This window comes from Melospiza melodia, chromosome 19, assembly GCF_035770615.1.
Source record: "Melospiza melodia melodia isolate bMelMel2 chromosome 19, bMelMel2.pri, whole genome shotgun sequence".
NCBI lineage: Eukaryota > Metazoa > Chordata > Aves > Passeriformes > Passerellidae > Melospiza > Melospiza melodia.
Genome location: NC_086212.1, coordinates 8,428,581 through 8,969,832, shown reverse-complemented (window position 1 = coordinate 8,969,832; position 541,252 = coordinate 8,428,581). Strand labels below are relative to the sequence as shown.

Here is a 541,252-nt window from a genome sequence, read left to right as displayed (position 1 = left end):
TCTCCCAGACTCCTTCACCCTCTCCTCTTTCCTTTTCTTTCCAAGTCGTCTGTCTCTCCCCTCCAGCACTCCTGCAGTTTCATTGTGAATTTTGGCAGTGCTCCCTCTGACCTTGGCTGTCTCTCTCCTCTCTTTGCTCCTGCACTGGCAGCATAGATCTTGGCTGTCTCAGCCTCTCCTCTCCTTCTCTTAGTGCCAGCACCTTGGGGATGGCGTGGCCTTTGCCAGTCTCCATCCTCAGGATCAGGAAGGATTTTGGGCTACCCTGAGGCCCCTTCAAAGGTCTGGGGTCCCCTCCAGCTCCCATCCAGCAATGGCACTGGGATCCTGGGGCAGCAGCAATGCCAGCAGGATGCATCCCTCCACCTCATCCCCTCACAGGTGGCCTCTCGAGCATTGCTGTGGGATTGGGGTGCAGGAGCAGCCCCCAGGCAGCACGGAGCCCTGACCCCATGGCAGGCTCAGCCTGTCCCTGTATGAAGGCAGGTGGGAGCCACAGCAGGAGTACCTCTGCTTCTGCCTCACAAATCCCCATCCTGGCCAGGCTCCTGGCCTTGGCATCCCTGGGTGCACGGGCAGCCCCAGGGCTTGGGTGCTCCAGGACAGAGGGCTTGACCACAGCTCTGCTCAGGAGCAAACTGGTGGCAGTTCTATCTTCCCAGGGAATTTGGCAATGGTGAGGCAGCAGATCTGCTCCTGCCCATCTGTTCACTGAGACATGCCTGCCTGCTCCAAATCCATCTTTTCCTGCTGATTTGGGACAATCTGTGTCCCATGACCTACTTGTCTCCAAGCATTTCTTGCCTTCCTGCGGAGTGGGTTGGTACTAAAGACTCTCTAAATGTAGTTAACGTGTCAGGATGCACTTACATTTATTTTTAATTCTGCTTCTTTCTTGGCCCACTTCTGGCTACATCTCCGGGGACACTGTGCTGGGAAGCCTCTGTGTTCCACAGAGTCACAAAGTCACGGAATGGTTTGGGTTGGAAGACACCTTAGAGATCATCTCATTCCAAGCCCCCTGCCATGGCAGCTCCATGCCCCTGCTGCAGCTCAGAGACTGAGAAGGTGCCATGTGTTGGTTTAGGGTGTTCCAGTCAGCCTCATGGATAGACACTGTGCCTGGATAGGTGCTGAGCCTGGATCGTGTTGCACCTGTCCAGCCCTCAGAAAACACCTCTTTATTTGTGTGGCATGCTCTAAAACTCTCTGACCTTTTTTAATCCATTTTAGCTGTACCTGACAGAGACTTCAGAGAAAATCCCTGCCCTGTCATGACACAGGTGGCAAGAAACTCCCATCTGATATCTTCACACAGAGCAGGGGCCAGACACTATGGGTAACACAGAGCCCAGTGTAGCTGCAGAGGAACACGCTGTGTGCAGGGACAGGGTTCAGGACACGATGGGGACAGGGTGCAGGGCACAAACATCATCCCTGCAGCCCCAGCACTGAGCTCACCCAGCACCTGCAGCACTGGGTGTGCTTTTGGATATACTGGAAACATGTGAAGGTGTTGAAGGGACTGGCAAAGTGATGGACAAACCTTCCCAGCAGCTGTCAGCAGCCCACCCGCTATTGCTGGGATTTATATCCACATCTCCAGGCACTGCTCCAAATGTGGAAATAGACCGCGTCGTACTAACAAACGAGGGAAAGTGTGTGGCTGCCAGCAGGTCGCTGCTGGGGCACGTGCCTGGCTCTGGTGCCAGGTCAGGGAGAAGAAAAGTGCAGGCACTGACATGAATGGTCTAGGAAAAATGGAATAAATAACGTGTGTGTGTGTATGTGTGTGTGTGTGTGTGTGTGTGCGTGTGTGTGTCTATAGGGGGGGCATTAAGCCCAGTGGGACTGTGGTGGGACCGCAGGGGTCAGGAGCTCCTCTGTCCCAGGCTGGGGCATGTCATACCTGGCCCAAACCCAGGTCAACCCCCACTTTCCCTGAGAATTTGGGGGCAGCCTGGGCAACGTCCATATGGGACCTCTCCCTGCTGTCTTTGGGGCTGGGGATGCTCGTGCTGCAAGCCCAGTGTCGCCAGCCCAGCTCCACCTCATGTCCCACAGGGGACTGCTGGTTGTGGAGGGCACGTCTTCCAGGCACACCCCACACAAAACCCACCGTGCTGCTCTGTGCTCTCCAGAGCCCCTCCCCACGCAGCCCCCGGGGTGCCCACGGAGGGTCCCGGCGCTGCCGAGGGGTGCGCAGAGGGGTCCCTGTCGCAGAGGGTCCGTGCACAGCGGGTACCGGTGTGCACCCGGGCGTGTGCATGCGAGTGCATGTGTGTGCCCCCCGTACGTGTGTGTGTGTGCGTGTGCGTGTGCGTGCGGCGGCCGTGCGCGACCGCAGCTCAGGGCACCCACCGCCCGCCCCGCGGCGGCACCGGCACCTGCCCGGGGAGCCGGGGAGGCGGCGGGGGTAGGCAGCCCGACGCGGGGGACCGGGAGGGGAAGCGGGGCAGCTCGGTGCGGGCATCGGCGGGGAGGGCAGACCGAGCGGAGAAGCGGGAGCGGAGCCCGGTGCGCGGAGCGGGGCCACAGCCCGGTGCGCGAGCGGGGAACGGGAGGGCAGACCCCGGCGGGAGAAGAGGGTCCGGTGAGGGGCAATTTAGTGGAGTCACAGGGACACAGGTCCCCACAGGGGGTTTCAGACGGATTCGGGAAGGTGGGTCGCGCGGTGGGAGCCTGGTTTGGGAAGGAGGAGAGCCAGGTGGGACGACCCGGTCCGGAGAGGCAGGTGAGGGTTCAGGGAAGGGGAGCACCCCGGTCCGGGGGTCGGTTCCGCGGAAGGGGGACAGTCCGGGCGGGGTCGCCGCTCCGAAGGTTGCCCGGTTCGGCTGAGCGGGATCCCAGGAGGAGGAGCAGCCCGGCTCGGAGACCTGCGGGGTGGGGCTGGTAGCCCGGCCACGGAAAGAGACTCCGGGGAGGGGAAGCATCCCGCCCTCGGGGTTCAACTCTGCTTTGGGGAAGCATCCCGGTTCGGGGACCCGCCTCCGACCCAGCGGAGCATCCCGTCCCGCTTCCACCGCTCACCTTCGGCCGCGCAGGCCGGCGGCGGTTCCATGGCGTCCCCGCGGGCGGCGGAGCTGCGGAGCCCGGACGAGGCGGCGGCGGCGGGTGCGGGGGCCGGTGCGGGCGCGGGGGGGCCGGTGCCGGCGGGCCCGGGGCTGGCTCTGGCGCTGGGCTGCGCTCTGGGCGGCGCGGCGCTGGTGGTGCTGGCGGGGGCCGTTCCGCGGGCGGCGCGGCCCGACCCCGCCGTGCCGGCGCGGCAGATGGAGCGGCTGGAGGCTCGGGCAGCCCGGCTCCGCGCCCGCCTCGACCGCTGCACCGTGGCCGGGCTGGCGCTGCTGGCCCTGGGCGGGCTCCTGCTCGCCGCCCTGCTGCTGGCCGCCGCCGCCGCCCGCCGCCGCGCCCGGGCCGCCCGCCGCACCGGGGGCACCTATGGCTCGGTGCGGCTGCGACTGCGGAGGCTGTCAGCTGAGGGGACGCGGGCGCTGCTCGAGAGCCAGCTGAGCCCCCCAGCCCAGCCCCCCGAGGGGCCCGGCTCCTAGCTGTGCGCACCCCAGGGACCCCCCGCCACTGGCAGAAACGGGGTCCCCCTGCTGCACTCCCGACACCGATACCATTGGGTGAAACTTTGCCTCCACCAGCCTTCAGCCACCGTTCCCACCTCCTTGAACCCTTCTTGAACGGTGCTCTGGCCCAACTGCACCGGACTGATGAGGCTTTGGGGTATTCCACCAGACTGCATGGCCCTGGCCCGGGTTGTTCCCCGCCACCAGCACTGGGACAGCATGGCCTTGGGACCTCCTGTCGCCTCCCCAGCACCTTCCTGGATGGGATTCTGCCACCAGCATCATGGCAGTGGCACAACCAAGGCAGCCATGGGATTTCTGTGCCATGGTCGGTTGCAGCCTGGGCTGGATGTGAGGCTGAGCTCCTTCCCACAGCCAGGACCTGACTGCTCTTCCCTACAGACCTGTTTCTGCCATCAGTGACCATTTTTAGCAATAGTTTCCTGTAAAACTCTGGCACAGCGCTGGTGCTTGCACTGCTCCGGGCAGAAGAGGAGGCAGCAAGCATGCCCACCACCTGTGGGGTGGGGTCCAGCCCTCTGCCCCCCCCAGCCCTCACAGCCCACCAGCTCCATTCCACACAGCAGGATGAAGGCCAGGACATGCCTGCACCGTGCCAAGCATCCCACTACCACCAGCAGCCCTGGAATGGCCTCTTCCAAACCCATGGTGCTCTGTACGGAGGAGAGTGGATGATTCTCAGTGCCTCGTGGTGGCTGTGTCCCACACTGAGCTGGCAGTGCTGCTGCTGGGATGTCCCCAGGCTGGCCTTTCTGCTGATTCAAGGCCATTGTCTGTGGTGTGAAGGCAAAATTGCATCTCGGGAATTAAACATGAAGCGTCATTAAAGCACAATGTTCTGTGGAAAGAGAAATGGGTATGAGCAGTGTGCTGGGAAAGGGAAATAATTATCCCACTGGAAAATGCAGACCCACAAAAGGTGCTGTTTATCATGAACTGCCACCAGTTTTCAATCCATCCCATAAGCTACTCACTTCAGACATTCTCAGGCAGGGACAAGTCCCTCCAGACAGCCTGACACAAAGAAAAGGGATTTTTACATTCACCAGTCACGCTCTGTACTTATTGTAAGATCTCAGGGAACAACTTTAAATCACCTCACACCTGCAATCCTGGCACCCAGGCACCTTTCCCTGGGATGAAACCACACTTGGAGTGAAATGGGTGGCTGTGCCCCACTGTCCCCAGAAAAACACTGCCTGTCCCCAACAGCCTTGGGACAAATGGCTTTAATTTGAGGGGCCAGATGAAGGGTCCAGGGAGAACACAGAGGGGTAAATGTCATTGTGGCTGTCACTGAGGAACTCTAGGGTGGAGGAGGGGGTGATGCTGTGGGAGGGAGGGAAGAGAGGGAAGAAAAAGGAAGAAGAGAAAAAAGGGAGAAAGGGGGAGCTCTGAGTCTTCCCAAGCAAGGCTCTGCCCTGAGAAGGCAGATGTCCCTCCTGCAACTCAGCACTGGCCCTGCATTTCTGGATTAGTAAAATAAACCCGTTAGATGGAGAAATCATCCTCATCCCTTTTTTGTTGCTTCAAATAAGATGGAAAGAGTGTTTTCAGGATGAAAAGCTGAGCCTGGTGAAGGTTACAGCTGTTAAGCACCTGCTGTATATGAGGACAAGGAATACTCCCATGGATTAGGCCATGAGGCTGCTCAAGAAACTGCAGGAAGGGGCTGTTATTGCTTTGTCAGCACATTGCTGGACTCTGCCTTGAGTCCCTGCAGGACTAGGGGAAGCCTCGACATATATAGAGATATATTTACATTGAACAAACCGTGAAGGAACAGCACCATTAAAGTAGATTCTGCACTGAGACCTCCACGGCTGGGATGTGATCTCGTACACAACCTCCCCCAGCCTGAGATGTAGGGTGGCTGTGGCAGAGAGACATGGAGCTGTCTGACCTGGCTGTCCCTTCATCACTCTGGCAGGCACTGGGAAAGAGGCACTAGCATGCGGTGCTTAATGTGCAGGGGAGTAGTAGGAAGCATTCCAAAATATTTCACAGTGCTGAGAAAAATCTGGCTGGGAAAGGCTGATGCTGTGCAGCCTGAGTGGAAGGAGGGTCAATGGCTCTCCAGTCCCACAGTGCTGGTGTTTTGGGGGTGTCTTTCTTTGTGCCAGGAGTTGAGCAAAGCAAGCAGGGAGGGTCCAGAGTGCCTTTCCCAGTTCCATATCATGGGGGCTGCTTTGTTTTCCTGCTGGGCCACACACACACACACGGCTTCCCTGTACCCAGGATCCAAGGATGCAGCACCGGCTGCAGGGTAATTAGCGACGCCGGGGGTTCTGCCATCCCATCGGGAGCAGGCAGGCAGGTGCTGTGGGCTGGGCGGGCTGGCAGATGGCCTGAAGGACTCTCTGGGGATCCTGAGCCATTACCAATAATCCAGTGCCTCTCTTCAAACGTGTAGTGGAAGTGCTGCGGCTGGAGGAGGGAGCTGAGCCTGTGCCAAGACCGCACACCCAGCCCCAGCCACTCCTCGCAGCCTCCCCATAAAAATTAACGCGGGGTGTGTTACTGTGCTCCCGTGCATGCTAATGTTTCCTGTGGCTGGGGGCACAAACAGCAGTGCTGGGGACAGGGACACGTGGCTCAGGGCCTGAACTGTCCCTCCTGCTGAAGGGAGACCTGGCCCTTGCATCCCCTGTGGAACAAACCCACAATGGGGGCAGCTGTCCCCCAGCCATTCTCAGGGAATGGGGTTTGTGCTGGCCACAAGCCCTACGGATGGAATACGGAATGTGCTTGGGATCACTGGTCCTCAGGAGCCACCTCTGCCACGCTCCAGCTCCTTTAGTGGCAACTGTGGGGACACTCTCCTGTTCCCACTGTCCTGTGACATGGAGAGGAGGATCCTTGTCTCGTTTTACTCATCCTTTCTGGAGAGTGGATGGCTCAGCCCTGGGAGCCCAGAGGCTCAGGCAAAGGCCTGCAGCAGACACTTGTCCCCTTTGGAACCCACTCCCCTCCTCTGCCACCTGTTTCCCAGCTGCACAACACCACGGAGCCGCCGGGGCCGGGCGCTGCAGACAAAAGCCGGTTCCTCGCCCTGCCGCAGCCTCTCCCCGCGCTGACTCGCTTTAATTAGCCCCATCAAAGCCGGCTGCGCCTCTCCCTCCTGGTAGGTCGCAGAACGTGATTAATTCAGGCACAGAAAACAGCCGCCCCCTGCAGAGAGGGCCTCTCGATGAGGCCAAAGCTGTTTCCTCTCCCCCATCCAGTCTTTCAACACCAGCAGCATCCCTCATTCAGTCTTTCTACCCCAGAAGCTCCCCAGTTGAGAGCTTCTTTCTCCTGGAAGGAAGCTGTGGATAGAGGGGACAAGAAAGAGCAGTGGCCTCACTGAGCCTGGGTCTCTCTCCATCCCTCCATGCTGCTCTGGTCATGGGCATTGCCCACAGCCCACCCGTGCGTCTGCAGCTGGGACTTCCCCCCAAAAACCTCTGGGTAATGCAGTGGGTCTGGGCTCAGAACCAGCCCCTCCACGAATGGGGATCCATGCATGAGCCCTGGGGAGATGCAGGAGTTGCTCCAATTCCTCCCAGCACCAGATTTCTCCAGCTGGTCTTCCTTGCTCCCACGTGTGCAGGGCCCAGGGTGGCACACACACCATAACACAGCTTTATTAACTGCATTTGTAGGCAAAGAGGTTTTAAAAGGAAAAAGCCTTTTGGGAAAAGAGATAGATGGGGGGATCCCTTCCCCCTTTATATTTCTGCCAACGCAGCTGTGTGCAGTGTTCCAACAGCACTCAATGCCCCGGAGAGGCAATTACTGCAGGAGCAGGGCTGGGCTGCTCTCCACTTCATTTTCCTAATACAGTTACATCCTCTTGGAAAAGCGCTGCTGCTCAGGGGAAGGTACAAAGCAAATTCCCAATGTGAATCCTCTGCCTTGGGGAGGGCTCTGGGGCTTCCCTTTGCACAGTAGGGAACAGAGGGGCCACCCCAGTATGCACCAGCACAACACTGTTGTCAGGTTTTTATTTCAGTCTTATGAACATTCTTCCAAGAGATCAGACATGAGAAGAAAAACAGTTTGAGCCCCTGACGGGAAAGATGAGCTGCAGGCCCAAATCAACTGAGCTGGGGAATCTCTGGGGAAGGGAGGCTTCTAGAGAGCTCAGGAGCCTAAGCCAAGCAGATCTCACCCATCCACCCCAATCCAGGCAGAGCCACACAAAACAACACTGGCAGTAGGAAAACATGTTTGAGAAACCTCTTTTGCACAGCTCCCTCCCTCTTACTCCAGATCCATGTAGTGCACAGTGGGCACCCCTCACCACACTGCCTGCAGGGCTTCACAGACACCCCAGGGATGAAAAACACCATGGCTTCAGGGAAGAGAGGGGGCAAGGTGAGCCAGGAATTCAATCTATGTCTCTTCTCATGCACATCAAAGGCTTTTCTGGTGCTGCTCTTCAAAGCCAGCAAGCACAGCTGTAATCCCAGCTGCTGCTGGGGGTCTGCCCATGGAGACCCTGTGGGTTGGGCTTTCCAGCCCTTCAATAAGTGCCTTGCTCAGATTCAGAGTAAGAGAGAACCCTACTCTGTGGGGAGCCTACTCCAACTGTCCCCTTCAGGAGGTTGCTGTGGTTTCCTGCAGAGGAGCAGCAAGGAGCCAAGCTCCCTTCTCACACCCACCACTTGTGGGACCCCAGCAGCAAGCTCTGCCACCCCACAGAAGCAGAGAAATCCCACAGCACCCAGGCTGTTCCCAGAGAGCCACACCCCACACTCCCACCTTGCTGGGTGCAAACAGCTCCCTCAGAGGAGCAGAGAAAGAAATGACCTACTACTGCCTCCTCTTCCATTCTGCAAACAGGGAAGCCTTTATAGCTGATGGGACACAAGGCAATGTGGCCCAAAACGGAGGAAAGGAAAACGCTGCTGGAAAGATCACAGGAGTGACGAGGCAAAGTGCCCCTGCTTCCCAGAAAACTTGTGCATGAGCAGCCACGTGGGGACTCCTCACATGAACATGTCATCGTAGCCTGGAGGAGGAAGGTGGTCAGGATCCGGCCTGGAAAGAAATTCAGAGCAAACAGAAGTGAGCGCTCAGGCCTGCAGCAACAGGGATGAGCTGGGCTCCAGCGGCAGGCTGGGAGCAGGCTGGAATACCAGCAGGGCCAAGGACCTACCCGGATCGCCCAACTCCTACGGGGCCAAAGGGGTCAAATCTGGCGCCTGGTGGAACAGCTCCTGGGGGAAGCCGCCCTGGGATGCCCGAGGATGGGTCAATGCCAGGATGCGGGATGCCAGAGCGGAGAGGATCCACAATCATTCCCCCACCCCGACCTCTGGAGAGAGAAAAGGCAGAGAATGAGATGAGATGGGCACTGGAGAGAACTGAAGAAATGCTGAGCATGGGAACATGGGTTAACCTGACACATGGCATGTGGGAAGGAAAGCTCCCAAGACCAGCCAGTGAAGCAGCCCATGGCAGGAAGACAGAGAGCCCTGCAGAGAATCCCAGAATTGTTTGGGTAGGAGGGGACCTCAAAACTAATTTAATTCCAGCTCCCAGCCACAGGCAGGGATATCTTCCACTAGACCAAGTTGTCCCAGGCCCCATCCAATCTTGAATACCCCTAGTGCTGGGGCAGCTACAGCTTCTCTGGATAACCAGAGGTCTGGGGTCTCATCATCCTCAAAGCGAAGAATTTCTTCCCAAAATCCAATCTAATTTGGCCTATTGTCAGTGGGAACCATTCTCCTTTGTTCTGTCACTTCAAGAGCTTGTCTAAAGTCCCTCTCTAGCTCTCTTGGGACTCCCTCTGGGCACTGTAAGGGCTCTAAGGTGTCCCTGAAGCCTTCTCATCTCCAGGCTGAACAGCCTCAGCTCTCTCAGCCCATCTCCACAACAGAGGTGCTGGCTGTTCCCTCAAGAAGCAGCAGACCTGCCTGCCCTCTCTGCAGACCCACATTCCATCCCTGCTTCCCATCCTGCCCTGGCAGTGTTGCAAGAGCCAGCTGGCTTCCCACAAGCCTTTCCAGAGAACTGCCTGGAAGTCATTTGCTGGCCACGGCGGCTCCTCGGAGCTGCCCCATGCTGCGAGCGCCATTCCACACGGTCGGCTTTGTGCAAATGCGGCTGCAGCCTCCGGACACCGCTGCTGCCATCGTACAAGTCATTAACAACCGTGCTAATGAGTTCCATTAGGCCAGAACAGCTGCCCAAAGTGCCCCGGGACAGCCAGGTCCCATGAGCATATTCCAAGGAGTCTGGGTCTCCAGTCCCGGCACTGGCAGGTGTCAGCACGCAAATCTGCTTCCATTTACCATCTTTTTTTGTCATTTACAGAGAAAATCTCTGATGAAGCGCTGGAGGCAGCAAGAGAAACAGGGACACCCTTCCCTCAAAATGAATCCCCTCTCCTGGTGCAATCAGGTTTCCTTCCAGTTCCCCCAGCTCCAGGCTTCTCTTTCCAGCTGAGCAGGGACATTTTTAGCTGTCCCTTTCTAGCCAAACCCATGGAGAAACAAGTCTTGCAAGAGGGGAAAAAATGCCATCCCCACAGGAGAGTGGTTCCAAAGAGGAGTCTCCTCTGGGCTGCAGGACACTCCACAACGACACCACAAGCTGGTTATTGTCTGACTCTGTGCTTTTAACTAGAGTGGAAGATGACAGGTTCTCCTTGCCTCACCAAACCAAATATCAAGGATATATCTATGAAGCTCAGTCTCCCAGACAGCCCTGCCTCTGCCCAGGCTTTCTCCAAGTGCCTCAGACAGCCGGAGGGAGGCTTGAAACAGGACTTGAGAATCTGTGAACTCGGCTTTCAGCCTCCCCTTCTGCAGACTGCTGGGCTGGAGACACAGCAGCTGGTAACGGTTTAAATTAGAGGCTTACATTCACTTAACGACGTATTCAGCTTTGATTTACTGCAGGAATTACTGTGTGTTAAATGAATACAAGCTGATTATTAAACAGACACAGATTGCAACCTATCATCTATGCAAGAGACGGGATCTTATTACGACATTAGAACCATATTGAGCTTTAGCAACTGTCAATTGGTCCCTCACAATTTGCACTGAGCAACTGCCCCCACTCAGAGACACTTGGCTGGATATGTTTTGGTGGTCTCCAACTACCCCACATCCCCCAAAGGCAGACCAGGGTGTGCTTCAAGAGCCATACTCACCCAAAAGGGTCCAGGTCTTCTCCACCAACAGCAAAGGGACTCAAGGGGGAAGGCCTGAAACGTGGGACACAGAAAAATGTTCACGAAGAGCAGAGAGGCTGCATGCAGCTGTGCCCACGGGTGCTCTCCCATGGCAAACAGTGCAATACCTGGAGGGCCCTGGGATCTGTGGGGCCCTACAGTACGGGGCTGCCATTGGGAGCATTCCCTGCTCCAGGGTGCTGCTGGATGAGGACACTGATGTGTGTGGCAGCAGCTTGCTGAGATAAAGGGAGCCCTGTTGTTCCCCCTGCTGTTCCCACTGCTTGGAGCAGGAGCTGTCCACGTATATCAGGAGTTTTCATCTCAGGGAATCCCTAAGCAGTGCTGGGCTAGGCCCGGCTCTCCAGCATGTCCCAGACAGAGACATAATCCCACTTCAAGAGTGTGGGGACACTGGTGCTGGGTGCACCTCTGGTGTCCCTCCCAGAAGCTGCTCCGCCACACAATGGCACTGTCCTTCCCACTGGTGTCCTTGCTCTGCCAGCCCCAATGGTCCCTCAGCCAGCAGGAGCAGAGCCACTGTCCTTCACCCCACACCTCACCTCCCAGCCCCTGCCTGTTCCTTCCTGGGTCTGTCAGTCCAACACGCAGCTGCAGAGCAGCCCATCCCTCTCCAACAACCAAATCAAACCCAAGTGTCCAGGCTGATCCAGCTGGGGAAGGTCTGGATCCTTTTCACTCCCCATCCCACATGTGCAAGATAGGGACCTGATGTGTAGTTTGGGGAGCAGTGCCAGGGCCACATCCCCTCTATCAGGGGGCTCTCAGCAGGCACACTCTCTCCTCACCTGTGTGGGGCCCTTGCGCCCATGGGCTGCCGGGGAGGGAGCCGGAGCGGGTTCTCATCCCAGGGCACATCCTCTTTGGGCTCAGGCTCCTTTCTGCCCTTTCCTGCAGGGGGCCCGAGGGGAACAATGATGCCTGAAGTGATTCTTGTCCTCAGCTCCTCGGTGTTCTTGTACACCCTGCAGCAAGGAGAGGGAAGGCAGTGGGGTGGGGTGGCCATGGCACCAGCACATGGGGTGCTGAACAAACTGCAACAGGCACGGGGAGGGGACAGACAAACCCAAAGTGTCCCCGGCACAAAACATGTCCCCCACTGGCAGCACAGAGGGTAACAACACACAAGGGTACCATTTACCATTTACCCCATTTCAGTGCCACCCAGCCACTCCCTTCTGCTCCAACCCAACCAGTCTGCTCTGCAGGAAAGCACATGACACTGCGAATGTGGCTGAAGCTGTCACATTCCTGGGCAGTGTCCACCCAGCACAATGCTCTGGAAATAAATGTGCTGGCCTGGCCTGTTCCCAGGTGGGGTGGCCTTCCCCTGGGCTCCAACCCATGATCCCACTGTCCTCTACATCTCTCGTGCCAGTGCAGAGGAAGGCAGGGAACAGAGTTCTGGCTGCATTTCAGGGCTGGCCTGGTTATGAACTGGGGAGTAAGTCCTCCAGCTCGTCCCAACCTGATTTCTGCCCCCATCTCCATGCCAGTAAGAAATCTGCTCCTGCAGAAAACACCAGGAAACTGAAATTACTTGTGGAAATCGTCCAGGTGCTCTGAGTTGATGTAGTCAGCCACTGCCAAGGTCACATCTGCGACCTTCTGAGATCTGCGATCCTGGAAAAGCACAGGTAAAGCAGAGTGAGCAGCCTGGCAGAGCTGGGAATGAGGGACACAGAAGGTACAACAACAGCCCCAGGCTTGGGATACAAGGAATGGGGGTCTACCTGCTTTCCACCATATCCCTGTGCTGTGCCTGAATCCCCAGGAGCAAACCCCAATGTACAGCAAGATTTTCCCTGCTCCCCCTCCCCAGTTCAGGCTGCAAAGGGGGGAACACTGAGCAAAGCCATCCAGAGCAGCTGCTTGTTGGGGGCTGCAGAGAAGTCCTGAGCTGGGAAAGGGACAGAAGCAGGGCAGCTCCTGCGCTGGACTGTTCAAGGCCAACTGTCCCACTGCCCTGACACAGCCAGGGTTTGACCAGCTTCATGCTGGGCCACATCTGACACAAAAACACCCCCTGGGTCTGCCCTATCCTGAGGAACAAACACACTTTCCAGGCAGAATAAGCAAAAGCCAACATTTATTAAACTGTCCCTGGTGCTCTTTTCAGCCAAAGGACTTCAAACCCACAGGGACCACATATGTGCTCACCATGACATTGAGGATCATGCTGTCCTCCACCATGATGGCCTTCAGCAGCAGCTCATAGGCATCATCCATGGACTTGTAGCGCAGTGTGTACACCTCCTTGTTGGCTTCCCAGCCAGCAGGCAACAGCTCTGACTTCCTTTCATCAGGACCTGGCTGCAATGGAACAGATGGGCTGCTGAGACCCTGCCCAGGAGCCCAGCACGACCTCCTAGGGCTGGGAGTCTTGTCTTGGCTGCACAGGGAAATACAGGAGGGAAATGAGGTCTCTGGGAGGGGATCCCTCAATGCCTTCCAGGTTTTGACAGGACAAACAGGGATTTCCTACAGGCTGGCCCTGTATGATTGCCAGCCTCCCACAGCATCCCTGCACTGGAAGAGGAGGACATGACCAGCAGGAGGAGGTCACAAATACCCACACAGGAGACAATGTTCTTTGCTGTCAGACACCTTTCACCTCCGCAGCATGATACAGAGCTGTCTGGGGCATGAGGGAAGGCTGTCATTATGTCTGTCCCAGTCCCATATCAGTGTTTCTCAGGGGCCCTGCCCTACACAGTCCCCTCCTATGGTACTGGGGAGAGTACTCTGCTGTGACAGTGCCCTGCACTCCCCATTACCCTCCAACGCCACATCAGGCACTCTCCCAACACCCATCAGGATCCCAATTCACTAAACCCCCATCTTAGCACTGGGTCCAGAATTAGACTGCCCCACCCTTTGATATTGCCCCAGTACATTTCCTCCTCAGCACTGGACTGGACACCTCCCTTTTCTTACAGACTTCTGCCTCACCACTAAGCTCCATCTTAGCACTATACTAACTCGCTTCCCGGAGTTATCAACACCAACATCAGGATCTCCTGTCCTGCGACATCCCCCAGCATCAGGACCCTCGGTGCCCCCAGTACTGGGATCCTCTCAACACCACCACTATCCCAAGAGTGGGCCCCCCCTACAGCACCGGGACCCCCCAACACCAGGACACCCCCGCCCCGCAGCCCTCCAGAGGCAGTACTGAGGCCCCTCGACTCCGCACCGGCCCGGGTGCCCCCAACACAGCCGGCGCCGCCCAGTTCCCCTGGCCCAGGCAGCGGTCGCCCGGCTCGACCGCACGGCGCCGGCGAGCGGCGCTAGGAAAGGCCGAGGCTTCACCGCGGCCTACTAGGCCCCTGCGGCGGCGCACCGCGGCTCGGGCCGTACCTGGTCGCCGGCACCCAGGCAGCGGTAGCCGTGCCGAATCAGCTCCCAGTGGATGCCGCAGACCAGAGCGTCCTGCGGACGGGAGATGGCGGGCCTTGCCCAGGCGTACAGCGGCTCCAAACCGGCCATGGCTGCGGCGGCCGGGGCGGAGCCGGGCCCGCACCGCCCCTCGCTAGAGGGCCCCCGTCCGCTGCGCTGGGCCCGAGCCGCCGCCTGCGGCCGCGGGGCTGCTGCCTGTGCTGTTGTGCTCGGCTCTGCTGACGCTCTTCGAGTTCTGGAGTCGGTTTCGGGCCCCCCAGGACAAGAAGGACATTGAGGGGTTGGAGCAGAGAAAGGAATGGAGCTGGGGAAGGGGCTGGAGCACCAGGAGCACATGGGGAGCTGGGGGGACTCAACCTGGAGAAAGGGAGGTTCAGGGGGGTTCCCTCTACAGCTCCCTGACCGGAGGGTGCAGCCTGGTGGAGGTCAGGCTCTGCTCCCAGGGAACAGAGATACGACAAGAGGAAACGGCCTCACGTTGTACCAGCGGAGGTTTACGTTGGATATTAGGGAAAAATTCTTTGCCAGAAGGGTTATTGGTGGGCTTGGTTGTGCTGGGGCAATAGTTGGACTCAGTGATCTAACTGGGCTTTTCTACCCTAAAGGATTCCATGATCCTGTGAAGGATGTCTGCCCAGCACCATCCAGCAACCTCCAGGTTAGTCACTCTGAGCCTCCTTCCCTGCTCCTGGCTCTTTCTTGTCATCAGAAAAGCATTTAAGCATTTGAGTTCATGCTGGGTCTGCTTGTTCTGCTGTAGCAAGCCTTCATGCTGACACCAAAGGGATCAAAGCACCAAAAAGCCATTGATGGGTTTATTTCATCCCTTCCATAACTCCTTGTCTGGGTCACAGTGCTTATGACACCTAAATTCTATTAAATTTGCCATTGAAAGGCATTCAGGGGCTTTTTTTTCCTTGCCCCTGGGCCAGAGCCAGTGTCCTCAGTGTGGCTGGCAGGAGGCTGGGGCTCGGGACAAAGCCAGGGAACACCATCATCTGCTGCTTTCCTAATCTGAGCTTCAGGTCCTTGGGGGATGCTCATCTTGACTTCATTATGCGTCAATTAATTAACTCGCACTGCTCGCTCTTTCCATTTCCCTCTCAAGAAGTCACTGAGGCTGAACAACCGACCACAGCCTGGCAGGTCCCATGGGAATCACTACCAGGAGACACCACACCTCCTGCCATACTTTGTCACTCCTTTCATCAGGGAAGACAGCTGGACTCATCAGGAAAGCTGCTGTGGATTTTCCACCGGGCCGGGATTTCAGCACAGGAGCTCCCTGAGAGAGGCATTGGATGGGGATGAGTTGGGAGCAGCAGGAAATGCCTCAGCCACAGCTTCTTCATCACTCAGATGTGATTCAGAGCAGCAACAGCAGCATTTCCACCCCGTGGCTCGGCTCACTCCTGGGCAGCAGCCGCGGTTTCAGGCTTTGATGACATCCACATTTCACTTTCCCAGCACAGCCCGGCCCTGGGTGGGCCAGGAGCTACCAGTGACTCCATTTAAATGCCTAGTTCTGAGGCAGAGTTTGAAATCATAGATCTCCCTCCAGAAACCTGATCTGGAGTCCTGTATCTCACTGCTGCTATTGGACTCCCTCTATGTTCCTGCAGGGCTGCAGCACAGGTTCCTGCAGGTGCAGGAGCACAGGGTATTTAGGATCAGTCGGTCTCAGCAGGATCACACCAAAGCTCTGCTGAGTGCTTGCTGAGCTTTTCATTTCCCATCCAAATTTCTGCCATCCCTGTTCACCCACCATCCACTCCCCACCCTCTCACCCCTCACTAACTGCTCCCGCCCAGCCCTCAGCTTGTCCTCCTGTGGTCTCGCCTCCATGTTCATCCTTGATTTATTTTCCCTCACTGTGTTGTATCAGCTGCCCCGGACACTCTTGGAAAGAGACTTTTGGTGCCAAGTCTCCCTCAGCCCGATTAGCCTCTCCATGGGCACAGCAGTGAGGAATGCAGGATGGCTCCATGCATCCCCTCACCACGGGACCCTCCTGGGAGCCAGGGCCCTGCCATACCTGAGCTGTGGCCCTGGGGCTGACTGCTGGTACATCAAAGCTGTTATTCCAGCACTCACGGTGCCATGCTGGCCCACATTGCCTGACTCCCCGTTGTCTCCTTCCTCTGCTCCCGTGCTTCACTCACGCCATGGCACAGTGATGATGAAAACCACTGGCCACATGAAAGCAGCCCCCTAATGTGAGTTAGGGGCCTGCAAACTGCGTGGGAGGTACCGAGAGCCCGGCCCCGGCTGGAATCAACAGCCAAGTCACTGAGGAGGTGATGAGGATTGCAGAGCTGGCAGAGTTGTGCTGCAAGGCGAGTGTGTCAGGCCGGCTGCTGGGCACGCTGGTGCCATTGTCAGAGCAGCCATGTCCTTTTTGTGACTGCTGGAGCCTGGCTGGGAGCAGGAGCAATCCTGTGAGAGCTGAGCAAAGCACTCAGAGCAGCCCGTGCCCCGATGCCTCGCACGTGTTCATGACGATTCACGCCCAGCTCTTGCACCAAGGAAGCTGCCCTTGGCCATTTTCCTCCCTCTTTCACCCAGGAACACGATCTGTGGAGATGTTGCTCCCTGACAGAGCGTGGCTAGGGGTGATGTCCCAGGGGAGGCAGTAGCTGGAGCTGTCCCAGCTGGATGGCGGTGCTTGGAGCAGGTAAAAGGCTACATCAGCCGGGGTCACCTCCGTCACACAAACCGCAGCCTCCCCTGACCTTCATACTTTCCCACTGCCTCACTGCTCCCTTTGCATGCGCCCACTGTGGTGTCGTAACGAGCAGAAGAGGAAACAGATTTCCCAACCGCCCGCCCCGCTGGCAGCCCATGAGCCCTCTGTGCTGGGAAGGGCAGCCAGCACGGCCAGGGCAGCTGGCTCACCCCTGGGCTGTGCTCTGCGTGCCGGGTATGACCCAGAGTCTCACAGGAGAAGGCAGGCAGGGGCCGTGGATAATCCCTAACTGATGTTCAGGTGTTGCAGGCTGCTGCTTCCCTCGAGGTCAGCTTCCTGCTGCTCCTCTCCCATGGATGGGAAAGCCCCCCATTCATCACTCAGGGTGATGGATGGCACTGCCATGTTTTCTGTCAGAATCCCTGTCCTGGTCCATGCAGGCAGCAGTTTCCTAGCACACGGTGGGAGGGAAAGGTTGGATCCTCTGCTGCATAGCAGAGAGAGCCAGCAGCACTGGAGTAGCTCCTCCACAATCTGCTCAGTGCCTCAGGGCTTACTGGCTCAGAAGGAGGCACCTGATTGTGACTAAAATTACCAGTGCCAAGGGATGTGGACCGGGGCAGGGGTTCCTGGAACGGGCTTTTCCCCTCACTGCCATCACTGCCTTGAGAGGGGAGGTAGTCACTCCGTGAAAATTTGGCCTCTCCTTCATTTCTCCTAAATTGAATTCCAGGGAAAGATGACACTGAGGCAGGAGAAAGGGGTTTTTTCTCCGGGGAAGAAATGCAAACCACATGCAGGCAGGCTCGGGCAGGAGGAGGGACTGGGGCTGCGAGAGCCGGCGCTCAGCAGCGAGGCCGAGCTAAAGTCAGTCAGTGCTTCAGGACTCTGAACACGCCTGAGTGCTGCGCTTCGAGCAGGCATGATCCCTGTCAGAGAGAGGCTGCCAGTAGGGTTTGAAAATAATTAGGAAACCCAGAACCCCAGTGCTTCCCAGAAAAGCCTGTTAGCTCTGCGGTGGAAACCTTGCTTGCAGGGAGTGCATCGCACAAACAGAGTCATGACTCATCAACTGGATGGAGCTAAACTCCATTTTTCGAAGGTCAACATGCTCAAGTCCTAATGAGCTTTACCCTTGATAGGGCTCCTATGCTCCTGTTGTTGACCTGAATTACTGGGATGCCCAGTAATGGATGATGGTTTCAGGGGATGTATTTCATCCAGAGACACCAAGATCTTCCAAGAGGGCAGTGATGATGGGGAAACTGAGGCACAGAGAGTTCAGACCACCAGTCCACTGCCTCCAGCCAGAGCCTGCACCCCACCAGCCCCATCCCTGCAGCCTGGGTGGACACTGCCAGCCCCCGCTCTTGGGGGATCTCAGCTGTGAATCCGAGCGGTCCAGGACAGCCTTGAAGGAACAAAACAAGACAATCAATCACCCTTGCTTCATCCCGCCCCAGTCTGCATTGTGCGGAGCCTCAGGGACTCCACATCAAAGCAGGAGCAGCTGGCTGCCGGGGTGTCCCAAGCTGGCTGCCGGGGTGTCCCAGCCCCAGACGGGCAGCGCCCTGCCCACGGGCTGCCTGTCTGCACTGCCCACGCGGGCTTGGCCTCTGCTCGCTGCCTGAGCCCCGGCAGCACAGCCGGGATGCAGCGCTGCTCCCTGCTCCGAGTGCCGGGGGAGATGTCCGAGGTCACGGCGGCCGCAGGGAGCGCCAAAGGTGGGGGTGCACGGATGCGGGGACACCGCTGTAGCATTCCAGGGCTGGCAGCGCCTTCCCTCTGCAGGGGCGAGCAGGAGGTGGCATTGCATATGGGGGAAGAGCCAGCCCCATGCCAAGCTTATCCTGGAGCTGCGGGAAGGCTGCAGAGCAAAGGCTGCTCCTGCCGCGCAGCTCCCGCTATCCTCACAAGACCCTTTCCTCTGCAGTTCCTTCCATGCCACACGGCGGGCGCTTCCCCCGGGCTGCAGCCCCAGCGCTGCTGCAGACAGTACATTAATTTTTGGATGCCTTTTGCAGCTCCCCAGCGTTTCTCCCCATCCCAGGCACGCACGGCTGGGATGAGGCAATGTTCTCGGGGAGTATTGGCTTCCCGGCTGGTGGGGAATATTCCTTGGTGAAACTGGTCCAAGATGCTGCCCAGTGGGGCTGGGGATGGTGAGGGGGTGCAAGGGGTTCAGTCGTAGTGGGCTGGGCTGCACCATGGTAAACCAGCAGCATTGACCATCTGGGATGGGGCATATGGGCAAAGGAGATCCCCCTGAAGCAGTGCCATGTGTGGATGCAGCAGTGGAGCAGCAATTTGGGTATAACCCTCCAGATATTTCCCTATTTTCCCTCTGGCAAAGGGCAGAGTGGCTCTGCCCTGTGACCACAGCATGGGACAGAGCAAGGAGGACCTGTCTCTGGCAGCCTGCAGGACACACGTGCCCGTGGTGGGTAACAATTGACATTTTTTTCCAGTTCGTTAATTAAAACACGGAACAAAAGTCACTAAAGTGTGAGGCTGGGTGTTTACAGGGAAAATTCCTCTTCAGGTGCCAGGTTTATTAATAGAAGAGGAAAAAAACAAGGGGGAGAAGCAGAGGCACAGCTGGACAAGGAACATCTGGGAAGGATAAGCTTTTTGGGGGTGGATGGTGTTGAGTGTGTGTGTGGGATGGGGGTGTGAGGACGGGGGTGCAGTAAGCACCCGTGTCCCCCCACCACCAAGCCCCCAGGGTGCAGAGTGGCCATGGGGAAGTCATGGTGTGGGCATTGCTGTAAGGCAGGAGGTTCCCGGCTCACCCTGTGGGACCCTGGCAGAGCTGATTCAGATCCTTTGAAGTTTTCCCCACTAACTGCCACAAACTGGTCAGGATCCAGGCTGATGAAGCAGGACATGCTGTCAGTATTGCCACCAGAGCTGAAGCTGCTGGGACAGAAGAAAGACACGCTCAGCCAGGGTTCATAATGTGAAGTTTGGGGCAGCAAAACCCCCCTGGCTCCTTCAAGCTGCCCCCAGGAGTGCAGGGACTCCCAGCAGTGTTAGGGGGTGGCAGAGCTGTGCCCCCCAGACCCACATGCCACCCACCTCTGCCAAGTGCCTGCACACAGGCTGGCATTTGCACTTCCATATGTGACACATTAGGACTTGTTTAGAAGCCCTTTATTGTCATATTTTGTTCTTTATTTCCTACAAATTCAATTTGCTGAGGGATGTGTGCGGATTGTGAAATTATTTTGAGAATAGTTCCTCTGGGTTTTTTAATTTCCTTTGTATTAAATTTTACAGTGTTTAAAAGGCTATGAAAAAATTTATGTTACAAAAAAAAAAAGTTAAAAAAAAAAAAAAAAAGAAAAGAAAAAACAACCAGGAGGGCAAAATTCCAGGGAGGAAAGGAGAAGAGCCCAAGAAGGGGATGAGCTGTGGGGTGGTGCTGTCATGGCAGGCGCTGGGGATGGTCTGGCACTGATGCCCCCTCCTGCTCCCACTTCATCCTGGATGGAAAACCAGGCTGGCAGAGATGTGGCCACTGCCTCAGAATGGGTGCCTGAGTGGGACCTGCCATTTGCTGAGGCCTGGATGATTGTGGTTTTTGCCACCACTCAGCCTTTCCCTTTCCTTTGCTCTCCATATGGGAGCAGGACACGGATGCTTTGCACAAGGCCGTGGGGCTTCACTGAACCCCTGCCTGCCTTTCCAACCCCTCACAGTCATTTGGTGCAGACATAAAAGCCCACAGCCACTCCCAGCAAGAAATTCCCGACAAGAAAATCTTTGAATTATTCCCAAGCTGTGACTGTGGAAAGCCAGGCTGCTCTCCATGAAGGGCTGCACAGCTTGGAGGCATTAGGGACCCCTTTCGCTGCCGGGGCAATGGCCAGTCAGGAGCCACCCTCCTGCCCTCTGTCCCCTGTGCTGGATGTTTCCAGCTTCTTCAAATCACAGACACATTTTTCATCTCTTTATTTCTACCATTGTCATTGTCATTGTTCTAGGCTGGTGCAAATTGGGAACTGGCCGTGCACTGACACTGCTGCTCCCTTCGCCCGCAGCCGCTCTTGTCCCCAGAACCAGCAGGAGGGCCCATTCCAGGGATGGAGATGGTGCTGCATCCTGCTGCCAGTCCCCCAGGGACTTTTGCACCTTGGTCCACGTCCCTGCCTGGCACAGGACCCCTGGCATGCTGCATCCTGCCTCTCTCCAGCATCATTTCCCCTTTGCAGCCTGCCTGAGGGGTGGTGGAGGATGCAGGGGCTGTGCCGGTGTCTGGTGAAGGTCTGGCTGAGACCCCCCCAGTGTTTTGAGAGCTCCTGGGGCCTCAGCAGCACTGAGGAGGGGACTGGAAGCTTTGGGAATGATAGAATCATCCAGTTCCAACTCTCTTGGCATGGGCAGGAACACCTTCCATCAGACCATTCTACCTGGCCTCGAACACATCCAGGGACTGGGAAACTCAAACCCAGCAGCATCTCCAGCCTCAAGGGACCAGGGACAAGGACTCCCCCTTGTAGCACCAGGGTGCCCAACCCTTACCACAGCTATGCAGGGATCTGTAGGGTGGTTGGTGCCTCTCAGCACCAGGCAAGAGAGATGATGTGGAAAATAATTATGCAACAGGATTTATCCATTATTAATATGGAAACAGAAGAATTCAGTGAATGTGTAACTTTGATCGAGAGCAAGATGCCAGGGCTGCAGAATTGTCCAGTGCAGTAGGATGTGCTGGACAAGCAGCAGCACCAAGTGTCTGGGAAGAATGACAGGATGTTTGAATAAGCTGAGAACAGAACAGCCTTCCAGGGCTGTGGGCAGGCAGGGGTGCAGGGATATGGGAATAGAGGGATGTATGGATGCAGGAATGTGGGGATTTGGGGGAAGCAGACATGCAGGGTCCCAGAGATGGAGGGATGCCAAGATTCAGGGTTGTGGGGATGCAGGGATGCAAGTTTTGACCTGATGGTCCCTCTGCCCATCACATCCCTCTGCCCATGCAGATCCTCTCCCTAACCCTAGGGTGCTGAGGCCTTCTCAGATCAGCCTCACTCTGCTCCTCTGACCCCTCCAGGCAATTTGGCAAAACGCTGGAGGAGGATTGCTGAGCAGATCCCAGCTTTTGATCTGGAAAAAGAGAGGCCACACCAAGCCCTTTCTGAAATTCCTTCCTGAAGCCTTGGCTGGGCACTGCTGCTGCTTTGCTGAGACATTCAGACCCTGGCAGCACTGGGCCTTGAGCCTGACCTGGCCATGCCATCCTGCCTCTTCCCAGCACCCTGTGTTAGGAGCTGCAGCCTTGGCACGAGCTCCCTGCTCTGGCCTGTGCCCCTGTGCAGGTGTTGGGTGTGGAGCCTCCATGCCAGCCACCTCCTGGCTCCTCTTTGCCCCTAGAGTCACGAGGTGGTGACTTTTCCAGGCCACCAGCATTGCTTTCCCTGCCACACGCTGGCAAATTCATTTCACAAGAACAGGAAATATGAATTCTCCTCTTCTCTTTGTTTTTTCAGGAGAAAAGAAATGTAAAAAAACAAAGTAATCTAATCAAATGCTGTTTGTTTGTGGTCTCAGCGATCTCCCATTGTTTGGTTGAGGCTCAGTGAGATGCCATTGGGATGGCCAAGGACAGGGACACTCCAAACCTGCTGCAAGCCCAGGTGCTCCCAGCCCTTGTCAGCAGAGCTGGGGCTCATCCCCATGAGGGGATAGACAGACATCCCCATCCCAGGGGCTCCACTGGAACTGGGAGCACTGGAGCCAGAACTGGTTTGGCTGATGGAACCATTGCTGGCCCTGCTTCTGTCAGGCTGGCTGGGGGAGTGTGGGAGCACAGGGATTCTTGTGTGGTGTTCCAGGAGGGCTCAAATTAACAAACCAGCATTGTTAAACAGCTCAAAACATCAGTACCCTTTAATTATCCCCTTTTCCTAAGGGAGGAGGCATTTTGCACCTGGGGAGGCCATGCCACACATTGCTCTTTCGCCACAGTATGATGAGATTTTTCCTCAGTGCTGATGTCTGGAATCAGCCCTGCTCCAGGCCCACAGTGGGAAAGCACTGCTGTGCCAGGACCCTGGAAATCCCCATCGATGGGGTGCACTGCTGTGATCCTCACAGGACCCCTCTTCCTGCACAGGAATATCCTCCAGCAAAGAACTGATGCAGGTTTATTCCCTGTCTCCAGGGCACTCTGAGCAGCATCAGTTCCCTTGGGACTGGAATCACCCTTTGCACCCCAGAGCACCCCTAGGCCAGGGCTGGGACCTCAGCAGGAGGAACTCTGCCTGCAGGAAGGTGCTGGAACATCCCTACTGCAATGGATGGCCGGGTTGGTTCTGTTGGGAGCCTCCCAGACAGCCAGGGAAGAGGGGGGATGGATGGAAAGAGATGAGGGCACCAGGCCATGATGTCTCTCCATGTTGTGATTGCCTCAGAGCTGAGACAGAGCTCTCCCCTGTGGTGGGGAGCCATGAACCCCAAAATGCCGTGGGAAGGAGAGGAGGCAGCTGAGAGCGCCTGGAGTGCGTGCGGGGTGCGGAGGAGGCTGGGGATGTTTGGAAACGTTCTTTTTCTGCTTTCATAGTGTGACATGCATTTTTTACTTCATTTAATCTTTTTTTGCTCAAATTCCCAAGTGAAGAATTCTTTCCATGAGCCAGAGGCTGCTGCCACGGCTTTGTGCCCGGCCGTGGCACTGGGGACCAGTTGGAGACCGTGCCCTGTATCCCTCCTCCAACTGCAGCAGAAGTGGGCATGGGATGCTCAGAAGTGGGCATGAGGCTCAGGGCACCCAATTGGCGCCTCTGCATCGCTGCTTCAGCTCCTCTATCCCACTCCAACCCCCTTTTCTCCTCACTCCTGCAATTTGGTGCTTTTTGGGGTGATGAACCTTCTCTGTGTGCTTCGAGTGGGAGCTACCCACAACCCATTTTAAACAGCTCAGGCTTTGTCTTTATTCCAGCTCCTGAAAATTGAATTTGTTTGTGGCATAAACAGGATATAAAAGACTGAAAAAATAAAAAGAAGAGGGGAACATTTTTCTCCATGCCTTTTCCTTCAACCTCTGAGGACCATATCTGCTGACACTCCTGAGTGTTAGGCAAACTCCTGATGACAAACAGGCCCTGGGGACCTGCTCTGTCCAGCATCCCAGGACACTCCTGATCCTGGATTTTTTAATACAAAGGTCACCATTTCTGCTCTTTTCCTTTTTTTTCCCCTGGTGTTCTCCAAACTAACGGTGGTTTATGGTGTTCTTTGACGTCAGCCACAAATGGGGCTGCCAGGTGGTAATAATTTTCCTGAATGTCGGCTAAATACAATTATCACTCCATTTTCACTTCAGAAATATTAAAGTTTGTGTTTCTTCTGTTATTAATTTTGAAAAAAAGCCTTTATAAGTCACCATGGCACACGGCCGCCGGCCCTGGCGTGCTGGCAGCCACAGCAGGGCTGGTGACCAAAGTCCAGGCTGGCCCTGCTGTGCCACGTTCCTGGATTGTTCTGGAGGGGAGGGAGGGGAGGCAGTGCCCTAGAGACCCAGGGACAGAGCCAGGAGCTGGGATGTCAGCAGGACTGACGATGGATCCTGAGGCTGGGAGGGTGAGGAGGGACCCATGTCCCTGTGGAAGACCCAAATTCCATTTCCTGTGGACCGTGAACTGAAATTGGGTGTTTCCCAACCCCGTGCCAGCACAGCGGGGTCCATCAAAGGACAAAGCTCCTAGACACGCTGTTTCCTCCTGGCTTGGTGTCCAAAGCATGAGCACATCGCTGCAGCTTTGGCCAGGGCAGGCGGGAGCTGAGGAGCCGCTGGCTTTTGTCACGGAATGATCACATCCTGCTGCCAAGAAGGGTCCGTGAGGGTTGGGATGCTGCGAAAGCCCACGTTCAACTGCAGCCAGAGGATCCAGGGCAGTTCACAGAGCTGAGACACTGGGATTGGATTATCAGCAAAATGGCTTAAAAGTAAACTTTGAGACAGAGACACCATCACAGCCTTCGGTGGCCAAGTCCCAGCTGAGTGAGGCCTGCAACAACATCAGGCTCTCAGCCCTGGCACAAGCTGAGGTGCAGGTGCAGCCACATATCCCAAGTTTTGCTTCCCTGAGGGCACACAGATGGGCACCTTGCTTGCCTTCCACTGCCCAGGATCACCTCAGCCTCTCACCACATCTCCTGAGTGAGAGCACATGCTCTGGGAGCTGCAGCTGTGGCAGGGCATGGGCAGCGCTGGCCTTGGGCACCCGAGCCACGACTGCAGTGGCTGCTTCCACAGCCCTCCCTGGGCTCTGTGGCTGCAGGGGGGAATTTCCCCATCCCCAACCAGCAGCCTGCTCAAAGCCTTTGTCTTCTGCTGAATTCCAGCTAGTGAGAGTCATCCACCAGAGTCAGAGGATTTACCCTCCTGGGGAATGATGTGCAAGAGGGAACCATGTAGTCACATTAAAATTATTTGAAAAAGAATGGGACTTCTGAGAGCTGTCTCACGTGGAGCCAGGAACATCCATCTGACTGATGCTTCCATCTGTCTTTCTCAATAGTTTCCTTAAATAGTCCAAATATTAAAAAAAATAAAAAATCTATTGGAATTTGGCATACATGGTTCTTAGGAGAATAGAAGAGGGCCAGATACTAAAATACTGCTGCCTCGCTCCCTTCCAGTAACAAACACATGATTTTCATTGCAGAGAAGGCAGAGGCACATCTGGCCCAGAGGAGGATGCTCCATGGTCACTGATGCTTTGGCTTTGCGGGGAGAGCAGGCTTTGCCCAGGCTGAGGGTCCTGTTGAGCACAGTAGCAGCACCCAACCCATCTGGGGAATTCCAGCTCCCTGCAGCAAAGGAATCTGCAGTCCAGCTGCCCCAAACCCCAGGCTCCCTGTCCCACACTGCAAGCCCCATCTCCTGCCTTTCCTTGGAGAAACCTTCCCTGAGCCCCCACTGTGCGCAGCCAGAGTGGCTGCAATGGCGGGAGGAGATTCTGGAGCACTTTTCACCCCATGTTGCAGTTCCTCGAAGACCTTGCCTGCTGTTGCTCTCACTATCACCTCCTGCCAGCTTTTCCCTGGAACCCTGCAGTGCCCACAAATGGGAATTGGTTTGCTGGCTCAATGTTGGTGACTCTCACCACCATGTTTGCTCGTTTCATCCCTTCAGCTCCACTCAAGGAGCGATGACGGATTTTCAGTGACAGATTTTCAGTGACAGAGTTTCAGTGGCTCACGTGGGATGGAGATTGATGTTGGCTTCAAGGATGGTGCTTGCTGCAAGTGCTTTCCCACAGGGATGCTGGGGGCCTTTTGCTGCCCCAACATCACCCACTGCTGGGGCGGAGTTGGGTAAAACCTTCAACAACCCCCAGCCTTCACATTCACCTCCTCCTTTCGCCTCCTCCAGCGAATTGAAGATCCCAGTTCAACAGGTCAACACCCTCCATCCTCCCAAGCTTCTCCACGTTCCACAATCCTCACCTGGCTACCTGAGACCGCTGCCCCAACACCGCCTCCATTTGGGATAACCGCCAGCCCCACGGAGCGGAGATCCCAACGCGGGGACGCCGTCCTTCCCCGCGCCCGTCGGTGCTGCCTCCATTTGGGATAACCACCAGCCCCACGGAGCAGAGATCCCAACGCGGGGACGCCGTCCTTCCCCGCGCCCGTCGGTGCTGCCAGCGCCGAGCCCGCCCCGCGCCAGCCGCGGCCGTTCTCCCCGCTCTGACAGCTGGACGGAAATTGGAAGGCGACGCTGACATGTGTCAACAATAACCAGCGAACAAGCACTGCCGGCGGCTGTCCCCACCACCCCGAGCAGGCTGGCCACTCTTGGCTGAAATCACGGCGCGTTGCGGCTGGAAGCGGGAGTATTGTTTCAATTATTTCCATTATATAAAGTCAGGCCATTTAATATATTCTGCCTCAAAGGGGCTCAAGTAAAGAGATAAAATAAACACTGGAAATGTGCTCTGCTGACATGGACCAGGAATTCAGTTTCCACACCAAGCCCTTCCCTCCCGTCTCACCGCTCGTCTTCCCTTTCCTCCCGGCTCTCTCTCCTACTCTCACTGCCCCTTGGCCTTCCGTGCCACTCGATGCCAATTCCCTCTTTGGGCTTTGCTCCTGTTTTGGCAGCTGGAGCACTTGAAGGCTGTGCAGCCACGCTGGCGTCCAGGACTGGAGCAAGCCAGAGGAGCCAAGAAGAGAGATGGAGCTCCAGAGCTCGCTCTGGGATGAAGGATGTGATTTATGGCAAATCTTGAGCCTCTTGGGATGCCACATTCCCTGAGAACAGCAGGAATGGCGGGTGGCACAAATCCAGGAATGGTTGAAGGAGGAGGAGGAGAAGGAGGAAAAGGAGAAGGAAAAGGAGGAAGAGGAGGAGGAAGAGGAGGAGGGAAGAGCAAATGTGCCATGAGCATGCTGTGGGCTGCACTTGGCAATGTCAGCACTAAAATCAGCCACCTTCATGCCCTCCTTCTCATCTGGGAGAGCTGATGGCACCCCAGCACTGAGGGACCTCACTGGCTCTGTGCTGGCATGGGAGGTGGTGAGTTGGGCTGCCAGGAGGCTGGAATCGCTCCCACCAGCTCTGACCAGACAGGAGCTGCTTCCTATTAATGCTTCCCACGGCATCAGCAGGGCTGTGCTAGTCCAGGTATTCCCAACATGTTGGCATGTGGCAAGGAGCACCAGCCACAGCAGCAGCAAATCCATACTTGGCCTTTCCCACCACATTTCCCTGCTCCAAGCTCTCCTGGAGCGGGGTCACGGGCAGTGCCACCCCCAGGGACCCGGCTGATGGAGGGAGCGGTGTCACGGGGTGCCAGCGAGGGCTGTGGTGCAGCGTGAGGTGGAGCTGGCTTTCCTTCAGCGCAGGGAAAGGGCCTCTGCCGAACTGGCGCGAGAGCAGCTGTGACTTTCCATTCCTGTGGGAAGTGGGCTGCCACCGTCCAAGCATCTGGGCTTGTTATGATGGGAGAGGAATGCCAAGTATTTTTCTTCCTTATCCACTACCATCCGCTCAAACCCTCCCCTGATCAAACCCACATTCATCGCCTGGGATGCACTGGGGAAGATCCCTCGTGGCTGCTGGGGGCTCGTGGCACCTGTGGAGAAAACCCCGCCCTCACCCGGGGGCTCCCTCCATCCCCTGCCCCTTCCTGTTCCCTGCTGCAAGCCAGCTCCAGACGTTTGATTTTCACTTTATTACCTTTCCTAGGAGCATCCCTGCACCTGCATCGCTTTGCCTGCATCCCTTTGCCTGCATCCCTGTGCCACCACCCCTGTGACTGCATCCCTGCTGACCTGTGGGCCCGGGGGGACCACGCTGTCCCCTCCAGAGCCCAGAGCATCCCGAAAGCAGCCCCTGGGATGGTGCCACGGGCGTGTGCCCTGGGGCGCCTGCCGTGCCGGGAAGCAGGCGGTGCAGCTTTGGAAGGTCACCAAGATTTTTCCGAAGATGAAAGTGTGCTCAAGTGTCAAACAAACTTTCCAAATTATCTTTCTGGACACTTTCTCCCTTCTGCTTTGGAAGACGGAGGAGGAACATTTCATTCCCTTCGTGCTGGCGCGGAGCGGGGCTGCGTGAGGAGCCGGGAGCTGCCGGCGGCACCCGCGGCTCAGCCTCGCTTCTCCCCGGCATCATCCCCGAGTCAGCCCCGGCACCATCGGCTGAGCTGGCCCCTCCCGCAGCCCCCAGACCCCTCCCAGCACAACCCCCAGGGCTGCCAGGTGCCCGGTTAAACAGCAGACACCACCTCTCCTCCCGCCGACAGCAGGATTTGTCATAAATAGACAAATTAAAGGAAACGCGTGGGTTTCTCGGCTCTCTCAGGGATGCCTGGCACACAGCAGCAGGGGCATGGGGACTGCCACCCTTGGCAAATCCTCCATGACCCCAAACAGCTGGGGATGAGCTGAGCAATGGCCACGTGGTGCCCCCAGGATGCAGCACTAACAAGAGATGCCTAATTAGCGCGTCCTCCTGTGACAGGTCACCCTGGCACGGCTTGTGCCACATCCGCTCACCCGTGCCAGCAGCCAGAGAGTGTGACCTGCAATGAGGCGCTTCCCTGGCCCTTGCCCAGTGTTTGCCTTCCAGGTCTGCACAAGGAAATTCCCTATGGGCTCCAGGGCAGCTGTGCTGGCACCCAACAGGGCTTGTGGAAGCTCCTTGTGGAAGCTCGCTGCCCTGTGGCATCCACTGCCATCCACACCGATGCAGCTGCCTGCAGCCAGGGTTTGGAGACACTCAGATATCCCCAGTGCCATTGCCATGTCCCTGTTCTTCTGTGCTGGGATGGCAGCACCATCCCCATGTCCACATGGGCCCCAGCCCTTGCAAACTCCTGATGGTGATGCCATACTGCAGGTTTTGTTGTTTATGGAAATTTCGTCTGAGCCAGATGCTGCAATTTATGAATTTTACGTGTAATTTTTCAATTTATTTCATAATTAGAAAAAAAAAAAAAAAAACACCTGAAGTGATCCCAACCATTATTCCTCCTGGTTTCCTCAGTTATTACTCCTGGTTTCCTACACTGAGGCCAAAGGGGTCTGAAATGGCTCCTTTGTTGTCTGATCATTAACCCTTCAGGAATGAAATGCAGCAGTGCTGGATGGGAGGGAGGTTCAGTGGGGCTGGGGGAGAGAAGGGAATCAGGAGGGAGAAATAAGAGGGTAGAGAGGAGATTAACCCCAGTGTACTGTCCCAGGCATGGCTGGACACCCCAGGACACAGATGGACACAACCTCTGCAGCCCCATGGGTGGTTCCCTCTGGTGCAATGAGTTTGGTGGCTCTCAGCACCCCCAGCCCAGGCAGTGCAGACCCAGAGCATCCCCGGTGGAAAGGAGCCCTGCAGCTCCCTGGCGTGCGGGATGAGCAGGTGGATGATGATCTGCCCCAGGGTGCTCAGGGGGATCCTGTGTGCCCAGAAAGTCTCTCTGTGCCCCCTCTGGGGGCAGGAGAGGGGCACCATGTGCTGGTTTGCACGTGGTGATGACAGGAGTGAATGTGCTGTCCCTGGGGCTGTCACTGGTGGCCGGTGGCCTTGGAGCCCTGGCTGGGAGGTCCCCAGGCTGTTCCAGGGTGCAGCTCCTGGCACAGGGTTGGGATGATGGGACGAGCATGTGGGGCTCCCACAATGGGGACCTGTGCTTGTAGGGTCACCTGGGTACCTGGCCAGTGAGGTGTCCCCCTCCTGTCCTGCACCCCACTTCAAGCACAGCCCCTAGGGTGGGTTTTGGGGAGCACAGCCTGCAACAAGGGGTGTGGACAGCCACATGGGAGCCCAAAACAGCGCAGTGAGCCCGTCTTGGCTTGGAACAGCTTGGCACAGCTCGGCTCGGCTCAGCTTCGCTCCCGCAGCTCGGAGGGAGGTGAGTTAAGAAGCGCTCGGAAAATCAGAGTCAGCTGCGATCCTGGGCACAGCCGGGGCAGAGCCGCGGCCGCCGCCGGAGCTGCCGGAGACCAACCAGGGCTCCCGGGCACCGGGGGGCTCAGCCCTGCCCGGGGGTGGCACTGGCCCCGCAGCCCCGCGGGGGCTCGGAGCGGGGGCTGAGCCGGGGGACTGAGCTGGGGGGATGAGTCGGGGGGGCTGAGCCAGGGGGCTGGTTGGGGGGCTGAGCCATGGGGATGAGCTGGGGGGCTGAACTGGGGGGCTCGGAGCGGGGTGCTAAGCCGGAGGGACTGAGCTGGGGGATGAGTTGGGGGGCTGATCCGGGGGGAGCTGAGCTGGGGGGATGAGCTGGGGGGGCTGAGCAGGGGGGGCCGGCACAGGCAGCGTCACCCTCGTGGCTCCACCCCCCCAAAATCGCAGGGGGCTCCGCTGTGACCCCGGCGCTGGGATGGCAGCGGGACAGTCGGACCGCGGCGGGACGGCGGGACGGTTCCCAGCCGAGGTGGTGGCTGGAGCGCTCCGGGGGGATCCAGCCAGGGCGTTTGCCAGTCGCTTTGTTGCTGCTGGGGGATTTTTTACTTTTTTTTTTTTTTTTTTTTTTTTTAGGATTATTATTATTTTGAAAGGGAGGGTGAGGAGAGGGGGCTGACACTGACTATAAAGGCAGAGCTCCCTGGAGCAGCCAGCACTTCCCCGTCACCATGAGCACTCCCCGGGCCTGACAGCCCCAGCCTGTCCCACTGTCGCCGGCTGAAGCTGCCCTGGAGCGTGGCTGTGTGTCCGAAGCTCGGGTTGGGATGGTGTGAGCCCGGAGCCGCTCCTCGCCCTCCCAGCACCCTCACCGGCTCTGGCAGGAGCCGAGCCCTCCAGCCGCTTGGATGATTTGATTCCTCCCCTGTCCGACACCACTCCTGCCCAGATGCAGTGGATAATATTCATGTTGCTGTTATTCATCAGCTCCATGGAAATGCTCACGCAGAACCGGTGGAAGAAGCAAGGTACGGTGTGCGCAGCGCGCTCGGCTCCTGCGGGGTGGCTTTGGGACACAGGGCTGCCTGTCCTGCCAGGAAGGAGCTGTGAACCAGGGCTGGAGGTGCCAGCCGCCAGCCTGCCCCCAACCCTTCACCTTGAGCCCTTTGGGGACGTCTGTGCTCCCCGCTGGGTGCGTGGCACGGCGCTGGCTTGGCAGGGCAGGAAGATGCAGAGCGCAGCCCCATAGCCCTGCCTGCCCGGTGCCAGCCCTGCCTTTGGGGACAAGGGACACTGGCTGGCACTGGGACCAGCTCTGCAAACCCCAGCAGAGCCAGACACAGTGGGGATAGTGCAAAATGGGCTGATTTCCTGATAATTCATTTCTCTGCATGGCACACTAAGTGCCTTAGGAGTAAAACCCCCTGGAGGGATGCTCAGAGGCACGGCAGGCACTGCCTGTCCCCTGTCCCCTGCCCCATCCTTTCCCCAGGAAGAGGCACCAGCTGAGCCCCTGCTCAGTGCCTGGGCAAGGGCAGGGTGTGCTGGGGCTGTGCCAAGGCATGTGCCCCCTCCATTGGGCACTGGCTCATGTCCCCTCACCGGGCAGTGCCAGGCAGTGCCAGCTGGCTGTGTGCAGTGGGTCCAGGGCTGGTTCTCAGCTCTGTTCCAGGAATGCCTTGGTTTTGGGGCCAACATGTGCCAGGGTAGGGGCAGGACCTGCCAGGACCAACTTCCCTTGAAGTTGTTCCATGTTAAAGGCACGCGGAGGCAGTAGGTGTGGGTGATGATGTGGGTGGCCAGGCTGGGGGCCAAAACACCCCTGATGGGAAACAGCCAAGCACCACGAGGGGCTCCAGCTACCACTGCTTGATGCTGGGCAGCACAATGCTCCAAAGGCCTCAGGTCTTGGCAGCCTGGGGGTCTGGATGAGGCTTCACACCCCAGACATGTTATATACCCTGGGATAACCTGCACAGAAAAGCCAGCACAGGGTCCAGGAGCCACGAAAGATGCTGGAACACCCCACAGCCTCCCTACTGCCACTGGGAGCTCTGGTCTGGGCAGTCCAGTGCCCCAGGGACTCGTGGTTCCCAGCAGGACTGGGCACAGGGTGGGCAGAGATGGGGGATGTCACACCCATGCCCAGCAAACTCAGGTACCCACTGTGCCCCATGCCCAGTGCCCATCCCAGCTCAGCCCTGCCCTCTGCCATCACCTCTGCACAGGAGGAGATGAGCCCCTCTTGTTCCAAATCCCCAAGCCCATGGTTTTGGAGTGAGCCACATTCTGGTGTTCTCTGTGCTGGCTCCCAGTGTCACCCTTGGTGGCAGAGACGTGTGTGCCATGCCAGCAGCACTGTGGAGTGGAGGAGGATCGCCCACTTCTCCCAGCTCCATACCATGGGAGTATTTCCAAAGCCAGTGAGAGGAAGGAGATCCCGGAGCCCATCCAGGGCTCCCCACCTTCTTTGGCCTGGCTGGAGGTGGAAGGAGAGCAGCAAAAACCCCCTAAATATCAAAAAGAATTAGGGAAGGGAAAGAGGCTCGTAAATCCACGGGTCTCCAGGGAAGCCACTCCAGCTGCAGCCAGGAACACAAATGTTGTCAGCGTTTGGTAAATATGTAACGGAGACCATAACAACTTAATGGATCCAAGGTGCTTCGTTAGTGCTCCCAGCAGATGCAGCTCTAATGAGGGCTCCTGGCAGTGCTACCATCCAGACAGGGTGTCCCAGAGAAGGGACTGGCATGAGCCAGCTTGGGGACAGCTGATGGCACCACAGCACCGTGGACTGGCTCGTGCCAGGGACCAGCACAGGGGCTGTGAGGCATTGCCCACCATCATCGTCTGACAGAATCCTCTGCCAGCATTCCCCCGGCCTCCCAGCACCTCTGCCCCAGCCCCACAGCTGTGGGACCCGTCTGGTGCAGCTTCTGGGGTCAGAGGGACCAGTGCCAGGCAGTGCTCCCAGGGCTGAGTCTCTGTCTGTGCTGGGCAGCACCCGGCAGGTGGCTCGGGTTTGTAGCAACCTTGTGTAGTGGAAGGGGTCCCTGCCCATGGCAGGGGGCTTGAGATGGTCATGAAGGTCTCTTCCAACCCAAACCATTCTGTGGTTCTGTGGTTCTGTAGAGCCCAGGTCCCAAGCATGCTGTACCAGGGCTTCTGGCACCGTCACTGCTACTCAGGCTGTGGTGCCAGAGCCAAGCAAACAGCTCCCAGCAGAGGGGCATGGTGAAGGTGTTGGATGCCTGCATGCAGGAGTTCAGTGCTCCCTTTCGTGGCTTTTCTGTCAGAAAAAGAGAGCAGGAGCAGCTGGCGGTGTCTCTGAGGCCTGGTGGATGTTGGCACCCTGTCCTTGTCCCTGGGAACAGAGGTCACCCACGCTGGGGTCAGTCACCCTCCCACAGCCTGGGAGTGCAGCACAGGCAGCCAGGGAGGCAGCAGAGCCTCTTGAGCAAACATACAGATTCTTTTCTCAGCTCCTCTTGAGTGCATCCAAAATGCCCTTTGTCCTCTGACACTCAAGAGGCATCAACTGATTAATCCAGGTCAGATCATGTTTCTACCCGCTGACCCAGTGGTTGTTCCACTTCCCACGGGACGGGCAAGGCTGGCTTGGGGTATGGCTCAGGCTGTCACCCATGGGCAGTGCTGGGCACGGGCAAACCCTCAGTCTGGATCTTGGAGTGCTGGAGGCCATCAGTGCTGGCCCAGCTGGGAGCGATGGTTCCATGTGTCCCTTGGCTGCAGCGTGGACAGAGGTGGGGATTTGAGGAGCAGAGAGAGGTGGGGTGGCATTTGCAGGGAGACAGGACACACCCCTGGTGTGTCAGAGAGAGGCCACGGGTCTGGGGCCCCCCTCAGCGCCTGTGTCACAGCCCCTCTCCTCCGTTTGTCCCCGCAGCGAGTGCTGGCCTGCTGGAGAACTGCACGGGCTGCGTCCTGTGCTCTGAGGACAATGGCTGCATCACCTGCCACCACCGCCTCTTCCTGCTCATCTGGAGGGACGGCATCCGCCAGTACGGGATGTGCGTCCACACCTGTCCCCCGGGCTACTTCGGTGTGCGGGGTCTGGAGGTCAACAGATGCACAAGTACGTCCCGATCCAGCCGGGGCTCCCCTGCTCCCCTCGGCACCCTGCGGGTCCCAGTGCCGCGGGAAGGGCAGTGGCTTCGTTTCCCACGGCATTCCTGGTGCCGCTGGATCCAGGGGGTCCGGGTTGGGGGGTTCGTCCCCTTTTCCCTCGCCCAGAGCCGCAGCCCGGAGCCCGCAGCTTTGGGGTACCCGGTGGGTGCCGGGGTGCCCCGGGCGGTCCCGCTGACCGCCGTCCCTCCCGGCAGAGTGCAGGTCGCCCAGCTGCGAGAGCTGCTTCAGCAGAGACTTCTGCATGAAGTGCAAGGACAAGTTTTACCTGTACAAGGGCCAGTGCTTCCGGCAGTGTCCCCCCGGCACCGCGGCACAGCCCGGCACCCGCGAGTGCCAAGGTAAGCAGCCTTGCCCGCCGTGCCCGGGGATGTGCCGGGCTCCGAGGGGTCACCGATCCATCCCTGCCGTGCCTGTCCCTGCAGAGACGTGCGAGCCGGGCCCGTGGAGCGAGTGGAGCGCCTGCACCCACGAGAGCCGCACCTGCGGCTGCAAGTGGGGAGTGGAGACGCGGGTGCGGGAGGTGCCCGAGGCTGCCCGGGAGGAGGGGACCGCCTGCCCCGCGCTGCTGGAGACCAGGAGGTGCCGCATGAAGAAGCACTGCCCCGGAGGTGAGCACCGCGCCGCCGGGGCTGGGGACAGCTCCGCGTCCCTCCAAAGCGAGGGCGCTGCAGGAGGACGGTGGCAGCAGGGGTCTGGCCGTGGCCGGCGAACCATGCTGTCATCTCCCAAGCATTCTGAAACTCTGGGTAAAGCCGTCATCTCAGGCACATGTGCTGAGCAGCCCTAGGGCTGGCTGCTCCCACCTGGCAGTCCCCGGGACTGCCTGGGACGAGCCATTGTCCCCTTCCATGCTGGACTGGGCTGGGCTGGGCACTGGCACGAACCGCCGTGGCGGGATGAGGCTGCCAAGCTCCAGCTCCCATCCTGCCACGACGTGAAGGGAGGCGTTCTGTACTGCAGCTGTGGGTAAGGAGGGCTGAGACACACAGGGGAGGTTCCTGCAAAAACCTCTGAGCTCCCTAAAACCTGGAACGCTCGTGGAGCAGGAGGGCATCACCCAGGGGATTTCTGATGGCCAAAGATTTGGGAGACACCCCAGGGCACAGTGCCCCTCCATGGCTCATCTGGCCAGATGTTCACTCATGCTCCTGCACTTCCCCCACCTCATTGCCAGGCTGGGGGCTCCCTGGCTCAGGGATCCCCCCACCTTTCCCACACCAGACGGGCTGCAGGGTCTGTCCGGGCGGTGCGTGCACGGGTGCAGGGCTGGCGCTGGGAACCAGGACGGGGCTGATGTCATTTTTGGATGCAGGCGCCTGGACTGGAGCTACCCTAATAAATCTCCACTTAATAACTGGCAGAAAGGGGATGCATGAGATACCGAAGTGAAGTGCCTGGCAGCAGATCTGAGCCAGCCGGGGTTGCGGTTCCGAGCTGCGGGATCGCTGAGCCCTGGGAGGAGCTGGCCGGCACCGCCAGCGTGGCGGGATCAGGGAGGACAGCACTGGGGGGGGAGAGAAAAAGGATCAAGAAGGGGGGACAGCAGCAGAGGACGTGCGTGCTGGGCGAGGGCCACAGAGCCAGGAGAGAGGTTTCATCCCAGCAGCATCAATCATAAGTAATATTTTCCTGCTGACAGTGCAGAGGAGCTGATTCCCTTCCCCACCCAGGTCTCAGCTCACGTCTTTGGGGTGCCAGGTGGCTTCGATTTTGAGGATGTTCTCCTCCCTGCTGGTGTGTGGCAGCTCCAGACCCGCAGAGCTGGTGACAGTTTGATGCAAAAAATTTAGTGTGGGAGGACAGGCTGCTCCGGAGCACTGTGTCCTGGAGCACCATGCCCGCGCCCTGCCCTGCCTGGCACAGAGTGCATCCCACTGGCAGGAACTGCTGTGCCTGTCTTTCAGGGACACCTCGTCTTGTGAAGTTACTGGGAAGGCACTGGCACCTCAGAAAAATGCTTGGCCTTCTGCCTCTGCCTGTGCTCCTGCAAGCTGGAAGCCGTGGGGCTACAGTAGTGGGCCAGGAACTGGCAGGACTCTAGTGTTGAGGCTGCTGTCTGGGATCAGCTTCAGAGACAGGCCTGTGCCCTGCCCAGCAGAAGGAATCCCATGAGTGCCCCCCAGGCAACCCCGTCAGGAGGGAGCAGCCCCTCCATGTCCCCCCTCTCCTGAGCAGGCTGTTTGCAGTCTCTGCCCTCGCTCCCAGGCTCCTGCCCGCCTGGCCAAGTGCTGGGTTATGGGATCCAGATGCTGGAGGAGGACGAGGAGTTCACTTGATGCATCTGAGGCACCCCCAGCCCAGGCGAGCCAGGGCAGGCGGCCGAACCCGACCGTGTGATGAGAGATTTGTGCCACCACTTCTGAGCCATCCAGGCGGCTGGAAGGGAAAAGCCGCCGCGCTTGGCCGTGGCACAAACCCCTCGCGCTGCTGTAAATCTGCCTTGGGTGTCTGTCCCGCTCTCCAGACGCTTGGCGTGCGTGCCGTGCCCTCTCCTTTGTGGGTGGCAGCTGTCTGGAGATCAGAGCTGAGAAACAGGGCTTCAGAGCCAGCCAGGACAAGAACTGGAGCCCTCAGAAGGGATGGGGACAGCAGGGCTGGCACAAGCAGCACCAGGGACAGTCGTGGTCCCTTGTGCCCCTCACAACACTGAGCTGGAGTGGGAGCAGGGGGCAAGGACCCACAAAGCTGCCCAGTTTTTGGGGCAACCATTCTGATCCATGGGGCCCATGGCAGAGCAGGTTTTATCCCGAATCCCTGGTTTTTTGGTGTCTCAGCCAGCTGGAGGGTGTGTGGCAGCTTCTTGGGGTGAGCAAAGGTTTGTGCCCCAACAGCCTGACCCTGGAAAGCTGGCACAGGGTTGACCTGGGATGCAGCCAGGCTCCACCTGGTTGCGCCACTGGGATGGGGACCATCCACACATGGAGGGCATCCACACAGAGAGAGAATTAGCAGCTGTGCAAGGATGCACCCCAAAGCCACCTTGCTCCCCAGCATGCCCAAACCCCCCCAGGGGTGACTGGGTCCCGTGGTGGAGGGCAGGTTCCCCATCAGGGCAGAGCTGGGCACAGCTGTGCCATGGCTGTGGGGTGTGGGTGCAGCCACTGCCCCTCTCCAGCACCCACAGTCCTTGCTCAGGGAGGAGCAGGGCTTTCTCCAGGCAGCTTCCACTTGGGCTGAGCTGCCCCAGCCCATTCCTGGGGATTTGGGGGTACCAGGAGTGAGAGTCCAGCCATGGCAGATGTGGGGACAACACGCCAGTGTCCCTGTGCCCATGCCATCAGCACACACAGACCCACACTGCTGTTTCATGCCTGGGAGGGGGCTCTGGAGTCCCCAAAATCAGAACCTGGGTGCAGCACTAACACCTTGAGGGAGGATATGGGATCAGCATCCCATGGATGAGGTTCAGGTCAGATCATGTTGCCTGGCCAACAAGCGAGTGCTCCTTTTCTTCTCCTTTTTCTGTTACAGAGAAAACCGAACCCAAAAATAAAGGCAAAAAGCGACAGAAGAAGCCGAAGACAGAGAGGCACACGGGCACCTAGCGGGCACCAGCACGGGAGCTGGGGCACCATGGCAGGAGCTCCCAGCCAACTCCTGCCACGGTGCTGCAGCCACATCACCCCTGGTTTTCCATCCACAGAAAAAAAAAGGAAAAAAAATTGCATAATTTTCTCTGCCCCCCCCATCCCCCTTTTCTTTCGAGACAATTTATGGCCTGTAAAACATTTCCTTTTCAGAAAATCTAATTTGCAATGTCCAAAGCAAAGCCCTAGGGCTTGGGGAGGGGGTGGCTCCTTTATTCCTCTGGTCTTCCCTCTGCCCTAGCCTGCTCCATCCCTTCCTCCAGACGGGTGGGATGGGGTTAGACTGGGGTTGGACCCTGCTAATGAAGCTGTTGCCTGGCTGGGTAGTGTTCCCCAGGGCTGGGAGATGCCCTGGCTCCACGGGGCCCTGATTTTATGGGAGTGCTGGGGGGCACAGTGCAGCACTGAGCTGCTCCAGGTGCTGGATAGTGTCCCCCATCCTCAGCCACAGGCATGGGAAGCAGCAGCATGGGAAGCAGCAGCACTCCTGGGTTGGGGCCCCACTGGGGATTGTGCCATTGCTCACAGCAGCCCAGCCTGGTGCTCAGTGTCCCCACTGGCACAACCAAGGGACAAATCCTGCTCTCCTGGGGCTCCGAGGGCAGCTGGACCTCCAGACTGACAACCCTTCTTGGGACCATGCCATCCCAGCACCCAGCACCCTCAAGGGCCAAATCCTGCCATCCTCAGGCTCACAGAGAGGCTCAAAGAGCTTCTCTCCCAGCTGGATGTGGGCACAGAAATTTGGGGGGACCGTGTCTGTATTCAGACAGGGAGAGGCACAGTGTGAGTGCAGTCCCCAGACTGGGATGTGCTGGAAGCAGCTCTGCAAATCCCTCCCAGCCATCAGCAGGGCGTGACCGTGGGGTGCTGAGCCCCCTCCCAGCCATCACCGTGGGGTGCTGAGCCCCCTCCCTGCCATCACCAGGGCGTGACCGTGGGGTGCTGAGCGCAGTCTATCCGTCGCTGTCACGCTGTGTGTGTCCCAGGCACAGAGGGCTCTGTCGGGATATGTACCGTGTGAGTGCTCCAATCGCTGTCCAGCCGCAGGCAGCTCTGCCATTGGGGATTGCCGGGGTGCGAACTCGCCGTCCCCGTCCTGAGCGGGAGCGGGGGGAGGCCGGGGCTGGCCGGGGGTGTCGGGGCTGCGGGGGCTGCTCAGACCCTTCAGCACGGGAGCGCTGGGTGTCAGCACCGAGCCAGCCCCGGGGCCGGCACAAAGCTGCCGGAGCATCGCCTCCGATCGCTTCATGACAATAAATGGATTAAACCCCCGGCATCTCTCCTGCGTCCCCGTTTTCCCCGTTCCCACGAGTTGCTGCCCCCGGGGGCTGGGGATGCTGGCCACGATGCAATCCCGTATTCCACAGCTCTGCAGCTCGGGTCCCTGTGGGGGGACACCCTGCCCTGGCCCCCCAGCACTGGGGTACTGGGGAAAAATTTGAGTTCAAGTTTTTAATGAGCATTGCACATTGACTGAGCCAGCTGTGGGGGAAGCGGCAAGTGTGACACTGGGACTGCCATTCCACAGGATTGGGAACCACCAGGGGGTTTTTTTCTGGGTGTTGGAGAAAATCCCCTTCTGCTAAGATGCTTGGACATCCCCTTGGCAGCCTGTTCCCACCACCGGGATTGTCTCCTCCTGGGGACACAGCCTAGATCCCCTCCCAGTCCCTGGGCTGCCAGAGGTGGTGGCCCCCAGTTGTGGTTGGGGTCATCAGCCTCCGACAGACCCGGCCGGGATGGGGCACGCCGAGCCCCGTGCACAGTCCGGCTGTGTCTGTGTCCTGCCAAGCCCTGCCTGGGACAGCCCTCCCTCCTCCTGGTCCCCACGGGCTCATCCCACGGCCAGAGCAGCGAAATGCAGGCCTGGCTCCCGCTGGCATTATAAATAGCCGGGGCTCGGGAGGGAGCCTGGGATGGGGTGCCGGGGTTGGTGATCGGGGGCACTCGCGGGGTGCAGGGCCGGGGCTGGGAGCGCTCGGTGCTGCCCTGGCGCTGTCCATCCATCCATCCATCCATCCATCCATCCATCCATCCATCCATCCATCCATCCATCCATCCATCCATCCACCCCGGGACGTGCGATGAGTTGTGCAGAGAACGCCCGGGGGAGGGACGGGGCTGCGTGTGCGACTGAGTGTGTGTGTATATGTGTGTGTGTGTGAGAGAGACATTTATAGATCACGTGTGAAACTTGATCTCCCCGCAGTGGACCCAGAGGAAAGAAAAAAGATAGAAGTATTGTTTTTAAACAGATTTTTTCCTTTGTTTTTCTTTTTCTTTTTTTTTTTTTTTTTTTTTTTCCCTCCCCTCTCCCCCTGCGAGGGCTGCCGATAAAAGGCCGGGGCGGCCAGCGCTGGCTCAGAGGGAGGAAATGCCGAAATCGCCGCGGTCGGAGGCGGCGGCCAGCGCCCACTGACCCACCCGGCACGGAGCGAGCATCCCCGGCCGTGTCACCCGGGCCCGGGGGGACCTCCGTGAGGGCCATGCGGGCGCTCAGCCTCGGCCTGGTGGCGCTGACCTGTGCCACCACGGCTCTGTGCGCGGCCGGAGCGCAGCGCCGGGCTCTGGAGGGCGGCGGCCGCCGGCGCTACCACCGCGTGCAGCACGGCCACTGCAGCTACACCTTCGTGCTGCCCGAGGCCGAGCCCCCGCCGTGCCCCGCCGCCCCCGGGGCCGCCAGCGGGCTGCTCCAGCGCGACTCGCCCGCCGGCACCGCCGGGGCTGCGCAGCGCCTGCGGCACCTGGAGAGGATCCTGGAGAACAGCACGCAGTGGCTGCTGAAGGTACGGGGCAGGATGGGGGTGCGGGGGGACAAGCAGAGGGGCGGTGTGGGCAGGGATGTGTGTGCAGCGCCCGCTCGTGCAGCATCCCTGGGGCACAGCTTGGGCACTGGGGCCTGTGCCCACCTGAGCATCCAGGTCAGCTTTTCTCGGCAGGTGTGCAGCTGGAGCAGCACGGAGGGGATGCTTGCTGTGGGTTCTGAAGGAGCTGCAGGTCACTCACCCAGAGCACTCCCCCCCCGCATTGAGGCTGTATTCCCTGTCCATCCTTGCCATAGGGCTCCTCATGGTCCTGGCTGGGTTAGCTGTGCCAAGCATCCCTCAGGGATCAGCATTCCACGTTCTGGGCGAGCAGACTGGGAAGGGCTTTGGCCAGTGGCAGGGAGAGGGTCCCAAGTGCAGGGGCCACCAAAATCTCTCCAGCTTCATCGTTTTCCCTCCTACAGGCTTTGCAGAAGCTCCCAGCACTTGGTGAGACTTTGTGTGGGAGCAGTGGGGTGCCACCCCAGAGGGGCTGTGTACCCACAGGGTTGCCACCCCCAGCCCCCACTGGCTCACCCCGTCCCCAGTGCCTGAGGCAGGAAGCAGCATTTCCTTCCTGGAGCCCCCACCAGCTGAGTGTGGCTGCCTGCGTCAGACCCAGGAATAGCTCATCCCAAGGGACACATCCCCGGGGGCCCTGAGCCCCACAGCCCGTGCCAGGAACACTGGGTACCTGCACTGATAAGAGGGGAAGCAGCTTGTCCCCAGCTGTCACTGACCCAGCAGAGCCACATGCCTGTCCTGTGCTGTGCCACCAGGCTGCGATGGGACCTGTGTGCCTCTGCAGTCCCATTTCCTGGGTGATGTCCCCATGCAGCACTCAGGGATCAGGATGGGGCCAACACACTGAGTGGGGGTCCCGGGGATGGCCTGTGCCAGCCACACTGCTTGGGGAGCCACCCTGGCTGTGCGGGACAGTGCAGGCAGTGGGGACGTGCAGGACGTTCTCCCTCGTCCCCTCAGCCATCCTAGAGAACAAATTCCTCAAGAGCTGGGAAAACGCTGAACCGTGGCTCTGCTGGAAGCCAGCCCAGAGTGCTGCAGAGGGGTCAGCAGGGCCAGTGACAACCTGGCTGGTGGCACCGAATCTCTGTCACTGTGGAACCTGCTGGGTCTGCTGGGTGCACACGAGCCCTGGGGTCCCTGTGCCCTGGGGTCCCTGTGCTCTGGGGTCCCTGTGCCCTGGGGTCCTTGTGCCCTCTCGGGATGAGGGCAGCTTTTCTATGGCCAAGCAAGGCAGGGGATCAGGGTCCCACCACAGCTGCACATGGCCCTGTCCAGAGCAGACAGCCACAGGCAAAGTGGGACTGCACATCTGGACAGCTGTGGGCAGCAATGTCCCTCACCACAGCCCCAAGGAGCACAGAGCAGTGGAGCACTGGGCAGCCAGTACCCCATTCCTTCCCTGTCCCCATCCTTTTCTATCCATCCCATCCCATCCCATCCCATCCCATCCCATCCCATCCCATCCCATCCCATCCCATCCCATCCCATCCCATCCCACAGCATGGCTCTCTCCTTTTAGAGGCAGTTTGCAGCTCTGTTTTTTGCTGTTGTTCCTTAGCTTCCCAAATTTCAGCAGAGCTGCCCAAGAACGCTTGTTTTGGTCAGACTCCAGTCCTGAACAAACAAACGAGGGCTCAAAAGAGGCACTGGGTTCAGGGACAGCTCGTAAACAACGTTGCATCCCTGCCTGCTCTGCCCTGGCATGGGGAGCCCTGCAGGGTGCTGAGAAATTGGGAGATCTCCTGGTACCCAAGAGGTTCTCCAGGTCCCCTCAGGCATCTCCTGGGCCTCCCTCAGGAGCCCCATCCATGGCACTGGGGCTGGCCCACCCTCCCCACTACGCACCCCGTGGTGGGGACATGGCCAGGACCCAGCACACAAGGACACTTGTGTCTCAGGAGGAATTAATTTTAGTTCAAACACAAACACTTGATGGTGCCGCTGGGTCTAGGGGGGAACTCGGGGTGGGATGGGGTCTCCAGTAGGGTGGGGGCATTTTGGCAGCTCTAAAGTGCCTGAGGGGCTGGTGCTGCTCACCCTGGGATGTGTGCAGCAGTGTGGGGAGCAGGTGAGGGGTTTTCCACCCACCTGTGACTTGAGGATTCCTGAGCTGGTGCTTGTGAAATGTTTAGAAATGCCGGGGCAGGATAGGAACTGGGGCACAGGGGAGGGATGTGGCTGCAAGAAGGCAGCACAGGATGATCCAGCTGTGGGCAGTGGGATCCCAGCATGGGCACAGAGAGTGGCTGAGTTTCCTCCTGGGGTGGCCAAAACAGCACCACAGCTTTTCCCACAGCACCTCTGCCCTTATGGTGCAGAAATGAGTCTGAGGCCAGGAGAGCCCAGCTCACAGCAGCACCCATGAGATGAAGGAGGGGGGTTCCCAGATTCCCTGTCCTTGGCTCAGAGACTGCCCCACTTGTGTCCCCTATGCCAGACATGCCTGGAGACACTGTGCCCCACTCCAGCTCCCAGGGAGCTGCTGGGGCCAGGATCCAGGGCTCCATCTCCAGGGCTCTCAGCTTCCCCATGCCAGCTTGACCTTTTCTCTGGGTATGTTCTGCCCTCAGCTCACAGATATGTTTATTTAAAAAAAAAAAAAAAAAAAAAAGAAAAAAAAAAAAAAAAAAAAAAAAAAAGAAGCAAGATTGAGAGGGAGAAAAGGCCTCCCCAAGCCCTGTGAAGCAACAAGATTAACGACGTGGTTAAAGGGAAACTCTCCAGCAATCCCTCAGCTCGGGGAAATGTTTTCCAGACGCGGCTTCCCGACCTTTCCCTGCTTCCTCCCTGAGAGCACGTTCCTGCGAGGGAAAATCCCCAGGGAAACGGGTGCAGGCAGGGCTGGGATGGTCAGCCCTGGGACCTTCCTGCCCCAAGACCCTCCTGCCCCACACGGATGCTCAGCGTGGGGTGATGGTTTTGCCACTGCCTGGTGTGGAGGAGGAGGAGGGAGCAGTGAGATTTCATCATGCCAGACAAGTGCAGAGCCCTGTGCCCTGGCCCACTGCCGGCCCCACTCCCACGCTGAGCATCCCAACACTGCTGCCTGCTTGCCTGGTGTTCCATGGTGCCAAACATCCCAGCACTGCTGCCTGCCTGGTATTCCATGGTGCCAAACATCCCAGCACTGCTGCCTGCCTGCCACCATGCCAAACATCCCAGCAGCACTGCATTCCCACCATGCTGCAGAACATCCCAGCACCCCTGCCTGCTTTCCACACTGCCCAGAGAGCAGCATCCCAGCCCTGCTGATTCTGCTCCTCAACCCCACAAGATGCAGGGGGATAGAGCAGCATCCCAGCCCTGCTGATTCTGCTCCTCAACCCCACAAGATGCAGGGGGATAGAGCAGCATCCCAACCGTGCTGATTCTGCTCCTCAACCCCACAAGATGCAGGGGGATAGAGCAGCATCCCAACCGTGCTGATTCTGCTCCTCAACCCCACAAGATGCAGGGGGATAGAGCAGCATCCCAACCGTGCTGATTCTGCTCCACAACCCCACAAGATGCAGGGGGATAGAGCAGCATCCCAACACTGCTGATTCTGCTCCACAACCCCACAAGATGCAGGGGGATAGAGCAGCATCCCAACCGTGCTGATTCTGCTCCACAACCCCACAAGATGCAGGGGGATAGAGCAGCATCCCAACACTGCTGATTCTGCTCCTCAGCCCCACAAGATGCCGGGGGAAGAGGGGCTCTGCCTGCACCGCGGGGAGCTCAGGCAGGGAGCAGGATCTGCGGGATGCAGGGAGCGGGGCAGCCCCGGTCCCCCCTGCTCTCCGGGGCTGCTTTCCCAGCGTGGGCGGCCCCTTCCGCTGCCCGCGGCCCCGCCGAGGGACCGTGCCCCCAGCGAGGCCATCGCCCTGGGGAGGGGCTCAATGGGAACCTCATGGCGGGGCTGCCAGAAATAGCAAAGCCTTTGGGAAAGGCGGCTCCCCCGCGGGCTGGGAAAGCGGAAGCGTCATCTCAGCTGTGTCCGAGCCGTGTTCGAAGCCGCAGCTCCTTCCCAGCCCCGAGCGCTCACACGCCGTGGGGCAGCACGGGGTGCCGGACACTGACCTTCCCTGGCTGACCGTGTCCCCTCGCCCTCTGTATCCCAGTGGTTGGGGCTGGCAGCTGGTGCTGATGGCAGTGCCAGCCACTCCCTGCCCGGCTGCTTGGCACAGGCAACCCTGGCTGGGCATCAGGCCCCGCTAGCCAGCACACCTGGGCACACAGAAGCCCATGCCAGGCTCCAGCTGGTACCACAGCCCAGGAATCTTGGCAGCCGGTGCCTGAGGAGCCTCCCCTGCAGCAGCTCAGCTCGCTCTGTCCTCTGATAAGGTTCCAAGGGCCCCGAGGTGGGTCAAGCCTTGTGGAGACACAGGGCTGTGCCTGAGGGCTGTGCCCAGCGGTGCCAGGCTCAGCTGGGACGCTGAGACAGAACCCAAAGAGGTGCCCAAATGACCCCTGCACCCTCCCTTCCCTGCACAGCTGGAGAGCTACATCCAGAGCAGCATGAAGCCGGAGGTGGCCGAGCTGCAGCAGGCGGCGGTGCAGAACCAGACGGCGGCCATGCTGGAGATGGGCAGCTCCCTCCTGAACCGCAGCGCCGAGCAGAGCCGCAAGCTCACCGACGTGGAGGCACAGGTACGGCTCGGGTGTCACCATGTCCTGCCACCCTGAGAGGTACAGCATGTGTGTCCCCATGTCCCACCACCCTGAGAGGTACAGCACGTGTGTCCCCATGTCCCCGCCACCCTGAGAGGTACAGCACGTGTGTCCCCATGTCCCACCACCCTGAGAGGTATGGTTTGTGTGTCCCCATGTCCCCACCACCCTGAGAGGTATGGCATGTGTGTCCCCATGTCCCCGCCACCCTGAGAGGTATGGCATGTGTGTCCCCATGTCCCACCACCCTGAGAGGTATGGTTTGTGTGTCCCCATGTCCCTGCCACCCTGAGAGGTACAGCACGTGTGTCCCCATGTCCCACCACCCTGAGAGGTATGGTTTGTGTGTCCCCATGTCCCCACCACCCTGAGAGGTACAGCATGTGTGTCCCCATGTCCCCGCCACCCTGAGAGCTATGGTTTGTGTGTCCCCATGTCCCACCACCCTGAGAGCTATGGTTTGTGTGTCCCCATGTCCCCGCCACTTTGAGAGGTACAGCACGTGTGTCACCATGTCCCACCACCTTGAGAGGTACAGCACATGTGCCCCCATGTCCCTGCCACCCTGAGAGGTATGGTTTGTGTGTCCCCATGTCCCACCACCCTGAGAGGTATGGTTTGTGTGTCCCCATGTCCCACCACCCTGAGAGGTATGGTTTGTGTGTCCCCATGTCCCACCACCCTGAGAGGTACAGCTCGTGTGCCCCCATGTCCCTGCCACGATGAGACGTGGTGGGTGGCACGGTTTGTCTGCACATAAAAGCGATGCCCTGAGGTGACCAGGGTTTAATGCACCACTGGTGTGGTGCAGGGCTGTGTGCCCGAGACTGGCCAGCCTGGTGACACCTCGGGTGTGGTGTGGCCCTGGTGCCGCTGCCAAGGGTCCCCTCTGCTCCCGAGGCAGGTGCTGAATCAGACGTGGCGCATCGAGATGCAGCTCCAGGAGAATTTCCTGTCCACCACCAAGCTGGAGAAGCAGCTGCTGCTGCAGACCAATGAGATCCACAAGCTGCAGAACAGAAACAAGTAGGGGCTGGGGCGGCTCAGGGACCCCCACAGCCCTTGGACCCCACAGGGAGGCTGGTCTCTCCCACCTCACACTGCACTTTGAGGGGCTTGAACCCCTCCAGGTGCTGGCTGTGGTCGCTGGGGGGTTGCACAGCCCCAGCACGGCCACCGGGCTTTGGGTTCCCCTGGCTGGGCACGTCCCAGAAGTGAGGGTGCAATTCAGGGGGTGCAGCAGGGGATGGGGACAGCAGCGGGTCCCTGCAGACACCCCGGGACCGCTCTGCCACCCCATCACCGCTGCATCCCACTCCCAGCATCCTGGAGGGGCGGGTGCTGGAGATGGAAACGAAGCAGCAGGCGGAGCTGGCGGGGGCCCACTCGGAGAAGGAGAAGCTGCAGCGGCTGCTGAGCCGGCAGAGCGGCGCCATCGAGGAGATGGAAAAGACGCTGCTGGCTGCCAGTGCCAACACCAGCCTGCTCCAGCGGCAGCAGCTCCAGCTCCTCCAGTCCGTCCAGAGCCTGGTGCGCCTCGTGTCGCAGGGCAGAGGTGAGCGGGGTGTGCGGGCACAGCGGGGGCACTGGGAAAGCTCCGTGTCCTCGCAGCAGCGAGCCAGGGTGCCCCCTGTGGTCTGCTCAGCTTGAGTGACTTCACCTCAAAATCACAGAATCACTCAGTGGTGGAATGGTTTGGGTTTGGAAGGGATCTTAAAGCTCATCTCATTCCAACACCCTGCCATGGGCAGGAGCACCTTCCTCTAGAAAATGATCCACTCGTCACAACCGAGGAGCCGCTTGGAGCCCCAGGGGCTGGGTCCATAGCCTGATGCCATTCCCAGCCATGGCAAACCCCCAGGGGTGAGGCTGGCACAGCTGCCTTGCTCAGCCCTCAGGAGATGGCACAGAAGATAAAAAAATAATCCGTGAGCACAAAGGGAAAGGGAAGAGCAGCAAAATCAGTCAGGGCTGCAGGGCCGTCACGGTTTCTGCCTTCTCACTGTGCCCCCCGTCACAGCCACGTCACCTGGGCAGGAGCAGCAATTCCAGGACTGTGCCGAGGTGCGCCGGGCGGGCATCCATGCCAGTGGCATCTACACCCTGCACATTGCCAACCTCAGCGAGCCCAAAAAGGTGAGCACAGCCCAGAGAGGGCTCCCTTGCTGCACCCTGGCGTGTTGCCCACCCAGCACACCAGCCCCACACCAATCCCTCTGTTGCTTGGCACATCCTGGGGCACTTTCCCCACCCCATCCCCTTCCAGCATTGGGGGCTGCACAGGGGTGAAGGCAGCACCCACAGGATGAAAGCAGGGCTGGCACAGCCTTCCAAATGAGGGCAGAAAACTGATTTTAGGCAGTTTTATAAGCACCAGACCCCAGCCCCTGCCCACGGCCATGGAGGGAGGAGAGACCCCTCAGCCAGGCACTGGGCACAGCACGCCCTGGTCAACCCCTCAGGCAGCTCTAGCACCCACAGAGCACCCACACTGAGCTGCCCAGCCTGTCAGGGATGCACCTGGACCCCACTCCAAGCCACCCCCAGCTGTCCCTCTCTCCCTTGCAGGCATTCTGTGACATGGACACGGATCGAGGGGGCTGGACCATCATCCAGCTCCGTGCCAATGGCAGCCTCAGCTTCCAGAGGAGCTGGAGGGAGTACAAGCAGGTGTGTGTCTAACTGGGGATTGGGGACACCGTGGGGGCACCCCAGGCACCCTGAACTCACCCACCCCGCTGCTCCACAGGGCTTTGGGGACGCGTCGGGGGAGTACTGGCTGGGGAATGAGGCCGTGCACCTGCTGACCAGCCGGGTGCCCTACGCCCTGCGGGTGGAGCTGCAGGACTGGGAGGGCGGCCAGGTGTATGCCCACTACGGGAAATTCCAGCTGGGCAGCGAGCGGCAGTTCTACAGGTAGGGGAGAGGCACTGTGGAACAGCCACCCAGCACTGCCCATCTCTGACTGTCCCCAAACCTGTGGGATCAGCCACCCAGCACTGCCCATCTCTGACTGTCCCCAAACCTGTGGGATCAGCCACCCAGCACTGCCCATCTCTGACTGTCCCCAAACCTGTGGGATCAGCCACCCAGCACTGCCCATCTCTGACTGTCCCCAAACCTGTGGGATCAGCCACCCAGCACTGCCCATCTCTGACTGTCCCCAAACCCTGCAGGAACGGGCACCCAGCACTGCCCATCTCTGACTGTCCCCAAACCTGTGGGATCAGCCACCCAGCACTGCCCATCTCTGACTGTCCCCAAACCCTGCAGGAACGGGCACCCAGCACTGCCCATCTCTGACTGTCCCCAAACCCTGTGGGAACGGCCACCCAGCACTGCCCATCTCTGACTGTCCCCAAGCCCTGCAGACAGCAGTGCCCAGGGGGCAGGGCTGGGTGTGGGAGGTGCAGGATCACCTGGGGCTTCACTGGGTTGTCCTGGTGTAGTTATGGTGCCAGGTGCCAGGCACACTGCTGTGACAATTTCATCTCTCCCTGGGCCTCTGAGAAGTAGATTTTTAATGTATAAAATTGCATCAAGGCTGTGGGATTTGCCATCCCAGTGGGAGCAACTTGGGCACTTGCACTGAGGGAGGTGACAAAGCTGTGGCCACCAGGCATTCCCAGGGTGTTGGGCATCCCCAGGCTGTCCATGTCCACAAAGAGATGCTGTGCTCCTAATGCTTATCTTGCCATGACCATGTGCTCCTGGCCATGGGCAGGAGGGTGGAAAGCAGCTGGGGGCCTTCACTGCTGGGCTGGAGGTGGAAGCAGCCCCCAGACATGCCCTGCACCATCCATGCCCTGCACCATCCATGCCCTGCACCATCCATGCCATGCATGCATCGAGCTGACCCCCAGCATAAGGACTGGAGGAGACTTGGGGGGCCCTCTCTGCCCCAGCATTCCACAACCCCACTCTCGGGGGCCAAGGACAGGAGGCCAGGCTGGCACTGCAGGATCTCTGCCCATCCCTCTGTGCTGTGTCCAGCTCATGGCAGCCCCTGAGCAGTGCTGGGCTCTGCGACCCCCTGGCAGCCGGCAGTGACAGTGGCTGTGTCCCATGGGCACAGGCTGTCACTGCAGGACTACAGTGGCACAGCTGGGCAGCAGAGTGGGCTGGCACTGCAGGGCGCCCAGTTCAGCACCCGTGATGCCGACAATGACAACTGCCTGTGCAAGTGTGCCCAGATGCTCTCGGGAGGTGAGTGGAGCAGGGGGACGCCCCCGCGCAGCACCCGTGGGTGCCAGCCTGCGGTGCCACCTCCCTGCCCTTGTCCCTTCCCACAGGATGGTGGTTTGATGCCTGTGGCCTCTCCAACCTCAATGGCATCTACTACCCGGCCCGGAACAACATCCGCAAGCTGAACGGCATCCGCTGGCACCACTTCCAGGGGCCCAGCTACTCCCTGAAGGGCACCCGCATGATGATCCGACCCTCCAGCTTCTGACGTGCCCACGGCAGTGCCACACTGACAGACAAGTCCGGGACAAGGGATGGTTGGGGCTGAGATGTCCCAGCTGCTGCAGGAAACCTTTGCCATGAGTTTATTTTTTACTCTTGTTTATCCCATTTTTCAGAAGTCTGCGGTGTCACCATGGCCATGCTGGAGGAGCCATGGGCAGGGGTGAAGGAGCTGGAGCTGGAGCTGCAGGAGCTGCAGGAGTGGGACAAGGCCAGACCTGCCAAAGTGGGCTCCAGCATATGGAAACCCCCTGATCTCACCTCAGCTTCTCTCCACGAATTTCTGCTGGGCCTCAGGGTTTGATCTTGGGGACAGGGCTCCAAGACCCTCCCCAGTGAAGGGGCTCTGAGAACCCCTGGGACCATGTGCATTCAAAGGGACCCCGGACATGATGGGGGCTTTGCCTTTTCACTGGTTTTGGATATTGTAAATCCCCCACCATCCCACTTTCCTGCAGGATTAGAGGAGCTGGATGGGACAGGAATCCTGATGAGCATTGAGGCTGGTGGTTCCTCCTTCCCTTTTGTCCAGACACAGCCATGCAGAGGGCCACAGGCTGTCCCCTTCCAAGCATGGCCCGAGCCACTGTCCCCATGTATGGCAGGACAGGCACTGCTCCTCACGGGATGGAGCTGGGCTTCTCCAGCTCTAGAGAGGACAGGAAGAGCAGGAGGTGCCCTTGGGGACCTCCATGGGGACCTGGGGTGGCCAATGGCCCAGTTGGGGAAGGCCCTGCTGGGAGCAGACACTGCAGTGGCAGGGGCTGGCAGGGCCCCAGGACTGGCAGGAAGGGGCTGGGGGGTCGTGGGTGGGGAGGGGGCAGTGGGTTAGAGGGGTGGGAGGTGCTGGGTGCTGGGTGCTGGCACTGACACCGGCTGTGCACGCAGCGGGGGGGGGGCTCCTGCTGCCTGCCCTCATCACTGTCCCGAGGCACCCGCTAATTAACGCTGATTAAAGCACGTGACGCTGTTGGCGCTTCCAGAAGATGCTCATCAGTGGGGAATAATTAAAAAATGGAAAACACGGGGGGTGGTGCTGCCAGTTTTCCTTCTGTGCTGGCTGCCTGCCTGCACCTCCTGCCTGCTCATGGGGCACCCGTGGGGAATCTCAGCGCACAGGGTGAGGGTGATGGACGTTTCCCCGGCTGTCCCTCCTCCCTGGAAATAATATAATATAAATAACTGATGGCCTCAGCTGTGCTCCCCACGAAACCTGAGCCACCGGGAAGCAGCTGCCAGGGAAAGTGATAGGGAGAGTGGGGCTGTCCTGCTGTCCCCAGTGGGGACATGCAACGGGGGGGCATTCTGGGGGGGACACGTGTGTCTGAACATGTCTGTGCCAGGGTTTCATGCTAGCAGTCCCATGGGTGGGGGTCAGATGGAGACTCCTGGTTCAGCAACAAGGCTGCTGTGTGTGCATCTGTGTGTGCACATCGAAATGCTGCTCACAAACACGTGTGCACATGGACGGACACACAGACATCCTGCATGCACACGTGAGCACACAGGGCTTTGGATGGCCATGGCAGGTCCCAGTCATGCAGAGCATGGGACACCAGAGCCACACCAAGGACTGGCAGCACCTGAGGAACATGTGGCAGCTCAGTCCTTGCCTGGCTGGGGACTGGTGCCCCCCCCCCCTCACCTTCTCCTTAGCAATAGCAACAAATTTAGACCAAGCCCTGGGACACACCACGCTGAGGAATCCGGCAGCACAGCCGGTCCCAGCCACCAGTGAGGATCTGGTTCCCTCAGAGATTTCCCCAAGGGCAAAGCCTGTCCCCAGGCTTTGCCCAGGGTCCCTGTCACCCTCTGGTTTCCGGGGTGTTTTCCCTGAGGAGGCACCCAGTGCCCCATGTGCCGTCATTAAGGATCCCCTGGGTGTGCGTGTCACTTCATCAGCCTGACTCACAGCCAGATGCCATCCTCGTGTCCTGTCACCACGTCCTGACACCACATCCTGCCCTCCACATTCCCAGCAGCAGGACCTGGCAATAACCCAGCAGGAGTCACGTGGATCCTGCACCCTAAGCAGGGGATCTGTGTGGACACACAACAGCACAGAAATCAAGCTGGGGTGGTAAATTCTTCTTTATGGCAGCTTTTTTGGGGACCCCCAGTGCTGGATAGAAGCCCCAGTCAAGGGGCCCATGGTGCTGCCCTGGCCTGCAGCTGCTGGGGGCTGTCACTGAAGGGACGCAGTGGCAGGTCCAGCTCCAGGTGGAGTCCCTGGGTGCAGGTGCTTTGGTGGCTTTGATGTCACCTTCCCCAGCAGACACCTGGCTGCATGGGACATCAGGAGCACGGTGACTGCAGGGCACACGTGCCATGAGAGCTGTGATGCCCTGTGAGGCTGCCCTGGGAGAACCACGGGTGCTTTTCATCTTCAAAGCTCTCCCTGCTCCCGCTTTCATCCCAGCCCACCTGGGAGCTCTCTGCTACTGCCGCCCCCATCTCCAGTTCTTGGAGAGCCGGGACCAGGCCAAGCTTTGCAGCAGGGAGGGAAGGAGGCAGGGGAGGGTGCGTGGCACAGAGGGGAATCCCAGCAGCTGGGGCTCTGCCGGGACCTGCCAGACCCAACCTCCGCCCTGCCGTGCCCGCCGGGCCCCGCGCTGGCACGCTGCACCATGGAACCCGTGACTGCCTCCCAGCACCCATCCCCTCTGCACCCACAGCCCTGCAGAGCACCCCAGGAATCCCTGTCCCACCCCAAAATCCACCACCACTCAGCACCCACAGCCCTGCAGAGCACCCCAGCAGTCCCTGTCCCATCCCAACCTCCACGACCACTCAGCACCCACAGCCCCACACAGCTACAGGCACCCCAAGAGTCCCTGTACCATCCCAACCTCCACTGTCCCAAGAGACAACACACAGCCTCCAAAACACAGGCATTTAATAAAACTGGCTGCATTATAATTATTATTATTATTATTTACAGATCAAACATAAGGAAAAGAGTAGAAAAGAGGAACTGTTGTCTTCATAAATACCAGGCCCAGCATGGTGGGGGCTTCTTGCCCACTGGCAGCCGGGAAGGGGAACACAGGGACCTGCAGACACTGACACAGACACACAGCCCTGGGCAGCTTGAAGCAGGGGGTCAGGTTTGCCCCTCACCCCTCAAAGCACCAGGCTTTTCTTCAGCAATAAGATGGGACCACCAGGATGTGGCCACCACCCCAGGCAGTGGGACTCCTTCCGTGGAGGCTGCAAGGGGCAGCTCCTTCACGGGTACAGTGTCCCTGCTCCGTGCAGGGGGACCCAGCCCCTTGCACCCCACCCTGGGATGTTGGTGAGGAGCAGGACAGGCAGGAGCTGCCAGCAGGACAGGCAGGGCAGCCACACTTGAGGCCCTGTGGGTGTTGAGGACCAGCCACACACCCAGGGACACGTGTCCTCTGCCTTCCCATGGGCTTGGGGGACCTGGTTCTCCAGTGCTGGCACAGGGGTCTGACCATGGATCCCTGGCCACATCAGGCCAGTGATGCTGTGGCACAGCAGGGTCCTGTCACCACCAAGAGGTCCCTGCTCCTCCCAGGGCACAGCCAGCGCTTTGTCCCCAGCAGCGCCCACTTATGGGTGACCCATCCCTGGTGCCCACCACGGCACTGCTACACATCGGAGACCTGCTGGGGCTCCCTGGCCTGGCGCAGCCCGTAGAGCCACTTGATGACGCGGGCGTTGCGCTCGATGATGGAGATGCCGTAGGGCACCCGCTCGGCCGGCCGCCCCTCCGGCGTGGCGGCGCTGGGCGGCGAGCGGCCGCCCTCCGAGCTGGCCGTGCTCACGCTGTGGAACTTGAGCGACACGATGTCAGAGCTGGCGCGGGCGAAGCGCTCGGCCCCCATGTCCTGCATCTCCTCGGGGTCGAGGCCGCAGTAGTTGAAGAAGCGCTCCAGGTCGGCGGTGGCCCGCGAGAGGCGATCGCTCAGGTCCGACTTGGAGCGGTGCAGCAGCGGCTGCCGGCGGGCGCTCTCCGGGCGGGCGGGCGAGCTCCGGGACGGGGTCACGGGCAGCCCACCGGGGATGGGGGATGCGGGCAGCGGTGTCACCGGGCTCCGCGGAGCTCCGCAGGGACGGACGTCCACCCTGCGCACGGCCACGTTGCCGGGGGGCTTGGGGGTGGCCGGGCTCTCCGGTGGCTTCACAGCCCCCTCCACCGCTGGAGCTTCCGCCCGCCACCGGCACTCCCTGCCCAGCGGGCTCTCCGCCTTAGGGAAGGGGCTGTCACAGAGGTTGATGAGGTTGTTGAGGATCTCCAGGTCAAGGGAGGTCTTCGGGCTGGCGGCATCGGCGCGGCGCGGCCCCGGGGGTGCCCTGCGGCTGGGGGTGAGCACGGCCCGGCGCACCCCGGGGGTGAAGAGAGGCTGCTTGAGCAGCAGTGGCCTCACCGGCTCCTGCCTGGTGCTGACGACCTTCTGGCTCTTCACGTACTTGGCCTTGTCGGCCTCCAGCCTCTCCACCGCGCTGGGCTTCCCGGCCCCCGGCTCGGCGTGCCGGCGGAAATACGCGGGCCCTTTGCGGAGGATACGGACGGGCATGGCCGAGGTGAAAGGAGCCGTCACCGTCACCCCTTTCATGGTGTCACCGGCTTGCAGCGCCTCGACGGGCATCCTCCGTGCCGGCACCGGGACACGGCGGAGCGGCCGCCACGGGCAGCGAGGGGCTCAGGGCTGCGGAAAGGGGCCGGAGTGAGAGCGGGGCCGGAGTGAGAACGGCGGCGATGCTGCCCCTGCCCGCGCCCCGGCCCCACGGCAGACAAAGGCAGCCCCGGCTGTGCGGTACCGCACTCGCTGCGCCCCCGGCTCCGGGCTGCCTATTTGAAGGCGGTCACCACGCCTCCGCCGCCGCCGAGCCTCCCCGACAATGCCCCGGCCAATCCGCGCCGCACGCCTGCTTCAAACCGCACCGGGGCCAATGGCGCCGCCGGGGAGGGCGCCCCGGTCGCGGCGAGGGGCGCCCTGCGGAGAGAGGGGGGCGGAGAGAGCCGAGCACCCCTCACCGATGCTCTGCCCGAGCCGCAGGTGCCGGGGGTGCATCTCCCCCTTCAAGGGGGGCATTGAATGTGCCCCTCGTCCGTGCTCAGGGGTGCACTGCCCACATCCAGGGGGGCATTTCCTTCACCCAGGCGTGCATGTCCCACTCCCAGGGGAGCACTGATTGCTCCCAGGGGTGCCTCATCTACATCCTTGCATCCCCCATGCCCGAGGGTGCATTGCCTGCCCCCAGGAGTGCATCCCCCATGCCCAGGGTTCCATCACCCACCACCCTGCCGGGCCGGTGGATTCCGCGCTCCGCTCCCTCTGCTGTTCCCTCAGCTCTCGCAAGCTCCGAGGCTGCTCGCAGGCTCCCTGCTCTCACCCTGGAGCTCCTTGGAAAGTAAGTGGAGCACACGGGGGTTTCCACTCGTGCTTCCCCGGCTGCTCGGGGCAGCGTGAGGCCCTGTGCACCCGTGTCCTTGGGTCCCTGCCAACCCCAACAAGCGCAGCCGCCACAACGGTCGCACCAGCCCGCCCACAGCGAAAAGGGGGGGGAGGGCACCCAAACCAGCCCTACACCCTTCTGCAGCCCCCTGACCAGAGGTGGACACCCCCAGAGTAGCCCCAATACCCAGAGGGGCTCAGCAGCGGCAGGGCACACAGGAGCATACGTGGGTCAGACCCTCTCCCCCAACCCCTTTCCTAATCTGCTCCGAGATTCCTCCTGAGGGTCCCGATTCGGGGCACTGGTGAGCCCGAGGATGTGACAGCAAGCCCCAGCACTCACCGGCTGCAGAGGTGGGCAGGGCAGGGCCGGTGTGCTGCGGCCTCACTCGCTCCCGTGGCAGCCCCGAGCCGGCAGCTGCCACCGTCACCCGCTCACCTGCGTGTACAAACTTCCTGGGAGCAGCCCAGCGCCTGTCCCAGCGGCAGCAGCCAGCCCTGGCACCCAGAGCCCCGCCGAGCCGTGGCTGAGACACAGCTGAGCCACGTCTGCACCCCCTACCAGCCCACGGGTGCCGGATTCCCCAGAATCTGCACCCCAGCAGGATCGGGATCCCTGCACAGCTCACGGTGCATCCCCCTGACACGCTGTGACAGACGAGTGGCCATGGAGGAGGCTGGCTGCCCCTCTCCCCGTCCTCATCCCCTGCCTGGGGGGACATGCTGCCTCCTGACCTGGAAAATGTCTGCAGGGGGGCGGCCAGGCGTGGTGACAGCTGGGAACGGTCCCAGCACTGTCACAGATCCTCCTGCCTCCTTCCTGGGGCAGCTTTCTGCACCCCTCTGCCCAACCCCTCGGGTCCAGTGCTGCCCAGCCCCTGTGCCAATGGCCAGCTTCGCTGCCCTTGTACCTGTGCCCAGCACAGGGAGGGCTCCCCGGTTCAGCACAGGGGTGCAAAACTGTCCCCCAGGAAAGGCAAAGTGATAAAATGTCCCCACGTCAGGCACTGGAGCTCAGCCTTGTACCAGACGCTCAGCCAAGCCACAGAGGAGATGGCTGTGAAATCCAGGGACAAGGACACGGGAGCCACAGCACAGCCACCGGTGGCTGGAGTGGGGACCCCTCCCCGGCACGGACAGCCCGGCCGGGCACAACCTGCTGCTCCACATTCCTGCAGAGCTGAGCCACGGCGCTGGCACGGCCACACCGAGCTGGGCTGCACCGAGCCAAGCAGAGAGAGCGGAGCCGCCCTCCAAACAGCCCCAAAAACTCGGCAATACAATCCCCTACCCCAAACCCAGCTGGAGTTCAGCGATCCAAGCTCTGGGCATTGCCCAGCGTGGCCCCAGCTCCTCTCCCTCCTGGGGTGGGCAGTCCAGCCAGGCTCACATGGCACACCAGGCCACCTCCAGCCTGGAGGAGCTGCTCCAGAGGTACGTGGGGTACACGGTTGTGACCCCTTCACCCAGCCCCGCTCTGCTGGCACTGGACCAGCACGGGACCAGCACCACCTCTGCCACCCACCTGGATTGGCCCTGCGGCGTGGGAGCCTCGTCGGCCGGATCAGCTGCCACCTCCTTCTCCGTGCTGCCTTCCCGAGGGTGTCCCGATGGTGTCCTGCTGTTCCCACCCTCCTGCTCCCCAGCCCCGTCCTCCCCGTCTCCCCGCTGACGGCGGCTGGAGGGTGCTGGAGCGGTTCTGCTGAGGCTGAGTCAGCGCCGGGCGAGGACGCCCTCCGAGGCAAATCAGCGCTCCCATGGGATGGAAAGCACAGGGCATTCCTCCTCCGTGCCAGGCTGCGTCACGCAGCGCGCCGGTGCCCGGTGACGTCCCGGGTGCCGGTTCAGCCCGCGGTGCCGGCTGGGCAGCCTGGGTGCACATACGGCCTGAGGTGCTCACAGTGACAAATCCAAAACTCTTCTGGATGTCGCTGCTCGCTGTGGGCAGAGGGTGCTAGTGCTGGGTTAGGGCTTCAGGGATACAGGGGAAATTCCCAGCGTTGCTGTGGGCGCCCAGATTTCCTCATATCACTGGTATGGTCAGTTGGCAGGGCCTGGTCTCATTTGGAAATCTCATCTTGTTTCCCCATTCACCCAGCAGCAACAAACTCCAAAACACAGGAAAATAAACTGGATAGCAGGAGAGGTGACAGACTGAAACAGGGTCACCAAGCCTGCAGCCACCTGGACCTGCTGGCCTGAACCCAGCCCCAGGGTGACTCCTGCCCCATGGTCCAGGCATCTCTGTTCAGCTCTGCACAGAGGGAACGAGCATTTGGCTCATGTTGTGGAGCTCAGTTACACCCCTGCATTGTTCAAACGGCTCCTGGAGCAAGACAAGGAGCTGGTGGAGGGAGAAGGGCCAGGGAAAGCACACAGTCTGGGAGCCAGAGGGCTGCCCTGAGCCCAGATTCACACAACGGGCTCGGCTAGAAAATCCCAGCTGGTGGGCGAGGGCAGAGCCCCAGGCTGCGTCCCCCCACGGGTGCCGAGGCGCAGGCAGGAGCTGCAGGAGCTGCTCGGGCACGTCTGGCCCGTTGGAGCGGGGCGTTGGATGCAGGCAGCGCCCCAAGCCTCGCCCTCCCCGGGAGCATCCCGGGACATGCCCTGGGAGGGCAGCCTCCTGCAGGAATGCTCCCCCAGCACCCGGTGCAGCATCCCCACTCTGCCCCAGCAACATGTGGACTGTGTTTGTGAACACAGGGACAAGGAGGTGCTGGCAGTGCCTTTGCTCTCACCTTCTACAGACACCCTCGTGCCGCTGCCAGGACCTCCTGGATGCTAAATTAAGCTGCCAGCGAGCAGAAAACACATTCAGCAGCCAATTCCCCCCTGGAAGTGCTGGGTGGAGGCAGCTACGGGTGCCTGGCAACACCTGCCAAGCCGCAGGGCTGGGGCTCGGCAGTGTGGGCACCCCCACACACACAGGCACCCCCAGAGCTGAGAGATCCCCAACCCCTTCATCTTGGGTGTTAACTCCCAGTGTTTTATTCCAGCCTGTCGCCATGCTCAGACCCAGGATAAGCCACTACCTGCTCCTGACTCAGTTTCCCCAGCAAGACCTCTACAGAGCTGCTCCAGAAGGGACATGGGGACAGAATGGGGAGGCACCCACTGCACCCAGCATTCCCCCATTCCTTGTGGGCAGAGGGAAGGATGCTGCCTGCACCCGGATGTTCACACTCGGTCTGTGTTCAGGGATCCGGGAGCCAAGGAGGTGACAGATGGGGACATGCTGGGCACGAGGCCTTTGTCTGGCCGGTGGTGGCGGCAGCACAGACCCGCAGATGGCGGCTGCTGTGGGGCCGTGGCCGCAGCCCATGGCCAGGCAAGCGCTGGGCCCTGGGGATCCGGCCCTTTTGTTGGGGTCTCACCTCCGGCAGAGGCCCCTTCCCCGCTGCCCCCCACCAGCCTTTCCACTTTCAACTTGACCTGCTCCTTTCACATGGAAATGGAATGCAAATAAGGTTGGGGCTGCCGGAGTCCAGGCTGAGAGCTGCCAGCAGGTCCCCAAGTCTGGGGGTCACACCCTGTCAAATACGGTGGCCAGCAGTCCCTGGAGTGAGGGGGTCCCCTTGTCCTTCAGCAATGGAGCAGCAGCCACCTTCTGCCCTGGCAGTCCATCCCCACTGCTCACACATGGAAGAAGATATTAGGGGATGGGTCTCGCTAGGGCTGAGCTTAAGTACAGACCCCTGCTTTGCTGAGCTGCTGATCTTTCCATGCCACCCTGTTACCCCCATGGCATGGGCAGTGTGCCCACCCTGGGATCCCCTCTGCACCCCCTGGCATTGCAGTTGGGATGGGCTCCCCAGCCCTGGCTGGGTGAGGAGGGGGCTTCCTGGAGGGGTGGTCATCACAGCCCAGCAAAGTCCCGCAGGCAGGGACCGCTCGGCTACCAAATGTTGCCATCTGCTCCGGGGCCTTGGCTCGCATCTGCCGGGGCTGCGGAGGGGCGAGGAGCCCGGGGCCGGGAGTTCAGCTGCGGGGCGGGCAGGGGGCGGAGAAGGCACAGCCGGGGCGGGCAGCACGCGTCCGGTGCATTTGGGCGAGCGGCGTGAAGGGGCAGCACGGGGGTCCCGCTGCCTCTGCCCCGTAGCCCTTGGGAAGGGTCTCACTGCCGGCTGAGCCGCCTCTTTGTGCCGACAAATTTAACACAGGACAATTGCCGTCCCCTCCCTGTCCCCATACCCATGGACACATCATGACCTCAGCTGCCCACCTCAAGCTCCCTGTGCCTGCTTTCCCCAGTACCTTGCACTGTTCCTCACCTTCCAGGTTCCCTGGAGTCCTGTACTGGTTTGACTGGGATAGAGGTCATTCTGCCCATAGGAGCCAGGGCGGGACTGTTTTGGAGTTGTGCTGAAAGCAGTGCTGATGACCCAGGAGTGTCTGACCTTGGCTGAGCCCTGCACACAGACACTGCTCCTCCCGCTGCCTCATCAGTGAGTAAGAGCGCTGGGGGGACATAGAAATTGCGAGGGGACGTGGATGGGACAGCTCTGCCACTCCCCCTTCCCCCCCTGCCCCGGGATACCCCAGACTATAGGACATCCTTGATTTTCCTATTAAGCTGCTCCCTGAGTTCAGTCCCTTTTACCATTTTATCTTTCCCCATTTTGTACCCCATCCCACCGGGTGTGTGTGAGTGAGCAGCTGAGGGGGTCTGAGCCACCTGCTGGGATTAAATCGCAGCAGCACCTCAAACTGTGACCATCCCCCCTCCACTGTCACCCAGTGTCCCTGCAGCCCCGGGGACAAGACTTGTCCCCGCTACACCCAACGGTCCTGGCTGCCATGGGTGCTCCCACAGGCGCAGGGCAGGGTGGAGGAGAAAACCGCAGTCCCAGGGAGGGACAGGGACAGTAAGAGCGCTGCAGACAGGTAGGGCAGGGCAGCAGGCGGGGAAGGCGGCGGGAGAAGGCAGCCCCGGGTTTTGCAGGGCTGCAGCCCGCTCTCCCAGCGACACCCGGTGGGTGCTGGGGGAAGAGCCGCCATGAGGCATCCCGGGGCGGTGGGTCCGGGCTGGGAGAGGGGGGCTGGCTGCTGGGGGTGACCTGGGGTCCGTGCCCTCACCCGTTTCACCTCCCGGCCGGTGCAAATGGCTCATCCGCTGGCTCGCGGCTTGGTCCCCGCAGTGTCCCGAGGTGGGACGACTCCCACATTCGGAGGTTCCCAGCGCCCCATGCCAAGCCCGTGACCCCGCAGAGATCCTGATGGGGACAGGAACCGTCATCGGCTGACACTTGCACCTGCAAGAAGAGTCTGTGATAGGTGGGATGCAGTTCAGGCAGGGACAAGGACAAAGTCCAGGACACCGCCAAGAATAATAACCCCCCTGAGCTGGGGACTCTGCCAGCCGGGACCAAGACGAGGAGCAGAGCAGGGCCAGGCTGTCACCGGTCCGCATCCGGAGGTGGTGACGCGCCCGCCTCACGTCACTGCTCGGGCAGCCGGGACTGGCTGCCGCCCGCGTGGTGCTGCCGGTTCCCCAGAGCGCAGTGAGTTTCCCTTGGGACATGGCCGAGGGACCGGCCCGACCGGAGCCCGTTTCCTTCCTGGCTCCCGCCGCAGCCCCGCTGCCTCCCGCGGGGCCGGGGCCATGGCGGGGTCGGTGCTCCCGCCAGGCTCAGCCCCGTGAGTTTCCTCTGGCGGCCTCAGCGCCCCGGGGCAGGGCTGGACTCGGCTCCGCGGCACCGGGGGGGCACGGAAGCGTAGGGACATGTTCGGAACGTGAGAGTTGCTGCCAGGAGCGGGATGGGAGCGGGTGAGGGATGAGTCCGGAGCCCGGCTGACTCAGCTGATCGGTACGGGCAGAGCCTGGGCTGCAGGTTGGGCTGCTGGGCCTGGCGCCCGCGGCCACCGGAGCGTGTGGGAATCGCGCGGGTCCTGACTGGAAGGGGACGGGCGCGGTGTCGTCCTGCCCTGCAGATGCAGTGGGAGGTACGAGGCGTCCATTCCCTGCAGAGCAGCTGCCCAGGCCACTCAGCCCCCAGGTGAGAGCCCCTTTCCCCCTGCACCCGGCCGTGCCGAGCCCTCGCAGGCTGCACGGAGCTGCTACGTGAGCTGGCACAGGTTCAATGCCCTCCTGGGTAGCGCACCTGCTGCTGCCAAGCCCCAGTGCTCGGGGATGAGACCAGGTGAAGCTCATCAGGATCCACACCCAGGGCAGGAGGACACAGTGTCATCACTTCAAGGGGGCAGAGGGGTCCACAGGGCCTGCAGAGGGCAAAGGGGGCTGGGCTGGGCTGGGCTGGGTGCCCCACACCCCCACGGCACGTAGAGGGAAGCTGTTCTGCCAACGCAGGCAGCGGTCATGGGAGGACAGGGCCAGGATCTGGAAGGGTCAGATCTCTCCTCAGCACTCATCAAAGTCTCTCCCCACAGCACAGCAGCGTCGCTCGCAGGCCCAGGCACCCAGCCCTGAGCCATGGCACTGCTCACCCACCTTCTGGCCTGTGCCTTCGGCATGGGCTCCTGGGTGGCCATCAACGGGCTGTGGGTGGAGGTGCCACTGCTGGTGACGGTGCTGCCGGAGCAGTGGTACCTCCCCTCCTACATCACCATCATCATCCAGATGGCCAACGTGGGACCACTCTTCGTCACCCTCATGAATCGCTTTCGGCCTGGCTTGCTGAAGGAGGTGGCTGTCATCTATGTGATCGTGTCCGTGGGTGTCATGGCCTGCTTGCTCCTGGCTTTCCTCTGGAACCACACGTCTGTCATTGCTGGGACATCCCACAGCATCTCCTTCCTAATCCTTACCTTCTTCCTGGCCCTGGTGGACTGCACCTCCTCTGTCACCTTCCTGCCCTTCATGATGCAGCTGCAGCCCCAGTACACGAACACCTTCTTCATAGGTGAAGGGCTAAGTGGGCTGATCCCTTCTCTCATTGCCCTGGGCCAGGGCTCTGGTATCTCCACCTGCACCAATGTCAGCTACGAAGTCAACAGAACTACTGGCAACGAGACCGTGGAGAGCACCATCTTCCATATGGAGACACACTACCTCCCACCCAACTTCTCCACCCTCATCTTTTTCCTGCTCATGACTGCGATGATGCTGACCTGCTTGCTGGCCTTCTTCTTCCTCACCCGGCAGCCCAAGGTGTGGGAGCTCTCCCAGCAGCACCTCTTTCCCAGCCATATTGTGCTGAGCTCATTTGACCAGATCCTTGATGAGGGAGCTGACTCGCACCTCAGCAGAGGCTGCTCATGCCCAAAGGATCCCAAGGGACCTGGGGACATCCTGCCACAGAAGGTCTCCTACTCCCTAACCCAGCTCACCCTCATCTACCTCCTCATCGCCTGGGTGAGCGCCCTGACAAACGGGGTCCTGCCATCCGTGCAGTCCTACTCCTGCCTCCCCTACGGGCACACCACCTACCACCTGGCAGCCACGCTCAGCTCCATGGCCAACCCCCTGGCCTGCATCGTGGCCATGTTCCTGCCCAGCAGGTGAGTTGCAGGGCCCTGGGGGTTGCAGCAGGGTGCACACCCTGCAGGGGCTTCTGCCCCAAGAGGGACCCCTACTTTGCAAGGGTTGGGAGTGTAGGCTGGGAGAGGGCCTGTGGGGTGACCATGCCCTGGCATCACAGACACCTCAGGAAAGGAAGATGGAGCCTCTTTCCTTTCATGCATCTTCTCAGTGCTTATCTTTTATATCAAACTTCAAGAAATAGAGCTGCAACATTTCTGTGTGGAGGATAAGTAGAAGCAGTATAAAGCTAATAGCTGCATCTATATCTTTAACTGAGATAACAAGGAGCCGGAATGTGCTGCATGTCTGTGCTGCTCACCAGGGAAAGGTAGTGCTCTCCAGTGACACTCACATGTCCCTTGCAGGTCCCTGACCCTGATGGTCCTCCTCACTATGGCAGGGACAGGCTTTGGTGCCTACAACATGGCCATTGCAGTGATGAGTCCCTGCCCGCTCCTCCAGCAGTCCCAGTGGGGCGATGTCATCATCGTAAGTCACAGTGTCCCCCTCTCACTCAGGGAGGTCTTTGACACCACACCTGGACCTGACCTCACCATGGTGTCCCCACCGTGGGAAACCCCTGGCCCTGACCACTTTTCCACCTGTGCCACCAGGTCCTCTCCTGGGTGCTGTTCACGGGGACGCTCTCCTACATGAAGGTGATGGCCGGGGTGATCCTGCGGAGCCGCAGCCGCAGCGCGCTGGTGTGGTACGGGGTGCTGGAGCAGCTGGGCTCCCTCCTGGGGGCGCTGCTCATGTTCCCCCTTGTCAACGTCTATGGCCTTTTCAAATCTGCTGACTACTGCAACCTGCCGTGCCCAGCATGAGTGGGGTGGACGCTCCAAGACCGCTGCTCTTGCCAGCATGAACCCCCAGAACCAGCAAGGCTGGCTGGCTGGGAAGCAGCGCTGGGACCAGGACGGCTGCAGACACAGTTCCCTGATGGACTCTGCCAGGGCGCAGCATCTCCAGGGCTTTGTTCCCAGCCGGGCCACGGGGTGTTCCCATCCTGTGAAAACAATAGAAGGTGTTTTGCTTTATTTTATTTAGCCCTCCGCCTCCCTGCTGCCTGCACCCCCCATGCTGAGGGGGCTGTCTGTGCCAGTGCCCCCCACCTTGGTACCTCTCAACTGGGGCCATGCCCAGCCCCTTCCCCTGGGGGGTCTGGCACCGTTTGGCATCGTGCCCTAAAGCCCCCCTGGACTCTGTGGGTGGGCACAGCCCCAGCTGCACCGGTGGCGTTCCTGGCCCTGTGCTGTGGCAGCTGCCCCCAGACAAGGGGTTTGCAGCCAGCTGGGGGGACTGGGGACAAAGGCGGCCATGGGGAGGGGGATGGTGGGGCAACACGGAACATTCACAAGACCCCCAATAGCAGCTGGGGAAACTGAGGCACGGTGGGACTGAAGCAACATGTGATATTTGCCACCCTCTGCTGTGTTCCCATCCCCATAGCCCTGTGCCCCCCTGCACCCCATTTCAGCCCTGCTGCACCTTGAGATGGGCAGAGCTGGAGGGGAGCCGCAGCAGAGCCTCGCACCAGAGCAGTGCAGGCAGAGTGCCCATGGCAGGGCTGGCACAGCCCCGGTGCCAGGGCTGGCCCACCTGGTACTTCGCTGTGCCCCAGCCCTGCCAGCAGGGTGGCACTGGGACGTGGCGGGCACGGGAGGTCAGGGCAGCACAGCCCCGGGCTGGGACAGCGCCCGTGCCCTGCACGCGCCTGCGCCCCTTCCCCGGGGCACGAGGCAGCCGGGCCTTTGTCCCCGGCCCTTTGTCTGGCATCTGCTCCACAGCACGGATTGGAGCCACCTCGGGGCTCCGGCTGCGACCCGGACGCCTCTGGGAGGAACGAGACTGGAATTCCTAATGGCCAGCAGCCCCCCAGGCTGGCACTGGGGGGGTCCTGCAGCTGAGGCGGCAGGGAGGGCAGGGGTGGGGGCTCTGCCTCCTGGCACTAGTGGGCATCCTCGGGCAGATCCTGGCTGACCCCAGAGCCCGTGTCCAGGATCCAAGGAGGATGGGGGAGCTGAGGACCAGTGGGAGATGTGGGGGCAGCACGGGGCAGCTTGTCTCATTCCAGTAGCAGGATATGTCCCTTGTGGGTAGACTGGGAGCTGGAGTAGGGACCTGACCTCTCTCCTCCTGCCCCTCAAGAGGATGATCCTGCCCTTGGGAGCCCCCAAAACCCCTCACCCACAGTACCCCCGCAGCCCCCTCCCTCTTGTCGGGGAAACAATTGCCTCCGATGGGAATTATTTCCATACAGCTGCTCAGGAAGGCACAAACCCGGTGGAGGAAGGCTGAGCCTTTCTTCTGGCGCTGCTCCCCCTCCCCACAGTGGCGGGGGCAGGTTTGGGGGGGCCCAGGCGCTGCCGTCAGCGCTATCAGCTCGGCAGGGCTGGCTGCGGTTATTACCATACATTATCGCAGTCCCCTGCCTCCGAAAGGAGCCGGGGCTGCTCCCCCCTCCCAGCCCTCCCTCCTCCTGCCTTTTACACTTAATTACCTCCCTTATTACACCGCAGCCTGGAGAGAGACAAAATCCCAGGGCAGCGGGCAGGCAGGCAGCAGGCAGCGGGCGGGCAGCGGGCGGGCAGCGGGCAGGCAGGCCCAACTAGGGCGTAAGTAATGCCCGTTCTGCAAGCGTGCCTTCCAGGAGAGAGCAGGCACACGCACGGATAGATAAATCAGGGAGCAGGGAGAGGCCGGGAGCCCGGGGTGTGTGCGGGGGACGCCGCGAGCAGCCCGGCAGGCAGGCGATGTCCCCTCGGGGCCGCAGCCCTGCGGGAGAGGTGACCTTGAACTTGGCAGAGCCTTGACGTCAGGGCAGCGCTGCAGGGACAGATGGGACTCGTGGTGCTGCCGGCAGTCCCTGGCCAAGGGCAGCGGGAGCAAGGGGAGAGACCCCAGCCCACGTGGGGAGCAGCCCTGGGATCCTGTGGGATGTATGGGGTGCTGTGGATATGGGATGCTTTGGGATGGGGGGTGCTGTGAGCTATGGGATGCACTTAGCTGTGGAATGCTGTCAGATGCTGTAGGATACTGTGGGATATCAGATGCTGTGGGATGCTGTGGTCTGTGGGATGCTCTAGGATGTGGGCTGTGAGGTGCCCTGGGCTACAAGATCCTGTGGGATGCTGTGGGATGCCCTGGGCTGTGCAGTACCACACAAAGCAGTGAGCAGGGGCACTGCCATGCAGACTCCAGATGTGGCTCTAGGCACAACTGAAGGAGCAGACATGGCTGTGAGCAGGCAGGCCCGTGGTGCTGCCTGTGGGGATGCTGCTTTTGATCCCCAAACCCAGTGCCACATCCCTGGCCAAAGGGGCTGGTGTGCCCAGGGCTGCCCCGTGCCAGCCGTGCCCGCACTCTGCCTGCGGTGACAGCAGAGGGACCATCCTTATTAAGTGCTGCAACACTCTGGGCATTGCACAAGGCTCAGAGAGAGCACAGCCAGCTGCCTGCCAGGTCCCCGTGTCACCCACTGTCCCTCAGATGGCACAACTCGGCCTTCAGCTGGCACCACTGCAGGAGAGGCAGCCCCGGAGCAGCAGCTGCCTGCAGCGGAGCGCAGAGAGGAGGGGGAGCGCGAGTGGGGGCTCCAGTGAGACGAGGGGGGAGCAGGAGTGGGGGCTCTGGCCGGGAACAATGAACTGCCACGAGCCCGGCTATTGTTGTGGCTGCGAAGGTCACGGTGCTTCCTGGGGACTGGGACTGGGACAGGGACAGGGGAAGGGGAGAGAAGGTGGGAAAAGAGGGATGGGAAAAGCGAACAGGGATGGGGACAAGAGAGAGGTGGGACAGAGATGAGAGGAGGGAAGAGGGGAAAGGGTTGAGGACAGAGAAGAAGGTACAGGGGAAAGAGAAGGGAAAGAGAAAGGGGTCAGTGGAAAGGGTCTGTGGACAGAGATGAGAGCAGGGAAGATGGATGGGAATGGGAACCGGGAACAGGGAGCAAGGACAAGGAAAGGAGAAAGGGACAAGAAGCAGGAACAGGGACAGGGATGGAGACAAGACAAGGGACAGGGGACAGGAATGGGGCAGGGGACAGGGATGGGGATGAGGACTCCCGCCCGGCAGACCCGTCCTTCCCTGGCCCCGGGGACTGACGGCAGGGAGACAAAGGCGGTGGGAGGCAGAGGCATGTGCCCCCCCCTCCCGTCTCCCCCGTCCCCCTGTGTCCCCATTGTCCGTGGCCGGGGTGGGGGGAGGAACCAGGGGGAGGGACCAGGGACCCCACAGTGCCGTGATGCCAGGGGCACCCCGCGCTACCGGCGGCTCGGGGGGCTCTGGGGGGGCTCCGGGCGCGGCCGGGCGAAGCGGCCCCCTCCCCCCCCGACCGCCTGCCTTCCTCCTCCTCCTCCTCCCCCTCTTCCCCACCTCCTTCTCTTCCTCCTCCTCCTCCTCCTCCTCGCCGCCCTGCCGCCTCCCCGCCCCTCGCACTCGCCTCCCCGCGCCTCTCCGTGCGCACCGCCGGGGCCGAGCGCCGGGGCCGGGGCGGGGGGGGCCGGCGCCGGTGCGGGGGCCGGGGCCGGTGGCGGTGCCGGTACCGGAGGTGTCCAGCGCTGCCCGGCCCCGCCATGCCCCGCTCCTTCCTGGTGAAGAAGCTGAAAGCGGAGGCGTTCCCGGCCGCCGGGGCCCCTGCGCCCCCCTACGCCCCCCTGGAGCCCCCCTACACGCTGCCCGGCCCCGCCGCCGGCGATGGTGAGTGCGGGGCCGGGGGTCCGGAGGGGCCCCCCCGCCTCTATTGTCTGTGCGCCCGGCGGGGCACCGGGAGGGGGACACGGGGGGACGCGGGGCAGGACGGGGAGGGGTCCCCGCGTTGTGTCCCGCGGGCGGGCGAGGGGTGCGGGGTGGGGTGTGTCATCCCTCGCTGTCGCCTTGTCCCCGGGGCCACCGGCCGCTGCCGAAGTTGGTCCTTGGGGAAACATCCCCTGCGTGACAGCATCAGCCCCGTGGGCAGCCCCGAGTGCCCCCCGCCCGTGGGACACCGGGATGGGCTCCTTCCCACGGCAAGTTGGGGGGGTGAGGAGCAAGCGGTCTGCGGGGGCGGCGGGGGGCGGCGGGGGCGGCAGCCTCGCCGTGCCGGAGGGTTTCATTGTTCGCAGCGGTGCCCCGAGCCCCCCTGGGAGCGCGGGGGGGCCGGCGCCGTCCGGGACACGGGGAGCGGGGGGGAGACTGGGGGGTACCCCAGCAGCGGGAGGGGTGCAAAAGGCTGGACTTGGGGTGCCCGTGGTCCTTGGAATCCCGTCCTCCTGCGGGGGAACGCTGGGGTGGGCTCGGAGTTCCCCGGGCTTGGCACAGCCCCACAACGGGGCAGCCCAGACAGAGGGGCTGGCCGTGGGTCGGGGGCTCTGTTGCATAGGATGGGGAGTCCTGGCTGCTCGTGGGTTGGGAAACGGAGCAGGATGCGGGAATGGGCCTGATCCATGCACAAGCTAACAGTGCCCAGCCGCTGCGGTGCTTGTCCCCCCTTTTCTAGTGCTCCCCGGCCCTCGGGGGGCATTCCCTGCCAGGGACCGGGGTACCAAGCCTGTCTGGTCTGGGGGTCCTCTGCTCCCCCCATCAGCCAGGAGCCGGTGGGGGAGGGATGTGCTGCAGCTGGGCAGAAGCTGCCGACGCTGCTCTCCTGGAAATAACCTTGCTGCATGCTCGGAGGCAGCGTGAGAAATTGCTGAGCAGAGCGCTTTCTGCACAGCCCGCGCTGTCAGCACGGCGCAGGGGACGGGGGGGCCCGGCTCTGCCCCTGCCCCACAGCCCCCTCCCCACAATGGGCACCCCTGGCCACCCCGGGACAAACGGCAGCACTGCTTGCCAAGGGGTCCGTGGGCGCTGCCAGGGGCTGTGTGGATTAAGGGGATGCTCAGCTGCAGCTGTGGTGGGATGTCCCTGTGCCCCACGGTGTGCATGGGTCAGCCCAGCTGTGCAGACCCCAGGCCCCCAATAGCCCCTCTGCCACTATCAGTGGGGATGAGCCCTCTTGAAGCAGCTTGCAAGGACCAGTGTGCACAAGGCAGGGGATGGCTGGGACCAGTTTGGGGGATGCCAGTACATCCCCAGGACTGCTGGCCTGGTGGGAAGGGGGGCTGCACTGCTGCTCCTGCTGTGACCTTTGTGTGACAGCTCAGAGGGAGCGGGATGCCAGCGCAGTGCCCGCTCTGACACAGGTTGAGAGACCCACATACGGAGCAAGTCATGAGCTGACTTGCACCAATGTCACATGCGTGTGACGCCAGTGGAGTGGTACCCGAGCCTGGCTCCACATCTGGGGTGCTGTGCGTCGCTCAGTTTGGCAGGAGGCCAGGGACCCGGTGCTGCTGCCCTCCTGGTGCTGTCCCATCTGCAAGGAATAGGCCCTGTGGGGACAGCAGAGAGGTGGGGGGCTTTCCCAGCCCCTTTGCTGAGGAAGGGGAACCTGGAGCAGCCTCATCCCCCTCATCCCGGCTGCCCACGGAGCGTAGCTCATTACCGGCCCCGGTGAACAATGAGCTCCCGGCACCGACAGCTGTCTGGCAGCTAATAGCCCCTGGGGGCTGCCCGCAGCCCGGGTAGGCGCAGCTGGACCATCCGCAGCTCCATCCCCAGTTCCCATCTCAGGCAGCCCTGCGGGATGGGACTCATCCTGCTGACAGATGCAGGCAGGAGCCAGGGCAGGACAATGCAGCTCTGGTGCTCAGTGGCTCAGCACGGACAGGAACCAGTTTGTGGGGGGACAACCCTGGTTTTGCACCTTCTATGGGAAATTTTATCTTGTGACTTTTTCCTGTCCCTGGTGTGACTGCTCTGCAGGGACAGTGACCCCACCGTGTTGTCCCCACAGGGTACCTCCAGCACTGCCTGGCGCCAGCCGGCTATGACACTGACAAGAAGCAAGGCCTGCCACCACCGCCAGCAGACCCGGCCTACGCACCCGGCCACGAGGAGTACAGCGACCCCGAGAGCCCCCAGTCCAGCTTTTCCGCCCGCTACTTCAACGGGGAGGCGGCAGTGACAGACAGCTATTCCATGGATGCCTTCTTCATCACGGACGGGCGCTCGCGCCGGCGCAGCGAGAGCCAGCGCCGTGGCAGCCACCGCCACTCCTGCCCCGAGTGCGGCAAGACCTACGCCACCTCCTCCAACCTGAGCCGGCACAAGCAGACCCACCGCAGCCTGGACAGCAAGATGGCGAGGAAATGCCCCACCTGCGGCAAGGCCTACGTCTCCATGCCCGCCCTGGCCATGCACGTCCTCACCCACAACCTCAAGCACAAGTGCGACGTGTGCGGCAAAGCCTTCAGCCGGCCCTGGCTGCTGCAGGGCCACATGCGCTCGCACACCGGCGAGAAGCCCTTCGGCTGCTCGCACTGCGGCAAAGCCTTCGCCGACCGCTCCAACCTGCGCGCCCACATGCAGACCCACTCCGCCTTCAAGCACTACAAGTGCAAGCAGTGCGAGAAGACCTTCGCCCTCAAGTCGTACCTCAACAAGCACTACGAGTCCGCCTGCTTCAAGGGCTCCGAACACAGCTGTGCAATAGGGAATTAGCCCCCCGAGCCCTGTGGCACATCCCCTTTCCCAACCTCATCCTCCTATCCAACCCCCATCCCCGCTCCCATCTCATCCCGTGCCCATCCCTATTCCCCTATACAACCCATCCTGTCCCCATCCTGATCCCAGTCCCTGTGCCAGCACTCCTGCAGCTGCAGCCAGCTGGTTTGTTGCTGTGCTCAGTCTGGAGGACACATCCCCACAGACTCACTCCCCATCTGCTCCCTGGGAAGGGGGTCCCCCCCACATTGGGACCCAGCTCCTTTCCCCTGGGTCCCAGAGCCCCCCCGCAGCCAGGCAGGTCTCTCTGCGGGGGACTCACCTGGGGACCTCTTCCCGACCCAGGAGAGACTTTCCTCCCCTAGCTTGTGACTTTCACCTCTATTTATTTAATTTATTACTATTATTTATTTAGAGCTGCTGCTTCTCTTCCCGGGGGATTCTGGGGGAGAAAAGACACTTTTCTGCTCCCCGCTAGGAGCAAACCCTCTCCTTGACCCTAATCTTGATGAGACCACGGGCTGGTGTTCCTGCCAGCTCAGCAGGACTGATGGCCACTGAGGCCGACAGAGGGCAGGGCTGCCAGTCACCCTTGAAGCCCCGGGTCCCTACAGCCCACCACAGAGGGCACCCGGCTGCCCCTCTGCCCCGTGGCACAGCGTTCACCCTGGCACTGCAAATCCGCAGCCCTGGAGTCAGGGGAAGAGCCAAGGGAGGAGCCAGGGGCTTCCAGCAGAGATCCACAGGACACGACCTCCGTTGGCTCCCAGCTCCCAGCTTGGCCAGGCACAACTGGCCCCTGCCACGGTGATGGGGAATAGCCCCCCCAGGCAGGTGCAGCCCCCTCACCATGCAAAGGGCTGGGCTGGCAGCTGGGCTGGAGACCCAGCCCTGGGCAGGTAGTACCCAAACTCCCAACCACCCCCCCATGTGTCCCCAGCCCCTTCTCCAGCCGGCTCCCGGCTCCCTCGCCATTGCCCCCCACCTGCACTCAGGAGGAGGGGGTCAGAGTAGCTGTAAAGTTTGGGTGAGTCTATTTAAATGTTCTTATTTATATTATTTATAACTTATGCTTTTCACTATTTATTTGTCAAGACTGGCCGGGCCATGCCAGCGCTGGCTCGCAGGAGGTGGCAGAGCTGCAGCAGAACTGCCGTGCCCAGGACACAGCCACGGTGACACGGACGGGGACAGGACCCCCAGAGCGGCGGGCACGGAGGCAGGAGGGCGCAAGCTGGCCCGGCAACTCAGGCTGCATGTCCTGCAAGCCACCCACAAAGGCAAAGCCCTTCTCTTTTGTCTTCCTTGCTTCCACGGGCTCCTGCTTTGCTCCGTGCCCCGCGCCAGCCCAGCGGGGACACACCAGCCACTCTATGCAACCTCCCGGCGGAGCGCCCCCGCCCCGGAGCAAGCTCCGCGCACGGCATCCCGGAGCGGGGCCCGACCCACGCCTCCGCTTCCTACCTCGGGCCGCGAGTTGCCACAGCCCCATCGGCCCGTGCCGGTCCCCAGCACTCGGGGACTCAGCCCGGCACCCGCGGGGCCGCACTCGCGCACCCCCACACCGTCTTCCTGCGCCGTCTTCCTCCCTTGCACCGTCTTCCTCCCGCTGCCTCGGTGCCTGTGTTGGTCACGGGTTGAGTGGGGATGTCCCTGTCATGGTCCTCTCGCTGCCATGGCACGGTGACCACACATCCGCACCCCACGGAGGGGATGAGCATCGCCCTGGCCACGCAGGCACCCGCCGGGTTTTGCCCGCGATGCCGGCGCCGTTCCGCGGGGCGCGGTGTCCTGAGGCCGGCAGGCTTGGAGCGCTGCGCTGCTGCCCCTCTCTCCTGTAAATAGCAGATACTACAGCAATAATTTTCCGTGCATGATAGATTTTTTCTGCCAGGTTTTGTACTCGCCAGCCCCAGTATGACAAGTCTACTGAGATCCGGCCACCCGCAGTATTACTTGTAATGCAATTCAGGGATATAAAAGGGATTTCTGCCACTAACCATGTGTCTTGTGGGATTTGTGTCGGCGGTGGCGGGTGGTGGCACGCGAGCTGCCACCCTGCCCATCGACGGTGCCCTGTGCCCACTCCTGGGCTGGGGCGTCCTGGACAGAATTGCCCCAAATAGAGGGGTGATGTCCTGGCAGAGCATTCCACGGTGCCCACATGGCCCTGCCAGCCCCTCAGCCGGTGGGCAGCAGCCAGACAGCCCCTGCTGTGACAAGGAGGGGTTGCGGTGCCACCCTGCTGGTGAGAGCGGCGGGGCGCTGACCTGGAAGTAAATCCCGTGTGAAATCCCGGCAGCGGCGCGGAGCCCGGCGGGCAGCCCGGGAAGGGCGCCGGTGATGCTCACACACCCCGGATGGGGAGGATTCTGTGAGCACATTTTATTTGAACTCGTCAGTGATGACAACCCCGTAGAGCCCCCGCTCCCAGGGGCAGACTGGCTTTCCTGCTCGCCACCCCTCTCTCCTCATCCTTTCCCAGATGTGGGTGCCAGTGGAGAAAGGCAAATTATTTCTAGCATGCAGCTTGTCAGCACAGACCTAGCTGAGCCCCGGGTTCCCAGTGACATCAGTGCAATCCTTCACCCACAAAGTCATTGCCAGGTTCACCTTGCAATAAACTAATTCCAGAGCCATCCCTGCCCATCATCTGCATGCTTCTGAGTCAGCTCTGGGGCTGAGGACCCTCCATGCCACCAGGGAGCCAGGATGAGGGCACTGGGAGCAGCCATCCCCTGTCATCGTGTCCCTGCTGAGGATTCAGGGTGTCCCCTGCAGCAGCCAGAGGGGTGGGAGACCCTGATCCTCCCGAGAGCCTCTCCCCGTTTGGAGCACTGGTCTGAAGAAACGACCTAGAAAGACTCAGTGTGCTGGTGTTCACAGGGGTCTGAGGATGAGGGAAGAGACAAGGATCTGACTTTTCAGAAGGCTTGATTCATTATTTTATGATATATATTATATTAAAACTATACTAAAAGAATAGAAGAAAGGATTTAATCAGAAGGCTAGCTAGGAATAGAAAAAGAAAGAATGATAACACAGGGTTGTGTTTTGGACAGAGAGTCCAAGCTGGCTCACTGTGATTGGCCATTAATTATAAACAACTCTATGAGGCTAATCACAGATGCACCTGTTGCATTCTATAGCAGCAGATAACCATTGTTTACATTTTGTTCCTGAGGCCTCTCAGCTTCTCAGGAGGAAAAATCCTAAGGAAAGGATTTTTCAGAAAATATCATGGCTACAGACTCAGGGCTGAAGTGCTTCCATGCCTGCCCAGCTGTGGAGCATCCCAGCATCACCGCTCAGCTCTGCAGTTATTTCATGCCTCATCTTCCTTGCTGTGGACACCATAGGTGTCAGCGCAGCAGGGAGGGGGCTCTGGGTTGGGGACGTGTTCCTGGTACAGCCAGGCAGGTGGGGGGCACATCCCAGCTCTCAGCTGCAGGATGATCCTCAGTGCCCCGGCCCGGCCAGGCGGGACCCTCAGGGGGCAGGACAGGGACCCCCAGCACACCGGGGGGGCTCAGCTGCCGCATGCCCATGGGTGTCCCAGGGGAGGGAGGAGCCGAGGGCAGCCCTGGCCGCGGGCTCTCCGGAGCAGGCAGCGGGCCAGCCGGCTCTGGCACCCGGCCCGGAACTCTGTCCTGCCCCTTCACTGTGACTCTGCAAAACACCGGGGCGGAGGCCGTGACGATGACGATGGCCGGGCAAGGAGGAAGTAGAGGGGTACGGCTGGGCGCTGCACTGCTCGGGGCAGAGCGCAGGGCTCGGCTGAGCACGACGAAGGAAAGCCAAGGCCGACCGGCAGCCGCAGCCATGGCAGAGGCCGAGGACAGGAGCATCCACACCCAGCACATCTCGGCCGTGCACAACGTGCCCATGCGGGTCCTCATCCGGCCCATCCCGTCAGAGCTGGAGCCGGGAAAGGTGCAGAGCCTGATGGAGACCCTGCAGGTGAGCACAGCCCCTCCTGCACCCGTTCAGAGGGCGCTGCTGGGGAGCCGTCGGCACCCAAGCCCTGGCACAGTCGGGGGGTGTCAGGGCAGGATGGGGGTGCCGGGGTGTGTTGCTCTTGGATGTCTCTTCCCCTTCCCAGGAGGATCCCGAGCGGGTGCCCCCCATCGACGTGCTCTGGATCAAAGGCAGTGAGGGCGGCGATTACTTCTACTCCTTCGGGGGCTGCCACCGCTATGCTGCCCACCAGGCACTCCGCCGGGAGACCATCCCCGCCAAGATCATCCCCTCCACCCTCAGCGACCTCCGTACCTACCTCGGCTCCTCCACGCCTCACCTGCGCTAGCCCAGCACCCCGAGGATGCCCAGCAGCCCCTTCTATCCCTGTTGGTTCCGAGCCGTGAGCCCTTTATGAGGATGTGGTCGGCGTCCCCAGCCCTGGGGAATCACCATGGTCTCTCCAGCCGGGATGGGTCAGGGTCCCCAGACTCGGAGGGTCCCCGGGCAGCCGGGATGGGTCGGGCTCTCGCCGGTACCGGGAGGCGCCCGGCGGGGCCGGCAGGTGGCGCTGTTGTGCCGCGCTGCGCCGCCCGGAGCCACCGCGCGAACCGGGACGGGACGAACCGGGACGGGACGGACTGGTTGGGGTGGGATAAACGGGAGCACGGCGCAATCGGGAATAGCTGAACCATGATGGAACAGGCTAAACCGGGGCACGGCTCAACCGGGAATAGCTGAACCGGGATGGAATGGGTTTAACCGGGGCATGGCTCAAGCGGGAATGGCGGAACCGGAGCACACTGGAACTGGGACGAGTCACCGCTCATTCGGGGCACAGCTGAACCGGGAAGGGGTACAGGCGAACTGGGACACGACAGAATCAGGACACAGGGAAGAGACCTGGCATGGCCAGTCCCCAGCCCTCCCTCAGTGACTCTGGGCTCACCAGTGTCCCAGTCTCCATGGGGCACATCTCCAAAATCCTGTGGTGGGAACAGCCGCTGCTGCACCTGGAATAAAGATTATCAAAACTTCTGCAGCTCCTTGGTGTGGTGCTAGAGGGTGCGGGGGTTGGGAGCAGGGATGCAGTGGCCCAACATAGCACAGCATGGTGGCCTGGCACCTGTGGGCACAGAGTACAAGGACAGAGGCCTTGCAAGGGGATGAATAATCTGTGAGGGGATGGATGCTGGGCTGGGGGATGGATGCTGTGACAGGACAATGTTCTGCCATGGAGCTGAATTCAGGGTCAGCTCTGGCCCAGCTGCGGGGACTCATGTGGTCCTGCCATGCAAGCACCACGTCCTCACCCCACGTGCAGCCTGGAAAAACGCCTCGAGCATCCCCTGGGCATCCCAGCATCCCTCTTCAGTCGAGAGCCTCCATCCAGGGAGGGGAAAGGCCACTGACTCACTCAGCACGCCGTGAGTCAGCAGAAGGATGGGAACTGCGGCCGGACGCTTCTGCCCCATCAGCCACGCTCCTTCCTGAAGGGATCCAGCTCCCCTAGGGATGGGAGGGGAGGGCACGGCTGATTCCTCTGCATGGCAGGAGCTGCCAGTTCTGGCATGGGACAGGGCACAACTTCCTGCTGCCTCCACGTTTCCCGCTGGGGAGGAGGAGCAGGGTGGGCTGGGGGCGCTGGGCGAGGGGAAGGGCCGGGAGGGAGATTCCAGAGCTGCATGTGCCGCATGAAGGCAGCTGTGTGCCGGGAGGAAGCCCTGCAAGCACTCACCGAGAGCAGCCCTGGCCCGCGGCTCCCTGATGGGCCATAAATTTCTCCTCAGAATTGTGGCGTGCTAAAAAGTTTCCTCTTGTTAGAGAGCCGGGGGGGAAGGGGGGGGAGGCAGGAGGTAGCAGCTCCTGCGGCAGCTCCTGGGGCAATGTGGGCATTTCCAGAGTGCTCCCAAATGGAAGTCCCATGGCAGGGACTGATGTCTGCCCATATCCTGTGTGCCCCCACTGCTGGGCACCTCACATGAGAGCTGTTTGCCCCACTCTCCCAGGCTTGTGTCCCTCATCCCTTGGATAAGAGGCAGCTCAGCAGAACTGGGAATTCCAAAGTGGGAATGAACTGAGGCTGCCCAGATCCTGCAGCTCGTTTTCCTGCAAGCCATGGAGGCTTCTTCCATCTGAGAAGCCTGCTGCAGGATCTGCTTTTCCAGCTTGCCATCCCCTGCACACAGTGCCAAAGGTGCCAGTCCCAGGGTGTCCTGACATCCCTCCCAGAGCTCCCTGGCACCAGAACTGTGTCTGAGGTGCTGTGTGAGCACCTCCAGGGCTGACTGCTGCATCCATGGGGCTGGCATGGTGTGGGCAGGGGCTGCTGGTGCCACAAGCCCCTGGCTGGCACAGGAACGGGTCCCTGCATTGCCTCCATCTATCCGTGCTCCACCTGTCCCCCTTCCCTCTGCCTGACCCGCGGGGTCTCAGGTGTCGCCGGCTGACAGCCGATCCGGCTGCCTCCAATCCATTCGTTCCAGGGCAGGAACAAAGGAGCTTTGTGGGCTCCCCCCAGCCCGGGCTGAGTGGGGAGGGGTCCCAGCTCCGGAACTGGGACAGACTTCCCCGCGCGACAGGCGTGTAATGCCTTCCAGACCAGCAGCCCCCGCCCTCAGGTACAGCCCGGGGGCAGGGGGGGCTGGTGCTTCCCACACTGCCTGGGGACCTACCAGGTCACCCTGACACAGCCCTGATCCAGGAAAATGGGGGAACTCTCCTGTTCCCCAAATGTTCCACAGTGCCCAGTCCCCATGGCACTCACTGCTGCTCCCCACCCAGGGGGCCCCGGGGGCTCCCCAATTTGCCATCTCTGGTCTGCCAGTGTTGGGGAGCAGGGATAGACTCCCCTGGGATGAGACCCCTGCCTCACTGGGCTCAGCTGGACTCGGATGCTGTGTGTGCCCAGCTGGACAGGATTGTGCATTTGGGATTGGGCATCTCCCAGGCCTGTGGCCTCACTGGCCTGAGCACCCTGAAACTGGGGAGCCACAGGCAGAGGGGGCAGTCCTGGACACCCCCCAGAGCCAAGGTATGGTCAGGGGCTGTGGATTCGGGGCACTGAGTGGGATGAGATGGGGCAGGATGGTGTGGATGGGTTGTGGTGGGATAGGAGGGGACAGGATAGGACAGGGTGGGATGGGATGGGGTGGGGTGGAGTTGAATGGATCAGTCCAGCACTGCTCCACCAGGGCTCAGCAGGGTCAGGCCCAGTGTCCTGGTGGCCACATGTTCCAGCTCTGCCCTGGGTCTGGAATCCATTTGCCTCGCTGGCCGTGGTGTTTTCCCAGCAGGGCTGGAGCGTTCCCGCGGGGCCGGGGGCAGCCCTGGCCCCTGCCCCATCTGCTCCCTGTTTATTTTCTTACACTTAAGTATCACCTCCAAGATAAACACTCCCTGGTGTGGGGGGCAGGGGCATTTCCCTGGCAGCAGAGGCAGAACCCAGCCCTCAGTGTGCCCAGCACCCTGACCCCACGATGCCCAGCAAGCAGGAGATGCCTGGCTGGATGGAGTCAGGGCTGCAGCCCCGTGCTCAGGCCATGTCCCCTCCATGCTCTGTGTCCCATGCAGGGTCCCGTGAATGCCTGAGCCACTGCCTGGTGCTGCTCTCTGCCCGGGGGTTGGTTAGTTGGCTGGGTCAGCTGTGGTGCCAAACCACACCGTGTCCTGGCAGAAGGTTTGTGATGCCTCAGCTGCACCTCGCACTGCCCAGCTGAGTCAGGGCCCAGGCCACAGTGCTGGGGGAGCTGGGGGGGCCCGGGCACAAGGACTCATGGCCTGTACCAGATGCCTGCCAGGCAGCACAGGAAAACCTGGCTGCTGCCACACGTCCTCCTGCCCCACAGCCACAGCCTGCACAGCATTCCCTGCTTCCCATGGCTCCCGCTGCTCTCCCAGCCAGGCATGACAGCTCCTGTCCATCCATCCTTCTGCCTGCAGCATCTGGTCACACGTACACACGTCTGTGCCAGCACGGAGGTGTCACTGCAGCAGGAGGTGGTGGCATTTGGGGTTTATGTGGCACCCACAGGCACACAGCCATGTGCAACTGCACAAACACGTGCACACAGCCCCATACTCACACATATCCCTGTGCACACGTCCATGCATGCTGGGATGCACAGATGTGTGCAGCTGCACACCCCCACACACCCTCATGGGCACACACTCATGCTGTCCCCACCCCACACTGAGCCATCTCCTGTCTGCTGCTCCTTCCCTGCCTGTGCCCTGCTATGTTCCACAGGCCACCAGCACCCCACACATGGCCGTGCCCCCCAGAAAAGCCCTGGGGCAGTTTGGCTGGGTGTGGGGACTGGGTGACCCCCCCAGCCTGTCCCTGCCAGCTGGTGGCCATGTGTGGGACGTGCAGCTGAGTACACAGCCCCTGCCATCCGTCTTAGCACCTGTCAGGGCCAGGGGCTGCCGTGGCCCCCCAGCCATGGCTCAGCAAGGCTCTGGGGTGACAGGGGGGCAGAGTGGGGGTTCCCCTCTCTGTACGGCCACCTGCCTGAGCCCTGCCTGCCATGCCAAGCTGGCCCATCCCCAGCTTTGCCCCTGGCACTGCTGCACGTCCCCTTCTGTGGGGTTCTGCACTTGGGCAGCTGCTACAGGAGAAGGTTGGGGTCCCTCATGGAGGCTGATGCATGGTGGAGCTGCCACTGCAGCCACAGTGCAGACCCCTGCCCATCCTCATCCCCAGGAGGATCCCTGCCCTCTTGCTCAGCCCTGCACGTGCCCAGCCCCTGGTGTGGCCCTGCATGTCCCCTGCTCCAGTGGGACTCCTGGCCCTTGGTGCAGCCCCAGAAGTCCCCAGCCCCAGCCAGACCACCAGCCCCCAGCCCCTCTCTCTGCCCCCCACTGCGTGATTTACAGGCTCTGCACAGGCAGACAAATGGTGAAGGAAAACAGGGCAGGGGGTCCCGCCAGCCAGGGCTGCCTGTGCCCTGCGGGGGGCAGAGGGGCCGTTTGCTCACAGCCAGCAGGGTGGGAGGCAGTGAAGTGGCTCCTGTGCCAGCCAGCACAGCTGCCCCTGTCATGGCCCAGCAGCCACAAGCCCTGGAAGCAGTAGGAGAGCCCGTGGAGGGACCCAGACCCCAGGAGCCATACCCCAAGCTGCAGTCCTGCAATCTGCTTTTGCCCAGGGAACACTGAGGAACATGATGCCACCCCATCCCGTGGCCCCCAGGGCACCCCACTGGGGTGTTTGTGATATCCCATGGCCACTCTCTCAGCCCTGGCAAGCCTCCAAGACTTCCCCCAGCATCCCTCTCTGGCTGTGGAGCTGCTGGGCAGTGGGGGCTGCAGCTGGCACTGCCAAGTCTCCCAGCCACATCCCCAGCAGCCCTGGGCCATCTGCCCGGAGCCAGGTCCTGCCCTCCACGTGTTTTTGCCGCTTGACCTTCATCGTGCCTGGAGTACCGCAGAGGAGGAGGAAGGGGAGGAAGGCGGGCAGGAAGCCTCCTGCCTGCTCGGTTCAGCTGGCTGCCCCCCTGCCTGCTCCTGGGAGGGCTGGGCTCAGGGCTGGAGGGTTGAGGGCAGAGTGGGACCCGCACAGACCCCTCTGGTGAGGAGGAGCAGGGCCATAGTCTGTGGTACTGAGTGCCAAGGAAGGACAAGGAGCGATAGTGAGGCCGGGGGCACCCCCAGCCCTTCCCAGGACACCGGTGATTCCCGCTGCTGCCAGCTCATCGCTCCCCGCTCAGGAAAAGACTCCGTGTTTCCACTGCCGGCACACACCTTCCTCCTGGGCGGGAGGAAATGCTCCTGGCAGCGCTGCCGGCAGTGCTGCCCCTGCCTCTCCGTGTGTCCCTGTCACCTCCCAGGCACGGAACAGAGGAGCAAGGAGTGCATCTCTGCGGGGCTGCCTGCCTTTGCTGCTCCCTGACTGCTCCGGGCATCCTCCCAGGCACAGCCCCTGTCCCAGGGGGCATGGCAGGGTGTGGGCAGCAGCATGTCCCCCTCTGGCATTCCTCTGATAAACACCCTGGCACTGCACCAGTGCCACCTGTCCTGAATGCCTTCCCCATCCCAGCCCCTGTGCCCCAGGTTCTTCTCATGCCACCCTGTGTGGGACCCAGGGCTGGCAAGGGACAGCCAGGCAGGGGCTGGGGACACGCTGCCTGTGTGTGACATTGCTCTGCAGGTGCCAGAGGCCACGGCACGGGGAGCACTCGTCGGACAGTGCCCCGGGCACTGCCGCGGCTCAGTTACACCGCGGGCATGACCCGGGGTCAAGTGCCCGCAGCCAGGCCAGCGTGCCGGAGCGGGGCCAGGCCAGCGGCCAGAGCCAGGGCTGGGGTGAGGACGCGGGCCGGAGCTCGGGGGGCCGGCTGGGGGTGGGCTCCGGAGCCAGCCCCTCCCCGGCCGTATAAATCCCGATTCCCCCTGCAGACAGCCGTCCCAGCCCTGCTCAGCCGCGGCGGAGCAGCCCCGGGAAGGCGCCCGGAGCCGCCGTCGCAGCTGTGCCGGCGGGGGAAGGCTCCCCGCAGCCCGGGGGGTGCCCGCAGCGGGGCCGGGGGTGCGGGCGGGCGCCCCAACATGGCCTTCACCATGCTGCGCCCCGTGGCCGCCCGCGTGCTCTACCCCGACCTCAGCATGCTCTCGGAGGACGAGGAGAACCGCAGCGAGAGCGACACGTCGGACCAGTCGTTCGGCTGCTGCGAGGGCCCCGAGGCTCGCCGCAAGCTGCCGCGGAAGCCGGGCCCCATGGTGATGGTGAAGCAGAGGCAGGCGGCGAACGCGCGGGAGCGGGACCGGACCCAGAGCGTCAACACGGCCTTCACCGCCCTGCGGACCCTCATCCCCACCGAGCCCGTGGATCGCAAGCTGTCCAAGATCGAGACGCTCCGCCTGGCCTCCAGCTACATCTCCCACCTGGCCAACGTGCTGCTGCTGGGCGAGGGCTGCGAGGACGGGCAGCCCTGTTTCAGTGCCATCTATGGCGCCAAGGGCGACCTGGACAGCAAACAGCCCCGCAGCATCTGCACCTTCTGCCTCAGCAACCAGCGGAAAGGGGTGAGCGGGGCTCCGGGATGGGTTAGGGTTATTCCTCCCCTTGCTGGCCTGAGCGGGGCAGGAGGCTCAGCATGTGCCCAGGGGATGGGGGGCAGCAGACCCTGTCTGGGCTGAGTGGGGCAGGAGACTTGGCATGGCTCAGTGAGAACCACAGCTTCTGGCTCCAGCTCCCACTGGAGGTTTTGGCTGCTCCTGGCCAAATCCTGCTCGTAGCCACACGCCTACAGCTCCTGCTCACGTCAGAGGGCTGGGCTGCTCCCCCACATCCATCCGGGCTGGGAGGTCTCAGGGGTTAAACAGTCACCCCGGAGCTGGCGGCACTGGTTGTCCCAGGGGGGATTGAGTTCGCTGGCTGACCTCTTCTCCATCCTCATCCCCATCCCCATCTCCATACCCAGCCCTGCCAGCCCACCAGCACTGCAGCAGGGCTGCTCCAGCAGCTGCCTGATGTGATGAGGACGGGAAGAGCCCAGCAGACACCCCCGAGGGGACCCAGAGTTCCCCATCCAGTGTTCCCATGCAGGGTCTGCTGGCAGCACTGGCACAGCTCCCACACGGCTGAGCTGGGCCATGGCAGAGCACCCCTGTCCTGTCCTGCTCACCCAGCTGATTCCCCCCAGCACCCTGTGGCTCAAGGGACACCTTTGCTGTGGTGAGCCCACGCTGCTGCCCATGCCAGGGTGCTTGACCCAGGAACATCTGTGCAGGATTGGGGTGCAGGGTGAGGGGCTGGAAGCTGCCCAACCTCTTGGACATCCCTTGGCAGGGCTGTGAACAGGGGCTGCTGTACTTGCTGCTGTCCCCTGTCCCATGTGTGACCCCAAGCAGTACAGCCATGGGTCACACTCCAGCCCTCAGAGCTTTTTCACATTTTGCTGCTCTGTTTTTAATTGCTCCCCTGCTCCTGCTGCCCCCTCAGCAGCCTCTCCAGCCCTCCTGGGGTCCTGCAGCCCTGGTCCCTGGCAGAGCTGGGATCCCCTGAGCTGCTTCCTGGGGCAGGATCCAGGGGTCTGGCACAGTGCTGGATCCCCTGGGGACCCTGTGGAGGCACTGGGGCTGGGAAGCTCCTGCTGGAGGGCAATGGGAGAGCTGGGTTGGGATCTGACTGTGCATCCCAGCCCTGAGATTGGAAAGGGGCTGAACAGGGCTGGAAATGGGCAGGGCTGGAAATGGGTTGTGCTGTGCTGGAAATGGCCTGGAAATGGGCTGTACTGGACCATGCTTGGCTGTGCAAGGCTGGAAATAGGCTGGGTTGGAACTGGGCTCTGTTGGGCTCTGCTGATCCGTGCTGAGTTATACTGGAATGTTCTGGGCTAAATCTGGACCATGCTGGTCTGTGCTGGGTCATACTGGGCAGTACTGGGCTGATGTTCTTTTCATAAACTGCAAGGTAGAGCTGAGTCTCCCCATCCCAGTTTGGACTCTGTCTGTCAGGGCTGTGGATCTGTCTAGGGCTGTGTGTCTGTCCTGGGGTGCTACTGGCTCTTGCCACAGGTCTGAGCCCTGCGGTGCTGAGCGGCTGTGGGGGCTGTGTCCTGCAGGGTGACAAGGCCAAGGGGGACCCACCTTGAAGGGCTCCACCACAGCACCCACCTCAGCCACACACTCCACCACTTGTCAGGCGTAGCCCCATCTGTCTGTCTGTCCACTCCAGGCAGCGCAGAGCCACCCCAGGACTGAGCCATCTCACAGTGGGTCCCCACGGAGGGGTCGGTGTGGTGGGCAGCGGGCAGGAGCGGGGCGCCCCCACCCAGACACCCCACAGTACCTGCAGCTCTCCCTCCTCCTCTCTCCGCAGGGCAGTCGGAGGGACCTCGGGGGCAACTGCCTGAAGGTGCGAGGGGTGACGCCCCTGCGAGTGTCGCGGAGATGAGCCGGGCTCCGGCAGCGCCCACCTGACACAGCGGCGGAGGCAGACGGAGCCCGCGCACGCCAGCCCAGAGACCGCAGCGGGGAGGGAGGGAGCTGCTCACCTGAGGTGGCAGCGGCCGAGCCCAGGCTGGCCCCACACCGACATTGGCCCTGGAGCCGCCAGGGGGGCGGGAGGACGCGCCCGTGGCCGAGGCTGCCCACGCGGGGCAGGCCCGGGGAGGGGTCCCCGCGCCCCGGGGCTGGACTGGAAGGGGCCGGTGTGCGGCCGGCGTCGAGGCGCTCCGGGGGGACGGCGGCCCTGGGGGTGCTGGTTGTGCACGTGCAGCCGCTTGGAAAATAAAGCCTTATTTTTCTGATGGGCCAGTGCCTGCCTGTCACCCCCGTGTGGGGTGAGGTGGGGTCCCCCAAGATGGCTCTGGAACCCCAGCCCTGCACTGCTGCTCTGTGCTGCTGGAACCAGTGTGATCATCTCAGCCCTACCCACATGGGTAAGACCCCTGGGTGAGCTGTCCCTGTGTCCCCAGGCCCTGATGACAGCTTTAGCCCCACAAAGGCTGCAGAAGTCCCAAGGGGGTCAGTGCCGTGCCATGGGATGGGGATGGCAGTGCCAGCCCCGTGCTGCAGCCATGAGTGCCCAAGTGGTGGGTCAGGGTTGGTGTAACTGCTTTGGTGCCCTGCCCTCCACCTGGTACATCATGACTGGCACGATGTCACTGCCACCATCACCACTGCTGCCACCAGCACAATGACTGTCCCCACTGTGACTGCCACTGCCACCACGATGACCATGCAGAGCCTTGCACAGTGGGGCTGCAGGCAGCAGCAGCTTCTGCACGGGGTCAGATGGGGACATGGGGGGTTCCCAGGCCAGATCCTCACATGGGATTCTGTTTGAGGGGCTGGACTGGCTGGCCAGTGCAGATAGCTGAGCCTGGGAATGGTGCAGTGCTGGGGCTGGCGGCTCCCAGGGGCCGCCGTGTCCCACGGAGCAGAGGCAGCTGTGGATGGGGCAGCTGGGGGCTCCCCCAAGGGCTGCAGAACTGGAGCTGCCCTGTCTCCCTAGGTCCTGGAGCCAGCATGGAGCAGGGTGAGCACGCTGGGGGTCCCACTGGAGCCTGCCCCAGGCAGGGGCTCTGTTGAGAGCCCACAGCACCTCTTGGCCCCCGGCTCACCGAGGTGAGCCTGCCCCGGGCTCCCTCCCCCGGGTTTGATTTATGGAGCTGACAGCGCGGTGCAGCTGTGAGAGCTGGTCCCAAGCAGGGACCGGGGTGGGTGGGAGAGGTTTGTTCTCAGCGTGGCTAATGTGTCCCAGACCCCAATAAACAGCCGTGAGATTCTCCAAACAGCCCGGGACACAGAGACCCTGCCCCCGGGTTTATCGGGGGGCAGGGGCCGTGGGGGATGCTGTGCTCTGCAAACAACCCGACCCGCACATAAAAGGGACTGTGCTCATGAAGTAGCAGCTCTGGAGCCCCCAGGGGGTCAGCAAGGGCTGGTGGTCCCAGTGCTGGAGGCACAGCAGGTCCCAGCAGTGAGCGTAGAGGTCCCAGTATGTCCCAGGGCTGAGCACCAGTGTTCCAGGATGTCCCAGTGCCTGCAATTGGAGCCTCAGCAAGCTCCAATATGAAGACCATGAGCCCCAGTGAATCCCTGCACAGGAGCTGTGCATCCAGTATGTCCCAGTGCCAGAGACTGGGGCCCTAGAAAGCTCCAATAAAAAGGCAATGCATCCCAGTACATCCCAGTGCCGAGGCTGTGGGATCCAGCATGTCCCAGTGCTAGGGCCATGGATGTCACCACACCCCAGTGCCAAGGATGGCACAGTGACCCCAGGACAAGCTCCAGTGTAACAGCCCTGGGTCCCAGCATGTGCTGGTCCAGAAGTTGGGCACCCAAACACATCCAGTGCTGGGGCTGTGGATTCCAGCACATCCCACTGATAGCTGAGGCTATGGATCCCAGCATGTCCCAGCACTGGGGCCACTGCTCCCAGCGTGTCCCAGTGACAAGCCTGTGGGTCCCAGTACATTCCAGCCCCTCCCAGCACCACGAGAGGGGAAGCAGTGACTCAGAGCTGCCGGGCCGATGGGAGCCGGGTGCCCCTTTGCCCCGTGAGGGGTGAGTGCTGTGGCCACCGCCGGCTCCCCGGCAGCCCCGGCCGAGCCCAGCCACGCTCCCCTCCCATCCTCTCCCCTTCCTGTGTGCAGACACCCTTGGAAAGGCTCTTGGCTGCTTTCTCTGAGACAGGAAGGTGTCCCCGAGTCTCAGGAAGGAAAAACACTCAGTGCTGAACCCACAAAGACCGTCTCTGAGGGGCCAGGGCTGGAGAGGCTCCAGGCCTGACATCACCTGGGAACTGGAACCAGAACCGCAGCTGCACTCCGCGCCTGGTATTTTTTTTTTTTTTTTTAAACTTGTGTTTTTAAACTTTCTTTTTATAGATTTTTATTTTATTATTTTTTTCCCCTTTCCCTTCTCCACTCCCCTCCCAAATATTTCAGCCTCCCCGCAGGCTGGCCAGCCAGGCTGGAATGCAGCAGGGCTGCACCCGCGGGTGCCGGGAGCTGCCCTGTGGTGGGACGGATGAGGCTGGGTCTGGTCTGACAGGAGCTGTGGGCAGGGGTCAGCCTGGGGCTCACCCCCAGTGACAGGGGCCAGGAGCTGAGAGCCCCTGGTGCTGCTGTGCTGCTGGGAAGGGATCCATGGGCAAGCAGGGACACAGGAGGGTCAGTCTGGCCATGGGGTGTGGGAGGACAGAGGGCACAGGCGTCAGGCAGAGCCGGCAGTCCGTGGGCAGCGCTGCTAACCCTGACCCACCGCCCCCAGGATGGGGAGTCAAACCATGTCTGAGTCTGAGTCAGCAGAGCAAGAGGAGACAGACAGGGATAGAGAACACAAAGACACATTTTGGGGCCAGGATTCAGCCCCACTCATTCCTTGTCCTTTGGCAACACCTTTGGGTGCTGCCTGACCCTCCCTGGGCTTCCCCCAGAGTGGAGGCTCATGATAAAGCCCCCAGTGTTTCCTGGAGCAAAGCTCAGTTGCTTGTTGCTTGGGGAATCCTCCCTGTGACAGTGACAGCCATCAACTGTGTGTCACAGGTCACTCTGAGCCCTGTCAGACCTGGGGGCGAAGGACTGAGAAGGGACTCCCAAGGTCCAGATGGCACTGAGTGAGGACAGGGTGACACATCTCTGCTGCCCAGGGCAGGGTGGAGAGAAAGATCATGGAGGGATGGGGTGGGATGGGATGGGATGGGATGGGATGGGATGGGATGGGATGGGATGGGATGGGATGGGATGGGATGGGATGGGATGGGATGGGATGGGATGGGATGGGACGACCAAGGGGCAGCACGATGATCCTCCAGGTGGGGGTGCTGGGCAGTCCCAGCTTCCCTGTGCCAGCAGACACAGACTGTACTGACCCTCCAGCATCCTGCAAGAATCCCTGGGAAGAAAATGGGCAAAGGGTCTGCCTGAGACCCCCAAGACACCTGCCAGCTCCTCCCCACCACAAGGGATGCACAGCAAGAATGCCCCAAGGTCTCACACGTCCCAGGGGTGCAGTGGGCACTGCTGCAGGGCTGCCACCACCCCGCCACGTCCCCCCCATGCACAGGAGCCCTCGGAGCTGCTCTCCCTGCTGGGACCTCGTGCCAGGTGGGCTCCCTGGGGACACGGGCCCCGCAGCAGGGACAGGGTGTGAGGCCGTGGCGCGGGGTGAACGCCAGGTTAATCTCCCGCTGGAGCTTCCCTCTGCAAACAATAAGACAATGCCTGGCCGGGGCCGCCTGCGTAACCAGCGGCGCGGAGGGGAAGTTGTAATATTTGGATTTAGCCCTCAGTAAATTAAGGAAGAAAAAGGAAAAAACGCTGGGGGTAATCAGAGCAGGGCTGGCCCCGTGCCCTGCCCCATGGCCAGCGGCCCTGGGGGCTCAGCTCGGCCCGTGGGCAGCAGGTGAGCAGGGCCAGAGGCTCTGAGTCAGTAAGGCCAGGCATGGATGGGAGAGGGACACGTCCCTGAAGGGCAGGCAGAGGACAGGCATGTCCCCACCATGGGGACAGCAGCCTGGAGGGTCAAGGCTTGGATACCCAGCAGGGCTGTGGGCAAACATCTCCAGCCACATCAGAAAAAAGGGATCTGGGCCAGGAGGTTATTTTAATCCAAACCTCTTCATGGGAAATAAAATCCTATTTCTGCAGCTGGGGTGGCTGGGCAGGAGAGGGCCCGGGGGGGTCATCACCTTCAGCTGGCAGTGGGTGGCAGGGGATGACAAGGGAGGGGCTGTCCCAGGATGTCTCCATTGCACAGCCCCTTTCTTTCCCAGCACGAGCCCTGCAGTGGTGCTGCCTCCCTGGGATCCCACGGCAGGGCCCACACTCAATCAAACAGGCACCGTGGCTGGACATGGGGCTCTGAGAGGGGCTGGGAAAAGGTCTCACTGCAGGGAATGCCTGCACATGCTCAGGTCAGGAACAGTGCTGCAGGGACAGCCTTGAACCCTCCAAAATGTGGCCATCCCATACACCAACATCCCCACTCCCCCAGGGCTGCTCCTGCCTGCCCTGGCCCCAATGGGGTGAACAGGACAGGGACACCCCAGGGAGCTGGTTTGAAGGGATCAGGGCTGGACCTCAGAGAGCTGGTTTGGGGGGGGTCAGGGCTTGACTCCATGGAGCTGGTTTGAAGGGATCAGGGCTTGACCTCAGAGAGCTGGTTTGGGGGGGTCAGGGCTTGACCCCATGGAGCTGGTTTGGGGGGGAACAGGGCTGGACACAAGGGAGCCAGCTTGGGTGGGTCAGGGCTTGACCCCACACTGCAGGATTGAGCTGGGGTCTTGGGAGGGCTCCATCCCCCCCATGCCCTGGGGAGACCCTTCCCCTGCTTGGTGCCCCAGAGCGGTGTGGGGCTGGCAGGAGGCTGGGGCAGCTGGGGCAGAGGTGACCAGCAGGCAGCAGCGGCTCGGGAAGGCCTTCGGCACCGTGCCTCGCGCCGGGAGCCCATTTCCCCACAACAGGGGCCCTTATCAGCGGCAAATCCTCCGAGTGCTCCCAGGGGGGACCTCCAGCCCTTCCCCTCCACCTACCCCACCGCTCTCCCGCTCCGGCCCACGTCAATGCCGCCGCGAAGGTGTCGGAACAATCGCCTGACAAAGAGCTATTTTTAGGGGCCGGGGCTCGGAGCGAGGATACGGCCCGGCCGCTGACAATGGGGGGAAGGGGGCCGGGCTTCCCCCGTGACCACTCGGCAGCAGAAGGACCTGTAAGATTTCCTCGATGACCCAGGCCCGTACAATACAAGGAAAGCGCGAGAGGGAGATACCCCCGCCAGGACGAGCTGCTCCTTTACCTAATGGGAGTGACCCGGGGTGAGGGGCTGCGAGCCTTGGGCCAGCGGCCTCCCCTGGGGGAGACTCCCACACCGGGAGGGAAGTGGGGTGAAGCTTGGCCGTGCTCGGCTTTCCCTGAGGTCGAGGTGAGGGGGGGCCTGGCTGGCTCCCTTCTGCTGAAGGGCATGGGGAGATATGGGGGGGTCAAAGGGGTGCAGACATAGCTCAGCACAACCCCTTCCCCTCCAGGCTGGCTGGACATGGTGGGAGGACGGTGACCAGCCCAGAGCTGCATGTCCCCATGGTCTGAGTGTGCCATGAGCCCAGGCTCCTGCTCATCCTCAGGCTGAACCTGGATGCTTTTCCTCCCACCTCGGGGTCTCCCCCAGCTCAGCCTGTGCCAGATGGCTCGGTGGACCATTCTCTTGCACTTTGGGGAAAAATTGATGTCCTGAGCTGCACGGCAAGAAATTGGGCTAAAAAGGTGAAAGGCAGGGAGAGAAGGTCACAGGGCGCTGGACTAGGTCAAGGCTTGGCCTGGTTGCTGGCCCGGCTGCGGGCTCAGCAGAGGGATGAGCCCCTTCCATGAACAGCGTCCGAGACCCCGCAGGCCGGCGGGACCCCAGCGCTCTGCGGCGGCCGCGGGGTCTGGGAGGGCCGGGGCCGGGCCGGTGGAAGGGCTGGGAAAGGGCTGATAGAAGGGCCAGAGAAGGGCTGAAGAACGGCGGGGACAGGGCTGTGGAAGGGCCAGGACAGGACCGTGGAATGGCGTGGGAAAGACCGGGGCAAAGATCGGTACCGGGCCCGATGGAGGGGCCGGGGCAGCGCCGGTACCGGGGCACCTCCGCAGGCCACAGTCGCCCCCTGGCGGCGGGTCCCGCGCACAGCCCCGCAGAGGGACTGGGCCCAAGCGGCCACCGCTCACGGTCGGGCCTCTCGCCGGCGCTGCGGAGGCCGACACGGACCCCGCCACCTTCCCGCGGTTCACGGGGACACACCTGGACGCGGAACGGGAACAAACCCGCGCCCTTCGCCCACTGCCGCCACCACCGTGGACTACAACTCCCATAGCACCCCGCGGCGCGCTCCACCCTTCCCTGCGCACGCCCCCGCGGCGCGTGGCGGGGCCCGCGCGGTTTCCGTTTCCGGCGCGCCTCGCTCTGGTCCCTGCGGCGGCGGCCGAGCCTTGTGCCTCCGCCATATTGTCTGTGTGCGGCGGCGGCGGCGGCGGTAGCGGCCGCGCCAGGTACCGGCGGCTCCGGCGCCCGAGCGGGGCCCCGCGGCGGTGGCGGGCGGAGCGGGCGGCGGGGGGGAGGCGCCGCTGCGCCTCCCGAGCTCCTCCGCCCCCCCGCCGCGGGCGCGGTGTGGGCCGGGGGGCCGCGGCTGCCCCTCAGGAGAGTGGGGCCGCGGCGGCGCTGAGGGGGAGCGGGCAGAGCGGGCGGGTCCGGTGCGGCGGAAAGGGCACGGCCCGCCGCCCTCTGCCCTCGGAGGGGCTCCGAGTGCCCGGGGGGAGCGGGCAGGGGCTGTGCAGGGGCCGCCCCGCTGCCCCCAGCCCGGTGCGGGGCCGCCCTGGGCCGCGCAGGAAGGGCAGAGCCCCGCGGAACGGGAGCCGTCCCCTCCCCCAGCTCTCCCGGCTCCCACCTTCGGGCCGTGGAGGTGTTATTGACTTCAATTGCTCGATCTTGCCTCTTCCCCGCCCTGCCCGGAGAAGCGGGGAGATGCGGAGGGGCACGGAAAGGCCCGTTCGTGCTCGGTGCCTCCCCCGGCTGCGCAGGGACTCCGTTCTGGGCCTTTCTGGGTGGAGGGAAGGTCGTTCTCACGGCTGTGCACACCAGTCTGTGGAAGCAGCGCTGGTCAGCCTTGCCCCCGCTGTAATTTAGTTAATTGTGCCTTGGGACCGAGAGCAGCGTGTCTGTTGGTAAAATGTGGTTTGTAAGAGAGGAGTAAGATAAGATTATGGAACCCTATGTGTGTGAGATCGCTTAATTTTTTCTTACTGAGGTTTTTGGGTTAAACCAATAAAGTTTGGATTGTGAATATTCAGGCAAAGTGGAGGGGCAGGCTGTGATCTGTGGTCTCTGGTGATCGCTTGCAGGACCTGGGGGGCTCCATGGAGCTGTGGGCAGGTGGTTTAGGTTGGATATTAGGAAAAGGTTTTTCACCCAGAGGGTGGATGGAAACTGAAACAGGCTCCCCAGGGCAGTGGTAATGGCCCCAAGCCTGACAGAGTTCAAGGAGCTTGGAGAAGGTTCTCAGGCACAGGGTGGGATTTCTGGGCTGTCCTGTGCAGGGCCAGGAGTTGCCTCCATGTTCTTTGTGGGTCACTTGCAGCCCTGGTACCCCTGAGAGGGGTCTCTCCTGGTTTGGGATTTGTGTTGCTCAAACCTGACCCTGGGTTGGAGCTTTGGGCAGCTGCTCTTGCACTGACCCTGGTGCCAGGCTTTGAGGCTGGGCACTGTCCCTGGAGAGGGCTGTGCCATGTGCTCACCTGGCTCCTCATGGGTGCCCTCCACAAAGGGCTTGGGAAGAGCCCCTGCCAGAGGGGACTGGGCACAGTGGCAGCTGTTCAGAGGAAAGCAAGTGGACACCCAGCATTTCTGCTTGGGGCTGGCAGTGATTTCTTTGTTCTTTGTGCACACTCTCTTTTTCTGAAACAGAATTACTCAAATTATTCAGACTCAGTTGGGGCTTGTGCCATCCTGCCAGCCAGCCTGGGTGTTGGATGTGAATCCAGGGTGGATTCTGGGTGCATCATCAGCTGGGGCAGAGCAGTCACTCATCCTGTGGTTGCTGGTTTGGTGTGGTGTAGAAAAGGGCAAAGTTTCTGCTAGGAGAGGAGGGAGTGAGCTTGGGAAGACTCAAGGCAAGATTTGGGGAGAGTGTGAAGCTTTATCAGTTCCTTAGTTATCCCTAAAACTGGGATTAGGGTAATGTTGCATTTCCTAGAGCACAGGCACTGTGTCTGTAACTGGAGGGTGGAAATTGGGATTGGGATGTGTGATCCCAGGATCAGGGCAGGCTCTGCCCTCAGCAGATCTGCCTGTGCCTTGTGGCTGCAATCCCTGTTCTCTTTGGATGGCTCCAGACAGGGGAGGGAAATTGCAACTGTAAAGGGCCAGACATTGTACAATTGTGATTGGAAAGGGCCTGAGCATGAAGAGTGTCCATCTTTGGTGGTAGGCAGTGATCCTTTCCCTTCATCTTGCCAATGGGGAGAAATTTCCATTATTTCACCTTTCTCCAGTGATTTCTGTCAATACCTGGTAACATAATTTCTGTTGTTAGTGAAATTTCCTGTCTTGTTCCCAGTGTGTGTGGTGGCAGAGCTGGGTGTGCGTGTCCTGCACTCAGAGCTTGGCCTGTTCAGCTGCTGCCTACAGAGGGTTGAGGAAGGGAACATAATCTTGGCTTTGGCTCCTGCAAAGAAGCAAAAACTGATGCAGCTGAAGATCTGGGTGAGGGGATGAGGCACAGAGCATGGGCAGATGTGGTGAGAGGGAGAGGCTGGAGGAGAAAGCAGACACTTGCAAGTGGGAGGGTCAGAGCAGGTTTTCTTTGTTTGGCAGGGCTCTTGGCTTCATAGATGGAGGGAAAGTGAGGCATGTTGGGTGTTGGGAATGTGGCTCTTTGGAAAAGTGATGCTAAAATTGGCAGTAGGTTCTAGCAAATGTGGAGGAAATTGGATCGTGGGATGTTGCATGGCATTAAGGTTGTTGAGGTTTGTGCAGGGGCAGTTAATGGAATTTGTTTGCTTGAAAAAGGCTGGTGAGATGTGAGAATGAAGATGCAAACCTGGGATTGGGAATTGATGTGGTAAAATTCCATTTCCTCACAGTGAGACATGGAAAGACTTAGAGTTTGGTATTTGGGGCATTTTCAAGTCATGCAGATTGGGTTCATCAGCATGGAATGTGTTGGAAGTAGGAATCTCAGGGTATAAAGGATGCTGAAAGGTGGTTACAGATTTGTGGAGTTGTAGAGAAAGAAACTTTCTGCTCTGATGAAAGGGACATGTACCCAGCTTTTCCCAATTTTGGTAAATGGTGGGTGTCCTTACACTTCCATTTCAGTTCTTCTCCATTTTCTCCTTACAGAACTCATTTTCTCTTTGTCTTTCCTCATGTCCTCTGAGGATAAGGGAAAGGAAGACAGGAGAAGCAAATGGGTGACATTGTGGTGGTGTGATTAATTTAGTGTCACATTTCTGAAGAGGCAGGGATTTATTTCTGGGCTACCAGACCTGTCACCTCCACTGTTCCTCCATTATGGAATTGCTTACATTAAAATATCTGTTTAGAACTCTTTGCATGAGATTGTTGCCATCTTATTGTCCCATAAGGGTCTTGTGAGGTAAAAAAAAATAAGATTTTAAGATCGGGAAACATTGCCTTGACTTAGTCTGGCTACAAACATTTGTTGCAAGACAGCTCTTGGATAATTTTTCTAAGCTTGGATATCTCCTTCCAGGGGCTTCCAAGAGCTGACTTCCCTGGAATTTACAGAATGTAATTGGAGAAAGGGAGTTCTCCTTTGAACCTGAAAAAAACTGTTTGGAAGAGGAGGCTGCAGCTTTTTGAGCTGCTGTTAGTGCTCTGCTGAATGTAGAGTTTTTCCAAGCTGGTTTTTGGGCCCTTTTTCCATCAAGGTGCCAAACTTACATATTGGTGGGGAAGATTGATGAGGAGTGGGATTGTTGATGTGGTTCATGGATATTTTCTGGTTGGGAGTCCAGTAGAGAAACAGCAACGTGAGCCTGGCCCAAGTCTCATCTGCTCCTGTTTTCACACTGTTCTGGACAAATGGTTTTATTATTACCCATTTCTTGCTGCTGCTTTGGGAGGCTGAAGAGCAGAAGGGAAGCTTGGAGTTCTTTGTGGACTTGGTACCACCACAGACTCACATTTGGAACGTTACAGCTTCAATAATTTTAATTTTCCTTGGAGTTGAGTTCTGAGATTTAGGTTATGTCCTCCTTACTGAGTTCTATTTTTTAATTAATATTACCATGTACAGGGAGGTGGTTTCTAAAGCAGGCTGCCCAGCTCCTGCCTGTGTAATGGCTGCTTCATATTATGGCAGTTTATTTATTTCTTGTGAGTGCTGAATAAATTGTGTGCTAGATGGAAAACAGCTTTGAGTCAAGGCAAGAGTTTGGCTGCAGCTTTCCCACTGGATGGTCTGAAGTGTTAACAGCAGACCTAGAAAATTGAAGTTACTCACTCTGTTTTGCAGAGAAGAAGGTTCTGCCCTTGCACCTTCTGGAACAACTAAAGGCTAAATTAGTCCTCTTTTAATTAAGCCAAGTTCAGGGAGAATCCTGCGTGCTAATACAGCATTACATGCCAGAACTTGCTTTCCCTGGGTGGGAAAGGTCTTCCTGTGGTGGGAGAAGTGGCCCCAAATCCTCTTGTGTGTCCAGGGAGCTGCAAAGGTGCCTCTCCCTGTTGTTAGCAAAGCCTTTGGAGAAGGCATTTTCTCAGAGCATATTTGCACATGTGCGTGTGAGTTGTCAGAAAATCTTTATTTTTAGTGTTCAGAAAATGGATGAGCGTGGACGCGCACAACAAATTAATTTCCAGTCTAGAAAAGCAAGAGCTCCTGCAGTGTTCCTTCTCTTGCAGCCTTTTTCACAGGTTTCTCTGTCTGTTACCAATGTGCTGTTGAATTCCAGCCTTTCTTCCACGCTTGGTTGTACTCCAGAAGGAAAAAGAGGGCTTTTTAGAGGGCTTTTTCCTCGCTCTGCAGCATCTAGATTAATTTCATCTGAACTTACAAATGAAGTTACAAGTTTTGGCACAATGGCTTTACTGGGGGCTTGTAAGGTGTGAAGGAGAGTGCTGATTGCTGGAGTTTAATAGCTGGGGTTTTTTTCCATTTGATTCTTGGAATGGTGGTAGCTAGTTTCATCTTGTGTTAATAAAGATAAATTTTTACAGAATTATGTCAGAGCTTCACTTGCTGGCAGGGGTTTGCACTGGGTGCCTCTTGCTGAGCCTGCTCGATGCTGGCTGAGGGTTGGACATGGTTTGTAGTGCATTGCCTGCTCCATGGAACAGCTGATCACAGGGATTTCCTGAAGAAATAGTTACAGGCAGTGCCCTTTGGCTCTGGTAATTCCTCCTGCCTCTAGGAGTTGCTTGATTGGGTCAATTAAAACTGTGTAACTTTTACAGATGGTTGGTACGGGTCAGTTTTCTGAGTTCTGCCTAAATCCCTCTCTGTACATGACCCATAAGAGTCAAATCAGCTGAATGATTGTCCTGGCAGTACTCTGTGCCTACTAATTAATGAGGAAAACAACTGTGTCACTTAGCAGCAATTAGGGAGGTAGAACTTTCCAGAGGATGCTGCCAGTGGAACCTGATGTCAGGCCATAGTGCTGCTGAAACATTCCCCTTTGTGAGCCTCCAGAAGAGTTCCCTGGTGTTGCTGGGCTCTCAGAAACTGTACTTTTGGGAACTGGAATCCTGTCCAAAGCTCCAGCAGTAGGAGATTTAGTTTTGTTAGTGCTCTTGGAAGAAAAAGGAACTGCTTCCTGTTGAGGTATTGCTCTGGCTTTAGGGCAGACCTGGAGGGATACTCCTCCAAAGAAAATCCCCCTGCCTTTCCTGCACTCCCTGCTCAGCCTGACCTGGCACTTTGGGGAAGAGGTGCAGGCAGAGTTTTGTCGTTGGTTTCTGTTTGGTGTGTGCACAGACGAGGTGATTTGGCGGTGCCTGGTTATATTGCAGCCATTTTTATCAGGCTGTGTCAGGAGTCCTTGGCACTGGCACTGAGGACATCCTCTGGGTTTATGGGTGCTGGGAGTGGTGGCAGAAGCTGCAGGCATGGGAAGGAGGCAGAGCCTGCCCTCAGCTGCTGGGGCTTGGGTGTCTTGCTGCCCTCTGTGGCTACATGGCCCTGTCCAAGGTCAGCTTTGGCCTCTTTGTGTTTTGGGGTCTTTCCCTTTGCTCCATGGGCTGCTGACTGACTTAGCTCTGAAAATAATAGTGTTGATCTTGGGGAATTGCCTGCATAGAATGCCTGTCACTGCTGCTGGAGGTGAGCCCAGTGCTCTGCCCCAGTCCATGTGCTGTTGCCAGCACTGATATTTGGCAAAGGACAGGTGCCCAACCAGGCTGAGATGCTGGACACCCATAGAGGCTTCATGTGAGCTCTGCTAAAATTCAGCTGTTAGAGATGTGAATGAAAAGGAAGACAAAGCATGACAGACCTTCTGCCAGGAGAGTGTGTGCACCAGAGCCACTGCCAGGGCACCCTGGAGGGTGACAGACATGTTACACTCTGCTTCCCGAGGTGGGAAAGTGGGACAGTGAAGTTTTCCCCAAGACTGTGAAGAGTATCATCAAACATGGGAGTTACAGCAAAACCATTCCTGTGGCTTCCATATAGATTGTGATCCTCATTACAGAGGATGACTTCTTCATTGGCAAAATCGTGAGGAATTCAGAGAGGAATCAGTGGAGCTGATGTAGGAAGAGCCAATCTAAATTTAGGATGTTTCTAATGCAGAATTACTCCAAGATGTTGCTTCCAGTATAACTAAACCTGTCAACTGCTTTCTCTGCAGACTGGCCATGTCTTGTTTTGAATTAATCACAACAGTTCATGTTTCTTTCTTAAGGGAATGTTGAGGTCATTACATTATCATTTGTTATTTCTCTACAGTCGGACACAACCAGCTATTTAAAAGAAATCTGGAAAATAATTTTAGTGGAAACTGCAGTTAAATCACACTGTGCTGTTCCAAAACAATACCCAGAGAAAAGTTTGATTTCAAACCTAAGCTTTTTTTTTTCAACTCAAATTTTAAAATCTGCTTTTCTGTTGATGTTGTCCCTTTAGTAGGGAAATGATCTTCAGGAAAGGATATAAAATGTCAATTTTGTTAATCCAGGCTTGTTTCTATTTTAGTTGTAAAATCATAGAAAAATATAGGTTGCAAGGGACTTCTGGAGGTCATTTGTTCTGTACTTGTATTGCTGAAGTTTCAGCATCATGAGAATATAGAAATCAGGTTTCTTTTGTGAGATAGAGCATATTTTTAATGGAGATGATTACTATTTCTTTCTTATTATTTCTTTTAAAAGTAAGCTGAGTGTTGATTGATGTTGACTGCCAGCAGGCAGTACTGTAACATTTAGGCATGCCTTGATTTTTTAATTTCAGTGTTTCTCTGGTATTAGATATTCTCCAAACTCTGAAGGAGCAGTGCATTTCCCTGGGAGGATTACAGGGCTATGTGAAGGAAATCATCAACAATTTTATCTGATAATTGTAATTCTTGCTCACCCTACCAAATCACATTTTACACTCATGATTTTAGAGGCTGGCTTTAAGCTTTCTGCTATGAAAGGTAACATCTTGCTTGCAGTTGGAGATAAAAGGAGGGGAATAACCTTTATATTGCAGGCTCTGTGCTGTAATTCTGCTCTTCTCCACTGACAGAGCTTTTCTTCTCTCCCAACAAACCTGCTGCTGTCTCAGCCTGTTTACAGTCTTAGGCTGGCACAGTCACACTGTAATGAGCTTACGTGGGGAAAGTAGAAGTGAGAGGAAAGTCTCTAGACCTGTTTGGTCAATCTGTCCACTTTGCTTTCTCCTCCAGAGGAAGGTGAGCTTCTCTGGCATTCATAAAGCTGCAGAAATGTTTTGTTGGCTCTTTGAGTTCAGCTCGCTGCAGTTCAGGGCCTGTTTTGCTCCCTTGGAACTGCTGTGGGCTCACTGAAGCAGAGTTCAGGTGGGTCATTGGGAATAACCAGGTTTATGTGGTGTTGAACAAGGTTTTCTGGGTTCACTCCACTCTCTCTGGATGAACTTGGATCTTCCTGGCAGTAGAGTGTTCACACTGAGGGCAAGGCATGCTGTTAACAGCAGTCCACAGGGAAGCCAGTGTCAAGCAGTGTTTGTGTTCTTGGGTACATTATTTATACTCCAAACCTTATCCACAAAGGTCATCACTTGGACAGCACTTGTGAGTTCCTTGGGACACCAGTCTTCTGGGAAGCTTGGCTTTCAGCTCACTGGGAGCCTCTATAAATGCTGCATCATACTGGGGCAACTTCACAGGTTTTAAGTTCTGAATGAGTAACTGCTTGAGAGAGGTTCCATGCCAAGAACATTTCCATTTAAAAGGAGAAAAAAAATCATTCCGGTATCTCAGTTATTCTGGACTAAAAAAGGCAAATTTTACTAGGGGCAAAGTAGGTGTGTTTCTCAGAAACTAATCTGCATGGATTTCTTAACTCTGTTTTGTTGCTACTTGCTCTAAGTGCATGCATCTGGAAGGACAGAGGTGTAGGAAATTCCTGTACTAATTAGAGTAGGTGCTGGAAGTATGGATCCATCACAAAATATCAAATTCTTTATGGGGACATGGTTGCCCTTAGAATTAGAGTGCATTGTAAGGATGATAACATCCCTTTTTAAAAATAAGGGGGTTTGTAACTAGCTTAGATTTAAATGTTGTAAAAGAGTCAAAGAGAGAACACTGAGAGGCTTTTTACCATTTTATTGAACTTTAGGCACAAAATGTCTAAGCTTGCCAAGCTGTTTAGACAACAGGCTACTGTTAAAAGAATTCAAACTTTTAAGAACTGATCTTTTTTAATTAGTAGGCCTTCCAATTAAAAAATTCCTATATGGTGGCAGCACAATTATTTATGTCTGGGCTGGGGCTCTGGGTACTCCCCTGGAGTCTGTCAGCAGGACAGGAGCTGTGTTTGGCTCTGTTCTTGCCTGGGATGAGCAGGGTTCCTCTTGATAAGGCTGCTGTGTAAGAAATCAGCTCATTATCAGTTTGTTAATGCTCCAATGGCATTTCTGAGGCCAGGCCTGTGTGGGAGAAGGCAGCAGTGAGACTTTGGGGTGTTCCTTTGCTGTAGCTGTCATGTGAGCCCTTCTGGGTGCTACCTGTCCAAGGGATGCCACCACAGGGGCTGATTGAGAAGCCCTGCTCTGTGTCCTTGCACAGTGAACAGCCTGTCAGACTGTGGTTGGGAGCTTTGTCTTCCTCTCCTTGTGACCTCTGGTACATTGCCTAAAAGCTCATGGTTGTTTCCCAGTTAAACACTTCTCTACCACAGAAATTAAAATTTTAATGTTGTTTCTGGAGATGCTCAAGGCTACACTGGACCCTGATCTCCCCACATCTACTTTGATTAGGTGATGTTGAGCAGACTCTCCCAATATAAATTATTCTATGATTCTGTCATCAATGCAGGAATTAACAAATGAAAAAAAATGGTTTGGATTCTGCAGAAATAGAACTCCTCTTTTATAACAGGCTCAGGTCTGTTCTCTTGGTGCAATCGCTGCTCTTGCTGTAGATTTTTCTGCTTTAAAACTGCAGCCTCAACTGATGCCTGCATGTCAACACCTGTCCCCATTATCTGTCCTTATTTGTGTCATTCCCTTCTGCCAAAGAGCTTGGATCCACTGCAAAATAATCCCCCTCCAGGGGCACTGAAGGCAAAAATCTATACAAATTCCTTGGCAGTTTTGAGCAGAGAGTGAGCAGCTTTCAGGCAGGGTAAGTTTGTGTATGTCTGTAACTCTGTTTGCTTTAAAATTTAGTTATCTGCAGATTCTCTCCCCTTCCTGTGTAAAGAATAGTAGACAATAATACCTACCCTTGTAAATAGACATTGTGTGCCATTCTTAGAAGCTGCAGTTGATGATTTCCTGAAAAAGCCTTTCTCTGAGCAGCCTGCTACAATGTGCTGCTTGAGCTAGGCTAGAGCTACGTGACAAAAAATAGCCACTATGAAATTTGATCTATCTTTAGATAATGTGATTGATTTTTCTTCTTTTTTTTTTGTGCTGAAACTGATCTTGCTGAGCTGGGTGAGGGGAGCAGTCACGTGTGCTTTATTTATACTGGATTGTGCTTAAAAATTAAAATTGCTAAGTCATCTGAGACATGTATAAGTTCAGTTAATTCCTTCACAAGGAGGATTGGGCAGAGGAAATGGGCCACTGCATCTCCTGCCAGAAGGACGGGGAGTGAGAAGAAACACAAACACAGTGATTGAACTTTGAAATCTAATAAATTTCACTGTACTAAACTGTTCTAGTAAACTTGCATGCTCTAGTAATGCCTGGGGACATCTAATTTTTAAGTGTCTGAGTCATGCCACATAAATGCTTTGAGGTCTTAGATGATTGCTGCCTCATCTTCTGAAATTGTATTTTGTGATAGGACTAGCATTTTATCTAGGAATAGACTTATTATATTTTGAGGAATGCTTCATATTCTTCCATTAGCTGGACACTGAAGTGCCTCATCATCCTTTTGTGGGTCTGAGGCCTCAGTCACCCTTCCATAGTGGATTTTGGGATAATGCTTGTCCCTGTTTACCCTTTGGACTGGATCACTGCACCCCTGTCTACCTGAAGCTGCCACCAACACCATTTGTGTGTCAGTAGGTCAAAAAATGTCCCAGTGCTGATCTCTGTCCCACCCAAGGAGGCTTTGCCCATGTCAGAGAGCCCTTGCACGCTCTCCTGCCTCTGGAAGCAGGACCAGCTGCTGGTCAGCTTGTGTGACACAGTGAGGGACATCAGACCTGTGTCCCCCAGGTCCTCCACAGCCAGTGGGTCCTCACAGGAGCTGAAGTGCTGCAGACCTCAAATAAACAACAGGACTGTGCCTGTAGAGCAGGATTTTGCTTCTGGAGTTTTCTCTATTGTGATGTGCCTTAGTAGCTTAAGCCAACTGCTCTGAGCAGATTTCTTGGTCTTTCTCATTAATGTGTGATTAATGGGGCTGTTACTTCCTTCTGCAGACTGGCAGTTGCCCATTTTCTCTGAAGGGATAAGATTGGCACAACAAATAATTGTATTAGTTTAGATAACAGTGTTGCCCACTGTGGGGGCACAAACCCAGGGCTGGATGGCCCTGCCACGTGCTGCTACACCAAACAGTGCTGGTCCCTGCTCCAGTACAGCTCCCTTTCTTGTAAGTTATTTTGAAAGCTAACAAGGGGATTCTTGTATTTAAACATCTTCCCCTTGTGAAGGATTTGAGACATGTAAAGGCTCCACATTTGTCTTAGGTAGGACAATATTGATACAGAACTGTAGTGAGTTACTGCTGTCCTAAATATTCAGATGTGGATGATAAAGTATTCAGACATATAGGATAAAGATACAGTGTTTGTCTCTGACATACAGTAACTTTCTTTTGAGTGGTTTTGACCAGTCTCAATACTGATAAAACTAATCAGAAGATTTGCAAAAATTGCCTTGGAAGGAGGAAGGATTGAAGGTACTTTGGGCAAGCACAATGCAAAGGAATATCTTCGGACCCTTGCAGCAGTGCATTTCTTTCATGTTTGAATAAAGCATAATCCAACACAGATGCTGCTGTCTTTTGGACAGTCAGATTTAATGCTTTGACTGTAGGAAGTTGTGACTAAAGCTGGTTTCCATCGCAGCAGAATTGATTTTGTTACAGTGGATGGCCCAAGACTTGTGATAGGGGTGAGACTGTAGCTGTTGCTTTCAGTCTGCAGATACAGAGCATGTGGCATTCTTTCCTTTTGGAAAGTTACCTCTACAACCAGCAGCTGGAAACAAGGTGCCAAAAATTACCAGGTCAGCACATTGATTTGCTATGGGCCAGTCCTGAGTGAGGGAGAGCAGACAAATGGCTTTCAAGAAATCCCAGGCCTATGGCTGGGCAGGCTCCAGCTTTTGCAGCAGCTTTTAATGATTAACTTAAATACTTTTGAAGTACCTTGAGAATTTAACCTCTGGTTTCTGTTCTGTCTGCAGGTGGAGGAATCTGAGGCCTTTCTCCTCTGTCAGCACTGCAGAGCAGGTCGCCTCTGGTTTCACATCGCGCTTCCGCCTGCCAAGCTGTCTGATATGTCGGGACCCGTGCCGAGCAGGGCCAGAGTTTACACGGATGTGAACACACACAGACCCCGGGAGTACTGGGACTATGAGTCTCACGTGGTTGAGTGGGGGTAAGTCTGGGCTGCCTCTGCATGTCCCTGCACCAGGATCAGTCCCTGTGGATCCTGCATAGTGGTACTTGGGGAGTTCAGGCAACTGCGCTGCGTGATGGCAGCTTCTTGGCAGATGGCAAGGGAAAGGATCACAACTTCTCTTCAGAAAAATGTTTCTTATCAAACTTTTAAATTCCCAGTTGTGGAAGAACATTTATAGCAGCTTCCTTAAAAGTTTGAAGAAGTTTTGCCAGGTAGTCGAGAAACATCCCCTTTCAGAGGGAAGAAAATGTATTTCTGAAACAATCCAAACAGTCCTTGAGTGCAGGGCTGAAAAGAAATGAAAAGACTTTCAAACTGAAGTTGCTGCTGACTTGGATAAGTGAAGAAACTCCACGGACTTAAATGAGTACATGCTATTTTATGACCTGTTGCTCAGCTCTCTCCAAGTGCCCGGAAAAGACATGGCTGCCTCTCTTTGAAGGAAGGAGATGTCTAAATTGAGCTCATGACTAAAGTGTCCCAGAATCAGACAGCAGTGGTGGCAGCTTCATAGCTCTGCGTTCCTGCTGGGATATGGAGGGCCCAGACAGAGTTCTGCCCTCAGCTGTGCAGTTCCCAGTTTCTGGAATGTACACAGTCGTCTGAGCCTAAGTGCTGCTTTGTGCCCAGACTGTTTTTAAACAGCCTTGCACTTAGATTTTTTCCTCCTACTGGCTTTGTTGAATTTTACCAGCATTATACAAGGAAAAATGGAGCTTCCAAATATAGAGAGAAGGGATAGTTCAAGTTTGCTAATGCTGAAATACATAGTTAGGCTTTCAGTCCATACTTTTGGATTGAATCTTGGGCAAATGGAAGTTCCCTGTTTCTCTCCCAGTTCTTAAATCATCTGGTTCAGGAGAGGTAAGGCACTAGTTAATCCCCTTTGTCTGTGAAGTTAGGCAGTGATTGAGTGTTAAGGAGCAGTTTATAAATTGTGATGGAAATGACTGAGCCCTTTGGAACTCTAACCTTTTCTCTCCACAGAAATCAAGATGACTACCAGCTAGTTCGAAAATTAGGCCGAGGCAAATACAGTGAAGTATTTGAAGCCATCAACATTACAAATAACGAAAAAGTAGTTGTTAAAATTCTCAAGGTGAGCTGGGGATTGAGCAAAAGATAAAATCTGTCTTGAGGTGATCAGGAGGCCAGAAAGGGCTTTTTGATGTTCTAAAACTGAAATCCTTAAAGCCTAGCTTTGGAGTGTCACTCAGTGAAACAGGGCATGGGTTTGAGCCTGCTGATATAAGCCCTGCAGTTAAGTCAGATCTCTGCCTGTAAGGAATTAGGCTCTGTCTTAAAGAAGCCCTGATGTGCAACACCTTTTTACTTGGAACTAAACAACATTTCAGCTGGTGACTACAAAATTCTCAGCTTCTGTAAGGGCTGGTGTCCTGGCAGGCTGTCATGGCCTTGGCCTTCATTTAGTGACCCTCCAATAGCCCATAGACTTCTCATAGTTAAACATTTGCCACATGCCGGTTAAGAAGTCTTGGAGTATCACAGAGCTGTTTGGTTGGAAAAGCACTCAAAGATCATCAAGTCCAGGCAACACCCCAGCATTCATGTCCCCAGGTGCCACATCTTTTAAATCTATTCCAGGATGGTGTCCTCACCACTGGAGCAGCCTGTTCAAGGTATTGACAGCCCTTTCTGTGAAGAAATTTTTTCCTGGCATTAGTTGAGGCCATTTCCTCTTGGCCTATCAGATTATGTTCAGAGAGCTTTTTTAAAAAAATGCCATCTTCCAGCCTCTCCTTCACTTGGAATTATTGTCTGTAGCTGTCAGGGTTGTGTGGTTAGAAAGGAGACAGCAGATATTTGAGCCCTTACTGGTGTGATGCATCCTCAGGTTAAATTTCAAATGTTTCAATATATTTTGCTGATCTGCAGTCACCTGGGTGTTGTCATCTGGCTGTTGAGCTGTTAGCCTCACTTTACTGCAGGGCTTTATCTTACACTTTGGGTTTTTCTTCTTCAGCCTGTTAAAAAGAAGAAAATCAAGCGTGAAATCAAGATCTTAGAGAACTTGCGAGGCGGTCCCAATATAATCACCCTTGCAGATATAGTAAAAGATCCTGTGGTGAGTAAGGGAGAAACTCAAGGGGTACACTGGGGTTAAGGGTGAAGTTGCTCCGTTTGATTTCAGCTCTGACCTGGCTTTTTGTTTTCCCCTGCTCTTAAATCCTGCTTTTGAATTGACTGATCAGATCAGCTCTTAATCTGATAAACTTCTTTTAGAGGGCCCTTCCCCCACAGGTCCCTCCAGCCCCTCACTCTGTGAGGAAGAGATACCAGCAAGCTGAGTCAAGTTAATTCACTCTGCAAACAGTGCTGCTGGAGGCTGTGGGCTCAGGCTCTGCTCTCTCTGTCTGAGGGGAATCATAAATATGTCCAAGGCAGAGGGATTTTGTGCAGTTTTAGTAGAAAAAAAAAAAGATGCAATTCATTATTCTAAGTGGAAACATAACTTTACATGGCTGAATACTTTTTTTTCTGTTTCAGTCTCGAACACCCGCTCTGGTTTTTGAACATGTAAACAACACAGACTTTAAGGTACAGTGTGAGATGTGACTTCTCTTTTTTTTGTGTTTGAACACCACTCCTACTTTCTGGGGAAGGGCAAGTACATAGGACAGGTATTTCCTTCCAGCAGAGGAAATGCTTTTAAATGTAAATGCAGTTGGGACAAAAGTTTGTAATTAGCCCATCAGTACCATTTTGCCACAAAAGTTACAAGATGAGAATGCAGATTCCAAGAGGCATTTAACCTTGAGAGCAAATGAATCTGTTACCTTGTGGTCCATCAGTGCCTGTGTTTTTGAGGCATTTGGCTTTTATGTGTACAACTATTTATTGAAACCACTTTAAATGTGGACAGCTGTTTCTGTGGCCTTCCATGCTTCTGGGAATGGGGATTTAAATGTTTCTTTGTCCATTCATACTGACCTGCCTCAGAAGAAGAAAAGCTGTGCAATGCCATCCATCATGCTTGTGCTGGGTGGGTACAACCAGAGGGAGAAAGTGACAGGAACCAGGATGTGCTGTCTGAGCAGAGCTGGAAGTAAACTATGTATGGGATTTGCAAAGGGAGAGGAACAGACTGATCAGAGTAACTTGAGAAACTTTGACTGTACCTTCAGATGGGTTTGGAGAATGCCAGCAGCCCTGAACAGGGTTTTTTTTGGATGTTGAACACTGACATGATGTGTTTGTGTCCCACAGCAATTATACCAGACATTAACAGATTATGATATTCGATTCTACATGTATGAGATTTTGAAGGTAAGTTGGCGCTCTGCTGTTTTGTTGGTTTATTTGCTCTCAGCTAATCACTGATGATAGTGACATCATATCACTAAGGGAAGGAGAGTCCATGGAAGAATTGGGCAGAAAAATACCAAGTCAGTATCTGTTTTTCAGCATTTTGGTACATTGAGGTACCTTAAAATCCTAAATCAGGAGTACATGTAGCCTCTGAAAAAAGAAAACTGAGCTGTTACTGGCTGGGTTTGTGCTCAGGTATAATGTGAGTCAAATGTCTTCATCCATTCTTCTGAACTAAGTAATTTCTCCTTAGGAGTCTGGAGAAAGGGGGCTTGTGTGATCATTAGTGCCTAGTAACTATTCTCTTAGAGACTCTGAAATTCCAATTTTTATGAGGAAGCACATTAAATAAAGTCTAGAGACTTGTGTTGCTGGGGCCTCCCTTTGGGAGGGGGCTCTAGAAGCATTTTCTGTGATCAGTGAGTCTAGTCCAGGATCTAACACTGGACAGTCCTGTCATCTAGTTAGACTTGATATGTGTGGAAATACTTTGGAATATGGTTAACTTGACCCATGCTTGTGACTCCAGCATCTGTTTCCTTTCACCTGCAGGCTCTAGATTACTGCCATAGCATGGGAATCATGCACAGAGATGTCAAACCTCACAATGTCATGATTGACCATGAGCACAGAAAGGTAGTGTGGGGTGGCTGGGGGGCAGGGAGGGGTTCTGCTTTTCTTTTGGCAAACTGGGATCCCTTTTGGGTACTCCTGTGTAGTGGTACTAGCAGACCTCTTTGAGGGGAACTCTGCTCTAATGGTGTGGACAAATGTAAAATGAGAATATTGTGCTGCTTTCTGAGGCTTTACTTGGTCACATGTAACCCTCAGGCAGGGTTGTAAGGAGAGATATTTTATTTAGTCTGCTTGGTGATACGGGTTTGGGGAGAATATGTAACCAGACACTCTGATCAAATTAATTGAAAATGGAAGACTTATAAATTAACTTCATGCTAAATTCACCAGTGTCATTCAGCCAGTGGTAAGCTGGAGCATCCCTTGAGCCTTTTTTCTTTGTTTTCTACCATTTTTAGCTTAGACTAATAGACTGGGGTTTGGCTGAATTCTATCACCCTGGCCAGGAGTACAATGTCAGAGTGGCTTCCAGATATTTCAAAGGACCTGAACTTCTTGTAGATTATCAGGTAAGAGTTACCAGGACTTCTTACTGACTTTGATATGGAAAGTCAGTGCCATTTCAAGGTAATAAACCCAAAATTCAGATGTCTAGAGAGTTGAAGCTAAACACAGTCTGTTCCAAAATGTGTGGCAGAAAGCAGTGGCCATAAAGCCACTGAATGAAAGAAACAAATGAGTAGTCTCAGGACCTGAGGAGGAGCTGCAGAACTGTCATTATGGATCTTGGAATACAAATGTTGAATATTTTTTTAGCAAGGCTGTGTTTGCAGTAAGGTACAGGAATGAAACAAAGCCCCTGTGGGAACAGCAAGTACTGCATCAACTTCTAAATTAAGCCATAAAAGCATCCCCTTATCTGATGGCAGTTTGCATTATGGAAATCACAGTGTTCCTGGTGACTTTCAGACCATGCTGGTTCTGGAAAAAAAACACATCCTCACCTGTCCATGGACCCTGGGGAGTCCACACCTTTAGTTGTTTGTTCCAATGCTTCCTTTCCCAGCACACATTTCTCTGTGGTTTATAACATTGGAGTCTGCAGTGAAAATAGAAGAAAGCTCTGGTTTTTAATATCCTGGCAGACAGGGATGGAATTAGGATACCTGCTGTCCTGCTAATTGCTGTATCCCAGTTTGAGTAACTGGAACACTGAGCTGAACACTGGTTTGGGATGAAGATACATGAAGATAGTTCAATTTGTTTCCAACATGACATGGCTGTGTTCATATCACCTTGGTGGGGTGGGGGAACCCTGTTAGTTTTGGAGGTCTGTTCTGCTTAATTCATTAGAAATTGAATTGTCCTTCTGGTTTTGTACAGATGTATGATTACAGTCTGGATATGTGGAGCTTGGGTTGCATGTTGGCTAGTATGATATTCCGAAAGGAGCCATTTTTCCATGGCCATGACAACTATGATCAGGTGAGAGCTGGTCATGTACAATGTCTGTTCTCTTAGCACCATGAAGGTCTCCTGCTTAGGCTTCTATCAAGTCATCCAGAGAATTTTTAAGCCTTTCTCTAATGGCTTCTTAGCTCAGTTTGAAGCCACATTCCTTTTCTCAAGTGTGCAAGATTATGTAACCAATTAAATAGAAATGGATTTATAGAGCTTTGTACTTAGGAGCTCTTCAGTAGGTGTCTGGGAAAAGCTGTGGAAATAGTTATATTAAGGCTGGTGTGTTCTAGTACATAGTTTGACTGTTCCTGAGGTTATGTTATGTGGAAAGCCCCTGCCACTACTCACTCTCCCCCCTGTATAGAAACTGTGAATTAGGTACAGGTTTATACAGATTCTAGAATCTTTGATATGTTGCCTTTGGGCCAAAATTTTTATTTTTAAACTTTTATCACATGCGCAGCATGTGACTGCCATGCAAATATTCTGGAACAGGGACCTTCTGTTCTCAAACCTTTATTCTGGAGCTCTCTGGGGTGGTGCTTCACCTTTCACATGCAAGATCCAGAGTTTCTGCTTTTTTGACCAGTTATTCTTGCCTTCCCCTCTGTTGGTTTTGAATATTTTCGTGCTGCTAAGGGAGGTTGTGGTGTGAGGTCTCATGTTTAGAGATTTTAGGGTCTGTGGCTCCCTCCTGGCTGCCTTGGGGTACTGAGCTCCAGCTGTGAGTTCAATCATGTTCCTGGTGCCTGGGACTGTGTGGCTGGGGAAGCCAGAGCCACAGGCTGACCCTGTGGCCTCTGATTCATACTGCTGGGATCAGGTTCCAGCTCCCATGGGAATGTGCTGCTGTATCTTCATGCAGGCTCTGGTATTATCATCCCTTCACAGCAGTGACTTGTTTTTGTGTTTGTTCCCAGCTGGTGAGGATAGCCAAGGTTCTGGGGACAGAAGATCTGTATGACTACATTGACAAATACAACATTGAGCTGGATCCACGTTTCAATGACATTTTGGGCAGGTGAGCCAAGGTCTGGAGTCTCTTTGGTAGATCCAGACAGTTAAAGCTTTGTCAACAGACCTTGAAATGAACAAAAATTTGTGGGAGAAATCAGAGCCAGGATTCTGGAGAACTGACACTTTGTGCCTTTGGTTCCTTTTGCCAGTGCTTTCCATAGTCCTTTATATGGAAATGGACCTGAGGAAAGATTTTTAAATGTCATTCAGGCAATAAAGGAGCTACTGGAGCAGAAAGCATGAAGGGCAAATGCTCTCTTCAGTCTGGAGGGGAAAAAACAAAATTGTGTTTCTCAGCATTAGAGTGCAGAAAGTCAGGTGCTGCTAAAAATGGCATTTATATGTTTTTTTTCCCCTCGTAGTGGGACTAAAATTAAAGGAACTCACATTGGGTGCAGAAGAGATGACAGAACCTGCAATTCTAGGCCTGTAATCCATTCTGAGCATTAGTCCTGGGGTCATGGCAGGGCCGTGCAGGGGCTGAGGTGGCTGTGCTGGGGCTGTGCCTGCTGTGCCACCGCGTGGAGACACAGTGACACTGCTTCATCTTCTGGAATGTCTCAGTGCTGTGCCTCCCTCAGGGCTGGACATCTGTCACAGCTCTTGCTCCTTAAGAGAGTGAGTTTTGGCATTGCTGTCCCCTGGCTGGCCTGATCTGGGTCTGTTTCCCTGCAGACACTCCCGTAAGCGATGGGAGCGCTTTGTCCACAGTGAGAACCAACACCTGGTGAGTCCAGAAGCTCTGGATTTCTTAGACAAGCTGCTGCGATATGATCACCAGTCACGACTCACAGCAAGAGAAGCCATGGAACACCCCTACTTCTGTAAGTATCAGCTGCTGTCCTGAGAGTTCTGCCTCTGGGAAATCTCTGTTCCCATGCCTTGTGTGGATGGGAGCTGAGAATGGCAACAATGATAAGCCTGGTCTGCAAATAATTTGTGCTGGAGCTCAGGCTGCTGCTCTCTGTGTGCCACCTCCACCAGCCAAGGAATCAGTGTTGGGTGCCTGTGTCAGGCCCATGAATCAGCACGTGATATCAAGGAAAGTCACCTAACTCATGTGATTTGGGGTTGATTTCTGCAGGTGTGCATGGATTCCTCTGTTTGGATAAACCCAGAGAATTCTGGTTTGTTGATAAACAGATGTTTTCACTCCTTCTGTTGCTAAATTGCTTAGCTACTGCTATATTAAGGTCTTGATTTTGCCAGCAAAAATGTTATTTTCACTAGTAAATGCTTTTAAGTGCTTGCTGTTCTTCACAGATATTGATATCTGGGGGTTTGAAGCAGCTGCAACAATGCATAATGTCAATATTTGATCAGGTGGTTTGGTTTTGGGGTTGTTTTAGCTGCTGCTGAGGGGACCTCTGTAATTAACAGACTGTTGATCTGTGTTACACCTGTTGGAAAAATCCCAGGGGAATGTTTTGCAAGTATGAGCATTAGAAAAGCCAACAGCTTGGAATGTGAGAGCTGGACAAACAGTTCATTAACTTGTGTTCACAAAAAGATACACATAGTGCTGAGCTCAGCAAAGTTTGGGATTCCCTTGTCTGACACAGAAGGCCTGGGAGTCAGGAAGGGATTGTCCCTGTTCAGATGAGAGCCTTATTTACATGCAGCTGAAAATCAAGAGTTAGTAAGTTGTGATCATCTCATGGATGACAGGTTCTAGTGACACACCTGACAGCTCACAGAGATGTAAGATGTGTACAGAGACATGACACACGATTGTAATCAGTGATAATCTTTCTGCTTGCTGCACCCATATTCTGGGTTTGGCTTTCTGCAATTACACAGTTGCTTAGCACAGGAAGATCAACTTTGCCATAATAACCTTTGTCTTTTCCTATCAGACAGTCCTGCTGAACCCCAAATCACATCATTTAGCTGATTTTCCCTGATACAATGTGACCTTGGTACCTTCTTGAGTGCTTCCCGCTGGCATTGGTGGAAATGTCTGTATTTCAATAGATGGTGGTTGATGTTGTTTGGCACAGGCAGAGTGCCAGGACTGGCTGAGCACAGAGGCCACAGGCAGTGTGTGTGCCTCAGCAGCTCTCTGGCAGCACAGCACTCACTGGTAGTGTGCTCTTCCTAGACCCCATTGTGAAAGACCAGGCTCGGATGGGCTCGTCCAACATGGCGGGTGGCAGCACTCCTGTCAGCAGTGCGAGCATGATGTCAGGTCAGTTCTGCCAACTCTCTCGGTGCTTGGGCTGCTGAAGCTTTTCTGTGTGTGGGGTGGGTGGGTGGGAGGACCCAGGAGGGAGAGTTCAGCAGGCAGGGAGGGCGGTGTTGGGTCATCTCCCAGGATTGGGGACAAGGGCAAAGAGAGCTGCAAAGTGGGTGGGAGAGTCTGATAAGTAAGGCCTTGGGCAGCCTGACCTGTTTTTCTGGTCTCATTTTAAGAAGTTCTTTGCAGTTGATTTTCTGGCAGCAGCTTGAAGGACAGTCCACTTGCACAGGCTGCCCAGAGAAGCTGTGGCTGTCAGATCCCTGGAATTGTTTAAGGGCCAGGTTGAACGGGGCTTGGGGCAACATGGTTTAGTGGAAGGTCTCTGCCCATGGCAGAGGGGTTGGAACAAGAGGATATTTAAGGTTACCTTTTCAACCCAAAGCATTCTGTGATTCTGCCCATCAGTGACACTCAGGGGTGTGCAAATCTGTGCCCTTCCCAGAGCTGCAGAGAACAGTGACAGATCTTTTCTCTCTTTAATTATTTTGGCAGCTCTGAAAACATAACTGACCCACAAAGCTCCCGCTTGACTTCAGAAGCTGTCCTGGATAGCAGTGTGCTGTTTTTACTCTAATTCCTGCTTACCTGTCTCTCTTCCAGGGATTTCTTCAGTGCCAACACCTTCACCCCTTGGACCTCTAGCAGGCTCCCCCGTCATCTCTGCCACCACCACCCTGGGGATGCCGGTTCCAGCTGCTGCGGGCGCCCAGCAGTAGTGACGGGCTCTGTCTCCTGCTGCCTGAGCTGAGTCAGGTGGGGAAGAGGTTTCCCCCTCCACCTCTCCTCAGGACGCAGCTCGTGCCTGGCAGGGGAAGGGAGGGGATGAACGCTTTGGAGACACCGTGTCTGAACTGTTGCTTGTGGATTTATAGTAGTTCAGTCATTATATACAAAATTATTATAGGCTGATTTTTCTTTTTTTACTTGAACTTTTCGTAACTCAGGGGATTCCCTGAAAATACCTACAGATGGAATACTTCTTGGACAGTTTTTCTTCCCACCCCCCCCCACCCCTCCCAAAAAAAAAAACAAAAAAAACACCAACAAAACAACTCTTCATGTAATAACAAAGATGAATCAACAGCATTTCCAAGCTCTTGCATCCTGCTGGAAATCTCTTCTCTTCATGTTCCCACCATTATTCCTCCACAAGCCTTGGGGGATTGTGCTGTTCTCCAGAGACTACCAAACCAAGTCTTCATAAGGCAGGGGAGGGGATTCTTAAAGTACCACTCACTTGAACCCCATGTCCTGCATATGTCCCAGCCAGGGTACACTGAGGAGACAATTCCAGTAGGGAGAGGTGGGATAAGCTTAAAAGGAATAAGTGCAGATAGCGTCCAAAACCCTAATTGGATTGGATAATGTCTCCTTAGGAGTCAACCAGAATGCTAACTCACCCCTTGCATGTAATTTTAGTCTTAAAAATGAAGTTACTGATCCAGTTGGAGTCCTTGGCACCTCCTGAGACAGGTGCTCCTGTAGAGTAAGCCCTGCTCTCATCAGCCCCTTTCTCGTGGAGGGTTCTTCCAGCCATTGCTTGGCTTGGATCTCTGGAATTAATTTGTTATTGGGTATATTGTTTTTAAATTGTTTCTATAGGTTTCGAGCTGGTGGCTACTTAAAGCTGGAAAAATCAGACTGCGCCAAGTCCGATCCCACATCTTCACCCACCATCCCCTCCCTCACGTGCCATGTGGTGAGAATACCAGTTACCTCACAGTCTTGTAAATATGCACTGAGAGGAAGGAGCCAGGAGACGTTAACTTAAACTGAAATGGTAGATCAGTAATTGTGGACAAATATTATCATTGACAACGGAAAAGCACCCTTGTTACAGCCCTGCTACCCCTTGCTGTGTATATATACTTTGTCCTTCATATGTGAAAGATCCAGTGTTGGAATTCTTTGGTGTAAATAAACATTTGGTTTTATTTATCGAGGTTAGATTTAAGTTCCCTGTGTAGAGGCCTCCCTGGGGTGGTCATACACTGACACAGGAGTGGTGACAGCCACATGTGCCCTGGGCAGGCCATGTCTCTGTCACACCCATGGGGAGCAGTGCAGAGAAGCCTTACACAGATGTCACAAAGCCAAAGTATCTCCTGGGAGAAGGATCTTTTGCCATAACAAAAAACCCTCTTCTGTCTCAGCCATGATGGTGGGGAATTGAGATGATGAACCAATTATTAGTTGTTTGCCTGTTGCAACTCACTGGATTTCTGTGACTTGTTTTCAGTCACCTAACGCTAGGCTGGCTCAGCTGGTGTGGCTGCAGGCACAGTGGCACCTGTCCCTTTCAGTGACCCCTCATCCCAAAGCCATTGCAGCAGTTGTTCCCGTGGACATTGAGTGATCTTCGCGTTCCTCAGTGGGTGCTGACGCCTTGGCCTGCAGCTGCTGCCTGTCCCAGGCACCCATCCCTCATCTGTTCTTTGGAGAGGATGGACATGTGCTTCCACGTTGCTTAGTTCATTTTAGGATGGGGCGTGTGGGCTGGATTAAACTGATTTGTGGGACATGGAACACTGCCCCTTGCTGTGAGGATTGCCAGCAGGGAGATGAGGTTTTTCACATACACCAGGATAGCTTTCTCCTCCATGCCTTCATCCAGTGGAAATCCATTGTACTTAATCTTTTATATCCTAAAGTGATGTGAAAGTTGGACTGTGTTGACTGTTACCTCAATGTGCTGTACCGTAAAAGCACCCAGTATGACAAAATACAGCTTGTTTGCACTGGTTCTGAGCTATGCAGGACATTTCACCCAGTTCTTTCGTTATTCCAAGCGAGGGAGGTTTGCATAAGGATAAGAATGGAAAAGGAAGCTGGGAGTGGTGGATGGCCCCAGTGCCTGCCAGCCCCTGCACGGACCCTGTGCATGGAAGGAGCTTTGTGGCCTGGATAAGCCCTCACAGCAGTGCCCTGCAAGCACTGACGAGGGAGTTCGGAGGGTTTTCGGGGTTTTTTGCGTGGTGGCAGCAGCCCCTGTGTGCAGCACCATTGTGGGTGCGTTACCCGCCCCCGGCACCCTGGGAATGGCCCGTCCGGCGGCCATCGGGGAGGGTTCGTGGTTGGTTTTTGTGGGTTTTAAGCAGCCCCTGAAGCGCGCTCGGGGCGGGCACAGCTGGGCCGCGCGCCCCCTTTCGCGCATGCGCGGCTGCCTCCGCCCGTGTGACTCGCCTAGCGGCGCCGCGCCTGCGCACTGCGGCGCCGTGACGTCCCGCCCGCGCGCCGGCGGGCGGGGGGCGGGGGGAGCGGGCGGGGGCGGGACGGGACCGGACGGCGCGGGGAGCGCGGAGCCCCGGCCCGGTCCGGTCCGGTGTCCGGCCCGGAATGCGCCGCAGCGCCCGGGAACATGGGCCGGCAGAGCCCGCCGCGCAACGGCGTCGGCGGCCACGGTACGGGCTGGGCCGGGCCCGGCGGGCGGGGGGCGGTGGTTCCGCTGAGGGGGCGGGGGCTGGAGCGCCCCCTGCGGGCGCGGCGGCGCCCCCTGGCGGCGGGGCGGGGCCGGCGCTGCGCTCGAAGGCGCCCCGCGGGAGCGGCCGGGGGCGCTGAGGGTCCCGGGGGTCCCGGCACCGAGCGAAAGGCCCGGCCCACCCTGCGGCTGTGCGGCCGCCGCGGGCTCGGGCGGACAGGAACCAGCCGGGCCCGGTTGATACCCCAGGGCGGTCCCCGGCAGTGACCGGGGGCTCTGCGGCAGCGCCGGGCTGGCCAGAGCTGGCGAGACCGTGTGTCGGTGCCCGGTGCCTGCAGAACCCCCCACGGACTCGTGTGGGTTTTATACCGCCCTCACCTTGCGTTTGTGTCTCTTCTTCCTAGGGTGAACCTGCGAGTTAAGTCTTGTGGTTGCATAAAACATTTTTTACAATGCACTGGTTTTGGTAATACTCGCAGCTATTGTCCCCTGTGTGTTTGAAAAGTGTAAATATTGCGGTCTTTATTAGTAAGTTTGAGAGGAGGAGCCCGCAAGATTTGCTTCTTCCTTGCCACTAGTCCTTAAGTTCTTTGTGTTGAACAGTTCTTCCTCCCGTAGGCTTTGTCTCCTCCTTCCCCAGGCATCGGTATGTGACAGCCCAGTGTGTGCGTGTGGCAGGGGATCAGGAACAGCTGGGGGTAGGGAACTGGCTGGGCACAGGGAACCGGCTGAGCAGAGCTGCCTTCTGTTGTGCAAATAACTCTGCTTGCACAAGGGGCCGGAAAGGAAATAAAAGAAACTGTAGTCACTGTGTGAGCGATAGGAGATTTAATGTTACCAGGATCTTGGAATTCGGAGGGAGGTGGAGCTCTTTCCTAGGCTGTTACAGCGTGTTTTGATCCAAGAAGTGTTTTAAAAGTGTCTTTGAGGAGGAACAGCATCCACTGCTCGACCTACTTAGCGTCCATGCGTGTGAACAGCCTGCCGACCTGCCGGCTGCCTTCAGACCTCGCTGAGAGCAGCACTTCCAGCCAGGAGCTCGCAGGATCAGGGCCGGGGCAGTGGCTGAGGTGCCACGTGGGCAGAGGAACGAGCTCCCCTATCTGCCGGGAGGGCAGGGCCTTGGGAAACAGCTGTTTCTCCATCGGAATCCTTTGAATTCCTCCCACCCCAAATCCTATTTGGACGCGTCCCTTGTAGAACGAATCCTGTTTGGATCCCAAGAGTTGTTGCATCTATGGGAAAAGCCTTTAGGGAAAGGCAGTGTTTGTGGCCTCATCCTGCACTCCGGTCCCACAGCTGCTCAGCAAAGCCTCCTTACTGGGAACTCCTCCAGTGTGGGATATCGAGTGGCTCTCGGCTGCTTCTCTCTTTCCTCACATGAGGCAGCGGTGACAAATTCCACCATGTGGTGTGAAGTAGTGTCCCTTCTCCGCTCCCTGGGAAGCTCTCTGGTGTCCTGTAAGTGTGTCTAACCCGAGCACTGTGTGCTTTTTGTGTTACCCCTTCCCTCCCTGCCCTGAGTTCCTGTCCTCCTCAAAACAGTGGGAATTATTTCCGACTGGCTGAGCTGAGTGTGTACTGATGGCTGGCAGGTATGTGTTTGTTGTAGGACAAGTCAATGTGCTTATGATTCTTTAACTCTGGTATAATTATGTCCTTTCTTGTGTCTGTTGCTGTCAGTGGAAATACTCAGGCTTCTTCCTAGGACGGCTGCACCTGGGAGTCGGTAGGAACACAGTTTTGGGAACACTTTTTCTGAACACTTTCCTAAGTGCTGATCTTAGGAAACACTTGACATCTGAGCTGGCAGTTGCATCAGAGAGCAAAGAGTTTCAGGATGGGTTTGCAGGGCTGTCTTGATCCTGTGTGGAGCCGTGAGCCGTTGGGAAGGACAGGAGCCAAGGGCTCTGTCTGGGCACTGGTGGTGGCTCCAGTGTCAGGAGGAGCAGCATGTGCCCCCCACAGTGGGACCCCCAGGATAGGGAAGTAGTGACAGTGCCCTTTGAGGTGCTCCCAATGCTGAGCCTGCAGAAATGGGGACACTCAGCTGGAGGGGTCCCCACCAGAGTCATCCCTGTCCTGGCAGTGCGGTGACTGTCCTGTGTCATCTCCCGTGTGTGTTTGTGTGATATCACTGTGAGTGCCTATTGCTAGCCCCCACTGTGTGCTGCCCCTGCCTGTCAGCTCATGTCTCTGTGACCTTTTGCAGACTTTGATGCTAAGAAGAAAAGAAAAGTGGCAGAGATTTACCAGGCTCTGAACAGCGACCCCATCAACGTGGCAAAGCTGAGGCGCATGGCGATCAGCGAGGGCGGGCTGCTCACCGACGAGATCCGGCGCAAAGTGTGGCCAAAGCTGCTCAGTGTTAACACAGATGACCTGCCCCCTCTTCCAGGTATGGAACAGCCTGGGCTCACCTGCTTGGGAGGAACAGCTCAGTGAACTTTGTCCCTGGAGGAGGGACGTGCTTTCTGACCTGTCTTTTCCCTGTGTGTGTTGTATTTCCCACTAAACTCGTGTACAAAGGGGACTCACTGCAGCACCAATACTGGGTTGTATGTAAACAATACATGACTTCTAAACACAACATTTGTTATTTTCTTTAGTGATAGTCATGGAATCAGTTCATTGTGGATGCAGTCGGTGTGGCCCTGGGCATTAGTAAGTTCACGTGCAGCAGAAAGGATCAGACTTGATTTGTTTTGCTCCCATGAAGAGGTGGCTGTGCTGAGCCCTGGTGTGGCCAAAATTCTCCCGATGTGTCTGTCCTAGGCAGCAGTTTGTTGTGTGAAGCACATGTGGTGTTTTGGTCAGAACAGGCACAGGGACAACAACCTTCCTGGTGAAGTCCCCACATGGTTGTTAAACCTTAGCAATGCAGGAGCTCTAGGTCCTGTAGCTTTTAGAGTCACCCAGGACAGATTTTGTTGTTCTTGATTGTGTGGTTGTTTGGAAATGTGCATCCCCCCACCTCAGTCCAGAGCTGGGTGGCATTAGGGTGATGTGAGTTTACCAGAGCTGCTGGAAGACAAGGTTTAACTTTGCATGATCACATAGAAGGAATTTGCTGGCCCACTGAACTTTTCTATTTTAACTGCCTTAGCTAACCCTGGGTGAGATTTTCCTCTGAATTGTTTCTATTTTATAAAGGATTCTTTATGATCTCCACAGCACTCCTCCAGTGCTGCTGCTGAGTACACTTTGAATTGCACAGCAAAACTGTGGAGCAGAGATGTTTCTAGGAGTACTGGGAGTGCTGCTGTCAGTTTAAGCATTTTAGCATGTGTTGTCTAAAGAAATAATTGTCTCATTTGCTGTTAGTGTCAGTGTGTGGCAATGAAAGTGCAGGAACAGGGCTGAGGTGTGACATGAAAAAGGGGATATGCAATGGAGTAGGGGGTGTGTGCAGCTTCATGTCCACACTGAGCAGGGATCTTCCCAGCTCCCTCACCTCACTCTTTCCCCAGGACCATTGCAGTGCTTCATGTTAATCCTGTTCCTCTTTTCCTCAGCCAGGAAGGAGCTGCGAGAGGACAACAAGGATTACCAGCAGGTGCTACTGGATGTGCGGCGATCCCTGCGCCGCTTCCCGCCAGGTGAGGGGGGTTCTGCTCTTCCCTCTCTGCCATGGGGCTCTCCTGGCCCACACCTCCCTGGGACACTGCACAAGGTGACACTCCATTATTACTCCAAGGGCCTGACCTCTAGAAAACATTTTCCATGTGAGCTCCCAGCAGCTGCTTCTTGCAGTGAAGCCCTTCTGCAGCCATCAGTTTCCTTCAGCTGTCTCTGCACAGATGGTTTTTGATGTGGCTTTTCCAACGTTCCACTTCCCCTGCCCCACTGTGCCCCTCTGCCAGGAGGCTGCTATTGGCAGGCAGTTGCAGCAGAGAGAGGATGGATCCTGCATGGATCTGGTGCACCATGACCTGTTGAGATTAGGACAGATGGAAAGCTTGAGAAACATACCATTTGTTTCAGTTTATTTTAGTCCATGGTCTTGCTCAGGAGCAGGGAAGGTGGGTTTGTCTGTGCTTAGAACAACCTCTGGTATAAAAGTCTCAAAATCAGGTTCTTGCACCAAATTTAACAGAACTTAAAACATTTAGAAGCAAAATGGTTTTGCAGTTGTTTAGTTCTAATGGGAGGCTGGTGCCTTGTGTTATTTATAAAATGCTAAATCCAGCAGCTCTCTGTGCAGAGCAGTCGTTATTTCTGGCCAGAATCTGCCTCCCCCTTCTGCCACTTTTATTTTGTATAAACACTTGATTCACTCTGATTCTTGCAGGCATGGATGCTGTGTGCAGGCCTGATTCCTGGAGGCTCTGCTCCTACGGATTTTTTTGCCCTTGAATGGCAGCCTCCTGCCTATTTTTAGCCACATTAGAGAAGCAGAGGAAAAGGAGAAGTTTGTCATTGCAGGATCTCTGCTGGGACTCTCTGCTTGGCCTTTGGTTGTTTTATCTGTTGACAAGGGCTGCCAGAAACTGGCTGCAGCTGTGCAAGGCAGGAACAACGTTCCCTGTGACATCCTGTCCCTAAACACGTGCTGTTAGCAGGGGACTGATAGAAAGTTGTGCTGGTGGAGGCCTCGCAGTCTGATGCAGTTGGCATAGTTTCTGTGAAAATGGGTCCTGTTGAATTTTTTTCCAGAACTCCTGGGAAATTAAAAATTACTAAAACATCCTCATCTGTGCTGGATGTGTAGGACAATTCTCTCTTCACAGCAGCACTGTGCAAACATCTGTAAACCCTGCTCCTGTCCTCCACAGTGGCTTCCTTGCAGATAAGGATTCTGCAGATCTAAATATTAAACCTCTCAGCAACTGGCCAGATTCCCCTGGCCCTGCAGAGTTTTGGGGGACAATTAGGGCTTTGGATAGTTTTTTCTGCCAGTTTTACCACCCTCCCCTTATGCAGCACATCCCTTGGGATCAGGCAGGTTAGTAAATGCACAGGTGCTCTCCTTGCACAGCACAGCAGGCACTGGTAGGTGCCACAGCTGTGCCACCTCTGCTGTTCCTCCCACAGGGATGCCAGATGACCAGAGGGAAGGATTGCAGGAGGAGCTCATCGATATCATCCTGCACGTCCTGCAGCGCAACCCCCAGCTGCACTACTACCAGGGCTACCATGACATCGTGGTCACCTTCCTGCTGGTGGTGGGGGACAGGCTGGCCACAGCACTGGTGGAGAAGCTCTCAACACATCATCTCAGGTACTCAGTGGGAGGAGAGGAGCTCTGTGTCCTCAGGCTGTGGGGACACCTGTGCAGGTAGAGGAAGGGGAGCTGGGAAGGCAGAGCCTTGGGTTAAAGCAGCTGCCTGTCATGCCTGTACCCAGAGGGTGACTGAGAGCAGCCTGACCACACAACAGCACGTGGCTTTGCAGGGAGATGTGCCCTGGGGAAGGGATAATTGAAGGCTGTCAGTTAATTTGTAGCATCTCTTGGAGTTGGAAAAGCCAACTCACATGCATTATCCATGGTTGTGTGGCTGTCAGGGCCTCTCCAGTCCTCTGGGCTGGCTCAGCTCCTGCCTCTCTCTTGTCCTTGCATAGCCGTGGGCAGCATGGTCTGTACTACCAGTGTCCTGTACCCCACACGAAGAGTCTTTCCTGTTTGTGCACTGAAATAAGAGCAAGCTTCCAGCTTGTGTGGTTTGAAGGGATTATCTCTCCTCTCCCAGGCAGGAGGCAGATTTTGGGTACTGGAAAGGCTTTACAGTTCTTGTGTGCACTGCAGCAAAATAAGAAGTGTCAGCTGACAGCAGTGTGATGGTCTGGGCCTGGGTTCTGTGTGCAGGTCAGCCCTGTGTGTCCCAGACAAGCTGGCAGGAGGCTGCTCCAAAGGGACAGAATTCCTGGGGGCTGGGGCCACCCTGCCAGCAAGGCTGTTTATTGCATGTGCTTCACCTCTGCTGTCTCCCTAGAGGGGGAGCTCGCTGATGTTGACAAAGCTTCTTTTAAATCTTTCCTCAGGGATTTTATGGACTCAACAATGGATAATACCAAGCACATTTTAAATTACCTGATGCCCATCATAGACCAGGTGAACCCTGAGGTGCACGACTTCATGCAGAGGTATGCAAATGTTCCCTTTGAGCCTCCTGGCTCTCCTGGTTACTGTTCACAGGGCCATTTTCACCCACACATCCCCAGCACCACAGTGGCTTCCTCAGGGAGTTAACAGCTGTCCCACAGCTGATGGTGGCACCCCAAAGGCATGTGGCACTCATTTCTGAGCAGGCTCAACCCTGTGATGCCTGTCTGGAGGGGTGTTACATGGTGCCATCTTCAGCCCATTTGTCTGCAGTCTGTGTTGGGAGGGCTGGGGATTTGGGGACAGTGTTGTACAAATGCTACAACTGCTTCATGTGACCACTTGTGTGGCTGGTGGGACCTTGCTAGTTCTGGGGATAATTCCCAGGTTTTGCATTAGGGACACACAGGTGTGGGAAGATCAAACCAGAAACAGGAAGGTGAATGGGAAGAGTCAGTTCAGAGCCCTTTTTCGGGCAGGTGTGTGGTTTTTTTCACAGCCAGAATGTCCTTGGGTACCAACCCTGATTGCAAACTCCCAGAATTAGTAAGCCCTCAGGGTAGGAAGGAACCCACACATCAGTCTGTGCTGCAGGACTTTGGTTGCCCTCAGGCCAGCAAGCCAGACAGTGCCATGATACATGACAAATTCAGGGTCTCCTGAAAGCAGCATTTGGCTTCTGCTGTGGCCCCACTGGATGTGACACAAATAGTGGCAGCACTTTGCCACATGGGTGGCACAGGGGATAAACAATTTTTTCTGTCAGAGGTGCAGTTCCTGCTCTGGGGGGATTCAGTGCTCCACTGACAGCCAGCTCTATTTCCCCAGGCATGGCTGTGCAGCACAGGGCTGGCTTGGGAGCATTTCATCTCTGTTTCCAGGCTGACCTAATGGCTCTTTCTGTGTGTAGTGCGGAGGTGGGAACCATCTTTGCTCTCAGCTGGCTGATCACCTGGTTTGGCCACGTTTTGTCTGACTTCAGGCACGTTGTGCGATTATATGACTTCTTCCTGGCCTGCCACCCACTGATGCCCATTTATTTTGCAGCTGTGGTAGGTATTGATGGAATGGTCAGGGATTAAATGAGCTGTTCTGAGGTGGTAGGAGTTTGGGGCTGCAGAGGGAGGCTGGCAAACCCAGTGCTGGTGCACTGATGTCCTTGGTGATGGTGAAGGGCAGGTGGGATCAAGGGGAACTCAGGGCAGCCTGAGGGTGTCCAAATGTGCAGGCTTTACCAGTTCAGTGCTGTGGAGGCAGCAGGACACAGTGGTTTTGTTTCCTCTCATGCCTCCATCCTGCCCGTTCTGCTATAGCAGAGGGCAAGTCATGAAGTCAAACCCTGTTGAGCTTCTGCCCCCATCTCCAACCTGCCAATAGCAGGCTCTGCTCAGCAGACAGACCTAAGTGCCCTGAAAGAGGCTTCCATGGCCTCAGAGTCTCAGAAGGGGTTTGGCATTTGTCTTCCCACTGAATGCTTCACTGCAGTGTGTCCTCCTGAAGAAGGTCTTTCAGCTGGAAGTAAAGTGGTTTTTTTTTCTTCTGGCTCTGAAACAAGTGCCAGCATCTGCCAAGGAGTTGTCCCCACTTCCTTGTCTGTCCTCCTCTCACTCCTCTGCAGATCGTGCTGCACCGGGAGCAGGAAGTCCTGGACTGTGAGTGTGACATGGCCTCTGTGCACCACCTCCTGTCCCAGATCCCACAGGACCTTCCCTACGAGTCTCTGATCAGCAAAGCCGGGGACCTTTTTGTCCAGTTCCCACCATCCGAGCTGGCCAAGGAGGCAGCTCAGGCAGCTCAGGCGGAACGGTGAGTGCTGGGCAGCCGTGTGCTCCCTGCATCCCCTTGTCAGGCCTGGCCTCCCTGTGGGGATCTTCCTTGGCAGAGGTTGCTCCCGGGGTGAGCAAGGGACACTCCTTGACCTGTTCCTTCTCTTGCAGAACTGCGGCTTCCACTTTTAAGGACTTTGAGTTGGCATCAGTGCAGCAGAGACCAGACACTGTGTTGAGGCAACGCTTCAGAGAGCGGCTCCGAGGGGAGGAGCGGCTCCGGGGCGAGGAGAGGACAAAATCCTTCTTGACAAAGCCCCGGACCAACCGCTTTGTCAAGCTGGCAGTGATGGGGCTGACGGTGGCCCTGGGAGCAGCTGCCCTGGCCATGGTGAAGAGTGCACTGGAGTGGGCACCCAAGTTTCAGCTGCAGATTTTCCCCTGAAGCCGGAGGAAGGGCCTCTGCTGTCACTGCATCCACCCCCAACAGGAAGGGCTGATGTGTGATGAAGGACGTGCCCAGAAACGACCTGTCTGAAGATTATTTTTTATTCTTACTGCATCCAGTAACGCTTTTGGCCTTTGTGACAGAGGCTGAGGGAACCAGCCCAGCAGGACGGTTCCCCACACCGTGCTCACCTTGTTCCCCTTTCCCTGTGCAAGGGTGAGCAGACAGGCACTCCTGCTGTCTCCTGAGGAACCAGAGGTATGGACAAGTTTGGCTGTTCAGGCTGTGCTCAGGTGACTGTACAGAGGGAGAGCTGTGTGTGGGCTGTGCCCAAATGATCCTGTGTACTCCACTGGGGAAAACTAGTGGGAGTGAGAGCAGATCTTTGCCTGGAGGAGTGTCCAACAGGGTTTGTTCTGGGTGCTTGCGTGTGTGAGGATAGAGGGCACTGCACTCCTGAGGAACAGGGCAGCCCTTTGGCTCTTCATTGCTCCAGTGTGCCCCACGATCTGCCTTCAGCTTTGCCGGTGCTCCAGCTCTTCCCTGTCCTCTGAGCACCCTCTGAGCAGAGCCAAACCTTTCCCACACCCTGGCCAGCACAATGCTCTCAGCTTCTCTTCAGTGTGTAACACTCCCTGGCTCTTTTTGCTCCCACATTTTTGCAGCCTGATCTGTTTGTAGGGGCCAGGAGCAGACCTTAGTTCCCCCCAGCTCTCAGGCACTGCCACTGCTGTGCTGGCAGTGCTGTGACCATATCTGGGGTCAGTGAAGTGAGCACGAGTGTGGTCACCCTGCCAAAGGTGTGCACTGTCATGTGCCAGGTTATGCTACCACAAGCCTTAGTGGCACTGTAAACACCCTTTGCAGACTTCTTTAATAGCTCTGGAAGTGGACATTACCCGTGCCCATGGGGAGAAAGGCTTTCTCCACCTTGTGAAACACTTTACACAGGATAGAAGTTGTTGCACTAGGAAATGTGACAAAAACCTCCCCCACGCGCTGATCAGGCTTCAGCATGACCTCTGGAAATAACATGAGGGGTTTCCCAAAAAGGGCACCCTGACCCCTGCATAGCTCCCATCTCCCCACCAGTTCCATTGGCAGTCCCAGCGCTCCCTGCCCTCCAAGCTAAGCAGCAAATCCTTCTAGACACCTGAGTGTCCCACTGAGACAGAGCCAATAGACACTCTATGCCTCTACCTCTCCCCCAAGCTGCTAAATCTCCCTCAAGTGTCCTTACCTGTCCCTCACAGCTCCCTCCCGCTGCCCCATCATTGCTCTGTTGTGCCCAAAGCCATCTGTGCCATGCCCAGGGGCTGCACACCTGAAAAGGAGGTGTTGGTGGAAGGGATTTTGGGATAGAGAAGAAAACTCATGCCCTGCAAAGCTCAGCACCCCCCACTCCCACCCATCTTGGTCCATAACCGCCCTGGGTGTGTTCTGGTTTGCCCCCAGGCCCTTGCTCATGGAAGGGATGTGCCTTTCTGGCCAGAGGGCAGGTGGGCAGTTTTCATTCCTGACTTGTGTTCCCAGGAAGCTCTGAGCAGGAGTTCCCTTTGCCTCTGCAGGTGAAATGTGCAGTGGGTGAAACTGCCTCGTCCAGGCAGGCAGCAAGACCTGTTCCCTCCTCTCCTCAGTGGTGCCAGTGGCCTTGGAGAGACCTGGGGCTGCTCAGGGGCTCCTCCCAGTGTGGCTGAAGGCAGAGCCCATTCCTGGCCCCTTGGCATCCCCAGAGCAGCAGAACAGGACTGGGGGCTGGGCCACTTAGCACTTTAGAAACCATTGGTGCAGGAGAATGTGGTGACCTGGGAATGCTGCTGGAGGGCCCAGGACTGCTCTGTACACTACACTGAAGGATGGGATGGCTGGAGCCCCCCAGAGGAGCCCCTGCATTCCCTGGCCATGATGCACTTTAGTTCTTGTGTTGTCCCCAGTGGGGGGAGAAAGGCCTGGGAGGAGACCAGGGTGCTTCAGTTACTCTGTACAAAGACTTATACACCCCCTGTAAATGCAGATTTCTACAAGCCCTAAAACTGTAAAATAAACAGTTACTAAACACACTTCCTGCCCTCCACAGACCAGGGCTGCCAGATCTGCTCTTGTGGCACCCTGGGGCCCAGAACTGGCACCTTCCCTGCAGTGGCCAGGCCAGCTCAGTGTGGCCTCACACCCAGCAGCCCCGTGGGAAGAGGAGCAGGAGCAGAGCCAAAGGGTGTGTGCGTGCCCCGGTCACTGCTCTCCATCCATCTGCCTCCCTCTGGGCCAGTGCCAGGCCTTGTGTGTGCTCTGGCTCTCCGGGGTGTCCCCCCCATCAGCAGCGTGGGGCTGGAAATAGCCTGACCTGCCAGGCTGCCCTGTACCCCAGGCTGGGTGCCCGGCTCAGGAGGAGATCCCGGGCACGGTGCCCGACTCCCAGGGCACGCTCTGCTGAGCTGGGGTGGTGCAGCCGTCTTGGCCAGGCTGGAAGTGGTTTTGTCTGGATGGCTCAAGGCTGGCAGCCCTGCTGGCTGATTTTAATTGCCTGTGGCTTCTCCAGGAACCATTTTCTCAACAGTGCTTGAATCCCTTTGGGAGGAACGCCCTTTGGAAGAGTGGTGGCAGGAGGTATGTGGCACCTTTGGGGTAGCCAAGAAGCCACTGCCTCGTGTGACTCAGAAGCAGGCCAGTGGCAATGGGTGCATGTGCCTGTGTGGGCCGTGTTGGACATTAGACAAGAGCTCCATTTGGCCCTGACCTTACCAGAGTGATGGGGGCAGTGGTGATGGCCAGTGAGCTCTGACTGTGGCTGTCCCATGGTCCTCCCTGCTCCCAGCCGTGCCCCTGCACAGAGAGGAATCCCATTACCGGGGGCTGCAGTGACACCACACTGGAACATTGCTGCCCCCGTGGTACCACCCAGGTCCCGGGTGGTGCTGGGGGCAGCCTGCAGCCTTGGGGGGTCACCGTGGCATGGGCAGCCCCTGCACTTCTCCCTCCCTCGGGGACAGCCCGGTCCCCAGCAGCGCCAGGGCAGCGGGAGGGGCTGGCGGTACCCGGGGATGCTCTGGGCTCCTCTTGTTGCCGTGGCAACAGCTGCGGTGAGACTGGGGGCGGGGGTCTGCGTGTGATGCAAGTGGCGCGTGACCCCGGCCCCCCCCGGGCCCTCCTGTGGGTCTGGATTAGCACCCCCGGTTCCCTCCCTCTCCAGTTCCCCCTCCCCGATTGCCCTCGCTCCCCTCCCCCGGCTGAACGGAACCGGGGGCGGCGCCGGGATTGCCCACACACACTCGGGTGGGGCGAGGGGCTGCATGTGCACGGCACATACGTGCACATACGTGCACATGCTCACACTGCTCCCGGGGACGCCCAGCCCACACTGACTGATGAGAGTGAACCTCCCGGCTGCAGGAGAGCCCGTAGGAACCGGGCTCAGGGTGGGAACTGATATGCCTGGAAGCTGGATGCTGGCCATTGGGAATCCCACATCTCCCTGGATACCTCACATAGCCCAAATTCCCCTGCGAGGAGTGAGGCAGCACAGAAGGAGCCAGAGCCGTGGAGAGCAGACCAACACACTTTATTCCATAATCACAACGGTCAGGATCATTGTTAGCCGAGGTTCTGCAGAGCAAGGGCCAGCCATGTCACACACCCCCAAGACAGACCCTGATGGGGTCGTCGCTGCCCCTCGGCTAAAATCCTGTTTCTCCAAGATAACAGACACAGGGACCCTTCACTAACACAACACTACAAAGGTGACCCCGAGCGCTGGCGCCCGTCCGCAGGCTGCGCCGGGGCCCCGCCAGCTCCGGGTACCCCCGGCCCACTCGGCCGCCGCCAGGGCAGCTGCTTCCTGAGAGAGGTTTGGTTTATTTTTATTATTTATTATTACTATCATTATTATTATTATTATTATTATTATTCGCTTTGTCTGGAGTGATGACGGGATGCCGCACGCACACACGCTCGCACACGCACGCCAGCCAGCACCGGGCAGCGGGGGCGCAGCGGGAGGGGCCGCACGCTGGGGGGGTCTCTAAGCACTACAACCACACGGCACAGAAAATCCACCACTGTCCACGACGGTTCTCCCTGACAAACACACCCGGCGAGACTCGAGGAGGGGGACAGGGGTGAGGACGGGGACAAAGCGGATGATGTTGTGCTTGCGGCCAGGGCAGGAGACCCCGGCACTGGCTCCGGTTCTGGCAGCGACCCAGAACCTGCTCCTGAGGAAATATTTCGCCTGACAGTCTGTGGAGGGATCACCCTGGCTCCAGGGTGATGCACAGCACGTAGGGGACCACTGGGACCCGTGTCCCCCCTAGGAACGGAAGCTGAGCCCTGAGCTGCAGGGTCAGCAAAGCACACGTGTGATGCGAGACCCTCAGTGTGGCCTCAGGCCTTGCTGGTACCTGGGGGCTTTGGCTTCCCCATGGACAGGGATGGAGGGCAGGTGACTGTCAGCCTCAGCGCCCTCCCTGAGAAGCCCTGGCCACAGCACGGGGTGGCTGTGCACCCCAAGAAGGCACCGAGGTGCTGGGTGAGATCCGTGTGTGTTAGAGAGCTCTGGGGCCGCCGGACCCCACGGGAACCCCAAACCCGGCTCACACATGGGAGGCGGCTTCAGATGCTCCTGGAGCGGGGCTGCCCAGGGGGTGGGAAGGCAAAGTCCCCCCGAGGCGGCGGTGAGGCGGGAGCAGGCTGCCAGAATCACGGCTGTCCCGGCGCTTTTTTGGCTTTTCCACCTTTGGGGGCGGGACTGGATCCGGTGGGGGACGGCCGGGGAGGGAGGGGACGCAGAGAAGAGGACGCGCTCTATCCAGGGAACACGTGTCTGATGCGTGATGCCCGCCTGGCTCCGCAGGCTGGCACCCGCACGGGGCTACCGAAACACCGTGGCTAATGCCAACACACACGCACAGCTACCGCTACACACCGACACATCTACACTGCTGATGGCTGACCATCGCGGGGGGCCTCGAGGGGTCCCCAGGGACTGGGCTGGGGGCATCAAACATCCCTGCAAAGGGCCCAGGGACACACCTCTCCCTGCGCTGCAGGGCCCATCCCCACGGCTGAGCCAGGGCCAGCAGCAGCTCCAGCAGCAGGGCCAGGCACCTACTCCGAGGCACCCTCGGGGGATGCCAGGACAAGGGAGGGAGGGATGTCCTTCCCCTGGTCACGGCTCGGTCCAGCCTGCCAGCAAGGGGCAGGCACGGGGTGGCCTGTGACTGGGGGAACCGGCAGCCCCAAAACAGGGAGGCAGAGCCCCAAGCAGCGGGTGCTCTGCTGCTGCCAGCACCCCACTGGCAGGGAAGGATCCGAGGGGCCCCCACAAATCCAGAGTCCCTGGGGAATCGAGGTCGTGGGGGACTGCAGGGGCTGCTTCAAGCAGCGATTGCTGCCGAGCCCAGTCCAGCTCTTGCAGACGCTGCCAGCCCAAACCATGACCGCGTCCCCGGGGATGTGTGGGGTCCCCACCCAGCACAGCTGTACCAGAGCGCAGCCCCTGCCCCCCAAGCACAGCCTGCGGCAGCTGCCGAGCCAGCACTGCAGCCACGTGCTCCCGGCAGTGGGAGGAGGCGGCTGGCGCAGGAAGGAGCCATTAGGAAAAGCAAAGAAAATCCCAGCTGGAGGAGCCGCTGCAGCAGCATCTTCCCTGCCAGCATCTCCCTGCTCTTGGCGTGGCTGGCAGCGGAGCCCAGCGCGGTGCCGTGTGGAGGAGCTCTGTGCCAGAGCATCACCCACACGCCCACCAGCACCGGCTGCAGCTGCTCTTGGACCGCTTTGGGTGGTTTCTTAAGGCAGATTTCCCACAGCTGCCCTTCGCTGCCACCCAGCCCCTCCACGCTGCTCCCTGCCATCCCGGCAGCACCAGGTGCCACGGCTGGGCACAGTGACACCCGGCTGGGCACGGTGACACCCGGCTCTGCCGTTCAAGGTCAGCCAGCCCACAGCAGCAGGTCCTGCACGGGCTCCAAGGTTAAAATGAGGGCTGGCTGCTTAGTGAAGGGCTGGTCCCCACACAATTTTGGGGTGACTTCGGACAGGGGTTCTCCTCGGTGGCACAGCTTTCCCTGCACAACTGCCTGGCGAGAGAAACAACACAGCCTCCCGCGCCCACGTGCTCGTCACGTGTGCGCAACTTCACTCTTCCCAAAGCGAGTGGCGCGGAGCACACGCCACCGGGAACGAGTCACTGCTGTGGGACACTGCACCCCCAAACCAGGGACCCCTCACAAAACAGGGAGTTGGGAAGGGACAGTTTGGCATGGCTCGGCATCCCTCCCCAAGGGCTGCAAAGAGGAAGAGGAGAAAATTGAAGCCATGCGTTCAATGCAGTCAAAAAGCAAACGGAATCAGCCATTCTCCGAGGGATGGGGAAGGTGGGGCGGGCACCGAGAGCTGGGGCGGCGTGGATGCTCCTGCTTCCTGGAGAGCGGGAGGGCACACGGTGCTGGCACAGACGGGAGCGGCCGTGGCTGTCAGCGCCGGGGCCGTGGGGGAAAGCGGCCGGGTGTGACAATGAAAACCCGATGAGATGCATTTCACGGGCAAGTAACCGCAGCGGGCGGCCATGCGTCCTGCGGGCACGAGGCGAGAGCCGGACAGACAGACGGATGGAGAATGGGTGTGTGCCAGGGGATGGGGGGAGCAGGGGCTCTGCCTTCCAGCAGCTTCAAGGCAAAATACCTGATTCCTGCATGTAAACAGCTGGTTTCGGTTTGTTTGTTTGTTTTTCCTGGGTTGTTTTTTTTTGATATGACCTGATTGTGGGTGAAAATAAAAATGAGTGTTACCTGCAGAGCGTGGGACTCAGTAGGTAAAGACCAAGTCTGAGATGCTGGACATGAGCCAGTCCCCTGCTATCATCTCCGTCACCTCGGGCGTGCAATAGTCCGGGAACTCGAAGTGCGAGGAGCCTCCCCGCGGGTAGAGGTCGTGGTCCTTGTCGAAGACGGACCAGTCCAGGGCACCACAGGTGGCACTGGCAGGCGCCCGCCCGGGCATGATCCCCAGCAGCTCCTCCTCCAGCTCCTCGTCAGAAGAGCTGAAGGAAGAGGGAGGGGACCCAGCCGACATGGGAGAGGGTGACCCGCTCTCTGGGGACCGCCCTGGCTCCGGGCAGGGTGTGGTAGGGCTCAGGGGTGCAGGGGGCTCCTGGGGGCTCTGCTCCCCGTCGGGTGCCGGGTGCCAGGCAGCCGTGCCAGGCACCACAGGGCTGTCCTCAGCGGGCACCTCTGCCGCGGGCTCCTGCGGGGTGTCGGGGCCGGCGGGCAGCTTGGCGGGCTGCCTGCGGCTGCCAGAGACACGGCCCAACACCGAGGGCTTGATCTTCACTGGGAGCCGCGGGCGGGCTGCTCCGGTGCCCACCTTGCCCTTTTTCCGAGGCCGGTACTTGTAGTCGGGGTAGTCAGCCATGTGCTTGAGGCGCAGGCGCTCGGCCTCCCTGACAAAGGGGATCTTCTCGGAGTCGTGGAGGAGCTGCCAGCGCCGGCCCAGGCGCTTGGAGATCTCGGCGTTGTGCATGTCGGGCCACTGGTCCATGATCTTGCGGCGCTCGTGCTGGGACCACACCATGAAGGCGTTCATGGGCCGCTTGATGTGCCCGCTCGGCGTCTTGCACCAGGCGGGCTCGGTGTCACGGGCGGGCAGCGGGGCGCAGGGCTCCCGCCGAGCCTCCGCGCCCCGGCCCCGCGGGCCGCGCTGCACCATCCCGGAGCCGGGTATCCCGCCGCCGCCTCCGCCTCTTCCTCCTCCCCTCCCGCCGTCGCCTCCCTGCCCGCCGCCGCCGCCTCCCCGCCCGCCGCTACGCGCCGCGCCGCGCCGCCCCCATTGTGCGGAGCGGGCGGCGGCGGGGCGGGGCGCAGGCGGCCGCGACGGGGCCCGGGGGCGCACGGCGGGGCCGGCTCCGCCGGGGCGGCGGCCGCGGAGATGCTCCGGAAGGACCCCGGGATGGCCCGGTGGTCTCCGGCTCGGAGATGCTCTGCAGCGGTTCTGTCCCGGAATGTTCTGCGCCGGTCCGAGGATGCTCCGGAATGCTCTGTAGCACCTCGAGGATGCTCGGTACCGGTCTGAGGATGCTCTGTAGCACCTCGAAGATGCTCGGTACCGGTCTGAGGATGCTGCGGGATGCTCTGTACCGTCTCGGGGATGCTCCACACCAACCCGGGGATGTTCGCCGCCGGCTCGAGGATGTTCCGGGATGCTCTGTAGCGGCTCGGGGATGCTGCACGCCGTGAGGGCTCCGCCCCGGGGTCGCTCCTCTCCCCGCCGCCCCGGTGATGCCTCCCCGGTTAAGTCGGCAGATGCTTCGGTCGGGAATGGTGTAGGGTGGTTGCGGCAGGTCCAAGTGCGGGTCGGGGGTGCGCGGGGGCGGTGCGGGCAGCCCAGGAGCCGCACGCCCCCCGGTGCCGCTCTTATAGACACGGGCGCCCCGCCCCCGCCGCCCCCGGTAAACACCGCCGCGCCGGGTCTGTCAATGGGCGGCCCCGCCCCCCGCCGCCCATTGGCTGCAGGGCGGGGGGGCAGATCCCGCTCAGCCAATGGGCGCCCGCCGAGAGGGGTTGCTGGAGAGAATGGCAGCGCGGCACGCCCCGGTACCCCCGGTACCGCCCGGCTACCCGGCACGCCCCGGTACCCCGGTACTCCCCGGTACCCCCCGCTAGACACGGCACGCCCCGCTACCCCCCGGTAACCGGGCACACCGATCCCGGATACCGCCCAAAGGCAACCCGGCGGTCCCCAGTACCCCGACCCGAGCAGTCACCCACGGTGACACCCGGTACCTTCAGACAAGCATCCCGGTACGCCGGTACCGCTCTGCGCCCTCAGGCACGCACCCGAGGATGCTCCAGCTCCTGCCAGTAACCCGCCGCTCCCCCGGTTTAGGCACCCCGATGTCCCCGGTGACCCTGACATCCACACCCTCGGGAGCACCCCCGCCCCTCGCGGTTCGCCGGAAGCCTGTGCACGGGTGTGACCGGCCGGAGCACCGCGTATCACCCCGGAATATGCGCTTGAACCCTGCCCTGCCGGCCCACCGGGCTCCCGGGACACCCACTGCTCCCGGTCATCCGGGCAGAGCCCCGGCCCGGAACAGTCCCCGGGCGCTCGCTAGGGCTGGCAGCGCTCGGCGCCACGCGTTGTGGCAACACCGACGCCTTCGTGTCCCCGCCACTCATTGCAGCGCGTTATCTCCCCGGGGGCGCCGGGCGGGGAACGCGCAGCCCACGAGGCGGACACGCGGCTCCCCGGTGCCGTGGGTGGGGCCACGCCCCTCCCGGTCACGCCCCGCCCCCTCCGCTGGGCGGCACCAATGGGGCAGCGGCGGCGGGGCTGTTGCTCCGGAGACCGCGGGCTGCCCGCCGGGGGCCGCGCCCATTGGCTGTCGCTGCCGCGCGCGGGCCCGCCGGGGGCCGCGGCCATTGGCTGCGCCGCCGCCGGCAGTTGCTGTGGTGACAGGGGACGGCGAGGGCCGCGCCCGACCCTCACCGGGCACCGCCGCTCACCGGGCACCACCGGGCACCGCCGCTCACCGGGCACCGCGGCTCACCGGGCACCGCGGCTCACCGGGCACTGCCGCTCACCGGGCACCGCCCCTCACCGGGCACCGCCGCTCACCGGGCACCGCGGGCTCTCCGGGCACCGCGGCTCACCGGGCACTGCCGCTCACCGGGCACCGCCGCTCGCCGGGCACCGCGGGCTCTCCCCGTCTCTCACTCTGAGCGGGAACTGTGGCCTGTCCCGACCCTGCCGGCCGCCCCGGCATTGCGGCCAGCCGGGACACCGGGGCCTTCCCTCCCGCCGTCCCGGCCCGCAGCCCCGGGCGCTGCCCACGCCGTCCCGGAGCCGCACTGCGCGGAGAACACCGCACAGTTCTCCACCGCGGCTTTGCCTGCGGGCGGCGCCTCCCGAGCCGCTCCCGCTCGGTATAGCCGGAGGTCATGCCCGGCACGGGTCACCCACATGGCCCTGGCAGGGACAACCTGCTCGGCCGCTCCCAAACACCTCCGTTCTTAGCTGCCATCGCGCCGGCAGAACCGGCTGGGTGCGCATTACCACGGAACGCCCCTGCCGTCGAGCAACTCTGTCCATCCCCGTTGGTCCCGTTGGTCCCGTGCACCGGGCCCGCCTCTACCCGGGCTCCCCGCGACAGCCGTTCCTCTGCTCCCTCCCGGCCCCGGCCTCTCCTCAGGCAGCCCAGGGCCAGTCCTGCCGGGCTGCTCGGGCTGCCACAGCTGCTTCCATCCCGGACACGCAGATGGAAGCACCGGTGGATGGTGGATCCCGGCCCGGTGATCCCGGCCCGGTGCGGTGGCGGGGCGGAGCCGGCAGGGGGCGTCCCTTCTGCCCGTTGCCGGGAGCCCGGGCCCCGCCCGGCCCCGAGCCCGGCCGCTGTCACCGCGGGCACGGGCTCGGATCACGGGGATCACGGGCATCCCCAGACACTCAGCGAAGAGGGGTTCCTGGAGGGCGATGGGGCCCGGAGGGCAGAGGGTTGGATGGTGAGGATCAATGGGATGTAGAGGTGTCCCGCGAGGCACAGAATCTGCCAAAAGGACAAAAGAGCGAGCCGGGAGGGGTTTCCATAGACCAGCAGCGGTATCACCCCTGCAACAGCCTACTAAATCCATTCCTCCATGCTGCCCCTGGCTCCAGCTGGCTGCTGGAACACCACTCAGCTTCGCAGAGCCACTCCTGTGAGGAATGGCACCAGGCACGGTGACAGATTCCTCCGTGCTGCCAGTGCAAGCAGCAGCGCCTAAGGGTAAGGTCAGGGTTGGTGCAAGGGGACATCTCCCAGCTCTGAGGAATCAGCAGTGACTGTGTTTCTCCCTGAGCAGAGGGTGAAGGCAGTGGTGCAGACCTGCTGTCAGAACCAGCTGGACACAGTGAGGGCAGAACTCCAGGAAATAGAAAAAACAATGGAAAATAATCTGGGAAGCTGGTTGCACACATCCCTGTGAAATGAGTCTATACAGTCATGTTACCTTTGCTTTCCATCCTCGGCTAAAGACACTGTGTTGATCTTATAAATGTCAAACAATTCCATTTCTGAGAATGAATCCCATTTGCTCTGTGGGGAGGATCTTCCCACCAGCCTGCCAGGAGGGAGAGAGCCCTGTGACACACGGCAACCTGTGCTCGGGGGGGTCTGCTCATGGCATCATTCCTTCCTGGTGTATCCCAGGTCCACACAGGGCTTCTTTTTCATTAAAATCTCACCCTGTTGGGCAGACACTCACCCAGCAGAGCAGCAGTGGTGTGGGTGTCAAGGGGGCTCCATCTCCTGCACCAGGGTCTGGGTTTTAGCTGCAAGACAGGTATGGCTGTAGCTATGGAGGCACAAGCTGAAGGAGGAGAAAAGCCTGGAACATGTCAGGAGGGAGGAGGCGAGTGGCTGCATGATAGATTAGTGGAACTTCATTTTTTTCTGTTTTAAAAAAAAATGATAAAAAAGGGGAATTAATTAGCCTCGGCAGCTGGTGGGGCTGGGGTTACTGAGGGTGGATGGGAGAAGAGTTAAAAATAGCAGGAAGGCCCAAGTGGAAAGTTTCTGTAACATCACAAGTCAGGCATTTGGTGCTTACCCGCCCTGACAGGCGGGAGCCTGTGCCAGAGCCCTCTCCACCATCCTCAGCCCTTTCCCACTGACCTCCCGGCAACTTTTCACACGACATCACCAGCCCTTCGTTTTGCTAATTAACCCTTTGCTTCCAGACACTGGACTTGCATCCTGAAAGAGCAAATCCAGCCACGAGTTGCTCATCCTGGGAACGTGAGGATGCAGAGGAGCACAGTGCTCCTGCTGGCCCTCCCTGGGTCCCTGCGTGTCGCTGGAGCCCAGAAGAGCTGTGACCCCCTTGTATCCATTCCCATCTGCTTTTCAGCTTCCCCTCCTTAAAAACCCTCCTGTTTGCAGAGGCCCTGGGTGGATTTTGCTGGTAGGTCTGAGCCCTATGCTGGGACACTCGGGATGCACAGTTTGTCCTCAGCTGAGACGGAGATGGATGAGGCAGCTCTGAGCAAGCCCAGCTTGCTGCACTTGTCCCGGGTGCGAGAAAGCAGATGTACCTGGCTGCTCCAGCGGGCTTGCTCTGCTTCTGTTTGTCTTTCAGGATTGACAATAAGAGCAGCTGAAGTCATTCCTTCTCCCTCTCAGAGGCCCAGGAGTTGTGTCTGGCTCTGCTGCTCCGGGAAGGCTGGCGAGGCTGAGCCTGCCATACAGAGGGTGGTGGAGCAGGGCTTGGGCTGGAATCGATTTTGGTGGTTGGCAGAGGGGTCAGTGACTGTGGCAGACCATGAGGCATGAGAAAATACTGCTGGGTTTACTAGGGATCAGGTTTGGCTCTTGTTTACCCTAAACAGGAGCTGGGCACTACCCTCACCTGGTTTAAAAGGGTTTCTCTCTTCCCCTAACTGCTTGCATGGTCCTGGATCCCAGAACAAGCATTTGGGCTGACCCCACTGACAGCCAGTGCAGGACCCTGGGGACATAGAGAGGGTGGCACAGCTGACACAAGGCAGGCTTCCCTCCAGCCACATTGTGCCCCCTGATGACAGGACTGCCACGCAGGGAACGGGACAGCTCTGAGCACAGTCCATCTGAGCAGTCACCCTGCTCCTGTTTCTGCTCCTCCTGTACCCAAACAGCCAAAGCAGAGTGGCTTATTCCCCTCTGTGCTTTCCTCTCCTACCTCTCCTCTCTCTCATGTAGTGCTGGGCACCGAGGTGGTCCTCAGCACTCCCACCAAGGAGGGACACTCATCTCATGCCAGCCCAGAGCCTGGAGCAGCCAGGCATGGATGAGGTGCCAAGCTGACTCCATTGCCTTCAGCCGTTCTTCCTCCCCCTAGTCTTGCTCAGCACCTTGGGCATTTGCAGATGTGGTTTTATGGCACAATAAAAAGGTGTTACTGTCACTCCTGCCCTCCCCATCGCCGTGCTCTGATCATGAGGGGTGTCCTGGGGCCAGCCCTGGTGCCATGAGGCTCTGCCAGCATATCCCACTGTGGGTGGACTGGTGATCCAGTGTGGGTCAGAACAGTGCCCACACTGGGACAGTGCTGCCAGTGTCTGGGATCTACAGACAGGTTCAAAGAAAAACAGCTCCTGCTATTGCCTGTGCCAGGAGACCCCCAGCCTTGTATTCCACCACTGCATCTTGGAGACAGAGCTGCACAGCCGGGGCTTCTAGGTCCTGAAAAAGCACATCTTCCCCTGGGCAGGGCAGAGCAGGACCGAGCCAGGCTCGGCTCGCTCCTTTCTTGGCAGAACTGAGCCTGGGGTGGTGAGACCAGGGCCGGGAACCGGGCTGATGCAGCTCCACACGGGCCCGGAGCGTGGTGCAGCCCCCGCCCGCGGAGGCGCATCCCGCAGCATCCCGATGTAACCCTTCTCCCCGTGACCGAGGCGCGGCTCCCGGGGGAATTCGCCGTTCCCCGGCACCGCAAGCCCCGAGGGGACCTCGGGGACCGGGCCAGGGCGGCTGGGCCGGACCGAGGCCAGGGCGGGCGGGGATGTGCCCGGCGGGGGAGGGATCGGAGCGGCGAGGGGCTCCACCTCCCGGGGCTTAAAGCCCGGGGCGGACGGCGGGGCGGGTGTCCCGGGAAAGTTGTGCCCGCGTTGCCGTCGGCTCGGAGCGGCTCCAGGAGCGGCAGCGGCGCGCTCGGGGCTGCCGGGTGCGGGTGCCCTTCGGGGCGACACCCCCTCCCCTGCCCGCCCTGCAGCCCCGTGCCCTCGGTGCCGGTGATGACCCTGAACACGCAGCCCGGGAGCAGGAGCCCGCTGCGGCGGAGGGCCAGCACCCCGCTCCCGCGGCCGGGCGGCTCCGGGGCCGCTTCGCCCTTCCACCCGCAGCTCGGCCACACCGCCTCCGAGCCGGGCGGCAGGGCCCCCCGCGGCAGCGGCTGCCCCGGCTCCGCGGGCTCCCCCCGCCTCAGGGAGCCCCGGTACCGGGTGGTGCTGCTGGGGGACCCCGGCGTGGGCAAGACCAGCCTGGTCAACCTCTTCGCCGGCGTCCAGGAGAGGGACCCGCTGGACCAGCACGGAGGTGGGTGTCTGCTGGGGGGATCTGCTGCAGGGTCACCTGCGGGGCATCCCGTGGTGGGACAAAGCCATGTGCGAGGCGGAGGAGCCCGGGACCCGGCGGGGAAAGGTGGCACTGACCGAGCTCTCCCTCCCGGTGTCCCGCAGGGGTCGCGTACGAGCGCAGGCTGACCGTGGATGGCGAGGAGACCACGCTGCTGGTGCTGGACACCTGGGAGTCAGAGCAGCGGGTACGGCGGGGCTGGGTGTTGGGGAGAGCTGGGATGTGCTCGGGGGACATTGCATGGGCACAAATGCTGTCTTGGGGCCTCTGAGCGCTTTGAGGGGCAACTTGGTGCCCCCCTGTTCATTTCTGGGGCTCACCACCTTGGAGCACAGGGTACACACTGGGCAAGACAGGCTGGGGTCACATCTCTGCACAGCTCTGTGCCCACCCTCCTGAGGCATGGGAGGCTGCCCCCCATGTTCTCACTGGTGTGGGCTCCTATATGATAACCAACTTCAAAATGCATGGAAATGTTTGGGAATGGGGCTGAAGGATCCAACTGGGTAAATCCACGAGTCAGTATTGCCAGCCAGAACACTTTAATGGACAGAACAGTGCCTGGCATAGGGCATTCCTCATGCCCAGAACATGAGGTATCTCCTGGGCAGAAATACCAGTGCTGCTGTCACTGCCTCCCTCCTTTCCTTCCTGCCAGGGCCCTGCATTCCTGTAGGTGCCGCCAGGCAGTGAGGACAGAGTCAGTGCCCAAGCTGTGCACAGGGGTGCAGCACCCACATGGACTGAGCTGTGTTTGGCACTTACCTGCAATGCCCAGAGGTGCCCCAGCACTGTGACACCCCAACCAAGCCCCCTTTTTTTCCACCATGGCTTATTCCCACACTGCCCAGCAGTGCCAGGGCACAGCACCCACCACACTCTCCCAGGGCATTCCCAGGGGATTCAGCCTCACCTCCTCCCACCAGGCTAAGCCCACAGCTCCAGTTTGTTGGTGATAGAGAGGAAAACTCCCAAACACTCCCCTCAAAATCAAGAGCTTTTAATCTGCATTTAATTAATAGGGTAACACACTTGTTTACCACGGGGTGGGGGCTATGGGATGCACTGACAGTTCCCATCAGTGCCGGGGTGCTCTGCTGTCCCCTGGAAGTGGCCGTGGCCACGGATTGGTGACATCTCGTTCCCCGTGTGGTGACAGGATGAGGAGAGCCAGCGCCGCAGCCACTGCCTGCAGATAGGGAACGCCTACATCATCGTTTACTCTGTCACTGACCGGGACAGCTTCGAGAGCGCCTCGGAGCTGCGCATCCACCTGCGCCGGGCGCGCCAGGCCGAGGACATCCCCATCATCCTGGTGGGCAACAAAACTGACCTGGTGCGCTGCCGGGAGGTGTCTGAGGAAGGTGAGTAAGGGTGAAGGCTCTGGTGGAGACCCCTGAGGGGGCTCCGTGCCCAGCTGCTTCCCCTTCATCTGTCTCCTTGTCCCTGGACGTGCAGCTGCTGTCGTGCGTGTGGCAGTGCCCGTCCCACAGCACCTGAGGTGCCAGCAGGGCCATGCCCTCTCTCTGCCCTTCCCTTTCAGAGGGCCAGGCCTGTGCTGCTGTCTTTGACTGCAAGTTCATTGAGACGTCAGCGGTTCTGCAGCACAACGTGGACGAGCTCTTCGAGGGCGTGGTGCGGCAGATCCGCCTGCGCCAAGGGGGCAAAAAGTCCCACCTGCACCCCCCGCCCGGCCAGAAGCACAAGGAGAGCCTCGCCAGCAGAGCCCGGCACTTCCTCGACAGGCTGGTGACCAGGAACAGCAGCAAAGTGGCCCTCAAAGTCCGCTCCAAGTCCTGCCATGACCTGTCTGTGCTCTGAGAGCCGCGCTCCTGTCCCACCCCGCGCGCCGCCTGGGACTCTGCTCTCTGCCAGCAGCGTGGCCAGTGGCCAGTGCAGAGCTCAGACTGGCCTGCAGTGATGCTGAGCACGTGGAGCTGTTTTCACTGGTGCTGAGGGATGAGAAGGTGCTCTGGATCCAGCCATTCCCCGCCAGGAGAGGGGATAAGTGGGATCAGGTCCGTGGAGTGGAGGATGGGATGGGTACCTGCACTTGGAGTGGTGAGGTTTTGGATCACAGCTGCTCCTGCAGAGCCGGAGGTGAGGGGTGGCTGTGCCCCAGAGCTGGGCTGGAGGCTGCCAGGAGTGTGGCAGGTCCCACTCACAGTGCTGTCCTTCACAGGGCAGCAGGGACTGACAGGGGCACCGTGGCATTGTCCACCTTGGACAGCCTGGAGCCTGGCTGGGAAGAGGGGGCAGGGGAGCACCAGCGGCATCACCTGGCACCCTGACCCTGCTGTGCCAGGGCTCTGTGCTATGTCTCACTGGCACCAGTGTGTTTCTGTGCTCTCTCTGTACTGGTGTGATGGGGAAACCCTTGATCTGCAGAATAAACCACATCAGGGAGGTGCTGTTCTCTGCTGGGTCCCTGCCCTGGGGAGCCACATGGTCAGATTGAAGCTCTGTTCCTCACCTATGCCAGGGCTGAGGATCTGCTTCCTGCTCTGGCCAGGCCTTGGCTGGCTCCTTCATTAGCTGGACCGTCTTGGGGCAAGGAGAACCTCTGTCCAGGGCTTCCTTTGGCCACCCTTGGTGGAGGTCCCCGTTCCTCACCCACTGGTCCAGCATTGTCCCCTGTGAAGCCCCCTGCATTTCCCAGCTCTGGAAAAGCCTGTGGGAAGGGCTGAGCTGTGCTGAGCTGCAAGTTTAAAGCCCTGGGCACCGTGGGAGCCGCAGCCTGGGCAGGGAGGTGGGTGCTTGGTGGCTCCAGGAAGGGGCAGGGGGCAGGATGGCACAGCAGGAAGGGACGTGCCTGGCTGCAGCCAGCAGGGAATGACCCCGGGCACGCAGGGAGGCAATGCTGGAGCCGTGTGGGCTTTGCCTGTTGTTTTTAGGCTGTGCTGCCATCCAGCAGCTGGGATGCCATGGGGGAACCTGCTCAGCATCCCGGGCCCGATGCCAGGGAGGATCAGCTGTGCCTCCTACTCGGGTCGGGAATTTCCACTCGCTCTGTGGGCAGACCGTGGGGAACCACTGGCAGTGCCTGGCACAGATGGGACACTGGAATGTGCCCTGTCCCTATGGGAAACTAATCTCTCCAGAGGTGCAAATCCCAAGTTTTGCCCTCATAAATGGGGACGTGGGTGCTCAGATTTTTTTTTTTTTTTTTTTTTTTTTTTTTTTTTTTTTGCCATGCTGCTTAGCCCATGGCATTGCTGCTGCTCTGCTCCTGCTGCTCTGCCCTGGAGCTCCCGGTTCCTGGCGCTGCTGGAGGCGATGCCGAGGGTCACACAGCGTCGGGGCTGGGGGCTGCACCCCGGGGACGGGGGCTCCTGGCTGCTGTGCTTCTTCCCGCAGCTGCAGCCGGTGTTTCCCTGTGGCGGGAGGCGGGGGAGCGGGGCCACGGCATGGAAAGTTGGCAGCCGGCGGAGAGGGGAGTGGAAAGAATGAGCTCAAACCCAGAAAAATGCGGCCGAGCTGGAGGATGGGAGGAGTGGGAGGAGAGGCCAAGGGGGGCCACGGTGAGCGCTGGGAAAGGAGAGAGGGTGGGAGGAGAAGGAGGGAGGAGGTGCTGGCAGGGGGCGCGGGGCTGCCTGTGCTGGGCCCGCTCCTGGGGAAGGTGGTGCCAGTCTCGGCGGTGCCAGCTGCTCCAGCGAGCGCTCCGGGGCTGTCCCAGTGCCATCAGCCTCTGGGCGGCCCCTGTGTGCTATCTATCTATCCCTGGGTGGCCATCGCTCCCAATGCCGTCCATCCCTGGGTGCCCACCAGCCCTAGCACAGTCTTCTGCCATCCCAAGGGCTCCCTGGTGGCCACCGTGGGAGAGCAGCCCCTGACTCCCCCATCTCGCTCTGCACAGCAACGCTGCCCTTTGTGAGGACTCCCAAGCCAGGCTGGGATTCAGAAAGGGGCAGAAAGCTGTGCTGTGCCAGGCTGGGATGCAGGGGGCTGTGTGGGCACACTGCCTTGCGCTGCCCATCGTGCCTGCTCTGGGAACAGCATCCCGGGCAGGAGGCCAAGCCCGCAGAGAGGGGCTCCCAGGAGGCTTTTCCCATCTGAAACACGGAACTATGAATCACCCCGCTCCTGAAATAGATTTCTTTTAGTTAAAATATAAAATTTAAAAGACATTTTAAAAAAATAATTTAAAGGCTTGTGTTTTAATCCCTGCTGTGCTCCTGTCTCCTGCTCATGGCTCAGATCTAAACGGGGGGCAGCACCACTTCACTGTGCTCAAATCTTCACCAATTTTTGCCCCTCAGCAGACTCTCATCCTGGCGAGGATGAGGAGGAGGAGAAGGCTTGGTGGCACAGCCGAGCTGCCAGTGCCTCGGAGTATTTGTGAGGAAAACACACAAAATTTCGGCCAATTTCCCAGCAGAGCCTGGTCCCAGTCCAGCGCGTGGGGAGAATTTGCTGCCATTTATAGGGAATTTTACAGAAGGGCTGTTTGCTCACGGCTGGGCTGGGAGCAGTCAGGGGGAGCCTCAAGAACAGGGGTGCAGATCCTTGGAAAAGGGTGAAGGGCAGGAAAACCCTGGGCGGCGCAGGACCCGCTCGGGGCGATGGCACCGGGAGCCGCCGCCTCCCCGCTGATGCTCCGGGGGGTTGCGGCAAACCGGGGGCTTTTCCCTCCTCGGGCGTTGGTTCCCTGCCCGTGACCCAGCGAGGGCCGGGCCCAGCCGGGGCGGCGGCGCGGGGCTGCGCCCTTCTCCGGGCACCGGGGAGCTCTGCCCTTCTCCGGGCACCGGGGCACCGGGGCGGGGCCGGCTTCAGCGCCGCTACGCGTGACGCACATCCGCTCGGTAAGGGGACGTGTCGGTGCGGACCGCGGTGGGAGCCGCCGCCATGGAGGAGCCCGCGGCGCACAACGGCAGCGCCGCCGGGGCCGCGCCCGGGGCCGGGACCCCCGCCCGCCCGCCCGCCACCCCCGAGGGCATGGCGCTGGCCTACGGCAGCCTCGTCCTCATGGCGCTGCTGCCCATCTTCTTCGGGGCGCTGCGCTCCGTCAGCTGCGCCAAGAGCAAGGTACCCCCGCGGCTCGGGGCAGCCGGGCCTATGGGCCGAGCCCCTCCCCAAGGGTCCCCTCCGGGCGCCCCGGTCACTGCCCCGTTCAGCTGCCCCGCACCGGCAGCTGCATGTGCCCGGCTCCGGCCCTGGGTCTGGAGACGCAGGGAGCCCCGGGGAGAGAGTTGGCTTCCCCCGGGGCTTCTCCAGCCGCTCCTCAGCGCCCCGATAAATTCACGTGCTGCAAAACACAAGCGTCCCTTGTCCCTCCTCAGGAGGAGCTGTGCGGGGGGACTCGTGTACGGCTGTGCCCCGCGGCCCTGGGGCTGGTCCCGGGGTGCCCTCCTGCCTGTACACCCTGTTCTGTCCCGGTATTCCTCTCGCCGTTCTCTGCATTTCATACCAGGGACTTCTATGCCAACAGTTGGGCTGCTGTAGCTCAGGAGGAAGGACTGGTTTACACGGTCTGATCTATTACTATTTTTAAAATCTCCTTGTGTGCCCTTAAGCCTCATATCAGAGGTTTCAGGTGATCTTGGGGGGCTTCTGGCAGCCCAGGCAATGGGGGGGCTGTGAGCAAAGCCCAGCCATGGTTCAGGGTGGGGGCTCTCATCGCTCACTCTGCAGGGAGCAGCAGGAATTTGGGCACAGCGTGACAATTGCCGTGGCCAGGATAAGCTGCACGAGGGCTTTTGAGGTGCCCTGGATCTGTGCTGGCCGCAGGTGTCTGCCTGAGTGAGATTAGATCTGTGAGCAGCAGCCAGCTGGGCCTGGAGCGGGCAGGGAACAGGCAGAAAACAGGCACCCCTCTGCCTCCTCTGAAAGCTGAAGGTCTCCCATGGGAAATGGCTTGAAAGGGGCTGGTTGACATGGTGCAAAGATGCCTTGGAAGGCATTTATAAATTTGGGGCTTTTGAGCACGAGAAGTGTCCCAAGAGCAAGATGAGGATGAGAAGGTGGCTGGAGAGAGCCTCGTGCACGGGGTGATCACAGATGGTGGCACAGATGGGGCTGGCTGGGCGTGAGCGGTGAGGGAGCCCAGCTTCCCTCTGGGCAGGGGAGAGCAGAACAACGCCAGAACAGGATTTTTTTCCTTCTCCAGGAGGAGAAAAGCAGTAAAATTTGGCTGCCCTGGGAAGGACAAGTGCAAGGTTTGTGTTTTCCAGCTCAGGCTCTGCCTCTGACACAGCCTCACCTCCAGATATAGCAGGGGCCAGTGGGTGTTTTGTCCCTCCCAAAATCACTGTGGAGTGTTGTGTCTGTTCCCCCCTGCTCAGGTGTGAAACCAGGGCAGGGCTGATCCATTCCTGTTCTGTCCTTCTCTCCCCAGAACTCCTCGGAGATGCCAGAGACCATTACCAGCCGAGACGCTGCTCGCTTTCCCATCGTTGCCAGTTGCACCCTCCTGGGGCTCTACCTCTTCTTTAAAGTGAGTGAAGGGCACTGGAGCTGGGGCAGGACATCCTCCTGCCTGGCAGGAGCTCCCATAATGGGGTGACTCTGGTTTTGGCCCTTAGTGTTGGGACAGAAGGTGTGAGGCTGCACAGATCGAGCTCTTCGGTGTCACCGTGCCGAGGACGTCAGTTCTTGCCTGAATTGTCACAGCTTGGGGGAAATCAGAGCCTGTTTGTGCACAGGTTGTTTCTGGAGAGCTGCCGAAGAGCAAATAGCCCTGAGCTCTTCCTGCCTCTGTGGGCCAGGCTGGCAGGGCACAGGCTGGAGCCAGAGGGTGCCAGGGTCTCTGAGGGGCAGATGCTGCTGGCTCTGTGTTGTGTTCCATGCTGTGCTCCTGGAGCCATCTCAGCTGCAGGCCTGGGGGAGCCCCTGTGTGATCAGGTGAAGACTTCTAGATGTTCAGAGCAGTCAGATGACCTGAAAAAATGGATGGGAGCTCTCAGCAGCTCGTGCTTTTGGTGGTGTGGAGAAGATGTCTTGGCCTCAAGCACCTTGGGCTGCCCATGCAGGTCTGGCACATGGCTGAGCTCCCAGAGGGGTCCTGTGGGCATGGCAGCTTCCAAGCTGCGCTGTTTTGAGATCCCTGCAAGGTGCCAGGGTGCTCCTGCCTGGCCAGGAGGTGAGCGTTAAGGTGCAGAGGGTTTAGGTGCAGTTCAGTCCCTTCTCTGTCAGTAGCTGTGTGCCATGTGCTCTCCAATTCCAGCATCCCCCTTCCAGGAGGGCACAGAGGACCCCAGGATCCCTCCACACTGGTTTATAGGGGTGTGATTCAGCAGGGGAGTGCGTCACTTGGAGGGCAGGAGTTTTAGTAATGCCCTGTTTAATTAGGGCAGGGGATGCTGCTGCTCCCCTGGGCCTGGCCAGCCCCTGGGAGCAGTGCCTCTCTCCCTGCTCTGCAGGGGAAGCTCTGGCCTCCTTTCTGCAGCACTGGAGTTATTTTTTGACCTGAGCAGCTCACAGATGCGCTACAGCTCACGGGCCCATTGTGCTTGTTCTTTGAGCACATGGCTATTTCCAACATAGTCTCCTTCAGCATGCAGGAATTTGGGTTATTCTAGCTATTCTTCTTATTTCCCTGGAGGAGCACTGACACAGCAGCTGCCAACAGGAGCATGAGGATGGGAGGATGCTGTGGTTACTAACCCCTCTGTGGTTTTGTCTTGCAGATATTCTCTCAAGAGTACATCAATCTTCTGCTTTCCATGTATTTCTTTGTGCTGGGGATCCTGGCCCTGTCCCACACGATCAGGTACAGCACAAGGATGGGTGTGACTGGGGCAGGGCTACCTAAAGCTTCATTTTATTGGGAGAGTTTTAGAGCACCGCTGCCCTGCAGCAGAGCCAGGTCTTTGGGGTATTTGCCCAACCTATTAGGGAGCTGTCCCTTGGTGGTGGGAGCCAAAGCCCTGGGGGTCCTGGGAAGCCAGCATCCCATACACCAGCACTGGAACAAGGCAAACTCACCCTGAGGAGCTTCTCTGGCTCAGAATCACAGAATCAGAATATCCTGAGTTGCAAGGGATCCACAAGGATCAAGTCCAACTTCTGACCCTCCACAGGACAACTCCAAAAATCCCACCATGTTCCTGAGAATGTTTTCCAAACAGTTCTTGAAATCTGGCAGGCTCAGGGCCATGACCACTTCCCTGAGGAGTCTGTAACAGTGCCCAGCCACCTTCTGGGTGAAGAGCCTTTTCTTTATATCCAGCTTAAACCCCTCTTGGCACAGTCCTTGCTGCCCTGCCGAGAGGAAAGCACAGCAGCACCCTTACTGGGATGGGTGACCCAGGCAGCTGCAGCTCCTGGTAGTGTCCCTGGCCTCTCATGGCCATGTGTGGTATGAGGTGTTGAAAGCTCAGACTGTTTCAGTAACTGAAAAAGTGGAACTGGTTTCCTGTTTGGTGAGCTCTGTGGCGTTGGGGACCAGATGCTTTCCCTAGACTGGTGCTGGGCAAGGGCTTTGCTCTGCTCCTGGCTCTGCAGCAGAGCCAGGCAGTGGTGGCACAGCCACTGCTGGGTACCCAGAGGGTTGCTGGGGGGCATAGTGCATTTGCTGGGGTCTGGGGTGGCTCCTCCTTTATTGTGGGCAATGCTCTGTTTTCTTGCCTGGAGGATTTGGGGGACTGTCACGTGTTGCCAGATGAGATCTCTGTGCAGGATGAGTTGCTGTGGCTCCTGGCAGTCCCTGATGGAGCAGATGGTGTTTCCCCTCTTGGGAGGGGGTGTGGGGCCCCTCAAACACAGAGGTGCTGGGCAGCTTGTGGGGTTTCTGTCGAACTGCCCTTCTCTACACCTCTCGTTTCAGCCCCATGATGAACAGATTCTTCCCTGCAAATTTCCCCAACAAACAGTACCAGCTCCTCTTCACCCAGGGCTCCGGGGAGAGCAAGGAGGGTACGTTGGCTTTCCTGTCTTTCAGGGGAGCCTGAATGTTTTCTGCCTTTACTGTTCCTTTTTTTTTTTTTTTTTTTTTTTTCCTTTTTTGGTCTTATTACTCTCAGCCCATTGAAACAACCTTCTCAAAGGCTCGCCTCTTGCTCCCCACTGGGCTTCCATAGCCACTGTGAGCCCCACGTGTCCCTGCAGAGCTGGGCTGGCACTCTGTGCTGCCTCTGCCTGGCAGGGAGAGCCCAGAAACACCTCCCAGAGTGCTGTGGGGATGGAGCTGTGGCTGTCATTAAATGCACAGCTTTTATTTAAGCCCCTTGGAAAGCATAGGCCTGACTGGTTTGTGCTGCCTTATCTGGGCCAGATCTTTGCACTGGCAGAAGATGCTTTGATAAGTATCCTGCCCTGTAGTAGCTTTACTGATAAGGGAGTATTTCTGGTGATACCATCAGGAGTTAACTGGCACAGGAAGAAGGAGAAGATTTGTCTCTCCCTGCCTTAGGCAGTGCCTGAATCCAATTTCCTTATTGACAGCAGGACCGTGGATGCTGTCCATGTGCAGAGTCTGGCTGAAGGAGAGGGTCTGAGCTTTGCAGAGCCCCCTGCTCATTCCCAGGCAGTTCACACATGTGTACCACGGCTACAGTCCCCTTGTTTGGGACAGAGCACTGAGCTCTGGGCTCCCCAGCTGTGGAATCACTCATCTCAGCCCTGTGTGGGAAGGGGAGCTCCCAGCCTGCCCCAAGTCTGACTTCTCTGTTTTCTTGCAGAAATAGTGAATTATGAGTTTGACACCAAGGATCTTGTGTGCCTGGCCTTGAGCAGTGTTGTGGGGGTCTGGTACCTGCTGAGAAAGGTAAGTGAGGCACAGCTGGGGGCTGGGCTGGATCAGACACTGACTCATTTCCATGCAGGGTGAGGGTTCCATGTACAGCAGGACCCAGATCTCCTTTTCCTCTCCTTCTCAGCACTGGATTGCCAACAATCTCTTCGGGCTGGCATTCTCCCTCAACGGGGTGGAGCTGCTGCACCTGAACAACGTCAGCACTGGCTGCATCTTGCTTGGGGGCCTCTTCATCTACGATGTGTTCTGGGTAAGCAGGAGCATTCTGCAGGCCACTGGTGGAAGTGTGTGCTTGGCATTCTGCCTTTCTGGAGGCACCACGCTGGCTGGACACACACTTGGAGTCACACTTTTTGGTTTCTCAGCCCAGAGGGTGTGGCAGGGTTGATGACAGAATCCACAGAGGCAGAATGTGGCTCATCAAGTGTGTTTTGTTTTATTCTCTCACTCAGAGAGCCAAGGGCTGGCAGGGACCTCATCAGAGCTATTGTGGGGTACTCAGTGTGTGTCATATCTGGTCCTGTATTCCCAACTATGGTCTCCCCAAGGCCTGACAGCTATTGGGTGGGTTGGAGGCTGCTCTGGGGCACGCTCAGCCTGCCTGTATGAGCTGTGCCTTGGCTCTGTCATCTGCTGGTTTCCTTAGTGTCCTTCTGTTGTCTTGCACAGAGGACCAGACCCTGGAATACCTCCAGTCCCTTCTCCTCAGCCAGTGCTGCATCCTAACTTTTTAATTTTGAGGTTTTCCTTATTTCTTGCAGTGCATTTGAGCTGCTTTTGTAGAGGAAAGGGGGTGGGGAAGGCAGGAATGCAGTCGTGTGCTCTGCTCCATGCATGAGAGAATGCTTCTCCTTGTAATGTCCGTGTTCCCCAGCCCTTCCTGCTGCCTCCACCTTCTGAATCACCATGTTTCCAAATGTCTGAGAGCCTTGTATACACTGAGGTCTGTCCAGCAGCTCTGCAGCTGCCTGTGTAATCCCTCCATATTTATGCCTGGCTACTGTGGGTTGTTTTGTCCTTGGCTGGTGGTGCCTCTGTTTCCCAGGCTCGTTAACAGTCTGGGCTCTGTGGTTTTTTAGCCTGTGGGCCACTTCCTGTGCAGCTCTCAGCTGGAGAGGCTCAGCCTTCTGCCTTGGTACACCTGGTGCCCCAGGCCCTGCTTAGTGTGTGAGTGTCTTCCCAGTGCTTTGGGGACACTGAGTGCACCCCTCTGCTCTCCACTTGCTGGCTGTGTCTCACCTTGGCTTCCCCATGGCTCAGAGCAGTGCTGGAGACTTAGGGAAGGGCTGCCTTGAAGTGGAGGCCCTGGTACTGTGCCCCTCTGCAGGAGCTGGTCACTTGGATCTTGGCATGGATTCAATCATAGTGGCAATCCCAGGAGGGTTTCAAGGAGGAATGGGATCTCAATGGGTTGATGCTGTTGCCCCCACATAACTGGGGGATACACATGATGCTTTTCCCTGATCCCAGTGTCGAGTCCTGTCACTCCATGGCAGTGCTCAGAACTTGCTGCACTTTATGGGAGTTAATCTGATGCTTTAAGATTTCCCTTTAATCCAAAGCCCCAGGATTTTGCTCACCCAGTGCTAACCAGCACCTGTTTTTGTGCCTGCTGGACTGGAGGCTTAGAGATGGCAAGGTGCAGAGATCAGAGTGGCTGCCCTCAGTGTTTACAGTCCACCCCCAAATGCTGCCAGTATTTACAGCAGACAGGGCCATGCAAGTAAATGACCTCAGAGCAAACTGCAGCTCATCTGACACTTGCCCCTGTCCCAGCTGGCAGCTCCTGCCCTCCAATTGGATGTTACATGGAGCTGACTGATTAAAGCTGAGCTGAGGAGGTGCAGGGCTGGGTGGTGGGCAGCAGCTCTGCCATGTGAGTGCTGTCCCCATGCTGCTCTGAGAGCAGCACAGCCGTGAAGCAGCCACCTCCCCCAGACTATGGGCTTGCTTGCAGGGCTCCTGTGCCCACATTTTGGCAGGTCAGTGGCTATTTTCTGCCACTCCTGGCGCTGGGGTGAGGCTGTAGCTGAGCATTGTGTGTGTGTGTTCCTGTGCAGCTGTGGTCACCTTGGTCTCCTTCTGCTCTAGGTCTTTGGCACCAACGTGATGGTGACAGTTGCCAAATCGTTTGAGGCCCCAATAAAACGTGAGTAGATATTCCCTGTGTGCTGGGGTCCTTTTTGCTGCAAGCCCTGCCCCATGCACCCTCCACCTCTGGGGACGGTTCAGGCTGGGATGTGTGCAGGAACATTCCCTGCTAGTGACCCCTCCTCCCTGTCACTGGTCAGCCTCAAGCCAAGGCAGGTCTCTGGAAGGGGATGGTTTGCCGTGCCCTGCTCTGTCTGGGTCACTCTGTATCTTTGGAGTGTGCAATTCCACCTACTTATAGAAACAGTCCATACCAAATTAAAAAAACAAAAAACAAAAAAAAACAAAACAAAAAAAAAAAAAAAACAAAACAAAAAAACAAAACAAAACAAAACAAAAAAAAAAAAAAAAAAAAAAAAACAAAAAAAAAAAAAAAACCCACAGAGCCCCAAAACAGCAGAAGGGCTGAACTGGTGCTGTTGTGGTGAATGGCATAGTTTGGTCCCTGGTTTCTTGTTCTGGAATTGTCCCAGAAAGAGCAAGGAAAGCTACAGGGAAGGAGGGTGCTGAGGGCAGGGACAGGTCCCTTGCCCTGCTCTGGTCCCTGTTTGCCAGGCCCGGTGGGGCTGGGGTCTGCGCAGTGGGGACAGTCCCCTCACTGTTCCTCACTCTGCTCCTGCAGTGGTTTTCCCTCAGGACCTGCTGGAGAAGGGGCTGGACGCCGACAACTTCGCCATGCTGGGACTGGGAGACATTGTCATTCCGGGTGAGGACAGGAGAGGGGGAGGACGGGTCTGGGGTCTGCTTTGAGGGGGCTGCGGGGAGCCGAGCAGTGCCTGGCTCTGCCCTCGGCCGGGCGCGGTGTCCCGGCGTGTCGGGAGTGTCCCCGCAGGTCCCGGAGTGTCCCGGTGTGTCGGGAGTGTCCCCGCAGGTCCGGGCGCTGTCCCGGTGCCGCGTGCCACGAGAGGGCACTGTCACCCCGAGCACGGCACCGAGCGCCGCGGCTCCTGCCCTGCCTCCCTCAGCCCGCCCTGTCCCTCCAGCCCCTCGCCGTCCCTGTCCTGCTCCTCCAGCCCCTCTCTGTCCCTTCCTGCCCCTCCAGCCCCTCGCTGTCCCTGCCCTGCTCCTCTGTCCCTCCTGTGCCACTTGCAGCCCCTCACTGTTTCCTTCTCCCTGCAGGGATCTTCATTGCCTTGCTGCTGCGGTTTGATATCAGGTGAGCAGGCAGCAGGGAAGGGTCTCTGGCAGGTTGGATCTTGCAGCATATTTGAGCTGCTTTTGTAGAGGAAAAAAGGGAAGGGGGAGCCAGGAGTGCAGTCGTGTGCTCCCTTCTGGAGTTGGGTGTGGAAACACACCAGGGGTGTAAGGAAAAGCTCTTGGAAGAGGGAGCTGGCTCTGTGGGTGTGTCCTGAGCACTGGGGTTAGTGGTTGAGTTCAAGCATAGGGATGGGGATCAGGACAGCAGCACACAGCAGCCCCCCAGAGCCTCAGCAGCTCCCTGGAACCAAGGAGTGCAGGGCAGTGACAGTGTGGGAAAGAGCCAGGAGTGCTGGCACCTGGGAATGCTTATGTGGATGCAGATGGGTGCCTGGCAGTGCTGGCTGCCTCCAGGTCCCACTGATGTTGGAGGAAGCAGCTCCTTCCCACGCAGGGAAGCTGCACCTCCAGCTGGGCTGCAGCAGTTGCCCCACACTGAAAGGCTCTGGGGAGCAGGGTGCTCTGTGACCGTGGTGGTGTGGCCCCACTCCCGCTGCTCTTGCACAGACCAGAGGGTCTGTGCCAGCTCTTCCAGGTGTCACCACCCACATCCTGCCTGCACCTGCTGGGAATCCCAGTTCCTGCAGCCTGCCCCTTGATAAAATAGTAACTGCTGAGAGCCAGGGACAGGCTTCACCAAGACAATGGGACCTGCTCCCTGGGTCCTAGCCCTAATTCCTCCCTTCCCAGTTGCCATCCAGCAACAATCACTTGCCTTCTTCCCTTCCCCAGCCCCTCACCTGGGTATTACTGCCTTCAGTCCCAGGGGCTGCACAGGCAGAGCATTGCTCTGCACACTCCATTGTGGTGGGAGATGCCCAGGAGCACCAGGCCAATTGCATTTTGGCCACTGACGTTCCAGACCAGAGGTCATTGAGCTCTTCCCTTTCCCTACAGCCTGAAGAAGAACACGCACACGTATTTCTACACCAGCTTTGTGGCCTACATCTTTGGGCTGGGCCTCACCATATTCATCATGCACATCTTCAAGCATGCCCAGGTGAGCTCCACCCTGCTGCCTCCTGTGGATGCACATCCAAGTGGGTCAGGCCAGCTTGGCCACAAAGTTCCTACATCCTGCCAGGAAAAAGTGGATTTATTTCTTCTCTTGGCTTTGATTTTCTAGTGCTTGTCTGTACCTTTCCCTTCCCAAAGCTCCTGTGCCCAGCTGGGACAGAGCTTGCTTGGGGCAAGGCTCCTTGTTTCCAACAGCAGCCCCTCAGCCAGGGGCCCTGTGTTTTTTGGCTCTTTAGCAAAGCTGCCCTGAGCACCAGGGCTGTGCTGCAGGAGGCTCTGGGAGCCCATACACTGTGGTCTGCACAGGGGCTCTCCGTGTGTTCATGGCCCACTGGGACCTCACAGTGAAGATTTTCACAGAATCCCGGAATGGTTTGGGAAGGGACCTCAGAGACCATCTTGTTTCAACTCCCCTGCCATGGGCAGAGACACCAACCACTAGACCGGTCTGCTCCATGCCCTGTTCCAGCCTGGCCTTGAACACTTCCAGGCACTGAACATCCACAGCTTCTCTGGGCAGCTTGTGCCAGGATCTCACCACCCTCACGGGAAAGAATTTCCTCCTAGTATCCAATCCAGCTTCATGCTGCTGCAGCTCCAACTTAGCTCTTGGAGCTGCTTTTTGGGGTGTTAGCTCCCCATGTAGCCGAAGGGATGCAGGATTGTGGGTGCAGAGGGGACAAGGCCATGAGCTCACCTTGCACTCTTCCCTCAGGGTGATCTGTGGTTTGGTTTAACAGTTGTTTTCCTTCCCCACAGCCTGCGCTGCTCTACCTGGTTCCTGCCTGCATTGGATTCCCGCTTCTGGTGGCCTTGGCAAAGGGAGAAGTAACTGAAATGTTCAGGTGAGCCTCAGCTGCCCTTGGAGCTGTTTTGCCGGCGGGCTGGAGCCCGTGAAGCGTGCAGATGTTCCCACAGCCGGGCACAGCTGGAGGGACGGGTTCATGTGGGCACGCTCTGGGTGTGCCCCGGCTCGTGCGTGGGTGGAGGGAGCTGAGCTGTGTTGGGACACGCCAGGCCTGGCTGCAGCCCCTCCCAGGAGCTGTGCTCTGCTACCAGCAGGCAGCACCTGGGATTGCCTTACGCCCCAGTGACAGACTCTTCCCATGAGCTGGCAGGCAGGGGAGGGTGGGACTGCACACCTGGTGTGGAGATACTTGGTCATTGTGTCCCAGGGGCTGTGGGTGGGGAGATACGGAGCCAGAGCAGGCTGTGAGAGCAGCCAAGGCTGGTTGGAGCACATCCCAACCTCCCCAACTGGGCACAGTCTCCTGGTTTGTAGTATTCTCTATTCTCCCTGCCCCAGAGACTGTGGGTACAGAGGAGGGGGGACTGGGCTGTTGTGCTCAGCTGTTCTTGGAGCCTGTCCAGGCTGTCAGTGGGCAGCTCTGGCCTCCTGCCTGAGAGCTGTTTCTCTGTCATGCTGGAGACTTGGTGGTGGCTCAGCACAGTAATGCTGGTTGATGCAGAGGAGGGAGGGGAACATCCTAAAGCAGGGCAGTGTACCCTCCAGCCTCCCCAGTGCCCCAGTCTGGGGAGTGTTCCTGAGCTCCCAGCCTCCTCAGAGGGAAACTGGAAGCCAGCTGTCCTCCCTCCCCTCCCCTGGGAGATGCAGGTATGCATGTTCCCAGCGGCTCTCAGCTGGGCCGTCCCCAGCCCTGCCGCACCTGCCCCTCCTTTGATGTTTGCTTCTGACAATCGCTGCTGCAGGCACTGAGTGTCCTGGGATCGTCCTTCCTGTGCACCTGGGATCCTGCAGCCGCTTTCCCCAGTGCTGTGACTCACCAGCTGACAGCAGCAGCAGCTCCTGCCAGGAAACTGGGGAGAGATGAGCTGTGAGGCCGGGCCCACTGGGCAGCAAGGAGCGCAGGGGGCCTGGCAGCCAGGGGCCAGCGCCCTCCCAGAGCAGTAGCACAAGCTGCTCCAGCAGCAAAGTGTTGCCAGGGCAAGAGCAGGATGCTGGAGGGTTGCAAACTTGATGGCCCCAGGGGGCCAGACCTCCCTTGAAGTGGCTCCGGTTGCAGGCAGAGGAAGTGGGATTCGGAGGGATCAATGCCTGGAGGGCAGTGGCTCCCACCGCAGGAATCCCACCAGGTGTAGGTTGCTCTGCTGTGGTGCTTTGGTGTGCCCTGATCCTCCCTGGAGCTGTCAGTTCCTGTGGCCTCTGCCTGCCCATGGTGTCTCACAGCAGTGAGGGTCTGCAGGCAGGGTGGGAGTGAGCAGGTCTGTGCTGCAGGCCCAGGGAAGGGGTGCTGGTGGAGCAGAGGTCGGTGACATTGGGATCAGTTCCATGGCTCTCAGCCTTGCCAAACCTCCCTAGGCTGGGCAGGAAGCTCCCTCAGCAGTGGAAACCCATCCTGCTCCCCACATCTGCTTTGGGGACGCTGTCCTCGAGTGGCAGGACGGGGTCTGCTGCATCTCCCTGTCACCTGCCCAGTCCCTGGGCTGCTCTCCTGCCACCTCCCCACTGCCCAGGCTTGCTCTCCCTAGGTTCTGGCTGCCTGGCTCTGCTCATGCCAGTGGGAGCTGTCTTATCCCTGAGTTTCAGTGCTCACTTTTCCATGCTGCAGCCCTGTCCTGGAGTCTGCAGGCAAGGAGAGGCCAGGGGGTGCCAGCAGGTGAAGGGATGCCAGGCTTCCTGCACAGGGCGGTGCATTCTCGGCGCTCTCACTCCAAAACTCTTCTGCTTTTTCTCTCTCCCTCCCCCCCTCCTTTCTGCCCTTGTCTTTTCCCTTCCCGCTTCCTCTCTCTCCTGCAGCTATGAATCCTCTGCTGAAATCTTGCCTCACACACCAAGACTTACCCACTTCCCCACGGTGTCTGGCTCACCGGCCAGCCTGGCTGATTCCATGCAGCAGAAACTGTCCTGTCCCCGCCGACGCCGGCAGCAGAGCCCCAGTGCCATGTAGCACTGCCACCAGGGCCCCTTGTCTGTCGCTCTGGCCAGGTAGGGACAGGTCCTGGCTCTCCCTAGCCCAAGCTCTCCCTATTCCCAGCTCTCTCTGTGGGCAGAGGCTGGAGCTGTTGCTGCGCTGCTGTGGGCCGGCTTCTCTGCCATTCTGAGAGAGAACACTGGGAAGGGCACAAAGATTTGACATCCCAGACTTTGTCCTTTCTGTTTGGAGCAGCATTCTCATCTCCTTAGCCAGAGCCCTGGGGGCACTGCTGGAGGGGGTTTGCAGCCCGAGGAGTGAGACCCTGGGAGGGAACGCTGCTGTTGGTCTTGCTGCAGTTCCCCTGTTAACCGGCCCCGCTGGCACCAGTGCTCAGCCAAGGAAAGCATGTGCTATCCAGGGTATCCAGTAGTGCTCTTGGGAGCAAGGACAGATCCCTGGGCACAGAGCTGACCCCTGGCTGGGTCCACCCTACCCTTGGAGGTGTCTTGGGGGGATGCAGCCCTCATCTCCCTGCCTGGGCTCTGCCCCATGGGGCTTCCTGTGCTGGGTGCTGATGGCTGGAGCCCACCCTGTCCTCAACAGCAGCAGGGCAGAAGCTGAGGCCACAGGCTGGGCTGTCCCCATGTGGCACAGGGCTCTGTCCCCAGGGAAGAGCTGGCCCCACTCATGTCCCTCTTGTCCCCAGCTACGAGGAGAGCTCAACCCCCAAGGAGGCAGCAGGAGCTTCCAAAGAAGAGCCAACAGAAGCCTCCAAGAAGGAGAAGTGACCTTGCCCGTGGGCCGTGCCCGGTGCTGCTGGGCTGGGGCCCTTCAATACCCTTTGCAAGTGACAGACGACGAAACAATTGTGCAAGAGCATCGTGTTGTGTGTGTCGGAGCAGCCACCCAGGTGGGGTATCGATGTATGCCGGTTTTTAAATTTTGTATTGTGCATTTGCTTTCTCTCATATTAAACCATATTGAAGGAAGGAGTGTTGGTGTGCCCGTGCCCCTGCTCAGCCAGCACTGGGATTGGCATCAGTTTACCTGCCTTCTCCCACTGGAGCTGGTGGCTATTGTCTGGCTGTTTCCAAGTGACCAAGTGACCGTCCCCTTCCCCCTCCCACTTCTCTGGCACCAGGCCTTCCCCCAGCCTGGCCCTTGCTCTGCAATACCCAGATTTAGGGCCGGAGCCACTGAGCCCTGTGTGGGTTTGAGCTGGGATCTGGCCCCAGAGAAGGGTGGCTCATCAGGGATTGGGATGCAGGAGCCCCACAGGATGGGAATGTGCTCTCCCTCAGCTGCTGGGGTGCTCAGTGAGCTGAAGCTAACGCCCCATAGCCTGGAGGAGCAGGAATGGGAGGGATAGGAGTGGGTAACCTCAAACCCAGCCCTGGAGCAGGGTAAAGACAGTATGGATTGTCCCCCAGCCTTGCAGGGAGCCAGGCACAATCCTGCACCCTTTAGGGCTGGGATGGGCAGAGAATGCTGGTGCAGGCATGGGGGCTGGAGGGGCTGCAGGCAGGGGCAGCTCCAGCATCCACCGCAGCTTCCACTGGGACCAGCTGCCCTGTGTCCTGCAGCACTGGCAGTGTCCTCCCTACCCCTCCTGGAGGCCCACATATGGAGGATCGTGCATCCCTTCGGCCATGCCCACTGCCAGAATAAATAGAAAGTGTTTGCTGGCTTGGCAGCTCCTCCACAAAAGCCGTATTGAACCATTATTCCCTGCGCCGGCTGCGAGCACTAAAAGTGGCGCCTCGTGTTCTGCCATCTAATGACCCTTCGCAGGCTCCTACAGATGTTTTCTATGACTTACAGCTCCTTTTCCAACAGCCCTGTCCGCAAAAACAAGAGGGGCCACTTTAATTCCAATTAAATACCTCCAGCTAAGCAAACAGTGTGCAGCAGGGTCTGGGTACAGCACGGCCGCCAGGCCCAGCCCACCGAGTCACTGAGTCTAGACTCCAGATGTGATTTCACCAGCCTCCAGTGTTCCATGGAGAAGAACTTGGGCTCTGCCGTGGGGTGCAGGACCCTTCCCTGAGTCAGGACCCCACTCCCCAGCCTGGTGTGTCCCTTGGTGTGAGGCTGGCACTGTGTCCTCCCTGGCTGTGAGTGGTAGGAGCTGCATCCCCGTGCAACCTCCAGAGGCCCCAAGAGGGCAGGAGCAGCCTGGGGGGTGCACAGGGTACGCCCGGTGCCACCATCACCCTCCTGCCCTGCGGAGCTCCCAGCAGCTCCTGCCTGCTTGTAGGTGTGGTGGAAGCGTGGCCGAGAGCTTTCCCAGGGCTGCAGGGAGCGGAAGGCCTGGGGAGGGGAGAGCGGGGTCACCCCTCACCCTGCCTGGCCGATAAGCCGGGGCCGGCCGGGAGGAAGGAAATGTGCTGGGCCCTGCAAGGAGCCGCCGCTGGAGCCGGCGCTCGGCGCTCCTGGGTTCCCTCAGCCGCTGCACCTGGGCCTGTGGCACCTCCGCTCCCGGCAGGGCTGAGGCCGCTCGGCTCCGCTGTGTCTGCGCCGCTGCTGGGCCGGGTCCCCTCTCGGCAGGGTCCCTCCGGCCCGGTGGGGGCTGCGGAAGCGGGGATGTGCCGACTCCAGCAGGAAACCTTTGTCCACTCAACTGCGCCCAGCTCGGGCAGGGGCCAGTGCTGCCTGTTCTGCTGCCAGCACATGTGGGGTTTGGGATGATCATCGCCCACCCACTCACCCATGGCACCTCATGGCAGGGGTGTAGATGCCCCTTGGCCAGGGGAGCTCATGGGCTCACACCCCTTGTGCCAAGCTCCCACCAGGAATTGCAGTGGGGTGGGATGAGCTGAGCTGGAGGTGCACAGGGTGCAAACACCAGGCAAGGGGAGGGTGGTTTCATGTTTTGGGAGTGCTGGTGCCTGGTGTGAGGGGGGACACATCAGGGCTGCTCGTATTTAGAGCACTGTGGAGCCTCCCCACCTCAGCAGGGTTTCAGCTGAGTGATGATGGGTGATGGGTGCTGCAGTTGTACCTCATGCTCTACCACGCAGGGTGGGAGGTGCTTTGCTGTGATGGTGGGTGCTGGTGGTGAGAGCTGGGGTCCCATGGGGTGGTGGGGTCTGGTGGTGGGAGCTGGGGTCCCATGGAGTGGTGGGTGCTGGAGGTGAGCTCCGGGGTCCCATGGAGTGGTGGGTGCTGGAGGTGAGCTCCGGGGTCCCATGGAGTGGTGGGTGCTGGTGGTGGGAGCTGGGGGCCCGTGTGATGATGGCTGCTGACAGTGGCGCCCGGCCGGCGGCTGCGAGCAGGGAGAGGAAGCAGCCCAAGGCAGCCCCAGTCCCGGTCGGCCGGCGAGGAGGGGCAGGAAGCTGGAATAAATCCCAGGAAGGGCTGCCTGGCTCCAGCTGGTCTGGGCTGCGGCGGATGGAAGCTGGGAACGGGAAGGGAGAAGGCGGGAGGGGAATGCGCAGGGGCTTTCTCAGGCCTCGGCCCCGCTCCAGCTGTGCCGGCGGCCCCGGCACATCTGCATCCCTGGCTCAGCAGTGTCGTGCGGACATGGGGGGGTGGAAGCTCTGTGTAGCCTCAGGGGTGACCTGCGGATGGCACCGGGAGAGGGGATCTGGCCGGAGCCCAACCCAGCCAGTTTGGGAGCCCTGGTCACTGCTGGGGCCCAGCCTGACCTGCGGTGTCCGTGCTGCCTTCCAGCCCTGCGTGCCGGAGTGTGGGGCTGGGTGCTGCCGCTTCTGGGGTGCCGCCTGTCCCCCGTTCCCCCTCACAGCAGCACAGGCAGCCCCTCGGCCCCTCGGCGGCCTGGCCGGCCGTGCCCTGTGTGGTCCCGGCGGGGCGGGGGCGGCCGGGGGCTTTGATGTGCTCGGCTGCCGGGCAACCCCTGCTCAGCGCAAAGCAGCCGCCCCCCGGCTGCCCCCCCGGCCGGGCTGAGCCCCGCCAGCACCATATGGCCGAGGCTGCTGTTACCGCGCCGTGAGCCCCGTTCCCAGAATTGAGATGGAAATGAAGCTCTGTGTTCTGCCGGACAACACTGCTGCGCCGGCCGGCTCGCCGTGCCAGGCCGGGACCCCGCGGCCAGCTGTGGCCAAGGCAGCGTCCCGGTGCCACGCTGGCAGCCCCGAGCCCCGCACCCCATCCCCAGCACCCCAACACGCACAGGGATGGGGTGAGGGCGTCCCGCTCTCGGGGCATCCAGTGGGCTGGAGCAGCTGGAGTGGCTGTGCCAGGCTGGCTGTGCCCTGTGTGTCGTGACACCCACCACGGCCACGAAATGTGTCCCCGTCCTTGTCCCCGCGCCGCTCGGGGTGGCCGGTGGCAGGGGCGCGGGGTCCAGCTCGTCCTGGCATTGTTGGCGGCGCAGCTGGCGGTGGCGGCGGCCGGCCGGCGGCCCTGAAAGACATTCCTGTGCACAATGTCCCCGGCCTCCCGCCGCGGCCCGGCCACTGCCGCCAGATGGGGGCTAATTAGCAGCTTTGAGAGCCGCGGTGGGAACCGGGCAGCACCGGGCCCTCCGCCGAGCCCTGAATGGCGGGGGCGACCCCAGCGCCGTGCCCACCCTGGGAACCGCCACCGCACCAGGCTGGGGACACAGGGAGGAGGGACAGAGGGAGGGACAGGGGGATCCAGCTCCCCCCAGCCAGGCTGGCAGGGCTGGAGTTCATGCATGCTCTCCAGGATTGCTGCCCGCCCCAAAAGAGGAAGAAGAGGGGAGGCCTTCAGCTCCCGAATGCCTGGGGACGTGCGGCAGGGTCTGGCCCTCCCAGCCCAACCCCATAAAGGGGTGGGAGAGCTGTGCTGACACTTGGGCACACATATTGGTGTGCAAGGCAGGGTGTACGTGTGCATGAGCGTGCATGTGTGTACACGTGTGTGTGTGTACCTGTATGTGCGTCCATCCGTGTGTGCCTCTGTTGTGTGCAGGTACTTGTGGCTGTGTTTGGTCTGCACAGGGTTGTGTATGCGTGTGAACGCTCCTGTGCACATATTTGGGTATGTCCCACACACATCTGTGTGTGCAAGCACGTGTGTGTCCACACCTTTGTGTGCACACGCACACCCACCCTGCGTGTCGGTGTGAGCACACACCCGGGAGTGTCTGAGGCTCGGCTTTCCGTGCCTCCCTCCCTTCCCACACCGTTCCGTGCTGCTCGGGGTGTGCCGGGGTCTCGCTCGGGGGCCCTCCCCGGGCGCTGCCTGCCCTTCCCGCAGGTGCGGGGTAATTAGCAGGAACGCTAATTACAGCCCGGGCCAGAAACCCTTCGGGGCAAGGACCGGCTGCCTCGCACAGTGGCGGGACCTCCACGGGTTTCTCCCGCGGCAGAACCGTGCTCGCAGCCCCGCGCTGCCCCACGCACCCAGCGCTCGAACCTCTGCCCGCCCCTCGGGTGGTCCCGGACCTGGCGCCCCCCGCCCCAGGGGCCGCCACCGAGCAGCTCTGCGGAGGTTTGAGCCCCGGGAGAGAGGGGGAACGGGGAACTCCGAACTTGGGCCGGGGGGCGCGGAGCTGTCCCCTGTGGGGATGCCCGTGTGCCTGTGCCACCGCGGGGCCCCGGTGTCCCCGTGGGGGTGCAGATGTCCCCCGGGGCCCCTGTGATTCCTGTAAGGTCCCGGTGGCCGTATCCACGAGAGCATGCCAGTGTCTCCGTGGGGTGCCGGTGTCCCGGTGGGGGTGGCGCTGTCTCCGTGGGGGTCCCGGTGCCCCCCGTAGGGGCTGCAGGTGTGTGTCCCCGCCCCGCCCCCGTCGCCATGGGCACCGCCCGCCCGGCGCCGCGCTGACAGCGCGCGGCGTTTTATGAATGGGTGACGTCACGAGCCTGGCGTCTCACGGTCTGAGCCGCCGCGGGGCGGGGGGGCCGCGGGGAGCGCGGGGGGGCCGAGCCCGGAGGGGCACCGGGGGCCTGGAGGGGACACGGGGCGAGCGGGGAGCCCGGCACCGGGAGCCCGCGGGGCGAGCACCCGCCCTAACTGCGGGCACGGTGGGGGCTCCGCACCGCTGTAGCCGCCGCACCGCCGGCGTCCCTGCCCCGCAGCCCGAGCCCGTCACGGCGCTCCCTCCGCCATTGCCCCTTTAAGACGCTGCCCTTTGGGGCGCATGAATGGAGTGGGCGGGGCTCTGTCCGCCTTTTCCGCGCTGCCATTGGTCGAGGGTTCCCCGCGGCCCCGCCCACCCACCGGCGGTGCTCTATAAGAGCGCGGCGGGGCGCGGGCTCCTTGTCCGCCCGCCGCGTCCCCGTCCTGCCCGCCGTGCCCGCCGCCTCTCGCCATGAAGGTCGCCGCTGTCGCTTCTTCGCCGCTGCCCGCGGGCGCCGGTGGCCCGCTGAAGGCCGTGCGGCCCGGGGAGGCCGCTCGCTGCGGGCCGGTCCCGGGGGTGTCGCCGGTGGCGGCGGAGCAGGCGGCCGCCGCGCTGCTGTACGATATGAAGGGCTGCTACTCGCGGCTACGGGCGCTGGTGCCGACGCTGCCGCGGCACCGGCGGGTCTCCAAGGTGGAGCTGCTGCAGCACGTTATCGACTACATCTGGGACCTGCAGCTGGAGCTGCAGTGCGGCCCCCCTCGCCCCGCCGCTGCTGGGGACTCCCCCGAGGTGAGTGCGGACCCCGCGGCACCGGCTCAGAGCCGCGCTCCTCACGGGCAGCACCGGCGTTCCTTGGACTCTCCTTCCCCCGATCCGCGCCCTCTCCTTCCCGGGGATGTCCCTTCCTCCTTTCCATCTCCGTCTCTCTGGCGAGTATTGACCGCCCGCTTCGTGTCCCTTTCCGCAGGCTCCGTGCATTCCCGCTGCCGATCGGATCCTCTGCCGCTGAGACCGCTCTGGACCTTCCACGGACATCGTTCCCGGGATCCCGGTCCCACCACGGACATCGTTCCCGGGACCCCGTCCCCGAGCACCGCGGCTCACCCGCATCCCTGGCTCCCCAACCCCACAGCCTGGGCAGGGGTGCTGTGGGCCGGATCCTTCCTTCTCAGATTGCTGAGAGCATTCCCCGTATTGTATATTACAATGATGCTGGAGAATATTGTTCTACAATAGCTGGAGTTTTGTTATTAAACAAGCCCTGATGACCACACGTGCGTTTTCTTCCTGCCCCCTCCCCAGGGTTTTGGGCGTGTTTTGCTCCGGGGATTTGTGCCCCATTTAACAGGGGGCAACTTATGCAGACCACTGTGGGCTGGGTGGGTATGTTGGGGGTACAGGGTCTGGGACCCTGTGGTGGTGCTGGGGAAGGGGTTTCCCACAGGCTGGTCCCAATTCCCTGTGTCCCAGCACTGCCCACACAGAGCCTCTCCCAGTGATTCCTGAGGGGTTTCATTCCCTAGGCTCAGTGGGGTGTTGAGGGTCAGACACAGGAGGAAAGATGGTTGGCACCCTGTATTCTGTGGTGGGATAATGCAGCAGCCCTGGGATGCATCTTCCCGTGATTAGGCACCTAATGGGATGATGACACAGAGGGGACAGTGCTGTGAGCCAGCTGTGGGGTTCTGTGCCCCATGGGAGTGTGGTTTCCCCATCTCCCTGGACAGTGGTGTGTTCACAGCCTGGAATTCCCTTCCCTCCCCTTCCCAGCTGGGCCACCTGCACCCAGCAGCCTTTCCAGGGCTCCACGATTGTTGCTGTGTCAGGACTGGGGGATTGCAGGGCTGATGATGCAGGGACTGTTCCCTTCACAGGGGAGAGCAGATACGAATCCTGGGGTGCTTCTCTCTGTGGCCTCGCCCCGTGGTTCCTGCTCTTCCTGGTGCAAACCCTGCCTGTGGGGACACACAACGCTCGGGACAAGGAAATTGCATCAAGGCTTGTGCAACCCCCAGGGCTGGGGGTGCCCCGGGCAGCTGCCGTGACCTGAGCTTCCCTGTGACTCACAAACACCCCGGGGATCTGACAGCCTCCTGTCCCAGATCTGTTCAGACCTCCCTATGGGCCTGGCAGGGACAATCGGGGTGCCTGGAGGGGCTCTTGTAGCTCCGGTGGGACCCTTTAGGCTCTCCCCCTCCCCAGGGTCCTGCAGCCAGGGGATTTGGGGCTGGAAGGGGCTGAGCAGCCCCGGGCACAGCCGTGTGCATGTGTGAGGCTGTGCACACTTCTGTGTGTGTCTGTGTGCTCACAGCTGTGTGTCCACGCGTGTCCACTCGTGCTTTCCCAGCCGAGCAGAGCCCCTGGCAGGCCTGTGCAGGGGACAGGTGACCTGGGCTATCCAGACACTGCCTCGCTGTCCACCCGTGTCCGGCTGTGACAAAGCAGCAGGGGACACGCAGGGGGGCCGGGGGCTCTGGGTGATGAACTTGTCCATCCTTGGATGGGTCCCCTCCATCACCCCCCGGCTCCTCCTCATCGTCCCCCCGGTGTCTCCTCCGCCGCCCGCCCTCCTCCCAGCCCCGAGCGCGGCGGGACGGGCCGGTGGGTCCCTCTCCCGGTGCCCGCTCGCACTGCACGGCTCGGGCCGCCCGCCTGCAGCAGCCTGGAAGGTCCCGGGACAGGAGAACCGGGGCTGGGGGCTCTGCTCGGGCCGGGGGCGGCGCGGGAGGCGCTGGGGCTGTTCCCGTGCCGTGTTCGCGGGTGCCGTCCTTGCCTGTTCATTGCTGCTGATGGGGAAGCTCCCGCTGGAGCGGTGGGGAGAGGGGCTCCGTGTGTGTCCGTGTGTGTCCCCGGGTCTCTGTCTGACCCCTGTCCGAGCCCTGTGTGCCCCACAACGGAACCCTCGCCATGCAGCCCTGCCCGCCATCCATCCCCTGCTCGGGGGACGCGGGGTGGCACCCCCGGGTACCTGGGCATCCCCCGGTACCTGGCACGGCAAGGGGCTGAGGGACCAGCCCGGGCTGGCAGCGGGGCTGGCAGGGCCGAGCCCCTGCACGTGTCGGGATGCCGGATGCGGCAGCTCCAGGATGCACCGGAGAGCCCGAGGGAGCGCCCAGCCCGCGGGCACCTGCGCCCCAACCGGTCCCTCGGTGTTTTCGTGGGACCTGATTCATCCCGGAAGGGATTAGGGACGGGGGAAATGGGTGACGTTGTGGTGTGACCAGGACCCGGGATGGACATTGGCGTCAGAGCTGGTCCCTGCTCTTCACTGCCACGTACAGTCCTGGGACACGCAGGAGCCGGGACCCATGGCAGGAGCTGCGGGACCCATGGCAGGAGCTGCGGTGTGGGGCACGGCACCCCCCGGGCACGGTGAGAGCTGCTGAAGGGCAGGGGCACCCTGGGATGGAGGGGCTCTGGTGGGCATTGGGCTGGGGGTCACTGCTGGGGGCTCTGGCTGCTGCTGCAGCCGTGGCTGGTGGCACTGGGCATCCCAGGCCAGGGGGCAGCTGCTTTGAAGACCTCCATAAGGTGCATTATGTGGGCTGTGATCCCTCTGGTGAGGCTGCCCCTCTATGTGGGCTCTATGTGCCCCTGTGGTGCTGAGATGAGGCCCTGGCCCTACTAGAGGTACCTCTGTGTCTGCCAGGCTGGATCCAGGAGGGCAACTGGAGCCCTGGCACTGGAGGGGCTCATCCACAGCCCAGGTCACTGGAGGGGCTCACCCACAGCCCAGGTCACTGGAGGGGCTCACCCCAGCTAGGGGACGGTCCCTAGGGTTTGACACTGTGGGTGGCTCCTTCCCCACAACTGAGGTTTTTTTTGGAGGGGATTGCACAGTTCTGCTCTCACTCTGACTGTCCCGACTTTTCCATCACTTCCTTGGGGGCTGCTTCTGCACCCCGAACACCCCAATCCCCACTGCCATGTTGGTAACCCTACACAGGGTTCCCAGAGCCCTTCCCAAGGTGGGAACAGCTGCTGGCCCCTGGTGCAAATGGGCTGAGCCCCCTGGACCAGCTCATTGTGTCCCTGTCCCCCACTGCTCCATCGCTCCCAGGCAGGGCACGGCTGAAGCGCTATGTGGCCTTGCCCAGCCGGGTCTCTGTGTGTCCCCACATGTCCCGTGTCCCTGTGGGGAGCCCCAGCTGGCATCCCTGGCTCCTGTGTACCCCAGGGTGGGTTGGCAGGGCTGGTGTGGGACCCTGCGTTGCCCTGCTCCCACGATGGGGCTTCCCCTTTCAGTCACGGTTGGGCAAGGCTGGGCTTTCGGCGGCTGGAGCGCTGCGGTGTCCCCACGTGTGCTGATGTCACCCGGGGCTCCCTGTCCCCTGTATAAGTCCTGGCTGTGCTGGTGCACAGGGAAGGGGTCTCTACACCTGCTGTGTGTCCCCCAGCCATGTCCTCTGCTCCAGCCTCCAGGTCCCAGCCTCGAGGTGCTGTATGGCTCTGCCTCTTGCTCCTGCTGCCCACCTGTGTCTCTGCCACCACCACCAGCCCTGGCATCAAGGTCTGGCTGACCCAGAGGACGCTGGAGTTTGGTGAGTCTGTGCTCCTGAGTAGGGAGGGATGGGGGGGACAGTGGGGGATGATGCCCAGACTGCCAAGGATGGGGAATGAGGGGAACCAATGGGCACCCCCAGGAATGACGGCAAGTCTGACAGGAATGGGGGATGGAAGGACCATCCTGGCCCTGGCTGCTCACTCTGCTGACACCCCAGGTACCCCAGCCCCTTCCTTGTGTCACCCCAAATTCCTGCTTTGCCCCAGGCCGGCGCTTTGGGCTGGAGCTGCTCCAGTCGATGCTGCAGAAGGAGCACGAGCTGAACCTGACGGGCTCCTACAACACCCTCCTGGGAACTCTCACCTACGCTGTGCCACGGTAGGAGCCACCCGTGGGCTCCCTGTCCCTGTCCCCATCCCTGTCCGTGCCACAGCCACAAGCACAGCTCGCCTGTGTCGTGCAGGATTCGCATCCAGGAGCTGCAGATGAACGAATCCACGCTGGACTTTGCCGAGGACGTGGGGCTGAGGCTGACGGTGCAGCGCGCCCGGGTGCAGCTCAGCGCCGACTGGGCAGCGCAGCTGGGAGCCGTGTGAGTGCCCACGGGGACAGGGACAGCACCGGGTGGCGCAGTGTCCCCGCTGTCCCCGCGCTCACCCGCTCTGTCCCCAGCCAGGACAGCGGCTCTGTGGAGCTGGGCATGCAGGATGTGGCCGTGGCCGCGGTGCTGGGTGTGAGCGAGGACGGCAGCGGCCACCCCACGGTTTGGAGCGCCGGCTGTGACACCCACGGCACCGACCTGCACATGGAGTTCCACCGTGGATACAGGTGATGCCAGGCCCCTGCTCTGTGCAGGACTCCTGGTGCCCAGGCAGGGTGGTGGGCTGGGGGGGGGGGCCCTGAGGTGATCTGAGCGCCCCACTGTGCCCCACAGCTGGCTCTACAACCTGCTGGCACCTCTGCTCCAGAGAACGCTGCGGCAGCAGCTGAACAAGCAGGTGGGTGCTCAGCCCCTGTGCTCTGGGGTGTCCCTGTCCCCCCCGGCCCAGTGAGAGGCTTGGAGACCCTCATCCCTGACACCCTGCTCTGCTTCCAGCTCTGCCTCGTGCTCCAGAGAGGCATTGACAGGCTGGACACTGCCCTGAAGCGCATGAAAGGTGGGTGAGGGGACTCCAGGGTGGTCCTGGGGGGCTGTGGACAGGGCTGGTGCCCAGCAGGGTCTGCAGGACCCCCCTGTGGGGCTGGATCCTGCCGGAGCCGGGCTGTGGGAGGGGGCTAGGGGTCTGACTCCTCACATCCACTTCGGTGTCCCTGCAGTGTCCACCCAGCTGGACACCATCGCTGCCATCGACCACTCCCTCCTGGCACCGCCAGCCTTCACAGAGGAGTATGGGGACATTGCCCTCAAGGTAATGCCATCCTGGGCATCCCTGGGCCACATTTGGGAAGAGGGGAGCCTGGCTGATCCTCACATCCATCTGTGTGTCTGTGCAGGGAGAGATCTTCAGGGTGGGCACGCACCACCAGAGACCCTCAGCACTGCCTGTGGCGCTGCCTGTGGCACTGCCCATGGCCCTGCCTGTGGCTTTGCCCACGGCCCTGCCCACCACACCGCCCATGGCACACGAGCCCATGCTGCTGCTGGCTGTCACCGAGTTCGTCGCCAACTCGGCCGCCTTCACCTACTTCACAGCCGGGGCCCTGCGCAGGATCATCTCCAGTGACATGGTAGGGGTGGCTGCAGAGCAGAGCTGTCCCCACCAGGCTGTCCCCATGCCCACCCCTGCTCAGCCCCAGCCCCTGATCCCTCCCTGCCCACCCCTCCTCAGCCCCAGCCCCTGATCCCTCCCTGCCCACCCCTGCTCAGCCCCAGCCCCTGATCCCTCCCTGCCTTCCAGGTCCCCCGGCGGTTCCCACTCCAGCTGAGCACCAAGAGCATGGGGATCTTCTCCCCTCAGGTGAGTGGCGTGGGACACAGGGACAAGGGGACACAGGCAGGACATGGAGTAGGACAGGATGCAGGTGGGATGGGACATGGGACACAAGATGGGATTGCAGGAGGAACGGAAGATGTGATCGAATGCTGGAGAGTGGGAATGAAATGATGAAGGAAGGACAGGAAAGGGATGGGATGCAGGAGGGAAAGGTTGCAGGTGGGATGGAACGTGGAATGGCACGGAGGTCAAATGGGATGCACGAGGGACAGGACAGGGAATGGGGTGCAGTGGAAATGGCAGGTGTTGCAAGCAGTATGGGATGCAGGCAGAAGGGAACACCCCAGGACAAGGAAATGGGCAGGGCAGTGATGGGCACACAGGACCTGGTGGGGGCATGGCCAGCATGGCTCTGTGCCACCCCTGCCCTGTCCCTCCCAGCTGCAGGAGCTCTATCCTGACCAGCCCATGGAGCTGCACCTCTGGGCCCGCCAGCAGCCCCTGCTCTCCTGCCATGCTGATGCCCTGCACGGGACCCTGCTCGGCTCTGCCGAGGCCTTCGTGGTGCTGCCCAACGCCACCCGTGCCCCTGCCTTCCTGCTGAACATCGTGAGTGGCTGCTGCTGCCGCGGCTCGGGGAGCCAGGGGACCCCAAAGGGCCTGGCTGGGGCTGGTGTGCCTGTGCTCCTGGCTGGGGCCAGCTGGGTGGCACTGGGGGATACTGGGGCCAGCTGGGGGACACTGGGGCAGCTGGCACTGCCCTGGTCTCTCCAATGCCTCTCCCTGCTGCAGGATGCCAACGTGACGGGGAAGCCGACAATCGCCAGGAACAGACTCGGGGGCACCGTGAGACTGACAGGGTGAGCGCCTGACCCTGAGCTGGGTCTGAGCTCCCCTAGGACATACCTGGAGAGCTCCCCCACTCTCCACCTCTGTCCATTTGCCTCCCTGAGACCTGAATTACCTGCTCAGACCCCATCCTGCCCCCAGTTCATATCTGTGCCAGCTGCCCTGGCAGCAGGTGCTCAGCTGGACCTGCTCTGCTGGGTCCTGGTCCCACCATGGAACTCAGCCTGTCCCTACCCTGGCACGGGACAGTTCTCATCCCTGTGCCGGGCTCTGACCCCGATCTTGTCCTACAGGCTCCACATAACACAAGTGGCATCAAACGTGGGCCCAGTGGAGGTGAGTGGCTGTGCCAGGGAAGCCAAGGGGAGCCCTGGGGGGGAACTGGGGGGCTGTGGACCCCATGCATGGCAAGTCTGGCAGGGGGCTGAGCCCTGCCTGCAGCATGGACCCTCTGCCTGCGCTGAGCCGGGCTCAGGGCCTGCCTGTCCCACAGGTGAAGCGTCTGGAGACCCTGCTGAAGTTCAGTCTGTGGCTTTTTGGGGTTCCCCGGGCAAACAGTAAGTGCTGTCCCCGTGCTGTCCCCCCATCCTCCCACAGCTGCACCAGGGCCATCCCCTGCTACGACTTTGTCTCCCCACAGAGTGGCTCCAGGCTGGCATCGCCCTGCCCCTCCCGCATGGCCTCAGCCTGCTCAGACCCCGGCTCTCGCTGCACCAGGTGGGTGTCACCACTGTCCCCTTACCCAGGGATCCCCCATGTCCCCCATATCCCCTTTCTCACCCTGACTCCCTACAGGGCTTCGTGCTCATCGCCACGGACCTGCAGTACGAGCCGTGAGACCCCTGCCTCGTGGGAACCTGCCAGTTCTGTCCCCATCACTGTCCCGGTGTCACCGTGCCCCCGTGGCTGGCAAAGCGCCCAACCTCGGGAGCCGCAGCCCCCATGCTCGGCAGGGATTAAAGGGGAGGTAGCTCAGCCCCGTGTGCTGTGGGTGTCTCGGGGAGCCCCCTCACCCTGTCTGCCGGGCACGGTCCCATTCCCGATCCACCACCGGGCATCGCCGTGTCCTCTGCTGCGAGGGGCTCTGCCTGTGCCCTGGTGGGCTCCGTGCCCTCTGAGGGGCTCTGGACGGTGGGGACGGGGCTCTTGGTTCCCTCCGATCCCCGCGGCTCTGTCGGTGCCGGGGGTCCCCGCGCTGCCGCTCCCCGCAGCCGCTGCGGCCGCAGCTCTCCCGCTGCCCACGGGATGGTGCTCGTGTCCGCGGGCTCCCGCCGCTCCCGCCGCCCCACGGAGCCCGCCGGGGCCCGGGGCCGCCACCCGCTCCGGGGGTCCCCGGAAAGGACAGGGGAGGGGGGCTGCGGATCGCTGAGCTGGGCGCGTGGGAGGGATGTGGGGTGGCTCGGCGTTCCCCATGCTCGTGACATCCCAAAAACGCCGAGTGTTTGTGTGGTCCAGACCGTGCTGGGACGAGCCCCGCACAAAGGGAAGGTGCTCCTTTGAACGGTAGCCCCGGAATGCGGGGGTTGTGGTCCCAGCGAGGCTGTGAGTCCCCTGCCCTCCTCATAGGTGCTGAGCCCATGTCCCCAAAACCAACCTCTGCCCTGGGCTCTCCTCTCCCCCTCACCCCTTAGTGCCACCCCACCCCACCACCATCCCTCTGGACCACAGCAAACAGCCCTTGGAGCACCCCAACTCTTCCCCGGGCAGGGAAAGGACCTCATTCCCATCCATCCATCCATCCATCCATCCATCCATCCATCCATCCATCCATCCATCCATCCATCCATCCATCCATTCATGCCTCCCTCCCTCCCTCCCTCCTTCCCACCCTCCCTCCCTCCTTCCCACTGAAGCCAACTCCTTTGGCTCACTCAAATTCCCAACGATTGCAAAGACCACAGCACCAGCAGCAGCTCGAATGACAAATTTATTTGTGGATTCACCTCCACCTGCAAACCGAAGCGTTCAATGGGCTAATGCTAATCCTCGTGCTCCCCACGCGGGACCAGAGCGGCTCCGGCATGAGGAGCGCGAGGCCGTGCTCAGTGGCCAAGTGAGCCCCTCTGGAACCTCCGGTTCTCCCCTCACCTCCATCCCTCCCAGCTTGGCCTCTGCAGGGAGCACGGTCCCACACATAAATACGGACAGACAAGATAACAAAAATAGCATTAATAGTATTCACAAATGAATTAAAAACTACTCGTATATGTACAGCAGAGCGCGGGCAGTATGTACATGGACAAGCTGTGGACAGCTGTGTCTGCCCGCGGTGGGCTTCGAAGGATGGGGGCGTTTATTGTGGAAGCTAATTTCAGCTCAAAGGCCAGAGGTTCCCTGCTCCAGCAGCAGCAGGAGCAGCGTGGGAATGAGGGGGAGGGAAGGCAGACACCTCAGTCACTGCATGCAGCCATCACAGCCACGCATGGGCACTGCCTGCACTACGGGACTGGGAACGCGGGGAACAGCAGTGGAGAGGCCAACAGCTCCTTTGTCCCCCAAAGAGGCTCCCCAGAGGTGGAGATGGCTCTCAGCCAGTGCCAGCCCTCACTTCCATCTCCCCTGGGCTTGCTTCCCTGCTCGTCTCGTGAATCAGCTGCTCCCTGGGCTTTGCCACCCCTGTGAAGGTGCTTCCCCTGACCCTTCCAATCGCCAGCTCGGGATCCTGGACACCACAGCCCCAGCTCTCTGCAAAGCCCTTTGTGCCAAGGACGAGCACTCTCCCCCTCTCCTGCCTCCTTCCTCTGCCAACCCAGAGGAACAGGCTGGGAAGGGATGAGCACTGTCCCACAGCCATCTACATTTGGAGTGAGGAGGAGGAAGAGGACAAAGAACCCTTCAAATCACGCACAGCCCTGGGCCTGGCACACCATCCTCACATGGGACAGGCCGCAGCTCCCAGAAACTGCAAATGCGGGGAGAAAGGAATTCTGACCAAGGGCAGAGCCCCTCACCTCTGGCCTCTGCCTCCTCCTCTTCCTCCCCCTGCCACAGGGATGAGCTCTGACTGGAGAAGCAAGGACAGGATAGGGATGCTGCAGGGAAGCTCCTGCCTCTCCCTGGTGCCTGTGTGTGCCAGAGACGGAGGCACGGAGCCTGACCCTTGCTCTGGCTGGGGAACTTTTATATTAGTGACACATCTACACACACGCACGCACTCACACATGCAAAAATAAGTCTGTTTATTCTCTTCCAAATTATTTGGAGAACCCTGCAGGGCTGGGACACCTTCTAGCCTGTGCCCCCCCGCCAGCTGCCTGGATCTCCCCAGCGCTGGGAGCTGGTGGCTGAAGTGCTGCATTGGCCTCAGCGCCTTTTAAAACACAACGGAACAGTAAATAAGACGGGCTACAATAAAAGGAGCTGGCGGCACGAGGGAGAGAACTCCGTGGAGCAGGGTGCTCGGCCGGGATGGAGGGGCTGCCCCGGTGCCGGTGCTCGGGGGCGGAGTGTAGTGGATGTGGCGGTGGAGGCGCAGCCGTCCCGGCCACGGAGGCTCGGCGGCGGCCGCTCACTTGCGGCTCAGCAGGGATCCCAGCAGAAGCACTCCAGCCACTGTCGCCCCCGTCAGGAGCCATTTGTTGAAGGTCTCCTGGCCTTTCCTCATCTCGGCAGCAGCATCGTTCCCATAGAGGTCCACAAAGCGCTCCTGTGGAAAGAGGAGAGTGGTGAGCGTGGGGGTGTGAGCGGAGCAGAGGGAAGGGCTGGCAGGAAAGCGGTGGTGGGGACTGGGCAGATGACAGATGCCTTGTGCTTCCTCGCTCTGAATCATGCACACAGGGCAAGGGGACAAGCACAGTCATGAGAGAAGAGGATGCCAGAAAGGATTTGTGAGGAGAACACCACATGGGCAGGGCAGGGGATGCATCACGTGCCCTTGGCTCTCTAAAATTAGCATCCAAGTGCGATAGAAATCATTGCAGTGGGAACCCGCTGGGCTCCATTCCCTGGCCAAGGCCTGTGCAAGCAGCAGCAGGGCTGGTGCCCATGGCTGCGGGAGCCCACACCGTGCATCCCCCAGTGATTTTGTGTCCACAGTGGAGCCTCCCACCTCCACTGCCACATCCTGGCCCTCGCAGGTTACTCCACAACATGAGCCGGATTTCATGAATCCCTGTGGTGAAGGCAGACATTGGGTCGCCAGGCTACTGCCTTCCCACGGCTTCAGGAGAGCAGGCCAAGCACGAGGCTTGGCCAGGAATGCAGTCACTCCGGCCCGGCCCGTCCGAGCCGGCTGCCTCCAGCAGCAGCAGGAGCTGGGAAGACCTCAGCCCATGGTAAGGAGGGCTCTTGGGGTCCCTGAGCCGCACACGGCAGGGCAGGCAGCAGGGAAACACGTGGCCAGGATCTCCCAGGTTTATCAGGGCTGAGCAGGACGCTCAGAGCTGGATGGAGAGGAAGCTGTGAGCTCCAGGCTCAGGGATCACCAGCAGCTCAGCGTCAGCAGGGGCTCGATGCTGTCGCACCTTGAGCCCATCTTCCAGCAAGATGCCCGGGTTCCTGGTAAGTGAGAGCAGTTCCAGTAACCCAGCTGCTCTGGGAAAGCAGAGATAAGCCCTGCTGACGCTGTCATGCCTCGCCACGGCCGCTGCACAGGCAGGGGGAGCACTCCTGGCTGCCTGCTCTGCCAGCTCTGCCTCCCACACCTGCCCACAGCCTGTGCCCCAGGGCTGCGGGGGTTTGGTGCCCAGGTCATGGCTGGCATCCACGTGCCTCTCTTCCATGGAACATGGTGCCAATTCTCCTGGCTCCCACCAAACAGCCCCAGGATGGTCACAGCTTGCAGGGTATCTCCTCACTTGCCACATACCTAAGAGCAAGCTCAGACAGTTTTTCAAAGCAGGGTGTGCAGCAGACTTGCATGCTTACTCCCAGGGAGCTGGAATGTGTCCCTCTTTATGGCCACAGGGATCCTCAGGCCAGGGGATCGGGTCCTTGATAACCTCAGCACCTGCCTCTGCCACCAAAGCTCTTCTCCATGTCCCACCAGACACCTCCCACAGCTGCCTTCCACACCCCATGACCATGAGGAGGTACTCACAAACCCAAATGCAGAGTGTTGGGACACAGGGACTTTGCCAAGTCACCCTGGAGCATGTCACTGCTGCCACCTCACTTAGAGTCCCCTTGAGGGGTATGACAGTCATCCCCATGACTCCCCCACCCACACAGAGTGGCAGAATGCAGCTCACTTCCCACCATGCCTGTCAGCTAGCAGAGGATCTATGGAGGTGTTGTACTGTGTCCTGGCCCTGCAGGAATGGGCAGCATGGAGCTCACAGGCAGATGCTGTCCAGGGAGGAAGGTGAGGGCTGCTGCCTGCTACCAGTCCACTCACCCAGGGACAGCGAGTGATGTGCTGCAGGAGAGGGACAGGAGCAGAGCCCAAACCCAAAAAGGAGATATTTTAAATTCTGGTACAGGAAATCCTTATGCTGATAGGTGGTGATGAGTATGGAGCTGTGACAGGGCGTGGCAGTGGCAGCAAACTGAGAGCAGGCTGGCAGGGATGGGGGGCACAGGGAACTGGGGCAGAAAGCACCTGTCCAAAAAACACCACCCCTACAACATTTGTTTCTGGGGAGATTTAGGCTGGATGTTAGAAAAAGATTCTTCACCAGGAGGCTGGCTGGGCATTGGAACTGGCTCCCCAGGGCAGTGGTGATGGCACTAAGCCTGAACCAGAGTTCAAGGAGTGTTTGGACCACACTCTCAGGCACATGGTGGGATTGCTGGGCTGTCCTGTGCAGGGCCAGGAGTTGGACTTGATGAGCCTTGTGGGTCCCTTCCAAGTCAGCATATGTTTTGACCTCTCAGTGCCAGGGCCCTCGCTCCAGGGATGGTCCTTCCTTGGACACACATCCCAGCTCACAGCAGAATGCTCAGCTGGAGGAAGGTGCCTGCATCCCCCAGATCTGATTTCCTTCGGGGATTCAGTGGGACCCGCCCCACTGAGAGTCCCACACATCTCCACAGCAGGGATGTCCCCACAGTGCCCAGCAGGGCTGGACAGGGCCACACACCCACGCAGCCTCTCCGTGGGGCAGGCACCAGGAGAGGCCCCCCCGGCAGGGCAGGGAGCCAAGGAGGGCTGGCAGCCGCCTCTCCACGCTGCTTTTTCCATGGCATGTGGTGCCTTTGGGGAAAGGCAGTTCCAAGAAGCCCTTGCTTCCAAGAAAAGGAAGTGTTTGCTGAAGGAGAGATAAATGGCGCACAGTGAGCACGGAGCTATCGGGCGCTACAGGCGGAGAGCAGCACAGCCAGAGCCCAGCACAGCAGGGAGGGACCTGAGCCCCTCTCCTTCCCTTGGGAAGGGAGCAGCAGCTGCTGGAGCCACAGCTGGGGGCTGCAGGGGACCCGAGGACAGTGCCTTGCCCTTCCCCAGGGAAACCACCCTAGGAGCTGGGATAGCTCAGCCTCTGCACAACTTTGATCCCAGATGTGTCCCCTGGGAACCAGATCCCAGACCAGAGGGAGTGGGAAAACAGGCAGAGAACGTCCTCCCTGCCCATGCTGGGGCTGGGTTGAAGGTTAGGGAAAGGCAGCTTGCTCTGTTCCCACACCATCCCGGCCACTCTGCACCTGAAGCCCAGCACTGCCAGGACTGAGCCCGACCTCTCTGGCCTGGCGTTTGGATCTCAGGCTTGCCCGGACACGTCCAGATATTTCTGGCCTCCCCCAGTCACCTTTATCTGAGAGGAAATATTTGGAATTCCTGAGCTGATCACAAGGACTGTGGTAGCAACAGCACGTCAGTGTCCCACTCTGTGGGCCTGTTCCAGCCGAGAGCACAGGCTGTTCCATCAGAACGGCGTCACATCCCCTTCCCACCCCGGGTCACTGACACAGCCCAGAGGAGGATGCTCCAGAGCAGGCAATGAGTAAGCACAGATCTTATTCCTATGCAAGAGGCAATCCCCTGCCTTTGTCTCTCCTCTCCAGAACTGGAGAAGGAATGCTCATTTTCTTGCTGGAGGAGCTGGGGCAGGGCATGCTTCCCTCCTGCTGCACATGCTGCTTGCAGGAGGCAGAGAACCTGGAGAGTCAGGCTCCACCACCCCCCAGAGCTGGGGCAGGGAGGTTCTGCAGTGCCAAAAGTTCTCTGGACACTCACAGAGCCCCAAACTGCAACCCAGCACTGTGGGGGATGCAGCAACCATTTAAACACTGCCCAGTGCCCACACACAACCCCGTGGCAAAAAGGCAAGAGGAGCAGGTCTGACCTGAAGTACTCTGTCTCTAGTGGGAGAGCCGCCCAAAGAAGCATGACTTCTGACTGAGACACTACTCACATCCTAGCCTGGGAAGGAGAACACCAAAATTTGAGGCTCTCATTGTTTGGTTGGTTTCATTCACAGTGCTGCCCATGCAGGAGGGGGAACAGTTGCTGGATCCCATTCAGGGCGAGCAGAGCAGAGCAGGTTCCTCTTTCAAGATAAGCCCCAGCACTTGGGGAAAGAGGATTCGGTGACACTGAGCCATGAGGGCAGGTGAAGGAAGCAGATGTGGGCAATAAACTCCCATCTGGCCTCTGGTGAGGCAGGAGAGCAGAGAGGGGAGGGTTCTGGCAGTTTGGGGCTCAAAGCTTGCCCTGCACAAGGGGTGAGGAGTATGGAGGTCACTGAGATACCAGGACAAAGCTCTGAAAATCAGCAGAGAGGATCCAGGCTCTACTGAGAGTATGCAGGTGAACTTGGTCCAACTTTGACATGGAGACTTGGACTCCAGCAGGAGCTTTGGAGCTTCCCCAGGGCTCCAACACCCAGCCAGCCCAGTGAGACACCCCCAGCACCCACCTCAGCATGCACAGCAGCCTTTCCAACCCAAGGACCCTGATGGGTTTTAGCAAAAATGATCTGGTTCCCCAGAACCCCCCCGTGGGATAAGTCAGCATTGTTCCCAGATGGATCAACAGAGCTATGGGGAGGTTAAGTCCCTTTCCCAGAGCTGTGTGCGAGCCAGCAGCATGAGCCACAGCATCTGACTCCCAACCCAGGCATTCTCATCACGAGGCAATGTTTCCCTTGAAAACAAGGCTGTTCTGTTTTACCTTCACCATAAGTACAGCTGTGTTCCTGCTCAGAGGTCTAACAGCAACCACCGGCCGGGAGCAGAGTCATCTGGATGACCAGACATTTGTTAATGAGATGCTGGGAACAGTTTTGTGCTGAGCAGCAAGACAAGGAGGGAAAAAGAAAGGCAGTAGCTCAGCACAGACCACAACAAAGCCCTGCATCGACAGCAACCTGCTCCCAGAGCCCCTTTGGGCTGCCAGCTCACCACATGGGGCTGGCATATGCCAACCTGGAGGTGAAGCACAGGGGAGAAAAGGCAGCTGAGAGCTTTAAGAATAAAAGAAAACTTAAGTATTCCCAAAGGCTGCCACTGGGATCCTGTAAACACAGCTCTGTGGGTCCCTTTGTGATATGAATGGAAGAGACATCCTAGAGGTTCTCCCTCTGCCCTGCTCCCCCTGATGCTGTATCCACATGTGGCCCCCAGCACTCCCAGTCCTGAAAGGAGGGCAGCAGGGACAGAGTGTGACTGCAGAGGTCACAGGACTGCCTGCAGTGCTGGGCAGTGGAGGTCAAAGTGAGCCCCTGACTCAGGAGCATGGCAAGGGATCCTGCCATCCAAGGCAGGTCTGACCTTCCCCATAGAAACACACAATTCCCCATAGATCCTAGAATGGTTAGAGAGGACCTTAAAGATCACCTAATTCCAGTCCCCCTTCTATGGATAAAGAAGATCTGCAGCTTCACCCCACTGGTCCCCACCAGCAACCCCAAGCAGGCTCAGAATGGGGTGGGGAAGGGGCTCTGGGACACAGAGAGAGGAAGGGGCTCTGGGGACAGCAGCTGCAGGTGCAAATACTCCAGAGACTCAGCTCTAACTGTTATGCAAATGGTGACCTCCAGGGAAGCAGCTGCTGATCTCCATGACAATGGCAGGGAATGCCACCCACCCACTGCCCCTCCTGCCTTTCCTGCCCTTGGAGCTGGTGCTGGGGTGTTGAGGACCCTGGGGTGCTGGCCCTCCCCAGATTCCAGGGCATTCATTGAAACCTGAGACTGGGAAGGAGGCAAGCATAAATTCAAAAGAGGCAATTAAATAAGAACACCCCCTCTTCTTTCTCTCCTCACTCGGGCTTTGCTGTGGGACTGTAGCTTGGGGGTCCAGCAGGGAAGCTGTCCCTTGGGCCAAAGCCCAACAGACCTGCAGGGCTCCAGCCTAGCCCAGGCCAGAGCCAGCTCTTTTCTAACCAGAAACAAACCCTCACTAGCATATTCCAGCCCTAATCCTTGCCGCGGCAGCCTTCTGTCAAACTGGTTTCATCACCGGCTCCAGGGAACCTGCAATAACCCCACACCATTCAGCACAATTTCAGCGTTTTCCAAATACATGAAAGAGGCTACGGTGACAGCTGTAACCCCCGTCCCTGCCCCGGGAGACTGCTGTGCACAGCACGAGATGGAGAGCAGGGAATTGCGCTCTCCGTTCCAGAAATCTGCTGAAACATTCATGTGTATTAAAGCCGGAGACGATGTGAATGACTAATCCATTTGCATCCATCTTTCATCAGTGTTCCTCCCAGAGCGAACCAGGCTGAGGGCTCCCGAAGGTGCCACAGCCCTGCCCAGCACCGGGCTGCTCTGGGAGGGCAGGCAGGGATGGCAGGAGACACGGCTCTGCTACAAAGGCACAGCGAAGAACACATTGGCTGAGCCGGATCCACTCAAGAGATTAGCACCTGCTGGGAATGGGATTGTTTTCCAAAGGGCATTAAGTGGAATAGTCCGAGGAAAGACGGTCTCTCTGATGCTTGTCCCCACCGGACAGATGGTGTCTGAGCCCCGCAGCAGAGCAGCCTTTGTGCGAGGGGCACGCTCGGGGGGCAGGGAGGGCCCCTGCTCTCACGTCCCGGTTATCTGCCACGGAGCAGAGGGACAGCACCACCTCAGCAGGGCCACTGGCACCCAGGGAACAGAGCTCAATTTTCACCTTGTCACTGCTCTTCCTGGACGTCAGAGCTCCTGTGCAATCGTGCCCTTGTGTAACCGTGGGGAAACCTGTGCCGGGGAGACGAGCCATGCTCACGTGTGCCCGGCTGCCGAGCCACGTTCCCTCTGCCAGGGGGTGAGTGGGCGATGCTGACAGCTCTTTCTGGCCCTCACCCGCACCGAGAGCCTCACCAAAGCCACCCCACAGGGAATGCTGGTGTTACCAGGGCTCAAGGGAGCCAGCTGGGTGCAGGGACGGTCCCCAGAGGAGACAGATCCTGGGGAGGAGCTGCCTGATTCTCCTGCCTCAGCCACTCGTCCACCAGCATCCTGGAGGAGCGACAGCCAAGCTTCACCACTTCCCACTTCAGCCCCAGCACCTCACGAGGCTGCTGTAATTCTTACATGCCACTTGAATGAAAAAGGGGAAAGGGTGGAGGGTGCAGGAAGAGGAGGAAGATGTGCTCATTCTGTTTTCACTTCCTGTTAGTTCCATGAAATCTGAAATTATTCAAGCCACAAAGTCCCTTTTAGCAAAATCCTTGCTGACTTGAGGGCAGGAAGCACAGTAGGCAGCTGATGCAGCAAACGCGAGAGAGAGCAGTGCAGCATGAGAAGGAGACTTTGTGCTCTGCCCTGGGCTCCTCCATGCATGTTGTTGCATGAAATAATCACTGGCTGGTGCACTGGAAGCTTCTAAATGAGGTCAGTTGCTCTATTAAAAGACATTAGCTCTCCAGCAAGTTTAATACACTGGTGAGCCATACGAGTATAGAATGAAGGCACTTGCAACACTCCATGATGGCTGATTTACAGGTAGCAACACCTCATTTTCTCCATATATAAGTCATATGTCACCCAGGCACTACCCAGGGCCACACACACACCCAGCACCCACATCCCAGCCCAAACCCTGAGCCAGCTCACCACAAGTCACACACACAGACAGTAATGCCACGTACTGCCACCAGACGTGCTCCCTGCACAACACAGGCAGTGTCCCCAGCCCTCCACAGCTTCCAGGGTGGCACAAACCAGAGACATGGGCAAATGGCACTGGTACTGTTCAGAGAAGCAATGCAGACATGTCCTGCTCCACCTGATCATGGCACTAGGTGCATTCAAACTAAACCAGCTCCATGCCAGACTAGACCTCTTCTCTGAGCTTCACAAACAGCCCTTCATCCTCCAGCAGAGAAAACCCTTCCATGCTCCTTCAGGAGGCAGCCAGCTCCAGCAGCTCCCTTTAGAATCCTACCCCAGGAGCCAGGGCACTGCATGGCTCTGCCCACAGGCCCCTTGCACAGTCCCGGTGTGAACAGCTCTAGCTCCTGCTCCAAGCCCTGCCTGCTGCCAGCTTGCCACGTTTTGGAGTATTTGATTTCACTCTTAAGAGCACCTGCCTGGCAGCAGTACAGGCAGGGAGAACCTGCCTGCTCTTTGTTCTTGGCCAGGCAAAGACACCTGCCTCGGTTTCCCTCTGAGCTCAGGTGCAGGGTTGTGAGCTGGGGAACTCTGGGTCCATCCTAGATCAGGAACAGGGGCTGAAAGGCTGAGCCCAGCCCTGCTCCCACCGGAGGCTCCTCATCTCCAGGGCTCATCTCCCCAAGCAGGATACTGATGCCAGGAGCTAGCTACTAATTGGATCTACTTAAATCAGCAGCTACGTCTGCAGACACAGCTGAAACACAAGCTTGAGCAGGAAGGAGGATAATGCAATAAATTCAAACAGCTTTCCCCAAGGGAATCGCACAACCCCCTGAAACTTCCCTCTTTGCAGATACAGCCCATTACCCTTCCCTGGGCCTGCTGTGCCAGTGTAGAAGCAAGCAGCAGTCGAAAAAGTAACCAGCCCAAAGCCCCCTGAAACACCAAACTCCCCCAGCTTCCTGCTCCCAGCAGCAGAGGGAAGGCAGACCAGTTACAGCACAACACTCAAACAGTCCCTGTGGCCACGGGAGCCTCTCTGGTTAACGCTCCGAATCCCGCTCCTCCCTCCCTCCCTCGCTACCCCGGAGGCAGGCAGCAGCGCTGAGTGCACTGGGTTTCCCATTAAAGAGATCCTGAGAGACAGCACTGGGCTGGTACACGTGAGCACGTGTCCGAGACAAGGCACGGGCGGCTGGAGAGATGCACGGAGCGGCAGCGGGCGTTCTCGCCTGCAGGCAGTCCTTCCCAGCACTGCTCAGCCCTCCGATTCTTTTTTTTTTTTTTTTTTTTGCTAACTAAATTAAACATGAGGATAAAATAAGCAAAATACCTAAAAATAAAAAAATAAACCGAGCATTTCTACAGCACAACTAGGTCACAGCTCCCCAGCATGCGAGTTGTGGCAGCCACGGCTCAGCCCCTTGAGCCTCCCGGGTTCAAAACTGACATCTCTCTTAAAAGGCTGCTCCCGAAACCCACACCTGCTCTCCGGTGAGCCCAGCTGGAGCCATCTGCTAACGGCTCAGCCCTCGGCACCCTCGTTCCGCTGGGCTGTTGTGCTGTGGCAGGGTAACCCTCCTCCCCACCTGACCAGGATGGGTGCCAGCCGTGCCCTGAGCCTGCCCCGCTGCCCCCCTCCATGGCTGCGCTGTGGGAGAAGCTCTCCCACGCCTCTGGAATGCATGTTCCTTAACTTGAGCTCTTGGCATCTCAGGAATGAATAGGAGCGGGACTTCAAAGAGATCTCGCACCAAGAACCCATCCCGCACATCCTTCCAGGTGAGGAGCAGGGAGGACGAAATTTCCCTGTCCAAGGTCAGGGCAATAAAGCAAGGAATGCCCTGGCACCGAGGGACTCTGCTTCCCTTTCATGTCTCCACTCTGTGCGTTAATCTTTAGTGGCTCAGAACAATAGTGTTTAAGGGCAACATCCCTCCCTTGTGGGAGGGTGGAGCAGGAGAGCAGAGGGTGGAGGAGAGTGGCTGCTCTCCTGCCACGGCAAGGCAGAGCCACCCTCAGTGAATACCTTCTCTCTGAATCAGCAGGTAGGTCAACATCCTGGCTGCTCTGGGGTCCCCAGAGGGGACAGAGCAGCTGCCCCCAGCCCCCTTCTGCTCCCACAGCAGAAGCCACCATTAATCCCTCGCCTCTTGGTTCAGCAGGTCTGCAACACTTCTACAACTGATATCCATCCCTTCCCTTCCCCCAGCTCCTCCTGGGAATACTCTGGCTTTCCAGCTAGTGGGGAAAGAGCTGCTGGAGAGATACTCCTTGTAATGTCAGGATGGGACTGTGCTTACAGCCATCAGCCTGGTAAGAACCAAAGGAAACCAAACCTTCTCAGCTTCAGCAAAGGTCTCAGAGCACCACACCACCATTCAGCTGCACCCAGTGTGTGCTGCAGGCACACAATGTTGCTGCTCCCGGGGGGAAACCATGTACACAAACCACACCAGAGCTCCACAGAAATCAGGCACAGCAGCCCAAACACACAGAGAAAGCTGCATCTTCCACTTGGAAAAGAGAGCTCCCACCCACCCTTTCTGCTGTGCTGGGACACCCCACTGCTGCTGAAGCAGAGAGAGACCCCGGGCAGCGCTCCAGGGACACGGCTCCAGCATCAGAGAGGAGCAGGATGAGCAGGCGGAATGGCATTACTGAGAGCAGCTGTGAACACAGAGCAGCAAGAAACAGTTTGTTAATTATTTCACAGGTCTTTTTTTAAATGACACTCAGCTCTTCGGATTAAAGAGCCTCGGAGTGCTTTAGGAATCAGAGTTGCCAGTGGCTCCCCTGGGAGTGAAGGAAATGCTATCCCTTTCGCTCAAAGACCCCGGGGTTAAGTGGGCTGCTCTGAGGCACAGCCAGCCACGGGCAGGAGTTTGGCTTTCCAGGCGCCTGCTGTAATCACAGATCTAAGGAACGTAATCAAACTGCACCACACACCGAGAGGCAGCAAGGAAAACAGGCAGGGCCCCAAAGAAGGAGAACGAGGAAAGGGGGTAAAGAGCAAAGCTCTGGAATCAGCCTCTGCACTGCTCTTGGTCTAGCGGCAGGAATGCTGCTGTGGGCCGGGCAGGAAGCTGCAGTGGAAGTCATTCCAATGGCATTTCCTGGAGAGCACTGCAGAAAAGCCTCCCAGGTCGAAGGCTGGGTGAGGGATCTGCACACTGAGCCCGATCTCCAGCTGTCAGTGAGGATACAGCTACCTGGGCTGGCTGCTCCAGGCAGGACAGCCTGAGTCAGGACACTGCTGGCACCTCCCACAGCCAGGGAGGAACGCCCAGGACAGTGAAGGGACATGGGGAACCCCACTGGCAGGAGGACAGCACTTTTTTCACCCCATGCAGGTGATGACAATGGGGCCATCGTCTCAGCTGCAAGGGATCAAGGCTGTAAAATAATTACTGAGGACAAAGTGCAAAGCAACAGCACAGCTGAGCAGCACAGACCAGGCTGCTCAAAGCCCCATCCAACCTGACTGTGAACACTTCGAGGGATGGGGCAGCCACGGCTTCTCTGGGCAACCTGTGCCAGTGTCTCATAAACCTCACAGGGCAGAGAACCCTCCTAATATCCAATCTAACTCTGCCCTCTGTCAGTGGGGAGGAATTCCCCCTTGTCCTGCCACTCCATGCCCTTGTCCAAAGTCCCCCTCCACCTCTGCTGGAGCCTCTTTGGGCACTGGCAAGGAGCCCTCTCTTCTCCAGGCTGAACAACCCCAGTTCTCTCAGCCTGCAATGAAGCCATAGGATTCATCTTCAAGACAGCAAAGTGTGGCCTTGCCTAAGCTCAGTAATTTCCAGTGAGTCAGTTCTGCTGCACGTTGACCACCACATGAAACAAATGGCTGTGATCTCAAACAGGATTAGAAGTGCTGGGGCATCCCCAGAACCCAACCTGTAACACTCAGAAGGGCAGAACTCTGGCAAACCACACTCCCAGGAAATGTGGTAGTGGCAGGGACAGCTTGTGCAGCATACCTGGGACACAAGGCCAAAAAGCACTTTCAAAGAGCTGAGAATCAAAGTCTAACTCTCAACCTGAAACCATCGAGGAGCCTGGAGCCAGCACAGGACGAAATCCCAGCTGTGAGCTGTCATATGACCCAGGCTGAGTCATTTCCTATCATTCAGAAAAAAAAATTGAAAAGATAAAAATGAGCTTGCTATATTGACATGTTCAAAGGGTTTTCCCCAAAGAAAATCACAAGCTTTTAGTCCTCTGCAGGGTGACACAACACATGTCCCAGCACACCAAGTCCTGTGTGGTGAGGGTCAACTGAGAGCCCAGGAAACACTGAGCCATTGCAGGAAGCAGTTCATTCTCCATCAGCCTAGCACAGTTTGTTGGGATTCATGTATCACAGACTGGTGCTAAAGATGCTATTTGCTTTCAGGTCTAGCCTGATGCAGCCCCTTCATGTGGGTCCCCACCATACGCCCCACAAAACTCTTGACTCTATATCCACAGATCTAACTCCAAGCTCATCCAGAAAACCATCTTTAAATCCTACTCTGAATGTGGATTTAGCCTTGAAGGGAAAGCTGTCATGCACTGGAGGGTCACAGCCAGGAAGGAACTACTGCTCACTTTTCTCTCTCAAACAGATTAGGCACGGTCAGTACATCTCTGCCTGCCAGGCTCTCTCCTGTTCACCCTGTGCTTCCCCCTCCTTCCCTCCCACTCACCAGATTTCTCTCTCCACAATTCCCAATCCCTGCTGGCACCACCATTTCAACTTCACAGCTAGTGGGACCTGGTCCTGGTCAAAGCAACTGGCCCAGGAAAGCCTCCTTTTTGGATCTGATGGCTTGCCAAGGCAGCAGCTCTCTTCTGGCTGGTTATTAAATGTTCCCCTTGGGTTGCTCTTGTTTGTTTGTTTTCCCAGTGCCAGATTGCAGAGCAGAGGGCAAACCAAGGCAGAGCCAGTAAATGTGACAAAACACTTCTATGTTAATGTTATGGAGCAAGATTTACTATTTCCCCTTGCCTCAAAACTTGATTTCTCAAGAGAACTGCTACAGCCCAGCACACAGCAGCCTCCAAAGGCACCTGCACCCCATGGCCCTCTTATGCTGCCTTTGTTCCACTGGTGGGGAATGAAAAGAGCTTCCCACACAACTGGGCTGTGCAGCACTTGCTATGGAGCCATGCTCCTTCCCTCTTTTAGAGGGGCTTTCCAGGAAGAGAAGTGCTGCAGTGCTCCAAAACACAAACCACCTGGGCCCTGCCAAGCAGGCCTGCCAGAACTTGCATCTCTCTCACCAGGACCTGCCTGCTGCACCTCTCGGGAGTGCTTTGTTTGAATGGGACAGGCTCTAACAGCTCCAATGCACCAAACAGACTCCCTGTGCAAACAGGGCAGCAGGAGAGGGATGGCTCCATCACAGCCAGGGCAGGGAGAGCTGGCAGAGGGCCAGTGGCTTTCTCCCTGCAGCTGGAATGGCGAGAGCGAAGGAAAGCAAAGCACACTCAGGAGCTCTTATGGCCTCTGTCCCTTGGTGTGGAGTGGCATGGCTTCCTACAGGAAGGAACATGATGAAAGCTCAGAGTGGAAGAAAGCTACAGCCAAGATGTCAAATGAGCACTCAGGGTTTGCAACAGGCTGGCAGCAGCAACACTGCCCAGGGCTGGTTTTTGGTGGTTGGTGGTGTGGACTCCCCACACTCCGGCCTTCACCACCCTGCCTGGCTTCCATTCAGCTCCCAGCATAGCCCAGGCAGCGGCACAGCCTGGGCAGGGAAGTTAAAAGCCCGGTTCAAGGTTAGAACAAGAGAGCAAGGCAGTCCCCTGAGTGGGAAACGGCATTTTTCAAAGAGAGAGCTGGTGGGCAGGTCAGATAGAGAGGAGTCCTGACCCTTCCGCAATCTGTTGAACAAATATTTGTTCCAAACAATTAATTTAGAGACAGACACAAAAAAATTGAAGAGTCTGAATCGTGTGGGTTGGGGGTGGGGAACAGAGGGAGGAGGTGTTTGATTCCCCACAAGCAGGGACCAGTGATTTTCCACCAGTGATTTAATCTAAATCCCCCAGAGAGTTCATTTACAAAAAATCAGATTGCATTATCGCCTAGGTCTCCAGGATACAGCCCAATCCGTCACTAACAGCAACAGCCACACTAGCTTGGAAACCCCAGTTTGATCACTTAATTCCAAAACTAATCTGTGGTCTAAAAGCCAAAAGCAGAGGGAGGGGGAAGGAATCCTGTATTTGGCCAGGGTTATCTGCAGGATGAGAGAGCTAATGGGCCACATACAGCCAGATGAAATGGCCAGCAGATCCCAGGCCATTAATCGAAACCAAGCTCCTCTCCTTGCCTGAGCAGCCCCACCCAGGCAGTGCCCCAGGGCGGTCACATTCCTGGAATTTTTTCACCCTTCCTGAACCAGCTCCCTGTCCCTGGGTACACCAGCTCTCCTTCTTCTCCGGGGTCCCCAGCACTGCTGGCCAGGCACGGGGAGCTGGGGAGAACCTCTTCTCTGCAAGGAGAGTGCAGAGCACAACGTTGGGCTCAAAGGCTCCTGTCCCCTTCCCAAAATGCTGGGCTCTGCCAATGGACTGCGAGCTGAAGGGGGCTGAGAGGCCCCAGCTCCCAGCAAGGAGGCAATTCCCCACTGCTCAGATGCCAATGCCTGACAGCATGAACTCTTTCCAGTGGGAACCGGTAAAGGTTACAGCAGCAGGGAATCGCTAAGATGCAGAAGCCAAATGAAAACTCAGACATCTGTAGGTCATATACCTCCCGCCGGCAGTCCCAGGCTGCACCGCACAGCCGGACCCGGCATTTCAAGAATGCTTCCTGAAGAAATGCTTATTCATGTTAATACCTCACCACTGAGAGCTCCCAGGGTTTGCTGCTGGGGCAGCTGGGAGCACTGCTCCCTGCCAAGGGAAAAGCAGCTGCAGGCTTAGCAGCTCCCCAGCACAGAGGTTGCCTCCACCTCGGCCCTGGCTCCCACCACACCAGCTCAGAGAGTCCCAGAAGCCCACCCACCCACCGAGATCTGCTGTGGGATTCACTTCACCATGAGCAAGGCAAAAGCTGTTTCCAGAATGAAGAAGTAGCTGCTACCTCTGCCAACCACCAGCCAGCCCACCACAACACTGCTTCAGAGAGGAGGAAGCTCCACTGCCTGCTATTAATGACACTGGGAATATAACCCAGAGCCAGGGCTCTCCTTGAAGAACAAGCTTGGATGACATTAGATTTCCAAAGGCTCTTGGAAAAGCAGGTCTTTTACATAACATCCAGGGAGGAGAAAAAGCAGGGATGGAGAAAAAGCGCGGTGGGCTGACCCTCTTGGGAGAGTGTTTAGAGCACAGAAGGCAAGACCACACACCCTTTAACCTCCCTGCAAGGGGTAGGACAAGCTCTAGCACAAACATTGCAGGGAGCTGCCGGTTTGACCAGCCCCACTGCCAGCCTGGAGCGAGGGAGGGCACAGGCAGCCACCCCCAGCACACAGAGGTGTTCTTACCCATCCGCCATTCTCCTGGATCCAGGGGTCTAAGTGGTCGGTCAAGTACGTGGTCATCCAAGACACGATGCGTTTCACCAATACCCTCATCTCCTTAACAACGCTCTCCACGCACAGGGCTCCTCCGAAGGAGAAGAAAGCCACGATGCGGCCCCAGTTCACTCCATCGCGGAACAGTTCGTTCACTACCTGCTCAAAGCTCTGATACGCCGTGCTGGGGGTGATGTGGAGCTGGGAGGTGAGGTCGCTGAACGCCCGCCGGTACCTCAGCTCGAACTCATCCCCCGCCTCTCTCAGCGCCTGCCTCACGTCGGCCGCTCGACGGATCTGGATCTCGTGCGCTTCGAGGCTGCTCTGGTGCACGGTGGCTCCGTTGACTATGTGGCTGGTGGCTGCGTGCCAGGAGGGGCTCCCGTTGAGGACCCCGTCCATCTCGTCCTCCTCCCCTGCAAAGTCAGTCCTGTTCTCATCCTCCTCCTCCAGCTGGCTCCAGCTGTATCCTTTCTGCGAGAGCTTGTAGGAAACAAAGTCAATCACTAACTCCCGGTTACTGCTGTACATTTTCACACCTGGGACGCCCTCAATGAGTCCATGGTCCGGAGCACAAGCAGATCAGCACTTAGCAGGTCCCGACCCTGCTCCTCTTCCTCGCGACCGATGGAAGCATCTGACCTTAGCACAGAGGAGGAGAGAGGCACCGAAACGGTTAATGCCACAGCTCTTAGATGCACCCGCGCCATTACCACCGATAGCTTATCGTTATACTCAGATCACCCCGCAGCTCTACGCCGAGGCTCAGGGCCACCAGATTGAAGACGCACAGAGAGCCGACCACAACACCCCCTCCCCCGGCAAGCAGCCCCGAGCCCCGGGGAGCCCCAGGCTCGTTCCGAGCAGACCCCAGATCTCACCGGCTGCGGGTTGCGCCTGGCAGGCCGGCTGCGGGCCGGGGCGGAGGCGGTTCTTGTTCTGCTGGAGCTTCGGGTCGGCCCGGAACGCGACAGCACCGCCCCCGCCTCGCCCCGCCCGTTAAAGGGCCCGGCGGCGCCGCCCCCTCCGCCGGCGTTACCCAACGGCTGCGGCGGCGGCAGCGGGCGGGCAGCGCTACCGAGGGATCACGGCAGCCCCAGGGCGGCCCGGTTTGCCGGTAACCGCAGCCCCCGCCGCCCCGAAGCTCCTCGCTCCCCGCAGGAGGAGAGGATAAACCGCTGAAACCGGCGAGCGCTCCTCACCGCGGGAGCCGCCGCACGGCTCTGAGTCCTTACGGCAGCGATTCCAGTCACGGTTAGCGGCGCGCTGCCGCTGCGGCCAGGACGGTGACACGCCGGGCAGCGGCAGGCGGGAGCACTGCAGGGGGCAGCCGGTCCTCCCGGCCACCGGACTGCCTCCCTCCAATCACCGGACGGCCTCCCCCAGAGCCCCGAACCCACCCCCCCCCCGGCACCGGATCGCCCCCCCCAGGTCCCCGGACGGCCCCACCGGTCGCCGTACCTGGGGGGCGGGGCCGCGCACGAGGGCCGACACGGCGCCCGCGCAGCCGACAAGCCAGCCAATCAGCGACCAGGAGGGGCGGGGCCCGGCTGCGGCCTCTCCCTTTGGCTGAGCCGCGCGTCATTCAAGGTTTACCCTACCCCGCCCCTCACCTCAGCGCCCGACTGAGGGTCGGCGTCCTTCCCGGCTCTGCCGCGCGGGCCCGGCTGGCAGCGAGGCCGGAGGTCGCCGGGAGCTCCGCCGGGCCTCGGCCCGCTCAGCAGTCCCGGGATTCCTTCCACATCGCCCGCCGAGCGGCCGGGGGGGTGCGGCAGGGTGGGAGGGGGCAGCAAGGGGGCGGCGCGCATGCGCACGGCGCCTCGAGGCTGGGCGAGGAGCGTCGGTTGGACTGCGCGGGGGCACGGAGCGCACGCGCCGAGCCGGATGGGCCGCTGCGCAGGCGCGAAGGTGCCGGGCGGAGGGCGGAGCTCTGGCGCCGCCTGCCGGCCATGGCGGGGTCAGCTCGGGCCTCCGCTCTCACCGCGCCCTGTGGGCACGGTCCTGCCGCTGACACGGCCGCAAACCCCTCACAGCAGTCCCGGACTAAGGCGGGGTGTTTTGTGTCTCAACAGTGCGCACGGAGCCCGTGGCGGGAATGTGAGGGGATGTTTATGCGAGTAGTGCCGGAGCAGTGAAAGCAGCTGTGGCAGCCGGGTCCTGCCCCGCCGTTAACAGCTGGCTGCCCATCCCTGTGCAAGGCCGCGGGGAAGATTATGCAGCACTTGGGGTCGATAACACCCTGCACAAAGGGCACTTTCTCCTCACAGCATTGAGAAACCAAGACGGTCTTACCAGGCGGTGAAAGCCGCCTTCCCCGGGCCCAGCAGTCAGAAGTGCTGATCTGCTGAGGAGCAGCGGGTGGAAGCCGGGCAGCGAACACTGACAGAGCCGCAGTACCAGAGCCCAGCTCCGGTAGGCTGCTGACCGGCCCCACGGCCGCACCGGCTGACACCGGCTCCGGGGTCCCGCCCACCACCCGCTGATAGGGCGCCTATTCAAAGAATCGCCTTTTCTGATTGGTCTACTCTGTCTCGCAGTGCTTTATGGGAGTTGTGGTTCGGCTCTCTCCCGATCTTTGTGGCGCTGCGCAAGCACGTACTACATTTCCCGTCAGGCTTTGCGGGGAGAGCGCAACTACGTCACTCGGGGTCTGGTTATCCGGGTCCTCAAGCGGTTCAGCCAATTAGCGCGCCTCAAAGGGCGTGTGCCAGGCGCTGATTGGTGGGTTTGGACTGCCGAGCCCTGTTTGAAATCCGTTAACGGCGGCGGCAGAGGCGCCGCGCGAAGTGGCGGCGGCGCTGCTGAGGTGAGTGTGGGGCCATCGGCTGGACCCCCCCGGCCTCGCCCCTCTTTCCCCGACCCACAGCCCTTCCCTTTATCTGGCCGTTCGCTCCACTCCGGCCGTGGCGACGCGGCCGTTCCCCGGGCCTACTCCGAGCCCAGGTATTGGTAACAGGGCCGAGGGCTCGGCTGAGAAACGGAGGCGGAAGGTGGCTCCGGTTGCTCAACCCGCGGCCGGAGTCACTATTATGGCGCCTGGCGGGCGGGCTCGTAACGGAGCCCCGGGGGCTGATTGCGAGCCCCTCATTCCCCGGGGAAGCCGAGCGCGGAGCCCGCGGCCGGTAACGGGAGGAGCCGCCCTGGCGGGGTTGGGGGGGTTCCCGGTACTGGCGGGCCAGGCGTGTGCCTTACGGTGGGGTGGGGGCCTCGGCAGTGAAATAAAGCTCTAAGTCTTTAAACAATCACGAAATCTGATGGAACAGTGTATTTCACGATAGAATGTTCTCTAACTTCTTCTCAGCCCAAATCCTGCTTCCCATGAAAAGGGGGGAAGCGAACCAGGCAAAACCCGGCCCAAGTAACAGAGAAAAAAATAAGGGCTCTATTTTTATGCGGGGCTTTTTTTAAGCCAGAGGACCTTCAACTTAATGTAACAATTAGTTGAGGCTGTGCTAGCTAAAAATAATTATGTTTTCCTTGAACATCTATTCTTAGAATGTCCCATCTTCATGTCTCCTGAAACTTGTGGGATCTTTTTTAGGGAGCACGAGATGTCAGGGCTGTTTATTTTTGGGAGTGGGGGCAGGTCTGGGCCGTTAGCTGAGCAAAGGCTGTGCCGGAGCTTTTCCCCTGCCCTGGCTGCCGGTCCGGGTGGTCTGCGGGGCTTTCTGCGGGCTCAGCTCTCACTGGGGCTTGTTAAGGGCTTTGTATCCCAGTTTGAGCATGAAATGATGGAACAGCAGCGTTTTGGGGGATGGTGAATCCGTTGTTGATTCTGTGCTGCAGAAAAGCCCAGTTGAGCTTTGAGAGAGGAGGGAGAAGCTGTAGATCCAGAGCGTGTTGGAAGTGTTCACCTAACCCTGCTCAGGGAAATGCGAGGATGAAGGGTGACTGTCTGAGGCTGTCAGTGTCATGCAGAGGGAGTTCAGGTGTGGGCTTTGTGGTGGGATGGTTCTCACCAGGCTGTTGTGACGGGACTGTAACTTCAAAGATGCTCTAACTTACATTTTAACTCCTGAAAAGCATCCAGGCCCTTTGGATTACTATCCCAATAAAAAGAACAGAAAACTCTGTGTTGTAGGACAATGAAGAAGCTGCCAGGCTGAATTAAAGCTGCCTGGTTAGAGTAGCATCCTGTGGTTAAGCAGCAGCTGGTGTTGAAGCCCACCCAGCAGAAGGCCCTGGAATTGCTGGAGCACGTTCCCATGCAGCTGCCTCAGCCTTGGGGAAGCTTCTCTTGCTTATTCCTGGTTGCCTGTCTTGGGTTCTGAGGCATGTGGATCAGCTGGCTTTGTGTTTATCTGCTGGTGTAACCTAGGATAGCCTCTTGTGTGTCTGTTGTTGTTTATTGGGCTTCCTGATCCTGGTAGGATCTGCCATAAGTAACATTTGTAACTTGTGAGGCTCTGGTGGTGTGTTGTGATAAGGCATCATCTCCAGTTCAGCAGGGCCTTATCTACACTGCAAGGTGGCAAGAAAGGGCAGATATCTCTGCCTTCCTCAGGATCCAGACTGGTTTGGGTTGGAAGGGACCTTAAAGCTCATCTTGTTCCAAGCCCCCATCACCATTCTGGGCAGAGACACCTTCCACTGGAGCTGTCCTGCCCAACCTGGCCTTCAGCACTTCCAGGGATGGGCCAGCCACAGCTTCTCTGGACAATCCTTGCCAGAGCCTTACCACCCTTACAGGGAAGACTTTCTACCTAATATCCAGTCTAAATCTCTCCTCTTTTAGTTTGAAGCCAATCCCACTTGTCCTGTCACAACCTTTCTGTGTCCCTATCCTGTCCTTGCTCCTCTCTCACACTCCTCCATTCTCTCTCCCTCTGTCCTTGATTTCTCATCTTGGGATGCTGCATCCTATCTCCAACACCATGGCCTAAATGGCTGGGAGGATTCTTTGTCCAGGCAAATTGTGCTGTTGGCACAAAACTCACAACTACATTGAGACAAAGACACTGAACACATCTGTGATGGAATTGTGTCAGTATTTTAAAGCTAATTTGGATTAGAGAGAGGTGTGAAGTTATTCCAAAATACCTATTGCACTTGCTGTTGGATCAGTCTTATTCTGGGATAGGAATGCTTGTTCCAACTTAGTGTAATCCTTTTTCAAAGCTAACTAATCTAAACCATGCCAAGGCACTCTTCTGGAACGTGCCAAAGTGCAGTTACTCAAAAGAAACCTGATGTCCAGAGGAACCCACTGCCTGTTCCTCCCCACGGATACATCTGTGCTGCTCTGGAGGCACAGTGAGACAGCACACCTAGAAAGCAAATGAAGGTTTTAATTAAGTTAAGAATTGGGGGTCTTTTTGCAGGAGAGATGATCAGATCCTCCTTTGCTGCCTGGGCAGCTCTGCAGACCTGCTGAAAGCTGATCCTGCAGAACGGGGGTGAGGGTTCCCCTGGCTGGCTGCACACACCCGTGTCGGCACGGGAGGTGATGGATGTGGGGGAGAGCAGGGTCAGGCCTTAAATCCACGCCGAGCTGTGTAGGATTACAGCCTGTAGTCACGCCTGGGAAATGCACACACTGCCTGCTAATTAGGGAGCGTCCCTATTAATGAGGGGAAATCTCCACGCCTCCCTTCCAGCGGGTGAATGCTGCGGTGGAGAGAGAATTTTGGATTGAGATAAATGTGGCTGTGCTGTCAGAATCACGATGGGCTGTTTTAAAATGCCTGCAGGGAGTGGGCTGTGCTTGGCAGAGCCTGGTGGGTTTGCAGATGCCTCGTGGTGGGCACAGGAGTGATAAATCACCAGGGCATTCCTGGCTGATCCCTGTCCCAGCCTGAGTCGGTGGGTGGAGGAGCAGGATGCCTCTCAGGGAGCTGCTGCTTCACCAGCAGTCCTGTTCCAGGCAGCACTTGGAGGATATGGAGGGATTTGAGAAGCAGATGCCATGAGTTCATCTGACTGAAATGGACTTTCTGGAGCTCAGTCACAATAACTTTTATCTCCCCGTTGTCTCTTTCAAGAAACAGAGTATGAAACTCAGGCAGTGGTACAATCCTTTTCCTGATTATTCTCTTCTGTCTGGGATAGAGGGGAGAGAGAAGGGGTCAGCAATGAGGTCGATGATGAGGGTGGTGACACTGTGGAATATGGGCTCTACTCAGTAAAAAGCTGCAAACTGCAGCAATGTAGCAGTGGGCACAAGTAGCAGTGAAACATGATGCCCAGAGCTCTGACTCTGACTGGAGAGGGTGAGGGGAGAATGCAGATGACGCATTTGATTTTTAAAAAAGTCTAAAGTGTTGACAGAAATTCTATCTTGATTAAGGGCAGTAGGAAAGCATTTGATTCCAGCCGTGTCTCGAGCTCAGTTACAGTTGGTTTTGGCTCTAATTCTTCTGTTTGCCTTCTTTGGGCCCTACCATGACATCTTCCCAGCCATGTAGCTGGTGCTTCTCTAATGGCATTCTTGCCTTTAACTATCACAGCTCTGCTCTGGGGAGCTGGAGGCTTCTCAGTGCACCCATCCTCGGAGGCCAGTGTTTGTGACCAGCATGGTACCCCCTAAACACTGCTCTGCTTTACTCTTGACCATTTTCTTATTTATTGAGGAACATCTGGGTTTTGAACCATGTGTGGTCTGCCTAGACAGGTGGTTAAAGGCTGAGGCTCCATGGGTTAGGAATATGCTGCTTTGGAATTGCTTGGATTCATAAAAGCAAAGTTCAGGTGATTTCCTTGGGGAGTGTTTTATAACATCCTCATGGGCTTTGCCTCACAGCTGTTCAAGGCATCACAAAAGCACCTTTGCAAGAAGGTTTTGTATAATTTCAGGGTTTATAACTTTGTCACTGGCTTTATTCCTGTTCCGTTGAGTTTAATATCACCTGTTGACACAGGGACTCCTCTTGCTGTCAGTGCTTCGTTAATTAACTGCAGGGACTGTTTGACATGGGTCACAGTGCTCAGTTTGTTTATAGCCTGGCCAGCCTTGGGCTAGTGCTAAGGAATGCAAGAGGGCCTGACACTGCCCTCCTTCTGACTGTTTGCCCAGTTACAGTGTTCTACAGAGCCCTCTTCTTGAATAAAATCAATTTATTATACAGAAGAACACCTTTGTGTCATGAGTTCTTTTTTGTAGCCCTTTAGAGGGAGAGGCTGTGCATTGCAGTGTATCTCATCAGGTTTGTAAATCTTGTTAGAGTAAGAACTCTTCTTTGTGTGTAGTGAGGGAAGGAAGTGGAAATCAAACACTCTCTGGAAAAGCTTTATACTTCTTAAAAAATATAATTCTGGCACCCACAGGTACAGAAAAAATCCAGTCAAAACTTGATCTTTCTGATAGTTTTGAACCTGCAAATGTCAACAGTGATGAGATATCCTTAGCTTTGCAGATCAGCAGTAGGATAAAGCTCTGCAGTGCTCATGAGGAGTTCTGCCCAAAGGTGTGAAGTGCAAGAAGGGAGGATGTCCCAAAGGCTGTCCCAATGCCTGTCCCTAGAAACTCTGCAGAGGATGATGCCACTGATTCCCTGTTGTTGTCTAAAGGGCTGTAGCAGTGCAGACAGAGGACTCCTGGGGACAGTGTGACTGTGAAGATGTCTAAGCCAGAGTCCCGGTATTCTTTTGATGTCCCAAACATCTGCATCGATTTTGCAACTCTGAATGAGGACGATGTGCACAATGCAGATTCCTGGTTTGGTAAGTTGCTTCTAGCTCCTTGAGGTGTTCCTTGTTGGGTGACACCTTGGTGTGATCCTTGTTTTGGGCCTGGCTTCTGTGCCAATTAATCATGATGTTAAATGTATGGAGTTTCTTTTGTTCTGGTTTTTTGTATTTAAAATTTGGCATCTGTAACTCGCCTTTGTTTACCTCATAATGATATTCTGGGGTATTGTTAACAATTCCTAACACTGTGTATAGTGAAAGTCTTTCTCTCCTTACAGATGAAAAAGCCAATCTGGAGAATGTCCCTCCTGCAGAAAACGTGGCAAAGCTCTCACACTGCAGCCCTGCTTTGTCAAAGCCTGATGTTGTTCTGTCTTCTGTCCCTTCACAAGAAGTAGCGAAGAGTAAGCTGGCATGGTGTGGCAGGGAGGGAATAAATAAATTTTACCTGCTTTTCACTGACAAAATGGGAAGGTCTCTGTCTGGCTTTTGTGGGGCCATCTTCATAAACTCTTATCTGCAAGGTCTCCTGTGATTTTACTTGTTGTTGTTCTATATATGTGTGTATAGATGAGCTGACTCTTGCCCCTTTCTCAGGTGAAAACGATGGTGAAGCAGAATGTGCCCAGGGCAACGCAATCCCTCAGAATATCATCGGGTCCCTGGCAACCTGGAGAGCTGCTGCCCCTGCAGAGGCCCCTCAGAGGTGAAATGTTTGTGTTCAGTTTGTACAATGATTGATGATGGTGTAACTAAGCAGGTCCTTGCTCTCAGGATCTGCAGTTCTAAGCTGTTCTTGGGGAATCCTGTGGGGCTGGAGTTCTCCAACATGGAGATGGTGCATTGGGACATCTGATCTGCTGGCTAAGCTGGAGGGGCAGTCTCCAGGGTGGAAATGTAATGCAGTGTCTCACATACTTGTCAAATGAGACTCGGCAGCACCAGGAGCTTCTGGAATGTGAGGATATCTGAAACTGAGGTGGCTTATAAAGTTTCTTTGTTTATATCTGCCTGACTTGGGCAGAGCTCATTCTTGATATGAATGCAAGGAGCTCTGCATGCTCATATATAGAAAGGAATATTTAGTTTATGGATTGTTAAATTTTAATAAACCATGCTGCATTTGGATTGTTATGTCAAACCCAATTTGTGTGGTGGAGTTAGGGGATTCAGTGACATAAATGTGTTATCCAGGTCAGGTGTGTCCTCAGATTTGTGGGAAAACTGACCTCTGCTTTCTGTTCTACCCTAGACCAGGCAGGAGACTGGCTCCAAAGCAGGGGAAGACCCAGCAACGCAAGCAGCCAGGCAGAATCAAAGCAGAGAAAATTGATAATGCCCTGGAAAATAAGGAAGATGTTCCACCCATGAAGAAAATGAGGCTGTATGTCATCCAAGTCCTTCTCTTTAGGGCTGGGAAAAGGGCTACAGCTGTTCCTTTGGAAAGGGTTTCCACCTGTGTGAGACAGTTCTTACAGGAAGGTTAGGGGGTAGTGGCTGCAACAGTTGCTGATACTGGTGTCATGAACAAGAAATGGCTGTAAATGCTGAAGGAATTGCTCTGTTTGGAGGTGGAGATATGAATTAAATAAGCATGGGCTTCTTCACCTTCTTACTCAGTGTCTGTCAGCTTTAAATTTGTTTGAATTTATCCATCCAGAAGTCATCAGGCAGTCATTAGCTATGAAAGAGTCACAGCCAAAATATTTCTCAAATTAACTTAAGCACTAAAGTATCATATGGTGATAAGCTTAAGGTCAGGAAATTGAAGTGTGATCTTTGAAACACTGCTGTATCTCAATGATCTACAGTGTAACTCCCTTCTCCAGAAACGTTCCAAAAGCTCAGTAATTCATCTTCCCTTCTACAGCCTTAGAGTACCAGAGAAAGCTGGATGGTCGATACCTCGGCCTGGGGTGAGGTAAGGCCAGCCTGGCATACCTTAGACCTCACCAGGTGTTGGGAAGTTATGCATGGTGGTGACAGCTGCAGGTAGTAACTTATTTAGAACACAGTTAATTCAAGGTGTTTGCCCTAACAACTTTTTCTTTTAGTTCTGGTAGCAGAGAGAAGGTGACAGAAATGTCCACAAAGAAGGAGCCCCTGCAGGATTCTGAGCTCTCTCCAGGGAGAGGGAAAAGCAAACAGACCATGCCCTCCACGCCAACAATGTTGAAGTACGTGGCTTTCTTGTGACTTGTGTGCTAATCACAGTTGATTTAGGTGACAGCCCTGGCTGTGTGTTTTCAGCTTCAACTTAACATGTGATGGTATCACATTTAGTAAACACTGGGTCAAGGCAACAGTATTAGGATGAAATGTGCTTCACAGCTGAACCTCTGCACAGGAAAGCTTTTGCTTTTCTTTTGAGGAAAAAGTTATTCTTCCTAATAGGTCAAGAATGCACACAGCAAAGGAATGTGCAGAATAGCAGCTAGCTGTGAGATTTCTTGAACAAACAAAACCCAAGCAGATCTCTTTTTATAAGTGGTGATGCTCCTGCAATGAGGCTGGACATAAACATGTTCCTTGCACAAACACCATGCTAATAACCAGGGAAGCAGAAAGGCCTATCTTAGTTTTTAATGTGCTTATGCAGGAGGACCAAACCTTCTAGCAAGACAAAGAGTACAGAGGAGCAGGAGCTGGAAAAGATGCAGCAGTTGCAGCAGGAGGTTGTGGAGCTGCGGAAGAGGAACGAGGAGTCTCTGAAAGCAGCTATTGCTGGAGCAGGTGGGCTCTGCCTGAATTGCTGAATGGAGCTGCATTGGGCTCAGCTGGAGAGTGCTGCACAGAGCTGTGCAAGTATCTTTGAAAACAAGCATTTCAGACTTTGCAATAAATGTTAGGAGCCATTTAATGTAGATCAGCCCCTAAACTGCCTGGAAACAGGTGGGTTTGGGTTATGCCATATTTTGAAATGTTAAAGATGAGTTCTCTAAAAATTTACCTAGTTGTTAGAAATCAAATGCTTTTTTTATTTCCATAAATTGTACCCCACAGCAAAAGTCTTCCAGTCCTTACATGTTCTTTTTCTCTAGGACAACCCGTGAAGAAACCTGTTGGTCAAGTAACAAAGCCAATTAATTTTCACTTCTGCACGGAGACTAGAATTAAACAGAATGCAGAAAGCCAGGCTGGGAATGAGTACAAGGAGCTGGATTTTGCAGCAGTCCTGAGGAAGCATCCCCCTTCTCCGGTGAGAGCCACAGTGTTGCCAGCACTCAGCTCACTGATTCTTGCCATCACCTCCCTGCTCCTTGTGCAATGCTTGGGCTGATACCCACAGAGAGGTTACCACAGGAGGCAGGTGTTGTGCAAATGTGACTGCAGACTTCCTGTGTCTCTGTTTAGCCACAAGACTCCAAAGAAGCCTTGTGGAAAAAGGAGCCCTTTAATGTCAGATCTTCTAGTCATTCCACTTTGTGCTTTAATCTGCTCAGTAGAGTTTCCCAATATAACTTGTGCATTGTCAGACTCTTAACACCTGTGCTTAATGTGAGGTGTTATCTTCATTGCAGTGAGAGGAAGGGACAGATACTGTGCCTCAGTGGGGAAAGGAAATGTCATCAAAACCTCCTGGCCATACTGACTGTGGTTTTCTGTCTCCAGATGCGAATGCCAAAGGGGCACACTGTCCCCAGACCTTTCAATCTGTCCCAGGGAAACAAAAGAAAACATGAAGAAGCCACAACAGAATATGTGTCCTTTGCTGAGCAGGTAGAAGCGTTCCAAAAACGCACACCCTCTCGTTACCATTTGAGGAGCAGGAAATCTGAGGAAGGTGAGTTGTCCTGGCTGTGTCCACAGCAAGAGATGCTTTGACTACTCTGAGCAAATGGCCTGTGATTGTTGCCTTGCCATTAACTGCTGGTCTCTGTGACTTGAATTTGTAGGCTCAGTTTCAAAAAAGCCAATGAAGGCTGGGCCCACACACCCCAAAACACCAGTGCTGCGAACAAAGCAGCGCTCGAGACCTGTCACCTGCAAAACTGCTGCAGAGCTGGAAGAAGAGGAAATAGAGAAAATTCAGCAGTAAGTAGGGGTTTACCCTCATCCTCCAGGGGATGATTGAGATTCCTTTAGGTTGTTCATAATTCTTTAGCTCTGATTGTAGAGGAGTGAAATATAAACAATTCATTTTGAAGAACGTGCTCTTAGAAGAGCTGATCTTGGGTTGAGTACAGCTTATGATGAGTAAAGCAAACCCAATATAGCAATGCAACCTGCATGCATTTCAAAACCTGTCTGTAGGCAAAGGTTTGGATTTCTAGGAAAATAATCCATAAGATTTTCCCTATTAATCTTGCTGTTTTGAAGGCAAAGGAAGAATTGCTAACTATAGCTGCACACTAACATACAATGTATAACTGGTGACTGTCTCCATTGTTCCTGCATAGGTACAAATTCAAAGCACGAGAAGTCAATCACAAAATCCTTGAGGGTATGCCACTCCTGCCCAAGAAACCCCCTGTGAAGAAGCTCACCCAACCTATTGGCTTTCAGCTGGAAATAGAAAAAAGGATTCAGGAGCGTGAGAGCAAGAAGCAGCAGGAGGAAGAGCGCTTTGAATTCCATTCCAGGCCATGTCCCACAAAAATCCTGGAGGATGTTGTGGTAAGAAGTTTAATAATACCCAGGCTTGGGAATTGGTGGCAATGAGCTTCCAAATGTTTGTAGCTATGTTGCATTATGTGTTTAATGATCTCAGTAAACAGTGTCTGTCATTAGGTAAGAACTGCAGTAGGTACATCCTGTGCTGTCAGGTTGTTTCTCTGAGGCGTTTTCTTGGCACTTGGTCTTGGGTAACTCCTTACTGGCTTTTCTGAACAGGGTGTTCCAGAGAAGAAGGAACTTCCTCTTACAGTTGCTAAGTCTCCAGCCTTTACCTTGAGAAGCAGGACCCGTGTGTCTGGCAGAGAGGAGAAAAAGGTAACAGTTGTGACAAGGCTGGAGCCAGGCCCAGCTCTCACTACAGTGCCTGCTGTGCCCTCTGGATGTGGGTGGGATGCTTTGGGGCTGGAAGCCCCTTCCTTCCCTCCTGTAAGCAGTTCCTCCAGTGGTTACCTTTGCCTGTGCCATTCACTTGACACAATCTGGTTATTGCTACTCATTTTACAGAAACTGAATTCTCATTAAAAATGAAAAAATTCAAATGCTGGGGCACTGATGAGGGTTTCTGAGGTGTTGCTGCTATAAATGAGGAAGGTGAACTGCTTAGATTTCTCATCCTTCCCAATTCTGTCACTGAAGGCAGATATTACACATGACTTTTTTTCTCCCTGAGGTGGGGAGCAGGATTCTGAAAGCTTCACATCCTTCTTCCTTTCCTTCTTGTCAAGAGGATATTAAATAATTACAGTCTAATTTGAATGAGTACTAGAATTGAGAGTGGTTTCATAAAAGGGAGAATTGGGCCTGTGGTTCAGGATGCCAGTAAATTGGTATTTCTTGGATTCCTAATTTTTGCAGTGTCCACTGTTTGTGTGACCCTCCTGTGTTCCTTATCAAAGGAGCTCATTCAAAGCTCTCTGTGGCTTTGCTTGGCAGGAGTTGGAGCCCATACAAAAGTAAAAAATCAGACCCTAATGCTAATATCCCTTTAGGAAAAAGAGGAGGTGGCTGTGATCAAAGCTAATCCTATGCCACATTATGGAGTGCCCTTCAAACCCAAAATGCCAGAGCAGAGGCACGTGGAAGTTTGCCCCTTCTCTTTCGATGCCCGAGACAGAGAACGACAAATACAAAAAGAGAAAAAAATAGAAGAACTACAGAAGGAAGAGGTAAGAATTAAAAGCTACCTTGGATTCCACTTCTTCAGTAAAAAGAGTGTGATTGGATTTGGTGTTGTCTATTAAACCTCCGAGAAAAGGACAAGAAATATTTTGAGTTGTTTATTTCAGGTGCCAAAATTCAAAGCGCAGCCTCTGCCTTACTTTGATGAAGTTAAACTGCCAGAAAAGAAGGTCAAACCTGCAACTCAGCCTGAGCCATTCCATCTGCAGGTGGATGAACGGGGAGCTGCCAAGCTCCAGAGCTGGAAACAGCAGGTAGGATGAAAAGGGTAATGGGAATGACCAGACTTTAATCAGCTGGTGGAGTTGTGCTTGACTAGAGAAACTGTCCTCCTCGAAGTGATTCAGGAGCTGAGTTGGAATTTTTCTCTACTTGGCATGAGACTTGTGCTATTGGGTTAAGGATTGGTCAATGGTTTGTTTTTCTTTTTCTCACTTAGTGGTAAATTATGGGATTTACCACAATTGTTGAACAGCTGTGGGGCATTTTCTAAGCACCTGCTCTGTGCAGCTGAATCTTTTTGCTGACTATCTCCAGGAATTTATTGTCACATAAACAATATACTGCTTTTCTCATGTGAAGCCTGCAATGGACACCTGAAACTTTCTTCAGGCTGTTTTTTGGCAAAGCAACTGTCAGGCAACAAGTGACACCAATTTTTGGCTTTAATATAATTTTCTATGGAAGTTATTTGACTGAATCAGCATGGCTTTTCCAGTGTAGGGAGTGCTGGAGTCTGGGTCAGGGGGAGATGGTCTCTTTCTGCCTGGCGCTTGATGTGCTCTCTTCTCTTGCAGCTTGAAGAAGACTTGAAAAGGCAGAAAGAGGCAGCGTGTTTTAAAGCTGGTCCCAACACAGTGGTGTACCAGGAGCCTTTTGTGCCCAAAAAGGAACATAGGATGCTACCAGGTAGAGTTGCAAGTACTTGTTACACTGGTTTGGCTGATAGCTCAGAACTGAGGCAATTAAGTGATGTTTTTTCTGGCTGTTGCCTCTTCTTCATCAGCACAGCCAATAGTGCCTTGCATTTAATCAACTAATTGCCTAACAGCTTGTGTCCCCTGGGAGCAGGGGGATTTCCTCTCCACCCCCCTGTCCTGCTCCAGCATGGCAGCTGTATTTAGAAGCTCTGCTGCAATTGGCAGATGATTGATGTGTGCCAGCTCAGGATAAGGGTACTGAGAATGTGAGGAGCTCCCTGCAGAGACAGCTGGCATTTCTGCAGTGCTGTCACTCTTTCCCTCCCGTTTCTAGTGAGATGAAGGCATTTACTGCTTGGGTAGGCTGAGATTTGTAGAGCATAAAACCAGCCAAAAGCTTGTTTGTACTAACAATTGTGTGCTTGCTCCCTCCCATGAGAACACCCATGACGGGGTGACGTCTGCATTAACACTGCTCACGTCTGGGAGTAAAGTTTTGTCTTTTCCTGAAGCCTGGAGGTATCTCCTAACCACCCTTGCCAGAGGGAAGCTCTCCAAAGGGAGGCTTCCATTGACATTAGTGCTGCTCTGCTTTACCTGACTCTCTTTGAACCAATGTTATCTCCTCTATTTCTAAACTTAGAGAACCTTTCTGGTTCTGTAGTTCCTGAAAGCTTTGAGCTGGCAACAGAAAGAAGAGCAAGAGAACGGCAAGAATTTGAAAAGCGATTGGCAGAAGTAGAAGCCTTAAAGGAGAGTTATGAGGAGCAGATCAGGCAGGAACAAGAGGAGCTTGAAAAGGAAGAAGTTGCTAAGCTAAGACAAGAAATGGTAAGTGAGCTGTTTGTGAGCAAGGGCTATAAAGTAACCCAAAGGAATGTGAGAATATCCTTAAGGAGCTAATGTCACAGTTGAGCTGCGCTAAAACTGCCTTTTCAAGGTTCCCTTTTGCAAATTGATGACTCACTAACTTCTCAACTGATTTAAAAAAAACAAACCTATAAAACCATGTAAACAAAGAAGGCAGCTGTGCTGAGATGGCTGAATTTTGGAGCTGCACATTTGTAGCTATCAAAGCAGAATGATCTTAGTAAAACCCACAACCCCAACATGTGCTGTACATTTTCCCACTACCTCACTCCAGTGCCCAGGGTAGTGTGGTGCTCTCAGGCAGATGCCTGCCTTCACCTCATCCACAGCTCACCTGCAAATTTCAGCTTCATCATAACTGCAACCATTTGCTTTGCTTTGCCCTTGCTTATATTTATTTTTCCACAGGTTCACAAGGCAAACCCAATACGCAAATACCGCAGCCTGGAAGTGAAGTCCAGTCATCAACCACTGACTGTGCCAAAGTCTCCCAACTTCTCAGACAGATTCCGAATCTGATGAGCATCCACATCCACGTGACAACTGCTGGGAGATCCCATCCCTCTCCACTCCCTTGGTAGGGAGAGAGGGAGCAATTGTTTTTCCATGACTGCTCAGTCTGAACTCCTATGCTTGGTTTCATTGTTGTACTGAGTAGTTAAACTCCACCTGAGCCCGTGGCATTTCAGCAGTGCCTCCTGGCCTTGCTGTGTATACAGACCCTATCTTCTCTAGAGACTAAACCAAGTTTTGATATTGCATACAGAGATTTTATACCTAACTAAATAAAAATTCCAAATCTACTTGCTGTCTCTGGCTAGTGGGCTGAAGCCCTTTCCTGCAGAAGAGTTTTTGATAAAGACTGGCTACACAGATGTGTGCATCTGGCACAGCTGCCTTGTTTTTACACTAAGTGTTATTTTCAAGTGTCTTTTTTTTTTTTTTAGCATTTTAGTCTGCATTTAGCTTGAATTGTGTTAAGAGAGGTTCCTTCAAGCCAGTGTAGTGCGGGTCTGACCTTCCTTGTTGATGTTTAGATGACCACAAATATAAATCTTGCCCACGCTTAAAGGTAGTTCTTTGTGTATATTAGTTATTAAACCATCTTGCTGTTTTATAGCTGAAGTCCTGTTTGGGGAGCCATTTATCTGGCAAGTGGCTTGCTGTGAGCTGCTGCCCCAGCTTCTGCCAGTACAGGTCTCTTGGCTACAGAGCCATCAGCATCTCTGGCTAGTTTGGGCAGCGAGCAGAACTAAACAGCCCAAGTGCTCAATTGTGCTGGAGGACAAAACTGCTGGCATTGTGAAGAGTGGACACATCTAGATTAAAGTTTTAATAATTATTTCTTACTTAGTGTTGTGCTCTGATTTCTTACCTCTATATTTTGCTGAAATACCTGCTCACACCCATGAGCAAGGCTGCTTGCTACTGTTGTGCTGCTTAGCAGAGGGGAGGAAATGGGAATTTAGAATTAATTTATCCTAACTGGACAAACTTGGTTATTTGGTGGTTATGGAAAACATTTGCTTTCATTTCTTCTGAACTGGGCGACTGTTCAAGAAGTATTCCTAGAGTGTGTAGCTTTTTGTTGAGCGTTTTGGGTGAAAAAGAGTTCAAACTAGGTGTTAAATTCCACCTAAGGGGGTGCTTAGAAATGCTGTCTCATTCTTGCCAAAGTGCATCAAGCAATTGCTATTTTACTTCTAGATTGAAAGAGTTAACAGTGGAAGAAAGTCCTTAGAGACCTTAATTCTAAGATGAACATTTATTGGACCCGAGGGATGATGTTTCTGCAGGAATTCTCCTAAAAAGTGTGATGCTCAAGAGATGTCATTGCAGAACAGCTGGGGTCTATGGGAGTGTTTTCAAGAGCACCAGCCTCAAACTTCAGTGCTGGGATTAAAAGAGGAAAAGTCACCCACACTGAAATACAAGGATTCTTCAAAAAAAAAGTTAAAAGTTTTATGTAGTTAGAACTGAGGAGCTGGAGAATGAGAGCCTTGGGGAAGTACTAAAGGGTGAATGACTCTATGGCAGTGTGGGTTCTTGGAAATGGTAAGTTCAGACATGGCTCCATTTTGCTCAAGTTTCAGCTTTTCCTTCCCTTCTCTTGAGGATCTTTGTGTAGCTGTGGCAGAGGTTGGCCCAAAGGTTTGATCTAATCTCCCAGTCTGCCTTCAGCCACATTTTTCTGACTTTACTGATAGCCTTGTGTCACCGAGCTGAGAGTTACAGGACAGCCAGAAGAAATGCTGTCACTGCTACTGTGACAATTTGCAGGAGTGGCTGGAGCACAAGGGCCATGTCAGCATCCTCTTCTTGAAAATGAAAATCCATGTGGATCTGCCCTGTCTGCCTTAACCCCATTTCTGTTGTGGTGGGGCTGTTCCCTGTGATCTGCTTACTGGCTGGGGACATCACAGAACCTCAGATATTTTTTCCTCGAGTGCCAGCTCTGGGTAAGGCGGCGTGTGGGCAGCAGAAGCAGCAAATATTTATGATGAGTCAGGGGGAAGCTGGAATGATGATGAGCTGCTGAAGAATGTGAAGGCAAGCAGGGAGCAGCCCCTGAGCCCTGAAGGATGAAGCAGCTGGATTTCCCTGATGGCCCTACATGGCCTCTTCTGCCTTGAGGAAGGAAGGGGTTGTGTGCCTCACAGCTTGGCAGGATTTTTTCCCCAATGGTATCATTTGGGTCTAATAAAAGACATTACATCTTCCCCCAGCCATGGGGTCTTGTATTCCCCATGCACTGCAAACAGGGGCAGGAGCCTCAGGCAGCTGTGCCTCCAAGGCTCTGGGGTGTTTGTATGAGCTTGGAGTCACCCACCAGGTTCTCACGGGCTGGGGTGTGGGACCTGTTCTCTTAAGTAGGAGGGAAGTGGTGACATGGTGGGAAAACTGCTCGAGTGTACAAAGTATAAAAATCATGTCCTGAAGGAGCTGGATGTTGGAGAGGATGGGATTTGGCCAATGCTTCAGCAGGAAAAGGATGGCAGGTGATTTTTTCTGCTGGGGAGAACAAATTTACAGGATGGGAGCAACAGCCTGGGATTTAACTTAAGTGCTGTTGCAGCACCTCCCTTTAGAGTCAGGGTAGGTTGAGAAACTGATGTAAAATCTATGTTCTCTGTGTGCATTTTGCAAACACATTTTTGTATTCCAGTACTCAAAGGTCATCACCCTTACGTGCATGCCTTAACAGCAAAGATTTGGAGGAGAGAGGAGATCTGGGCACAAAATCTTCCTCTGCTATTCTAGTTGGGCTGTACTCAATTTGTTATCAAAATAATTTGCTGAACATAGACTAGGGCTGGAACTTAAAGGCAGCCAATGTTTTCCTGGACTTTCATGTTGATTGCAAGATCAAATTATCTGGTGAATAAATCCTTATGAAAGGGTTTGATGATGCTCTCAGATCACAGCTTTGCTTCTCCCTTCTGTCTCCACTGGGAAACCTTTGCAGTTGCTTGTGTGACCTGGCCTGAACCTGGCAAGAACTCTTGGATCTGGGCAGGTCCTGGCGCTGCTGCTGGTGGCCACATCACTCTGGAGGCTCTGTTGATGATGTTGGGGTTTTTCCTTGTCTTTCCCCATCATCTTGCTGACACCTGTCATGACACGATGGTGGAAGCCCTGGTTCTGATGGAAGCAGTGAAGCCAGACAGCCCGGCTGGTTTGTGTTTCAGCAGCATGGCTGGGATTCAGGTGGGGATGTTGTTCAGCCTTCGCTGCCGCTCGATTTAGCAGGGGTGTCGGGTTTCCCGGGAATGGGCCGGCTTTGGCCCCGCTGGGCCTCCCTTGCCAGGGTAAACGTAAAGGTTAAAGTGTGCTGCCGCAGTTGTGACAACGGCGTCGCCAGGGAACAGCGTGCTTGAGGCGCTGCCAGACAGCCCCAGGACAGGCTGTTTCCCAGCTGCAGCCAATGTAGGCTCTGGCTTAAGTTCCTGAATGGGAAGGGAGAAAAAAAACCCCAAGCCCGGGCTGAGAAGCCTGGGTGGTGGCTGGTTTGCAGAGCCCCAGGGCACTGTGCTGCTCCCTGGGCATGTGGGTTTGGGCCAAGGCATCTGAAATCCTGGGGTGGAACAGATACTGTCTTTCAATTCTACAATTCCTTCTTCCCAAAGGTCTGATTTCAGCTTATTTCTCTCTGCCCACAGATGAATTTTACCTGTGATAATGCCAAACCATGGTCCCCCATTGCCTCTGGAAGCCATGGCTCCCCAGCACCTGCACCCAGGGCTTTGCTTCCTCACCTTGTGCCAGAGATTTGTGCCCAGACCAGCCTTGCTCCCAGGGAGTGTGGAAGATTGCAGGCATCCCAGAAAGGCTGGCTGGTGTCCAACTGCTTGCTCCTGCTCTCCTTGGAGAATTTTATCCCAGTGTCCACCACACCAAGAGCTCCAAGGGGGCTGTGGGGCATGGCTCCGGCTCATGCCTGGGCATGGATGTGCTTCTTCCACCTTGCCAGGAGGGTGCAGAGCCAAAGGCTGGAGGAGTGGTGACAGTGTGTGCCTGAAGTGACACTGGTGGCCTCCAGGTGCCTGGCAGCCCAGCTGGAGGAGAAGAGAGGCAATTCCAAACTGTGTGTTGGCGATGACAGTCGGTGGGCAGAGGCCCCGCTGGCCAGGCACAGCATCTGGCCAGTATTGCTGACTGTGGCCCTACAGAGGCCAAGGTGGGGACTCCCACTCATCACAGGGGTGGTGGCTGTGCCAGGGCTGGGCAGTGTGTGTGTCATTGTCACCAAGAACTGTGGCTGCTGGTGGTGCTCCAACCTCTGCTTGTACCCAACTGCATGAACACACCAGTGAGCTGGAGCTGTGTGCCTGCTCCTGCATTATCCCTGCTGGTGCTCATCACAAGCCAACTCCTGCCTTGGGTTTCAGGAAAGGAGCTGGCTTTGCTGAAGCCACAAATCCCAGCTGTGAAGGCTGGAGTGGGACAGCTCCTCATCTGCCCAGGAGTCACCTCTGTGTCCCACTGAGCAAGTGTTGCTCTTGCATTGAGCTGTTGATGGTGGGTGCCTCAGGCCAGCACAGGGACAGGTGGGACAGCAGCACCTCAAGGACAGGAACGGCTGTGCTCCCATCCTGGCTTTTCTCAGTTTCAATGCCACATGGGAACCCCAGGCTGTGGCACACAGGGGCTGGTGGCTCACTGGGAGCTGGGATTTGCCCATGTGGAGCAGCAGCACTGCCTGAGCAGTGTTCATCCTCCTGAGAGGTGCTGCAGGCAATTTGAGCACTGCTCTTGTGGGGCTGCTGCTGCTTTTTGGTGGCATTGATTCAGCTCCATCATGGATGGCACTGGCCAGGGCAGCCTCCCCACTTCTTTTGATGCTGTAGCCTCCAGCCCTGCCACAGGTAAGGTTTAAACTAAGGAGAGAGCAAAGCAAGGTTTAAGCAGCCAGGTTTGGTGTCTGGCAGAACCTGAGCTCTGTGTGGGGTGGGGAGCTGGGAGGCAGGGCCAGGCTGGCAGAGGCTGAGGCTGGAGGAGCCCAGGGTAACCTCAGCCTCCCCGGGGGCACCTGGCCAGCCTGGGCCTGGGGAGAGTCACACTCCTCCCGCAAAGGCCAGGATTCAGCCCCACACAGTGCCTGAGGTGTGTCCTGGGGGTCAGTACCCCAGAAAGAGCTGGCAATGCCTGTGCAGCACCCATACACACCGCCCAACCCTGCTGGAGCCTCCAGCTCCTCTGTTTCTTTCCCTGATTCTCGAAACACTTGATTTTGCAGAAAATAAGTCTTTCAAATGGTTCCTGGGGAAAGCTGCAGCTGCTGGCCAGTGCCCAGCTCCCAGCTGCTGCCACCTTCATCAAGGCCCAGTGGCAGTGCCCAGAGGTGCCACATCATCCCCACAGAGCCCAGAGGGCCAGTGCCAGTGGGCAGAGCTGGCCACAGCTCACCAGCACCATCACCAGCTGCTCCTGGCCGCCATCCCCACGGGCTGGCCAGTGGCCACCTTGTGTCACCTATGGGCACCTTGGAGGGCCTTAGCCGCCTCTACCCTGTCCGGCTCACCCAGGCCACCCCCATGGGATGGTTTTGGGGTGTCACTGTGCCCAGTGCCAGCCCTCCCTGTGGTGCTGTGCTGGAGCAGGAGGCGAGTCCATCCCTGTCCCCTGCCCCGCGTCTGCGTGTCCCCGGCCCACGGGGGACAGGCGAGAGTGGCGTGTCCTTTGAACGGGCTCCAGCAGGAACAGGTGCTGGGAAAGGCGCAGTGGGCCGGCTCCTGCCGCTGTAAGGGATCCTCCTCTGCCCCGCTAATCCGGCTCCGTTACAGCCGGCATAGAAGAGGCCGCTCCCCCCGGCGCTGCCACAGTGCGGATGCTGCCCCGCTGACCGCCCGGGCACCGGGACCCAGGTAACGGGGCCGGGGGGGTCTGATCTGGGGTGGGGTGATGGGGGGTCCTGCAGACAGCAGAGCCCCCAGCCGTGGGAAGAACTCCTCCATCCCCACGGGCTCCCTGTGCTGAGCTGTGGGATGTGGGACTGCTCTGCCACAGCTCCTGTTCCAGCAGAGCAGCAGCAGCTTCCCCGTCACTGGGGTGGTCCCTGCTGGGTTTGTTCTGGGGCTGGGCTGTGCCGGGCTCTGCACGGCTGCACAGGGAGGTGCGTGGGACAGGGTGAGGAGACATGACCGGGCACAGGAGGGCAGAACAGCCCAGGGGATTTGGGAATCAGGGGCTGGGCTGGAGGCCAGCGCAGGTACAGGCACCAACAAGGACTGTTGGTGGAGCTGGGTACCCCTGGGCCGCGGGACGAGCAGCGCTGGCGGCTGCTGGGTGCGGGTGAGCAGATGGGTTTGCCCGCGTGGCTGGAGCTCCTGTGCGCTTCAGGGGGAGCAATGGTGGGGCAGTGCCGGGAATGCTCACCTCTCCTGATCCCCACTGCCAGCCTGGGGCCGGAGCCGCTGCCTCCTGCCGTGCCACGGTGGGATGTGGCCTTAAATTGTCCCCCTGGCCGCGCCGCGCTGGCTGCTCGCACGGCGGAGCCGCGGGCACCCGGTGACAGGTGCCGGCTCAGGCCATCGATCAGTCACCGCGGGCAGATATCGGGGCACAATGGGACCGGCTCTGCTGGCCACGTGGGGTCCCTGGCTCGGTGCCACCGGCCCGGGAGCCGCCGGCGGGGCGGCGGGGACACAGTTCCCGCTGTATGCATGGCAGCCGCTCATCCCTGCATGGCAGCAGCTCATCCCTGCCTGGCAGCAGCTCATCCCTGCATGGCAGCCGCTCATCCCTGCAGCAGCAGCGCTCTGCCCGGGTGCTGCCGACCCCTCTGCAGGGTGTCGGGTCCGGCGAGCCCTCAGCTGCCGCTTTCTGTCCCGCAGGAGCCTCGCCGAGCCGGGAGCACCGCAGGGCAGCCTGATCCTGCCTGGAGTGTCCCATGGAGCAGGGTGGAGACACCGGCGGGGCTGCGGGCGCAGCACCCCCCGAACCCGAGGGCAGCGCAGCCCCCGCAGCTCCCCAGCCCCAGGCGGGGACAGCGCCAGCCGCCACCGGGACGCAGGACACGGGCACGGGTGGGCCTGGGCAGGAGAAGGCTGGAGGAGGGACGGCAGAGCCGGAGCAGGAGGCACCTCTGGCTGCTCCAGAGCTCCGGGATGGACGGGGAGCAGCTCCAGGAGAGGAGGATTCGCCTGTGCTGTGTGATGGAGGACAGGCAGCATCCACCGGGGAGAAGGTGCCAGCTGCCACTGCGGCCCAGGGTGCAGGGAAGGATGAGAAAGAGAAGCCTGGGAAGAAGAAAGCTCCAGCTGCTGCAGGGTTGGTCAAAGGAGGAAAGGCTTCAGCTGCTGCAAAGGCTGAGAATGGAGGGAAGGATGAGCCCATGGAGGGGAAGGACCTGGCTGAAACTGAGGCACGGGATGGAGGAAAGGACAAGCCCAATAAGGAGGAAGCACCTGGTGGGTCAGGGGCTGAGAGTGCTGGAAAAGCAGAGTCCACTGAGGAGAAGGCTCTGGCTGCAGCAAACTCTGAAGAAGGGAAGGCAAAACCTGTGGAGGAAACAGCTTTGGCTGCAGCTCAGGTTCAGGATGGAGGAAAAGAAGAGCCTGCAAAGGAGAAAATCACAGGGGTTGCAAAACAGGAGGTCCCAGCCCCTGCTAAAACTATGGATGAAGGGAAGCAAGATGCAAAGGCAGAGCAAGCCCCGGCTGATACCAAGCTTGCAAAAGAGAAAACCACAGCTGCTGCAAAGGAGAAGGCCCCAAATGCTGCAAAGGCTCAGGATGGGAAGAATAAAATGGTAAAAGCAGAAAAAGCCCCAGCAGTTAAAAAGGCCCCAGATGGAAGCAAAGAGGAGCCCACAAAGGAGAAGCCTCCAGCTCCGGGGAAGGAAAAAGCCCCAAATTCAGTGAAAGAGAAAGCCCCAAATTCAGTGAAGGAACAAGCCCCAGCTTCAGTGAAGAAGAAAGCCCCAGATTCAGTGAGGGAGAAAGCCCCAGCTTCAGTGAAGGAGAAAGCCATAATTCCTGCAAAGGAGAAAATCCCAGATGCTGCTAAAGCTCAGGATGGAGAGAAGGCAGCAGCAAAAGCAGAGAAAACACCAGCTGAAAAAATGGCTCAAAGTGAAGGCAAAAAAGAGCCTGCAAAGGAGAAGTCCCCAGCAGCTGTGAAGGTGCAGGATGGAGGGAAGAAAACTGCAAAGGTGGAAAAATCCACAGTTGCATCGAAGGCTGGGGATGAAGGAAAAGATTCTAAAAAGGAGAAGGTCCCGGCTACCACAAAGGCTCAGGATGGAGGGAAGAAAGCTGCAGAGGTGGAGCCTCCCACACCCGGAGCAGAGGCTGGGGATGGGGCTGCAGAGCCCACGGAGGCCGCGGCCGTGGCCGTGGTGAGGGCTCAGGGTGAAGGGGAGGAAGTGTCCAAGGGGACACAGGGACAGCCCCCGACAGTCCCCGAGCCCCCACGCCCGGCTCTGCTGCAGAGCCTGAGCTGCCCGGCTGCCTGCCACAGGTACCCACACCCTGCTGGGATGGGGGGATCCCCCTCGCTGCTCCAGGGAGCCCTGGGTGCCCTCTGGGTGCTGGGCTCAGGAGCTGCTGCCTGGGCTCTGCTCACCTCCCACTCCTGCTTCCAGGGAGGAGCAGCCCTGGGCAGAGATGGAGACAATAGAAGAGGAGACCACGATGGTGGAGCCAAAAGAGGGTCTGACAGAGCCTGGCCATGGCCCACCAGCCCAGGGGGACCTGCAGCCCCTGGAGCCCCCCGGCACCCCTCAGGAGAGGACATTGCCCAGTGCCCCAGGGCAGCCCCCGGATCCTGCTGGGGTGGTGGAGCAGCCTGGACCTGGGGTGGAACCATCTTTGACAGAGGCAAAGCCACCCCCCAGCCCCTACCTCACCCCCGATTTTGGGAAGGAAGACCCTTTTGAGATACTGGGTAAGGTCATGAGGTGCCTGCCTTTTCCTTATCCCCTGGACACTCTGGGGAGTGACAGCCTGGGAACCCCTGCCCTGCCTGCTGCCCACACTGCCCTCCGTGCTGCCAGCTCCTGTCCTTGGCTTGTCACCTGCCTGGTGGCCTCCGAGCTCCCCTTTCACTGTAAACAGGGCTAAATACGTCGCGTCCCCTCCTGGCCTGCTCTGGCCACACTGACTGTGAGGAAGAGGAGCCTGGAGAGTGACAGTCACTGTCTGGCTGGTGGCAGGGGACAGCATGTCCTCATATCCTGCACCACTGTCCTTGTGGGGATGGCAGGGCTTGGGGCAGTGGGTGCCTGTGGGGATCCCTGTGAGGCTGGGTCCTGCTCTCCCCTGGGAAAAGGAGGCTCAGGAATGTGTGCAGGGGTGCCCTGTGAGTGGGGTCTGTCCTGGGAGGGTGAGCAGAGGGTGGTGGCGTGGAGGGGGATTGGTCTGGAGAGGGTGACAGACAGTGACACGGCCTGGAAAGGGTAAATGTGACATGGAGGTTGGTCAGGGTGGCTGTCATGGATTAAGGTGGGTGCCATGGAGGGGAGCGGGTGCCATGGAGCAGGGTTGGTGCCATGCACGTGGGCAATGCTGTGGGCAATAATGACAAACCCTTCAGGGGTTGCTGCATCATCCAGTGCATCCCCAGCCAGGAGCCTCTGGCTCACAGCCCAGCACTCAGTACCTGGCCACATCCTGCACCCACAGGCTTGGCTGGGTGCCTGTCTTCACTCCTAACCGGGGTACCCAGAGTGGGGTCCCTGCACAGCAGATTCCCTGCTCAGCTCCTCCTTTGGCTTTGGCAGACGATGTCCCCCCGCCGCCAGCGCCCTTCGCCCATCGCATCGTCACCCTGCGCTCCGCCAGCGTCAGCTCCCAGTTCAGCCTCAGCTCCAAGGAGATCCTGGGCGGGTAAGGAGGGGCCCCAGTGCTTCTCCTGGCACTGTCCCACTGTCCCTCCAGCCTTGGGCAGTGGCCTTGTGTCGGTGGGACTCCTCTGGTCACGATGGGTGGGTGCCTCGGGCAGTCAGAGCAGCACCACAGGGCGGTGTGAGGGTCCCCAGCAGCCTGGGGGCTGATGGTGGGGGCACTTCTCCCTCTCTCCCTTCCTTCTTCTCTCCACAGGGGCAAGTTTGGTGAGGTTCACACGTGCACAGAGAAGGAGACGGGGCTCAAGCTGGCAGCCAAAGTGATCCGGAAGCAGGGAGCAAAGGACAAGGTCTGAACGATGCCGGGCAGGTGGTGGCAGTGTTACACTCTGTGTGTCCCTGGTGCGGGGACAAAGCCCGTCCCAGGCTGACACCCCACACTGGGGCTCCTTCTGCAGGAGATGGTGCTGCAGGAGATCGATGTCATGAACCAGCTGAACCACCACAACCTCATCCAGCTCTACGACGCCATCGAAACCCCCCGGGAGATCATCCTCTTCATGGAATAGTGAGTGCCTGTGCCTACCCTGGGGCTGTCCAACCCCAAAATGCCACATCCCGCTCTGGCTCTGCTCAGCACCCCGTGGTGGAGCTGGGCCAGAGCCCTCAGGAGGGCGAGGAGCTCTGCAGGAGGATGGATTGGGGCAGGGAGTCCCCCAGAGTGACCCCAGGGTCCATCCCCATGCAGCGTGGAGGGTGGCGAGCTCTTTGAGCGGATCATCGACGACGATTACCACCTGACCGAGGTGGACTGCATGGTGTTCGTGCGGCAGATCTGCGAGGGCATCCGCTTCATGCACCACATGGGCGTCCTCCACCTCGACCTCAAGGTGCTGGGGGTGACAGTGGCAGGGCCCAGGGGGACAGCAGGACACTGGCTGGCTGTGGGAGGGGTGCCTGTGGGTCAGCACTGCTCTGGTGTGGATCTGTGCAGCGGGGATGTCCTGTCTGGTGGTGGGGCAATGGTCACCCTGTCCCCACAGCCTGAGAACATCCTCTGTGTGGCTGCCACTGGGCACATGGTGAAGATCATCGACTTTGGGCTGGCTCGAAGGTGAGGTTTTCTTCCTCAGCTCTGTCCCTCCTCCCTCTTCTCCTTCCACCCTTCATCTCTGTGTGCCTTTGGGTACCAGGAGCCCCAGGACTTGCTCCAGGCCATTACTTTGGCCATGGCACTCCATGACTAGCTGGGGAGGGCAGCATCTGCTGAGAGAGGGGCAGGGGTTTGGGGGAGCAGCCTGTCCCCCTTGTGCTGACTTGCACCCCTCCTCGGCTGCAGGTACAATCCCAACGAGAAGCTGAAAGTGAACTTTGGCACCCCTGAATTCCTGTCCCCTGAGGTGGTCAACTACGAGCAGGTCTCCTACACCACGGACATGTGGAGCATGGGCGTCATCACCTACATGCTGTACGTCAGGGCTGGCAGGGGCTGGCAATGCCATCTGGGGAGCTCTGGTGCTGGGGCACAGCCCCCCTGGGTGCAGGGCTGTCCCCAGACACCTGGCTGCTTGGTGGCAGGTGGGGGTCCTGGATGGGGAGATGCCTGTGTGGGCTGGGGGGCAGGAAGAGGCTCAGCCTGGCTGCAGGCAGGACGGTGGCAGCACATGCCTGGAACATCCCTGGAACATCCCTGGCCAGGCTGGCTCTGCTCCAGGGGGTCTGGGAGGTGCTGAAGCCTGAAAGCAGCTGACTCCTCACCTCCGTCACCCCCAGGCTCAGTGGCCTCTCCCCCTTCTTGGGTGACGATGACACCGAGACACTCAACAACGTGCTGGCTGCCAACTGGTACTTTGATGAGGAGACCTTTGAGAGTGTCTCCAATGAGGCCAAGGACTTCGTCTCCAACCTCATCATCAAGGATAAGAGGTGTGAGGCTGGCAGTGACTGTGGGGTCCTGGGATGGGCACCCCCAGAGCTTGCCCGGGTACCACACGCTGCCTCTTCACCAGGGCCAGCAGCATCCCCTGGGTTCAGCACTGAATTAACCCCATGGGGCTCTGCCCAACTCTGATTGTCCCCAAAGAGCCCTGTATCCCTGCAGGGACACCTGTCCCAGGCAGGATGTGCTGGACCCCTCAGAGTCCTGCCCAGCCCCACCAGTCCCTGGGAACATTCTCCCATCTGGTTCTCCCCTGCAGGGTTATGGGATCTGGGGGCTCTGGAGGGGCTGGAGAGGGGGTGGTTGGGGCTGAGGGGCTTGAGCAGAGTTGAAGCAGTCTCATCTCTCTCCCAGTGCCCGGATGAGTGCTGACCAGTGCCTGCAGCACCCCTGGCTCAATAACCTGGCAGAAAAGGCCAAACGCTCCAACCGGCGCCTCAAGTCCCAGGTGCTGCTCAAGAAATACGTCATGAGGAGGCGCTGGAAGGTGCGGGGTCCAGCAAGGGCACGGGGGTCAGCAGCTTCTGAGGGGGCTGGGAGGGGCTGCCAGGCTCTGCCTGTCCTGGTGGGTGGCATCTGGAGCACGGAGAATGGCTTTGTCTCACTGTGCTGCTGGCAGCTGGGACACGGGGCTGGGGACCCCTGAGCGCGGATGCCCCTGAGGTGACATCCCCATCAAGCACAGGTTCCTTTGTGGTGGTTATTCCTGAGCTGATCCCAAAAGCAGCTTTGAGGGGCAGGAGTAGTGTCAGGCCCCAGAGCTGGGTCTGGCTCAATCTTTGGGGCCACAGCCCTTGCCAGAGGATGAGAACCTTTCCTCTTCCCTTTCACAGAAAAATTTCATCGGGGTGTGCGCTGCCAACCGCTTCAGGAAGATCACCAGCTCAGGGTCCCTGACAGCGCTGGGCATCTGAGCTGGGCTCCCAGGGGAGCCGAGGCCAGAAAGGAACCACTTGAGAGGGACCCCCACTCTGAGAGGGACCCCCACCAGTCTGGAGCAGCTCTGTGGAGCTGGTCCCGCTGCTCTCAGGACCACATCACTGCTCAGTCTCAGACTGTGAGGCTGCTCCGGAGTGAAGGTTTCTGATCTCAACTCTGGCCCTGGCCTGGCTGCGTGATGCCCGACCCGCAGCATCTCTGCTCTGCTCACGCTTCCTTCTCGTGTCCTCGGAGGAGCAGCAAGGCCATTCCGGTGTGATTCCGCTGCCTCGGCCGCCTGGCGCTTGCTGCTTTGGACTCTGCCTGTAAATGCCGCAGCCCCGCCTGCCCTCGCTGCCGCCGGCCCCTGCGCTGCCCGACCTCCCTCCCCAGCTCTGCGGCTCGGCGATGATGCTGGAGGGCACCGCGGAGCCTCACCCCGGTGCTTTGGCAGCGGAGCCGGGGCTCAGGCACCTCCTCCCGGCCAGCTGGGCATGTGGGAGCGGAGCTGGCCCCGAGCTGCTGCTCGCACAGGAAGGGAGGAAGCAGCAAGCACGCTTCCAGCGGCGTCCCCAGCTGGGAGCCAACGAGGAAAGAAGGAGGCTTTGTGTTCCCGCTGCCCTCCCTGCCCTTCGGTTCTGCCAGCGGGGGAAAAACACAACCTCTGCTTCACCCGTCCGCGGCAGATCGCGATGAGCGAGGCGGGCTAATGCAGAGCAGCTGGGCCGCGCTCCCGCTCCGGCCGGCGCCGCTCACCCGACCACCAACACAGCGGAACTGCTCGGCCGCCAGCTCCCCGCCCGTGCGGGGGCTCCGCGGGACCGCCGGGACCGGGAGAGGGGAGAGAGGCGCTGCCCCAGCTCCCGAGCCTTGTCCCGAGCCCCGTCCCCTTTGCCTGCACCACTCCTGGCCTCCTCGTGCTGCCAGGGGATGGGCATCCCCCGGGATTTGCAGCATCCAGAGGATGGGCATCCCCCGGGATTTGCAGCATCCAGAGGATGGGCATTCCCCGGGATTTGCAGCATCCAGAGGATGGGCATCCCCTGGGATTTGCAGCATCCAGAGGATGGGCATTCCCCGGGATTTGCAGCATCCAGAGGATGGGCAGCGCCCGGGATTTGCAGCATCCAGAGGATGGGCATCCCTCGGGATTTGCAGCATCCAGAGGATGGGCATCCCCCGGGATTTGCAGCATCCAGAGGATGGGCAGCGCCCGGGATTTGCAGCATCCAGAGGATGGGCATCCCCCGGGATTTGCAGCATCCAGAGGATGGGCATCCCCCGGGATTTGCAGCATCCAGAGGATGGGCAGCGCCCGGGATTTGCAGCATCCAGAGGATGGGCATCCCCCGGGATTTGCAGCATCCAGAGGATGGGCATCTCCTGGGATTTGCAGCATCCAGCCTTGCCCACTGCAGGAGGGGATGGGGTCCCCCAGCTTTGGCTTTTGCCGTGGCTCAGCCCCCCCAGCCAAGGCTGTGTGTTTGCTCTGGAGCTGCCTCTGCCCTTTGTGCCTGCTGGAAAAACATTGGGGAGAGACACGGGGAATCATTGCTGCTCACCCCACATGGCTGCAGCAGGGGAAGGGGCTTCAGGCTTGTCCCCAGCGGGCAGGAGCCACGGCTGGTGGGACCCTGCCCCATCACGGAGCTCTCCACAGCGCTCGCCTTCTTGTAAATAAATGTACAGGTCTGCCCAGAGCCCACAGCTGCATCTGGGGGCTGGGGGGGCTCTGCTCCCACCGGTGGGGCCTGACAGTGGCAGGATAGGTGAGGTGAGGATGGGAAGCAGAATCTCATCTCCGTGGTAGAGGGGAACGGGTCCGGGCTGTGCCGTGCACAGGGACCACCTGGTACGGCCTGGGCAGGGCTGTGCAGGCACAGCGCCAAGGGTTTCTACACACCCAACAGCTCTGAGCAGCCCGGGGGGATGGGGGAAGGGAGAGTGACTGCATGGATGGGTGGATGGATCGGCTGTCAGTCAGACGTGTCCTCACATCTTCAGCATCTGCCCGTGTCGGGTGGGATGCCCAGGCAAGGGCGGGTGGGAGCTGGTGTCGCTTTGCCCAGGGGAGCTGTGGCTGGCCCTGAAGTGGTTAAAGCTGCCACGGCCCGGACTCCGGCGGCCGCAGGCGTCCCTCCCAGCCGCTTCCTGCCGGCAGCCTTTGACCGGTTCCTGTCGGTGACCACCCCGCAGGCCTGGACGCCAGCGCGGCCCCATCTGGTTCGAGTTACGCTCCACGGCGGTGACGTCTCCTTCCTGCCTGGCCCCAGGAGCCGCGATCGCCCCGGTCCCGGCCCTGGCCCCGGCCCGCCCCAGGGGCTGCTGGGCCCTGCTGTGGGGTGGCCACGGCGCTTCCAGATGGAGCATCAGCCCCGGACAGTGCCGGCACCCTGAGCTGCTGTAGGGGATCGGCTCCTGAGCGCTGCCCTGTGTGTGCAGCTCTGCACAGAGGGATGCACAGACACCAGCACATCCCAGTGTGTGGGACCCCTACCCCACAGCCCAGTTTAGGTTCTCTAGTCCCCTCCTTCCTACCCTGGGACCCTACAGAGACACACACTGGGGCTGGATGAGGGGGGCTGACCCCCGTGGAAGTAGCCGTGATCCCATCCTGTGCTCCCAGCTGACAGCTCATGAGCCCCTGAAGCTGCTTGGAGTGAACAGGTCCCACTGGGGCCAAATGCTCCCGGTCCAGCCCAGGCCACCACAGCCAGGTCCATCCCTTATGTGTGGGGTCCTCATCACCCCCAGGGGTGCAGTCTGGATGTGCACACGTGTGCCCTCAGCATCCATGCATGGAGCACACACATTCCCCAGGCACCCCGTCCCTGTGGCTCCCACCCTGCCCGCAGAAACGAGAAACAAACGCTCCCCAGGCAGTGCAGGGAGGGAAGGGCAGCGGGCAGAGCTCCGGCAGCGGCAGCGGCAGCAGGTTCGCCCCGTGACCGAGCGCAGCGAGTCCCGTTCGCGGCACGGCCCGGGATGGGAGCGGGCGAGCGGGCGGGGAACCGGGGCCACCCACAGCGAGCGGGGAGCGAGCCAGGGAGGAGCGGAGCCGGGAGAACAGCGGGGTGAGGGCGGGCAAGGGGAGCACGGGGAGAGCGCACGGCTCTGATCCTCACTCCCGGACAGTGCAGGACGCGAGTGCCCATCCCCGGCGGCTGCTGCAGCCTGGGGACAGCGGGACACACCGCATTTCTCCCAGCACAGGGAGCCCATCGGGGCACAGCGTGGGGCCGGGGCCGTGCGTTCCCAGCCGCGGCGGGCGATGGGCCCGGCCACGCTGCGTGGGAACCAGACGGCCCCGGGCACGGCTGCGGCGCTCGCTTCCTCCCGCGCCCCCGGGGACCGGCGAAGGAGGGGGCTGAGGTCAGCCGCGCTCGCCGCCCGCCGCTCCGGAGACGCCAGCATGATGTAGGCGCTCAAATATTGTTTTCCACTGGGCAGGGGAAAAAAAAGCGAGTAAAGAGAGGCCCAGGGCTGAGTGGCGGTCCCCGATGATGAAAGGCGGCCCCCCTGCCCTGCTCGGGGCTGGGACGCAGCCATGGCCCAGCAGCAGCGTCTGGGGGCTGATAAGAGAGCTGACGTGGTGCTCCCGGTCCCCGAGTGACGGCAGCGCTCCTCCGGGCCAGCACGGCCCCCGCAGGGACCCCCGAGACTGGCCAAACTCGAGTCCCCCCGGCCTCAGGGATCTGGGGGGCTTTGACACAAAATTGGTCCTCACATCAGCACGGAGAGCCCCTGCTAGCCCTGTGTCTATCCTGGGGCTGGCTGTGCCATCGGGTCTGGGTGTTGCTGCTCCTGGAGAGCTCCCTCTCTGGGGGATGGGGGGTGCAAGCACAGCCCCCCACTTTGCCAGCATCACTCTGGCCCCACTCCTGTGCTCAGAGATGCTGGCTCAGGTGTCCCAGTGCTGTGTGGGAAGGGGCTGGTGGCCAGGCCCTATCTTAGGGCTGTGTGGGGACCCTGCCCACCGCAGTGTCCACCATTTGGGCCAGTTGGGGCACATCCCTGTGCCCAGCCCAGCGAGAGCAGCGGTGACTCAGCTGGTGCCTCTCCACTGGCAGCCACCCTGCATGATTCAGGTCACAGGAATCCACTTTCCTGGCTGTTCCCATCAGAGCTGCAGCCCCTGGCACAGCCCATCTTTGGGGCTGCCCTTCTCTCAGGGTCTGCAGGGACTGGTTGGAATTCCAGCCAAGCACTGACACAGCCACAAGCAAGGACAGGGAGGGGAGGGAGCCCTGTCCCCCCCCATAGCAGAGTCTCCACACTGTGCCACAGCCCCTGGTGACTCCCTGCAGTCTCTCTGGGTCCGTTTGCAGGGCCACACACTGAGGCTGGTGCCACTTATGCCATCCTGTGAAAAACCAGGACCTTGGAGGGGTCCCAGGCCCAGGGAGGTGGCAGTGGGGCTCCACTGGGGGATAACTTCTGCTGCAGCTCATCCCCCTGACCCCCAGGGACAAAGTTCCCTCGTACTGCCATGGGATGGCACTTCAGGGGCTCCTGGCTCCACAGTGTGGCAGAACCTTGTCCCCAGCATCTCCCTGGGACACAGGACTGGCGTGTAGGTGCCCTGACCCAGGCCATGCCCTGTCCCCACATGGCCTCACCATCCAGTCAGTGATCACTGATGGAGGGACTGGTGGGGATGGCACCTGTGTCCCCCAGCCAGCACCTGAGCTGGGGCTGAGCGTCCCCAGCTTGGCCCTGCCCACTGCCCACCTCGGATGGGGCACAGAGACCACAGAGGCAGCGTTGGGGAACGTTGCTTTATTAGGAGCTGGGTTGTGCCGGGGTGGGGAGTCCCTCACTCGAAGAAGAACATGCCGGGTGTGCGGTAGAGGCAGGGAGGCAGCCCCAGGGGGTACCCATTACCCCCCTGCAGTGGGATCGTGGTCCCTGGCCCCCAGGGCTCCTTCTGCTCACCTGCCCGCGGCCCCATGGCCCCGAAGGGCGGCTGCCGGGGGGCGCTGGAGGCCGGGGGCGCCGCGGCCAGGAGATGCTCCAGCGCTGCTCCGCAGGGCCGCTCCTTGACGCAGAAGCTCAATGCCTGCACCCGGCACTGGTAGCTGCTGCCCAGCGCCTCGGGGCCCGGCCGGCTGAAGGAGCCGAACACGGGCAGGTGGGGCTGCGTGTAGCCCTCTCCCTCCAGGAAGCACGATGGGGGCGGCTTGCCCGTGCCCAGGAGGCTGCCAGGGAACGCAGGTGGCACCTGCCCGAACGGCTGGCACGGCCCCAACCCATGGGCAGCCAGCTCCTTGCCCTCCAGCTGCTCTGGGGGGGTGTCTGGGGTGGCCGGCGAGTCCTGCGGGGGGTCCCTGTGCTGGGCGGGCAGCAGGGCGGGCAGCAGGGCAGGGTGCGGCTGCTGCTGGGCCGGGCGCTCGCTGGGCAGCGGGTACTGACCTGGCCGGGGCAGCTGCAGCGCCGCCGGGAGCCCCCCGAAGACAGCGTCCCTGGGCGGGCGGCTCTCGGGGGCCGAGAGGAGCGGCCCCTTGGGCTGTGCCGCCTCCGGCAGGTACAGGCACGGCTGCCTGGCCTTGGGCGGCTGACGGCGGGCCCAGGGCTCGGCGCACCCCGGCGCCCCGGCACCCTCCGGGAGAGCGGCAGGGCTGGGCAGGCGTCCTGCGGCCGGCGGCGAGCTGTAGCCCCCGTCCGCCTTGCCCTCCTCCGGCAGCGGGGCAGCGGGCAGCCCTTGCCCAGGCTGCCTGGGGGTCTTCCCGCGCCCCTCGTCCCCCTCAGCGCCCGGCCCATCCCGGACACCCTTCTTCCTGGTGAAGCGCCGGCGGCGCCGCAGGAAGCTGCCGTTCTCGAACATGTTGTAGCAGTCGGGGTCGAGGGTCCAGTAGTTGCCCTTTCCCGGCTTCTTGTCGTCACGGGGCACCTTGACGAAGCACTCGTTGAGGGAGAGGTTGTGGCGGATGCTGTTCTGCCAGCCCTGCTTGTTGTCGCGGTAGAAGGTGAAGCGGCCCATGATGTAGCGGTAGATGCCGCTGAGGGTGATGCGCTGCTCGGGCGCGCTCTGGATGGCCATGGTGATGAGGGCGATGTAGCTGTAGGGTGGCTTGGTGGCCTCGGCGCTGGGGAAGGGGCCGCCAGCCGGCTCAGGGGCCGGGGGGCTGCGCAGCGCCGCGTCGCCGACGGGGAGGTCCGGCTGCATCCTCCGTGCCGGCCCCGCCGCTCCGGCTCCGCCGCTGGTCCCGCTCCGCGCTGCCGCACGGCCCCGGCACGGCCCGTTAAAACCCGCGGCCGGCGAGGGGGCGGCGGGCCCCTCCTCTGAGGGGCCGCCCAGGGCGGAGCAGGACTCTGCCGTCCAGCACTGGTCCCTGCGGACAGACAGACGGATGCGCCGCCAAGACCTGCGGCCGGCAGCCAGTGGCCCCGCGGTTGGCACGGCCGCGGCCTCCCCAGGGCAGAGGCGGGCACAGCCCCCGGCTCCCCCGGCCCCTTTCCCACGGAAGGTTCCCACGAGCTGGTTCTCATCCTGCCCTGCTCACGGTGAGCAGCCGGGCTCTGGCTGGGCCTGGAGCGAGGGATGTTGGCAGGATTGAGGTGCTGCCTGCCCTCAGATGCCCCTCTGCCCCCTGCCCACCCCAGTGCCTCAGCCCCTGCCCCCAGCCCGGCCTTGTGCTGGATCCTGTGCCAGGTCTCTCTGTATTGCCAGGTCCCTGCATTGTTCCCAAAACTCTGGGCACAGCACAGGCCTCAGGAGCCCCATCACACCGTTCATGAGTGTAAACTGAGACACAGGTGGTGACTGCCTTTGGGACAGCCCTCTGTGTTGCCAGGTCAGCAGAGCAGCTAACAGGCACCCTGCTGCTGCCTTCACCCCTGCCAGGGGGTTGGGACAAGGGGCAGGATGGGTCTGGAGCCAGCGCTGGGACAAGGGTTGTCTCACGCTGTGGCTTTGCCCACCTGAGGCTATCTGGACTCAGCTTCCTCAGCCACCCGTGCTCTGCTTGGACCAGCACCAGCCCCCCACCCCAGAGCCAGCCCCCAACACCCATACGAAAACACAACCTTTATTTCTAAGGTTTGCAACAGCGAGTCCTGGCAGTGCAAGGTGCAAGGACAGAGCCAGGTCTGCCCTGGCTTGCTGAATAGGCACACAACAAACCCCACCTGGGAGACTCCTGGGGAATAAATACAGCAATCACAGGGGCAGCAGCACCTGCCCACCCAGCTAACATCTGTCCTTGTTTGGTCCTGCACGCTGAGCACCCTGAGCACTCTGCCTTGGGACACGCAGCTGGAATGGAGCCATGGGGCTCAGAGCCTCCCACTCTGAGACTTTATGGCAACTGGGCTCTCCTCTCCCACCCAGCTCAGGGCTGGCAGAGCTGTTTGAGGACGTGGAGAACGTGGCTGGAGGTGCCAGGGGAACAGGGCTGCGGGGAATTGCAGAGCAGGGTCGGCCTCAAGCGCTGGGCGTGATGGAAGAGCTCCCGAGCGAACACCGGCTCCACCTGCAGAGGCACAGAACGACAGAGGATGGGCACAGGTCCGTGTCCCTGCCTGGCAATGGTCCCTGCGCCTGGCTCAGGGGTCACCAGCCCCAGTGGGAACTCACGTGAGCCATGATGAGCTTCTGGAAGGGGTGCCCAGCCCTGGTGGGGTATTCCTCCCCAAAGCACAGGTAGATCTGGTACTGAGGCAGGAGCTGCCCGTTGCTCAGGTACTCCCGCACCTCTGCAAGACACCAACCCTGTCAGGGGTCACCAGGCCCTCACAGCCCCCATCAGCCACAGCAGGGCAGGACCTGCCCCTCTCCCCAGGGGATCGGGGTGTCCCAGGCACTTACGCTGGATGTACTGCTGCGTGTCCAGCAGCTTGTAAGTCCTCTCCCTCTCCAGCTTGTTGGGCCAGTTCCTGTGCGGGGCCAGGGGCCCGTTCCAGTACACCCTGCCCTGGCACTGGCGCTTCATGAAGACCCCCTCAGGTGCCACCCAGAGCAGCACCCCGCGCTCCAGGTGGGGCAGGAGCCTCTCCAGCACGTTGGCCATGCAGGCCACGCGGCCGTGGCCGCTGAGCACCTGCGGGGGGGGGAACTGGATCTGCTCCATGCAGGAGGGGCCGTAGAGGCGCTCGCTGTCGGCGGGCACGGCGCCGGTGGTGATGCGGCAGCCCTCGGCCGTGCGCGTGGTCACCTCCTTCACCAGCACGTCGCAGTAGTACAGGCGGATGTGCAGCCAGCAGTCTGGGGCAAAGGGAGGGTCAGCTCATGGGCAGTCTGGGCTGGTGGGGTCACCCAGGGCATTGCCTGCAGCGTGGCTCCTACCTGAATTGTTGACATCCTCCACAGGGAGGTAGGACTGGGGTCCAGGAAGAAGCTGGCCATGGGTTGGGTTCCAGCCATAGAAGACTCCCCTGACAAGGCACCCTGGACCAGGGCAGAGATGAGGTGGTAAAAGGACACGGACAGTTACCCCAAGGGCTCCCAGGCACTCTACTGGCCCAAGCCCCTGGGCCCACGCTTCCCACTGTGTTTGCTCATTATTGGGCCTCATCATATCCCCTAAGGGAATGACTTTGCTGGGGTAGGGTGGGAGCCCTCAGCTCCTACCTCAATCCCCACAGGTGTTCCCTGCACGAGCGACAGGAGAGCAGGATCCTGGCAGAAGTGAGCCCTCCCTGCCCCCAGCCCCATCCCACCGAGAGGGACCCTCCTCACCTCGCTCAGTGGGGTGGCCAGAGAGCCAGGGCTGTGGAGAGACATGGGCACTCTCCAGCATGTCCTTCTGGCTTTCCTCCTTCTTCGGACTCGCTGCAGTGCTGCCCTGGGGGTAGGAGCAGCTTTGGTGAGGGCTGAGCTGGCACTGGGGGATCCTGAGCCAGCTCCTTCCTCTACCATGGACCCCATAAGCCAGCAGATCCCCCCGCTGGGTCTGGCAGTGCGGGGCACAGGGGGCCCTCTCGGAAGCCCCCGTGGGACAAATGCAGGCAGTGTGCAAGCAGGGGAGCAGCTGATGGGTGAGGCGGGGATTTGAGGGTCCCACCTTCGCCCCTGCCTGGATGGCACAGGGCAGGCTCACCTGCTGGTCCTCACTGCCTGGGGACTGTGTGTCACTGTCCTCTGCAGAGAGCAAGAAAGAACGGGTGAACCCCTGGCAAACGGCAGGAACAGCCCCAGGGAAGACAGCTGGCTGTCAAAGGAGTGGGGAGGAAGGGTAATGGCTGTGGGGCACGGGGCTTGTACAGGCAGGGTTCAGGTATGTTCAGCTATCAACCCCGCATCAGGCACAGGAGGAGGGACGGCAGGGACGTACCTGCATCACAGGCTCTGTCAGTCACGATCTGGTACACCTTGTAAGGCTCGGAGATGTCCAGCTGGCTCCGCTCGGGCACCTCCTGGAAGTCGGTGCTCTTGTTGAGGGCGCAGCGCAGCCGCGTCTTCCAGGTGGAGGGGTCGGCCTTGTCCGTCCCTTCGTGGTACTTCCCCTTGTAGATGGCCCAAGCCTGAGGCACAGAGGGACAGAGGGTGCCCCGTGCTGTGGGGGTGCCAAAACCTGACCCCAGCTCGGCTGTCCAAGGGGGTCCAGCGGGGTGGGGGAGCCGGGGCTGTGTCTCCTGGGGGACTGCAGGGAGCTGGGTGCTGCGGGGCGCCGGGGGAGCACACCGGGAGCCCCGGGAGGGTGCCCGGAGCTGGGCGGTGTGTGCCGGGGGTGTGCATGGAGCCAAATCCCAGCGCTGCGCACAGAGCCAGGTCACGGAGAGCCCTGGAGGTGCACATGGAGCTCGGCTGCACAGGTGAGCGGGGTGAGCGGTGCCGGGGAGCCCCGGGCAATGGGGAGCCCCGGGAGGGCAGACGGAGCCCGGGGGCCATTCCCAGGGCCCAACGGGGACCGCGGGGAGCCCGGGGTACCTTGAAGAGCGCAGCATCCTCCTGCTGCCGGTAATCCTGCTTGGCCGCGTGCTTCCAGGGGATGCGGAAGAGCGTTTTCTGCCGGTTCTCCCAGCGCAGCCCCGGGTACCGGCCGCTGTCGATCTGCGCGATCAGCCACTCCTTCAGCCGCATGGGCGCCCCCGGCTCCGCCATCGCGGCCCGGCGGCGAAACCGAAAGCGGCTCCGGCTTTCACTTTCCCTTTCCCGGCACACGCCGGAGGTTCTGGCTGCCCCAAGGACGGGGGGGACGGTTCTTAATTTTTTTTTTTCTCTCTGCTCCACTTTTCCCCGCGCAGCAGCGTCAGATATCCGATGTCGTAACTGACGGTTACAGCAATGGGAAGAGCTGGAGCTGGTTCCTCCGGGTGGGACCCCCAAAAAAGGCATCCCCGAGGTTTCAGATCATCACAATGTGTGCACCCATGTACACCAGTGGTGATTTTAGCCTCTTCCCGTTGTTCACTGGCTCCTGCAGAGGCTCTGGGTGATTGACCCCCACCCTGGGAAGTGCCCTTTGTTCGGCAGAGGGTGGGCGCCCATTCGCGGCCCTTGCCTGGGGCTCCAGCCTCTTCCTGCCGTTCAGAACACAATGTGCAGCTCGCACTGGTAATTTACATACCGAGATACCTGCGCTAGGTGTATTTCTCAACACACGCTCCCTGCACTCGCGGGGGGGGGGGGGGGAGGGCGGGTACATTGCATCCACGGGAGAGGGAATAAGGCATCAGATGCTTCCCCTAAAATTGTCAGGTCTCCCACACTCTGCCCGAAGGGGACAAGGGACTCTACTCCCTTTACTTCGTGCGTTGGGGACCCAGCCGGGCACATCCCAGCTCCAGGGGCTGCGTCCTCCCATGGGTGTGGGGAACCAGCTGCTCACTCCATGGGTGTGGGGAGCTGCAGGGAGCTGCAGCAAGAGCGCGGGGTTTCCAGGGTGGTGTGAACGGTCACATGTCCCCATCTCTCAAATCTCTCCTCTGCTCTACTGCTCACATCTGCCTCGTGGGGCTCTGAATGCCAAGTCGAACGGGAAACGGGTGGGAAGGGTGGATGAGCTGTGCCAAGGGCTGCCGGGACCGGGGTGGGACACATCCTGCACCAGCTCCCATTGGCCCCCTGCAGGGCACGGGCTGAGTCACTGGCCACCCTGAGGTGACACTGGTGCTGGTTCCTCTGTCACTGCTGCAGAGCTTCATGTCGCTGTGCAGGGAAACCCTGCTCCTCTGCCCGGCTGCTGCCCCCCAAGTCTCCTTTTTCAGTCACCCAGGTCTCCTTTCCTGCTCTGAGTCAGAGAAAGTCACCTCCGGCCGAGAGGAGGAGTGAAGTTCCTGAGAGCTGCTGGGGCTGCAAAGTCTCCAAATGAATAATCCGTGGCAGAGAGCCCAGTGCTGGGCTTTCCCAGAGGATGTGAGGACAGGGCACAGCCACGTGGCGCGGAGGGCGCATGGGGCCACATGGGGTGTGCGAGCGAGCCCCACTGGCAGGTTTTCTCTCCTTACTGAGCCTGCCCGGGACCCCTTTGTTGCAATGCGAAGCCCAGGCACCACCTGCGCCCTCCCTCCGGGCGAGCTGTGGGGCCACGTTCTGGGAAAAGGGCCTGGGAACTGAGGGACAGAGAATCCACATCTCCCCTTTGTGCCTTGGGAAGCAGCGCTGCGGCAAGGAGTCACTGCACGGCCTCCCAGCGGCTTGGCTGATTACATCCAAGGCCGGCAGATAATCGCAGCCGCCGGCTCGTTTGTCAGCCCAGCCCGCCGGGATCGGTTTTATCGGCGGGGATTTCATGTGCTGTGGCAGCCGCCCGCTGACGCAGGACCCGCGGGATCCAATTACCCGGGCATCAGCGGGGAGCTCAGGAGCCACATTCCCCACTGTGTATTCCTCACCCAGCTTCTCCCTTCCTGGGGAAGGTGAAGCTGCTTAACCCTTACACTTTTCATGCCAAAATGAGCTTCGAAAGGCAGTCAAACATTAACTCGTAGCTAACCCTGCCCTTGCCCGGGTTTTTCCAAGCTGCGTAAATCAGATCTGCCAAAATAAATACATTCTGCTGTGCTGTGGAGCTGGGCTGGAGAGCCCTGTGGGGTTTACTGTGGGAACAGGGGAATCTCTGGGTGCAAACACCTTGGCATAAGGTGTCCCAGTGTGAGAGGGCGCAGCTGTGTATGGGGCACACATCCATCCCAGATGTGCATAGGGCACACATCCATCCCAGAGGTGCGATCCTGGGCTGCAGGGCTTCCAGCCTGCTGGGTGATGAAGAGGCCAAAGGGTGCTGGAGAGCCTGGCCTGGGGCCTAGGGAGGGTAGAGGAGCCTGGGAGGAACTGGAAGGAGAGTGGGACCCCATGGCAGATGGTGCAGGAGCAGTGAAGGATGATGAACCCCTGGTGGAGCTCCCAGTCTGCCTGGGTGACCCCAAGGCAGCACCCAGCCCAGCAGGCAGATGCTGGCAGCAGGAAGGAACCTTGTTATTGAGGCTCTGTCTCCTGGGGGATCCCTTCTCCCTAGAAGAGGAGGGGCAGGATGAGGGGGACCCCAGAAACATGCTGTGAGTCCCAACAGGGACAATGCTGATGACCCAGCTGGGCATCCTCACAATTTTTCCCACCTGGGACTCTGCTCCAGGAAAAGTTGTAAATGTGAGAGGTTTGGGGCCTGTGATACTCAGGTGGTGCCAGGCTCCCAGCACTCCCAGCAGCTGGAGGAGCCTGCAGAGTCCTGGACCTTGTGCTCCTGGATCCAGTGAGTGGAGAGACTAAAGTGAAACAGGTGAGCTCCCACTTGTTGCTCCCAGCCTCTCCTGGAGCAGAGCTTGTCCCCTGAGAGCCCTGCCCTGGCACTCACATTTCTGGCCTCCCTTGCCACCTTCCCACAAGGCAGCACGATGAGCCCTGTCCCGGCATGCTGGTGTCCCCAGCCCACTCCAGAGAGTGTCCAGCAGCACAGCAACAGCTCCAGACAGTCCCATGCTGGGACCTTCCCCCTTGGCATCCCCGTTTCAACCTGGCCATCACAGAAGAGTCAGACCACAGAGAAGGGTATTTATTACTGGGGAACATATAAAGTCTTTAAGCAAAATGGCTTAAGGCTCTGCTCTAGTGAGGTCTGGCCAGGTTAAATGCTTGGTTCCCACCTGTTACAGATTGTGCCCTGGGATAGGTGGGAATGGGGTGCAATGGATTCCTAAAGCTACAGTGCTTGCTCAGGGCTTGTGCTTGGCCAGTCTGGAGCTGGACCCTTGCCTGGAAGCCTGTGTGGTGGCATTACCTGCTGGCACACTGGTGTGTCCCTGCTCTGCAGCCACCGGGACGCTGGGAGCTTGTGCTGCTGGTGGGAAAACTGCTCTGAGGGGAGCACCGGCTCTCCTGTGCACCCCGAGGCCATGCAGTGGGTACCCAAGTGCTAAAGCTGTTGCTGGTAACACCTGGGCACTGGCCTGTGGCAGAAGAGACCCCCTCTGTGTTCTGCCCCAAGCAGGAGCCTGCAGTGACCCAGGGACAGAGATCTGTGTCCCCAGCACACTGGATGTGAAGAAGATGAGCCCAGCATGTGCTGCAAAGCCCAACAGCGTCCATGAAACCTGCCCAGAGAGAGGGTGGCACGTTCCCACCCCAGAAGAGAAGAAGGAGCTGGGCTTTGTGCAGGTTCCGGCCCAGTGCTCCCTGTCCCACTGTGTTGCATCTCCTTCATCTCTCCCAGGCTGTTGGGTGATGCTCACTGCTCTCCCCTGGCCTGGGTCACTTCAGACAAGCCGGGATGCAGGAGAACGTCCTCTTCACCCGCAGCAGGAAGGGACTTGTGCTCCTCATGTCTCTGGCTCTTGGGACCAGTCCTTGCACAGCTCCCTCTGTTCTGGACGTTCCTTCTCTCCCTGCTGGCAGCAAGGCCTTTATTTCTTCCTCATCATTGAAAGGGGACATCCCATACTTCTGCTTCAGATGCCTGCGGACCTGGAGAAGGAGCAAGAAGTAAAATATAACGCTGGTTTTCAAGGGCAAGTCCAGCAAGGGGAGCAGGGAAGAAACCGAGTCCCCTGAGGACTTGTCCTCACTCTGAGGCCCACGGCAGGCTCAGCCACGGAGCAGGGCACAGGTGGCAGAGGTGAGTCCCACCTTGCGGGCTGCGCTGCCGCTGAACTCGGCCAGCTGCTGCCTGAAGCCGGGGTTGGGGTTGGCCACGGGCCGGATGGTTCGGATGGCATCCAGCACCTCCTGGCAGCTCAGCTCCGTCACAACCATCACGTAGGCAACCACCACCGTGGTGCTGCGGGAGATGCCAGCCAGGCTGACAAGGGAAAGTGCAGAAGGGCTGGCGTTAGTGGCACACCCTGACCCCATGCTTGCCTCCTCCTCCACCCCTGTGCCTCAGATATTTCAGTTCCTCTTCTCCAAGGACTTGCTCTCCCGGAGGGCTGAGACCTTCCAAGGTCCTGGCCATGAGTGCCTATAAATACCCACTCCTCTACAGGGAATGGGAGCAGCAGCCACTGCCTGGCTGCCTGCCCCAAACCCTGCTCATCCCATGCACTCAGCTGCAGCAAAAAGCTGCCCCGGCTCCAGGACTGCCTGGATCCTGCTGGGTTTGAGTCACGAGCCACAGCCAAGGGTGGATCCTGGGTGGGTCCATTGGCACAGAGCCCTCTGGCACAGGCTGGCTCTGATCTGAAGTGAGGGGCTGGGGGCTGTATCTGCTGAGCTGGGGGACACAGCAGCAGGCACAGGGGAAGCATTACCAGTGGACGAGGCAGTTCCCTCCATGCAGGCGACACTGATGGATAAAACTGATGCATTCCTTGAAGTGCCTCTTGCTAGCAGGAAAAATAAACCAGACAGAATGAGAACTTCAGGGGTGGAACAGCATTTTTAGCTGCAGGCAGAACAGCCCTGTATGCTTGAGTTGTTTTAGGGGATCTGCCAGCCACTGCTGAGACCTGAACTGTTTATTCCCAGGGAAAGGTGGATTTGCCAGCTCATTCTGTGCTGGGGACACAGAAGGGGACACTGTGCTGGGGATGCACGGGGCTGCCCTGTGACTTGTGTGACTCATGCTGGGGCAATGGGACGCTGGCTGCTTGAATCTCCAGGCACGCCTGTGCCCTTGGCTGGCTCCATGCCCTTTATGTGCTCTCCCCTCTCCAGACACTTCCTGGGGGGATGCTTGCTGCCCCTCTCCATGGGAGCTGCAGAGTGGCTGCCCCTCACCTCACCCCAGGGCTCACACCCTCACAGCAGCCACTGAACTGGGATGCTGTTGGGGTCAAGGGAAGCTCCCCTGCACTGTGGCATCACATCTCCAGCCTGTGGGTCATTGTGCTTGAGGAGCTGGAGGGAGTTGGAGCACATGGAGGGCTTGAGAAGCTGTGAGCCCTCATCCCTGGCCACCCTCCCACCTCCCTGCATGTCCCCACCATGCCCAGGGTACTCACATGTTGGCTTCAGGGGTGTCAGGCAGGGGGATGCGGAGGTAGGTGATGTCCTGGAAGCCAGAACAGGAAGAGGAGAAGCTCAGGCACTGCAGCCCGGGTGTCACACATGGTCAGAGCAGGGCTGGCAGTGCCTGTGCTCCTCAACCACAGCTGCCTACAGGGTTTTGCTTCCCCCACACTGCACCCCCCTGCATGGGGATGGGGCCACACTCTCCCTGGGGTGAAGGGCAGAGCAAGGGGACACCAGCAGCTCGTGGGAGAGGATGGGAAACAAGAGGAGTCTGGAGAGCTGGAAACTGTTTCCCGTCAGTGTTCAAGGTCGGGTTATAGTCACAAGACAGCCAATTTCCCATGCTGGGGGATGCCCAGCCCCTCTGGGGTCAGGGACCAGGGAGAGGTGTATGTGCCATGGGATTCTCAGGGGGGGAAGGAAGATGCAGCATGGAAGGAGCTGCAGGAACACAGGGTGACATCTGGTGCAGGACCCTACCTTCAGCAAGGGCTGGGGGGATTCATGGATTGAAACAATGTGGGTGATCTTGTTCCTGCTTAGCTGCTCCAGGTCTTTGGCATCTGAAGGATAAAACCAGACACCAACATGTATTCATTTCCCACCCTTCTCTTCCCACAGTGCTCCCACCCTGCCTCTACAGCCAGCCAGCACACAGAGCCTTGCTCCAGCAGATCAACTGCATCCCACCCCCACAGGCAGCAGTGCAGACATGGGCAAACATGGGAACCTGGAATGCCAATCCCATGATCCCAAAGCACAGGCCTCTCCCTGATCCCTTCTCCTTGCTGTTCATGCTGGTTGAACCATTCCCACCTGCACAGACACACCCTGGGTCAGCAGGTAGTGTCCCTCCTGCCCGTACTTGTCCCCACTTTGGGAGGGGATGTGCCCTGCCCACACCTCCTTGATCAGACACACACACACAGCACTGGGACTTGCTGCAGCCTGAGAGAACTGCTTTATCTTGTGAACTATGGGAGTGGAGCTGCAGCAATTTATATCATCTCTGATTTTCTGTAGAAACACCTAAGCAGTGATTAGCTGCTCTCTGGTCTGTTCTCTCTGCAGCTGCATGGACAGAAATGGGGTGTCCTTGGCTGTTTGAGGCAATCCCTGCCTCTCACCAGTGCCTCAGCATTCTGGATGTGATCCTGGTCTCGAGTCCAGCACAGCAGTTGTTGCACAGGGAGGGGAGCGTGCTTGTCTTGCTGAGCAGCTTCCAAGTGTCTCCCTTTCATGCCACAACCAGCAGATGCACCAAGCACGGCCAGAGAGGAGGGGAAACATTTCCCCATCTCATTCTTTTGGGTTTCTAAACTTTCACGTGCTGTAAAACCTTGGCTCAGGGATCCAGCCCAGGAAGGGCTAGCGGCATGATGTGAATTTTAATAGGAGTGAGTCTCAAGGGAGATGCTCTGCAGGGAAGCTGCTCTGTGTGAGGAGGGAGATGGGGACTCACACACCTGCCACCTTCCCATCCGCCTCAGCAGGCAGTGACAGCAACTGGTGACACTGGAATCAAGGCATACCAGGGCTGGAAAAGCTTCCAGTTGGAGGAGATGCCTCTGTGAGCTCAATGTTGCAGGCCTAGAATCTTGTCACCCTGGATTGCCTGGCAGAGTGATGAGGAGTGCTTGGATGGCATCAGGCCCAGCCCCAGAGCAGAGGCTGCTCACAGGAACCCCCCTGATGGCAGCTGGGTGTCCTTGTCCCTCTGCTCCCAGCAAGCCACAGCCCCCCCAGCCCAACCCAAAGTGCTCCAAGGGGCAAAGCGAGAACAGGGCTGCCACTCCAGTGACATTTCCTTAGCAATTCACACCACTGGTTTTAAACTTGTGCAGCACTTACAGCAGGAATCCAGCTGGCAAAGGAGCCATCAGGGAGTCAGGAGCATTATAAATGCTGGTTTGTCATGGCAGATGCCAACACTTGGCCATTAACTGTCCCCTGACAATGAAAATTCCTTAAAATAGTGACTTGGTGTGAGAAGGGGTGACTGTGACTCTGCCTCTAGGAAATTCTCTTCTGAACGTGGGCATCCCTCTCTGGCCTCTTCTACAGCAGCAAAACTGGGGAGAATTACCCAAAAGTGCCCCAGTCCTGTTCCCTTGCACCCACGTGGCGCCACCAGCTCCTCTGCTCCTGGCAGGGGATCCATATTTCCTCCTTGGCTTCTTTCCCCCATGCATCCCAAGAGCTCAGGGCAGCTGTTAAATAAGGAAACCATGCAGAGGCAGGGGTCTCTGCCTTGCCTTTCCCACAGTGTCTTCACTCCCACTACTGCCAACCCAAACTGGGTGACAGAGCAGAGCAGGCCGTGGGTGCAGGCAGAGCAGGGGGTGCAGGCAGAGCAGTGGGTGCAGGCAGGATGTCAGGCAGCATCTGCAGGCAGGGAGACACCAGCTCAAGCAAGCCCCACTCCCCAGCTGGAGAACACCTCTGCAGCAGCTGGGTTCCACTCACCAACGAAGTTCCCAAGGTAGAGGCCAGGAAGGATCTGTGGGACAGAAGGGGAAGTGGCAGTGTGAGCAGTGACCTTGTGCTGTGGTGCCCACTGTGCTGGGAAGCACTGACCTTGGCTGGAGGAGCCAAAGTTCTGGCATTGACATGACCATCCAGCCCTGGAGCAGGAATGCTGTTGGGGCAGCTGGAGCTGTGCATTCCCAGGGCTGCCACTGCCCTGGCATCCAGGATGTGGCCCTGGCACCTTCAACCACCTGGCACTGCACTCTCATGGGTGCTGGGAGCCAGACACAGCTTTTTTATTGCTCCTCTTGTTTATCATCAATTAGTCCTCCGCTGGGGTTTATTACCTGAGCTCAGCAAGTTGCATACACCTTTGTACAGCCTTGGACTATACCCATGACCTGTGCAAGCCCTGCTGCTTGAGGGATGGGAAAGCAACAGGCACAGAGAAGCTTGTAGGGGATGTAGCTGTCCCCCTCCCAGCCCTGAGCTGTGCTCCCCTCACTCTGCATTGCAGGAAGCCCATTTCTCACAGCTCAGGCACAGATTGCTCTGGACACCATGCTTTCAGTTCATTTCCCCTGGGAAATTCCATTTCTCGTGATGAAAAGATAATTACTTGACAAGGCCTCTGTTAACAGCACTGCAGATGCAGAAGCAGGACACCTTGCAAACCTTGTCAGCCAGAGCTATTTTATATTCCCCCTCACTCCCAAGCTGGGCAGTGAGTTCAATCCTGTATCCAGCCGGTTCTCTGCCAGTTTCTCCCTGCAGCAATATTTGGTGCTCAGGGCAGGTGGAGGTGATTTTCACCAGCACAGCTGGACTCACACTTGTCTCACAGCTCACATTTGGAAGCGTTTCTCTCGATTGAACACCTTAAAGAAGGGTTTGTTGGGTTGTTTTTATTGTGATTCCTGCGATTTTAGATCAATTTCCTATCGACGGGGTGCCTTTAACTCACAGCTGCGGCACTGAGAGGAGCGGGTGGGAGAGCGCCAGTTAGCAAGGGCAGCTCCCAAGGGCAGGACACTGAACCATGAATAAACAGCATGTGCCTGTCCCCAGCACCCTGCTGACCCGCTCCCCAGAGGAGAAAACGGGGCAGCACATAAATAAAATAGTGCCCATCCCCTCTGCCCCATGATGCCGAGCCCCACGCACAGCCCAGCCCCGCTGAGCAGGGGGTGCAGGACCACCAGGCTGGGGGTCACAGAGGGCTCACAGCGTGCGCTTGGCGCTGGTTCCTTGGGATTAAAGGTGTTGGGAAAAGTTCCCCCCTTCCTTGAAGGAACTCGCTGTGACCCCCTTCCCTCCACCTCCCCGAGCAGCTGTCAGCTGTCCCAGCGCAGTGTCCCTGCCTGTTTCACCTCCGGTGTTGCTCTGCCGGCAGATAAACAAACAAACAAACAAAGAGCCGAGCCCTGTGCGGGACGCGGTGCCGGCAGGTGAAACGCCGCTTGGCAGCCGCCAGGTAAGGGTCTCCCACCTCTGGCACCGGCCGAGCCGCCCGGGCATGGCCGAACTGCAGAGCAGCCGCCCCAGCGCTCCCCGTTACCTGGCTCATGCCGTTCCCCATGGCCGACGGCGGGCGCCGGGGGTGGGGACGGGACGCGGCTGTCCTTGTCCCCAACGCTGCCGTCCTCCCCGCGCCCGGGCGCAGCTGCCGTCCCCGCTGCCTGGTCGGGTTTCCGTCATGAAGAGCTTGGCTCCCCCGGGGTCGCTGCTCGCTCCCAGCGCGGCCGGGCCGGGCCGGTGGCTGTGCCGGGGCAGAGGGCACCGCGGCCGCCGTTCTCCGCGGCTGCTGCCGAGGCCCTTCCCCGGCTGCTCCGGCGCTGCCGCGCACCGGCTGCTGCCTGGCCGGGAGCAGACAAAGGAGGAGAAACTCCCCCCCTGCGCCGTGGCGTGGGAGCACGGGGCCGCGCTGGCTGCTGCCTGTCGCCGCTGCCCGCGGCCGCACAAGGCTGCACTGTTGGGAGAAGAACAAAACCTTTGTCCTGCTTCATCAAGGAAGGTCTGTGCGGCCACGCGGCGAAGCGCCCGGCTTCGCGACCCTGCCCACGCCGTGCCCACCCCTGCATGCACCATACCTATCCCTGCCCTGCCCGCAGCGTGCCCACCCCTGCTCGCCTTGTGCCCACCCCTGCCTGCGCCACACCGCTCCCTGCCCTGCCCGTGCCCACCTGCAGCCAGGTGCCGCAGGATCCCTGTCCTGCCCGGGGAGCTGCAGGAGCGTCCTGGGGACTTCGCAGGGCCGCGGGATGGGCAGTGCCAGCGAGGAGCAGGGCTCAGGGTTCCCCAGTAGCGCCTGTGGCCGGCTGCCCGCAGGGAGGGTCAGCGCGGGGGTCGCGGGGCCGGGACAGGCCGGGGATCAGGCCGGGGCCGCGGCGGCCGTGTGGGGGTGCGGGTGCCCAGAGCGCCCCCTGGCGCTCAGCAGCGCCGTTGCCATGGGGACGGGCGCGGGCTCCGGCGGCCTCAGGGGCGGGCGGGGAGCGGGGGTCGCGGCCCGGCCCAGAGCGTTCCCGGTGGGCTCCTGGTTCTGTACCCCAATTCCTGCACGTCCCCGGGGCAGCATGTTAAGCCCCATATGCTCTGTGTGCAGGTGAGGGCAAGGATAGTCCCCGCTCCCCAAGCTTCCCACCGTGTATGGGGAGTATGGCTGATATCTATGGGCAGGTTTGAATGCTACAGGCATAATGAATTAATTATGGTGAAAAAGATTTCTGAGAGCATGGAGTCCAACCTAGCACTGAACACCACCTCGTCAACCAGACCAGGGCACTGGGTGCTATTCTCAGTCTTTCCTTAAACACCTCCAGGGACGGTGATTCCAGTGTCTCCCTGGGCAGCCCATTCCAATGTACAAACACCGACAGCCCTGTCCTCTCCTGGGCACTGTCTCCTGCAGCACAGTGGCTGAGCAGGACGTGATCCCACCAAGGAGCCTTAGCCCTCGGCAGGTGTGGATTTGAGCAGCCTGCTCTAGTGGAAGACGTACTTGCCCATGGAAAAGGGGTGGAATGGGAAGAGCTTTTAAGGTCCCTCCCAACCCAAGCCAGTCTGTGACTCTGTGGAGGGAGGTTGACGGTGGTGTGTAACACTGGGTTGACCTGCAGTGGTTCAGCAGTGCTGTGGCTGAGCTGCTGCAGGGTCGCTGTGGGCATCTGCCTGCCCTGGAGAGAGGGATGCTGGCTGCACAGGAAAGCTACAGCAGAAATGGTGGAACATGGACTGTAAGACTTGCTCTGTCCTAGCCCCCAGTGTTCATGCAGAGAGACAGAAAATTGAAATTGATCCTCTTCCTCCACAAAGAAAAAGCAGTGGTATCCATATTTATTTATTTTTCCTCTCAGAATATGTGGTGCAGTTGATCCCCAGAAGCTTCTCAAGGGCAATTAAAGCAAGTCATACTGTGGGAGCATTTGTAATGCTGAATCTTGTATTTTTCTTTCTACCCAGCTGAGTCAGAACAGCTGCTTAGCAAAGGATCTGAAGAGCTTTCAGAAGCAGTTAGAAAGGGAAGCAGGAAAGCCTGAGGCAAGAAAACGAGCCTTTATTCTGAAGACCCTCAAAATGCCTTCAGAGTACTATTTGTTTGTGGAAGAACTTTGCAAGAACCCTGGCATCACTTGGGTTATGAAACTGGTAAGTGTGTGCTCTCCCAAGGAAAGCGAGAGATGAATGGATGCCTTCGTTCTTCAGAGGGAGAGGAAAATATGCAGGAAACCCGCAGGAAGAATTGGGCAGAGCAAGGTAACATGGAGCAGTGCTGCTGGCCAGGTTTCTGATCAACATGTACCACCAAAACACTGCTTCTTGTGTAAGAGTTTATTTCAGCAGCCAAAAGTCAGCTCAGTTTATTTGTAGAACCAAAGTTAACTCAGTGGTGAAGGTATAAAGTGCAGAGCTCTGTGTGGAGGAACAGACTGCTCCCAGGGGTTCTGGCTGAGTTCATGCTCTGAAACATTTCAGTTCAGCTGCAGGTGTGCAAGAAGGTGGAGGTGTGTGCAGGACAGGTGGCTAATTGGGCTTCTGGTTAACGAGCATTAGGGCAGCCCCCAAAGGTGGAACTGTGAAAACATCTGTTTGGATTTAGGGAAATCTCATGGTGTTAGATGTCAAGTCTGGTGTAAACTTACTGGGTGGAATTCCATCCTGAGACTGTGAAGAGATTACTGTGAAAGGAGGCTCCATTATCACAGAAGCCCAGAATGGTTTGGGTTGGGTTGGAGGGCATCTTAAAGTTCATGTCCTTCTACCCCGCTGCCATGGGCAGAAACAACTTCCACTAGACCAGGTTGCTCAAAGCCCAGCCCAATCTGGCCTTGAACACTTCCAGGAAAGAAGGGATATCCATTTCCAGTCTGGGGTGGATTTGGTTGGCATTAACTTCTCTCTGCCCTGCAGGTAGGGAAGGGCAGCTTTATGCTCTGAGCCATTTTTGTCCCCCCAAACCTGGAGCTGTGCTGAACACCACCGCTTCCACTTCAGCCAGTGATCTGGGGATTAAGGAAAAATTGTGTTTCCCTTAGAAATTCTGACAATATAATGTGACACTGAGAAATGCCTTGCCTGTGCCAGAAGATTCAAGCCATTTAACATCCTAAGTGTTGTGTGGTGCATAATTAAAAACACACCCCTGCGAGTGAGCAGTCCCTCTGTTTTGTGCAGCAGGTCTGGTGAGGAGGCTGGGACAGGAGGATTTGTCTTACCCTTGTGAGAAGTGACTGGGAGGTAATTATGCAAACTAACTCGTGAATTACAACCAGGAGGATAGCAGCTAGTGATTATCTAACTCTACAAATGGGAAGTGTTAATTGGCAACAAAACCCTTATATTAAGCTGATTTTCTGCCCCACAACCTCAATTAACATGGTAAATAACCACAACACAGTAAATAAGGATATGTGAAAAGCCTGTGATTACTGAAATTATACCAACAACTTAAATAGATTGTGGCTGACCTCAAAACTTGCAGGCAAGTAAAAATAAACGCCATGTTGCTCCTTCTGTTGGTCTGTGCTCTGGAGCAGCCCCGTGTTGTGATGTCCTGGGCTGCCCATTCCCACACTCAAGAGGCAGCAGTAGGGCAGGATGTGCCCAGTGCCACATCCTGGGGCTGGAGAAAGCTGTGCCTGGGCAGCAATGTGGGAGTTGTGCTCCTTGGGGGCCTTATCAGGGCCACTCTTTACCCTCATCTATGCAATGTGCAGCCTAGGCTGATTTCAGAATTTTTCTGCTCATTTGCCACAGTTCCCCAACACCCTTTTTGTCTTTCCTGTTTAATTAAGTTCTTCTGTAACATACACAAATTTAAAATGGGACTTAAAATTCCCAACAACATATGTTGCGTTACGTGTATTTCTGGAAGCGTGTGACAGAGTTTGTTTATTTGGTGCTGTGGGAGTTCCCCATAGGCTGCCTGCTCTGCCTTTCCTCCAGGAATCCTCCAAACACAAACATGAGGGGGTTTTTGTTGAATCTCCCTGCCCCCATAACCTTAAATAAACATGCTTGCACACGAGCAGCTGATGAATCAGGTTATGCAGGTCTTCTGCAGTGAAGTTCTGGAAAACTGCAGGAAATGTTAACTAAAAGCCACTAAGTCTGCTCTCCCATCTGTAGGTTGGCAAGTCACAAGGTGGGGAATGTTCCTGAAAACTGAAATGTATAATTGATTGAAGAAGGTGAGAATGACTGTCTTTTCTTTGGGAATATCCAACAGGCATTTTGTTCTTTTGCTCTTTTTTCATCCTCTCCTTCTGCCAGTGCTTGGTCTGTTCTCTCATGCTGCCCTCCTGCCGTATTCCTTCACCATTCTCCAGGGTAACAATAAAGGTTTTTACAATGGATTTTCCCAAATGGTTGGACAGTTCCTTTGGGATCTGATTTTTTACACTTTATGTGCATATTTATATATAAACTTCCAATCTTGAGTATATCTAACACTAGGCAGCAACTGGATTTTATGATAGATAGATAGATAGATAGATAGATAGATAGATAGATAGATAGATAGATAGATAGATAGATAGATAGATGATAGATAGATAGATAGAATGTACACATCTTTTATAATATATTTATGCTATACATTCTTTGGGTGATCCTGCACAGGGTCAGGAGTTGGACTTAGATCCTTGTAGGTCCCTTTCAACTCAGGATTTTCCAAGATTCCAGGAGGGTAAGAAAAGGACTGTGCAGTTCTACTGCTTGCTATTAGATGCATCAGATGAACCTTGTCACTTCCAGCTCCTGCAAACACCTACAGGACTCGGCTGGCCCGTCACTGCTGCAGTCACCCTGTCTCTCTCCAGTCCTTTTTCATTGGAAAACTGGTGTCATCAGATCACTGGAAATGTCAGTTTGACAAAGCAGCTCAGAACAAAGCTGAAATGTCACTCCTGGTTTTACTGTTGGTGGTTGAATTTTGGCAGCCTTTCTTCTTCCTTGGGTTCACAGAATGTAAGGACAGGGTGATTCATGGGAGAGAACTATTTGATTTTCAACGTGTCACAGTTGCTGCTGTATTGAGTTTGATAGCTTTCATTTGATTAACACATCTTCCCAAAAGTTATGCCACCTCAATTTGGTGGTTTAGGAGACAGAAAAATCCATCAGTTCTCTCTGTGAAAGTTCAGCAGAGTTCACACTCACTCTAAATGATCAAAAGCCTTTCCAGAGTACCACGTGCAGAGTACCCTACCCTTGGGGGAGGGTGTGCCAAGGTTTGCAGCTTGGTGATGTGAAGATCCTGTTCCAAGCCCCCTGCCATGGGCAGGGACATCTTCCATTAGAGCAGGTAGCTCCAAACTCCATCCAACCTGGCCTTGAGCACTTCCAGGGATGGGTGTTAGCACCCACCTTCAAGTGGTAACTGAGGTTCTTGTGAATAAATCCCTTGGGGTGAATTAGAGTGAAACAACCCTGAATGACCAAGGTACATATATGAGGCAGGTTTGTTTTAAAACAGCTTAAAAGGAAGCATACAGCTGTTTTGATTATTTTATATAAAAATATAAAAGTGAAAACATAAGAGAAAGGAAAAAAAGAAAGAACAATAAAAGATAGGGGAGAGGAAAAATATCACTACGCAGGTATCCAGTGATGAGATTTGATCAGTGCAGTTTCACTGTTTGTGGTCACAGTTCTTCACCTATTAGGAGCCCACACACAATAAAGACTTCCATGGGTTAAATGCATTCAGTTTTAGGGGAAAGGCCTGGATACCTCCCTTGGGTGGGAGTTTACACTGTCACATGAAGCTGTGCCTTATAGGGAGGGCGGAAATTGGCATGACACCAAACATTAACCCACCTCTGCAGGATCTGCTTCTTATCTGCCTTTTCCCTTATCTGATGCAATAACACTTTGTCAAGTGGGTTATCTGGGAAACAGTAGATGCAGGGCTCAATCAATTTATCTAAGCAAACTTTGTTTTTTCCCAAGGAGGTGTTCACAGCTTCTCTGGGCAACTTGTGCCAGTGACTCACCTTAAGGTACAGCACTAGCTCAGGGCAGTTGTTCTTTCCTTTTCCATTACTTTGTTGATTACTTCTGATTTTTACTATTTTTGGTCAGATAGCATCATGCAGTGTTGGGTTTCAGCTCAGATGGCTGAAAACTGGGAAAATAGTTAGGGACAGACAGGGAAAATAATTAATTGTCACTGGGCCACAGAGGACTGTCAGAGTGAGAATTGCGTATTTGCTTGTTCAGTGTCTGTTTGTCTTGGATCTTTATTTCAGCCCAGATGTTCCTGTCACAAACATGGCAGCACAAAACCTGCACCTGACTGCTCCTGGCCAGGGAGGGGACATGCTGCCTGCAGGCTATTCCCTGCTGCTGGCTGTGGCATCTCTGGCAGGGGCAGGTGAGCTGCCACGTGTGCTGCAGCCACCTCAGTGTGCTGCCTCTTCTCCTGACACACAGCCAGGTGATTTCCTTGGTAGCAGCTTTAGGCATGAGGCTGGGCCAGCCTTCTGCTTTAATGTCACTTTGTGCATCTATAATGTAGATCTTTTTTACTTTAAACTCAGTAATGTTCTGGTTAGTGCACTCCTGAGAGGTAGATGTAGCTTAGCCCTTCGTTTCTGAGGCCTCAGAGGGACAGCAAGGCTGGCATTGCTGCACACAGCTGTCACTGTTAAGCTGCCTCTCTCAAGAGGTGGCAGCTGAGGGAGAGAGAGAGGGAGGATGGAAGGAAAAAAATAGGTTGTCAGATTCCTCATGAATCTGAGAATGGTGTTTGAGCATAATGGAGGATAGTGTTGAACATCCCATTTTAAGGGCTGCTCCCTTCTATAAATCTTTCTTTTCAGTAGGGAAAGGTGAGGTTTCGCAGTACCCTGATAGCAGAGGGGATGTCAACTGCTGCTGGGGAACTTCTGAGGGAGACCTGGGACTGTTTTCTCCTGTAGGTGCATAGCAGCTAACCCTGGAGAATTTAACTGCTGAGTGTGGCTGGTGCCCCCAACCTTCTGGTCTCTGGCCTTTCACTCAGAATTCTTGCTGGGCTGTGGAGATTACGATTGAAAATAAATCACATGGACTAAATGTGTGGTCTCTGTTGGGAATGACTTTGTGTAATTGTTTGGATGTCTCAGGGCTGCAGGTGGGTGATCAAGCAATTTGGACAGAGCTTGACTCCTAAGTGTGGGGCTCGTTGGAGGCTCTCATTGTGGATATGGACAAGCATTTTCATCCAGTGTTCAGAAGGGGATTAGCAGTGACAAATGCTACTTTGAGCTCCTGGGCTGTGATGTCCCACCCCACCAGGATCTGAAACCCTCAATGTGGTCTTAAGCAGACAAGGGATTATAGCGTCAGGTCACCCTGGTACAGGGGTGTCTTGTGATGCTTTCACACCTTGCAGGGAGGGGTTTGCAGGCTGAATGAGCTGGTGTGGTGCAGCAAGTGAGATGTACAGCTGTGTGAACTGGTTACATGAAGGAAGCTGCCACCTGGAAGGATATAGCTGCTTTTAACCAGAGTATCAGACTTCAGCTGGGTGCAGCACCATATAACTCTCTGATCTCTAGCCCTGTTTTGTGAAACCCTGCCAACTTGGCTATTTCTGGAAGATGGTCCCCTCCAAGTACCAGCAAATCACAAGTATCAGAGCACTTGCCAGAGATGGAGGGTTATGATCATCTCTCCTGCTTAAGTGTCCCACAGCAGTGCCCCATCAGCACTGATAAACTTCCCCCAGAGTGGTTTGGCTGCCAGCAATGAACATCACCAGGTCCATGGTGCACTGAGATGCAGGCCAGGAACTGAGGCTACTTAACAACAAAAAGCCCTTTTAAAACAGAATTTTACTCTGTGGGTTTTGTTTGTTTTTTTTTTTTTTTAACACAGGTTTTCTCCCTAGTTAAGTGAAAAATATTTATCATGAAATTCAGCTGAAATTCTCCGAAATTTATCTGCTACCTTCGCAACCCAAGTATTGCAACAGCAGGAACCTGAGAACGCAACTGATTTGTCATTACAAGAGTTGAGAGAAGCAGAAACAGCAAATAGCACTACAAAAATGACAAGCAAAAATATCATTATTATTCTTTCAGTCTTAGTCATGTAAAGAGCAAGCAGAAGCATAGGCAAGGCAATTTCCCTTAGAGGTGACTTATGTTGATGGTGCTCTCCTATGAAATGTCTCTAATTTAACTCCTCCTTCTAACAAGATGTGGTCACTGGTATTACTTGTTACAGCACTGTGTCCTGTCAGCCCAGTATTTCACATGGTGCCACTGGGGACAGTTTTATTTCAAATGAACAAATAAATTAAGCTCATTTCTGGTCTGGGATAGCTCTAATGTGCACAATCTACTATGTTCACAGCCTCAAACAAAATTACTGCTAAGGCAGCCTGCAGGTAAAGGGCCAAAGTAACTTCAGTTAGTCAGGAAAGAAATTTATTGGAATAAAAGTCCTTGATCACATCATCGCAGTGCTGCTGGGCTCTGAGAGAGATATCTGAACACTCTGCTGGGAACCTGTTCCCTGCAGACACCCACATCTGTAATTAAAAAGGGTTAATGCTCATTCTGTGAATCTTCCTCAGCACTTACTGCTTCAGCATGATTTTTTTTTTCACTTTTCTTTCTGGAAGCCAAGGGGATTTTTTTTTCTTTAGTATCATCAAGAACAGGAATAGAAACTTTGCAACAAGCTCAGAATGTTCTTTGGCTCAGCACATGGGAAAGAGATTTAGGGTTGGATTTCCTATTGCTTCACACTCACTCCTGCCTGCTAGCAGGGTAATGATTTTGTGGGCAGGCATTTTTCTTAATGAGCCATTGGCAAAACTGCCTGTTTCTCCCTAATTTACTGTCATATCTCCTCAGCTGGGTTCTGGAGGTAAACACTTCACCTTCCCTCACTGCCAGCTGCCAGCGAGGCTCTGAACTCGAGTTCATCTTCTGAAAGACTCACTTTGCATTGTGAACAGGGAGAGCAGGGGGTGAAGATGTTTATCACTTTCTGAGGGGTTTTATTACACTGTTTGGGATGGATGGTCTGGTTCCATGATTTTCTTGGCAACTGATCATAATCCTCTAACCTTCATTGTGACTAAATGACGAATATCCAGAAGCAGAGCAAAGTAAGGAGGCAGGTTGCCCCTTCGGAGAGGGAAAACAAGGCAGCATGGGGCTGCCAAGGGACTGGAGCCCGTGTTGGAGCCAGGACTTGCACAAGAGCTCTCTGTCAGAGGTCCTTGTGCACTGTGCCTCCCACTCGTGCTGCTGCTGGAGCACTCTGTTCCCAGCAGCTGGTCCTGCAGCACTTTGTCATTGACTACACAACCCCAGATATTAATAGCAGAGAGATGTCCCCTGCTTTCAGCTGTTCAGCTGTGTCCCTGATTTTCTGGGAGCTGATTCCTGCATGCAGCTGGGGTATTGTCACTGCTCAGGTACTTCAGTCCATCAGTTTGATGCCACAAACTGACAGGGAAGGAGCAGCATGGTGACCTGGGCTGGAATGACAGGCCTGTCAGCAGAGGGGGAGATCTGGGTGTTCTGTGAATGAGAACATCATGGCAAGCTCACATTTAGGTACAGAATTCATCCAGTGTGTCCTGCTGGGTCCTGAAGCTGTTAGTACAGGAGGGGAATGCACATCACTGGGGAACAAGAATGGGTTTGTGAACTCTTATGGAATTAGGAGACCAAAAGGACCAAATGTTTTCCAAAAATGACTCTCTGCAGTCACTGTGGTGACTGTTTATTGGGCACTTTCCTGAAGCTAATTGTGTGTTTTACTGATGGGAAGCAGTACTTGGATTCTCCATACTTGGAGAAGCTGACACACACTGTTCCCTTTGCCATGCATACCTCAGGGTGTCCAGCATCATCTCTGGCTGTGGATTCTAACAACACATGAGCAGAGCTTCACCTGAAAGTGAAACATCACCTCATCTCTACAGGCAGGAAGAGGAAGGTGCTGTGTAACCTGTCTGTTAATGCTTTCATTGTGGCTGCTGTGTCCTAGGAAGAAACAAATGAAGCACCTTTCCAGGAATCTGGCTGCACAGCACAGTGTGGTGCTGATCCCAAGCTTGGGCTGGGAGACACCCTCATGGATGAAGTTCACTCTCCCCTCATGTTGGGCAGCAGCAGCTCCCACTTCCCTCTGGACACCACTGGCTCAGCACAAGGCACTGGCTCTCCCTGCTGAGAGTTTGGAAGCTGCAGTGGGCTGGAATGAGGCATTTTAGCTGACACAGGGATGCTTGGCTGCTCAGCTGGCCCTCTGCACTGCAGAGCTTAGTTCTGTTCCATGTAAGAAAGCAAAGGGGCTAAACACATTCTGCACAGCAAAACAAAGCTTTTAGGGCAGGCAAGCACCTGATCCTCCTCCTGCTACTACTATGGAAACATGTCAGAGCAGAAAACCTGTTGCCATGAGACTGTAAAAATAACCCTGCCATCACATTATGGAGACATGGACTGGCTGCACCACATGGCTTATGTAAGAGCAGCTCCTGCACTGGGATGTGGCACTGTGAGCTGCTCCTGCTCCCAGGAGACAGGCAGCCTTCTGAAAAAGCTGCAGGCAAGACAGTTGGGGTAGTAAGTGTGTTATTTTTAGTCTGTGTGTCTGAAATATCAGCCTGAAGTGGACAGAGACACATTTAGGGTATGTAGTGTCAGCAGGAGAATTTTAAAAGTAGGACCAAGCAATGGTAGTTGGGTTTTTTGGTTTAAAGAAATCACACTTTGGTTTTAAGGGGACAGATACAGGGTATTTTTTTGAATTCTGTGTAATTTGAAGCATCATTAGAACTGGCCTGGGCAGGAGAAGGCCTTGCAGAGCTGGAGAGTGATCAGGGAGCCAGGGAAATGGTGATGCTGAGTTTGGTGTTGTCATGGCTGGGAAAAAGGAAAGAGAGCAAGGGACCAAGCCCAGCAGCCAGGCCCAGCTCTGTTGCTCATGCAAGATTTGGCAGAACAGGTGAGCAACCTCAGGGCTGGAGAAAGGACAACAACCATGTTAACAGTTCTGAAACTCCATCCAGATATATCTCTACAGAAGTTCAAAAAATTAAGGGCCTGACTGGACACAAACACCTCCTTGTAGGCAGAAAAAAAAAATCAAACTCACTGTAATCATGTACTAATTACTTTTAAAATCTTATGCTCTTGACCAAGTTAAGCACTTGGGGGAGCACAGAAAACAGTAAATTTTAAAACCTCTGCAGAAACTACTACTGGTTACCTCAATTGTCCTTTTACTACAAGACAAACTCAGTGGCTATTCCTGCTTGGCTCTCCTCGGGCTGCTTTTTTTAATATACCCAAGTTTTATCCCTTCATCCAGTCCTGAAAGCCTCATTTCTGTCGTCTCCTGCCTTCCAACAGTGGAACATGTTTTCCCACCAAGACTAAAAGGATGCTGCCTCCTCCTGCTCCTCCCTACACATCCTTAGAGATTCCTGACGTGCCTCAGATGTACAGCTTTGCTTTGTTTGAATGCACAACTCCTCCTCTGTGCTTCAGGCATGTGGAGGATTCCCAACCCCTCCTACTCCTGTTCCCAACGTGACAAAGGAGCAGCTCTGAAGCCAAACCCCACAAGAGTTCACAAAAACCCCCAACAAGGAACATACACATGGAGTCCAGGAATGTCCCACTGCTGTGATTTTAATGATCCCACTTCCACCCCAGCTGGGAGATTTTGCCCAGCACTGTGTTGAGGTCCAGCACAGAGCAGGAAAGAGTTTGTGGTCCAAAGAAACTGCAGAGTTGTAGCTGAGGAGCCAAACCATTCCCAGGGCCCTCACCTGGGTGGGCTCTGGACACACCAACGTCCTGCAAGTCCCAAGGACCGTGGCTACTGAAACATGAGCCCCCAGTGACAGCCAAGCACGCTGTGACAATGGCACGGCCACCTCAGCCCTCCAGGATGCGGTTGATGAGCTTCATCTCCTCAGCAGACATGGGGTTCAGGTTAAACCCCTTCAGCTCAGGTTTACCTAAGAAAACACATTGAAAACATCAGGATTTTGTCACCAAAGTGAAGCAGCTCGTGGTAAACTCGAGAGGGGCTGTGGGGAGGGCAGGGACAGCCCTGGGAGCTGAAGTGGGGTCACCTCAGCCCAGGGTCAGAGGGGGTTCAGGTGCTGGTGGGTGACAGCTCCACACAGAGACAGACAAGGCTGCTGGGGCAGGGAGGGAACTGCAAAATTGTGGGAAAGAGGCTGCAGGAACACATGGAACTGAGGAATCTCCTGATGCACGAGTCTGCTCCCAGGCAGGTTCCAGTGGGAGAGTTTACCTTGAGCTTCATAGAGCCGGTTGACCTTCACCCGCAGCTCTTTCCGGAGCTTGTTTATCTCCTCATCCAGCTCTTCCTGGTCTGGGATAAGAGGTGGGAGTGAGGAGGGCTGCGGTGGGCTCTGGGATGAAGGCTCAACTCCCCATGGGACACAGCACAGGCACAGGGGCGTCCCACCCTGCCTCCACCACCCCCGGAGCAGAGCAGCTTCCACATGTGCTTCCCAGGGCACAGCAGGGCCAGAATCGCCCTCTCGGGAGGCTCTGGGCACCTCAAAGCCCATCCCCGGACAGAAACCCGTTAATTGAGCCAACATCTCGTTAATTATGGTGCTTATCAAAACACTGATAGCTACACGGAGCCCTCGCGGTGAGCTCACCCTGCCGCAGCATCTCCCGGGTCTTCGCCTTCGGCAGCTCGATGAACATGCCCCCGAAGCACACCATGGCCTTCTCTGGGGAGGGGAACGGAGGGGAACGGAAGGGAACGGAAGGGAACGGAAAGGAACGGAAAGGAATCGGCTGTCAGCGGAGCCGCTCCGCGACCCACGGCCACAGGGTCACGGTGGGCGCAGCCAGCCCGGCCTCACCGTCGGGCTCCGGGTCCTTCTGCAGCGCCCGCAGGGCCTCGCGGTTGCGGTTCCGCTTCACGTCCAGGTCCACGATCTGCAACGGGAGCGAGAGAGGCAGGAGCGGCCGGGACTCGGGGCTACCGGCGGCGGGACAGAGCGGGGCGGGGGAGGCTGCCGGAGCTGGGTCGTACCTGCTGCCGTGCCGCCAGCACGTCCTCGGCCAGCTCCTCCACCTCGGCCAGGTAGCGCAGCACGAAGGCCGGGTCCCGAGCCATGGCGGGGCCGCCACCGGGGCCGCTCCGGGTCCGCCGCCGTTCGGCTCCGGGCCGCAGCCGCAGCCGCGCGGGCGGGTTCCGCGGCGGGAGGGGCCGGGCTCAGCGCGCCCTCTCGCGGCCGCCGCCGGGAGCGCCGCCCGGTTGGGGCGCCCCGGGGTGGCGGCGGCTCCGGGGCGGCGGGGACCGAGCGGGGCCGCGAACGCGGCGGGGACCGGCCAGGGCTGCCAGCTGGGACGGACGTGCCCGGTGCCAGCGTGGGGTCTGGTCCGTAGTGCGGACTGACGATCCCGGGGCTGGCTCCGGGCCGCCTCGGCACCGGCCGGCAGGAGGATGGAGGGTGCGGTGCGGCCGTGTGGCGCTGAGCCCCACAGCGGGGTCCTGGCCCCGCAGCCGGTCCCCAACCCATCCTGCTCGCCTCAGCCCTGAGGGACAGAGGCTGAGCCCTGCCTTGCCTGGTCCCCTTGTGTGTGAATTATTTATGGCTTTTCACAGCACCACCGTCTGTCTCCTCTTCCTCGCTGCTTCCCAGCACGGTCCCGCTGTTGGCAGCTGGGCCCTTGGAGCATCAGGTGACCTCTCTGTCATCCCAGAAAGCAATAAAGGGCACTCAAAGCGCGGGGTGATTAGCTCAGGTTTCCTTTGGTGCAGCTGGTGGCTCATCTGTAGCTCAGCGTCCAGGACCTGCCATCCCCAGGGACTGGAGCCAATTGTGGTCCCGGCAGCTCGGCTCACCCTCAGCCAGCCCCGGTGCCCCCCGGTCTGTGTGAGGCAGGAGCTGGTCCCGGGAATGCTCTGGCAGGGGACCATATCCATCTGCTGCCCTGAACGACCCTGCCTGCAGGAAGGGAAATATATTGCCCCTCAAAATGCTTTTCAACCCCTTCTTTCTGCCCCAGCCAGCCATGAGCAAGAGGGGCTGGGAAAATGGGGTGTGGGAGATGCAAGGAGACCCAGATGATGAGGACTGGCAGATCCTCACCGTGTGCACTCTGCAATGGGAAAGGGGCCCCAGGAGCCCACCCAGGGTAACAGGGGACACGGGTTCTCATGTCACATGTCTCTGCTCTGGACAGAGCCCTGAAACAGCTTCTCAAGGCCCATCTTTGCCACCCTGGCTCTGCTGCTTACCTGGTGATGGTGGGGGGACCTCTGATCTGTTTTAGATCAGTGCTTTGAGAAGAGAGAGCTCCAAACCTGCCTGAAGCAGCAAACAGGGACTGGGGAGAGGAGGAGCCCCAGCACTTGGCCACCCTGGCACATGCACTTCATTAAATTTGATAAGGAGCTCCCCAAAGGTGGTGACCCCAGTGCTGCAGCTCCTCTGGGCTGCCAGAAATGAGGACCACAGGGGACAGGGATGGAGGGAGCGAGGCAGCAGCTGGCTGGTGGTCACCAGACTTCTGTGGGCAAATAATCCCTTAAGGGAGATTACCCAGATCGGAAGATTACTGGCTCTAATCCCATAAGGTCATTTGTTTCAGTTAACTGAGATCCCTGTCTGTGGCAGCATCAAATGAAGTGCAGCAGCTTCAGGGAGCAGTGGGAGCCAGTGCTGGGGCACACACGGGCACTCCAGGCTGGGAGTGATCCACACTCGGGTTAGATTCCTTCCTGACATCAACCAGAAAATGTACTGGGATTGGGGCTGGATGCCAGTGCTGGGAAATGCTCATTTGTCAGTGGGAGCAGCTGGCTGGAGATCTGAAAAAGCAGGAAGGAGGGAGGAGGGAGGGCTTTCAGAGTCTGGGCAGGAGGAATGGGGATGGGGATGGTGAGGGAATGGGGATGGGGATGGGGAGGGGATGGGGATGGGGATGGGGATGGGGATGGGGATGGGGATGGGGATGGGGATGGGGAGGGGATGGGGATGGGATGGGATGGGATGTGGCATGAGAACAGGGATGGGAGCAGGCTGGCTGTGTCCTGGCAGCAGTGGAAGGCAGCAGTGACTCTGGGCTTGCCAATGACAGTGCAGTGCAGGCAGGGTTTTGCCAGGAATGCTGGGCTGCATGGAATGGGGGGGCTGCTCTCCCTGGCAAGGTGGGGCCCAGCTCAGCACAGCTGAGGGATCACCAAGCCATGGGCATCTGGAAAACATTCTCAGTGCAGTGAGAAGTGGCTGGTGCTGCTCTCTGGGGCCTGTCCCCAGCCACAAATCATCATGGATTTCTCCTCCTGGAGCCAGCGCCAGGGGCAGACATTCTGCCTGGAAGCTGGACTCAGACTGGAACCAGAGTCCATTTGGACCAGTTCCCCTGGGAACTGGGCAGTCAGAGGAAGCAGCCACATGCCCGCTGCCGGGAGCTGCTTTGCTTTGCTGTGTGTTTTGTGGAAAGAGCAGGTTTGGTTTCATCATGTTCCTTTTTCTTCCTTGCAGCCCTTTTCTGTATGCAGCCAGAAACCCTCCCTGCCTGCTGGCAGCTGCACAGGAAGCTTCAGGGATGTTTATAAGGTTTTTTTCTCTCTTCTCCTTTCATGTGGCTGCTGGGGCCTGTTGTTAAGATAAATCAGACTTCAAACCACGGTGTCCATGTTCTCAGGCTGTGGATCTTTAACTGCTGCTTCAGAGGGGGTGTTTCAGGGTCAGGGGAGAAAGGGGGTCTGTCTCTCCCTGATTTCCAAGTGCCCTCTCCCTGGCACTGTGCCCACCGTCATGGCAACGTGGTCTGTGCTCCATCACCCAGCCAAGTCAGAGAGCCCCCAGGGACCAAGCCCAAAGAGGTCTGGAGTGGCCAAATGTTGGCAGGGGCTCTGGCCAGTGGACCCCATCCTTGGAAGGGGCCCTGCCCTGCCTGGTTGTTGATGAAAGGCTGCTCTCTTCCAGCTTTGGGATGCTGGGAGCATCCCCTCCCCCAGGCAGGCATTTGTGGAGGGGATCTGTCATGAGCATCTCAAGGTGAGGTGTTTCATTATCGATGCTAATACATTCAGCACGGGGAGAGCCTTGCCGAGGGCCCGGCCACTCCCTTGTGCTGAGTAACATCTTCACCCCCTGGATTTTATCCAGGAATCCAGGCTTACCCCACCCTCAGGTTGTGCTGATCCCTCTGGCCACCCTGCAAGGCGGGATTTGGAAGTTAGCTGTGTTTCCTGGGATCAAACACGCTCCCCCTCTCAGTGTGCCGGTGTGCTGACCACGGGCCGGGCTCCAGCCGGGCTCCCCGCAGCAGGCTGAGCCCCGGGGCTGAGCCAGAGCCGGAGCCGGCCCCGCGGGCTGGGGGCTGGGGCTGCCGGCAGCAGGCAGCTGCCCGTGTGCAGTCACCGTCCCTGGAGACCCGCCACAAAGGCGAGAAAGCCCCTTCCCCTTTCCCTCGCAGCCCTTTCCCTGCAGCCGTGCCGGGGATGCCGGCGCAGCGCTGCCCCTCGTGTGAGCACACATCCCACATCCCGGGGCGCGGCCCCTCGCTCCGCCCGACACATTGTGTCCAAACTCCCCAGGAAAACAAGCAGGAGAGGCGGAGCGGCGGAGCAGGGCAACATCTTGTGCGCCCAGACTCCAGTGGCCTTGGTATTTCGCTTTCAGGGACATTCCCAAGGCTGGAGAATAACATCTGTAACTCTTTCACGAGTTTCATTTCGGCAACAACAAACGCCTGCTGCCAAACCCCATCATCGGTCTTCTCAAAGACGATACAGCTGCTTTGAGCAGCCTGGTCTAGTGGAAGATGTCCCTGCCCTTGGCAAGGGGTTGGCACAAATTGATCTTTGGGGTTCCTTCTATTGATCTTTGAGGGTCCTTCAACCATCCTATGATGATTCTATGTCTCTCCCTCCAAAGCAGGGCTCATGTCGACCCCAGCCAGTCCCTGCTGAGACCCTCTCTGGCTGCGCTGGGCAAGGTTTTGGTGGTCTGTGGTCCTGTCTTAGCCTAAGGGGAGAGGAGGCACCCACACCTCCACTCACCCGGACCTTGGGCCAAGCCTGGACTCATGGGCAGGGTCTTGCCTGGACTGAGCCTCGGGGCTGGGGACCGCGGGTCTACCCAGGAGCTTCCCGGGAAGCTCCGGTACTCGGTGGGCTGGGAAGGGAAAGGAGGAGAAAGGAGGGAGCGCGGACAGCGCGGTTCCGCCGGGACGGGCTGGGTGCACCGAGCGGGTCCGGGCGGTCCGCGCCGGCGGGCCCGGGGCTGGGGGCCGGCCGGGGGAGGGGCCGCTTGCCCTTCCCAGCGCGGGGCGGCGCCCGGCGGCACCGAGCGCTCCTGCGGGACCCCGCGGCGCCGGCGGGGGGGCGGCTGCCCCTTCCGGCGGGGGAGCGGCGGGAGCCGCCGCGGGCTCCCGGCGCCGGGCGGGGGGAGCCGCTGCCGGCGGGCGCGGGGCGAGGCCGGCGGGGGCGGGCGCTGCCGGGGCGGGCTCCATCCCTCCGGAAGTCTCTCCCGCTCCCTCCTTTCTCCTCCTTTCCCCCGACAACATGGCCGCGAAGTCGGACGGCGGCGGCGGCGGCCCGGCCGTGCTGCTGGAGAGCCCCGAGGGCGGCGGCGGGCGGCGGGAGGCGGGCGCGGAGCCGCCGGCGCGGCGGTACCGGCTGCGGGACGGCTGCTGGGTGTTCTGCGCGCTCCTCGTCTGCTTCGCGGACGGTGCCTCGGACCTGTGGCTGGCGGCCCATTACTACGTGCGGGGGCAGCGCTGGTGGTTCGGGCTGACGCTGCTGTTCGTGCTGCTGCCCTCGCTCGTGGTGCAGATGCTCAGCCTCAGGTGGTTCGTGTACGACTTCGCCGCCAGCACCAAGGACAGCGGCGGCGGCACCAAGGACAGCGGCCCCCGCGGCTGCTGCCGCCTCTGCGTCTGGCTGCTGCAGGGCCTGATCCACCTGCTGCAGCTGGGGCAGGTCTGGAGGTACGGGGGGACCCGGGCCGTGGGGGTGCCCGGGGGGTGGGGGAACAGCGGGGATGGGGCGGCTGCAGGGCCTGATTCACCTGCTGCAGCTGGGGCAGGTGTGGCTGCGTGGGAGGTATGGGAGAACGGGGGGCATGGGGGTATTGGGGTGATAGGGGTGCTGAGGGGATGGGGATGCTTCTGGGCTTGACACACCTGCTGCAGCTGGGGCAGGTCTGGAGGTACGAGGGTGCCTGGGGGTGAGGGTACAGGGGGCTGGCATGGGGCTGCTGCAGGGCCTGATCCTCCTGCTAAAGCTTGGGCAGGGCTGGAGGTACGTGGGGAGGGGGCACATGGGGGTCATGGAGCCAGGCGGGGCCTGGAGGGAGCGGCACAGTGCAGCAGGGACCTGGGTGGGGATAACAGCATGGAGACTCCAGGAGGGGTTGGCGAGGCATGGGGAAATGGGTGGGGATGGAGAGGGGCCAGGCAGCTGAGGAGGCTCAGGGGTCAATGTCTCTGCAGCCCCAGAAAGATGGGTGATGGAGAAGAGCTCCCAGACATGGGCACAGGGGGGGTGTGGGCAGCAGCTGTGGGTGTGGGCAGGAGCTGTGGGTGTGGGTGAGGAGCCGCAGCCCAGCTCGGTGCCACAGCCCTGCCAGCCCTGCTGCCTGGTGGGGCCTGTTGGGGACTTGCCTGGCCATGGCAGTGTGGCTCTGGGGGTGTGAAGTGACTATGCTGGGCCCTGAACACCTCAGGGCTCCTGTCTTGATCTCACTGGATATGTGGGGTGGTGGGCAAGAAGGTGCTGGTGCTCCCCAGCCTGTCCAGGCTGCCCCATCCCAGTCCTGGGGACAGGCTGGTGCTGTGGGCAGGGCAAGCAGCAGACAGACAGGCTGAGGGAGCTCAAGGCCCTTCACCCACCTCTCTGCAGACCCCCCCAGCTGCACAAGGTGATGTTTTCTTGGCACCTTCCCCTGCTGTGCCACGGGCCAAGCCCTGCACCCTCCCAGCTCCAAACCCCTCTCTGGGCTGGGCACCAGGCAGCTCTGGAGGAGCCAGGGCCGGGAGGGGAGACAAAGGCAATGCCCAGAACAATGCCTGGAGCCAGCAGCACTCCCTGCTCGGGTTTCCATCCTGTTTCCCCTCCCGAGTGCTGTAGTAGAGGCTCTTTGCTCGTTCCCTGTTGGTGTCTGCATGTTCATTCCCCTACTCCTCCTTCTGGAATGCTCTGGGTGTTTAACTTTGTTTGACAGAGCAGCGTGTGCCGTGCTCAGTACAGCTGGCAGCACACCTGCCCTCCCCATCCCCCTGACAATGGGGCCACTCTCAGGGTACTCTGGCTGCAGGGTGGGTGCAAAACCTGCTTTGGTGTGTGAGGGAGAGGACAGGAGCTCTCTGGCCCTGCCTGCAGCTGGAGTGAGCCTGACACACCTGATCCCAGTCCAAGCTGGAGCTGAGCTGCAGCCGGGGGCTTTGCTCCTGGGGGTGTCAGTCCCGCTCTCGGATCGGCTGAGCCATGGAGACTCCTAAGCCAATTAAAGCGGTAACTCTCAGCACTCACCCTCCAGGACATGTTGGTCTCAAGCAGCAGCTGAGGCTCTTTCTAATCTCTGGATTTGGGATTAGTTGGGGTGACCAGTTAAATGCAGTTTGTTAAACCCATTAGTGGGGTTGGATCCGGTGCAGGAGGATGTGGCAGTTAAAGAAGTGTTGGATAAATGCTGCAGGTGAAAGAAAGCATTTTCCCTGGTCAGAGCACTGTGCCCCTTGCCAAACATCTCCCCCTTCCTGATTTACCTGCCTCTTCCCTCACCTCTGGAGATGTCACCTCTACCAACCTCACTGCACAGCCCTGAGCCCCACCTGTGATAAAGACCCCCAATCCCCAAAAAGAAAGCTGCTTCCCACCTGCAAAAGCAGCTCTGGGCACTGGCTCTGTGGTTATTCCTGATTAAATCTGTTGAAGTTGGCAGTCATTGGTATGTTCATGGTGCACATGCACAAGCTCCATCACAGTGGTCTCTGGAGATGCTGCTGTGGCATGACCATGTGTCCGTGTAAGCAGCAGCAGCAAGGGCCTGTCCCCAGCTGGTCCCACACCACCACTGTGCTTGTGGGCCATGCTTGGATGGTTTTGCAGCTCAGGAATTGTTATCCACTCACAAAGTCCCCAGCTTCCTCTCCAAAGCAGCTCTGCAGGGCAGGGATGCTGCTCATGCCAGTGTCCTCCTGCCTGCAAATGTGCCAGGGTCCCCTGCCCCCTCTGTGGGCTGGCAGCTGGCCAGAGTGTGCTGCAGGTCCCACCGGGCTGGGGAGAGCCCTACCAGTGCCTGTGTCTGTGTTAGCCCAGGGTCACACATGGTTTGGCTGCCTGAGGTCACTGGGGCCAGACCAGCGGCTCCCTCTCTTCCTGAAAGCCCCCACAGCCTGTGTACCCCCATCCTCTGCTGGCTCGGGGACCCAGTGCCACCCCTCAGCCCTGGTGCCAGTCTGGTAGCAGCCCAGGAGGGCAAGGTCATCCTGGGTGGGCTCATGAGGGGTGGCAGAGCTGGGACCTGCAGGTTTCCCCACCACTCTGCTCCCTAGAGCTTTGCTCTGTCTGTGTTGGGGCAGGAGGCCCCCAGCTCTTGGGGCCCCCAACTTTGAGGTGTTGGCTTGTCCTGCTGCACGGCCCAGTGCTGGCAGTCCCCTCCTGGCCCTGGTGCAAAGGACAAGAGGTTTTTAGGGCCAGACAAAGCCTTTCTCTGAGCACAGGAGCCCTCAGGTACTCCCATCTGCCCCAAGTAGCCAGGGCATCTTGGGCTGTGGGGCTGGTGGGACACAGTGGCTGCGGTGACATGGGCACATGTGCAGCTCTCCCTCATGACCTGACTTGGTAGGATGTGTAAGGGATTAAAATGGCTGTAACAGAGAAGCAATTTTCTCCTTGTTTAAATACAGGATTAAGGGATGAGATCCCAAATTATCTTCTAGGAAAATCACACTTCCCTCTGCTCACTCTGGGACCAGAGGGCCCCTCATCCTTTTCCATCTGAGGATGATGATTAGGGGATTTGTTTGCAGCCAGAGTTGGGTTTTTCTCTTCATTCATTTTTTCCCACATCTGAGAACTGGGCTCAGTATTTGGGACTTGGGGGCAAACAGTGACACTGGTGACAATCCAGCTGTAGTGGGGCTCTGACAAAACCAGTGCCCAACCCAGCCACCACCTTCCTGCTGCAGGGTTTTTGTTGGATCACTCTTTGCAATACAAAGGAGGGAGCAATTAGCCCTGAGAGCTCTCGCTGTCGGTTTCTGCCTCATCATCAGTTTTTTTTTTGAAAATTAAATGATTTTTTTTTCAAGTGATTGATTCTGTGTTTCCCGTGCAGCTGCCGTGGCGCGGGGCTGGGGAGCGCCCGCCGCGCTGGCAGCACCGGGATCGCTCGCTGGGCTGAAACACCACGGCACGATCAAATGCAGAACAAATAAGAATCAACATTTCATTCGGGAGACTTGATGGGAGATGAAATCTCATTTTAATGAGACCTATGGAGCTGGCAGACAGAGGGATAATTGTGCCCTTGCTGAAAGCTGGGGAGGCCACGGGTCACTTGTTGAACAGTGCAGGACCCAGGGCTGGGGCTCTGTATTGTGTGTGGGGGCTGCTCTGTGCTGTGGACAGTGGGATCACTGATGAGCCCAATTATCAAGACTAATTACAGGGACAGGATGAGGTCACCAGCTCCCAAGCCTGGTTCATGCATGGGCACCCTGGGACAGCAGTGATGCCCTACAGCAGCCAGGGCTTTACATTGCTTCCCGTGTTGTTTCCCCGCTATGCTGTGCCTTCACCCCTGGCTGCCCACTGACTTGCTCCCCACCAGAGAGGAGGGTCCCTCACCGGGCCCTTCTGAGGGGCCGTGGCCCTGGAGGTGCCACAGTGGCAGCGCTGGCCTGGCTGCCGTGAGCAGGTGGCACTGGGATGCAGATCTGTGCCAGGGGCCAGGAGCCAGGTGGCCACAGCCTCTCCCCACCCCAAGCAGCGAGGCACAGGCTGCACAAAGGCTAAAATTAGGCGCTGCCCCGGAGGTGGAGGTTAAAACGTCACTTTGACACCAGCACAGAGAGGCCGGTGGGGGCTGGGAGTGGGGCTGGCAGGGCAGAGCAGATGGCAGCAGGGTGTCCTGGGGGCTCGGTGGCCCCAGCTGATGGCCCTCGGTGTGCTCTCCGGGCTGTGCAGCCCCGGGGTGGGAGCACTCTGCCGTCCCTGCAGCGGGAGCAGGGCTGGCTGCTGCCTCCTCCTGCTGACGGATGAGCTGAAAGTGCTGCCATCAGGCTTTCTCCCATGCTCTGGGCTGATGGAGTTGTCTGGCAGCACATTCTGGAGCTGATGGAGAAGCCGTTGCTCTGCCAGAGGATTTTATTCTCTGGGAGGAATCTGTGGCCCGATGTCCTCCTGCCGCACCTGTTTTCCTCCTCACCCGGCTCCCTTCTCCTCCTGGCCAGCAGAGCCCTGGCCGTGGTGCGGGCAGGACTGCCCGGGGAAGCCCTGCCTGGCCAGGCCTGCGTCCCTCCCGTGGTGCCAGCTCTGGCCCGGTGCCGTGGGGAGGGTCCCTGGTGGCGGTGACTCAGCCGGGCGTGCGTCCGTGCCACGCACGGCTCTGCTGACCCCCGGCCGACCACCAGATGGCCGGGGCCAGCGTGTGGCTGAGCCCGCAGCCCTGCCAAGAGCCCAGGCAACACCGGCATGAGCGCCAGGAGCTTCCTGTGGGCAGCACGGCACAACCAGCTGGTGCCTCCATCCTGGCCGGGGCAGGAGGAAGCAGGGTGGGCTCTGCGCCAGCTGGGACCAAAATATCGCTTTTGAGAAGCAGCCGGATGTGGTGCTGGGTTGGGGCAGCCTGAATCCATGGGGGGCTGGAAAGTGAAGCTGGGGATGGGGTCCCTGTGAGGAAGCCAGACCCTGAATTGTGGGCAAGGATTGGAGTGATGGGTGGGTAGGCACTGTATGGCTGGGTGGGCGCCGTGGTGGTGGCCCAGGGCTCTGGGGTGCTGAGCTGGCTTTGCACAAGCTGCCTCTTCCCAAACTGGAGCCCTGGCCTGGGACAGAGATGTGTTCTTCATTGCTGTTGCCCTGCAGCTCCTGGCACCCCTGACCTAGGGGGCTTTCCATGGTCCCAAGTCAGCAGGAACAGGTTGGCAGTGGTCACAGGGCATTCCTGGTGTGCACAGAGTGGGGTGAGCTCACCTGGCAGCGTGGGCTCACCTCACCCTTGGCCTGCCTCGCGCAGGTACCTCCGCACGCTGTACCTGGGGCTGCAGAGCCGGTGGCAGGCCGAGCACCGGCGCCGCCACTTCTACTGGCGGATGATGTTCGAGAGCGCCGACATCAGCATGCTGCGGCTGCTCGAGGCCTTCCTCAAGAGCGCGCCCCAGCTCGTGCTGCAGCTCAGCATCATGGTGCAGCAGAACAGCATCGAGCCGCTGCAGGGTAAGGGACAGCGCTGGCACAGGGGACGGGGTGGGGAGAGGGAGGTCCTGGCTTGTGTGGGCTCTCATGGCCGCTCCCCGCAGGACTCTCAGCCTCGGCCTCGCTGGTCTCGCTGGCCTGGATGATCGCGTCCTACCAGAAGGTGCTGCGGGACTCGCGGGAGGACAAGATGCCCATGTCCTACAAGGGCGCCGTGGTGCAGATCCTCTGGCACCTCTTCACCATCGCCGCTCGTGCCATCGCCTTCGCCCTCTTCGCCTCCGTGTTCCAGCTCTACTTCGGCATCTTCATCGTCACCCACTGGTGCATCATGACCTTCTGGATCATCCAGGGCGAGACGGATTTCTGCATGTCCAAGTGGGAGGAGATCATCTACAACATGGTGGTGGGCATCATCTACATCTTCTGCTGGTTCAACGTCAAGGAGGGTCGGAGCCGCTACCGCATGTGCATCTACTACGTCATCACGCTGTCGGAGAACGCCGCCCTCACCATCCTCTGGTTCCTCTACTACGACCGCAAGGTCACCTCCGACTTCAACGCCTTAATCCTCGTCTGCGTGGTCAGCTCCAGCTTCGCCCTCGGCATCTTCTTCATGTTCATCTACTACTGCCTCTTGCACCCCAACGGCCCCATCTTCAGCCACCGCTCCGTGGGCTGCATCTTCCGGCAGGAGCCGCCCCCGGTGGTGCCGGGGTCCCCCGTGGAAGCCGTCACCAGCCCCCCGCGCTCGCTGCCGCGGACTACAGGGGGCGAGCGGGACGGGGCGCCGGGCGAGCGGGACAGCTGCGTGCCCGTCTTCCAGGTGAGACCCTGCGCCCCGCCGGCGCCGGCCGCCCGCGCCCCGCGGACAGAGGGGCCCGTCATCCGCATTGACCTGCCCAGGAAGAAGTACCCGGCCTGGGATGCCCACTTCATCGACCGGCGCCTGCGGAAGACCATCCTGGCGCTGGAGTACGCGTCGCCCACCACCCCCCGCCTGCAGTACCGCACCCCCGGCGCCCCGCAGGAGGTGCTGGAGTACGAGACCACCGTGTAGGTTGAGGGGCGTGAGGCTGCGGCGGGAGCGCCGGTGCCACCCGGGCCACCCTGTGTCTCCACAGCTGTTTGCCTTCTTTCGGGTTCGCCGGCGCTGCCGTGTCGCCGTGCCAAGCATCTCGTGGGCCGTGGCCGGGGAGGTCTCTTGGTGCTATCCCCTCCCCGCGCTGCCTTCCCGCAGCCCAGACCCGTCCCACCCGACGGCGGCCGCCCCCACGCCCTCCAGGGCTCGTCCTTGCCAAAATACCTCACCGGTGCCTGAGCCCAGGCGGTGGGTGCTGTGGCCCATATCAGTGGTGCAGGATGGGGACCGGGGACACCCTGGGGTGGGGCATGGGAGCTGGCAGCTGCCAGGGGCACGGTGGGGCACGGTGGGGCACAGCGGGCAGCACACAGGTGCCTGTGCCACGGCAGAGCCGTGGGGATGGAACGTGGCTGCACTGGGGTGTGCATGCGGCTGGTGGCCCCCAGGGAGCTGGGGCAGGGACAGCCGGGGTCCATCCAGTCCCCCCCATGTCTCCCACTTCCCCCAGCTCTGCCACACCAACCCGAAGTGAGCCCCTTCATATCCATCCTCAGTCCCCCCGGCTCAGGGTTGAGCCGTGTCCCCAATTCCATGGGGTCTCCAATATCCTGTGGGGTGTAGAACCTGACCTGAGGGGGCCCCTCGTGGGTGGGCACGAACCTTGCACCCCTGGTTCGGAGCTGGGTCCCCAGCTGAGGCCAGGATGGCTGCACCCCATCCTCCCCCAGTCCCCACGGGAAATGCTTCATCTCATTGGGTTTGTTTTCACCTGAATGGTGACATTTTGTGTGACATTTTCTACCTCCGCTGGGGCCGGGGGTGGCAGGGCCTGGCTGGCACCACTGCGGGGTTTGTGCGGGGCCGCCGGCGTTCCCCGGGTTCCCCAAAGTGGGATTCACCCCCAGCCGTTCTCCCCTCCTGGGCTGGCATCCCTTCCCAGCCGGGAGCATTTCCATTCACTCCTTCATCAGCATCACCCCCCTCCAGCTCCGCAGCACCAACCTGAGCTGGGACCCTCCCTCCCTCCCCTGACCTCACCCTGTGTCCCCCCCGCCTGTCCCCAGCCCCTGCCCTGCCTGTCCTGGCTGCTCCTGCCTCCCCAGAGGAGTGGGGCTGCTCGGGCTCTGGGTTTGAATGTGTCCCTGCTCCTGCCCAGATCCACCGGCTCCCACAGAGGGGCTGTGCTGAATGTACCCTGTGCCCCCTGGCCGGGACTGTCCTGGGGGCTGTGTGTGTGTGTGTGTGTGTGTGTGTGTGTGTGTGTGCAGGGGCTGACAGGGGTTTGCAGGGCAGGGGAGCTGTTGGAACCCCCAGCCTTGTGCTGCCCCCCTTACCCCCACACCCACGGCCCCTGTGCCTTCCCTGCATCCCCTGTGCCCCTGCCATGGCTCCAAAGGGTTCTGGCCTCTGTCTGCCCCGAGCCACAGTGCCAAGCCCTGCCTGGGCAGGGGAGTATGGGCAGCATGAGAGCCCCTCTGTGCCATGGGGCACCGTGTGAGGCACTGGAGGATGGGAGGAGTGGGATGGGAGAGCTGCACCTGGGACTGTGGGGATGTGGGGTCCCCGAGGGCCACTGTGGGTGCCCAGCCCTGTGACATGGCCGGGCTGGCAGGGGTGTGGTGGCAGTGGGGTGGCATCACGTTGCTTTTGTTTCCCATTTCTTGGTAGCTGGGGTGACAGCAGGCTGGGCTGGCCATCGCTGGGTTCACTGGTGCTAACTGGTGCTAACTGGAAGCCTTGGAAACCCTTTGGAGGAGGGTGCAGAGCATGGCTGGGGCTGGGCAGTGGGCTGGGCCCCTGTCACCTGCGCGGCTCCTCCACTGCCACCGTCACGGCAGCCCCGGGGGTCTGTGCTGGTGGGGCTGGAGCTGCCCCGGGGGTCTGTGCTGGTCGGGCAGGGGCAGCCCCGGGGGTCTGTGCTGGTCGGGCCGGGCTGGAGCTGCCCCGGGGGTCTGTGCTGGTGCTGGTCGGGCAGGGGCAGCCCCGGCCGGGGCGGCTCTGGGGCCGGGTCTCTTTTCCTCAGGGAAGGTGGGGGCAGCAGCCAGGGGTGCCGGGGCTCCCTGCAGGCATCAAGCAGTGTCACCGCAGCCCCTGAGCGGTGCCCAGGCGGTGGCAGCTCCTCCCTGGGTCCGGCTCACAGCGGATTTGTGGAAGGGCCATGTGGGGACTGTGTGCCAGCATCGGGCGGCTCCTCTGGGCTCCCTCTGCCCCTGCCCGTGCCCACCCCAGGACAGAGACGCCGTTCGGGCATGCCCTTCACGCCGGGGTTCGTGTGGGGACCCCAGGGCCACGCTGGTGGGTGGAGGGACACTTTTCTATGCACTCAAGCCACGGTACCCTCAGCCCTGGGCTGCTCTGGGCAGAGGATTCTGGCCACGTGTGGGGTTCGGGGGGACCCCTCAGTCTCACTCCTGCCCCAGGCCACCCCCCTGTCCCCTCCCAGCCTGTGCCACAGCAGCAGCAGCCAAACCCAGCGCCCTGCCCCCCCTGCCCGCTGGGGTGACAGGGGACACGACCGGGGCCAGGATGGGCACAGCTCCAGGGGTGCTCGAGCTCCCGCTGGGGATGGCGGGGTTCTGGTCCCTGGGAGTGTCACCCAGAGTGGCAGCAGGGCTGCTCCAGCTTCAGGGAGTGAGAGAAGCTCGTTCTGGCAGGGGCTGCCGAGGGGTCTCAGCCGCATTCCTGCACCCCCCGGCGCTGGGACCCGGCGGCTGCTGTCACGTACTGTAAATACTCTGTGTGCCACCTTCTTCTCTGGGACCCTCGGCGCGGGCGGGGGCGAGCGGGAGGCCGGGGTCCGTCCCGAGACTTTTTTGTATACCACAAACTTTTTGTATATTTTTAATTTTGCTGCAACATGAGATATTAAATTCATTTCAATAAGCCCTGCCTGTGGGATCCTGTCCTTGTCGGCACCTCCAGCTCGCAGCTGGGGCTCCAAAGCAGGGCAGGATGGTTCCTCTCTGTCCCGGACTGCTCGGGGACATCATTAGCAGGGCGGGATGGCTGTGGCAGCGCTGCCTGCCTGGTGTGGTGGCCCTGGCGTGGTGGCCGGCAGGGAAGGGGTGCCCAGGCAGGATGCAGCATCTCGGGGAGGAAGCTGCCGGACACGGCACTGCCGGGCCAGCCTCAGCCTCCTCCTGCCCCTGCCGGAGGCCCCGAGCCCCGGCAAACCCCAGAACCACGGTGGGTTCAGACCCCACGGGCAGCTGTGGGGACGGAGCGCTGGAGGCAGCTGTGTGGGCTCCTGCCAGGGCCGTTCCCAGTGCCAGGGCCCCGTGCAAACAGGACAGGATGTGGGCAGGGAGGGCTGGGAGCCCCCAGGGCTGCCCCATGAGGACGGGGCTGATGTGGGGTCATAGGGAAGCAGAACCAGCCCCAGGAAAGAGCCCCGCAGTGAGGGGCAGGGGCTGCTCCGTAGCAGCAGAGTCCCACAGGCACCATCTGCACCTGCTTTGGTCCCAGCACCTGCTCCAGTCCCATCTCAGCCCACTGCAACCCCAGTCTGCCAAATCCCAGGCCCAGTCTTGGTATAAATGTCAACACCAGCACCAGTCTAAGTCCCTGTTCCAGTCCCATCTCAGCCAACTTCAGCCCCTACTTCTGCCCAAGTAATAGCTCAGCCCCTATCCCAGTGCCAGTCCTGTCCTAGTCCCAGTCCCAGTCCAAGTCTCAGTGCCAGCCCAGCCCAGCCCAGCCCAGTCCCAGCACCCCCCAGGAGAGGCAGGAACTCACATCCCAGCGATCCTGGTGGAGTTTCCGACACAGGAAAGCGCCGCGGCGCCGAGCGGGGCAGAGGGGGCGGCCGCAGCACCGCGTCCTGCCATGGACAGCGAGGCCAAGAAGGGGAAGAAGGTGCGTGGGGCTGGGGCTGGGGTCCGGGGGGCGGCCAGGAGGGGGGAGAGGGTGCCATGCACAGGTTTGAGAGGCCCCGCACCCTTCCCACAGCACGGCGGGGAGAACGGAGCCACCCAAACAGTGCGAAGGGCCAGCAGAGAGGCTCTCAGCTGTTACCCCCCACGCCCCGGGTGCTGGGTGCCACAAACCCCGTGTGTGGGGGCCAGGGTTGGGTACCCGGTGCTGACCCGTCCCCGTGCCCGTTCCCCTGCCAGGGTTTCGTGTCGCCCATCAAGCGGCTGGTTTTCCCCAAGGCGGCGCGGAGGGCAGCGCTCCGCAGCAGCGTCTACCGGCGCCCGCTGCACTCCGTGCCCCTCTACCCCCCCGACTACCTGATCGACCCCCAGATCCTGCTGCACGACTACGTGGAGAAGGAGGTGAAGGTAAAGGGATCCCCAAAAGTGCCCGGGGTCACTGATTGCTTGGGGCGGGGTTATGAGGCCACCACAACGTGCTGAGATCCACACTCAGAGTGGCCAGAGGGGTCCGGGTCCCCTCCCTGCTCAGACAAACACTCAGGGTGGAGGGTGGTGCCGTGGGTGTGCAGGGAGGAACTCCTAAATGCAGGATCTCCCCGAACCTCAGGGAGATGTGTCCTGACCTTGGGGCCATGCCCCAGCCTCCCCAAGCTGCCCTGAGCTTTCCTTCCCCCAGTTTTTAGGCCATCTGACATGGGTGACATCGTCGCTGAACCCCTCCAGCCGGGATGAGGTGCTGCAGCTGCTGGACACGGCCAGGGTAAGAGAGTTCCCCGCTCCCCAGAGGGTGGGCACGGGGTACCCCACCCTGCCGGGTGCCCCACGCAGCCCCCGCGCTCTGTCCGTGCAGCAGCTGAAGGAGCTGCCGCTGCAGACCACGCCGGAGCAGGACAGCATCCTCAGCCTCTCGGCGCGCTGCCTGCTGCTCACCTGGCGCGACAACGAGGAGCTCATCCTGCGGATCCCCACACACGAGATCGCAGCCGCCTCCTACCTGCGCGACGATGCCCTGCACCTCCTCATCCTCAAAACCGGTGCGGGGGTCCGGCCGGGGGCCACCAGCCGAGCCCCGAGGGGCTGTGAGGGGCTGTGAGGGGCTGGAGATGGGTGTCAGAGTCTATCAGGGCGGCAAAATCCCGCCTTGTCCCCGCCTTGGTGTGTCCCATCCTCTCCTACATAACGAGCACCGGAGGGGTGTCCCCAGCCCACTGAGGCTCCCACATCCCCATCCCCCTGCATCCCCCTGGGCTGGTGGGACAGGGAGGCCGGGGCAGGGGCTGGGGACCCGGCAGGGTGGGCAGCGCAGCCCCCCACCCTGACGCCCTGTCTGTCCCCGCTCCCCAGGCCTGGGAGTGGACCCGGTCCCCGCCGGGGCGCACCCCGAGGCGGCCCCGGCCGGTTTGCCCGAGGCGTTTCCCGCAGAGAAGCGAGCGGGGGGCTCGTGGCCGGAGGGGCGGCTCGGGGGCGCGATGGAGCGGCGGCACACCATCTGCAGCCTGGACTGGCGGGCGGCGCGGGGCGGGCAGGAGGCCCGGCAGGGCGGCAGCCTGGAGCGGCGGCGGGGCGGCAGCTGGGAGCGGCGGCAGCGCGGGCGGCCCTCGGGCAGCTGGGAGCGGCGGCAGCCGTGCGGCGGCAGCTGGGAGCGGCGGCGGGCCGGCACCGCCGGCGGCAGCTGGGAGCGCGGCACCGGCTTCGGCAGCTGGGAGCGGCGGCACGCCGGCAGCAACCCCCTGGACCCCCAGGAGCCCTGCCCGGACGCTTACTCCAACCTCATCATCCTCGCCGTGCCCAACAGGGTGAGCGGTCCCGGCGTGTGCCGCCCACCGGGGCTCGCCCACCCAGCGGCGCTCACTGCCCGCCGCCCTTGCCCTGCAGGATGCTGGGGAGGAGTCCTGTGCCCTCATCTGCCAGGTGTTCCAGATCATCTACGGCGACCAGAGCATCGAGTGCGTGGACAGAGCCGGGTACCACTACACCTCCACGCCCACACGGCCCTGGCTCTCCAGCAGGAGTGAGTGGATGCAGACAAGAGTGGGAACATTGAATGGGGTGTCATGGGGCACACGGGTGGGGGTACATGGACACACGGGTGGGGGGTTTGTCTCTGCTATGAGGTCTCTGCTCTCCTTCCCCAGGCGAGAGCTGCCGCACAGATGGGACATATGGCTACGATGCTGACTACAGCTGCTGCAGCTCCTTGTGAGTCGGGCTCCCCCAGGGTGCCCTTGGACTGGGGTGGGTGCCACTGGACCCCCAAGGTGCCCCTGGGTGGGTACCCCTGCCCTTGGCTGGGTGCTCACTGCAGTGATGCCCCAGCCCCATGTGATGGTGGGTGCTGTGCAGTGGGTGGGTGGCAGCTGGGCACACAGGGGGCACAGGGACCCACTGACCCGTGTTCTCCCCAGCAACGGCTCCCACGAGACCTTTGAGGCGTACTACAGCGGCACCTCCTCGCCCTCCTTCCACCGCTCCCACCACAGCCTGGCCACTGCCTGCAGTGGCAGTGACCAGAGTGGCGCAGGGCTGGAGCAGCTGCAGGACTACATGGTGACGGTGAGGGCACCGGGACGGGCACAGGGACACGCAGCAGGCCGGCAGTGCCAGCAGCTGGGGCAGGGGAGGAGGCTGGTGTGAGCTCCCTGTGCCAGAGAGCAGCAGTGGGACACAGGGTGGGGGGCTGGGGGCTGTGTGCTGCTGGTGTCCCCAAGCCAAACCCGTCCCTGTGTCACCACAGCTGCGCAACAAGCTGTCACCACAGGAGATCCAGCAGTTTGCCATCCTGCTCCGTGAGTACCGGCTGGGCACGCCGGTGCAGGAATACTGCACGGAGCTCCTGCGCCTCTACGGGGACCGCAGGAAGTTTCTCCTCCTGGGTGAGTGTCTGCAGCCACCCCTGGTGATGTCTGTGCATCCCCTGGGGACATGGGGCTGGTGCTTCAGGGGACGTCAGGACCCTGTTGCTTACTGGGATGGGACAAACCAGTAGGGCTGGGTACCCTCCTGAGGCTTACGGTGCCTGTGACAGGAATGAGGCCCTTCATCCCTGACCAAGACATCGGGTACTTTGAGACCTTCCTGGAGAGCATCGGGATCCGGGAGGGCGGGATCCTCACCGACAGCTTCGGCCGCATCAAGCGCAGCATGAGCAACACGTCGGCCTCGGCCGTGCGCAGCTACGACAGCTGGTCCCTGCGCTCCGAGAGCGAGTCCTTCAACCGCATCATCACCGACATCACCCACGACATCGAGGCGCTGGCACGGGATGAGGAGGAGGAGGAGGAGGAGGAAGAGGACAACTACCTGTGAGCCAGAACCCGGCTGTGCTCTCTCTGCTCGCTGATGCGGTGCTGCACCTCCAGGAGCAGCCTCAGCAAGTGCCCAGCTCTGCCCCAGAACCAGGGAGGGTGAATTTGTCCCTGTGGGAGGGGACAGGTCTCTGCACTGCCCTGTCAGCTCTTGTCAAGGCTGTTGGAATCGCAGGGCAGCTGTGGCTGTGGGGGAGACACATGTGCTGTAATTTCTGCGGATTTCAATTAAATGCTGGGGCTGGGGAAAGGGGTCGCTGTGGTGTGGGGCGAGCTGGGCAGGGGGCTGCTGAACTGGGCTGGGCTGGGCACCTGCCCACTCCAGTGTCACCTGGAGGTCACCACCAGGGTCAGGGTGCTGCCGGCTGTTCCTGGCTGGCTCCAGGGGATGCTCAGAGCAATGGAGGGGGTCAGCATGAATGTGCTGGGAGAGGAAAGGGCTGGTGGCCGCAGCTGGCCCGCTGCTGCCTGCGACGCTTGTGCGACACTCGTCCGGCCGCGGGCTGCGGGTGTTTCACAAAAGGAAGTTCCTGCCCGGGCCCGGCTTCCTGCGGTCCCGCCCTGCAGCCCCTCCGCCGCCGGGGGACCGGGCCGTGCTCCCGCCGCCCCATGGACCTCAGCTGATGTTCCCTGGGCACCATCCCCGAGCCGAATCCCCCTGGCCACTGTATCCCAACATCCCACAGCTGCCGGCCCTTGGCTGATGGCCCCGAGCCAACATTCCCTGGCCCCGTGTCCCTTGGTGGGGACTGCGGGACGGCTCTGCAGCCCCAGGGTGGTGTGCGGGCAGCAGGCGCTGGGGCTGCCGGAGCAACTTATTTTTTCTACAAAAAAAAAAATTACATATGCAAACCCTCATGAGGTGTGGCCCTGGCTGCTTCCTCCGAACGCGAGCAGCCGATGGCCAGGGTCACACAGAGCCGTGGGTCCCCTTGCTGATGCTGCCTCCATCCTGAATTCAGGGGCAATTCAAAAGAAAGGCTGGAGCACTGCGGAGCTGGGTAGGGCTCTGAGGGGAGCTTTGGCACGGGAATACCGGGGCCAGCAGGGACACTGCAAAGCCAGGGATACCCGGACCTCGCTGAGCTGTGCCTCACAAAGCCAGTCCCAGGCACCCTTGTGTGTCCTGCACTCCCTCATGTCCTGCACCCCACCACGGATGCTCAGGGCTTTCTTTTCTCCTTCCTGGGACAGACCCAGGCTGAGGCCGTGTCCTGTGCTCCCCCCGTGCCCTCGCCCTTCATGGCCCTGCACCAGGCGGGGAAACCTCCTTGGGTGCGGGACCCAAACCCGTCCGGTGTCCCGGGGACGGCAGACGCACACACGGGCTCTGGCATCCGTCGGGGGTCCCCAAGGGCAGTGGGGTCACGCAGGGCTGGGATGTTCCTGCGGCTGCGGTTCGTGGCATGGTGGTCCCCGCTCCCAGCCCGGCCCGGGAGGCACCGGCCGCACCCGCCCCGTCGGAGTCGGGGGCGTGGCCGTACCGGGAGGGGCGCGGCCGTACCGGGAGGGGCGTGGCCGTACCGGGAGGGGCGTGGCCGTACCGGGCAGGCGGCGGGAGAGCAGCGGGGCAGAGCGAAGCGGCGGCGGCAGCCCGGGCTCCGGGACGGGGACTGGGAGCGGGACCGGCGGCGGGGACGTGCCCCAGGGCGGCAGCGAAGGTGAGAGCTCCGGGATCCGAACCGTGCGCGGAGCCCTGAGGGCGGCGAGGGAGCCCCGCGGCCGGTCCCGGGCAGCCCGGTGGGTCCGACCCCGCGCCGGGCCGGTCCCGGTCAGAGCGGCTGACCCTGGGTGACCGGGATTAGGCGATGGCCGGGAATCTCAGGGGTCCCGGTGCGGCCCCGGCTGGGCACAGTGCAGCCCCGACGAGGGGGTCCCTGCCCGTGGCTTTGCAGGCGCTGTCGGGGACCGAAGGCACGGGCAAGGGCAGAGGGCTGCGGGCAGCCTTGCTCCGGGAGCTGATGCACCCTCATCCAACCTGGTTCTCCTGGCTGGGGACACCGCATGAGCCCTGGGACCTGGCTCTCCGGGGTGGGACACATGAGGAATGCCAGCTATGCCACAGGAGCCGGGGAAATGACCCTTGGACTGCCCGGGGTGTTTGTGCTCTGTAGGGCTGGATGGAGTGGGACGGGAGCAGCAAATACCTGCATGGTGATGGTGATGGTGTGAGCCACGTCTGAGGTTCAGCTGGGCACCTTGGGTTTGCCAGGATGGATCAGTGAGGGTGATGAGCTGTCCTGGCTGCCACTGCTGCTCCTGCTCTGCCCTCGGGAGCAGGGCTGACCCAGGGAAAGGCGAGGAATGACCATGGGCTGATGTTCCTCAAGAGCTGTGCTGTGCACATCGAGGGTTCAGCCCTGAGCTTCCTCCTTCACTGTCACCACCAGCACCTTCTGCTTTCTCTGCACCCAGGTCTCCCTGGCCAAGGGAAGTACATTTGCAAGGGGTTTACCACTCTTGCTGCCTCTTGCAGCTTTTTTTTCCCACTGAATTTCTTGGGGTGCTGGAGAAGGTTGAGCATTTGTCTTTGCCCTGGACTGGCTGTTTGGGGCAGCTCCTACCCAGCAGAGATAGGGGAGCACAGGGTGGACCTGTGGTGATGGGGGTGCTGTGTGGGGACCCCCAAGCTGCAGCAGAGCTCACAGTGGTCAGGGCCCCTCTGTGCAGAAGATGCTGAGTGTGACTCTGCTGCCGTGGTGCCCCGTGCCTGCACCCTGTCCTGCATCCCCCAAGGGCAGGGAAGCTACTCCATGGCTGCTGCTGTTGTCTCCCCAAACTTTACCTCCAATGGCATCTCCAGGAGTTCTCTTTTCCTCTGCAGTGTCACAGGGCACCCCAGTGCCCTGAAGCTGTGGGAGGAGCAGAGTTTCCCTGTCACAGCAGAGCACTGGGGCCTTGTGCTGTGGGAGCTGATGGGAATGGGCTGGACTGGGGCTGGAGCGGGGCTTTCACCTCTGTTGCAATGGCCTCACTTCCCCTTCCTTGGCTGCAGCATGGGTTGTGTGAGGTCAAAGGAAGCTGGTGGCCAAGAGAAGATAACAAAAACTGACCCTGATCCTGATCCTGGCCCCACCATCCAGCAGGGCCACTATGTGAGAGACCCCACGGCCACCAACAAGAGGGTGAGTGATGAGAGATTTGAGGGCTGAGCTGTCACAGGGGGTTCAGGCCCTCTCCTCAGCAGTGCCACCAGCACTGAGAGTGGAGACAGCTGAGGGCACTGGCAGTGCCTGTGCTCCAGGACAGGAACTGGGCTATGGGTGGGAGCCCAGGCCACACTGGGACAAAGCACAGGGTGGACCTGATGGGAATCCAGGAGTTATAGAGAAAGGGAGAAAAAAGGAAGGTGTTGGGAGGGGGTGGAGATGCTGGTGCTGGGTGGATTATTGTGTCAAGTGGTGCTGGTGCTGCCCCTCGGGTGCCCTCCTGCTCCTGCCATTGCTGTTGGGGCCAAGACCCCCCCATGGGAAACAGGTCTCTGCCACCTGTGATGTCACTCTGTGGTTTTGTTGCACTTTCCAGAACACCAATGTCCCCGGCATGGCTGTGCCCCTGCCCGAGGATGGTAGGTACAAGGGGGCTGCAAGGGGGTGCAGGGGGTTGGAGTGTGTGGGGGCAGTGTGGCCAGATCCTCTCTGACCTGGGGGTGAGCACATCCTGGAGGGATGGGAGGTCTGGGCTCCCCTGAGGGGCCAGACGTGACACGATGAGGATGGAGGTGCCGGGGCTGTGGGGGTCCTGGCCAGAATTCATGGCAGGAGTGGCTGGCACCCCATCCCAGCACAGGGAGGGTGCCCAGGGAGCTCCCTTGCTGCAGGCCCGGGGGACAGCGTGGTGCTGGCACTCTACGACTACGAGGCCATGAACGCTGGGGACCTCAGCTTCCAGAAGGGCGAGCGCATGAAGGTCCTGGAGAAGTAAGTGCTGCTGAAGGCCCCTGTCCAGGGTCTCCTGATGGCTTCTGTGGCCCTGCTGGGATTCTTTGATGGAATTTGCCCTAGAGGAGCTGCTGGTGCCCAGGTCCAGGTGGCAGGAGCCAACCCAATGCCACTTCTGTCACAGGTCAGGGGAATGGTGGCGAGCACGGTCGCTGGTGACAGGACGTGAAGGCTTCATCCCCAGCAACTACGTTGCCCAAGACAACTCGCTGGAGACAGAGGAGTGAGTCCATCCCTGCGTGCCAGATCCCGTCCCCATGCTGTCCCCCACCTCCCCACTGCCGCTGTCCCCGCTCCTGCCTCCTGTCCTGCCCCATCCAGCATTCCTGGCTTCCCTTGGCTCTGCTGCAGGTGGTTTTTCAAGGATGTCAGCAGGAAGGATGCGGAGCGGCAGCTCCTTGGCCCTGGGAACATGATTGGCTCCTTCATGATCAGGGACAGCGAGACAACAAAAGGTGTGAGGGGTGTCCATGGCACAGTGCTGGGGAACAGCTGCCCCAAGGGCGGCCCTCGCCCCCTTTGCCTGGAAGAGGAGCTCCCTCCCCAGCCCTGGGGATGTGCTGTGCTGCAGGGAGGGACTGGGGGGCCCATGCTGTGCCTGGAGGTGCCCCTGCAATGTCCTGTGGTGCTGCCACATGTCCAAATCCCACTGCAGGGCTGAGGGATGTGTCCCTTTGGGGCTGCTTTGGGTGTTTGGGTGCAGGCCTGGGGCTGAAGGGGTGGTGGCAGCACAGTGGGGTGGGCGCTGCTGGTTCTGCGGGGCGATGCTCTGTGCAGCCGGGATGGCCGGGAGCAGCAGCAGGGATGTTCGTGGGATGCTCCCGGAGGTGCCAGCTGTCCCCTCCCGCAGGCTCCTACTCGCTCTCGGTGCGGGACGCGGACGAGCTGCGGGGCGGGGCAGTGAAGCATTACAAGATCCGGACCCTGGACAGCGGCGGCTTCTACATCTCCCCTCGGAACAACTTCAACACGCTGCAGGAGCTCGTCCAGCACTACAAGCGTGAGCCCTGGGGTGCCCGGCCCCCCTTCCCAAACGGGGCTTTGTCCCTGAGCCAAGCAGCTGGGGGTGTGCAGAGGCTGAGGGGCTCCTGCCCATCACCCCTGGGCTGTGACTGTAACGTTCCAGACCTTCCCCTATTGCCATCGTGCAGTGACTTCCAGACCTTCCCCTATTGCCATCGTGCAGTGACTGCCATGCCTTCCCCCATTGCCAGGGCTGCTGCTGGCTGTCACAGCGGTGGTGCTGGTGTCCCTGCACACCCACGGTGGCCAGAGCTCCCCATGAAGCACAGTGTGGCAGTGGGACAGGCTGGCTGATGGCCCTGGATGCTCCCCCAGGTCAGAGCGATGGGCTGTGCCAGAGGCTCACCCACCCGTGCCGAGTGCCCAAACCACAGAAGCCCTGGGAGAAAGACGCCTGGGAGATCCCTCGGGAGTCCCTGAGCCTGGAGAGGAAGTTGGGAGCTGGGCAGTTCGGAGAAGTGTGGATGGGTGAGAGTCATGGGGAGGTTGCTGGGAGGGTGATGAAGGTGGTGGTGAAGGAGGAAGAGTGGGGGATGTCTGAGAAGGTAGAGGGATGGTGGAGTGGAAAAGGCAGGGAGGGAGAGAAGCAGAGGGACATGGAGGTGACCCTGCCTTGATGCAGGGCCTGGTTGGGGCTGGGCATGTGGGGACAGCCCTGGGCTGTGTGTGGCCTCCAGCCTTCCCACAGCAGCTCAGCAGGGTGGGACTGTGGCTCCAAAGCCCAGGGCTCCCAGGGCAGTGTGGGAATGCTCTGTTGTGCCACCCCCAGCCACCTACAACAAGCACACCAAGGTGGCAGTGAAGACCATGAAGCCGGGCAGCATGTCTGTGGAAGCCTTCCTGGAGGAGGCAAACCTGATGAAGACTCTGCACCATGACAAGCTGGTGAAGCTGCATGCAGTGGTCACCAGGGAGGAGCCCATCTTCATCATCACCGAATTCATGGAGAAAGGTGCAGTCTGCATCCTGAGGGATGTCTGTGGGCACTCAGGTTCCTGGGGTGGTGCAGGATCAATCCCTTCCACATCCCCAGGCTTGGCTGTGGGCTCTGCACCACTCCCAGGGCTTTGGGAGCAGTTTCTGCTCCTGCCACAGCTCTGGGGCAGGGTGCTGGGAGAGGGGATGTGGTGACAGCATTGGGAGAGGAGGGACACCTAAGAGGGGACAGATGAGAACAAGCACTCTGCAAGGCAGAGGGAGCCTGCACTAGTGCCTATCCATGGGAGTGGGATGGGGATCAAGTTGTTTCCAGAGTCCCCTTGTCCTGCTTGGCTCCTCAGGACTCTGTGCCACCCTAAGTGGGGGTGCAGACTCCAGCTAAACCAACAGCCCTGGCACCTTTCCCTGCCTGCAGGGAGCTTACTGGATTTCCTGAAGAGCGATGAGGGGAACAAGCTGCCGCTGCCGAAGCTGATCGACTTCTCTGCCCAGGTGAGGAAGGAGCAGACCTTCCCTAGCTCTGAGTGCCCCTTGCATCCCTGAAAAGGGTGAGTGAGTAGCCTGGGAACTCACCTGGAGCTTGTGCAGGGCCAGCCAGGAGCTGCTGTGAGCAGTGCAGGGGATGCAGTGAGGTTTCCTGTGGGCAGCCACTGCCTGCTCACCATCCCCATCCCGCTGACCTCACAGGAGCAGGGCTGTGGGAAAGGAGAAGTGGCAGCTTCCCCCTCACCACACCAATATCTGCAGCACTCAGCTAGCCCACCTGCACCTGAGCAGTGCACAGCAGAGCTGCACACATCCTGGGGAGGATTGGCTGCTGACTTCTGTGTTTGCCATGGTTCCTGTAGCCCTCACAGCCCATGGGCGACTCTGCTTTGTGGAGAAGCGAGGATGATGATGGGGCTTAATTCCACAGCTCACAATTGCAAATGTGCTGGTGCTGATTGGTGTGGTCTGACCAAGCCCAGGGCAATGTTATCAATTTCTATGACTGATAACTATTTATACTGGTGACTATAATTTCTAATTTGCTGCTGCTGTGACAGCAAACCTTACCTGCAAACTTGGCCAAAGCTCCACAAACCCAGCATGGCCACACACCCAGCCCACCCCCTCAGCACTGCTTCAGGACAGCACCACAGGGGTGTGAAGCCCTGTGGGTTTACAGGAATCCTGCAGCATGATCCTGTGTGCTCCCAGTAAACGAGGGGCTGAGCCAGGCATGGTTCCCAGTGTCCTGGAGGGAGGACAGCAGGCTGTGTTGTCCCAGGGGAATGCCTAGGGAGGGCTGTGGTTCAATAAAGTCACAGAGGGCTGTCACAGCAGGAGAAGGCAGCTGGAGAGGCAGGAGGACTCACAGATAATTATTTCAGGGATATATTCAGGAGCTGATTTTGAGTACAGCAGAACAGGATGTTAAACACTTCACTCCAGGTGCAACCATTTGCACAACCACTGAGCCCCTGCTGCTTCTGCAGTGCCCCTGGGTGAGGACTGAACCCAGGGACCCTTTGTGCTGAGCTCAAATATTTCACAGAGGCACCTGAGCAATAGGAAATCCAGGATGGGAGCGCTGTGGGCTGAGACCAGGTCACTGGCTGCTGGAGCTGGCTGTGCTGGGGTCTGTGCATCAGCTGTGCTCTCCTGCACCATCTGCTCTCAGCAAGCTGCCTCCTGCCAGCCCCAGCTCAGCCCATGTATCTGAGGGGCTGCTGGAGCAGCTCTGGGGAGAGCAGAGGCTGAAGGGCTGTCACAGCAGGCAGCAGCCTGGCCCCTGGGCTGGGGCTGAGTCACTGCGGGCAGAAATGCATCTGTGGTCATAGAAATGATCCTTCCGCTCTTGCCTGGCTACTTCTGTATTTAGTGGGGAGAGCTCTGTGGGAGCTGCACCTCACCCACAGCTTGTGTGGGTGTGATAAGGAGGGGGGATCTCCCCTCTGGCTGCTCCTGCCCCTTCACATTCTGGACTCTGGTATGGGGTAACAGGGCAGCTTTGGGGTTTGGTTGTGCACATACCAGGTCACCTCTGCCTGATCAGGCTGAGACCTGCGCACACAGCACCGAGTGCAGGGACTTCAGAAGGCACAGGGGTGGGGGGGATTGTCAGGGGCCATCACAGCCATCCTGTCCACAAACACAGGTGACTCTTCAGAAACTAATCTGGAAGAGCTCAGGCATCTTCCACTATGCTTTTCTGCCCCAGCTAAGGAAGCTCTGGAATACTGACCCTCCTGCAGCAATTAGTGAGCCACTGTGGCTGTATTTGGAGACTGGCCTCATGTCTTCCCTGAGTAGAGAATTATTTGCTCCTCCTCTACATCCTCATGTCTGTGGATGAAGCCCACTTACACCTTGCCCTGCAAACACTCACAGCCTCTGGTGATCACAGGTGTCATGTTGGGCTGCTCACCCAAACCCCAACCTCTTCTGTAAGGGATTTCCTGCTTGCAGAGCAGTTTCCATACAGGAAAGTCACAGAATGGTTTGGGTTGGAAGGAACCTTAAAGCTCATCTCATTCCAACCCCTTGCCACAAGCAGGGACACTTCCACTAGACCAGGTTGCTCCAAGCCCTGTCCAGCCTGACCTTGAACACTTCCAGGATGGGACATCCATCTCCTGCCTCCTTTCAGCCTTTTCTGAGTGCTGGCCAGAAGCAGTTGACTTCTCTGGTGCTGAGGGGGTGTGTGTTATTTCAAGCAGCCTGTTTGCATTTGCCCTGTTCCCCTGTGGCAGATTGCAGAAGGAATGGCTTTTATTGAGAAGAGGAACTACATCCACAGAGACCTGAGAGCCGCCAACATCCTGGTGTCAGCAGTGCTGGTGTGCAAGATTGCAGACTTTGGGCTGGCCAGGGTCATCGAGGACACCGAGTACACGGCCCGGGAAGGTGCTGGGGGTGACAGCTTGGGGGGTTCCCTTGCCCCCATGGTGGTCCTGACCCTGGGAAGGATGTGCTGGGTACATGGGCAGAGGGAAGCTCCTCTCATTTGCATCACTTCACTTGTTCCTCTTCTGTTTGTTTCTTGTTCCCCATATTTCACCACCCATTTCTCAGCGGTTGGGGTTGGGCTCATGATTCCCATTGGATCTCTTTGCCCAGGTGCCAAGTTTCCCATTAAATGGACTGCACCAGAAGCCATCAACTACGGATCTTTCACTATAAAATCAGATGTCTGGTCCTTTGGGGTCCTCCTGACTGAGATCATCACCTATGGACGCATCCCCTACCCAGGTAAGGATCTTAAATGCCTCCTCTGTTTCCAAAAGACATTTCACCTTCTGGGCCCCATGCATGTGACCTGAGCTTCTCCAGCTCCATGGGAAAACCCTGTAAATCCTTATCATTAGGGACCACCCTAATTTTATACTAATAATTATTTTGGTACCTTTTTTCAATGGGGAGTTACTTTGTAAATGCTACCACAAATGGATTGTGGTGGATCTGGGGTGGCACAACAGGCTGTTCTGAGGAGCAGCTCTGCCCTTGCACTGACTTTTCATTGGAAGCAATGGCTCATCACAGACTTACCATTTGAATTTATGCAAAGTGATTTTAATTTATTCAAAGAGATTATAAGCCCCATCTATATCCTGGGGCACAAAACTCCATCCTACAATAACCCAGCATCTCCTTTGTCCACGTTTCCCTGACCAGGTGCAGCAGTTCCCCCTTCCCAGCCCCTCGAACCACTTTTCCCTTCCTGGAAACATTGCCCAAAAGGAGAGAAGTTTTGGGTTTGGGGATTTTATGACTTTCAAAGACAGCAGTGATAAAGCAGGTGATGTTCTCCTGTCCCTGTTTTCCAGGGATGTCCAGCGTGGAGGTGATCAGGGCTCTGGAGCGTGGCTACCGGATGCCCCGTACAGATAACTGCCCTGAGGAGCTCTATGACATCATGATGAGGTGCTGGAAGATCAAACCCGAGGATCGCCCCACTTTTGAGTACATACAGAGTGTTCTGGAGGATTTCTTCACTGCCACAGAGAGCCAGTACCAGCAGGAGCCCTAGCATGGGATGCTTGGGGCGGACACTGCCTGCTCTTCCCTGTCTCACCTGTGCCTTGCTTCCCTGCCAGCCTGGCCCAGGAACCTCAGGCTTGCTGGAGTGGCTGGGCTGGAGCAGCACACGATGGAGGGAGAAGAGACGTGGCCACACCTTGTGCCTGTCCCAGGAGCCTGAATGTCCCTGGGGCAGTGGCTCCAGGAAGTGCTGGCTGGACAGTGGTGCCGAGACCCCAGGAGGATTGACAGGGATGGGGCCAGGCCTGCTTTTGCTGCAAGGAAAAACCCAGATCAGTATTTTTATAATCCTTCTGAGATTTTATGACTTTGTTCTGCAGCAGTATGTGCCTTAGGTGCTGGCTGTGGGGACATGCCCTGCAGTGCCTGTGCTCCCTGTGTGATGGAGCCCAGGGGATCCCCCTAAGGCACACTGCAGTGCAGCCCCTGGGCGCAGCATCAGCACAGGATCCTGGGGTTTGAATGTTGAATGTCACCTCCTCTCTCCCTCCTGGGTTTCCTTCCCCGGTATTTTCATGGCAGCCCCTGTGCAGAGTGCAAGTTTGGTGAGGCTGTGCCACAGGGGCAGATGGACACAGACAGGGCTTTTCCAGGCCATCCCTGCATGGATCCCCCTCCACCTGCCTTGGGAGGAACCTCTGGAGCCCAAAGCCATGGCAAAAGGAGCCCTCTCCCCCATGCAAAGCTTACAGGTAGCATTTGTTGTCTGCTGGGGCATTTGCAGTGTCAGCAAGGGCCAGGTGCTCCCTGCACACTCACTTAATGTTACTGTTTATTTTTAGTATTTCATTAGGTTATTTGGGGAAAAGGAGTAAACAGCATATTTTAAAGACAGCCATGTACCTCTTACAGCAAAGAGACTGGTGCCTGTCATTACATTTTTGATATCAAGAGGCAAACGCCGTCGCTTCTGCTTTGGGATCTTTTATTTTGTAATCAATAAAATATTTATCAACCTTTCCTCTCCTGGCTGTTCCTGCTGCTCCGCAGCCCGGGCAGGGGCCCGCAGCCGGGCAGACCCACAGCGCCCTCTGAGCAGGCCCGGGCCGCGGACCGCCCGGGTGGCACCGCAGGGACCGGGAGGAACCGGGAGGGACCGGGAGGTTCGGAACGCTCCGGGCGCCGCCCGGCCCTGCCGCCCTCACCAAACATGGCGGCCGCAGCGTCGCGCCCGCTCCCCGTGCAAAGCCCGCTGCCCTCAGCAAAGATGGCGGTGCGGCCCGCCCCCTCCCCAGCCGGCTTCGCGGGGCCGGAGACCCGCTGGGGACGGGAGCGGAGACCCCCGCCCCGGCTCTCCCGGCAGGAGGGCTGTGCCGATCCGGGCTGTGCGCTGGGCCCGGCCCCGGGAGCGCGGAGCGCCGCCGCCCGGCGCGGTCCTGCCCGGCCGCCGCGGTCGCCATGGCGATCGGCCCCGCAGCCAACCGCGCGCCGCTTCCGGTGACGGCAGCGCCGACACGTGGATCCAAGATGGCGGCGTCGGCGGCGATGGTGAGTGCGGCGGGGCCCGGCCCGGCCCCGCGTCCCGCCCGCTCTGCCCGGCCCGGCCCGGCCGCGCTCCCGGCGCGGGGCTCGCTTCGGGGGCTGCGGCCGGATCTGCACCGCGCTGGGAGGGATGCGGGCCCGGCCCCTGGACGGAGGAGGCTCCCCGGTCCCGGCCGGGGCCTGGCAGCTGCCCCGCGTCTCCCGGCGGTGTCACCTGTGGAGGGCAGGGCTGGGGCCGCCGCTCGGTGCCCTGGGCAGCCCGGCGGGCTCCTGTCCCGCCTGCCCCGCGCTCCCTCGGCGGCAGAGTTGGCTCCCTTGTGCGGTTCGCGGCGGTGTCGGGGCAGGAGGGGCCGGGCGGGGGCTCGGAGCCGGGCGGGTTGCAGGGAGCACCGGCACATCCTCTGCCCTCCCTTCCGAGCTGCCAGCCTGGGCCCGCCGCTGATGCCAGCACCGAGCCGGTTGCTCTGTTTGCTCTGTGTGGTTTCACAAATGCTTGGTGGTGGTTATCGGGTCCGGGTTTGAGCAGCTGCTTCGCTTCCCGCGTCTCAGCATCCCTGTTATTACTATTGAATTATTCCTTGAATCCTCAGAGAACTGAAGGTGTTCCCGGGGAGCATCAGTGCCACCTCGCAGAGCAGACAACGAGCTGCTGAGACATTTGTTATCTGCCTTGAAGTCTTGTAGAAGTCAAACGTATTTCCTCCTTGCTTTCATAGAGGGTATTTTAGTGGCAGGGCAATGCAGGAATAGCGGTGTGGATAAATGATGTGTGCTGATACAAAGGTCGCTGCTGGCTGGGCTGTGAGGTGACTCATGGAGAGACTGGGAGAGCCAAGGTTTCCCTTTCATTTGCTTTCAGCATCTTCATACCCTGCTGGCTTTCCCCCAGGCACGGGGGAGGGAGTGCTCGGCTGGCTCTGAGAGCTGGGCATGGTCCTACTGGGAATTTCCTCGTGGCTCTCTGTTGTGTGAAGGGCAGAGGAGGCTGCCAGCAGCTCTCCTGGTGTCAAAGGAGCTCTGAAGTCAATGTGAATGCAGCACTTGTCTCCTTCTGAAGGGCTCTGGTGGCTCCTCCAGTGCAGGGTGAGCAGGGCAGGGATGTAATAAAGATGTGCTTATCCAAACAGGTGTCAGGATCATCCAAGGAGGCAGCCCATGGAAAAGGGGGTGAGGGTCAGGGTGCCTTTAGCACTGTTCTGTCCTGCTAATGTGCCTGAGGGCAGAATGAAGGTTACATTCTGCGAGGTGAGGGAGCTTGTTGGGTTTTTTTGCTCCCACAGAGTAGTGAGTTGTGGCTTTCCTCCCTTTCTGTGACCATTTAAAAAAAGTTTCAGTAAGTGGAATGGAATGGGAGAGCTGTGTGAATCCATTTGGACAAATGGCTCTGCACAGGTCGTTTCCCCTGTTTTTCTTCAAAGCTGTCTTTGAAAATTAACAACTCTTGATTATGGCTCTTTGATGTCCCTCTTGCCTTTCTCTGCCAAAAAGAGATGGGACAATTCATGATATCCATCACTGTCACTTCCTCATTCCTTTTTGTGTCTTTGAAAAATCCTGTGTTCTGTTCTTCAGTTCCTGTGTGGATTGTGAAACTCCTAAGACCTAAACCAACCCTGGTACAGCACTGGCTCATTTCTGATGTTTGAATTTGCTGCTGCTTGAGAGTTTCTTCAAGTTGTTGGCAGTAACCTGGGCAGGGATGTCCTGGGTGCACATGGCCAGGCCATGGACCCTCTGGAGCAGCTGGAGCTGTTGCAGAGTGCCCCAGGGAGCAGCTGCTGTTTCCCCTTTCCCTTAAATAAATGTCAGACTCTGGCAGTGGTGGCTGGAGGGACCACAAGTCCTAGGGAGGGACAAGTGTGGTAATAACTGGGTATTTTAGGGCCTCTTCATGCTGGGTCAGACTGGGGTTTGGAGAACAAATCCTCTGTTTTGGCAGCGTGGTTTGTGAGCCTTCTGTGAATTCACAGAAAGTGGCAATGTTGTTTTTAGTCTTTCTGAATGGGATAAATCTGGAGTTGTCTGCAAACCCCAAGACTGGTGATAATTATCCAGAAGGGCCTTTTTGGAGAGGGTTTGTGTGTGAACTTGTGATCTGAGGGACAGGAATGGTGATTGTGCTCCTGCAGTTACTTCTTTTATTGAGATTATATTCTCCTAAGACAGGGTGTCCCTGCATGTCTGCCTATGGGAAAACAATCAGGCTTAGGCAATCTGAACTATTCTTGCCTACTTGCAGCTGGGTTTTTCTCAGTCTGGGGTTGTGCATATTTGTTGTGCTACTTGTTGCACCATAACATGATTTCCTGGCACTTCAGATGCAAGATTATCATTGGAGGGGGTTTTTGCATGTTTTTGAAATGTAAAATGGAAAAGGCTGTGAAGCTGTGTGTCCTGTTTGCTGGGAGTCTGCCAGGGCTCTGTGACTGAACCAAAGCAGAGCTCCCTGCTGGAAGTTCTGACCTGGCACAGGGGAGAACTCAGCTTGCAGGAATCCCCCGTGTGATACAATCACCTGGCCAGGCCCATGAGTCACACAGATGCCTTGGGGGGTGTCCATGTTGACATTTCTAAGCTGCTACCTTTGTTTGGAGAGGATGAGGCACATTTGTCAGTACAAGCACAAAGGTCCTGATGAGTAAGGCCCTGGCTTCAGCCTCCCTGTGCTCTGCCAGCTCAGGAGCCTGCACTGGGCATTTCCTTCATATTTCACTCCAAAGCTTTCCCCACCTGTTGCATAGCAGCTTTCTCTTTTCTTGCTACCAACTGTTCTTTCCTGGCAAGGCTTTAGAGTCACCCTCTTGTCTTTCCTGTTGCTGCCTGAGTCATCATCATCTGTATGCAAAGACAGCCTGATTTCTGCCAAAATTGTCATCAAAAATTTCATCTCCTGCATGCTCGTGTGTCTTCTGAGTGGCTGCCAAAGTCCTGTCCTGGTCTTTTCACCTCCCAGCCTGCTGGGGCAGGGGTGGCAGTGGTGTGGTTCTGGTTTTGGAGTAACACTGTGTAGGTCTGTCACTTCAGTGACAAATGAGAAAAGGGCTGCAGGTTGCTGGAGTGCAGTGTGGGACAAGAGTGCAGATTCCTTCCACTGCTTCCCCTATGCAGGAGACATTTTCCTACTCTGTGGAGAGCCACTGAGCACTCCCTTTAAAGATTGGAAAGGCAAAATTTAGTGAAGCACAGAGAATAATCCCCATGTTGCCTGAAGGCAGATCAGTATTGAATGTCAGGCAGCTTTAACAAGAGTGTTTCCAAGCTGGGGCTTTATGCCTGCTCCAAGTGTATTTGGCTGTGCTTAGAATAGATCTGAAAATCCCCTTTGTAAGCAAAAAAGATCAGAGAATCACAGCATGGTTTGGGCTGGCAGGGTCCTTAAAACTCATTTTGTTCCATGGACAGGGAAACCTTCCACTATCCCAGGCTGCTCCAAACTCCATCCAGCCTGGTCTTGAGCAATTCCAGGGATGGGGCAGCCACAGCTTCTCTGAGCAGTCTGTGCCAGGGCCTCACCACCCTCACAAGGAAGAATTTCTTCCTGATATCCCTACTCTGTCAGTTTAAAGCTGTTCCCCCTTGTCCTGTACTTCATGGTTTGTAGTCTCTCTCAATTTTTCTTGTAGGCTCCCTTCAGGTACTGGAAGCCCACATGTATCTGATGATTCAGTATTCATATTTTCTGTAGGTGCCTAGCATTTGCATCTTAAATTTTAGACTTTCAACCCCCTGACCCTTCTGCCTTTTTTTTTAAAATCCTGCTCAATTTCATTAATTCTGGATGCTCTGGTTTGCCCTTACAGGTGTCTGGGCCCAGGTACTTTCCTTGCCTTAGAATGACACAGGAGGAAGGTGATGAAGAAAAAGGGGTGTGGGGGCAATAAACACAGATTTTTTTTTATTTTATTTTTTTCCCCCAACCTGAGGAAGGATCCCCATGACAGAGCTGCTGTTTGTCACACCTGGCCTGTGGAGTGTTCCCTCTGGTGCTGTCAGACAGACTGACAGCGCTGAGGACGCACAGGGACAGTGGGGATTTGGTTTCTTACATCTACAGCATTAGCTCAAGAGTTATCCCAAACCAAACCAGGTTTTGTTGGTTTTCCAGTGGTGCCATACCACAGGGAGTTCAGGAGAAGGGCCTGAAGCCAGTAGTGCTGTGAGATTATAGCAGGGCTGATGTCCTAATCCAGGCAAGCTGCTGCTGGCTAATACTCTTTAAAGCTCGATTTTCATTTCACAGCCTTCCTGCCCATGCTCAGCTGGGTTACCTGAGGTAATGGGAGGGGCTGAGGAGGCAGCAAGGTGTGTTAAATAAAGGGTTTGCTGTGGCTGTGGTAGGATCTGGGTTCTCCTGGAGCCCCTATAGAGTTAATTGAACCTTCCAGCCTGACTTGTCACCCTGCTCCCTAAAAAAGGATGAAAAAGTGATGTGCCATGTTACTGAGCTGTGCTGTGGCCTGGAGGGGTGAGGAAAGCAGAGTGGTGATGCAGCAGGAGGGAGTGGTGATGTGACTGTCCCTTTGGTGCAGTTACACCACAGTAACTGCTCCTCTGCCTGTGGGCAGCCATCTGTACTCAGCTCCAGGGCAGCTGCTGCTGTGCAGCGCTGACACACACCCACAGCCAGGGCTACAGCCCTCTTCTCTGCTGATCCATGGAGTTTTCTAGCACAGGGAGCTCAGTGGGGGTGAGCAGAAAAGTGAAGTGATGGCCTGCTTGATGCCCCATGGTGCAGATAAAAATGGCATTTTTCTTATGGTTGAGCAAAGCCAAGGTTTTCCTGATTGCAGATGAAGAGGCAGAAACATGCTGACTGGAAAGTGACGTGATGAGAGTCACAAAACAAAGCCAAGAACAGCTTTTGTGAATTTAATTTCTGTTTAATCACCTGACTGCACAGCCTTTCTGATGTCTGGGATGAACATTTCCAGTGTTGTTGCCCATCTCTAATGCTGTTTCTGTTGTGTTTGACTGTTCCCTGTCCTTTTTGCAGGAAAGGCTGAGATGTGTGCTGGGCCTGCTGTTGTTGTTACACAGCACAGATTCGTTCTACGTACCCGGGGTGGCTCCCATCAACTTCCACCGCAATGACCCCGTGGAGATAAAGGTAGGACAAACTCAGTGCTGTGACTCTGTTTGGTGTGGGGGTTTTTTGTCTTTTTCTTTTTTATACCATAGCAGCTAAAATGGGCTGCAAAGTTAAATTTGGGGATCCTGTTGCGCAAATTTTGTGTTCAGATGTGTTCTCTGCTTCACAGCGTTCGGGTCCCAACATGATTCCTGTTCTTGCCCTTGATCTCTTCTACCAAATTCCTTCAAGATTCCTTCTGTCAAATTCCTTCAAAGTCCTCAAGATGTTGCTCTGTTTGGGAAAAGGTTCCCTTTCTCACTGTGGCTTTGAAGTGAATTTAATTTCTCCAGCATTATACTGACTCTAAAAGTACTTATGCAGATTGTGCCTTGGGTGGAAGGTGAATGGTGGAATAAGGTCTGAATCAGACCTTCTCAATACCCAGTTTGCTCATGTTGTGCTTTCAGGGAAATTCATGAGAAGCTCTTCCCAGGTGGAGGTGTTTGTCCTTGAGCCTTGCAGATCTTTCAGCCCAGCCTTGCTGAGGGCTGTTCCTGTGCAGCATTGCTGGTACTCAGTGACAGAGCTGCTGCACCTATCCACGAGGAAGGCGGGCTTTGCTTTCAGACATCAGTGATTTACAGCCCATTTCATTTATTTTTCTAAAGCTGTGGCCTCTGTCTCAGCAAATCCAGCACCCTTGGGGCTGCTGAGGTTGGCTGCTCTCACGTGAAGCATGGCACAGTTTTCTCTTTGGCCACAGACTGCCAGACATAGGCTATTTTTAAGTAAATGAGACTTGCCTGTGGCTACAGTAAGCTTCCCAGAAGAAGAAGGTTTTGGAATAGCTGTTCTCAAAGGGATTTCAGGAGCTAAATGCTTCCTCAAGTGCTTAGGCAAGTCAGTGTGTTTGCCAGCACTTTTCCAATAAACAAGCTTGGCTGTGTTACAAAACACTTCTGTTTTTCTGAGCAACTGTGGTCTTGGCTGTTGTAGTATGTCTCTGCACTTCCCTGTACCCTGTGATTTGTGGAAACTCTCCAGGAATGTTTGTGGTTGGTCACCTTGTCTTCCCAGATTGATGGCTCTCTGGCTTTCCTTGCAGAGATTAAAATTGCTGAACTCTCCATAGCACTGGAGGCCAGACCTCAAGCCCAGTGGGATGTGAATTTTTGTTTGAGGAAATCTTGTATGAAATGTGATTCTTGAATCTCTTTTGAGGTCTTTGTTGTTTCTTAGGACTCCACTGAGACATAAATTTGTGAAACCACCATGTTTTGTTCTTTGAGTGTTTCTCTGTGAATGAATTGCTACTGGAAGTCTCTCAGGAACATCTGTCTCTGTTACTATTTTTAATAGTAGTAGTAGTAGTAATATCTTCTGGAAGTGAGCTTTATGGAAGGTGTTTTGAAGTAGGCATCAGCTTCTAGATGATGCTGAGAGGACAGGAAATTATCTGAAGTTTTTTCCTGGGGATAATCCTTCCATTCCTCCTGCAGGCTGTGAAGCTGACGAGCTCCCGGACCCAGCTGCCCTATGAGTACTACTCACTGCCCTTCTGCCAGCCCAGCAAGATCACCTACAAGGCTGAGAACCTCGGTGTGTACCTGTCAGACTATGTGTAGGGGGATGGTTACAGGGGTAAAAGCAATTGCAAGTGTCCCTTCTGCTGAGCTGAGAGAAGCTGCTTCCTCTGATTCACTGTGTGCTGGCTGTCTGCAAACAGCAGTGTCCATGTGCTGGACACTGGAAATGCCTGTCCTGATGAAGAGCTGTAACCTGATCCATAAGCAGGCCTTGATACTTCCAACAAAGTAGCTGTACTGACTTGCAATCTTATCCTTGCACCTGGGCTAGCAAAGGAGCTTCCTGTGGTCCCTGCAGCAGGATCAGCAGCAGGAAGCCTGTCAGTCTCCAACCCTGCCCGTGTTTTCCCTTTTCCAGGTGAGGTTCTTCGAGGGGACCGAATTGTAAATACACCTTTCCAGGTTTCCATGAATGTGGAGAAGAAATGTGAAGTTCTGTGCAACTTTCCCAACAAGCCAGTGACTCTGACAGTGGAGCAGAGCAAGCTCATCGCCGAGCGCATCAGGGAGGATTACTACGTCCACCTGTGAGTCACTGAGGCATGGGTTTGTGTTGGGGGGATTTGGTGCTGTGGACAAAATTGTTCTGAAATCTGTTCAAATTTGATCTTTTCAGCATTGCTGATAACCTCCCTGTGGCAACACGGCTGGAGTTTTATTCCAATCGTGAGGAAGAGGAGAAGAAGAAGGAGAAGGATGTGCAGTTCGAGCATGGATACAGGCTTGGCTTTATGGATGGTAACAAGGTAGAGAACTGAGGTGCTGTGTGGGGGTGCCTGGAGGAGATCTGGGTGTCTGTTAGAGGTCCGCCAGAGAGTATCAGAATTGGGAATGCAAAAGGTTTTATTAATAGTGGAAATATGAGAGAAGGGTCTCTTGTGGGAAGGTGGGAAAGGCAGGAGTCCTTGCTTTTGTTCACCGTGTAACTTTGGACAGGCTCACGCAGTGGCTTCCCCTCAGCAGAGCAAAGGCACTGTGCCCCCAAGACTGAGTTTTCCCTCACTGAAGATGTTTTCTGCAGTTGTTACTTCTCAGCTTTGCTTCTTCCTCCCACAGGGTGCTGATGTTTTATTTTATGTCACTGTTTCAGTTCTACCTGCACAACCACCTCTCCTTCATCCTTTACTACCACAGAGAGGATGTGGAAGAGAGCCAGGAGCACACCTACAGGGTGGTGCGCTTTGAGGTGATTCCCCAAAGCATTAAACTGGAAGGTAAGAGACCCTTGAGGAGGGGAGCAAGAGGGAACAATCTCCTATATGGACAAAATGTATCAGAGTGCCAATTGTTGCTTCACAGGGCACAGAAATGAGTCTAAATTACAAGAATAATAAACCACTTTGTTATTAAGGAAGTACCAACAATAGAGACGTATCCATGAACTGCAATCCATGGGAAATCAATTCCTGTAAAAAGATCTGAATTTGAGGTTTTGGGGTTGGATTTTTTTGCACTGTGTCATCTGGTATGAGGCATGTCTGGCATTCTGGCTCTTGCTGTGGCACAGATCTCCCTGACTGGGACACTCTGTGCTGGTTCAGGGACACACAGGATGTTTGGAACTGTTCTGGGGAATTGAAATTTAAAAATAATGCTTAGGGGAAAGAATTCCTACCTCAGCGAGCCCAGTGGAAAAGGGTGTCTAGAAGGGCAGTTGCTCATGATGTGGATCACCCCACACAGCTCCCTCTGGCAGGGCAGGCACTGCTGCAGAGGTCTTGATTCTCACCATGTCATGTGGAATAGAGGATTTGTTCATGGTCTAGATCCTTGGCTTCAGAACCTCTGGCTTTTATCCTTCCAGTTAAGGAGAGCCCTGTGCATAGCTTTCCTGAAAGCTTGTTAATGGTGCTCCACTGCTGGTCAGGAGAGTAGTTTTGCAAACTGCAGAGCAGGTGAGCAAGGAGCGAGTGCTTCCCCACCTGGAATTACTGCAACCCAGTGCCCTCAGGGTGATGCTCAGTGGGACAAGTGGTGCCTGAGGGAAGGGCTCACTGTGTGCTCTGCTTTCCTTCACAGACTTGAAGGCTGATGAGAAGAGCATGTGCACCCTGCCTGAAGCCACGGGCTCTGCCCCTCAGGAAATAGATCCCACTAAAGAGAACCAGTTGCTCTTCACCTACTCTGTGCACTGGGAGGTGAGGCACTACTGGGGAGCTGGCTGGCAGTGATGCTCCAAGTGTCTGTCACTGGAGTTGTGGAAGACATTGGGAGTGTGCTGGTGTGAGGAGAACTCTCCTGTTCTTTCAGGAAAGTGACATTAAGTGGGCTTCCCGCTGGGACACGTACCTGACCATGAGTGACGTGCAGATCCACTGGTTCTCCATCATTAACTCGGTTGTGGTCGTCTTTTTCCTTTCAGGTGAGTGGATGTGTGGGGAGAGGGAAGCTTTACCATCATCTGCAGGGAATTTTCTTTAAGCCTTAGCTGCAGGTGGCTCAAGGAGCATGTGGCAATATCTGAACCTGGTCAGAAGGAGCAGGAACCAATTTAAAGCCTCCCAGTTCAAACAGTGTCCTGTGGGGTCAGGCATTTACCAGCCTTTCTCATACTGGGGTCATTGACGGAGCAAAAAAACCCACAAGAAAGCCACAATGCCCCATTTCTGCTGGAATACTGCCTTCCCTGCTCCTTGGGGTTTTGTTTCTGTCTTTGCTGATGACTCAAGGCCTCCTCTCCCAGCCAGAACAGTGTTGGTGGGAGCCATGTAGTTGCACAGCTTGAGAGCAACACAGCCCTGTGGGAGCCTCTGAGCTGAGCTCTGTGCTTGTTTTCAGGGATTCTCAGCATGATCATCATCCGGACTCTGCGGAAGGACATTGCCAACTACAACAAAGAGGATGACATTGTATGTATTTGTTCCTTGGGCTGGGATTGGAGGGAGGGAAGCACAGGCCAGGAGGGATCCAGTGTGCAGACTTGGCTGTATTGTCTCTTCCCTTGCCCCTGTTTTCCTTTGAGCCTTGGCCATGGGATGGGCAGTTGTGTTGTGCTGTCACACACCTTTTTTTGCCTGAACAGTCATATACTAGTTAGGATGTCTTCAGACCTAAGGAGTGACTGCAGACAGCTCTGTAAAGTGTGTCCTGGCACTGACAATTCAGGTCTCAGCTGTTTTAGCCCAAGAGGAAAGAAGTTTCTTGGCTAGAGTGGTAAAATTAATAGAAAAACTGGATCCAGGAAAGTTAACCTCTTAGGCTGGCTGTGGTAGGACTTTAATTTCCACTAATGTATCACATCTAAATAACTTCCTTTTTCTGTTGTTGCTATAGGAAGATACAATGGAGGAATCTGGTTGGAAACTTGTGCATGGAGATGTCTTCAGGCCTCCACAGTATCCTATGATCCTCAGCTCTCTCCTGGGTTCTGGAATTCAGCTCTTCTGTATGATCCTGATTGTCATCTGTAAGTGGCACATGTTGCACAGGGTGGCTGTAACACGAATGATGCTCGAGGATGTTTGATTTCACCCTGTGCTCACTTTAGCTGGAATGAGGCCCATGAAGCAGTTTCCTGTTGCCATCAGCCTGGGCAGATACTGAACTGCTGGATGACATTGCCCAGCTGAAGGCAGCTTTGTGTGATTTTATTTCCTTTGCCAAGCTGTGAGCCCTGGCTGATAGTGGACTGGGGGACTTCTGCACAGGTGTGCCTTGCCTGCTGAGCTGCACCTGCTCCCATCCCTGGGGAAGCTGGGGCTGAAGCATGGTCTGTAGCTGAAATCAAAGCTGTGCCTTCCTCTCTGCCCGGTGCTGGAGGCTCTGGATACATTATGCTGTGAAGGAAATCAGGCTGTGCAGGGATTGCAGGCAGCTGTGGGCTGCAGATGGGACAGGCCCCTGTCCTTGAGCTGCTGCAGCACATGTCCCTCAGAGCTGCTGTTCCTTGTCCTGTTCCCTCTGCAGTTGTTGCTATGCTGGGGATGCTGTCGCCTTCGAGCCGGGGCGCGCTGATGACAACTGCCTGCTTCCTCTTCATGTTCATGGGGTAGGTGCCTCCACAGCTTCCCCCTGTGCTGTCCTGCCTCCCCCCAGCTACAGCAGCTCATTTTCATTGATTTGGCTTGTTTCTATGCAGGGTTTTTGGTGGATTCTTTGCTGGCCGCTTATACCGGACTCTGAAGGGCCATCGATGGAAGAAGGGAGCCTTTTGTGTGAGTCTTGGACGTTCTGTGCTGTTTATCCTGGTTTGCTGATGGCAGAATCTGTGGATAAGCTCCACATGTTTGTGGTAGCTGGACACAGTCTGGCTGAGGTCCACATTTGCTGTGGGTTGAGTCCTTGTAGCTGTACAGAAAAGGCACCACCAGAGCCAAGAGGATTGTCCAAGATCCTCCCCACAGCCCAGCTCTGTGTCCTTTTCCTGTAACAAAAGGGACACTTCTCCACAAGTGCCTTGTCTCAGGGATGGACTCATTCCATAGGAACATCTGGCTGAGGAATCAGGTGCTTTCTCTTATGCTGTGGTTCCTCTTGCAGACAGCGACGCTGTACCCGGGCGTTGTCTTTGGCATCTGCTTTGTCCTCAACTGCTTCATCTGGGGGAAACACTCCTCTGGTGCGGTAGGTGCCACCCTCAGCCTGGGGCCTGCTGGGTGGGACAGGGTCACTGGGCTGAGAGGGACCCACTTGGCTTCCCAGACCTTTCCAAGTGGGTGACAAGTTGGCTTGGCCTATGACATCAGTCCCCAGGGCAGGAGAGCTGTCAGCCTCACTTCTGTGGCTCTTGGTGTGATTCCAGGTGCCTTTCCCTACCATGGTGGCCTTGCTGTGCATGTGGTTTGGGATCTCCTTGCCCTTGGTCTACCTGGGTTACTACTTTGGATTTCGCAAGCAGCCCTATGACAATCCTGTACGGACAAATCAGATTCCCAGGCAGATCCCGGAGCAGAGGTGGTATATGAACAAATTTGTGGGGTGAGTGATCAGTGTCTGGGAAATATGGTGAGTTAAATCCCCTCCCCTTGGTCCCCTTGGGTTGCTGAGGGTCACCTGCTGCTCTCTGGACATGGACAGATGGCAGATTGGGTTCCTTGAGACGACATTGATAATTTGGATGTGGTATGAGGGGTACTTAGCAGTGGGAGCAGCTGTGCCATTGCCTGTGAAATTTAGTAATCTGGAAATGTAGAGCCTTTGCTTGGACTGTGCTGTGTGTTTACAAGGAATTTTTAATGTCCAGTTATATTGTGCTGCTTATGGTTTTTGTTTCTGCTCTGTAGGATCCTCATGGCTGGTATTCTGCCTTTTGGAGCCATGTTCATTGAGCTGTTCTTCATTTTCAGTGTAAGCATTTAACCCACTGTCTTCCTCAATGGGATTCTTTTCATGCCAAAGCTTTTGAAAGGGAGGGGCCTTGCACTGGAGCAGTCTCCTGTTCCTGTGTTCTCTGAAGAGGTAGCTGGTCTCTTCCAGGCCATTCAGTAGTTCCCAGGGAGAGCTATGGGACTCTCCTGGTAACTTGGTGGTAAAGACAAAATTTACTGTAACATTACATCAAGGAGGAGTCCTGGTCTTGAGACAGTCACTGTTCTCTGCTATCCATTTTTCACCTTGTATGGATGGGGAAGAATTTGCTTGGGAGATGTAGGGGAATGAACAAGATATCTCAGAGGTCCTTGTGCCCCTTTTTGCAACCTGAATCCTCTAAAGTGACATTGTGAAATGCATTGGATCTGTGGTTCCATCTAGGTGAGGCTGAGGGGGCTCCTCATTTTCCCCTGGCTGGCTGCCAGGAGTGAGTCCCATGTTCAGTGATTGATGACAGTAACATGGAAATCAATTCCTGCTGTGTGTTTATTTCAGGCAATCTGGGAGAACCAGTTCTATTACCTTTTTGGCTTCCTCTTCCTGGTGTTTATCATTCTGGTGGTATCCTGCTCCCAGATCAGCATTGTCATGGTGTATTTCCAGCTCTGTGCTGAGGTGAGATTTCCATGTTTGTAATTTGGATAGCAGAGGGTGCTCTGCTCCTGGAAAAGCACAGATCACATTATTGCTGCTGCTCAGCAAAGATCAGTGTGGCCCAGCTTCACAGGTGTGATTATCTCTGCACTGTAAAGAGAATTAAAGCTCCTTGGTTATCTGTTAGGCTGGGAACTGTGGTCCCATACCAGGAGTTTTGCTGGGCACAGAGTATTTTGAGCTGTTCCCAAACTGTTCCATTCCCCCCACATACAAAACAAAATGCAGGACCAAAGGTGAGCCATGTCCTTGGCCAGCAGGTGCTCTGAACAGAAAAAGTTCACCAGTCCCACATTGTGGATTTCCTTTGAAGATGGGTGGTGTTCTCCCTGTCACAGCTTCCCTGAGGCAGTGCCTGGGGAGAAGAAAGTCCTGGGGGGATAATGAGGCTCTTTATCCTGTCAGGATTACCGCTGGTGGTGGAGAACCTTCCTGGTGTCTGGAGGATCTGCCTTCTACGTGCTCATCTATGCTGTCTTCTACTTTGTGAACAAGGTATTCCTCTGGGTGGAAGTGCCACGTTTTTGGGGTGACTGTGGGATTTGGGAAAGGAAACAGTGGGCCTGCTGAGGGCCAGTCTGCCCATGCCAGCCCAAGGCAGTGCTCACAGCCCTTCCAGACAGGAGAGGAGGGTGTAGGTGCCCCAGGACTTGCACAGAGCAGCATTCCCTGACCCCACCTCATAGGGAATCTCCCTTCAGCTGGACAAAAATGAAAATTTTCCTCCCTTTGCCAGCGCTCTCCTTGCAGAGGGCACTGGTTGGTTTGTCATCTTTGTGCGTTATTTCGCTGACTTTTTTCATCCTCTTCCCTTTCAGCTGGATATTGTTGAGTTCATTCCCTCCTTACTGTACTTTGGCTACACTGCCCTCATGGTCCTGTCCTTCTGGCTCCTGACGGGCACCATTGGCTTCTACGCAGCCTACATGTTCGTGAGGAAGATCTATGCCGCCGTGAAAATCGACTGAAGCTGGAGCCCCCAGCAGGAATCAGACACCTCTGAACACGTGTCCTCCCAGGAGGGACAGGGACATCTTCTCCCAGCTCTTTTTAAGGAAACAAAAAATCCAGTGGGAGAGTCACAAGAGAAATAATTAACTCCTCGATTTGGAATGTAACTTTGGCACAGTGTACATGGATTCTGGGCTACTTCTGCGGGGAAAAGGGGTCTGTAGATACCTTACATTTTAACTTTATTATCCTGTTCCATATTTGAGGGAGTTTTTTAGCAGAGAGATGTCCCTCTGTATAAGTAAACCCCCTTTTTGCTAATCCATCCTTTTTTTTATGTTGATGATGAACGGATTTGAGACAGCAGTGGAAACACTTGTGAAAACGTTTTCTTCCAGCCCCTGGGGTGCTCTAGGATTCAGGGAGACTCTTCAGACAAGTATCAGACTGGGTTTTTCTCCTGCCTTCGTGTCTGCACAGAAGAGGGAGCTTGACTATGGCAGAACAAGCGGAGCCTCAAGGCTCACCCAGCGGGAGCCTGGCGCGCTCCGATCGCCGAAGTCCCGGCTTTGGCTCGTTTACAATTTGCTGGAGGTGCCATTCCGAGCCTGGGAAGTGCAATTTCACCCTGAGAGAGCTTGAGCAACCTTCAGCACCGCTGCTCCCTCCAGCCTCGGACAGCACAGGCCGTGTGGGAGGGTGGGATTGCCTCTCCTGCAGAAGGCAGGACAAAAGGTCCTGGTGGAAGTGATGTGGTTGTGCTGAATACAGGACTGGAAGGATGTGTGAGGTAACTACCAGAGTTTGTTCTGTCAATAGCTCTGCTCTGGATGAGTGAGGAATCAGGGCAGGCTCCTTCCTGGGAATGCCACTGGGATCCTGAAGAGCCTGCAGGGATGGCTCTGGTGCCGTGGTGTTAGTGCCAAGTGATCTGAGGCAGTGTTGGGCCCGAGCTGCCCAAGGGCAGTGCAGGCCATGCTGAGGGGGCTGGCACAGGCAGGTGGCCCCGTGAGCTGTCCCATGGCTGGGAGTGGGGCTCTCTCACTGGCCCTGTCCTCTGACTGCCCTTGCTGCTCTCTGCTCCTCCTCTGAAATTCTCTACCTCCAGGGAACAGGAAAAGTGTACACCCCATAGCTGTATTTTGTTCTTCTCCACAAAAAACAGAGCTCTTCTGGATAGCTGACATGAGCTCTTCTTTTCCCATGGCTTGATGCCTGAATCAGACCATGAGAAGCTCTTTTTAAAAGAGGTTAAAGTTGGGTTGTGGTTTGTTTTCTTTTGTTTTGGTCACTTCAGTGATGTTTATCAGTAAAAAGGTTCCATGTTGCAGTGAAGGCTCCCTCCATCCCCAGACTCACTGGATTCAGCCAGGACTACAGAGGAGAGTTTTTTCTAGTGAGATCTATGAAAACTTTTCTTCTTGGAGTAAGGTCTTCCAATGACCAGCTGCCACAGGTCACATCATTCCAACCCAAAGCTGTCCAAAGCCCTCCTTGATCCCAGGGAGGGCTTTGGGGCCTTTTTAAGCCCCAATTGCCATAAGTTTCCACCAGGTCCATGGAAGGGCCTGTGTCCCTTCCCATTGGCCCTGCCCGTCATGCCCAAATCTAATCAGCCAGGAATCATGGATGGAAAAAAGGAGGAGGGGATGTGTGAGCCAACTGTGCTGTGGAATCCTGTGTCAGTTCTGATTTGAGGTCCCTCTCTGAGATTTTTGTTGATTTTTTTTTTCTTTTTTTCTTCTGCCCCTGCCCCAGTGGAGAGGCTCAGCCAGCATTGATTTCTCTCCTTTCCCTGAAGTGTTTTCTCTGTATTCTTTGTAATTTTTAATTAATGTATGTATTCTTTGTGTCCTATTGTAAATAAATCTGCCATTGTCCTGTCGTCCTGCTCTCTTGGGTTCTCCTAAGCCACTTCTGGAGAATTTCTTTTTGTAATGTTTGGTCTGTCTGTGACGTGTGGCTTCAGCCAGAAGCAGAGCTTGGAATACTCTGGCTTTCTTTGTAATATTTTTCTCCTGGTAAACTAAGTTTCTCCCAGTGTGGCATGCCCTGAATGCTGCCATATATTGTGATTGTGCCACCAGTTGTAGCATTTGGATCTGCTGCTGCTGTGCTGCTGGGTAAGATCACTTCAGCACCTCGTGTCTGGTGTGGGACACGTTGTTTGATGTGTGGCACTGAGGGGCAGAGTGGCAGAACTGTTGGATGGCAGTGCTGGCTCTTCAGAGCAGCAGAGGGGAGAGGACAGCTCACAAGGGAGTTTGAGGAGTGATGCTGCTGCAGAAGCTGAGCCCTCAGCGTTGGCTTCCAGCTCCATTGGCTTCCCAGAGCTTGTGTGTTTCTGCTGGGGGGTGTGTGGCAGGAGATCACTGAGCTTCTGCTGGAGTGCTGGCTGAGGGAGGCAAAGTGAATTCCCTTTTTTCCTGAGATGGTTTGCCCAGCAGAGCAATGGATGTGATTCCCCCAGGTTATAGAGTCCAATGTTGGGGGCTGCTGAGTATCTGTGAGTGAGACCAGAGCTGGCAAATACTTGAATCAAAACTCAGAAATCATCAGAATAATCCCTTCTCCCTTTAAAAAGGCAAAAGAAGCTTCAGCTCCAGCACCAGGACAATCCATGCTGAAGTTATTTCTCATTTTTGGCAGATGAGTGTATTCATGTTCTGTCACAGTCCCCAGTGCCAGGGGAAAGCTGCTGAGGAAAGGTCATGTTTTAATGGTGGCTGAATTAGGAATGAAAATTAGAACTGAAAACTAGATCATTCTTAGACAAGCACCTAACACTGATCGTGGCTGTCAGCTTTTAATCCATGTTCTGAAGGAGAATCCCAGGAGGGCCCTGTGTGCTCTGCCCTGTTTCATCTTCAAATGCTGCTGGTGCCTGCAGCCAGTTGTAGCTTAAGCTGAGGTTTGCTCCTGTTTCTCCTGCCTGTGGGGAGCAGAGCATGTTGGGGTTATTTGGGAGGGGCTGAATTTGTCTAAATGCTGCCACATGGGCTGGAAATTCTAGTGAAACCAAGGGACCAGAACTTTCTGTCTAACAAACATTATTCTCCTTGACAGGGGATAATGGTGTCTGCTGTGGCTGCCTCCCCAGTGGGTGCTGGGTTTTTCTTTTGGGTCTAATTCTTTGCTTGGCAGAAATTTAAAAACTTCTCTGGCTTCATGTAGGGAACTGTGTCTTTGACCTGCCTTATGATTCTATCCTGTCTTAATCCAACCAAAACCAAACTCCCCTCCATGAAGACACCTGGGGTAGATCCAAATGCTTTTAATAAACAACTTCATTATGAAAGATGCTTTCAATTTGAACTTCATTTTGCAAGAGCTAATTTTAGTGATGAACCATACATTTCCTAATGGCACTTAATTAGAATTTAAAAACCTTGTTTACAGCCCCCAAAACACTCCTTTAAAAGAGGTTATTCACTCTGTGTAAAAGTGCTAGAAAGTTTGTTTTTAGAAAACCAGTGGAGCTGTAACAATGGGAAGTTTCTGGCTTTGGCAGCTGTAGCTGCAGGGAGGGAGGTCAGGCACAGGGCCTGTCCAGAACCAGCACAAGAAGGGACAGTGGGAAGGGAGGGACACTGTGGCTTTCCCCTGCCATGGCTGATCCCAAACCCTTCACCTTCCAGTGGGATGTGTATAGGCTCCTGTGGGGGACAGCAGAGATCTCAGCAGTGCTGGGAGAGGGTTCTTGGCATGACTTGTGGCTGCAAAGGCCACTCTGTAGCTTTTCTTCCAGCAGCAGTTTTGGAGCTTGGCTGCTCCCAGGGGTTCCACAGGTTCTTCTTTGTCCTTCTTGTAGCCACCTCAGGTCTCAAGAGTACATCAGCTGACAGCTCTGTGTTCTTCAATATCCTCATTCAAGGAAAACACTGGTTCAAATGTTACAAAACAGTCTTTCAAAAAATTGCTCCTAGATATCAGGAATCACTGAAATGGGAAAGCTCCACAAAGCATCAAGGCTGAGGCACTCAGCAGGGTGAGGAGATCTCAAACTCCAGAAAGGCTTCTAGCAGATGTCTTGGATGTGCTGTAGCATGCACCTGGTGTGGCACCCTGAAGTGGGTTCTGAGGGCTGTGAGCCAAGCTTGTGTTCCCTTCTTGCAAGACAGTGACTACAGAGGGAGAAGGGCTGCAGGCAGGTCCCTGGCCTGTTCACCTGGACACTCAGCCAGCCTGGGCTGTCCCTGTCCTGCAGGCCCTGGAGCTGTCCCCAGGCCACTCAGTGCATTCCATGCTAGAGCTGGTTATCCCCTTGCACAGTAGTTCAAAACAAAGACACAAAAGTGAGGAATGGTTGGTTTGTAACAAGACACTTCAATGTTGAGGATTCTTCCCCCTGCTGAAGAGCTGACCTATTTGTAGTAATAAAAAAATTAATTCCAAATTCCCTGGTTATCTTTTGCAATGCTTTTAACTTCCCTTGTCAGTGTGTTCTGATCCAGAGGAGCTCCCTCTGTGTCATGTATGCTCCATTTCCGTGCTGGCATTTAGGCACTATAGGAAAGGACCACACAGACCTGGCTTCAACCAAAGCACAGAGTGAGGAAAGTGCTTCGGCTCCTCCTGCAGCCCACCTGTGCACATGGAAATTAAATGTACCTTGAACAGGAAAGCCAAGCTCATCTCTGTGGGTGTGTGAGAAGCAGAGTGTGATCTGTTCTCTGGTCTCATTTCTGAGCTCCAGTTCTGGTTTTGCTCGACCTGTTTGCATGCCAGTGTGATCAGTGGTGTGTGGCCTGTGGGAAGATGTAGAGCTGGCTCCAGGCAGAGACTGCAGACTGTACCCCAGGAGAAAACTCCTTACCTGCAGCCACAAGAACAGCTGAAACGTGAAGGATTCCTGGGGGATCCCAGTTATTCACTAGAAGGAAGCAAGTCCATCCCTGGGAATGGCCAGAGGTGAGTCTGAGTGTGCATGAGTTGTGCAGCAGGGACAAAAGAACCTGAGAGGTGGTGGGGAATAGGAATAGTGGTCCTGCAAATCTGGATCAGTTGTGATTGCATCTCCCTGGCAGCTTCCAGCTGCTTTCCAGGACAGGCTCAGCATGGCTGTGGCATGTTATGGTCAATAGGCATGGAAAGGGTGAGAGTGCCAGAGCTGGGGATTAGGGTGAAAACCTGGGCTTCAGCAGACCAGCAGGCTAAACCAAACCACCTTCTCCTACTGCACAGGAGTCAGCCAGGAGGGGATTCACAGCTTCAGGTGGCAGCTCCCATCTCTAGGAACTGGGAAAAATACCAGAAGTTATGGAAAAGACGCAAATTTTGGATGAGGATGGAAAGCTGAAGTGGTTCTGTTTGAGGTATTCATCCACTTCACTCTACAGTGGCAGAATAGCTCCAGGGCTTGGGCAGGCAATTAACTAAAAATAGGCACCTGAGGGAGAATTCAGTCAGCCTGACTAACTGGGATTAGAGGATAAGCAAGAAGGTAGGGTGATGGGAAGCACATCTTTGAAGATTTATTTGTGGAAATTTTAATTGCAGGCAGCAGAAAATGCCTCTGTGGGGTTGTTCTGTCCAGAGAGCAAAGGTGGTGCAATGGTAGAGAAAGGAAAAGGGGATTTTTTCAGTGAACTGCAGGAAATCTTCCCAGCAGCTGCTGTTCACCTGTCAGCAAGGAAGGAATTAAAGAACAAAGAGCTGAGCTCAACAAAAGTACTGAACTCATCAATCTACCAGAGGTGAAAAAAGGATTCCAGTTGAAGTGACACCATTTTTCAACACTGAGGCTAAAGAGCAGCAATGTTGTGAGACAGAGAACAGGGTCTGTCACAACATGGTGTGTGAGTATTCCATCATGTGAAATTCAGAGGAAGCAAATGCAAGGTAACATGTTGTTCCTTCCTACAAATGGATTTTGAGTGAGGTGTAATCCCAAGGGGAAAAAAGATCTTCAGCCCTTCACAGGGTTCTGGTGATCTGAGCCTGGAAGGATGGGCAGGAGTTAACCCTCTGCTGCCAGGGAATGGCTTGGCTCTTTGTTAGTTCTTATTTCCAGGGGGTCCTTGGCTTTCTGAGGATCCAGAGTCTGATTTCTAAGGGCTGGCATGTTCATGTCCTGTCCTTTTACTAACTGGAGTTCTGTGGGTTTATACCTTAGCTGACTGCAGTGTTCCTACTGCTTTGGATCCTCCCCAAGCCAACCAGTTTAAAACACCCCTTTATTTAATTAAACCCTCCTGAACAATTATGTGCTGTACTTGCTGTCCTTGGGCTCTGGTGCATTCTTTGTGGTACAGGTGTGCCAGGAACAGAGGGATCACAGTGGAAAGGTTTCCTGTGCTCTGCCTGCCTGACTCACAGCTATGTCCTGGACCTGCAGCCCCAAATTTATGGTCTAAAACAAAAACCAAACCCAAACTCTTTCTGGGATGATTTTTTTATATCACATAACCAGCACAGTGGCTGCCACAAAGCCCTGCACACACCACAGAACATATTGCAGGCTGTGCTGCAGCAATCCCCTCACAGCATGCCAGAGTTACCCTTGTCCCTCACCTCCAGCTGCAGCAGCAGGAGCTTGGCTAAGGTGAGTTCCACTGACTTGCCTAAGAGCTTGGTACATATGTCCTTGTGGACTGGGATTCCCAAGTGCTGTAAGCTTGGATGCTCCAGGTATTTTCTTAGAAACAGGTAAAAGTTGTTCACTGTAATTTGTTCTGTGAAATGCATATTTGCTATTTCAAATGGAATTACTCTTGTTAGTTTTAGACTGACTGGTAAAATACCTTCAGGTTACAAGCTGTTGTGGTAGAGGAACTTGGAATCCATTTTCCTGTGCAAACACCTGGAATCAGCTCCAGTGCTGTCTCTGACCACGCTGCCCTAGCTGGGTTTGATTTTCCTTGCATTGACAAAAGTTACTGCAGTTCTGCTTGTTAAAGTAGCTGTGGAAAGCAAATCACACATGCAAATCATAGCAAAATGAATTCCATTTATTCTTTGACAGACTACTGGTAGGAAAAAGATGCCTGGCTCTAAGTTTAGCTACCACTGCTAAAGGAATTCCAGTGATGACATCTGTTCAGAGTACAATGCAGGCAGAAAGCAAAAAAGCTGAATGTTCTGCAGTGGGAGAAGGTGTGTGATGGCATTGCATAAATCTGATAATCCTCACTGCCAGTGAGTGATCAGTTCTGACCATTTATTTCTCAAAAAATAATAATCCTCTCAACTGAAGACAGGGATAAGGCTTGCATATAATTGATAACAGTGTGAAACTCTTTAATTTGCAAAGAGCAAAGCAATAGAAGACAGGCCTGAGGTATTCAATGCTGGTAAACAGACTGGCTGCAATGCCCTGTTTACCTTTGCTAGGTTAGAGAACAAGAAGGCACTCGTTGGACTTGGAAAGGCAACATTTTCCAGTGGAGAAAAGGAAAAAGTACTGCATTCAACTCGGGGAGATCATTGCCACAGGATATTGCTGAGGTAAATAAATCTTATATTACATTTTGATACAAAAGTCTCATTTGCAGCATTGCTGGCTAACCTAAAACAACCGATCTATGTTCTGGAGAATCAATGGATTGCTAAAGAGTCATTCTGGGAAGAATTACTAAACTAAATTAAAAATAAAATTCTGGAGTAAAATGGAAGGGGGACATGCCTGTGACCAAAAGAGGCACAGCTGATGTCACACAGTGGGATCATGGCTCAGCAGGAAGGAATCTGCATCAACTGAGGTGGATGTGCTCTGGGGAGACGGGGAGGACAGCATCTGGCTTCACCCAAGGAGCTGAGATAACAGAGTAGAGGTAGATTTTGCATTTCCTAGATTTATGGAGAACAATATTGACAGATTTCCTGGTTTATATTGGCCTACAATGGTTCCTCCATGCTGAGGTATGAAGATCTGCCCATCCATGGTCACAAACATGCACCAGTGCAGAGAGACCTCCATATGTCCCCATCTGCAGTAGAAGTGCCCAGGAAAACAGGAGCAGGAGACAATACAGGTGCTAAGTGACACCAGCAGCTGGCTGCCTCTTCCCAGGATAACCCTCCTGCCCTGGTAGGTAGACAGCCCATGGAAGAGTTGAAGAGGTAGGGCAGGGAGCAAGGGAAGCAGGACTTTAACTTTAGGAGGCAAGGCTTGAGCAGGAGAGAACAAAAAAGGCCAGTGGAACCAAATCCTAAGTGAAAACTTGACTGCAGGCCCCAAACCTCAGCATTTGTTAGAACTATTGGTGTTGGGAGAAATGCTTCAAATACACTGACTGTGTATATGAAGCTGGGACCAATTTTTCCCTGATTCTTGCATGTTATCACCATTGAGGTTAAAATACACCTTTGAGACTCCTTCCTGGACAAGCCAAAAAGGGTGCTGACTTCAATGAGTGGTTAAAAAAAGCCCAAACCCCAGAAACTCATACTCTGTTCCTCATCCCAAGGGAAGGTGTGGAGCAGGGCCTGCAGCCTGTTCTCACCCACGCCTGGTCTGCCAGTGCTCGATGGCCCGAGCTCCTCACCCAGCTCTCTGACGTGCTTTGGTTTCCAGATCTGTTTGCCTGGGGGAGAGATTTCAAAGGGCTCTGTCCATACACCACACACCAAGCTGAGCTGTGAGAGCTGCTCCATCCCCTTCACTCGGGACAGCCAGCCAGAAAAGGCAGGAAGCTGCTGCCTACGGGGGCAAAGGCTGAAGTGGTCCAAAAGCAGTGGATTTCCCCATGGGGGAAGAACATGATAAGTGAAGAGAAATCAGTGCAACCTGACTTCGTTGTGTAAACAGTGTTCTAGCTACACCAGAGATGAACCCAGTGTATTCTGGTGCCTCCTATTTTTTGCAATGGCAGAAACAGATTTGTGTTGTGTAAACAATGTTCACCATAACGAGTTTATCCTAACAGCTCCAAAGAGGCGGCGTTGAATTCACTATGTAAACGGGCTTGTTGCTTAACACTGATGTGGAGTAAGCTGTGTTGGGTGATGGGATGAGAGGTAGCAGGGAAGGACAGCTCTTCCCCATTGGCTTCATACAGAGTGGTATCATGACTTCTTCTCCATGTGGAGGTGTTGGCTGGTTTGCCAGAATTGCAGTGTGGTAACATGAAATGGAAGCTGGACTCTTCAAAAGTTTAGCCCAGGATGAAAGAGTCTCAGCTCCTTCTGAGGGACAGTCCCTTCCCAGAGAGGAATACAGCTCCAGCATTCTCAGGGAAGGTCAGTGCTAAGCGCGGCTCCTGATTCACAGATTAAAAATTAGATAAAATATATCCAGTCTATCAGCTGAAATCTTTCTGCTGTACAGGACTGGGACTTGCACAGGTTCCAGTCCACAAGTGCTCCCTCCGAGATCAGAAACCTCCTGTCTGACCCAGCTCTGCCAGAGCTTTCACACCCCCAAGGAAGGAAGAGTTGTGCGCTTTTAAGGCTCTCCACAAAAGGGTGACTGAAAGATCTGTTCTCCAGTGCTATTTCCAGCTTATTGGAACGCCTGGTGGAACCGTGGCAGCGTGGTTGTGCTCAAGCTGGAGGTGAAGACGGGGGGCAACGAGTGAAGGGGCCCAAAGTTCAGCGAGGCCCCGGCTCCGGGAGACTCTTGAGGTTGATGTTGCAAAGTGGTGAGCAGTGGCTGCGCCTCCCCCTGCGAGTAGCCCATGACCAATCCCCCTGACGAGACAGGTGGATTGCAAGGGGGAAGGTTTAGGGGAAGGAAGCCAAGAAGATGAGAAAAGTCCATGTTAGCAGCACAGAGAGCCTCTGAGAGGTTAGCAGGGCTCTTGGAAAGCAAAGCCTCATCCAGGGCGGGTGGCTGAGGCGAAGAGGACTGAGGATCACCAGATGAGAGAGACAGACTGCCAGGGAAGTCTGACAAAAAGCTGTCCACCTCTACTTTGGGTAGTTTCTCAGGCAAATATGAGGTAGATCCAAGCTGATACTTTGGAGGAGGTTGCGGTGGGGAGGAGATGGGAGAAGAAGACTCCAGAGGATAGCTCATTCCCATTGGAAGAGAATTAGGAACCAAAGAATGGGGCATCCCTGAGCTTGGCATGGTTTGGAGATGTGTGCTGTACATGCCCACGGGCAGCATGCCAGGGAAGCTCTTACCACCCATCATGTCTCTGGATGCCATACACAGGACAGGACTCAGCTCTTCCTTCACTGCCACAGAGGAGCTGCAGCTGAGCAGACCCAACATGTCCACCGGCTCCGTCTTAATCTTCAGCAGTTCCTGGGAGTGGCTTTTCTTCATGTGCCTGGTCAGGTGGTCTTTCCTCCCAAACCTCTGAGCACAGTACTGGCACAGGAAGTCCTTGCGCCCGGTGTGCACCACCAGGTGCCTGCGCACGTCCTTGCGGGTGTAGAAGCGCCGGTCGCAGTGGTCACACGGGTGCTTCTTCTCCTTGGCCCCGCCGGACGCGCGCCTGGAATGGGCTTTGAGGTGCTCCAGCAGGACCTGGGTGCTCTCGAAGGTCTGCAGGCACACCTTGCAGCTGAGGTCACCGCTGGCAGCTGCGTGCATGGCCAGGTGTCGCCTGAAGCCCAGTTTGGTGTTGTAGTTCTTGCCGCACTCGGGACAGTGCAGGGCCTCCTTGTTGGGGTCGTGGGTCTGCAGGTGGTTCCGGAGGTGATCCTTCCTGTGGAACATCTTCTCGCAGTACATGCACTGGTGGGGCTTCTGAGCAGAGTGCGTGGCCATATGCCTTAGGGGAGAGAAGAGGGAAAGGTCAGACAAACATCCAGCCCCTGAGGGAACACAAGCTGGTTTTCCAAACTTTTCCTTGTGTCCTACACTTCATGCAACAAAAATCCCAGATGGCATTTTACCTCCATTAAACAAGGAGCACAGGAGCACAATGCTTCAGGCAAAACCTACAGTCTGTCCCAGCAGCTGTCTCTCCTCAGCTCCTGCTCTTTGCTGAGGCTGTCAAAGAAAACCTCCCTAGTTTGTGACACTAGGTGAGAAAACATCACTTCATCAGGAGGGTCAGGCTGTGCCCAAGTCTGCTGACAGCCACTGTGGTCTGATTTCACCTTGGAACCTCACACTCTCCCCCACTGTGGTTCACTTGATTTGAAGTTCTCAGCCATCACTGTTTAACTATTTTGTCTTGTACTTCACTACATAAATGGAAACTCTAGTTCTCCATATGGGAGCAACAGCTGCCACAGAATTATCCCTGTGGTTAGAAGCAGGATTTATGAATGCAAATGCTATTCTTGCTTTTCAATTTGTTTTTTAATCTGTGAACTTCACTTTCTGTTTCTATTTCCTCCTCAGTGAAACATAAAGCAGCTTGAGCTCAGGATACAGCATTAGCTGAAGTTCTCTGGAAGGCACCTAAAGAGATGCCAAGTATGGTAATGTCTGGGACTCAACTGCTTTGCAAGGTAAAAGGGCATTTCCCCTCCTCCAGCTTCTCAGAAATTCAAGCAAAGACACCCGAGGGAGGGGGTTTCCCCTCTCTCCTGGCACTGCTGGGCAGAGGCACTTGCAGACACCTACCTGTAGAGCTTGTACTTGGAGGCAAAGGCCTTGCCACAGTGCAGCTGGGGGCAGTTGTAGGGCCTCTGCTCCGAGTGGGAAAGCGTGTGAGTTCTCAGCTTGTCCACGTGAGGGAAGGAGGGCTCTGATAGTTCACACTGGCATTTTCCCTGACTGTCGGTTTCTTCACCTCTTGGTCTGGGGACTAATTTCCAGCCTGTCTCTTCCTCCTCCTGCTTTGCATCTTGAATCCAGTTGGGAACACTGGGGAAAAATGCCGTCATGGCAGGGCTAGTAGAACATGGCCATGTCAAGCAGAACTCGAGCCCGTGGGCTGTGGTGTTGTCCTGGTGCAGTTTTCTGTTGGAGCCCCCTGTGACCAAGCTGCTTTAACAGCAAAACTTCTTCATCTGAAATCACAGAAGACTGGTGTTACACACCTTCACCTGTGTACACAGTGAACATGTACATTCCCAGTCATGGGGACCTCCAATCAATAATATTCTTCTGTCTCTTCCCCTTTAACCTGTTATCTGAATAAAACTATGTTAAACTTTTTCTGAATTGCATTTTTTGCCACTATTAAGAGCCAGTGTGACATGTTGGATGTATTTTCTCCTGAAATATCATAAAAGGTGTCTATTTGTAGCTCTAAATACTTCTATTTGTGCGTTTTGCATATCACTTCTCATCCCATTTTCTTTTATTCTCATTTGCTCTTAGTCTCTGCCTACATGGAATTCCCTCTCAAAGATTCTCAGAGCTCTCTTGTATTTTCTTTTCCCATCCTTTCTGCTACCAACCTGGTGCAATGAGCAAAACAATCTCCAGAACAATCTGAACCCCCAGATGTGGCTGAATGAGGCTGAGGAAGAAAGCTCTCAATTATCATCAACATCACACCTTTTTCTGGAAGGCAACGGATGCTGCTCCTCTTCAGGGTGGGATTACTCATTGTATTTTCACTTTTCGATTGTGAGGCAGATTCTGCCTCTCTGGATCAGCAAGTTTTCTACTGCAATGAGCAATTTTTTACTCTTTTTTTTTTCTTTGACACTCTCATGCATTAATAATGGAAGCTCAAACTGTTTCCTGTTCAAAAAAGTACACCTCCTGTAAGCTCTTCTGGCTTTCACATTGATGAGGTTCTATATGAATCTCTCTTATAGCAGCTGGAAATTCTTGAGTTGTGTGTTGGTTTTTACAGGGTTCTACTGCCAGCTCGACTGGTAAACAGTCAGCTGAAATAAAACCAACCTCTTTCACTCAATTTGGCTGCCTGAGAAACCCTACTTAAAATAGCATCAAACCCTCACTCCATGATTGCTTCAGAGGAGGAACTTCCTGCTGCACATCAACACGAGTGCGAGTTGTGGGCAGGATGTGCAACTGCGAGGGAACAAACCAACCCCCAAGAAAGGGCTCAGGGAACGTTATGAAGAGCTGAAATGACAATTACTGCGACTGCACTGTCACCCCAAATACCATGGATGGCTCCCTCAGGGAGGAAAACACTGGGAAACAGGATGACTCCCAAGAAAATATATCACTGTGAGCTTTGGGAATGCCTGTTAAGAGCAAAACTTGGTTTTGTGCAGGCTAAATCTACGTGGTCAGAGCAGAACAATAAAGGACCAGAACTGCTGAGGTGCCACTTTGGGACAAACCAGCGTGGTGTGACAGCTGCTCTGACCCCTCAGGGTGCAGGAGGCCTGTGGTTCAGAGCAAGCTGTCTTACTAGATGCTAAAAGCATAACTCTTTCACCTCTCTACGAAATATGTTCCAGAAAAGATGAGTGTTCTCTACCTCTTGCTCCAGAGCTGTGCAGGTGTCCCGAGAGTCTCCACCACTTTCACCGGGGAACTGCTCCTTTCCCTCCGAAAAAGCCTGGCCATCTGGGCCAGTTTCAAAGCTACCTGGAAAAAGACAAGAGTTTGAATTTTGATGTCTTTAACAGTAAGGTGCATAAACGATCATATGGAATTTTAGGGAATTCAGAGGTGCTGCTGCAACCGCCTTGCAAACGGCGGAGGTGCCGGGGGGTGGCCGCGAGGGGCAACTCGCTCCTCCCTCCGGCACCTCCGCCGTTTGCCTCGGGAGCCAACCGGGAGACCCCCACCCGCGGGGACAGCGCAGCCCCGGTGGAGCGGGATCGCACATCCCACCCCCGCCCCGCAGCGCTGAGGGGATGGAGGCGGGCCCGGCCTACGCCCCCCCCTCCGCCCCGCATCCTCCTCCTCCTCCTCACACGCCCCCCTGTCCCCTGAGGGGACCCCGCCACCGAGGGGAGGGTACGGCCGTGCCACCGCCCCTCGCTGCGGTGCCGCCCCCCTCGCTCGCCCCCCCGCGCTCACCCCGTTCCCCCGGGCCCCGCCAAGCGCGGCTCCGCTCCCGGCCCCGGCGGCGCCATTGCGCGGGGCCTTGTGGGAGTGACGTCACGGCTCGGTGGCGGCCGCCAGAGCGCCGCGCCGCGGGGCATGCCGGGATGGTGGCGCCGGGCTCGGGCCGCCGACCAGCCGCCATGGCGGTGCCGCCGGCCCCGCTGTTCCTCGTCCTCCTCCTGCTCCTCGCGGGGACGGCGGCGGGAGACGGCGAGGCACTCGCCTGGGATGAGGCCGGGTACCTGCTCTACTGTCCCTGCATGGGTGAGGCTCTCCCGGTGCAGACCCCCTGTGCATCTCCCGGTTGCATCCCCCGGTGCGGTTCCTACTGCAGACCGCGGTTCATCCCCCGGCGCAGTCCGCGGTCCTTGCCCCGCTGCATTCCCCCGTCCGTGCCCCGCTGTATCCCCGCTCCGTTCCCCACTGCATCCCCGGTCCGTTCCCCGCCGCATCCTCGCTCCGTGCCCCACTCCATTCCCCTCTGTATCCCCGGTCCGTGCCCCGCTCCATTCCCCGCTGTATCCCCGCTCCATGCCCCGCTGTATCCCCGCTCCATTCCCTCTGTATCCCCCGCTCCATGCCCCGCTGTATCCCCCGCTCCATTCCCCGCTGTATCCTCGCTCCATTCCCCGCTGTATCCTCGCTCCATTCCCTCTGTATCCCCCGCTCCATTCCCCGCTGTATCCTCGCTCTATTCCCCGCTGTATCCTCGCTCCATTCCCTCTGTATCCCCCGCTCCATTCCCCGCTGTATCCTTGCTCCATTCCCCGCTGTATCCTCGCTCCATTCCCGCTGTATCCCCCGCTCCATTCCCCGCTGTATCCTCGCTCCATTCCCCGCTGTATCCTTGCTCCATGCCCCGCTGTATCCCCCGCTCCATTCCCCGCTGTATCCTCGCTCCATTCCCCGCTGTATCCCCCGCTCCATGCCCCGCTGTATCCCCCGCTCCATGCCCCGCTGTATCCTCGCTCCATGCCCCGCTGTATCCTCGCTCCATGCCCCGCTGTATCCTCGCTCCATTCCCCGCTGTATCCTCGCTCCATTCCCCGCTGTATCCCCCGCTCCATGCCCCGCTGTATCCCCGCTCCGTGCCCTGGTGCATCCCCCGCTCTGTGCCCCGCTGCATCCCCGCTCCGTGCCCGGTCCGTCCCGCCCGGCTGAGCCCCGTTTCCCGCAGGCCGTTTCGGTAACCAAGCCGAGCACTTCCTGGGAGCCCTGGCCTTCGCCCGCGCCCTCAACCGGACCCTGGCCGTGCCGCCCTGGATCGAGTACCGGCACCACCGCCCGCCCTACACCAACGTGAGCCCCGGCGGGAGGGAGGGGCGGCGGGCAGGGCTGGGATGAGCTGCGGGCCCGGTGAGGGCAGCCCCGGCTCACGGCTCTGCTCCCCCGCAGCTGCACGTCCCCTACTCGGAGCTCTTCAAGCTGGAGCCGCTGCGGCGCTACCACCGCGTGGTGAGCCTGGAGCGGTTCATGGAGCAGCTGGCGCCCCGGCACTGGCCGCCCGGCAGCAGGGTGGCTTATTGCTTCGAGGCCGCTGCCCAGAGAAGCGCGGATAAAAGCACGTGTCCCATGAAGGTGAGCTTCTCGTCAGCCCCGCGGGCACGGCTTAATTCCAAAGTGTACGGCTGACTCATTCAGGTCCCCATTGATTCGCAAATTTAGGAGTTATCCGCCGCAAATCGGTCTGTGTGGCATTGCTTTCAGCACTTGTGGAATGGCGTGCTGTGCCATCATTAGTTTTCTTTGTCTGCAAGTGCTTGGGGATCAGGGATACAGTCTGTGCAAGTAGATTTCATCACCTCAGATTTAATTGAGAATGTAGCTTATCTCCTGCTCTCTGTTTCCCAGCTGATGTTAAAGCAACCTCTCTTAATTACAAGTTTGGGAGCTGTGGTGTGCTGGTTCTTTAAGACAACCTTTGCAACCTTCTCAGTAACTTCCCTGTATACTCTGGGTGGCAAAGATTGAAGCTAAATATATAAATGTATTTCGCTGTCTCCTTCCTGTGGAGCTGTTCCATCAAACAGGCTGTTGTATCCCAGCTGCTTCCATCCTGGAACAGGCTCCTGCTTTGCACCTCAGGATCTTTGCACATCCACCTTTCAGGCTTTGTGTGCGCACTAAATGAGCTCTTGTCTTTTCTTGGCAGGATGGAAATCCGTTTGGTCCCTTCTGGGATCAGTTCCAAGTGGATTTCGATAAGTCTGAGCTCTTCAAGGGAATTTCCTTCAGTCCTGCATACAAGGACCATTGGATCCAAAGGTAGCAAGAAGATGCAAGAGTGCTGGCAGGTCACTGTGGGCATTTAGAGTCACTCATGAAAGCAGCTGTGACTGTGTATTGTGACTTTACATTTTGGGGGAGAGATTGAAGTGGTTAATTAGTAATATAGTTAAAAATATTAATGCTTTTTCCATTAAATGTTTGCTAAGCACTTCTTGTGGGCATTATTTTAGGTATGAACTCTGTTAGGCTGATTGACTTCTGAGCCAGGAATATTTAATTTATCAAGTATTTATTAAATATGTAATTAATCATCAAAAGGAATTTGGTTCTCACTTGGGAATTATGAACTGTATTTGTGTTTTCAGAGACATGAGTGACTTTAGGTGACAGAATTGATCTAGTTTGGGGTGAAAGTGTAATATCCCATTGCTTGGTAGCTCCTCACTGCACATTTGAGGCTTTTCTCTTATTGTCTATCAGATAAAAGGTCTGACACAAAATACAGCCCCTAAGATTTTTTCAGTTCAAATGGCAAACCAGCTAAAATTATCTCAATTTGGAGCAATAAATGCTGCATATTTTGGGATGTTCCTTGTTTCTGCTCTAACCTTCACAGCATCTTTGTGCAGGATAGGTCACGTTGCAGCCCTCTGTGTTTGGTTTTCTGTAGGTTTCCAGCCTCTGAGCACCCTGTTCTTGCCTTACCTGGAGCTCCAGCCCAGTTCCCTGTGCTGGAGGAGCACCGGCCCCTGCAGAAGTACATGAAGTGGTCGGATGCAATGGTGGAGAAGGGGGAATCCTACATCCAGTCCCTGCTGCTCCGGCCCTACGTGGGAATCCACCTGAGAATTGGCTCCGACTGGGTACGGCACAATGGGGTGTGGGCAAAGCTGCTCAAAAAGGAGCTGTGCTGGGACAGCACCTGATCCCTGCTGCCATCCAGGAGCTCCCTGTGTGTTAGCAGTGGTGCTGGCATTCTTTCAGACAGGCACAGGTGGGGGATGTGGTGGTGTTTTCTCCTTTAAATGTGGTATGAAAAAGTTTGTGTGAGGTGGGGTTCAGCCTCTCCTCCCAGGAACAGGACGAAGGGAAATGGCCTCAGGTTGCAGCAGGGGAGGTTCAGGTTGAATATTAGGGAAAAAGTCTTCACTGAAAAAGTGATTGAGCACTGGCCCAGCCTGTCCAGGGCCGTGGTGGAATTGCCGTTCATGGAAGTGTCCAGAACACAAGTAGAGATGGTGCTTTCTGATAAGGTTCAGTGGGTGTGGGGTATCTGTTCAAAGTTTGGACCTGATAATCTCAGAGATCTTCAACTTTGATGATTCTGTGATTCTCTCTTCCTCTTCCAATAGAAAAATGCCTGCAACATGTTAAAGGATGGGACAGCTGGGCCACACTTCATGGCTTCACCGCAGTGCGTGGGCTACGACCGCAGTGCTGCCGTGCCTCTCACCATGGACATGTGCCTGCCAGACCTCCGAGAGATCAAACGGGCTCTCAAGCTCTGGGTGGCAAAGATTGAAGCTAAATCTGTTTATATTGCTACTGATTCTGAGCCCTACACAACAGAAATACAGCAGTTCTTCCAGGGAAAGGTGAGTGTTCCAGAAATATCTTCTAGCAGGAGTGCTTGGGTAAAAACCTTCCTTGGCTTCTGGCCTGAGGCTGTCATGGATAGCAGACAGGCAGTTGTGGAATAGGGTATTCACAGCCAAATATTGGCATCTCAAAGTGAATTTGGCTCATAGCAATAAAAATTATCCTGTAAAATCCTTTTTTTTCCCAGGAGATTGAAGAGCATTGTCTGGCATGGTAGTAAATATTTCCATGAAAAGGGTTTAAATTAAATAAACCTAAGTGATTTTCAGAAATGCTCTGACATTGATCTAATCATAAATGAGTTATAGGGCAGAGAAAGACAAAACTCACTCTCTTTCTGTTGTGTATTCAATTTCTAACATTATGCCAAGACATTGGATTGTGATAATAGCTGACTGGATTCATCTGCTCTCCTCGTTTCTCTGCAGCTCAAGGTTGTCAGCTTGCAGCCAGAAGTGCCTCAGATTGATCTGTACATCCTTGGCCAGTCCGACCACTTCATTGGGAACTGTGTCTCTTCCTTCACTGCCTTTGTGAAAAGAGAACGTGACATCCATGGGAAACCCTCCTCGTTTTTTGGCATGGACCACCCTCCGAGGCTGCGGGATGAGTTCTGACCACAGGAGGAGGAGGATGAGGAGCTCCCTGGTGCCAGGGCTCTGAGCTGGGCCCTTGGTGCTGCAGCATTCCCTGTGGGCAGTCATTGCTGGGCTGTGGGAGAGCTCCTGCCCTCCAATGCTCCTCACAGTCCCTTCCAGACTGTTCTGTCTGATCTCTCCTGTGTTTCCAGTGTGAGCTCAGATGGGAATTTAAATCATGTGGTTTATGGGAAACTATAAACTATGTATAGTTTTTTAAGATGTAGCTTTTATAGTTCTCGATTCTCACTAGTTGGGATTCACCAGCAATCATGATGAAGCAGCTGCTCAGATTTCCTCCTCTTTTCTTTGTCTGTTAATTCTTAACTCTCACCTGGAGATGTTTTGAAGCTCCGTGTCCAAAACTGACCATAATTGGCTCTTTTTGAGTATAAAACTTCTGTCAGGCACATCAGGTTCCCTGGAAAGGGCGTGCAAGATGAAGCTCAGGACTGAAAAAACTCTGGGGTTTATCAAGGACGGCAGTTGTCTTACCAGACCTGTGTCACCACAGTGCCTCAGTGTCCCTTCTCCTGTCCATAGAGGTTCCATACCCTGTGCTGTGGGGCCCTGGATCTCTTTGGTGGTGCTGGAGGAGTGCAGTGGGACGTGGTGTGACATGGCAGCTGCCTGTTCAGCCTCTCTGCTGAGAGCAGCCTGGGGCAAGGTGTGTGCAGGACATGGGAGGAGATCTGTCACAGCCAGGCCAGAACTGGAGGTTCAGGGCTCGTAGCTTTGTAGCTGTTGGTGTCAGTCAGGTCTGTGGTAGAAGAGAAACTTTGAGCCAAGTTTATTAATATAGTTGTAGTGGAGTTGGGTATGTCATGGGTCTATGGTATTGTTTTGTTTTTGTACTTTATGAGATAACCCCTCTGAGAGCATTACCCTTGTTTGGGGCAGTTCCCAGTGGAGGTAACTCTGGAAAATTATTCATTGATGGGGAAGCAACGGCCCAAACCCCTCTGTTTGGCCTGTGTGGTTTGATGCTGGTAACACTGATAATCCCAACATGGTGAGACTCAACTTGACCCATGCCTTTTGGCATTTCTGTGACTTCATTTTCTGGTCCAAAGACTGAGTACAGAACGGTTCATTTTTCAGAAATGCCTCTTGGGTGAGTCTGTGGTACCAGAGCTGCTGCCTCCAGTGCACTGCTGCAGTCCAGGCAAGGCTGTTATGAGCAGTTAACTCCAAATGTCTCTCTTTATGGTGGTCTTTTCCTTCTTGAAATGTTTCTGAGCTTTGAAGGAGTTTGAGGGCTCAGGGGAGTGAGAAAAAGTGGGCAAAGTGAGAAGATTCCCCAGGTGTCAGGGTGGCATCATCTCTTGTTTCCTCAGGGCTGGCTTTAAAAATTCATGGGATTTGGGGGGAAATTATCCATTTTAGGGCCTTTGGAAGCTGGGCTTTTGAAGATTGAACCTCCTTATGTCATACAGTTTACTGATCTTAGGTGATGCCCTTGGGGCTGCCTTGCCTTGCTGTGGAGCAGGGGAAGCCTGTCCCCACACTGTTGGGAAGACAAAGTATTAAACCAAATGTTGGGATGGGGCGTTTCTTTTCTGTTTTTTTTTTAAATAAGGTATTTTTTGTACTAATAAAAACTTGATTTTGTATTCACTTGTAGTGCACCAACATTCCTTCCTCCATTGCAGGAATCTCTGGTACCCGAGCTGCAGCCTGCTGTGCAATGCTGTGATCCAGAAAGCTCTGATTAAGGAGCTTTAACTCTTAAATGCCTTCTTTACTATGGTCTTTTTCTCCTTGGAAATACTCCCGAGCTTTGGAGGGTTTAAAAAACCCCAGCCTGGCTGGGGCAGAGACCTGCCGGCTGGGGCAATCCCGGCATTTTCGGATTTGGTGAAGTGCGGGATGCCCACGGCGGGGCTGCTTTGTCCGGGCTGGGGCAATCCCGGCATTTCGGGATTGGCATTTTCGGGATTGGCATTTTCGGGTTTGATGAAGTGCGGGATGCCCACGGCAGGGCTCCTTGTCCCGGCTGGGGCAATCCCGGCATTTCGGGATTGGCGGCGGCGGGATGCCCACGGCAAGGTCCCTTTGTCCGGGTTGGGGTTAAATAGGCATTTTCGGGGTTGGCGAAGTGCAGGATGCCCGCGGCGGGGCCGCTTTGTTCGGGCTGGAGCAATTCCGGCATTTTCGGGGTTGGCGAAGTGCAGGATGCCCGCGGCGGGGCCGCTTTGTTCGGGCTGGAGCAATTCCGGCATTTTCGGGGTTGGCGAAGTGCAGGATGCCCGCGGCGGGGCCGTTTTGCCCAGGCCGGGGCAATCCCGGCGTTTTGGGGATTGGCGGCGGGGCCGCTTTGTCCGGGCCCATCCGGGCCGGGCGGGGCGGGCCGGGCCGGGCGCGCCGTTGCCAGGGAAGCGCGTCACGGGCGGGCGGAGCGGCCGCGCCGCTTCCGGGGCCGCGGGAGGAGCGCCCGGGCGGCTCCATGGTGACGGCGCAGGTGAGTCCGGCCCGGCCCCGCACCGCGCCCGCACCCCGCCCCGAGCATCCCCGACCCCTCCGGGCTGGCACACCGCGGGCCGCTGCCAGCCCGGTGTCCCCGGTGCTCCCGGTGCCAGCCGTGGGCACGGCCGGGGCAGCGGGCGCGGGAGGCGGCGGGACCCGCCCGCGGCCGGGATGCGGGGGCGATGCCGCGGGCGGGTGGCCCCGTTCGGGTGGGTGTCCCCCGCTCCCGCTGCTTCTCCCCCGCGGTCCTTCCCCCGCTGTCCCCGGGTCCCCTCCCTGCAGCGCCCGGTGCCGCAGCCGCGAGGGCGGTGGGTGATGCTCGGGTGAATCCGCGGCTCCCCGGGGGAGGGAACACCGGCGGGGGGCCGTGCTGAGGCGACAGCGGTGACAGGTGACCACAGGTGACCCCAGACGCCGAGTGGAACCAGGGCTCGCAGGTGGCACCGCCGGGCCAGCTCCAGCACCGGGATGTCGTGCCCGGCCTGCGGAGCGTTCGGCAGGGAGAGGAGAGGAAAACAGCAGCGCCGAGGGTGGCTTGGCTTGGGAGGGAGGGAAGGACACAATTCAACCGTGACATTATGAAACCACAAATATTTGAAAGATCTGAATGGCGAGAAGCAATGGAATGTTTTGAGTGGTACCTCGGGATGTGCGGAGATGCAAGGGAAGGGTTTGGGCAGTTCCAAGAAAATCTTTCAGAGATGTTTAAGGCAGGAGGCAGAGCGGCTTCGGGATGTCACCTGTCAGGGCAGGTGGCATGGGTGGGCACAGCTGTCCAGGACAGCACCTCCCAATCCTGCAAGTTTCTGAGGAAAAGTGGTTGCCCCAGCTTGAATTCAGATTGGGGTGTTGCTCATTTTTTCAGGCATAAACTTTTATTTCCGTGTTGACTAAAATGAATAAAAATGCTTCAATTTCTGCCCATCTTCCCTTCTTGGTCACCAGGGCACATTTGCAAGTGCATCCATCTCAACCTTGACCTTGACCTTGACTTGCAGGGACCTGGCCCAGGTCACTTTTGGCTGAACTAATTTAATGAAAAAATTCCCATCTTTGATGGAGAAGAGTGGGTGGCACGGCAGCATTCCCAGCTTTCTGGCCATTCATGTCCAGCCACTCTGGCAGTTCAAACATTGCCCAGGAGTTCCTGGGGAATACAAACACTGCCAGCTAATTGGTTTTATTTTCCAGTTACACACTTGGATAAATCTGAGAAGAACCATAATTTGTTATGCTTCCAGTAAACTTCACCACAGTAGCTAAAATAATTGGAGATGATTCAGGATGGGTTGTTATGAAAATAGCCCACATCAGGGGTAAAATCAGTTGTTTGTGACTATAAAAAGAGGCTTGCAAGTGAAGTGGGGAAAGGTGTCAAAAGCTGATGGTGAGGAGGTACACCCAGAGGAGCAGCAAATGTGCAATATAATTTTTGGTCAAGGTGTAGCTCTAGCAAGACTAACTTAACTCTGATCATTTAATATTTGTCATAGTTGCTTACAAAAGCAGCACTTCTCATCAGAATAGTATTTTAGATATTCAATATATAAAATAAATCCATGCTCTCCTTGTCAGAACTTGTGCCTGGTTTGAGTATTTGCCAGTGTGAACATGCAGATACATGACACAGTGGTTGTCATGTGACCTTGTCAGAAAATTGTCTCTTGTGAACTTGAATTACTGGAATGTCTCTCAGAGCTGTGGAAGGGGAAGCGTGTGTTAATGTATACAAGTCCTCAGGATGAACAGAGGGAGAGTTGTTCTTTGTGATTCTGCCAAGATTTGTCCTCGTTTCACTTATACTTGCTGTGTTTGTGCTCCAGAATTCGTGTTTGCTGTGGGTCAGAAAGGAAGGTCACCTTTATCTGGAGCTGTCAGTTAGAAGGGAAATGGTTTTATTCAGTAGCCACCTAAAATTCCTGTAACAGTTTGAACTCACTGTGCAGGGTGAATTGTGAATGAGTGTCCAGTTCAGTGCTTTTATGGGAAGAGTGAGAAACAAAGAGTTTCCCCTCACAGACCCAAGGAAGTTCCCGAGGCCATACTGGGGTTTCTGTGCAATTCTGAACCATGTTTATCTGTTACTTCTCTTTTACTTTTTGCCAGTCTGACTGTCTGTATATTGGGCTGCAATTGTGCTTCCTTTTCCATCCAGTAGCTCTGGCCCTGCAGTTCTCTGCCACCTTGTTGGAGAAGCTCTCCTGAGACGTGCAATTATCAAGTGAAAAACAATTAGACAAAAATCCCTGTTTCCTGCTGATCTGGCTGGGAAGAGAGCAATGAACACATCTCAAGGAGGCCACACCTGAGCCTGTGCCAGCACTGCCTGGGCTTCCCTCTGTGTATTAGGTTTACACTTAGTTCTAGTTGGCAGAGGGACCTCAGGGCTCTTCTTGGAAGATATTTTGGAAATAAAAAGGGTTATTAGAAATTGCATGGCATTCCCCAAGTTGTGCCATTGAGATCTGCCATGTGAGGCTTGAGCAGTGACTGCCTTAGCACTTTAGGAACACAGGTTCTTGCTCCATTTTCAGTGGCAGCTCATCTTGCTGATGTCTGGAGGATGGACCAGTGTGTCCTCTCTCTCTTCTCAGACTCATGAATGAGTTGGATCTGTGATCTGGGTTTATACAACTTGAGTTTAGGTTGATGATGAGTCCTGTAGACCTGATGCAATTGGAACACCAGAGCAGGAGTGATGGCAGTAGGTCAGTGTAGCTGAGCAGGGCTGGCTTTTGTGGGGAGTCCTGATAAAAGTCTATTGCCAAAAGAAAAGATAATAGCAGCCTTTTGCTCCAGAGAGAGCAAGGCTGTGCTAGATTTTCAAAATGGGATATGTAAAACAAAAAGCTTGACTGTAAAGAAAATGATTGGCAAAGTATTATTTTCATAAATAGTTTAAAAAGGTTTATTATAATTTTTAAGGGTCAAGAAAAGGATCTTTACCAGGTCTGAAGGTGTGGTCTGTGATGAATGTGATGATGAGTTTTTGAAGCAGAGCTTGTAAAAATGATACCATTTGATGCACAGCTTTGGTAAAGTAATTCTGTCTCAGTTCAGGCCTTTACAGAGTTTTCGTGTTGCACATTATTTTAGTGCTTCAAAATCCCTTGCAACTTAATGAAATCAAAATGCTGCTCAAATTGATGAGGCAAGTCTTTGGCTTTGTGAAAAGCTGTCCCCTGCAGAAAAAGATGTCTTCAGACATCCCTGCTTTGTTTTTGTTGCAGGTGTGTAGCAGGGCATCATCCATCAGCAGCACCACAGCAGGCCCAGCCCCGCCGTCATGTCCAAGGCAAAGAACTCCGAGTCCGTGCGGGTGGTCGTGCGCTGCCGGCCCATGAACAGCAAGGAGCAAACGGCTTCCTATGAGAAGGTTGTCAATGTGGATGTCAAGTTAGGGCAGGTCTCAGTGAAGAACCCACGGGGATCATCTCATGAACTGCCTAAAACGTTCACCTTCGATGCTGTGTATGACTGGAATTCCAAACAGGTCGAGCTCTACGATGAGACCTTCAGGCCTCTGGTGGACTCTGTTCTGCAGGGGTTTAATGGGACAATCTTTGCCTATGGGCAGACTGGGACAGGGAAAACGTACACGATGGAAGGGGTGCGTGGTGATCCCGAGAAGAGAGGGGTCATCCCCAATTCATTCGAGCACATCTTCACTCACATCTCTAGATCTCAAAATCAGCAATACTTAGTTAGAGCGTCTTATTTGGAAATATACCAAGAAGAAATCAGAGACTTGTTATCAAAGGATCAGTCCAAGCGGCTGGAGTTGAAGGAGAGACCAGACACGGGGGTTTTTGTTAAGGATTTGACCACCATTGTCACGAAAAGCGTCAAAGAGATAGAGCACATCATGAATTTGGGAAACCAGAACCGCTCAGTCGGTGCCACCAACATGAACGAGCACAGCTCTCGGTCTCACGCCATCTTCCAGATCACGATCGAGTGCAGCGAGCTGGGGCTGGATGGAGAGAACCACATCCGTGTGGGGAAGCTCAACCTGGTGGACCTGGCGGGCAGCGAGAGGCAGGCAAAGACTGGAGCACAGGGGGAAAGGCTGAAGGAAGCCACTAAAATCAACCTGTCCCTCTCAGCTTTGGGCAACGTTATCTCTGCCCTGGTGGATGGCAAAAGCACGCACATTCCCTACCGGGACTCCAAGCTGACCAGGCTGCTTCAGGACTCTTTAGGTGGCAATGCCAAAACTGTGATGGTGGCCAATATAGGCCCTGCCTCTTACAATGTAGAGGAGACCCTGACCACGCTGAGATATGCCAACCGTGCCAAAAACATCAAGAACAAACCGCAGGTGAACGAGGATCCAAAGGAGGCTCTGCTGCGGGAATTCCAGGAAGAGATTGCTCGACTCAAGGCACAGCTGGAAAAACGGTCCATTGGCAAGAGAAAGAGGAGGGAAAGGAGGAGGGAGGGTGGGGAAGAGGAGGAGGACACTGAAGAGGGTGAGGATGAAGGAGATGACAAAGATGACTATTGGAGGGAGCAACAAGAAAAGCTGGAGATTGAGAAGAAAGCTATAGTCGAGGATCACAGCTTGGTAGCAGAAGAAAAGATGAGGCTGCTGAAGGAGAAGGAGAAGAAAATGGAGGACCTGAAGCGAGAGAAAGAAGCAACAGAGATGCTGAGTGCTAAAATCAAGGTAGAATTCTTCCTGGTCATACCCTTTGAAAGCAATTTCCTTAGGCTGTGGAGAAAATAAAGGGTTTCCCAATTTGGAAAGATATTTCACAGAAAGTTTCCAGGATAGTGATTTATGTTTGGGTTGGAAGATTTTAAAAGAAACCATTTCTAGCCAGAAGTTGAAATTTCCACCATTAATCATATATTTCAATATTCATGAGCTGTTTCATTGTTCTTCTGTACTGATCTTAAGCAATTGGCACACTAAAAAACAATGCATCTTTTCACAAGCTGTGGCACTAAAAATGTTTCCTTCTGTCACAGATCATTAGAAATTATTTACAAGGGCGCACACATTTTGGTTCTCCAGCTTTGCCACATATTTCCATGGTGCCTTATTCTAAACAAGTTACTCTTGCATTAATCCCACAGTTTAATAGGAATTTTAAGAAACAGTGATTCCTGTAGCAGCAGCCTTGAAAGAGAAGGTTAAATAAGGGAGCTGCCCTGAAGAAGTTGTACCCATAGGAGAGAAAATTATCCTCTGTAGTCACTGAGAGAAACTTCTGACCCTGGTTTTTCTTTTCAGACAATGGAAAGCAAGCTGCTGGTGGGAGGGAAAAATATTGTGGATCACACAAATGAACAGCAGAAAATCCTGGAACAGAAACGACAGGAAATTGCAGAACAGGTACAAGGAAGGGGGTTTGTTATTTTGTATAAAAAACCATGCTGCTGAACTTTTGTAAAACATTGTGTCAGGGAAATTACCAGAAAGTTTTCCCAGGGTTAACCCTAGAATTGGTTTAATGGCAATCATTTATTGAAAAGAAGGGGGAAGGGCTTGTGTAATATTTCTCATTATTTGAAATAAGTAAAGAAGGTTTATATAAGTTTTCTTCTAGTTCTTCATGATAAAGATTTACCTCCTATTTTGATTGGAACTGTTTGTAAGTGAAGAAATATTTGCAAGACTTTTAAGAGTACTAGCTTAGTCTTTAGCTCAAGGGAGGAGTCTTCACTCTGTGCTAAAAGTTTATTTTCTGTAAATGCAAATTTTGTTGGTGATTCTTAAATACAATAAGCAGTACAAACTGATAAAAAGGAAAGAAAAATTAATCTAAAAGTGACATTTGATTCCTTTAGTTGAAGCTTGAGCCTTGTTCACACTACCTGATTTTAATAGCAAAATAAGGACAAATAAGATGTTTCTGGTATTTCTGTGGCAAGAGATATGAAGAACTGGAGGGTAGGGAAGGAAACCCATCCTGAGCCTTGGTTTCATGTGTGTCAGCTGGAGGTGACAAGGTAATTGAGGTCTTTAATGCCATATTTTCACATTCTTCAGAAACGTCGGGAGCGAGAAATCCAGCAACAGATGGAGAGTCAGGATGAGGAGACACTCGAGCTGAAGGAGACCTACAGTTCTCTTCAGCAAGAGGTGGACATAAAGACCAAAAAACTCAAAAAGGTAAAAAGAAAATGATTCCCTGTCTACCAGGCTGGGAATAAAATCAACTTGTGTGTGAAAGTGAGAGGAGCTTTGGCAAGTGATGAATTTTGGCTCTTGTTGTGTGCTCCAGTTATTTTCCAAGCTGCAAGCTGTGAAGGCAGAGATCCATGATCTCCAAGAAGAGCACATCAAGGGGCGCCAGGAAATGGAACAGACCCAGAATGAACTCACCAGGGAACTAAAGCTAAAGTAAGCCCCATCACTTAAATAAGCTATTAAATGTAACAGAGAGGGTTTCTCGGGGCAGAGAGTGGAGGGACTGCCTTGCACATACTTGTGGAATAAGATTTAACCATGAGAAAATGAAACCATTCCTCCTTTTCCAGGGTTTTATTACATCAGTGGGAGAGGAGCAGGGAGGAAAGTCATTGCTAATTATGTTTCTTGTATATTTCTCATTTTTGTGGTTGCATGTAGGCATCTGATTATTGAAAACTTTATTCCCTTGGAAGAAAAGAATAAGATCATGAACAGAGCATTCCTTGATGAAGAGGAAGACAACTGGAAACTACATCCCATAACCCGTCTGGAGTGAGTGTATTTCTGCTCTTGGGATGGAATTACAGGTCACAGGAAACCCTCTAGCTGTCAAGAACAAAAGAGGGATTGAACTGGGGATTTAAACTGACCCTCTAGAGTTCACAGCTTCTTGATGTGTAATAAAATAAAATAAAACAAATCAATTTATTCCTCTTGATAGGTGCTATAAAATATGAATGTATAGTTAGGGGAATTCTTGAGAGATTAAGATTTTTCTAATAGGCAAACCCAATAATTATATGTAAAATACATGTAATAGTGCATTCACCCTTGAAGTAGCAGTGCATTCCTATCATATTTCTTTCCTGCTCCTACAAATGCAGCCTGGGTGGTTTCTGCTGTGTTGAAACAGATTTCTGCATGGAATTTGCAGATGTTGTAGCTCATAAACTACAGGAGGAGTTGTAGCTCATAAACTCCAGGGGAGCTTTTGGTTTTAGGGTATAACAGCCTGAGCCTGTTTTTCTCTAGTAACCAGCAGATGATGAAAAGACCAGTATCTGCTGTGGGGTACAAGAGGCCCCTGAGCCAGCACGCCAGGACGTCCATGCTGAATCACACAGCTGCTCGGTACAGGGTAAGCCCAGATGTGGTTGAACCTTTGCCTCTTCACCCTGTGATCAGAGGAATGTGAATTCCAGAGGGGATTGGGTGTTCTTTGAGATGTAAATTTGTAGTGCCCGGCACACATTTATAAAGTACCTCAGATTAAGTTTCTGAGGGCAAAGTAACAGTTTATGTGAAAACATGGAGACTGATTCTGCTTTTCTCCTCTCAACTACTTCAGATTAAGTTTCTGGAGGGCAAAGTAACAGTTTGTATGAAAACATGGAGACTTTGATTCTGCTTTTCCCCTCTCAGGCAGAGAACATCGTGTTACTGGAACTGGATGCACCCAGCCGGACAACGAGGAACTATGAAGGTCCAGCCATTGCTCCCAAGGTTCAGGCAGCTCTGGAAGCAGCTCTGCAGGATGAAGATGAGATTCAAGTGGATGCCTCGACCTTTGAGAGCTCTTCAAATAAAAAATCAAAACCCAGGTAAGCTGGGCTTTCCCTGAGCAGACTGGCCCACAGGAAAGGTGCAAGTCAGTCAGCATTTCTCATCAGTGAAGTGAAGCTGAGCTTCATAGTAAAGCAGAGAGCAAAAGGAACATAGAATCATTAAGGTTGGAAAAGACCTTTAAAGATTTGAGTCCAACCTCCAGCTGAATCCCCACCATGCTACTAAAGCTTGAAGTGCCACATCTACTCATTTTTTGAGCACTGCAGGGGATGGAGATTCCAGCCCTGCCCTGAGCTGCCTGTGCCAGGGCTAAAGCACTCCTGCAGTGAAGAGATTTTTCCTCATATCCAGCCTCAACCTCCCTTTGTAGAACTTGAGGCTGTTTCACCTTGGCCTGTCACTTGCTGCTTGGGAGAAGAGGCCAACCCCCACCTTGCCACAACCTTCTTTCAGAGTGTAGGACACAGGGCAGAAGAAAAAGCTGAAACTGATTATTAGAGAATAACTCCAGTTTAAAAAAGTCAGCTTTTTGCAGATTAATTTTGGAAAGGCAGGTGACATTGTTAGAAGTTTCCTTGTTTATATTTTCATTTTTGCTTCTTCAGACCGAAAACTGGAAGGAAATCAGTGGGATCTGCGTCAGGATCAGGCACCCCCACTTCTCAGCTCTACCCACAGTCACGAGGGCTGGTTCCAAAATAAAGCCAGCAACTCCTCTCCAGGGAGGGAACAGCCTTTACCTTCTGGGAGCAGAGACAAGGACAAACCTGCAGAGAGAGCTCCTGGCCAGCCTCCAGCCCCTTTCCCTGGAGATGGCCTTGTTGCTGTTTAACTGACTCGGGCCAGTCCAGGGGCACTGAGCCATGGGAAGATCCGTGCTTGCAATTCAGCATTTGGCCTCTGTGGGAAATGGATTTTAGTTAGGAAATCAAAAATGCATGAGGTACGTTACAGTGTGTTAGGAGCAATGGGAAGCATGGGGATCACCTCACAGCATCACCGTCCTCCTCCTGCACCAGCCCTTCTGCTGCACGGTGCTTTTTGGCTCTTGGGCACTGAGAAGACAGAGGTGAAAGTCATCTCCACAGAACCACCACTCTGCAGCTCCACAGTGAGAGCCACAAGAGGCTACAAAGCAGAGGATCTGTTCAAACTCGACAAGGTGCATGGTTCTTCCTGCTTGAGGGGCTGGTGTCACCACCTGGGTTCAGGCAGGATGGCAGTGGCCAGCGCGTCCTCACCACCACACAGCTGTGCCTCCCCACAGGGCTGTAGGACAGAAAAGGGTCTCAAAAACACCTCTGTGGTCTCTGGAAAGGAAGCAGTAGAATCTGAAGTCCTTTCTTTGTTTACAGGCATAAGTGAGAGCTCCTCTAAGCTGACCCACAGACCTCACCCCTACCAACAGGAAGCACCTTGTCAAGGAGCGCCTCTGCATGCCATGTCAGCTCCACAGCTTTCCTCCTCTCTCTTGCCTCCATCTTTACCCCTGGCATTTAAAACCAGTGTCCATATGACATCTTTAATGGCATATGGCCATATTCTCATGCCTCCCACTGCTGATGGAAAACGTAGCACCAGCTCAGAGCTCTCCCTGCCTGGCTGGGCAGAGCACTGGAACTTGGAGCTGCCTTTGAGTGCACTCCTGGGAGTTTGGTCCCTTCCCTGGGTGTCTAAGGAGGTTTAGCATTCAGTGCCTCTTGTGCCTCGCCTGTTCCATGTTAAGCAGCTTTCTCTCTGCACCTCCCAGCCCACTCAGAGCCTGCTGGGAGTGAACCTGACCTGAGGCTGGTGATGGAAGCTGGTGTTAATTCCAGGGGTTTTACTTTGAAAACAAGGGAGGGAGAACTCCTGCTTTTGACAGTCTCATTGCAAAGCTGCCCTATGACTAAAGCAGGCTCGTGTAGCAGGGTAGAGGGAGGTGGAACTCCACACTAAGGACAGAGTAAGGTGTCCCTGTCTAGTGTCCCACAGCTCATTTGTAAGTTTTAGTTCACTGTATATTGAGACTTGGGATGTTACTTTTTCTGGTTGCTCTTGGCTGTCATCCTGTGCACATTTTTACCTGTTTTCCCTCACTGATGACTCCCTCCAGACTGACACGTGTGAGTGTGTGAGGACTTGCCTGGCTGCAGACATGCTCTGATGTGTGGACTCTGCCTTGTGCTCCTTAACTGTCCACGGAGTGACTTCATCCAGGTTGGAGAGCTCCTTTCTACTGAGCAGGAGGAACTGAGTGCTCAGCACAGCTCACCTGTGCATCCTGCAGGCACGGTGCCCAGGTGAGCCAGGTGGGCCCCCTGAACACCAACGTGGCTGCTGCATTCCATGGACTGCTTTCCTGGGCCACAAGGTTAATATCTGTATACACATGTATGCACACATACAAATATATAATAGTTTTGGTGGAGGAAGGAGGGATTTGCTTATAACTGAGAGAACAGGCACATGACCAATTTCTTTCAACCTGAACATGGAAACCCAGCATAATCTTCATTTTCACTAGGCACTGTTTATATCCAGAGAGCCTTTTAACTGGCTTTTGTTGCATAGTATAACATCACCTTCTCTTCCCTCTCTTCCTTCTTTCTCTCCAGCACATAATCTTCTGTACCAGGACATTTTAAAAGATGATTGTATGGTTTAAGTGCTCAGAGAATTGAAATTAAATGTGGGGGGGAGGTTTAAAGCCCTGAAACAGCAGCACAATATATAACCACGTGTATGTACATACCTATGTACACATGTTTTATGTGAATAATGCATACACAGACACATCTGTGTCTGCACATGTGCACATTTTTTCTCAGTTGCTACTATCCCATAGGGAGTTCTATTGTATATTAAACTCATATGCTGGAAACTGCCTTCGTGGCAGGGCTGGTACCATGGAGCTCTGCAGTGCAAACCTGTTTTCATGTTGATGAGCCAGTGTCAGAAAGGCTCTGCTTTTAACTCTGTAGAAATTCATTAGCAAGGTGAAAGAAACTCAATAGAGTGAAAAAGAATAAATCTGCATATTTAGTCATTGTATGTAAATTGGGGCTTGGTGGAGATTTGGTCAGTGTATTCATGGGCAATCTTGGCCTGTTACAGAAGCCTTTGGATTCTCATTCCAAAGGACTTAACCCTCACCAGACGCTCAGTGGCACTGATGTTAAGATACATTGTCTTAAGCTGTACAAAACAAACTGAGCTCTGGGTTGAAGCTTTTAAGAAACATTCCTGCCGAGTTTGCCCTTCTTTGGTGTTATCTGAACCATCTGGGCTTCCTGCTGGTTTACCAAAGGCAGGAAATCCAGCTGGACTCCTGGAGGAGGCCCTGGGACAGCCTTGTACCATCACCTTTTCTTCATAGGAATGTTTAACACTCAACATAATTGTCTTTGCTCTGATCTGTATAATGGGATCTTTTTTTAAAAAAGTGGCATGGAGCAGGAGTTGGCCGTGGGAGCAAGTGCCACCAGACACTGAAGCATAGGAATTAAAGCACTTTCTGAAATCCTTAACTTAGGTCTAGCGCCTTTTTAAAAATATTTGCATGCTGCTTGAATCTTCTAAAACACATACCTCTGCCAGGCACCTGGTGCCTTATACAGATCAGAGCAGGCAGTGCTCAGTCAGTCTGGGCTGCGTAAGTCTGTCCTGGCTGAACCTGCAGTGCTGGAGCTTCAGTGAATCACCTGTGTACCTGGACATGTCCTCTCTCCTGTCTGTGCTGGGCTGTGCACCAGTCTTGAAACAGTTCAGTGGAATTCCTGGGGGTCTGTTCCTGCTGTGTTCAAACACAGACTGGAAAAGAGAACCTGCAAAAGCCATAATTAGCTACAGAGATGGAAGTGAAATGAGAACACTGGTGCTGCCTGCTGCATGTGCAGTGGGGGGTTGACTCTCTGGGATCCAGGTGCTTGCTGCCTTCTCCAGCCCCTTTCTTTTTGAAGAGGTGACCCAGGATCATTCTATGGGCACAGCTGTCAATGGCAACTCTCAGCTCCTTGGAGATACACCCACCTCCACCTTCTCTTAGGTGATCTGTAGAAAAAGAACCTGTCCATAGTTCTGTCCATAGTTTTACAGCTTATATTTATTTGTATCATCTCTTTTGTCTAGGAATGTAAAGTGATCCTAAAATACAATGTGTAATAAAGTCAATAAGATTTATTGCATCTATCAAAACACGTGTTTTTCATTGTTAATTTGGGGCAGGACTCAGTGACTTCATGTCTCACAATGCCTCGCGTTACTTTTCTTTCATAGGAAGAAGTCTGCCCAAAGTAAGTGGAAAAATGTAAAAATGAGTAGAGTGCAATGAGTATTGTAATGTGTGTGTGTATATATATATATACATATATGTGTGTATATATATGTGTGTATGTATACACACACACACACACATATATATATATGTAATATATATATATATATATATGTAGAAGGTGCTGATGCCTGCATGTGGCACCCTGGGTACCAGAAGTGCTGGTGAAACCCTTCCAGAATCCCAGTCCATGGTGGGCCCCTGTAATGGGTGGTGCTGATTTAAACCAGTTTTTTATCCTTTATCAGTGCTGTGGGGAGAAGGAGCCTCAGAGTACAACCACGATGTCCAGAGAAGGGAAGTGAAGGTGGAGAAGAGTCTGCAGCACATGTCTTATGGAGGCAAGAGTGTTTACCCTGGAGAAGGAGGCTCCAGGGTGACCTTACCACTCTCTCCACCTCCGTGAAAGGAGGTTGTAGCCACATGAGAGTCGGGCTGTTCTGCCAACCAGTGCCAAGAGGACACAGCGTTAAACTGTGCCAGGGGAGGTTTAGTTTGGACATCAGTAAGAATTTCTTAACAGAAAGGGTCATTAGATAGATAGAAGGCGATGCCCAGGGAGGTGATGGAGTCACCGTCCCCGGAGGTGTTCAAGGAAAGGCTGGACGTGGCGGTCAGCGCCCTGCTCTGCTGGACATGGTGGTGTTGGGTCAGAGGTAGGACTCGCTGATCTCAGAGGTCTTTTCCAGCCCAACTGATTCTGGGCTAACCGGGATGCTGGAACTCCAATCGCCGCAGCCCTCAGCAGCAGGGGCTCAACCTCGAGCCCTCAGCTCCAGCTCGGTCCCGCGGCCGCCCCCGGCCCGGGCGGTGCCACTTCCCCGCCGCGGCCATGCGGCGGCAGAGGCCTCTCCCGCCATGAGGCGCAGCGGCCGCCGGGACTTGTAGTCCGCGAGCTATAGCGGTGCTGCGCTGGTGTCACGCATTAAAACTACAACTCCCGGCAGTTCTTGCGGTTTGTTTTCCTTCAAACCAGCCCCAGGCCCGCCCCTCCATCCCCTCCCCTCCGGTCCCTCCGTGTCCCGCCGCGGCCACCGTCGCCGGGCCCCGCCGCCCCGCCCCGCTCCCGGCCCTTTGACCCCGTTGTTATGCCGGGCCCGAGCCGCCGCCGCCGCCGCCGTCTCCCGTAGCGCCCGGAGCCGCCCCCGCCTCGCGCCCCGCCCGCCGCGCCCGCCGCGCCCAGCCCGCCCCGGTCGCCGCCGCCCGCCTGCCGCCCGCGCGCCCAACGGTCCGCGCCCGCCGCGCCCGCCCGCGCGGGAGGAGGAGGAGGAGGAGGAGGAGGAGGATGAAGGAGATGAAGCAGAGGAGGAAGAAGGAGCGCACGTGGGCCGAGGCCGCCCGCCTGGTGAGGCCGGGGGGGCGTCCAGGGAGGGGGCGCGGGGGCTCCGCCGTGCCTCAGGGCCTCCCCGCCGCGTCCGGCCCCTCCCCGAGTAACGGGGCCGGCGGCGCCGCCATCGCTCCTGAGGGGGTAAAAGCGGGGGCCGGGCCCGCCTGGAGGGCGCGGGCGGTGTTGCCGCTTCCCCGCCCGGTCCCGCGGCTTCCCGCGGTTCCCCCGGCGGCCGCTGTGGCCGGGCTCTCCCGCGCGGTTGTTTTTCTTTCTCAGCCCGGTGCGAAGGAACTGCGACCCGGGGCGGTGCGAGCACGGCCCCCGGCCCTCGGTGGCGGAGCTGCCCCCGCCGGGGTCCCGCGGCCTCCGCCGGGCGGGGCTGCAGCGGGTCCCGGTGTGGGACGGGAGGTGCCCCCGTCCCGCTGCGGTTCCGTGCGTGCCGGGCCGCGCTACGGGCACGGTCCCGCTCGTTCTCTTCCTTTCAGATGGGTTTAAAGCTCCGAGCGAGGAACCGGAGCCTCCGGAGAGGGCACGGCCGCTGTCAAAAGTTTCTGGTTTAATTACCGAGGGTGCGGGTCCTTCTGTGCACCGGCAGCGCCCCAGGGCCGGTGGCGAGTGCTGGGCTGCTGTAGCAGCAGCTGGGCTGAACATCCCTGAATCAGCCCGTATTTGGTCACTTTTGGGTTTAGGGGATGTGGCCATTGAGATGTCTCAGTCCTTTTGTCTTAAAGAATTTCCTTGTTGAAGGCTTCAGCTTCCCAGCCCAGCTCTGCCCTGATGATGTCTGTGGGAATGCCGTTGTCGTTGCACTGGGAGGAAGGTGACTTCTCTCTGTGAAGCCTTTGAGCTGGATCTGTCTTCAACCTCGGTTATGAAGTAGGAAATCTAAAAAAGATAAATAACTTAAGTGTCTTTCAGGGAGCTAGTTAGAGGTTTGATTTAAGGGCTGCATGCCGAGGTGTTTGAGCTGGCTGGAATTTGAGTGGAAGGAGCTGGCTCTCTCCTGGTGACACAGTGACACAGGTACAGCAGTGCCAGGGATGGAGTGAGGGATGATCCAGCTACTTGGATGTGAATGGATCCCACAGTTCCTCCCCACAGCCCTGTCAGTGGTGTATTACTCATGAGGATACATATATTCCTTCTGTGTAGCCCCTGGCCTTCTGGAGAAATGGATTTATAGAGCTTGAGGGTAGTTTGTTTCCTTGTTTTTTTCTGTTGTGTGTGTTTGTTTTGTTTTGCCAGCCCAGGTTATGTATTGAAGCATGTAAACATTCAGAAGGAACAGTGTGGGTGAGTCCAATGAGGCTCATGTCTTGTACTGAGGATGTTCAGGATAACTCTTGGTGCTTCTGAGTAAGATTTTTTTGGCTATTGGAATGTTTTCTTACTGCTTGCCAGGAGAAAACCTAATCAGACAAGCATCTGACTTCCAGCAACTTGCATCATCTTTTGTGTGTAAATGATAATATTTTAGATCCATGTGGCTTTGCTTGAAAAACTGGAGAAGGGCATAAAGCAGCTACTGTGGAACTTCACAGCAGGAGCCTGGTGGTCTCATTCTCCATCTTGCATTTCTCCTTGGGATCCAGGTTCTTTGGACCAGGTGTGTCCCTGCAGATGGCAGAGATGCTTTCCTGGCAAGTGACCCTGGGGGCAGAGGCTGTGCTGTGTGACCTTGCATAAAGTCAGCTCATTCAAACATCCTGAACTCTGAGAGTGAAAAAAACCAGCATTTATAGGCTGCCCAAAGCAGCACATGAGCAGTCACCTAATACACCTCCTCACCCTTGTGTGATGGGGAAGGCATTTCTTCACACAGTTCCTCTCACCTGTCTTCTGGCCAGCACCTCAGGCACGGTGGGTGCATGAGATGTCTAAGCCTCAACAGCATCTTAGAGCCATTGATGAACCAGAAATAGAACGATCTCATACTAGATTATCCACTTAAAGAGACCTACAGTTGCGTAGCTGCACTTGCAGCTTGCAGGACTGATTGTAAATCCACTAAAAATAGATCTTTATTTCACACTAGGCTTACACATGCTCCCTGTCAAAATGCTTTTAATTTCCCTCTCTGACGTGTGCTGGTGTATTTTGTATTCTGCTCAACGTTTCTGAGAATCGCAGGCAAAAGATGTTCTTCATTGCTCCTCCTACAGTGCCAAAACTCTGCACGTTCCATAAAATAAACTTTAAAGGTTCATCTGGATGCCCAAAGCCATGGCAGGATCCCACATGTGCTGTCAGAGCTAGATGACCAGTAAATTGAGGAAGTGATGTAAACTTCCATAATTAGGGGCATAGGAACGCTCAGCTACCACTGCTGTAAATAGTGAGTGGGGGAAAATTCTGTTTTGGGGGTAAGGTGTAGCCACTATTGAAGTTGTAGCTCTGGGTGGAGAACTGATGTGGTGCTGGGAGTGTCAGGCTGGGGAGGAATAGAAGGGGCAGTGCTGGAGACTGGGATTTGGTGTCTGAAGCTTGCAGGATCCTCTCCTCCAGTTCTTCCATTAAGTGCTCTGTATACTTAATACAGCTCTTGATTGGAAATTGTTCCCCTGAGCATAGATTCTTTTATCCGTATGTAAATGCTCCTTTGTGCTCAGTTTTAGGCCACATACTTCACTTGCTGTGTCTGTCACTGCAGAGAGGTTTGAATAATTCCCTGATTTTTGGAACAGACGTGTTGTATTTTGCAGATCTCCCTGGGCTCAGGAGCAATGAGTTTCCTGTGTCAGCTGTCTGCAGCCTCTGAGTGATGGGGTGACAGCTCAGGAGGGAGGCATGGAGACCTTGTAACCTATGGGGGGAGCAAAAAGTGTGATGGAGCTGTATGGAATTTAATTAGTTTACTCTCTCTGAATATGGCTCATCACTTGCTTTGATTTTTCTTTACACTCTTTGTGTTTTCATTGGGTTTTAACTCAAGTTAGTTCTCTAATTCTCTTCCCCATGAGGTTCTTACCTCATTCTCAGAAGCTTGTGATCTTCAAGCATCTGCAGAATACCTGTTGGGTGGATATGAGAGGAATTTCATTTGTAGAATCAAGATTTAGATTGGAAGGACCTTTAAAGATCACCTTCCCCTAGTGCAGGCTGCTCCAAGCCCCATCCACCCATATCACAACACACAGTTGAAGTGCAGAACTGCACTTGGGTTTTTCTTCCTTGTGGAGGGTGGAGATGGTCTGAGGTGCAAACGTTGGCCTGCACAGCTTTGGGGTGATTTTGCTCACGTCCCATTGGCGTGGCTGCTGCAGTGACTCACTTCTAGATGTTACTGATGAAAATGGGGCATCTGGGGCCTTCCTCTGGCTTCCACACCAGTCAGACTGAGACAGCACTGTGGTGCTGACTCCTAAAATGTGGGGACAGATGACACCGGGGCTGTGCGTCGCGTGGCCGTGATGCTGGGGGAATTTAGACCATGGTGAAGAAGCTCCTGAATGAATTCCTGCTGCTGCTTTCCATGCCTGTTCCAGACCATGGTCTGTGCCTGTCTCAGCCTCTCTTAGCTCGTGGCCCCAGGTCTATGGAGCTGGGTGCCTTTGCATTCCAAGAGCAGCCCTGTCTGCTGCCGGGGAAGGCGCGTGGTCAGCAGCTGTAGGGTAATCTGCTCCCAAAGAAACTGAGTGGTTTACATCTACTGCAGCTTATTTTTGCTCATTGTTTCCTGTTTATGTGGATAATCTTCTTATCCACAGAAATGTCCGGTCCTCTCTTTGAATCCTTGAGTTTTTGCTTCTAGACATTTTAGAGCAGTAAGTTCCACAGGCTTAAAAAAATAAAGTAATAACCTCTTTACTTCTTTGTATATAAGTGACAATTCTATTCTTGATATAATTTATGAAAGGATGAGTTGTTTTTTATTGTGTTGCCTTTTAATATCTGATTTTCTTCATTTTATTTCAAAAGCAAGCTGTCTTAAGTCTTTTTAGTGTCTCTGGCCAATTTTTTTTTCCCAAATCCTTTACTGGTTTTTTTTGTCCTTTTCTGAATTCTGTCCTTCTCTGACACGAATTCTGACTCTTAACTTGTGGTTCCCTTCCTGGGATGGAGTGAAGAGGAAATGAATGCAGTAATCTGAGGAAGGTACAGTATTGGATTATATAGCTGCACAGTAATACTTTTAGTGACAAAAAACTACTGGATGCTTTGTGGAGAGGTAGGAAAAGGTTTTACATTGTTACAGGTCACCACTGTTCAGTTTGGAAGGTTTATGTGGCAGCAGCTCCATCTAATGTATACTGAAGTCTGGTAAAGCTTCCATTGGGTGGGGTCAAGGCCAAATTCTGCTGCTTTTTCTCCTCCATGATTATATTTCAGTTACTTGGGGAAGAGATGAAGGTGAAGCCTTTTGTGGCTTTGATCCATGTTCACCAGGATCTTGAGGTAGCCTGAAATTTGACTGTGTGTCTTTGCAGGTGAATCAAGCTTGAAGGGGCACATTATTGGGTCTGGGCCACAGCTGATGGAGTAGTTCTGGGAATGTAGAAGCCAGTTCTGTAATGACACTTGGTCTTTCTGTCTTTTCAGGTGCTGGAAAATTACTCAGATGCTCCTATGACCCCAAAACAGATTCTGCAGGTCATAGAGGCTGAAGGTCTAAAGGAAATGAGGTTAGTATTGATGATTTTGTCTAAAGCAGTGTGCAGCATGGGGGAGGCAGTGTATGAAGGCTGGTGTTGCTTCATACATTTCTGCCTCATCCCCAGCCCACTTTGCTTCCCTTTTTCTCTTTTCAGCCTGGTAATTTCAGATGACAGTACAGACATTTATATACAGATTGTGAGGGTTTCTTTTTCACTGATAATAACTGGAAAATGTTCTTGGATTTTTAGATAATATACAGAGTCCCTTCATCCATCTATTGTGAAGTAAATGCCTCTTGCAGATCAGGCCCCTGCATTGTACTGTACTTACCACTCACTCCCATGGTTCTCACATAAGTAGCTCCCAGCTACAATAGTTTCTGCTATTGTGACTTGAGTTTGAGAACAGTTTAAGTTTGATCTCCTCTGATGCTTCATTTCTAGAGCAGACATTATGTTTTAGAAGAGACAGTCTTCTCCATGTCACTGGCTTGTGCTCAGATTCTTCAGCATCAGGAGAGCACAGCTCACATCTCATGGTTGTGGCTCTTGACATTGTAGGAGGAGATGCCCATCTCAGAGTGGATTTCATGTAGAAAAGAACCTGATACAAAGCCTTGGAAAGGGCAGAAGTGGGAGACTGCTTTACTTGGTTAAGTTCCTGTGAGCTTCCATCTGTTTCCATGACAGTAGTAGAAATACAGAGTGTCTTGCAGCTCAAAGAAAGTGGGTAACTGTGATAGTCCAAATGCCTCAGTTGCTGCTGCCTGGCAAAATAAAAAAAAAAAATAAAAAAGGAGGTTTGACTACCAGAGACATGAAAAGCTGCTGTCCAGTGATGGACTTCTGACAAATCCAGATGCAAGGGCTGTTTCTAGTCTTGCTTCTCCCTGCCTTTGTTTCTGTGGACTGTTTTCACTGTGGTATTTACATTTCCTGAACCTGTACTTTACCCAACTACAGAAGGTAAACTGATTTCTTCTGGGACCTAAATGTCAGCTTGTTTCTGCTCCTTGTTTGTGTGAAATCAGGAAACAGCTGGGGTGTTTTGAATAGTGAAAATCAGTGACGTGTACAGAGGTGCTGGGTGTGGGACCTGCTGTTGTTTGGAGAGGCATGAGGCTGGTGTGTGCTGCTGCATCAGATTTGGAACTGTTGGAACACCCACCTTCCATGGGCTACAAGAAGGCTGGGGAGGGACTTTTCACAGGGGCATGTAGTGAGGGGACAAGAAGCAATGGACTCAAGTGAAGGAGGGAAGATTTAGATTGGATATTAGGAAGAAATTCTTTGCTGTGAGGGTGGTGAGGTCATGGCACAAGTTCCCAGAGAAGCTCCATCCTTGAAAGTCTCCGAGGCCAGGCTGGACAGGGCTTGGAGAAACCTGGTCTGGTGAAAGGTGTCCCTGCCCAAGGCAGGGGATTTGGAACAAAATGGTATTTAAGGTCCCTTCCCACCCAAAGTGTTCCATGATTCTGTGATGCTTTCTGAGATCTCTGGTTTGGATATGGGCAGTGATTTCCGTAGAAATCAGACAGATTTTAATGAGGATCTTCATAAGGGGAGCTTTGCTTTAATCAATCTTCTGCAACTCTCTCACATAAGTCATGTTACCCCAGCAGGCAGTTGAAGATCTCTGTGCACAAGCTGTCCCCTGCCAAAGATAATAGCAGGGCTCTTCACACACATAAATTATCCTGTGCTTTCCCAGTTTTTACAAGTGACCTGTCACACTTGTGTAAGTAAAGACCAGACCTTGGAACGTGTGTCATGTTAAATCCCACAAACCGAACTCATTCCTTTAAAGGTCGATGGTTTCCCTTGGGATATCTGCTTTTCCTTCCCTGGTCATTAATTCTCTGCTTTAAGAAAAGATTGTTTTCTTCACAGTGTGATTGTTTGCAGGATAAGGGCAGTGAGCCTGTCTGGCTGAACGTGCAGCAGGCTTTGCTGGTGCTTGTATAGAAGCTCTTCCTGAAACTCCATTTCCTGAAGGAAATGTGCTCAGTGCCTTGAGATATTTTGCCTTCTGAATCAATTCTGAGGTGGGGCTCCCTGGTTGGGGGGTCATGCTGCTCTGCTGGGAGGGCTGTGTTCCATGCCAGGCACTGACATTCCCATGAGCCAGTACCATGCTGAGTTTAGCTCCTTGGTAGAGTTTTAACTGCTTGGTTTTTTTCTTGTTTTGGGGAAAATTACTTAGTTTGCTGTTTTAAGAGAGCTCTGTGGCTGGTGAGTGTGCTTGGAGTGTCTGGTAAACACAGAGGGGAAAACACTGTCTAACAGGACAGAAGGCTGGAAATTTTGTTCACATGATCTGAAAGTGATACAGGGTAACTTTGCCTGGTGCAGTGGAATGTGAAGAAATGTCCAAAACCAGGCACGTACAGGGTGGAAACAGAAATTCTATGTTTTCAATTTGACAGTGATTTTCTTTGAAATATTTTATCTCAGTCCAGTTTTCAGTTTCACTTTTACTAGGAATGCAGTCAGTAGTGCTGTAATGTGTCTTCCAGACAACTTTCTGCCCGTACATGTGGGGCTTACTGGAAAACACCATATTACGTGGCACAGCAGTTCCATCAGTGTGAGTGTAGGATGGGGCTTTAACCAGGGAGTTGTGTAGGAATTAACAAATGAGAGCATCAGAGCCTTTGTACTGAGCTCTGCTCGAGTAGTTTGGTCAGTGACATATCAGGGAGACATTCCAGTAACATGTGTGTCTATAGTTTGTTACATGTTTCTGCTGCTGAATAAATCTGGGGGTTTTAAAAAATCAGTCCAACACTGAAGGATTCCTGGAGAGGAGAGGAGGAAACAGATAATGAAAGTTAGAAATGTCTAAAAACAGATGAGCATAGCTTTAAAATTGGTGTCACATCTACTGTTGGCTGTGATGTACAAGGCTGATGTACAGGTCAGAATGAAACCAGTGACACTGTTCTTACTGTCCTATAAAGTTTAAAGCATCACGTCTGTTCCCCTCATCAGCTAAAGGATGCCCTTTTAACCACCTCTTTCAGGCTGTTTTCTTGATAATCTGTTTCCTAAGCTCTGTCTTTTCTCTGTCTCTGCTGCAGTGGCACGTCTCCCCTGGCCTGCCTCAACGCCATGCTCCACTCCAATTCCAGGGGAGGTGATGGGCTCTTCTACAAACTGCCTGGACGCATCAGCCTTTTCACACTCAAGGTAAATGCTGAGCTCTGCTCCCAGCTGAGGGCCAGGGGTGAGTTCTGCTCCCTGTGCACGGCTGTGTGTTACCCTGTCACTGAGCATCATAAGCAGTGAGATCATCATGTGAGAGAGGGTCTGGAATTCATTATTTCCTTGGAGCTTGTACCTTTCAGCTGTATTCAGCCATCTATGATAAATTCTTTAAAAAAACCCCAACTGTTATTTCTTGAATCCTCTTACTTCATTACCTGGTGTCCAGCTCAGGTGGCTGCTCATCAGAACAGATCTGTGCACTCCCTTGCTGCCAGCCACAAGAGAAAACAGCCAACCAAGGAATTGGTGCCAGAGCTTGTAGCGACAAGTAAAATCTTGATAGGAAAATGTATATTCATTTTCTGGCTGCTTGTTCTGTGTTCCACTACATTCTGTGTTATTTAGCATCAGTATTTTCCTCAGATCTTGAAATCTCTCTGGAATACTTTTTTATTTTTAGTTTATTGTTCCAGTAATATTAAATATTGAAAATATTTCTGGTCCTGAGGTTTTCTTTTGCATTGTTTTGTACTCTTGGATTCCCTGATAAATATCAACTTGATCTCAGCTATTTCATTTCCATCTTCTTTCTGCTGTTAGAAACTCCTGTTGAATTGACACATTTTGCTGAGAATAGATGGCATTGAAATTGCTTTTATTGTACAAGTAGAAATACATCTCCTAAGCTTGCTCTCTTAGTGTTTGGCCACTCTGATGCTGCTTGTTCTTTATAGTGAGATGCTTCTCTTTAATACAAACTCATTACTTGTAGAAAATTATAACATATTATGAACCTTTCTATTAAATTAATTATTATTAACCTGATATTTTGGGTATGTGTTACTTGTCTAGGAGGGGGCTATGAAGTGCTCTTAGTTTAGGTGACTTCTGTTCCGCTGTGAGTCCAAATATACTTTAAAATCCCTTTCTACATCAAGGATTAAAATAGGGAAAAAATTGAAGGTTAAAGTGTACCCAGTTAACCATTGGTGTAGATTTAGGAGGGAGGGAGGGCTGTAGCCACCCCAGTTCTGTTCCCCCTCTAGAAAGATGCCTTGCAGTGGTCCCGGAACCTGTCAGTGCCAGAAGGGGAGGAGCTGGAGGACACAGCAGATGCAGAAAGCTGTGGGTCCAACGAAGCCAGCACTGTGAGTGGTGACAATGATGGTAAGTGTCTGGTGACATTAACCTTAAACTCCAGGACCTACTTCTGTGTCTGACTGAGAGCTCATCTCTTTCAGTGTCTCTTGATGAAACTTCTTCTAACGCCTCGTGTTCCACCGAATCTCAGAGCAAGGGACCTGCTACCAGGGAGAGCTACAGAACTGCTTCCCAGGTAGGAAAAAGTGGAACTAATGGGAAGGATGAAGCCTTCAGGGGAGCTTTCATTACTATAGGGGTGGTATGACAGGGACTGTTTGTTCATAAGTGCCCCAGAGATAGTTACGAGTCTGTATCCTTGGACAAGAAGTGGCAGAATGGTGAGGGATCATGTATGGGAAGACAATTTTGAATTCTGTGCTAGTCCTAAATATAGTGTTGCCTGAAGATTCAGCTAGGAGGAGCCAGGCAGCTCTTTTAACTGAGGAACATGCTGCTTAGAGGATTACTATACTCTTCCATAATGCCTTCATTCCTTTGTTTTGTTTTTGGTTTCTCTCTGGTCTGCAGACAACCAAACAGAAGAAAAAGACAGGTGTGATGCTGCCACGGGTGGTGTTAACACCACTGAAAGTAAATGGGGCACACATGGAGTCTGCCTCAGGTGAGCATGGCTTTGGGGGGGTCCTAATGACCTCACAGACCTCTCTCAGTCAGTCCCCAGTCATCAGTGTTTGCCTGAGAATTTCTGTAACACCTGCTGAGAATGAGTGAGACTGCAGAGCTGTGTGTGTGTTTAACTCACTCAAAATAGTTGGTATCCTGTAATAGCAGATTTGTTAGTAACAGAGAATTCCTGTATGTTAAACCACTCTCCCAGCTGGGCTTTGACTGGTCTTTGCATATTTTTATGATGTTGTTTTGCATTTAGGCTTCACAGGAAGGCATGCTGATGGGGAGAGCAGCAGCACATCCAGCAGCAGCAGCAGCTCCTTGGCCCTGTGCAAAACCAGCCTGCGCAGTAGGACAGAGATCAACAGGGATCCTCCACAGCTGCTCAGGGGCATCCGAAAGCCCACGGCTGGTATGTGCTCCTGGTGAAGGCAGAAAAATAATTGGTGGTGGTGAGGTCCACGTGTATCTGAGAAAAGAGCACCAGGAGGCATTTGATGACCTGAGGTCACAAGCTGGGTTTTCCACCTTGAGTGCTAGTGATAACATTGTTTAAAAGATTGGCTGGTCTGAAGAGCAGCATTGAGAATGGTACCTGAATATGACAGAACTGTGACCTCATGTCAGAATTCCAGATGTGGGTTTATTAATTACTGTGCTGGAGAGTCATTCTTCACACTTGAATACTGCAGTCTTTATCATGTCTCTTGCTCTTTTTGTTATTGCCGTTTGACATAAATTTCATGCTGAAATACTACAATACTGAAGTACAACAATGTTAATTTTATTTGCCTGTCCTTAAACTCCAGGGCAAATGAAACGGAACAGGGGTGAGGATATTGACTTTGAAACCCCAGGCTCCATCCTTGTCAACACAAACCTGCGAGCGCTGATCAACTCCAGGACCTTTAATGCGCTTCCATCACACTTCCAGCAGCAGCTGCTTTACCTCCTGCCTGAAGTCGATAGACAGGTATGAGTACTCAGGTGTTTTCCCTTCCCTGATTACCTCTTCAGTGTGGAACAGCTGGAGCAGATGTGCTGTTTGTCCTGGCTCTGTCCTGCTAGGTGGGGGCTGACGGGTTGATGCGCCTCAGTGGCAGCGCTCTGAACAACGAGTTCTTCACCCACGCTGCACAGAGCTGGAGGGAACGGCTTGCTGATGGTGAGTGGCTTTGCTTTCCTGAGTGCCTGGGGAATAGCTGCTCCTTTTGAAAGATTTTTGGTTTTCTTTTGCAGTTAATGAGTGGGAACTTAGTACAGCTTTGCTGCGTGTTGCCTCCAACTTTTTCTCTTTTTTTGTTTAAAATCATAAATACAATTTGTTTTGGTCCCATGGGACCTTCAGCATTAAGTGGTGAAGGTGTAAAGTAGTGCCAGACTTATTTTTTCTTGAAAGGTGGCCTGTCTGTTAAAACATTATTTTTCCTGGAGCCACAGGCAGCATGTGGATCCAGAGTAGGATGGGGAGCAGGGTGTTAACAGCAGGTCTGCCTTTCATATATTTAGCTGCTGTACAGTTCAAACACTAGAGGTTGCATTTGCAGAGTGAGTTTTGTTTGGAACTGAATTTCAATCTCTTGCTTCCATGTAGGTGAATTTACCCATGAGATGCAAGTTCGAATCCGGCAGGAGATGGAGAAGGAAAAGAGAGTGGAGCAATGGAAAGAGAAGTTCTTCGAGGACTACTATGGGCAAAAGTGAGAAATTTTACTTTATCCATGCTTATGCAGATGGCAGAGTATGTTTCTCTTTGTGGATACCTGAGCAGGTGCGGCATAAACTCCTTGAAAAACACGGGTTGTGGGGTGAATTGTTCCAGCTGTTGTTCTGGGAAAATCCTTAGTGGGATTAGCTGGGTTCAGCAGAATTTTGTAGCCCATTTCTTCTGTTTCCAAGAAAAGTTGATGGTATTTTCCATCACAAATTTTTGGGGTTTTTATTTCATTCCATGTGATAGCAGTGTGGAATGTGTGGGTTCTTCCCTTGCAGGATGAGTGAATGAGGCTTTGATGACTCTCTGCCCATGTTGGCACTATTCAGTAACACTGAAATTGGGGTGAGCTTTAGCTTTGAGCTGGCTTTTTGTGTTTGCATTATAGGTTGGGCCTGACCCAGGAAGAATCCCAGGCGCAGAATTCAGTGCAGGAGGACGCTGAGAACAGGACAGAGGTGTCTGTTAAAGGAGAAGCGAGGCTGCCGTGCGGGCCGGCCACGCGCCAGAGGGACGGGCGCTTCCGGAAACGCTCCCGGGCCGACCTGCGCTGCCGGGCCAGGAGGAGCCTGTACAGACTGAGGGAGCCTGAGCACACGGAGACTCCCAAAGAGCCTGCTCCCGTGGGGCCAGATCCCTCACTTCATAAAGAGCCAAAGCCCGAGACAGACCTGAAGAAAGATGATCTGACCAGCTCCTCAGCTGCAGGATTGAAGGCAGAGAGTACTGAACTGCACCTCTCTCCAGAGACTTCCAAATCAAACAGCAAATCTGAAGATCCATCATTGGCAGCTACCAGCAGAATTCCCAGTTTGCCCCAGGAGAACTCTGCTCAGGAGTCCAAGGAGCAGAAGAGGAAAAGCTTTGAGGAGGCTGCCTCTGCGTCCTTCCCCGAAAAGAAGCCCCGGCTTGAAGATCGTCAGTCCTTTCGTAACACAATTGAAAGTGTTCACCCAGAAAAGCCACAGCCTACTAAAGAGGAGCCCAAAGTCCCACCCATCCGGGTAAGAGCGAGCTTTAGAGCTGCTGTATCTCAGGGCTGCCGTGCTCAGTAGTATCAAAACATTATTAAAATGTCAAGTGTTGCCATCTTAAGGGAAGGAGTCGAAGGGTTTCATTGGTAGAGCTGGTGAAGTGCCTCTGACTGCCAGGGTTTGCTGTCGTATTTAGACAGGCAAAGAATGGAAAATCATCCCAAGGTCTTTGCACAAGGGCACAGGGTAACCTTGACTTACTCCCTTCATTTGCATTTCTGTGGCTACAGAAACACTGCCTGAAATGAGCTGACTGACTGCAAAAGACCTTGAAATTGTGTTCTTTATCCTGTCTAGTTTCTGAGTTCTTTTCCTTTGCATTTGGACAGAATCTCAGTATTCCTCCTGACTTTTCCATGTTGACCAGGATACCCATTTTGGTAGGTTCAGGGCAGTCATCCTGGTGTAGAGAAGACCAGTTTGATCTCTGAAGACGTGAATATAAATAACTTATTTCATATTTGCCTGCAGCCTCTGGTAAAACAATATTAGTGTGAACTGAGCTTTACAGATCACAGAGCAGAGGTTGTGGGATCGTGCTGCTTCTCTGCTCAAATTAATTTCAAGTTGAGGTTTTTGTTGAATTTTTGTGCTAAGAATTGTGATGAGCAGTTGCCATCACAGTGAAATGAAACGCATTACACTGGAGACGGGCAGTGTTAGAACTTACCGCATTTCCCTTTTCTTTCAGATTCAACTTTCACGTATTAAACCACCCTGGGTGGTTAAAGGTCAGCCCACTTACCAGATCTGCCCCCGGATCATCCCCAGCACGGAGCCCTCCGGCCGGGGCCGCCCCGGGGCCCGCACCCTCGCAGACATTAAGGCCCGTGCTCTGCAAGCCCGAGCCCAGCGCGAGGCCGCCACCGCCGCCATCGGAGGAGGGGGTGGCCCTGGTGGGGGGAGAGGCTCCGAGGAAGGAGGCGGTGGAGGAGAATCCAGCGGCCGTTCCCAGCACAGGAGATCCAAGAGAGCTCATGGAAAACGTGCGTCAGATCTACAGCGAGCACAACTACAGCTGTCTGTTCATCTGAGCGGAGGGAAGGCTGACTCCAAAGGGGCTGCTCAGGAAGCCAGCGTGAATTCCTGCCTCTCTGCCACACAAGATCACTCTTCCTCAAAAAGCGAAAGGAGCAGCGTTCCAGGCTGTGCCACAGGGTCAGGGGACACTCAGCCTGGTGATGGGTCACCCAGGACACCGTTCTGTGGTTCTCTGACTGTGTCATCCTTGGACAGTGCAACTCCTGAGAGGCAGGAGGAGAGTCCTGAGCAGCTCCTCCATGGCCCAAGGACCGAGCTCCCATCTTGTGCTGCATCACAGGAGAGCACAAAGCTGGGATGTGTGGTTCCTGTGGTGACCAGTGGGTCGTGTTCTGGGGGGCAGGGAGCTGGGGTCAGTGCCACGGGACACAGGGCTGTGGTGGAACTTGGAGATGTTGGTACTCCCACCGTACAGCTGGATTGTCCTTCTGATGTAAAGCAAAATTCCTCCAGTTGTCCTTTTCCACCAGAATTGTCATCAGGTGTCTCAGAACGCCATGATCCAGAGAAGGTGTCTGGTTTTAGATATAACAACTCCCAAACATTTCTGGAAAAAGGTGTTGCTGATAATACCTCCAAAACAGTGACTGTTGGAGTGAAGAAAGCGATCCCTGCAGTGTGTGACACTGCAGAGCTGCAGGCAGGGAAAGGCAGTGATGGCAAACTGAGTAATGAGGAACAAAAGGCAGAGGCTCTGCTGCAGCCCTCTGTGCATGGTGACTTTATTTCTCAGAATAGGATAGATACCTCTGAAAAACTCCTGCAGCCAAGGGAGAGGTGCCTCAGAACCGAACCAGAAAATACACATCAGCCCCTGGAAGAGACTCAGGAGTTGAAGAGAAGTGGAGATGAAGAAATACAGAGTACACACAGTGAAACAACAGACACTGCTTCTGACTGGGAAGGGGACATGGCTGATGAGAATGTGGAGGTGGAGATGTGTTTCAGAAGTGTCAGCTGTAGGGAGGTGGCTGGGAAAGGCTCTTCCTGTCACAGCTGCAGTGAGAAACGCAATGGGATTAGGTCAAAATTGTCTGTGGAGACAGAGAGTCCAGCCTGTTCTGGGGACTTGGTGGCACCCCCACCTCAGAGGTGGGGACCCCAGAAAACCGAGCGTCCGGCCAGCTCTGCTCGGCCTGCGTCCTCCATCGAGACCAACAACCCTTTGGTGATGCAGCTGCTGAAGGGGAAGCTTCCACTGGAAGAAGTTCTGCCAGTGTCTCACGTCAACATCAAGCTGGAAATTGCACAACCAGTGCTGCAGAAGCAGTCAGAAAGCCTCTCCCTGCAGCTGGACAGAGGCAATGGTCACTATTTTGGCAAAGACTCTTCTCCAGGTGTAGGAATAAAGACGAGTGCCCAAAGCAGGAGCGATGATGTTCGCTCAGTGAGATCTTCCAAAGATCCCCAGGAAAAAACCTGTGGATCAGGAGCAGCATTATCTGGTGTAGAGGATCAGGCTGTCCCAGAAAAACATTCCAAAGTTGGTGCGACTTTAAGCTGCCAAGACCAACTGGCAAACGTGGCAAGTGCCTCTCTGAAGTCTGAAGATGGGGACCCTCGGGAAGGAACATTTTCTTCCTGTAGCTTTGAGGAGCAGAAGGAGTTGCCCAAGGTCCACCGGATGCCACAGCACAATCCATTACCAAGTGTCACAGCAGGTAAAAGCCCAGAGAAGCTGAATGCTTCTACAGAGCCTCAGTTTTTGTCTCCAGGTGTAACTTCTCTTGGACCAAATCAGACAGGAGGTGCATTGGTCAATAAAAATTACAGTGGGATTCAAGGCAAAAAGCTCTTTGGTTCTGGTTTTCCTTCCAGCCCCAGCGTGAGGCTGCATCACTCCAGGGCTTTGGAACACAGTTCAGCCATGGAAACCTTGTCCCCTGGCAAACAGATTGCCTTGGACAAGGGCTGTGCACTGGGAGAAGGAATCCCAGCTGCCAGGGAGGAGTGGACTTCAAAGCAGCACAGCAGCACCGCGGGAGGGATCAGAAGTGAGAAGGTGCTGGTGTGTGGCAGCCCAGCCAAGAGCAATGCAGAGAACCGGGGGGATGTGGCCCAGCAGCCCACGGAACTGGCCGAGCACACACAGAAAGAGCCACTCGTCATGGACTGGCCCTTCTTTAAGTTTTCAAGGGATCCAGGAAAAGGACAGTGTCACCCTTTGGAGCCTTCATCCATCCCCTCTCAGCTCAATATCAAACAAGCTTTTTATGGGAAGCTTTCAAAGCTGCAGCTTAATTCCACCAGCTTTAATTATTCATCCAACACTCCGGCTTTCCCCCGAGGCCTTGCTGGGAGCGTGGTGCAGCTCACCCACAAAGCGAACTTTGCTGCGAGCCGGAACACGGCCCTGGCTGTGCAGATGTTTGCTGACAGCAGCAGTGTTGATGAGATCTCGTTCCAGTGCTCGTGCAGCCTCAAAGCCATGATCATGTGCAAAGGCTGCGGCGCCTTCTGCCACGACGACTGTATAGGACCCTCTAAGCTCTGTGTATTGTGCCTTGTGGTGAGATAATAAATTATGGCCGTGGGACAGGTTGTATATTCAGTGTGTGTATTTTGATAACGACTGATCCTAACGCCTATACACAAAGTACACAAAGTACTCTCTGTTCATAGTAGAAACGCTGTTACACTTTGTTTTGGTGAGGAACGTTGAGCTGCCTTCCCACGGAGGTCGACGGTGCAGAGCTCATTCCTGCTGATGGGGACACCCTGCTCTGGGTGGGCTGTGCCCCATGGGAGCCATCCTGCTGCTTCCTGCTGTCATGGAGATTCCAGCTGTGCTCTGAGGCTGACGCCGGGGGGAGAGGCCGATCGCTGTGGCAATCCCTGGACCTTGTGTGGAGGAAATCCTTACATCCAAAGGAACTGGAAGATGGTGTTTGCTATTTCAGGGCTGCACAAGGTGAGGCCCTACAGTCTTCCACTCTCCCCTTCTGCCATCTCCATTCCCGGTTTGTGTGGGAAGTGCTGCTGTGCAGTGAGTGTAAGCAGAAGAGCTGCCCTGCAGGGATGGTCCTGTGCAGTCTTTGGATGCTCCAGCAGAATGTGGTGCCCAGGGATGTGCTCTGCAGGTGCTTATGGAGCCATGTACAGCCCACCATGTGCCACATGGAACCCACGTGGAGGATGCAAGAAGAGGAAAAAAAATTTCGGGGCAAGTGCCAAGCAAATGCCTTCTGCTGGTCTGCAGGAAGCTGCGTGGCCAGGGAACTGTTCCTGGCTGAACTGGCCCAGCGGCTGTGCCTGCCTCCTTTGGCCAACTTCCACAAACTGCTGTGGAACACTGGAGGTTCCCTGGAGCTCAGTGATAGGGTCAGTGAGCTCTGCACTGCAGCTTTGTGGTGAGGACCTGAAACCCCACAGCAGCTGAGCACCTGCGAGCATCAAGCTGTGCATCTGTGTGACCATCACCTAACATTTAAAGCAGTGTTCTTTCCTCTTTTTTTATTTTCCTTTTTTTTATATATTTTCATTCTTGGATGTATAAAGTGAGTTATTTGGCTCCTGTAAGTATCCTCTCTGCATCTGTTTGATCATATATTTATATGTTGTACACAGTACTGGCCAACTCTGTAAATGGATGTAATGTACATAGAGCATAAAGGGGTCTTTTTTTTTTTTTTTTCCTTGGATTTCCAGGCTCTACAGCAGTATTGCATTAAAGTGGTGTTAGTTATTGTCAGAGCCACCGTATTCCGTCTTGCCTGACATGAGGCTCACCACGCTGGGGTCTTGGTTCCCACAGCCTCCCCTGCAGCCTGGGTGGACTGTGCTGTGCAGGCTCAAGGATGACCAGGTGGGATTTGCTGAGCCGAGCTCAACTCCCCCATTGCTCATTTATGCTCTTGCCAGTTGTTGCTGCACCTGAGCTCCCAGGGCATGGCTGTACCTGCACTGCAAGGAGGTGAATGAACATCCACGTGCATCCAGAGAGGGAGAGCAAAACTGCAGTTCTCCTCCTCTCTGGAGCAATTCCTAATCAACAGTTAATTGCTTCAGCGAGGGGGAGAAGCCGCTGGCTTATTCAAGCGGGCAGTAGCAAGAATTTTAGGGAGTTTATTTTCAGTTTTTTCTTCTCGTCCCTTTTCCAGCTCCATCCTACCTCCCTTCACCATGCACTTTCTTTCAGCCGTGCAAGTTCCTCTTTCAGCCACAATCGCGAGGGGTGGAACAAGTTCAGTCCCTGAGATGGTTTTATCCTCAATGCATCCACCAGCCTCATGCCACGAGAAGGAGAGCCCGGTGCCCCGGCCTGGGCAGGGCTGCGGTGCCCTGGGGGCGAGCAGAGGTGTGGAACCTGCTTACCAAAGATGGGGAGCGGAGCAGGGGGTTGGCTCTGCCTCCTGGGGGCCACTGCAGTGTTCAGCTCGGACTGGTCTGGGGGGCAGAGCCCTCGGGGGGGCCTGCTCGTGTCTGTCCCTTGTGCTATTGGAAAAATAAACACTGTAAAATCTGCTTGTGTGGTTTCAGTCCTTTTTCTGAAATCCTCCTCCATTCTAAGGCAATGTGGCTTTTCCTTTCCCCTCTTTTAAGTGCAGCTGTTCCAGAGCTCTGCTCAAGTCACGGAGGGGAGGGGCTGTGTTGCTGCTTGGCTTTGTTAAATCTGGTTTTATGCACTTAGAGAGCACTGAAGATGGTGCAGCTCCTGCAGAGATGCTGTGTAGCTCTTGGGGAATGGACACCCTGGAGGCTCTGAGAGCCACGGGGGGCTGTGGGACCCTGCAGAGCTCCCCACAGTCACAGGGGCTCCCTGCCCTGCTGGGGCGATGCCTGTGGGCAGCAGCACTGAGGCTTTTCCCCGTGTCAGGGCAGGTCCTGCTGGTACTGCAGCCACTGTTGGATCTAAAAATGTTTCTCAAGAGCATAAATGTGATACCAATTACAGTTTATTGAAACTACTTGGAAACTCACTTTATGGCCAAGTCCTTTCTCTTTTTTGGGCAGTAAGGAAATAACATGAATTATGATGTTGTGTGTTTGGGTTCTGCAGGGTGAGCAGGGATCTCTTGCCTGGGGCTGTGGGAGTGCTGAGATCCTGTGGTGACACAATCCCTGACTCCCTGGCATTCCACAGCCATTGCAGAACTGCAGCCATGGCCTCACACACGAGCTGGGGCTGGAGCAGCAGATGGTCCAGCACCAGCATTTGGGGTGAAAAAAGACTTCTGTGGTTTTTCGTCATTCATTGATGTTCTGACTCTGGCAGGCTGTCTGCACACAGAATACCTAGATAATTTAAATAAGCTAAATACAGAGAATGCAGAAAATGAGTAGAGTTGTTACTTAGCCAAGCTTGGCTAAGCCAACTTAGCCAAGTTTGAAACTCAGTATTTAACCCTTCCCTGTTTTACTGGGAAGGGGGGTGATGGCAGCAGGATTAGCTACCTCTGGAATAGGGGAGCATGGGAGTTTCAAGAGCAAAACCCATTAACGTCAGAATTTCACAGAGCAATACACTTTTTTCCTTTTTTCTCTCTCTGTGATATTTGTGTGCCAAGTAACAGATTTTCCTCTCTTGGTCCGCTGCTGTTTGGCTCTGGCTCTGCCGTGCTTGGTGGGGCCATCCTGGATCAGCCTGGCCAGGGGGCTGTGGAACCCTCAGCAGGTGATGCCAACTGGTTTGCAGCTGGTGTGGCCTGGCACTGCTTATCCCTGTGCCCAGCCCTCTCCCCTGCTCCCTTGGAAAGCTGGAAGCAAAGCTCAGCCAGAGACTCAGTCACAGACCCGATGGTGCGAGGGACACAGGGCCGCTGGTGCTGTGCTGCCAGACATTAATGAATTCTGTGGGTGCTCCCTTTGGGATGTGCTGTCCCAGGTGATCCTTTACAAGCACAAACACTCAGGTGGGTCCTCCTGGCCTCGCTTCATAGCAAATCCCAGGAAGGGGCAGCAGCCCACCCCTCTGCCCAGCCAGCATCCCCACACCCTGGGCAGCCTCATTTCCATGGAAGCTGCAAACCCCTTGGACCCTCTGGGTGTCCTGATGATCAAACCGGGAGATGGTATCTATACAGCGCTTGAAGAGGAACATTTATGGATGCAAAGGTTTATTATACTTAGTGAATAAAGCTGATAACGAAAAATCAGTATTTTCCATGAGGGAGAACTTTGCACAAACTTCAATGAAAACTTTTTTTTTTTTCTTTTCTTTTTTTTTCTCACAAAAACCAGACACTTCACAAAATTAATTTTGTCAAAATATAAGTTAAGCATAAAACTGGTGCCTTGCCCCCTTTGCGAGTGCTGCCACTGCTCTCTCTGGTACCCACGCTGTCTGTTACGGAATGGAAAGCACAGCTTATGTCAACAGGAATGAGAGATGGTTTGGTTTGGTTTTTTTGTCTTCCTTTAAACACCTAAATTTAGATCCCGCTCTGGTGACTGATGGCACCAACCTCTCGCACAGGGCCTGGGGCGAGGGGCAGCGCTGGGGCCAGCAGCACCCAGGACAGTGGAGGAGAAAGCCCTTTTTGTTATACAGTGTTTATTAAGTAGATTCAGTCTTATATATGATATACAGATTCAAAAGAAAAAAAAAAAAGGATTCCACATACTTATGAAATCAGTGCATTTAGCAAGTAATACCATGGAGATAACAGCTCGATTAACAGCTCATTGGTCTTTGTTAAGTGAGGGGACAGGGAGTTGGCCTGTGCTAATCATTCCACAAACAGAACAGAATTAAGTTGCATCACATATATAATAGACACACATTCTAAGAATTAAAATATTAAGCCACATTTACTGGAAAAATCCACAGTATATAACACAAATAACTCTTATCAAGCTCGTTGAGGAGGAAGTGCTCATCTGCTTAAGAGCCACATGAAGTTGCATAGGTGCCTATCTGCAAAAATATCATTTCCAAAGGAATCAATTGATTAAGCAATAAAGTGTCACCTTAGAAGCTGGATTAAGTGCCATACGCTTTCTGTCTGAGCCCTCGGGGAAGCAGCAGCTTCCCAAAGAGCTTCTTCTGCCTCGCTGGGAGCCTCCCGTGGGACCGCGCTCCCACCTCCACCCCAAGCCAGCAGTGGCTTGGGTGAGCTCACCCCTTCCCTAAAGTATTCCCAATTCTGCTCAGGAGTGTTTCCCCCTGCTCCCCTACATCAGCTGGACCCTACGGGCAGCACTGTGTGCTGAGGAGGAGGATGAGGAGGCAGCAGCACTGCCCAGATCTGGTGCTTCAGAGCCCCGGATCAGCTCCCGATTGGAATTGCAGCGAATCCATAAAACTACTGGGGGGAAATAAAATACAGCAGCTTGTGCAAAACCCAAAATTGCTTAAAGGGCGTGTGGGTTGGGTGGGGTGTCCCTGGGGCGGGCGCGTGGCGTGGGTGGGTGAGGCTGTGGCTGGGTTAAGCAGATGAACTGGGTGAGGGGCAGCTTCCTCTTCAACAGCAGGTCTGGCAGAACACACGGGGTCGGGAGTTCTGTACATGTAAACAGTACACTTTCACTGAGTCCAAAATTAGGAGCAAAAATACAAAGGTTCACATTGGTCTTAGGTAGATACAGGCGAAGAACTGAGCTGTGCAGCTCCGAAACAACCAAACAAAAGTTTCTAAAGCACCACTAAATTATATAAAAATCAGACCATGGACGGATTGTAGTTGGTGTCTGGTGAAATACTATGCTACCTTGTAAAAAGTTTTACAAAAAATTACAAATCAAAAGTATATTAACCCTCTGAGTTCAAAGCAGCATTTTTTTTTTTTTTTCATGAACTGGTACTAAATCCGATGGCCGCTCCGGCAGGGAAGTGGCCCTTGGGATCGGGGAGGTACAAGTTACATCTGCTCACAACCCCGGGAACGCTCTCCCATGGAGAAACAGCGTCATGGGAACCGCACATCCAGGGCAGGGTGGGTGTGTTGAAATAAAATAAAATTTAAAAAAAAAAATCTCTTTTTTTCGACCAGTGATCAGCTTTTCTTAACCAAACCCAAGACCATCCAGACCATTTGCTAACCCAGCATTCTCCTTCCACCTCTCAGATATCTGGAAAGCCGGTGTATTCTGCTCCTGCTTGTTCCTTCTTGATGAGAACCTGGACTAGCAATTCCTGACCCCGTCCTGCCCAGTGAGAGCGCAGGAATGTGGCTGTGAACAGTCCTGGAGCACAGGGAGAGCCACGGTGGAGCACGGAGCAGCTGCAGAGCATGGAGATGTCTGTGGAGCTCATGCCAAAGGAACCAGAACGCTGTGGCTCACCAAAAAAAAAAATTTAAAAAAAAAAAAAGAAGAGAAAAAAAAAAGAAGGGGAAAGAAAAATAAAAAGATCCCTGACAGAAATTCGGAGTCAATCCCGTTTGCTTTAAAACTTGTCTCAGATGTGGCTGTCACCAGGGCTTTGGGAATCTGAGTCTGTACCATTCAGCTGCAGGTATGAATCAGGTGCTGGGACAGGGTGGTGTTGGGCACCCTCCTCACGACGCGGCCTCGGTGTCCTCTACAGCAGTTTGACCACGAGTGAGAGCTCCTGAACTTCCACATGTGCCGAGACAGGTTCAGAGGTGATCAGGAATGACTTGGATAAATAAAACTTAACCCAACTGTGGCTGTTGGTGGTCTGTCCATGTGCCCCCGGGTTACCTCTGTTTCAGTACAAACTGATGGCAAACTTATGGCTAAAGGTTCCTCTGCCTCTGCCGAGGAGGGAGGCACCGGCGTGGCTGGGGGACCACGGAGAGGGAGAATCCCGGGACAGCGATTGTCTCTGCCTCTCCTGCCTGAACGGTAAGACTTTCACAAATGGCTGCAGTTACAGATTTTGTCAAAGGTTTGTTACTTCATGGTATTCACACAAAAATAAATATTTACATAAATTCCAAGTATGGGAGGATGCAGTGGACAAACCAAGCAGGCTTCTGAAGTGCTGGGGAAAGCGTTGAGTCTGAGCCCTGGCTGGGGGCTGGCGTGCCCGGGGCACCCTCGCCACGCTCGGCAGGAGGGGATGGGGGTGGCCACGATGCTCCAGGCTCCAGCATCGGGTCAGGTCTAAGAGCCACCATCACCTCGTCTCTGCACTGATCCCTCAGCTGCACCCTGCGGCGAGGGGCTGGGTCCCTTTTCTCCAAATGCTACGGAAAGTTTAAGGTTTGGGGAAAACAGTCAATGCAATGTTGATCCCTTCTGCTGTGGGGCCAGGCACACCTGGCCTCAGGAGCCAGCAGCTTTTTCTGTTCTGAGACTAAGAGCAGGGTAAAGTTTTGTTTTTCTTCCAGTGTGTGGATCATCATAGGGTACAGAGGGTACAGGGGAACTGCCTGGGCCCACTCCTGGCCGGACCAGCGGCTGCTCAAGCCTGTGCCACCAGCATTGACCCCTGGAGCTGCAGCCCCCGGCCGCTGGCTCCAAGTGGCCAAAAAATAAGATAAAAACTGACTCCAAACCAAGAAAGTTCCTACCTACAAAACAGCTTTACACTTATCAGATTTCTATCTCATGGTGTGGACTTCAGCCAGGTTGGGGGGGCTGCGGGGGACAGGGAGCAGCGGGACCCTCGCTGGTCTCTGCACAGCTCCAGAGCACGTTGCAAGGCTGGGCTGGGCTCAGCACCCCTGGCCGGAGCGAGGTCCCTGGGTTAGCAGCACTGGCAGTAGGTATTGCACTGAGCAAAACGAAGTGCATCGTCGTGGGGGGGTGGAAACAGGGCAGAATGGTCATTGGACTACGGTTCTTCCACACTTTGGGAACCGTGGGCTTGTTCCAGGACTGTGAGCAGGGAGGGGGAAGGATCCTGGGCCCCGGAGAGGACTTTGTCAGTTCTGCTGCTCAATGCTGCCCAGAAGCGGGCGGTCACCACTCCAGCTGAGCTCTGGGCTGAGCCCTGGGGCTGCCCAGCCTCACACCCGCGGCACCGGGCGGTTCGGCCCCGCGCTCCCCGGCGCTGGCTGCAGACGGAGCGGAGCACGGCCGGGCGCAGCGGGACCCAGCCGGAGGTTCCAGCCTCCTCGGCACGATCCCCATGTCTGCAGCACCCGCTGACCCCCAGCACCGGCGCTGCCAGTCCTGGAAGAAGCCCACAATGGAGTGTGAGGTAGAGTACGGATGGTGACCGCAAGACAGTGTTTCTCAGGTATCTCCTTCCTTTCTTCCTTCCTTCTCTTATCTGCAATGAGTTTAGTGAGTGTGAGATGTCCTTCCAGCCGGAGGTCTGCTGAGCTTGCCGAGTCTCTGCGGGAGGTTCAGACCCCACTGCTGCTACGGGACCTCTTAGAACAAAGGCCTAAGCAGGACGCTTGCGCTGCTGTTCAGCTCCCACCTACGCTCACTGGAGGCTGAGCAGCCTCGATGTCAAGGGCTGGATGGCAAACTTGCTCCCTGTGGGACAAGGGTTCACCAGAGAAACAGGCAGAGCTGCCTGGAAATTAGTAGTGTAGTGATATGGAATGTGTTATTTCACAGGAATAAATTCCTTCTGATCAGACAGACAAAAAACTGGCAATCTGTACAAACTCAAAAGAATCCATTTTCAGAAAAATAAATTACTAAGGGGAGAGGAGGGTCCATTTCTCAATAAATATGTGATTCAGCTCACCTAAGACTTGGAAATTATCCAGGGATGGGAATCTAACATTTGGGTCCACAAAGGTTATTCTAAATACATCTGCAGCCCCAAACCTCCCCAGGCTCCCTTCTGCCCTTCAAAGTCCCACATCCTTCCAAGCTGCAGGGTTGGCTTCTGGTCGGCCGGAGGCACGGCTGTTGGTACGGTTCCAAAATGTGTCCTTGTGCCTGAAGTCCCAGGTGCTTGGAGTGTAAAAGAAAACAGGTCTTTAGGATCCCACCTTCTAAAACTACGTGTGCCCACCACGCGGCGGGAGGACGATGCTGGTCCTGAGCAGGACACCGCCGGGAGCCTCTCTCTAGCAGGTACAAATTGTCTCGTCGACCGAGGAGCGATGAGGACACGGGGAGTCAGTTCTGCTGTAAAATGAGGTTTTCCAGTTCGTCTGCAGAGCGGAGCAGGAACGCTGCCGACTCCCGGTAGCCGGCGATGAGCTGCCGCACGGCGCTGATCTCCGTGGGGCTGAGCTGCGCCGCCTGCATGCCCCGGCTGGTGCTGTTGGACGCGGCTGTGCTGGAGGCCCCACCCTTCATGCTGAGATCCGTCGGACCTGCCAAAGAAAAGGGAAAGGGAGGCTCAGGCACAGCAACACTCCCCATGCTCATCCTGCTGTGATTCCAGACCTCTGTGGCACCTGGAAGGTTCCCACAGTGCCTGGATAACGTGAGGAGCTCCTGATCCCTCTCAGACACCAGAGCAGCCACTCACTGCCTCTGCAACAGGAACACAGGTCCAGAGGAGCCCACAGAGATAATAAAAACGTTGGAGCATCTCTGCTAGAGGGACAGGCTGAGGGAATTGGGGTTGTTCAGCCTCTACAGAGACCTCAGAGCTCCTTTCAGTACCTAAAGGGGCTCCAAGAGAGCTGGGGAGAGACTTTGGACCAGGGCATGGAATGACAGAACAAGGGGCAATGGTTTCACCCTCACAGAGGGAAGGCTTAGATGGGATACTGGGAAGAAATTATTCTCTGTGAGATTGGTGAGTTTCTGGCACAGGTTGCCCAGAGAAGCTATGGTTGCCCCATCCCTGGAAATGTTCAAGGCCAGGTTGGACAGGGCTTGGAGCAATCTGCTCTAGTGGAAAGTGTCCCTGCCTGTGGCAGGGGGTTGGAGTGAAGTCAGCTTCAAGGCTTCTTCCAAACCAAACAATTCTGCAATTCTATAAAAAGGCCTCAGAGCCAATATGACAAAAATCCCGTCCTGCAGCCTGGCTCACAGCTCTGTGAAGAGAGGGTCTGCTGGGAGGTAAGCCAGCTCATGTTGGCACCTGCACCATCAAAATCACCTTCAAGGTTCTGGTTTTCCCTCTGCATATGGGCAGTAATATCCCACATGGGTTGTGCTTCCCTGGTTTATCTTGATGAGTGACCCAGAAAGAAAGGCAGGAGAAAAAGTGGACTTAGCTTCATGTTGGACTAAGAGAAGCAAAACAAAGAGCAAGAAACACACAACCAATTGGAAATGAGGAAAGAAGTGCCAAGAGATGTACTAGAGATGTGATAGTAGTCAGAAAGAGGAGGCTGCTGAGGCTGCAGCCTGGAGGGAAGGAGACACTGAACTGATCCCTGGGCTGAAGTGCTGCAGGCTGATGGAGCAGTTGGTGATGCTGGAGAAAGGCTTTGGGATGGCTGAGCCCCTGCTGGGTGGCCTGACAGCCATGGGACACCAGGGACACGGAGCAAGGACTGGGTGTTGTGGCTGTTTGCAAACCAGGATGGGAGAATTGAGCTGCCCTGAGTGCAGCTGGGTGGCACTGGTGATGGTGGCAGGGAGGGAAGCTCATTGCCCCAGGCAGAATGGAAAGCATTCAAGGAAAGCAATGCTGGAGCTGCGGGAGGAGCAGCACCAGCAGAAGTGTTCCATGCCAAGAGAGCCAGAGCTTCAAAGTGGGGGAGGAGGAGGAGAAGGAGGAGGAGGAGGAGGAGAAGGAGGAGGCTCTCATGCGAAAGCAATTTCACTGGGCAGAAAAGGCAGCAGTAAACTGAGCCCGAGCTTGTTTCCCAGCTCACCAAGGGGGAAGGAGCTGGGAGCAGGGATGTGGGCTTGAGCAACAATTGCCTGAGGTGGGGGATGGAGGGTGAAGACACTTCTGGGCAGCAAAGCCCTGCGGGGCCTCTGCTCAGAGGGAGGAGAAGATGCAGCTCCTTGCAGAGCGCTCCTCCCTCTCAAGGACTGGGCAAGAGCTTGGGAAAAAGACAACTGCAAATCAGAGGTTTAAAAATCCCCTAGAAAGAAAGAAGGCGAGGTGCTGCTGGGTGCTGCACCCAGGGGCTGTGTGCTCCTCCTGGGGCTGCTCAGGGACCGTCCTGCACGTTCACTGTCTCACATGGAGGAGCCCAAGGAGGGTGCCTGGCAGTGGGGACCGGGTGGCTGTGCTGCTCTGGGGAGGAACCATTGCTGTGAGGATTAGGTCTCAGCAGCTGGAGGCCGGGACAGGATCTTTATTCAGGGTTAAGAAGCATTAGGAAGGGATGATAAGAGTTAATCCCAGACAGGCATCTCTCAGGCCTCCGGAAATCACATCCTTCCAAATCCTGGCTCCCGTCGGGGTGGGCTGGGGCTGGAGACCAGAGTGCACCAGGACAGGCAATGGCAACCCAGGGATTGCAGGAGGACTGGGCAAGGACTGGCAAGGGATCCAGCCCCTCCTGCCAGCACTGCTGCAGGACAGAGCCAGAGGGAGCACTTGGCCTCATCCCACACCTCCTGCTCCAGGTGTGGGCGAGTCACCAGGTACCTCAGAGCCTTCCTGTGTACCCTGCTCCAGGATACTCTGCTCTGTTCACTTGTTCCTAATCTCAAGCTCTGCCTACTCTCCCCTTCCACCTTACTGCCCTGCAGCATCAGCCCTGTTTTCTCAGCTGCCACCAGGCAGTCCCAGACCCTCAGAGCCCTCCTGAGCTGTGGCTGTGCCCCCCACCCTGTCCCCATCCCTGAGAGCAGAACTGCTCATACCAGCAGGAGATCAGGGCAGCGATATGCGCCCGCCCCTGTTAATAATTAACAGAGAATCTGGTATGAATTCTCCTTTTTTTTTTTAAGTGACACTCCTTCCCTCCACCAGTGTGACCCAAACCGTCCTTCCAAGTGCAGTTCAACAATTAACCACCTGCTGATGACGTGAGCAGAGCCACCAGACAGAAGGGACAAGAGGAGATTTTGGAGCAGCTCTGTGCAGCGGTGGGAGAGGTGCTGCCAGGACTGGGAGCTCTGTGGGAGCAGCCCCTGCTCCTCCTCCAGTAACCAGCTCAACCCCACACTGGGGATGCCAGGAGCCCCTGGTGCACTGGGGTGATGCCAGGGTGGGCTCCCCGTGCCCCTGGCACAGCCACTCACCATTACTGTGGTTGCCCGTCTGGAGGGATGCGGGGGGCTGCAGGCTGCCCCCCAGGGACCCGTAGCCACGGTAGCTGTAGTTCAGGCTTCCATTGATGTAGACTGGGTCTTGGGAGTAAGATGAAGCTGGCAGTGAGTAGGAGGAGTGGGTGATGGCTGTGGAGTCTCTGGAGTGCTGCTTGTCTAGGGCGATCGGTTCGTCCTGCACAGGGGAAACACAGACCTGCTCCAGTGAGGAGCCTGGCTGTCCTCTGTGGCCAGCAGGATGGACAGTGCAGGGATGCCTGGTGTCCTGCAGCTGCAGTGTGCCCAGTCCAAACCAGCATTCCCATCCCCACTGGCCTCAGGACACACCACAGGGCTCTGCTCTGCAGCTCCTCAGACTTTCAGAAAGACTTCTGACCCCACCATGGGACACTGCCAGCTCTGTTTCCCGCCCACCCCCAGCTGCCAGCACTGTACCTGTGAGGTCTGGTAGATCTCCAGCCGCATCCTCTTGGCTGCTTTCCGCGTTTCGCTCTCACAGGCGGCGGCCAGGATGTTCTCTGCCATGGCTGAGGTCAGGTGGGGCGGCGTGGGCCTGGTCTGCAGGGACACAAGCAGAGGGGCTGCTCAGGGATGTGCTGCTCTGGGCACTGGGACTGAGGGCAGGGCACTGGGGTGGCCACTCACCATCTCCATCCCGTTCTTCTTCATGCGGCGGCAGGACTTGAGGTAGGTGCGGATGCGCTTGCGCGCCCGCTCCTGGAACTCGGGGAACTGCCGGCTGCAGGACTCGATGATGGCCTGGATCTTCTCCTTGGGCTGCTTGGAGATGGGAACCATCCTGTCCAGGTTCTCGTCCACAAAAAGGCGCACGAACATCTGCAAATAGAGAAGAGACGAATGGTGGGAATGGTGGGAACCCTGAGACGGAAGGCAGGCGGGCTCACCCTCCCTGTGGAGCTCTCCTTACATTGAAGGCCTTTAGCCTCTCTGGGTCCATCCCCTCCGAGTCATTGATCTTATCATTGTCTTCATGGTCATCATGGTCATCGTCATCTTCATCAGCTGTGGGGGCCCTGCCGACAGTCAGGTCCTCGGGGCAGCCGCTCACCTCTGTCTTGATGGAGTCATAGCTGCCAGAGCTGTACGGCGGGGACTGAGAGGAGACAGCGGTTACCACCAGCAGCTCTCACCCCATGCACCTGCCCTTTGTCCTTGTCTCACTATGTCTGATCCCTCCCCTGCAACCCAGGGAGATGAACCCATGGCCAGGTGTGTCACCTCTGCCTGCTTTGGGTAGGGGGGAGCATGGTGGCCTCAGCCAGCCTGTGATAACTTGGTGGCCCCATGACAGCTCTGGCTGGTGGGGCCATGCCTGATCCTGTGGCAAACATTGCCTGATCCAGCATGAATGGGCTCTTTGTCACATGGTGGCTGTGGCACAGCTGGTCAGGGGGAGGTGAGCCCACTGCAGTGCCCAGCCCTGGGGCAGATGGGCTGTGGGGCTGTCCCTGGCTCTCCCAGAGCATCCCAGGCCGTACCTCTGCTGTGGTCTTCACCCCGTACTTGACCCTGCTGCGCAACCCGTCGGCACTGCAGCTGTCAGACTGGTAGGAGGGGGTGATGTGGGCAGGGGTGAGCTTGTCACAGAGGTTGATGGGCTGGTCCTCAGCAGAGGCAGTGAAGTCCATGGGGGCTGCGGTGCCATTGCCGTTCATTTCGGGGAAGGCGCTGTCGCCCTGCGTGCTGCTGGAGGTGGAGGGGTTCAGGGTGGAGGAGCCATTCCCGCTGCAGCTCTCTGACGAGGAGTCATCTGCAAGGAACAATGTGTGTCACCCCCTTGGCACCCTACGTCCTGGGCTCACTTGGTGGCTGAATTGCCACTGGGAGTCAGGCTGGCACTGCTGCACTTTGGGCCCTGGGATGCAGCAGGTGCTGGTGTCCATTCCTGCAAGGTCATTGTCATTCCCTCATCTCTCAAAGCACACCAGGTGTTGCCATGCCCCATGCCCGAGCCACCCATCCCTCTGCAGGTGACAGTCCCAACGCCTCCGCCCTCGTCCATGGTGCCTAGGCTTGAATAAGAACTTTGGAATTTGGTCCTTTTCAGTTTCTGTTTGCATTGCAGGGAGGAGAAAGGGGCACTGCCTCTCCCTGCCAGGTCCCCTGCCATCCTCCTGGCCCAGTTTGGGGCTGGGTGCAATGGGAAGTGACAAGTTCCAGCACTGGTGGTTAAGGAACATGCAGCTCTGCAGAGTGCTGGGCCATGGGGATGACACACAAGGACAGGCTCACTTGGGTGGGAGAACCCTGAATCCATGCTGCCTGGAAGCAGCATTAGGAGCTCTGCTTACAGCTAGCACCACCCAGCAAGGCTCCTCCTTGGCATGCTGCTGCAGGGAGGGGACAGGGGCTGCATGATGTCCTTCCTGTCTCACTCAAAGCCTATGTGACCTACACCCTACACTCCTGTTCCCAGTTTCCACATGCCCTAGAGCCATCCCCACAGCACATGCAAGGCCTTTTCCCCACCACACCAACAGGTCAGGGCCCTGGCAATGGCAGTGCCACACACACCCAGTGCACAGATCTTGGCTGCATTCATTCACACCCCAGGCCCTGACACCATCCCCCTGCCTGTGCCTGCTCCCACCGTGGCGTCTCCCCAAGAAGAGCCCAGCAGTGGCAGAGAGCCCAGCACTGCCTGCACCCACCCTGCCTGCACCTGGCCAGGGAGCCCAGCCCTGGGGCCAGGCACGACATTTCAAACTGCTCAGCCTGTTCCCTTCCCTCCCCCTCGCCGCACTAAATCCTTTATTTCATTAGGTGCCTCTGCGAGAGGGAAAGGGCGAAGCACGTGGGAGCCGCTTCCTGCGCCAGCGTGCGCCGGGCGGTGAACAAAGAAGCTGTCGGCAGCGAGGAGCAGATGGCCGTCCCCAGTCCCCACGCCCGGCCCGGCCACCCTGGGACAATGGGCCGGGGCTCTGGGGCGGCCGCAGCCCCGGCCGATGGCTGCTGGCACATGGGCGCCAGGTCCAAAGGTGTGCGGGAGCAGGGCGGCGGGATGGTGCCCAGCTGCTGCCATCCACCCTCCTCCTCCTCCTCCCCCTGCCAGCACCTGCGGGAAACTTTCCTGCCAGGCTGGGCGAGTGCTGAGGTGACCCTGCGGTGGCCCAGGACTTTGTATCCCTTAAAATAAACACACTTGAGGACACTGGGGCATCCCGGCCGACTGTGGGGCCAGCCAGGGCTGCCGCCGCGTGTCCCCAGTCACCCTGGCAGCGCTCCCTGCCTGGCCTCGCGCCTGCGCCAAGGCGGCTCCTGGCCCCATGAGCCCCTAAATTAAAAGGGGCCCACTGGAGCTCCCCGCTCAGCAGAGCGCCCTCCCCCTCCTTTCCCTTGTGCTGATCCACTTATTCGTCTGAGCGATGACCAGAGCTGACCTAATCCCGGGGTGGTGTTTGTGTGCTGAGTGCTCCCGGCCGGTGGCAGGCGTCACCCGCCCCACCACGGGGCTGGGTCCTGGCAAAAGCCCTGGGTGCCAGCTCTCTGTGCCAGGGAGTGCGGGGCTCCAGAGGGGCTCAGCAGGAAGCACTTATCCAGGCCCACCCTCCAAGCCAGCTCTCCAAAACCAGCTTCATTCTCCTGTCAGAGTGTATGCAATGGTGGGGCTGCATCCCAGACCACGTCCACAGGTTCCTGCAGCATCTGGAGGGGCAGGATGTTGGGGACACTGCCACCTCTGCCCCCCACACCCCTCTTGGCCCAGGGCACTGGTCTGGTGCTGAGCCCCCCAAGGTTTTGGTGTCCCTTGGCACGGGTGCAGGAGCAGCGCTGGCTTGGCTGTGGCCCCAGCAGGAGCGGGCAGGTGGCTGGGGGCACAGAGGCCTCCCTGCCCAGGATGGCGGCTGTCCCTCCCCCAGCACTGCTCTCTGCGCCAGGGGAGATGGGGCTCCCAGAGGGAGGCTCCAGTCTCATCCAGCGATGCCTCTCGGAAGGATTAAGGAGAATTATTCCCAAGCACGGAGGCACGAGCTGTAGGCCAGGCCCCGCCATCGGCCCGGGCACAGCCACAGCAACAGCGCTGGGCCAATCGGCGCCGTGGCCAGGATGATGGTGGGGACCTCCTCCCTCAGCTCCCCTGGCATGGCTGCCTGCACCAACAGGACTGGGGGCCCACCATGGCACAAAATCCCTGCCAGGCAAGGGCACCAAGAGAGGCGTTTGCCTCTCTGGTCACCTGGGAGAACAATGTGCAGGTGCCCTGAGCATCCCCGAACCTGTCCTGGGCATCCCCAACCTCCTGTGGGCACCCCTGCAGGGATGAAAGCATCCTCAGCATGCTATGAGCAACCCCAGACATCCCCAGTCTGCCTTAACTACCCCCACTCCCCCTGGGCATCCCACTCTGCCCTTGCCCATCCACCTCCAGCCTCCTCACAGCCCCCAGGTCTGGCCCCCCATTCCTGTAGGCAGGGACAGTCCTGCCGTGGCTGCTGACACCAGACAGGATCCTGGGGGTGACACCTGGACCGCCCTGATTCTTCCACGTCTCAGGTTTTCTTTTGTGTCACACAAAACACACACAGCAGCAGCTGCATGTCAGGTTTCCACCCGATGCTGCCGCATTTACGAACCCTGGGTTTGCTACAGGCAAAAGACATTGCAAACAAAGAGGAAGACGTCTCTAGGAACCTGCCAGGTGGGATAAGGAAATGAAATGGGAATCTAATATCAGTAGCCAGCACCTACTAAAAGAACAATTTAGTTTATATTAGGATGGATGTATGTAAATAAAGAGGTTTTTTAACCCACGAGCTACAGATATTTTCTTATTTCTGTATTTTTACATGTTATGCTCTAACAGAAGTTCCACACACAAAGTGGTGGGTTAATCTCACTATTGTGAGCAGAGAAATGGCCACAAATTCAAATTGGTGAATGCTTGGGTCCAAGTGAGAATGGCCTCAACCAGCTTAAAAATGCAGATGAGCTCAGGAGGGAACTGCAGTCTCCTTGTTGGGGTGGATGGGCCAGGGATGGGGATGAGGATGGGGATGAAGCTGCTCCCTGGGCAGCCTCACTGGGTTATCTCCAGCCCACAGCCATTCCTGAGAGGAGCTGGGGAGCGGGACCTGTGGGAGAGGGAGCAGGAGCATTCCCACCCTGGGTGCTGGGACCATTTAGGCTCCTGCCTTGCTTTGGCAGCTGTGTCAGGACTCTGAGCAGTGGTGGGGCTGTGTTGACCACACTCCATTTCAGCAAAACCCACCAAGCTCCTGAGCTTGAAGAGGTTTTCCTCATCTCCCAGCAGTGCCCAAAGCACATGTCAGGAGCCGGGCTCCAGCAGCAGCAGGCGAGCAAGGCCAGGCTGTGCAGCCATGAATATATTCATTATCAACCAGCACGAGCCTGGTGAGCTCCCTGCTCACGGCTGGAGCTTGGCTGCACGAGGAGCCCCTCTAATGAGGATAATTGGGAGCCCCCCTGCTCCACCCCCGTGCCCTAATTGAAGCAGATGGAACTGCAAAAACAATGTCACTTCTAACCGGTTTGATCTTTCGGTTGGAAAACGGGACTATTTCGTTCTCCTGCTTAATCCCCTCGAGCTGGGGCTCCTTGGGCTGCACGGAGGTGGAGCAGCCCCTGGCACTGTGCAGGAGAGGTGAGGCTGGAGAGCCCAACAGAGGCAGCTGGCCCTGAGGTCCATGGAGTGCTGCCCTCTTTGGCCCCTCTGCAGAGAGCACGACAAGACACGTGGTGAGGCTGGTGAGGTGGCTGTGGGGGAGCAGCCTGGTGCCTCTGCTGCAGCCCCGGCATCTCCCCGGCATCAGCCCAGGAGAGCAAGAAGCAAAATGGCTTCTTGGGCCGCGGTGCTGGGGGAGGAGGGGATCAGTCACTTATTAAATGAATTAATCAGGGCTCAGCATTTTCATTTTGAAGAGGCTGCTGGATTATCCTTGATTTCTGTGGCGCTGGATTTGAGGAGATCAGGAGGGGAAGGGGCGATTTCCAACACCTACTCCCCGGGAGATTTTATGGCGGGGAAGTGGTTGGGTTTAACGTCTCTGCCGGCGCAGGCCACCGCACCACTCTCCAGAGCAGAGTTAAAGATGAATGGGGCAAATTGTTCCTCCTCCTGTCACATCTCCAGAGCGGAGACAAAACCTCTTTTGACTCAGGAAACAATGAGCTTATGTAAGAGCCAGCGGCCCACGGAAACCTCGCCGCAGCCCCGCACCATGCACTGGGCCGGGGTCCACCCGGCTCTGCCCACATCCTGCTGCCATGGGACCCCTGGCTGGCCTTGGGGCAGCCCTCCCTTGGCTGCTGCCCACCTGCCTGGGCGGTTGTGGGTGTCACAGCCATGCCAGGTCCCACCAGTGACCCTTGGTGCCTCATGGGCCGTCATGGATCCACCAGCCATTGCCCTGCCTGCTATGGTTCCATGGGTGATGGCAGTGGTTCTGCCACACCTGAGTCTTCCTGTGGCTCGTGGGTGGGTCTGTCCCATTTCCAGCCTGCCATGGCACCGGAAAAGGATGGAGCTGCACACCCAGCCTGGGAGTGGCCATCAGGAGGGCATAGAGCATCCCACCGCCGCCCGCCTGGAACAACAGCCAGGAAGATGAAAAGTGCCATAAATTATTCACTCACAAAAGAGACAAGAAGGGAGAAGAAGGGGAGGAGGAAAGCCTGTGAGGAAGGGATACTTAATACAAATTAGAGACCGAGTGGGAATGGGGGCGCTGTGGGGGGGGCCAGTGCTGGGTGTTAGAGCCACACTCATTAGGGGCAAGGGAGCACCACTGCAGGGATCCTGCACCCAGGACTGGGTGGTGAGTGGCAGGAGAGGCCCTGGCCCCGCACTGCTCACACAGTCAGAGCACGAAGCCCGTTTTCTCCAGGTCCTGCCCAGCATTTGCCTCCAAGATGCATAAGAAAGAAAAAAAGCAACGTGGCTGAGGGCCGCAGTGCACTGGGGCTGGCCAGGTTCCAGTTAAGACGCTCTATTTCCTGTCTTCCTTCGCTAAGGCAAACCTCGTTATGTCCCAGACAAAGTGTCCACCCTCCACCCTCCACGCTCCCTCCCTGGGTCCCTGCCTCGACCAGAGCCCTTGACGAGCCAGACATCTGGCAGGGCTGGACACAATGCCTGTCTGCAGGGAGAGCTGGGCCGGACAAGGCAGCGCTGTGCGGCCGCCTCCCTGTCCCTGCCATGAAAGGTGCCCCCCGGTGCCGTCTCCCCCCGGCTCCACTGCCCGGCCCGAGGGAGCAGCTCCCTCCGGCACCGGGACCTCACCGCGCCAGCCCCGTGCTGGACGTTTTCCCAAGCACCAAAGCTCATCAGCTCCCGCCGCACAGAGCAGCCTTGTCACAAACACTCTCTGTCCCTCGGTTTTCCCTTCTCCTCCCAAACACTGCTCCTTCCCTCCCACTGCTGCTCCTCCAGCCACCTTGCAGCTCAAGGAATGCTCGAGCAAGGAGCTGGCCCTTGCTCACACTGAGGAAGGAGGTGGCACAGACCAAGCCTCTCCTTGTGGCACCGCTGCTGGCAGCCACCCGGATCCTGCTGCAGGGAGGGGACATGCCGTGGCCCCATGCTGCCTGGGCACTGCCTCTCCCCACGCCAAACAAACGAGTTTGGTGGGTTTGGGCTGGATTTGTGCCAAGCTGGTGCCTCCAACACAGACCTACCACTAGAAGAGAGACCCTGCTGTGCTCCCCCAATCATTTAGGGACTGTCCTTTAGCACTGTGGGGCTCACTCTGCTGTTTCCACTCACCCCTCTGGTTGGGGGTACTCAGTTTGGGAAGGAAGGGAGGAGCACAGGTGGTGCCGGCTGTCCATAGCCTGGTGACCCTCTCTGCTCCAGATTAAGGAACAGACCCCCAAAACCCTGCTCCATGCACCAGCAGGACTGACTGGGCAGTGCCTGCAGCAGCCATGAGAGAGCTGGAGCTGAGCTCAGTGTGCCAGGCTGGGAAAGCCACCACAGCCTCACAGCATCCCTGCTGCACTTCCCAGCCTGGCAGCAGGCAAGGACAACTTTCAAAGGACACCAAAAGGAGGGTGTTTATCACAGGCCAGGGCCTTAGCTCAGGGGGAGCAGATGCAGCCCTGGAAGAGGTGACGGGAATGGAGTCACCAGCCCAGACCGCTCAGGTGAGGCAGGTACACCTTTGTTGACTCCTGCTGTGGAGCCAGCACGGCATGGGGACACCCTGGAGAAAGAGGAAATATATCCCTAATGAAAATGAGATAAGGCTGTGTCCAGCTGTAGTGAGGCCCGGCTGCTGGTGCTAGTCTTGTTCAGAGCTAAGGCTTTAGAGGGCCAAAATTCAACACTGGCACAAGAAGCCCTGGAAAGAGTAAGGATTTTGCAACTTGGGCTAAGCAAGTGTCTTGGGACCCACAGGCCATCTCCTGCACTAGCCAGCCATCAGACACCTGCCCATGGTCTGCTGGGCTCCCCTGTGGCTTACAAAGGGTGTTTGTATTCACCTGGAGCAGGGCTAGGCTGGCTGGGAGCTGTGTGACACCCAGTGCTGCAGCAGTGACCCTGTGAGGGCACAGTGAGGTGGGCACCGCTGCCCCACAGTTGGGTGCCAGCTGTCAGAAGTGCAGCTGTGGAGTTGGACATCACTTGGGGATGGAGCCTGGCTTTTGATCAACACTTGGCAACAGGCTGCTCCTCCTCAGAAAGCTCTACTAGACTGGTGGTTCTGGTGATGTGCAGCACATCGTGGGTATCTCATCAAGTGCCAGCAGTGTCACCCAGAGCTGTGGGACATGTGCCATACCAGCAGAGAGACTGCTGTGCTGGCACATCTCTGCCATCCCTGACATCCCAGGGCAAGGTGTCCTGGGGAGTGACAAGCCTTGCCAGCCCCTGGGACAGAATCTGGAAATAATGCTTGCCCACGTGTCCTTGAGGTCCCTCCTTGCAGCACTCCTGAGGAATGTCCCCAGCACTCAGAAGCCTCCCCAGCCAGCTGCCTCAAGGGATGCCCCCAAGAAGCGTGTGCCTTCACAGTTAAGTAGGTTAAGAAAGTCCTTTCTCCAAGGTCTGGATTAGCCACTGCTGCTCCGGGCAGAACAGACTCAGCGGGGACGCTGCCAGTCAAGCGAGGACGGCACGTGGGGATCTCAGCACAAGGGGATCAGTCCAACATGGTGCCATGAAGCAACCCCATGTCCCCTACACCGACTAAGCACACCATACACCCAGGAGGTTTCTCTGCTCTTCAAAAGAGGCTGGGGAGCAGCAAGCCCTGCCTGTGGGCTGAGCGCTGCTCCTGGGCAGTGGAGCAGCATGTACAGGGACAAGGCAAGGTGGATCCTGTCAGTGGGCAAGACAGAGGCTCTTCTATATGAGTTCAAGCACTTTGCCATGTCACACACTGAGGTTTGGGGTCTGACTCCTGCTTTACTTTCAAGGACATTGCACTTTGGCAGAGTCCCAGCAGGCCTGGGGTGGAATATCCAGCACCCCTGTGGTGGGATACCCCACTCAACCCCTAACACCAGACTGAAATGAGAGGTTTCTAGTGCAGTGCTCACCTGTGGAAGCAGAGAGGCTCTGACGACGGACAGAGTCCAGCTCAAACTGCCACGGCAACACAGCACCAAGGCCTGGGACCTGCTGGGAACTCAGCATGGGATGGGGAGACTCAGCATGCTCAGCTGGGATGGGCATGGGATGCCTTCAGGACTGGAGATGGGCTCAGACAGCAGGATGGAGCAGCATTCAGGTCCCTTTGCTCCCAGCGTGCGCTGGCCCCCGCAGATGTGTCCCTGCAGGATGTCCAGCACAATAGCTCCGCTCCAGCAGCAGAGTTTGTGTGGATGTTGCTGTTGCTTTGGGCAGCCCTCGGCTTCCTGCGGGCACGTACACTGTGAGCAACATCCGACTGGGAAGGGATGTAGCTGGAGCTTCATGTTTTCCGTGCTGGGGCCCGCAGGATGAGTAACAAAGGAAAATGGAAGGAGCGAGTGTGTGCTCGGTGTCCCTGCTCAGGTCCTAAATCCCACCGTGTGCCCACTGACCCAGCAGGGACCCCAGCTCCCCTGACAGTGCCTGCTCTGTCCATGACCCTCCCAAGCCTTTAGGTGTATTCTGCTCTCCCTGCAGTTCCAGGGCTGACACCAGCTGTAGCATGGCTGTACTTGGCCAAGGGTTCTGGGCACCCAGGACAAAGAAAGTGTTGGCTTTTGTCCCAGCTGCTTTTTAGGCCTCTGATGATTTAGCAGGTACCTGTTTATCAAAGCATGAGATGACAATTCCCTGCTCTCCTGCCTCTCTGGATTTCAAACAGCTCTACTCTGTGCCACAGAAGAGCACTTGCCACTCCCAGGCCTTGAAAAGACTTGGAGCTGGTGCTTTGGTCCTTTAAACAGGACTTTTTTAACAAGCGTGTCAGACGATACTGCTCTCCTACTAGGCAACTCTTCATTAAAACTTTATACTTTAGCAAGCCTTTCACTGCAGACACACTCCAAGCATCACACCCGTCAAACAGCAGCAGGCAGGACCAATTTAGTAACTCAGAAGGTTTTCCTGAAGGCGGAGAGTATCCAGTCCTGAACAAGCTCCCAGCTGAAGGACGTGGTGTGCAACCAGATCCCTCTGCAGCTCCAGGATGGCCGGAGCTGAGCCCAGCCTGGCTGCAGGGGATGTGTGGGGATCACTTGAGCACTGACTGGAGCTCTGCAGGACTCCTCAGGGCACAGGGGACAACTGAGCACAGGAGATGTGGGCAAACTTCCAGCTTGGGCGAACTTGGGCTGCCCCAGTGCAGGCACTCTGTGCTGGCAGCCTAGCCAGCTGGGCTCCAAGGAGGCTCCACAGCTTATGTGGGCTGGTTACTCACACTTTTTGCACTGCCTTAGCAAGCTCGTGTGAACCCGGAAAACACATTTGTTTCCAAAAAAAAAAAAAGAGCTCTCATAGGTTGAGAGAAGAGGAAACTGAAGAGTGGTCGAGACTTTGATTGTGCACGTTCCCTTCCCCACAGCAGCAATCTGCTTTTCCTCTCACAACATGCTCCTCTGCTCCATGCTCCTCTCCTTTCACCACCCACTGACCTCCTGGGTCACTCCATTGTCCTCCTTCCCTCCCCACTCTTGGGTGTGCTCCATTCCTGGGTGGGAGCACTGGTTTGGCAGAGGGACTGACATGAGGCAGCATCAGTCTGAATTTAGAGCTCTGATTCAGATCATGGACATTCCCATAGGCACAAAACCTCAGTCCACAAAATGCTTCTGAAGTGTGACAGCCTGGTGAAAATTGCAATTCCTGGGGTTTTTTTGTATGGGTCTCATTTGTCACCCTGGGTTTGGCTTGCTTATTTTTTTTGACACCATCACTTCTGATCCACCAAAGTCTACCCAGTTCAGTTGATGCTGACACCAGGGACACTTGCGTTCCTATGGGACTATTTCCACATTATTTCTCATCACTGAACCTTACAAAAGAAATTAAAGGAGCCAAGAAGAGCCCCAAAGAGGACACCTGCTTCTGAAGGAAAACCACAGGGCATGAAAAATTGGAAGCAATTCCTAAGAGGGCGCAGAGAGAGAGAGAGGATTTCGATTTAGTGAGAACATCTTGATTTGCCTAAATACGTGAGTCCCTTATTAAATTACTGTCCTGTTGAATAATAGTGTTCAGCAAAGGGATCAAAACTGTGTCATTCTAGATTGTAAATGAGACTTGGGAATTCAGTGGTGAGGGCTAAGTCACAAGCCTGAAATGTCCCAGAGGGAGAATGGCAAAGTTCAGGGGATACAGAGAGACCTGGTCAGGCCTCAGGGATCAGAGGCTGGGCTTGCTGGGGTGGAGGCTGCAGCCTAGTCTTGAAGAGCCAAAAGCTTCTATGGGAGCATCTATCACCAGCAAAACACTCTTCCTCCTGCCAAGACACAGCCCCCTGGGGCCCCGGGCAAACAGAAGTGCCCATCCCACCACCGGGATGCAGTGCTGGGCAGTCAGGTTTCACATCCTCACCAAGGCTGCCTGGCTCTGGGGCTGGGGCTGGCTAGGGAAAACCAGCAGTTTCCCAAAACTGCAGATTTGCAATGGAAACTGAAGTGCCACAACCCACTGGACTGAAGAGAGCACTGGCCTTGCTGTCCCTGGGACTGAAGAGAGCAGTGTCCCTGTTGTCCCTTCTGTGTCTGCCATCCCTGCCACTGGCCACACCACCAGCTAAAAGCCACCCCAGGGAGACCTGCCAGCACAAAAGCCTTTTCTTCTTTTAGGAGTGGTTTTCCAGTCCCCTTTCTTAAAGCAGAACCAACCCAGCTCAGTTGTTCCTCTGATTCCTCTGCTCCTCCCAGCAGCAGCCAGGCTGGGACAATGAGGGATTCAACCTCCTGAGCAAAAGCCAGTAACAGTCCAACCACCAAATCCTCCCAAGCATCACAGTGATGAACTCTGACCTGAACTCGTACTTCTACCACTTATTTACTTGCTCTTGTATTTTAAGCTTGCATGTTTCACAGACGCAACACACTACCTCTCTTCACAAAACCCACGTGTGCTGCTTTCAGCCCTTCCAGCCGCCCGCCCCAAGGGAGGAGACACCCACGTTCAGTTCACCCCGCTCAGCATCGCTGTGGCTGCTGCAGATTATTCACAATTTCTTGCCTGGGGGATGCAAGACCTGTCAAAGGTGCAGTTTTCCAAACACTGAAACCTGTGACTGTGCTGCAAAGCCTTGGCATCCTCCCTGTGTTCAGAACTAACAGCGCTCTCCTCATCACCTGGGAAGAGGATGTGGGGAACAAAGTCCTCCCCTTAGAAGGGGATTTAGTGACCTTTTTCTGGAGGAGCTGGGAGACAGCTCCAGGCAGAAGGACCATCAGCTACGAGCTGGACAGGGCCCTGGCTGAGCAGGAACCCCGAGGCTAAATTGGAAGGACTGGAAGCCAGCTCTGAGCTGATATGAAATCCATCCCACAGGTGGGGACACCTGATCAGAAAGGACTGGTTAATGTTTAATCAGTCACAAAAACATCCTGTGGCAGAGGCCGGGGCTCTTCCCGCCCGCCGGGGGACTCACCGTCCTCGTGGCCGTGCAGGTTCTGCGGGCTGCGCATGCTCTCGTCCTGGCTGGGGCTCAGGCTGGAGTTCAGGTGCTGGTCAGCTGAGATCCATGTGGAGTCGTTCATATCAAAGTCCTCGCTGCTCACCGACGTCTCATCCTGGAGGCAAGCAGGAAAGGGTTAACTCATGGAGCTATTTCCTTTCCTCCTTTCTCTGGCTTTAACATCTCCTCACCACACTCCTTCCCAAAAACAATTGGGTGGGCAGCTCCTGCTCCCCGCCCTGAGGAGCCCTGCTGGCCCCTTGGGCTTCCCAAGGCCGCGGCAAGCAGCCCTGCGCGAGGTGGTGGCTACCCCAGCGGGGACCAGGGCTCTGCTTCCTGCCTGAAGACTTGCCTGAGCAATGGCACTGTCTCTAATTGAGGACAATTAGAAAGAGCTCACATCCTGTAGGAGCGGATGGCTGAGCCCTGGAGTTTACCCTTTAATCTCCATCCACCCCAGTGTGCTCCTGGCGAGGCGGCGGCGTGGGGGGAGCTGAGGACAGGCAAGAAATGGCTCCATAAAACAACCTGGACTTTTCTGAGATCAAATCATCTGCTACACGAGGAATCACCAGAGCACTGGCAGCAGCAGGAGCAGCCTCTGGGGCATATCTGCACACAGGTATGGATCCCCAAAGATCTGCACTGCCTGATGCTGCAGAGGAGGCTCCTCCAGACCTCTCCAGAGGGATATTGCCTCTACCCTGATCAAAAATGACAGCACGCACCTTGGGAAGGGGCTAGGGGAGTGAGGTCCCCAGTGAGACAAGGACACCCCAGCTCAGGCCAGAGACCCCAGCCAGCTGCCTGTTCCCTGACGATGGCATAGATGACATTCCTCTCTCCCACTTCTGCAGCTCAAAGGACATTTTCTCTCTCCCTCTCTCCCTTCTCACTAACCTTTACAGTACTTCGAGACACAGCCCTTGGATCGCTTCCAGTGCCGGAAAGGTCAGCCACAGGATTTCTAAACCATCATCATAAAGGCAGCACTGAGATCCTGAATGAGAGGAGGGGCTGTGTTCCCCAGGCTGAACTCTCCCAATGCAAAGCTTGGGAGGAAGCAGATACGTGCTCCCGTATGGACACGGTCCTGCTGGTGATCCCTTTATCTGCCTTCCTCTCCCTGCTCCCCTCCCAAAGCCAGGGGCACACACAGCCCTGGGGTGCAGGGGAACACCGAAAATGTTTCCAGAACCGCTTTCAACTCTGCTTTTCTTTGATTGAAACATTTCAAAGGCTTGTAAACCTCTCTGCTCTTGTTTTTTTTACCCTCCCCCTGGTCCTGAGATAAAATACAATCCCCGCTCCCTTTCCGTGTAAGCAGTAATTGGCAGCACCCCTCCAACCTACGCCTGCTCCTCATAAAAACAGCCCTGTCTGGCTGCCGCTGGCTGATAGTTTTTATTGTGAACAAACAAATGTCTTTAAAGACAGGTTTGTGCTTTTCCTCCCAGCTCCTCGTCCCTGCAGACACATCTGCTGGCTCAGGGCTCGTGCTGGCCCCAGCCCGCTCCCTCCGTGTGCCTCCCGGGGAGTTTCCTGGAATTTACGGCTTGTGAAACCCTGCACGCACCAAGGGACGGACTGACGGACACACGGACAGGGCTCAGCAGTCCCCCACAGGCAGGGACACCCTGACCCCAGACCCACCAGGTGTCCCTGAACAGCCCCCCTGTGCCCAGGTGGAGCTGAGCAGGAGAGCAGAAGGGAGGGACAGCCACATTGTCCCTGGCTGTGCACAGCTCCACTGCCACACCAGCCACAAAGCAACCCTGCCTCTCCAGAAACTCCATCTTGTACGTACAGGAACAGAACTGCAAAGGTCTCCCTGTTGCAAACTATAAATAGTGTCTTTATTGTAAGCATTTGCAGGGAAGCAGCCACCCTAATATCTGGCCTTCTTCACAAGGCTTACTCAAGATTACTGTCAGGCTTAAGAGACAAATGCAAATGCCAAGGTCCTTGCTGCCCACAGTCCCTCACCTGTCCGGTGAGGAGGAGGAGGAGCCCAGGGAGTGACCCACGATGTTTTAGGTTGTTCAGGCTCAGGTGCAGAGGACACTGAGCCTCAGCACCCAAACCACAACCCAGGAGGCATCACCTTCTCCATGCACTCACACATGAAGGAGAAGCAGTGACACGAAGGATGCCTCACATGCACGTGCAATAGAAAGTGCTTTATAAATGTGTACAATTCTCCTGAGGTGCAATAACATTTGCCTATTATTAGAAATGCTTGGGCTATCAAACCAGAAACTGATAAGCTATAAATGACTCAAGTTAAACAAGGCTGTCACACGTCCACCAGTCCAGGATTCAGCCACCAGCAGAAAGTCACCCCCTGCTTTCCAGCCAGAGCTTTCTGCTTTCCAGCACTAATATCCTTGGCCAAAATGCCAAGAGGATGAACTTCCCAGCATCTCAGAGCTCCCACTGCACAGCCCACCCCAAAAGAATGCACAGCCAAACGTGCAGGTGGCAGCAGGAAAACCCTTCCTGGCAATGGGAACTGTGGAGAGAGCATCCACAGCCTGCTGAGTCTGGGCAACCACCCTGCTCTGCCCACACCACAGTGCTCCAGGAACTCCTCACACCTTTGTGCCTCTTTAGTAAAGAAAGAGAAAAGCCCCAGCCTCAAGAGTGGCTCTGGCCGTCCCCATCACTCCCGCTCTGGCATCCTGCACTTGCCCTTGGTTGCATTCCTCACTACTTGTAGGGACACCAGAGGCCACCAGCAAACTCCTGCCTCAGCACACCCCTCAGAGACCAAAGGCTGAACACCGTGACCTCCAAGCGCTGCCCATGAACTGCTGGCACTGCCTCCTCATACCAGGGACAATCCCAGGGACAGGAGGCCCCAGCAGCACCGTCTGCCCAGCCACAGCCAGGAGCAGGGACAGCAGCACAGCACAGCACAAATCCAGCCTCAAAGCACAGGACATCAGGGCAAGATCAAAATTTCTGGCTGGGTGGGAGCTCTGAATCTCCCTGGATGCCAGTAACCTGGCTGAAGGCTGAGCCTTGCAGGGGGCTCCCCATCCAGCCAAACAAGGAAGCGTTTCTCAACAGCAGCAACAGCCACGACTCGGAGCAATACGGTAAATGTAATCTACCCTTCCACCCTCTTTTGGCTTGCAAGTCAGGCAGCTCATTCTTTTTCCTCTCTGGGTTCTCAGGAGAATTCCCTCTGCTAATTTCTTCTTTCCTGTAAACAAACTTCAAATGAAACTTTCATTAGAAAACAGAATGCAATCCATTACCAGTGCCTGTCTCAGGACCTGCTGCCTTTTCCCCAGTTCCACACCACTCGTGGCAGAGATGGAAGTGCCAGTGGCGCCCCAAGCAGCCAGCCCAGAGCCAAACCCTGAACCCCAGCACTGCTGCTGCCGCCCTCCTCCTTCCTGCCTTTCCCGGCTCTCCGGAGAGATCTCCTCACCCCGCAGTAAAGTCCCATCGCTTTGTTTCCAATGTTCAAGGGACTGAGCGATCAAGGGTCAGGCAGCAGAGCTCCTCTCTGCAAGGGGAAGTCAGATCCTGCTGCTGCACTCACAGGGCACACCCAAACATTGGAGCAGGGCTCCCGGCACCACTCAGGGTTTGGAAAACAAAATCCTTGCTTCTCTCCTTATCTACAGTCCAACATTCACAGCTGCTCTACAGACATTCACAGCCAATATTTTCTACCCAGCAGAAGCAGACACTCACATGCGCAGGGCTCACACTCCACATTTCTGTCCCACTTTCCATTCACGATCTTCAAGCACTGTGCCTGCAAGTGTCCGCTGAGCTTCCCAACTTCGCTGCGAGTTAGAAAACTCCTCCTCGTATTTTAAAACTGGAAATCCCGGGTACCGACAGCCACCCTGGCTCGTCCAAGAACACAACAAGTCGCTGCCAAATCCAGAAACCAAATCAAGCCCCCCCGACTGCAAGGCTGTAATTGCTAGACAATGTTTCTCCACCAAAGCTCTTCCTCCTGGAGAGCAACCTCCCACAGCACGGGCTGGAACAGGGCAGGGGGGGAAGCTACTCTTATAACCTCGTAAATATATGCAAGACTATCGGTAACCTGCTTATTTTACAGCCAGGCTCAGTTTCTCGGGGACTGCCTTCCAATCTCTCTCCAGTCATTTACATGCTGTGCCTCACGTTTAATATGCCAAGCTCCGAGTCTCAGGACGGTTTATTTTCTCTCTTTAAGTCCTTTTATTTTAAAGCATGTCCTTTCACGCCACAGCCTACTATCCCGATGGGATTTCCTTCCGCGGAGCAGGAACCGAGGCTGTGTGCCGTGCAACCTCCCCAGCACACAGCCACGCTCAGCTTCCCACCACAACCAGCCGTGTTTTTAGAATCAACAAAAGGCAACGCGTGACTGCCAGCCCCCGGAGCTGCTCCACGGCCACGCCGGGGCCGTGCACGACCTGCCCGGCACGGGCACCCCCGGACCTGCCAAACCTGGCCAGGACAGAGCTCCCCGTGCCCTGACCCCCGGCAGCGGCGCGCACGGACGAGCTCTCAGCTCTCAGGAAGGCAGCCTCATCTCCGTCTCAGCCACTGTTTAAACCCAGCCCTCTGAGCATGCCAAGAAGGTATTGAACCAGATTTGACCCTAACTTAACCAGTTCCGCGCAGAGAAAGGCTTACTAATGGAAGATAAAACACTCCGGGTCAAAGATTGGTACTGCAGCCGCAAACACTGTGGTGGACATCGCCTCAAAGAGCCGAGCAGCCCCGCAGCACACGGGTGTACGCGGGCTGTGGCGGCGGTGAGCTGTGACTGCGCTGCCTACTCGTGTGTACAATTCCCACACCAAAGAGAACATCCCCGGCGCTCTTTGTCAGGTCACTTACGTCCTTATTTACCGCGATTGCCGCCGATTGCTACGGGACCCGGCAAAACCCGAGTAATTTCCTAGTTCCCGAAAATGGGCAAAACAGTTGATTTTAACGGCAAACGGCAAATGGAAGAGGAAGGGAAGCTCATCCCCTTCGCCCCCTCCCCCTTCGCTAAGAGCTCCTCTGGGAACCCCCCGAGCATTCCCACAGCCCCGAGGCGCGGGGAGCTGCCGGGGCGGGGGGCGGCCCCGCGCCCCCTTCCCGGAGCCGCTGCCCCGTTCCTGCTGTTCAGCGGGGAGGTGCTGAACGCGGGGCAGGGGGCACCGGGCTGCACGAATCCCACCGCCACCGCCACCACCCCGGAGCTCCGCACCTGCCTCCCCCGCACCTGAACTTGCTTACAGGCGTTTGCTTTTCCATGCGAGGTGGGGACGGTGACTGATACCGCGCGGTGTGAAAGGGCACTTTGCTCTTCCCCCAGCACCGGGAAGCGAGTGTCGGGGAGGGGGGGGACGGACCCGGTTTTGGAGGCGGTGGCCAAGAGGAGCCGCGCTGTGGGCTGAGCGGCCGGGGGTCCCCCTGTCCCCACCCTCCCCGACGGCCACGGGACCCCGGTGGAACGCGGTTCCCACGCATGTGTCCCCGCGGCAGCGAGGTGCGAGGCGCCGGGCGAGAGTCCCCGTCCTACCCCCTCCCGCAGGTAAATAGATACACCCGCGATGGAGCCCTGCCCGCGCGTGTGCGGGGCTCAGCGTGCGGCGAGGATTGACACGTAAGTAGGGCTTTACCTCCAGGGAGGCGGCTATTTCCAGCACAATCCCCTCTCGGGGTCGGGGCTGCTGGTGATGGCGGCGCGGGGCCGGTGCCCGGGGGATGGCTGGGGCCGGTGCCCGGGGGATGGCTGGGGCCGGTGCCCGGGGATGGCCGGGGACGGAGCGCTCCCGCCGCCGCCTCCTCCCACTTTCTTCGGCGCTTTTGTGCTCTTCCGGGCGCGGGGGAGCCGCGCCGGGCGCGGGGAAGGACGCGCCGCCCTCCCCCCCCCGCCGCCGGGCAGCCGGGCGGGCGACCCGCAACTTCCCGGGGCCGCGGGGCGGCCGCTCCCCCCGGAGTTGGGGCCGGGCCCCGCGGCCACCGCCCCCCCCCCGCCCCGCCCCGCCCCGCCCGCCGGTGGCCCCCCCTCCTCCCCGGCCCCGCAGCGCCGCGGCCGCGTGGAGCCCCCGCGCATCTCCCCCCGCCCGCCGCCCCGGGGCCGGGAGCGGAGCCCCCCGCGGGCGGGCGCCTACCTGGAGCGGAGCCCGGGGCCTGCCGGCCTGCGCCAGCCCGGCGGCGCGGCGGGGAGCGCGGGGCGGAGGGACGGAGGGACGGAGGGAGGGGGCCCGGGCTGGCGGCGCTCCGGAGAGGCTGACAGCCAGCTGCTGCCCGGGGAGAGGGGCCGGCGCTGCGGAGCGCGTCACTCCCGGCTCCCGGGGGGGGGCCGGGGAGGCGGAGGGGGGCGAGCGGGGCCCGGCCGCGGGCGGAGGGGGCGGGGGCGGCGGGGGAAGGGGAGCGGGGCCGCGGGGGGCGGGCGCACCGGGCCGGGCGCGGCGGGGGGCGCGGAGCCGCGCCTGGAAGAGCACATTGTGGAGGGCCGGGAGGGCCCTTCCCCGGGAGGAGACAATGTCCAGGGCCGGGCGCCTGCTGGAGAGCGCGAGAACGCGCGGCCGGGGCACGGCACGGATCGGTTCGGATCGGCCGGGAGGGCCGCTACCCGCCCGGGCATCCTCCGCTCCGCACGGCCCGGGGGGCTGCAGCCGATCCGGGGACCCTCCGCTCGGCACAGCACCGGGGGCTGCCGCCCGTCACGGCCCGGCCCGGGGACCCTGTGCCCGGGCTCGGTGCGGCCCCGGGAGCTCCGTTCCTGGGTCCGGCCGTGCGCGGGTGTAAGTGCGGGGCCCCCGCAGCAGCCCCGGGCGCGGTGGGTCCCGCAGCCCCTTCCCCGCGCGGTGGGTGCCGCGGTGCCGAATCCTTTTGTTCCCGAGGATTCTCCCTCGCTCCGCGGGAGCAGAAGGACCCCGCGCTGCCGGCAGCACCATCAGCCACCGCCGCAGCCTCCGAAGGCTGGAGCAGGGCTGTTGGGAAGCCAGCGGCTTGCCCAGCACAGCTCTGGGCAGGGCACCGGCTGCCAGATCCCCGGCAGGATGGGGATGCTGCGCCCCAGCTCTGGCAGGGCAGGGCTGGGGGTCCCGGCATCCCCCAGGCTGGGACCCGCTCCCAGGCTGGGCTTCGAGGGCAGTGGGTCAATGAGCTCTGTCTTGATTTGAGATCACCATAATGGGATGGTGATCCCCACCACAGTGATGGGCAACAGCTCTGCAGCATCCCCCTCCCCAGCCCACCTCATGTTTCACTGTTTAATGGCTACAAAGGAAATGGTTTATGAAATAAACCAAGTGTAGCAGTTCAGTGTCGAGCCTGCTGGTACCAGAAATGGTGCCAGAGCCAGGATGGGAACTGCCAGGTTTGGGTTAGTGGGGATGTCTAATTGTGATGTTACCTGTTCCAGCGTTAACCACCTCACTGCCAGGGAAGAGGCAAGGGAAGAGGGTGGCTTAGGAGGATCTGAAGCAAGAGGTGAAAATGGGCATCACTCACTACTACATTTCCATCTCCTCCAGGCTGGTCAGGAGCCAGAGGCTGAAATGCAAGCACGGGAGCCCTGGGGGCCTTCTGCAGGAGGCGGATGGCTGGGAGGCCAGCAGGCTGTGAGCCCCCAGCCACAGGGACTTCTTTACACTCCCTTCCAGCTCCATGGCTGCTGCTCCTCCCTGAAGCTAAAATAAAATCCTGACCATTTAAGGTGAACAGGAGCCTTGCCGAGGACCTCAGCGGAGCGGGCTTTAACCCCTTCCCCTTGCTGGGCTTTGTTTACTCCTTGCACTTCCTTTGGCTTCAAGCTAGACCGGCTTAAAGCCATTTGAGAGAGCACATCCCCTGGGACCAGAGTGCCTGTCCCTCCATTTGGTGAGCTTGCAGAGGACACAAACTGGCCAGGATACAAGTTTGAAGCACAGTCACTATTCCGTGCTGCCTCACCATGTGGACACTCTTATTTTATACTAAGTGCCTTTGTGTGGGTTAGCTTAATCCACTTTGGAAATGGATTAACCTAAATTTCACATCGGCAAACTTAGTGTGGAGCAGCCGGGTCCACACAGGGAGTGAGGGAGGAAGAGCCATTCAGCAGGAGCTGCTGGGCAGGAGCTGTTCCCTGTGCAGGAGAGGGGTCCTGACCCCAAGGGGGGTCACCGCTGTTACAAGTGGGGTCATGAGCCCGACAGAAATGCAATTGTTTGTGCCAGCACACGGGGTCACGAGGCTGGCAGAAGTGGGGCTCACCAGCGGAAGAGGGGCTGCCTGCAGAAACAGCCAGGGAGGCTCTGGGAAACAGCCCTCCAAGCGCCTTTCCAGTGGGTACTTTTCAGATTCAAATTGTCTGGGGGGAAATAACTGGCAATTAGATATAGAATTGGTAATAATAATTTATCGACTTGTCAGGAACAGGGGTAAGTGCCTTACGAGATTACACATTAAAAAAAACGCACACCGTAACAAACCAGTGCTGCTGTTATTATATCATATATATAATATACATCAAATATATTATTTATAAGTCACTTCCTTCCCTCTCTCTTCACAATGTGTTCATTACCTCTGGTACCTGCCAGCCCCCTCACATGGACACAGATCTGCCCATGCAGAGAGCCTGGGGCTCCCTGGGTCCTGCTGGATTCCCCCATGGCCAGAGCCATGTCCCAGCTGTGACAGCACCACACCACAGAGCCTGCCCGAGCACCAGGCAGTGATGCTTCCAAGGGCATCGCTAACAATGACCTGACCTCATCTGTTGTCATTTCCTAAGGCAAGGCTCCACAAGAATGCCAGGACTGCTGTCAAACCCAGGAATACACGACATTTAAGGCGCTGCAGGAGCTTAATTGAATGGTTGTGGTGCTATGGATTGTGGGCACAGGGATCTAGTGGTGGGAGCAGGGACTGCAGGCTCTGGCCATCACGCCAGAGGAGTCACTGACTCATGGACGACCTTGTGCGAGTCACTTGATGTTCTTGTGCCTCTGAAAAGTAGGTTAAATAACAAACGGGACCTCCTGCACTGGGTCCTCCGTGACCATCAAATCCTGCTGAGGAATAAGCAGTGAAATGAGATTCTCTCGGGGGCAAGGCCAGGAGGGAAACGGGCAGGAGGGACTGAGGGAGGGCATGGCATGAAGGGCAGACACAGCTTTTATCCACACTGTGCCTTATCTGCCATCCAGAGCAGAGTCAGGGTAAAAATGGAGGGTAAAAATTTGGGACACTTCATTATACACCAGGTTCCTTGTGGGCTAAGCGCTGTATTCCCATTTCATCCTGATCACTCCTTCCTTAGAAGCAGCAGTGGTAAGCATCTGGCATGGGCATGAATAAAAGGGGTTTTCTCCTCCCAGGAGCCAAGACCAAGAGAAGGAAAGGAAATACAGCTCCGTACTTCACAGGGCACACCAGTCACTGCCAAATACAGGAGCAGGAAAGGAGGTGTTTCTGTGGATAGAATTTTCTTATTCTGGAGTACAGGGAATGGGTGTTTGATGGGACAGGTCCCTGACAGTCAAATATCCCCTAACATTCCTTTCCACTGTCCAAATCCACAGCTCTAGCAGCAATGCCTGCACTGCTCCATACAGTGAGGACAACCCTCACAGCTTATCTCTTGCTTCCCCAAATCAGAATCGAGTAACCACACACAGAACCCCCACTAAACCCATTTTTGGCCATTCTCAAGCATTCCACACAATTCAGAATCCATCCTTGTGAGTAAAACTGACTCCTCAGCTCCTTCTGAGCCCACACAACTCCTGGTGTGGGTCTGAGGGGTGTGTGCAAGCAGACAGGGTGCAAACCTGCCCGTGCAGGTTGAACAGCAGCAGAAACAAAAGCAAGCACACAATTCAAGGTTAAAAAGCTGAACCACACAGCTTCATCTTCCGTAATAACGGAAATCATTAATAACAGTTTGCACTCTCAAAGTAGTTGCCATCCAAGCTCTTGAGGAGCTTTATTAGTGAGCAAGACCTCAGAAGTCTCTCTAAGGTATTATCCCCTTTTTAAAGGGAGAAGGCAATTAAGAAACAGCCATTTGTGTGACTTGATCAAAGTCAGTGTACAGCACGTCAGCACCTGAGCTTTGAGATGATGCAGAGCAGCCCACCATGCACAGGAACAGGACAGATCCAACTGGATCCATGAGGCTACTCCATGGATGTTGCAATTGTGTTTTCCTCACTCTGAGGCTGACATCTTTACTTTTCCCCCTGGAAATATTTCCCAGCCCCACTTTACAGGTCCTGAACCAAAACCTTGTTGCCAGTTCTACTGGGAACAGCTGCCTTTGATGCCGGTTAACACACAAGGGAATGGGCAGCAGCTCTCCTTACCAAACAGGGAATGTACTGGGAAGAAATGAGGAATTAAAGAGAGGTAGAGTGGCTTCTGGCCCTGCTTATTCTGTGTTCCCAGACACAAGTTCCTGCAGCTTGGCTGTAGCAGGCTTCTACAGGTAACAGGTAACAGGCACCAGGAAAGGTGTGTTTGGTGGAGAGTGATCAGTCCCAATTTCACATGGCTGGATCTGCATGACAACCACAGCCCCACCAAAAGCCAGAGAAACTTCTAAACATCCCCCATCCACTTCTCCAGGACCTTAGCTGAGCTGCACAACACCACAGGGAAGTGAAGAGACAGTGGGGAAGGGACTGGTCCATGAGAACGGACTGGAGCTGTCACATGGAGCAAGAAAATACCCCTGAGTACCTCAGGAGGGTGAATTGTCCCCAGCACCACTAGAAACAGGCAATGCCACCTCCTTTATTATAGAAAACACCGTGATTAGCCCCAAAACAACCAAGAGTCAGAGCCTTGGCATCACTCCTCACTGGAAGACAAGAGCTGCAGTGGCAGGACCGACCCCAGCCAGCCCACGTCGGTCTCACACTGTTTGCTCACAGCACACGTCACTCTGAACAAACACAGAGCTCACCTGGAGCACTGGGAAAAGTACTGACACCTCCACACAGCGGGAAATAAAAGCTGCCGAGTTTTTACTAGCTGGGAATGCCAGAGTTAATTCCCAGTAAAAAAAAAAAGGGTTGCCCTTCACTGAAAGCCGCCCATTCACACCAGGGTGAAACCAGGCTACATGCATCGGTCATCTGATCTACTGCATCTCATGAGCCTTCAGGCCAAGGATGAAAGTTTTGCTAAAGCATTTTTGCCAGTAAAGAACACTGGTGTGACAGCTGGACCTGGCTTTGCCCGGACTAACTCTGTGGTTAAGAGCAGATCCGAAGTTTCCCAGGCACAGGCGGCTCCCGGCGGCAGAAGCTCTGTCCCCACTAGAGGGCTGCGCAGCCGAGCAGCGAGGAAATCTGTTCCTAACTCGGTGTCTCCCTGTGCCTGCGGCCGGCGCTCCCTTCTGTGCCTAAGGGTGTGTTTAAGGCACTTCTCTAGTGCTCAAAAATGACTTAAAAATTAGCAGCAGGAAACAAATATCCCAAACCATGACAAAACTTCTTGAATGAGAACTATCAAGAGCTCAAGTCAAGTTGATCTAGAGGTATTTATTCCCCCAGAGATGTTTAACACGCTCTCTAATGGATTGGGAAGTACCTTATCATGCTCATGTGATGCAAACGCATCATCCCACTTCCTGTCAAGTACTGCCTGCTTCTGCCTTCCTCACCTCTGTGAATACACACAGCTTTTCTTCAGGATGCCTTCATGAAACACTCAGCTAAATCCAGGTCCCAGGCCTTGTCCAGCAGCTGCCAGCTTTACCAAATTTGCTCCTGGTCTCTGGACTATGTGGAATGAGATGTCTGCAATTCTCACTACTGAACTTCCAGGCTGAAAATAAAAACCCAGTGTGCCTTCCTGTATGTGCCTCCCCTCCCTGCCTTCTGCACCCCCAGGACTGGCTGGAGATGGCTCCAAAGCAGAAGGAAGGGAGCGAGCTGCCAAGGGAAGATGCATCTTTGCTGCTCTCAGAGCCTCTGAGACACTGAAGTGAGCGAGCACAGTAATGGGCAGGCCAGGGAAAAAGGAGGAGGAATTCACATTGCCAACCAGCCTCTGGTCATGAGGCTCTGTGAGCTCTCAAATCCTGCAGAGGCTTGATCCTCACCAGCACCAGACAAGACCAATTCCATGCACATGGGTGGGATTTAAGCCCCTGCACCCCCTTCCAGGATTATCCAGTTGTCTGAGCTAAAACATTGCTTGAAATGGTGCTGTGAAAACCACCTCACATCCATGCACTGTCACACACTCCAGGCTTACAGGGAAATTACTGGATGGATGGGATGTGTGATGGTGCAGGACAAGGCTCTGTCCCTCTCAAACACTTATAAGTCAGTGCAGCAAAGCCATAGCAACAAGGAAAACACTCTTCTTATTTCCCATCCAAGAGCAGCTCCTGCCATTCACTGATTGCGTGACCTTCTGCCAGCAGCCACTGAAGCAATCTTTGAAAACGTTTCTGTATCATTTAAACCTGGTTACTTGGCCCTGGACTGTTCCTGCCAAGGTAGCAGCAACAACTCTGGAGCAGAGAGAGAGAGCCTGGCATTTCAGTGCTGAGATTTGTCCTCTTAAAATCTTTCTATTCCTCCTGTCACCAGTGGAAACCCTGCCCAACAGCAGCATAAAAAATAAATCCAAGGCTGAGGTTGAGTAACACAGAAAAGATTGTCTGAAAAATGACTGCAGTAGAATAACCAATCATTTAAAAATGCTAATATTTAGCATTTGAAAATGAGGTGGAAGGATCTTTACAGATAAATATCAAATATCTTCTATTCATTCCTTTTTGCTGCTAGATTGGAACGGTCAGGAGTTCAGAGATGCTTTAATGCCTTGGTAGATACCATGAAATGGGGTTAATTCAGCACCCTGGAAAGGGTAAGAGGCCTGGTTTTTCACACATGTGAGAACTGGTAAAAAAATGGGGACAAAGGAAGGTTCCCACCCCAGAAGAACCTGAATGTCCTACTGAACCCAGTATAAGCAACAAGGGTCTCTGCTGTTTTCCACTATCCCAGAACAGATATTCTGACTCCAAAAAGTATATACAAATATATTCTGTGGGAATTCTTCCTTTTGTGAGCAACCACGTAAAGAGCTTCTCTTCTGACAGTTTCTTGTCCCTAAGCAGGGATAAAATGCTTTCCTTAAGGTTCTGGCTGTGTTTCTTTCTGGAGACACTGATGCTCTAATAGTGACGTGCTTAGCAGCACTAATAGATTACACTTACATGCACTATTTTTTTTTTTTTTCCTGAATAATGAAGTTAAAAGGCTACTTTGGCATAAATTCACTCATTGTTACCCCAAGTGAAGTGAGTTTCTCCTGGTGTTGCTGCATACAAATAATTGCTTTTGGCCAAAGCCAAGGGAAACACGAGTCCATTGCTTAATTTGTTTCTATTAACACCATCAAATGTTAGTGAGAGGGAGGCAGCAAAGTGGCAGAGCTCAGCCAGAGCAGCCTGGATGTGCTGGTAGATAAAACCCTTGCAGGGGATATCTGCATAGGGCAAATTTTAAAAGCAGGTTGTATTTTCTGCCTGTTTTGCATTTGCATAAAAGTCAGAATTATTTCTACTGTCTTTAGAGGGCTCTTTTCAGTTGGCAAACACCTGGAACTCCAAAAGCTGCAACACCTGAACTGTGCAACCCTAACCCTAACCCGGTGTCACACAGCCTCTGTTCCATGGACCATGCTCCACACAGACTGCCAGGTTCCTCCAGGAAAAAAAGGATGGCACTGTTTTCTTTCCAGTGCAATGTGTGAATAAACAGAATAAAATTGGCAGGGGAATTCTTGTGGAGGGAACTGACCCCTGTTATTTGCATTATTACACATATTATCTTCAGGTAGTCTCAGCATTAGCAGCTCCAGGTCCAGCCACGGCTGTCTCAGGAGTGTGGCACTTGATTTCATTCAAGTTACACCAGGGGAAGTTTAGGTTGAATCATGAAAAATTTCTTCACCAAAGGGGTTGTCCAGCCCTGAAACAGGCTGCCCACCATCCCTGGAGGGATTTAAGCCATGTCAGTGTGGAACTTGGGGACATGGTTTAATGGTGGGCTTGGCAGTGCTGGCAGAATGGTTGGATTCAATGATCCTGAAGATCTTTTCAACCTAAATAATTCCACTGATTCCCCAGGGGAAGCCAGGGAATGTCCCATGTCAGAAGGGACTGCACTCAAATGCTGCTGGATTTTCCCCAACCATCTGAATCCTCTCAGACTTTTGTCATGATGGAAAATTTCAACACTTCAGAAGTCTGAGCAATAGGAATGATCCTTTTTTACTTAGCTCTCAGGAATCAGTTTCAGTAACACAGTGAACAGCAATTTTTACTTCTTCCAAACAGGTTTTTCCCTCGGCTGCTACAGCTTGAAAAGCTTCGAAAGCTGCGCTGCAGTGTAACGACAGGAGCACAGGAGAAGGAAAACTTTAGAGGCAGGGAATAACATCAAACCATTTGATTTATGATCTAAACCAACAACTGCTGGTTGCCTCAGCTGGTCCCTTTTTGTTCCTGCATGACACACGCTTCTATTCCAATCTCTGCAAGCTTCAGGAGTATTCATGTTAGCAGCACGTTATATCGATCCAGTGACAGTTCCAGTGCAAACTGCTGCACCAAAATTCAGGGTATGAACTCTAAATTACCAACCAAAGTTTTCAAAACAAGCACCCTTAAGCAGGCAGCTCAAAAACTCAAGATCCACTACTGAAGCCTCCCAGCTTCTGAGTGGTTTGCTATCCTGGGAGCAAGATCAAACTGCAAGGTCAGTTTGCTACCTGTATAAACTGGGTACAGGAGTTTAATGAAGCTTTGTAGCACACTTCCCTTAAGCAGTGTCAGAGCCAAGAGGAACTGGTTGAAAATGCATAAATGGCTACAAGTCAAACCATTCAGTCCTCTGTATGTAGTAAACTTAACTTGAAGCAACCACCCTAAATGCTGGAAAGCACAGCCAGCATTCATGGCCCTGAGTCCCTGGCCTTGGTGAAGAACAGGACTGCAGGATCTGCCACACCAAGACCCAGCAAACAGTGCACAACCCAAAGGTGATTGGAACATGCTGGCCTATTTATCCAGAAGTGGTCCCAAAGTAGCAATCAGATGGCACAAAGGGGCACATCCACCCCTTCCATGTGCACAGCCCAGTTCAGCCCAGTCCAGTTCAGCCCAGCCCAGCTGCCCCCCAAATTGTCCACAGCTCTACTGCCTGACCCATCATAAGCACAAAACCTGGCACATCAGCCTTTCACCTTTCACAACCTAAAACAAATCCTGAAACTCACTCAAGTGTCAAACAAGTGCGAAGGAAAAAGCTCCAAGACACAGAAGTGCTTCCCACCAGATGCCATTTTGTCCTCCAGCAAGAAGGTTTCACAACAGAAGTGACAGAGCAGCTCGGTATCCCTTCAGCAAACCCACACTTGGCACTTCACACCCTGGCAGTGATGCTCTAACCCACATCCCTTTAGGAAGCTGCTGGATGAAAGCCCCCATCGGGTGCTCAGGCTCCCAGCAATGTTTTCCACCACAGCACCATGCAAATGCTGTCACATCTTGCCACTGGCAGCAATGTGTGAAATCAGGTTCAGGTTTCAGAGTGCTGGAAAGAAAATCCAGCACTGGCTTCCAGTGCAGATTGTGGGGAGCAAGTAAAACATACTTTTCTTTTTATAGACTGTTTCCATGGTGCACAGAGGTTCCCATAGCTAATTCTGCAGCTGCAGAACTTCAGAAAATTGCACAGCCTGGGTATTATCCTGTGGCAGGGTGCCCCATACATCCCCAAAGCAAAATCCAGTGGCTTAACACTGTCACCAAACAAGAGAGCCGTGTCCCACTTTGACGTGGGAGCGCAGCGGCTGCAGCTGAACCCCTCAAGTTGCTGAGCAGTTTAGGAGAGCCCCAGAGCAACCAAAGGCAGGTCTGGGCTTCAGACCCCATCTGCTAAAGCTCCCAGACATCAGTGGGAGAGAAACAAATTACTACTTGCCATATTTATTTTTAAAACAATTTCTTAGAAGAACTGTATGTCTAAAGAACAAGCAGATTGTTACAGGAAATAACTTAATCAACCCCATCTCTGCCTCTCTCCACTGGCACAACTCTGAAGCAGCTCAGCTTCCAGGAGATGCAGGGTACACTGCCTCCCAATGTGCTGTGCTTGGTCAGAGCCTCACAAGCTCAGACAAACCAGGCATTCCCAAAAACATCCTCCTGGAATCCAAGTGCCCCTCCCCATTCCCCATTCAGCCCCTCGGCACGGGCAGACCACTCACCTGCTCCTGGGAATTCATCACCCGCAGCTTCATCTGCTTCAGGTAGGTGGAGGTGAGGGGCATGTTGTAGTCAATGATCCCAGAAACCAAGGAGGAAGGTGGCTCGCTCTCTGAAGAACAGAGGAAAAGCTTTATTTAGATGAGGGACCTGCAGGTATGTTCTTGTAACTCAGGGGTATTCAGGAGAACTTCAAATCCCTGGCAAGAGCCACCCGCTGAGAGAAGGTTCCTCTAAGAACGTGACCCCACCAAGAACATAATTACAGAACAGATGTTGTCTTGGGAAGAAAAAAAATAAATAAAATAAAAAAGCATTGCTGTCACCTGTGAAAAAAACTACACATAGTGTGTAATTTTTCAGCGTCCCCCAAACCTGAGGAAGAAATTGAGTCTTGCTGAAGCCTCAGAAGTGCTTCCAAGCACATGGGATTTATGCAGGGGGTGATGAACAAGGATCTATTTGCAGCTTGCTTCAGCATTGCAAAATCTTGCCAATTTTGCTGGGATTCCCTCAGGTAGGAGTTAACATTAAGCCAACGTATTAAGTATCTCTATCTGGTGATGAAGATTATTTTTAACATCCTCATTAAAGCACAAACTTAATTTTAGAGATCTTTAATTTAAATTGTTCCTGTTGATTCCTCTGGCTGCATCACATTGAGCTCTAGAGATGGCTCCAGGTTTGGATGCTCCTGCAAATCACTCTGTCTGCCCAGACTCAGTTCACAAAGCAAATTCTCTGAAAGTGATTTCTCTGAATTATCAAAGATTTTTCTGCTCTGCCACCACCACTACAGATCCTGCAGGACACAGAACATGAAGGCTGCTGGAATGATCTGTTCCAACTCTGAATTTTCAGGCTCACACTGTGGGTTTGTCCAGGAGGAAAGCTGCCATTGTCCACAGGGATGGCTGATGGCTACAAGCAAGATCTCTTTGCCCTCAGCTCAGGCAGATGCAAGTCTGGAGAATTAATCCAGCCTTCCAGCACATGCTGAAGGGATGTGTGGTACCCCCTGGACAGGGAGCTTAAGCAGCAAGAAGGATTCCCAGGAGCTGAAGGTGAACTTATGCTGGGAGGTTTCCATTCCTGCTTCTGAATCTCCCTGGCTGGCTTGCATTTTCTGGGGTCACTGGTTTCACAGGCATGTGTGACAGAGCCCTTTGAAAAAGAGCCATCACAAAATGTTTTACAGCACCTCAGAAAAGCCATCAACCCAATCCTAATGGGCCTGCTTCTCAGAAATGCTGAGTGTAAAAAATTCCTGTTGGAACTCAGCAGAGCTGAAGATGCTTCACACCTCTGGAAACACCACATCTATCATGCCTGATTAGGAAATTACCTGACCCCAAAACTGCCTGTAATTGACTTAAACATCACAAAGGTCTTTGCAAATCTTCTCTATCAAGACATTGACTGGGTCCCTGGAAATACAATGCTTTTTTCTCAGGTTCATCTGGTCCATTCCTGGGCAGATGGAGCATTCCTGCCTGTGGGTGAAGGGAAGGGAGACCAGTGCCACTCAAGGCATCAACTTGCCCAAATATGAAGGTCCAAAGCTTTTAGGAACCTTGTAAACTGATTCCTCCATCTTTTCTCATGGCTGCATATCAACAGCCTCTGTCACAGTTTGACCTACAGATTAGGAGCACTTATATGTCTCTATAACACCCAAAAGAAACCTTTATTGTGCTGTGATGAAAAGATGCTAAAATCCCAGTGCAAGGGGAGCTTTTTACAGGAACTAAACCTGCCACTTTCCCCAGCTGGCTGAGTTCCTAAGAGTTTGGGAAAGCATTTGCTCAGAGTATCACAGATAGAGCTGCTCTCTGCTGAGGCACAGGCACGGTGAGGTGAGTGTTTGGGATCTCTGAGGATGACAAGTTGCTCTCTGCTGAGGCACAGGCACGGTGAGGTGAGTGTTTGGGATCTCTGAGGATGACAAGTTGCTCTCCTGCCATTCCCCACTCCACTGCTCAGTGCTGCAGAGATGAATGAAGCTGAACAGGAGCAGCTCAGCAACTTCAGATGGGGAGGAAGAGGGAGGTAAGTGATCTTTCAGTGCTTAGATTCTGCCTGAAACCATTCTGATGTAAATTTGGAACAATCCCATTAGAGGCCACAAATTTAATGTGAATTTGTGCAACTGCACCACAGAAGGGCTTGAGCCCAAGAAATCAAACCCTTTTTTTTTTTTCTTTTTCCCAAGTTATCTGGGAAAGAAAGAAAACCTTTGTTTTAAAAGGCCTGGGGGGCTCCACGGGAACAATCTTCACATCCTATGTCACAAGAGGAAGCTCCTGGAATCCTTTAGCTCATTTTGCAGTTATCTCTATCACATGCCCCACATGTTGGACACACAGATGGAACAAGGAGAAATGGTTTTGATCCTAGCTCCACATTTTTATCACTCCACCAGAATTACTCCTAATTTAATAACACTGTAAAGAGATCCCAGTGAAGTCCAGTGACGTTCAAACTTTCCCACAAGCAAGACAATTTGCTTTTTATGAATGATGTGGGTGCCCTGCAGGGTTTGATGGCAGATATGTTTAATTAGGGATTTTTGTGATCACAAATTAAATGTGTTCAGATTTCTTTCACAGACAAGAGAAATAGAAAGAGATGGGAATTACTCAAATTTTGTCATCTTACTGAGTTAAACTTTACCTGTATGTTCCTCTATGTGTGTATGCACGTGCATACACCTTAGTAATTCTTCTATGACCCCAGTGGTTTTTTTTAGATGATTTGCTCCTGATAAATTCCTGAATACGTGTTAGTGAAATCAGACACCCTTCCCCAGTAAAAGTAACCTTATCTAATCTACTCAATGCATTTTCACATGTACTTAGTCACTATTTAGGTGCTATTCAGACAGAGAAGCACTTCTGTCCTTTCATTCATGGTGAGTAAGACTTTTTACCTGTGGGATCCTTTGTACTCCTGATTGATTTATTTTTAAGAGAACTGCTAAGGGCTGAAGCTTTATGAAAATAATCACTAACTGATATTCATTTATAAATTTGTTCAGGACAGATGGATGTCAGCCTTGATCATGGTTCCCACAGCTAGGACCACACTGGGGGGGATATCCAGAACACACTGTGGGGGATATCCAGAACCAGAGGTTCCCTGAGCTGCCTCTGAACTGGGATGGGTGTGTGCTGCTGGGAGAGGCACAGGAGATGCAGGATGCGGGGTGGGTGGAAGCCCCTGAAGGAAAACCAGGTTGGACAGGGTTTTGAGCAACCTGATCTAATGGAAAGTGTCCCTGCTGTGGGCAAGGGGGTGGAATGAGATGGACTTTAAGGTTCCTTCCAAACCCAACCAGTCTGTGACTCTGTGAAGGAACCTCACCCATGAGGAATGCAGTGCAATCTGTGTGAAGGTCAGGATGTCTCCCAGCAAGGCCAAAATTTTCTGGATGTAATTGAAAAGAGGGATCAGGCCCTTAGCTGGCAGAGGGGGAAGTACTGTGGTAATGGAGCTTCAACTAACAGAATTCACATGGAGCTATTTGGGAGAGGTTTTGAGAGTTTTTTAAAAGTATAATGAGTACAAAGCATTTCAGTCACTACCTTTGGATAGATGGCACATAATCCACTTACACAAAACCTCTGGGATGTCCATAGCTCTGCTCCCAGCAGTAAACAGTTGGCAATCAGTACTTAATACAAGAAATTCTCAATTGTTGGCCCTTTTGTTCCTTAAATTCTGCTTCCCTTCCTGATAAGAGCTGCCAAATGAGCCACTTTGCCTTGCCGCTTTTGAAAGTGACCAACTCCCTGCAGTTTGCTTAGGTTTTTTTTTAAGTAGCAATTTTAATGGCTGAAATCAACATCACTTTAAACTTGGTTTGCACTTGATCACGAAAACAAGTTTGTAACTCAGAAAACAACCACACAAACATTTAACCAGCTACTCTGCAAGAGACCCTGGTCCCATCTCCTTCCCACTCCTGCTCTGTCTTGCACCTAAGAAGCTGCAGATTGGATCTGTCCACAAAAGAACCATAACGAGTCAACCACCACAGTGGCCACACTAATTGTGTGTGTACACGGGCACAACGTAACTGTGATTGCCAAAATACTTGCCATTATCTAACCCAGGATCCCGTGCTTATCTATTAATTAAGTGTAAATTGCTTCTTTATCAGAAACTTCAGCTATTCAGACATATTCTGTGTCTTTCAATACAAAATTATCGGTTCCAGGGGAAAACTTTAGGTTATTTTTATAATCATTGAGGTTTCCACCCTCACATGATCATGGGTTGATTGCAGCCATATCTGCAGTATGTTTTGGGCAGCGCTGGGGAAGCTCAGAAAGAAAGCCAGGCTGCTTCTGCTCCCTAAGCTGAAAGAAGCAGGTTTAAGCAATTCCTTCAGCTTGGCTATAAGATATAAAATATCCCAGGTTAGGAAAAGCCTTAGGTTACGATGTATCTCACGGACAGGACAGTGTCTGGCAGCTGTGCTGGTGCAAAATGCAGAGTCAGCTCTGCTGGCAGAAGCCACTCGCCCTTACCTTTGGGCTCCAGGCCGTTGGAGTTGAAATGCATCCTCTTCTGGCACTCAGTGCAACTCATCAGGAACCTGGTCACAGCCTCTCTCGGGAGGAAAGCATAGGTCTCTGCAATCTGGGGAAACAACAGACAGCTGTAGGTTCTTGGGAGATGGACAATGGGGTGGAGAGCACGGGGACCACGGGCACAGCTCGTAGCTACACGTTGTCCCCTCCAGCCCTAAATCCCTCCCTCCAGGACGGCTGTTGGTGGGGAACACTTTGGGAGGGTAACTGATGTGCCACTGAGGCACCAAAGCACAAATGAACAGACCTTTGGTATCCCTGCATACCCAAACCTTCGCAGAAACTCCTTCCCCTTCCCCCTTGGAGTCTGGGAAGAGCAAAGCTATGAACATGTAAGAATCAAATGTGAAAGTAAGGCCTCATCAGCTCTGTTTGCATTGTTAATTACCATCACACCAGTAACCTGAAGAATCCATTAATCTTTTGTAAGGGCAGGTCACTTTTTCCCACAATGACAATCAATTACTGTTAATAATACTTTGCACTTCTGTGACATATTTTATCTAGGGAATTGAAAACATTTTTCCAAACAGTAATGAATTAAGTCTCCTGAACCTTTGTGGGGTATGTATTTTACAGATGAGGAAAAGCAAAGGATAAATATTTAAAACTTGAATGCTTGAAGTTAAACACTAGATCCAGACCTAAGCACCCACAGAAGGTGTCTGGCAATCCCTGTTATTGCAATTAATTCCTGCCAACAGTAATTTTATGATATTTCTAAGGATCAAGACTAGGTTATTTGGAGAAGGAACAAGTCAATTTTAATGTAGACTTCTTTAAGGCCATAAAAGACCATCAAATCTTGGAGTCTGACCTGTGCAGCACAAGTCACTTCACCCAGGTTCTCCTGCAGCCCAGTGGCCTGTGGTTTGCCTAAAACATCATCCAGGAAGACATCTGGTCTTAATTGGAAGGCATTAAAAGGTGGAGAGCCCACCTCTCACTTTGGGCTGGCTCCTATGGTTAATCACCCATCCTGTTTGGTCTAAGTGACTTGTCCCAGCACGGCAGTTCCCAAACCAGGGGCCGTGACCCCCACAGGGGTCACAGCACTTACAAGTGGGGTCATAAAGCAGACAGAAATTCAATTGTTCGTGCCAGTCCTCGGGGCTGGGAGCCCTGCAGAAGTGGGGCTCAGGACGGGAAGTGGGGCTGCAATCAGACACCTTGTGGGTGACGGGGCTGAGCTGGGAGGACGGCCCAGGATGTCCTGATCCCCCTCCTGTGGCCACACCGTCCTCCTACCTGACATAGTTAACAATTCCTAAACTCTAAAAGTCCACATTAAATACAAAAATACCTAAATTCCACGCATTTTTGCGCCCTGAAGGGGTGCTGTTCTAGCAGCAGAGCAGCGGGGCAGGGGCTGTGCTGGATCCTGGCTCCGGCAGCGCCGTGCCCGGCTCTGGCTCTGCGGTGGGAGGGAGCCGCATCCCTCTCCACTGCGCGGCAGCAGAGCCCGGGCTTTCACACGCACTGAATGCCAGATGGGTGGAAAGTTCAGGCGGGGACCTTGTCCCAGCGCTCAAATGGAGGCTGCAGTGCCGGGTCCTCATGGGATTCTCCTCCTATTTAGCTGCAGCCCCAGCGAGCTCTGTTGTGGCCAGGCGGATGCCAGCTCAGCCTTTGCCTCTGTGTGATATTTATCGATGCACAAGCACAAGGGATTCCCGCAGAAACGCTGAAATGAGGGGCCTGGAAATTGCTGGTGGCAGCCATGGTGGGGTGTCACAGGCAGGGAACTGTCCCCGCCTGCTGCCTGCCGGGCTCGGCCATGTCCCTGCCTCTTTTGCTCCAGCAAGCCCACAGTCTCTGCTGCAAATGTTCAGCTAATTTTAGTGATACAGTTGTTATTTCTCAGCTGATTTGATGCTCTGCAGAGCAGACAGCTTCCTTGATGAGTTATCTCCCTTCCAAACTCCCTTTCTGATTGCCTCCCTCCGGAGGTCATGGACAAGGGCAAACTCTCCAGTGTCTCTAATCAGAAGTGGTGGGGAAAGGGAGCAGGGAGAAGGAGGCAGGGGACCCTGGAGCCTCCCAGCTGGCCACCCAGCAGCGTCCCTTTGTGCACCGTGCCAGGCGTGGCGTGTGCTCTGCACCATTTCACCTTCCAGCTCGGGCTACAAAGGCGCTCCGGGGAGCAAGGGCAGCAGCGAGGGCAGGAGCCAGGCTGGGCAGCCCAGCCAGCAGCTCCTGCCAGGTCAGGAGGGGATACACGCTGCTAATGTGATGATCTCAGCTCAAGAGGGAGATGAGGGGTGGAGCGTGAAGCTCTCTCTGACTGCTGTGAGCAGGCCTGGGAAAACAGACGGATCCAGCCTGCTCCCCTGGGGCTGTGCAGGGCACAGATTAGTCCTCCAGAGAGATGAATTGAAGGAATTAGGGAAGGGTCGGAGTCGTCTGCTGGGGAAATGAGCAGAAAGTTTTTGAATTGTGGTCATGCTGGAGGGGCTGCCCCCCCTGGACCATAGAAAGGTCATCACTTGCCCCCAAGCCAGGGAGGGTCAGTGCGTGCCCCAGCCCCCAGCTCTGCTGCAGGGGCAGGACTGGAGTGCTCAGGGCAGGGAGAGATGCTGTGAGCTCTGTGTGCAGAGCCCTGCTCCCCAGGGACTCCCATCACATGTGGGAGGCTGCAGGGCACTGGGCTGCCTCACCAGCACTGCCAGCATCACAGTGTGGATGGAGCAGGGACACAGGCAGGCAGGACAGGCTCCAACCCTGTGCTGACTCTGGCAGCACAGAGCTGTGCAGAACCTCAGGCATCATCACTGAGGCGAGGGCAGCCTGCAAAGACCTCTCTGAGACATTGTATACACCAGAGAGATGAGCTGCCAACAAACCACTCCTGTCTCTAAGCGACCTGGTCCTTAGGGCTGTGGGATTCAAGGGAGTAGCTTGGTCTTGGACAGTAAATTCAGCTCTTCTTGTAAAAGGAAAGCCCAAACGTTTGCATCGAAGGGCTGTGCAGAGTCAGGAGAAACAGCAAGCTCCCTGGAAAAGCACACTTCAAGCTAAATTATTCCTGACCTAACTAGAGTGGTGTTTCAGGGTGGATAGAGCTGGTTCTTGGCATCCATAGAACCAAGGAACCAAGACAAGACTTAGCTTGGTGCCTGCCTCCATTTTGTAACTGAGGAAACCCAGGAGGGGCAGGAGAGGAGGGAAAGGCCACGGCCATGCCCCAGTCCCCCTGTCTGGCTGCTCCTGACCTTCAAGGCCCACAGGAGACATTTCCCTCTGGCTGAGGGAGACAGGGAGGCAGATGACCCAGAGCAATCACAGGACTGGACAAACATTCTCTCATCCATCACTAATACCGAGGATTTCTCCTCCTTCTCCCTTCAGACATGCACAGTGCCTTTGTATGATTGCCCTGCTCTCTCCTCTCCCGGCAGCCGCGCTGTGCTGCCGCTGCAGCCCGGATTCCCCGAGCACAGCTGCTCTGCCTTTAAACCCCTCCTTCCTCACGCCTCCCCGCACAGCCACACTGGGCTCTGCCTCTCCTCTGCCTGCCGCCGGCGGCTCTGCTCCTACCTGCCCTGCCATCCCCGTTCCCCAGGGACTCTCCCTCCGCTCCAGTGCCCGCCCTGCCCGGGGCACGGGGGGGACTCTCACCGCTCGGTAGGTTTTCTTCTGCCCGGCATGTTTGGGTGCTTTGCCCGGCTCCGACGAGCTTTCCACATGCATCGAGTAGATGATGTCAAAGAAATCTTCCACCACAGCCACGCGTTTCAGAGAGATGCCCTCGGGCTCCGACAGTCCATCTGCCCCCTACAACAGTGCAGGCAAGTTGAGTTAGTGTCAGCGATGGGTGACAGGGGTGACGAGATCGGCCCGGGGCTAATGCGGTTGGAGGGGGCAGAGTGGCTGTGCTCCCGCCTCGGGCTGCCTTGGGCACGGGGGATGTGGGGGATAAATTAAACATCGCTTCAGGGAGGATCCTGCTGTAGCCAGGGCAGTGGCGGCTGCTGCTGTCGCGCTGCTAAAGCTGGCAATGAAATTGGGCCAGGAGTAAAAAACAAGGGAAGAGTCCAGAGTGGAGTCACAACTGATCAAGAGATTCAATTTCCGTAATGTGGGATGGTTTTGCTAGGCGGGGAACAGGCGGGGGAAGCTCTTTGGACCTGCACATGGTGCTAAACCACCCTGGGAAGCCCTGAGATGTGAGGTACTCTTGCTGGCTGCAGTCCCCGTGGACATGGATCAGCCAGCAGGACAAGGTTTCACTGTGATGCCAGGATACAGCCCCTAAAGGAAGGAGCCAGCATCCCCTCCTTCCCTGCACTGACCTTTCCAAGGCTCCCTCCCTCTCACAGACGCAGAGCAGCTGAGCGCTGGCAGCAGCAGCACAGCTCTTTGTGTGTTCGGATGTGCTGGAGAGCAGGAGGCAGTAATTCTGCCACACGACAGTGGTGACAGACTGATGGGAGTGGGAAGTGTGGGGAGCAGTGCTCCTCCGAGCTGACTGGCACCAACGGTGTCAGCTCACACTGGCAGGGCTTGCCGTGGGAAGGGGAGGCAGCCTCTGGGACCCGGCAGCTGCCATCGGCACTTGGCACAAAGCACCAGGGCAGGAAGGGCTCCTGGAAGGTGGTCAGTGGCTACTGAAATGGCAGGGGGGTCTGAGAAAGGGCCAGCCTTTGGGAGGTCACTTAGCTTGCTCCTGGAAAAAATGCTATATCTATGTATGTATATATATGTATGTATATGTATATATATATCACATCCCTTTAAGGGCTGCTTTCCAAAAGGAATGCATGGATGTTGTCCAGTGGGTACCCACCAGGCAGCTAAGCAGCAACCTGCACATCTAAATTACCTGCAAACTACCTTTTTCACGTGCATTCACACATCCCCGAGGGCAGGCAGGAGCTGGCAGGGAGCTGTGGGCAGGGTCTGGCAGGGGTCTGCATGCAAAGGGAACAGCCAGTCTCCTAACCCGCATTTGTGCCGTCCTTGCTCGGGCTCTGTGTATCTTACACAGTCTATAGATTGAATAAATGCTGTTCTTTAAGCCACCAGTGAAGGGCCTCTCAAAAATCAATCACTGAGTGGGCCCACCTTCTGCTGGAGCTACCCAGCATCTCAGAGGAGCAGTCATTTAATGTACAGCGCTGCCTATTAGAGTTGGCTCCTCACCCCAATTTCGGAACAGAGACTGCCTGTCCTGGGCACGGGCTGCAGTGGGACGGAGGCTGAGCTCACCCGGGACACGGGCACGAGGATTTTCCAACACAAACCACCTCTCCCCTCCCCGGGGAGCCCCGAGCCGGGGCTGAAGGTGGCTGTAACAAAGAGAATATTGAGAGCGAACACAAGGGGCAGGGTGGCAGGGCTGCGTGGTGGGGGTCGGGGAAACTTCGCCCCAGGGAGTGTCTTTGAGGAATATAGATCTAATTTCTTCTGTCACCGTTCAGAGAGTTTCAGTTTAATCGAGGGCATGGGTATTCCCCTGCCAAGGAGGAGCGGGCATTAGGAGGCTTCCTACTGACCAATAATCCTCAGAGCAGGGTTGAAATGAGGATAATTACAGAAACAGGACAAAGGAAAATGCAGCAGGGGAAAAGCACAGTCAGATCTAACAAGCAGAGCCCTCAAAATTAAGGCTGTAACCAACCCTGTATGCAAATCATTGTTTCCAACCGGCTAATATCCTCCTCCCTGCACGGCCAGCAGGTCCCTGTTTCCTCCCCAGTTTCAGAAGGAATGCAGTGAAGGTAACCTCAGGCTCTGGGCATTGCCACAGACTCCCTGCACACCTAGCAGCGCTCTCCTCTCCACCCCAGCTGGATCCGGAGCTGCCTCCTCAGCATCCCACTCCCTGCAGGGATCCTCCATCCCCTCCTCAGCCTTGTGACTGCTCTCCCCGTGATGATTATTTAGCTTTGGGAAGCAGGTGAGATGCAAGCAGTATCAAAGCCACTGGGTATAAGAAGCCGTATCAAGTCAGTGCCTCCAGGATTAGGGAGGTTTATATCTGGCAATATATCCAAATGTTGACCTAGGATTTAAGAGGACACGTGTGCTGTAAAGTACCTCTCCGAGGGGCCCACGCCCCTCGGGTTCCTCCTTCCACACCCAGCATTGCTCACCAGTATTCAAGGCATGAGTCAGAGCCCATAATATCTCAGAAAGGCTTAAAACCCCTCAGGTTTAAATAGCAATAAAAATTCAGGGAAGCAGAATGGGAAGAAGGGATGCTTTTACCCTGTCCTGGTGTTGGGGCTTTATTAGAAGTCACCTGCCCCCACAAGGAGTAAAAGATTTCAGGAGCAAAGCTCAGCCGCGACAGAGGTGCTTGGAAGCGGGTGGCATTTCAGGCACTGAGGAGTCCCTCTACCACCTTCCAGCCATCCTCCTTTTCCCTATATTTGCCCAGCACGGTTCTGTCTCTCCCCCTTCCCAGTCTCTCCTTCTCTGTGTACTGTGCCCCACTGTTCTCACCCCCCTTTCCTCTCATCCTCCCCACCTTCCCAGAGCTGTGAGCGCTCTCAGCTCCTCTCCTCCATCAGGTCTTTCTCTTCCCCAGCGTCCTTTGTCTATTTCCACATCTCTGAGCGCCGGTACCCCGGGGACCCTCTGCCCTAGGACCGCTCCCCTGGGCCTCGCTGCCCCTGCACCTCCTGTGTCCCTGCTCCATCCCGCCGAGCCCGGCCCCTCCAGCACCGGCGGATCAGCGCCGGGAGCCGCCTCTGCGGCCCGAGGTCGCCTCCGTGCCCGGCCCCGGGCGGCGACAGCCATTTCAGGCAGCAGCGCTGTCCCGGCTGCGCCGCGGGCCGGGCAGCGCTCCCAGGGCCCGGCCATGGCGCTGCCAGCGCCCAGCCCGGCACCTTTGTTCTCGGCAGCCGCCCCGGGCACGCTCGGCCCCCGCCCGGCCCGGGACGGGGGCGGTGCGGCGGGAGGGGACGGGCAGCGCCCGGGCAGCCCCGAGCGGCGGCGCGGGGTGACATCTGCCGCGGCGGGGAGGGAGGCAGGGCCCGGCGAGCCCCCCCGCCCGGGCCGGGCTGGGGCCCGCCGGCAGGTAGCGGGTAACCACGGCAACCGGCGGTAATCCGCTCCCCCGGGCCCGCCGCGCCGCCCCGCGCCCGCTGCCCCCGCGCCCCGCCCGGCGCGGACCGGCCCGGGGCAGGCACCGGCGGCGGCGGGGCCACTGCGGCCGGGCCCGCACCTCCTGAGCCCGGGACGGGCGGGCAGGGGCAGCGGCAGGGACAGGAACAAGGGAGGATTCCTGCCATCCCCGGCACCGCCATCCCGCCGGAGCTCCGCTCACTTCTCGAGCCCCAGTGCAGCCCTGCCCCGCTCCCACAGCCCCGCCACACCCCCGCAGGGACCTGCCCCGGCTCCCGCAGCCCTGTCAGGCTCCCACACAGACCTGCCCTGGCTCTCGCAGCCCTGTCAGGCTCCCACATGGAGCTGCCACGGCTCCCTCAAGGACCTGTCATGGCTCCCAAAGCCCTCCCATGCTCCCACATGGATCTGCCTTGTTCCCACAGGGATCTGCTGTGGCTCCCACACAGCCCTGCCATGGCTCTCACAGTCCTGCCATGCTCCCACAGCTCTGCCATCGCTCCTACACAGCCCTGCCATGGCTCCCACAGCTCTGCCATGGCTCCCACAGCTCTGCCATGGCTCCCACACAGCCCTGCCATCGCTCCCACACAGCCCGGTCCTGCCTTGGAGCCTGGCAGCAGCACCCGCACATCTCCATGGCCAGCCTCCTCCACCCACCCAGCTCCCTGTGCTCCCAGCAACCTGCTGTGTCTCTAGCAGCCCCTGTGGCCATTCCTCAGCAGCCCAGCCCGGGTGTGAAAACTGCCATAATGGGAGATTTTCACAGCCAAACTGCAGCACTGACGAGCTAGCCCTGTTTTCTGTGGGGCAGCAGATCCTCAGCCAGCAGCTGCCACCTGATCCAGCCCATGCTGCCTGCAGTGACCTCCACCCCAAGCCCCAGTGACCTGCCACCACCCCAGCGAAACCAGACTCAACCCAGGCAGCTCCAGGGAGGCCAAGGGATGACAGCAGCCTTCATGCACAGGACTTCTCAACCCTGCAAGCCCTTCCCCAACTTGGACTTGGGTTTGGGAGAATCTGGGAGCATTTAACCAGAGCTCTCCAAAGCCTGCGTGCTCCCAGCTCCTCTTCAGGCTGACTCTGAGAGACACTGCCAGAAGAACTGGAAACTGCCCGTTCTGGGCTCAGCAGCATGCAGGGGCTTGGCTGTGCCCTTGCACTGGCTGGCAGGGCAATATCTGCCTTCCCCAGTGGGACTGGCAGTTCTCCTGGGCCCAGGAAGCTTCACAGCTCTGCAGGGAAGCATCCCTTCTCCAAGGGGGTTATGCTGCAGGGCCATCAGGCTGGGACTGCTGGGGCAGGAGTGGGATGGGAGGGAGTGCCGACTGCTTCCCCATCTGCTGTGCTCAACGGCAGATAAAACACTGCCCTGGCCCTCGCACCAAGGCCGATACCAGCCCAATTCAGCTTCCTGTGAGTCAAAAGCAGCTTCCTGCCAGCAGAGCCCTGCCTGATAATGGCTGTGTTCTGCACTCTGCCCGGGAGCAGACCCTCTGCCCTCGCCTCTCCTTGCACTTCCCACATGAAAGCGTTCCCTTCTGTATCTCCCAACCACAGCATCTCCCCGCCCCAGCGCAGAGGCGCACGTTAAACTAATTTCCTGCTGCTGCCTGGAAGGGCCACTGTCACCCTCATCCCTGGGACAGCCCAGCTGGATGTTTGGGGCCAGCCGTATCGAGCTGTCCCTCAAGGTCACCTCCCTTGTACACAGACAGGCCACGGCTGGAGCTCTGCCTGTGCTCCAGCTGCTCTGCCTGTGGGACACAGCCACTGTCCCCAGCCAGGTCAGGGTCAGAGCTCTCCTGTCCCCTGCTGGAGTCACCCCACGGCATGACCGTGGGTTCCCCAGCTGACACCAGCAGCAGAGCCATTCCTGTGGCACTCACCCATCCCTCACCCTTTCTTCCAGCCCGGGGTGGCTCCTGCTGCTGCACAAAGGAGGATCCCTTTTTTGAGATGAGCAAAGGTGGGGTTTGGGTTTTATCTGAGCACTCTGCTGCTTTTTCCTCTTTGAAGCATCTTTCTAATTTTCTACAAGTTGTATTTTGTTCTAAGGGAATTTTTGGTCTTCTGACAAAAATGCTCAGCTGCACCAGGGAGTGGATGTGCACAGGACAAAGCAATTGGGACCTATTGGGATCAGAAACTGTGACATACAGGATGGGATGTAATCCTGCCATAATGCCAGAGACTTTTATCAATCTCTCCAGAGATCATAGAAACATGGAATGGTTTGGATTAGAAGGGACCTTAAAACCCATCCAATCCCTCTGCCATGGTCAGGGACACCTTCCACTGGACCCATCCAACCTGGCCTTGAAGACTTCCAGGGATGGGGCAGCCACAGCTTCTCTGGGCAGCCTCACAACCCTGACAGGGAAGAATTTCCTCTGAACACCAGGATTCCTCAAGTCCATCTCCCTGGGCAGCCCATGGCCCCCCAGTGACCACCTGTGCTGGCACTGTGGCCACCACCAGCCCACAGCCCACGGCCCACAGCCCACCTCTGCAACTGCTCCTCCTGCACAGGCTTCAGCACCAAAACAGACGGTTTATTTCAATATGGACTCTTACAACTTTTGATCAAGAAACTGTTCTTGGTACTTCTCATCTCTGGGAAGTCAGCCCTTGATTGGCTTCTATATTTAGACTTCTCCAGGGCTTTAGGAAGTTCACTCCTCATGGTATTTAGGTGTAGGATGAAAGCAGCTTTTGCGGGGGATATGTTAAACCACAGCAGGCTCCCTCTGCTAATGCTGTGAGGAGAAAGAGGAGCTAGATTCCTCGAACTTCCCTCTTCCCCTTGCCCCTCATGCCAGGGGCACAGAGCATGCCTTAGAAATAGGCACCAGGAAGACACTGGGCTGAAAACAGTATCAGCTGCACTGCTCATAATAAAAGAACCCACAAGAAGATGATGGGAAATGCTCTGACTGACAGATTTTGCTCTTTTTTTTCTCCTGGAAATATTTTGCTAGGGAATTTTTCTGATCATCTCTGGTTTAAAAATGGGAGAAAAGCAGTTGCTAAAATGCTGATGGTGCTTCCCTGTGCTGAGCATTTTGTGTTGTGTCTTGTTGCACCAAGCAAACACGAAGCCCCATCCTGCACTTAGAGCTCCAGCTCCACTCACTGTAGTGAAAACAGCCCCAGCCCTCTTGAGCAGCTGAGCATCCCTCTGGCCCAAGAGAGCTCACTTCTCCTGGGGAAACTGAGGCACAGCAAAAAATAATTTTCCCGATACTCTCTGCTGACTCAGGCCAAGACTGGGGGCATTCACATTGTTTCTCTAGCCAGAACTGTACACAATACTTTTTTTTTTCTCCCAAAGTAAATACTTCCTCATGAGGGGAGCCGGGTGCTTTATTTTTAGCTGGCAAACACAGCTGAGGTGTGTGTCTTTCACGGGGCACAGGAGCAGAGCTAGCTGCTCTTTCAGCAGCTGAGCCATGGGGATGGGTCCAGGCCTTTGCTCTGACCTCAGCTTATTCCTCTCCTGGCTGCCAGGCCTGGGAATGAAAACAGAGCAGCCTGGGAGGGGCGAGCCTGGAAATGGCAGCCCTGCCTCCAGCTGTGGAGAGGGCCCAGGTGCAGGGTGCCAAGGGGAGGTTGGTGTGCTCAGGATCTGGTGGCGGCTGGGGACGGGGCTGCCATCCATCCCAGGGCTGCCTGAAGGACAGAGGAGAAGCCCAGCAGGAAGAGATTCTTGCTCAGATGCCTGCTTAGAGACTCCTTGGATGCCTGCTCTGCCCGGGAGGCAGAGGACATTTTGCACGGCGCAAGAGAGAGCAGAGCTGCCTCTGCCAGCACCAGGCTGTGCGCCGGCAGGGAGGCTGCAGGAGCAGCTGCATCTGGCAGGCAGTGCAGGCACAGGGCTCCCCAGTAAATGTGACCCTGGCAGTAAGCACAGGGGCTCCCCAATAAATGTGACCCTGGCAGCAGTGCAAGCATGGGGCTCCCCAATAAATGTGACCCTGTCAGGCAGTGCAAGCATGGGGCTCCCCAAGAAATGTGACCCTGGCAGTAAGCACAGGGGCTCCCCAAGAAATGTGACCCTGGCAGGCAGTGCAAGCATGGAGCTCCCCAGTAAATGTGACCCTGGCAGTAAGTACAGGGCTCCCCAATAAATGTGACCCTGGCAGGCAGTGCAAGCATGGAGCTCCCCAGTAAATGTGACCCTGGCAGTAAGCACAGGGCTCCCCAATAAATGTGACCCTACACCTGCTGGACACGAGCAAGGGGGAGCTGGCTCTTTCAGGGATAACAAAACACTGAGTGCTGTGGGGCAGCCCAAGCACTGCTTCACTTGGGTTTGGTGAGAAAGGTTCCTGCAGCCTCATGAGTGGAGCACCTGACTGACCTTCCTGGGAAAGTGCTCCCTGGGGCTGTGGATTTCCCACTCCCTGTCAGCTGGTGAGCATCACCCTCCTCTCTGAGGTGTGAGGGACCTGGGTGGGAGAAGTGGCACACTGTGGGTGCCAACAGGGAGGAGATCATGAGAACTATTATCAGGGGATTATTATAATATTGCAGTGTTTCTTAATATTTTGAAATAGGCAGGATTTGCACAGAGGAACTGTGGATGCTCTGTCCCTGAAGTTCTCAAGGTCAGGTTGGACGGGGCTTGGAGCAACCTGGGCTAGTGGAAGGTGTCCCTGCCCATGGCAGGAGGTTGAAATGAGATGATCTTTAGGGTCCATTCCCACCCAAACCCTTCTAGGATTCTATGATTCTAAAATGTGAGATTGGTGGCTTTTTTAAAAATATATTTGCAAAGGTGAGCAGTGATTTCTTATTGTTATTTGGATCTTGGTTTTGGTGATTTGGGGGATAATGCTATTGGAACGGAAAAAAAAGGGGAGGGGAAATGGTAAACTGCATTAACAATCAGAAGAGTTTTTATAATCCATAGCATCCTGGAAAAATTATAAAACTAGGAATATAAGGAATATTGACAATATGAAGCTGTAACACAAACTCAGAACATGTCTAGAGGTGGCTCTTCCTTGAAGTAACTTATCACTGTGAGCAATCTCCCCAGCACCAAGGACTAATCTAATAAAAATCACAAGCAAAGCAAAATCCTTTGAGTCAGAGGGGGGCCAAGGCACTGTAACAAGTGACAAGATGACCTGTCACAGCAAGGTGACCCCTCTGTGCCTAGGAATAGACCCAGCAGTGTCAGAGCAGCCAGGTGACATCATCACACCTACAGTGAGAACGTGGTGATGTCAAAATGAAACTGAGGAGGAGGAGATACGGAGCAGCAGCAGTTCAGCTAGTCAGTGGTAAGAAAAATTATGTAAAATCAGTTACAAATGATGCTACAGTGAATCAAGGTCAGGCAGGGCTGAGAGGCTGAGCCCTGGATGTGTGGCATCCCGGTGCCAGCTCCCTGTGCCCTGGCAGCTCCCAGTATGTGGGCCACAGTCAGAGACTCCCACAGGAACAATGTGATGTGCCTCCAGGGAAATGCTGACAGCTCAGCGGATGTTGGAGGGGGGGTAAAAGGCCTGCAAGCCCTGCCCTTCCAAACCAGCCTCCTCTCCAGGTCAGGGCACAGCAGGGATTGAGCTGCACCACACCACAGTGGCTTCAGCACAGCCTGGCCCCGACGCCAGAGCCTGGAAACACCGGCTGCCACAGCCAAGCACCACGACTGCTCCCCCTGAGCCCAGGCTGGGTTCATGAAATGGGGACATTGTGGAACCATAAGGGTCATGCTGGACTCCATCATGCCCTTTCCCAACATGGGAACCCAGGAAAACAGATGTCCACTGCCCTCAGTGAGAGCAGGCACTTGGATTTATCCTGGGCTCACTAGGATTTACTCTGGGTTCTGGCTCTGCAAAGCTGGAGGGTCCTGTACAGGCAGTCAGGGCAGGGGCCACAGGGGACAGACACAGATGGAACTCTGTTCTCCCCTTGCATTTAGGTAAACCCTCTCTGTATTCTGATTCATGTCCATCATAACCACTCCAGGTGAACCCCGACCCTTCCAAAAGCCAAACTCAAGACTTGTAGATAAGCCCAGGAACGATTCCCCACTAACCTGGGATGACCAAGTGGAATTTCTTTTGAGTTCCTAACTGAGACTACATGTGGGGGATGCAGAAGTCAAGCCTGGTCTTAAACCCTCTGTCGTGGTAATCCATCCACAGAGATCCCTCTCCCAGGTGTGACACTTCATCCCATCACATCTGGTCTCAGTGCCACAGCTCTGCAGGCTGGACACATGAGGAATACAGAGTGGCCTCACATCTGGCTCTCCCTGGTCTTTTGTGAGTCTGTGTCTCCAAATAGGGATGCTTTTGGGAGGAAAAGAAAGGAGGGGCAAAGCAAGCGGGGCAGGGAAGGCAGACAATTAATACAACCTGCCCTCTGTGTGAGGAATAAATTGGCAGCTGACAGGTTATAATCTGTGCAAACAGGATCTTCACAGGAGAGGTGAAGGCTCCATTGGGGGCCAATTGGATGGCTAATTAGGAGGACAAAGCAGAGGATTCGTGAAAATGTTTATGAAACAGTGCTTGGCAAGGGAGCCCCTGAGAAACGCACAGCAGAGAGGAGCTGCTTTGGGCTGGGAGAGGAAACACGAGGGTGAAACAGCAGAACGAGCACTGAGAGGGAAAACAGCCATGCAAATGTCTGCGAGAGGACGGGGATTCCCGGGTGCCCTGCGGAGGAGTTCGGGGGAGGGCCCGAGGACGCCTCATTTTTCTAGAAGCACACGGGCTGTGTCCCCCGTGCGGCTCCTCCCGGTGCCGTCCCCACCCCGGTGCGGTGCGGAGCGGGCTCGGGTGCCGCAGCCGATCGGCGCCGCTGGCCGGGCAGAGAAGGGCACGGGGAAAGCAATTAAACCCGAGCTTTGATTGGGCTCACAGATGCCTGCTTGTGCTGGAAATGCCTGAGCTTCTTTAAGCGCCTCGGCGGTGGCTGGAGCCGGCCTGATCCCCCATCCCCTCCTCGGCGCGTCGCTGCTGCGGCAGCGGGAGCGTGACTGATGCTCTCTGTCCCACACACGGCTCCGAGAGCTCAGAGGTAGGAACCAGTTGCTAAGAGACAGGACTGTACTTTCCAGCCCACATCCAGACCTTTGTCACCAGCTCAAGGGCTTTCTGCCGGATCCAAACGCCGGGCGCAGGTGAGCGGGAGACGCCAGGCCTCCTCCCAGCCCCGGGAGCCACACCACCAGCGTTCCAACTGAGGATGGAAACCACAAACCCAAAAGCATCCCCAAGGGAGCGGCTTCCCTGGGCTGGCTGCTTGTCCCAGCGCTGTGGGACTGCAAGCTGGAACACCCTGCGGCACCTGGAGCCAGTGTGGGTGGGACCTGCAGCACCGACACCCAGGAGGTTTTGGATGTCACCACACTGGATGAGTGAATGACTCGGTATTTGCTTTGAGATCCCTCCTTCAAATGCAAGCCAGGAGAGGAGTCCCAAACTTTAGTCTCATTTTTCTGGGGGGGGGGGGGGGGGGGGGTGTTCCTGGTGAATTTGGATTCTTAGCCCCAAGACTTCCATAAGAGCAACCCACTACCAACTGGAAAGACTGAGTGACCCCATCTTTTCCAGAGCACTCCCTCCCACCTGGTGAGGAGCAAATCCATCAGAGCCTTTGCCTGTCTGTTGGAAGGGAAATACATCCTCTGGGGCTGCCAAGCCAAAGAAGAGCAAGGACAGAGAGAAAGCACTCACACAGCATTGTCTTCCTGGCTGTCACTCCGTGAAGGGCCCTGCACCGTGCCAGGAAGACACAACCAGGCTCCACTCCCCTTCCAGAGGCTGCTGCCTTAACCTCAGACATGGACACTGTTACCCAAACCTCTTCTCTGCTCTCTGCTCTCACACACAGCACTGACACTCTGCAGTTATTTCTCCTCAAATAAATTGCTATTCTTTGGCACGAGCCATAAAAGTAGAAGTCAGTAGCTTTCCAGCAAAGACAATGATTTTGGCCAACAGGTACCTGCCCTTGCTACAATCAGCTAATTAAACCAGACACTGAAGCTCTGGGGTGGTTTTGGCCCATTCTCAATGTGATTCTTTAGAGGTGGGCACAGTTGATATGAGATCAGGGAAAGATAATTAATGATTTGCACTAAAGAAAGAGACATTAATATGCATCCCTCTGTCATGGCAATGCCAGAGCATCCATGCTGGCCAGGCAGGGTGGATGGACACTCCACCAATGCTCCTCCACACCCCTGGGCTTTCCCTGCCATTTGCTTGTCCACAGTGTAAGTTCACAGACTGCTCATATCAAGCCTAACATAATGATAAAACTAAAACTGAACAAGCTGTATCAGAAGGACATTATTGCTGAGAATGGTCCTGAGAAAGTTCCCACTGAAAGGACTGTGGCTGCCTCCTTGGGCCCTGCTGCAGACTTTAGTCACTGGCTGAATTCCCCCTTCTGCCTGTGGTCAGAGCAAGCCCCTCTGAGCAAGGCCCACGAGGGGAGCTGAGAACAGCCATGTACTGTCCTCACACCAGTCCTCTCTGCTCCTCATTAACAAGGCCCTGAGTGCTCAGACCCTCTTCCTGTGCAAAGGTGGGACATAACCTGGAGTGTGGGAACAACAGCCCCTTGTCAGATCTGGGGTTCTTTCCATTTCAGCCTCATTGACCAAGGCCTGGCAGAGCTGTGCTTTGGTTGTTTGCTTTTGCACCTTCTTCAGAGTGACACCCTTTGAGAATTACAAATATGAAAACAACTGTAGGTGAAAGAGATTACTTTCTGATAAATGTTATCTGAAAAACACTTCTCTCGGATCAGCAATGCCATGCCTGTTTCTGGAATCATGGAGGATGTGCAGTGTAAATGGCAGATTGTTTTTTAGTTTTTTTTTGTTTGTTTGTTTGTTTTTTTCAGAAACTGTTTGGTCAGACATGTATTGGGAACTGGAACCTTTGCTGGTGGAGCTCCAGGTCTCACAAGTGCTGGTGACCACAGCCAGCACCCAAGGATGAGGGTGGCTGGGATGGTGGGATCTCTGGGACTGGGACACTGTACTAATGACCACTGTGGGACTGTGTTTAATCAGGCTTGTAGGCTTGGCAGGAATAAAGCAAGGACTGAAGGAGATGCTGGTTTCCCCCCTATCATTAGAAATGGCTTCAGCAGGCTGTCCTGAAAGGATGGGAGTGAGCAGGGAGTGGGCTTTGCTGTCAGATCTGCTCCCAGCAGTGAGGAACTTCATTCTGCCAGTCTGTGTAACTACAGATCATCAGAGCTCTTTAAATTCACCCTGCAAAGGCTTTAGCTACTGCCTGGTGAGGCTAAGCCAGCTCTTGGGCCCAAGGGATTGGGTGTCACTGCCCTCTCTGACTCTGACCACGAGCAGCTTCAGACGTGAAATCTGTGACTGATGCTGTGCAAATTTGGAGCCAAATCTGGAGGGGATGCTAATGTGGGAGATTTTCTTTAGATGGGGCTGAATGGGACCATGCACCCAGGCCAGAATTGTTCCAGTCTTCTAAGGGCACATTTAAACGTCAACCTGCCATCGGTTCCACTCCTTGGAAAAGCTGGTGCTGCCCCGTGTGCTCAGGGTGGGATCTCTCCACAGGTGAGAGCTCTGCATGCTCTAAGTAAGGCTGGTGCAATGGGAGTAATAGACAATTTCTCAGATAATACCCTCAGGCCCATCTGCCTTGTCTAAGGCTCTTCTGAATGGTCTTGATTTATTTTTTTTATCACTTGAAGTCCCCAGAAAGTCTGAGTGGTTATTCACGCCGTGAAAACCTTCTGTTGACTGATGTTCTTAGAGGTTATAGATGTGCAGCTTTTTGGGGCACTGAATATGGGCATTGAAGGGTACTTGTATCAGGAAAAATGTAGCCTCTATTAGCTGTTGGAGCAGCATCTTTCTGACATGCCTGGCTCCTCAGCTCCGGCATTCTGCCACTGTGCTGTGCTGTCCCACGGCCTGGCACCGCAGCTTCCACAGCACAACGCTCCCTGTCTCTGGAGCTAAAATGAATTTAAGGGTAGGCTGTGCTGTGAGATTTATCTGCTGTCCCATGGGATAGTTTTCCTGCTGTCCACTAAAGCCTCCATCCATTTTTGCATTTTGGATTCACCAACTGTATTTCCAGTGCTCCCCCCACCCCAGCATCGCTCCTCGGGTGAGTTTCACCAGGCACAACCGTGAAATAATTTTGAACATCTGGCTCCAGGGGAGCTGGCACAGGTGAGCTGTACCTGTACAACAGCAGCAACCCACTGGAGCAATGCCCTCCTCCTGTTAGCGATGCCTACAGAGCCCCAGAGCCTCATGTCAGCGCTGCGGGGGACGGGGAGAGAGCAGCAGAGCAGAATGAAACGTGGGCAGTGCTGCAGAGCCCGCCTGGTCCCCACGGCCCCGCACAGCCCCCGAAGGGCCGGGCTGGCTCCGGGCTTGCCCTGCTCCTTCCGCAGCCCCCCAGCCTGCAGCACGGCCTGCCAGCGCCGCCGGAGTTGTGACAGGCTCCCAGCACACACGGCCAAGTGCAGCATCGATCTAGAGAGCAGCAAACGCCCGCCCCAGCCCGAGTCTGAGGAGAAGCCTCCCCTGCACACCCGCTGCTCCGGCCACAGCCATCTGCTCCGCCGGTTGTCACCGAGGGCTGGCCATTTCCCTGCACCCTGGCTCCATCTCGCTCCACGTTTGTCTGGGAAAGACTGTCTAAATGATGCTAAAGGCTTAGGACAAGGGGGACATGAGATTATAATGAACTGCATCTTAGCACCTTGTCATGGACAAATTCTCCCACAGTTCTTAGCAAAGATGGGGAGAAGGATGAGTGCTGCCCATCCAGTGCCAGGATTCGATCCAGCCCATGGATAATGAAGGGGTTCACACCTTAGAGTGTGTCAGCCATAGGAAAGAAGGGCAGATCTGAGCACTTTGGGCTGTATCCATTGTCTGTGCTGCAGCAGCACACAAAGATACCCTCCTCTTCAGTACAGCCTAAATGTATTTTTTTCCAATACCCTGACCTAAAGGATGCAGAGTCCAGCCCACGTGTGAATAGGGCTGTCAGGCAACAATGTCCTACACCGCCAAACTGCCTGTGTTTATCTGCGTAGGGCTTTTTTAATTGTATGTGTTAAACGTCCAGCATCTTTGGGACGTTCATCTGGGAAAAAGAAATGTGAACAGTCTCTGTGCCAGACATCCGTCCGCACTGCTGTTCCTATTCCCAGTGCATTCTTTGAGAAGACCACCATCTGCTCTGACCACCACCTAAGGCAGATGCCCCCTTCTCAGTGCACAGTCCCTGCTCTCAAGCCACCCAAATCTGATTAGGCCTGTTCTGATGAGAGGCCTGGAGGAGGGCAAGGGAAAGTTACTCAGGAGAGAAAATAATAACCACATGTTAATTAATTTTTCACTACGGATGCGCAGAAAATACACAAACCGGCTCAGGGTGCACAAGCCAAAAGGAACAGTTCAGCTGGCTAGCTGGGGGGGGGCGGGTTGTGATTATTTTTGGGGTTTGGGATTGTCATTATTATTATTTTCCAGAGGAGGAGTGGCCCCAGCCCTGTCAGGGAAAGGAAATCTTATCCCCACTGCTGCCCTCTACACGCTCTTTTCCACCTCTTTTCCAGCTTTCCCTCCTGGTCCCTTGGATTTCCTGTGGTGTCCTGCAGCGAGAGCAGAGCGAGGTGCACCCCCTGGCACCCCCTCAGTGCACCCGGGGTGGGGCTCTGCCTGTCCCTGCAGCTGGGGACATCCCCAGAACGGTGCTGGCCCGGCAGAGGTGCCTGGGCAAGGGCGAGCGGACAGGACGAGCGGGATCAGATTGCTGAGGAGCACAGCCAGGGGAGAGCAACCAAAACACCGCTCCAGAAGTATTTGGGAAAAGCAGCTGAACAGACATTAAACCAGAATCCAGGCGTAACTGTTCTCATATCAGCGTCATGAATTATTTGACTGTGTGCCTGAGAGCAAGGAAATACACCCCAAACCCAGCCCAAACCACCAAGGATGCGGAGAGCACCGAATTAAAAGGAGCTGAAGAAAATCCCTGACAAGTTATCTCTAAATTTGAGAGCCACTTCAGGCAAAACCAAACTCTCAGCTGCACTCATCTGAAATGGTCCACGGGATTCCTGGCCGAGGGGGGCCAGGGAGGCTGGGACCAAAGAAGCAGGAGGCAACAACTTCTACAGACCCCACTCTGGAAGGTTTTGGGGACTGTGGTGATTGGTCTCCCTTTGCAGTGGCTCTGCAAAGCACTCCAAGTCCAAACATCTGGCTGGCATCTAGGCACTGGGAACTAAGCTGCATTGCCCCTTGGAAAATTCGGCTGTCCCCTAGGGTATATGAGCCTGTGTGTGCTGGTTTAGGGGAGCCTGGGTGTAACGCCTGTCTGTAGCCTGCAGGGACTCTGCCAGGGAAGATGCGGGGGCCTAGGCATGCTCCTCGCTGAAACTTCATCTGTGCAGAGGCCCTTTGGGAATATCCGGGCTTGTGCCGGCCTGGTGGAGCCGCTGACCCTCGGGACTCCCTCCCGGACAAAGGGGAGGGGGCATCTAGCGAGCAGCGGGGTCGAGGGAGTCTGGCTCGGCCTCTCTGGGGTACCATGACTCTGCAGCATTTGGAAGATCTGGGATAGAGTCGCTGACTGCATGGAGAGGACCCGGGAGGGAGTGCAGGATCTTTGGAAGGGGGTACAGCTCCTAATCCGCCCTCCCTCGGGGGCTCCTGGCACAAGGGGAGCGATAGAGGAGGGCTGCTAAGAGGTCTTAAAAAAAAAAAAATTGCCAAGAATTTTTTTGGGGCATTGCATGGGGGAGGGGGGCCGAAAGGGGAGAAAGAAAGGAGCCTCAGAGCACCACGAAGGGAGAGGGAGAAATAATGACCCTTCCCCCTCCCCCCAATAATCAGGCGGACCAGATGGGAGGTAAATAGTGCGTTTAGAAGCATTTGCCACAGATGGGCTGCCCTCAATGGAAGCATCCTCCAGCCACATCAATGCTGGAGTCTGTGTGCACAGAAAACACTGCACCCTTCAGAGCAGCGGCAGCAGCAGCAGCAGCGGGAGAGGCGGGGAGGGACAGGGGGAAAAAAATCCCTGCCAGAGCCCTCCGGTGCCCGCGGTCCCGGCGGGGCGGAGAGGGGCGCGGGGGACGGCGGGGGGCGCGGGGCCGGGACCGGGGCAGCCCCGGCGGGCGCTCCCTGCGCGGGGCCGGGGCCGCCAAAGTTGCGCGTTTCCCCCCGCGCCGGGGAGCGGGACACGCTCGGGACGGGAACAATGGGGCGGCGGGGCAGCCCCGGGCGGCGGCGGGAGGAGGGAGGGAGGCGGCGGCCGGTGCCCCGCTCCCCGGCCCGGCCGGGCGCCGAACAATGAGGCTCCGGCGGGGGAGTTCCCGGGACAGCGGCCCGCGGGCGGGCGGGGGGAGCTGCCCTAATCCGGGCTCTGCCGCTGCCCGCACCCCCCGGGGCACCGGCTGCGGCGGCCGCGCCGGGCGGGCAGCGCCGCGGGACGCCGGGGCCGGGCTCAGCGCGGCGGCCGGGCTCGCCCCGCTCCGCTCGGCTCGGCGAGACTCGCCCCGCTCCGCTCCGCTCCTCTCGGCTCCGCTCGGCGCGGCAGCGGGGCGGGCAGGGCGCGGCGGCGGCGCGGGGGGGCGGGGGGTGCCGGCGCCCCCTCCCCGCCGCCCGCTGCCCTTGACTGCAGCCCTGTCCCCGGCCGTGGGGCGGATGGGAAATGCCGGGCGAACGTGATCGGACAGGGCGGGGGGGCGGCGGGGCCCGCACCGGGCGGCGGCGCGGCCCCCCCGCGGGGGCAGGTGCACGGCGGCGGGCGCGGGGCACCGCCGCCCCCCCACCTCCCCCGCGCCGGCAGCGCCCGGGGAAGGCGGCAGCACCGGATGGGACGGGGACGGGGATGGGGATCGGGGGGGCGGCGGAAGGTGCGAGGCTCCGGGCGGGCGCCTCTCCCCATCCGCATCCCGGGCGGGTCGGGGCGGCGGGGGCGCGGCGGCGCTGCCCCGGGAGCGGCGGGGGCTGCGGGAGCGGCCGGGCCCCGCGTCGCGCCCCGCATGGGGCATGCGCGCTCCCGGCGGCCGGCGGGGCTGGGCCGCCCGGTGCTGACGGGACAGGGCCGGCGCGGCGGTGGAGGGGACCGGGGCCCCGGGGGTGCCCGCCCCCACCCCGGGCAATTCCCCCCCCCCTCCCCGTCCGCACCCCCGGGGAGGACACACAGACACGGACAGGCAGGCAGACAGACAGACACAGAGCCCCCGGCGCACGGAGCGCACTAACCGTTCCCGTTTTCACCGGCACATATACCACCACTTGACCCATCTTCGTCGCCTCCCTGGTGCCGTTTCCCAGGCGGAAGCCCTTGGACCGGACCCAGAACTGGAACTTGCCTTTCTCCCCCCCGCCGGAGCCGCCGCCGGAGCCGGTTCCCCCCTGCAGCACCTCGGCGATGCGCTGGTACTTGCTCCGGGTCACCGTCTTGGTTTTGGCCGAGTCCCCGTAGGTGCGCAGGCACCAGTCCCGGAACTGCCGCCCCAGCTCGCTGTCCCCGGGGCGGCTCCCCCGCAGCAGTAACGGCGGCTTCGGCATCGCCCGACCGGCGGCGGCGGCGGTAACGGCGGCGGTAGCAGCAGCAGCGGCGGCGCCCGGCCCCGCGCCCTGTCCCGGAGCGGGCGGAGGGGCAGCGGCGCTCCCGGGACGGGCTGCGGGGGCGACGGGCGGGATGGAGCGGGGAGCAAGAGGCGCAGGAGGGGTGGCGGCCGCTGTAACGGGGAGAAGGGGGGGAGCACCGGGGCTCGGACAGCGACCGGAGGGAGGTACCGGCGGCGCCAGCAGCAGCAGCAGCCGCTCCTGTCACAGGATCACAGGCGGCTCCGGCTCGTCCCCCTCCCTCCCTCCCTCCGCCCGCCCGCCCGCCCGCCCGTCCCTGCCTCCTCCGCCCCCCTCCGGCCGCCTCCTCCTCTCAGCGGGATCCCACCTGTTAGAGCGGCCTCGCCGCCACCGACGGGTCGTTCCCCCCCCACTCCCACCCCCGGTCCCGGGGCAGCTGCTCCCCCCCGCCCCGGCTCCGGTGGGATGCGCTCCCCTGACTGGGCCGCCTCTTCCCCCCCCCCGCTTCCCCGCTCCCCGGCCATACGGCCCCGCACGGGATAGCGGAGCGGGGGGGCGAGTGGCCGGGGCGGGGTACGGGGTGTCGGTGGGCGCGGGTCCCGGTGCCGGTCCCAGACAAAGGGCCGGCGGGGCGCGGGCGCACGTGTGCGGCGGGACGGGCCGGCGGGGGCGGAGGCGGGCACCTGCCGAGCCGCCGCAGAGCCGGGGAGGAGCCGCGGGGGCAGCGGGAGCGGCGGTGGGAAGGTGAACGGGGGGGGGTCCGCCACCCGCCGCGAGGACCGGGATCGCCCCGCAGCGCCCTCGGTTGACCGGAGCGGCTGCGGCTTGTCCCGCCGGACCGGGAGAGCCGCACCCCGCCCCGAGCCCGGCCCCGGGGCAGCCGCGGTCCTGCCGGCCCCTGGAGCGGGAGACAAAGGCCGGACCCCGGCCCCGGTGCCTCGCTCCGCTCCCCCGCCCTCCGCATCCGCCGCGCGCCCCGCAGCCCCGGCTGTCCCGCGGCGGGACCGAGCGCCGCCGCTGCGGGGCGGGCGGGGGGGTCGGGACACGGTGCCGGTGCTCCGGCCCCGAGGGGGCGGAGGCGAGGGCGGCCACGGCGGGCCCCGGGGGGGTGAGATGGGGCGGCCCGTCCCGGCCGGCGGCTGCGGCTCGGGCTCTGCCCGGCGCTCGCACGCATGTGCCGAGATGCTGGCGGTGCCACACGTGTGCTCGCGCTCTGTCCAGCGGTGTCACATGTGTGCTCCGTGCCCACCTGGCAGCGCCACGCGTGTGCTCCTGGCCTGCCCATCAATGGCACACATATGCTGCCGGTCCGTTCGCTGGTCCCACGCACGGGCTGTTTGTCCGTCAGTGCCATACGTGTGCTCCTGGTCTGTCCGTCAGTGCCACATGCATGTTCCATGCCCACTCAGCAGTGTCACATGTGTGCTCTTCTTCTGTCTGCTGGTGTCATATGTGTTCCCTGTCTGTCCATCAATGCCACATACGTGCTCCTGGTCTGTCCATTAGTGCCACATCCGTGCTCCATGCTCACCCAACAGTGCCACGTTTCTGCTTCTGGTCTGTCTGTTGGTGCCACCACACCAGTTCCTTGTCTGTCCATCACTGCCACACATGTGGTCCCAAGTCTGTCCTTCAGTGCCACACGTGTGTTCCATCTGTCCATCTGTCCCATAGCTGTGCTCCCTGTCCATCAGTGACCTGCATGCTCCCAGTCTGTCCATCACTGCCATACCTGTGTTTTCTGTCTGTCCATCAATGCCATACATGTGGTCGCACAAGTCTGCCCATTGGTGCCACACATGTGCTCCATGCCCACCTGGCAGTGCCATTCATGTGCTCCTGCTTTGTCCACCAGAGCCACATGTGCTCCATGCCCACCCAGTAGTGCCACACATGTGCTCCATGCCCATCTGGCAGTGCCACACATGTGCTCCATGCCCATCTGGCAGTGCCACACACTGGCTCCATCCCAAGTCAGGGGCACAGTAGGGGTACATGCCAGGGCTGCCTGCATGGTCAGCAGTTGTAGGGCTGGCATGAGGATGTAGAAGCAGGGGCAGGGAGACTGTTGGAACCTGGAAGGGGAATTTGATGTGTCAGGGGGTTCTCTGAGGCCAGTGCTGGAGGTGTTGGATGTGGCATTGGATCAGCCAGGGCACAGCCAGCAGCAGTGCCATGTGCCAAGGCTGGAGATAGGAGAAGATGAGAGCACTTGATGGCTGAAGAGCAATTTTCTTCACTGTCCCTTGCCCTGTGCCAGTCACATGGTGCCCATACAAAAGATGTTGAGGTGAGAATGGAATGGTGCAGGAGCTGAGCCATGAGTTGGCCATGGTGAAACAGGAGATGTCCATGACACTGGAGCATTGGCATTGCTTGTTGCAATGTGCCGGGGTAGATCATGTTGACTGTCCCTATCTCACTGAATATGTGGACAACTCTCAAAAAACTCTCATTGCCACTGTCCAGTTTGCTCTGGGCCCAACTTGATGCCATTGGAGAGGGACTTGGGCAGCCCAGAGGGTCTTCCCTGTTGTGGATTTTCACCCCCAGGCACGTTGTGCAGGATGCCTACAGGAACTCACTGGTGTGCTGCAGTATTGCTGATGACCACTACAAACAGGATGGACATCCTCTGGAGCCTCAGCAGCCATGGAAGTGTGGCTTTTTCCAGAGGTGGCTGTGGGGAGCAGTGAGTGGATGGAAATGGAAGAGAAGAAAAGGATGTTTGCAGAATTTGTGTTCAGTGGACAACTTCCTTGCAATGAACCTGTGGATAAAGTCAGGCTCAGCTCTCAGCTTGCTCCAGCCCCCAGTGTAGTTGGGCATACACTTGTCCCAAACAAAGCAGTGACTGGCTGAGCTGTTGTTCAGAGCTGGCTGGCACAGGGGAACCTATGGGTGATGCCATGAGAACTTGAATCAGCATTGTGAGGGATGTGGGGACCATTGGATGGTCAGGAGAGCCAGGGTAAATCCCATTTGTGGAGTCCAACCACTTTGGAGGAAATGTTGACCAAGGAAGAGAGTAAAAGAACACTTTGCTTCTGCTGAGGAGTTGGTCCACCCAGAAGGGATGCTGCATTTTTCACCATGACCAGACTTTCTCACTGAGGTCACCACTGAATTCCCCACCTTGCAGTTGAGCTGCTGAGGTGCAAAGGGAATGTCCTCTTGCAGCACCACAGGGTCTCCTCCTACCTCAGCCCAACCTTTGGAAGGTTTGGGGTCACTTACAAAGCAGTGCAGAGGGTCCCTCTCTGGTGAGCACGGACATGAGTTTCCCCAGTTTGTGGATGCAAGGCCAGTCACACCAAGAACTGATGTCCTCTGAGTGAGGATTCAGGGCATACCGTTCCCACCTGGCCTGAAGGATCAGATCAGTGTTTTAGATCAAATCCAGCATGGATTCAATGAGGGTTTAACTTGCACTGCATGAGCAGTCTCATGACACTCCAGATTAGAATGCATGATGTTGAGACACTCTTGTCCTTAAAGGTAGGGGAAGAAGAAAGTGGAATTGTTTGGTGGCACTGGAGCTTCAGCTGTTGGCTCAGGCTGGCAGGTACTGGGTGTGTTCAGCACAGGGTCTCTGCTGATGGCTTTTTTATAGACAAATGTGGTGACTCCAGGTCCATTGCTATTTATACTGCATTAAAAAAAAAAAAAAAAGTTGGATTTGGGTTTTATCTAAGCATTCTCCTGCTCTTTCCTCTTTTAGGTGCCTTTCTAATTTCTTACAAGTTGTGTTTGGTTCTAAAGAAATTTTTGGTCTTCTGACAAAAATACTCAGCTGGACCAGTAATTGGACATTCACAGGGCAAAGCAGTTGGGACTTACTGAGGTCAGCACAACATACAAGATGGGAAGAAATCCTGCCATGCTGCCAGAGATGTCCCATGAAATATTCCAGTGATCATAGAAACATGGAATGGTTTGGGTTGGAAGGGACCTTAAAGACCATCTTGTACTTCCACTAGACCAGGTTGCTCCAAGCCCTGTCCAGCCTGGCCTTGGACACCTGGTCTTGCTGGTCAGCATCTGGACTCGTGCTCGAGTAGAGCCAAAACTGGAACTATTTACTGGCTGTCCCTGAGAGCTTCTGGGAGGATCAGAGCCAGGCAGAGGGGAGGGCACGACAGCACCCAACCCATCCTTAGACATCATGGAGTGCCAAACCACACAGAGGGAACTCAGGTGTTAATAACCATCCCTTCTGCTGGCATCCAGGAGTGCTTCCTTGGGGAGGGACAGAGAATATTGAGGTACTTATGGCATCACCACAGATGATGTTTGGCTCTGGTAACTTTACATTCACAGCTGGACAGCCAGTGGTACCTGAGTGTCTCAGGTGTCTCTACAGTCAGTGTGAGACCATGGGCACCCACAGAAAACATTCATCCCCATCCTCTGAGCACTCCTGGAACTGCCTTTCCTCCCATCAAACACAAAGGGAGATGTCTCTGTCTGCATCTGAGATACTCACCTGCCCAAGGCTGGGTGGGAGATCTGTGATCCACCAAGGGGACACCTGTGATCCACCAAGGGGACACCTGTGATCCACCAGCACGATGGAAAAGGGAAATGATCCCAAGTTGTCTTGGGAGACTCATTTCAAGGGAGGCACAGAAAAGTATCAGGGCTCTGGCAACACTTTGGACTGCCACTTGGTTCTGGGGAGCCACACTGGGAGAATTTAGTCTGAAACTAGTGCAGGGAGAGTTTGCTGGATTGTTCAGGAGAGAGGAGAGTGTCTTACAGAGATGACTCAGCTTCCTGATCTCTGAGAAATGGATGCTGAGAGAAGACACATTTGTGGAAAACCAGAGATAGACACCAGGGAGGGACATGGGCTAAGCCCTGGCACCACCTTAGGGCAAGATGAGTAAGAATGAACAGACCATGAACATCCCTGTGTCTGAAACAGGGAGATGCTGACCAAGCATTGGAGCCATCAGGATCCACAGGAGTGACCTCAGAGCCTGGTGGCTGCAAAAAAGAGCTTGGTCAGGTTCTGGGTGACATGGCCCAGCGTGGCTGCCTCTCACAGCGGGCACTGGGCACTGCCAGGGGTCCCATCGGGGTCTCTGTGCCCAAAGTGAGAAATCTGATTCAATTCTCCTGCAGCTTTTGCTAACTCTGAGCTTAAACAATGAGGTTTCCCCAAGTAGAATTATTCTTGACTTTAATCAAAACCCAATTTAGATCCAGGTCAGATAATAAGTCAAAGCAGCTCAGGGAAGTCAGCAAGGAGCGTGGATTCCTTCTGGAGCCTCTTGGATTTCTGTCTGTATCACAGCACCAAACATCATTTGGTCAGACCTTCTGCTTGGGAGAGGCCTGGGACTGAGAAACAGAGCAGCCAGAGTCACAGTTTGGGAGGGGATTTGTGGAAATAATGGACTTTTTTCCCACCTTCTTATTGAGCCTCCAGCGTGCCTTCAGCGGGCTGGGAATCCAAGCACGTGGCCACTGGATGGATGTGCTTGGGGGAAGAGCCACAGAGGGAGTGGGGTAGCCTGGCGCCGTGGGGAAGAACTGAAATACCCAGCAGCTGCCAGAGCTGTGTGGGAGCCTGGGCAGGAACAGCCAGGGAGCTGCAGAGCAGGGCTGAGCTCCATTCCCAGAGCTGCGTGGGGAAGGCTGATGGCACCTGCCCACATCCTCTGTGACTGCACATGATGCCACGTCTCCCTCGGTTTCAAGACCAGCAAATTCACCCTTCCCTGCTTTTTCTCTTCAGGAGAAAAAAGGGGAGAAAAAAAAAAAACCCAAGCAGGAGACCACAGATTTGCAGGCTGGGCTGTGCTAAGGCGGCACAAGCTGTCAGCAGGCACTGGGAGCAGCCAGGAGCAGCCAGGAGGAGCTGGGGTGCCCTCAGCAAGCTGGAGATCTCATTGTCTGCATGGCAGAGGACAAGGGGGAAGGAATTTGAACCAAAAATAGTCTTACAGTTTAAGAAGTAAGAGTGTTCCTGTGACCTCTCACAGCTGTGTTGGGTTAGCAGTTGGACTCGATGATCTTAGAGGTCTTTTCTGTCCTTTGCAGCTCTGTGGTTCCTTGATTCTCTGATTCTGTGCTGGGGGGGTCTGTCATCCTCCACCAGCCCAGAGCAGGGTCCTGTCCATTTTTCCAGGTGTGATCTGTTACTCCAGGCACATCTGCTCAGGCTGTCCTAGCCAGCCCCTTCTCCCTCCTTTGAAATCCTCACCATGGGTGCACTCCAGCAGCATCTGCAGCTGCAAACATCTGGATGGGGCTTTCCAATGGACCTGCTCTGAAATCAGGGCATTGCTCTGCTTTCTGAGGAATCCCTGCTGCTTCTGCAGGACCCCTGGGTGCAGCTGGCACAGGAGGGAAAAGCTGGGGTGGGCAGCTCTGATCCTTCCAGAGAACCCCCTGGGGTCTGGCCTTTACCTTTCAACAGTTAAATGCCAATGCTGGAAGGAATTCCTGGTAGGTGGAGAAGACACCTTGTGCCTGGGGAGTGCTGGAAAAGCTGGGTTTACATTTTTGGTGTGTTGGGGGACACTGTGGTGGTATTTCTGGGTGAGATTTAATGGACTCAGGCTGAACCCTGGGAGCTGGTACAGCAGCAGGACAATGAAATGCCAGCTATTCCTCAGTCTGGCTGCATTCCACCCCTGAATGCTTCAAAGGCTTTGACCCAGCTGTTAACTCAGAAGTGGACACTGGTCCATGTGGCTCATCCATCCCTCCTGCCTAGCTGGGTGCCCAGCAGGGCACGGTGTGGCTGTTGATGGCAGAGCTGCTGTGGCTGTCCCTGAGCAAGCTCCTGGTGCCATCCATCTCCCTTCAAAGGCTGGATACCAGCAGAGCTGAAAAGCCTCACCTGCAGCTGCATCACCCCCAGGAGATGATGAGCTTCAGCCAGGCTACCTCCATGTGGGACAGGAGACAGCAGAGCCCTCCCAGAGCCATTCCCCATCCCGTGGGATGCTGCTGATTCTCATCCAACTTTCTGTGTCAGGCAGCACGGGGGCAATTTCTCCTGGATTAATTGGGGGACTGTGTGATTGGGTTTTTGCCTGATTTCCTCAGGGATGTCCCAGGTGTGGGATGGTCCCAGGATCGAGTGGATTCTGTGCCATCCTAGGGCTGAACGGGTTAATTTTAGTGCTTCCCTCCCCAGCTCGCTGCGGACTCTGGCTGGGACAGAACATCTGTCTGTTGCTATGGCTGCAGTACACTTGAAGGGGATGACTGGATAATTATTGCAAACATCCATCGTGCCTGGTGTGCTCCCGGACCCTCCCTGCCCCAGCCAGGGCAGCGGCCGCTGCTCGGGCCCAACTTCCCTCGCAGGGACCCTGCCGAGGAGCGGTGAGTTAGCATCACCTTTTCATTTGCATAATTAATGTGGCCGAGGCTGCAGGGCTCCTGGGAAATCCGACGCAGAGCAGCAGAGATGAAATGGCACGGAGGGCTCCAGCCCTCCCCAGGCTCGTTAGAGCTCGGCTCGGCGCTGCCGCCCCACTTTGGAGCTACCGGGGAGTGGTTCTTCCATCGCCGCTCATTTACCACCCACTTGGAGCCGAACAGATTGCTCTGGGCTCATCCTGCCGTGCCTCCTCCAGGCACAGGATCCCACCTGGCTGCTGCTGCTGAGCAGGACCCTGCCAGCTCGGCACAAACCGGGCTGCAGACCCCGGGGGCTGTCGCACCACCAGGGGAGTAGCAAGGTGCTGGGTCACCGTGTGTGCCCAGGGCTCTCCCTGGTTCTCCCCTAGGCTGCTGCTGCTCTGGCACTGCTGCCTGTGTTCCCTGCCTGTGTTCCCTGCTTGAGCTCCCTGCCTGGGCTTCCCTCCCGCTCTCCCTGCCTGGGCAGTGCTGTCTGCAGCTCAGTGACCTGCTGGGTTCAGCTGTGCCCACCCTGCAGCAGCTGGGCACTGCCCTGTGTGTGGCTGTGGTGCCAGGGCTGCAGCCCCAGCCTCCAGCAGAGCCTGCTGCCAGGTGTTCCCTGGTGATCCAGGCAGGATCCCTGGCCTCTGGTGGAGCTCATTGCCACTCAGTACCTGTGATCCACCTGGGATCCCTGGCCTGGCCTTGCATGTGCTGGAACATGGCATGGCCCAGCACCACTGCTCCAAATAACTCCTTACCCTGCTCCTAGGAGTCAAATACCCGTGTCCCTTTTGTTCCTGGGGTTGCTGCTGTTCTTCTGCCTGCTGGCATTTAACCCTGCCCGAGATCTCACACCCGGGGTGCTCAAAAATCCAGATCTTGCCCTGTGGATTGTTCCTGTTTCAGGAAGTCCCACCTCTGAATTAACAGAGCAAAAGATAATGCAGAAGTTCCCCTTCTGAGCAGCCTCTGCTGTTCTGTTTAACTGGGAACTTCAATGCAACCATTGTACATTTTTTTTTCTGTTTATCAGCACGTGGTGGGTAAGAAGCCCAAGTGGAGCTGGGACCAGGATGAGGGCAGACCTCCACAGGCACTGGTCAGCAAACTGCACCACAGCTGGGACCCTCTGCCATGCTCACTTTCCCTCTGCAGGGATCCAGGTAGGCTGTGCAGGACAAGGCAGCCTCTTGCTTTTCTCATTACCTCTAACATTGTCAATAAATAATATTATTTTCACACGGTGCTTTGGATCTGCAGAGCAGCTGTCAAGCACTCATTGGTGTGGAGCATTCCCAGAGGATCCATAGTTAGGGTAGAGAAGATGGAGCCAGGTCATGGGAGCATGGATAGGTGGGGATGGAGCCAGGTTGGGAGACACTCCATCAGGCAGTGCTGCCTCTTTAAAGTAGGAAGGAGGGTGGCACAGAGATGGAGAGATCTGAGGGCTACTCCTGGGTCCTGTCTGATCCTTATCATCCCAACATTTTTGTGTATGATTCAACAAAGTCCTTTGCTTGCACAACTTACTTGATTCTCATCTCTGTGACTCAGGTGCAAATGATCTGCTCACGGTTGCAGTGAGAGAATTGAGCCCTGTGGCTACAAAACCTCAAACACAAAAGAGAACCTGACTTTGATTCAACCTGGAGGACAGGACCAGGTGCTTCACTTTCAGAGGCCCTGGCAGAGGGAATGGGGTGAATGAGGGTGGCAGCTGGGTAGGTGCCACATGAGCTCTGTGACCCAGCTCCCAGGCACAGACAAGGCTGGCATCTGCTTGCCACACATGCAGAAGGTCTGTTAGAGTGTGAAGGGCTCCTGGAGTCCCCCTCTTCCCCCAGGAGCTCATCATATCCTGCCCCAAGGAAGCTCTGGGATCTGCTCTCCTGAGTCTGGCCTTGTGCAGCCAGGGCGGGCTGGGTTTTCAGAGGGAGGTGCTCTGCTCCGCAGAGCAGGCTGCAGGGAATTGCAGGCACTCAGCACCTCTGAAAGCCCTGCCATAGGGTGCCCAAACCTCCTGGGAGGTGCCTCCCTGCTGGGTGCCTGTGCTTGGAGGTGACTCGCCTGAAAACACACCGGGTATCCAGGAGCTGCAGGGCTGTGGGAGGATCCAGGCAGGAGGGATGCTGTGACAGGCAGAGAGATGGTGCCACTTTCTTCTTGCAGTGGGGTCTCTGTGGCAGCCTGGAGCAGGTGGGAGGCTTCTCCTCCGGCCCCTGTGGGGACAAGCTGTCTGTGGTCCCCACTCCTGTTGGTAATTCTGGGGGAGAGGTAGCAGAGTGCCCTGTGGCAGGGTGCAGGGCATTATCTCCTGACAGCAGTGTCAGCCCAGCAGTGACACCTGTGTCCCCTGGACAGCCCTTAGAGGAAAAAGTGCTCTCGGGGACAGCTTTGGTTTCTGTGCTCCCCCAGGACTGCAGGCAAAGCTGAAATGCAGAGCTGAGCCTGGCAGCGGGGCAGTGGCTGCAGGGGGAAGGAGGAGGAGTGGGCACGGGGCTCCCCCGAGGACAGCCCTGCCTTGGAGCTGGCGATGGGGACTGGTGTGGGGATGGAGCCTTGCCACCTCCCCTACCTCCTGGGCTTGGCCCCATTTCCAACGTGTCTTGGCACCATATGGCGCTTGCTTTATTTGTTCTGCTGCGACTTGGGAAGGAGGGCAGTGTTTCATTGTCTGGCAGAGGAGGTGGGACGCAGGCACAGGAATATGCCCGTGTCCCGTGGGATCGCTGCCTGAGCCAGGCGCTCCACATCTCGTCCGAGCTGCAGGTCCGCGTCCTCATCCTTCCAAGCAGAGGGGTTTCCCCGGAGAGTCGCTGCCGGAGATTCACCCACCCACGTGGCGTCGGAGCTGAAGCGGCAGCACCGCGTGTGCGGGCGCGTCCCGGTGCGGAGCACGACCGACCCGCCACGGGACGCTGCCCGTAGGAGGAAAACGTGGCAGCGCTGCTCCTGACTCATTGCACAGGCAGCAATCCTGCGACAGCGATGCCGGGCTTGCCCAGCACCAAAAAGTGACAGCATGCTCCACCCACCCCGGCTGCGGGAGCAGGAGCCTTCTCCGCATGCCCGCGGTCTGGAGGAGCCGCTATCCCGGGCACATCGCCCCGTCCCGCTCGGTGACACCCCAAATCCCATCCCGCTGCCTCGCCCGCCGCCCCCGCGCTCCCCCGGCTCTGCCTCTCCCTCCCCTCGCCCGCCCAGGGCTCGGCTCGCCCCACGGAGCTCTGGGATGGGGAGGAAGGGGAGAAAGGCTGCTCAGAGGCTGAGGCCCAGCCCTCCCAGATTTGCATATTTTTTACTGGCTCCCAAACAACACATTTCTCCGGGGAAGCGAATGCGTCGCCTGCGGTCCCCGAGGGTGCTGTGTGCTGGGACAGCAGCCGCTCTGCGTGGAGGGGCCGCGGTCCCGGCACCCCCCGCGGTCTGCTCCACACGCCCGCACTCCTCTGCTGCCGCAGGAAAAGCATTTTCCTTGGTGGTTTCAAAATTCACGGGCTTTAATGCTGCTGCCCTGGGACTCGGTCCGGTCCCTCTTGGCTCACAGGAGTCCCGGAGGCGGCCGGGCTGCAGCCGCCTGCGCAAATCTGCTCATTTCTATTTTGTCACTAGAATTTCCAGCATGTCCCTCCTCTCGTGTATAATTTAGTCGCATGAAAAGGAACCGCGCGAGGAGGAGAAGAGGATGGGGAAACTTGCAAAGTCAGCCATGGAGAGGGAATCTGTGTCAGGAAGCATCACAAAGGGAGCCGGGGGATTGGCTCCGGTCGCTTCCAGCGGCTGTGTGTGTGCCAGCCCCTCAGGAATCGCCCGGCGGCTCCTTCCCTCCCTGCGTCCCTCTCGCCTTCGCTGCGCTGCGGCCGGGCTGGGACAGCCCATCGCGGTTGCCATGGCTGCGGTGTGCGGAGGGGGGGCTCGCCCGGGTGCCCCCGCCCGAGCATCCCGCGCCCTCCTCCCCGCCGGCCCCGGCGGATGCGCGCCCGCCCCGCCACGGCCAAAGCCGCACCGTGGATTTGACACCCGTGGGATTAGACAGGGCTGTGCCCGCGGGAGGAGGAGAAGTAGGAGAGGAGGAGGAGGAGGGAGCAGGGCAGCTCCGGGCTGGGCGGCCGCCAGCCGCCCCGGGGAGGGCCGGGAGGGCAGCGGGCAGGTAGGGCGGGCAGGGCGGGCGGTGCGGGGGGAGCCGGGGCCGCTCCCCGGGGAGCGGGGGGGCCCCGGGGCGCAGCTGATCCCCGGCCGCAGCTGATCCCGCCGCCCCCCGCCAGCTGCCGCAGCGTGGGCGCAGCCGCGGTCCCGCGTGTCCCCGCCGGCACCGCGCACCCCGGCCCGGCCGAGCGTGGAGCTCCCGCGGCGGGGGGAGCGCAGAGCCCGCGGCGGGGAGCGGCCACTCCCGGGGTCCCTGCGCTCTGCGGGACCGGCGGGCGGCGGCGGGAGGAACCGCTCGGTCCTGCCCGCGGCCGGGGCCGAGGAGGAGGAGGAGGGAGCGGGGGCTGCTCCGTCCCCGCAGCCCGGACCGCTCAGCAGGGAGCGGCCGGAGCGGCTCCTGCCCGAGAAAGGGGGGCCGCGGGCAGCAGGGGGGAGGCCCGCGCTGCGGGCAGCTGCCTCCAATCCCGCCAGCTGCGGCCCCGGGAATGGCCCTGCCCGGCTGTGCCCTCCCCGAGCTCTCCTTGGGGCGGCGGCTGCAGCCCGGACACCGGCCCTGCAGCGAGGAGGCTCGGGGAGCGGCCGTGGGACCGACATCTCCCGAGCCGGGACGCCGGGAGCGAGGGCGGCAGCAGCACAGCGGGCTCGGGACCACGATCCCGGTGTGGGTTCACCGAGCCCTCGGTGGGAGCCATCCCCCCGAACGCCCACGGCTGCGGGGGACGGGCAGTGCTGTGCCCCAGCGGGGCTGCACCGGGCCGCGGAGCTTTGCCAGCCGCGGGGACCCTGCACCAGCACCCGGGGATGGGCGAGCAGCGGTTCCGCCGGGGGCGGGCAGCTCCCGTTCGCCCGGGGCGCGCTGGGTCGCTGTGCTGCGTGGGGTCGGGGCGCAGCGAGCCCCGGCAGTCCCGCAGTGCAGGAGAGGGTGTCATGGCCCCCGCGGTGCCAGCAGGCTCCCGGTGCTCCCCGCTGGGCAGGCAGGATGCAGGCAGGGTGCCTCCGTGCTCCCGATTACCATCTTGTTTGGAGCCCAGGCAGCGGCTGTAATCTGATGCTCTCAAAGTTGGTGTTTACAAGGGACATGGCAGCCATCAGAGGCTCTTCTTGTTCTCCTGGTGAAAGCATATTCCTGTCTCTGCCGCGTGTGGCTGCTCCGTGTGCCAAGCACTGCCCGGGTCACGCTGAGCATCCTGCAGAAACACCTTAGAGGGTCAGAGCCCCCAGAGCTGCTGTGCTGTCCAGCCCGTGGGGTCGGGGCCCCCGCGCTGGGGGCTTTGGTGGGACGGTGGGTTCAGAGCCTGCTCTGGGTGCCTGCGATGGCCGTGTGCCGTCAGGAGCGCACCTGCTGGACAGGGGGTGCTGGGAGGAGGGCGAGCTGCCTGCCCGCGGGACTCATCAGCTCCCTGATGACAAATCCTTTCACTCTCGAGCAAGCAGAGCGGGACAGAGCTCAGCCCGAGGCTTCCCAATGCCACTCCAACCCCGCAGCTACCGCGTCCTTGCTGGGAGCCCACAGGGCACCCATCTCCTCAGCTGGGGGTGGTCTGGCGAGATGCCCCCCACCTGAGCCCTGGCACCCCCCCAAGCTGCCCCCACAACCCGAGCACCCGCAGCCCCACCCGGCAGGGCTCATCTCCAGAGCCAGGAAACGCCGCTGGCATCTGTGCCCTCATCTTTTCCCCGGGGCTGCAAATCGCATCGGTCGCGGCACTCAGAGCCCGGTTCCAGTGCGGGTGCTCCAGCAGGGTCCGGGAGTTTTGGCACGGCTCCCACAGCACAGCGTGACACGGGACTGTGCCTGACGAACAGATGGCACCAGTGCAGCCACAGCCAGGTTTGGTGGCAGAGGAGAACCTGCTGCCCTGTATCCAGGCTGCCTCGGGAATGGGGACCTGAGCCCCGGCCCTGGGGAGGGCCCCGGGGATGCTGTTTGTAAAATGCTGGCTCCAAGGGAGGCTCTGCTCCAGGCAGGTCTGGGGGAGCCGAGCAGGAGCAGCAGCAATAAAAGCTCCATGAGCCCTTTGTGCTGCGCCGTGTCTGGGCAGCACTGCCTGTCACAGGGCAGCAGAGTCCCTGCTTGGGGGTTTTGTGTCCCCAGTCCGTGGGGGTCCTGCTGGGAGGAGAACACAGGTCAAAGCCAAACCAGCTGCAATGGGAGAAGTGCTGATGGGAGCTTGTGGGTGGGCGTGGGGACTACAGATACCTGGCCAAGGCAGGAGGTTATAAGGCAGGCTGGAAACCAGGGCACGTCATGGCAGGGAACAGCCTTGGGAGGGGATGAGGCTGGAGCTGGAGCACACTGAGCTTGGAGGCCACAGTGAGTGAGCTGTGGTTATTCACGGCGCCATTATTACAGCCACCCATTTCCAACACCCTCGGCGAGGCGGGAGCACAATGTGCTCCAAGGAAATGTGATTGTGGGTCCTGCCCCTTGGCCCGGTGCTCGCTGCACTGTGCAGATGGAGCTGGCAGCGCCTCGGCTCCGCTGCCTGGAGGGAGAGAGCGAGATGGCGGAGGGGAGGCAGGACTCGTCCTCACGGGCACAGAGAGAGCTCTGCGGGAGGGGGACAGAGCTGGCGCCATGGGGGACAGAGACAGCGACAGGGAGGGGAGAGGCGAGGCAGCCCCGGGCTGGACGCTCTTCCTCATGATCCCTGCCCCAGCCAGGAGTGATTTCTCCTTCTTCCTGGAGTGGAAGGAGCGATGGGCACGTCACCTGCACGGGCTGGATGTGTCACCTGCCAGCTGCTATGGCTGACAGTGCTGTGCTTGCATCTCTGTGTCCCACAGCTGTCCATGGCTGGCCTGGCTTTCCCCTCCGATCTCTCTGCTCCTGGCTCAGAGGTTGGTTTCTAGGCAGAGCCTTAAAAACCACATGCATACAAGTACTAAAAAAAGCATAATTTTATTCAATAACTGCATTGTGTGCTCAGAATTCGCTATATGTAAGATGGAGCAAGTAGAAAAACTGGTGGAAAGGTGGGTGCTCCCCCTCTCCTTCACCTGCTCTGCTCTGTCGAGCTGCTCCACGCCCGCAGCCCAGGGAGGGGGGCTCTGGCTCCCCCCCAAGTCCCACCCCATGCAGCCGGGCCAGCACGCTGGGCTCTGCCACTGCCTGAGACCGGCTTTTTCTGCACCCAGGGGGGCTCCAGAGAGCCCAGCATCCCCTGCTCCTGCTGCCTCCCTGGAACCTGGCCCTGCTGAGGCCACCTGCAGTGGGATGGGCACCCTCTGGCATCCCCCGGGGGTGTGTGGGGGGAAGGGGGGGTGAGCTCACATCGATAAATCCATAAATACAGCTAATTCCTCGGGAGTGGAAGCTGAAAGTCCCAGCCTGCCTGGCTGGGAGCAGGCGCCGTGAGGTGCCCCCCAGAGAGGTGCCGGGTCTCCTCGTTATTGTTATGATTATTTTTAATCTGCTCTTATCACAGCCAGCCCGACTGAGGAACTGCCTGACCCAGCGCAGCGCAGGGCGTGTGCTGTGGGACGGGAGCTCGCTCCAGCACGAACCGCGGGTGACAGAACGGAACAGGGACGCTTGGGTTCAATTTTATTGCTTTTGAATAAGTCCGAGGGCTCCTGCCCCCAGCGCGGGGGGCTCTGCCGGAGGCGGAGGGAGCCGGGGCAGTCCAGGGGGGCTGGGGTGGGATGACGGGGGTGACGCCCGGCTTTGGGGTGGGCGAAGAAAAGTGTGGCTGCGGGGCTCCCGGCTGGGAAAGCGCTTGTGGGAACTGCGGGGGAGATGGTGCTGCTGGCAGCGAGAGGCGGGGGGGCGAGGTCGGGGGGCTGCCTGCCGGGTGCGGGGAGGGAGGGTCCTGGGGCCAGGAGGAGGATTGGGGCTGAGGAAGGGATGAGGGAGAGGAATGCGTCGAGGAAAGGGGACGGGGGAGGGAGGGATGGAGGGAGGGATGCTCGGGGATTGAGGATGCAGGGAGATATCCTGGAGGAGGGCGGGCAGGATGCCCCGGGGAGAGAGGGCGGGGGACGGGAGCGGTGGATGCAGGAGAGAAGCCCGGAGAATGGAGGGCGCGGGGCGGGGTGTCCGGAGGGTGGGACCGGGAGGGTGCGGGGAGCGATGGGGGTGTCCGGGGGGTGGGACCGGGAGGGTGCGGGGAGCGAGGGGGGTGTCCGGAGGGTGGGACCGGGTTGATGAGGGGAGCGGTAGGGGTGTCGGGAGGGTGGGACCGGGAGGGTGCGGGGAGCGAGGGGGGTGTCCGGAGGGTGGGACCGGGAGGGTGCGGGGAGCGAGGGGGGTGTCCGGAGGGTGGGACCGGTGGGTGCGGGGAGCGGTGGGGGGAGCGCGGGCCCTGCGCGGTGCTCTGGCGCCCTCTGCTGCCCCGCACCGCGCTCCGCAGCGGGGGCGGGCCGGGGGCGCCCCGCCCGGCGGTGCCGTGAGTTTGTCGGGTCTCAGCAGCGGGGGTGGAAACGGAGGGGCCCTGCCTGGGGATCCCACCCCAATCCCCGCCCCGCAGGGGTTGCTGAGCCGGATGAACAGGGCTGCCCGCGTTGGTGGTCCCTGGGGAGCGCTGCCAGCACCCACCCGTGTCTCAGCCACCCTGCAGATGAGGGGCAGTGGGGTGAGGGTGCAGGGACAGTCCTCAGCCCCGCGGGACGGCGGGTCGGGCCACCCGGGTGCTGGCGTGACGCCGAGTTCCAGCAAGGGAAGGGCCCTTGACCTTGCTTGCAGCCTTCACATTCTCCCGCAGGAATGTGAGCCGTGCTGTGTCCCTGTGGGCAGCGGTGGCCTCGGCCACCAAACGCCTCCTGCTTGCACCCTGCTCCTTATCCACATCCCAGCTGCCGATGTGAAACAAAGCTGAGGGATGGGGACATGATGGGGGTCATGCACCGTCCTTTCTGTGCTGCTGCCATGGACACCGGCTGCAAGGTGCAGCCTCAGGGCTTGGTGCTGCTGTCATGGATATGGGGCTGCTCCGAGACAGGGATGCTGCAGTGCCGGGGCTGGCACGGGAATCCTCCCCTGGTGGTTCACAGCTCCCCATCCGCACTGGGGCTTGTTAAAATCTCGTTTCCAAGCCAAGCTTTTCCCCAGTGCTGTGGGATGTGTCAGTGGCACAAGGGTTAACCCTGCTTTCCCTTTCTGTCGGTGCCTGGTCTGGGATAACCTCGTTAGCGGTGGCAGTGATGCCCCTGGGACAGAGCAGCCCTATAAACCGGGGCTGAGTGCTGGGAAATGGGCTGAACTGCCTCAGCGGGGGGCTGGTGGGTGCTCCCCCCCGCCAAGCACCAGCCCCTGGCTGTTCAGGGTGTCATGGGGAGGAGAAGCTGTAACACGCTCTTGGGGACAGGATGGATTTGTCACCACAGGGCCTGGCATCCTTTGTGAGGCTGTGCCTGCAAGGGAGTAAACGCCGTCAGCCCTGGATAGGACACCCCAAAGGCACTGAGTGCTCAGAGAGGCTGGCCAAGCCCTGATCCCACAGCTTGGGGGCTCCTCTCTGTCCCCCAGGACCCAGCCCTTCCTCTCAGCCACTTGCAGTGCAGGATCACACAGGGACCTTGTCACCATGGCTGTGCCAACCACACGGGCCTGGGGATGCCCAGGCACTCACTCCTGTTGGGCTGTTCCTTGGAGGGGTGGGGAGCACCCACCCCCATCCTGAGGCTGGCACTGGCCTGGGTGCCCGGGCATTGTTCCTGCCTGTGCTGTTGTGCCACAGTCTGGTTTCTGGTGGCCACCTCCCCTTGCTGTGGGAGAAGATGGGATCCGTATGCTGGAGCATTCATTCCCTCTGCTGATCGACAGCCTGCGGTCTGGCTGAGCAACCCCAATTGTTCCCAGAGTGCTTGGACAAAGAACTGCCTAGAGAGATGGCAAGGCTTGGGAGCAGACGACATGCTAGGAATATTTCCAGTGCCTTGGACACCACCAGTCTCTTCCCCACCTCCTGCAAGAATGGAAGGCAGCAGCTCCGTTTTGCAGGCAGGGTGGGACGTCTTCCCCTGTTCCAAGCAGAGGGTGCAGAATCCTGTCCCAGGCAGGCTGAGCACTCATCCCTGGGAGTGTCCTCATCTCCATGGTGCTGTGCCCAGTGCCGCCCTCACCTCTTCTGCTCCTGTGAGGAGACAGCAAGCACCATGGGACCCCAGGGAGCCCCACGCAGCCCCTAAGGGCCCTAAGGGTGAGGTCTGTGGAAACCAGGATGTCCCAAGGGAGCTCTGTCAGTTCCCACATGACCTGCTCAAGGTCAGACAGAGCCAGCAGTGAGGAGCCTCAATTCCTTCTTTCATTCCCTGCCTGCCCATGGGCTCACAGGCACGAGTGGAGCCCCCATCTGCTCTGCTCCCTCAGAGCAGAGGCTTTTGTTCTCAGGGTTTGGAGAATTCCTTCACATAGGAAAGGAGCAGCAGCATTGGCATTTCTAGAAGGGAGAAGATGCTTCATTTGAAAACATCCCAATTCCCTTGGTCATTAGCATCTGACATGGCTGAGAATCACAACAGCATTGAATCCACACTGGGAACTGACAGAGCCCAGAGTGCAGCCCCTGTTCTTTGCTCTGCTGCTGGCACTGGCAGGGATGAGTGGAAGGATGCCGGGAGCACAGGATCCCCACGGCAGCCGGGCTGCTGGGGCCACTCTGCCATCTCCCCTGCCCCCAGAGACACTGCCTGGCAGCCCGAGGCAGCAGAGGAACCGCAGTGCTGGAGAGGAGAGGGGCTGCACACGGAGGGAGGTGACCGCGTGTGGCTTCAGCATGGCCGCGCTGCCCCTGCCCCGCTGCAGCCGGGAGGGCCCCGTGTCCCCCACAGCAGGGACGGGGATGGGGAGCTGTGCCACGGCCGCCCTGGAGGAAATGGGCCGGGAAAGGGCTCGGGGAGGCAAACGGCCGAGGGAGTTTGGTTAGCTGCACCCCAGGCTGGTGAGGGGCCCCTGTTTCCCCCGCGCCCGCTGTCCCGCCGAGATTAGCGCTCGGCTGGCTGGGCTTGACGGGCAGGAGGAAGGGGCCGCGCACACGAGCACGGCGGGGCCGCCCGGAAACACGGGCAAAACGGGTAGTGGGCTGCTCCTTCTCTCTGCAAACCGGGCACCGGCCTCTCCTCTTCCCTCTGCCAAATGGGCACCAGGCCGCTCCTTCCCTCTGCAAACTGGGCACCGGGCCTCTCCTTCCCTCTGTGAACCGGGCACTGGGCCTCTCCTTCCCTCTGCAAAATGGGTACTGAGCCTCTCCTTCCCTCTGCAAACCGGCCACCGGCCGCTCCTTCTCTCTGCAAACCGGACACCGGGCCTCTCCTTCCCTCTGCAAAACGGGCACTGGGCCTCTCCTCTTTCCTCTGCCAAACGGGCACCGGGCTGCTCCTTCCCTCTGCAAACCGGGCACTGGGCCGCTCCTTCCCCAAAACCGGGCACCGGCCTCTCCTTCCTTCTGCAAACTGGGCACAAGGCCACTCCTTCCCTCCAGGCTCAGCCCTCCCTGTGGCTGTGCCAGCTCCTGGCACAGGGTCTGGACATTGGCCCTCACCCCCTGTGCTGGTGGCCAGGCCTGGGCCGTGCTGTGCAGGAGGGCCATGGGTGCCATGGCTCTCCCAGATCCGTCCTTGCTCCTGGCCAGCAGGAGGGCCATGGCTGCCACAGCTCTCCCAGAGCCGTCCTTGCTCCTGGCTGGCCCCATCAGGAGGGTGACCTGATTCCCTCACGGTTGGTGTCACCCGTGCCAGTGCCACCGGAACTGGCTCCCCCTCCATCCCTTCCCCACGGGGCTGCCAGCTCGTCTCATGCCCAGCCGAGTGCAGGGGACGAAGGGGCGCTGGCGGCTCCCCGGGAGCGCTGGTGGCAGCAGCGAGGTCAGGCCGTGGCACAAATGCCGCCGATCAGAGCTGCCCGTGGGGACCGTGGAGCAGCACAGAGGTGACCCCTGCACTCGGGGTCAGCGGGCTCGGCGTGCGTCAGCCCCGAGCGCCTTAATCCCAACCGGGCAGGGGGAGGAGCGCGGGGGGACGGCGGATTCCTGACCCACAACCGAGCCTGGCATCTTCCCCGCAGCGCCGCGGCCGCTTCCCGACAGAACCGGACAGGGCTGAGCGGTGCCGCCCTGGCACTGCGAGGGTGAGGAGAAATAATGGGAGCAGGCAGCAGAAAATGTAAAGCAAAAAAATTGCTTTTGTCTCGAGAAAGCGGCAGCCATTTGGACTGCTTCTTCCTCCCTGAAATAGCTTTTCCTGCCACCCAAAAGGAGACTGAATATTGTGTAGTACATTGTTTCAGAGGTTTTTGGTTTTGTTTTTTCATTTTTACAGTAAGCACGTGACAAAGATTGAAATGCTTGTGACTGACCTGATATGTGGGAAAATAAATAAATCCATTCCCGGGTTTGCCAGCAGGATTCCCCAGTTCCGAAATACATGGCTCAGCCTGTGCCCACTGTTGTTCCCAGTCACTCCTGCAGCACTGCAGGAAATGCAGTGCAGGGACACTCAGTGCTGGGTTTGCTGCAGCTGGAAACCCACGGGTGAAGCTGTGAGTTGTAGGGAGCTTTGTGATGCCTTTCTCACAGAAATGATCAGTTTGGGATGGGTTTAACAGGAAACAGCTGCTGCTGCAGGGAGCCCCACAGCAGACTGGCAGGATACCATGGGACAGTGAATTCCTTCAGGTGGAGGCTGGAAACACAGTATCTTACTGGGATATTCCCTGGTAATGTGATTTACTCCCTTCACTGGCACTGCTGAGTGTGCCAGGGACACAGGGATGCTTTGGGATGTGCCCTGTAAGAGAAGCTTGCTTCATCCCTCTGCTATGGGAGAGGCTTCAGCCAGCTCAGGACTGCTCCACAGTCTGGACACGAGAGGAACCTTAGTGACTGTAACATTGCCCCAGGTGGGTTGGAGCACCCCTCTGCCTCCTGATGAAGAGCTCATCCCTGCCCTCAGACAACTGAAGAGTGGCGCTAATGGCACTTCATGGGGTTTGGACATATGTCCAAACGGGCTGGGTCTGACTGTGCCATGTCACACAGGCTGCAGATTAAAGAGCAGCACACCCAAATGAGATTTATCTCGTCACCCCCTGACATGTCCCCCCACCCCCATGCACAGAGGCAGCTGTTTGGTTGTTTAAGATTTAAAATCACCTTCCACTGAGATACTTTCCCATAACAAGGCACAATTGGGAAGAAGCTAATCAACGTTTCTTAATACAAGAGAAGAGAAAGGCTTGAAGGGACCACTAAGTGATTCCCCACATTAGATGCTCTCCTTGCTTTCGTCATTCTCTCTGCTTAATCCTTCCAAGTTTCCAAATGATTCTTTGCTTCTGTTTTTCTTTTTCTCACAGAATCAGATTCTTATACAGGAGCAGGATGGGAATGGGTTTATTTCTTTGCTATTTTAGTAAAGGTATCCACATTACTTCTGACCAAAGTTTCTCATAATAGTATAGTAAAAAAAAAAAAAAAAAAAAAAAAAGATGAGTGGACTTGTAGGTGCTTTGAAAAAGCTGAAACTTAGCCCAAGTTTCAGGTTCTAAAGGATTGATGGGTCCTGCTGGGCCATGACACCACTGCTCATTGCACAGCTTGTCTTCTCTTATCAGGGTGTGAAGAGTCAGCTGGGAAAGAGCAGATCTGCAGGCCCACGAGGAGGAATTAAACATCCCGGACAGATGTCGGCTCAGCTCTGTGCAGCTTCAGCTGAAGCTTTCCAGGCTGGTTTTGACCCGTTCCATTTCATGCAGAAAACTGTAGAACTGGGGCAAAGTTAACTCTACAGAGAGAAAAAAAAAAAAAAAAAAAAAAAAAAGGCATCAAATCTTAGATTTCAGGTTACATTTCCAATATTGGCAAAGCTGTTCTGGTGCTACCATGGAGCAACTCATGTTCACCTAAGCCGGGCAGGATTAGCCACTGTGATTCCCAGCAGCTGGTTCCTTATGCTAGCCAGGCTGCCAGGGGGGCCAGGCTGGGATCTCCCAACAGCACTCCATGCTTGGGAATAATTTCTTTTCCTCCTCTGCCCTGCTGCTCTGACTGCTCAATGTTTACTGAGGCCCAGATGTGAAGGTGCCCAAAAGTCAGTGTTCCCAAACAGTTTTGGAGTGCCTGTGGGGCAGGAACAGCCACAGTGCTGGAGAGGCTGAAGCAGGAGTAACCACAGTGATGCTTTTGCAGTGACCCCACCCTGGTTCTGCCCCCAGACTCCCCCAGCAACACCCTGAGCCCCAAACTGCAGCTTTCCCGTCCTTCCCTCCTGTCCAGAACTGTTAACTCACCAACATACACGTTTTCCAATTGGCTCCCTTTTTTAACCACCAGCTTCAGCTTGGGGAAAGGAAAAAAGCAGAAGTATTTTAGTTCAGAGACCTGTTCTGAGCACCAGGAGAGGACAGCAGAGCAGGAGTCTGCTGTGAGTTTGACTGCTGCACAGCACACGCATCTTTGTCAGGCTTTTCAAGAAGCGTCACTGTAGGAACAGATACCCTGGGCATTGGGAAGATCTCTGGAAGTCCTTGATCCCGCTTTCCCTCCCTCCTAAAGAGGGGACCTGAAAAAACTGAGCTTTTTGAACAGCTTTTCAGGATGGGCCATGTTCCTGTGATATCTCATGTCTTCAGAGGAGAAACAAACAGCAGCGTGTCTGCTCTCTGCTGGCAGCAGCACTTGGAGACTGAAGATGCAGTCACAGAGTTCCTGTGAGACCCACAGAGCCTCCCTCTCCCTCCCTCACTGCCAGTCCTTCCCACATGCCTGGCTGGAGCTTGTTCCTCACTGCCCTACAAGCTGAACTCTGTGATGTGGGAGATTTACCTGTAAGAAGATACTTCCCACTTTTTCCAGCTCGCTGCTCCCAGCAGTCACTGTGAGTCAGAAAGAAGAGAAGGCAGATAATCTGTTAGTTAAGCAGTGAAATAAAACATCATTTAGCCAAGACCTGCTGCTGGGTTTCCCAACCCCTCCAGTTTATGTTGTAGCTCTATTACCTCCAAACTTCCATTCCATGTCTATCAGCTGGTTAATCATCAGTGTCTGACCCACAGCCAGGCGTGTCAGGGTGGGGGAATTCACCTTCCACTACAAGAATAAAAGACACACCAGCAATTAATTCAGGGAGGTCTCTGTTTGTACCTGAAACTTCAACAAGAGTCAGAATGAAGACAGAGCATGGCAGAAGCCCAGAGTAAAGAGAGAACTAATGTGATCAGGAGGGCTTTCAGAGGTGTTTGAGTCCTGCTAGGATTTCCATCTGCCCTGTCACTTCTGTAAATGAAACTGACTGGTTTTGTTTTAGCACTGGTTCGCTGTAACAATATCTGTGCAAGAAGCCATGTGTTCATGTAACTGCATGACCTCAGAGCTCAAAGCATGGGAAGCACAAAAACATCACATGAAAGCCACACAGCAGTGCAGGAACTGTGACACTGATGGGGGAGAGGCCCTGGCAGACCAGAGGTATCCCCAGACAGAGTGCTCCTTATTAGTTCTCTGAGGATCTTCAGTTCAAAATCCCAAGCTGGTTTTGAAGAAAATTCCCAACGTGCTGATGTGTCTCAGGAGCACAGTGGGGTTTTATGAGTTCCCACTCACAGAACTGACATTTTGTTAGCTTAGAAACAAGCAAAAATATATGAATACCTGTTCTGCAAAGTAACTGGCCTTCTCTTCACTGAGGCCTGTGGGGGGAAACCATATGAGATTACTATATGTGATAAATATTAATTATCTTTTATTTAGTGGAAATCATGTGACCTACCTAGAGCAATGAAATCTGCTCTGACTTGTTCAGGAGACAGATTCCTCTTCAGGGCACCTGAATAAACACCACAAAGAAGAAAAGAAATCACTTTTTAATGAGTCAAACCAATTTTTATTGAGTCAAACAGAGGCAGGGACAGGACCCAACGATGGAAAGCCTCTGTTTCTGAGCTGTGTTTTGAAGCAAACCACAGCTCCTCGGAGATTGGAAACCCAGTCGTGCCTGCCAGTATCTGTGCAGATGCCCGGTGCTTTAAAAGTCCGGGCTCTGGGAGTGCCTGGGAGAGGGCGAGATCCCATTGCAGGTATCCATGGGAACAGCGACAGCGGTTATGTTTTGAAGCTGCTGCTTTCTCTCCTGTAGCCGCTTTGCTTGTTAAAGGAGAACTGTTAAGGCTGGCGGGCTGCTAATTTGACCTACCTGCTGTGTTTGGGATGATGGGTGTGAACGTGTGCATATAACACTTTCCCCCGCTGCGCCTTCCCCCTTTGTTCTGGGGCCCAGGCAGCGCAGGGACCTTTACAAGGATTCTGCTCTCTGAAGCCAAGAGCAGGAATCTCATAAATTCAAGGAGACTGCCAGCCCCACGTGGCTTTCCGGCTGTGTAGCACACAGGCAAAGTTATCTGCTGTGATCTGTCCTGATCCCTGATATCGTGGCATCCCAGAGCTGAGGAAAAGTTACAACGGGATTGAAGCCAGTGCACGCACAGAGGAATGACAAGATGGGGGCACCAAGGCCTGAATCAGGATGGGGAAAAAATGCAAATTCTTCACTAAATCCCCACAAGACGTTGCAGGAAAGAAAATCATTGCTACTCCTGTATAGGAAAAGTTGCTTGAAGCCGTAGGACAAGTTCAAAACAAATTCTGAAAACAGTTGTGCTCAGCATCAGGGCTGTGAAAGAAGCTACAGGGAACCCAGGGCTGAAGGGTAATAGCAAGGGACTATTAATAACAGGAGGGATCAATGGGATGAACGTGCCGTGGAGTGTTTGATGCATTATCGTGTCAAACGGCAGCCACAACATCACAGTAATCCTATAAAGTGCTGGAGTCTGGGGTATTCCAGTGGAATCCCCCCGAACCTCTTCGTCACTGCTTATGAACCAGAAAGAGCTGGACACGGTGAGTGTTTCTCAGTATCTGCAAGGTCAGCTGCCTCCTTCACATGGCCTAGAACTGCAGCACTCCCAGCCCACCCCAAACCTCTATGCACTGTCTTTTTTGTCTCCAACAGCGCTTGGCCTTGGAGGAATTACAGCACTGGGTCACTCGGGTGGAAGTTCCTGCAGAGACTCGGTGCCAACACGACGCTGCCCTGATCTGGCAAAAGGGATTTACAGGTACTGCTTAAACCGAGATGTTGTGCTGCATTTAACGCACAGATATTTAAGGGAGTTTACTTAAGCCCGTGAAATGTGCATGCAGGCAGGGTATAAAGAATACAAAGAGCCACCAAACAGGGGAACTTTTGATTCTTAAGTGCTAAGCACTGTATTAGCTACCATTAACACTTATTGTGCAAACCAAGCCCTGCGGGAATGGCTGGGACAGACTGGCCTCAGGGCAGGATATGCAAATACATCACTTACCGTTGGGTACCAGAAGAATACTTTTGACAATGTTTTTCAGGGGGCCCAAGCTGATTTTATTCATGGTGGCAAAGTCTGAGAGCTGCGTCAGAAATCTTTCTACCTGCTCAAGAGAAAGAGCAGTGACAAAATCTTTTCTCTGTTTCTGACCAGAGCTGCACTCACACATCTCTCCGGTTCTGCCTTACCTCCTTGGGCTCTGTCAGAAAGCGGAAAAGCAATTCAGTCAGCGCTGAGAATTGCTGCGAAGAAACAGGAGAGTGTCAGACTGGGATATCAGCACCTCACCACCCCACCAGCACCATGAGGTGGTGATGTACTCCCCTGACCCAGCTCCACCTGCCTCCTCCTGGACATTGGTCCCAGAGCTGGACCTGTGCTGGTGCCCTGTCCTTGGCATTATGTGATCCCTGTAGATGGGATATGCCCAGGATGCTTTTCAGAGCCTCCCAAGGGGTCTGTGCCGCTGGTAGCTGGCACTGCACAGGGCTTTTGTGATTTGTGGCTAATCGGAAGCTGCTGTTCTATCTTGTGCAATCCAAAAACTGCGAGTGGGAAAAGCTGTGAACATCCAGCCTCATGTTTCACAAACCCCATGGGGTAACCAGACTAACTAGGCAAAGGAAGAGAACTGGTTAAGGGTCTAGTTGCTGCTTTCAGTGTTCTGGGTGTGCAGCTGGCAGGCAGGGATGGAGAGGCTGCTGGCACCAGCACCAGCACTGGCTGTGACCTTCTGGGTATGGCCAAAAGCGGCGTTGGCTGCCTGTGGCTGCAGATCCTGCCCTGCCCTTGGTCTCGGCCATGTAACAGAGAAGGCACTGGGCTGTCACCAGGCTGTCACCAGGCTGATATCCTCAGTCCTGGCAAGCTGGGCTGGAAAAGCATCAGCCTTTCCACTAACTTCAGTCCAAGCTGCACACCCGGTGTGGGTGACCTGGAGGCAGTACCAATGACCAGGACCATTCAGCATGAGGCAGGAAGCACAGGGTGGGAATCTGGGGTGGGATCACAACTTGAACACTCTGTGGTCCCACCACAAACCCCAGTGCTTGACAGGACCCCAGTGCCCACCAGGCACGATCTGAGCCCTCTACCAGGAGCTCCACCAGTGTCCCTGCCCATGGCAGGAACTCCACCAGTGTCCCTGCCCACGGCAGGTGGGTGGAAGTAGATGGTGTTCAAAGTCCTTTCCCGGTGAAACCATTCTGGGATTCCATGATTCTATAAACATCCTTCCAACAGCTCCGGCGTGCGCGGGGCTCACCGGGCTGGACCGGGGCTGTATCACCGGGCACCGGGCACGCTGCCCGCCCTGCCCCGGGCACCGGGCCCAGCAGGGACCCGGCCACGTGGGCCTGGAGACCGTGAGCCCGGCACACCCGGGACTGCTCCGGGGCTGCGCTGCCGGCCGGGTGCAGCTCCCGGTGCCGGCTCCAGCTCCCGGTGCCGCCCCGCCGGTTCCGTGTCCGGGTCTGCCCCCGCCGCCCCCCGCGCCCGTCCCGGTTCCGGCGCACCTGGGCGCTGAGCTGGTTGAGGTTGTGCATGTCGGCGCTGACCGCCTCCGGCACCGGCTCCCGGGTGAAGTTGAGCAGCCCCATGGCGGCGGCGGCGGCGGCTCCGCCCGCCCGGCCCCGGCTCCGGCCCCGGCCCGGCCCCGGCGCCGCCTCAGCCTGAGCATTGGCGGCCGCACTTTCCGCATCGCGCTCACGGCATCGTGGCCCCCGCAGCGGGACCGGGGGTCGGTGGAGCCGGGGGCTGGAGAGCTGGCTGGCAGCTGAGTACTGTGCGATTTTTTACTGTACAAAAACCTTACAAAAAAAAAAAAAAAAAAAAAAAAAGCTTCAAACCATGGTTTATAAGGTGAATAATGGGGTTTTTATTTTTTTAATTTTTGCTTTTGTCTTTTTTTCGGTTTTTTCCTCCAAAAATTCCGCTTGGGAACTGAAACTTCGGTGTGCTTTTCCCTCTCCGACTGCTGTTCCCAGCACTGCTCTCTGCCTGACTCGGGATGATGGGTGGCCCAGGAACGAGCAATCCACATCCCAGGACTGGGCTCCATGGAATGGACAGATGTTGGGCAAGGAAGCAGCAGCCCTGGGATGAGAAATGCCCAGATGTCCATGGGTCAAGATTCCATAGGGATATTTCAGCTCGATTCTCGACATAATCCGTATGCAGGAGGTCTCCTTGACTCAAAGATGTGTTGTAGGCAGGCAGAGGAATTGCCTTCTCATGCCCTTTACACAGTCTTGTTTCTGTTCAGTCTGAGGAGGAAGGCCTTGGTCCAAGAATATTGAAACTTGATTTATTCACACAGAGGACAATGGAACTGATTCCATCCTGAAGGACTCTTTTGCCTAAAATTGCTGTTTCACAGCTTCCCTTGAGCAGGAGTAGGAGCTCTCCAGGATTCCTCTATCAGTGTGAACGTGTCTGATCCATTTCATCAGGGAAGGTGCTCCCTGTCTGTCAGGCCAGAGGACAGTGTGTAAAAACCTTTGTGGAAGGGTAAAACCTCGACAGTCCACAGGTGTTCTGGTTTATTACTGACACTTGCAACTGCAAATGAGAATATAGGAAATTTCATAGTGCTTTCACTGTGAGACTATCCCAGCAGTGGTTTATAAACAAGGAGATAAGCAGCTAAGTACCACTAATGACGAGGAGTTAAGAGATATTTCCTGGTTGTCCGGATGGAAATAGCTTCCAACTTCCTTTTTTTCCCCCTCTACCTCCCAGACCAGCTGGGAAAGTTTCTGTTTCCTAGATTCAAGGTGCGACTGTGCACCTCCTCGATTTTTGGGGTGAAAAAAAATGGATCCTAAATATTTAAGACACCTTTAAACAAGGGACATATATTGGAACAATATATTCTGTATATATTTTGGAACAAAATATATATTCTGCATATATATTGGAACAATGTATTCTGTATTCATTTCTGTGGTGAACATCCGAGTCAGCATGTTTAAACCATGGGAAATCCTTGCATCTAAAAATGAGTTAATTTGAACTAAAACTCCTCGAGGAAACGGGATGCAGGGGGTCGTACAGGATACCAGTATGTGTGAACACAGAATTCCTCTCCAGCTTTAAAATCCTGCATACAGCCCTATGCAATTTTTCCCAAGTGTAAATTAGTAGTTGCAGTTAATTATCGCACATTTTCACAGCTGCCACATCTCCCCCTGTACTCTGTGTCCCAAAACTTGAAGGCAGGCAAGAGTCAGCGTTCTGCCTGGTTTGCAGCCGAGGCCAGCCGTGCAGGAGCAGTGTGTGGTGGATCTCTCCTTGCCGTGTCCTCCCGGGGTGATGCTTTCGGAGCTCCTTAAGGGCGCTCTGGGTGCGCGCGTGTGCGAGCACGCCGCAGCTCCCGCAGCACGGTGATGCCAGCGATGTTAAACTATTTCTCAGGCAGAGAACCAAATTCTTGGGGAAAGTTGAGTGACGGGATCAAAGAAGAAGAAGAGTCTCGGCTGACGTACGTGGTCACAACATCCTGTTCAAACATCTCCAGGAAATTCTGTGGTGCTTCCCCCTGGGCTGGCGTGCGAGCGCCATGAGCCCGGCCATGGCAGGGGCGGCTCTGCGCTGCCAGAACCTACTCGGTTCCCAAACCAAGAAGGATTTACTGCAATAAAAGAGCAGGTTGCAGGGTGATGGCCGTGGTTATGGGGGTGTCTGGCGGGGGATGGTGCTCAGCGTGCGGGCAGAGCCCCAGGGCTGCCGTAGGGGTGCAGGCAGCCATCAGCCCATGGGTGCTCCTGCCAGGCCATTCTCATGCAGAGCGCGTTGTGATGGACTCATCAGAGCTGAGGACAGGCCAAGGGCAGCAGTTTGGAGTTGCAGGTATGTGCCCTTGTTCACCATAAATACCAAAGTAAATGCAGCAGCCAAAGAGCAACGGGGACATACACACACACAGGAAGTCTGAAAAGGGTGCTCTCCAAACGGAGCAGAGGATCCATGTGCCCTACTTGAGATGCATTTTTCAGTTTCATTTCACACGTCAAACCTGAAAAGCTTCCTCAGCACTTGGAGACTGTTACCCCATGAATGCTCCTTATTATGTGTTCTCTAGAGATCACATCCTGGGGTGTCCCCATCCTGTTCTCTGATGCCATTATCTATGCCAAGCTCTCCCAGCCCTTTACAGCTGCTCCCAGGTCAGCCTTGCAGCTGAAGTGGGGAGCATTGCCTGCATTTGCCAGCCTGAGAAAGGCCTGGAAAAGGCAAGAGTGTGTGAAGAAGCCAGGGGGGCTCTCACCCAGCTGGTCAGAGCCATCTACTCTCTGATGTTCTGCCCACCTGCAGTGTCTGCCTTGGGCTGGAAGCACTAAGACAACATCTCCAGACACAGTCTGAGGGATGCTGTGACTCCTCCTGGCTGCCCAGCTGAAACTTCTGAGGAGTTAGTTCTGTCCTCCGGGATAAATGAGATCTTTGAGACCAGGATTTCAGTTTCTTCTGCAGTTCAATGCCCCATCACTCTCCTCAGCCTTTGGTCCCGGGCAGACACTGCTGCAGGAACAATTAGCTGCCAGCTTTTCATGCAGAGGTGGAGCAGGGCTGGGAGTTCCACTGCTGGGCTCTGGCACACTCCTGCCTTGCAGCCACAGGCAAAACACTCCCTCTTTCTCCCAGCTCCTCTGCTCCTGAGCAGGGACCATAATCCCTGACCCGGGCAGGCAAGAGCAGCTCTGGAGCTGGCCTGGAGGGAGGGGGCTCTGCAGGCAGCCACCCCCTGGGAGCAGCGCTCCTCTTGATGAAAGTGGATGTGCTGAGGAGGGTGGTTTGGGGAGGCCTCGTCACTTCAGATTAGGCTGTAGCAGGCGTATCCTGTTTTCGAGGAAAAAGAGGATTTTGTGGCCAGCTTTGTTAGAGAGGCATTGAAGATTTTTCTTTGTGTGCCTCGGCGTTTGAAGTTTGCAGGCGGTAGCTGCAGACTTTCTAGATGTTCTGGTTACACGGATGACACTTATTTTTAACCTTATTTTTATTAGAGGTTTGTATCATGTGGGCCTGGCCAGCCCACAGGAAGGGCTAGAAACTTCTTGTAGGAGGGATAACATTTCCTATCTGTGTGTAAACAGCAATTCCCCCCAGATGGGAAAAGCTAGCCCAGCTGTAAGGCAGGCTGGGGCTGTATTCCCACATGTGGCAGCAGGATGAGGCTCTCCCACAACAGGAACAGACCTTGCTTCCAGCAGCCAGAGCCCTGCTGAGTGGCACAGCTCTCCCCAGACTCAGGAGAGGTGCCAGGAACAGGAGACCTGCTCTGGGGAGCCGTGGTGAGGAGCTGCTGAGAGCTGTGATGGAGCAGCACTGGTGGAGCTGGTGGAGAGGCAGGCAGCCAGCACAGGGCTGGGGTGAGGGCTCAGACAATGAAGATACTCGTGGAAGAGGAGGAGACATCCTGTGGGACGTGCTCTGATGGGGTCTTGCAGTGAAGAATGCTGTGCAGTGAGAATGACATTATTGTGGGCTGGGAAAGAGCCTCTGAGCTGGGTGTACACCAACATGGGAGCCCCAAAGCCTGAGCACAGCAGGAGCATCGCTGCCAACCTCGGTGCAAAGAGAAGTTCCTCCTGCTCTGAGCCCCAGCTTGCATCTGTCCAGGCTGATTTAATGGTGCTGGTGCTCCTCCCTGCCTGCAAGAAGACTAAACAAGTGCTCAGCCATTACTGGGATGTGGAACCTGGGACCCACAAGATCCGGAGGTGGCGAGGTTACACTCAGCTGTAGGTAATGGCACATTTATTTATTTGTGGAGGATCTCCAGGAACGCTGCTGTGATACATGGAGTAGGTCCCAACCCAAACCCTTGGGTGCAAAGCAAAAGATGGGAGGTGGTGGCAGCCAGAGCAGAGCTCTGCAGGGAGTGGCATTGCCTGGCCAGGGTGACAAAGGAGAATTTTAGGAAGAATTAGAAGAGAGAGATCTGGGTGGACAGAGAGGAGCTGGGCTTGGTGCCATACCCCAGGTGTATTTTAGAGAAGGCACTGCCTGAGCAGCCTTCAGTGAAGGGTTCAGGGTTGGGAGTGAGGAGTTACGTGTGGAAAAGCTGGCATGGTTGCTGGGAAGCCTGTGAAAAATGAGGAGTCACTTCCAATGTGAATGGATGTTGCCAGTCCCAACTGTGTGACAGTGACAGGGAATGTCTCCTTCAGCTGGTGGGTCACTGGCTCCATGAATTTGAGATGCCAGCCAGCCGAAGGAGCACAGCCAGATGAGGGAATGGTTCTGACTGGAATGACATTTTGCAGAAGCCGAGCAGCCCAGCCTTGCTGCCAATGGGCAGGGATGTGTCCGTGGCACGGTGTGCAGAGGACATGCTGCTTGTGCCCAGGGGTGCTGAGGGACCCCCCAGGTCTCCCTCCCTGCTCACATGAGCTGCCTGCTCCTTGCAGGCCTGCAGTGGAGGAGCTTTGCCCACACAGCCGTGTCCCATCATTGGTCTATGCTGGGTGGGAAGCAGTGAAGGAGCTGCTTTGGTACTCTCCTGACAGAGACTGCTGATGCCAGCCCTGGCTCAACAGGAGAGCCTGGAATGTGTGGCAGGAGCCTGGGTATAAAATCTCTGTAAAGGTACCTTGTTTCCCATGAAATGACGTACACATTCTCTTGATTGTTATGAAATAAACTCCCAGCATCTCTCTGTGGTGTGTGTAGCAGAGACAGGAAAAGGATCAGGCTGTGGCTCACTGTCTGCCAGAGCTGCTTTGTCTGGTACCAGACCTTTCCCACAAGCAGTTTGCAGAGCCTTGCTCTCCTGAATTAAATGATAACTGAGGGGCAGAGAGGGAAAGAGGGCGTTTCGGCTGGCGGGAGATTGATGGCAGGTCAGGGAGGCCAACAGCAGCAGGAAGGTTTCCGCAGAAAGGGAGAGGAACCCGTGGATGCTGGAAGGGCTGATTCCACCCTCACAGTGCCCTGGAAACTCTCAGGAGCACAGCTCTCAAAAGCATTTCCCTTTCCTTAATCTGGGAAAACAAATGGGAGTAAAATCTGTTTGTTTGTTTTAATCTACTCACCCGAGCTGCGAATAGGCTTTAGGTTTATGTGGTGCATGTTTGTTTGAATGGCGATGTTTAGTATCCCCAGGGGCTTATTCAGAGTGGGTTTCTCAGCTCCTCCTGTTCACTTGCAGAGCATTTTTCACATTTGCTGCCAAATTTTTCATGCTTGTGTTCTGCAGGGATGGAGGTGTGGTTTGGGGGAACCTGCTGTACAGGCCTGGGGCTGGTCCTGCAGATTTCAGACACTTTGGCTAACTAAGATTTCCTCCTGACCTTGAAAGCTCATTTCTATCACACCAGGATAATCATGTTGCTTTTCTTACTGTTATACACTTTTCTGCTGAATCTAGAAGTAATAACAGGCAAGCAGGGAAGATTATGCCCCACGTGGACTCCGGATGCTTTGTCTGGGGCAGGAGAGGCGCGGGCTGTGTCCCTGGCCCCGGGACAGCCCTGCAAGTGCCTTGCCTCTGGACGGGAAAGAACAAACAAAAACTGAATGTGAAACTTGTGAGGCTTTGTCTGCGAGGTTGTGCTGCACGGGGCAGTGTGGGTGCTGCTGGAAACCGATGGGCAGAGCTGGCTCGGTGGGCGAGGGCTCTGCCCGGCCCTGGGGCGCCAAGGGAGTCTCCTCTGCCTCGGGGATTGAGCTGCGTGGGGCTCCGAGGGCCGAGCCCCGGAGAAATGATGAATCCTGGGGGATGCTGGGCAGTGGAGGTGATACCAGGACGCCGGCGGGTACCAGGGGGTGGGTGGGGAGCCCCGGTAGAGTGTGAGACACCGGAGGAACGTGGAGCCTTCGGAGAGGGATGCTGAGCCCCGCGGGGGTGATGCGGAGCACCGGGGAGGGTCTGCGGGGAGCCGGGGCACGGGGAATGTGGGGCGCCAGGCGGTGTCCCAGGCGATGTGGGGCAGCGGATGGGACACATTGGGGCACCGGGGGGTGCGGAGTCACGGCGGGGAGGATGTGGCGCCCCGAGGGACGAGGGCCCTGGGGGAATGCGGGACCCCGATGGGCTTGGGGGGCCCGGCGGGTGCGGTGGTGCTGCGGGCCCCGCGCTCCCCTCCCCCGCCATGGGGCGGCGAAGGAGGAGGAGGAGGAGGAGGGGCTGCCCAGCACGGGCAGGGTTAAAACGCCATGTAATCGGAGCGCGGGGCTGTCGGGGGCCGGCCGGGGCGCGGGCAGCGGCGAGCGGCGGCGCGGCCCCGCTGGACGGCGCGTCCCGCCGCGGCGCAGGTGAGCGCTGGACGGGGGCACCGGAGCCTCCGAGCCGGAGCCGTGGCACATCCTCGTGGGCGGCTTTGTTGTCCGCGGCCGTGGCGGGGGGACAATGAGGCGGGAGGGGAAGGCGGCACCGGGCGCACCGGAGCGCCGGGCGGGAGCGCCCCGGCCAGTCTGGCGGCCCCGGTGCCCGGTAACCGGGGACTCGCGGCTTCGCCCCGCGGGCTGGGACAGGCGGCAGGGGGTGGTGGGCCCGACGGCCACTTGTTGCCGGCACTCGGCTCTGGGGCGTGTTGTAGGGATCACAGCTCCCACAGCTTCGGGCATGGTCCCCTAAGTCCCCCTGGTCCCGCCCACCCCTCCGGTCCCGTTGCAGCTTTGGGAGTTTCCCGCGGAAGCCCCGGGGGCGCGTCCCGACACTGTCACGGCGGGGCCGGTGCGGGACCCCCGCGACCCGCGGGGCCGGGCCGGGCTGAGCCAGGGCAGCGGCGGGAGGGTCCCCTCGCGGTACGGCGAGTGGTGGCTCGGGGGGGCCGGAGTCCCCTGCCCGGCTCCATCGTCCCGGGCAGCGCCGCCTCCAGGCCGGGGGCACCGTGCGGAGCTGCCGGAGGTACCGGGGCACGGTGGCGCTGCTGCCCCGGGCCGAACACCTTTGTTTTCGGTTCTCGGTCGGGTGTCTGACAGCCCATCTTCCCTTTCTGTTGGCAGGAAAAGAGGTTCCCGGCGGCGCCTCGGGCGCGAAGCCTCCCCGGGGCCGATCCGGAGGGACGGGGTGGCCGGAGCAGGTATCGACCGGAGGGCTGTGCTGGCGTCCGCCTGCTGCCGAGCCCGCGGGGAGCCTCCGGGGAGGGGAGATCAGCGAAGAGGCAGGAATGAACTCTTCGGCGTGGCCCCAGCGTGGGGCACAGGTCCCGGGCAGGCGGGAGAGGGGAGCGCGGGGGGACCCCTGGGCGAGAGCTGGTCCTGGGGCGAGGGGTGGTCCTGGGGCGAGGGGTGGTCCTGGGGCGAGTGGTGGTCCTGCAACGGCCTCCCTCGGAATGGGAGAGGGCAAGGAGGGGATGGCTGGACAGTGCTGCCCTCAGCAGTACTGGTACTCTCCTTTCCTGCCTCAGTTTCCAAATTTTTAATCAGCTGAGGAGGAGTGAGGCCGGGTATCCCAGCCCCACGTCTGGGGCTGGAAGGGCGGCCATGGGGACCAGCGAGGTGTCATTGTCATCTTTGGTCCTCTCGTTCAGGGGGAGAATGAAGCGGTGACGACTCCGGACAGAAGCCTGGCCACCTCCGAGCGGGCCTCAGCTGTGCACCAGAGCCCCCCGAGCCCCCCGAGGCTCCAGCCCTGCCCGCAGCCCCTGCCCCAGGCCGCGGGGCTCGGCGGGATCCCAGCGGGATGAACATGGTAAAGAGCCCGGAGCCGCTGCCGCAGCGGTTGGCGGGGATGGTGGCTGTCCGGGAGACGTCTCCAGCCTGGTCTGCGCTGGGAGAGGAGGGGCCGGTTCGTGTTTTGTTTCTTTTCTTTAACCCAGCTTTGCTGCGAGGCAGCGGGGAGAGCCGGGGTGGGCGCCGGGGGCTGCGGGGGGAGCGGAGCGGGGCAGGAGGAAACCGGGGGAAATGGAGGGAAGTGCCGGAGCGGGAGAGCAGAGAGGCCAGGCACAGGAAGCGGGCAGGGGGAGCCTGCCCTTCGCCCCCTGCCCTTCCCAACGAGCACATCTGCGAAATCGGCGCCTTTCTTACGGAACTGCCAACCCAGCAACTCCTTTCTTCCCAGGATTAGAGGGAAATGTTCGGTTTGGGGAGACTTTTAAAGGCCGTTAGTGTGCGCCACAGCCCAGAGCCAGCCCGGCCATTAGGGTCCTTTATTTCTTTTTGTTATTCAAACAGGGCTTGGGCGATGGCTCCATCCCAGCCATGGGTAAAGCTTCCCTCCAGCCTTTTGATATGCATGCCCCTGTCTGGAGGCAAAGTCCGAAACCTCCCCACCTCCTGGGGACATGCACCTGATAACAGGGCGGCCTCTTTTCTCAGCAAGGAAAACTGAAACCAGCCTGGGCCGGGCTGGAGGAGCAGCCCCGGGAGCAGGGGCAGGGGTCCAGTCCAGAGCACGGCCCGGCCAGGTGAGCCCTGCCCACCCTGCCCTCTCTGCCAGGTGAGCCCAGCCATCCTGCCCACTCTGCCTGCTCTGCCCGCCCCAGCGTGGCCAGCAGTCGTGGCCAGGCAGGGACCAGAATTCTCTCTAAGCAGTTAATGCTGTGGCATGGTCTTTAACCAGTTTGGCAAATCTTAAAGAAGCTGGTATTGCAAAATGAGGGCGGGCTGTGGAGTCAGCGGGTTCATTGTCTTCTCGGGTGGGATTTGGCTGCAGGGCACGTCCTGGTCACCAGGCAGTGCCGGGGCTGCCGCTGGTGCCGGGCTCTGGGGGAGCTTTGGGCCATGGAGCTGGAATTGTGCATTATTTGCCTCCTCATGGATTCCCATCTCCACATGGAGTGCATGACTGTGTTTGCAGGGCGCTGGACAGTGCAAACACGGCAGGGTTGGTCTCCCCTGAGCCAGCCCATGCGAGGGCGGTGCTCTGTTTCTGATTATTAATGCCCTGAGTGCACATGCTGCTGTGTTTTTGCGAGGGGAGGCGAGGACAAAGAGCCAAGCCTTCCTCGGGAGCAGGAGGGGCTGAGCTCACAAGGATGTGGCTCCTGCAGGGGACCCGGGGTGGTCAGTGGGCAGCAGGATGGGCTCCTGTGCCTTCAGCACTTGGTGCAAACAGCAGGAGAAGGGGTGGGAATTGCAGTCGTGCTGCATAGGTTCAGGATTTTGGGAGAGGCACTTTAATGAGCAGTCAATGCCATGGTCTGCTGTTCCCTTTCCCGTCAGAGGATGGTGGTGATGTCCTCAGGTGATCCTAGACAGTGCAGGTGGAGAAGGGCACGGAGCAAGCAGGGAATCAAGCAGGGAGCTGACGTGCCTGAGCTCACGGCAGGGCCTGTGGCCTGTGGCTCTCTGCTCTGCTAGCAAGCAGTTCCTTCCAAAGGGATAACCCTTTTTTCCCCACTTTATAACTGGAATAACGGCCACGTGGGAGCTCCCTAAGCAAAGCTGAGCTTGGGGCGTCAGGTGTTCAGTCCTGGCAGGACCTGGTCACTGTCACCTCAGCCCTTCACCTCCCCAGTGCTGGGCTGACAGCACTCCCTTGCCTGGCGTGCTGGGCATAAGGCAGTCTGGGGCTGAGGAAGGAAAAGCCATTTTGAAGTGCAAGTTTGAACTTCCTGGACTCAGGTTCCTGACAAAGGAATGAATGCAGAGGTCGTCTGAGAGTCCCAGTGGAGTTTTGTGGGTGCAGATGTTTGGGAGGGCTGGGAGATATCCTTGCCTGCTTCTGTCCTCCCTGAATCTTACTTGCCTCATGCAGCTCCTTCTCCTTGTACTCTGTGGTTCAGATCACCCTCATGCTGGGAGGGCAGCCTCCCTGTAGGGATTCCCAAGGGACATTCACTTTTTGGTGAGTTTTGCTGGTTTTGGTGGCAGCATTGCTGCCAGGCCTGGCTGCTGCTGCTCTGCAGCACTGCGGGCTGGGGAGGGGGAGCAGAGCAGGAGGAGCTGGCCCTGACCTGGCTGTGCTGTGCCGTGGTGGATTCTGCATCCTGGAGCATCCGGGGCCATGTGGGACCATCCGCCTGGGCCGGGGGCAGGCGGCGAGTCTGGGCAGCTCCCAGGAATTGTTTGCTGGGTCTGGAGCAGATGTGCTGCAGCACAGGGATTTCTGCACACAGCTGTGGGGGGTTTGCAGTGTCTGGTGACGTTCCTCTCCTCCTCCCTTTGTCCAGGGGGGAGGCAGTGTGTGCACTGAGGTTTCTCACTGTGGAGGTGGGTGCTGGACACCTGCTTTCCTTTGTGTTTGAGCGTTACCAGATTTTTAACTCTGCCCTCTGCGTCCAAAACATCAAACTCCAACTGGTCTTTGTTTGTCGGAGGTGCTGACAGATGATTTCAAAGCAGAAATCTCAATTGTTAGGGCAGTGCTTGGAGGCAATGCAGAGTGAGAGTGACACAGAAGGGGCGGTGGGCTGGAGCTGGGGTCTCTCTGGGGTCTCTAGGGCTGAGGGAGGTGTTCCTTTGGCTTCCTAACAGGGCTGTAGGTGGGCAAAGCCCTGCAAGCTTCTCAGCTCTTGAGTTACGTGCTGCTGAAACGACTGTGCTGCTGAAATGACTGGAGGGGCAAGTTGCAGCACAGACCCATAGCCCGGCAGTGAGGCAGCAGTTCATGGCATCCGGGTGCCTCTGGGAGGGCTGGGAGCTTCCAATTCAGGAAACAGGAGCCAAGGAGGGCACCCAAGGGAAGGCAGCAGAGCCCCAGCTCTGCAGGGGCATCAGGGCAGGGGCTGCCAGCATGCTCAGCCCCCTGCTCTGCCCCTTCACCCTGGGGCAGGGCAGCTGAGGCCAGGAGCAGGGGCAGGAGGAGTTTTCTCCCTTACAGAGAGAGTTTAATGCAGGCTCCAGGACTTTGTCCCCCATGGCGGGCTGTGCCTGCCTGTCCTGCTGCTGAGGAACAGCCCACCCACCTCTGGGCGTGCTGGGCAGCTGGAACACGGGAGGCTGGTGGCCCAGGGGTGGGCTGGCCCCGGGGGTGGGCTGGCCCCTGGTTTCAGGGTGGCCCTGTCTGGAAGTGCAGCTCTCCTCCAGACAGTGTCTGTCAGAGCGAGCTGGGGCAGCTCCGAGCCAGCACACAGATGTTGGGGCAAAACCTGTGTTATCCTTAGGTGTTCCCTAAGGATAAGTGGGCTGCATCTGGGAGCTTTTTTAGATGGAGCTGGTTGACCTTTAGGGCCACCACATTTATGTGCAAGTGCTGTTTATTTCCCAGGACTTTAGTTGCATCTCCAGTCAGACCTCTCTGCTAAGGGCACAAACTTAAAGCTGGCTCAAGGATCTCACTCTGTCTGCTCTGCCCACCCCGGGGCTTCCTTGCACAGCTGACTTTCCTTTCCATTCTGGCTTCTACAGGCGACCATGAAAAAGGAGAAGAGCCACGGGCAGGATGAGGCAGACTGTAGGGCAAAGCTGATCCTCATCAATGGGGACAAAGCACCTGGCGTTGTCCTGGAGGCCAATGGGAAGCCCAGCACTCCAGGTGAGGGTCACACACTGAGCCCAGAGTGCTCCAGGGTGCGCAGGGTTGGGATGTCACAGCCTCTGTCCCAGGCCTTGCTCTGTGCCCAGAGTCCCCCATGACCCCACTGGATTTCTGTGATCCAGGAGCACACCCAGGCCATGCTGTGGTTGTGGGAATGGGTGCCACACTGGGATGCTGCCTCTGCCCCTCAATAGTTTAACCCCCATGGAGTGAGGAAAGCAGGGGAGTCCCTGCAGCCCGAGGGGCTGCATTGCTGCTCCTGGGATTCTCCAGTCAGGGTTCCCAAATCCCACCTCTTGGATCACAAGGTCTTGCTTTAAATGACCTGGTGACAAGCCTGGGAGAGCTGGCTTGTGGCCTCCTTGTGCCTCTGAGCTTTCAGGAACCAGGGAGTACATAAGAATGTCCCCATGCTTGGTGCTAGTCCCTCCCAGTTTTAGGGACAGGTGGGTGATCTGGGGCTGTGGTGCCACAGTGGGAGCCCTGGGGACGCCACTTGTCTCTGCCCCCAGCCACGTTTCTCTTAGATGAGCTTTTGGTGTCTCCAGTTTGTGATATGGGAGCAGTGAGAGGCTGGGGCATGCAGGGACAGGTGGGCTTGCAGAGCCTGAGGCTGCTCTGTCTTGGCTCTGCTCAGGTTCCAGGGGCCTGGGGCTACTGCCCCTGAAGAAGGAGAAGGACAGCAATGGAGACCTCTCCAAGGAGGACCTGGCCTGGCCACTGGATCTGCCAGTGCAGAGGGTAAGTGAACACCGAGGGTGCTTTTTGGGGGCTGTGTTTTTGGGTGGTATCTGGTGCCAGGATCTTCATCTCTTTCCCTCTGAGCTTCTCTAGTGCTGAGTGCCAGAGGAGCAGTCCAGTGATGAATGCAATACCCACAGCGTAATGTTTTAATTTTGAAATTCCTGCTTCTCATGATACAGCAGTAGGAGGGGGTGGTGTGGGATGCAGCAATGCCCATTGCATGTTGCAGCAGCCTAATAAAATATGCTGATATTTTCTTTAAAGTCTTGGCTGTATTGAAACTCTGAAGCGTCTCATGGCTCCCACTGTTGGGGTGAGCTGGACCCCAATTTCACCCACCCTCTTTTGTTGATTAGGTTGACAAACCTCCAGGGTCTGGAAGCATTTTTGCCTTCTGGCTTTATTGTTTTGAGTTAGAATTAAACCCCAAGGTTGGAGATCTGCCTGAGATGAGGCAGCTTCCAAAAGAAAGAGCCATAAATCCAGTGGGTGAAAATTGATCTTTCCCACTGTTTAGTTTGGGGGCTCTTCAGTGCAAAATCTCATTTAATTTTGAATCTCTGCTATGCTGGGTGCAGGCAGCAGGTCTGGGCTGGACTGTAACTCTGACCACCAGGGAAAGGCTGCCCTGGGTGCTGCTGAGGGGAACAGCTCCCACGGGAGTGTGAGGGCATCCAGGGTGTGTAATGGGTCCATGCCTGGGATGGGTGCTCTGCCATGGTCTGTGCTTCTCCTGGCATCCCAGTCCTCCCAGCTGTGGCTCCTGCTCTTTGTCATGCTGGGTGTAGTGGGCTGCAGCAAGGCTCAGCATCTCCTGAGCCTTGCAGAGATGCTGTGGAGCACAAAGTTGCCCAAAGGGGCTCAGCACAAGGCAGCTCCAGCATCCATCTGTCTCCTCTCACTCTCCCCAGGGCACGGCCTGTGGTGCTCAGCCCCATGAGGCACAGACTGTGGCAGGGTGTTTGGGTAGCAGGTGCAGCCCTGGGGCAGGGCTGGGGGGCAGAGCAGCCTCAGGCAGGTGCCCAGCCTGTGCCTCCTGTTGCAGGCAGGGCGGACCCGGCAGGAGACGCGGCTCAAGGACCCGGCCCGCAGCGTGGAGCCTCTCAGGGAGCTGCCAACGCCCGTGCGGGTGAGGGTCTGCCAGGGCCAGGGCTCCCCTGGGGCTCCCCTTGGGCTCCAGGGACCTGCACTGCTGCTGTGCCCTGGTCAGGTGTCTTCAGAGATGGTGCAGCCTCCCTGTGCCTCAGTTTCCCCTGTGAAGGGGTGTGTTTGTGCTGTATTTTGCCTCTGCTATAAACTTGGTGCATTGAGTGCCCTGGGGTGGATTTGGGACAGCAAAATGGGAGGGGGCAGTGGTGCACCATTTGCTCTGGGTCTGGCAGGTAAAAGCAGAGCAAATGGTGCAGATGCCCCCATTAAGGGCTCTCTATTAATGTTTGCAGTGGTGCCCTCACTCCCTGGCTCCCCCTCTCCGATCCCCACTGCAGGGCTGGGGTGATGTGGGGAATGGGGGTGATGTGGGGAATGGCGGTGATGTGGGGAATGGCGGTGATGTGGGGAATGGCGGTGATGTGGGGCAGGTCTCTGCTCCCCCTGTCCTTCTCCCTGCTGCACTCACACTCTCCTGCCTCTGCCATGCAGAGCTCCAGGCGTCGCTCTGCAGTGCCCACGCCCATGACCATTGACCTGACGGAGGAGGACTCGCAGGACTCATCCCAGAGCAGCAGCACACTCTCGGGGAGCAGCTCCCAGGAGGGCCAGAACGGCTCTGCTGAGCTGGGGGCCGAGGAGGCAGAGAGCAGAGACATGGGCATGGCCCTGGAGTACCAGGTACAGAGGGGCTGAGCTCTGCTCCTGCACCCAGGGTGGTGTGGGGCAAGGATGAACCTCTGTGACTTGTCCCAAAACTAACTTGGACACCTCAGTGCTGTTCCTCCTGCCCACCCTTCCCTGCATGCCTGGTGGTGCCAGGCTGTCTCCATCCATCAGGCTTGGATGCTTTGGGGACCAGCCCTGCCAAGCTGCCACTGGTGCCACACGTGGGCCCCCCGAGACACACATGAGTGTGCTGTGCCCTGCTCAGACAGGCACTTGCATGTGCAGAAAACATTTCTGTCGGGGATGCTGGAGAGAACTGAAGCTGCTGGGGCTGCAGAGCAGGATTTGGTGCCTGCGGGCCGCAGGGCAGGGCCCCAGACTTGCAGGAATTGGGCAATTGCATCTTGCTGCATAATTAAGTACGTAATTGCAGAACAAAGCTGGGAAGGAGGGCTCTGCAGGCAGAGAGGTGACTTTTCTCCGTGTGAGGTTCCTTGCTGTGCACAGCACCCAGTGTGGCCTGTGACTGGTCACACCACAATTCTTGACTCTTTTTTCCTTCTGTTTTTTTGCTCTGCCACATGTTCTGCACTCCCCAGCAGGCACAAGAGGAGGGTGGGTGGGTGTCCTCTCCCTGGGGTGCAGCCACACAACACAGGCTGAGCTGTGAGCCCTGTGAAGAGGCTGTTCTGTGCCAAGGAGGGCACCCAGGGAACAGCCTTGGTGTGTTTGCAGAGACCCTGGCATGGCAGGCAGGAATGGACACGCACAGGGCCGGTGCCAGGTGGGCTGTGCAGGACAGAGCACGCATCACGCCGTGTGCCAGGCACGGGCTCAGCATGGGCTGGCACACACAGGCCTCCCCACCAAGCTTCAGCATGGATCAGGGCTGGGATATGGTGCTGCCAGGGGAAAATGGCTTGGCTTTGTGCTTGAGGGAGGGGTTGCAGTTTTTGGAGATCACTGCACTGAGGTTCTATGTGTGTGACACACATGGTGACACACCAGGGCTGTCCCCTGTGCTCCAGGGCTCTCCTGCACAACTTCCCAGACAAAATGGGGAGTTTTGGCTGATCTGTTGTGTTGTGCTTTCAGGATGGGAAGGAGTTTGGAATTGGGGAGCTTGTCTGGGGGAAGATCAAAGGTTTTTCCTGGTGGCCTGCGATCGTCGTGTCCCACAGAGCCACGGCCAAGCGCCAGGCGGTGTCGGGCATGCGCTGGGTGCAGTGGTTTGGAGATGGGAAGTTCTCTGAGGTAAGAGAGAACTTGGACTCTGTTTTGGCCCAGCCCAAAACACCCTCCCTGCACGTTTCTGCCCCACTCCCGAGGCTGGCTGTGGAGAGTGGATGTGCTCCTGCAGCCGCCCAGGCCTCCCCTCCCAGTGTTAAACATGGCCAGGCCCTGGCAGGTTCTCATGGCTCTGGTGTCTGTAACTAATCACTGGTAGGTTGGTGACAGCATCCAGACACGGGGACATCTGCCTGGCCACTTCACAGCGTTTTGTCCATGCTCCAGAGCTTTCCCTGTCACTCCCTGCCTGGGGAGGGATGTCCCCTCAGAGCCCCTCACAGAATCAGGGTATCCTGAGTTGGAAGGGACCCACAAGGATCTTTGAGTCACACTCCTTCCCTGCACAGGACAGCCATAAAATCCCACTATATGCCTAAGAGTGTCATCCAAACACTCCTTAAGCTCTGTCAGGCTCCTGCCATGACCACTTCCCTGGGGAGTGTGTTCTAGTGCCATGAACCTTTTCCTAATATCCAATGAGGATATTTCCTATATCCAGGGAGGATACCAACCCCTCCCACGCTGCAGGCAGGGGGGAGGAAGTGCTGTGCTGGTGACACACCAGCAGTGCCGGCAGAGGGTGCAACCCACCTGTCCTTGTCATGCTGCTGCTCTTGGCAGAGCTGCCACCGGGCTCCTCAGTGCTGCAGCTGGGGACTGCACAGTGCTGGGGGGAAATGGCCCAGCAGGGCATTCCCATCTCACAGCTGGGATCTTGGTGCTCTCTCCCAGGTTTCTGCAGACAAACTGGTGGGACTGATGGCCTTCAGGCAGCATTTCAATTTCTCCACGTTCAACAAGCTGGTGTCCTACCGCCGTGCCATTTACCACGCTCTGGAGGTAACCACCAGGGGTGGGGGGTGGGTGAGGAGGTGCCAGATGAACCAGCTGGGCTGGGGGGCCAGTGGGATAGGTTGCAGCAAAACCCTGCTTTCACTGCTGAGATTGTTTCCAAGTGCAGCTGTGGGGCCAGGCTCTGCTTATCCTGAGGGTTTGGGGGTAGCTGCTGCTGCTCCAGGGTCTCACAGCTCCAGAATCCCAGGCCAGACTCCCTGTGAGGGCTTGGACGTGGCAGCATCATGGCATCATGGCAGCAGGGCAGTGCCAGGCTGGCCAGAGGTGTCCCAGGGCAGTGCAGGATGCCCTTTGAAGTGCAGACCCACAGGCACCTCTTCTGCCTTTTCTTCCTGGCACTTGCATTGGAGCAGAATCTGGGTAAGAGCTTTGGCTGGGCTGTCCCTGCTTCTGGCTCCTTTGGGGCTGGTGGAGGACAGATGGGCTCACTGCAGGGATGGAGGCACGGGGCTGTGGCCAAGGGCACGCCCAGAGTGGGAATCCATCAGCTGCCACCATCCCAGGGCCACTAAACCCTGTGTGTGTGTGTGTGTGTGTGTGTGTGGGTGTGGGTGTGTGCTGGGTGGGGAGGAGGCCTGGGGCTGCTCCCCTGGCAGAGACCACCCTGTCCCCCTGTCCCCTGCTGCCCATGCTCCTCAGGTGGCCCGGAGCCGGTCGGGGAAGACGTTTACAACAGGCCCCAGGGAGTCTCTGGAGGAGCAGCTGAAGCCCATGATCGACTGGGCAATCACTGGCTTCAAGCCCCTGGGGCTCAAGGGACTGCGGCCACCCAAAGGCTCAGGTGAGGTGGTGGCATCAGCTGCCGGGGGGTGGTGGGGGCTGGCATGGGCAGTGGCCACTGTGGGCTGCCCCTGGCTGAGCCTGCTCACCCTGTGCTGTGGCCATGCCAGTCCAGTCCCAGGGGGATCCTGGGGCTTCTCACTGGGACCCTCAGTGGCACTGCAAAGAGCTGGAGCAATGCACCCTCCAAGCCCCATGGAAATCACACCTGGCAGAGCCTTGTGCTATGTTTGAGGACCCAGGTGGCCAGGAAAGGTCCTGCTGTGGCTGGGGTGAGACCTGGCAGGGCTTGGCAGGAGGTGCCCTGGGCCAGTCCTGAGGCTGGAGGCTTGTCCTTGAGGAGGTTCCTTTTCCTTGCAGAGAATGGGGTGCTGAGGAATGGCACAGAGGAGGTGGTGTCCCTTGAACAGTGTCCCCCCACCAAGAGGCTGAAGACCTACCCCTGCAACAGCAGCAAGGAGCAGCGTGTGGAAGAGGACCAGACCCGAGGTAACCAACAGAGAGAGCTGGGGAGTGGCTTGGCCTGGGCTGTGCACCCCAAGAGCACTGGAAACCATTCTGACTAAGGGCTTGGCTCAGGGAGCCATGAGCCTGGTTTCTGAAGGCAAAAGGTCTGGTGCTGCTGACTTGTGCCTTAGAAGACACCAGCAAACACAACTGCAAGACATGGGCTGGGCCCCACCAGCTTGGAGCATGTGCTGATACTCTGAGCTCCAACATCTCCATCAGTAGAAGGATGGGAGCTTTGCACCAAAATCTCTCAGCAAAGCTGGAGTAGTTCTAATGCAAGAAATAAGGCACATGTAAGCAGAATGCATTTAAACTTTGTAACACAAGGAATGATAATGTCTTTTTTTTCTTTCTTTTCAAATTTATAAAGAGCAAATGGTTTCTGACATTACGAACAACAGCGGGAAGCTGGAAGGTAAACACTGGCCCTGTCTCTCCTTGGAAGAGGTGTGAGGTGCTGGGGGTGCCCAGCAAGGGTTTTGTGGGTCCCTTTTCAACTGCACCATGTAGGAGGGGGAAAGTGCTGTGAATGCAGGGTGCTGAGGGGGATGGGGTGCTGAGAGAGATGGAGTGCTCAGGGGGACAGGGTGCTGAGAGTGACAGGATGCTGAGAGGGACGGGGTGCTCAGGGGGACGGGGTGCTCAGGGGGACGGGGTGCTCAGGGGGATGGGGTGCTCAGGGGAACAGGGTGCTGAGAGTGACAGGATGCTCAGGGGGACGGGGTGCTCAGGGGAACAGGGTGCTGAGGGGGACAGGGTGTTGAGGGGGACGGGGTTTTGAAGGGGACAGGGTGCTTAGGGGGACAGGGCGTTCAGGGGAATGGGGTGGATGAGGTGCTGAGCAGGTCCTCCATGGGAGCCACAGCCACATCTGGATGCAGTTCTAAGGGCAGGCCCCATTTGGGTGCAGTTCTGAGGGCAGGCTTTATCCAGACACGGCTCCAACCTCTGCAGCCTGTGGTGGGGTGTAAGGGGGCCCTGCCCTGGGTGTTCCCTACCCTGGGTGAGCACAGCTCTGTCTCTCTGTCCCACAGATAGCTGTTTGTCCTGCGGGAGGAGGAACCCAGCCACTTTCCACCCACTGTTCAAGGGGGGCCTCTGCCAGACATGTAGGGTAAGTGCTGCTGTGCTGGGCCTGAGCGGGAGGATGGGGCTGGGGCTGTGCTGGGTCTTGGTCATGCTGTGTCTCCCATGGAGCTGTCCTTCAGTGTGTCCTCACCACCTTGAAACACTGAGGATTGCATCTCCAAAATATGTACTGGGAATGGAGCAAAGCTGTGTTTTCCACCGTCTGAGCACTGCTCCTGATCCTGTGTCCTTCTCTGCTCCCGATGTCCTTTTGCTAGGATAGATTCCTGGAGTACTTCTACATGTATGATGAAGATGGGTACCAGTCCTACTGCACCGTCTGCTGCGCAGGCAAGGAGCTGCTGCTCTGCAGCAATGCCAGCTGCTGCAGGTGAGCCCCATGTCTGCTCCTGGGCTGAGGGCCTGGCATCATTCCCAGGGAGCTGCAGGAAGCAGGGCCATCCTCCATGAGCCTGGGAAGGGACTGTGCTTCCCCTCAGTTAGCTGCCATGAAACATATTGTGACACAGTCCACCTACCCTTACTGAGCCAGGTATCACCTGAATAAGCCCTGTGGAGGTTGGCAGGGGACTTACCCATGCCTTGGTCACCAGCTTGTGTTAGCAGCTCTAAAAACCAGAGTACTGTCTGGAAAAATATCCTGTAAAATGGTGGGGGCTGTGGTCCATGGCAGGGGAGACTCTGGGGTGACCCAAAGGGGTTGCTGGGGTGACAAGCAGAAGCTGTTGTGGTTTGGGCAGGTGCTTCTGTGTGGAGTGTCTGGACGTGCTGGTGGGGCGAGGGACGTCAGCCAGAGTGAAGGAGCAGGAGCCCTGGAACTGCTACATGTGCCAGCCCCAGCAGAGCCGCGGCGTGCTGCAGCGCCGGCAGGACTGGAACGCTCGCCTGCAGGACTTCTTCACCAGTGACAAGGGACAGGAATATGTAAGGGCTGGGGCAGGGAGCCTGGTGTGCTGGCATGTGGGGAAGAGGGTCACTGAGGGCAGGGTGAGCTACCTGGATTTCCTCTTCCCTCTGCCTCGGTCTTGTTCACCCAGCCTTTCCAAGGGTGCCAGGCTCTTGATCCTGCAGATGCTTTCCTGAAGGTGGAGGTGCTGCATTCAGAGCCTAATGAGACAATGCAGCACTGCCAGGGCTGGGGCTTCATGGCTGTCTTCATTGCAGGCTGCACCCAAAATCTACCCAACAGTTCCTCCAGCGAAGAGGAGACCAATTCGAGTGCTCTCGTTGTTCGATGGGGTGACAACAGGTGAGGCAGTAGGGAAGCACTGCTGGGCAGCTCTTAGCACAGGGCATTGGGGATGAATCATTCCATGGACTCAAACTTGTCTGTAAAAGCATGGTGGGGAGTAGGGGGTGAAAGCAGGGAGATGCCCACCAGAAAAGGGATGAGGGCAGGGTCTCCCTTTCCTGCTGTAGAGGGTTGTGGAGGAAAGGAGGGATGGGAGGGGAGGGCATGTGTGGGCACCTCACACAGGTGTTCTTGTTGTGCCAAGTGTGATCTGGAGTGGCTGGTTCCCTTGAGAAGCCAGAGCTGTGGGGACACCTGTACTCTGAAGTGCCTGAGGGCAACTGGTTTGGCTCAGTTCACTCAGCTCTGGCATTCTCCTTTCTGGGAGCAAACCTGCCTGGAGGAATGGGTCAAATAAAAGTTGACTCACCCTGAAGTTCTGTTTAACTACACCCACCTAGGACTTCCAGGAGCGGCCACATCGAGCGGTGCTGACGAGGGAGACTTGGAGGCTAAAGAGAGCAGTGCCACCTCAGACCTCTGTCCATGGGCAGGGTACACAGTGCTGAAGGACTTGGGCATCCAGGTGGAGAAGTACATTGCCTCAGAGATCTGTGAGAACCCCATGGCCGCGGGCAAAGTGCGGCCTGAGGGCAACATCACCTACGTGCGCGATGTCAGGAACATAACCAAGAGACATGTGAGCTCTGCTGCTGTGGGAGCCCGAGGGACAGGGCACTGTGGGGACATGAGTCTCACTGGGATGAGTTTGTGCCCTGCCCCATGGGGAAGAGAGACCCATTTCTGTGGCATCCCCTAACAGTCTGGACTGTTTGTTCTCTGTAGATTGAGGAGTGGGGTCCTTTTGACCTGGTCATCGGTGGAAGCCCCTGTGACGACGTCTCGCTTGTCAATCCAACCAGGAAGGCTCTGTTTGGTAAGGCTGCTTTGCTCTGCTGGGCTGCATACCTTGGGATGGTCCTTGGCCATGGAGCCACCATATGGGTAGTGGTTCAGCCCCGGGCTGTATTGCTGATGGGCTGTCTCCATACCCATCTTGGGGAGGGCAGCCAGGCCCCTCAGTCCATGCTGGTGCCAAGCTGTCACAGACATGTTTTATGAAAAATCCTTTCCTTAAGATTTTTCCTCCTGAGAAGCTGAGAGGCCTCAATAACAAAATGTAAACAATGATTATCTGCTGCTATAGAATGCAACAGGTAGATCTGTGATTGGTCCCATGTAGTTGTTTCTAATTAATGGCCAATCACAGTCCAGCTGTCCAGACTGTCTCGATCAGTCACAAGCCTTTGTTATCATTCCTTTTCTATTCTTAGCTAGCCTTCTGATGAAATCCTTTCTTCTGTTCTTTTAGTATAGTTTTAATATAATATATATCATAAAATAATAAATCGAGCCTTCTGAAACATGGAGTCAACATTCTCGTCTCTTCCCTCATCCTAAGACTCCTGTAAATGCCATTACACCAACCTGCTGCTGGGCTTTTTCCCCACAGAAGGAACTGGCAGGCTGTTCTTCGAGTTCTACCACCTGCTCAACTACGCCCGTCCCAAGGCAGGCGAGGAGCGACCCTTCTTCTGGATGTTTGAGAACGTGGTGGCCATGAGGATCAACGACAAGAGGGACATTTCCCGGTTTCTGGAGGTAGGGATTGCTGACAGCTGTGGGAAAGGCCTCGGAGCAGGTGACATTTGCTGGGCTGTGCAGGGTGTGCCGGGTGTGAGGGTCTGGCTATGGTTTCCTGTGGCCCTGATGCAGGAAAACCCCCTGCGTGGTGCACATGCCAAGGAATCAAGTTCAGTCTTGGCTCTGGATCCTCCCCTCTGGCTTTCATCAGGTCAAGCCCAAGCACAAGTCCTCTGGGGGAGGGGTTTTGCCAGCATTGCAGAAAGCATCTGTTCCCAGCAATGCCTGTTATTTCTAGGGAGAGGGGGGGTCAGGGAGTGGGAAGGAGTTTTAACTCTGTGGTAGCCAGGATGGGTTGTGGGTCAGCAGGAACCACTGGTGTAAAATCACATTAAAGGCTGATCCTGGTTCATGGGAACCAGCACTGGGCACACTGTGATGGTCAATAGCTGCTGGCATGGCCTGGGAGCTCATGTGGCCACCCAGGCCGTTCTCTGGTGTGAAACAGGGTTTGTGGGAGCTACAACATTTTCAGGACTTGCTGACCACTTTTAAGTTCCTGCAGTGCAGTGGGAAGGGCTGTTCATGCAGGAGAGAATCAAGCCAACATTTCCTCTAACTTTTATTTCCCCTCTTTTTGGCTTGCAGTGTAATCCAGTTATGATTGATGCAATCAAGATATCAGCTGCCCACCGAGCTCGTTACTTCTGGGGCAACCTCCCTGGGATGGACAGGTAACCAGTCAGTCTGCTGTCCTTGCATCTCTCACGGTAGTTTTGGTTTATTTTGTAGTGCCCTTTCGAGTTTTTTTGTCTCCCTGGCTCTAAGCCCAGCTCCTGGGAGCAAGGAGCCACAGCTCCGCATGGGGCAGCTTCCCTGCAGTGATGTGCACATAAAAATTAATGCTCTCACTAATGAGCAATGATGAGACTGCAGGGGAGAAGTGTAGCAGCATCCCCTGCCCTGGCCCTGAGGGTTTTGGAGGGAGCAGTGCTGGGCTTGCTCAGGATGCTCTGCTGGGTCTGGCTTGGGGTGCACAGGTGGATTGCCTGTGGGGTCAGGCCCAGGCAGATGTGGGGTGCTGTATGGCAGCCCTGTGCCCCAGTCAGTGCCATGCTTGTGGGTTTATGGAGGGAACTGAGTGGCTGCTGTGGCTGTGGTGGGTGGTGTGGGGGAGCTCACACCACAGCCAGCAGCTGTTGTGGCAAAGCATGACTGCACCCTGCTCCACGCTTCACCCCCTGAATTCATGGCAAAACACAGCAGAAGGACTGGGAGCAGATAAATCCAATTACAAGCAGTCCATCACACCAAATATGTGTGACAGAACCTGAAGGTTTTGCATCATGGATGCTTCTGGCCAGTAAACACAGGACTGGGGTTTAATACTTTTGCTTGCTTATATTTAAATTGCCAGTATTTGTTGGAGTTAACACTGAGCTAAAGGCATTTGTAAGTAAAATAACAATTCCAAGCCTTTGTCATGTGAAATGGCTGTTGGACTTTCATCTGTCTGATTGTAAGGGAAGTGCCCAGCCCATGACTCAGAGCTACTCGGTCCTATCTCCATGGAGTAGCCCTGGGGCAATGAATGCAGAGGTGCTACTGAGCAGAGGCAGGCTGGATGCCCAGGCACAGGAGCCCTGCCAGAAAATCCTACAAGGTTCAGGGCACTGGGGATGGTGGGAAGCCACAGCCAGAACTGCTCGGGTTGTGTGGGGTGGAGAGCTGAATCCCTTCCCCACAGGAGACTCCTGGTGCTCACTGTCTTTGTTTTGGGTGGCCTGGGAGCAGGGCTGCCCAGGGGAAGGGATTCCTGCTCTGCCTCACGTGCCCTCTCTCTGCAGGATCTTTGGCTTCCCCCTGCCCTACACGGATGTCTCCAACATGGGCCGCGGGACTCGCCAGAAGCTGCTGGGGGGCTCGTGGAGCGTCCCTGTCATCCGGCACCTCTTCTCCCCACTCAAGGATTACTTTGCCTGTGAATAGCAAACTGGAGCGCCCCTCGTCTCTCTGGTAACGATGCACAGCACGGCTGCTGTGGTGGGAGAGGGACAGGCACGGCCACCGGGCTGCCAGGGCCTGTCCCTCCCCAGGGACAGCCTGGGAGAGCCGAGGAATGTCTGTAACCAAAGAACCTGGCAGGGCAACTTCTGTAAAGGGACTAACAGTGATCCCTAGTAGGAAATGATGGACACGAAGCTTTAATTAGCCAGCACACGAAGCTCTATGCATCGCTGATAAGATGGGCGTCTCATCCTCCAGAGCATTATTCCTGTTTAGCCTGGAGCTGGGAAGTCTCCACGTGCTGAGCAGCCAGTGTGCGGGCAGCTGCTGGGGAGCTGCAGGCAAACCTGAACTACAGTGAATTGGTGCTTTACCTAAACAAACAAAACCTCTTGAAGTAACTGCCAAAAACCCCCAAACCGTAGCAGCAGGTGTAAGGGACCCTGCTCAGGTTACATACTGAACACGGGATCAAGAAACCAAATCTTTTTTTGTTTTTATTTTTTTTTTGATAAAATTTAATTTTGTTGTTTTGATGTCTATTGCTGCTTTAAGGCATTACATAAGAATGTGGAGATTCCTAGACCTGAATGTAGCTGAAACTGAACTGTGAGGTGATAGAATTACTTTTCTAGCTAGAACTAAAGAAATATTGTTTTATATGTTTGGTTGTAGTTTACAAATATTCACTACTTCCTTTTTAAAGCATCTAAAACCTCTCCTTACATTTTAAAATCCTGCTGAATGGTTTGAAAGCTTACAAGTAACTGGAGCAGGGAGGATTTGGGCTCCAGGGTCTGTAAAGGAAAATATTCTTGGAGCATCCATTTCCCAAAAGAATGTGGTATGTCAGCAGGAAGGACAGTGTAATGGTCAATGGCACCCTCAAATCTCAGCATCCCAAATGTCACGTAGGATGTCATGAACCCAAGCAGTGGTGGCAGGGCATTCCATCCAGGGAAAACCCCACCCAACCCTGGTGGAGTGCAGGGTCTAGGAGTGCAGCACTGCTCCTGCCTGTGCCCAGGGAATGAGACAGTGAGGCAGGAAAGCACTGCCACTGCTGGGGGCTCTGGGGCTGCACCTCTCCTCCCCTGCTCCCATCCCTGTGCACACAGGTGGGATTGTGTGCCCAGCCCCAGCCTGGCAGCACCCTGGGGGCTCCTGGGGCTGTACCCCCAAACTGGGAGCTCCTGTGGCCACCACTGATTCACTTTTGATTGCCTTCCTCTACTCCCCAGCTTTGCCAGAGTGATTATCATGCATTCCATGACGTCCTGGGCACACTGAGCCTGTGGCCAGCAGGTGCCTGTGGCCATTTCAGCCAGGTTTCCTGTAGCCACCAGGCTACTGTTCCAGCAGGCATCTCTGGGGATCTGAATTCCAATGCACATTTCAATGCACTGAAACTACTCCCCTCTTGGTCCCTCTGTCCTCCCCTACCTCTGCTGTTCACCTGCCACCTGGCTCTGGAAGAGCCTTCTCAGAATGATTCAGGTTCAAACCATGGGCCAACCCTCCACCCAAGCAATGCCAGGCTGCCCTGCTCTCCTGCAGGGTGCTGTACAGCATCACTGGGAAGAACTTCTCTCCCAGCTCCTTCTACCTCTCTGGCACCCCTGTCCTTGTGGTGAAGGGCGGCAGCCTCCCATTTTCCACCCTTGTGTGCAGTTTTCCATCCCAGCTCTGAGAACCATCTTCTCTTTGTCTCCAATCCAAGGCTGTGCTTGGGAAGCAAGGGAACAGCAAGGGAAACCCAGGTAGTTTAAAGGCTTTTTTTCCCTGTTTTCATCTGGAGGTTACTCTTTAGAGAGAACTCCTTGGGGTTTCATTCTCATGCCTTAGTTAAGAAAACTCTGAGGAAAGCCAAGCAGGCTGGTCCAAGTCACTGCTGGCACCTCCAGTGCTTGACAAGTGCTTGGGGACACGGTGCACCCTCTTGCCAGCATCCCCTGGGCTGGGAAGATGGCAGGGTGGGTTCTGTGTGTGCTGGAGGTGATTGGGAAGCCTTGGCACTGCCAGCGCTGCGCCAGCTGCTTTTGGACTCTTTGCCAATCTGTGATCCTTGTGTCCAGCTGGACCCCAGCCACAACACTAATTCCTCATCCCAGGTCCTTGCAGTCCCCGTTTGGAGCCCAGTATGGGGCATGAGGGCAAACACCCATCAGTGCAGGGGCTCAGGGTGACAGCCATCCTCTGCTCTGATGGGTGGTTCCTCCAGACTGGGCCAACACGTGCCCTCCACTCCATGGCATCTTACATACTCCAGATCTCACATCCTTTCCTATCTGATCAAAAGGAAAACAAATAGATGAGGGAAAAAAAGGACTTGGGGAAAGTAAACAAAGATAAAAGAGGAATGAGAATTGTCTTGGCATTAAGCTCTCTTGATGAGAATTGTAGTAGACAAGTCTTCCTTGAAATGTTTTTCCCTGTAAGAGCTGCCTTTTATTTTGAGTTTATAAAATGTTAAGGGAGGGGGATCTCAGAAATTCCTTTTTAATACTTTTTAAAGGGTTTTAACTCTCCCTGGTGCTATTTTTTTAGGTTAAGGATTTCTAATGTTGAACATGCTGCGCGTTTTTCTACAATCTTTTAAAAATGAGAGAAATGTATCATTTTTAACACATTTCACAGTTTTTGTATCCTGGAGTGTGGAAATTCGCAAGTCTGCCTTGTCCACATGATTTTGCTGGTTTCCATGTGGAAAAAAAAATGTCGAGAGTTTACCATTTATCATGTCTGATTAAAAACGAGTATTTCTGTATGGCTGGACAGTCTTATTGGGGAAATAAAGAGGGTTCGCAGTGGGAGGAGGGGCACAGCCAGGGATCTGAGCCGCTCCTCTCCTGCTGCCGCTCAGGTGACCCCAGTGACACCAAGGTGGCCGGGGCTGGTGTGGCAGCACAGCTGGAGCCGTGTTGGGCTGTGCCGCTGGTTTGGGGTCGGTTTGTGTCGCTGGGTTCGGGGCCGGGGCAGTGCCGGGCTCCCGGGTCCGGCCGTCCCGGTGCTCGCGGCCGCAGCGGCGCCGTCGCACCCTCAAGCCCGAGCCCGGCGCGACCCTCAGGCACGCGGGACCCCCGGTGTGGGCGGGGCCAGCGGCTCGGCCAATGGCAGGCGAGCCCTCGGGCGGAGTGGGCGTGGCATCTCCATAGCAACGCAGCAGCTCGCCCCGCCCCCTGACAACCGTTCCCCCGCCCCGTGGCGGCGCGCGGCGCTCCCCGCGCGGGCCGTGACGTGCGCGTGACGCAGGCGCGCAGCGAGCGCGTGACGCGGTCCCGGTCAGGGCGGGCGGGGCCGGTTTGAACGCGGGGCCGACGGGGCGAGCGCGGCGCAGGTACCGGGCCGGGGCCGCGGCGGGGCCGCCGGGCGGCGGCGGGGAGGGCCTCGGGCTCGGGGAGCGGCCGGGCGGGGCGCCGCCGCCCTGCGGGCACCGGCGCGAGGCCTGCAGGGCCGGGCCGCGCCCCTCGGCGGGCGGAGGTGCGGCGGGGACCGGGGGTGGCGGGGCGGAGGGACCGGCGGGGGGTGGTGAGGAGCGGGAGCGGGGAGAGCGCGGGCCGCGCCCCACCCGCAGCGCGGGCGGCCCTGCCCGGCGGCAGCTGCACCGGCGGCTCCGCTTTGTGCCGGCGGGGCTGGGCGGGGAGCGGCCGCTCGGTATTGATCCCCGGGGAGATGCCGTGGCCGCGGAGGAAGCGCTTCGGCCGTTCCCGGTAGCGCGGCGGAGAGGGATGAGTAACTTGCCGCAGCCGTGGCTCCTTTCAGCGGTTCCCACGTGAGCGCCCCGATGCTGATTTTTCCTCGGAAATGCCGGAGCCGAGCCCTGGCAGGGCGGTGCGGGAGGGTCCTCCCAGCTGTCGGCAGCCCGCGGTTCACTCGCCGGGGCTCGGGAAGGCTCCGAAGGAAGCGGCTCCACCGCAGCCCGGCGGCGTCTGTGGCGCTCACACCTCTGGTTGTGTCTTTCAGAAAATGGCAGTGAATGTGTATTCTACTTCAGTGACCAGCGATAACTTGAGCCGACATGACATGCTGGCGTGGATCAATGAGTCTCTGCAGCTGACGCTGACCAAGATCGAACAGCTGTGCTCAGGTAAGGGGGTTCACCCCGAGGGCACCTCCACGTGGGATGTGCACCCTGGTTGTGGGGAGGTGCAGCTGCACCCTCTGTGCTGCCCTGCTGCAGCTGTGCTCCTGGCTTAGGTCCTGGTGTGAACAGATTCGTGGTCAGCGTTATGATCCAGTTCTGGTTGGAGTGTTATTGAAGTGGTTGTTAATAATGTCAGTGTAATGAAAAGGCACGTTCTCATGACTCACTACAGCATAGATGCTATAAGCAATGGGTGTTAATGTGAAAAAAAGACTGAGGAAGAAGGTGTTTTCCCATGAGGAATTAAGCATTTAGCCTGCATGGATAGAGTAAGTCTTACAAGTGTAACTAACAAAAACAATTGTGACTTGTTCTGGAAGAGTACTGGAGTGTAAGGAGGACAGAGCAGTGACTTGTGGGGTCATGTGCACCTTTAAAACTCCTCTTGGTCCTGGAGCACATCCAGTCTGTGTCAGCCCAGCTTACCTGGGCTTGAACCAAGTTAAGCACAGCTGAATCTCATATATGCTAGTAGGCAGGAAGGGGAAGTGTCTGTGGTACAGAAATGGAGTCAAGTGTCATCGTAGGGAGGAGTGTGTGGGAGGAGGAGGCTTGTAAGAACAAATAAAAGATAATAGTCTGTGGAATAATAGCTGAAAAAAACCCAAGGCTAAGAATGCAGCTTGGGTACAAGATAATTTGGATAACCACAATAGGCAGTCAGTGAAAAGTGAAGTTTGTCTCATGCAGTGAATTTAAGATAAGGTGTTGCTCCTGGAAGGAGAGATGTGGAACTTGGAGGTGAAATAAAAGGAGGAATTAATTAAAAGTGAGTTTTTGGACTGTCAATACAGGCTGTGGCTGAGTCCATGGAAGAAACAATCCCAAAGATTACAGAGAAGCAAGGGACTCACAACAGGTATTTGACAGGCATTTGTAGTGGTTTTTGTCTAGTGAGATGATGGACAAGAACTGTAAGGGTGAGGGAACTAAAGACCTAAGCCACAGGAGGAGGGGAAGTGATAAGCACTGTCTGCTCTCAGATAGGCAGGTTGAGCCCTGTGGTGTGCAGGGTTGATTTGCATGGGATTGCTGTGAGCCTTGAATGCTGTGGGAGCTCTGTGTTGAGGTGAGGATAATTAGTACTGGCTCTGCAGAATTCCAGCTCACCTGTTTTTGGGAAAAGCTGTTGATGTGGTATGTCCTGAGTAACGTCCCTTTTGTGCATCTGCAGTAATGCTTCATGCCTTGGCAGGGATGAAGTGGCTTTTGCTGCCATAGTCCTGTAGAAGCTGGAATTCCCAAGCTTGCTTTGCTGTCTTTGGCAAGGGCAGCAGTGACAGCAGCAGTTTGAGGTTGCATAAAAGCACAAGAGCTGCCCTTTGACTGCTGTGATCCCTCTGTTTTCATCACGCTTATCGCTCCCTCTGCCAATAGTGAGCCAACCCCTGGCTTCTGGCAAGTCCTCTGTGTTTGAGTTGGGATTGGAGCTCTGCAGCAAGTGAGCTGAGACACAATGGAGAGCAAACAGCAAGAGCTGGTTTGTTGTTTTTATTTTAATTTGCACCAGTGGATGACATCAGTCTTCTGGGAGCAGGTGAAAGTGGGAGCGCCTGCGAAGTATCTTGATAAGAGAGTGAACAGTTGTAGGATGTGGTTGAGATGAACAGAGTAGTTGAGGTCAATGCTCTCCTATATTTCTTCTTGGCCTTCAGATAGCTCCCAACAGCTTGTTGTGTAACTGTTGGATGGTTTAGGTTAGGGTTTCCTTTACTCCTTGATTCATTGGTGTTGGTGTGGGAATAATGCCCTGAATGTTGTGCTTGTGCTTTTAAAGGTTGTCTGTCATCACTGCAGAGTGAGAATCTGCTTTAAAACCACTTTTTTTTTTTTTTTTTTTTTTTTTTTTTTTTTTACTGTGTATATCCTATGAATATGGAGGTGGTTGTCCACTCTTTGTGGCTGGACTGAATCTCTCTTTTCCTCTTACTTCAACTAGTGCTGAATTGGAGAACATGAAGGATTTAAATTAATAGGAAGAAACACTTATCTTATTTTGGTTCTTTAATTAAGGCCTGCTTTAAATATAATTCAGGTCATTAGCCTCTTATCTTGGAGAGCACCTTGAGTTGTGTATAGGTTCTGTTTGTAGGAGGTAAATGTATTACAATTTCAATAATGGTTAAGTACAATTTTTAGAATAATGCTTTTCTGATTTACACCATTAGTGTTGTTAAGAGGAGATTACATGTCTCTTAAACACATGTAACATCTCAGATCAGTGCTGATGTCCATGAAGAAAAGAAAGTGAAGTTATTAATTAGGTTTTTTTTTTTTTCCCTTGGAATTCTGGAGTCAGGTTTGTTCTTATTCATAAGAGTTCAAGTCATGAGCCCAAAAGTTTGGTTCTCCAGCTCCTTTAAGCTTATTTATGGCTATGTTGCACCAAAAAGGAGACTGAAGGTTTCTGTTTTCTTGCCTTTGTTGCCTTTAAAGGGCTTGTGTGACTGAGGAGTGAGTCAGGTCAGTTTGCTGACCTGACTGGAAAGAAACTCACCAAGGTTAGTGAGCTGAGCTGACTTAATTCATCCCAGGATTTGTGTTCTTTTCCTTTTGGCAGGTGCTGCATACTGTCAGTTCATGGACATGCTCTTCCCAGGTTCTGTAGCACTCAAGAAAGTGAAGTTTCAAGCAAAATTGGAACATGAGTACATTCAAAACTTCAAGGTTCTACAAGCAGGTTTTAAAAGAATGGGTGTTGACAAAGTAAGCTGGGCTATAACTGACTCTGCTTTTAATGTTAAATTAGATGGGATGAACTTTCAGATTTAAAACTGAATAAATCTGGGAACAGGGTTTGATTTTGGTTTGTAAGTCACAAAACCTTTTGTTTTGGCCTGCCTTGGGGACCTCACATCAGTTAGGACACATTTTGCTTTGCTCCAGCCAAGGTCAGGTTTTCAGTTCTTAATGATGAGATTAATGTTACCCTTTTAATTCTGGGAAACTTCTGTGGCACAAAATAATACTGGAATTTCTATGAGATAAGGTTTGCCTGAGCTTCCTCTTTGGAACATCTTTGTAGGAGGTGTGTTCCTATAACCTTCTGCTGTGATAGTCCTAAGGATTCCAAATTCCTCTTTACAAGTGTATAGAATTACATCATTGTTAAAGTTGGAAAATGTGTCTGAGATCATCAAATCCAACTGTTCCCACAGCATTGCCAAGGCCACCACTAAACCATGTCCCCAGGTGCCACATCTACATGGCTTTTAAGTGCCTCCAGATACTAAAATCTCTGATTTTTAGTAGTGAAAATGAAATTGTTAAAAAGCTTGTTCAGATGGAATGACAGTTCTGCTGATGGAGGGGAATTTATTCAGGTAATAGTTACAGACAGTGTGTTTGGTAGGATGCAGAACATCCAGGGTTGAAGCTTTTTCCTTCTTTGAGATGTCTGATTCTGTGGCTGGCAGCTCCAACACAGAGTCAGTCTCTGCTTGGGGACAGTGGCTTGTGCAGTCTGTCCACACAACCCATCTGGACAACCAGCCTGGCTTCCAAGTGCCTTATGAAAAAAAAATTTCTCTACAAACAACACTTCACTATTTTCTGCATTTTTAATAGTTTTTAGTTCTACACCTCATCCCAGAGAAGCTGGAGTCTGCTGTGACAGAGATGTTCAGCTCTTGTAGCAGTTCTGGAGTTGGTCAGTTCAGATTCATCAGAGCCATGTGCACAGGAAGAAGTTTTGTCTGTAAACTTGGTCTAACAGAAACTTTGCTGCAGAATTATTTAAACTTATTTGGACCCTCAAGGGCAAAGCATGATTGGTTTTTCATTCCAATAATTACAAAAATCCCATTACTTGATTTGTTGTCAAGGAGGATTTTCCCTAGACTGGACAAGAATTAAATTTGCATGTCTTTTGAGTGCGTTAACTTTAAAACTTTATTTAAAAACACAGAGAGATTCTTTACCCTTTATGAGTGTGTTTTTTTTCTTTTTTCCCCCCCTCTTCAGATAATTCCTGTGGACAAACTAGTGAAAGGAAAATTTCAGGACAACTTTGAATTTGTTCAGTGGTTCAAAAAATTTTTTGATGCAAACTATGACGGGAAGGAGTATGATCCTGTTGCTGCTCGACAAGGCCAAGACACAATAGCACCAAACCTTGTTACTCCAGTTGTGAACAAAACCAGGAAATCTCTCGGTACTGGCAGTGCAGGTAGAGAAAAATAGTTAAAAATGTGATCTAGATCATGAAAAACTCTGGGGAAATGAAGACTGGGTTGTGATTTAAAACTAGTGTATGGGATTCTAGTGTTTTGCATCTTGTTTCAGAGATGCCAGGCTCAAAGACTGAGGGTGCTGTAGTACCCAGGTGTCTGGAGGCTACAGAAAGAACAGTCTTCTGTAAAAGAGAGAATGGCAAGGAATGGTGCCAAGTGTGCCAGAAAGAAAGGACATGTTACATGGAGTTAAGGAAGGAAGATATCTTCAATCCCTTTCATGCCTCAGCATGTTTGGAGGGGGGCTAGTACCTTTATGGGAGGGAGAATTGGAATTAATTGGTGAATTGATCTTGCAGCCCCGCAGAGGCCCATTGTTGCACAGAGGACCCCAGCAGGTCCCAGAGCTGGGCCTGGGATGGGCAAAAAGGGTGGAGGAGATGAAGAATCAGCAGGATTGATCGAGCAGGTGTGTAAGGACAGCCCTGTGACTGACCTCTGCTTGATAGAGTTATGTGCAGGTTTGTTTTTCCAATACCGTGGAATGTCTGGGTCAGGCAGATGGAAGAAAATGATCTGAATCAGCTCATTTAAAATCACTTAATTGGAGCCCTTTGTTATAATGGTCTTGCTCTCCTGATGGAAGCAAAAGCCCTTCTGTAGCACACGAGTGGCCAGACATTTCACCCCAGTGTGGGCTGTGTCACACATAGCAGGGTCTGTAAGTATTCCCACAGCTGTGTTGCAGCTCTCCCAGCATTCCAACAGAGCTATGAGCAGCTGCTCCCTCACTGAAATCCAGAGTGAGTGCAGCACAACTGAACCTGCTGTCAGCAGGGGAGTTGTTGTGAAAGAATGTGTTAGCAGAGAGAGCTGCAGGCAGTCAGTGCTTTACCTTTTTCATGGAATCAGCCTTTAGTCTTTAAAGTGGATTTGTGTGTTGTGGACTGGATGTTTGTTGTGGCAGTGATACTAAAATTTGAGAAATGGCCCTTTTCCTCCTCTCACAGTCCTCCCTCCCCATATCTTGGTTACTGCTGAAGTGCTTTGCATATCAACACCCTTCTGAGAATTTTGGGACACCCTTTTTGCATAGATCCTACTGAATTCTGTCTCTGGTGGATATAATTATTATTGATGCCCTTTGGCAGATCAACGCATTGAAACTTACTGTTGAAGATCTGGAGAAGGAGAGAGACTTCTACTTTGGCAAATTGAGGAACATTGAATTGATCTGCCAGGAGAATGAAGGCGAGAATGATCCAGTGTTGCAGAGGATTGTGGAAATTCTTTATGCCACAGATGTAAGTAATCTCTTATAGACTGGGTTGCACAGTTCTTCCTGCCCTTGTAATTGGAAGCTGGTTTGCTTTCCCTGCCTCCCTCCAGTTCTACCTTATTTTTTTCCCCTGTGAGGTTTATGGCCTAGCTTTTTCCTGTAATAAAGCATCAGATAATTTAATTATAGTCAGACAGCAAACAAGGTAGACCTTTCATGAGTAGTATGTAACAAATAGATCAAAGATGAGGAAAATACTTCTGGTAATACATCTTGACACTGTAAACAGTGACTTAAGGGTGTCTTACCTGAAGTAAGAGGGAAAAAAAAAGTACCTAGAGAGTAGCCAGGAACTGGTTTGACATCAGATTTTCATTAAAGCACTTGTTTTCTTCCCCTTCAGGAAGGCTTTGTGATACCTGACGAAGGAGCACCGCAGGAGGAACAAGAAGAGTATTAACAGACCACATACTGTACCAGCAGAGCAGCAACATCAGAATTCTTTGCCCCAGATCATGTGCTTAACTGTAAAATACTCCACTTTATTCTTAGAGGACTCACTGGTTTCTTTTCATAAGCAAAAAAAAAGTACCTCTTCTTAAAGTGCACTTTGCAGAAGTTTCACTTTTACAGTGGGTTTGAGTTAGGAGCTCTTTCTCACGCTGTAGCAGAGCAGTATTCACATCGAGGTGGTATATTTAGGGAGCAAGAGGCTGAATATTTGGAACTTGTTGCAGAATGGTTTGCTGGTAAAACACTGGTTTGTGGGAAGACTCTTTTTGTATCTAAGGCGGTGTGCAGTAGAGAAATTAAAGACTGACTCACAGAAAGATTGAGTTAATGTGAAATTGCAGAACAGAAATTATAATAAATGCCTTAAGAGTATTTAAAATATGCTTCCATATGCCAAATTGAAGTAATGTGATGGGAGATTTTATGTGCTTCATATTGGGGTAGACGTTTGTTTAACTCCATTCACTGCTGTCCGAGAGGCCTTGCATGGCAGTCTCACTGTGTCAGCAAGTGCTCAAAAGGGGCTATTAAAACAAAACTCCATTCCTATGTAAAGCTGCTTACTAAGTGATTAGTTCTCGATGAAATGGGCCTTAACGTTGCCTGTCACAAGATTAGAGGGAGTATGAACAGCTGAGACACATAAATTACCTTGAAGAGTGCTGAAGCCTTTTTCTGTGGCATTGTGGCTTTGCCAAAACGTACTGTGTTTTCTGTAAGAAAAGCAAAACAAAGCAAAGGGCACACAATCTTACTGCCTAAGATGTCCTTCAGAAGTGATTTTTCTTCCTGGCTCTTGTTTTTATTTGTTCTGTTTATTTTCATTTCTGTTGGAATCCCTTCTGTTCTCTCACTTTTCCCTTTCCCATCCTGAGGAATGCTGAACACGCCCAATAGTTGTAACAGGACTTGCACTGTGCAGCTGGCTTTGAATGAAAGTGAATTGAGCACATGAGGATGATATTTTTCTGTCTGCTTTCTTTTTTTTTCCCCTTTGAACCAGGGCATATTAGTAATAACAGTTGCCAGTTCAGTAATCTTCTGGGGTAAAAACTAAAAGATGCTGGCTAACAGAGCTAATGTTATTGCAGAAAATACAGTACTGAGACTAACTTAAATATTAATATTTAAAATACTTTCCTTAACTGTCCTTTTTTTTTCCTATCATGCCCCTCATTACTGTTGTGTTTGGCAAGATCCTGCAAGACTTCTGACCCCCTTTCACTACTGAGATTGAGCAGTCCTGTTGTGCTTGTATTCATTTGTTTCTGGTGGTAGCTTGTCCTAAAATGTGTGTAGGAGAGCATTTTATGGTAATTGTGTAGTGCATGAATCTTTGTGAAGTTCAGAGAAAAACCCAAATTCAGTGAATGCCAAAAATGCAAGTATCTAGCCATTGTTTAAAATTGCAGTGGTGCTATTTCTCTTGTGGCCTTTTAGACTTCTGTTGCCCTAAAACTCCATTTTACTGAGAAACCATATTTGACTTGGATTTTTCTTGACAGGGTTTTTCTATTTTAAGCAGTTTCTAAATAAAGTTCTGTATTTCAAGAGTGTCATGTCTGCTGGAGTCTCTCATGCTTTCAGATACGATTAGGCAGAGCTGAAGCCCGTGATAGTTTCATGATGAAGCTTGCAGGACCTGGAATTTCAGCTTCCATTCCCCAGCCCCAGGCATTGCTAACCTCAGTAGCAGCAGTATTGGAACTTTGGAGTGTGCTGGCACAAATGATTGTTTTGTTTTTTGTTTTTTTGTTTTTTTTTTTTTCCTTTCTGTGTTTTCCCTCCCACAAGTCAATAGGATGTGAGTGTGGTGTTGACTTCATCTTCCTCCTCCTCTTGGTGTGGGAACAGGGATGTGTTACGGGAATGCTGTCACATGACTTTTTGTGTGTTTCATGTGTTTTGAAACTGCTAAAACATTGGTTAAGAGTTACAGACAAACAAGATATTAATTGTTTCTGTCACCAGGCTCTGTGAGCAGACTGACTGTAAACTGAGTTGATTTGTTTGACTTGAATTGTGTTTCTTAGATGAGCTTAAATGTTCCTGTCACAGCTGTGTGCACAGACCAGCATCTTCAGAGAAGTGCTCATGGAATGGGAAGTGATCCCTGCAGGGCTGTTCCTGTGCTGGGGAGCACCTTCCCTGCCCCTGAGGGCTCTGTGGGTGCCTTACTGAGGAGAACAGGCACTGCTGGCACTGCCTGCTGCTGTGGCACAGCTGGGGCTGGACATACACCCAGGGTTTGATGCACATAAAATCTTCTTTCCCATTACTTCCTTGCTTTGAAGTCGGAAGCATATTTTTTTTTCGACTCTAAATATTCCATTATTCCAGCAACTCAAAGCAGAAGGTGGCAGCAGGATGTGGCTGAAGGTGAAGATGATTTTTGGGAGGCCAGAAGTTGTGCACTGGGACCTGGTTGCTTCAAGTCTCTTTCCAAGAGGATTGCATGTGTGGAATTGGGAAGCAACAGGTCATCAGATGGGTTGATTTTGGTCAAAGCAGGTAAATGGCCTTTCCTGCCAAGAGAAGGCTGAGTCAGAATTGCTGCTGGTGTGCCTTGGGAGGCCCATGGATGTGCATTATAAATCTGAATTGCAGTGGCAGTCTGGTCAGCCACCCACTGCTCAGATTTCCAGGTGCTTACATCACTCCTTTGCTACCAAGATGAGTCTTAAATAGAATGGGGACAAACTCATGTAGCCAATTTATGGCTCCATTGTAACATCTTGGCATAATCTGGTTTTTAATGTCCTTTTTGGGAAACAAAATTACAATAGGCTCAACTCAAACCCATAGATTTAACATAGCTACTCTGTTACCCTGGTACAGTATATGCTGTTAAATGCTCACCTGCTGGAATGATTCTGATAGCATCCAACCTTTCCTAGTATCTTAATTCTATCAGTTCTTTGAAAAACAAACAGAATGGAAGAAGCAAAAGCTCATGTCTCCTTTCTGTACCAACATGTCTTACTTGCAGGTGGACTCGTGGATGTTTTTTTTTAACTTTTATTATTCATTTTTTAAAAAAATCCTGGTTTGCAATGACAATTCTTACTGTAACTGGTAAAAAGCCTTCAAATAAAGGCCAGAAACTTTCTTGTTGTCATATCATATCACAGTTTCATGTGGCTGCTTGAGCACTCAGTCATCTCATAGGCTGTCTGGCGGAGTGTCCTTTCACAGGAACAGGCTCAGGGGTGGGAGTTGAGGGCATCTTGTCAAGGACAAGGCTGGAATCTGCTGCCCACAGGGGAAAAGTATTTTTTGCAAGATGGAGTGTAAACTCAAAGAGCTGTACCATAGATTTCAGGCCAGTGTGATGGTGCACACCCTGTGCCTCTAATCCTGTGCTAGTACAGGAAAAGGAGATAATAATGTGGGCAGGATAATAATAACCTGTTATTGCAGGTTACTGGCAAAGGAGAAGGAGTTGGTGTCAGGACAACTGAGGAATTACTGATCTGATGTGGAGAAAATGAGGTGAGATGGAGGCATTGGCAATTCACAATAAGCACTTCTGGAATGGCAGGGGGTGTGGAGGGAGGGCAGCCCTGCTCTGGTGATGCTCAGAATGCAGAGAGCAAACCCAAAACTTCATCTGCAGGGTGAGACCTCAGCAGCCTCGTGAGTGAGATCTCTTGGGGTCAGAGTTGTCTGGGCCTCTTGGATCCTCACAGAAATTCCATTTGTGGAGTTCATGGGCCTGCAGAGAGTGGAAAGAGGGATATTAAATATGTGACCAGAGAATGCGGTGGGTGTGCATGGGAGGAGAAATTTGAGAACATTGCAGAAGAGGATAAATGGATGAGAACAAAATGGTGCCATGGAGTGGTACAGGGACAACTGCAAAGGTGTCTGGTGTGGAAAAACAGCCGTAGGGAAAGGAGGGAACAGAGCACTGCTGTGTGACTGGAGAGGAGGGATGGGTGCACGAGCACTGGGCAGGACAGAGTGGTCCTGCTGTGCTGCAGGAAGGGAGCTGGGTTTGATTCAGGCAAAGTCCACCCAGAGAAAGGCAAAACAAATGGGGTTTCTCTTTTGAGTAACACCTGTTAAGCTGATGAATCAGGCTTTCTGGAAGAAAATGGTCTTTTTGAGGCTGTGCAGATGTAAACTGTCAATAAGACAATCTTTATCTTCCATTTAATCTTTTCCTTTTAATAGAGAAGGTAGAAAGTTAAACGAAACCAAAACTTCTAAGGCCAAAACGGAAGTTTTCAAAAGGCAGCCCCAGCTTTGAGGAGGCAAAGGCCATTCTCTGTAAAAATGATTATTCTCTTTTTCAACACAGCTGGCTGGCTTTGTGAACTGTGGCCTTTAAATACTGTATCTTTAACTTTGATATATATTATTATAGGTATAAATATTTATTTAAACAATATATAAATATTGAAACAGTATGACAGCATACAATAATATTAAATATTATATATAGCTATGTTATATACATTTCTATTATTTATATATAAATAGATATGTATTTATAGATAAAAAATTCTTTTGTCTGACCTGTCAGAGCTGTAGGACACAGGAACTGGTGCAATTTTTGTTTTCAAGTCCAACAGATGTTTTGCAGACATTTTCCTCTTGAAAATATTTCATAAAATGGTTGCCTGTCAATCTTCTCTGACTCTGATTTTGTCCCCAGGGGATGCATAAGGATGAATGGACATTCAGGAGGCATTAAATCTCAGGGGACAGCATGGATATAAATCTTAACACATCCAAAGCTCTGCAGGTTGATATTTATGGAGTGATGAGCAGATGAGATTAAAATGAGGGATGGTGGAGGTGGGTCCGTTTCCAAGACCTGAATATAAACCCGTGTTTAATCTTGGCTTTTCTCTCAAGACAGGGCGTTCTGGGAGAGCGGGAGGAAATGGCAGCAGAGGTTTGTGGCAGTGGCTGTCAGGAGGGGGGAAGCCCCTCAGCAGCCGCCCTGGAGCCTCCCCTGTGAGCTGTGGATGCTCGGGGAGCTGGGAGCACATGGAATGTGCTGCTGCCAGGGTGAGAGGCACCACAGCCAGTGAAACCATCTCCCTCTGGCACTGCTGCGCCGTGGGGCACACAGAGCTGCTGGGAGCTGGTTTCCCTCTGTTTCAGGTAAGGCTGAGCTGTGTGAAGCATCCTCAGGCTGGCAGGAGCTGTGCAGGGTTACCCGGGCTGGTGAAGCTTTGCAAGCAGAGAGGCCTTTCCTCAGAGACAGGGTCAGAAAGAGTGACCTTGGAAAAATCACTGAATTGTTTGGGTTGAAAAAGCCCTCCAGGGTTATTGAGTCCCACTGTCCCCCCGGCACTGCCAAGGCCACCGTGTCCCCAAGTGCTCCATCCACACAGCTTTAAAGTTCCTCCAAGGATGGGGACTCCACCACTGCCCTGGGCCACCTGTGTCAGTGCCTGTCCACCCTGCCAGGAAAGAAATGTGCCCTAATAGCCAACCTAAGCCTCCCCTGGCACAATTAGAAGCCATTTTCAGCCCATTTACTGTACTGCCTCTGTTCCTCCTTTCTGCAGGGTATAGTGATGAGATTCCCTGTGCTGTCAAAATCCAAGTAACCCATTCAGGAATCAAACTGGCTTTTAGTCAAGGAAACTCTCAGGGATCAATGACTGCCTTTCACAGATACCTCTCATGCTCAACAAGAGGAAAATACTATTTCTGAACACTTACAGTAAACAACAAACTGGCTGGGAAACATCTCTGGAAATACTTGAGGAAATGAATTTCCTCTCCTCCTAATTTATGATGTAATTTATGCTTCTTATGAAAAATGTTCCTTTGCTTCCTCCTTCAAACATGTAATATTTAAAGGCAATAGCATTAAGGCTTGAGGCTTCCAGTAGTAAGGCAAGGCAACAGCTGCAACCTGTGATTCCCTTTTGACCAATTTAGAAAAGTTTTTATTAGTGAGCAGTAATCACAATGCAAGTTTAATACTTCAGAGTTACATAGTGGTTTGTTCCATGTGCAAAATCACTGCAGATATGAGTGCAAACTGGAAAGCAGCATGTCCAAATAGCCAATATAAAAATAACTGTTTGTCATACCTGTCTAGGTGTGTAATGGCCATGAACTGCACCATTCAGGCTTCTAATAAATGGTTTGGAAACTCTGGGAGTGTGCTGCAGGGCTCTTTTGGGGTTCACTTTTGATTCATCTATTACAGCCTGCCACATCTATGGTCTTTTTTCTTGGTTATGAATTACCTGGTTAAGTCTAGGTGTGAATTTGCAATGTTTGTTTTCACAGGTTTGAATGTGTTCTGCAGGCAATGAAAGAAATTATAGATAACATTAACAATAGAGACATCGATGACACTTTCTGAAGGCCGACACTGACTGTGATGCTTCACAGCCTGGCTAATGACACTGTCCTATGGAATGAAAGATGAAGCTGAAGGAGCAGCAGTTGCAAAAGTAATTTCCTGATGTATTAAAAAAAAAAAAAAGAAAAGTAAGAAAAGGAGCACTATTTGTTACCAGTGGTAGGCAGTGTTTATTTGTGTTTATTTTCATGGCCGTCTTCTGTAGTTCCCCCTGTCAGCAGAAGAGAACCTCAGGAATTAATTCTGCTCCCTTTGGTGCTGTGCACATGATGTCACTGTCTGTCCGGCAGGAAGGGTCCGGATTACCCAAATTCAGGAGCAGGGATCCCATTCTGACTCTAGGGTATTTCTGAGACCCAACCCCACATCCAGAGCTGCTGGGATTTGTCTTCCACTTGAACTGATTTTCGTGTGCTGCCAGGAAGTGTGTCTGCTCCTTAAGCATTCATTTCTCCATCAAATAGAAAACATGAGCATCCTCCCTGATGGAATTGGCTTAATAAACCAGTTCCTCATTTAAGAATGTCTCTTGTAAAGTAATGGATTTGGTGATAAATGACTCCTTCAAATGGGTTCTCTTTTGGGTTTAACCAGTCTGGTTAGGCTATTGTATATGAGACCATGAATGTAGAAGATTGTGCCTGTTACAAAGGCAAATCAGGATATAAGTTATGGCAGCTATTCTCCTTCATGGGGTCTGGATTTAGAGGTAAAATGGCCTATTCAGGAAGATTGAAAGAACTGAGGTTAATCTAGCCTGGAGAGAGACTGCACTGGGGCTGGAGGAGGAGACTAAAGGTGTAGGAGCCTCTTGCAAAAACAATCTCCGTACATGGTGAAATGAACTCATGGAATTAAATTCCACATTTAACACTTCTTTTCCCTTTCTAATTCTCCAGGCAGGGCAGGACTAGAGCATGAATTTCTAAGGAAAGTGGAAAAGCTTGATAGACATTCAGCAGAAGGATAAAGATTCAGTAGGTGTTGGATTGCATCCCCCCTCTTCTGCAAGGCCCCTCCATTTCCATTCTTTATTCTGTGCTTCAAAAGCCAAACATTTCTGATTCTTTAGGGGTTAGGAATGTCTCCAGTGAGGTGAAATATGACATATTTCCTCTCCTACTTCATCCCACCCCCAGCTTTTCCCTTGGCCTTGTACCTCTCTCTTCTTCATCCAGAGTGGAACCCTTCGAGGAGATTTCAGGGTTTGCACACCTGGGTGCTGAGATAGCAGGGACAGAGCAGTGTCACAGGGTGGGAGTGTGCATGGATTGATGGTTGAACCTGTCTGACAGAAATGCTTTTTGAATGTATTGCTGCCTTTTAGGAACTGAGATGGAGAAAAACCATTTTTTCATTAATTTCCTAGGAGGGTCTATTTAAACAGAATCACCTCATCCTCACTCAGGTTCCTGCTGGCTCACTGAAACATTCTAGGCTGAGCACAAAGTCACAAGGTTGGATTTTGGAGAGGTGTAGTTGGACCCTTTATTCCTGTTTCTCTTCTTTTTGGCATCAGCGAGCTTCAAGCTAACATTGTTCATGGAGTTTTTCTTGAACTTTTAGCTTGTCTCTAAAGGTTATTGTGGCTGAAAAACATTTGACTTACAGCTCTTTTGGGACAGAGCTCATCCAGGAGCAGAGGCACGAGGAAACCTGTTTGTCACTTCAGGTGACAGTGAAATCTAGAGAGGCAGATGGTGGCAGCCTTTGCCTGAATTCTGAAAGCAGTCCACTGCTTCTCTGCAGCCTGGGGACATTAATGAAAGGCTACATCAGAAAATGTGGCTCTGAGCAATGTCAGTTTGCTGGGTGGAGCTATTGCCCACAGAAGCTGTGGCTGCCCCATTCCCGGAGTGCCCAAGGCCAGGTTGGATGGGGCTTGGAGGAGCCTGGGATAGTGGAAGGTGTCCCTGGCTATGGCAGGGGGGTGCAAACAGCTGAGGTTTAAGGTTCCTTCCAACCCAAACCAGACAGCAATTCTGTGATATTTACAAAAATTTCTGCCTGTTCTGGGGCCATGCAGTGTCCTTTTCTTGGAATTTAAAGCAATGTTGCCTTTGTCAGCTGGTTTGTGGTTTAGGGGTGTTACCAGCACATCCAGTACCCTGCATGCTCTGGAAATGGCTGTGGGTGCCTGAGGTTAAACGTGTGTGAAGCCCACCATGGTGTTCCTCCTGTGTCATGGGATCTCCCTCTGCAGACCTGGCACCAAATTCTTTGATATCTGTGACAACAAATGTGTCAGGATCTCCTCTCTCTCTGTGGGACAGCTGTGCCATGGCCTTGGATTAAGGGTGGGATGCTGCTCCAAGGGGGTCAATGCCTCCTTTACTCAAGGATTTGGGAGTCTGTGCCTCCCTTCTGGGAAAGGGTCCCTTGAGAGTGCCCTGAGCATTCCTCGGTGTAAAGCAATTCTAGCAGCTCCTGGGAACTCTGTAAATTTCCTGCTCATGGAGTGTTTCATGTCACCACTCATTTCTCATCTGTGCTTTGCAGGTTATAAGTTTATTTAATTTTAAACTATTTTCTGCAAAATTGTATGTGGAAACAATTTAATATACCTAAAATATACATATTTATGCAGAAATTATGTTTATGAACCTTTTGTAGCTTTCTTCCAGGCTTACAGCTATGCATTTATCTCTGGCCAGGAGAAATTCTTTCACAGATTCTCTCCAAGAGCCCTGGACTTGGAATGCCTCATGCAAGACAGTATAGCAACCAGTTATTGTGGCTGTGTCTCAAATGGGCTGTGAATCTGGTCTATAAAATTGTCCTTGGATATTTTTATTGCTCATGAGGTTCTGGCATATTATAAATATGGACAGCAGCGGATCAGTGGGACTCCTGCTGCTCTCCCTGTACCTTCCCATATCAAAATGGGGATTGCACTTTGCTGGTGCTGCTCCTGCACCTTCTGTGTCCCTGGGAGATGGCGGCTGCAGCCCAGGAGAGCAGGGACAGCAGGGCCTTGCTCCTGGTCCTTCTGCAGCTCTGGGCTCTGCCCAGACTCGGCACTGCCCCTGGATCCTCGCACAGCCTCTGCTCCCTGGGCTCGAGAGGGGAATCCTGGGGAAATGCTGCTGCTCTCGTGGCCTTTCTTCAGTGCCAGGGATGCACCTTCAGCTTCTGTCTGCCCAAACCTCTGTATGCACAGAAATACTGCAGCTCCTCTATTCCCATTTGGCTTTTTATTCTGCTTTTCCTTTCTCCACCTTGAGTGGTCAGTCCCCTCCACTCCCTCCTGTTTTCTGCTTCCCCTCAGACTCCTCCTGTGCTGTTTATGTCCCACTGGACTCTCCAGAAGCAGTGGACTAAACCAAATGGCCTCCCCTGCCACATCCTCCCTGAAAGCAAGGCATTCCAGGGCACTGAGGCTCCAACCACAGCATCCCTCTGTGGGATCCTTCCTCTTCTGCAGCCCTTCCTTGGGGCTGGCACCACCAGACAAAGCTCATTCCTCAGCTCTGCCCTGTCTCCTGCTCGGCCCCTGATAAGATCCACGGTGCTTCCTTTGCTCCCATTAAAATCTCACAGGACAGGTCTGCGCCTCAGATCTGGGATTTCCCCATTGCACAAAGGGATCAGGCCATGCTGCTGGGATTTTTACATTATCCTCCTTCTTAGTCCAATATTCTCGTACCATTTGAACTTCCCTTTTCTTTTTCTTCCCACTCCTTTTTTGTTTTTTTCCAATTCACACTCCTTGATTGTGTCTGTCTTTATTTGCATCTCATTCCTATTTCTTACTTTTTCCCTTTCTGGCTCTGCATTCTCTCACCTCCCTTTTGTGCTGTTTTCAGCCATCCAGCAGCTCCCAAACACTGAGATCCAGCAAGGATCCAGCCCCATGGTGGCTGTTTAAGCTTTAAGGCACCCAGGCAGGGCTCTGTATCTGGGCTGCCATAAACCTGGGAGATATCTGACTATTTTTGTATCTACAGCTGTATTGTTTGTGCTGTTTTCCTTGCTGTTTGCTCCCTGTTTTCCCTCTTTGGGCTGTGCTCTGTTGTTCAGCAGCACAGGCTGAACAATGTGAGCCTGGGGATTGGGGGGGTCTCTGTAACCTGTCCAAACAATTTTGGAGTAGCAAAAGATGTTGATATTAAATCACTGCTCCAAAGAGTCCAAAATCCTGAATTATTGGCACCTGGGCTCCTGAATGGCTGGGTTTGATGCTGGTGGATAGGGTAATGTTGAGTCTTCTGTGTTTGTCATGATTTATCTACCTGTAAATTTTGTGTTATCCTACTAAAAAAATCCTTGTGCATTTTCTCTGGCATCTGTATAGGAAATGACATGGGCACAAGGGGACTCCTTTGCATGTGGGCTTGTTGCCCTTCTCTCTGAAAAAGTAATTTTTCTGTGCTGCCAAATATGTGTTTTTTAAACCCACAGCCTCTGGTGGGACTGATCTCCCCATTGGTGTAACACTGTCACTGCCTAAACCCAGCTTCTTTTACTCTGCTGAATGAATTTAATGAATTTTCTGCTCGTGGCTGTAGCAGAAGAGGATTTCCACCAGGTGGTAATGTTGGGCTTTGCTTTGTGCTCTGACCAGCCTGGGGTTTGTGCAAAGCTTTCAGGGAAGGAGCTGGGAAATGGGATTATATGGTGGGATTAACCTGGGGCATCTCTGCGGAATTTTTTGGGTTTGTTTTGTTATTTGCACATAAGCTTTGCATATGGAGGAATTTCGGCCCATGAGAGGCTTGCAGATTCTTGACTGCTCACAAATATTTGAATTTAGCTGTTTAAATTGTTTCTTTGGGCCCCTTTGCTGCTGTTAATGTGTACTCCTGGATCCTTTCAAACCACAGGTTGTTTTGGGGATTTTTGGAACTGAGCAAACCTGGGAGGGATCTGCAGGGCCAGAGCTGCTCCTTTGTGCTCCATGGCAAGGGAATGGAGGAAATGTCAAAAAAGGTTCCTTTTAGAAATGCCTTTCCTGTTTGCAAAGCAGTTTTCTGTAGTGCAGGGAGGCACCAATTTCCAGGTGTTTTGGTGCATGGCTAAGGTGTGAGCTTCTTGCCTGGGGCCCTTTTCAAAGCCAAAATTTGATCTTGGTTTTTAATCAGCTGTCCCCGTGCTTCCTTCTCCACCTGTGCTTACAGCACGCACCTCATTTTTCACTGGTATTCTTGTTTTTAGCAGGAACAGTGTTTCATCCATTAGAGCACCAGGTGCTGATCTCCAGAGCACTGCTGGGTGTCTGAGCATCCTGCTCAGGGGCTTGTCCAGGACCTGCAAAGCAGAGAAATCCCCATCCCTCCTGGCAGAACAGCCTGTTTTCTCCTGGCCATTCCCATTCCCTGGCAGGTCCTGGTGAGCAGCTGCTCCAGGAGGCTGGCAGGCCCCTGCAAGCACCATCACTTACCCTGACAGCCTGTTATTTTTCTATTAGGACTCCCTGATTTTAGGCTGTAAATCACTGAGTTGCCAGAGCCCAGGCCTGGCTGCTCTCCTGTCCAAGGGATTGTGTGAAGAGCAGCTGCATTTGACTTCTGCTGCCCAGATTTTCCTGCTTGCAGGAAGAATTGCTCTTCTCCTGAGCAATCCTTTCCAAATCTTTCTTTGCTGCCTTTTCTGTATGGATTATGGGATCATGCATCCTTGTCTTTCCTTCTCCTTGCAGTTTTTAACAGCTCCTAAAATTCTACTGCTTCCCATTGCAAAAGGAGATTTCCTCTCCCCCCATATTCCTTAGAAAAGAGTGCCAGCTCTGTGCCAGGACTCTCTGGTTTTCCTTCTGGAAGCAGAGTGGAGGATTTGCACAGCTCGTGTGTGTAGCACTGGCTTTGCAAGGAAGGGAGGCCAGGACTGGCCCTTGCTCTTCTGAAATCTTATTTAACCTGCATGTGGATCTAATTGGCTGAGCTTCACCATCTGAATCTGTTTAGGTCAGGAATTTGTCTGTGACCACTGCAGAGGTTCAAAGTCTGGATATTTTTATAAATTCTTCTCCTCTGATCCTTTCTTTGCCTTTCTTTTTTTTTTACATCTAACCTTTCCTCTTTAATATTCTCTGAATTTCTGTAACTTTCCTTATTGTGCCCTCTTTATTTGCCCAGGGATTCCTCTCCTCCATGCAGCCTGGCCCACCAGGCTTGGCTGAGGATCTGCTCCAAGGCTCATGCCCTGCTGTCATTGTCATGCAGAGCTGGAGATTTTCTCTGCTCATAGGCCATCAGTGATTGCTTTACAGAAAGGCATCCTCTGTTTTGATGGCTCCCCAGAGATGAATTTATTGGCAAGACACCATAAAAGTTCTTTTTTCTCCATTCTGCAGCTGAAACTGTACATGCTCACAGTGCCTATTATTTCTGGCACTTGCTGTTTTATTGGTAATATTGAGATTTGTGTCTTAATCAGTCAGTTGATGCTGGTCAGCATTCATGGCTGTGCTGCTCGGGTAGGAGGGCAGAATTGTGATAAGATTGATAGAAATTTCTGCAATGCCTGCTATATTGAGCCCATGTTCTGTCAGGCTTCTCTTGTAACCTTAAAAATAATTAAGCAGCCTTCAGACAATTAGTTTTTCTGCCTCCTGATTCCTTGTCTTTTTGGCCTCATGGTGTTTGTTGCATGTTAATGGGGTTTTTCCTGGGCTGTGCTTGATGGATCACATTTGTCTGCAAATAATTCCTGGCAGGAATTTGTTGGATCACTGTCCTGTTGTTGATGCAGGTTCCAGTACAGTGATCAACTTCATGTGCCACACCTTGGGAGGTGGGAGGGAGGAGAAATCCTTTTCAATGTGCCTGCAAGGAGGTGGTTTAGGCTCTGCATGACCAGGATTTCAGTATGTGCTGGGCTTTGAGGGTCTTTTCCTCCTCACAGGCACTGCAGATGGCCTTGGGGCATTGTTTTCTTTCTCCTTTAAAATTGCTACAGAGCTTCCAATCCCAACCAGCTGCATTTAGGGCTCCCCTAATCCAGTTATTGTGCCCTGCACGTGTCTGATGGCTACCACAGCCTGTCTCCAGCAAGGGCCACTGATGGATTTGCTCTTTTTGCATATTTGTCTAATGAATGGTTCTGAAGTTGTACCTTATAAAGAGCTGATGGGATCTGGATGTGCTCCCTTGTGGGAATGTTCTCCACTCAGGGTCACTAAATGTGGTGGTGTTTGCAGGGGTCTCAGGATGAGAAAAGAGATGAGAATCTTGACTCCTTGTTTCAGAAGGCTGATTTATTATTTTATGATATATATTATATTAAAAGAAAATGATATATTAAAACTATACTAAAAGAATAGAAGAAAGGATTTCATCTGAAGGCTAGAAAGGAAAGGAATGATAATAAAATCTCACAGCCTGCTCACAGCCTCAACACAGCTGATTAACACATGGAGATGAACTTTGCTGCATTATTCTTTATCACTGTTTTGCAGTCCAGGCTGTCTCTGGCCTTCTCTGGGCTGGCACCACAGAGAATATTTGTAGAGGTATTACAGAATCACAGAACATTTGGACCCACAAGGATCATGGAGCCCAGCTCTGAAGTGAATTGCCCATATGGGGGATTATGATTTTGGAGAAGTGCCCACTAAAAATGAGTTGAAGAGTGATAGGAAGGCATCCAAATAAAAGCAGCATGCATATTAATAGTGTTCCAGCAGCAAAGAACAAGCAGAATTAAATGGGCCACGTTTCTAAGAAATATTTTGACTTCTAGAAGACTGAAACGTGAACTAAATCTACTCACTTGCACATTGAAACAAAAACAACCTGGTGTGGAACAAATCTCCTGCCACATCAATGGAGCAAATTTAGATTAAAGCTCTGATCATGACTCAATGCTCTGATGTACATGTTCAGAATCTCTTCCAGCGGCATTGCCAGCACCTGAGTGGGGCTGTTGTTTGCAGATGCATCATGCTGTTTTGCCATGCATTTCCCCAAATGGTTGATTTGGAGGAAGCAGGCGGGGAGTTCATATTTTTGGTATTTTGATGAATTTTGCTTGGATGTGGAGCCTGTGCTGAGCTGGTGGCTCTGTTCTGTTCCCTGTTGAGCCATCAAAAGCTGACTCCAATGGAAATGCTGCAGCCATCCTGCCACACATGCCCCCAAACAAGGGATTTGACTTTTCTGAGTGAATTTAGTGGTGGATTCTGTTTCTCTCAGTGCTCTTGGAGCCAATGGGTGGTATTAAAGGCAGCATGCTGAAAAACAGTGGAAAAAAGCAATAGAGGCTTTCATGATGAAACACAACTTATTTCCAGTGCTCAGAGAGTTACTGAGAATCCAGAGGAATCCATGAGAAGCATTCAGAAGGAACAGAAAGGTTTTGTGTGAGCTGCAAGTGCTCTGGGATGAGCATGAGCCGGGTGGGCTCTCCCAGCCAGACTCCCATTTCCTGTTTTCCTGCTGCAGACTTGCCTTCCCCTGCCACGGAAAGCCCAAAGGAGGGCACTGCCCAGGCCAGCAGGAATTGCCCAGTGTGGTTCTGGGCTTTGGGTAAGAGCTGGAGCCAGGACAGGCTCAATGCAAACCCACTGTCCCAGCACTATTACTGCTTCTCCATTAACGCTGCTCCAAGGCAACAAACCCTTCCAGAAGTGAGGAAGCATCACCTCCTGGTGTCCTTGCTTCTCTCTCTGCCTTGTCTTGGACAGCAGCGTAACTTTCTAATTCCGGTTATTTTATACCCCTGTAAAGTTGCTGCAGAATCTGTCTTTGCATGACATTCTCTTGTGCTTAATCTTGAAAAGAACTAATGCCCCTCAAGAAGTGCTGTCAGACTTCAAACACGCTGAATGTACTTCAGATAAAAGCAGGACTGTGATGGTCCATGGGGTGTGATTTGAAATGGAGGAGCTTTAGGATTGTGATGATGCTTCTGACATTTGCAGACAACCCCACCAGCAGAAGGTGAAAAAGCCAAGATAAGAGCTGATTCTCCCAAGACCCAGAGAGCTGCTGCTAAAATTTTAAATGGTAACAAAACCAAAATGAGCAGAACTGGCAGAAAAGTCTGAGGAGTGAAGTAGCAGCTGCACAAAAGGTGGGAAGTGCTGGTCCTGTGCCTCAGCCCACCCTGCTGGGCACAGAGGAGGGAGAGCAGACAGTGCCTGAGTCACTGTGCCCTCCCTTCCAGGGGATTTCACAAAAGACGTGAGCAAAATCCTGGCATGGCCATCCTCATCGTCAGCACTGAGGAAGGCTGTGGTCCTGCTCCATCAGGAGGAGATTTACTATTTTTGGTCTAATATTTGCTGTGAACTACAGTAATTTTACATAGCTGTCCACTGCTGAAGTGATCAAAGTCCTCATTTTTATTTATATATTTTTTTCTCCCTGCAGATCACTTTCTTGCTGTTTCTTAAAGTTGCAAAGGGAAAGTGTCAGGAACCCCAATAGATCATTGAGCTTGTCCTTAGAGAAAATCTGAATGAATTAATTCTATTTTATCTGTTCAGCAGATTGTCTGTGGTTGGGTTTCATCCCTTCAGAGTTCCTGAGATCCTGGAGGGTCACTTGAAGAACATATCACATTTTGTATATGAAAAGTCTCAGGCTTATCATTACTTTAGCAGCAGCTGTGATGTCAGGGGGTGGAAGCTCCTGGAAAGAGAGGCAGCTCCAACCCCATGGAAACCTCACCTGTTAGTGGAAGCTGGCCTTTTGTGGAGCAGGACATTGATTCTGTGGCAGAATTATCTCACCTGAGCAGATATTTACCTTCCAGTGTTTTCTTAGCTGCTGTGACCAGGTTTATAATTAACTTGTGATTTGTTTGTACTCTGTATATTCTTATTTGAAAGTGTGGGAGGATGCCTGGGTCCCTAACAGACTTTACAGTAGGTTTAAAAAACCCATAAATATTTATCTCTGCTTACTTGTAGTTGCTTTGTCCCCAAAGAGTTGGTTATTTTGGCCTCTAGCTTTTGATCTTCTAAGAGGTTGGAAGATCTGTGCTCATGAGCTAGCAAATCTGGGTTCAGGCTCAGCTTAAAGGCAGACACATTTTGGAGTTACCGCAAATATAAATTAACTTCAGACTGGCCAAAATACAATTAAAATCAGTGTGGAAATGCTGCAATTCTTGTCAGCTCACACTATAATTTCTAGCCAGGAGTACTTAGAGCCAATATTCATGTTTACAGCAGCTGCAGCTGTTGGTGAACACACCCAGACCTGGCTGCTGAGCCCAGGGTGCAGGTGGGGCGGGTTCCTGGAGCCCCCAGCCCCAGCAGAGCATTCAGACCCAGACTGCAGCATTGGGCAGGAGCCACTGCAGCCTGGCTCACTCCTGGCAGGGTTTTGGGTGCCTGGCGTGGGTGTTCCATCCTCCCCGTGAAAGCAGAGACATTTCTCAAAATAGATGATTTAAAAGCAGAACTCATTGAGAACTGGCTGAGCAGGTTGCTCAGAGCTGTGCAGGCGTGACTCTGCCTCTTGTCTGAGGAGGAATTCTGTGCAGGGCAGGCACAGGATTGCTGGAAAGAGCAGAGATCTGAGAGGAAGAGAAGGATGCAGGAGCTTTGTTATTTTTATCAGTGGCTAAACATCTCTGCAGTCCTCTCTGGCTTCTTCATTTTGGTTCTGTGGCTGTTGAGGGTGGTTGTCTGCCACAGCCCCATCTCATGGCACTGGCTCTGGAGCAGGATGGGGCCGCAGGACCTGAGGGATGAGACCACAGGTGAAACTCAGGGCAGTGGGGAGCAGACCAGGCCAGGTGAAATTTGTGCAGGGGAGCAGCTGGCGTGAAGTGCAAATAAACCATTTGTACAGGCTCATCATCCTTCCTCTGAGCACTTGATCCTTGCAATGCTGGCAGTTTGTTATTTTTATGGCCTAAAATCCCAAGGAGCCTCTCTGGTTAGAGGAAGGAGGGATGTTGGGTGCTGTCCTGCCAGTGCCTGTGGGATGCTGAGGCTTTGGCTGGCCAGGAACCTGCAGCAGGAGCTGCTGGGAGGGCTGGTGGCCCTCCTGTGCCATCCCCCTAATTGCCAGGGATGCAGTTGTGCTCCCAGGCATTATTTGGTAATTATACTTAGTGGGCCACGGGGGATAATTAGGAAAGCTTAAACATGTGTCAGCTCCCACTTCATCATTTCTGCCAGCACCAGCAAGGCTGGGATTGCAGCTTAAAAAGGGGCAGAGCAGGGGAAGGGGGAGCAGCTCCCTCAGGCAGGCACAGGGGGCAGCTTTTGGGGGGCAGGGGGTCACCCCAGGAGCCTGAGTTATCTGTATGTTTGTAAGGAATTAAATAAAAGGATGTCTGTAACTGCTTTAACAAGAAATTCATGTTGCTTTTTCTAAGCCTGAGCTTTACTTTTGTTGAGCACAAAGGTAAACACCAGTGGTGGAACAATGCTGTGTAGTGTGCTTTGTTTTTTTATTAATTGGTGTTTATTGGCTCATTCTAGTGGGAGAGGACAGGACTTTGGCTTGGTGGTGCAGCTGGGGAGGTTTGCAGGTGACCTTGGCCTTTGCCTGGAGGAAGGGGGGCCCAAGAGGTGCCTCTGGGAAGGTGCATTAGCTCATGGGCCTTGCATTCTACTTTTCCTAACATTTTTCTGGCCATTTTTCTGATCTTTTTATGTTTTTATGTTCCTCATTTCACCGTGGGGCTGTTTGCATCTTATCACTCATCTTCCCAGCACTAAACACATTTTTCTCATCCTCAGAGGTAAGAATAAAGCAACAGGGTGAGGTCTGCAGTGCCCTATAATGGTAACTGTGTTATTATAAATGTTTTGTACATAATGATCCTCCCTTCGTGATTTGGGGAGCTGGAATCACAGCAGCAGATGATGTAAGAGCTGCAGAGGAGCATGGTGGTTGGGTTTTACACACCCTGAGTGTCACTGGATTTTGGGGTGGGTGTCTCAGGGAAGGAGCTCTGGCTTTCTCCCTCCAAAAGGGAGTGTTCCCTGTACAGACTGGAGTGTGTTAAGTAAAAATAGAGACTTAAACCTGTGCCTCAAATAGCAGCTTAGGGCGGCCCTATGAACTATTTTAGTCCCTGAAATCATGGATGTTGGGTGGGTTATTCTAGAGGAAAGCTGGGATCCAGCTGTGGCACAGCACCTCAGGAACACACCCTGGCACTGCTGGTGAGGCTGGCTCCAGGCTCTGGGCAAGAGGATTTGGATCAGGGGTTTTTGGCTGTGACCTTGGCTGGCCACAAGGGCCCAGAAACAGAGCCTGGTGTGCTCTGTGTGCCCTCTGCTCGGGGAGAGGAGCAGAGCCCATCTGCTTGCTGAGGCAGCTCTTCAGAACACTGACTTGGGTTCCAGTCCTCTCCTGATGATTTCTCCAATTGCTCTTGTCTGCTAATGGTTTGTTTTGTTCCTCAGAAGTTTCACTTTGTGCAGCAGTGTTGATGCAAGTGTGGCAGCACCAACATCCTGTGTAATTAACAAAGCCAGGCACAGCTCGTTTCTGATGGCATTCCCTGGGGCCAAGAGGAGGAGAAGAGGGATTTTCCTCACTCAGCTCTGTGATGCAGCCATGGATGCTCCTGAGACACCTTTTACAGAACCTCCACTGAAACAGGGCAGGACCTGGTTTGTCTCCCTGCAGTGACACTGTCACAAACCAGGAGGGTCCCTGTGGGAGCTGCAGGTGTGTCACAGCCTGTGTTTGAGCAGTGTGTCACCCTCGGTGCCCCAGCTCTGCAGCAGCAGGAGATCTCCCCTCTGCCCTGCTAATGAATAACAGCCCCTCTGAAACCATGTGTGACAGCACGGGTGACACCCTGCCACCTCTGAAAGGAAAACAATCAGGCCTGGGTTTCTCCCTGGCTTGGCTTAAATCTCTGAGTCTGAAATGCAATAACATTCTCATGTTTCCAGCTGCTCCTCTGTTGGGCACAGGAGCTGCTGCACCATAGAAGTTGTAAAGGACGTTTCTGTTCAGGTGTCCTTGTGTCACTGGTGATGCTGGTGAGGAGGTGCCCTGGTGCTTTCCTGACCTGTTGGGGTGTTTGTTATGGGCTGCAGTGGTGTGAGCACCCCATTTGCCTGTTCCAGCTGCACTCACATCTGTCACCAGCTTCAGGACAGAGCCTACCATGGTGGAGGGTTCCCTCATTGTTTAGACAAGTTATTGTGTTTTGAAATGCTGCCCTAACATGAAAAACTTATGGAAAAGGAGAAAGGAGGGAATAGACTAAGTTATTTTTATTTACATATATAAAATAAACATATAAAAACATATTTATGAAACATATACATGCACATATATTCATTTACATATATGAATATATATTCATATACATATATGAAAATATAAGTATATGCACATATAAAAACAAACATATATAAAACATATATATGTATATTAATATGTTAAAATATATTAAAATATAAAAATATATACATAAATACACATATATATACATATATACACACATATATATACATATACATACATACACACACACATATATATATATAAACATACAACCATATATATATAAAATATATATATATATATGTATGTATATATATATATGTATATATATATATGTGTATATATATATATATATGTATGTATATATATATATATGTATATATATATATATGTATATATATTAAAAATAACTTCCAAAGTGGCTGTCACCATCCAGACACGTGAACAGCTAATTGTGGCAGTACTGAAGCTTGGCCATGTAAAGGTTAGCTTTCATCCTAGACTGCCTCCTTATTTTCTCTTGAATCAGTTGGCTGATATTTCTGATTTGATTTTGTCTGTAAATTGCTGAATGCCTGTTATCTAAATATAACTTTGAGATGAGCTATAAAACGTCTGGGTCTCATGGTACATGGAGTCTTTAAAAGTTGATTGGAGGAGCTGTGTTGATTGAGAGCCAAGCCTGCTTTTTTAAACTGAACTGAGAGGTTTTTTAAAACAAATATCTCTTATATATCAAGTAAACACGTTTTGACACGTTAATTAAGTTAATTTAGGTGCTTTAGTGTGGTTCAGCAGCAGCTCAAAATCATGGTCTTCCACCTGGGCTGATATATTGATTCTTCTGGTGCTCCCTCCATAAATCTCCTCCTGTTTCTCTGCAGCTGTAATTGCGTTTCAGGAAGGGGGAAGCATGTGTGTGCCCAAGCCACCCGTAATTACTGCTCTGAAACGCCCTGGGGAGGTGAGTGTGAGCTGTGCCTGTCTGAGGCTGAAGTTTCCCAACATTTTCCTGACATTTTCTGCGAGCAGCTGTGAGAGAGCCGCTCCCAGAGGCTGGGGCAGGCAGGGGACAAAGCTGTGACAATGCCAGAACCCTTCCACACCAGCTCCTGCTAATGTGGCAATGATAATGTGCAAGGCCTTTAGCACAGCTCTCCTTCCTGCTGGATGAGAGGGGAGGACTGCAGCGATGCGCTCTTGTGACTGGCCTAGAAGGTCATATTTTGTTTTTCAGATCAACCTCCTTCAAGATCCCTTGGGAGCTTTTGTTCTGGAAATCAATTGGAAGTCCACAGGGCTGTTTTCTTCCCTGACTGCTCAAAATACAAAATTGAAATTATACAAGCCAAGAGGTTTTTTTTTTGTTTGTTTGTTTGGTTTTTTTTTGGTTGGTTTTGGTTGTTTTTCTTTTTTTAAATTCCCCTTTTGGAGCCGTCCAAGTGCCTGTTCTTTACTGGAGCAATTGCATATTGTATTTCTGTTGATTCCTAAAAGTCAAGCTGGGCATTAGGAGCTTTGCATATATATAACCATCAGTTTGGCTCTCAGGCTGTGCTGTTCATGTGCCAAAACAATGTTTATGTATATTGTATGAAAATGTGGTTGTCTGGGGGAGTGAGCAGTAAAATTCCAAAGCTCTGCTCTGTGTTTCTGCCTACACCTGACCCGGGTCTGTTTATCTCCAGATGATGCACCAAATCCATCTGTTTCTCCACACTGAAATAAGATAATTTTACTAAGAATTGACTAAAGGCAGTCTGTTGTCACTGGGGTAAGAGTTCTGTGTTGTAACTGCACATCTGCTTTAGCAAATACTAAAGAATTTTGTTAAATATCTTCAGTGAACCCGTCTGGCTCTTCCCTTCACCCTGTGCACTTGTCCTCATGAAACCTTGATGCGAGACTGGGGAGGCCAAATGGGTGAAGTCTGGGTCTGTTAATTCTCAGATTCTCAAAGGTGGGGAGATGCCAGCACTCAGGATCTGAGGGCATTTGCTGCCTCCCTGGCACAGGTCATCCTCTGGCATGGAGGGTGAATCTCCTCTCACTCTCTATTCAGGGGAAATGGTATTCTGGGAAAGATCATTTCCTACACACTTTAAATCAAGCGATGGGTGATGGATCTCCAGGATTTAAATGCTCTCCACCTCTGGGGTATCTGGCATGCCACTGACATCTGTGTGCCCAGCCAGTGCCGGAACAGCCAGACCTGGGAGTGCTTACTTCCATTTATGTGGGCCTTAAAAGGCTTCTTAAATTGTGTGAAGTTAATACAATGGGAAATGGATTTTTCCTGCCCACCTAAGCAAGCCTTTAGTGATTAATGCTGTAAAATAAAAACAACAGCAACAAATCCAGTTTTATAATGCGCTGTGGATTTCAGGTCTGTGAAAAATGTGTTTCATAAAGGAAATTTTTCCTCCTCCTAGTACTGTTTCAAAACCACCTTATCTCCAGAAAAACCCCTTGCCTCCACAGCTGCATTTGGATGCTAATGGGATACATGGCTTCATAATTCTTTGTCTCCTTTCTTGCATTTGTGCAGAGCTAAACTCTATTGCAGCGCAGGAATGTTCTGCTGGAGGAAAGCCGAGCAGAGGAGCGGCTCCGCTCTCTGCTTGTGAAACGAGCTGGGTTTTCTCATCTGTTTTTCTCACAGAGATGCATTGTGTGCCACAACTACAGATAGAAAAAGGGAATCCTGAGGTGGAGTGTGAGTTGCCACAGCCTGCAAGAGGCAGCTCTATGGGCACAGCTCGAGTGACACTCCTCGAGTGACAAATGTCCAAAAAGCCCAGCCAGGTGGGTCCCTGCCCTGCCCTGCTCAGTCCTGCCCGAGCTGGGGGCTTGGCCCAGCCTTCCAGGGGTTTATCCCTAATCCACTGGGCTGGATGTTAGCCAGGGCTTTGTCTGAGAGGTTTCACAGGCTCCGTTCCAAGCTGCAGCCAAGCACGCTCCTACTTGGCAATAAGGGCACGCTGTGATTTGGGATATTCTTGCTGCTTATGGAGCCATCCAGGAATGGCAGGCATGGATTATATGACTTGAATGCTGCACTATTTATGATGTGTGCTCAGCCACCTGAATCACGTTGGCAGTGTTCGAGCTTTGCCTGGATAATTGATTCAAATGTAAATTGAATGAATAAATCCTGAACAGCTAAAATATGCCCTCTCTTTATCTTGATTCTTTTTTTCTTCTTTGTGCTGAATAGCATAGAAAATAGGGAGTTAGAATCTCATAAATAGATATTTGACTTCCTTTGTTGGAGGCAGGTAGAGTGAGGTTTGTGTGGTCTGTTTGGAAATGCTTCACAGTTCTGTTTATTGAATTAGGAACCTGTTTATAACTTGGCTTCTGTATTTCTGGTCAATAATCTGCTTGTGGCAGTGTTTGTGCTGCTCTTCAATGGCAAGACCAGGTGGTTATTTATTTCAGTAAGTGCACATTAGTCAAGGGCAAAGTATCAGAGAAATTATTTTGTTGTTGTTTTTATAGCCTTTGAGTGAAATATTGTGGGGAATGTGTGCCCAGCTGGCATCAAAGGCTGCTTTGGTTTGGGAATCTGCTGACAGGGACTTGAACTGGCATCAGGACAAGCCTTTGTGAGCTTTTTGTGAAGGCTTTAAGCTGTTTTCCCTTAAGGCTTCCCCATTTCATCAGACAGGGCTGATGTGCTGACTAACACCAACAAAGCAGCGCTCTGGATCTTCCCCCCAGCCTGGGTGTGTTTAATCAGCAGTTCCACAGATGGAAGCTTGTGGGACTGGTGTCCTCCCAGAATGGTCTGGAAGGTCTTCTCTCCCTTATCCCTGGGGACTGCTGCTCCTGGTTCTGCTCCTGGAGCAAACACTCAGCCAGTGTGTGGAGCGAAGTGCTTGGCATTCCTCAGGCTATAAATATTGGGGGAATTTTTCCTCTCTCAGGGCAGGAATCCCAGTGGTGCCCAAACCAGGCATTTGCTGCTGCCTGGTCAGGATTTTTCTCTGCCCTCACCAGCTTTCCCTTTGCTCTGGCATTAAAAGAATGAAAACACCCTGAGTGGATCATCTCTGTCCCTTGGGATGTCACTCCTCACTGGCAGCTCTGGCTGTCAGGCCCTGCCGAGGCAGCAGCACTTTGCAGCACGTGCTAAAACACCCCTGCCTCCCCTCCCTGTCCTGGTGCAGGAGTCTGGGAGCAGAGCCACTGAAGTGTCACCTCCATGAAGTGTCACCTCCATGAAATGTGACCTCCATGAAATGTGTTTCTGCTTCTGCAATGCCTTCCTGTGTCCTTAGTGTCCCTGTGAATGTCCAGACCTGTTTAGCATCTCATCAACTTCTTGGCTTAGGAGATGTCCTCTGGCAGAATATCCCACGTTTTAATTGCTGATGTGAACATCCATTTCCTCCTGCCAGTTTTCCAGAAGCCCCAAATCCCACTTCAGCTGTGGCTGCCACAGTCCTGTTTGCTGGAGGGCTGGTGCCTCTGTGGTTGTTTGATTTTGGTGCCTCTGTGATTGTTGGATTTTGCTTCTCTTCCTGCTCCCCTCACCGTGGTGCTGCTCTGGGGTGATGGCTGCATGGACCCACTGTACCCTGGGCTGTCTGCAGGGCTGGGATGTGCTGCCTGTACCATTCCCAAAGACATTCCATCTTTCCATGACCCCTCCACCCTTTCCTTTTCCCCATCCCAGTCTCCTGGCAGCACTCAGAACACCCAAAGCTCCCCTGACTGTGCTGGACTCTGTTGTTTCTGCAGCTGGATAGGAAGAGTTTTGTCTGTGCCCTGTATCTGCTGCCAGCTGTTAAGCATCAATATTTATAGATTTATTTTTTTTTTAATACAACTTCTGGTTTGTGCATTTTGTTTATAGGAGGAAAATTACAAATGAAAGAGTTCCTTTCCAAACTTGCCACTATCCAGAACTTGAACGTCCCTCTCCTATCTCTGCTGGGCTGTTAGGAGTGGGAGATTTGGTGGCTGGCTTCAGAGACCAGCTTTGGCTATTTAGAAAACATACATTCAATAAATCATAAGGGGAGCAGCTGCCGTTCTCTGCTGAGCCAAGGCACATCAGATAAAATATTGCTCATTTATTTGGTTTGGTAGAAATAAAGTTGCTGTAGTGGAACATCATTACAGACTGTTCTTAATTCACCTCAGGGCTATTTCTAATAGCAGCACACAACTCTCCTGTGACAGCCTGAGTGAATGAGATGGGTGTTTTGATGTCAAGCTGAATGTAAGAAAGGTTTTAGGAATCAAAGCTTTGAGAGAGAAATAACTACTGTTTGTGCTGTGATACTGGAAGAGGTCCCTGTTTTATTATTAGCACTATAGCTATTGAAAGCCCTGACACTTGTTCCTGGGGGATTTGAAGCAATTCAAGCCATGAAATACTGTTTCAGCTCAGCCTTTTACAAGTCACTGCGTGTCGGTGGAGCCGAAGGTGGCTTTGATCGCTGGTGGAGGCACCCAGGGCTGGCGTTAACTTAATAATATTAGTTTGATTTTCTCAGCTGTGTGGCAGCTGGGAGCCCTGCAACCACCCAGCCGTGGTGCACAGCAGAAATCTGCTGCTGGCCAAGCAGGAGGGCTGGGGAGAGGCTGTCCAAAGGTCTGAACTCAGACCTGCTGCTTTGCACAAAGGCAATCAGGGTCATGCTCAGTAATGGGGCCATGACATCTGCAGGGATGGTTCCTACTGGTCTGGAAAGATGCTGGAGACTGATACTTTAAAAATAAAAAATAATCAAGTCTCAGGATGTCTTATCTCCTCCTTGCATCAGGGCTTGACAAAAACTAGTGAGAATCTTGTGGCTCTGAAATTCCCACTGTATTGCAGTGGGACAAACAGCCACTGCCATGGTGTTTGCTGTGTTATGTCCCTAATGCCCTGGGTGAGGCAGCAGGTGTTTCACCTTTCTTTGGTGTGGAATGCTGCAGAGGGGAGCCTTGGATCCTGCTCTGCCACAAGTGTTGCTTTGCCCTTGCTTGTCTTACCTATTCTCTAAAAAATAGAGGAAATTGATGGAAAGTGTGTATTTGCTCCAGCTCCCAGGAAAACAGCTTGTGTTTCTGAGAGTGTCCCAGCTCACAGTGCAGGAGCAGGGCTGGATTCCTGTGTGTGAGCTGTGTTTGGCCGCCAAACCCGTGCCCTTCACGGGGATGGAGGTGCAGTGCTGCTGTCACTGACACTTGGTCGAGGCAGCACCATCACCCCTCAGTCCTGGGGTTTCCTCACCAGAGGCTCTGGAGGGCCCTGTGTCAGAGGCACATGGGGAATTCCCTGTGAGTGACAGGATGCTCCTGGTTCCTGGGAAGAAATGGACAACAGGAGGGAAGGATTTGCAGGGTGCTGGTGTTACCAGAGTTTCACACACAGCACATTTCAGGTGCAGCAACGCTCCTGCTGTCCATGGCCATCCCTCCTCTGACAGCCCAGCCTGCCCCTGCCCACAATAACTTCTGCTGGAAGAGAAAAACCAATTGCATCCTGAAATAGCAAAGCTGGAGGAGCAGAGTTCTCCTGCTGGCTGCTGCCAATGACCTTGATTCCGTGTGTGAGGCCTGCAAAGTGTCAAAATTCAATGGGAATATTTATACTGAGCTGCACGGCACAAGCTCAAAGATCCCCAGCTCCTCATTTCCATCTGACTAATTTCACATGGCCAATAGGGGAGTCAGGTTTTTTTATTCAGACTCTCTGCTCCGAGTAAACCTCCAGAGTGTTTCTCTCTACATAAAAGTTGCTCAAAATAGTGGTGATGGAGCTGTTTAGTTCAGCTGCATTTCCATGCTATCGGTGACTTTGTTAACAGCAGGCCCCTGCAGACACTGTCCCTTTGATGCTGGGTGCTGGATGGCACATTAAAAATCCTTAACTTGGTTCTAAAGCCTCACTAAAAACCCTAGTGGGACTTTGATGTTGAGAAGATTCCACTCAAAGCACCCAAAGCCTGTGAAGCTCCCCAGCCTTATCTCGGAGGCAGGACAGCGAGCGGCTGCCTCGGGCGAGAAAATATCAGTGGCAGCAAAAACGTGTAGTGATTATTTACAGTCTGAGCATCTGCAGTCAGGAGAGGCTGTTGGAAATTACCAGATCCTGGTGATGCTGTGAAAAACCCTGTTCTTCATTTTGAAGACAGTTTGGAGGGCTGCATGCTGTGGTTCAGTGTTTGGGTATCAGGGTGATCAGCTGGAACATCTTGGTGGAGCACATGGTGACTTCACATACAAATTCCAGTTGTAAGCGCCTCTGCCCCCAAATGGTAACAGAGGGTGTTTCTTGCTCAGGGATGGGATGCTTAAAGCAATTGTGGAAGCTTGTTTAGGTTTTAATTAGTATTGCAGTGGGTTTTGCACCATGACATCTTCCTTGCTGCTGTGCAGGTGAGGGACAGAAGGCTCTTTCCCACAGAATGTGGGGTGGCTGGGGCCTTTGGCATGGCTGGGCCAGTGAGTGAGTCCCTTTGTGCATGTGAGGAGATCTGCTGTGGAGCTTCTTAACCGATGTTGTCAACAGATCAGTCTGTGCTATTAAGGTTTTGCTTTTAGTGTGTGAGTGAAATCATCCTCAAGCTACATTGTTTTTGTAACTTAGAACGGTTTGGATTGAAAGGGACCTTCCAAAATTATCTAGTGCAGCCCCTCTGCCATGAGCAGGGACATCTACTACACCAGGCTGCCCCAACCTGACCTTGAGCACCTCCAGGGATGGGGCAGCTACGGCTTCTCTGGCCAAGCTGTGCCAGTGTCTTACCAACCTCATTGTAAAAATAACCCCTCCTTAGCTCTGGTCTAATTGTTCCCTCTTTTAGGAAACAGGCTCTGCTAAAATGTCTGTTCCCATTGCTCTGAGTGTCTGTGATGTGTAGTGTGAGTTACCTGGCCCTGGCATGTGCCCCAAGCCCCTGGGCTGTGCCCATGCTCAGGGCTGGCATTGCACTCCTTGCCATGTGTCAGGTCGAGATCAAATACCTCTTCTTAGTGAAAAGGGAATTAAATGCTCTCTCTCTATTTTGTCTTTATTACGTTTGGTGCACAGGAATCGATCTGCTTGCACCGGGAGTTGCTTTAAGCCGCTTTATCCCCTTCATGAACCTTTTCCTGCGGAACCTTCCCAACCAGCGCATTTTCCGTTCCAGCTCCAAACCCCCAGCGTTCCATCAGCGCCATCCTGCCTGCCCTGCGCTGCCCCGCGCCCCCTTCCCTCCCTGGTGACCGGGGGCAGCCGGGGGTCCCTGCCCGCTCCGGGGGTCCCTGCTCAGGCCGGGGGTCCCTGCCCGCTCCGGGGGTCCCTGCTCAGGCCGGGGGTCCCTGCTCAGGCCGGGGATCCCTGCCCCCTCCGGGGGTCCCTGCTCAGGCCGGGGGTCCCTGCCCGCTCCGGGGGTCCCTGCTCAGGCCGGGGGTCCCTGCTCAGGCCGGGGGTCCCTGCCCGCTCCGGGGGTCCCTGCCCAGGCCGGGGGTCCCTGCCCGACCCGGGGGTCCCTGCTCAGGCCGGGGGTCCCTGCCCGCTCCGGGGGTCCCTGCCCTCTCCGTGCCCCGGGGGCCGCTCGCCGCCAGCAGGGGGCGGCACAGCCCAAGGGAGCCGCCCTGAGCTCCGGGGGCCGCGGGTTCGAGTCCCGCGGTTCCAGCCCCGCGCTGGGGTCCGAGCCCCTCTCCCGGCTCCCGGAGTGCGCTCCGCGGCCTTTCCCCCGCGCTCCTCTGCCCTACGTGGGTGTATTTCACCAGAAACTCTCCAGGCTTGTCCCCAGGGTAGCTCTGGGCCCGTGCACTCCCCACTCCCGTCTCTGCTTCTTTCCCCCTGCGAGAGCCGAGGTCCTTGCCCATCCTTTGCATTGGAATGGCTCTTCCGTGTGCAAGCATGGGGGCCCAGGGAGGATGTGTGGGAAATGTGGCATCTCCTCGGTGCACACGGGATGGGATGCTCACAAATACCGGCACCAGCTGTGGGTGTGAACTGGGATTCTGAGCCCTGTCAGAGGCAGGACAGCCGCCTACCTGTGTGGTGTGACCCTGTTCTTTGCCCTCCAGCCTGCTCGGGATTTTAATGCCTCTTTGTCCTTTAATGCCTTTTTGTCTCCTTTCAGAATCACGTTGGTTGTTTTGATGTTTCTGCCCCAAGACAGAATCGACACACCATCACCAAACTGATGGAAGGAAAATGGCACCTGGGTGAGTTAGACCTCATCCGTGCTTGTCAGTCTAATTAACTCATCAGCAAGGTTTGTTTAACATGAACTTACTCTCTGGTTTCAGCTGCAATTTCTTTAGAGCAGTCGGTGTCTTCCTAGATATAAGCATTTATTTCCATAACGCTGACTCCAAACCCTGCCTGCCTGCAGGGCTGTAATTTATCCCCCGAGGAGCATCTGGACAAAGCAGGGTACTAATTCTGCCACCTGTGCTGATGATGTGTCCAAAGAGACCGTGTCAAGTCTCTATTAAAAGCTGTGAATAAGACAGAAAGCCTGAAATCTTTGCTTCTAGAAGATGTATGAATGTAATATAAAGCTGCTGTTAATTCTTCCCAGGGATTAATGGAGACTATCAAGGACAATTTCACTCAATACTGCTTTTCTTTTTGTAAAGCAAAGCTTCCCCAAACCTCAGGCAAGGCAGAAACATGACTTTGAGTCTGTGTCGCTATCCTTCAGTCAAATAGAATTAGCTGTCTTTATTTAAAAAGTCTTCACTGGCACCACAGTGCCAACACTTTCTGAGACAACAAAATGGACAGAAATCCATTTTCCAGCCTGAGAGGAAGGCAAAAAAATAAATTGGAGGAATGAAGAGTGAGGAGGAATTGAGGCGTTCACAGCACTCGCAGTGCGAGTGATTGGAAGTGATGGGAAGAAAGCAGGAGAGGGATTCATTTGCTTAAAACATAGAACTGGAATTGACTTTGAGGTGCACGTTGCATCACTGAGGAACCCAGGCTCTACTGGGGGAGTGCTAGGCAAGAGCAGGAAGGGAGAGAGGGAGGATAGAGAGATGCTGGTGTAGGTCAGCCGCTGCAGAAGGCAGGGATGGCTCTGGCCATGCACCCCAAACACGGGGCAGACAGCTGGTGTGTGCCCTATGGTCCGTCCTGGAGGCTCCTGGCAGTCCTTCAGGAAGGTCACAACCTCTTCTGCTCACCAAGTGTGCCTTGTGTGGGGCCAGCTGAGAAAGGACACCCCAGGGAAACCCGGAATGGGCCAAACCTGAAAGTCCAGATGCAAAACACCCCCCCAGAAAGGTGCTCAGGGCAGCAATTTGGCTGCACTGACAGATACTGATAAAATATTGCAAAATTTGGTGAGGCCAGTGCCTGCCCAAACAGCTGGGAAGGGATTTGCAAGGCTGCCCGGGCTTCCCTGGGTGCCCCTGTGAGCCCTCCAGCCTGAGCTGCTGTCAGTGTTGTATTGGGGAGCTCTGGGCAAGGTTTGAACACTGTCTGCAGAAGTGCCTCCATTTTTGCACTGCAGAGTGTCCAGTGAGTGATGCTTTTCTGTGCATTTCTTTTCCATCTCACTGCATCTGCCTGATGAAGTTTGTCCCTTTTTGCAGGCTGATAACATTATGCTCCTTCTGCTTCCGTCGGCGTCTCAGAAGAAGAAAATTTCCTGTCTATAAAATTCCTGGAGACATCGATTTGTGCTTATCTCATGGCAGTGATTTTACTCGCCTTTGCTGTTTATGCTCAGCATTGCAGATGCTTCCAGAAATCAATGCTGCTGCTCTGCCTCCTCCTGACAGGCAGCTCCTGGCAGCTGCTGCTTGTGCCTCTGTGTCCTTCTCCCTGTTTTCCCTGCCTGGGCTCTCTGTGTGGTTCTGTTCCTGCTTCTCGAGTTGCCCGAGTAGGAAACTGCAGGGCTGAGTGATCAGACACGGGCACAGCTGCAAAGGAGGGCTCTGACGTCTGCCCACGCACGCCCTGCCACGGCTCAGGGGTTTGTGTGCCAAGCAGCAGCCCCAGGTCAGCCCGGGCTTGGCAGGGCTGGCTGTGCTGCAGGAGTGATGGGTATTAATCAAGCTGCTCTGCCCTCCCGGGCTGCTGACAATGGGAGCTGCTAAACCAGCCACTGTAAATCTGGCCCTGGGAATTGTGGGTTCTGTCAATCCCGGGCTCTAGTCAAGTCCCAAAACGTGAGGAGGGTTTGAGTCCTTCAGTTCTTGCTAAAACCTTCCAGGTCCTTTCTAGGAGATTCTAGTTTAAGTTTTGGCAAATCCTCTTGCTCAAAATTAGTTTTGGAGCCTGGCTCTGGGAAGATTAATCCATCCCAAACCAACCAGAACACAGGTGACTCCACAGAGACAGTGCTGCACTAATGCCGTGTTCCTGGTGCTGAATTCAGCGTTTTACACTGCATTGGGGAGCTCAGAGACAGCTCCTTCCTTCCACTTCCCTGAGCAATTTCATTAACAAGAACAGGAAAAAATCTCCCCTGAACAAACCAGCTCGCAGTGAGGCAGAGGAACCAGAGCAGTGAGTCACCCTTTTCCACTGCTATTTTCCAGGCTCTGGGCTGAGCTGCCCCTGACTGAGGTGCCTGTCCCCCTCCCAGGGCAGATCTGGTATGCTGCCACATTCCCCAGTAAAATCCTGGATGGGAAAAACAATTCATCACCCCGACTTCAGCATTCCAGAGACCAGGCTGCGAGTTCACAGCCCAGCTGCAGTCAGCACTTAAAACTTATTTTGTTCCCCCTGCCCTTTCCCATTTTCTGTTCCAGCACAGCAGTTTGCTGTGTCATTTTCCTCCCCAAGTGCTTTCTCCTTCCCCTTGGGCTGCTGCCTTATTGTTGGCATCAGGGAATTACTTCCATTGACATCTGGGCTGAGCAGTTCATTAATGTTCACAGCATCCCTTTGGAAGCAGTCACAGACTCCTAGGAGGTGTCCCTGAGAGGGAAAAGGCTGAACATCTGTACAAAGCAGCTCAACCTCAGGCTGCAAGCCCTGCCACCAGATTTAGGCTTTTTACCTCAAGAGAGAGGATTCAGTTTATGTATACTCTAAACAAGGAGTTACTATTTGCCCCTTAAAGAATTTTAACACGCTGAGGTTACACATTTTAGTTTTAGTTTTTATTTGTCACATAGCAGTGAAGGAAAGCTGTGCTCCTCTAGCCTGCAACCTCTGGAATGTCTCAAAACCACCATCTGTCATTAAAATGTAGTGCAAAAATCCTGATTTTATTTCATCTTCAGCTTTGCTCAGTATTTTAATTTGACCTGTAGGGCACAATTCTCCTAAGTTTTCCCTAGGCTTCCATGGTTCTGAATATTAGAGAAAAAAATAAGTTAATTTAATAATATTTTAAAAATTATTACATTTAATTACTTTAATATTACTCTTCTAAAGATCCTGTTGCTTTTTAACCTGCCTTCTTGCAGAACCCCAAGCCTGGGGCAGTGCAGGATGCCAGAGGCTGCTCTGGAGCATTTCTTCTCTGTGGGTGTTGGTCTTTCCTTGAGCCCTTCTGCTTTCCAGCAGTTGTGTTGAGACAATCTCTTCTACAATTTCTTGCAATGCTTTATCTTCCCTTGTCACTGCAGGACTGAATCCAGCCTCCTGGTAAGTGATATCTAAATCACTGCTGCAAGGAGAGGATGAAATATGGGCGCATGAGAGGGGAGACAAGGGATGTGACTGAGGAGGAAAAAGTCACAGAGCAAGAAGAAATATGGCCAGGGTGTGTAAAATGGGCTGTGTTCCTCACAGCTGCTGTCAGTGCCGTGGTTCAGGTGTGGTGCAGGACGTGAGGGTGTGGAGATGGATCCCATGGAGCAGTGAGAGGATCCGATGGGATCCTGGCTCTGCTGGGCACGCACACATCCACAGTAACTCAGGTGCTTATTGCACACACAGGAACACTCTGAAACCAGCTGGAGATCCACATTTGTTCATGCTCAGCAGCTGGCTTTTGGCAGCAGTGATATTCCTGCGCACTGGAGCAGTGTCATGGACACCTCACTGTGGGTGTGCTCATGGTGACTGCTCAGCCTGGTGCATTTGGATCTCTGAAAGGGGACACAAAGGGAGCAGCATGGATAGGGTGCCTGTTAAGATCATCTGGTTCATCCCCTGTTTTTGGGACTAGACTGCCACCAGCACATCAAATGCAGTGCTGGTTGAGTGTTAAACAAAACAAGTGTCTGTGACAAGCCAAAGTTTGCTCCATTGAGCAACGGGCAGCACATGCTGAGGAACCAGTGCAAGCACTTTGCTGCTGATGCTGAAACACACCTCGTGCGGTATTGAAGAGAATTCTGAGCATATTTTTCTGCCTTCTGTATTCCCAGGGGACAACTAGCCTTAAACTCACTGTGGTGGTTGCAGCTTTCTCCTAACTTCAGCTTAAACATATCAGCCTTGTTTGTTCCTGTGCCAGCCTTGTCCCTGAGCCCAGGCAGCTCCGCTCCCTCTCTCCTTCCTTCTCCTCTGCCGTGTTTGTGGAGGATGATTGTATCTCTGCTGCTCCCTGTTCCATGAGGCTGAGCACACCAGCCCCTCTGCAGCTCCCCAGCTCTCAGCAGCCCTTTGCTGCTCCCCACGTCCATCCCAGCTGAGCACGGGTGACCAGACCCAAACAAAGTGCCCAGATAAGATCTTCCCTGGGCCCTGCACAATGGAAACTTCTGCTATCCCAGCCAAGGCATCTGCTGAGGGGTGAGAGCCTTATTCCTGCAGGATGAGACTTTCCTTTGAAATCCATGCTGCTGCTACCAGTGTTCAGCTACCATGAGTGTTGCTTATTCAAAACTATGTTAATTGTTGGCTTTGTGCATTTCAATACAACTCCACTTTTTACATGGCACTTTACAGACCCATCTGAAATCAATCTAAATGCCAAGCTTTATCAGGTCTCTGCAACTCTCAGTATTGCTGTTTGTCAAGGAAATATTTTCCCAGGAATCCACTTGAAACAGGAATGAGTCTTAAATCTGACACCTTGCCTAAAATAGATATTCTAGGTCTAAGTCGTCTGGAACCCTGTTCCTGTGCTCTTTCTGTGCTGCCTTCCTGTATGGGAAGTTACATCAGCCTTCTGCTAGGAGTCTTCAGTAATTCTCTATTTCCTAAAAATGTTATTTTTAAGGTCATAGGGTCTCCATTGGATGCACTTGTGCAGGGCACCCTTTCTAGAATGGGATGGAGTGGCCCAAAAGCAGCATCTGGAGGCCGAGTGAGCAGTGACTCAGGGGTTGGTGATGCAGTGATGCTGCCTTGTTTCTAACAAGAAAATTGGTGTCTGGGTGGTGCTTTCCAGGAGCAGGAGCAAAGGGATGGCTGATCATGGGGCAGGGAGGCTGAGCAGAAGAGGTGTGTCCACTTGGCTGCAGATTTTATATAAGGGATGCTACCTTCATCTCAGCTGTGGGGAACAAAGGGACATCACAGAGCCCCGAGGAGTCCAGAGGAGCCTGAGTGGAGCCAAGAGCCCATCCCAGCTGGCTGCAGCTGAGTCAGGTAACATCCTCCAGGTGCTGGTGGTGTGGTGGCAGGGTGACAGCTGCAGTGGCAGGGTCCTCATGCTGGCGGTGCTTGACTGCTTTGGTTGGAGATTGTGCTGGGCACCAAGCTCCTGATCACCTCCCTATGTCTGCTATGTCATAATTAAATTTATGTTAGTAGTTATTAAGTTATAACTTCTAGCTGGCTTTTTTTTTTAGTCACTTGTGCTTTAGTTTATTGCTTTTAAAAGGTAGAAGGAGCACAGATAATCCTCAGATGCTTCCCTTGGCAAAGCCCCTCACCAAAAGACCTGTACCTGTGTATTGCAGGGATACAGAAATAGCTTAAACATCAAGTTTGGCTTCTTTTGTGTGAACATTTTGGGCCAGTCACAAGGGATGAGGAAAGGGCTTTTATTGACCCACACATGGAACCTGTCCATGTGTGTGGACATGAAGAAGGTTCTGTTGCTCTGGGCTTGAATAGAGTCTCCTATGATCCAGATAAAGAGTAAAGGAGGGATTCCTTTCTTGACTTCTTTCCTCATAAAGACACTGGGGCCGCTTCTGAGAGTTTTTTCCTCACTGTCCCCTCTGATGTCTCCGTTGCCAGCAGGGGAATCTTCTGGAGATGAAGGTTTTGAAGCTTTTTGGGATCATATTTTTCTGTGGCCTCCTCTCACCCTCGCAGGAAGTCTTGTCTGGCCTGTCCTGTGCTGTGAGCCCGCGGGCGATGCAGAATGGTAACTACAAAAAACACCTCCAAGTTGTGTTTGCTTTGAAAGCTCTGTGGGGGGTAAAACTTCCTGAGTTTTACTCCCCATCATCTTTATTTCATAATTCCTCAGGGCTGCAGGCTTTGCTCAGAGCCCCTGAGAGCCATCACCAGATTCATGGGTCAGGGAAATCTCTGCTCCAGAACTGGGGCACGTTTCAGCTCCAAGCAGCAACACAGAATTTCGGGGCTAGATCTGGGTTATTTCCTCTTTTTTTCTCAGTTTCTCATTTCCATATTGGACCAGCTGATGTTTGACAAACAGCTGCTGTGAAGTAGCAGACATAATAATATTTGCAATGTTCAGGCTTGTTTCAAGTTGTTTCTACTAAAAATACTCCAAAAGCCAAAAGCAAAAATAAACAGGCAAAAATCAACAAGTAAAAACCTCTTTGACAAAGGGGAGATGAGTTGTGAGTGGAACCCAGCCTCTGAGTGGGGTCACTGGTGCTCCTGGCAGTGCACAGCCAAGCTGTGATGTTTGAATTGGAGTCTGGGGTGCTTTCCTGTTTACTTCACCGAGGGCAGCTTTGGTTTGTTGCACCAAAGTTGTAAAATACCATCCGTGTGTTATTTTACTGCATGGAGACAGCTGATGTCTCTCCATGAGGAGTCCTGGGGAGTGGAAGGGCTTCGGATGGGTCTGTCTGAGGGGGGAGAGGTCACTGCTGCAGGCTGGTCCTCACACAGAGATGTTTTCCAGTTCTCTCAGATGCCATAATTCACAGTGGGCTCATCCACCAGCACCTGCAGGGTCTCGTGGTTCCCAACATCATGGGTGAAGGGAGTCAGCTGAGCTCTCCCACCAGCATCACAGAGTAAGTGCTTCCCTGTGAGTGCTCCTTCAGCATCACTTCTGAACACGACAAGCTGAGCTGTCCCTGGCAGGGTTGGCCTGGGCTGATGTCCTTGGTTTATTGTGGTACTGAAATTCTGACCCAACAATGTTAGTGTGGTCCCAGCAAGGGACCCTGCAGGCTGTAGGTGCAGAGTGACAGCTCTGGTGGTGTTGTTAATGCCTGGCAGCACTGAGAAAGGCAAAAGGCACCACAGAGGGAAAAAGCAGACAGCTCTCCAAAGTCAGCTTCCACCCCAGTCTGGTTCTAGGCTTCTTGTAGCCAGCTGTCCCTTACCCTTGTACCTCCATCTGGAGGTGTCTGGGGAGCTGTGGGTGCTGTGGGTCCTCCCGGGGTGCAGCTGCTCAGCTGCTGGGAGGTGTTTTTAATCTGTGCCAGCCCTCGCTGTTGTTCACAGCCTGCACCTCATCAAGGTCCGGGTGCCCAGGCTCTCGGTGGTGCTGCTGCCAGGGATCGGGGTCCAGCTGACCATCGGGGCAAAGCTGCAGCTCAGAGGCAACTGGTGAGTGGGGATTCAGTGAGGGAAGCCCCTACCCTGGCGTATTTTGCATCTCTTAAGGATTTTGAAGTGTTTGTTACCTATAATAAAGTCACAGAGAAAAACAGACACCAAAATGTCACAGACATGTTTTATGACAAATCCTTTCTTTAGGATTTTTCTTCCCGAGAAGCGGAGAGACCTCAGGAACAAAATACAAAAAATGGTTATCTGCTGCTGTGGAATGCAACAGGTGCATCTGTGATTGGCTCATGTTGGATGTTTCTAATTAATGGCCAATCACAGTGAGCCAGCTTGGACTGTCTGTCCGAGCCACAAGCCTTTGTTATCATTCTTTCTTTTTCTATTCTTAGCCAGCCTTCTGATGAAATCCTTTCTTCTATTATTTTAGTGTAGTTTTATTATAATATATATCATAAAATAATAAATCAAGCCTTCTGAAACATGGAGTCAGATCCTCATCTCTTCCCTCATTCTAAGACCCCTGTGAACACTGTCACACCAAAAGATGACCTGTGGCATTGCAGGAAATGGAGAAGTCTGTTTCTCCTGGCTCTGGTGAGTTTCTGTGTGTAGAGGCTGAGAGATGCAATAATCCCCTTTGCTTTTTTTGCAGCTTGGTTGGCCTGCTCTCAGAACTCATTGATATCTTAGTGGAGGTGAACATTACTGCAAACATTAAATGCACGAATTTTGAATCTGGCACGTTCCAGGTTGTCACTGAAGACTGCCTCTGCATTCTTGGGGCCATAAAGATCAAGGTCCTTTCTGGGTAGGTGCCCATGGATTTATGTTTTTGTTATGTGCAATCCTCTCCTCTTTATTGATATGTGCAGTGTGCCAGGACACAGACAGTGCTCGCTGGTACAGAGCCAGGCCTCAGGGATGGAATTTCCTCCCTATTGCCAATGCCAATTGCATCAGTGGGATGAGGGTAAATTTGCCCTGTTTGCCTGTGGAAATTTTAAGATGTGAAGCATGAGGTTTGGTACCTTTCCCAACACAGTTTCTCTAGACTTAGCTGGAGAATTGATATCCAAAGGATAGGAGTAATGGGGCTGGGAGGATTCCAGGAAAACAGGACCATTACATTCCCTGGTTTTGTACTCTGCCTTTGGCTGCTGTCCCATGCCTGGCATGTGGAGTTTCCCTCTGACTGCTGTGGTTGTGTGTAATTCCATGCAAATGTCCCATCTCTTGCTCAGTCTTATTAAATTCTTGACAGCAAGGATTTGCTGACTTCATGTATTGATGAACTCAGCTGTAAATTGATAATGGGAAATATTTTCTTCTATTGCTTTTGAATTACTTACTTTTCAGGTTCATCTAAATTCTCCTAATTAATTTTTGCATTATGCATTATATTTCAATCAGTGCAGCAGCTGATTTGAAAAATGCTGTGTGAGTGAACAGAGGAACACAACTCACCTGCTCTGAGGGTCATGGTTTGATTTTTAACAGGATTAAAGTGATGATTTGCAGGAAGTGAACTCCTAGGGGGGTGAGGGAAATGTAGATATACACAAATGACTTCATGGCAGCTCCTCAGATCCATTTGTAGGCAGAATTTGGGCATAAATAAGAGGTGCTCTATGAATTCCTGCTGTCTGGGTCTTGCCAACTCAACAGTCCAGAAATATATTGATTATCAGACAAAACTGCCTCTGTGCTGCTGCAGGCATCACAAGTCCTGAGTGAGTTGTTCAGCAGCAGTGTGGAAATGTCACACAGCAGATTTCTCCTCTTGTTATTCCAGATGCAAATTGTTTGTTCCCAGTAACTAACATGAAGATATTTCCTAACAGCTCCCTCTTCCCTTAACTACAGCACTGATTTAAATACCTGAGGGAGATACCAAGCACAAGGTTAGACTGTGAGAGGCTCGCTCTTTTCATGCAGTGAAAGCTCCCTGAGAGCTGAAGGAAAAATTTGCCTCACAGAAAGGGTTGTCAAGCACTGGAACAGGCTGCCCAGGGAAGTGGTAGAGACACCACCCCTGGAAGTGCTAAAAAATGTGTCCATGGCACTTCAGGATGTGGTTTAGTGGGGAACATGGTTGTGGTGCAGAGCTGATGGTTGGACTTGATAATTTTAGATGTCTAGATGTCTTTTCCAGCCTTAATGATTCTGTGATTTTCAGCAATGAGTGAAATTCTCTCCTTTGTGGGGTAAGTGAGGAGAGGAAAAAAAAAAAATTAAAAAAAAAAAAGTATGTATGTATATAATATATATAACACACACATATATAACATATATATACATAACATACATATAAAATATATAAATAAATATATATAAATATATACATACACACACACACACATATATATATATATAATATTGTACCTCCAGCCCCTACTCTGGTGAGCATCAGCCACAGCACTGGCCCTGAAGGGATGACCGAGGGTGTAGGAGAATGCTGCAAAATGAAGGCTGGAGATCTTTTTGTCTCCTGTCCTGGAGCGTTGTTTGTGCTGATTTGGAGTTCTTTTTCCTTTTTTTTCCAGCTTGCTCACCCTGTCAGTGAATGAGCTGGTGCTTCGCCAGCTGACAGCGACTCTGCCCGCTTTGGTACGGCTGAGGATTGTCCTCCTATCACAGCTGAGGCACAGAAATACTGGGGAAAACTGGTTAAATACTGGGAAATACTGGGAAAAACTGGTTGTGAGGCCACAGCAAGATCCACTGCCTCTCTGTGCTGCTCTCCCACATCACTGCTGTCTGTAGGGCAATGCCTCAGATCAAAACATTCCCCTCCAGCGTGGTCCCACAGCTCCAGGGATGCTGCAGTGCCCCAAGCCTTTCCCAGCACCCCAGCTATTGCCATGCAGCTTTTTCCCTGGTGGGGAAAGGAGGGCCTGTGGGCAGGGTGGGTGGTGAGGGGGGTGAGCAGTCCCGTGTGTGCTTTGTGTTGCAGCTCTGCCCCGTGGTGGATATTGTGATGAACCTTGTGAACATCCATCTCCTGAGCACTCTCAATGGTGAGTTGCTTGTGGAGGGTGAGGCACTGCTGCCCCGTGTTTCCCACAGTGGCAACAGGACCCATTTACCCACACCAAGTCCATCAGTGCATCAGGAGAAGTCCAGCACTTCTGCAGGGCTGTTGGTGAGCCTGGAACTCACACCCCAGCATTCCAATGAACTGCTCCCACCTAAGCCCTCCTTATTCCATTTCTATGCATCACCTTTGGATTTTTCTTATTGTCTTTGATGCTCTTTTTGTGCTACATCCCAAAGGCAGATCCCACCAAGCTGAATTTGGGGATGTTCTGGCCTTTTGGAGTATCAGCAAGCACCCCTGAGCCCTGAATGCTTGGGCCTGTTTGAGGGTGTGGGGGCCAGGGGAGGTTGTGTTGTTGCTGATTTCCCGGTGCTGTAACGATCCTTTCCCTGTGTGTAGCCGTGATCCCGGTGGGCACAGCAGGAACAATCCACTACCAGCTGGCCAGCATCCCCTACACCTCTGGCAAGTTCCTTGGGCTGGATTTAGATGTAAGTTAATGCTGGGCAGCAGGACCCTGGGAACCTGGCTGTGCATTCCTCGTCCCGTGGGAGCTGTAGAATCCCACGAGGAGCTGGGCTAATGATTTGTCCTGGAAATGCACCTCCAAATGCTTAGATCTTTATCCAAATCACCACCAAGTGATTGTGTGGGCTTTTCTTCTTGTGCTCTGTATGCCAACCCACCCTGAGTTTGCCCCAGGCTGTGTCTGTTGGATGTATCTGCTGGGATGAGCAGTTCTCCTTCTCATGGCATGAGCTGTTCTCTTCATTTCTCTTGCCCTGCAGACCTGCTGCTGGTGCTTTTTGCCTCTGCTGTTCAGTCTCTGCAATGGGTGAATGCTGAACCAGGCTAACAGATACATTTTTTACTTCTGTCTCACTGTGAGGGAAAAAAAACCCCAAACAACAGAAAGCAAGCTGCTTGCTACCAGGAGAGCTTAAAAAAGCGAGCAGCTGCACAGAAGCCAGTGGGACACGAGCACTAAAGAGGAGTTTGTGATAGCAAACACTGCAGCCTGTGAAACCCATGCTGCTGAACTAACTTTGGTGAAATGACTTCATTGGGAGGAGCCTTTGCCCCCAACCCACCCGGATGGTCAGAACCAGTCTCCCTAGCAAAAAGCCAGTGTCAGTGTGGGTGTCTGTGCAGCTGGAGGGTGGCTGGGGCAGGTCTGGGATCACTGTGTGCAGCCCCATCACCCCTCGGTGCTTGGAGTGAGACCTCAGGGATGGAGTGAAGCACTGATTTGTGATGTGGACAGTGTGTTATTAGCTAATAATAACATTTCTTATTAGCTAGTAATAAATTTTCTGGTGTTGGCTAATGGCACCTCAGTTACTCTGGCTCACCCTTGTCAGCTCCTTCCATCTATGAAACAGAGTCACCTGCTCGAGTCTGGTGCTTTCCTGAGGGATGTTCATCTGGCACCACTGCCCTCCTGTGAGATCTGACCATGCCTCGAGGCTTTGAGGGCTGATGCCTGTGTCACCTCTCCTTGCAGGGCGTGGTGAAGCAGGTGGGAGGCAGCACCATCCCCCACGACTCGTCCCCCTCTGCTTTGCCTCCCCTGATGGACCGGCTGCTGCTCTTGGTGATGCGCCAGAGCTTCCTCAATGCAGTCCTGTCCCTGCTGCTCCAGCTGCCCCCACAGACCTTCCCCTGCACGCCAGACGTGGTGAGTACAGCAGGGCAGTGTTTCATGCTGGAGCCAGCGACAAGGGACAGGTAACGGCTCCAGGGAGGGCTGTTTGTGCCTGTCCCTGGCTGTGTGCATTGTGTGTGTGCTGACCCCAGCACTGCCTCCCTCCTGCCCTTCTCAGAGAGCTGCAATAGCACCTGCACTGCCCAGCTGTGCTCTTGTCTGCAAGGACACCCCTGGGGACACCAGTGGAGAGCAGTTGTGCACTGCCTGTGCCATGGACTCCTGCAGGCTGTCAGCCTTTCAAAGAGTCTGCAAAGTGCCACAGAGAAAAGACATTGCATGTCTGCAGTGCCATCCCCTGGGTGTTTGCATTTCCCATGCCTCTGATCTCTGCTTTCCATGGGAAGTGTTGGGGTCCACACATGGCAGGTGTTGAAAGCCTCTGGGGAGCATCACCTTCCACCTTAACAACTACCAGGAGTCGCCCAGAGAGCACTGGGGAGAGTGGGGGGCTCAGGGCACTGTGGGATGGGGTGGCCCAGCAGGATGGGTGTTGTTGGTGCTGGGTTGTTGATGGATGTTGTTGTTTTCTGTCCCCTCAGTTCTCCGGTGCCAGCCGCCTGCGCGAGGCCGTGTGGACCATCACTCCTGCTGGGGTGAGCAGCTTGCTCTGGCTCAGGGGTTTGTGTAAAGCTCTCCAGGATGCACCTGGATGTGCCATCATGCCCCTGACAAAGGTCCCCTGTCTCCTGCTCCCCTCCTCTTGCACCTGAGCCTGTCCTGCTGCCCGCCAGCTGATGGGAATGGGAGAGGGACTGGGGCTCTGCACAGCCCTGCCCTGCTCTCCTGTGTGCCATTGTCTGTTCCAGCCTTCTCCTGCTCCCTGAACAGGGGAAAGCCTTCTCTCAGCCTGTAGCCATTGCCATGGAAAGCTGACAAATATCTCCTGTTTTCTGTGTATCCCATTTCTTGGGCACCCTCTGACACCCACAGCCCCCTGTGTGTCCACCTTGCCTTCCTCATCCCTTCTGCCCTCAGCATGGAGAGCTGATCCATGCTGCTGGACCTGTAGTTTGGCTTGTCCAGGGTGTGTGTGACCTTGGGGAGGCCCTGTGGAGCCATGGGGCTGTGAGAGTCTGCCCAGGGACTGCCAGTCCCTGCTGGCTGGTGTGTGGGGTGCCAGCAGCCACCTCCATGCCTCCCCAATTCCCACAGTGCTCCGCCTGCAGTGGGACCAGTCCTCTGAGCATCAAACTGGTGTTGAGAGGGAACCCACTCATCCTCTTGGAAGAAAACAAAGCCAGTGTCAAGCTGTCAGTCCTGATTCAGCTGTTTGGTAACCACTTAGATGGATCCATCCTCAACTTCCTGCTGCTGAAGGCTGTAAGTGTGGATGGAGCTGCCTCAGAGGGGTGCAGCCAGGGTGAGAGGTGGCTGGGATGGGGATGTTTCCATCTGCTGATCCTCTCCCTCTCTGCCTGCAGGACCTTGCTCTAAATGTCCGTGTGTCCATTGTTGGGGGCAGGCTGATGCTGCAGCTGGCCTTGGGCAGGTGAGCTGTCCCCTCACACAGGTGGGGACATTCTCTGTGCTGCAATGTTGGCTCTGGGGCTCCCGCCTTGAAATGTTTTCTGTGTCTGTAAACCAGACATTTCATCTGAATGTGAGAATTTCATACCTGACTGATGGCATACGGTGGATGGGGTAGTTCAGGAAGGATTGCAGCAGTTGGAAAGTTTTAAGAGGCTGGAGGAAAAGTGTGTCAGTTTTATAACAAGGAGGAATGAGGTAACCTGAATAATTGCAAGACTGTCAGCTTGACTTTGATCCTGGGCAGTGGTTTGAAATGCCTGATATTGGACATGAATGATAAAGCAGTAAAGGAAAGTGCTGTCATTAATGCCAGTCAAGGCATGATTAAAGATTGGAGAGCATTCCTTATAGCAGGAGGTTTGAGGATTTTGGGCCATTTAGGTTGTCAAAGAGCTGGATTTAGAAGCAAAATTGGCATAGCTTGTATGCAGCGATATAGGGAATAGAAATGCGTCAAAAGGCTTTTAATTCAATAGACAAGGGTATAACAAGATTCAATAGAAGTAGAAAAGAGAAATTGAAAGTGGAAATAAAGCATCCATTTTAGGTATGGATAGTTGTGTGATTGCAGTGATAGATGAGGAGCTGTAGCAAATTCACCAGACTGTGTGCTTTTACATAGAATCACAGAATGGTTTGGGTTGGAAGGGATCTTAAAGATCATCCAGTTCCAGCCCCCTGCCACGGGGTTCCAGCAGCTCTGCTCCCAGCTGGGCAGGAGCTGTTTCCTTCCTGAAAGTGAAGGGAGGGAGAGGGAAGGTGCAGCCAGGAGCTGTGTGTGCCCTGCTGCGGTGCTGCATCGTTGACAAGCAAATTAAAATTAGGTTAAGTTTTTATTTTCCTGTTTTCTTTTCTCTCTTGCAAGTGTGCCAGCCCCTGTTTTTTATGTCACAACGCAGGTGTCCCTTTGTGGGTCTGTGCCCTGTGCTGAGTGTGCTTGGAGGTGGCTGGGTCTGGCTGTGAGCTCTGGCTGGTGCCTGGTATCTGACCTGCTCTTTACTCTCCTTTCCCTGCAGCACTTCCCTCTCCTTGGAGTCTTCTGATGTTGGCATCAGTAATGTAAGTCTCTAACACTAGTCTGGGCCTTACTGGGCAGGGAGAGCAGCCAAGCATGATGTCCTGTGGCTCCTGGGGAGGGAGGGAGCCAGGCAGTGGCTGTGGGATGCTGTGATGGATTGCCCCTGCTGATGGTCAGAGCTATTAGCTGCTCTGTGGTGTAGGTTGTAGCAATTCCTCTGTTGCTGGGGTTTCTTTTTCCCTTCTGCCTTTTCTAATAAATAAAATGTAAAGCTGAAATCTGTTTGTTTATTCACCTCTGCTTGGGCAAAGCTCACACTGAGCTGCAGCAGAAGTGTCACGAGGCAGAAGTTTTTCTAAAGGAAGGACTGAATACAAATTGGAGAAGAAAAGTAGATTCACTTCAAAGAGAAGAGGGACTGTTCTTTTGCTGTGTCAGTGGGCAGTGGTTTGCAGTCCCAAGGGTCCTGCTTGCTGCTGGTGTGGGCCAGGCAGTGCTGCTCATGTGGTTGTTCCTTCTCTGATTCAGATCTCCACCCTGAAGCCCCACTGCAGCAATTTGCTTGTGGAAACGTTCATGCCTGCCATCAATGGTAAGGTGACCTGGATGGCTGCAATGATGGGAGCACTTGGAGTTGTGGGCAAGGAGGGAAGAGGGAGCTCTGTGTGTGGGTGTGTGTCTGTGTGTGTGTCTGTGGGTGTGTGTGTGTGTGTGGGTGGGTGGGTGGGTTTGGAAGATGTATAAGGAGTGCTGGAGCCATTAAAACCCTGAAATCCCAATTTTGAGGATGTAGTTAAAAGTCCAGCCTTATATTTGCACCATCCCACTCCAGCATTGGTTCTGGCAGCAGTCAGTGATGGAGAACTGAGGAAAGCCAAGCACACAGTGGTGGCTGAGAATCCCTGCTCCCTGTGCCCTCCCTGGAGCAGCCCTGTGCTGGGCTGAGGACCTGTCTGTCCCCGCAGGTGCCCTGAGCATGGGGATCCCTCTGCCCAAGGTGCTGCGCATTCCCCTGGTGAATGTGGATTTCCAGATAAAAGCGGTGAGTGCTCCGATGGCTGCTCCCTCCTGTGAGGCTCCAGGGGCGGTCACAGGACCCTGCTGGTGCTGCCTGTGTGTGCAAGGGCTGTAGAACTCAATCCCTGAAAGACTGACAGGGCTGCTCTGTCTGACCTCCCTGGCCAGGGAATGTTCCTGAGGATGTGATGCCCACACAAGGTGTGGGCCCAGCTGCGCCATGAGCAGTGCTCAGGCACTGGGGCACGTCCCAGTCCCCTGTCCAGAGCCTCTTTTCTTTCTGAAGAACTCAGTGGGAGCAGCTCTGATGTGGATCCAGGCATTCAGACAAGCCCTCTCCAGTGGCACCATCCAAAGAATCCTGAATTGCCCCAAGTTCCAGCCCTGATCACCCTGGAGGTGTCCTGGAGCAGCCAGAATATTTCCCAACACCTCCCAAAGAGTTCTGTGCCCTCCTTATTACAAACTGGACATGAGGACTTCTGCAGGAGGGTTCTGTCTTTGCTGTGTGTTGTGAACCAACATCCCTTGATGGGAAATAATGTGTTTGTGTTTCTCCCTGCTCTCCTCCAGGGCCTGATCGTGTTTCTGGTGTGAGCTGTGCAGCCTGAGGCATGGAGAGGACTGTGGGGGCAGAGAGAGGAAGAGAGCAGCAAGAATGGAATGCCAGGATCAGCATTATCTGCTTTTTTTTACTAAACTTGATTCAAGGTTCTTGATAATATTTAAAATACTTTAAAATGAATTGGTTTGTGTGAGTACAGTTTGACACTTGCAAACCTGACTGGCAGCTCTGTGTACAAACATTTATTTAGAGAAGCTGGTGTGATTTTGGGGTCACAGTCACAGCAGTTGAATGTGGTGCTGCAGCAGAATTGGGAAATTTGTTCTGAGGTAAAATTTTTCCTGATAGAATGGAAAAGTGAATTTGTTGCATGTTGCTTCTGAAGTGAATGTCCCCATCCTTGTCCAGGAGGATGTGAAGTGCTGAGTAGGAGCTCAGCATACATTTGTCATGTAACTCTTTTAATAAATGTTCCTACTTTTTTAGTGCTTGGAATGAGGTTCTGGTTTCTGATGCTTCTCAAGGTGAGCTTCTGTCCTGCCTCCACTCTGGGACCTTGTTCCTTTGTGACAATCAATATTTTGGGTTTGAAAAGTCTTCCCACTTTAACTTCCTGAGAAAAAAAATTGAACTTTCAGTGGCTCCCCCTGGCCTGATAACCTGCTGACCAAATGCTAATTCACAAGCAGAAATCAAAATTAAATCGAATTTCCAAAGGTCATGAAGCATTTCCAAATAGAATCTGGAGGGAAAACTTCCTTAGCAGAGGACTGAGAGGTCTGACAGCCCTGGAGAACACCCATGTGCCTGCCAGAGCCACGTCTGCTTAGGCTGATGTCCCAGCCTGTTGGTCTCTGCATGTCACAGTGATAAGAATCCCAGCATTTTGGATTTTAAAAAGCCCAAATTATTCTGTGTTAAATAAATTACAAGTCTCAGGTTTTAAATGGCCTCTCCAACCCCAGTTTTTCCCAGCACTGGATGACATTACAAGTGTGTGAGTTACTCCTTGTGTCCCAGAGGCTGTGGCAGTCTGGCACTGAGCAGGTGAGGGATGGGGCAAATTCCACCCTGCATTTCTGCCTGAAGGAAGGAAGGAACAGCTCAGTACCTGTGGGGCCAAACCTGTCCTGCTGCAGGAGCTCCCAGCATCACTGTGAGATGCTGCAGAGGGATCTCTGAGCATGGCAGAGGAGGTGCTGGGCCTTTTGGGGGTCCCTCTTTGTGGGAACTGCCCAGCACTCCTGAGCTGTGCCAAACACAAACCTGGTGTCACACACTGTCACCACGAGGCTGGTCTGCCTTGTGTCCGGCAGAAAGGCTTTGGGTGGGTTGAAGACCATTGAAGATGGGTGTCCTGGGTTGTTCAAACAGCTCTTTTGGTTCCCAGCATGGTGCAGGCTGATGCTGCCTGTGGTGCTGAGCTCCCCAGGGTCAGTTCAGCTGCTGGTGACACAAGCCTTGTCCTGTCCCTGGGCAGAAATGCTGCTCCTGTGTGGTGACACTGAAGCCCTGGTACAGCCCCATCACCAGCTGGACCCCAGTGGGGTGAGGTGCCAGCAAGAGTGAAGGCTGTGGAGCTTTGGAGCCTGCTCAGGAGCCAGGAGCAGGAGCTCAGAGCCCTTTGCTCATGTTCTCTGACACCAGCACACCTTGGAGCTGGCAGAGCAGGCTCTGGGCTCTGTGGGACCCTGTTACCTGCAGGATGGGATGAGGGACAACTCCCCTGTGCTGGCCTCTGCTTTGTGCCACCCCAGGGCTCCTGCACTGCTGGGACTCGGTGTCTCCATCCATCCTTTTGCCCACAGGTGGCAGAACAGGCTGTGTTGGTACAAGGTTTTGTTCTGGCTCCTGAGCAAACACCTTCTGGACACTGAGTAAAGTTTAGGGCCCCTTTTCATTCCCGTTTGGCCATCACTTCTGTGTGTACTCTGCTCTGCTGGGAGGCATTCATTTCTTTGGCACGTTACCGAGGGCTCTGTGATCTGGCACGGTCCCAGGCCTCTGCTTGCCTTGAGAAAGAAAACAGTGTGGCAAGAACGAGTGATGAGAGCTTGCTGCTGCATGGAGAGCTGGCACAGCAAGCCCAGGGTCACAGAGGAGTGGAAAAGTCATCTTGTGCCCCTGGGAAAGGCTTTTCCTCTTGGGCTCTGGCCTCCATCGTGCTGCTCATCACATGGGACTGAGGGGGAAGCAGTAGAGGAGCCTTTTCCAAAGGGAAGGCAGCATCTTCTCAATGGCACTTGTCACTTCTGCAACTTGTACATCTAATGCTCTGAATTTCTAGTGGCTTTAGGAGTATATCCAGAGCAGGAAACTGCAATCCAGAACCCTTAGCAGCTGGGATAATCCTGTTCAGGAAAGTTCCTTTAACACTGGAACCTTGGCAGGCTGGGAAATCTTTCCCTGGGTGAGCAGCAGGAGGGGTTGCCAAGGACTGACTGTGCTGCTGGTGGCTCGAGGGTTTGTTGGAGCCCTCTGTTATTGCTCCAGCAATGCTCCTGGCAAAAGCTTCACCCCTCTGCTGTTTGGTGGGGGCTGGAGAAAGGGTTTGTTCCCCCTGCTCTGGGGTTTGAACCATCTGGCTGGTATGTGCTGCTCCATGTGCCGTAGTGAGGGAAGCCTGGGGTCACCAGGCAGCTCTTCCTGCAGGACTGCCCAGGAAAGTGATGGATTCTGTGTTTGCCAAGGGGGCTAATGCAAACAATTCTTTCAGCATTCCTTTTCCCTGGCTGTGCTGGGGGTCTCAGTAAATGGGGTGACTGGGGGGAGCAGAAGATGACCCTCATTGTCCAGCATGAGGCAGCTCTAAGCTGTGGCTATTCCCAGGTGGGGCTGGGAGTTGTGGGTGCAGCTCCTGAGACTCCAGCCCTGCACTGGAGAGCCAGAGTCATGCAGTGGAGCTTGGAGCCAGAATATTCCCTGCCAAAGAAATGCATCTTTTCACTCCTGTAGCTTATTCCTTTTGGGAAACTGGTTTAACATGTATTAGTCAAAGAATAATGGTTGCAGCTCTACCAGGAAGCTTTTATTAGGAGCTGTTTCTGCTATGGCCAACCTCAGGCATTAACATCATTAGTCAGGTCCCCACTCTGGGCACATAAACCTTCAGGGTTCTTTACTCCTTGCAGTAAATCAAGCTGGCTTGTTTTGTTTGTTTTTCCCATTTCTGAGGTTTTGAAATAGAAGGCTTTGAAGTGTTTTTCAGCAGCATCAGAGGCTGGAAATGATGGGTGAAGTTGTAGCAGTGAAAGCAGATGTAGATATAATTAATAAAATTTCGTGGTTACGTGAAGCATCTCTGTGGGAGAGCTGAGGATTCTCCTCCTGGGCTGCACGGTCAGGGATGAGGATGCTCCTCCTGGGCTGCATGATCAGGGACAAGGATTCTCCTCCTGGGCATCAGCACAGCCTCATGTTCTCCTTGTCTGGGGTGGATGCCAACATCACCCAGTGACTGAGTGACTGGGGCAGCTTTTGAAGCTCGGTTACCACCCACCCTCCCCTTTTGGATGCCTGTGTCTGCTGTGGGTGTTTTTTCACCCCTTTATGTTCCTGAGCAACCGGGAGATGTGTTTGGTCAGCAGGAAAGAGCATCCCAATGCCAGTGAGCACAGCGCCGGCGCAGCCCAACGCCTGCAGTCACCTCTCATTCAGCATCTCCTCTGTGATGAGCTTCCTCAGAAGCAAAGCGTTGAAAATATAACTGCCTTCAGGTCTAAAATTAGAAACCATTCTGCAGACTGATTTCCTCCCCCTCCTCTTCTTTCTGACCCAGGAAACTCACCAGCTGTAATGTTCCCATAGTAACACGAGACATGGAGGAAAAGCAGATGAAAGATCTCTCCTTGTAGGGACTGTGTTGTTCTGCAGCTGAGAGGCACGAGTCTGTTTTGCATCCTCGTAAATGAGTGGGATTAATTAAATGTAGGGTCTGGACATGATGGGCAAAATTTATCTGTTTATAGGTGCAAATTGTTGAGGGGGGAAAAATGTCAATAGTCACACCAACAAATGCAGAGTTAAAGAGAAATGTTTAATTAAAGCACAGAATGTTGTTACAATCCATTCTCTGTGCAACAAAACTACCAGGAGCAGGGCTGGAAGACAAAGCTGCTAGTGCAACACCATTATTATCCAGAATATAAAACCATGATGTTTTAGTAAGGAAAGACAGAAGATTTTCAACATTTCAAGCAGTGGCAAACCACGGAGCACGGTGTGAGAGTCAATGGAATGATTCTGCCACTGTTCTACTCCAGACACCGAACTTCACTCCCAGGTTCTTGCCTCTCCAGTCTTTGCCTCCAGCTGGAGGTTGCAGGGGATCAAGACATAATCCTGAGCAAGGAAGGAAGGAAGGAGGACTGAGCATGGTGCCTGTGTGGCTTCATCAGCCCACACTGGGCTTCACCATCACCCCCATGGCCCCAGCCACTGCCTGTGTCCATGGGGCTAAAGAGGGGCTGGGCCTGCTTAAGGCAGTGGAACTTGGTCCTGAATGTTGCCAGGGCTGGACAATCAGGCTCTGATTTATTCTGGAGCTGGGAGGTTAGCATTGCTCCCAGGCTTCCTTTAAATCAAGCACAGCAGGGAGCAGTTTAAATGTCTTATTTGTTACCTTGTGGATGGTGATATTGACATCGGTGTAAGTGAAACTGGCGATGTGGGGCAGGAAAACCCCTTGTCTCAGGACCTCTGAGAGAAAGAAAGAAGAGGGAGAGTTGCCAGCTGGGTGCTGCCTGGGTCTGTGCTGAGCTTCCCGCATGGCAGCGCCCGCAGAGCTCCCATCTCCTCACTGTTTATCTGGGCTGGCACCTCCTCACGGAGTGTGGGCAGGAACAGCTCCTCCAGCAAGGCAGCCTGTGGGGAAAGGCAGGGTCAGCTCATGGTGTGGGCTAGAACAGGAGGAGAGGGGCAGAGACCCGTGAGAGGGTCCTGATGCTCACTGCACCTCTTCCCATCCCACAAGGACTCCACTGTCCCTCCCATCAGGTGCAGCAAGCACCCAAAGTCAGTATTCCCACATTTCCCTGCCCAGGATGGCTGGGGCAGCTGAGGGGCACCAGGCTCTTGGAGGATGATGCCAGGAGTGGCCACAGCTGGAGGTACCCACCAGTATAGGACCCACATCAGAGGTGGCCAGGCTGAGCTCGATATCCCTGGAAAACAAAGAGCAGCAGAGGAGCTGCTGGTGCTGAGCTGTACCAAGCAGCTTCTCCTGTTTCCCCAGTCTCCCCATCTGGGCCTTTGTGGGAATGTGGAAGCTGCAGTTCCCACTTTTCTCTCTAGCCATGTTTCTGGAATTTCGCTGTCTCCCTGGGGAAGAAGCCATGTCTGCAATGCCCAAACTCTAAAATCTAAAACCCTCCCCAGCCCAGTTTGGCTCTCCTTTCCCTGCAGTGAGTGGGACGTGTCCCCTGGGGCTCCTGCAGGGCAGATGGGTCATTACTCTACAGCTGCCACAGAGATGATCATCCTGGTGTCAGCGACGCTGATCTGGAGCCTGGCAGTCACGTCCTGTGGGGGAACAGAGGGCAGGATCAGTGAGGAAACAACCCCACTTTGGCTTTTTGGGGTGTGAGGAGCCCATCCACGCCCTGCCTCCTACAGTGTGCTCCCTGCATCCTGCACGATGCCACATGGGCAAACAGTGCTGATTTAGAGAAACTGGAGTGATTTTGGGGTCACAGTCACAGCAGTTGAATGTGGTGTTGCAGCAGAATTGGGAAATTTGTTCTGAGGTAAAATTTTTCCTGGTAGAATGGAAAAGTGAATTTGTTGCATGTGGCTTCTGAAGTGAATGTCCCCGTCCTTGTCCAGGAGGATGTGAAGTGCTGAGTGGGAGCTCAGCATACATTTGTCATGTAACTCTTTTAATAAATGTTCCTACTTTTTTAGTGCTTGGAATGAGGTTCTGGTTTCTGGTGCACTGACAAGAGGAGCACTGTGATGGAACAGGGTGAGCCAGCCCCTGCAGAGGCTGCTCTGGGGCTCAGAGGAAGGGGCAGTGCCTGTGGGCAGCAGGGGCACCCTCAGCACATGCTCCCCAGGCCTCCACACCCACCACGTTGACACTCAGGAAGCTCTGGAAGGGAGATGATCCTGCGCCAATCTGGGCAGTGAGGAAGAGCTGCACGATTGCTTTGTCCTCCTCCAGCACCACGTGAGGAGAGCTCCGGGTCACAGCTTGAAGCACCACTGGCAGGTCCTCTTGGAAGAGGGAGCCCATCTGCCGAGGGAGTGGGGATGTTTCTGGGCATGGCAGCATCCCTGTGCCCCAGGGTGGGCAGCTGGGGGACACAGCCCGAGCTGGGCCTGTGCCTCTTGGGGGTACAGGGACAGCACCACACCTGAGTGATCTTCTCAGCCAAGGTGGCCGTGGTCAGAGAGCTCTGAAACACAAAGCACAGCTCGTGATCAGAGCCATGGGGCTGCTCCAGGGCTCTGTGCAGCCCCTCTGATGAGCCCCATCCCACCCCGGGTACGTGCAGGAACTCTCCTCACACCAGCCATGCCAGGAGCAGCGTGCAGGTTACTCCTCATGGCAAACTCTCCATGCTCCACTAGACCAGGAATGTTTTTAGGAGCTTGGGGGTGAGGGGCTGGGAATCCTGCAGGTGCTTGGACACACTCGAATTTCTGTGTAGGGTTTGTGGTTCCTCCAAGACATTCCCAGGGCAGGGCTGTCCCTCCAGGTGTGTATCTCCCACTCCTTCCCTCCTCCCTTGTTCCACTCACCAGGAGACTCACGTTGAGGGCTCCAGACTCTTCCAAGGCAGAGAACAAACTGGTGTAGAAGTGCTCAGAGAAGGCCAGAATGAGGTGGGAAGGGCTGGATCTCGCTGGCTCAGGCATGCTGAAAGGCACAGGGCTGACAGGCAGGGGGATTGCTGCCCCTGCCACTTGGAAAGTTGTCTGCAGCACACAGGCAAAGAGAAAATGAATTTCAAGTGTCTCAGGGCGGTAGCACTTGGTGGAAGCAGGAGTCCTCTTCTAAGGACTGGAGCTGGGCTGTAAGAGCTGGAAAGTGAGGACTTACTTGTAAAGAGATGATGATTCCCTGCTCAGAGTACATGGGGGCAGCCAGGGGCAGGTACTGGACTTGGCAGTTGGGTGTGATGGGGAATGGAGCTGCAAATGGAGCAGAGGGATGCTCAGGAAGAGGAGGGAAGGAGTGTCAGGCTCTGGGAAGTGTCTGGGTTTTTACTCTGGTTTCCACAGTAAAAAAAACAGGGAGAGAGCTGGACAGAGGAAGCAGATCCCAGGGAGATGATGGCAGCAGAGCCTCTGCTACTGCAGGGTAGGAATTTGTCCCACCTCATAATCTGCTCCAAAATGCTCCTTGAAACCCTCAGTCCACAATGGGACTGAAAGCCAACTGCCCACCTGCCAGAGACATCAGCCGTTCATTTGGGAAAAGCAGCAACTTGGAGACTTCCAGACAGATCTGTGGAATAAAGAACAAAAAGAAAAGAGGTGATAGATGGACATGGGGGTCTGTTGGCACTGGGTGTCCCCAGAAAGTCTCTGAGGTGGGTGCTGCCATTGGCTGTAGCAGGAGCCAGGGGACAGTGGCAGTGTCCTGTGGGCACAGAGCTGTGTGTGGGGGGAATCTGGAAAAGCACCAGGTAGACCCAAAGTGCTCTGATTCTTACAGACCTGTACAGTGCTCTCTTATGCCTTTACAAACTCTGTCTTACTTTTTCAACATTGATCTGCTTGTCCACGTCTGAGCTTGAGGACTTGCTGGGTAAAAACAACAGAACAGAAGTTAGGAGAAAACCAGATCAGCCAAAGGTGGATGAGTATCTTTTATGTGACCCAAAAGGCACCCAGAGACAGAATTACCACTGTTTTCTATCAAGCTATGATTACAATTCAGAATCACAAACTCCTGGAGAATTGCCACTGGACCTACATTAAAAGCATTCCAGCTGCACAGCTCTAAAAGTAGCACTCCCTTGTGACAGACTGAAACTCCTTAAAATGGGGAAACCACCCAAAAGTAGAGCAAATCTCCTCCCATGAAGGTAAAGCTTTAGTGTTGGCCTTCGTTAGCTTTGAGGGTAGTGAGCAAGTCTCAATCCAATGCCTAGAAACATTTGTGCCTCAGTTTCTTCTTTCACCCATTACCCAAACCCCACAAGGAGGAAAGCTGTGGGGCTGACCTGTCTGTCTCCTCGGCGCTCTGCACCTCCTCCAGGGTGGGTTTGCAGTCAGAGGTCACCACCTCCAGGTTCCCTTCGGGGTTCATGTCCACGTGGAGGTCTGCCAGGATGGACAGCCTCATCTCCTTGGTGCTCGAGCTGGGGAGGAGAGCAGAGGGCTGGAGCTGAGGTGTGCTGCTGGCCACACTCCCCCCAGGCCGCGCTTGCTCCTGCAGGTGCCTTCAGCCAGGAGCTTGGGCTGGTTCCAGCCTGGCAGCCCAGCACTCACGGGGCAGATGAGATGCCCAGGTCCACCTCGATGCTCAGCCGCATCCCCGTGTCAGGGATCAGGGTCAGGGAAAACTTGTCAACTTTGACAGAGATAATTTGGTTCCTGCTGGAGCAGAAAGGAAGGTGTTGGGAGACCAGCACAGACCCTGAGAAACCCCAAAAGTTCGTGAGATCTGCACTGATAAATCCACACCCTGAGAGCAGTGTGGGTTCTGCTGCTGCTGGGCACCAACAAAGGAGCCAGGATCTCATTTCTAAACCTCCTGGTCTGCAGCAGGATTTTTGTTCTCACTGGCAAAGTGCCTTTTGTCCCAATATTCAAACACCAGTGTGGGTATGGCAGGGGCAAGAGAGGGCAACTCACCTGCTTGGAGAGGTGGGAGATGGGGCTGGGGCTGAGTCCATGAGGTCCCTCCTGAGGACTGACTCTGCATGTGGCTTTGAAACTTCAGCAACTGTGAAACAGAGCAGATGTTTTGTGAGAGCCTCTGGAGCTTGTGCCCTGATAGACAGACTGAAACCCATTTCCATCCCTCACTGACCCCCTGCTGCCAGCAATGGGCAGGGGGTGAGGCAGGTGAGCTGAGGAGTGGCATCAGATTGTGGTGCCAGGGTTTGGTGTGGAAGGTGCCAGTGGCTGCTGCTGGCATGGGAGAGATGGGTCTGCACTTACGGTATCTCAGCCCAGAGGAGGTGAGGATGCCCCCACAGTCGGGTGACCTGGTGCTGTGAGCTGGCACCAGGAGGCTCAGGAGGACGCTCAGGGTGCGCAGCATCGCCATGCAGGCACCTGGGGAACGAGGAGAGAAAGAAGAGGAAGAGGAGGAGGAGGAGGAGGAAGGAGGCACCCACAGCAGCATGGTCAGAACAACGTGGCCTGGCCACTGAGACACAGAGCCACAGATCAGCTCCTTGACTGGGGCTGTGGTGTGGAGCTTGTCAGCTCTGGTGCAATAACAGCCCGCAGCTCTCATGTGGTGTCTCCAAAGCACTGACAGAAGGTTCAGCCTTGAAGAGCCTTTGTAATCTTGTGAGCTAGAACAGTGCCTGCAGCAATATCTCACTTACTGAGGAGCACAGAATGGCCACAACTGGTATAAAAATAGCAAATAAACAGAAGCTAAAATTAATAGAGGAAGGAATGGAAGTTATGGAGGAGTTATAGAGTCAAATGAAAAGGTGAAAGTGTTATCTGTGTCTGAAAAACATTTGGGAATCGTTTATAGTGTCTGTAATGCTCTTACAATGTTATGAAAACAAGTAATTCAGAAAGTTTAACCTGCAGAAAACATAAATATTTATCTCAGTCTTTGCAGAAAGCATCACTTCTGGTGAATGCTGACCCTTATGGAGACACACAAAAGTAGGAGCAATGCCTGTATCAAGTTATTCAGTTTGCAAAAGCATCTTTACCTCTCCTGGCTGGTCTTCCCATGCTTCTGACTCAGTCTGTGACTTGCTGTGGCCACACTGAGAAATCCTACTGGTTTTATATATCCTCCCAACCAAAGCTGATGGGGCAGGAATTGGCAAAGAGGGCTGGGAACCAGGACACTGGGGGGACATTTCGTTTTTTTGTACCATTTTTATTGTTTCCCCATAGAATTGATTACTTTGCCTGTTGACCTGGCGAGGTGAAGGATTGAACAGCAGGTGCTGGGGCAGCTTGTCTTCACTGTGGTGTGCCTGAGGAGCACAAAGAAAGGCCTCTGGGTGGAGGACGCCAAGAAATCAAATATTGTTAGAAAGCAAACTTGGGTTTCTTTGCTCTGCAGCCACCCTTTCTTCTGAACACCACAGGGACAGCAGTCCCTCTCTGCTATGGACACACTGAGAGAGCTTGGGCTGTTCAGCCTGGAGAGGAGAAGGCTCCAGGGAGACCTCTGAGCCCCTTCCAGTGCCCAAAGGGGCTCCAAGAGAGCTGCAGAGGACTTGTGACAGGGCCATGGAATGACAGGACAAGTGGCAATGGCTTTAGACTGACAGAGGGCAGGGTTATGTTAGAGATTAGGAAGAAATTCTTCCCTGTGAGCGTGGTGAGGCCCTGGCTGCCCAGAGAAGCTGTGGCTGCCCCATCCCTGGAAGTGTCCAAGGCCAGGCTGGATGGGGCTTGGAAAAGTCCAGAGGAAGGTGTCCCTGCCCATGGCAGGGGATTGGAACTGGATGAGCTTTAGGGTTCCTCCCAACCCAGACTGTTCCAGGATTCCATGAGAGGCTGCTGTGGATTGTATCACTCTCCTGGCTCAGAATCTCAGACCAGAAGAGATGAAGCTTGAACATGACCTGAAGGAGATCCTGGCAATTTATTGGGTAAGGATGGGTAAGGATTTACTAAGGGCTGGGTAAGTCTTTTGAAGGTAACAGAAGTGTTTCTATTGGTTCAGCGAGTTTTAGACCAGACAGAAGATCTGAAATGGCCCATGTGCAATAATCCCTTCCTCTCTTAAACCCATTCCCCATCAAAAGCCACTGGCAATATTTATTACAATTGGCTGAGAAAACAGTCAGTGGCATCCACTCTCTTTGACAATATCTCCACAAAGAGTGAAACCCTTCATGGGAGGGAATAAAACCCTCTCCTTCCTGTGCTTGATGCCCATCATGTTCTTCTGCCTTCCTTTTGGCCTGGAGGACAGAGCATGGCCCACCTGCAAACACCATTACACACACACACCCTGCATGGCCTCTCCAGCTCCCCTTTGTGTTCTGGCTTCCCCCCATCCCTGCCCATGAGCTCAGCATGACCAGTGTCCCACAGAGGGTTGAGCTGCCCATTTTGGCACTGGGGTGAGGTGTTCAGGGCTTGTTGAAACACCTGCAGCCTGGGCAGCAACCATTGTCCTTTGTGCCTCAGTGATGTGAGGAGCCAGGCTCTGCTCCCAGGTGCATCTTGACACGTTCAAACACCCCCAGCACGGTGTTGCTTTCCTGCTCAGCATGGCAGGGAAATGCCAAGAAAAGCAGCATTCCAGCCACGCCGTGCATTTCCATCGAAGGCATCCTGGAGCAGTGTCAGGAGGAAATATGAAGATGGAGCAGCCTGCCAAGGGAGAGCAGGATTTACACTTCCACGCTGGTGTAGGCAGCCCATTGGGAGGCAAGAAATGTGCTCAGAAAAGTAAATCCATCGAGGAGGTTGTAACCCTCAGACGAGTCCCCTGCGGCTACGGGAGGCGTTTTGTGGGATCTGACTTTGGCAGGACGTGGACAGAGCCTGGGAAAGCCTCTGAGAATTGAGTGTTTGCTGTGTTTTAGAGCAGCAGTTGGGAATTTGCCCCTGTGGTTCCTTTTCCCAGTGCAGGTGATATCAGCAGCTCTCCCTGAGATTGGGGATTTTCTGGGGAGCATTATTATCTGTTCCAGCAGTGCAAGGGTTGGGGATAAGCTGCCACCACGCTGCTTAGAGGTGGATTTTCTCCTCCTGAAGAGCTGTTCTGGACTTGATGATGCCTGTGGAGGCTTAATTAGATGTCAACTCACAGCATAATGACTGATCAAGTTACTAGCACAAAAGTGTCTTTCTGGCATGATGTGCTCCTTGTCGGGAGTTATCCATAAATCTTACACTCCTGTTAGATAAGATGTAAATCTCCTTGTCTGGGCTTAGCAGCAGGCCACCAAGCACAGCTCTGGGAGGGAGGTAATGACGGATTAAACCTCATGACAAGTTTTATACAGAAATGAAGAGAGGAAATAAATTACTTTGTGCTGCATTACCTCACCAGGCTGAGCTCCCAGAGCTGGGTCCTGTTGGGTGGGGTACCCAGGAGGGATGGGGAGGACACGGTGGTGGCCAAAGGGACAGCAGCAGGCTGGAGGAGGGTTCTGTGCAGCCTGTTTGCAGCCTGGTGGGATGTGTGGGTGTCCTGTGAAATTAGGGCAGGGTTGGGGCTGAGGGGCCCATTCTGTGGGCAGGTGCAAGTTCTCATCTTCACTCTAACCCTGCCTGAAATCAGTAAGAAAATTATTGAGGGTACCACAATTTTCACTGGGTTATCCCCCAGCTGAGCCCCCCAGTGTTTGCACAACCCCACAAACCTCTGGGTTGCTCCTCCAAGAGTCACAATTACATGTGTGTCTGAAGGAGCAGAATTTGCCACTGCCCATCTTAGGTTTCTTCTCACTCCCACTTCTGTCTGTACCATGTAATTAAACAGATGAGGTTTTTCCTTTGGACTCAGTGCACAAATCTCTGTTGGCTGGGAGCTTTCATTTGGGATCCAAGAGTGAGAGCTTACCCAGACTTCCAGATTTATCAGTGAAATTATTTATATTGGCAGATGTTGCAAACCCTCAGGGACCAGCTCACACAACAGTATCCCCTTTCATTCTTTTGGTTCTCCTCCTTCTCAGTCAGCTTTTGTAGACTGGCTGTTCCTTACCTCTCTGCAGAGGATCAGCAGGGGTCCTGGGTGTGCTGGGATGGGATTTGTTAATGGAGATGTTTTTTATGGTACACTGCAACCCTCACCCTCCAGCACAGGCTCTCCCCTGGGGGGTTTGTGCTGAACTCCTCATATCCTGCAAATCCTCCAGCAGTCCCAGCTGCTCTAAATGGGAGTGATGTGAGAAAATGGCAGAGGAAGCTGTGAAATAAAAGCCCAAGACCAAGGCCGGGAAAGGCATCAGGGGTGAATGATGAGCCGCAGCTCCAGCCCGGAACAGGGACAGGCAGGGAAAAGGGGGAGGCTGGGAAGTGTCAGCCGGGAGGCAGCCACCGATCACTCCCTGCTAACGAGTGGGATATTAAAGCTGGTGATTTTCTGCATGGCTGTGTCTACAAACACACAAAGAAACGTAACTTAAAGGCAACAAAGCGCCTCAGCTCCTGCCTCAGCACCGACCGGGGCAGGTGTGGCAGCTCTGCAGTGTCCCAGCTTTTGATGTCCCAATACAACCCCCCAAATTTCTGAGGGATCAGAGCCAGTCCTCCATCCCCCAGATCCATGCTGGATGGGGGCATGGAGACGTTTTGAATGCCAAAACAATTTTTTCCTGATTTTTTTTCCAAATTAGACCGTGTGATTTTTCACTGGGAAGAAACATGTTTCTAAATTTAAAAGTAGATTTAAATGGAAAGTTTGAACAAGATGGAAGAGAAAATGGTAATGAGAATATCAGCAAGAGGTGACTTTGCTGTAAGCAAAAATCCTGGGCATCAGGCTCTGACTGTTCACCAGCTCTTTTCCTCTGTCTTTCCTTCAGGCTGAAGGTGAAAAGTTTCTGTTTCTGGTGATCTTTCTGGTGTTCTCTCCTGGCTCAGGGCTCTTCATGACTTAGTCCAAATGGGAATCACTGGGAAAAGGTCAATGGGAGCCAGTGCCCATGGGAAGCATGGCTGGGGGATCTGGGGGCTCACTCATCCCTGGGGTTTATCCTGTGCTCACCAAACCTTGCTCTGAGCAGTTTTACAGCAGGAACATGAAAATCACAAACCTGATGTTTGGAGGGTGGCTGGGGCAGGACACCATGGGCACCCCAAGATTCAGCCCCAGGAGCTCCCACATCCCCTTTGTCAGTGTTAGAACAATTCCCCCAGCAGGAAAATCCCAAAGGACACATTGCTGGTTTGCTAGGATTGGCAACTCCTCAGGGGCAGGTCACAGCACTGTTGGAGGTTTCAGTCTTCAGGTTTGGATTTCTGCAGCACACAAACAATTTTTGCAGTTCTTTTTTCCCACTAAACAAAGATTTTATGGACAAATTCAGACCAGCTCTAGTGTGCTATTCCATGCAATGTGCATATTTGTCTGCTTTGTACTCCCCGACTGTCAGAGCTTCTTTTAGGGATGTAAACCTTCAGCTTCATTTAAAACCAGAAGATGGCATTATTGAGAAAAGGTTTGCAAAGAGAGAAAACACATTTTATTAGACACGAGGCAAATTTTGCCCTAATCCGTACCAGATCAATTCCTTTAGCCAGTGACTTTCCCACCTTTGATCTTCAATAAATAATTATTGCAGGGTGCATGAGGGCTCTGAGGGTGATGATTCTCCCTGCCCAGCATGCAGCCCAAGCTGTGAGCCAGGTCCTTCACAGCACCCTTCAGAAAGTGCTGCCAGTTCTGGTAAGTCCCATCCTCCTCCCATCCCTGTTTCCCAGAGCTCATCTCCTCCTCCCTCTCCTCCTTCTCCTTCTCCTCCTCCGCCTCCTCCTTCTTCTCCGTGCACTGTAACACATTTCACAGTTTTGCCACACAAAGGAGCTTTCAGACTGGTGAAAAGCAGCTTTTCCAGCCATCCCTGGGTCTATGCAGCAATTGCAGTGGTGCTGCTGGAATCCCCCTTGTCCCAGCCTGGCAGGCAGGGATGTGATGCTCAGACAGAGCTGCCCTTGGGGTTGAGCACCTCATTCCCAAAGTCTTGTCAAAGGGCAGACTTGCAGCCCCCAATATATCATAAAGTCAGTCCATTTTAGTCAAATACCTGTGGGGGGATCTGCTCCTGCTCTTTGCTCAGTTTAAGGCAGGTCTAATCCAGAATAACCCAGTTCAGCCAGGGACAGAGGAAACTGAGGCAAGCCCTGGTTTGTGAAACCAACAGTGGAGGCTCCTGATGTTTGTGGTCTGGCAGCCTCAAAGCTCTGCTCCCATTGGAAGTGTATCCTGAAAATGAAAATGTTATTTCAAGGAATAATATTTCAAGGAATAAGAAATGATAAATCAGCCTCCTAAACAGTTTTCCACCCAGGCACAAATGCTCAGAAGGGATCCCTGCTCCCAATGTGCATTCTTGGAGAGTTTTGGCCACCAGTAACTCTCCTGGATATGGCACCTGTGGGATGAGACCCTGGCACATTCCTCCAGTGCCCAGCACTGCTGGGACAGTCACTTGTCACCCTTCCATTGCAGAGGACCTGGAGGAGGGAGTGCTGGGCAGTGCCTCCAGCCAGGCTCTGTCTGCCCAGTCCTTCAGAGGCAGGAGGGACCTGCCTGCATGCACAGAGCCGCAGCAAAGGATGCAGACAGCTTCTCTGAGGCCTCCTGGAGCATTGTTCTGCCCTCAGAATCAAACCCCCCCTTGCTATCACAGTTCTTTGCCTTTCTGAAATCTCCAAAAATCAACACATCTCCCTTAACCACACCCAAACCCAACTGAAATGGCAGCAAAATTCTCCACCTTGCAGCATCCATTTATCTACTTAACTCATGGGGGAAGTATGCCAAAAGCAGAGACTAAACTAAAATACACAAACCCAAGAATTCCCACCCTGTTGTTTTACCCTTTGGGTACTCCCAAATCCTTTGGTGGGCAGGGAAATGCTGGAGATGCTGGCAGTGCCCACCATGGCCAAGGTGTCTCTGGCAGTGTCTCCTGCTCATTTCAGGGGTGCTGTGTGCAGGGATCCTGTCTGACCTGCTGGACAGCACCTACAACATCAGTGGGGACAAGGCAGGGACACTGCCATGGTGGCTTTGCCATACCCTGGGCCACCTCTGGACTTGGTGTCATTAGTCCATCACACACAAATACAGAATCAACTGTTAAATCCCACCCAGGTGCTTTTTTTGGTGGATTTTTTAAAATCCACAGAACATATTGGTACTAGACATGCCTGCCACTGAGACCCAAGGGATGGGGACTCTGCGGCTGCAGTCCCCAATCCCCACTGTGACCAGGACTCATGGGAGCAGCAGGGTGCTGGTATTCCTGGGGTGTCTCTTCCTTTCTTTGGCTTTCCAAGAATTTGATTCCACACACTGAAATAAAAAGGCCTCATGACCCCGTAGTGAGACTGTCCTGCTGATCACTGTCAGATCCAGCTGGGCATGGCTGGGCAGAGGCTGTGCTCTGAAAGAACTGAATCAATAATAAATTTATTTATTTATTTATTTATTTATTTATCCCTAAATAAATCACATTTGCACCACCCACACTCCCACAAGATGGGTGCAAGACAGTGACCCCCCTGCTCCCAGGGGGCACATGTGTGAGGGATGGGGAGTGTGCCCAGGGATTTGGGACCCCAGAAGGAGTTAGGTTTGGGCTGGTGCTGGTATTTATCAGCTGCTTCCCTGATATCGATCCCGAGTGTGTAACTCACTGACTCCTGGATAATTTCTTGTCATTAGCAAGTCAATAAACAGCTTTGATCCTGATTTCATCGAGCTGACATGATTTGAACATCTCTTCCTGGTGACAGGAAGCTGGCACTGAATCGAGGATGTCTTTGGAAAGATTTTTGTGGGGTTTGTTCAGGAAATTACTCCCAGGAAAACCTGCTGGAGATGCAGGCTCCAAAAACCCTGTCTGTTCTCCACAGGGATTTGTTCTGCATCGTGTGTAAGGAATCATTCTCCTTGGGAGTCCTCAACTGTGAGAAAGGAGCTGTAAAAGGAGCTCCCCACAAAAACTGGGGTTTGTGATGCCTCTCTTCATGTCACTGCAAGCATGGGCCAGATCTCCCTTTTTGTTCTTGTGTTAGCTAACAAACAAATTGAACAGTTTGAGTCTCAAGCCTTTGAGCAGAGCAAAAAAATGAATCCAAATATCTGTCTACAGCTTTCCTAGAGAATTCAAGGCTGGGCATCTCAGAGAGCACCAAGTTAATTTTTCATGAGGCAGCTCTGCTGCTGAGCCACACTGTCATGTCCCTGGTGCTGGTGCCCTGGGGTGGATGTGCAGCCTTGTCCAGAGCTGTTCCCTGGAGCCCTACACAGACCCAGACGCCCTGATCCCTCAGCAGCAGGGATGTATCAGTCTCTCAGTGGTCCCAGAGGGATGGCAGGGCAAACCTTGGTTTCCTCAGGCAGACAGGCCATGTCTGAATGATGCCATCAATGAGAAAGTAGAGCAGATCCACCTCATTTTCCAACCATAGCTAGGACATTTCCCCCAGCCTGCTCTGACTGGAGCCTGCTGATCAAGGTCTCAGACCCTTCTTGGGGGTACGTGTCCCTTGCTGTTTGCCTGACAGCTTCATTTCAGGTGATCCAAGCACAGAACTGAGGCAAGCATGTCTGTTCACACCAGTCCTATTCTTCTCCCTCTGACCAAATCCGTTCTGGTTTCTGTCCTCACTCAGTAATTTGGCTCTGTGCTCTTGGGGCTTTGAAAGTCACTTTAGCGAGACCTGGACATCACCATGTCAATCTCTTTATGGGAATCTGCTTCAGTTTTTCCAAAATATCCAATGGTCAGAGACCTCTGCATTCAGCAGCCACTGGGGAGAGGCCAAGTTACTGTCATGCCTGAGAGGTCACTGGGCAGGAGCTGTTCCCAGAGCTGCCACCCTGCCCCTTCCCTGTGCACTGACCAGTGTCGGGGCTGTCTTCATGGTAATTCAGGTTTTGGACAGTGGCTCCTGGACCATGAAGCGATTCAGGATAAATGATAACTTAATACCATCTTGTTAACACCCTCGTCCATCTTATCAAAGGTCATGATCTCACCATGACAGCTGGGCTTTGTGCTACTGAGGTCCTGGCTGATCAGGTTGCAAGGAGAGTGACAGCTCCTTCAGTGCTTTGATTATCTCTGCCACCCCTTCCTTGGCCTTTAACTGAGGTATTTTTTCAAAGCTGGAAATAATGTGTGTCCAAAGCTGGCTAATCTGCTGGAAATATTTATTTCCAAGTTTACAGAAAGTATTAACACTGAGCAAGCAATTTTTCTGGATTATTTTTCAGCTGAGCTGGGGACCAGCCATTGCCATCCACTCCTGTTGTCAATGCGGACATCAGGGAGTGAAGAGTTCAGCCCAGTCCCCTCAGCTGGTGCATTCTCCCTTCAGCACAGACAGCTTTTGCTGGGCTTGTCAGGATGTGCCCCATTTGGTCTGGGGCCCATGGAGGGAGGTTTCTTTTCCCTGCCCCAAAGAGCTGCTGCAGTGTCTCTGTTCTCCTGGGCAGCAATCAGGGCAGGGGCCTGCAGAGAGCTGCAGGGAGGAGGCAGAAGAGCCTGGGCAGCTGCAGCACATCTGGTGCATGGGGTGGTGTGCCCACAATGGGATCAACAATCCTTCCAGATCTTCAGAAGGATCCCAAACCAACAAGTTCTGCCCTGGCAGCTTCCAGGTCAATGGCATCAGGTTCTCAACAGAGTTTTCCTGTTAAAGCACATCCCACCTCCAGCCCTCCGGAGCACTCTGAGCAGAGGTGATGGACTTGGAAGCAATTCCATGCCAGTTAGATAAGGACAGCATTTCCCAGTTAGGTGGTGTCTCTCCAAAGAGTCTGTCAGCCCAGGCTGTCTGTTAGGCTGTGATACTGATCAGGCTGTAGGCAAGTTGGATGGGAATGCTGGGCATGTCCTGGTGGCCTGGACAGGGAATATCCAGCTCTATTAATATCTCCACAGTCTGTCTTTACACTGGAAAATGTGCTGCCTGGTCCTTCATTTATCATAACACATGGCACATCCCCACACAGGGGCTTACTGCTCAGCACTGCAGCCCTGAGAACACTGCAGGAGTATGAGAAGCCAGGGGTGGCCAGTGTTTTGACAAGGTTTTCAGTCAGAACATCAATTTTATTTAGAAGGAAAAAAGAAAGAAAGGTATTTTATCAAGGCATGACATCTCAGCCACGTCCTCATCCAGGCAGGATGAAAGGATGATGAACCACACCAGGCACCCAGGGCTGGCTGGATCTGCACCTACAGGTTGCTCAATGATTTACCTAACTCCTAATATCTCCAAGGAAATATTTGCAGTGGAAGTCACCAGAAACAAGACCTTGTTTGTTTTGCTCCCCACCAATTATTTTGGATGTCCCAAATGACATCACCTGCATTTTTCCTGCTGTGAAGCTCTATATATGAAGATCCTGGGTCCCCTTGATCTTCAGCAGACAGGGACATTGGCTGGAGAGAGAGCTTGGTCAGGTAAGAGCAAACTTATTCCTCAAAAAGTGTGCTCCTTGCTTCTGCCTCTGCAAACCCTCAGTGTTCCTTTGGGAGTGTTGGCCTTTTAACAAAAATTGTTATTCTTGCCTGCTGCTTGCCTGAATCCTGCTCTCAGAAGTAAATGGTGCCTTTCAGTGCAAGTTTCTCCAGAAGAGATGTGCGTGTTCATTGGATTTGCAGTCCTTGCAGAAGAAAGGGTATTTCAGGGTTTTCATAAACAATTATCACTTCAATTATCTTTGGTATAACTCGATTATCTGCCATAGATTTCTAGCTAAGGTGAATTAGACCTCTCACACTTGTTTTGATCCCTTTTTGATGAGTTATTTACATTTAAATAGATTTGGAGCAATGAAGTTCATTTTGGTTCTTTAAAAAAAGAAAAATAAGCTACTTCAAGTTGTAGGTACCACAGAAATATTTCAATGACATTGAAATATTAAAGTTTACTTTCTCTTTCTAACAATTCTATCAGGTGTTTCCAGGCAGAAGGAAGCCTCAGAATCTGATGTTTGTGCAGAAATCATGACATTCTCTCTGGAGGTTCTCTCCTTGCTCTATACATTCCGTGTATTTATACTCTGTAGATGTTGTTGTTTTTCTTCTAGAGACAATCATGTTGTCAGAAATGTCTTGTTTTCCCCTTCTGTGGCACGCAGGGTGTGTTTCTTGGAGAAATCCCCATCCAGGATGGATGAGTCCTAGATCACACAGCTCAGTTGTGCATTGCTCCCCAGCACTGGGGGGTCACAGCAGGAGCATCCCAACCACCCTCTGCTCTCCCTTGGCTGCTCTGGCCATCGGTCTTTGGAGTAACTGGTGCTGACACTCTGGTTCCGTCCGCAGGAAACAGCCACCAGGAGAGTCACTGTCCATCATCACCATGTGATGAGGAGGCAGGACAGGTGCCAGCAGCCTCCTCCCCGATTTTGTCTTCCCTGACAGGAGTTCCTTCTTTCTCCCTCCCTCCTTTCTCCCTCCCTCCTCTCTCCTCCCTCCTTTCGCTCTCCCAGCACTGCACTCATGGCAATCACTTCCCACAGCTACCAGGACCGAAGATGTCAGTGTTGTGGACTGTTGTCCTGCTCAACAGCCTGCTGATCCCTTCACAAGGATTTATAATCCCATTATCAGTTGCCAGACCAGATACGAATGGTAAGTGTATGTAAGAGACAGGATTTATCCTTCTTTTGAGGCCAGTTCTGCTCTTTTTGTCTCTTAATCATACTCAGAAAATCAGAAGCTGGTGCAGATCTGCCCAGCAGCTGCGGCAATGCAAGTAATTTACATTTATAAAGCAGTTTGGAGATGGCACTTCAGTTACTTTACAGAGACTGGTGCCTCTTTTGTATGAAGAGGGAGAGGGGAGGGAAGAGACAGGCTGGCACACCTTGTGTAGCTCACAGTGACCTCTGATTCTGTTCTTCAGGTTTTAAAGGTTCACCAGCCAAAGATGTTCCCCAGAGAGCTTCAAGTGGTCTCCTTGGTGGCAATCTGCTTGGTGGTCTCCTTGGGCAAAAAGGACTTGTTGGAGGTCTCCTTGGTGAAAACGGTCCTGTAGGTGGTCTCCTTGGAGAAAGAGGACTTGTTGGAGGTCTCCTTGGTGAAAATGGTCCTGTAGGCAGTCTCCTTGGGCAAAAAGGACTTGTTGGAGGTCTCCTTGGAGAAAATGGTCCTGTAGGTGGTCTCCTTGGAGAAAGAGGACTTGTTGGAGGTCTCCTTGGTGAAAATGGTCCTGTAGGTGGTCTCCTTGGAGAAAAAGGACTTGTTGGAGGTCTCCTTGGTGAAAACGGTCCTGTAGGCAGTCTCCTTGGAGAAAAAGGACTTGTTGGAGGTCTCCTTGGTGAAAATGGTCCTGTAGGTGGTCTCCTTGGTGGAAATGGTCTCCTTGGTGGAGATGGTCTTCTCAGTGGTCTCCTTGGCCAAGATGGTGTAGTTAGTGGTCTCCTTGACCAAGATGGCATCCTGGGTGGTCTCCTTGGCAAAGGTGGTGTTGTTGATGGTCTCCTTGGCAAAGATGGCCTTGTTGATACTCTCCTTGACACTGTCCTTGACCTTCTCATTGGCAAGAACGGTCTCCTCGGCAGGAATGGTCTCGTTGGCAGCCTCCTTGGCAAAAATGGTGAAGAACTCATTGGGTGAGTGCAAGTGGGAGATGGTGACCCTGAGCAGCCTGGTGTGTCTGAGGCATGCTGGGGAAAGGAGGACCTGTTCTGGAGCCTGCACACACAGGGCTTCCTCCCTCCCTCCTCTCCTGGGGTGGGTTCATAAATGGGGGTTCATCTCTTGGGAGTGAACTCTGCCTGGCATCTCAGGGTGCTTTGTATGTCCCACAAGCTGCTCCTGACTGGTGGGGATGCCTGATGAGCCAGGGGGAAGAGGACCCCAAAAGCACAGCTGCAGTGCTGGGGGCTGAGGGGACAGGGCTGTGCAAACGTGCTGTTCACTGCCTTTTTCCTTGTTGCAACCATCCAGACTGAGAATTGTGAACAACACCCTCCCCAAAATCAGTCTGCGCTCCCTGCCGGGCTTCGGGCACCAGGTGGACTTCAAGACGCAGCTGCTGGTAGAGAGCAGGTAGGGCATGTCCATCAGGGGATGGCTTGGGGCAGGGGGCACCATCTCTTTGGAGAGAAGATGGTCAGCAGTGTCCTGAGCTGCCTGCTGTGCTTCCCCTGGGCAGCGTGCCGGGCCAGCCGCTGTGCCAGCAGGTGGAGGTGGATGCGACCATCCTGGTCCGGGACACTTGGACGCCTCACCAGAACGCTCTGAACTGCGAGACTGTTGACATAAACACCCATGTGAGGTAGGAATCAGGCATGAGGGAACATCTGTGTGAGCGGGTGGCCCATGGCCAGCCCGTGGCTCTTGTGGCAGTGGGACACCCTGGTGCTGTAGGTCATTGATGGCAGCAGCTTTCTGCCTGGTGCCTTGAAGGTGATCTAGCTGTCGGGCTCAGAGGGGAACTGTTGACCTTTTTCCAAAACTTTGGCTAAGAAAAGAACATTTCTGGGTGTCGGGAACGTAGCGCTGGGCACTGAGTATGGACAATGCAAGCAAGGCCTCACATTTCTCCTGTGTGAGGTCTCCTTACTTTCCAGCACTAATCTTTGTCTCCTGCTATTTCCTATTTTCCTGTTACCAGACCCAGAGTGCCAGTTCTGGAAGAGCCTTTGAAGCGCCTGCTCAGCAATACCCTGAATGATCTGGTGAGTCTGCAGAGCCACCTTCATGCACAGAGCCGGGTGGGCAGGCAGCACTTTGGGCAGGGCAGGCAGGAGGCCAGGCTGCCCCATGGATGTGGATATTTGCACAGCTGTGAGCTCAGCTGAGAGGTCAGCCTCTCCTCCTGCTGAAAGGCAGCACCAGCACCAGTGCCAGGCTCTGCTGGCAAACAGATTTCTGAGCAAGGCACTGGTTTAGCAGCCACTAACCCAGGTGAGACCCACGCTGGCTAAGAGGGGCGCTCACCCACAGGATGCTGAGTCCTGTGTGATGGAATGTGCCCCCCAGCACTGCCTGCAGCAGCCCTGCCCACATGTGCAGCCCAGCAGAGCCCCCTATCACTGTCTGTGTTGGTGCCATGTCACCCACTGGTGCAGCGGGTCCCAGGACCCTCTCACTCCCCTCTGCTTCCCCAGGGCTGCAACATCATCAACGCCAAGCTCAAGGTGTTGAGCTCCCTGCTGGGCTCCAGGAACCGTAAGTTGACACCTCCTGTTTTCCTCCTCCCTGTCACATCCTGCCCTTAGCATTGCTTGGTTTTTTACATTCAGTAAATACAAATATTTTTGTAATTTTCTAAAACCACATCTCCCAGCTCAACCCCAACATTTGGTTTCCCCACCCCAGCAGTGGTATCCAGCTCTTCCAGCAGAAACCCACTACCGGAATTATTGCTTTTAGAAACAACACTGTTGCTGCAAAGTATTGTTTTCTAGTGGCTTTTCTAGCTGGGAATGCTGTGAGTGGGAGCTGCTGATGGTTCCAGTAACTCCTGGGACCATGGGATTTGGCAGAATCCCTTGCCATTGCAGCTGAAGAGCTTTTTTCCCTGTGTTCACAGAGGTGCTCCCCCTCGGGGCCCTGGGGGACTTGCCTTCCTTCTCCATCCTCAGTGGTGATGCCATCCAGGTGGATCTGAATGTAAGTGCCACTGTGTTCCCTGCTCCCAAAACCTTTGACTTTGATTCATTGGAACATGGTGGATGTTTATCAAAGGCTACTCACATTTCAGCTGCCTTCAGGCTCTGTTCACAGAAAGGTTCTGATAAGTCTGCTCCAGCCACATCCCTGCTATTGCCACTGCTGGGTCTTGTCTTTATTTTTTGCCTGTTAATCCTTGATGGTTGCATGATCAAGAGTGGCTTGATGCTACTTAATTAAGCATAATTGTAGCACTCTCATAGTTTTTAATCAGAAAAGTTTAATTTCATGCAGGAGCAGCAGTCACTGCTTGCAGGCATGTTCTGTTTATAAGTGGTTTGTCAAAGTTTGGTAATTGACAGGGACCAGAATCATGCATAAAATATCAGCAATGTGTGTTTCCAATCAGAATATGTGGCAGTTTTTCAGTGGGGAAGGTGCAGCAGATGCAGCCCTTGCCTGTGCCAGAGCAGCCTGGAGCAGCCCTGTCTCATTTAATGCAGACAAACCGCATGGGAGGCTCTCCCCGAGGTGCACAGGCAGGCAGGGTGCCCAGTGCAGCCTCTGAGCCCCACCAACGCCCCTCCCTGCTCTGTGCCCTGCAGCTCCTGTCTGAGAATGGCAGGGATGGTGTGACGTCCCCCACGCAGGAGCTGCCCCTCAGTGCCAGCCTGCAGCTGGCCACCGGCCGCCGGCCCCGGCTCAGCCTCTCCCAGGACACCCTCAGCGCCCTGCTGGAGCAGGGCCAGGGCCAGGGCGCCCTCAACCTCAGCATCACCAGCTTGGCGGGCAGCAATTCCCCTCTGCAAGGCCAGGTCAGTGTCCTGCTTGCCCTTGGGTGCCCACCTTTGCCTGCTGTGTTTGTGGGGCCCAGCTGAGCCTGGTGAGGGCTTTGCCCAGCCCCTCCTGGGCAGCAATGACACCAGTGCTGTTCCCACAGGTGACCCAGAGCAGCTCGCTGACCGTGTCTGCCCTTTTCCCCTTCATCCCCCAGGTCAGTCACCTTCTCCATTGCATTGGCTCCAGCCCCTCACTCACCCCACCCCTGCCCTGACCTCCTCTGTCCCTGCAGCTCAGCCGGGCCCTCCCTGGCTCCCTGCCCCTGGAGCTGCGTGTCCGAGTGAGGGATGAGCCAGTGGTGGCTGTGAGGGATGGAAGGGCCACTGTCACCCTCAGAGCCACTATTGACGTCTCCAGCCCTGCCCTGCAGACCCCCCAGGGGCTCCTGTTCTCCGTCGATGTGGTGAGTGAGCTCCTGAGGGATAAGAGGCCTGGAACAGGGCCATGGCTGAGGCTGGAGCACAGCTGGCATCCCCTTGGCTTGCCCTGCCCTTGGCCCTGCAGCGTTTGTGCTTTTGTATTTACTGCATCATCAAAGCGGTGATGCCCAGCCCTTTAAACAAGCTCATAACCAAGCACAAAGTGTAAGTGAAATGTTTCAGGAATAACACAAAATAAAGACAGGAAGGCAGGCCCTGGGGAGAGAGATACATGATGCCATCTGTCACGAAAATGTGGCTCCTCGGCACAGACAAGTGTTTTTTCTCAGAATGGGTAATTTACAAATACACTTTTCAGTCTTGGGAGCTGTGCAGGGGAATAACCTCATTTCTTTCATTGTTCCATTTCCAGGACATCGTTCTGAACATCACCCCATCAGTCTCTGATGGCAAACTGCAAACCTCCCTAGCTCTTGACAGGTAGAGCCCAGCTCTGCGGGTGGGGGACTCTGCCTGGGGACAAATGGGGCTGGTGGGGGACAGTGATGTAGATATGGTAAAGAAGTCAAGGGCTTCTGGAGCCTTCCTGCCTCCTCCCAGCCCCAACCTCCGACCAACTGCGTGGTTGACATGATGAGAGAATTGTAAAAACGTTGTTCTAATTTTAAAATCCTGCATCTTTATGAGGGTGAGAAAACTTCCAGACCAAGAAAGGGCCTGGGGGAGGCTGCACCAACACACCCCAACTGTTCCTTGTTTTTATCTTTTGTAGCATCAACCTGACACGGTTCCCCCAAAGCCTTGATGCTGCCAGTGTAAGTGCATGCACTGGGTGGAGGTGCTGCAGTGAGTGATGCAATGGCCAGAGGCTCTGTGTGGGAGAGGAAATCCACAAGCTCATTCTTCACTTTTCATCCTTCTACTTCTCTTGGCAGAGGGCAATTTCCCTCTGCTCTGCAGATCCCCTGTGCTCTACAGCAGTGACACTTGGGTGTATCTCCTCACTTGGGGGTGCTGGGAATCGGGGAGGAATAATTAAAAAGAAATTAGCCAAAGAGCATACCCACCCTCAGTCCTGGGAGTGTTTCGGTGAAGGAGGATTCCTAGTTCTTGTATTCGATAGCAAACTGAGCAGAACTCAACTGATCACCCTGGCATGGCCCAATAACCATTGCTCTGACACATCCTCTTCCCTGCAGGCCTCCTCGCTGGCAGAATGGCTCAAGAAGGTCCTCACAGCTGTATATGTGCCTTCTGTTCAAGGTAGGGGGGTCAGGGTCCCCTCTCATCTCAGATCCAGCTGGATTTGAGGCTCTCCCCCTCCCTTTGCTGCCTTCATTCTGGGTTTCATCCCTGTGATGAGATTCCTACACCTGTTTTTGCAGATGCCCTCCGTGTGTCGGTCCCACTGCCCAACGTCCTCAACACCAACCTCAGGAACGCTGAAGTTGCCATCACTGATGTAAGGATTGAGTTTTCCCACTGTGCTGTGTCCTGGGAGTGGGAATGTGTCCACCCAGGGCTGGGACATGCAGATCCCACAGCCTCACACCACCCTGGCCAACCTCATTTCCCATGGGCTGCTCTCAGTTTCCCTCTGCTGGTTTTCCACAGGAAAACTTCACCTGGGACACAGCAAAAAGCTGGTGAAAGTCTGAATGAGAAAACTGAGTTGTTTTTGTTCTACTTCTTCCAGGAGGATGAGTTTTCCGGCCAGAGCACTCTGGGAAGATCCTGCTCGGGGGGAACCTCGTTGCTGCTCCCTTTCTGAGGCAGCGCATGCACCCCAAGCCCTGCTCTGCTCCACTGTCTCCCTCTTCCTTTCTCTCCAGTGCTGCTCTGTGCTGTGGCTGTGGCCTGAGCAGGACAGGCAGCAGCCTCTGGCTTGGCTGGTGGATGTTTGGGGGTTCCTGTGGCCCCTTTTAACATCCACAGCCAGGAGGCAGAGCTCTTAGGCACATAGGCTGCTCTCGTATTGCTCTTTCAATAAAATTTCTCCCTGTCACAGTATTTTCCTCTCTGGATATTTATTTATATGATTTTCTGGCTCCCCACAGCTGTTTACCATGCCCCTGTGCCACATGGCACACAGATGGGTGGGGAGGCTGTGCCTTCAGAGGACAAACTGGGACCTAGAGAGAGCATTTCTGGAGCTCAGCCTGTGGCACCAGGCGTGAAGCAGCCTCTCAGAGGGGCACTGGGTTGGGAGCACGTGGGTGCCCTGGAGCCCATCTCTCCTGCCTGACTGGTGGGGGGCAGAGGAGAGTTTGCAATGCAGTGCTGGCAGAGCTCTTGCTGATCTCTCCCTCTCCTTTGGAGCCCTTTGGAGCAGCTCCTGCTGGCAGCAGGTCCCACATGGAGCCTGCTGGTGCTGGTTGTGCAAGGCTCTGCACAGATAACGTGAGCACACACTCCATGGGGATTTATTTAGGTGTGTATTACCCCTTTGTTGTGTAAGACACACCAGGCTGTCAAAAAAAACATATTTGATCTCACAATGGTATTAAGTGTTGAGGACACCAGAACAAAGGTGCCCTTATGGCCAGGAGTGGCTGTGGAGGTGTCCCAGCACAGGGATTTTTTGGAGGAAACACCATCTGCTGGGAAGGAGCTGGCAGCTGCAGGATGGGTGGGACAAGCCTCAGGAATCACTTCTTGAGGTTCCTCAAGCAGTAAAGGAGACAAAAATCTCTTGGTACTATTCCAAAGCCTCCTCACGCACTTGCTGGAAACTTTAAAAATTCCCCCTGCTGTGGTAACCTGTGTGTGCCAGCACCTGGGCAGGTGCCAGCAGGGATTTCTGTGGAAGAAACAGATTTCCCAGCACTTTCCTTCAGGTGAGTGCAGCCTCACATGCTGCAGCCACAGAGTCTCACACACCTTTTCCTTCCCTTTTGCCCTGGGCTCTTGGGAACAGTGCTGCCTGATACTGGCTGTCCAGCAACCTGCTGCTCAATGCTTTTCCTGGGTTTACAAGTCATTATTTATAGTGGAATATATGAAACTCACAAATTGTGTTTTACACCTTCAATCCACTGGCCAGCTTTTGGAAATTCAAGCACCTTTCCACTTTTCCTGCAGCATCCTCACCGTAGAAGGATCTGCTGTGTGGGTTAAAGCAGAGGTGCCCATGGACCAGCATAAGGTCTCACTTTAGGAGGACCTGAGCAAAGCCAGGCTTGAAATTCAGGATAAGGTCAGGTAAATAAAAGGAGTTCAAAAAGGGGTGCAAGGTACTGTGAGCTTTGTTTTACCCCCAAACCTTATGATATACTCCAGTGAGCCAAGAAAAAACATGGGAATAAATACAACAATAGTAGGAATGGAGTGAGTAATTCTAGTTTATATTTAGTGACTATATTTAGTGACTATCAGAAAATAGGTCATTATAGCAAAATGAAAACCCTTTTCTGAGAATCCATTCATTTAACATGAAAGTTTAAGGAGGTTTTGTGTAGTGCTATCCTTCTGAGGTTCTGGTTATTTTTATCATTAAAAGGTTAAAACCAGGCCATTTTAATAAGAAAGGTCAGTGTGAGTCACTGATACAATTTCAGCCTTAATTTGCACAACTCACCTGTGGGTGAGGTGGGCTTAGGTTGGGCTGTAAAGGAGCAAAGTGAAGGAGTAAAGTGAAGGAGTAAAGTGAAGGAGTAAAGTGAAGGAGTAAAGTAAAGGGCTTTTGAGTGTTGGTGGGTCACCAGTGCCACTCTGGAAGTCAGGGACCACTGGGGGTCCTTTGGGATTGACCCCCTCATTCCAGCACCACGACCAGCCAGGAAAGGCAGGGATGGCACAGGGAAGGGCACGATGCTTGTGGGCAAACCTCCCCCTCCAAACTGCATCGGGAATAGTTTTGTTTTAAATGCTATTAAAATTTCAACTGGCCGGGCTGTTGAAAGGGGAAAGCTCTGGAAGTGCCGCAGGTTTGCAGGGCAGAGGAGGCTCCGGGCTGCCAGGGAAGGGCAGAGCAGGCGGCAGTGCCGGAGCCTTTGCCCGTAGAGGGTGCACGAACTGCGCTCTGCAGAGCCGCTCCCGCACAGCCCAGCGCTCGCTGCGCTTGGATGCCCGGCAGAAGCAGAAGGAAAAACAAGGCAAAAGAGCCAAGCCTCTGATAAAACTGGGAAGTAACCTAGAGAGGAAAATAAATGAGAAAATTTGGTGTCTTTTGGCATTTCTGTCTGACTGGCCTCTGATTCCCCCAACCCTGAGAATGGCTGGAGCCCAGGTGTGCTTAGAGCTGTCACCAGCAGTGTCCCTCTTGCTGATGGTGGCATTAAAATCAGACTCCTGAGAGGGTGAGTGATGGAGGTGTCCCCTGCTGGCATGAACCACCTCACCATGAAATTCTGCCAGCCCCAACCCACGCCCTGCAAATGCACCAGGGCATTTCCCTGTTACAGCCCTCCCTCCCACCGTGCCTGCAGGTGACACTAGCCATGTCACAGGGCCAGTGCTGCTGGTCCCTGTGCACCCCTCACACAGCCACAGGGAGTGGTGTGCTGCCCCAGAGATCCCAAGGCACAATTCTGTCCCATGTGCCATGTCCACAGGTTATTTTAATGGACACGGCACCGGGGTCTTCTGAGACGTGAGCACATAGTGGAGGAACCACTCAGCCTGAGATTTCCTCTGCTCATTTGAGGAGACTATACACCAGCAGATAAAAGGCAGCAATAAATTTCCCATCGGCTATTTTGGGATGCAAATTACAGTTATCTCATGCAAAATCCAAGCAGAAACGATTCACTCTGCTGCTGCAATTGCCTTGCTCCGGGAGGTCTGTGCTCCATGCTATTCACAGGGAATTGTTTAACAAGACCCATTTACTTTGCAGCAGGTTGTTTTCATGGTGCTCCTTTATTTTTCCACAGCCTGCTCCCAATTGTGGATAATTTATTGGCAAGTGTCCTGAACAGACTTCTTCCTAATCTGGTAAGTCGGAAAAATAAAACATTCTGGGAAGGAGCAATGATTCTGAAAAGATGTGGTGCAGCTCCCTGTGGCATCACTGGTGCCTGGAGCAGGAGCAGAGCCACTGTCCCAGGCTGCTGCATCCACCCAGTACTGTGGGATCAGTGGGAGACATTCCATGGCTCCACCACCTTGGGAGAAGCTTCTCCTTCCTTCCCAATGCAAGGTCTGCCCAAATGCTGAGAGTTCCTAAAGATGTCCTGGACTGTGCTATGGACTCATGGAATCTCTCTCCTCCTGAAAGACCCAGGGTGTTTCCAGCCATCCCCCTTGGGCTCCTGGTTCTCCTCCCTTCTCTGAGGAAGGTGCCCAGGGCCAGATCCAGAGCAGGGCCACCATTCCAGGTGCCCAGTGCTCCCATTCCTAGGGAAAGCCTGGCAGAGCTAAGCAGGGCTGTGTATCCTTCTCTGGCTCTGAATGTGGGTTCCCACCATCCTTCCCCAACCCTTGCAGCTCTGCCCAGTGCTCAGCATTGCCCTGGGACTCGTCAGTGACCAGCTGGGTCTCCCAAACTGTGAACACACAGTGGGTCCTTGTCCTGCCTTGTGCCTTGTGTTATCCAGTCCAGCTGAGGGAGGACTGGGACACCTTTCCCTCCTCTGGAACTGAGACACCTTTCCCTCCTCTGCTCCACCCTGGCCCCAGATCTGCCAGGAGTAGGGGTGCACAGGAGCTCCCTGCCCAGAGCTCTTCTGGATGAAAAGAATCTTCAGGCAGGGAGGGGGATTTGCGGCAGAGTCCAGCAAGGAATCACAGATCCCTTCCTCTCCTCTCAGCACTGGTATCCTTGGATTTGCTGGGCAGCATCCAGTACACCCTGTCCAGCCTTCCCCTGGTAGCTGGCCAAGTCTCAAGGTGGACTTGAATGTGAGCCCTGCATCTTCCCCTTCCATCG

General features: G+C 55.4%; 36 protein-coding genes and 4 long non-coding RNA genes across 62 annotated transcripts; 29 read left to right on the top strand and 11 right to left on the bottom strand.

Annotated features, from left to right (window-relative positions):
• Positions 1-7,565: 7,565 nt before the first annotated feature.
• Positions 7,566-14,295, bottom strand: PSMF1 (proteasome inhibitor subunit 1). Its single transcript, XM_063172402.1, has 7 exons — positions 14,146-14,295; positions 12,946-13,098; positions 12,326-12,408; positions 11,574-11,750; positions 10,744-10,797; positions 8,737-8,895; positions 7,566-8,618 (listed from the first exon to the last, which is right to left on the bottom strand). Exons 1-7 carry the CDS (start codon positions 14,272-14,274, stop codon positions 8,567-8,569), a joined length of 807 nt encoding a protein of 268 aa, XP_063028472.1. The 5' UTR covers positions 14,275-14,295; the 3' UTR covers positions 7,566-8,566.
• Positions 14,296-14,357: 62 nt separating this feature from the next.
• On the top strand, positions 14,358-16,390 carry LOC134426813 (uncharacterized). The gene is made up of 3 exons (XR_010030049.1): positions 14,358-14,464; positions 14,790-14,842; positions 15,293-16,390. It is a non-coding gene; the product is annotated as an uncharacterized LOC134426813 (long non-coding RNA).
• Positions 16,391-30,685: 14,295 nt separating this feature from the next.
• On the top strand, positions 30,686-39,057 carry RSPO4 (R-spondin 4). Its single transcript, XM_063172401.1, has 5 exons — positions 30,686-31,249; positions 34,129-34,317; positions 34,565-34,708; positions 34,793-34,978; positions 37,842-39,057. Exons 1-5 carry the CDS (start codon positions 31,171-31,173, stop codon positions 37,913-37,915), a joined length of 672 nt encoding a protein of 223 aa, XP_063028471.1. The 5' UTR covers positions 30,686-31,170; the 3' UTR covers positions 37,916-39,057.
• A 1,389-nt stretch (positions 39,058-40,446) lies between these two features.
• ANGPT4 (angiopoietin 4) lies at positions 40,447-50,321 on the top strand. 2 transcript variants are annotated; one of them, XM_063172400.1, is made up of 10 exons: positions 40,447-40,746; positions 45,268-45,423; positions 46,349-46,470; positions 46,767-46,999; positions 47,465-47,580; positions 48,013-48,114; positions 48,194-48,360; positions 49,520-49,650; positions 49,737-49,929; positions 50,028-50,321. In XM_063172400.1, the coding sequence occupies exons 1-9, from the start codon at positions 40,447-40,449 to the stop codon at positions 49,895-49,897; spliced, it is 1,488 nt and encodes a 495-aa protein (XP_063028470.1). In that variant the 3' UTR covers positions 49,898-49,929; positions 50,028-50,321. The 2 variants fall into 2 exon arrangements, with proteins under 2 accessions (XP_063028470.1, XP_063028469.1); XM_063172399.1 differs by having other exon boundaries at positions 49,737-50,321.
• Positions 50,322-52,790: 2,469 nt separating this feature from the next.
• Positions 52,791-61,875, bottom strand: FAM110A (family with sequence similarity 110 member A). Of its 3 annotated transcripts, none has more exons than XM_063172398.1 (4): positions 61,786-61,875; positions 60,414-60,589; positions 59,609-59,795; positions 52,791-54,587 (listed from the first exon to the last, which is right to left on the bottom strand). In XM_063172398.1, the coding sequence occupies exon 4, from the start codon at positions 54,525-54,527 to the stop codon at positions 53,526-53,528; it is 1,002 nt and encodes a 333-aa protein (XP_063028468.1). In that variant the 5' UTR covers positions 54,528-54,587; positions 59,609-59,795; positions 60,414-60,589; positions 61,786-61,875; the 3' UTR covers positions 52,791-53,525. The 3 variants fall into 3 exon arrangements, 1 of the variants encoding a protein (XP_063028468.1); XR_010030070.1 differs by lacking the exon at positions 61,786-61,875 and adding an exon at positions 56,863-57,275 and having other exon boundaries at positions 54,567-54,587; positions 60,414-60,553; XR_010030069.1 differs by lacking the exons at positions 52,791-54,587; positions 61,786-61,875 and adding an exon at positions 54,886-57,275 and having other exon boundaries at positions 60,414-60,553.
• Positions 61,013-63,862, top strand: SLC52A3 (solute carrier family 52 member 3). Its single transcript, XM_063172396.1, has 4 exons — positions 61,013-61,104; positions 61,725-62,795; positions 63,183-63,306; positions 63,432-63,862. The coding sequence occupies exons 2-4, from the start codon at positions 61,768-61,770 to the stop codon at positions 63,642-63,644; spliced, it is 1,365 nt and encodes a 454-aa protein (XP_063028466.1). The 5' UTR covers positions 61,013-61,104; positions 61,725-61,767; the 3' UTR covers positions 63,645-63,862.
• A 3,492-nt stretch (positions 63,863-67,354) lies between these two features.
• SCRT2 (scratch family transcriptional repressor 2) lies at positions 67,355-72,332 on the top strand. The gene is made up of 2 exons (XM_063172395.1): positions 67,355-67,518; positions 69,635-72,332. Exons 1-2 carry the CDS (start codon positions 67,395-67,397, stop codon positions 70,339-70,341), a joined length of 831 nt encoding a protein of 276 aa, XP_063028465.1. The 5' UTR covers positions 67,355-67,394; the 3' UTR covers positions 70,342-72,332.
• Positions 72,105-75,343, top strand: SRXN1 (sulfiredoxin 1). Its single transcript, XM_063172731.1, has 4 exons — positions 72,105-72,181; positions 72,239-72,293; positions 73,825-74,304; positions 74,447-75,343. Exons 1-4 carry the CDS (start codon positions 72,105-72,107, stop codon positions 74,648-74,650), a joined length of 816 nt encoding a protein of 271 aa, XP_063028801.1. The 3' UTR covers positions 74,651-75,343.
• A 5,479-nt stretch (positions 75,344-80,822) lies between these two features.
• TCF15 (transcription factor 15) lies at positions 80,823-83,366 on the top strand. Its single transcript, XM_063172000.1, has 2 exons — positions 80,823-81,321; positions 83,120-83,366. Exons 1-2 carry the CDS (start codon positions 80,845-80,847, stop codon positions 83,192-83,194), a joined length of 552 nt encoding a protein of 183 aa, XP_063028070.1. The 5' UTR covers positions 80,823-80,844; the 3' UTR covers positions 83,195-83,366.
• Positions 83,367-89,677: 6,311 nt separating this feature from the next.
• CSNK2A1 (casein kinase 2 alpha 1) lies at positions 89,678-112,085 on the top strand. 3 transcript variants are annotated; one of them, XM_063172382.1, is made up of 13 exons: positions 89,678-89,771; positions 101,303-101,496; positions 102,508-102,619; positions 103,505-103,606; positions 104,029-104,079; positions 104,749-104,808; positions 105,403-105,486; positions 105,885-105,995; positions 106,810-106,911; positions 107,808-107,908; positions 108,580-108,728; positions 110,006-110,092; positions 110,744-112,085. In XM_063172382.1, exons 2-13 carry the CDS (start codon positions 101,396-101,398, stop codon positions 110,857-110,859), a joined length of 1,176 nt encoding a protein of 391 aa, XP_063028452.1. In that variant the 5' UTR covers positions 89,678-89,771; positions 101,303-101,395; the 3' UTR covers positions 110,860-112,085. The 3 variants fall into 3 exon arrangements, with proteins under 3 accessions (XP_063028452.1, XP_063028453.1, XP_063028451.1); XM_063172383.1 differs by lacking the exon at positions 89,678-89,771 and adding an exon at positions 99,036-99,056; XM_063172381.1 differs by lacking the exon at positions 89,678-89,771 and having other exon boundaries at positions 110,744-110,896; positions 111,746-112,085.
• Positions 112,086-113,438: 1,353 nt separating this feature from the next.
• On the top strand, positions 113,439-123,878 carry TBC1D20 (TBC1 domain family member 20). Its single transcript, XM_063172385.1, has 8 exons — positions 113,439-113,544; positions 115,774-115,959; positions 117,077-117,160; positions 118,596-118,782; positions 119,544-119,645; positions 120,515-120,656; positions 121,223-121,410; positions 121,542-123,878. Exons 1-8 carry the CDS (start codon positions 113,502-113,504, stop codon positions 121,813-121,815), a joined length of 1,206 nt encoding a protein of 401 aa, XP_063028455.1. The 5' UTR covers positions 113,439-113,501; the 3' UTR covers positions 121,816-123,878.
• Positions 123,879-125,357: 1,479 nt separating this feature from the next.
• SOX12 (SRY-box transcription factor 12) lies at positions 125,358-129,516 on the bottom strand. Its single transcript, XM_063172388.1, has 2 exons — positions 128,601-129,516; positions 125,358-128,500 (listed from the first exon to the last, which is right to left on the bottom strand). The coding sequence occupies exon 1, from the start codon at positions 129,514-129,516 to the stop codon at positions 128,617-128,619; it is 900 nt and encodes a 299-aa protein (XP_063028458.1). The 3' UTR covers positions 125,358-128,500; positions 128,601-128,616.
• Positions 129,517-135,540: 6,024 nt separating this feature from the next.
• REM1 (RRAD and GEM like GTPase 1) lies at positions 135,541-138,301 on the top strand. The gene is made up of 4 exons (XM_063172390.1): positions 135,541-135,856; positions 136,000-136,082; positions 137,055-137,259; positions 137,439-138,301. The coding sequence occupies exons 1-4, from the start codon at positions 135,556-135,558 to the stop codon at positions 137,714-137,716; spliced, it is 867 nt and encodes a 288-aa protein (XP_063028460.1). The 5' UTR covers positions 135,541-135,555; the 3' UTR covers positions 137,717-138,301.
• A 2,439-nt stretch (positions 138,302-140,740) lies between these two features.
• HM13 (histocompatibility minor 13) lies at positions 140,741-153,816 on the top strand. 2 transcript variants are annotated; one of them, XM_063172386.1, is made up of 13 exons: positions 140,741-140,920; positions 142,230-142,328; positions 143,521-143,603; positions 144,660-144,748; positions 145,513-145,598; positions 145,711-145,836; positions 147,678-147,735; positions 148,360-148,443; positions 148,857-148,893; positions 149,832-149,934; positions 150,711-150,796; positions 152,710-152,898; positions 153,534-153,670. In XM_063172386.1, exons 1-12 carry the CDS (start codon positions 140,741-140,743, stop codon positions 152,858-152,860), a joined length of 1,182 nt encoding a protein of 393 aa, XP_063028456.1. In that variant the 3' UTR covers positions 152,861-152,898; positions 153,534-153,670. The 2 variants fall into 2 exon arrangements, with proteins under 2 accessions (XP_063028456.1, XP_063028457.1); XM_063172387.1 differs by lacking the exon at positions 152,710-152,898 and having other exon boundaries at positions 140,810-140,920; positions 153,534-153,816.
• A 5,247-nt stretch (positions 153,817-159,063) lies between these two features.
• ID1 (inhibitor of DNA binding 1) lies at positions 159,064-159,870 on the top strand. Its single transcript, XM_063172394.1, has 2 exons — positions 159,064-159,386; positions 159,565-159,870. The coding sequence occupies exons 1-2, from the start codon at positions 159,066-159,068 to the stop codon at positions 159,604-159,606; spliced, it is 363 nt and encodes a 120-aa protein (XP_063028464.1). The 5' UTR covers positions 159,064-159,065; the 3' UTR covers positions 159,607-159,870.
• A 2,035-nt stretch (positions 159,871-161,905) lies between these two features.
• Positions 161,906-166,721, top strand: LOC134426968 (bactericidal permeability-increasing protein-like). The gene is made up of 16 exons (XM_063172384.1): positions 161,906-161,969; positions 163,013-163,138; positions 163,368-163,479; positions 163,565-163,693; positions 163,774-163,929; positions 164,036-164,099; positions 164,198-164,258; positions 164,419-164,510; positions 164,596-164,829; positions 165,000-165,059; positions 165,477-165,644; positions 165,828-165,895; positions 166,178-166,220; positions 166,378-166,441; positions 166,525-166,601; positions 166,680-166,721. The coding sequence occupies exons 1-16, from the start codon at positions 161,906-161,908 to the stop codon at positions 166,719-166,721; spliced, it is 1,560 nt and encodes a 519-aa protein (XP_063028454.1).
• A 1,077-nt stretch (positions 166,722-167,798) lies between these two features.
• On the bottom strand, positions 167,799-186,044 carry BCL2L1 (BCL2 like 1). 3 transcript variants are annotated; one of them, XM_063172393.1, is made up of 3 exons: positions 185,940-186,044; positions 184,297-184,968; positions 167,799-169,530 (listed from the first exon to the last, which is right to left on the bottom strand). In XM_063172393.1, exons 2-3 carry the CDS (start codon positions 184,855-184,857, stop codon positions 169,393-169,395), a joined length of 699 nt encoding a protein of 232 aa, XP_063028463.1. In that variant the 5' UTR covers positions 184,858-184,968; positions 185,940-186,044; the 3' UTR covers positions 167,799-169,392. The 3 variants fall into 3 exon arrangements, with proteins under 3 accessions (XP_063028463.1, XP_063028462.1, XP_063028461.1); XM_063172392.1 differs by lacking the exon at positions 185,940-186,044 and adding an exon at positions 185,208-185,323 and having other exon boundaries at positions 184,297-184,963; XM_063172391.1 differs by lacking the exon at positions 185,940-186,044 and adding an exon at positions 185,208-185,312.
• A 1,036-nt stretch (positions 186,045-187,080) lies between these two features.
• On the top strand, positions 187,081-200,338 carry TPX2 (TPX2 microtubule nucleation factor). 7 transcript variants are annotated; one of them, XR_010030067.1, is made up of 18 exons: positions 187,081-187,132; positions 191,833-191,985; positions 192,231-192,356; positions 192,550-192,658; positions 193,205-193,336; positions 193,823-193,873; positions 194,007-194,129; positions 194,552-194,685; positions 194,994-195,151; positions 195,565-195,736; positions 195,849-195,987; positions 196,353-196,569; positions 196,786-196,884; positions 197,559-197,735; positions 197,856-198,002; positions 198,546-198,657; positions 199,108-199,187; positions 199,312-199,431. XR_010030067.1 is itself a non-coding variant. In XM_063172376.1 (18 exons), exons 2-18 carry the CDS (start codon positions 191,883-191,885, stop codon positions 200,055-200,057), a joined length of 2,277 nt encoding a protein of 758 aa, XP_063028446.1. In that variant the 5' UTR covers positions 187,081-187,132; positions 191,833-191,882; the 3' UTR covers positions 200,058-200,338. The 7 variants fall into 7 exon arrangements, 5 of the variants coding, with proteins under 5 accessions (XP_063028446.1, XP_063028445.1, XP_063028448.1 ...); XR_010030068.1 differs by having other exon boundaries at positions 199,333-199,368; XM_063172376.1 differs by lacking the exon at positions 199,108-199,187 and adding an exon at positions 199,947-200,338 and having other exon boundaries at positions 199,333-199,499.
• Positions 200,339-205,845: 5,507 nt separating this feature from the next.
• On the top strand, positions 205,846-214,380 carry MYLK2 (myosin light chain kinase 2). Its single transcript, XM_063172374.1, has 12 exons — positions 205,846-205,903; positions 206,873-208,499; positions 208,624-208,925; positions 209,761-209,866; positions 210,080-210,173; positions 210,282-210,391; positions 210,572-210,713; positions 210,867-210,937; positions 211,163-211,291; positions 211,597-211,749; positions 212,117-212,249; positions 212,596-214,380. The coding sequence occupies exons 2-12, from the start codon at positions 206,929-206,931 to the stop codon at positions 212,674-212,676; spliced, it is 2,892 nt and encodes a 963-aa protein (XP_063028444.1). The 5' UTR covers positions 205,846-205,903; positions 206,873-206,928; the 3' UTR covers positions 212,677-214,380.
• A 3,064-nt stretch (positions 214,381-217,444) lies between these two features.
• Positions 217,445-218,846, bottom strand: FOXS1 (forkhead box S1). The gene has a single exon (XM_063171999.1). It carries the CDS (start codon positions 218,844-218,846, stop codon positions 217,497-217,499), a length of 1,350 nt encoding a protein of 449 aa, XP_063028069.1. The 3' UTR covers positions 217,445-217,496.
• Positions 218,847-219,692: 846 nt separating this feature from the next.
• On the bottom strand, positions 219,693-232,867 carry DUSP15 (dual specificity phosphatase 15). Its single transcript, XM_063172729.1, has 16 exons — positions 232,658-232,867; positions 232,033-232,443; positions 230,472-230,505; positions 228,486-228,568; positions 227,996-228,045; positions 227,303-227,377; positions 226,683-226,854; positions 226,312-226,520; positions 222,549-222,966; positions 221,953-222,142; positions 221,719-221,759; positions 221,358-221,463; positions 220,965-221,066; positions 220,488-220,883; positions 220,257-220,375; positions 219,693-220,152 (listed from the first exon to the last, which is right to left on the bottom strand). The coding sequence occupies exons 2-16, from the start codon at positions 232,051-232,053 to the stop codon at positions 220,012-220,014; spliced, it is 2,157 nt and encodes a 718-aa protein (XP_063028799.1). The 5' UTR covers positions 232,054-232,443; positions 232,658-232,867; the 3' UTR covers positions 219,693-220,011.
• A 10,728-nt stretch (positions 232,868-243,595) lies between these two features.
• PDRG1 (p53 and DNA damage regulated 1) lies at positions 243,596-245,151 on the bottom strand. Its single transcript, XM_063172373.1, has 5 exons — positions 245,016-245,151; positions 244,843-244,918; positions 244,633-244,707; positions 244,254-244,334; positions 243,596-243,951 (listed from the first exon to the last, which is right to left on the bottom strand). The coding sequence occupies exons 1-5, from the start codon at positions 245,097-245,099 to the stop codon at positions 243,869-243,871; spliced, it is 399 nt and encodes a 132-aa protein (XP_063028443.1). The 5' UTR covers positions 245,100-245,151; the 3' UTR covers positions 243,596-243,868.
• A 4,355-nt stretch (positions 245,152-249,506) lies between these two features.
• XKR7 (XK related 7) lies at positions 249,507-256,735 on the top strand. Its single transcript, XM_063172371.1, has 3 exons — positions 249,507-249,931; positions 255,187-255,386; positions 255,470-256,735. Exons 1-3 carry the CDS (start codon positions 249,507-249,509, stop codon positions 256,423-256,425), a joined length of 1,581 nt encoding a protein of 526 aa, XP_063028441.1. The 3' UTR covers positions 256,426-256,735.
• A 3,488-nt stretch (positions 256,736-260,223) lies between these two features.
• Positions 260,224-263,879, top strand: CCM2L (CCM2 like scaffold protein). The gene is made up of 10 exons (XM_063172368.1): positions 260,224-260,304; positions 260,562-260,729; positions 261,001-261,084; positions 261,175-261,358; positions 261,669-262,120; positions 262,200-262,335; positions 262,460-262,523; positions 262,730-262,877; positions 263,059-263,197; positions 263,350-263,879. Exons 1-10 carry the CDS (start codon positions 260,275-260,277, stop codon positions 263,628-263,630), a joined length of 1,686 nt encoding a protein of 561 aa, XP_063028438.1. The 5' UTR covers positions 260,224-260,274; the 3' UTR covers positions 263,631-263,879.
• Positions 263,880-265,222: 1,343 nt separating this feature from the next.
• HCK (HCK proto-oncogene, Src family tyrosine kinase) lies at positions 265,223-274,025 on the top strand. Of its 2 annotated transcripts, XM_063172369.1 has the most exons (13): positions 265,223-265,290; positions 266,625-266,754; positions 267,155-267,197; positions 267,450-267,549; positions 267,695-267,793; positions 267,922-268,025; positions 268,421-268,570; positions 268,909-269,061; positions 269,363-269,545; positions 269,948-270,024; positions 272,268-272,421; positions 272,635-272,766; positions 273,342-274,025. In XM_063172369.1, exons 2-13 carry the CDS (start codon positions 266,626-266,628, stop codon positions 273,542-273,544), a joined length of 1,527 nt encoding a protein of 508 aa, XP_063028439.1. In that variant the 5' UTR covers positions 265,223-265,290; position 266,625; the 3' UTR covers positions 273,545-274,025. The 2 variants fall into 2 exon arrangements, with proteins under 2 accessions (XP_063028439.1, XP_063028440.1); XM_063172370.1 differs by lacking the exons at positions 265,223-265,290; positions 267,155-267,197 and having other exon boundaries at positions 266,623-266,754.
• Positions 274,026-274,953: 928 nt separating this feature from the next.
• On the top strand, positions 274,954-290,494 carry TM9SF4 (transmembrane 9 superfamily member 4). Its single transcript, XM_063172364.1, has 18 exons — positions 274,954-275,043; positions 280,031-280,144; positions 281,608-281,707; positions 282,053-282,221; positions 282,311-282,440; positions 282,785-282,908; positions 283,714-283,832; positions 283,945-284,056; positions 284,473-284,543; positions 284,968-285,100; positions 285,601-285,682; positions 285,773-285,848; positions 286,174-286,257; positions 286,436-286,611; positions 286,917-286,980; positions 287,500-287,619; positions 288,064-288,153; positions 288,477-290,494. Exons 1-18 carry the CDS (start codon positions 274,954-274,956, stop codon positions 288,624-288,626), a joined length of 2,004 nt encoding a protein of 667 aa, XP_063028434.1. The 3' UTR covers positions 288,627-290,494.
• Positions 290,495-295,538: 5,044 nt separating this feature from the next.
• PLAGL2 (PLAG1 like zinc finger 2) lies at positions 295,539-302,472 on the bottom strand. Of its 2 annotated transcripts, none has more exons than XM_063172365.1 (4): positions 302,411-302,472; positions 301,863-301,972; positions 300,077-300,465; positions 295,539-299,273 (listed from the first exon to the last, which is right to left on the bottom strand). In XM_063172365.1, exons 3-4 carry the CDS (start codon positions 300,337-300,339, stop codon positions 298,052-298,054), a joined length of 1,485 nt encoding a protein of 494 aa, XP_063028435.1. In that variant the 5' UTR covers positions 300,340-300,465; positions 301,863-301,972; positions 302,411-302,472; the 3' UTR covers positions 295,539-298,051. The 2 variants fall into 2 exon arrangements, with proteins under 2 accessions (XP_063028435.1, XP_063028436.1); XM_063172366.1 differs by having other exon boundaries at positions 301,863-301,968.
• A 69-nt stretch (positions 302,473-302,541) lies between these two features.
• On the top strand, positions 302,542-308,520 carry POFUT1 (protein O-fucosyltransferase 1). Its single transcript, XM_063172367.1, has 7 exons — positions 302,542-302,701; positions 303,615-303,736; positions 303,833-304,015; positions 304,590-304,702; positions 305,337-305,529; positions 306,019-306,261; positions 306,694-308,520. Exons 1-7 carry the CDS (start codon positions 302,542-302,544, stop codon positions 306,880-306,882), a joined length of 1,203 nt encoding a protein of 400 aa, XP_063028437.1. The 3' UTR covers positions 306,883-308,520.
• Positions 308,521-309,288: 768 nt separating this feature from the next.
• Positions 309,289-321,253, top strand: KIF3B (kinesin family member 3B). Its single transcript, XM_063172362.1, has 9 exons — positions 309,289-309,364; positions 312,600-314,038; positions 314,609-314,710; positions 315,368-315,490; positions 315,603-315,721; positions 315,950-316,063; positions 316,544-316,649; positions 316,934-317,112; positions 317,683-321,253. Exons 2-9 carry the CDS (start codon positions 312,656-312,658, stop codon positions 317,777-317,779), a joined length of 2,223 nt encoding a protein of 740 aa, XP_063028432.1. The 5' UTR covers positions 309,289-309,364; positions 312,600-312,655; the 3' UTR covers positions 317,780-321,253.
• A 1,365-nt stretch (positions 321,254-322,618) lies between these two features.
• On the top strand, positions 322,619-340,547 carry ASXL1 (ASXL transcriptional regulator 1). 3 transcript variants are annotated; one of them, XM_063172359.1, is made up of 12 exons: positions 322,619-322,737; positions 327,259-327,341; positions 330,395-330,503; positions 331,568-331,688; positions 331,763-331,857; positions 332,193-332,286; positions 332,554-332,706; positions 333,104-333,267; positions 333,363-333,459; positions 333,889-333,994; positions 334,397-335,012; positions 335,734-340,547. In XM_063172359.1, the coding sequence occupies exons 1-12, from the start codon at positions 322,678-322,680 to the stop codon at positions 338,599-338,601; spliced, it is 4,566 nt and encodes a 1,521-aa protein (XP_063028429.1). In that variant the 5' UTR covers positions 322,619-322,677; the 3' UTR covers positions 338,602-340,547. The 3 variants fall into 3 exon arrangements, with proteins under 3 accessions (XP_063028429.1, XP_063028430.1, XP_063028431.1); XM_063172360.1 differs by lacking the exon at positions 322,619-322,737 and adding an exon at positions 323,204-324,075 and having other exon boundaries at positions 324,197-327,341; XM_063172361.1 differs by lacking the exon at positions 322,619-322,737 and adding an exon at positions 323,204-324,325.
• Positions 340,548-342,123: 1,576 nt separating this feature from the next.
• Positions 342,124-405,599, bottom strand: NOL4L (nucleolar protein 4 like). Of its 4 annotated transcripts, XM_063172355.1 has the most exons (11): positions 405,258-405,599; positions 387,539-387,694; positions 383,858-383,969; positions 379,328-379,437; positions 363,056-363,197; positions 351,530-351,801; positions 350,959-351,144; positions 350,676-350,867; positions 350,466-350,588; positions 350,004-350,205; positions 342,124-347,215 (listed from the first exon to the last, which is right to left on the bottom strand). In XM_063172355.1, exons 1-11 carry the CDS (start codon positions 405,564-405,566, stop codon positions 347,016-347,018), a joined length of 2,004 nt encoding a protein of 667 aa, XP_063028425.1. In that variant the 5' UTR covers positions 405,567-405,599; the 3' UTR covers positions 342,124-347,015. The 4 variants fall into 4 exon arrangements, with proteins under 4 accessions (XP_063028425.1, XP_063028427.1, XP_063028428.1 ...); XM_063172357.1 differs by lacking the exons at positions 379,328-379,437; positions 383,858-383,969; positions 387,539-387,694; positions 405,258-405,599 and adding an exon at positions 370,458-370,626; XM_063172358.1 differs by lacking the exons at positions 379,328-379,437; positions 383,858-383,969; positions 387,539-387,694; positions 405,258-405,599 and adding an exon at positions 369,208-369,251.
• LOC134426954 (uncharacterized) lies at positions 368,575-370,765 on the top strand. Its single transcript, XR_010030066.1, has 2 exons — positions 368,575-368,624; positions 370,579-370,765. It is a non-coding gene; the product is annotated as an uncharacterized LOC134426954 (long non-coding RNA).
• Positions 405,600-426,411: 20,812 nt separating the features above from the next.
• On the bottom strand, positions 426,412-432,037 carry COMMD7 (COMM domain containing 7). Its single transcript, XM_063172354.1, has 9 exons — positions 431,913-432,037; positions 430,587-430,640; positions 430,399-430,501; positions 428,802-428,858; positions 428,684-428,721; positions 428,032-428,122; positions 427,859-427,908; positions 427,324-427,372; positions 426,412-426,818 (listed from the first exon to the last, which is right to left on the bottom strand). Exons 1-9 carry the CDS (start codon positions 431,994-431,996, stop codon positions 426,742-426,744), a joined length of 603 nt encoding a protein of 200 aa, XP_063028424.1. The 5' UTR covers positions 431,997-432,037; the 3' UTR covers positions 426,412-426,741.
• On the top strand, positions 429,294-433,217 carry LOC134426952 (uncharacterized). Its single transcript, XR_010030065.1, has 3 exons — positions 429,294-429,931; positions 430,044-430,149; positions 432,384-433,217. It is a non-coding gene; the product is annotated as an uncharacterized LOC134426952 (long non-coding RNA).
• Positions 433,218-440,026: 6,809 nt separating this feature from the next.
• DNMT3B (DNA methyltransferase 3 beta) lies at positions 440,027-457,027 on the top strand. Its single transcript, XM_063172353.1, has 19 exons — positions 440,027-440,131; positions 443,635-443,761; positions 444,402-444,505; positions 445,554-445,637; positions 446,150-446,338; positions 447,422-447,580; positions 448,349-448,456; positions 449,111-449,252; positions 449,612-449,740; positions 450,132-450,176; positions 450,796-450,875; positions 451,108-451,220; positions 451,591-451,774; positions 452,015-452,099; positions 452,543-452,781; positions 452,928-453,018; positions 453,595-453,743; positions 454,374-454,459; positions 455,573-457,027. Exons 1-19 carry the CDS (start codon positions 440,027-440,029, stop codon positions 455,712-455,714), a joined length of 2,361 nt encoding a protein of 786 aa, XP_063028423.1. The 3' UTR covers positions 455,715-457,027.
• A 1,954-nt stretch (positions 457,028-458,981) lies between these two features.
• Positions 458,982-468,963, top strand: MAPRE1 (microtubule associated protein RP/EB family member 1). 2 transcript variants are annotated; one of them, XM_063172350.1, is made up of 7 exons: positions 458,982-459,069; positions 459,696-459,819; positions 462,437-462,582; positions 463,840-464,044; positions 464,408-464,517; positions 465,200-465,352; positions 465,731-468,963. In XM_063172350.1, exons 2-7 carry the CDS (start codon positions 459,699-459,701, stop codon positions 465,785-465,787), a joined length of 792 nt encoding a protein of 263 aa, XP_063028420.1. In that variant the 5' UTR covers positions 458,982-459,069; positions 459,696-459,698; the 3' UTR covers positions 465,788-468,963. The 2 variants fall into 2 exon arrangements, with proteins under 2 accessions (XP_063028420.1, XP_063028421.1); XM_063172351.1 differs by having other exon boundaries at positions 459,031-459,069; positions 463,840-464,029.
• Positions 468,964-500,392: 31,429 nt separating this feature from the next.
• On the top strand, positions 500,393-510,763 carry LOC134427144 (BPI fold-containing family B member 4-like). Its single transcript, XM_063172728.1, has 15 exons — positions 500,393-500,504; positions 501,240-501,354; positions 501,791-501,895; positions 502,509-502,664; positions 504,400-504,463; positions 504,810-504,873; positions 505,293-505,384; positions 506,398-506,571; positions 507,141-507,194; positions 507,754-507,921; positions 508,023-508,090; positions 509,148-509,190; positions 509,678-509,741; positions 510,115-510,191; positions 510,740-510,763. Exons 1-15 carry the CDS (start codon positions 500,393-500,395, stop codon positions 510,761-510,763), a joined length of 1,380 nt encoding a protein of 459 aa, XP_063028798.1.
• Positions 510,764-515,003: 4,240 nt separating this feature from the next.
• On the bottom strand, positions 515,004-528,556 carry BPIFB2 (BPI fold containing family B member 2). Its single transcript, XM_063172727.1, has 17 exons — positions 528,518-528,556; positions 520,786-520,858; positions 519,846-519,962; positions 519,537-519,627; positions 519,171-519,275; positions 518,903-519,040; positions 518,435-518,480; positions 518,121-518,181; positions 517,774-517,865; positions 517,473-517,649; positions 517,085-517,126; positions 516,799-516,963; positions 516,184-516,251; positions 515,848-515,893; positions 515,531-515,594; positions 515,353-515,429; positions 515,004-515,072 (listed from the first exon to the last, which is right to left on the bottom strand). The coding sequence occupies exons 1-17, from the start codon at positions 528,554-528,556 to the stop codon at positions 515,004-515,006; spliced, it is 1,470 nt and encodes a 489-aa protein (XP_063028797.1).
• Positions 528,557-531,063: 2,507 nt separating this feature from the next.
• Positions 531,064-532,598, top strand: LOC134427142 (collagen alpha-1(XXVII) chain B-like). Its single transcript, XM_063172726.1, has 3 exons — positions 531,064-531,172; positions 531,447-532,155; positions 532,493-532,598. Exons 1-3 carry the CDS (start codon positions 531,076-531,078, stop codon positions 532,596-532,598), a joined length of 912 nt encoding a protein of 303 aa, XP_063028796.1. The 5' UTR covers positions 531,064-531,075.
• A 2,672-nt stretch (positions 532,599-535,270) lies between these two features.
• Positions 535,271-536,646, top strand: LOC134426759 (uncharacterized). Its single transcript, XR_010030033.1, has 4 exons — positions 535,271-535,406; positions 535,796-535,863; positions 536,156-536,198; positions 536,583-536,646. It is a non-coding gene; the product is annotated as an uncharacterized LOC134426759 (long non-coding RNA).
• Positions 536,647-541,252: the final 4,606 nt, after the last annotated feature.

Bases quoted from the DNA above. Each gene is read 5' to 3' on its own strand.
- PSMF1 (XM_063172402.1), bottom strand. From the start codon at position 14,274: ATGGCCGGTTTGGAGCCGCTGTACGCCTGGGCAAGGCCCGCCATCTCC. The intron at 12,409-12,945 runs GTGAGCACATAT...GTGCTTTTCCAG, and splicing joins GCATGATCCTCAATGTCATG to GATCGCAGATCTCAGAAGGT. The intron at 8,896-10,743 runs GTGAGTATGGCT...TTCTCTCTCCAG, and splicing joins GAAGACCTGGACCCTTTTGG to AGGTCGGGGTGGGGGAATGA.
- RSPO4 (XM_063172401.1), top strand. From the start codon at position 31,171: ATGCAGTGGATAATATTCATGTTGCTGTTATTCATCAGCTCCATGGAA. The intron at 31,250-34,128 runs GTACGGTGTGCG...TTGTCCCCGCAG, and splicing joins GAACCGGTGGAAGAAGCAAG to CGAGTGCTGGCCTGCTGGAG. The intron at 34,318-34,564 runs GTACGTCCCGAT...CCCTCCCGGCAG, and splicing joins GGAGGTCAACAGATGCACAA to AGTGCAGGTCGCCCAGCTGC.
- ANGPT4 (XM_063172400.1), top strand. From the start codon at position 40,447: ATGCGGGCGCTCAGCCTCGGCCTGGTGGCGCTGACCTGTGCCACCACG. The intron at 40,747-45,267 runs GTACGGGGCAGG...TTCCCTGCACAG, and splicing joins GCACGCAGTGGCTGCTGAAG to CTGGAGAGCTACATCCAGAG. The intron at 47,581-48,012 runs GTGAGCACAGCC...TCTCCCTTGCAG, and splicing joins ACCTCAGCGAGCCCAAAAAG to GCATTCTGTGACATGGACAC.
- FAM110A (XM_063172398.1), bottom strand. From the start codon at position 54,527: ATGCCCGTCGAGGCGCTGCAAGCCGGTGACACCATGAAAGGGGTGACG.
- SLC52A3 (XM_063172396.1), top strand. From the start codon at position 61,768: ATGGCACTGCTCACCCACCTTCTGGCCTGTGCCTTCGGCATGGGCTCC. The intron at 62,796-63,182 runs GTGAGTTGCAGG...TGTCCCTTGCAG, and splicing joins GCCATGTTCCTGCCCAGCAG to GTCCCTGACCCTGATGGTCC. The intron at 63,307-63,431 runs GTAAGTCACAGT...CTGTGCCACCAG, and splicing joins AGTGGGGCGATGTCATCATC to GTCCTCTCCTGGGTGCTGTT.
- SCRT2 (XM_063172395.1), top strand. From the start codon at position 67,395: ATGCCCCGCTCCTTCCTGGTGAAGAAGCTGAAAGCGGAGGCGTTCCCG. The intron at 67,519-69,634 runs GTGAGTGCGGGG...TTGTCCCCACAG, and splicing joins CGGCCCCGCCGCCGGCGATG to GGTACCTCCAGCACTGCCTG.
- SRXN1 (XM_063172731.1), top strand. From the start codon at position 72,105: ATGCCGGCGCCGTTCCGCGGGGCGCGGTGTCCTGAGGCCGGCAGGCTT. The intron at 72,182-72,238 runs GTAAATAGCAGA...TTTTTCTGCCAG, and splicing joins CGCTGCTGCCCCTCTCTCCT to GTTTTGTACTCGCCAGCCCC. The intron at 74,305-74,446 runs GTGAGCACAGCC...TCCCCTTCCCAG, and splicing joins GCCTGATGGAGACCCTGCAG to GAGGATCCCGAGCGGGTGCC.
- TCF15 (XM_063172000.1), top strand. From the start codon at position 80,845: ATGGCCTTCACCATGCTGCGCCCCGTGGCCGCCCGCGTGCTCTACCCC. The intron at 81,322-83,119 runs GTGAGCGGGGCT...CTCTCTCCGCAG, and splicing joins TCAGCAACCAGCGGAAAGGG to GGCAGTCGGAGGGACCTCGG.
- CSNK2A1 (XM_063172382.1), top strand. From the start codon at position 101,396: ATGTCGGGACCCGTGCCGAGCAGGGCCAGAGTTTACACGGATGTGAAC. The intron at 104,809-105,402 runs GTAAGTTGGCGC...TTTCACCTGCAG, and splicing joins ACATGTATGAGATTTTGAAG to GCTCTAGATTACTGCCATAG. The intron at 106,912-107,807 runs GTGAGAGCTGGT...GTTTGTTCCCAG, and splicing joins GCCATGACAACTATGATCAG to CTGGTGAGGATAGCCAAGGT.
- TBC1D20 (XM_063172385.1), top strand. From the start codon at position 113,502: ATGGGCCGGCAGAGCCCGCCGCGCAACGGCGTCGGCGGCCACG. The intron at 118,783-119,543 runs GTACTCAGTGGG...ATCTTTCCTCAG, and splicing joins CTCTCAACACATCATCTCAG to GGATTTTATGGACTCAACAA. The intron at 121,411-121,541 runs GTGAGTGCTGGG...CTTCTCTTGCAG, and splicing joins CAGGCAGCTCAGGCGGAACG to AACTGCGGCTTCCACTTTTA.
- SOX12 (XM_063172388.1), bottom strand. From the start codon at position 129,516: ATGGTGCAGCGCGGCCCGCGGGGCCGGGGCGCGGAGGCTCGGCGGGAG.
- REM1 (XM_063172390.1), top strand. From the start codon at position 135,556: ATGACCCTGAACACGCAGCCCGGGAGCAGGAGCCCGCTGCGGCGGAGG. The intron at 136,083-137,054 runs GTACGGCGGGGC...GTGTGGTGACAG, and splicing joins CCTGGGAGTCAGAGCAGCGG to GATGAGGAGAGCCAGCGCCG. The intron at 137,260-137,438 runs GTGAGTAAGGGT...CTTCCCTTTCAG, and splicing joins CCGGGAGGTGTCTGAGGAAG to AGGGCCAGGCCTGTGCTGCT.
- HM13 (XM_063172386.1), top strand. From the start codon at position 140,741: ATGGAGGAGCCCGCGGCGCACAACGGCAGCGCCGCCGGGGCCGCGCCC. The intron at 142,329-143,520 runs GTGAGTGAAGGG...TTTGTCTTGCAG, and splicing joins GGCTCTACCTCTTCTTTAAA to ATATTCTCTCAAGAGTACAT. The intron at 143,604-144,659 runs GTACAGCACAAG...CTCTCGTTTCAG, and splicing joins GCCCTGTCCCACACGATCAG to CCCCATGATGAACAGATTCT.
- ID1 (XM_063172394.1), top strand. From the start codon at position 159,066: ATGAAGGTCGCCGCTGTCGCTTCTTCGCCGCTGCCCGCGGGCGCCGGT. The intron at 159,387-159,564 runs GTGAGTGCGGAC...CCCTTTCCGCAG, and splicing joins CTGCTGGGGACTCCCCCGAG to GCTCCGTGCATTCCCGCTGC.
- LOC134426968 (XM_063172384.1), top strand. From the start codon at position 161,906: ATGGCAGGAGCTGCGGGACCCATGGCAGGAGCTGCGGTGTGGGGCACG. The intron at 163,694-163,773 runs GTGAGTGCCCAC...CTCTGTCCCCAG, and splicing joins GCAGCGCAGCTGGGAGCCGT to CCAGGACAGCGGCTCTGTGG. The intron at 165,645-165,827 runs GTGAGTGGCTGC...TCCCTGCTGCAG, and splicing joins CTGCCTTCCTGCTGAACATC to GATGCCAACGTGACGGGGAA.
- BCL2L1 (XM_063172393.1), bottom strand. From the start codon at position 184,857: ATGTACAGCAGTAACCGGGAGTTAGTGATTGACTTTGTTTCCTACAAG. The intron at 169,531-184,296 runs GTAAGAACACCT...CTCTTTCCACAG, and splicing joins TCCAGGAGAATGGCGGATGG to GAGCGCTTTGTGGACCTCTA.
- TPX2 (XM_063172375.1), top strand. From the start codon at position 191,883: ATGTCTAAGCCAGAGTCCCGGTATTCTTTTGATGTCCCAAACATCTGC. The intron at 196,885-197,558 runs GTAACAGTTGTG...ATATCCCTTTAG, and splicing joins CTGGCAGAGAGGAGAAAAAG to GAAAAAGAGGAGGTGGCTGT. The intron at 197,736-197,855 runs GTAAGAATTAAA...TGTTTATTTCAG, and splicing joins AAGAACTACAGAAGGAAGAG to GTGCCAAAATTCAAAGCGCA.
- MYLK2 (XM_063172374.1), top strand. From the start codon at position 206,929: ATGGAGCAGGGTGGAGACACCGGCGGGGCTGCGGGCGCAGCACCCCCC. The intron at 210,392-210,571 runs GTGAGTGCCTGT...ATCCCCATGCAG, and splicing joins ATCATCCTCTTCATGGAATA to CGTGGAGGGTGGCGAGCTCT. The intron at 212,250-212,595 runs GTGCGGGGTCCA...TCCCTTTCACAG, and splicing joins TCATGAGGAGGCGCTGGAAG to AAAAATTTCATCGGGGTGTG.
- FOXS1 (XM_063171999.1), bottom strand. From the start codon at position 218,846: ATGCAGCCGGACCTCCCCGTCGGCGACGCGGCGCTGCGCAGCCCCCCG.
- DUSP15 (XM_063172729.1), bottom strand. From the start codon at position 232,053: ATGGGGAACGGCATGAGCCAG. The intron at 228,046-228,485 runs GTAGGGTCCTGC...TCTGGCTTCCAG, and splicing joins CCCCCCAGCCCTTGCTGAAG to GACATCACCTACCTCCGCAT. The intron at 220,884-220,964 runs GTAGGAGCCACG...CCTTTGCCCCAG, and splicing joins GGAGGATGTCAACAATTCAG to ACTGCTGGCTGCACATCCGC.
- PDRG1 (XM_063172373.1), bottom strand. From the start codon at position 245,099: ATGGCTCGGGACCCGGCCTTCGTGCTGCGCTACCTGGCCGAGGTGGAG. The intron at 244,335-244,632 runs GTGAGCTCACCG...CTCTTATCCCAG, and splicing joins CCGGGAGATGCTGCGGCAGG to ACCAGGAAGAGCTGGATGAG. The intron at 243,952-244,253 runs GTAAACTCTCCC...GTGTTTTCTTAG, and splicing joins CCGGCTCTATGAAGCTCAAG to GTAAACCTGAGCTGAAGGGG.
- XKR7 (XM_063172371.1), top strand. From the start codon at position 249,507: ATGGCCGCGAAGTCGGACGGCGGCGGCGGCGGCCCGGCCGTGCTGCTG. The intron at 249,932-255,186 runs GTACGGGGGGAC...TGCCTCGCGCAG, and splicing joins CAGCTGGGGCAGGTCTGGAG to GTACCTCCGCACGCTGTACC. The intron at 255,387-255,469 runs GTAAGGGACAGC...CGCTCCCCGCAG, and splicing joins CAGCATCGAGCCGCTGCAGG to GACTCTCAGCCTCGGCCTCG.
- CCM2L (XM_063172368.1), top strand. From the start codon at position 260,275: ATGGACAGCGAGGCCAAGAAGGGGAAGAAG. The intron at 262,878-263,058 runs GTGAGGGCACCG...GTGTCACCACAG, and splicing joins TGCAGGACTACATGGTGACG to CTGCGCAACAAGCTGTCACC. The intron at 263,198-263,349 runs GTGAGTGTCTGC...TGCCTGTGACAG, and splicing joins CAGGAAGTTTCTCCTCCTGG to GAATGAGGCCCTTCATCCCT.
- HCK (XM_063172369.1), top strand. From the start codon at position 266,626: ATGGGTTGTGTGAGGTCAAAGGAAGCTGGTGGCCAAGAGAAGATAACA. The intron at 267,794-267,921 runs GTGAGTCCATCC...GCTCTGCTGCAG, and splicing joins AACTCGCTGGAGACAGAGGA to GTGGTTTTTCAAGGATGTCA. The intron at 270,025-272,267 runs GTGAGGAAGGAG...CCCCTGTGGCAG, and splicing joins TGATCGACTTCTCTGCCCAG to ATTGCAGAAGGAATGGCTTT.
- TM9SF4 (XM_063172364.1), top strand. From the start codon at position 274,954: ATGGCGATCGGCCCCGCAGCCAACCGCGCGCCGCTTCCGGTGACGGCA. The intron at 281,708-282,052 runs GTGTGTACCTGT...TCCCTTTTCCAG, and splicing joins CTACAAGGCTGAGAACCTCG to GTGAGGTTCTTCGAGGGGAC. The intron at 282,909-283,713 runs GTAAGAGACCCT...TTTCCTTCACAG, and splicing joins CCAAAGCATTAAACTGGAAG to ACTTGAAGGCTGATGAGAAG.
- PLAGL2 (XM_063172365.1), bottom strand. From the start codon at position 300,339: ATGACGGCATTTTTCCCCAGTGTTCCCAACTGGATTCAAGATGCAAAG. The intron at 299,274-300,076 runs GTAGGTGTCTGC...CTCTCCCCTAAG, and splicing joins TCCAAGTACAAGCTCTACAG to GCATATGGCCACGCACTCTG.
- POFUT1 (XM_063172367.1), top strand. From the start codon at position 302,542: ATGGTGGCGCCGGGCTCGGGCCGCCGACCAGCCGCCATGGCGGTGCCG. The intron at 304,016-304,589 runs GTGAGCTTCTCG...TTTTCTTGGCAG, and splicing joins AAAGCACGTGTCCCATGAAG to GATGGAAATCCGTTTGGTCC. The intron at 306,262-306,693 runs GTGAGTGTTCCA...GTTTCTCTGCAG, and splicing joins AGCAGTTCTTCCAGGGAAAG to CTCAAGGTTGTCAGCTTGCA.
- KIF3B (XM_063172362.1), top strand. From the start codon at position 312,656: ATGTCCAAGGCAAAGAACTCCGAGTCCGTGCGGGTGGTCGTGCGCTGC. The intron at 316,064-316,543 runs GTGAGTGTATTT...GTTTTTCTCTAG, and splicing joins CATCCCATAACCCGTCTGGA to TAACCAGCAGATGATGAAAA. The intron at 317,113-317,682 runs GTAAGCTGGGCT...TTGCTTCTTCAG, and splicing joins AATAAAAAATCAAAACCCAG to ACCGAAAACTGGAAGGAAAT.
- ASXL1 (XM_063172359.1), top strand. From the start codon at position 322,678: ATGAAGGAGATGAAGCAGAGGAGGAAGAAGGAGCGCACGTGGGCCGAG. The intron at 332,287-332,553 runs GTGAGCATGGCT...TTTTGCATTTAG, and splicing joins ACACATGGAGTCTGCCTCAG to GCTTCACAGGAAGGCATGCT. The intron at 335,013-335,733 runs GTAAGAGCGAGC...CTTTTCTTTCAG, and splicing joins CCAAAGTCCCACCCATCCGG to ATTCAACTTTCACGTATTAA.
- NOL4L (XM_063172355.1), bottom strand. From the start codon at position 405,566: ATGCCGAAGCCGCCGTTACTGCTGCGGGGGAGCCGCCCCGGGGACAGC. The intron at 387,695-405,257 runs GTTAGTGCGCTC...GCACTGTTGTAG, and splicing joins TGCCGGTGAAAACGGGAACG to GGGGCAGATGGACTGTCGGA. The intron at 350,868-350,958 runs GTAAGGAGAGCT...CTCTATTTGCAG, and splicing joins AGAGGCTAAAGGCCTTCAAT to ATGTTCGTGCGCCTTTTTGT.
- COMMD7 (XM_063172354.1), bottom strand. From the start codon at position 431,996: ATGGGGCTGCTCAACTTCACCCGGGAGCCGGTGCCGGAGGCGGTCAGC. The intron at 428,722-428,801 runs GTAGGTCACATG...TTCCCCCCACAG, and splicing joins AGCAGATTTCATTGCTCTAG to GCCTCAGTGAAGAGAAGGCC. The intron at 426,819-427,323 runs GTGAGTTAACAG...TTCTCTCTGTAG, and splicing joins ATTGGAAAACGTGTATGTTG to AGTTAACTTTGCCCCAGTTC.
- DNMT3B (XM_063172353.1), top strand. From the start codon at position 440,027: ATGAACATGGTAAAGAGCCCGGAGCCGCTGCCGCAGCGGTTGGCGGGG. The intron at 447,581-448,348 runs GTAAGAGAGAAC...GCTCTCTCCCAG, and splicing joins GAGATGGGAAGTTCTCTGAG to GTTTCTGCAGACAAACTGGT. The intron at 449,253-449,611 runs GTGAGGTGGTGG...TTTTCCTTGCAG, and splicing joins GCGGCCACCCAAAGGCTCAG to AGAATGGGGTGCTGAGGAAT.
- MAPRE1 (XM_063172350.1), top strand. From the start codon at position 459,699: ATGGCAGTGAATGTGTATTCTACTTCAGTGACCAGCGATAACTTGAGC. The intron at 464,518-465,199 runs GTGTGTAAGGAC...GCCCTTTGGCAG, and splicing joins CAGCAGGATTGATCGAGCAG to ATCAACGCATTGAAACTTAC. The intron at 465,353-465,730 runs GTAAGTAATCTC...CTTCCCCTTCAG, and splicing joins AAATTCTTTATGCCACAGAT to GAAGGCTTTGTGATACCTGA.
- LOC134427144 (XM_063172728.1), top strand. From the start codon at position 500,393: ATGAAGGTTTTGAAGCTTTTTGGGATCATATTTTTCTGTGGCCTCCTC. The intron at 507,922-508,022 runs GTAAGTGTGGAT...CTCTGCCTGCAG, and splicing joins ACTTCCTGCTGCTGAAGGCT to GACCTTGCTCTAAATGTCCG. The intron at 510,192-510,739 runs GTGAGTGCTCCG...GCTCTCCTCCAG, and splicing joins TGGATTTCCAGATAAAAGCG to GGCCTGATCGTGTTTCTGGT.
- BPIFB2 (XM_063172727.1), bottom strand. From the start codon at position 528,556: ATGACCTTTGATAAGATGGACGAGGGTGTTAACAAGATG. The intron at 519,041-519,170 runs GTGAGTGCTGGG...TCTCCTCCCCAG, and splicing joins CTGGGCATCTCATCTGCCCC to CTCGAGCACCAAGGAGATGA. The intron at 517,866-518,120 runs GTGGGCAGTTGG...CTCCATTTGCAG, and splicing joins ACGGCTGATGTCTCTGGCAG to CTCCATTCCCCATCACACCC.
- LOC134427142 (XM_063172726.1), top strand. From the start codon at position 531,076: ATGTCAGTGTTGTGGACTGTTGTCCTGCTCAACAGCCTGCTGATCCCT. The intron at 531,173-531,446 runs GTAAGTGTATGT...TCTGTTCTTCAG, and splicing joins TGCCAGACCAGATACGAATG to GTTTTAAAGGTTCACCAGCC. The intron at 532,156-532,492 runs GTGAGTGCAAGT...GCAACCATCCAG, and splicing joins AATGGTGAAGAACTCATTGG to ACTGAGAATTGTGAACAACA.